General features: G+C 37.7%; 28 protein-coding genes, 6 long non-coding RNA genes and 2 pseudogenes across 54 annotated transcripts; 16 read left to right on the top strand and 20 right to left on the bottom strand.

The window, feature by feature from the left end:
- Positions 1-10,305: 10,305 nt before the first annotated feature.
- LOC136261210 (serine/threonine-protein phosphatase 6 regulatory ankyrin repeat subunit B-like) lies at positions 10,306-34,010 on the bottom strand. The gene is made up of 10 exons (XM_066055184.1): positions 33,990-34,010; positions 33,028-33,126; positions 28,491-28,589; positions 25,938-26,036; positions 21,919-22,017; positions 17,334-17,432; positions 14,970-15,068; positions 10,662-10,784; positions 10,430-10,499; positions 10,306-10,373 (listed from the first exon to the last, which is right to left on the bottom strand). The coding sequence occupies exons 1-10, from the start codon at positions 34,008-34,010 to the stop codon at positions 10,306-10,308; spliced, it is 876 nt and encodes a 291-aa protein (XP_065911256.1).
- A 3,100-nt stretch (positions 34,011-37,110) lies between these two features.
- LOC136261292 (uncharacterized) lies at positions 37,111-38,225 on the bottom strand. The gene is made up of 3 exons (XR_010703850.1): positions 37,894-38,225; positions 37,757-37,850; positions 37,111-37,361 (listed from the first exon to the last, which is right to left on the bottom strand). It is a non-coding gene; the product is annotated as an uncharacterized lncRNA (long non-coding RNA).
- On the top strand, positions 37,863-40,583 carry LOC136261291 (uncharacterized). 2 transcript variants are annotated; one of them, XR_010703849.1, is made up of 10 exons: positions 37,863-38,563; positions 38,612-38,790; positions 38,843-38,997; positions 39,057-39,112; positions 39,181-39,524; positions 39,579-39,731; positions 40,022-40,077; positions 40,129-40,179; positions 40,232-40,282; positions 40,337-40,583. It is a non-coding gene; the product is annotated as an uncharacterized lncRNA (long non-coding RNA). The 2 variants fall into 2 exon arrangements; XR_010703848.1 differs by having other exon boundaries at positions 37,874-38,563; positions 38,918-38,997; positions 40,337-40,582.
- A 21,587-nt stretch (positions 40,584-62,170) lies between these two features.
- Positions 62,171-71,234, bottom strand: LOC136260149 (ATPase inhibitor A, mitochondrial-like). Of its 3 annotated transcripts, none has more exons than XM_066053782.1 (7): positions 71,163-71,234; positions 67,096-67,193; positions 66,950-66,975; positions 66,834-66,897; positions 63,077-63,107; positions 62,943-63,009; positions 62,171-62,254 (listed from the first exon to the last, which is right to left on the bottom strand). In XM_066053782.1, exons 2-6 carry the CDS (start codon positions 67,177-67,179, stop codon positions 62,978-62,980), a joined length of 237 nt encoding a protein of 78 aa, XP_065909854.1. In that variant the 5' UTR covers positions 67,180-67,193; positions 71,163-71,234; the 3' UTR covers positions 62,171-62,254; positions 62,943-62,977. The 3 variants fall into 3 exon arrangements, with proteins under 3 accessions (XP_065909854.1, XP_065909852.1, XP_065909853.1); XM_066053780.1 differs by lacking the exon at positions 71,163-71,234 and adding an exon at positions 68,387-68,515; XM_066053781.1 differs by lacking the exon at positions 71,163-71,234 and adding an exon at positions 67,248-67,906.
- Positions 71,235-71,486: 252 nt separating this feature from the next.
- Positions 71,487-81,915, top strand: LOC136260151 (uncharacterized). Its single transcript, XR_010703439.1, has 9 exons — positions 71,487-71,620; positions 75,053-75,228; positions 76,936-77,072; positions 79,463-79,707; positions 79,761-79,930; positions 79,981-80,046; positions 81,224-81,344; positions 81,435-81,525; positions 81,581-81,915. It is a non-coding gene; the product is annotated as an uncharacterized lncRNA (long non-coding RNA).
- A 477-nt stretch (positions 81,916-82,392) lies between these two features.
- Positions 82,393-87,241, bottom strand: LOC136260148 (uncharacterized). 5 transcript variants are annotated; one of them, XM_066053775.1, is made up of 13 exons: positions 86,935-87,241; positions 86,686-86,741; positions 84,427-84,568; positions 84,237-84,378; positions 84,025-84,173; positions 83,906-83,977; positions 83,785-83,853; positions 83,685-83,726; positions 83,564-83,629; positions 83,470-83,508; positions 83,387-83,416; positions 82,576-82,602; positions 82,393-82,522 (listed from the first exon to the last, which is right to left on the bottom strand). In XM_066053775.1, exons 1-13 carry the CDS (start codon positions 87,037-87,039, stop codon positions 82,466-82,468), a joined length of 996 nt encoding a protein of 331 aa, XP_065909847.1. In that variant the 5' UTR covers positions 87,040-87,241; the 3' UTR covers positions 82,393-82,465. The 5 variants fall into 5 exon arrangements, with proteins under 5 accessions (XP_065909847.1, XP_065909850.1, XP_065909848.1 ...); XM_066053778.1 differs by having other exon boundaries at positions 84,052-84,173; XM_066053776.1 differs by having other exon boundaries at positions 84,448-84,568.
- A 16,259-nt stretch (positions 87,242-103,500) lies between these two features.
- Positions 103,501-141,401, bottom strand: LOC136260829 (uncharacterized). Its single transcript, XM_066054707.1, has 10 exons — positions 141,297-141,401; positions 136,362-136,460; positions 133,293-133,391; positions 128,375-128,491; positions 128,143-128,212; positions 104,759-106,451; positions 104,359-104,714; positions 103,916-104,209; positions 103,709-103,780; positions 103,501-103,653 (listed from the first exon to the last, which is right to left on the bottom strand). Exons 1-9 carry the CDS (start codon positions 141,363-141,365, stop codon positions 103,737-103,739), a joined length of 2,841 nt encoding a protein of 946 aa, XP_065910779.1. The 5' UTR covers positions 141,366-141,401; the 3' UTR covers positions 103,501-103,653; positions 103,709-103,736.
- Positions 141,402-153,154: 11,753 nt separating this feature from the next.
- On the bottom strand, positions 153,155-168,436 carry LOC136261397 (ATPase inhibitor mai-1, mitochondrial-like). The gene is made up of 4 exons (XM_066055404.1): positions 168,204-168,436; positions 168,052-168,077; positions 167,935-167,998; positions 153,155-153,426 (listed from the first exon to the last, which is right to left on the bottom strand). The coding sequence occupies exons 1-4, from the start codon at positions 168,285-168,287 to the stop codon at positions 153,241-153,243; spliced, it is 360 nt and encodes a 119-aa protein (XP_065911476.1). The 5' UTR covers positions 168,288-168,436; the 3' UTR covers positions 153,155-153,240.
- Positions 168,437-176,137: 7,701 nt separating this feature from the next.
- LOC136261392 (protein kinase C and casein kinase substrate in neurons protein 1-like) lies at positions 176,138-185,618 on the bottom strand. The gene is made up of 4 exons (XM_066055396.1): positions 184,698-185,618; positions 184,433-184,553; positions 184,301-184,380; positions 176,138-176,592 (listed from the first exon to the last, which is right to left on the bottom strand). The coding sequence occupies exons 1-4, from the start codon at positions 185,477-185,479 to the stop codon at positions 176,214-176,216; spliced, it is 1,362 nt and encodes a 453-aa protein (XP_065911468.1). The 5' UTR covers positions 185,480-185,618; the 3' UTR covers positions 176,138-176,213.
- LOC136261396 (small ribosomal subunit protein eS10-like) lies at positions 185,566-187,108 on the top strand. The gene is made up of 6 exons (XM_066055403.1): positions 185,566-185,672; positions 185,787-185,931; positions 185,984-186,056; positions 186,104-186,205; positions 186,254-186,369; positions 187,005-187,108. The coding sequence occupies exons 2-6, from the start codon at positions 185,788-185,790 to the stop codon at positions 187,047-187,049; spliced, it is 480 nt and encodes a 159-aa protein (XP_065911475.1). The 5' UTR covers positions 185,566-185,672; position 185,787; the 3' UTR covers positions 187,050-187,108.
- LOC136261390 (dynein axonemal intermediate chain 7-like) lies at positions 187,041-198,595 on the bottom strand. The gene is made up of 17 exons (XM_066055394.1): positions 198,373-198,595; positions 198,246-198,321; positions 197,369-197,565; positions 196,707-196,850; positions 196,576-196,656; positions 196,119-196,288; positions 194,918-195,167; positions 194,057-194,116; positions 193,002-193,260; positions 192,696-192,789; positions 191,068-191,174; positions 188,884-189,050; positions 188,329-188,424; positions 188,208-188,279; positions 187,749-187,886; positions 187,310-187,408; positions 187,041-187,255 (listed from the first exon to the last, which is right to left on the bottom strand). Exons 1-17 carry the CDS (start codon positions 198,373-198,375, stop codon positions 187,118-187,120), a joined length of 2,151 nt encoding a protein of 716 aa, XP_065911466.1. The 5' UTR covers positions 198,376-198,595; the 3' UTR covers positions 187,041-187,117.
- LOC136261391 (mitochondrial intermediate peptidase-like) lies at positions 198,423-200,643 on the top strand. The gene has a single exon (XM_066055395.1). The coding sequence runs from the start codon at positions 198,471-198,473 to the stop codon at positions 200,529-200,531; it is 2,061 nt and encodes a 686-aa protein (XP_065911467.1). The 5' UTR covers positions 198,423-198,470; the 3' UTR covers positions 200,532-200,643.
- LOC136261398 (uncharacterized) lies at positions 200,563-201,244 on the bottom strand. Its single transcript, XM_066055405.1, has 3 exons — positions 201,022-201,244; positions 200,888-200,971; positions 200,563-200,836 (listed from the first exon to the last, which is right to left on the bottom strand). The coding sequence occupies exons 1-3, from the start codon at positions 201,162-201,164 to the stop codon at positions 200,707-200,709; spliced, it is 357 nt and encodes a 118-aa protein (XP_065911477.1). The 5' UTR covers positions 201,165-201,244; the 3' UTR covers positions 200,563-200,706.
- Positions 201,245-208,147: 6,903 nt separating this feature from the next.
- Positions 208,148-208,654, bottom strand: LOC136261400 (uncharacterized). The gene is made up of 2 exons (XR_010703883.1): positions 208,618-208,654; positions 208,148-208,317 (listed from the first exon to the last, which is right to left on the bottom strand). It is a non-coding gene; the product is annotated as an uncharacterized lncRNA (long non-coding RNA).
- A 3,360-nt stretch (positions 208,655-212,014) lies between these two features.
- Positions 212,015-213,730, top strand: LOC136261399 (uncharacterized). Of its 3 annotated transcripts, none has more exons than XR_010703882.1 (9): positions 212,015-212,358; positions 212,410-212,547; positions 212,595-212,704; positions 212,933-212,984; positions 213,048-213,116; positions 213,170-213,206; positions 213,265-213,393; positions 213,450-213,487; positions 213,539-213,730. It is a non-coding gene; the product is annotated as an uncharacterized lncRNA (long non-coding RNA). The 3 variants fall into 3 exon arrangements; XR_010703880.1 differs by having other exon boundaries at positions 212,019-212,358; positions 213,165-213,206; XR_010703881.1 differs by lacking the exon at positions 212,933-212,984 and having other exon boundaries at positions 212,019-212,358; positions 213,165-213,206.
- A 2,237-nt stretch (positions 213,731-215,967) lies between these two features.
- LOC136261393 (transcription factor ETV6-like) lies at positions 215,968-218,078 on the bottom strand. Of its 3 annotated transcripts, none has more exons than XM_066055398.1 (8): positions 217,944-218,078; positions 217,700-217,806; positions 217,577-217,637; positions 217,250-217,459; positions 217,013-217,123; positions 216,627-216,956; positions 216,498-216,563; positions 215,968-216,438 (listed from the first exon to the last, which is right to left on the bottom strand). In XM_066055398.1, the coding sequence occupies exons 2-8, from the start codon at positions 217,802-217,804 to the stop codon at positions 216,149-216,151; spliced, it is 1,173 nt and encodes a 390-aa protein (XP_065911470.1). In that variant the 5' UTR covers positions 217,805-217,806; positions 217,944-218,078; the 3' UTR covers positions 215,968-216,148. The 3 variants fall into 3 exon arrangements, with proteins under 3 accessions (XP_065911470.1, XP_065911471.1, XP_065911469.1); XM_066055399.1 differs by having other exon boundaries at positions 217,940-218,065; XM_066055397.1 differs by lacking the exon at positions 217,944-218,078 and having other exon boundaries at positions 217,700-217,828.
- A 9,137-nt stretch (positions 218,079-227,215) lies between these two features.
- LOC136261395 (very long chain fatty acid elongase 4-like) lies at positions 227,216-249,559 on the bottom strand. Of its 2 annotated transcripts, XM_066055400.1 has the most exons (8): positions 249,413-249,559; positions 249,164-249,351; positions 245,614-245,694; positions 245,311-245,339; positions 245,196-245,214; positions 244,680-244,851; positions 243,964-244,094; positions 227,216-227,575 (listed from the first exon to the last, which is right to left on the bottom strand). In XM_066055400.1, exons 1-8 carry the CDS (start codon positions 249,495-249,497, stop codon positions 227,336-227,338), a joined length of 945 nt encoding a protein of 314 aa, XP_065911472.1. In that variant the 5' UTR covers positions 249,498-249,559; the 3' UTR covers positions 227,216-227,335. The 2 variants fall into 2 exon arrangements, with proteins under 2 accessions (XP_065911472.1, XP_065911473.1); XM_066055401.1 differs by lacking the exons at positions 245,196-245,214; positions 245,311-245,339.
- Positions 249,560-257,913: 8,354 nt separating this feature from the next.
- On the top strand, positions 257,914-261,248 carry LOC136259661 (uncharacterized). Its single transcript, XM_066053157.1, has 9 exons — positions 257,914-258,268; positions 258,491-258,593; positions 258,855-258,938; positions 259,003-259,038; positions 259,127-259,926; positions 259,985-260,051; positions 260,169-260,285; positions 260,343-260,405; positions 260,547-261,248. The coding sequence occupies exons 1-9, from the start codon at positions 258,122-258,124 to the stop codon at positions 260,924-260,926; spliced, it is 1,797 nt and encodes a 598-aa protein (XP_065909229.1). The 5' UTR covers positions 257,914-258,121; the 3' UTR covers positions 260,927-261,248.
- Positions 261,202-278,571, bottom strand: LOC136259663 (KICSTOR complex protein ITFG2-like). The gene is made up of 14 exons (XM_066053159.1): positions 278,388-278,571; positions 278,157-278,255; positions 278,003-278,044; positions 277,110-277,175; positions 276,899-276,974; positions 276,333-276,403; positions 270,924-271,001; positions 270,541-270,647; positions 267,717-267,850; positions 262,790-262,878; positions 262,107-262,224; positions 261,903-262,033; positions 261,711-261,753; positions 261,202-261,361 (listed from the first exon to the last, which is right to left on the bottom strand). The coding sequence occupies exons 1-14, from the start codon at positions 278,481-278,483 to the stop codon at positions 261,309-261,311; spliced, it is 1,203 nt and encodes a 400-aa protein (XP_065909231.1). The 5' UTR covers positions 278,484-278,571; the 3' UTR covers positions 261,202-261,308.
- LOC136259662 (U1 small nuclear ribonucleoprotein 70 kDa-like) lies at positions 278,528-283,707 on the top strand. The gene is made up of 11 exons (XM_066053158.1): positions 278,528-278,742; positions 278,792-278,854; positions 278,909-278,963; positions 280,132-280,196; positions 280,465-280,527; positions 280,614-280,695; positions 281,816-281,917; positions 282,524-282,596; positions 282,770-282,948; positions 283,087-283,350; positions 283,458-283,707. The coding sequence occupies exons 1-11, from the start codon at positions 278,599-278,601 to the stop codon at positions 283,646-283,648; spliced, it is 1,281 nt and encodes a 426-aa protein (XP_065909230.1). The 5' UTR covers positions 278,528-278,598; the 3' UTR covers positions 283,649-283,707.
- Positions 283,708-284,666: 959 nt separating this feature from the next.
- LOC136261795 (glycogen [starch] synthase-like) lies at positions 284,667-301,656 on the bottom strand. The gene is made up of 18 exons (XM_066055859.1): positions 301,442-301,656; positions 300,284-300,465; positions 300,055-300,093; positions 299,733-299,885; positions 299,170-299,358; positions 298,868-298,882; positions 298,610-298,739; positions 295,168-295,285; positions 294,926-294,976; positions 292,777-292,846; positions 292,524-292,651; positions 292,011-292,149; positions 291,062-291,175; positions 290,536-290,662; positions 290,328-290,485; positions 286,823-286,924; positions 286,574-286,669; positions 284,667-284,889 (listed from the first exon to the last, which is right to left on the bottom strand). The coding sequence occupies exons 1-18, from the start codon at positions 301,509-301,511 to the stop codon at positions 284,752-284,754; spliced, it is 2,019 nt and encodes a 672-aa protein (XP_065911931.1). The 5' UTR covers positions 301,512-301,656; the 3' UTR covers positions 284,667-284,751.
- A 5,767-nt stretch (positions 301,657-307,423) lies between these two features.
- On the top strand, positions 307,424-323,117 carry LOC136261794 (lysosomal cholesterol signaling protein-like). Its single transcript, XM_066055858.1, has 14 exons — positions 307,424-307,630; positions 311,130-311,498; positions 313,424-313,883; positions 313,935-314,082; positions 314,377-314,532; positions 316,070-316,153; positions 316,820-317,025; positions 317,761-317,860; positions 317,919-318,025; positions 320,525-320,840; positions 321,273-321,371; positions 321,439-321,503; positions 322,535-322,675; positions 322,767-323,117. The coding sequence occupies exons 2-14, from the start codon at positions 311,141-311,143 to the stop codon at positions 322,966-322,968; spliced, it is 2,442 nt and encodes an 813-aa protein (XP_065911930.1). The 5' UTR covers positions 307,424-307,630; positions 311,130-311,140; the 3' UTR covers positions 322,969-323,117.
- Positions 323,118-327,882: 4,765 nt separating this feature from the next.
- LOC136261790 (lysosomal cholesterol signaling protein-like) lies at positions 327,883-341,355 on the top strand. Of its 2 annotated transcripts, none has more exons than XM_066055852.1 (14): positions 327,883-328,034; positions 334,885-335,259; positions 335,338-335,797; positions 335,850-335,997; positions 336,944-337,099; positions 337,587-337,670; positions 338,107-338,312; positions 338,683-338,782; positions 338,841-338,956; positions 339,284-339,584; positions 339,742-339,840; positions 339,896-339,960; positions 340,833-340,973; positions 341,064-341,355. In XM_066055852.1, the coding sequence occupies exons 2-14, from the start codon at positions 334,902-334,904 to the stop codon at positions 341,263-341,265; spliced, it is 2,436 nt and encodes an 811-aa protein (XP_065911924.1). In that variant the 5' UTR covers positions 327,883-328,034; positions 334,885-334,901; the 3' UTR covers positions 341,266-341,355. The 2 variants fall into 2 exon arrangements, with proteins under 2 accessions (XP_065911924.1, XP_065911925.1); XM_066055853.1 differs by lacking the exon at positions 327,883-328,034 and adding an exon at positions 328,302-328,400.
- Positions 341,356-341,477: 122 nt separating this feature from the next.
- On the bottom strand, positions 341,478-346,660 carry LOC136261793 (uncharacterized oxidoreductase TM_0325-like). 2 transcript variants are annotated; one of them, XM_066055857.1, is made up of 3 exons: positions 345,706-346,660; positions 341,936-342,006; positions 341,478-341,867 (listed from the first exon to the last, which is right to left on the bottom strand). In XM_066055857.1, the coding sequence occupies exons 1-3, from the start codon at positions 346,334-346,336 to the stop codon at positions 341,841-341,843; spliced, it is 729 nt and encodes a 242-aa protein (XP_065911929.1). In that variant the 5' UTR covers positions 346,337-346,660; the 3' UTR covers positions 341,478-341,840. The 2 variants fall into 2 exon arrangements, with proteins under 2 accessions (XP_065911929.1, XP_065911928.1); XM_066055856.1 differs by having other exon boundaries at positions 341,479-341,880; positions 345,706-346,658.
- Positions 346,607-355,587, top strand: LOC136261791 (protein SAAL1-like). Of its 2 annotated transcripts, none has more exons than XM_066055855.1 (10): positions 346,607-346,828; positions 349,258-349,394; positions 349,519-349,602; positions 350,085-350,164; positions 350,896-350,955; positions 351,820-351,932; positions 352,413-352,536; positions 352,649-352,725; positions 353,509-353,673; positions 355,303-355,587. In XM_066055855.1, the coding sequence occupies exons 1-10, from the start codon at positions 346,663-346,665 to the stop codon at positions 355,425-355,427; spliced, it is 1,131 nt and encodes a 376-aa protein (XP_065911927.1). In that variant the 5' UTR covers positions 346,607-346,662; the 3' UTR covers positions 355,428-355,587. The 2 variants fall into 2 exon arrangements, with proteins under 2 accessions (XP_065911927.1, XP_065911926.1); XM_066055854.1 differs by having other exon boundaries at positions 346,608-346,870.
- Positions 355,588-359,554: 3,967 nt separating this feature from the next.
- On the top strand, positions 359,555-378,113 carry LOC136262359 (chromatin remodeling regulator CECR2-like). Of its 3 annotated transcripts, none has more exons than XM_066056602.1 (16): positions 359,555-359,727; positions 359,858-359,901; positions 360,105-360,193; positions 363,783-363,886; positions 365,294-365,392; positions 366,247-366,334; positions 366,770-366,987; positions 368,868-369,033; positions 369,944-370,018; positions 370,698-370,836; positions 370,938-371,076; positions 371,257-371,300; positions 371,460-371,551; positions 371,743-371,869; positions 372,966-376,172; positions 377,828-378,113. In XM_066056602.1, the coding sequence occupies exons 2-16, from the start codon at positions 359,895-359,897 to the stop codon at positions 377,884-377,886; spliced, it is 4,653 nt and encodes a 1,550-aa protein (XP_065912674.1). In that variant the 5' UTR covers positions 359,555-359,727; positions 359,858-359,894; the 3' UTR covers positions 377,887-378,113. The 3 variants fall into 3 exon arrangements, with proteins under 3 accessions (XP_065912674.1, XP_065912673.1, XP_065912675.1); XM_066056601.1 differs by having other exon boundaries at positions 359,855-359,901; XM_066056603.1 differs by having other exon boundaries at positions 359,570-359,666; positions 359,855-359,901.
- On the bottom strand, positions 377,990-388,958 carry LOC136262360 (uncharacterized). Its single transcript, XM_066056604.1, has 8 exons — positions 388,900-388,958; positions 387,863-388,025; positions 387,560-387,598; positions 387,328-387,404; positions 382,775-384,009; positions 381,916-382,070; positions 381,291-381,377; positions 377,990-380,946 (listed from the first exon to the last, which is right to left on the bottom strand). The coding sequence occupies exons 1-8, from the start codon at positions 388,941-388,943 to the stop codon at positions 378,157-378,159; spliced, it is 4,590 nt and encodes a 1,529-aa protein (XP_065912676.1). The 5' UTR covers positions 388,944-388,958; the 3' UTR covers positions 377,990-378,156.
- Positions 388,959-389,782: 824 nt separating this feature from the next.
- Positions 389,783-390,714, bottom strand: LOC136260225 (valacyclovir hydrolase pseudogene; annotated as a pseudogene).
- Positions 390,689-403,047, top strand: LOC136260224 (branched-chain-amino-acid aminotransferase, cytosolic-like). Its single transcript, XM_066053888.1, has 12 exons — positions 390,689-390,820; positions 390,928-390,978; positions 391,841-392,041; positions 392,854-392,964; positions 393,042-393,161; positions 393,867-394,030; positions 399,062-399,204; positions 399,297-399,382; positions 399,522-399,590; positions 400,723-400,794; positions 401,754-401,828; positions 402,902-403,047. Exons 1-12 carry the CDS (start codon positions 390,770-390,772, stop codon positions 402,944-402,946), a joined length of 1,188 nt encoding a protein of 395 aa, XP_065909960.1. The 5' UTR covers positions 390,689-390,769; the 3' UTR covers positions 402,947-403,047.
- Positions 403,048-403,973: 926 nt separating this feature from the next.
- LOC136261293 (ABC transporter G family member 20-like) lies at positions 403,974-423,226 on the bottom strand. The gene is made up of 22 exons (XM_066055268.1): positions 423,063-423,226; positions 419,027-419,186; positions 418,393-418,547; positions 418,053-418,160; positions 417,907-418,000; positions 417,782-417,856; positions 416,804-416,890; positions 416,455-416,551; positions 415,368-415,458; positions 415,197-415,315; positions 415,072-415,136; positions 414,460-414,563; positions 414,054-414,157; positions 413,187-413,236; positions 412,783-412,848; positions 409,768-409,838; positions 409,622-409,710; positions 409,422-409,525; positions 407,563-407,635; positions 405,925-406,011; positions 404,599-404,703; positions 403,974-404,232 (listed from the first exon to the last, which is right to left on the bottom strand). The coding sequence occupies exons 1-22, from the start codon at positions 423,194-423,196 to the stop codon at positions 404,126-404,128; spliced, it is 2,145 nt and encodes a 714-aa protein (XP_065911340.1). The 5' UTR covers positions 423,197-423,226; the 3' UTR covers positions 403,974-404,125.
- A 59-nt stretch (positions 423,227-423,285) lies between these two features.
- On the top strand, positions 423,286-435,604 carry LOC136261512 (uncharacterized). The gene is made up of 9 exons (XM_066055521.1): positions 423,286-423,487; positions 425,068-425,264; positions 425,331-425,490; positions 425,871-425,918; positions 430,306-430,365; positions 434,565-434,843; positions 434,897-434,993; positions 435,050-435,095; positions 435,172-435,604. The coding sequence occupies exons 1-9, from the start codon at positions 423,424-423,426 to the stop codon at positions 435,499-435,501; spliced, it is 1,281 nt and encodes a 426-aa protein (XP_065911593.1). The 5' UTR covers positions 423,286-423,423; the 3' UTR covers positions 435,502-435,604.
- A 198-nt stretch (positions 435,605-435,802) lies between these two features.
- LOC136260276 (uncharacterized) lies at positions 435,803-449,194 on the top strand. Of its 2 annotated transcripts, XM_066053955.1 has the most exons (8): positions 435,803-435,912; positions 437,629-437,840; positions 437,897-438,053; positions 441,346-441,396; positions 448,094-448,417; positions 448,474-448,561; positions 448,616-448,649; positions 448,729-449,194. In XM_066053955.1, exons 1-8 carry the CDS (start codon positions 435,843-435,845, stop codon positions 449,074-449,076), a joined length of 1,284 nt encoding a protein of 427 aa, XP_065910027.1. In that variant the 5' UTR covers positions 435,803-435,842; the 3' UTR covers positions 449,077-449,194. The 2 variants fall into 2 exon arrangements, with proteins under 2 accessions (XP_065910027.1, XP_065910026.1); XM_066053954.1 differs by lacking the exons at positions 435,803-435,912; positions 437,629-437,840; positions 448,094-448,417; ... (1 more) ...; positions 448,616-448,649; positions 448,729-449,194 and adding exons at positions 443,773-444,449; positions 444,501-444,603; positions 444,657-444,962; positions 445,008-446,074 and having other exon boundaries at positions 437,955-438,053; positions 441,346-443,573.
- LOC136260277 (ATP-dependent DNA helicase Q1-like) lies at positions 445,961-447,735 on the bottom strand. Its single transcript, XM_066053956.1, has 3 exons — positions 447,260-447,735; positions 446,928-447,210; positions 445,961-446,879 (listed from the first exon to the last, which is right to left on the bottom strand). Exons 1-3 carry the CDS (start codon positions 447,468-447,470, stop codon positions 446,051-446,053), a joined length of 1,323 nt encoding a protein of 440 aa, XP_065910028.1. The 5' UTR covers positions 447,471-447,735; the 3' UTR covers positions 445,961-446,050.
- Positions 449,195-450,523: 1,329 nt separating the features above from the next.
- On the top strand, positions 450,524-456,389 carry LOC136260478 (uncharacterized). 3 transcript variants are annotated; one of them, XM_066054212.1, is made up of 5 exons: positions 450,524-450,648; positions 454,235-454,516; positions 454,973-455,059; positions 455,898-455,975; positions 456,032-456,389. In XM_066054212.1, exons 1-5 carry the CDS (start codon positions 450,633-450,635, stop codon positions 456,322-456,324), a joined length of 756 nt encoding a protein of 251 aa, XP_065910284.1. In that variant the 5' UTR covers positions 450,524-450,632; the 3' UTR covers positions 456,325-456,389. The 3 variants fall into 3 exon arrangements, with proteins under 3 accessions (XP_065910284.1, XP_065910283.1, XP_065910285.1); XM_066054211.1 differs by having other exon boundaries at positions 455,892-455,975; XM_066054213.1 differs by lacking the exon at positions 454,973-455,059 and having other exon boundaries at positions 455,892-455,975.
- Positions 456,390-458,331: 1,942 nt separating this feature from the next.
- On the bottom strand, positions 458,332-486,934 carry LOC136260477 (RNA cytidine acetyltransferase-like; annotated as a pseudogene).
- A 430-nt stretch (positions 486,935-487,364) lies between these two features.
- On the top strand, positions 487,365-488,733 carry LOC136260012 (uncharacterized). The gene is made up of 3 exons (XR_010703407.1): positions 487,365-487,639; positions 488,299-488,345; positions 488,396-488,733. It is a non-coding gene; the product is annotated as an uncharacterized lncRNA (long non-coding RNA).
- The last annotated feature ends 724 nt before the right edge of the window (positions 488,734-489,457 follow it).

Here is a 489,457-nt window from a genome sequence, read left to right as displayed (position 1 = left end):
GCAAGTATGACCCCCTACAAAAGTATATTGGCATTTGGGATTACACAGGGCAGCAGGTGTTCCAGCATACCCATGGCTTGTTTATATCTGATGAGGTAGTTTGCTTAATAGTGTTTGATGCTAGCAAGCTACTGGAAGATACCCCTGAGCGCCGCTACGAAGATGACGACAGTCCAGCAAGATCAGGTTTACACACCATGACATACTGGATGGATCTGATCAGTTGCCGTGTCAGAAAGAGGAGCACTTCTGATGAAGACCTCTCGGAGTTCCTTCCTACCTTCATACCGATCGGAACTCAAATTGATTTGCTCAAGCCAGACATCCATAAAGCCAGAGAAATTGCATTCAACAAATTCATTCCTTTGTTTGAAAAGGAATTCCTGCACAAGCCATTCTCCAAGCACATTGCAGGTTCCAAGAAGGACAATCTATTTACAAAAGGATCCTCATCGGTTTTCTTCCTTAGTAATCGAATTCGAGATGCTGAGGTAAATGCAGCACTTCAAAAGATAATCATGGAAGCATCTCCTAAGAAAGTTCGCCCCACTCGATATGTGAAAATGGAAAGAAAGTTAATGCTGCTGGTGCATGAAGAAAGGTTGAGTGTTGCTAACTTTGCACAAATTCAAGAGGTAGCAAAGGACTGTGGTATTTCATCAAGCATTGAAGAGGTGTCATAGGTTCTTCAGTATTTCCACCAAAAAGGCACAGTGCTATACTTCCATGAAGTATCTACTTTGAAAGACATTGTCATCCTGTGTCCTCAATGGTTGGCTAAATTGTTGACGTACCTCCTTACCAACCTGGTATGCCGACCTGCAGGAGCAACCCTTGGAAGCTTTGCAAATGAAAGGAAGGCCTTCTGAGACAAGAACTACTTGAGTGGTGTGTGGAAAAATTTAAGAAGGCTGAAGTTAACAAAGGCTTCAAATCTCTGGATTTTACTTGGGCAGCTGTTGTTGAACTGCTACTGAAGTTTCGTTTAATGGTTGATATCACAGGTTCATCCGTAGCAGGAAAGAAGAAAATTGCTGCTGGCAAGAAGCTGTATCTTGTGCCTCATCTTCTTCCTCAATTACCATTTATACCAACTGAAGATTCTTGCTACCAGGCACTGTATTATTTTTCTGGTGAGTTCATCCCAGACAGCTTAGTGGATCAATTGATTGTAAAATGTATTGATTGTAAAATGTATTGATTGGAATGGAAAACAAAGCTATGGTCATTTAAGGTAACTATTGATTGTGGTTTTATTAAAAATTAACATGTGTGCTGATGGTATTTGCAGGTTATCCTACCGATGGGTGTGGCTACAGTTGGGAAAGCTACTGACGTATAAAGTTAGAGTAATTGACTCAGTTGTTTTTATATAAATATCTCTTTTCATGTGTAAAGCCTCATAGCCAGCCAGACTTGCTTTTACCCATCTTTTTTTTCTTTTTGGGAAAAAAGAGAACAAAAGTAAACATTAAAAAGAGAATAAAAATATAAGTTTTCACTGTGTGATAGTCTATTAATACAAATAGATCGGAATAACACCTACAGAGTTATAATGTAAAAGTCTAGCAATAATGTAAAAGCCTAGCATGTGTAATAATGTCTGATACTCTAACAGAACAGTCACTCCAATAGAGTAGTTGCTCTGACAGAACAGCCATTCTAATACGTAGAACATTCATTCAACAAATACACATTTGTAACAATTTAAAATCAACAAGGTCCTGCTATGTTCTATCATTTTTTCTGAATCTTGATAATGTGTTAGCAACCCATGCTTTGTTTTTTCATCATAACTCAGTAGCTAATACTTCCACTTCTACCAAATTACAAGGATGTAAGTTTCAATGGTTAACTTACCCATGTAACAATTTTCAGCAACTTTCCATTAGTAGTTTATCTTGTAGGCATGACAATAATTATGCTGGTGTTATTTTACCAACGAGAAAATGTATTTTATGATGAAATAACCTGCCACAAACGAAGAAAGAAGAGCAATATACATGAAGGAAGCGAAGTAAGTGTTGTATCTTCTTCATCGTGGTCTAATTAATATAGCGATCCGTAATTGACTGATTATCTTCTGGTTACGCAATTAAGAAACAATAACTGTGGCCATAGTACAGCTGCGGGCACCTCAGTTTCTACACCTTGATAGAACTAGTTCGTCATTTTAGACCCGATAGGCACGAAAATTTCAGATGGGCAACCATGGTATTTATGCATTAAAAGAGCGTTTGTCGTTTTTTGATGGCTCCTTCTGGTGAGGAATGGCGTGGCGGTAAAGAAGACTGATCAGTGCCAGCACAAAAGCGGAAGAAGAGTATCTGATAACTGAGAAGCCAGAGAACAAAAATAGAAACTCACGTTTATTTGTACAGTTTTCAATAATGTATTTTTAAAGAATCAAGTCTCTAGGGCGTAAACTGTGGGACTAGTTCTAGTTTGAAGTGAATAATGATAACTCGCCTTCTACAGTGAGTTAAGACATGGGATTTGGACTAAACTGTGCAGCAGTGATAGCTTATTGCAAATAAAAAGAGTTTAGCAGAGTTTACGGGAAGCCATACGCGCAACTGTACAGAGCACCCTTGACAACTCTGTGAGACTGTTTAAAATGTTTATCACATACAAAATAAACTTAGCAACACAGTTCACCTATAAATCTTTCTAACATGTGCCCTCAGGCTTGGGCATATATATATATAGATCAATAAAAAAATTGGAAATTTTAAAATGGGAATAGGGATCGCTGAAAAAAAGCCACCAAACAAGAAGGGATCGCTGGGGTGGTAATGCAAACCACAAATCCCTATTTTGACTCTCTGTCATAAATATTTAGTTACATGCTCCCCTGAGTCATTTTAAAATGAGTCAAAATAGGGATTTGTGGTTTGCATCACCACCCCAGCGATCCCTTCTTGTTTGGTGGCTTTTTTCAGCGATCCCTATTCCCATTTTAAAATTTCCAATTTTTTATTGATCTAGTTTGTGTACTTTTTATTAATCTAGTGATGGATTTGTTTTATTGATAATGATAATTGTTGTAGATACGTAGAGCAGTTTACAATTAGTGGCTAGCTGTCAAGTTCAGTGTAAGCTTTGTTGTTATCAGACACACTTGACTGCATTATTAGAGTATTTACCTGACTGGGACAAGACTATACATTACACACAACAGTGAGCAGCTGTTGTCTAACTTGTCTTACTATACATGTACATGTGTCAGGACTCTAGTCTCTTAGTCACATTAGCATCCTAATGCAGTGTTCATGAATATACACACACCAAATGGTATGATACTGAGCTAGCCACCTGTCATAAGACAATTGAAGACATGAAACTCTGACAAGCATATAATTATAAGTTAAAATAGTCAGTGGCTGTACATTTATTATTATTTCAGCCAAGACCGTACACAATAAGAAGGATCATATACAGATTTTCCATGGGTGCATGGACTACAACATTGGCTCACTGGTGCACAGTAGTATAAATGCTAAGTACAATATAGTTTGTACAGCTAGAGTTTGTTGTTCATGTGAGTATTGTATTCATTGACTTTATCACAGTGAAGAAATCTATGTTGACATGCGTATATGAATGCATGACTTCCCACAAAGTGTTATTAACACTTTACAGTGATCAGCACTGAAAGTCCGTAGCTAATCTGCATGCACACACATCATTCACAACAACAAAGTCAGGTACTGTGTATAGCTGCAATGTCTATTGTGAACCATGGGTTATCAACAGCATGAAGCCATGTTGTTTACACAATGTGGTCAGACAATTATGGCACTCAAAAATAGTTTTAATTTTAATTAACACTAACACTGACTCCACCCAACTTTAGGCTTTACGTGGAAAGGAAATATGGTTTATAGAAACTATATTCATAACAATGAATAATCTCTGGTATCAGTGCTATCACTTCTTTATGTCTCTGAGAGAGCGCTTGTATAGTCGCTCGTAGCAAATCGCGACCGTGTGCGCTTACAGGGAGAAGTAGACTATACTCACCACGCAGAGACGCTATGCGCGATCTAAGTCTAAGAAGTGCTGTCGAGTACTTGATTAACTGTGCAACAAAACCCAAAGGAGCTCACATGGTGGAATCCTGTAATTTTATTGTTATACGGCTTCTTTAGTATATGGAGCTGCTGCCAATAGTGTAATGGCGAAGAGAACTTAGAAAATTTTCGAGGTGTAGGGTGGTTGGTGATCTGTGGAATATGGGCTTATTAATAGGTCATGGACACGTGGAAGGACTCAGTAAGCATGGCTATATAGTTTTTAGCACGAAAAAGTGGATAATTTTTGCTGTACATGAGTGAAACAAAATAATATTATGAATAATAAGAATAATATGAACAAAACGGCAAATTTCAGTTTTGTCCCAAATACACATACTGTTTTCATTTTACCTTTACTTGGTACTTACTAGTGGACCAATACTAATTGCAAATAACCACTAGAGGGTTGTTTTGAGTTGGAGGATGCTTTTCAAGGTGGTTTTTAGGCGTGCGTTCTATTAGAGTTTTTGCAAAAAACATGGGCGATCCATACTGTTTCCTTTTCACTTGATACTTACTAGTGGACCAATACTAATTGCAAATAACCACTAGAGGGTTGTTTTGAGTTGGAGGATGCTTTTCAAGGTGGTTTTTAGGCGTGCATTCTATTAGAGTTTTTGCAAAAAACATGGGCGATCCCTATTATGAACCCACTATCGTGGTTCATGATACCATTTTAGCATGGGCGTTCAAAGGTGCCGCTTAGGGTTTAACTCGCATATTACTCAGGCAATATCATGGGAAAGTAGTTTGCCAATGACTTCGATACCCAGCCAGTTCAAAGAAACGATGCGCTTTGACTTGTTATATTGAGCGACACAGACTTTGTATTGTGGGACTCATTTTTGTAGCGGTTGCTAAGCTGAGTATATTTGCTAAGATAGACTAGTTGGTTGTTACTAAAGGATAATGAAGGCACAAAATAATTGTTTGGGCAATTGTGGATGCGTATTTCTACACACCGTGTATCAGCCTTTGAACAGGCCACGGAACAGCAAAGTTACTACTGCTGTGTTGAAATGTTAGTAACTTACAGTCCTAAGTACTTAATATAATAATTTACTTACTGTCCCAATAACAAAGTTAGTTGGCTTAACTTAGTACAAAAATGCAAAATGACAACAATATAAACTCCATCCCACAATTGCAAGTTTTCTAGCATTGTGTGTTGAAGCATAGTAATGTATTAATGACATTTTAACATATGGATAACGTTCTGATGGCTATTAGCCCATGCTGTTAAAACCACGATTGATCTTCAGATGCTACTGTATAAAACAAACGGGATGAGTTCTTGTTAGCTCTTTCACCTATTAGGTGAGTGTGCCCCAAGTGATATATATCACTTATACCACGGCTGCTTGGTATTTGCTGATATATATCACCCATAGCCCTAGGGCTGCATTCTCGGGTTTTGGGTGTATATATCAGCAAATCCCTCACAGCTGTGGTATACCTATTGAATACATCAGGCAATCCATTGTGGCCATGGTATAAATTACTTGCAACTAGTGAGAAAATAGCATCTGGGGATAAAGCCCCTAGATACCTTGTACTCTAGTCTGTGTTTATCACAAATCAAATTTTAGTGTTACTGTTTTACAATATATTACAAAAATTACCACGTAAGAATTGCATAACAAATATGTGATCACTGTGTACGCTTATACTGGAAAGAGCTGAATTAGTACTCCCATACAGTGACACTATAAATTGACCCCTGTATGGGACCCCCTTGATCCTAGGACCACCAGAAGAGGTCATTTTGCATAACTAATGTCTCCTAGTGATTGTATATAATTGGAACAGTATTTAAATGAGCAAGAACATAGCCAGAAAAAAAGAAAAGGTATTTAAGGTACACAATTAATTTATTAGAGTAACTTGATCTTTGTGGTGCTAAATTTCTCCATTGAAATTAATTTTACACAACAATAACATAATATATTTGTAAAATACACACATAAATTTGTACCACAATTTAATCAAAGAGAGCTTTCCCTCACACACCACCAGAGAGAAGTCTGTTAGATCTCTCTGGGGTCGACCAACGGTAGAGCGACTGCCACAAAAATACATAATAGCTGAACGCAAAAGGGAGAATGACAATCTGCAGCGAATAAAAGAGATAACAACATCATATTTCTGGCGCTGCTTTGTGGCAAGAAGTGAGGATAGTCGTTTGTATATAATATCTCTTGGTTTGCTCATTCCACCTAAAGCAGAAACACAAGAGGTATGAATGATGCCCACTTTACTTCACGAACATGTTGTTCATAAGTCCTTCGCTTCTCTCAGTCATGTGACTGGAAACAGCTAGCAGAAGAAGTGCGATGATTTGTGGCTGCCAACAGATTGAAAACACATGGTATCTGTTGTATACAGTGTACTGGGAATTGCAATATAAAGTATCATTCTCATCACAGCACAAGTATTGCTAAAAGTCATCATGCTATGTACGTACCGAGGGCGTCGGAATCAGGAGGGCAGGGAAGCCATGACCCCCCACACTATTTTCAAAAGTGTGTTATGGTACCAAAGCTATACATGCACAGAAAAACATACATACTTCCATACAAGAAGGTATATACAACCACCATGCAACAGTACAGTCTTTTGTAGCAGCACCAGTCTCTTGCAACTGCATAGCAACTATCAAGTCATCCACTGTATTAAACCCAAAAGAGCCTGTAATCGTAATTTTGTTTAGTCATGGCACGTGATATCTGTTGTTCAAATATTTCTTCTGTAGCCTGTGTAGTAATGAGAAGGTTAAACAGTGGAAAGAGTGCCACATCCATGCATGGCATTACATATGATAGCAAAGATTTACTTCAAAGGTGGCAAGAGGGCAGTCTTACTGTAGTTTACTGTAATGCATGAGTACGATCTGTTGCTACTGATCATTAAACCTTGAAAGACAGAGTGAAGACTTTGGTCAAAGTAGTCTAAAATAGACACTAGACACACAAGGATTCTGAGAACTCAATGTGGTGTTCATGTGATCTACATTCACTTTGGAATGCCTACTATATAGTAAATAGCAGACATCCCAGTTCCTCCAAGGTATAATGTCTCACTTTGCAGATAACCAACTGTTACTTTTATAATCTTGGTAATGTGAAATGTAAAGAGAATAGTGACCACAATTTCTCACATGATAAGTATCAAGCACGTGCAACAGGTATAGAGGAGTATATGCAGCAGCCATTAGCAGGATAGGGAGTGAAGAGATATAGCTATGCAGTGTATAGCTGTAGTGTTATTAGTTAGTGATAACACACTCCATAACACTTGCATGCATGAGGTACCCTGTATGTCTTCATGGATGTTTGGATGGGTGTTGATCAGTTTGTGGTTAGTTGGTGTTGATCGGTTTGTGGTTAGTTGGCTTTGGCCCCCATACTCTGAAAATCATTCCTATGTCCTTGATATGTACTATATAAACGATATCTCTAGGGAACAGTGGTAGTGGATTTGAACTGAAACCTAAAAACATTCTCAATAAAGAACTGTGTTGCTAAAATTTTATATCACTGTCTGCCTGCTAGTCTAAGACCTATAATCTCAGTAGTAGCATGTTCTATCTTACTCTACCAGTTACATCAATTTCCATATCACAAAAGGTTTGGACATTAACAATACATACTTTGCTATGGAAATGTACATACTCCCAAAAATTAAGGTTTAACTGATACAGAAAAATACCTACCGATCCAATTCTTAGCAGCATATTTTCACCGATACAGATACCAATACCGATAATTGCCATACAATTTACACACTTCTCAAGTTAGCTATGTGTGACTGCTCTATTAGAATTTTTATTGTGCAGTGACTGTTCTATTAGAGTATTTCATGCAAACATTGTAAGTAGCAGTTACTCAGTGTTTAACAAAGCAATTCCTGCACCTTTTGTGCTAGAATAATGCTCAACACTGCTTCCAACCTGTTATATCTCATGTTTTGCTAGCATAGCATTTATTATGATGATGATTGGTACGAGTGACTATTAATCAGTATCGGAACACCCAAATAACTGATACCGATTGATACTAAAAACCCAATATCGGCTCCGATACGATACTGATCCGATTATCAGTGGAACACTACCAAAAACATATAAAATGATTTAAAAGGTACGGTACCGCCCAAATGTAATATCGCAATATTGCACGCGATTAAAAAACCTTACTCGAAAAGAGGACATGGTTGCAGTCTTCATCCTCGACTGGAAAGATGAAGACTTGAGAATGAAATGGCTGCCACGCCCCTTTTCAAGCAAGTTTTATTGCATGCAATTAGTGCTCACGACGTTGTGTTTGGGCAGTACTGTACAAAATGACAGTGGTTTTAGGTGATTTCTAAATACCAGTGACATAATGAAGAAATAGGGTCTGTTACATGGTTATCATGCTAATTGGTGTGGCAACACCCCGGGCAGTGTGCACTTGACATATTCGAGCAGTGCACAACCCCAGGATGCAGTCACCACTTACCATGTGTGCATACAAAATACACATGATTATATAGTACTTTCCTAGCTATACACACCACCCTTCCACCAAACCTAGCTCTATTGCCTACTTTGCCTTAATTCTAACCACAGGTTCAATCTTTATATGTGGACAACCATACAAAGCACACACAAAGCACATACAACAATAGATGCACTGGCACATATACTTAATGCATGGTTTTGGGTAAGAGGGAGGGAAAAAGTTTAACATGCCATGCGTTATGACCAGCGTTGTAATTGGGTCATCCAGTTGACCCACTGACCCGAATAGTAATCTGGATGGGACCCGGATCTGACCCGCATGTGACCCAGTTTAATTAAAATAGAGGCATGCCTCAAGAGCTAGATTAAAAGTCCACAAGTTCCAAGTTCAATTATATAGTTAGCCCTGCAATTTTTTACACTTAGAAACGATTGTCTGCAAGAAGTGAGTAGCTACGTATTATTGTGGCTCCACGTATGTATTATCAAGTGGGTGTGGCTCCACTACGTATTATCAAGTGGGTGTGGCTCCACTACGTATTATCAAGAGGGTGTGGCTCCACGTACATATTATCAAGTGGATGTGGCTCCAAATACGTATTATCAAGTGGGTGTGGCTCCACATCAGTCTACATGCAGCTACAGCAATTAAGAATTTCCAGAAGTTAGTTACCATTTCAAGTAGCAACACGGGTCTGGTGATGCTATGCATGCCCACAGAGAAACCCGATACAAATCCTATAAGCAGGCATGGCTCCACATATCCCACACAGACGGCAAAGCATGGTGGGTGTCGTTCCATGTAAGTTTGTTGAGTGCTTACAACTGCATTTCCACCAATACAATCAAGCTTGTTAACTTATAGTCACATGTGATCTCATCCGGGTCAGACCCAGATATTCAGTGAAGTGGATAAGATCCACTTGAACCGGACAAAATGTTACCCAAATGACCTGGATAATCTGGATGACCCGACCCACTTACAACGCTGGTTATGACATGATCTCAACCCTTAAACCCGCACATTATTTTAAGCAATATGTGATTACACAAAACCATTTAAAATGGCTTGTCTAGCCAGACTAGCCTAATTCTATTAGCCTAAAGCTATATACCAACAGAAAGTTTATTCATTGGGCTACTTGAGGAAGTCTAAATAACCACTGTAACAACACAGGCTTACTTGTTATGGAGCGATGGAAAACGGTGGCTCGATTCTCTGTTATTTCTCAATACTCGTGATGCCAGCCATATTAACAATTAATTAAATTACGTGAGCTATATATAATGTAACTTGCCATTGAATGGGGAATCGCCTCGTGTTTGTTTCACACAAATCTGATGAAGTAGGAAGGAGATATTAACCATTTTCTAAGGTATGTAAGGGGTTTGTGTGCTTATTTTGTGTAACAATAGTTTCAGGGTGAGTTTTGGCCCCATGCTTTTGTGCTAGGGTAAACCCCTAGGTAGCATTTTAATCCTTGTTTAATTGCCAACAAAATGGTGCTCATTATGTAGCCATAGGAAGAATGATTCATTAGTTACAGTGCTTTGTTTAAAGAAATGCGTCAACACTGATTTATTGGCGTGTGTGGGTTTAAGGGTTAAACCTGTCAAGATAGGATGAATCATATATGATGTCATCTAAGGATACCTCCTATGATCTCATCTTGATACTAAAAGTGTTTTGTTTACAGCTATGCTAAAGTAGGGGATTGTCCCACATAGTTAATATTCCAACAGTTGTACACATTGTACAGCACACTGATCATTAAGAGTTTTATCATATGAAGGTACTGTTATTATAATACATTCCCCACACAGTGTTGCCATGACAGTATTAGTATCCCACCTTCTACTGTGTCATCTTCCTCATCACTTCCTGCTTCTGCTATCATCTTGTGAATTTTTTGTCGTACTTCCTGTAAAATAATAACAATGCAAAATATGGGAGTACTGTAATCTGGGAGGGTGAATGTGTCTAATGTAATGTCTAGTGATATATTTAAGTTATAGTCAACAAGGAGTTAGACAGTAAATGGAAACAGGTACATGCCAAACCAAAGACACTAACTCTGAATTACCTGACTAAATTGTGTGATCCCCATCTTCTTATGTTCAACAAAATATTTCACCACCTTGCAACTGTCAGCTCTCCTCAATGAAAAACTTCCCTTCACTGCACTCAACAGCGGTGTTTCTCCTCCCTGTAGATGGTAAACAAAGTGAATACTGTACATGTAGCTGGACATCACATAATGTGTCTATCAGTGACTTGTTTGGTGAGGATTATAGATTGACAGATCAAGAAATTTACCAAACCACAATCATACCAAATAAGACCATACAATATAATAAGCCAGCACCTAATTGATAGTTCACCAACACTTGATCTAGACACCAACCAAATATACTGGCATAATTCTTACAATAACAGGTGCCTACAACTACAATGTTAGCATAATGGGTAGAATAATGATGTTAAACTGCAAATCATTGTCTGTGAAAATTATTATTCATGTAGAAATTTAATGACATCATGCAGTACATTGTATTTAGCAATTTTTAAATTATTACCCTTTTGATTTTAATAAGAGCAATAATGTTTCTCCATTATTTTTTTACCTAACATGTTATGCTTCAGTGCTACAAAGTCTACCTATTATGATCACAATTTGTCATCTTTATGTCATTAGTTTACATAATGTCAAAAGTAAAAAAGTATACATTTGTTGTCAATGGGACTAAACACCAGAGATTACCACATTTACTTGGTTAAACACTACAGCATTTATTGCCTTACTTCAAAAAATCCATGTGGCAACTATTCAAACTTGACCACTACTCGAGGCTTGAAAACAATATTATGTGGCTACTATTGAAGATGCGGCATTTGCAGCACAACAAAATGATTCCCAGTCATTGTAGCAGGCTGAATGAAAGTGAAAATTACTGAGTAATTATGTAAAGCCCAAATGCCTGTCACAATTGTGCAACTTTAGCACTTGTATGGCTTGGTGGACTGCCAAAATATTACAAGGTGTAACTTGAATTTGTTGCAGCGGGCAGAAGTGCTCTGCCTAATATAAACACACGAGCCGTCAGGCCCAAAGGCAAGTGCGTTTACACAGGCAGAGCACAAGTGCACATTGTATAATTGTTATGTGCCACTCACCTAATAGGTGAGGAGAGTCTCATTAGACAGCTGAAACTCTTATAAAGACCAGGTTTCTAACATGGATTGTGGGTGAAATAGCCGAACATTGCAGTGACGTTCCCTCTACAGTACCACAGCCACCTGAGATGTTGAAAGCTAGTACGCTATGGGCATATCAATAACGTACATTTGCTGTTCAATTCTCATCATGTTGTGCTCAGCATACGTGATCACTCAATTGCCCATAGTGACTCTCTCCAGCGAAAAAAGCAGCTAATAGACGGTTTAAGTAAACAAAACCTAACTACTAAACAATACTAGTTTAATTCTTACTATCCATACTGGCTAAACTCGAATCTTGACAAAAACTGGTTGCTACAATTGAACATAATGGTGAGTATTATTTAGAATATAACAGTTTTATTGAGTCAATCATTGCCAGAGTGGACTATGGTTTTATCTAGGTTCAGATGGCAACAGACTAGTAAGGTGTATAAGTACATTTTTATGTATGTAGACTAGAGTTGTGGCTACCGTGTTGACTGTTTCAATCGCCACTGGCTGCTTGATAAACATTAAACATATATATGGCCCACAATCGACTTTTACATGTCAGGCTATAAAAGAATTAAAGTGATCTATGAGGTGTCTTTCCACCTATTAGGTGAGGTGTCGTAGTGGTCTAGCACTTGTGCAATGCTGCACAAAACCGCAGCCAGTGCATTATACGTTATAACATACTCGCTGCAGTATGAAACAGTGCTATATACAAATTATGGCACTGGCGGCACCTTTGAACTGCCCACGCAGAGTGGTACACGTTATAATATGACACCTCATTAATGTCACATGTGTATCATGTGTGGCCAGTGTGGGGTAATGATGAGATGTTCTATTGTCATGCATAACAAAAAGTTATGATCTTGTCCACATCGCGGCTATGACTGTACAATAGTGGGTGATTATCAAACTGTAGTGTAGTGATTGATTAGGTTCATACATTAGAGATATGAGCAGTGTAAAGTACTTGTTGTACTGTTACAAAATGTTGATTTTCACCATGTACATTAGTTAATGTTACATGTTCTGATGTCACTTAACTGAACCCAGTCTGCACAACACTTGTTGTCATAACTACAATACATTAACACATGTACAATTACCGTATTGTTTTGAATTAAGGCCTGGGCGTTTATTTCTTTCAAGCAACTTTTTACCCTGGCTCCTAAACGAGACCGGCGACTATATGAGATCGGTGTTTATATACCTGATCAGCATTCATGAGTCAACTTCATACCTTGATGTTGTACTCTCCTGGACTCTCCTTGATGTTTTCCTTAGCATATTTCACAGATTCAAGTTTAAAAGGAACTCTATAAAACATTCTTCACTTCATCATTTATACCACCGCCCGGAATTGTTAAAAATAGTGACTGCACTAGACGTTTGAGATCCGGCGTATATTCAAGACCCGGCATTTATTTCTGTTATGATGCTGTATACCCCTGGTGACTAAACGGGACCAGGTGTTTATATGAGACTGGCCGTAATTCAAGGCAATACGGTATATAATGTTACATCATCACTTAATGTAGTGTATCTTGTGACACCATTAAGTTGGATCATACCCCATCACAATATTAAATGTGAACTCTTGGTACAATGTTATAAGTACTAAGAGAAATTATTATTAATTGTGTGCACACTTCACTACAGCCATAAACACTACTCAACCATGTTACTACAGGTATACAGGAACTGTGTAGCTACACTGGACCACTATCAGCTACAAGATGATTGTTAAGGAAGGTGAGGGTAAACTATATAATACAGTGGAACCTCAGTTATCTGGACACCACTTATCCAGATTCTCAGTTAACCAAATTATGGAAATGACTGCTCTATTAGAGTAGTGACTGTTCTATTAGGGTAGTTGAAAGTACTGATATTTTTAAAAAATTGATTATGCTATTTTAATGTTATTTATACCAGTTTCAGAGATACAGACTTTTCAGACTTATGGACCACCTCTGGTTCCAAGGGGTTCGGATAACTGCAGTTCCACTGTAGTGTGTTCCATGTGTAAATCATTAAATATGTGGACCTTTTAATGTGTACCACAATAACACAGATCATACACAACTTGTTATCCACTATTATTACAACTCATAACATCAACAACTACCTATACAACACATCTACCTGGTTAGGTCAAACTACACTACCATATAGTGGATAATATTTTGGTGGGACTATACTTGTAAATTTAGTCAGTCACATATAACACTCATCAAAATTGTGTCATGTGTACACATATTATGACGGGTAGGTAAAAACAGTGGACCCAAGGACTAAGGACCTGGGGACCAACTCTTCTTGGATTTTGTACACTTCACACTATTCTATACTTGTACTAGGAACTTCTGCAAGTAGTCCTGTATGGCCAATCCACTTTTTCCCCGTCACGGTGATTTCACACGATGTTAAACCAATTAGAAATCGTAAGTGCCTCTGAAAAAATGTGAAACTGACTGCATTTATAGCCTGCTGTACAATGAGCATACTAGTCAATGAGCATACTAGTCAATGAGTATACTAGTCAATGAGCATACTAGTCAATGAGTATACTAGTCAATGAGTATACTAGTCAATGAGTATACTAGTCAATGAGTATACTAGTCAATGAGCATACTAGTCAATGAGTATACTAGTCAATGAGTATACTAGTCAATGAGTATACTAGTCAATGAGTATACTAGTCAATGAGCATACTAGTCAATGAGTATACTAGTCAATGAGTAGACTAGGCTATTGTGTCGACTCACTACTAAAATTTAGAAACATTGTACAAATGCACAACGATTAATGAAGTCTGGTTGAATGCTGAGCTGCTGGACTGAAACTTGCTTAGCTAGTAATTGCTATTTCTCTTTTCACCGAGGCACTTATAATTACTAATTGGTTTAAACATCATGTGAGACACTGTGACGGGGAAAAGTGGATTGGTCATGCAAGACTACTTGCAAAGGTACCTAGTACAATTATAGAATATTGTGAAGGGTATAAAATTCCAAAAAGTTGGGTCCACTGGTCCTCGGGTCCTCTGTTTTTACCTACCCTAATATGACATGTACCCATACCAGTGATTTGTGTCACTAAAATGTGATAAAGAATACTTCACATTGTTACACTACAATAAACATTTCTCATTGTATGGTTAACATGTATGACTCACTTTGTTCATTGCATGAATACTGGCTCCATGGTCTGTGATGTATTTCACAGCTGAAAGAGACCCATTATATGCCGCCGTGTGTAAGGGCGTATAACCATCCTAAAAGTCAAACAAAACATGATTATTACAATTTCACAATGTCAATAGTAAATGTACTGTGTACAGGACATTTTGTGTACGTACCATGTATATGTCTCGATAAGATTAAAATTATTACTGGAGAAATTTACCATTACTGTTACAAGTTAGAACATGGTGTGCATAGTGTGGTTTGATATTGGGGAGATAATGAAGTCTTTAAAATCCACTAATAGACCTGCTAACAGGTAACTGAAATGGTTAGAGACTTTCCAAACAATTCACATATTCACACTTCCAACATGTTCACTGTATACTATTAAGCAAATTGAACACCTAGTCAACAAAGTTCATATTTGTATGTACATTTCAAAAATCTAATTTAGTGACTATATGCATGAACCATGTTCTACAGTAAGTTGGTGCACTCAGACCTTAGTAGTAGCATCACTAATATCCTCATATTTGGTCTCTACCCTATACTTGTGAGGTTGGTATTAACAAGTTGATGTTGTGCTACGTCCATGCAATTAATACTATCCCATTTTAACTAAATAGGTAATTAATTAGCCAGGTATATAATTTAGTTTATATTCATGCTATAGTTGTAATTAATTCAACTAGATAATTAGAATTATAAATACGGTAATTTAGCATATTTCTTAATCCATGAATTATTTTGTAATTCAATAATTACATTACTATGCACTGCTAAGGAAATGTAACTATAACAAACCACTTTAAACCTCAAATTACGCACTTCTCATTTTGTTTTATAGTGTGTCTATCGTGTTTTCTCATGCAAATTGTTTAGAGAAAGCCTTGAAGCTGCCCTTCATTTTTGTTTGCGTAAATATGGGTAACACCCCCTTCAACCCGAAGGATACGCTACCTCTGGTAACCTAAGAGGCCTTCAGTGTTGTTTTTAAAGTTGTTAAACATCTATAAAACCGAAAGGGAAGACCGTTTAAGAAGTATATAAAGAGTCGCCATATCCATATTTCAGACCGCCGAGAAGAACCACCTCAGATTATGTGTGTGGAGGTTTACTACAGACTTAATTTAGCTTTCAATCCTTACATGCTGACTGCTTTTTATCATTTAATGTTTTTGCTCACGTGGGTGCATATGGACAAACAAACATAGATAGGTACACACACGGTTTTACAAAACAATTTCAGTAAACCACCCACAGCCGGCCAAAGGCCAGCTGTGGGCACACGGCTGGCCTTTGGCCGGCTTTTCAACATTAGCGAAACTTTATTGTCCAATTACAACACTAGGACACATACCAGCACAACTGTGATTATTACTGTAATTAACTGACACTATGGAAACTTGACTGTATATTAATTATACCACGTACAGGGGGTGTATAGTCAATGGGATCAAATTACATTATGATTTTTAACATGTACCTTTATACACAAAGGTTGTTGGAAATAATTAGTAATTAATTCCAGCAACCTTTGTAAATATTTGGTGACAGAACAGTTTTTCTCAAACTATTCATCTATTATTGTAAGTAATGTACCACCATAAGTCAAGCAGTTTCCACTTCTCTATGGTACGTGCCATCAAAATACGTAAATTTATTGATGTTGATTACTATCTTCTGATCATGTTTGATGGGCAGTAAGTTGAGTGAAACATGCAATTTTGTGATAAAAAATGGCACAGAATAGTATAGGACTTAAGTTAGGAAAAACTGTGAGACTTTTAAGATATTCTACCATGTCACAAAGGAAGTGTCACTATCAACACTAGGAAATATGGATTATTGAATACTTGACTGGGCAGCACTACTACTTGTGCATGGCTTAATGTGTCACTGTGTGACAGGTGCACGACGAATGGTCCTTTATGCTAAATGTCAATATTGACAGTCGAACTTCAAACATGACATTTAAACATGTTATTGTTGGTTGTACTATCCTAACATACCACAAGGATGTAGTGCCTACACCTCACAACACTGTATATAGTAACTATGTGTGTATGGTCCAAACTGTATATTATATCCACAAGCTTACACTACATGACCCACTGTACAAAGTACCAGTTCTATAACATAACCTACTGTACTACTGTACACCACTGTATGTAACCACAAAGTTTAGTATATTTCTACACTATTAGTGTATGTACCCCTAGTGGTAAGGAAAATGTTTCAACAACTATAACAGTAAACACCAATTGATGTGTGTATACAGATCAGTTGATAATAGTATATGTATAGTGGAACACATAGTGGTGACACATAGTGGAACACCGATGTATACTCACTTTGTCTTCACAGTTTATCTTTGCTCCTTTCTCACGTAGATACTGGACAACTGGCACATGACCATGGGTTGCCGCATAATAAATAGGAGTCTGTCCATTCTGTAAGAACACACATCACATGTTTTAATAATATAATAAGTAACTCATTATCATGTTACTGTAAAATTAAAATGTTTGAAGATTCAAAGTTGTTGTTTTCATGGTTATGCTAATTAATTGCTACAAAATCCCCCCTCAAAACCAGTAAGCCAAATGTCCTGCTTACAAAAAATCCTCACCTAAAACTTTGATAAAATTTTGAGATTAATAAAAATTCTACTTTACATTTCACCGTACAGCATAACAGTCATATACCATATATGGTATTTAGTACTCATCATAATTTATTAAGGATTCAACACATAAAGCATTAGACTTGTTATTATTGAGGATAACAGAAATTGTCATACATAAACAGTACAAATCATGAAAACAGTGAAAATTTCTCCCTTGAAATTTCTAGTTGTATAGTAGCTAATACTTCACTGGTGGTAGTTGTATTATTGCTAGACAATTGACATGTTTTAGGTTGACTGGTATATATGCTGTATGACTTGTTTGTTGGTGAGTAATAAATACTGACTAATGCAGAGCTTATGATACGAATTCTCTGTTGTCCTGCCACAATGTCCTGGCAAACCAGAATTGTAGTTGCCTAAATGGACTGGACATGTGGAAGATGAATGCCCAATATGCCACTATAGTATAGCACATGAACATTATAGTGGTAAGATGTCACATGCCTTACTGCAGCTGTTATGTGGTTACAGTACACCAGAGGTTGACAATGGTATATACATTTGTGGTCATAAGAATGTATACTATCTCCTAGCAACCAAGTGACTGTTATTGTTGATAGCATGCCAGCTCAGCCATTAGGCTCCCTCCTTGTGCTTTGATGGGACACTGTGTCTGGACAAATTGTATTATGGTCAGACATCTATGCAATTTGACTGGATTTTGTCCAGGTCCGGATGTTATCCAGTGTCTGGATGTTATCCAGTGTCCGGATGTTATCCAGTGTCCGGATGTTATCATAAGCTCTGCTAATGTAGCATTCAACAAGTTGCTGCGAAACACTTATTGAAATATTTAGAATTTTCTACTAAGTGACTGGGATAAGTAGAATTCTAGGAAAATCAGAACAGGATGGGAACATAAAGCAGGATCAACAAATTGAAAAGCGTGATAAAGGTCATCATGTCAATATACAGGTAGCACAATGCTTCTTGCAGTATTTTAAAATTCTTTCACTAAAATACTCTAATAGATCATTCACCTGCTAAAACAATGTAATCAAGAATGTTTTGTTATCTATTCCACCAGGGACCTGCACTGAAACCCTGTGAATTGATGGACTATAGCTGGCATAGTATATTGACTAGCTAAGTCATCAATACTAAATGTTAGCTTCTCCTTTGAAACTAAAAGATTCAACTCTTGCAGCTGCCACATACTATCATGTGCATTTTATTTTGAGGTTGCAGGTAGAGGATTCTCCCTTATCTGAACCTCAGTTATCTGAACACCTCAATTATCTGAATGCCAAAAGTGACTGTTCTATTAGAGTATTTTGTCATTAATGTGCACTCTATTAGAGTAAATGACTGTTAGTAACTGAATGAAGCTCCTGTATATACAGTGGAACCTCAATTATCCGAACACCGATTAACCAAACTCTCCATTATTTGAACAACAAATCGACTGCTCAATTAGGATATTTTGTCAACAAGTGTATGTTTTATTAGAGCAGTTGAGCAAAGCTCTGTATATAAGTGTATGGATGTTCGATTTTACGTAATATTCAATCATATTAACACTATTTCCCCCCAATTAGTTCAGATCATTGAGGTTCCACTGTAAATCAACACGCTTCAGTTATACAATTTCACTTATCTGAACGCTATAGGAACAAAGATGTTCAGATAATTTCCCACTGTCAGTTAGCTTTGTAAACTTCCTCATGCTTAATGATTCAATTTTTTACAAGTTTTTATAGTTTCAAGGAAGGAGCAGTATTGATGCCATAGTTAGTCTATATACTATGCCAGCTATGGTCTATCACAAGTTCACAGGCTTTCACTGGTGCAATAGTTAACAAATACTTTTGACTGCTCTATTAGAGTATTTTAATACAAGTGACTGTTCTATTAGAGTGTATCACTCATCATAGCGGATGGATCCAAAACTGCTGCAAAGAAGTATTTTTCTGTAAAATTCCGCCTGTACATTAATATAATTACTTTTATAAGGAATTTTCTGTTGGTCTTTCTCATTCCCATTTTCCTACCTACCCCATCAATGATATTGTGAAGCCATTAAAAAGCAAATGATGTAATAACAATAAAGTAGTATACAACACTTTCTAAAACTCTTTAACCCTTAAACCCACAGAAAACTTTTAGGAATGCATATTTACACAATATGGGCATACATGGCAACACTAGGTGGGGTAACTTAATTCTTACAGCCTACAAATACACATAGATTAAAAGTGTATTTAATGGGCTACTTGGAGAAGGTTAAACGAACACTGTAACTACAATGGCTTACTTGTTATGAAGCAGTGAACAGTGATGAGTCGCGTCTCTGTGTTTCTAAATTCTTGCCACATGTTTAAGTTCGATTGTGGGTTTACCCATGTGAGTCATATATGGCCTGATATAAAATTTCCCAACGAACTGAATGGAAGTTGTTGCAAAGTGATAGGATAAACTACCATCAAGTTATCAACCATTTTATAAAGGTATGTAAAGGGTTCGTGAGTTTCCTTACCAAAAAGTTATTTTCACGGCTAGTTTTGGCCTCATCATTTAGCGTTAGGGTAATACCCTAGGTATCATTTTAATCCACAAGTAGAATGACATAAATTGCATATCCATAGAATGGACACTTTGAAAGTTACAGTGCTTTGTGCAAAGCATGCGTATTTATTAAGTTTAAATACAGTTTTCTGGATTATGTGGGTTTAAGGGTTAACCTTGTGCTGTGGAAAAGTAAAAGGGTAATAAAATAACAGTGTGTAATTAAAATTCTATTTATGTATTTCACCCAGGTGGTTGGCTATAGCATAACAGTGTCATAAAAAGCATAAACAATGTGCTACATAGCAACCACCTTCAAGTGGCCTGTTTAATCACCTGTCACAATGTGAACAGCTGAAAAAACACTTCAGGTTACAGTTAACTTGGATAATTATTAATCAGCAAGCCTGTATCCCTCATCTCAATTCTTGCTATTGTAAAGTTCTGGTAATGTAACTATTTCACGGGCTGTGAAATCATAGAAGATCTCAAACAGCTTTCATCACCATATTGTCCCTTTAAACACATTTTATTACAATGACTGCTAGTAGCTTGTAAAAATTTAATTTTCCTTTCACTTGTATTAATTCAAGCCAAAACCTGTTGAGGCTCCTGTTAAAGGAGGTTCTTAGCTACATCCTACAACAAAAGGAGACTGGATGAATCATTCTATACTACATGTACAGTAACTAATGATGTGTGACCATCACGGCAAAACCTCAACTTGTTTGCACAAGCATGCACTTTAAGAAAAACGAAATTTTAAAAGAACAAAAAGAAAAACGTACACAAGTTTTAATCAGGCCATTACTCAGAGAAAGAAGAGTCAAACTATACAACATCTCATTCATCTGCTCATGGAGAGTTCGAAAATCTTTGTTTCGTTTCTGTAGCTCCAATGGCATGCATGTCACATGTGTTTGTTTATGATGATGCTGCGGAGATGTAAACAAAATCGTTGTCACTTCTTCAACTAAACTGCCTTCATACTTGTATGCGTAAGTGACTACAGGGCTAACACTATACCTTGGTTAATAGGGTGAACATTTTAAGCCAAATTCCAACATTGTAGACTAATGCTGATGGAAGTTATGGCTATGAATGTAAGTGTCTGTAGTTTATTTTCAGTATAGTCACTGTACAAATCAATCTCTTTGCTCTTCCTACCGTCTAGCGCTATAATTCCAAAACTTCTCACTACACTTTGGTGATCCATTCCTTGGGCACTGTAGATAATGTGAGAAAATAAAAATATATGGAAGTTGTGTGAACAAGTCTGATTTTTGCTGAGACGGTCACATATTTGAAATACAATATTACATTACTATATTTCATCAATACCACAGATATAAAATCCTTATAAAAACTTTAAGTAGAACATCAATTATGCAAGATTTTAGCATCCAACTATGTAGCACCCATTTAAGTTTGAGCAATCTATTTGCTAAGGAAATGTGGACTCTGACAAAAATCACTACATTATTAAAAAGATAAGCTGTACATACACAAAATGTAATTGTAGTTTGTCCTTTTAATCCAAACCACAAAATTAGTTTGGACTACTGAAACACAATACAGGCACATACAGACTAATGGAAGATATGTAATATAACATTCATTGTTAAAGATCGATCATAACAATAGTCTATAATGTGGGAATAACAGTGTCCACTGTATTAACATGGGTACATACACATATGAATACAACAAGTACAATATTCACTTGTGAAATACCAACATACTTCATCAGTGCTGTTTATGTCAAGACCTAATCCTACTGCTGTGGTGACAATATCCAGGTTACCACCAAGACATGCGTCGTGTAGCAGATTACGTCCAAGCTGTAAACAACACAAGTTATGTTACTTATCATCACCTAACATGTGATTACCATGAGTGTTAAAATTAAACATTATACATTGTGTCAAACAATAATTTATTGTTGAGAGGAAAGCTGTGAAATGAGAAACCATTTAAAAGTCACAAAGTGTAGATGGTATCCATTTGGTGGCCATGAAATGACTACAATGATTGTATTGTTTATAGTCATTTACACTATTACAATCATTATCTGCTGGAACTTTTTAATATCACAAGTGCAAGGATTTATTTTTTAAGTTTGATTAGAGATCATAGAAATAAAAATTTGTGAAACATGGAAGGTCACCTACCAGGCCCGTACCCAGGGGGGTTCAGTCGAACCTCATAGTTTAAACTGGAAATTTTATTTTTACTGTAAAACGATCTTTTCAACTATAATCTGTGTTCTAGCATTCATTACACGCATTCCATGGGCTTCTACCAGCTGAAATGCGTGTGGCTTTCAAGTATTAACCATAGTGCTTTGAGGTTATCTGTGTACATAGAAACCACTTTAATGAAGCATGAATACAGACAGTGGTTTTCTCTCTATCGCTAAGGCTTCTATTATTCTACTTACAGTATCTTAATAAGGCTATCCATCGAGCCATCCTTGACCATACTGCACTGAGAGCTACTATTAATGCTATTTCAATTAATTCCAATTGTAATTTGTTAAATAGTTTCTATTAAGAGCCCGGAATAGCAATGATAAGCACAGACTTGATGGACACTGTGACTGATAGACTGTTAACTATAGCAACAACTATAACACAAGTAAGCCTGGCTTGTTGCATCTAATGATATGAATTCTAAAGTGTCAAGTGTGTGAGTCTGTCAGTTGTTTTCATATTAACCTTATTGTGGTTATCATCCATGTTTGGACAATGGTGAAATGTAAGGTTTAGCTTATAACTGAAATGAATGACCCTGAGCAGTCTTAGAAATGCTGGAGTGTACATCCATTACTTTAATCTCTTGTTTGTATTAGTGTGCGATGGCCCATGTTGGCCGGCTCTGGAAAAATTGGGTTGGGTGGGCCATCCATGCATGGTTGGTGGTAGGTAGTGTGTGAAGCACACTCAGCATGCATAGTATGCTCCTGATAGGGGGGTCTGGGGGCATGCCCACAAGGAAATTTTTTAAAGAAATGCCATCTAGAAGCAAATTTATCCTAATTTCAGTTGGGCATAGTTATCCAATATTACAATCAATAATTTGTTCATTAACAGCTGCATTCAATCTAAGCTTATTGGCCACTTGCTAGATGAATAATGACCACAGTACTGATACTGTAACAGTGGTGTGGCCTAAATTGTACCACATAGACAATAAGGCACCCACAAATATTTTGATGCATACTCTTGCCAAGACTTTTCCGTAATACTCCGTGGTTGAGAGATTGGCAGACTTGTAGCACAGTATCTAAGTTCTCTAACCTATTTCATGCAGTACAGACTAGTGCTTAGTATAGTTTTTGGTAAGTTCAAGTGTAAGTTTTACTAAAAAAAAGCAGCAGACTTGGCACTCGTAAGTGTATGGCTTCTCGTACTGTCAGTCTGCTAGATGCTAGTCAAGTTTACTGTAGTTGGGAAAATGTTGGGTGGGCCATGGCCTACTTGGCCCCCCCTCCAGAGCCGGCCTTGTCAGTCAACACAATGATATGTGAGAAGTTTATTTAATCAGTGCATGCATTTCTGCATTTAAGCAATTTGAGGCTATTCTCAGGACATTGAATATTAAACCTTTTTCAGCGTCTGGGGACACAGACCCCTGCATCTGGGATTGCCTACCACTTCAATTTAGAACCCCTTTTTGAAATTCCTGCGTACGGGCCTGCCTGCACCTGAAGATATATACTAGTGACCATGTATAAACTCTAACATCTAATTTTACCTTGTAATTGTTTGTTTACTTTTTGTATCACAATTACAGTAGGACTGGTGATCAACTCATACATACCACATCAAAAGAAGAATGGCTCCATAAAATTTATGTTTGAATGCATACCCCAACTATCAAATACTGAAAACTGTAGTTGCCCTACACTTCGTTTTTAGCTATGTTCAGCCTGTTACACAGCGTTACAAATGAAGAACATAACAAGCAGTGCCTCTGAAATCAATTTGAAAATACAGACAATTTCCGTTACAAATGTAATAGCTAGTTAGCAGAGGAAAGCCAAAGTGTGCTACCATGAATTGCAAACTTAGCATTATCAGCAAAAAGAAATGGGACACAAAGGAGGACAAAGGTAAGTCCATGATGCATACATTGTACGTACTGTGGTGTGCCAAAAGGCACCTGTCAGGCTGAAGCGACACTTAACAGTGAAAAAGTAAAGCCTTAGCCATCAGTAAAATACACTTGTCTGAAGGCATTAGCCAGGCAGCTAGCCATGAAATTTCTGTGAAATGTTTTTGTTGAATTACATAACAACTTCTTGAAAGTGTTTTTGGCTACTTTGAAGATACTTTTAGGCTTGATTCTACCTAACCAATACTGGCAAGAGGCATTGTGACATTGGTTTCTGGTCAATATTTTGTGTAAGAAAGTTAATACACCACACTACTCTACTGTATGATATAACCAACCCTGGCTGAACATAACCAAAGTAAACATATTATTCCAGTTCCTGTATAACACACACTTGTCTGTCATGTGACCACACCAGATCCATGACTGAACAACACACTACTTTGTGTCTTGACTGAGTCAATGAATATGTGCCCCAGCAATCAATTAATGAGGTGCTTATTTTCAGGTACGTATGTTCCACCTTATATGAACAGCACGAGAAACACCTCTACAATTAGTATACTCACTAAGGAAATAGATTTATTGTTTTACATAAACTGCAATACATCATTGATTAATTGTAATTTTGGATTTCATAAATTTATCATAACTTTTGTAGTTCTTCAATATGTTCCTACGCACTGCTAAGGAAGCGCTTGCTAAACAAACCGCATTTAACACACATTACACACAGAAGTATCTTCCAAACTGTTTTATAGTTTGACTATTGTGTTTTACCCACAAATTCTCTCGACGAAGCCTCAAAGGTGCTCTTCATTTTCTCTTGTAAGGACACGCACCCTTTCAACTCGAAGAAATAAGCTATTCCTGGTAGTCCACAAGGCCTGTACTGCTGTTTTTCAGTTGTTAAATGTCTGTAAAACCTGAAGGGAAGTTCACAAAGTCTGAGTGAAGTAGCTACACCAGTATCACACTGGTGAGTAGAAACCACTTCAGAGTACAATTTACCTGTGTGGAAGCTTATTACACTTAATTTTACTTCTTATGTGCAAGCTGCTTTTATCATTTAACGATTTTGCTCACGTGGGTGCATACGGACAAACATAGATAGATGGAGATAGGTAGATAAGTACACACACACTTTTATGAAAACAATTGAAACCAGTAAACCATACACGTGCCCACAGCTGGCTGAAAGCCGGCGTGGGTGCACATCTGGTTTAAAAAGCCAAACCTCCATGATCCCTATTATACAGTACCTATCATACTCTATGATAACTGTACTTATTACAGTCAGTGAGAGAATTTAAACCTGTTGTACATACACACCACAACATTTAAATAGAAACTGTGTACAACACACAATCAGTGTGTTGTATGGAGTGTTCTGATGAAACAATAATAAAATAAACTGATGGGTCATTATTAAGTATACAATGTACTATTGGGTTATAGCAATAATCATATGTATGAAATTCCAAAAAGTTGGGTCCCCTGGTCCTCAGGTCCTCTGTTTTTACCTACCCTAATATGACATGTATCCATACCAGTGATTTGTGTCACTAAAATGTGATAAAGAATACTTCACATTGTTACACTACAATAAACATTTCTCATTGGATGGTTAACACTTATGACTCACTTCGTTCACTGCATGAATATTGGCTCCATGGTCTGTGATGTATTTCACAGCTGCAAGATGCCCCCAAGATGCTGCCTTGTGTAAGGGTGTATCACCATTCTAAAAGTCAAACAAAACATGATTATTACAATTTCACAATGTCAATAGTAAATGTACTGTGTACAGGACATTTTGTGTACGTACCATGTATATGTCTCAATAAGATTAAAATTATTACTGGAGAAATTTACCATTACTGTTACAAGTTAGAACATAGTGTGCATAGTGTGGTTTGATATTGGGGAGATAATGAAGTCTTTAAATAAAATCCACTAATAGACCTGCTAACAGGTAACTGAAATGGTTAGAGACTTTCCAAACAATTCACATATTCACACTTCCAACATGTTCACTGTATACTATTAAGCAAATTTAACACCTAGTCAACAAAGTTCATATTTGTATGTACATTTCAAAAATATAATTTAGTGACTATATGCATGAACCATGTTCTACAGTAAGTTGGTGCACTCAGACCTTAGTAGTAGCATCACTAATATCCTCATGTTTGGTCTCTACCCTATACTTGTGATGTTGGTATTAACAAGTTGATGTTGTGCTACGTCCATGCAATTAATACTATCCCATTTTAACTAAATAGGTAATTAATCAGCCAGGTATATAATTTAGTTTATATTCATGCTATAGTTATAATTAATTCAATTAGATAATTAGAATTGTAAATACTGTAATTTAGCATATTTCTTAATCCATGAAATATTTTGTAATTCAATAATTACATTACTATACACTGCTAAGGAAATGTAACTATAACAAACCACTTTAAACCTCAAATTACGCACTTCTCATTTGTTTTATAGTGTGTCTATCGTGTTTTCTCATGCAAATTGTTTAGAGAAAGCCTTGAGGCTGCCCTTCATTTTTGTTCGCGTAAATATGGGTAACCCCCCTTCAACCCAAAGGATACGCTACCTCTGGTAACCTAAGAGGTCTTCAGTGTTGTTTTTAAAGTTGTTAAACGTCTATAAAACCGAAAGGGAAGACCATTTAAGAAGTATATGAAGAGTCGCCATATCCATATTTCAGACCGCCGAGAAGAACCACCTCAAATTATGTGTGTGGAAGTTTACTACAGACTTAATTTAGCTTTCAATCCTTACATGCTGACTGCTTTTTATCATTTTTAATGTTTTTGCTCACGTGGGTGCATATGGACAAACAAACATAGGTAGGTACACACACGGTTTTACGAAAACAATTTCAGTAAACCGCCCACAGCCGGCCTTCGGCCAGCTGTGGGCACACGCCTGGTTTAAAAACAGCACTATTAGGAAGTGTCAGTGAAATATACAAACAAAAACACGGAATATGAAAATTACGATCAGTACATTAGATACTTAATATTCAGAAGTCCCAACTATAGTATATCTGTACACTTTTCAACATTAGCAAAACTTTATTGTCCAATTAGAACACTAGGACACATACCAGCACAACTGTGATCATCACTGTGATTAACAGACACTGGAAACTTGACTATATATTAATTATACCATGTATAGTCAATGTGATCAAATTACATTATGATTTTTAACATGTACCTTTATACACAAAGGTTGTTGGAAATAATTAGTAATTAATTCCAGCAACCTTTGTACATATTTGGTGACAGAACAGTTTTTCTCAAACTATTCATCTTTTAAATCCTAACAAAGTCTTTCAACGTGTTGTACAGTAACAAAGCACATCAGTCCTTTTGAGCAAGGGAACATGTAGTGTAAGGAACTGTAAGTAGCGTACCACCATAAGTCGAGCAATTTCCACTTCTCTATGGTACGTGCCATCAATACGTAAATTTATTGATGTTGATTACTATCTTCTGACCATGTTTGATGGGCAGTAAGTTGAGTGAAACATGCAATTTTGTGATAAAAAATGGCACAGAATAGTATAGGACCTAAGTTAGGAAAAACTGTGAGACTTTTAAGATATTCTACCATGTCACAAAGGAAGTGTCACTATCAACACTAGGAAATATGGATTATTGAACACTTGACTGGACAGCACTACTACTTGTGCATGATGGCTTAATGTGTCACTGTGCGACAGGTGCACGACGAATGGTCCTTTATGCTAAATGTCAATGTTGGCAGTCGAACTTCAAACATGACATTTAAACATGTTATTGTTGGTTGTATTATCCTAACATACCACAAGGATGTAGTGCCTACACCTCACAACACTGTATATAGTAACTATGTGTGTATGGTCCAAACTGTATATTATATCCACAAGCTTACACTACATGACCCACTGTACAAAGTACCAGTTCTATAACATAACCTACTGTACAACTGTACACCACTGTATGTAACCACAAAGTTTAGTATATTTCTACAGTATTAGTGTATGTACCCCTAGTGGTAAGGAAAATGTTTCAACAACTATAACAGTAAACACCAATTGATGTGTGTATACAGATCAGTTGATAATAGTATATGTATAGTGGAACACATAGTGGTGACACATAGTGGAACACCAATGTATACTCACTTTGTCTTCACAGTTTATCTTTGCTCCTTTCTCACGTAGATACTGGACAACTGGCACATGACCATTGGCTGCCGCATAATAAATAGGAGTCCGTCCATCCTGTAAGAACACACATCACATGTTTTAATAATATAATAAGTAACTCATTATCATGTTACTGTAAAATTAAAAATTTTGACGATTCAAAGTTTTGTTGTTTTCATGGTTATGCTAATTAATTGCTACAAAATTCCCCCTCAAACCCAGTAAGCCAAATGTCCTACTTACAAAAAATCCTCACCTAAAACTTTGATAAAATTTTGAGATTCAATAAAATTCTACTTTACATTTCATCGTACAGCATAACAGTCATATACCATATATGGTATTTAGTGCTCATCATAATTTATTAAGGATTCAACACATAAAGCATTAGACTTGTTATTATTGAGGATAACAGAAATTGTCATACATTAACAGTACAAATCATGAAAACAGTGAAAATTTCTCCCTTGAAATTTCTAGTTGTATAGTAGCTAATATTATTGCTAGACAATTGACATGTTTTAGGTTGACTGGTATATATACTGTATGACTTGTTTGTTGGTGAGTGATAAATACTGACTAATGCAGAGCTTATGATACCAATTCTCTGTTGTCCTGCCACAATGTCCTGGCAAACCAGAATTGCAGTTGCCTAAATCGACTGGACATGTGGAAGATGAATGCCCAATATGCCACTATAGTATAGCACATGAACATTATAGTGGTAAGATGTCACATGCCTTACTGCAGCTGTTATGTGGTTACAGTACACCAGAGGTTGGCAATGGTATATACATTTGTGGTCATAAGAATGTATACTATCTCCTAGTAACCAAGTGACTGTTATTGTTGATAGCATGCCAGCTCAGCCCTTAGGCTCCCTCCTTGTGCTTTGATGGGACACTGTGTCTGGACAAATTGTATTATGGTCAGACATCTATGCAATTTGACCGGATTTTGTCCAGGTCCGGATATTATCCAGTGTCCGGATGTTATCATAAGCTCTGCTAATGTAGCATTCGACAAGTTGCTGCGAAACACTTATTGAAATATTTAGAATTTTCTACTGAGTGACTGGGATAAGTAGAAGTCTAGGAAAATCAGAACAGGATGGGAACATAAAGCAGGATCAACAAATTGAAAAGCCTGATAAAGGTCATCATGTCAATATACAGGTAGCACAATGCTTCTTGCAGTATTTTAAAATTCTTTCACTAAAATACTCTAATAGATCATTCACCTGCAGTCAAGAATGTTTTGTTATCTATTCCACCAGGGACCTGCACTGAAACCCTGTGAATTGATGGACTATAGCTGGCATAGTATATTGACTAGCTAAGTCATCAATACTGAATGTTAGCTTCTCCTTTGAAACTAAAAGATTCAACTCTTGCAGCTGCCACATACTATCATGTGAGTTTGATTTTGAGGTTGCAGGTAGAGGATTCTCCCTTATCTGAACCTCAGTTATCTGAACACCTCAATTATCTGAATGCCAAAAGTGACTGTTCTATTAGAGTATTTTGTCATTAATGTGCACTCTATTAGAGTAAATGACTGTTAGTAACTGAATGAAGCTCCTGTATATGCAGTGGAACCTCAATTATCCGAACACCGATTAACCAAACTCTCGATTATTTGAACATCAAATCGACTGCTCAATTAGGATATTTTGTCAACAAGTGTATGTTTTATTAGAGCAGTTGAACAAAGCTCTGTATATAAATGTATGGATGTTTGATTTTACGTAATATTCAATCATATGAACACTATTTTCCCCAATTAGTTCAGATGATTGAGGTCCCACTGTAAATCAACGTGCTTCAGTTATACAATTTCACTTATCTGAACGTTATAGGAACAAAGATGTTCAGATAACTTCCCACTGTCAGTTAACATTGTAAACTTCCTCATGCTTAATGATTCAATTTTTTACAAGTATTTATAGTTTCAAGGAAGGAGCAGTATTGATGCCATAGTTAGTCTATATACTATGCCAGCTACGGTCTACCACAAGTTCACAGGCTTTCACTGGTGCAATAGTTAACAAATACTTTTGACTGCTCTATTAGAGTATTTTAATACAAGTGACTGTTCTATTAGAGTGTATCACTCATTATAGCGGATGGATCCAAAACTGCTGCAAAGAAGTATTTTACTGTAAAATTCCGCCTGTACATTAATATAATTACTTTTATAAGGAATTTTCTGTTGGTCTTTCTCATTCCCATTTTCCTACCTACCCCATCAATGATATTGTTTTTGTGGTGAAGCCATTAAAAAGCAAATGATGTAATAACAATAAAGTAGTATACAACACTTTCTAAAACTCTTTAACCCTTAAACCCACAGAAAACATTTCGGAATGCATATTTACACAATATGGGTATCCATGGCGACTCTAGGTGGGGTAACTTAATTCTTACAGCCTACAAATACACATAGATTAAAAGTGTATTTAATGGGCTACTTGGAGAAGGTTCAACGAACACTGTAACTACAGTGGCTTACTTGTTATGAAGCAGTGAACAGTGATGAGTCGCGTCTCTGTGTTTCTAAATTCTTGCCACATGTTTAAGTTCGATTGTGGGTTTACCCATGTGAGTCATATATGGCCTGATATAAAATTTCACAACAAACTGAATGGAAGTTGTTGCAAAGCAATAGGATAAACTATCATCAAGTTATCAACCATTTTATAAAGGTATGTAAAGGGTTCGTGTGTTTCCTTACCAAAAAGTTATTTTCATGGCTAGTTTTGGCCTCATCATTTAGCGTTAGGGTAATACTCTAGGTATCATTTTAATCCACAAGTAGAATGACATAAATTGCATGTCCATAGAATGGACACTTTGAAAGTTACAGTGCTTTGTGCAAAGCATGCGTATTTATTAAGTTTAAATCCAGTTTTCTGGATTATGCGGGTTTAAGGGTAAACCTTGTGCTGTGGAGAAGTAAAAGGGTAACAAAATAACAGTGTGTAATTAAACTTCTATTTATGTATTTCACCCAGGTGGTTGGCTATAGCATAACAGTGTCATAAAAAGCATAAACAATGTGCTACATAGCAACCACCTTGAAGTGGCCTGTTTAATCACCTGTCACAATGTGAACAGCTGAAAAAACACTTCAGGTTACAGTTAACTTGGATAATCATTAATCAGCAAGCCTGTATCCCTCATCTCAATTCTTGCTATTGTAAAGTTCTGGTAATGTAACTATTTCACGAGCTGTGAAATCATAGAAAATCTCAAACAGCTTTCATCACCACATTGTCCCTATAAATACATTTTATTACAATGACTGCTAGTAGTTGTAAAAATTTAATTTTCCTTTCACTTGTATTAATTCAAACCAAAACCTGTTGAGGCTCCTGTTAAAGGAGGTTCTTAGCTACATCCTACAACAAAAGGAGACTGGATGAATTATTCTATACTACATGTACAGTAACTAATGATGTGTGACCATCACAGCAAAACCTCAACTTGTTTGCACAAGCATGCACTTTAAGAAAAACGAAATTTTAAAAAGGACAAAAAGAAAAACGTACACAACTTTTTATCAGGCCATTACTCAGAGAAAGAAGAGTCAAACTATACAACATCTCATTCATCTGCTCATGGAGAGTTCGAAAATCTTTGTTTCGTTTCTGTAGCTCCAATGGCATGCATGTCACATGTGTTTGTTTATGATGATGCTGCGGAGATGTAAACAAAATCGTTGTCACTTCTTCAACTAAACTATCTTCATACTTGTATGCGTAAGTGACTACAGGGCTAACACTATACCTTGGTTAATAGGGTGAACATTTTAAGCCAAATTCCAACATTGTAGACTAATGCTGATGGAAGTTATGGCTATGAATGTAAGTGTCTGTAGTTTATTTTCAGTATAGTCACTGTACAAATCAATCTCTTTGCTCTTCCTACCGTCTAGCACTATAATTCCAAAACTACTCACCACACTTTGGTGATCCATTCCTTGGGAACTGTAGATAATGTGAGAAAATAAAAATATATGGAAGTTGTGTGAACAATCTGATTTTTGCTGAGACGGTCACATATTTGAAATACAATAATACATTACTATATTTCATCAATACCACAGATATAAAATCCTTATAAAAACTTTAAGTAGAACATCAATTATGCAAGATTTTACCATCCAACTATGTAGCACCCATTTAAGTTTGAGCAATCCATTTGCTAAGGAAATGTGGACTCTGATAAAAATCACTACATTATTAAAATGATAAGCTGTACAACAGCTACAGTACACAAAATGTAATTGTAGTTTGTCCTTTTAATCCAAACCACAAAATTAGTTTGGACTACTGAAACACAATACAGGCACATACAGACTAATGGAAGATATGTAATATAACATTCATTGTTAAAGATTGATCATCACAATAGTCTATAATGTGGGAATAACAGTGTCCACTGTATTAACATGGGTACATACACATATGAATACAACAAGTACAATATTCTCTTGTGAAATACCAACATACTTTATCAGCGGTGTTGATGTCAAGACCAAATCCTACTGCTGTGGTGACAATATCCAAGTTACCACCCATACATGCCCAGTGTAGCAGATTACGTCCATACTGTAAACAACACAAATTATGTTACTTATCATCACTTAACATGTGATTACCATGAGTGTTACAATTAAACATTATACATTGTGTCAAACAAGAATTTATTGCTGAGAGGAAAGTTGTGAAATAAGAAACCATTTAAAAGTCACAAAGTGTAGATGGTATCCATTTGGTGGCCATGAAATGACTACAATGATTGTATTGTTTATAGTCATTTACACTATTACAATCATTATCTGCTGGAACTTTTCAATATCACAATACAAGGATTTATTTTTTAAGTTTGATTAGGGATCATAGAAATAAAAATTTGTGAAACAAGGAAGGTCACCTACCAGGCCCGTTCGATCGAACCCCATATTTTAAACTGGAAATTTTATATTTACTGTAAAACGATCTTTTCAACTATAATCTGTGTTCTAGCATTCATTACACGCATTCCATGGGCTTCTACCAGCTGAAATGTGTGTGGCTTTCAGGTATTAACCATAGTGCTTCGAGGTTATCTGTGTACATAGAAACCACTTTAATGATGCATGAATACAGACAGTGGTTTTCTCTCTATCGCTAAGGCTTCTATTATTTTACTTACAGTATCTTAATAAGGCTATCCATCCAGCCATCCTTGACCATACTGCACTGAGAGCTACTATTAATGCTATTTCAATTAATTCCAATTGTAATTTGTTAAATAGTTTCTACTAAGAGCCCGGAATAGCAATGATAAGCACAGACTTGATGGACACTGTGACTGATAGACTGTTAACTATAGCAACAACTATAACACAAGTAAGCCTGGCTTGTTGCATCTAATGATATGAATTCTAAAGTGTCAAGTGTGTGAGTCTGTCAGTTGTTTTCATATTAACCTTATTGTGGTTATCATCCATGTTTGGACAATGGTGAAATGTAAGGTTTAGCTTATAACTGAAATGAATGACCCTGAGCAGTCTTAGAAATGCTGGAGTGTACATGCATTACAACCATATTTTAATCTCTTGTTTGTATTAGTGTGCGATGGCCCATGTTGGCCGGCTCTGGCAAAATTGGGTTGGGTGGGCCATGCATGCATGGTTGGTGGTAGGTAGTGTGTGAAGCACACTCAGCATGCATAGTATGCTCCTGATAGGGGGGTCTGGGGGCATGCTCTCCAAGGACATTTTTTTAAGAAATGCCATCTAGAAGCAAATTTATCCTAATTTCAGTTGGGCATAGTTATCCAATATTACAATCAATAATTTGTTCATTAACAGCTGCATTCAATCTAAGCTTATTGGCCACTTGCTAGATGAATAATGACCACAGTACTGATACTGTAACAGTGGCATGGCCTAAATTGTACCACATAGACAATAAGGCACCCACAAATATTTTGATGCATACTCTTGCCAAGACTTTTCCGTAATACTCCGTGTTTGAGAGACTGGCAGACTTGTAGCACAGTATCTAAGTTCTCTAACCTATTTCATGCAGTACAGACTAGTGCTTAGTATAGTTTTTGGTAAGTTCAAGTGTAAGTTTTACTAAAAAAGCAGCAGACTTGGCACTCGTAAGTGTATGGCTTCTCGTACTGTCAGTCTGCTACATGCTAGTCAAGTTTACTGTAGTTGGGAAAATGTTGGGTGGGCCATGGCCTAGTTGGCCCCCCCTCCAGAGCCGGCCTTGTGTCAACACAATGATGTGTGAGAAGTTTATTTAATCAGTGCATGCATTTCTGCATTTAAGCAATTTGAGGCTATTCTCAGGACATTGAATATTAAACCTTTCTCAGCATCTGGGGGCACAGACCCCGCATCTGGGATCGCCTACCACTTCAATTTAGAACCCCCCTTTTGAAATTCCTGTGTACGGGCCTGCCTGCACCTGAAGATATATACTAGTGAACATGTATAAACTCTAACATCTAATTTTACCTTGTACTTGTTTGTTTACTTTTTGTATCATAATTACAGTAGGACTGGTGATCAACTCATACATACCACATCAAAGAAAGAATGGCTCCATAAAATTTATGTTTGAATGCATACCCCAACTATCAAATACTGAAAAGTGTAGTGGCCCTACACTTCGTTTTTAGCTATGTTCAGCCTGTTACACAGCGTTACAATTGAAGAACATAACAAGCAGTGCCTCTGAAATCAATTTGAAAATACAGACAATTTCCGTTACAAATGTAATAGCTAGTTAGCAGAGGAAAGCCAAAGTGTGCTACCATGAATTGCAAACTTAGCATTATCAGCAAAAAGAAATGGGACACAAAGGAGGACAAAGGTAAGTCCATGATGCATACATTGTACGTACTGTGGTGTGCCAAAAGGCACCTGTCAGGCTGAAGCGACACTTAACAGTGAAAAAGTGAAGCCTTAGCCATCAGTGAAATACACTTGTCTGAAGGCATTAGCCAGGCAGTTAGCCATGAAATTTTTGTGAAATGTTTTCGTTGAATTACGTAACAACTTATTGAAAGTGGTTTTGGCTACTTTGAAGACACTTTTAGGCTTGATTCTACCTAACCAATACTGGCAAGAGGCATCGTGACATTGGTTTCTGGTCAATATTTTGTGTAAGAAAGTTAATACACCATACTACTCTACTGTATGATATAACCAACCCTGGCTGAACATAACCAAAGTAAACATATTATTCCAGTTCCTGTATAACACACACTTGTCTGTCATGTGACCACACCAGATCCATGACTGAACAACACACTACTATGTGTCTTGACTGAGTCAATGAATATGTGCCCCAGCGATCAATTAATGAGGTGCTTATTTTCAAGTACGTATGTTCCACCTTTTATGAACAGTACAAGAAGCACCTCTACAATTAGTATACTCACTAAGGAAATAGATTTATTGTTTTACATAAACCGCAATACATAATTGGGATTTCATAAATTTATCATAACTTTTGTAATTCTTCAATATGTTGCTATGCACTGCTAAGGAAGCGCTTGCTAAACAAACCGCATTTAACAACACATTACACACATAAGTATCTTCCAAATTGTTTTATAGTCTGACTATTGTGTTTTACCCACAAATTCTCTCAACAAAGCCTCAAAGCTGCTCTTCATTTTCGCTTGCATACATAAGGACACACACCCTTTCAACTCGAAGAAATAAGTTATTCCTGGTAGTCTACAAGGCCTGTACTGCTGTTTTCAGTTGTTAAATGTCTGTAAAACCTGAAGGGAAGTTCACAAAGTCTGATTGAAGTAGCCACACCCGTATCACACTGGTGAGTAGAAACCACTTCAGATTACAATTTTCCTGTGTGGAAGCTTATTACACTTAATTTTACTTCTTATGTGCAAGCTGCTTTTATCATTTAACGATTTTGCTCACGTGGGTGCATACGGACAAACATAGGTAGATGGAGATAGGTAGATAAGTACACACACACTTTTATGAAAACAATTGAAATCAGTAAACGATACACGTGCCCACAGCTGGCCGAAAGCCGGCTGTGGGTGCACACCTGGTTTAAAAAGCCAAACCTCCATGATCCCTATTATACAGTACCTATCATACTCTATGATAACTGTACTTATTACAGTCAGCGAGAGAACTTAAATCTGTTGTACATACACACCACAACATTTAAATAGAAACTGTGTACAACACACAATCAGTGTGTTGTATGGAGTGTTCTGATGAAACAATAATAAAATAAACTGATGGGTCATTATTACACTGTTAAAATTGGATAGTTATTTTAGCACTCGTTGAGTTGATTTAACAACTTGCTTGCAATGCTATTGTCACTATGGGAGTGCTAATATTACTAAATGGTGGTTAATTTAAGTTACCTATGTTACTTTAGCATCAGCCTTTGTGCTAGTTTAACATGGTACTTGTTATTTTAACAGGTTATTTTGTGTTACTGAAGTTGGTCAATATTATTTGGCTGTGATACTCACCAGTGAGACGCGCACAATTCAGGAACTGTCATTGTAACATCAGATATGGAAGAAGTTGGTCAGCAGGCCAACAATGCTTCATTTGAAGAACACCGAAGTGAATATTATTTATTATTCTCCAACATGTATACCACATTTACATAATGATGTACATATTATACAGTGTAATAATGTTGATAACAGATACACATAATATAATATTTACAATTAATAAAAAAAGTCAATCGTTTTCATTTAAGTCAGCATATTTAGACGAAGAGTTATATAGTAATGTTGCATGACTCCATATCTTATGTGTAGTTCAAAACTTCGCTGTCTACAGTGTTAAAGAGCAATGTACTATAACACATGGTACTACTTCTTGGATAGTACCATAACATTTAAGAATTACTATATTACAGTCGATTGGTACACATTTAGTGACTCGGACAAAATGTTTGTAAAATTGCTGGTTGCTGGAGCACGTGCATGGAATGTTATGGTAGAGGTAATCGTTTCACTGTAAGTTACAAACTACCTCTAGACCTTTGCAATTAGCTACATTGGCATCAGGTTGTACAAAAGTCAAATGATTAACTAGCTATGCACGTACATTAGCATGAGGCCATGAGCTATACTGAACTGTATTGCATGTCTAAGTCAGGCATGGTAATAGACCTTATAGCCATATAGCTCTGTATATCATCAAATAGTCTTGAAACCTGAACAAACCTGACTATCCAGAGTAGCTCAGTAGCTGTAGCTTTTATCATTTGATTATGGTTAACTTGAGTCAGACTCATGATCAGTTGTGCAGAGTGTATAGCTATGAAGTGCCATAATATAGGTTAGCAGCACCATACACTAACCTCTTCGCGCTATATTCATGCAGTCTCTACCCTCGGTCTCTACCAGCCCGCGGTCAGGTGAAAGTTTGCCGTTCTCCCGCGTCACGGTTGGTCGAACCAGTGTAAGTAATCTACTTTAAATACAGGCTTGTTCTAGCTCACTAAGATATCTACTTGAGGGAGCTCGCCATTCAAACGATAATTAGCATCATCTCTGGCATCATGAACTAGAATGAACGCGCACCATCATAGCGCATTAAACCGCAGTGAACTATAGGGATGATGCTCGGGATGATAAATCTGATGTTTAAAGAGAAGAGCTGCTACCGAGGCCGCTGCTACTATGGAAAACTTATCGCTTGTAAAGATAGGTCAGGTCATGCCGAAGCTCTCGTAGAAAAACCGCTACTATTCTGACGAAGCTTCAGTACAGTCGAGAGCAGTGTTTTGTAGGTAGGTAGCTAGACTAGCTTGCCTCTCAATTGAGAGTGAAACTACGCAGCCGCTATTTGGTGATGAACGTCAGTCTAACCTGTTGTGTCATAGCCATCTGGCATCAAGGACTGATCTTTAAGACCCTCAGCATCATGTGATGTCAAGTACATAGTGATTAACCTCCCGAGGGGACTCATGCAGGAGGGATACAGCTATATGGACTAACGCGCAGCCTCCTTTACATCTGGGTGCTCCTGTAAGTATGTATCATTGATATAACAAATAATTATTTATGCATACGCAGAGTCCTACTACTCCTACATCCGAGTCTCTATAGCTATGTCTCCATGACAGCAATACTGCTGGCAGATGGAAGTTATTGATAAAGGTGATTACAATTCAACTCATGATATGGACAGATGCAGTTCATGCCACTTGTCAATATAATTGTGAAAGAAACTAACTACTTGGCAACAGTTTCATGTAAGTAACCATGATAAAACCAGTGTAAATATGTGGGATCTTTTGTTAATAGGTGGTGTGGGAATTTTGTGGCTTGTGGCTGTATCTGTACATATTCTCATTGTTCTGCATGCTGTGTTTATAATAGAATTGTTTGATATTAACTGTCCATTGGAGAAAGCTAGTTTATTGAAGACTACAATACCCATCAGAACCATAAGTCAAAAGGTACAGTATACACTATTATAGCTTTTGGTCTGTAGTTCCTTATGCTTTTCTTACTATAGGTCATTGTACAAGAGGTTGGGAACTGCACTGTGTAGTGACACTATCACATATATAGGTAAAGAGAATTCATATTGTTTGTACATACGTGCTGACTCTCTCTCTCTCTGTTCCTGATGTTTTTAGATCTATGAATGAACGTGCCAGCATCAGCTACTAAAATTGAACTAATAATTATGCGGAATTCATCTGATGTGGAATCCGATGTTCAAAGATAAACATAGCTACTGCTGCTGCTACTACTACTACACTGCTGCTACCAAAAAACTTGCATGGTTGCTTGAGTTATGCTGGAGAATTGTGGATTGCCTTTTATTGACAATAATTTATACATATGGTTTATCTTAGTTGTTTGCGTTATAGTTTGTGATGAGTGTTAGTGTTGCCTGTTATGTCAGTGCTAATAAAGACAGAAGACCCTGCAATTTTTCCATTTATAGTGGCTACTGCGTGGAGTCTGAAAACTTGCTGTAAGTACTCTATTATATTTAGAGTATATAAACATATATTTTTTGTACACATAGTCCTCTCTACAAGAGTAAAATGTCACTTGCAGATAATGTCTCCGTCAGATAAAGTCATTGATATAGGACTAGGGACACGAATCATGATGTGGACAGATGTAGTTCATGTCACTTGTGAAGTGAAAGAAGCTAACTACTTGGCAACAGTTTCATGTAAGTAACCATGGATAAAACCAGTGTAAATGTGTGGGATCTTGTGTTAATAGCCAAAGAGGGAATTGTAGGATTTTTGTGGCTGTATCTGTACAGTATCACCATTGTTCTGCTGTGTTTCAGTTATATGTATTGTCTAGAAATCATTTGATATTAACGTTCAACGACCATTGAGAAAGCTTATTGTAGACTACTACTATATAAACATGCATCAATAGTCAAAGGCACAACCAACTTAGCTTTTGGTATGTAGTAGCAACATATTAAATATTATGCTTCTCTTGCTATAGGTCACAGAAGTGGAAACTGATTATGTGCAATGAAAAAGTGGCAGTCTCTTTTTCAGGTATGCATACAACAATTTTAATTGTTTGTATGTAATTGCTCTGATCTTTAGATAAATGGGCATGTCTGATTCAGCTGAACAAATGCTACAGTAAGACAACAAGTATGTTAAACAATTCATAATATTAGCCATACCTTTATTTGATGTTTTTTAGATTTGAGGTGGAAGAAAGACTTTGTGCTGATAACATGTGACAGTGAACATGGTATGTAGTAAGAACATACACATACTGTTTTGTAATTGCTTACCTTTTATATAGCTATTTCAAGACTATTCCAATCACTTGGTAGTGGCATAGTTACTTCAATGGCAGCCACCTGAACAGCATTCAAAAGATCTAGATGGAGGAGAACCTTCAGATATGAGGATATCAGGATCAAGAGTGGAAGAAGCCAGTGTCTTTGTCTTTTTGCACTAGAGATCACTGCCTGGATATTTGAAGATGATATGATGAATTAAGAACTCAACTATAGAACTCAGTTGTAACAGATGCTACCATTGCATTTTAGAGTGCTGTTATTGCATTTTAGAGTGCTATTATTACATTTTTAAAAGTGTCAATTCAACCAAACCTTGTAAATTCAACCCAAATAATCATGTTGTTTTAGCACCATCTATGTGTTGGTTAATATAGCACCAGAAGGTGGTGTTATATTTGGTACCGTCAAATTACACCTGGTTTTGGTGTTATTTCAACACATCACTTTTAACAGTGTAAGTATACAATGTACTATTGGGTTATAGCAATAATCATATGTATGAGTGGACAAATTGTGATTCATAAAATGGTTATAACTTCTGAATGAAATAAGTTGTCAACTTCAAATAACTTCATCTTATTCCTTTCAGTGAGATCATTTATTTGATACCAAGTTTAACTAATTTGGTTGACATCATGCAGATGAAATATAGTCAAAAGTCACATTTTTTTAATCCCAAAAGACCACAAAAATGTCACTAAAAGGGTTTTTTCCATAATGGATTCCTAAGGACTTTGATATGTTATAGAGCATGTTTTCTGTGTTAGAAAATGTTAAGAAAGGTTTTGTTGCAATTAGTGTGGTTAAGCCATAAAATGACTGGACTATGTGTATTTGTATTTCATTGTTGTTAATTATGACAACTTCATACATGTACACATGTACGTATATTATTGGAATTAAACTCCATAGTAGTAATGTACCGATACCACTTTTTCACTACAGGTCCAATACTGATACATTTCATGGCAAATTGGCCGATACCGATCCTATACCAATACTTTTCCACACAGGAATTACTCACAAGAAACAGCTAACAGTAGTCAATAAACCAGCTACTAAACACAGTTGCTAATTTCATCTACTGCAGTTTGCTGGTTTTGTGGTCATCAATCATGAGGATAACAATACTGTATGATTTCAATGAATCTTATTTCGTGGCTTATTACAGTTTCCACTGTGCTAGTAACTGGCTTCTTTCAAATAATTCATAGCATAGATCAGCTCGTGCTCAACTTTGTTGATGTGTGATTGACGCCACCATCTTGAAAAGTAATTAAATGATGTCATTCACAGTATCGGTTGGTATCAGGCATTTACAGCTTTATCAATACAAATCCAATACTGCCAAAATAGGGCTGATACCAATACTAGTACCAATATCGGTGCATCACTACTCCATAGTACAGTGATTAGTAAGTAATAAAAAAATAATTGATGAGCAATTATTATTACTAAGTAACACTTAGTACAAGCTAGGTGGGTGATTTTAAGACATCAAGTTGTTGTCATGGTACAAGAAATAACTAATGACAATTGTCCAACTAACAATAATGTGTAACTGCTTTGTATATATTGCCCACCCTAAATAATGTATAACATGTACATGATACACCACTCACTTTGTCAACTGCTTGTATATCAGCATTTTTGTCTAACAAATACTGGAAAACACGGACCTGTGCTGTGACGGCAGCTTCATGAAACAAGGTCTTGTTCCACTATACAATAGTAGACAATACATGTAATAGTAGATACTACTACTTTCTTACCATATTACAGTAAACCTTGTGTAGCTAATATGATTGTCTTATACCAATTTTATGTGGCATTATTAACAGGTCACTAAATGTCATTGTACATAATGTCACAATTATAAACTATCAAGATGACCAAGACCAGGGGCAGTGGAGTATGTCACCAAAGAGTGAGGAGGGGGAAGGGCAATTTCGGCAATGAACGTTACTGTTTGAAGCACACAACACACATGGACACCATTTTGGGGGATGGGACATATATTTTAGAAAATGAGATAGTAATTTTATTACTTTCACTACATTGAGTTAGTCACAGTGTTTAAGGTATATCTGTTCTATTAGAGTGGTTGACTGCTCTATTAGAGTACCTTGATGTTTTGTTACAACATTGACCAAAAAGTTAACACACCAGTATAGTGTGATGGTAGTCTCAATGAAATATATTGAGCAGATTCCACAAAAATTATCTGATAACTTACTACTGTTGTTTAGCACCTACGGCATGTTAAATACATTGGAAACTTCACTTTCATTCCTGTCAAAGCCACTGGTAAACAGCTCTCAACTGGCAATAGTACATCAAACTGTTCACACAAGGGTCTTGTGTTTGCTTCCCAACTGGTGACAACTTTTTCTTTCCGTTAGCAACTTTTGGTGACCGTTTTTGATGAGTTACATATTCTCTTTCATGTATTAACATGATTTGTGTTCTAAATGAAGCACTAGCTACCTTAAAAGTTTGTTGCAAGTTTCTATGTGTTTTTTGCTTGTACACTACACCACACCACAGAAAATGGTGTAGAGAACACTTGAACTACATCTCATTGTAAAGCACCCTACAAAGTGCTAGAGTACCTAACACCTGTATGTAATAATGATTCTAATCCTACTGCCAGCATAATTTTTCTACTTAGCTAAACCTTGTTACACAAAAAGTTCTATTTTCATACTGGGGTATACACACTAGGGCCCAAACAAACTTGGATTGTCAGGGTTCGAACATTCATCAACTAAAGATCACGAATCTTTCGAACTTTTACATGGAACTGGTTCCTGTTTACAAATTATAAATCACAGCATATTAACCTCATAGAGGTATGGCCTGTGACCACCACTAAACCATCAACACTTAACTTAATTAAATGTCAAATACCATACGTCTACCTTCCCCCACATCATTATGGAACACAGCAAGATGGATACCATATATAGCCTAAATATTTCGAGGGGCAAATTTCTCGAGGTTGAGCAATGTTGCTAAAAATAAAAATTTTGCAGAAGCAAACACTCCCAAAATGTATTAGACTAAATGGAGGTCTAAATATTTCAAGGGTAAAATTTTCGCTGATAACACGCAAACCGTGAAATCAGTGAAAACTTTCCCCCTTGAAATATTTAGGCTATACGGTAGCTTAACTGTGTATCACTATCTAATTAGTAGCTATAGCTCGAACTGTTCAACCCACATTCGAATGTTCATTCATTTGAACGAACCTTTGAATTCACTTAAGTTCACTTGTGCCCTAATACACACTACCATTACAATGAGAACTTACAACAAAACACATAACAGCAGTGCAGGCATAAGCAGGCCATTTAGGTTCACATTAGTTTGTCTGTGTGTTTGTCCCATATATGTTGTATATTCCTTTTGCAGTACAGGTTTGTTAGATGTATGTACTATGTTTGAACTGTTTGGTCAGCACATCAAGTGTAGTATAGCAACTGAAAGTGTATAAACTACATGGTAGGGTAGGTACTACTGATAACTTTTTATGATGTCCAGTTATTCCACCAACTAGTAGTTATGTTAGTTTTCACTAACTGCTACTGATCTTAGTGAAATATGTAGTTATCCACCAGCTGGGTATTCCATAGAAATATCACTTGTAGTTTTACTCATAACGTGATGTTTCATTGTATAATTTTGGTATCCAGACAAGCTAAAAATTGTAATGGGTCAACTGAAAGTCATTGTGGTAGGGAATTATAAATGTGTAATGAAATGTGTTTAGTAATTGGTGAATTATGATAACCATAATTTGAAATAAACACACAACATAACTAGCTATAACTTTTATACACAGGTATAGTTAACACATTATCATCATACACATTCATCTACTCACTCCCAATAATCTAGTATCCTGAATATTGTTGATCCCATATTTCTTTATGACCCTGCTGATAGTATTCAGGTTCCCATCCCTCACCGCATAAAACACCTCCTTCACTTCATCCTGTAATACCAGATATGATACAAAGGACACCAATACTAGTTGTATTGTTAGTACTCTACTAGTACTAGTCTATGTGTGTCTGACCTACACAAGTCACAGTTAGTCATAAAAGGTCACACCATATTAGGAAACACCATGGCTATATAACTGAATGGCTAATGCTAATAACACTTTCTGTGATATGTCACTATCATATCATCAAAACAATTATTCAATGTTACTCCCTTCCACCTCCGAGAAAAAGTGATCTACAATTCATTGTAACTGCCGACACAGTATTTCTAGAATTTCATTTTTTATATTTTCAGAGCAATACTTATCCAAATTACACTCTAATAAAATAGTCAAGCATTCTAATAGAACATTATACCTGCTAATTATAAACATATGCTCCACGCAATTAATCAAAAGAAAAAAATACCAAAAAAGTATCGAAATTTCAATATTTTACCAATTATCATATTGACATCGTACCGAAACCAAAATCTTAATATCGCACATCACTGTCAATACAAGAGTGTGGTCTTCAGTGTGAAATCAAAGGTGGAGTCAAGAAATGACAGCAGTGATGTTAGTCAAATTTTAGTAACGACAGTCGTCATCAAAATAATCAACATAATCACATTATATGCAGTCACTTGTAGTCCACCTTTATGGCTTGTTATTACATGTCATTATTTTACTACAGTACATGTATAACATATAGTCATTCAATATAGCCAGCATCTATTTATTATTAATACTCCAATAGAACAGTGTACTGTACTATCATAGAACCTTCCAACTGTCCAGCTAATTTATATACTAGAAGTTTAAGGAGGTAAACCAGCCATGAAATTAATCTTATGTTTGTGTTTTTTTCAATCCTAACACTATATATATCACGTGGCTTAAAAGAGTGCCGGCAAGATGACTGAATATTGTGCAGGTAGTCATATGTGTAGGAGCAAAATGAAAGATTAAATATAATTTATTACACAAGTGTTTCAGCTCCATACATTTGAACATACATATCAAGATTCCCTAATAAAGCATTCATATATTATACTCTAGTCAGATGTACTGTAGCTGAAACAGTTTCTGAAAACTTATATTTTAATCTATATTCCAACCTATAAATATAAAATTAATAAATAATTTGCAACTGACACAAAGAAAACCTTAAAAGAAGTTTTTGAACCTGATATGAGGGTTTTCAACGTCCAAGTCACTAATCACTGTCATTGTAATGTAAATAACCACACCTCATTCACAACAACATACCTCCATAGGACTCATGTTCAAGGATCACATGTTCCCTATGTTATGGTGTACACACCCCTACTGGTGTGCTGTTATGAGTAACTGTTTTATTAGTGCTTTGATCACATGTTCTCTTGCTACTGTATATACACTTGTCTATCACACACTACTGTGTGTCTTAATATGCATAAATGCTTGTAACAAAACAATGACAAATACTCTATAGTAAGTACATCACACTAAATATTTCAAGTTGTATCTTTGTGAATGTGTGAGGGAATAGTGAGTTACAAGCTGAAGAACGCTAGCAAAAAATATCAATGCTGTGGTGTATTTGTCATGCAATTCGTGGTTTATTCCCCCGAGTCTTTCTTCAACTGTGCAATCACAAAAAGTTCCATTTTCTCGCATGAGTGCATGCCATTGCATGTCTTTGCCTCAAAAACATGGTGTCTAGTAACCATTACTAACTTAACCCCAACAAGGGGATGACATACAGGCACTCACTGTAGGTAGACGGTTAAAGTCTAAGTCAAAGGTCAAGGCCACCGAATTCGTGCCAAATCAACCATCAAGGGTAAAAGTTTCCAACCCACAATCAAAAAGTGTCATTACTAAGTCACTGATCAAAGACTCGTAGTCACAGGTCAAAGTGAAATTTCAGCCGGTCAAGACTTTGACCACGGTTGCAGATCTACCTGCAGCACATACCTACGTGAAACCCTTGACCTTGCTAATTAATGATAAAAGCAATATAATATCTTCAATATTCTCCTGGAAGCATCACATAGCTTACCGTAAAGGATCTATGACCTTATTGATACTATTATACGGGCATAAAAGGATCTACGATACGGGCTTGTTGTGCGAACTGCACTGCACCCCCCTCAACTCTTTAGTCTAAAAATTCTGTCATAGCTATAGTAGGCCAGCAAGCTGAGTTACATTAAAACAACACAATCTTAAAGGGAAACGGGACAAATGTACCTCCTACAGTCGATTGCAGAATTCTTGAAAAAAGTATGCCGTACCGTGAGTGTTTCCGTAAGGCTCCTTGTGAATAAACTTTATTGTTCTTGCCACGGATTCAACAGCAATTGAACCACACTAATCTTTTTCCTCAATCCAGCTGATCCGGCGTCGCTACAAATAGTTTTCCGGCCCACGGAATGTTTACGGCAAGGGAAGAGAAATTTCAACAATTCTGCAATCGACTGTACTAGGGCAGGAAAAAAGCCGTGATGATATTAATCCCGCCACAGAAGCCACCTAAAGTGGGGAATGCTGGAATGTTCCACACTGTGGGTATGGGTAAACACCTCGAACAGGCTCTGCCTTCTGTGTACACCCTCCAGTTCCTAACTGGTAAAGTAGATAATAACAATAACAATAACAACTGTGAATAACCATAGTAATATGGAATAACTGAGGAAGACTCGATCCATAGAAGAGATTTTAGATTATCGATTCAGTTATGTCAAAAGATACCCGGCACTTCAATTTATGTCAAAGACAATGCAAGGGTTACACCTTACACAAAAAGCAAGCCTGCAAATATGTAAACAATCGACACTATTAACATACTTACTTCAGTCAAACGACGTCCGAACAACGAAAGGAGCCCGGACGCCATGTTCTCACTGCAGCGGGTTAAGCTGTAAAAACCATTTAGTCTCGTGCCCAGACCGCTTTTTTCTTGTGTGGGGGTGGGGACATTTTCTCCGACCCACACGTAAAAGCGTGAGCGCCTGCACTAAATCTGCCTACTGTACATCTTTAGCTTTTGGGGGGCTGAGTGGCGTTTATATAAGCTTTTAGTTTAGTAGTGTTACAGGTGAAGAAGGCAAGAAGGCTCAAGGACCCTGATCTGTCATGTCTGTACACAACTATAGTAAAAAAAAAAAAAATAATTGCTAAGTAACTGAATTGTGCAAAATTATTCTATTCAGCAACACTATAATCTATGGCGGACGTCATAACAAGAGCACTAGCATTTGTATATTCAACCAAACACATGTACTAGTATGTGTGGACAACAAATGATATAGTAACAGGAGTCAGTCATCATCCAGCAAGTCTTTCTTCTCTGATAGTTTCTTCTCACGACGTCTTTCTTCTCCCTGTGCCATTGAAGTTGTTCCTCAAGTTCTTTTATGGCTTCATCATGGTCTTTATTTCTTCCTCATGGTGTTGTTTTGCCTCCTCCAAATGTTTCTTGAGTTCATCAAGTTGTGGATGTTGCTGTAGACAATAAAACACAGTATTGTAAAGTAACTGGTCATATCACACAAACATTACATTTGTTAATTTCCAATCACGCCTTATGGCTATGAAACACTTGTAGTACCAGCATAGCTGTCTACAGGAGTGTAGTCAGCTATCACCATCAACCATGGACAGCTGACTCTAATTCTAGGGTCAAAATCAATGCAGCTACTAATCAAGGGCAGCGTTTATAGCATATAGCAAATAAAATCTGCTTTTATAGGAAGAGTATTTACTTACATAATTTAGCTCTAGTACATTTTATACAGTATTGTATATTAGGGATCATGGGCTTTTCTGTATATCACATTAACACCATCCTCATCATACCTTCATGGCACCTTGGCATTCATTAGTTATAACCAAGCCAAAAAGTGCCTTCAGCACAACCTGAAACACTTCCAAAAAGTTGCTACAAATTTAGTGGAATTTTCTACTGTCTGACTGACTGACTGACTAACTAATGCTTTCAGACAAGCACAATAATGTTACTACAAAAGTAAAAAGCAAGTATAAGTAATTTTAAGTTTGATTAGGGCTCATAGTAGGGAAAACAAGGGAGTTGCCTACACCTGCAGATACACTAGTGGACATTTAATCCCTAATTTAGTCATGGGCATAGACTGAAGTAGGGAATAAAATAATGTCCATCTGCAGGTGTAGGTGATCTCCCTTGTTTCCCTCCCTTAAAATCAAACAGTACGGTAGTACTGTTTAAGTAGGGATCGTATCAAAAGTGACACACGCCACCAGAAATGCCACCTTTAAAAATCATCCTTTAGACATCTCACACAACGAAAACCACCTTTATGGAATAATACTAATCCATCTAACATGAAATACAGTATTATAAACAAGAAAACACTTTCAGGCGGCCGGATATAGTTTTTTTTTAAATTGCAAAAACTCGAAATTGGTCTGCCTCACTGATAATGGTTGCAAGCCTAGAGACCAAACAAAGCAGTGCACGGCTACCATTTTATGCCACAATAACAAATTCACTGGTGGGATGTGCCTTTTGGGGTTCCAACGAGTGCAGACCCTCTGCACCTTGTGTTTTCTTTTATCTCCAATCAGGCTGCTTGTCTTCTTCTTTATCTAATGAAACCATATTGAGGTGTTAATTTTCTGGTATCAACAATTTCTTTCAGCAGCATATTTAGACACCACAGAAGATTTCAGAAGCGTTTCAGTCCTGGCGCCACTAATAAGAGGTATACTAGATAGTATCTGCAACTTCATGATTGGGATCCTGTTCGCGATTAGTTTGGCGCCATGCAAAAGGGCAAGCACCACTAGACTAGTTTGTGATAGGTTTGGGACCACACCACCCAATAGCGATAGAGTACGGAGACCACACCTCTTCACGATCTAGCTGTTTATATAACAGAAAACAAGTCTAGCTAGCTGCATACCCTTGTCTGACTTGAGATACTCTAATACAAAAGTCACTCTAATGCAACAGTCATGCATGTACTGGAACAGTCACAAGTCTAGCTGTGCTACAACAAAAACTAAACAAACTGTAGTGTGAGACATTAGAAATGACCAAAACATGAACCCCCACAAACAATTGGGAATAACTCCAGCTGTGATTTATAAAAAAACACCAATTTTCACCAGATCAACAACTTTTAAAATCAAAATTCTATCCCCCTAAATTTGGGGGAGCATGCATGATGCATGCTTTATTAGAGTATTATGTTTTGTCACTTTTTTAGAAACTTGGTTTACTTACTGGCTCTCACTTTACAGTAAAGGTTCCTTTTGTTAAGATCTACATTTTTGCAAGACAGATTTTTAAATTTTAAATTCATTATGAAGAAAAATACAAAAACACTGAGTGTACTTTTCCCTCAGTAATACCTCACATTTTGACGCAGAAACATGTCACAAGTTTGGTAAGACAGATTTCTTAGAATCGAATCTAAAGAGCATTTATGATAGCATTTGTATTTTTGCTACCGCCCACACAATACTAAATCAATTGTACCTCTTAATATATCCATATATGGAACCACCTTCAATAATGTCCTAATGGGTTATGTTAAGGTCACACCATACAATGCAGAAATTTTAACATGAATTTTTTTCATTTTTGGTCATTTCTAATGTCTCGCACTATAGTATTTTTAAAATTGTTAATTTAAAAAATGAAGTGCAATAAAAAGGAATGAAACAAGAGATGAATGATGGTATTACAGCATAGCTCGGTGGGAAAGTCCCTGCTTTGGCACACTAGCTATAGCCATTATTTTATTCAGTGCATAAGTAGGGACTTTCCACTGAGCTATGCTGTAATACCATCATTCATCTCAGTGGCGGATCCAGGATGGGGCATTTGGGGCAAATGCCCCCCCCCCCTTCAAGAAATTGCATACAAGATCGATATACTCTAATAGAGCAGTCAATTACTCTAATAAAGCAGTCACAATGTTCATGAGGCAGTGTAGCTTACCTATGAAGCTACAAATAGGATTTTATTTTACATAACAGATGTGATATAGTAGGTAAGGGTAACTAGCTATTATTGTTGTGACCTTTTTTTTTTTTTTTTTTTTTTTTTTGGTCTTCAACTGGTTTTCAGCAAGTTTTTTTGGTCTTCAACTGTTTTTCAGAAAGGTGCCCCCCCTCTTTCGAAACTCTGGATCCGCCCCTGCATCTCTTGTTTCATTACTTTTTTATTGCATAGATCCCTACTTTGTTTTTTTAATTAACTTTTTTAAAAAAAATACTAGTTCCTATTTATATTGTACACTAAAAGAATAGCAGCCAAAAGGTATGGCCTTTGGACTATTGCATTTTTCCATACTGAAAATACTACTACAGAATAGTATATACTTCACCTTCCCAACCCAAGCATAAGTGTGGCTAAACTCCCTTTGAACAATCAAGGTGTTCAAGTGGTGTTTATACTGTCGACACACTGTGGCCACTATAAAGCTACTATTCTAATAATACAAGTATAAGGAAAAGTTATGAATTTTAAGTTCGATTAGGGATCATAGTAAACCCACGCATATTGCAACAAAAATGTTTCATCTGAGCGTGTGCCCCAACTATCTTATCTATAATAACCAACTTGAAAATGGCCACTACGTCTCACCTTCAGGTATGTTCGGCCCATTACTCAGCACTACAAATGAAGAAAGTAGGAGAAGAGCCTCTGCAATCAATCCAGTCACCACAGAAAATATGGACAATTCCTGTTTATAAATGTAGGGAAGCAATCAAGGTGATCAAGCTACTGCAAATTGACACCTTCGGCTGTCAGAAAAAAAAGAAATGAGACACAAAGGAGGATAAAGGTAAGTCCATGATATGTGTACTATACATACTGTGGTATGCCAAAAGGTACCTGTCGGGCTGAAGGGACATTGAACAGTGAAAAATCAAGCCAGCAGACATAGCCATCATCGAGTCACACTTATCTGAGGGCATTATTAGTCAGTCAGTCAGCTGATAAAAATTAATTCCATAGCAACCTATTTGAGGTGTTTTTGGCCACTCTGGAGACACTTTTGGGCTTGACTCTACCAAACCAATACTAGCAAGGTACCACAAAGCTATTGTGAGGCTGATTTCTGGTCAATATACAGTGGAACCTGTGCTACGGTCACCTGGATTAAGCGGTCACCTTTGCATAACAGCCATGGTCACGAGGTCCCAAATATTTTCCCATACAAATGTATGCATTGTGGTCTGCATTAAGCGGTCACCTGTCTAACGGGTATAACGGCCAACCAACAATTCGCCTATGAATCACTGTATACATAACTTTCTCCTTCGTATAGCGGTCGCTACCTTTTATGGTGGCTTGTTAAGCCAACTGTCTGGCACCACGGCACTGTTTCAATTAATGATCAATTAATTTCAGTGATCACAAAGCCATCACTGCTTGATCATCAATCATAGCCGCTTTACAACCAACACAACGCAACATCTATTTATGGTTTAAACAGATATCCGGGCATACTTTAGTAAATCTCTACTTTGCATTTTTATGTGCTATGGGAACAAGTCAAAGTTGCCTTAATCACGTTCCATCCAAAAATTTAAACAGCAAAAAGAAACCATGGAAGTCTTAACACATCATGTACCTATTAGGGCTGGGACGAAGCTTGAAATTTATATTCGAACATTCTCTAATAAAATATTCGAATATTCGAAGCTTCAGTGTTGGTAGGTTTTTTTTGTATTTATGCTTAAGTTTTATCTTTCTGATCCTATTTAGTAAGTTTGTAAGCAATTGCAAATGGGCGTGTCCACTATACTGCAATCATGCATAGGTAGATGCCAACTAATGGCTTTAAAAAGGTTTCATGCATTATCTATCACTTTATAAAACATTAAAGGCTTCTACCATGGTAGAAAGACAGATTTTCATTGGCTTAAAAATGGGCGTGGCAGGTGACATCGATCGCGCAAGAAAAACATCAATCATGCAAGGTAAATAAGCTGCTACAATAAAGAACAGAATGTTTATTCGTAATTCTTTTTGTAGGTTATGAGTACATTACGAAGCTTCGAAAGATAGTTTTATAATTTGAAGTTTGCTTAACCTTCGAACCTACCGAACATTCGAAGCTTCGTCCCAGCCCTAGTACCTATCCTGCAAGAAACAGCAATTGTACAACTTGGCAAAGTTTATCACAATCTCCCAACTACCGGCAAATTAAAGAAGTCTCAAACACATATCACACTGCTTACAACAACTACGTATTATCCTTAGTCAAGAATGGCCATGTCACAAAAAAAATTAAGGTCTTATATTAAAAGCCAAAGAAAGGATAATAGTGGTATTCCATCACTATCTCAAAATGGTTCAGTGTATACAGACTCTCCTCAAAAGGCAGAAATTCCCAACAACTATTATTTCATCTGTTTTCAGTGACTAAAATTCAATACCAACAACCTAGGAAGAATCTCACATTTCAGTCACTATTGACATGCATGAAGTAAAGATAACCTAGAACCTCTAGCCCAGATGCTGAAACTACTTAGCCCAGAGCTTTCCTCGGTACTCACAATATTTTTTCAAGCTTTTCTGTAGCAATGTCATGTACTATGGCAGATTGGAAAACAACAAATAAAAGGCAATCACAGCATCCTAGCAATTGACGTCCCATACCACTAACCAGCATACATTTGTTGTAAGCTCCTCGAACACATCATTGATGTACAGACATTGTACTCCCACCCCATCCTACTGTACACATGGACACTTAGAAGAATTAATGTTTATGAAATTCTTTTTGTCCAAGTAATATAAAGCTATGGAACTCTTTAGCAGAAGATATTGCAATCATTTCAGACTTTGATCAATTAAACACAGAATAAATGGACTGGTTTAATTATTTTTTGTACAATAATTCACTTTGTAGAAACATGCTCCCTGCACAGTAATAATTATTTACACACAACGCACACATTTCAAATTCATACAAGTGCACACACATGCATGCACACACACACACACATACCAGCTTCCTGAAATACTGTTCCTCACGTGCCATTTCAATTTTCCACCAGCGGATCTACACAAATGGTGTGCATTAAATAAAAACAATTTTGTATCTGACCCATACCTTATGCTTCCTCCACTACCAGTTCCCTGTAATATAAAATAACAGTGAACACACTCTGCATTGGCAAGTGTGCGGTCATTCTATCACTACAACACATACAAACATGTATTCACTACTACCAGTACACTGTAGTGTATTCAACAGTACCTTCCCTGGAGCATTGGAGAACATCATCACTCCATAATAGCCCAACCTGGTGATCCTTAGCAACCTCAACATGATACTCGACATGGTGGCTGGAGATTTTCTATACAAATAATAACAAGGTACAAAGAGCTACACATATAAAGAAGTATAAAGAGGTACACTGACTATCGGTCTGTTAAATGTTTAGTGCTTTGGATTGTTAAATTCACGTAAATTGTACTAGATGATGTAGAACATTCTGGTTTAAACTTTTGTGCACTCGTGATGTCACCAAGGTATAGAGTAAACTGTACTTTCTTGAATAATTAGATAGTTTTGGAGATGTTGAACATGTGTAACTGTTCACCCAGTAGGTAAGTGTCACTACAAATTGAACTAGTCTGTTGTGATGATCAAATATGTTATTTCATCTACCATATTAAACCATCTGTCAGCCTATGAAACATTTAACACTTGCCATTAACTCTAACACAAGAAATAGCCAATACTGTGGTGGTCTTGTAGTCAAAGGTACATATAGCAAAGAACATTTGCATCTCCTTAGAAACATATTCAATTGCCATGTCCTTGTACCAGGTAATCATGGTACCAGCTGAATTCAGCCAGAAGGTTGGAAAATATGCGAGTAATTTAGATGTGACAATAAAAATTATATTAGGTATAAGAGATCCGTACTGTATCCCAGCAGAACAATTTCATAGGAAAAGGAAATGTGTAGAGATCAGTTTGGTCAAATTGTAGCTATTCAGGGGTTCAAAACTAGTTAACACAATTACAATATGGGCATTTATCCAATACCACAGACACATATCCAGCCATTCCAGGTTAACCAGACCTCTATGAAGCTCATGGCCTCTTCTATGCTGGACTTGCTTCTGAACTTAGAAAACACAGCCATCAAAAGCAAACTACTTATTATTGTCTACTGGATATCACTTTCAAAGTCTTGCTAGGTGTTTTTTTCCAATTCCAGGGTATAGTCACATACAAGCAGCTTTGGCTAAACTTAAGATAGCTGTACAGTTCGATAAAACCCCTGTGTTATAAAGTCCTCTCATTTTAGCCCTGAATACGTAGCTCATAACCCAACCTAATTTGTATATATACTTAAAGCACATGCATGGGCGAACATCAAAGGAATAAGAGTGATACTATTTCCATACAACACTAAAAGGAAAATACAGCACTGCTGATCATGTGTGTAACATTTTAATAGCCAAAACAATGCTATCTGTTTATTTTATAACTAAACTTGTACTATATATACTAGTTAAAGCACTGCCGTGCATACAATATGGAAATAAATGCACAAGGGCATGGGTGAGAGACCAATATAACATGAGGCGAAGCCGAGTGATATATTAGGCTTGAGACCATACCTGAGTGCTTTTATTTCCATGTCATACAAGCATAGCAGTGCTTTAACTGGTTTAGAGTGCTGTCTTGTCGTCTTACTTTGAGTGTTTGTTTCGTAAATTCGAACCGCATCAGTTTTCAGCCATTAGACAATTGGTAAATGTCTATGTAGTGCAGTTGTGGTAGTAATACAAGCAAACAGTGTCTTTTTAGCTACTTTTGGCGATTAGAAATGCTACGCACGTGATCTTGTTTTTCGTATTTATTTTCCAATCAATGCATAACTGTTCTTTGTTTTCCATAACTATACTTTATTGTGGAAAATATAGCACACTTGAATGCATTACAGAAAATAGAGCACTACTTTCACTTTGATCTCACAAATGCAAAGTACTTTAAAGACACATACTGATTGTCTGATGGTTGAAAACTGATGCTCCAAACAAAGGTGACCAGAAAGCACTTTAAACTAGTTAAGCACCACCACACTTGTGCAACATAAAATAACACTCTGGTGGTCTCGAGCCGAATACAGCACTCGGCTTCTCCTCATGCTACATTAGTATCTCATTTACGGGCTTGTCTCCTATGCCTGATACTCTAAACATCTCATTCTGTCAATGACATCTAAATTATTCACTCACTTGCCAAGTTTCTGGCTGAATACCAGCTGACGCCATCTCCAACCTGGTACTGCCACCAATCATTTTATAGTACCAATGAGATGTAAACGCTCTATTAGCCATAATATGTATATGATAAAGATCTGTTGAATAACAAGTTTTGTTGCTTTTACAAATTTACACAAATTGGTTAATCACTGCACATGTGTAGTTGTTTTACTAATCACTGGATTGGACTACTGGACTGACGTAATTTTGTTTTTACACATGATATAGTCACACAAGCTACATATCTTCAGGGAACCTTCAGCCCACTGCTAAATACCAAATACAAGCACACTTCACTCTTGTGACCTTCACTCTTCATGCTTCTTAAAATTATTTTTAAAAGGCTTTAGCTAATTGCTGAAAAAACAATAAACACTTGACATCACAGTGAACATGGTAAACTGGAAACGAGGAAGCCATAGAGCGACCACTTAGTTACAAATGAATACTCATTCTTACTCGAGTCAAACGTGAAGACGCAGGTTGATACAAGCCGGACGCCATGTTCTCAGAGTGTGTTGTCCTGTCTCCAGCCCTAACTTCGTGTTGAAGCTCGCAGACCTGTACTCATGATGATACCATATAATGTGCTAATCATTGGTAATATATACCATACCTCTTAATACTTCAACCAGTTGGAGGCATTTATCACTTCGCCAGTTCGTCGCGATCGAACAATCTAGAGTCACAACTCCAACCCACAATCACTTATTCGTGTATCTATGACGACGTCTACAGATCTCAGGACTGCTGCAGGGGCTGCTGGATCTGCAAATGATAAAGTTTCCACCGATTTCTCCTCCTCCAGGACTATATTTCTCAGTGTACTCAGCAAAGTATGTTTTAATATAGGAGTATAGTCCATCGCCTAGCTCCTCAGTGTAGAGGATTAGTTGACAGTTTTCATCATGAAATTTAATGAGGGAGGAGAGTACTCAAGACAATTCCTCACTGGCCTTTGCTGTTTGTAATTTATAAGAATATACCCTTCCTTCTGTGAATGATGATGATGTGTTGTTCCAATATGCACATGACACCAGAAATAAGTTCTGTGTTGTGTGCCGTTCATTGTACATCACTCTATCATGAGAGAATTGGCCAACCTCAGTCTTGTGTGTTATGTGTGGTCTTTCTCATGGAGTAGTGATGGGATGGTTGAGATGTAAATTAAACTTTTCTCTGTAGATGGCCAGAGATCTGCAGTTATGTGTATTCATGGTGCCCTGTCCAGTTTGTGTTGTCCAGTTGCTGAGGCAACTCGTGAGGTGCCAATTGCTGTGCAGGTTGCTAATGCTGACAATCAGCATAAGCTGAGTGGACGCCCTGCTTAAATATTGCAATTACAGGTAATAGAGGCTCTTATTTAAGTCTATTTGTATTAGCTTATTACATACTATTTTGTATTTGTTTTCAAAAATGCATAGCCCTTTGCAGACCTAACATTTGAAAATACATTATCAACAAAAGAGTGATTGATGGTCAGCTAAAGTGGTGTGACCAAGTTGTGATGCATGTAAAGGCTGGCTTCCGTATAACTGCAAATCGTCTGCATTGTTGCCTGAGTCGAGTGTCTGCTCTCCTAACTCTTGTGGTGGCTCTGAATGTGTAGATGGTTGTACAGAGACCAGATATCATAGTACATCCACCTTGTGAATTGCAACAATTAGGAACTACCTGTAGAAATTATCAAGCTTTTAATGAATTATCTTATCTGAAGCTGGTATGGATTCCCTCCTTCCTTCAGTACCATGTAACTTGTCTTCAGTGGGTATGAAATTACATTTAATCTATCACTTACAACAATATGACCATATTATGGAATGCAATAAGTTTTGTGTTGATAACTTAATTTCTGTTTGTACTGGGTTTCATCAGTATTATTCTACAAGGGGAATCAGTGGTGGATCTAGGAGGGGATTTCTGAAAATTTATATAGTGCCTCCAAAGACATGCCTCCAGAAATTTTAGAAGATCTGAGGTCGGATTTTAGGCTACTTTGTAGGTCTCTAACTATTACATAGATATGTCTCTCTATGTATACTGATTACAATACATGTAATCAGCTAACTAACTTTTGTAATTGATGATTTTCCACTTTGTCATGTGCTATATACAGCAGAAGGATTCCCAACATTATATCAAACTACAATTGTGTGTATAATTGACTTTGTTAAGTTTGTAAACAAGTTCAGTTTTGTTGCGGTACAAAGTGTTAAGTGTAAAAGCTGACCTGGGAATTTGTATGTCTCTTTTTGGGTGTAAGAATGATATTGAGACTTCAAAAAAAATTCGTTCCACCATTCTATTCCACTGTTTATGCACTCCCAATATAATAGCACTGGATACTGGTATGGTCCTCCCATCATGAAATGAACTATCATTACCAATGGTCATCTCATGGTAATATTAAAGAATCAATAGTGATTGATTGTTAGTGACATGAAGGGTGTGTGAAGATGAACTTTGAGGTTTATAGATCAGTAAACAATCCAACATATTTTGGTTTACCAAAACATCTTGTTTTGACAGGCAGTTTCTACCATTTTAGATATTACACTTCCTTATTAGGTTATGATGTGCTCTGTATATTGTCATGTGATTATAACCTTAGTATGTGTACTACTACCTACATGTAAATATGTGTGTATGTTTGTGTGTAGTGTGTCTGTATCCCTATGTAATACATGTGATGTGTGTAGTGTTTGTGTACAACCTAAAATGGATTATTTTGCAAGGTGTAGAGTTTTATTGATTTTGTAAAGTCTCATGAAGCACCTCGATCACTTATCTGGGACTTTTAGGATCCACCTAAGAAGCCATACCTTATACTGGACTACTGGCTGAACATGTAAAAGATCTTACCAACCAGGTGAAGGCTGATAGCCCAAGGTATCATTGTACTTGTTAGCAGCTATACAATGTGACGTAGACTGATGCCAAACCTCATACAAAATGTATGAACATGATGAGTTAATAAACAGTGTACTGCAATCATGAAAGACAAAGAATTGTTAACATTTATGAATTGTGTACCAGTGAAAATATCCATACACAATTGTTCACAAAACACTCTAATAGAACATACACAATTATTGTGGCCTAAGTTAATGTTGGTGGTTGAGCTGTTTCAGTGATCATATTTCAACTTGAATGTAAACCACTATTTGTACCTCATGACCTCACTGATCAGATGACATCATTACACAGGCTCTTTTTGGTCCCATTTGTGATCCTATTAAATGAGGTAGTGTCACTATACTGGAATGCCTGTCTGTACCAGTCACTATTGTATGACAATTCTTTCAACAAGTGACATTGTGGTTGTGTTTGTGTAGTGTTCCTAGTTGTTCTGTGTTATAACTTACTACCTGTTGTCCTCAGGGCGTGTCTAATACTGTGTTCATTTTACACCACTAGAGGTGAAGAACAAGGAGAGAGATAAATATGGACAGTCATCCTAACGGAATAGGTGCAGAATAACAACATCTAGATGAATCAAACACGTCTTCTGGCTATCTCCTACATAGGTTGTAGCTCTCATTGAGAATGTTAAGAAACTTACGTAAGTTTGTGTTGATGATATGCAACTTTTTCGTACATGCACAGTTATTCCCAGTTCTGCAGATACCACTTGTATGTGATTGTGCACACCTTCACCTGTGAGACATGGTACAGCTTCTAGTCTTGTCCCAGGAGAATTTGCCTGTGTTGACTCCTAACACCTGAGTAGCACGCAGGTGTCCTAGTGTTGGACGATATTGCATTTTTAGTATTTGAAGCCAAGTAATCTAGATTTTCGATTTAATTTTGATATTTGTAAGTGATAGTTGTAATATGGTAAATACAGTAAGTATAATACAATAGTAGCTAAAAAGACCTCAGGGTTTAACCAAGGATTGTTTATCAGTAAAAATGTTTCCAGAAACACTAAATAAGATCAGGCTTCTGTAGATCCTTGGGCTTACTACCACCACCAGAACAAAACCAAAATAAGGCCAGGCAGGTAATTTAGTTTTCCCTGGCTTTAAAATTAAATTAACAGGGTTACTCATAGATCTGGTAGCACTGTCTCCTCTCCATCATGCTCATTTTCGCTACTGGCCATTTCCACTGCCATGCTCACTCCTTCCTGACCTTTATACCTGCCACACCCTGAGTACCAGCCATTACACCTGCCACTGGTACAGCATTACAATGTGAAAACTACTAGTAGACAAATTAAGTTGTTGGTGCCCCAGCTGCACAAATTAAAGAAATCATTGTTGGCTACATGACAAGATGTACAATGGATTTGTGACAAATATCTAGATTAATTGAACTAGATGAATAAAAATTGAAAATTTTATGAGGGAGAATAGGGATCGCTGAAAAAAGCCATGAAACTAGAAGGGATCGCTGGGATAGTAATTTAAACCACAAATCCCTATTTTGACTCTCTGTCATAAATTTAGTTACATGCTCCATCATTTTGAAATGTGTCAAAATAGGGATTTGTGGTTTAAATTACTACCCCAGCGATCCCTTCTTGTTTCATGGCTTTTTTCAGCGATCCCTATTCTCCCTCTTAAAATTTTCAATTTTTACTCATCTAGTTTATATACTTTATTAATCCAGTAATGGATTATGGATTTGTTTTATTGATAATGAAGACTGTGATGAATAGTGTAATTTTGCATTCTGCATAGTAACGCCGTCAATGTTTCAGTACACACATGAAAATGATCAAATTGCAATGTGCATACAGACTCAGAGTCTCCTAATATGAACTAGAATTTACACTACTAATGCCTTTAATTCAGTACAAGGATTGCTGTTATACAGTTGACTGCATTATTAGAGTATCTGCTCTATTAGAGTAATTAATCTTGATAACCTGCTCTTAGTTTTGACACTCAGTACTACTCAAACTGCTTGGGTCTGGTTTTAACAGACGTCTTTTCTGGGTGGTGTTGAGAGCTCGAATGGCAGTTTCTGGACCTGGCTTGGCAAAAATCAGTGGTTTACTGGTGATAATGTTGGCCAGACATTTTTCTGTTGATTTTGCTACATATCAGTCACTAAGGAGCCAGCACAGCTCTATAATCTCGTGACTGAACTCCAATCATGATCTGCCTCCATTTTGAAGTCTATCTCGTGCCCCCACCATCCCCCACCCCTTTTGAGCACTCGTGATACTACTTTGCTCATCCAACTCCTCAGATTTTCTATATTATTTGGCAACAAGCAGCTACAAGTACTGGAAGTGATCTGAAAGGTATGGAATAGATTGATGTGTTTTCTGTGTAAATTTCATACGCGTGCTTGCTATCCTTGGCAAATTATGCTGACTTGAATTCTTATAACCGTTTATCTCAAAACTTCTAATGTGCGATTTGGATCGTTTTTCCAAAATCCAGTCGCATATAAGGTACAAGGTAGACTTTAAATTACAGATCAAGCACCTATATAATGTTACTAAGCAGCAGATACTCAACAGGTTAATGACATATAATTTATATATCATCTTACCACTGCCTTCCTTGCCAGGGAAAAAAAGCAATAAAAAGTTAGCAGTTCTAATCACACAACTGCATAGTTAGTTTACTGTGTGTATATTGTGCTCATGTACAATGTACGTGTGTGAACGTGCAAAATGTACATCCTGCTATAACACTATCAGCAATGGTCTCCTAGTAACCACATTGTTGCTATGTAAAATAGCAACCATCTTGTTGCTATGGTAAAGAGTGCTATTCCTTGTAGTAAACACTGTAAACTCTATAGCTAGTTGTCAAGTAAGTAAAATCACAATAGCCAACATGGATAGATAATATGCAGCAGTATTGCAGATTTTTTCTGCTAAGGCTAATTCTATTGGCTTATCATTTCAATGGTACATAATTTTTTTTGTTAATTTTAATTTTACTCAGTGACTGCCAATGTTGTGAGCACTACAAGAGGCTGGATGATGTCACAAGATCAAAGTATGTCATAATTGTGTACTACTTGCAATTGTATGTATCATCCAATCATCATTCAGGTAAAAAGAGAAGATGTCGTTGTGGTCTGTGTGAGGGATGTAAAGCCAGTAACTGTACAACATTTGTAAATATTGTAAAATACTAACACTAAAGAGGCCTTGCATAAAACGTGTATGTATGACAAAATACAATATTCATTTAATACTTTTATAATGATTTGATTCAACGAAAATATAATTTAATTGTCAGTCTCGCTATCACTACTGCTGTATGCATAATCTGATTGTTCATATTCTATCCCTTCCTGCTCACGGAGATCTTCTACAGTTCTATCGTGGAATAACATTGCTTCTTCTTTCAACATTTCCACAGTTCCAGCTTTTTGCTTTTCTTAGGATGGCAATTTTTCCCAGGAGAAATCTTTTCTCTACTTTTACACGGATATCGGCCAAGTATAGTATCCTAAGTGTGATATAGATACAAGTGCATCATCATCAGTCATTTATACAAAACTAAACTTTTACATGCTGTATAGTTAAGTATATAAACATCATAGAATTTCTTAAGTAGTTTCATATAAATTAAGCATTAATATAGAGTGCTATGATGTACGAACCTCAAGTTCTACTATCACCATCATCGTGCAATTGATCATGGTTAGTTTCAACTGTGCACAGCATACTTTCAGTCACTGCAAGTAACAACATAATTATATACATAATAGCATGGAGTAGTACACGTTTATACGATTATAATAGCACAAAATAATACTTATAATAATTACACACATTTCAAAAGTGTCCTGCTGAATTAATATCAGTAAATTCAATATTATACTTTTGGGACCTGCATGGTATTATGAGACTAAAATTTTTACTCTCACATCACTACAGATATGCGACCGGATTTGCGAAAAGGGGTCTTCCACACACATCCAATTTACCAACTTTGACAATTCATAACTTCAGACTAGAATAAGTTATTACCTTGAAAATTGGTCAGTAGTGACCACCAAGATAGGTTATTGGATGGAGAAATTTCAGGTTTGTATCTGTCTTGAACACTAAGTTATGGTCTTCCACGTTCATACAATTGGATGTGTGTGGAAGACCTTTTATAATATTCACTAGCCATATCATGCCACAGGCTCCTTTTCACAAGTTGACTTCTAACTATGAAGATGTATGCCAGCCACTGGGCACCACTAGCCAGCTGGTACTTGCCAGATGTTTTTATAATGTACAGATGATCTTAAATAATCTTTACTAGACTACTGTTAATTAGACTCCTATCCATGCATTGGCAAGGGCATGTACAAAAGTAATAAAGTCAGTCTTGCAATACAATAATTAGCTCATAAATGTGTACATGTACTGTACCTTGAATATCATGTGATAGGGATGGAATTATCACCCTATGATAGTAGTGTAGCCAATTCTTCATCTCCTGTAAAAGCAAAGTTCTTTCTTCCTTATGCCTCTTAAATTCATTAAATACATCTACTGCTTCTAACTTCTTTTGTATTTCAACACTTCGACGCTGACCTAAGTGCAGTAAATGCATTCACCTTTATCATACAATAGAGTAGGTACGTATATGCACACATTACATAACAGCACCACACTATGTTGAGCCAATTATTTTACATATGTTATACTTATGCAAGTACACAATTTAAAAAAAAATTATCAGTCAAATCTATATATCTATATATATAAAGCTGAAAAGCTGTCTGTCTGTCTGTCTGTCTGACGGTCACGCTGCTTACTCACCAGACTTGGCGCGAATCGACATAGTCTGTGCTGATAATGAAGCACTCATCATCCGCCTACTCTAAGATTGTTATCACGAGTTCACGCGTGCTTCCGTTCGGTCTCTACAGCGCGTAGAAGGCCAATGTGTAGAGAAAACTTGAGCAACATTCCTTTGAAAACCACAGCACATACTGTTCAAGTGGTAGAACGCCTGACTAGCGTGTAAGAGGTCGTGGGTTCAAATCCACGTGTTGACAGATTTTTTTCTTTCTACTCAGTACCTTTTTGTGAACACCTTTTTAAAACACGACTTTTAGCTCATCATATCTTGGCATGCAAAGCACGTATCGAGGCGGGACTTTGGCGAAATTAAACGCCCATCATCTGGCAACTCGAGTGTTGTTGTAGCAAATCAATAAGGTAAATGCGGGTATTTCCGGACAGCGCACAATTCCGGACACTTTATGTATAGCACCCAAGAATGAATCAACTAGAACACACTTTTCGATTTTTATAATCCCTATAAGAATAGCTATTCACACCAGAAATTTCAAGGCAATCCGTTGTTTCGTTCCTGGGCTAGCTTGGTAAAGGTGCCAAAGTGTCCGGAATTGTGCGCTGTCCGGAAATACCCGCATTTACCTTACGTGCTTTTGTTCGCTCTTTATAGGGCGATGAAGGCACGGCTGGTGTAGGGAAGGATCACTGAAAAGTTGAGCTACATTCCTGTCAAAACCACTGATAAACAACTGTGGCGATTTGTGCACCTCCCTTAACCCCAAGTTACTATAACCAGCCAGGGTTCAATCCCCGCCTAGATCATAACTTTTTTTTTCACTTTTGGGACCTTTTCGATGCATCTTTTTGCTCTATCTGTTCCATGCAAGTCTTCATCTACAAACTCTTATGATCAGTTTTTCAGCACTGGCACTGAATTACCTCACATAATAGGGACTCTTATAGCACTTTTGGGACAGGGCAGACAAATTGCCAACATATTTGTCCATCTGTGTGTTGGTCCAGTGTGTTGTATTAGAGTAGGTAAAAGCTTCTTTCACCAGTATCCAGAATATCTACATCTTTGTTTTAAGCACATAGGTGTGCACTGACATGAAAAACTGTTTGCTCAGACTTACCTCAATACTACTGTAGTAATAGGCAGCTTGCATGATTGAACAAATACTACTGTGCATCTGAAAAATGATAATACTGGAACCATGCAGATCCATAGTTTACACCGAGGAACTGCATCTGACCTGGCACAACAGTTTCACTATCCTGCTTACATGCTTTCACTCTAAAGATTCATACATTACCTTATTGGTCAATTACACTGCAGGTGTTTCAAAACTGGGTTTTTGTATGGCAAGAGGTATATGTGTCACTGCAACATCAGAACTGAAAGTGCATAGGACAAGTTCTGAACTTTTGCTTGCCATGCAGTAACTATAACTGCAAATTGTGTTGACTTTAAATTATGCTCAAGTTCATTTCTCTTTGTGACAGTCGGTAAGGTAAACATCAAAACGTAGAAACTGAAACTGTACCGTGTGTACACAACCTGTATATAATGTAGGGTATACTGTATACAATTGCCTTAGCTCACATGCAGTTTAACTAATTAGCTAGCCTTGCATGCATGCTTCACTATAAATTATTATGTACTGCATAAGGATCATGTACTTTAAAGCACTATCGACATACATGCTACACAGCAAATATAGGACACTAATATTTATGCTTGGTTCCCAATATATTAATTATTGTTACATTAGTTTTCATGTAAAGCAGCAAAGGTTTCGTTTGTTCTATACAGCACGTTGAAGTCACTGGTAGGGAAGATGCACTGAATAATTAAACTACATTCCTGTCAAAACCACAAACAATAAACTTTAGTGTTTTGCATCATTAATGACATAAGAAAACCTCATGCTCTTTAAAAAATGTGACATCACCATGTACCCTACATAGCTACATTAGCAGTGCTGGTGTTTAATGCTTAGTCCCTCTTCGTGGCATTAAAATGTTTAATGTGGAGATGGTCCTGCACATAGGGCAGGTACCAATGCTAGTATTATATAAAAACAAACATAATGTTATCATAATAATCTACTAAAATGTTTTATATAAGTCTACCAGCTGTAAAACTGTCACCCAGCACCTTTATGCATACATTAAGCATCTATAAAATAATTATCGTATAGCTGGTGTTTAAGTCATTAATAGCTTTTGTAACAGTTATAGGACTTCTCGACTTATTGCAAAGATGTAAGTGGTAAAAATCAACAGTGATACACTGCTTAGAGGTGATTATTTGCTGCTGCAAGAGTACAACAACTAACAAGAGAATCTGTGTTCCCCAACCACTTACAACTTAGCCTGTTTGTGCCCCTCCCCTGGATACACCCCTACACGAGATATTCATTGCACCAGTCAGTTATAATTACTATAAACCTAGAGAAAATTCCAGGACTAAGACAGACAGGTGTGAGTATAATATGTCATACACAGACAGAATTTCAGACCATTGGTATCTGAAATTCTGTCTGCTACTTTCTGTATTTGTAACAAGGAAAGTAACTAATGTTTTACGTTTACAGAAGAAATAGCTTTCATAGCATCTGGGAATTATCGGATAGGTTAGATTTTGTGTGAGTACATATATAGCTGGGTGCTCATACATCAGGGCGGAGGAAAGATGATGGCAGGATAGTTTCTGCAGAGCATTAAGATGCACGGCAAGCTCTACACTGTAGTACACTGCACATCATATCTGCGTGAAAATCAATTTGGCGTTGTACTCAAAATGGTTCAGTGTATACAAACTCTCCTCAATAGGCAGAAATTCTCTACAATTAATATTTCATCTGTTTTCAGTGACTAAAAATCAATACCAACAACCTAGGAAGAATCTCACATTTTAGTTATTGCAACAGTCACTATTGACATGCATGAAGTAAAGATAACCTAGATCCTCACAAGGTCACTGGCCCAGATGCTGAAACTACTTAGCCCAGAGCTTTCCCCAGTACTCACAATGATTTTTTTCAAGTTTTTCTGTAGTAATGTCATGTACTACAGCAGATTGGAAAATAACAAACATCGTCTCTGATCATAAAAAAGGCAATCACAGCAATCCTAGCAATTGACGTCCCATACCACTAACCAGCTTTCATTTGTTGTAAGCTCCTTAAACACATCATTGACATACAGACATTTCACTCCCACCCCATCCTACTGTACACATGGACACTTAGAAGAATTAATGTTTACGAAATTCTTTTTTCCCAAGTAATATAAAGCTGTGGAACTCTTTAGCAGAAGACATTGCAATCATTTCAGACCTTGGTCAATTAAACAAAGAATAAATGGACTGGTTTAATAATTTTTTTACAATAATTCACTTTGTACATACATGCTCGCCTAGCTGTGAGGCTTGCACAGTAATAATTATTTACACACAACACACATTTCAAACTCATACAAGTGCACACACGCACGCATGCGCACATGTACCAGCTTCCTGAAATACTGTTCTTCACATGCCATTTCCATTTCACTGAATTTTCCACCAGTGGATCTACACAAAATGGTGTGCATTACATAAAAACAATCTTGTATCTGACCCATACCTTATGCTTCCTCCACTACCAGTTCCCTGTAATATAAAATAACAGTGAACACTCTGCAGGCAAGTATGCGGTCGTTCTATCGCTACAACACATACAAACACGTATTCACAGCTACTACCAGTACACTGTAGCGTATTCAACAGTACCTTCTCTGGAGCATTGGAGAACATCATGACTCCATAATAGCCCAACCTGGTGATCCTTGGCAACCTCGACATGATGCTTGACATGGTGGCTGGAGTTACTACACAAAAATAACGAGGTACAAAGAGGTACACATATAAAGACGTACACCGACTATCTGTTGTAAATGTTTTGTCCTTTGGATTGTTAAATTCACGTAAATTGTACTAGATGATGTAGAACATTCTGGTTTAAAATTTTGTGTACTCGTGATGTCACCAAGGTAAATGATTAATTAGATAGTTTCAGAGATGTTGAACATGTGTAACTGTTCACCCAGTAGGTAAGTGTCACTACAAATTGAATTACGCCTATTGTGATGATCAAATGATTAAGAGATGTATCATTTCATCTACCTTAATAATTACTATCTTAATAGGAACCATCTGTCAGCCTATGAAACAGTTGACACTTGCCGTTAACTCTAACACAAGAAATAGCCAATACTGCAGTGGTCTTGTAGTCAAAGGTACATGTAACAAAGAACATTTGCATCTCCTTAGAAACATATTCAATTGCCATGTTCTTGTACCAGGCAATCATGGTACCAGCTGAATTCAGCCAGAAGCTTGGAAAATATGCAAGTAATTGAGATGTGACAATAAAATTATATTAGGTGTAAGAGATCTGTACTGTATCCCAGCAGAACAATTTCATAGGAAAAGAAAATGTGTAGAGATCAGTTTGGTCAAATTGTAGCTATTCAGGGTTCGAAACTAGTTAATGCAATTACAATATGGGTGTTTATCCAATACCACAGAAGCACACAGCCACATATCCAGCCATTCCAGGTTAACCAGACCTCTATCAAGCTCAAGGCCTCTTCTAAGCTGGACTTGCTGCTTCTGAGCTTAGAAAACACAGCCATCAAAAGCAAACTACTTAGACTAACTGATTATTGTCTACTGAATATCACTTTTAAGTCTTGCTGGGTCAATTCCAGGGTATAGTCCCATACAAGCAGCTTTGGATAAACTTAAAATAGCTGTACAGTTTGATAAAACTCCTGTGTTATAAAGTCTTCTCATTTTAGCCAGTTGTGAGCCCTGAATACATAGCTCATAACCCAACCTAATTTGTATATATACTTAAAGCACTTGCATGGGCGAACATCAAAGGAATAAGAGTGATACTATTTCCATACAACACTGAAAGGAAAATACAGCACTGTTGATCATGTGCGTAACATTTTAATAGCCAAAACGATGCTATCTGTTTATTTTATGACCAAACTTGTACTATACAGACACTTACTGATTGTCTGATGGTTGAAAACTGATGCAATTTGACTCTACAAAATGAACGCTCCAAACAAAGATGACCAGAAAGCATTTTAAAACAGTTAAAGCACCACCACACTTGTGCAACATGAAAAAATAGCACTCTGGCGGTCTTGAGCCAAATACAGCACTCATACTGCAATACTATCTCGTTCACAGACTTGTGCCATTTTTTTCCATATTGCGTGTGAGATGGTATTTTGATTGTATGTATATATTTCTCTTTCCTGCTCTGATGGGATACAACACAAGTCTCCTATGCCTGATACTCTAAACATCTCATTCTGTCAATGACATCTAAATTATTCACTTACTTGCCAAGTTTCTGGCCGAATACCAGCTGACGCCATCTCCAACCTGGTACTGCCACCAATCATTTTATAGTACCAATGAGATGCAAACGCTCTATTAGCCATATATGTATATGATAAAGATTGGTTGAATAACAAGTTTTGTTGCTTTTACAAATTTACACAAATTGGTTAATCACTGCACATGTGTAGTTGTTTTACTAATCACTGGATTGGACTACTGGACTGACGTATTTTTGTTTTTACACATGATATAGTCACACAAGCTAAATATCTTCAGGGAACCTTCGGCCCACTGCTAAATACAAGCAGTGGACTGAGCGAAAACTGTCTTAATTCTACCAGTAGAACTCCAATGCTCTAATATAGCCTCCAGAAATAGAATTGTCAGGGATCCTCCATTATTCTAGCATTATTGCAAGAGTACAAGAGTACTTTCGGGAGGAGGATGTAAATTGACTTTATGAATATTGGCCTTAGCAGGGGCGGATCCAGACTTTTAAAAAGGGGGGTTCCACTTTGAAATTGCAACTTTAGCCAAGCGGTATAAGTTGAAGACCAAAAAAAAAAAAAAAAAAAAGTCATCACCTGCTGACAATAGCTGCCACCTCACCAACTATATTTCCTTCCTTATTTATAACTAGATATATAGCTTGCTACATTGCTCCTGAAAAGACTACTGTGACTGCTCTATTAGAGTATCTCGATTTGACTACTCTATTAGAGTATCTCGAGTGAGAGAGGCTTTTCAAAAGGGGGGTTCCATGGAACCCTTGGAACCCCCCCTGGATCCACCCCTGCTTAGTAGTACCATATAAACCCACATAGTAATAATAATAATTTAGAATGTTAGAAGTATTGGAAGTAATGTCATAGCCGTGAAGTCTGAATGATTGTTATGGGAGATAGTTACTGTATGGTAGACAAGTACAGGTATAGTGTACACAAGGCTCCAAATATTCAGTGTCTACATTGTGATCCAGTGAAGACAACCAACACTGATTATTCATATACAGTACAGCATCAACACTTTATGTACATTCTTGGGTAGGAGGGAGGGGGTAAGTGAAAAGAGTACTCTCTATATGCTTGTGAAAATGTTCAAAATTATCAGGATGATTCAGGATGATCTCATAGGCTAAAACTTTCAGATAACCTTGAAATATTTCAACATGAATGGAATTTTAACGTAAACCTCCCAAGTCACTAATCAATGTGTCACTGTTAATGTATATAACTATACCTCATTCACAACAACATATCTCCATAGTAGAGGTGGGCGATAGCAAAATTTTCACAAGACGATCAATTGTAATGAAACTATCACAATAATGATATGTATCACGATAGTACAGTATCTAAATGACAGATCAGTAGTTAGCTGCTTGAGAATTTTGTGAACAAACTTGCCATTTAGACATTGTTTACACCTAATCATTGCTCCTTTCTTGTGAAAAGACAAGAATATGGTTCATGAATAGAACTACTTAGTAGTCATTTAGAAGTGTTACATCCATCACGATAGTGTAGAGGCTAAATATCACGATACAATTTGAAAGCTTATATCTCGATACTCGATATTTTTTTACTATTGCCCAGCTCTACTCCATAGGACTCATATTCAAGGATCACATGTTCCCTACGTCATGGTGTACACACCTCTACTGGTGTGCATTATTCTGTATGAGTAACTGTTTTATTAGAGTGTTTTGATCACATGTTCTCTTGTTCTTGTATATACACACTTGTCTATAACACTTTTGTGCACCCATACAACACACTATCCCAGCCTGTTCTTATTGTGTCAGACATCAGTGAACAGAACACTCATCATGACCATGTAGCCAGTAACAACTATTAGCTGTTAACATTGCTACATGTACAGGAGGATCTTCATGGATTTTGTGAAGGCAAGGCTTTTACAACATGAAGATCTGAGGGTGTGGTCTCTAACTGACTTAGTGGGTTGTTACTGTATGGACATATACTGTAAGTGGAGTCATTGTGGGATTAGCCATTTTGAAATTGTCACACAATGTTAAAATAAGTGCGGAAGACTGAACAAGTTTTTGTTCAGTGAAGAGCAGAAAGCTTGCACTGTAGTACTGGTAGTTTTGGAACATGGCATGATGGCAAATTCAAGGGGGTATTCTGATCTGTGTCCTTCGCCAAACTCGCTTTGACCCTTGACTTTTACTGAAAACGCATTAACTCTTGACTAAATTCTAGTAAAATTACATCTAAGCTGTTGCCTAAAAGTATCAATCATGCCTGGTATACACTTTACAAACTGTGTTGTTCTTTAACCAGCTGCATGCAAATTTCTACCTTTTGACTTTCACTTTTTGGCTGAGTACCGAGATCAAAGAACAAGTGTCATCCCCTTGCAATCTTAAATGTGACTCACTCTTCACAAGGAGAATGAATAGTCATACTTACTTCAGTCAAACGTGAAAATGCATGCTGGAACCTGGACGCCGTGTTCTCAGAGTGTGCAGCACCTCGTCCAGCCCTAACTTTAGTCTGGCGCCGCCCGCCCCTTCGCATAAAGTAACTTTTTGCGAAGGGGCGGGCGACGCCAGACTACCCTAACTTCGGGTTGAAGCTCGCAGAACTGTACTCATGATGATACCATATAATGTGCCAATCATAGGTAATGTATACCTCTTAATACTTCAACGAAATGTAGCCAGTTGGAGGCATATATCGCTTCGCCAGTTCGTCACGATCGAACAATCTTGAGTCACAACTCCAACCCACAATCACATATTCATGTATCTATGGCGACGTCTACAGCTTATCTCAGGACTGCTGCAGGGGCAGCTGGGTCTGCGAATGATAAAGTTGCCACCGATTTCTCCTCCTCCAGGACTATATTTCTCAGTATACGAGGCAAAGTATATTTTAATATAGAAGTATAGTCCATCGCCTAGCTCCTCAGTGTATATAGAGGATGACAGTTTGCATCATGGAATTTAATGAGAGAGGGGTGTATTCAAAGCAATGCCTTATTGGCTTTTACTGTTTGTAATTTATAAGAATACGCTTCCTTCTGTGATTGATGATGATGTATTGTTCCAATATGCACATGACACCAGAAATAAGTTCTGCGTTGTGTGCCGTTCATTGTACAGCCCTTTGGGTGATGCTGCCATAAGAGAATCTTGTGTGTTAAGCATAGTCTTTCTTATGGAGTAGTAATCATCTAGCTTGGGGAAAAAAAAGTTTGGGATGGTTGAGATGTAAATTAAACTTTTCTCATTTGACAGATCTACAGATACATGTATTTGTTGTGCCCAGTCCAGTTTGTATTGTCCAGTTGCTGAGGCACCTCTTGAGGTGCCAATAGACAAATTCCATAATAAGGCTTTATAGCATATAGAAATAACTGTTGTCACTAGCAACCTGAATTTCCCATTATTTTTAGGTGATAACATCTAAAGTAACGTCTCCAAATTTTGAAAGGATAGCATATATATGTCATAAGATATGACATTTTTGAAAATTGCGGTTTTTCCATACATATCTATGTGAAAGGGTTACAGTTGCCCCTTCTGGGCAGTTACAAAAATGAGGTATTTCAATGCATTTAAAAACCAAGAATTCACAAGTACATAATTATATCTCGTAATTTGTAGGTGGAATGTCAACAATAATCTCTCCCAAGTTATAAATGGATAGTGTATATAGGTCATAAGATATGACATTCTTTGAATCCCATGATTTGTGTGATTACCGAGAAGGGGCAACTGTTGCCCCTCTCATTGACAATGTATGGGAAAATTGTAACTTCAAAATGTCATATCTCATGACTTATATAGCTATCTTTATAAAACTTGGAGAGGTGACATAAGACATTGACACCTACAAATAATGTAAAATTTAGGTTGCTAGGAGCAACGGTTGATTTTTTCATTATTATGAAATTTGTCCATTGCTGTGCAGGTCATAGAGGCTCTTTTTAAAGTCCATTTATTACATACTGTTTTGTATTTTTTTATTTTAAAATATCACATTATCAAACAAAGAGTGTTTGATGGTCAGCTAAAGTGGTGTTGACCAAGTTGTGATACATGTAAAGGCTGGCTTCCGTAATGCAATAATTTTGTATTGCATGGTTAAAGTTTCCTCAACTTATTGACTTCATTTCTGTTTGTACTGGGTTTCATCAGTATCATTCTACAAGGGGAATCAGTGGCGGATCTAGGATATTTAAAGGAGGTTTTTGAAAATTTATATAGTGCCTCTGAAGACATGCCTCCAGAAAATTTAGAAGATCTGAGGTCGGATTTTAGGCTACTTTGTAGGTCTCTAACTACTACATAGATATCTCTCTCTATGTATACTGATTACAATACATGTAATCAGCTAACTAACTTTTATAATTGATAATTTTCCACTTTGTCATGTGCTATATACAGCAGAAGGTTTTCTTGGGATTCCCAACATTATATCAAACTACAATTGTGTGTATAATTGACTTTGTTAAGTTTGTAAACAAGTTCAGTTTTGTTGAGGTACAAATATGTAAAAGGTGACCTGGGAAATTGTATGTCTATTTTTGGGTGTAAGAATGACATCGAGACTTCAAACAAATTCATTCCACCGTTCTATTCCACTGTTTATACTGAGGGGTAGATAACGACCTGAGATTTCATAGATCATCTCTGAAATTATTTCTGAAAGATGAAATATTGCCTGAATTTTATACAGTTTGAAATATGAGATTTGAGAGTCTAAAATTACGGATTTACTAATTTTGAAATTAATGAATTTTATGGAAATTTTAACTGAAATTTCTCTTGGAAGATGAAATTTGGGCAGTCATATTTCTGAAAGATGAAATATGGGCAGTCATCTTTGAAATTTTGTAGACAATTTTGGCTTGTTACCTACCCCTCGGTTTATGCACTCCCAATACAATAACACTGACTACTGGTGTGGTCCTCCCATCATCCTTCAAGCGATGAAATGAGCTATCATTATATCATCATTAATAGTCACCTCATGGTAATCTAATAATCAATAGTGACTGATTACACAATTAGTGACTAGTCTGGCACCGCCGACCCTATTTAGGTGCTTATACAAGCGTCCCGAAAATAGAGTCTGGTCTGTCTAGCATTCAGGACTTGTGTTAGGAATGCGTAATTACACTGCGGCTTGCGTTAACAAACATATCGAACAGCGAAGAATTCAATCACAACAGTGATGTTTTAAGGGTTTCAATCAGTTAATTTCTATGGGCAGTTGATGTTTAGGCTGTGGAGATGATATTTCTACTTTCCGAGGGAAGGCGTCTATTACACACAATGGTAAATGGAAAATCGTCCCTCACCCTGACACAAAAAGAACTTGCGCAACTTTCGCTTTGTGACTTTCGCCCCAGTATTTACTCATGTCGTACGGCCAAAATGCAGGCAATACTGCGATTTGATTGGATGCACCAGTTGTTGGTAATGGTGGCACAAGTCCTTGATTCTAGCATTCTAGACAGACCAGACCCTATTTTCAGGGCGCTTGTATAAGCGACTAAATAGGGTTGGTAGCGCCAGACTAATTTGTGACATGAAGGGTGTGTGAGGATGAGCTTTGAGGTTTATAGATCAGTAAACAATCCAACATATTTTGGTTTACCAAAAACATCTTGTTTTGACAGGCAGTTTCTAGATATTACACTTCCTTATTAGGTTATGATGTGCTCTGCATATTGTCATGTGATTATAACCTTAGTATGTGTACTACTACCTACATGTAAATATGTGTGTATGTTTGTGTGTAGTGTGTCTGTATCCCTATGTAATACATGTGATGTGTGTAGTGTTTGTGTACAACCTAAAAGTGTATAGTTTCATTGATTTTGTAAAGTCTGCTAACATACAAATTATATGAACATGATGAGTTAATAAGCAGTGTACTGCAATCACGAAAGACAAAGAAAGGTTAACATTTATGAATTGTGTACCAGTGAAAATATCCATACACAATTGTTCACAAAACACTCTAATAGAACGTACACAATTATTGTGGCCTCAGTTAATGTTGGTGGTTGAGCTGTTTCAGTGATCATATTTCAACTTGAATGTAAACCACTATTTGTACCTCATGACCTCACTGATCAGATGACATCATTACAGAGGCTCTTTTTGATCCCATTTGTGATCCTATTAAATGAGGTAGTGTCACTAGACAGGAATGCCTGTCTGTACCAGTCACTATTGTATGACAATTCTTTCAACAAGTGATATTGTAGTTGTGTTTGTGTAGTGTCAGCATTGTGTTCTGTTAGTTGTTCTGTGTTATAACTAATTACTACCTGTTGTCCTCAGGGCATGTCCAACACTGTGTTCGCCTTAAAGGTGCTAGAGGTACAGAACAATGAGGGAAACAGTTATGGACAGTCATCCTAATGGAACAGATGGTGATTAACAACATCAAGATGGATCAAGCACATCCTCTGGTAATCTCCTTGTACCTTACTCATTGAGAGTGTAGAGAAACTTATGTAAGTTTATGTTGATGTGTGTGTGTGTGTTTGTGTGTGTAGTGTATTACAGCCCACCCAGCTGTAATATCAATGGGTACCTGGTGTGTACTGGAAAAGTAAATGCCCAGCTGTCCTTGTCTCATTTAGCAGTGTTGGGAACTTTGGGTTTTGCAACCTTTCTCTGTGAGACTTGGGCAGTCCTCCTGCAGGTTACTAGCCCTGCCCCATGAGGATTTTCCTGCACAAGACTCAAGCGCCTGAGTGGTACACAGGAATCCGAGTGCGGGCTGCAATACCTTTGTTTCAGACAGCTGCTGTATGCTTTGTGTGTGTGTGTGTGTGTGTTTGTGATTTGACGGTCCAGTTTTTTATATAAGGAACACTGTTACATGTCATGGCCACCTCTGATAGGTCCCAATATACATAACTAAGGTGTACTTCATGATTTCATCAGTAAGACTACCTCATTATTGAGGCCACATTGTTTGGTCCCACAGGTAGTGCTATTAATGAGTTTCACTGTATGTGTGTGTGAAGTGTGAACTAGTCAATTACTAAACTGTAAAAGTGTATTGGCCTATGAGTGACCTGATGAAAAGTGGTGTACTTGTGATCATATAAACCATATAATTGGTAACACCTTGTGTGGTGAGAATTTTTATTTATTAATTTTTATAACTTTACAGCATGCATGTACAAAATTACAATTAAAATTATTGGTGTGCGTGCTGAAGGCATGCCAGCAACTAGTTCTAACATCAATGAGTGAAAATATAAGAAAATTAAACAGTCATTTAGTTGTAGGAATGGGTTCTTTGGAACATCAATAGCATGGGCATAGAATGTAAAATGTGCAGGTTCTTACGGAGTTGAAATTGTTAGAAAAGTGGTTCCATAAATAATCAGTTATTCGGTGCTTGATTGTGTTCACATTTTCAGAATATTCACATGTAGCAGACTTCAACCTGTTAAAACACTCTGATAGAACATGCACAAGTACAGTAGACCCTTGCTTATCCAACCATGATTTGTCTGTACCCTTGTTTATTGGAATTTGAAATGACTGTTTATTTAGAGTGTTTCAAATGTGAGTGTATGTTCTATTAGAGTATTTGAATGGAGCTTTGCATATAAACAGATGAGCTTCAACTATTCACTTCTGTGAGCACCTTTAGTACTGTTTGAGACAATTGGGGTTTGGATAACTGAGTGTTAACTTGTATTGCGGTACAAGTGGAGTTCAACTTGTTTCAGTATTCACATGTCAACCTGAATGTACAACACTATTTGTTTACACAATACTCTTGTAGAGTAATGTGTGTGTAGACCATAACCACCCTGGTGTGGATAGGGGTGTGACTTTAAAATGACTACTGTTAGAAATGTGTAATATCAAAGTGACGACCGAAAGAATTGCTGTTAATAATGATGTGTTATAACGACATTAATATCATTGCAGTCATTTCATTGTCACCACCATTAATATTGACATTACCTTAAGCCATGTCATTTGTAGGACCACACTCACAGCTGGACTATTAATATGCCAACATTACTGTATCATATTACTGTACAATTGAAATATCATAAATGTATTACACTTCACTAAACATATAGTCACAATTTGTACAGGTGGTTGAGATGGGATATGTATTATGGCTACATACACATTTGATAATGTGTTAACCAGTCATTGAGTGTCTGCTCATGTGTACATTTTATTAGAGTAACTACACACAGTGTTACTGGAGGACTATTCCATGATGTGTCTGAGGTCCTGGGATTGCTGCTGCTGTCGTATATAATTGTTGAGGACACATTATTTAGTGGTACTTGTGCTATACCCTCCAGGAATGGTTCAGGTAATGAGCTATCTACTATAACAGTTACTTGGTTAACCTCCACACCATTAATATCACCCATCCTTGTTAGTGGTGACATACAATCATCCCACCACTAAAATGATGTGGCTTCTATTTGAACAAGTACAAGTTTGATTTAATAGGGATCACAGAAAGTGATCAAGGTTGTTTACACTTGTGGATTAAATGTTCACTAGTATAGGTGTATCCTACTTGTTTCATTACATATGATCCCTAATTGAACTAGTACTTGTTTGTTACCATAAATATATTATGACTAGCTATGGTGGACTGCACACATACTGCTAGGCATGCCATAAAATTTTAACACATGCTCCATACATCTACTACTGAGAAGTTTGAAACATTTCAAATGAAAAACAGTATGAGAAGTGTTTCAACAATCACTACAGAAAATATGGACAATAACTGTGAAGAGCACACAATATAAAGTTTCATCAAAATAATTATGAGGGTATACATTTCTGGTGTTTGCCAGGCAAACTAAACTATGAAGCAGCAAAATTTCTATCGGCAAAACTTTCCATCTCTACTGTAGTTGCTTCAAACTTACTAAGTATTGTATGGGTGCAGTAGTACTGTGTATTAAGGGTCATGAAGGTTTACATATTCTCACATAAAATAATGACCAAAAACCATTCTCATAGTACAGTACCTTCACTGTGCCTTGACAGTATTAATGAGTTACTATATAGCTAAGTACAAAAGTGTCTTCAAAATGCTTCTGGAAATTTTTATATTTTAATATAGTGGAATTTTTTACTAACTGTGTATACTATATGCCTTCAGACAATTGTAACTTGATAATGGCTAAGTTTGATTATTTTACTATTAGACATCACTTCAGTTTGACTAGTGAATTTTGGCATAACCCAGTTTGTACAATGTATGCATCATGGGCTCACTTTTGTCCTTCATTGTGTATAGTGAAGAAACTGCACAGTACATACATATGTGAAACCTTGTGTATTATGTGGTATAATGTATGTACATCAGATGTGTTTGGTTGTGTCTCTGTTCAGTTAACTGAGAGGTGTGTATGTGGTGGTGTGTGGGTGTATTATATGTAGTGTATGTACTTATAAATATATGCATATAATTATGAGATGTGGTAGGTCACAAACAATTCTTTGTATTGGTAGATTATCAGCCTAACATCTGGTGTATATTTATGACAACCGACATTTTATGCATTGTAACAGACCTTTACTTGAAGGGCCTACCATTATTATCATACAGTACAGTACAGAATTGTGTATTGTATAAGAGTAAGCACAGTGGACTCTCGGTTATCTGAACCCCTTTGTTCTCAGGCAATGATAAAAGTGTTCAGATAAGTGAGTTGTTTGGATATCTGAAGTCCATATATTTATATACAGAGCTCCGTTGAAATACTCTAATAGAACGTACACATGTACTTAAAATACTCTAATAGAACAGTCATTTCCAATTTCGGATAAACGAGGGTCGGATAATCAAGGGTCTACTGTAGGTGCTATATTAAACTGATAGGATGAGTGTTCTCACTTTTCTAAACACTGGATAACAAGAATCTTAAGGTGGCGCTATAGCAGTTTCCCACGCAATTCTGTAGACAAATTGTTGTGTGTATTTTTATAACATATTGCATTTAGTTGTCTATTTATTGATGAAATATATTACCCGTGTAGTAAGCTATCGTTACGAGAAAATAACAAGCGTTTAAAAGCTTTTAGAAGATTAAATTGATGCTAATTCACGGGTCATAGAAGACACGATATCTCGAAAATCACCGGTGTTCTATTTGAGACTTTACACAATAGATACAAATATTAATGAGAACACTTCTACGTATTAAGAATTCAAAGTGGTTCATACAAGTCGAAATATAAAGCAGAAAATGTATATGAAGGCGTCACCTTACTTTACTCATCAAGCATGGAGCCATACAATCGATTTCCACCTTCTAGATACGTAAATTTCTTCAGAAACCATTGCACGCCTTGTAAGTAAGGTTTTGTGGCCTCTCGATCAGTATTTATAAAGAAAAGGCGATTTTTGTAGTGAGCTGCCAATTTCTCTTAGCATAATTATAAATTGGGGGCGTGCACTTTCACGTGATGATAATTGCATTCTAATTAATGCATCATTTCTACCACATTTTTTTTGTCAAGTAACTGCATCGAGTGCAATATCTAGGCGGGTGTTATATAACGACGTAAGTTCATAGTAATTGATTTATATACAAAATACATCATGTGCAGTAAATAATTGAAAAACAGTAAACGGTTTATTTAACAATAGATGCATATGTATAATATAAAGTATAATAAGGCAAAAATAGTGTAACAGTGACTCTGAGTAGTAGGTGTCCACCTTATCCTCTGCAGATCAGCAAAACTACGTTGGATACAGATCGCCATCATTCCAAAATGGAACGACTTCTCTTATCTGTTGATTAGAAGCATGGCGAGGATAGGCCAACTCGGGGAATACCGATCCCATGTAGAAGTGGTGGATTCGTGGGTACATTATCTCCTTCCAGAAGTTGTCATCGTAATAAATTCTCTGAACGAACAGGTCGTCAAGTGTTGATGACAGAGTCCAGAGAACAAAATCACACCACTGCCTACGGGTAATGTGCAGTTGCCCTTGCACCTGATAGAAATAATTGTGGTGCCTCTTTAGCTCAAATCCTGTGGTAGAACATTGCAAGCAGAATGCTGACTTCTCACAGAGGTCAATCAGTGGTGTTCTCTCAGCACTGGAGGGACACTTGATTTCAACCAACCCATTGTGACGGTCTTCTGATGGTTCAGTAACCAAACCATCTGGAGATGCACCCATTCAGTTATCCTGTAAGTCGATATCAAAAAGATCTATTGCAACTATACAGTCATACCTGCAGGTCTATATGAAACCCTGTCCTTGCTACTGATGCCAGGGGATGGTGATGTTTGTGAAGATATTCCAGGTATAGCTGCCGAGCTACTGGCTCGTTACTGTGACCATACTGCATTGCCTTAGTTGTACGAGGTTTTGTGTACAGTAGCCTCTGGACCAGTGGAGCATATAATGCCTTCTGCTTGACGATCTCACCAAACCGTGATGCTGTGACACGCCCTCTACATTGCAAAATCCATTATTAATACATGTCATCATGTCAAACTAATCCATTACTAATCCATTATTAATTGAAGTGTTCAAATAGTCTATAATTTTTGAAGAACAAGTTTTGTGTACATTCCAGATACATCTGAAGTCCATATCATCCCCAAGGGTTTTGTATGTAATGTAAAGTCCAGAATTTAGTATCGTACCAATTATGACTTTTTATTTTGGAGTTTTAAAAATTCTACTTGTGTATAGTATTATCCACTAAGAGTAATGCTTGTAAGGTCAAGTAAACAGATAAACTAATGTGAGGACATCTGTATTGCTAATGACCATCAGATACTTTACTCTTCAATACAAGTGTACAGGGTAGCATTGTATCTGTTTAGGTATGGATTGTGGTCACCATATGTGGTCTCCACAAAGCACCAACAAATTACCTTAATGTGTGCAATGATATAGAGTTCTTGATGTTGACCCAAACTAACAGTTAACTGTCTTGACCATGTTGCTATCTGTGCTCTGAAATTCTAATTTTAGCAGCTACAATTAATTCACATACAACTATCAGTTGCCCGGATTGTTAGACATGAGGATACACATAGTTTATAGGCATAGCTGATATACTGGTAAAGCTAGCAGCATAAGTAACATAATGCCATCTATGCTACATAACAGGTATTAGATCCATTTAAGACTGCGATTATATTTGTATAATTATAAGAAGCAATTCACTGTAACCTGAAATGCCTGTGTTGTGGCACCCAAATGAAGAGAATGTGATACTACAGAGCCTGAGGGTTTCTAAGTTCCATAGAACCCTGTGTTTTGAAGTCTAACTTATTTAGACCACAACCATCCTACATATATGGTGATAAATCTCAAGTAGCAGCCTTTGTTATTCCATTGAGACCCCACATGCTGTGGTCTTACTAGGTTGAAAATTTAGTATCTTTAATTGATAGTTCACTGTTCAAATTGGCATATCTGTGCATATTTGTATAGTTATTTTTCACATTTTTAATGTACTCTCATAGTTCTTTCATCATCTGTTCACTATGTCTGACCGTGGGAATGAAAGAGAGTCCACATGCCAGAAGGAGCTTTTGGTCATCATCCAATTCTAGATTTCAGAAATTGATGTTGTCATCACTACAGGTGAGGCAATCTGTTATAGTGCACTTGTGAGGGTCATGTGGCTTACATTTAAATTCTTCCTATCTTTTAATGGTTTTCTATTACATCTAGGGCCACTGTTTGGTGATGTCGTTACTTCTGGACTGGTGGACAGACAAATTGGAGAATTGTGATACGTAGTTGGGTGCAGCCCAGTGGCCTGGTATGGATTCTTCAGCGGTGTGTATTGTACTATCATGATGTGCCATATCATTTAGGGTGCAATCGTCAAGTGTGTCTGGCATTCCCAGAGTGCTCTGGAGGTGTGTGGTCTCACTTGCTATGAAAATGGAGCCATCAAGTTGATTAATAATTTGTAGACATTGATTTTTTTTGTGTGTGTAGTGATCTTCTGTTGTATTAATAAGCACCAGTTGTAATGTTGTGAATGTTTTAGTGTTTGAAGTATGTTTGTATGAAAATTGTTATAAGATTTTCAGTGGCATTCACAAATGCGGGGGGTGGTAGGTTATTGGTCCAGCTTTGGTCATGACAAGAAAAGGTGCTCCAGTGTGGGACGTACCCTCAATAGCCTTGCTCACCTGATGTGTTGTGTGGTAAAGTATGTGGGGAGCAGATCAGCTAATGGCATGTGGTTAACAGTGTTCTCTACCACGTTGGCTATCTGAGGTAAGTGGAAGGTGAAGATGTCATGGTTGTGAGAAGGAGTCATTGTGGCTTGGTTGTCAATGATTACCATATTGCACAGCGAAACTGGTAGTCTATGACGACCTTGTCCTTGTACGTATAACATACCGTCGTGGATTGGTTACGAGTGGATACAGCGTTCGTATCAGATTTCGTATCATCAGTCGTCTTGCTTCGTCGTGGGACCATTTCTTGGAGACGGAATTCTGTCTGGCACCGTAACAGTAGCTCTCTATCAACACCCAGTACCTCCGTCGCGGTAGTATCAAAGCATCCTTTGCCGTATCAGCAGTCCTCTATTAACACCCAGCAACACCGTCGTGGTAGTATCAAAGCATGCTGAACTTCGTCCCAGTAAAACTAGATCCCGTAAAACTAGCCATTTTCCGTATAGGTATATTAAATTTTCCGTATACTAGATATTACATTTTCCGTGCATTAAATGAAATAAAATGTTAGTCTGAATCTTCAAATATGGCAACCACCGGATCAGCCAAATCAACTTGGTGTACCTAGAAATATGCACCAAATAACCACTTATTTCAACAACAAAAACTTTACTTACAAGATTTGGAGGTGTAGCATACTGACCCTAAGGAAAAATAAATAATTTAGCATATACATATAATTTTGTACAATGTCTCAAATAGCGGGCTGGATGTTTCTTTCAAGCTACTGCCAAACCGCTAGCATAAGTGGAAAATGGTTACAAAGGTACTACAATAAGGATTAACAACACGGTTGTGGCTACACTTGTACAAGGCACGTCCCATAGGCCAACTTATGATGCATATTTGTGGGCTATCAACTGCCTTCATAGTTGTAAGGTTTCCAATACCATGCAGGACGCCCAGCCACTACACCTTACTCGGTGTTCAATTTCATAAGGAAGAAAGGAGCCAAGTCCTAGCGGCTTGCTTCAATTCCTTCATGAGTTATGATGGATTACACAACATTACCTTCTGTGGCTTATTTTTCACATACTGTAGACATGTACAAATTCATTATTTCACTCTAATGCTGTTTTCTAAAACTAAGGCTAAAACTTTGGACATCCCAGGCCATCGGTTTTTCTCTATATATAACCAAGAAGTTATTATAAAAAGTTTCAGAAAATTGCAAAACTAGCTGTGCTTTTGGTCACATATCAATAATGTATGGATGTAGCCAAGCTTTTACCACACAAACTCAATCTTAACATTTCAAGCAAAACGCCCTAGATTTGCTGTTGTATTGCCAAAGTATCAATCAACAAACTTTCTTCTCAAACGTTAACATGATGGTAGTGTATAAAGCAATCCCATTGAAATAACCCAATATTCAGTATGCAATGCTTATTATTTACAGTAATGACAAATTATACACAAACAACTCACCTGCTGTGATGGCAATGATTCTTCATAGTGCTACAAAATCAATAATATGTAAATGTAAGCCTAATCAACACTTTGACACTTACGTTAATGCAATGATCATTGTTATCTGGTCGTTGACTGAACTGTAATACAACCAGTTAAGGTACATCACACGGAAGATTTTGTAGGTTAATTTACCTGAAGATAGTACTGGTCTTGTGGAGGCTGTATGTTGCGAGCATAGTACGGTGAAGGTGAATAGCCCTTTGCAATGTGCAGCTAAACTAAACATATGAACTTTTATACTGTACACACATACATCTGAATAATCATCTTGCGGCAGAGGATAGTGTGTGAGGCTCTGAAAATAGATAATAGCCATCAGAAGAGGTATTTGCTATGTCATACGTAGTACATACCTCAGAATCATAAGCTGCGTGCATCTGATCATGACCTGTACCACCACTAGCAACAGCTGGATCTTCAACCTGTAGTGGTCAAAATAAAATCACAAATGATACAGCTTAGCTGCGTACACACCTGTTCCACTTCAGTATAGGAGGATTGCAACTGGTGACCATTTTGTGGTGCATCATGATAAGCAGTTGTTACCTAAAATGTATCATCTGTTACACTATACTAATTATAAGTTAACACACAGTAGGACTTATTGACCGTGCTCTCACTGCCCAAGCTGGAGCTCCCCTCGGGGCCTCACACACTAGTGGAGTAGACACTACTCTGGGCTTCTTCAATACACTTTTCACTGTCCACCTTTGATCCAGCTCTTGAATAAAGTCTTCTAGTTCTATCAGGGAGACCATAAAATCAGCCTTGTTGTAAGAAATACCATTCATGTAATGTAACTAACCAGTAGATCGCCACGATGGTGAATGTGTTCTGTAAGAGCCTTCACCGTCATCACTCTCTTCAGTCATATAGGCTGGTATGATTTCTCTCCATCTTTTCTTTTCTTCTTTCGTCGCGCATAGCTTCTTGCGACGATCATACAACTGTTTCCAGAATATTGAAATTTATTGATGCACCCAAAGAAAACTAACCGCTTTCTGCCTGCTCCTCACTTTGGTGTTCCTGTCATTGGCTTCTTTAATAGCCACCCTGTCAGGCCTCACATCAGTAACTAGCTTTCGTCTACGGGATTCGTAGTAACGATGAACTACCTCTAATATTAATAACCAACATCTATATATGTAAATAAAATATGTAATGTGTACTACGTTACATGACTCAAACAATATATACCAGTATGCCTTGCAAATCCCAGATTTTAAACAAAAAAACTATATGTACATGTTCCATCAATTTTTAAAGTATATACAGCAGGAGTTGCTAAAAGCTGACCAATTTAGTAATATGTAAATAAAGGGTCTAAGTACCTCATTAGCGACAAAACTTTAAAGCATACTATGCGTACCGTAGTCTCAATTAGGTGTAGTCTCATGAAGGTACAAATATCACCTGGTGACATTGCTCTTACTTCAATGCAGCCAAAATGTTGGCTGGTCAATCATAATTATAACCCCAATCATTCAGAAAATCACGATGCAGAATTTACTTAAAACAACCTTGAATTATAGAGGAAGATGATTTATTTTAAAACTTCAGTGCTGGTCACTGTAAATTTCTTTTGAAATATTTGAGCCAAAATTCTGCAGTTCTCAAGTGTAATGAAAAGACGACTTGAGTCACTTGACAATGAACAATTAGGTGAGAAAAGGCAAAATATGGAATAATGGAACGGCAGAATTACAGAATAAGCAAAACTTTGAATATCCCTACAAGGCGAAGATGAGACAACACTAAAACTATGCTCAGCAATTCTCAGGACGATCTTGAAATAAAATCACTCTAAAGTAGAAAAGTACCAATACTGACATTACGTAGTATCACTGCCTATATTACTGGTATCGGTACCAGATCCATATTGGCAATACATACTAAGGAGTGAAGACTTACCACATTTCCTACATTTTCAACCATCATTAAATAAGTTTCTAGTAGCAAATAACTTACAGTAGTTATGCAAACAAACTAATACCTTGTTACCGGGGCTCTTTTTAAACTATTGGCACACACACACACACACACACACACACACACACACACACACACACACACACACACACACACACACACACACACACACACACACACACACACACACACACACACACACACACACACACACACACACACACACACACACACACACACACACACACACACACACTCCATGTGTATTCTAATAAATGCTCCACGTCATGTGGTGCTTAAAGTGCAGTTAGGTACAAAAACTTCAGTTCTTTCTGCTGTACTAGCTAATATCAGCTATCGCTCTAAGTTAATAGCCCTAATTTATTGCAGACACCTTTCTATTAACAGGTGAAAGCTAAAGCAGGATTTAACCTTCATATTTTTTTTTATTTGCTTAGAGATGGATGACTAACAGTTGAGGAAGATGATTAAGTAGAATAATTATTGAAAACACAGAATACGGCAAAATGCAATAGCAGAGTTGCAGAAAAGTGAAATTTGAAATCTACCGAATCCGATCTGGCTTTATATGCTCTTCACCTCATATAATCACAAACACAAGACAACAATAGAACAATGCTCAGCGATTTGAAGGGCAGTCTTTAACGAATCGAATAATGCTAGTAGCAAATTATCGAATAGTTATTTCAGCACTATTTCAAATGCACTTCACCATAATTTGCCACTAAAATTTAAGTTCTCTTTGCTGTACTAGCTAATACCAGCTATCACTCAACATTACCTGCCCCAATTTATTAGTGTACACTGTCTTCTACGAATATAATCTCTCAAACCCTAAAGCCACCGGGCTGCTCTTCATTTTCGTTTGCGTAAGTACGGGTCACGCCCACTTTTAGAACGGCGAGATACGCATCTACTGGGAGCCTATGAGGCCTACTACGGCATTTTTCAGTTATAGAACACCTGAACAGCCCACTAGGAAAGCCAATCTCGAAGCCTGTGGAGAGTCGCTGTGCCAGTTTTAAACCTTGGAAAAGAAACAACCTTCAAGCCAAAGCTCACCAGTGCGGTGGTTCACTAAAGGCTTTGTTTAGCCTTAACTTGTTGTGGATAAGCTGTTTTTACCACTGAGCTAATGGTTTGCTCACGTGGGTGTGTACAGACAAACATACATAGGCACACACACGTTTTTCGGGAAACAAGTTCAGTAAACCAGGCGCGCGCCCACAGCCGGCCTTCGGCTGGCTGTGGGTGTGTGCCTGGTTTAATTACATCAATATTTGTTGTCATTTGCTATTTCGTACCTTTCTTCTAAATCAAAATCAGCATCGAATTCTTCATATAGCTTCTTAACATCTCCCTACAAATATGATCAGTTAGCCATGATAACGGTTGCAGAAGTATCAATCCAACACAAGGTAAATAAACAAATGAAAGTTTATTAATCCACCTGCACATGGCAATGCAATCAAGTAAGATGCAGCAACTAATACTTAAGCACTTACATAAAAGCTTCTCTAATATTAACTGTTAATGAATACTGTAGTACTTACACTCAAATTGGTATCGAGACGTTCATCATTAGAGCTAGCAAGTGCTTCGTCTGGTGTGGTACCTTCCTGACCGGCAGACTGTAAGTTTGTTATCTCTTCTCTCATTGACAACTTCTTTTAAGGCTTCTACGGTCATCCTCAAAGCCTGATTGTCCATGGCAAACTTTGATAGTGCTTCCTGCTGACTTTGCATCATAGCAGCCATCTGGTCAAGTTTCCCCTCAATTTCTGAGGTCACAGGTTCACTATGCTGCTCTTGTCTAGATCTCGCATAGAATCCAACCAAATGACTGTTCCTATTATCCACACCTAGTGGTACCCAAGTAACACACAGAATAAATTTGGCCTGTTGCCTTCTCACCTCGAGTCCTTGAAGTAATTAGTTGCTCTAATCTTCAAGGTGTGCCACGGTTGGCATCCATATCTATTGGAGAAGTAGTGATATGCAGAAATTAAGTCTGCGACTTCTCACCTCGGCCTTGTGGAGTCTGTGATTGAAAGCTGTGATCTGGTCCCTGAGGTGTGCCACGGTTGGCATCCATACCTAGATATAAGTAGTGATAATATTGTGTAGAAATTATGTGTGCTGACTTCTTACCTCGGCCTTGTGGAGTCTGTGATTGAATGGTCTGACCTGGATCCTGAAGTGTGTCACAGTTGGCATCCATACCTGTATATAAAGTAGTGATATGTAGAAATTACATGTGCTGACTTCTTACCTCGGCCTTGTGGAGTCTGTGATTGAAAGCTGTGATCTGGTCCCTGAGGTGTGCCACGGTTGGCATCCATACCTAGATATAAGTAGTGATAATATTGTGTAGAAATTATGTGTGCTGACTTCTTACCTCGGCCTTGTGGAATCCGTGATTGACTGGTCTGACCTGGATCCTGAGGTGTGCCACGGTTGGCATCCATACCTGTATATGAAGTAGTGATATGTAGAAATCATGTGTGCTGACTGCTTACCTCGGCCTTGTGGAGTCCGTGATTGAATGGTCCGACCTGGATCCTGAGGTATGCCACGGTTGGCATCCATACCTGTATATGAAGTAGTGATATGTAGAAATTATGTGTGCTGACTTCTTACCTCGAGTATTGTAATGGGTCATTGTGTTAATTAATCAAAATGCTCGAAGAATTGACCACTGGGATTTCTGATTCCACTCTCTAGGACTAGCCAATTTCTGAGCTGGTTGGACTGTACAGCTGGCTGTTTTAGCGGTTCAAACAACTCAAGTTGTATAAATTTTCTTTGATGGCGCTTATTTCGTGTCATCCCTCTCCAATTTTCTTTCTACAACCAATTTCACGCTCACACATAACTCACGCTCACACATAACTCACGTTAGATATCTCAACAAAGTCCTCTTCGTTTCCATTTTCGGGGAATTCCAGAAGTTCCCTACTTGCGTCCTCCTCGAGATCCGAGTCTTCTGTATGCATTAACTTGTGCCGATAATACGTAGACTTGGACACTTCTTTGTGGCAGTGATCACAAAACTGTCGCTTTCTATTTCGCTTGACTCCTAGCTAGGCTTTGTGAAGACAAAGTCGTCTCGGCCATTTTATTATCGTGTCAAACCGTAATAGTTACGGATTCTTATACGATTGGCGTATCCAATGTATCACGAAATTTATTTCGTATCCGTACGTCTAGCTCGTCTCGAGAAATGGCAGGTTTCAAGTACGGAAATCGTGTCAACTCGTAACTATTAGTGAGTTTCGCTGTGTTGCCCACTACGCATTTTGGAATCACATCCTGATCAGGTGGTCTCCTCCATGTTAGGGAGGTAATGGTGGAGTAACATTTGGAAATAATTGGCTGAGATTCCGCTAACCTTTGCCATCACTTTATTGCAGGTAGTTTCAATAATGTTACCTATTTCATACAACCACATTACCATTTTGTATTATACTTTGTTCAGCTTGTGTGTGCCACCATCAAGTACTTTGTACATGTCATCATGTACGGCTGCTTCTCCTTATCAGAACTGAGCCACAATGTGCAGAAGTATTGTGTTGGAAGAAATATCCATGCAAAATCAGGCCTAGGTCAAATTATAGCAGTCATAAACTGACACTGGGACTTGTTTATTACCCAATTTCATACAATGATGATTATGAACAATAGTATAGTATTGTAATAATATGTGCCTGATTTGACAAAACCAGGCTTCCACATGCACACATCCAAATTTGTGACTTTGAAGGACATAACTTGATGTAGAAGAAAGTTATAGCTATCACTTTCAAATTTTGACCTGTTATTGCATTAATGCATTGAAAACATATTGTGAAAATTGTAGGTCAATAGCATACCAAGTGGTCAAGTTACAAGCGGTTAAAGTGAAAGGATAGGATGTGTGTGGAAAACTGGTTTTGTCAAATCCAGTCATGTACTATAGACTTTAATTATTTTTGTAATACTGTAATAGAGTGCACGTTTTATTCAAGAATTTCTAATAGAACTTTAGTGCAATCTAGATTTTCCACTGGTAGATTCACTACTTTATATCATTGAATCTGTACTTCATTTTTAAACAAATTATAATAATTATTTTATTGTACATATTTTGTTAACTTTTATTATAGCATAGCTATGTTATACAAGTGTTGTTGTGACAGCTTTATTAAAGTATACCAATCTCGTTGATTGTCTCAAGCTCCGTAATATTTAAGAGACGTGGTTTGCAAAACTGCAGCTGAATCGTTAAGGAATGTGGGTCACCACATGCTCTGATCATTTAGGATCAGACTATGCAATTGTTTATAAGTAGGTATCTACTCCCTCTTACAATAATACACTTCAAATAGTTTTGTGGCATCTAATTACGCTTCTCTCTGGTAAGGGTCAATTTAATACCTTGGTATGTTTTCTTTGCATGACAAAGAGACAATGACCATGTAATTGAAACACAAAGCACAGAAGCCAAATCAACACCTTTCATTGTCAACAAAGATGAATGGGACACAAAGGAGGACACTGGTAAATCCATGAAGAATGCATTGTACGTACTGCAGTATGCCGAAAGGCACGTGTCTGGCTGAAGTGATTTTGAACAGTGAAAAAATCAAGCCCATAGCCTTAGCTGCTATCAAGTTACGCTTGTCTGAAGGCATCAGTCTGTTGCTCAGTCAGTCAGTCAGTCAGTCACACTAGAAAATTCCGTTGAATAATTTTAGTTAAAAAATTCATAGCAACTAGTTGAAAATGAATCTGAAGGCTTGTTTGGGCTTAATTTCACCTAACCAATACTGCTTCAGGGAAAAATGAGGCTTGATATTTTTTCACGGGCTATGCCCAAACCTTTGTGGTCCCTACTATACAGTACTGTATGATAAAAGTTAGTTTGTAATGTACAGTACAGTAAATTGGCCATATCTCAGGAGTGCTTAATGATAAAAAAAACAAAAACACCCAGTACCTGATTTAAGCCATAAAACAGAAAATTGACCAATGTGCCAAAAAGATAGGTTTACAAGATCAGGTCACAAATGTGACTCAATTTTGGAAAACCATCCTTTCTGGCACATTGGTCAATTTTCTCTTTTGTATCTAAAATGAGGCACTGGGTGTTGGCCTTTGTGTCAAAATTTCAGCTTGTTATCTTGTAAGGTTCCAGAGATATGGTCAATTTTATTGTCTAATACATTACAAAGTACATAACTTCATATTAATGCATTGAATTCTGTGCGTGATTAAGCATGACAAATAGTGACAAATCATTTTGTTTACAATTAATTCTATTCCTACTGTATAAAAATATTATAAAGAGACTTTTGATAGTTAAATCAAGTGTTCCTGCCATATCATTTAGGGTGCAATCGTCAAGTGTGTCTGGCATTTCCTAGAGTGCTCTGGAGGTTTGTGGTCTCACTTAGTGGGTTAGGTGAGAATTTGTGTGTCATATAGCTCGGTCAAAGATATGAAAAAAATATCTATAATTCTTTCTATAGAATAATTTTATTATTTTATGTACATCCAGGTCATATATGCAAATCAGTTTAATGTAGTTCTCAATTTTCTTTTCGTAGTTGGTGTTGACCAGTTCATGAAGGGGACTATAGATGTTGTGTATAGGTCTATGCAAATGGAGCCTTCAAGTTGATTGATAGACATTGATTTATTTGTATAGTGATCTTCAGGTGTATTAATAAGCACCAGTTGTAATGTGATTGTTTTAGTGTTTGAAGTGTGTTTGTATGAAAATTGTTATAAGAGTTTCAATAGCATTCACAAATGTAGGGGGGTGGTAGGTTATCGGTCCAGCTTTGGTTGTGACAAGAGAAGGTGCTCCAGTGTGGGATGTACCCTCCATAGCCTTGTTCACCTGATGTGTTGTGTGGTAAAGTATGTGGAGAGCAGATCAGATGATGGCATGGGGTTAACAGTGTTCTCTACCATGTTTGCTATCTGAGGTAAGTGGAAGGTGAACAGTGTTGGGGGTAACGCGTTACATAATACGTGTTATTACTTTTGTGGTAACAAAGTAATATAACGAAATATGCTGTAAAAACAGGTAATATAACTCAAGTTACTTTATTTGCAAATGTAATGCATTACCTAAGTAATAAAGTTACTGTAACAAGTCTAATATCATAATATTATTACTTTAAGTAACGAAGTTACTAATCTCGTTTGTAATCCACTGAGTAACACCTAACCACTACGGAGTAATGAAGCCTACTGAATAAAGCTTATTCACCAGCTTCTTGCTTATAACCAAGATTTGCACATTGTCCAACAAAGCAATCATGTCACGTGATAAAGTGGTAGTTTCACACGTGACAGCTTAAGGCTGTGGACACAAAGTAATATAATATGTAATATTATTATAGTTACTTTATTATATGGGTAATATGTAACTGTGACTAAACAGTTCAGTTGTAAGTAATATGTAACTAGTTACTTGTAAAAAGTAACTGTCCCAACACTGAAGGTGAAGATGTCATGGTTGTGAGAAGGAGTCATTGTGGCTTGGTTGTCACTGATCACCATCTTGCCCACTACGAATTTTGGAATCACATCCTCATCAGGTGGTCTTTACTCTTTAGGAGGTAATGGTGGAGTAACATTTGGAAATAACTGGTTGAGATTCTGCTAACCTTTGCCATCACTTCATTGTAGCTAGTTTCAATGTTACCTATTTCATACAACCACATTACCATTTTGTATACTTTGTTCAGCTTGTGTGTGCCACCATCAAGTACTTTGTACATGTCATCATGTACGGCTGCTACTCCTTATCAGGACTGGACCCCAATGTGCAGAAGTATTGTGTTGGAAGAAATATCCATGCAAAAACAGGCCTAGGTCAAAATTATAGCAGTCATAAACTGACACTGGGACTTGTTCATTACCCAATTTCATACAATGATGATTATGAACAATAGTATAGTATTGTAATAATATGTGCTGGATTTGACAAAACCAGGCTTCCACACACATCCAAATTTGTGACTTTAAAGGACCATAACTCAACGTAGAAGAAAACTATAGCTATCACTTTCAAATTTTGACCTGTTATTGCATTAATGCAATGAAAACGTATTGTGAAAATTGTAGGTCAATGGCATACCGAGTGGTCAAGTTACAAGCGGTTAAAGTGGAAAAATGGAATGTGTGTGGAAGACTGGTTTTGTCAAATCCGGTCATGTACTATAGACTCATTATTTTTTGTAATACTAATAGAGTGCACATTTATTGAAGAATTTCTACTGTAATAGAACTTTAGTGCAACCTAGATTTTCCACTGGAAATTATAAAATTTGCTATAATAGACAATTTTTACAAGGTAGAAATTTAGTCAGCTGATCAACAGTGATTCAGTGAAGGGTTTGGGAGTTTGGTATGGAGGTCACTGTAAACCCTGGACAAGTTCTTTTACAACATTGTTGGTGTACTTCCTTAAAATTCTCAGTGTCTGTTCTATTAGAGAACTAGTACAATAATTAAGTTGAAAATTAATAAAGTAGGGTTCCAGCAATAAAAATAGTGATCAAAACAGATGAATAATGGTATAGCTATTACCAAGAGTGAACATAGCTATGTGGTACATTGGCTTGTCACCACATCTGTTCAATGCCAAAGTAGACATAGCTACAGTACTTTTATTCATATCTCTTCATTCTCTTGTTTCATTACTTTAAATCATTGAATCCGTACTTCATTTTTAAACAAATTATAATAATTATTTTATTGTACATATTTTGTTAACTTTTATTATAGCATAGCTATGTTATACACATGTTGTTGTGACAGCTTTATTAAAGTATATCAATCTCGCTGATTGTCTCAAGCTCCGTAATATTTAAGAGATGTGGTGTGCCACTACAGCAAAACTGCAGCTGAATCATTAAGGAATGTGGGTCACCGCATGCTCTGATCATTAAGGATCAGACCATGCAATTGTTTATAAGTAGGTATCTACTCCCTCTTACAATAATACACTTCAAATAGTTTTGTGGCATCTAAATACGCTCCTCTCTGGTAAGGGTCAATTTAATGCCTTGGTATGTTTTCTTTGCATGACAAAGAGACAATGACCATGTAATTGAAACGCAAAGCACAGAAGCCAAATCAACACCTTCATTGTCAACAAAGATGATTGTGACACAAAGGAGGACACTGGAAAGTCCATGAAGAATGCATTGTACGTACTGCAGTATGCCAAAAGGCATGTGTCTGGCTGAAGGGATTTTGAACAGTGAAAAAATCAAGCCCATAGCCTTAGCCGTTATCAAGTCACACTTGTGTGAAGGCATCAGTCTGTTACTCAGTCAGTCAGTCAGTCAGTCAGTCACACTAGAAAACTCTATTTAATAATTTTAGTTTAAAAATTCATAGCAACTAGTTGAAAGTGAATCTAAAGGCTTGTTTGGCCTTAGTTTTACCTAACCAATACTGCTTCATCGTTGTCAGGGAAAAGCGAGGCTTGATGTTTTATCATGGGTAGGCACCAGCCTATTATGCTGGCATAATTTTGAGCATAATAAGTGCCTGAAAGCATCAAGCATAATGCTAGCACAATAGGCAGAATAATTGTCATACTGCAAGCAAAAATGCATGCCACAGAAAAAGGTGGACTTACAATAATAGAACAGTTGATGCTACTGATGACACCACTGTTATTATAGTTTACAATGCAGCCAAATTCTTAATGCACAATGAGTACTTTTTACATTTAACCAGTTGTTTATAAGCCAAAGTTTATGGCAAAAATTTTGAGCATAATTATGAGCATAATAGGCAAAAATTTTTAGCACTGCAGCATAGCATAATAGGCAAAATTAAAAGCATAATAGGCTGGTGCCTAATCATGGGCCATGCCCAAACCTTTGTGGTCCCTACTATACAGTACTATTGTACTGTATGATAAAAGTTACTGTAATTTGCTTTACTTTTGTGCAAAAAAGCTTCATGATAAAAATTTTCATGTAAAAATATTTTTGTATGATTTACGTAAATAACTGCTCTATTAGTTTGATCTTGTATAAAAATTTTTGTGTAAGAAATTTTCATACGAATTTTGCATACGAAAATTATTTTACAATGAAAACAAAGCAAATTATGGTAGTTTGTAATGTACAGGACAGTAAATAGGCCGTATCTCAGGAATGCTCAATGGTATTAACCTAAAATTTCAACACAAGATACATGAACACCAGCACCTCATTTAAGCTATAAAACAGAAAATTGACCAATGTGCCAAAAGGGTAGGTTTATAAGATCAGGTCACAAATTATTATTCACAAAATCTTAATAATATCCACAAAGCTAAGTACTGTAATAGTTACACTATGCATGGCCACAAGGGATTTGCCATATATATATAATTACCAGACTTGGGCATAATATCAGGCAAATCCAAGTGACCATAGTCCATATTATGTACTATCCAAGCATGCTTACACTTAATATATAGGTTAAAAGACAAACCTCCATTCACCCCATTAGTTTTATACAAAGGCATCTGATTTATTGAGATTGATTGATTTATAGTTTAACCGGGGCAGATCCAGATTTTTTTAAAGGGGGGTTCCACTCTGGAATTGCAACTTTAACCTAGCTGTAAGTCAAAGATCAAAAAAAAGGTCATAACTTGCTGCCAATAGCTGCCCCTCACCAACTAGATTTCCTTATTTATAACTCTACACGTAGCCTGTTACACTGCTCCTCTTAAGCTCTTAAGAATACTGTGAATGCTCTATTAGAGTATCTCGATCTTGACTGCTCTATTAGAGTATCTCGAGCTTCAAATAGTTTTGTGGCACTGCTCCATCAAGGAAAAAGGTTGATAGGCATGAAGAAGAAGATGATGACTATTTAACCCATTCACAGTCAAATTTTTAGAGACCATTGGCTGAATCGCTGAATCACATCATACTAACCATCCAATACACAGAACTAGTAACTATATAACTAAACACTTGCTATACACTAAGCAGGTCAACTATGTTGGTTTTTGTTTACATAACTGCAACAAAGTTATCAAACAACAAAGTCTAAATTTCAGTAAAAACAAACAACGGAATCCCAATTAACTACTTACAAAGGTGCAGTACACTCCAAATAACTATTTTATATAACATACTTACAGTGTGATCAATTTCACAGATGGTTTATTTGTGATTTGTCCCATTTTTGCTGTTGCGCATGCATATCTGTAATCGTGTCCACCATGCCATGTCCAGGATCCGACTGTTGATTTTTCAATGTATAACAATTTCTTTATTATCAAATAATACTTTTCAACTCAAAGAGCAGTTTAACTTACCTCCTAATATACTTATGGACATTTAACCCCTATGATGGACATTTAACTCTATGATGGACATTTAACCCTATGTGGACATTTAACCCCTATGATGGACATTTAACCCCTATGATGGACATTTAACCCTATGATGGACATTTAACCCTATGATGGACATTTAACCCTATGATGGACATTTAACCCCTATGATGGACATTTAACCCTATGATGGACATTTAACCCCTATGATGGACATTTAACCCCTATGATGGACATTTAACCCCTATGATGGACATTTAACCCCTATGATGGATATTTAACCCCTATGATGGACATTTAACCCCTATGATGGATATTTAACCCCTATGATGGATATTTAACCCCTATGATGGACATTTAACCCCTATGATGGACATTTAACCCCTATGATGGACATTTAACCCCTATGATGGATATTTAATCCCTATGATGGACATTTAACCCTATGATGGACATTTAACCCCTATGATGGACATTTAACCCCTATGATGGACATTTAACCCTATGATGGACATTTAACCCCTATGATGGACATTTAACCCCTATGATGGACATTTAACCCCTATGATGGACATTTAACCCCTATGATGGACATTTAACCCCTATGATGGACATTTAACCCCTATGATGGACATTTAACCCCTATGATGAACATTTAACCCCTATGATGGACATTTAACCCCTATGATGGACATTATGTTTCAGTCTATAAACTATAGTTAGTAGCTATATCTGCAGGTATAGACAATGTCTCTTGTTCCACAAGACTATTCTCTTGCTTCACTGCTATCTTTTTTGATCCCTAATCTACTAATTTTTTCTTCTACTTGTTTCTTGTCTTTTTCATAACATAATTACGGCTAATGAACCTGCACATACTGCATCCACAAAGAAAGAATGGTACTAGCTGACATGCCATAAAATTAATTTTGCATCTGAGCGTGTATCCCAACAATCAATTACTAAATAGTGAAGTGGTTTGTTTTCAGCCATGTTTCACCTATTATACAATGTCACAAATGAAGAATAGTACGAGAAATGTCTCTGCAATCAATCCAGTCACTGCAGAAGTGTGGGTGGTTAGTGTGACAGCTACTATGGATTTTCTGTCCATTTGAACATTGTGTACTGTGTACTCAAAATGTGTATTGTGTATTAGTGCATAATAGCACTAATTATAATGCAGTTCGTGATATGCAGTTTGCAATGTTTAACAGACAGAAAATCCACAGTACAGGTGGAGGCTGTACTGCAGTTGGCGAAAAGGCACATCTCAGGATGAAGCAACATTGAACAGTCAAGCCTGTATAGCCTTATCCATTGTCAAGTCATTAATGCATTGCTGGATCTATCAAGCAGTGAATTAGAAGAAAATTCAGCTAATTTCCTTCTCAGTTATTTTCATAGAAATTTGTTGGAAGAATTTGGGGTTGATCTGAAAACATTTTTGGATTTGATCATTCCTGACTACTGCTAAAGGAAAGGTGAGACATTTCTGGGTGATGTTTTTGGGAAAGAAATTATTCCCAAACCTCTACTATATACTACTACCATGTCAGTAATTTTGTGCCAAATTCTGCAGTTGAGAATATGTACAGATGTCTATAAACTGTAAGTACTGGATAAGTTATCATCATCCTTGCAAGCAAACATGCATTAAGACTAGATTGTAGGCTTGCCCCTTCAATGCTATGCATTCACCTAGTTATTATACAAACCTAATATATGTATATTATGGTATGATAGCTGTAGCTCCACTGTAGTATATTATTGATGCAATATCAATATATTTTGAGCATATCAAATTTACAGGAGTGTGACATGTAAACACTCTATAAATGTTACATACCGTGGCCAGTCACTATCTCACATCATCAAGGTTAACAGGCCAGAGTTACATGTACCAGTGTATTATTTCGTGTTAATTGTAAGTGTTATATATTAGCACTAACTAAGCACTAGTGGCTTAATGGTGGCTTGTATGGTTAACACTTAGATGGCATCAGAGGAGGTTGGTCACGCATTATGACATACTACTACGAGTGATTACCAATAACATGTGGCACTTGAAAATTAGCATCGTTATTGTGTGAAGTCCTTCGTCACATTTGCGAGAAGTATGCATAATGTACCATTTGTGTCTTGTTTATAAAAGCCACACAAAGTGTTGGGCAGAAGAGCTCTGGGAGCCATAATTTACTTATATCAATATTGAGGTGTCAGGGTTGAATGGATTGAACTTCTCTTTGACATCACAAGATGTTAGATGATGCATGACCAACCTCCTCTGAGATGGCATAGTGGTTGTGAGATTGCACTTAGTTGGGTTATTGGTTGCCTATGTAATAACAGCCTTTGTCCTTGTAAGGGAGATGAACGTTCTGCACATTCAATTGCAAGCAAGTAATGTGAATCCATCACAGCTATCCTCATAATTATGGTGGGGCTCACTAAGGCTTACCCTAATTGTAGTTTAATGAATGATGCTCTGACAGAATGTATACATATATTCCCAGGCTAGATGGACTGCTCTTGCCAGCACTGGCTGTCAAAATTCTGGATGGCTGGAAATACCAGCTTCACTCTAGGCTGCCAGAATCAAGGTGACACTCAGAGTAGGCCAGATCAACATTATGGAATAGGATTAGTTGATGACTGCAAACACATCCCAGCAGGTCTTAATAAAGAAGATAAAGATCTGACAGAATCTATGTGTGACTGAATTTTGGAAAATCACCCATATGCGCATGCGTGAAATAATTAGAATTTTCATGTTTAGTGGGTTGTTAATAAGACCATGACACAGTTTTAAAAAATATTTCAAGAATTTTCTTGTAATTTTAGGTATTGAGAATGGCTTACAACCATTAACAAATATATTTACACTATAAGGTTTGTGATTGATCATTAAATATTTTAGGTGTCAAATGTGCCCATATGGGTGATTTTCCAAAAATTCAGTCACATATAGTAAATTGCGGGGGATTATATTACTGGAATAATGCAGCAATTCTTAAAAGGAAATGTTTGCAGATGTTCTATTATGCATTTGATTTTTCTGAGTTGCAAAATTCAAATAATTCTAGTAGTTAGTTCCTGGGGTTTGTTGAAGCTTAAGTTCCATTGTAGTGCTGTGTCAAGACAAGTGCAGTCCACAAACAGACACTAGGACAGAGCTTATGATTGATAAGAAATTTCATGTGGAAGATTAGACATGTATTCACTATAGCATAGCAGAAGGACCTTATAGTGTCAATATGACACATGCCTTACTGCAGCTGTTGGAGCTTATCAAATATTACCATGTAAAGAGGTGGTCTTTGTAAAGAGGTAGAGTGACCATGAAGTGGTCTAACCAATTAGATCATTAAGTATGCTTTAGAACCTGTGGTCTTTGTAAAAGGGTTGTCTTTAAGAGACTACCACTAAGTGAGTTTTTTTACTCTAGGATACATGTATAATAATGATTTGACCATTTCCAGTTTCTATTTCCACTGTTTCCAATTCAGCATAGTTTTCAGTTACAGGTTTCTGACTCACTACTTCACAGGTTTACTGTTAGCCTCCTTGAAGGTCCCTAGAGGGATAGTGAAGTTTGAATAATGGATACCATTTTGGGGCCAAAAGGTCTGGTATAGTATTTTAGACTGTTCTTGCAGTGCTTTTACAGACAAATTATTAGCTAGCTACAGCTTTTTAAAAGAGATGTGACCAGATTTTACAAAACTGATCCAAATTGCACATCAGGCAAAATCAAACTAACACTTCCAGTGGATAGCTACACTACCGTACTACCAGTTTTGACACTCAGTACTAGTCAAACTACTCGAGGCTGGTTTCAACAGACGTCTTTTCTGGGTGGTGTGTAGAGCTCAAATGGCGGTTTTAGGCCTTGTGAAGGACCTGGCTTGGCAAAAATCAATGGTTTACTGGTGGACAGCCTGATAATGTTGCCAGGCCAGACATTTTTCTGTGGATTTTGCTACATATCAGCCACTTCTAATACAGCCACAGCCAGCACAGCCTTGTAATAAAAACTGAGTTTTTGTATGGCAAGAAGTGTATGTGTCCCTGCAACATCAGAACTGAAATTGTATAGCATAGGACAAGTTCCAAACCTTTACTTGCCATGCAGTAACTATAATTGCAAATTGTGTTGGCTTTATGCCCAAGTTCATTTCTCTTTGTGACAGTCGGTAAGGTAAACATCATGTAGAAACTGAAACTGTACCATGTGTACTGTAGATACACTTACCTTAGCTTGCATGCTGTTTAACTAATTAGCCTTGCATGGTCATTATTTCACTATATGTACTACATAAGGATCATGTATTTTAAAGCACTATCGACATGCATGCTACACAGCAAATATAGAACACCAATATTTAAGTTTGGTTCCTAATATATTAATTATTGTTGCATTAGTTGCCTTGTATGTAAAGTAGCAAAGGTTTTGTTTGTTCTTTACAGCATGCTGAAGTCACTGGTAGGGAAGACACACCGAATAATTGAACTACATTCCTGCCAAAACCACAAACAATAAACTTTAGTGTTTTGTATCATTAATTTCAGCACGATGGCATGGAAACCTCATGCTCTTTAAAAATGTGACATCACCATGTACTCTACAATGCTACATGAGCATTGCTGGTGTTAAATGCTTGGTCCCTCTTCCTGGCATTAAAATGTTTAAGGTGGCGCTAAAGCAATAACGCGCATTCTTGACAACAATCTGCTGTGTCTCAACATGGTCTCAATTTAAGACATATTGAAAGCTAGTACTTAATTTTGCATACAAATAAACTATGCATACAGGAATCTATCATTCGTAGAGAGTATAAAGCGTAGAACTGCTCTCAAACCAAGAAATCGGTGGTACTTAGTGGACCACAGAAGACGCGTTATCTCTCAATAACCTCAAGTTTTAGCTCCAATACTTCACATGATGAAAGTATACTATTACAAAAATCATCCTACGTATCAATAAGTGGAAGCGATGTACAAGTCGAAATATATGGCGTTTAAAAGCAGATGATAGCCTTGTTTCACCGTTCGTACCAAGCGAAGAAGCCATAGAATGGACATATGATATACCGATACGTAGAATTATTCAGACACTATTGCTTACCATTCATACGAGGTTTCGTGGCTGTTCAACCCGTGTCTACAGAGAAAAGATAATGTTTGTAACAGGCTGTAAGGTGAGTCGAAACAAATAATAATTATTAGTAGCGCTTGTTTTCACGTTGTCAAGGTTGTAAATTTGTTGTAAAGGTGAGTTACATTCCACCTGAAATGTGTAACAGCAGCTGCTTGTTGTTTTTGCTAACAACTCACCTGTTATTCGTGGCTGTTTTAACGCTTGGTAAGTTTATTATGGTTCTGCGCCGAATTAGCCCCCGCCTGATTTACCACAAATTGCGTAGTATAGACCTTATTCACTGAATTAATTTCATAGCGCTTATAACTCGTTGCGAAGGAGATGTCCGCCAATATTCGCCATTTGCAGTACCAAAACCATAGTAACATCACAATTCTCCGCCAAATTCGCCATTTGCAGTACCATAACTATGGTAACATGATAGCAACCGTTGTGCTCGCCCAGTTTTAGAACTCAAAATGGCGTCCGAAAGACCATCACCATGGCAAATAGGGTGCCTTGTATGGCTTCGCGTGACATCAGAGGGCGCTTATTGTTCTAAATGAATAAGGTCTATATGATATGTTACGTCATATGTATTTGCTATGGCTTCTTGTGCGCGTCATTGCTTTATCGCCACCTTAATGTGGAGATGATCCTAAACATAGGGCAGGTACCAATGCTAGTACTTATATAAATGTTTAAATTCTCCAAGAGTAGCTGCAGTATAAAGTGAGACATTTAATGAATTCCAGATGTGTGTACCTTTGTAGTAGAAAGTGTTCTTGCCATGTGTAGTTCTGACTCTTGGTACAAAAAGACAATGATTGTTTCTTCCAACATGAAGAAACACAGTGACTACAAAGTGAATGTTCTGTTTAACTACAGGACTATAAATGAAATGTTAGGTTACATGGGCTTTGCTTGTCAGTGAGTATTTTCAGCTACAACATGTCTATGATTAGTTGTCTATTTCACTACAGCTCTCAGCAATTAGCTACTTAATTGTTCAGATCACCAGTACTGCCGAGTATTCACATGTCCCATTTATGTCCATTTGGCTATACACATAACCAGTGTATACTCTGTATTCATTGTAACTACATAGCAAGTACAGGTTGATGAAGTGTACAGTGTACTATATTGAAGAAGGGTAGCTAACTCAAGGATGAATATTGCTAGCCATTCAAGTGATCAAAAATTTTTTTTACAGTGGAGCAATCTTCAAGATAAGCCTACTGTACAGAGGGAAACTTTGGCAGGGGTAAACTTTGGTGAATAGCAAGCTAAATTGTATTTGGCGAATTCAAGCTCAAAAGATGCTGCACTATGATCAGTTGGTGGGTTAAACTTTGGCACATTCCCTCTATTGGTATATAATTATTATTCACAAGTACACAAAAAAATTGGAATTTCCAACTAGAGTAGGGGCCATAGCACATCAATAAAAAGTACTGAAACAAGTTGGAGTAGTTTATGATATTAAATCACAGTAAAACAATAAGTGTTATATCCCTACTGTGCTCAAGATTCCATAATGGAAATGCACAGTAGGGATATAACACTTCTTATTGTTTTACTGTGATTTAATATCATAAATTACTCCAACTTGTTTCAGTACATTTTATTGATGTGCTATGGTCCCTACTCTAGTTGAAAATTCCAATTTTTTGTGTACTTGTTTGTTAACTTTTTTTGTAAATAATTATTATGACTGGTGAACCCACACATACTGCATCTGAAAGGGGTGAAAGTGAAGTATCCATTGTGCTTCGTTGTCAGCTGTGTTCAACCCGTTACACAGCAGTACAAATCAAGAACTGTTCAAAAAGCACCCTGCAATCAAAATAACTATTATGAAAAATACCATAGATCCTTAACAAAATAAGGACAATTTCCATTATGAAGGGAAGCCATCACGTGTTACTGCTAGATCGATACTTTATGCTGTCAGCAAAGATGAATGAGACACAAAGGAGGACACTGGTAAGTCCATGAAGAATGCATTGTACGTACTGTGGTATGCCAAAAGGCACCTCTTGGGCCGAAGTGACGTCAAACAGTGAAAATATCAAGCTGGTAGCCTTAGCTGTTATCAAGTTACACTTGTCTGAAGGCATCAGTCAGTTGCTTACTCAGCCGGTAAAAAATTCCATAATTGTTTTTAAAATTCTGTAGCAACTTGTTGAAAGTGTTTCTGGTCAATCTGAAAGCTTGTTTGGGCTTAGTTTTACCTAACCAATACTGCCTCATCGTCTTGAGGCTGGTTTTTGGGTGATGCTTTTTTGCGGGCCACACCTACCACTCCTTTGTAGTCCCTACTATACAGTACTATTATACTGTATGATTATGAGCATGCATGTAGAATGGATTGGAGGGTGTGAAGTGACTCATTTAACCAAAGTAGCTAGTTCCATGTGGCTAAGCCACTTTGGGCAAGGGAAAATGGGAAGCAATCTGACTAGTTAGTAAATGTTAATGGGGTTTGTGTCATGAATATTATACATTTGATGTCAGGTACAGTCACAATTGTAGTAGCTTTGAGACACTGTTATATTATGGCATTAAGGAAATATCCCTACTAATAATCAAAATATCTACATGAGGATGTAGCTATGTATTTTGTGCTGATTCACCATGATATAGTAGTCATATACATTATGCAGACAACACAAGTATATTATTTAAAAGATCCATACTAGTTATATGTGAACAGTTAAAGACATTACTATATTGTAGCTAAAGTTATTGAGTAACTATAAACAATGTTCTCTGCTGTAATTCCTACAATATATGAGATATTAGTGAAGACAGCTTGATGGTAATGATACATCCATACCTTATTATTGAGTAAACTCAAACATTTATCACTTGTTTTTATTATCCTTGTTGATTATCAGTACTGGAGGAGCTATAGCAACAAAACATCAAACAAAAAGGAATACCATAGAAATACACCTATTACCATTGGATAGTTATTGTCATTGTCCAAAAAGAACAATCCCTGGACCCATAGTTTACTCTTCCTTACAAGAACTAAACTCACCAAGTGTCCTAGTTAAGTCATCCAGTACATCATCATCACTTTCCTCTAGCACTTTAAGGAATCCATTGTACTTGGAGCCATAGCCAATATTTAAACTACGTATCAACACATCATCAAGGAGGTACATCATCCTGTCCTTCTCTAGTGGTTTAGCCTCCATTACCTTCTTGTCATCAAGGGTGATTACCCTCTTAGCATAAAGACTTGGGAGCAGTTTATTAACTGGACTATTTGCCAACACGTCATATTGCTCTCTGATCTTATCAAGAGCAGTGAAGCAGTCACCATAGTAATCTGAGTACAAACAGAACATATAATTTACTAAGTACATACGTAGGGACATTACAACAACTACTGGTTCTGTAAATTGCAATTTGAGACAGTAAACATGTTTCATTATAACAGGAAGCTTTTGGGTAAGATGGGTAAGATAATCAACTCACTTGACTTATCAGCTGGCAACAAATCAGTATAATAATTAGCAGGTACCTCCTTATCTTCTTTGAATGGACAACAAATTGGTGCACCAATCATGTCAAAGAGGATGTGAATGATGGTACAATGAGAGCAGGGAATGTATTTAAATGGTTTCTTCTCAGCGGACATAAACACCTCCATGATCTTATTCAGTTGCTGATCAACAAACTGGATCAACCCCCATCTTTCTTGCAAACTATTAACATCATCCCCAACTGTAGTGATTGTCAACTGGACACCTTGTGTTTGTCCATCTTCATATCGACTGACGTAATATTTCTGACTAGCACCTAATCGCAGCCCCACCTTGCCATGTCTCATCCTACAACAACAACATAACAACTTGATGATGTATATAATACTTACCATAGTAGTCGACTACCCACTGTCTCATTACGACGAACACATTCCACTATTAGCTGATTCAGAAGGTTAGTAGGAACAAAGCCTCCTTCAAAAAGGTAAAATATAATCTTTTCTTGTTTTGTGTGTGGAGGGTTTCTCCCATCATCATAATGCACAAATGAAGGAACTATGAAAGTGTCACCAAAGTTGTCTGGTGGTGGTAAGCGTTCCTCAGTAAACCAAGTAGTAGCAGTGACTCGAGCTACCAAGTGGAAACAAAGTAAAATAGCCAGCACCTGATCTTTGGTGATCCTCACAACACTGGGGTAGTCAGAAAGAAATTTCTGCACCATGTGGCCAAACAGATTTCCACCAAGAATACCATAGTTAGTAAGTCGTTCCCAAGCCTTGTCATGGATACCACCAGTGGCATAAGTGTGAGCAGTGATCACATAGCTGAACAGTTTGGCCAACCAGTGGGGAGAGAGGATGACAAGATTTCTAAGTGATGGGATCTTGCTAAAGTACAGGATAACTCTCTTGTTGTGAAGGTAACTTAGCAGCCCTTCAAATTCCATACTATGTTCAGATACAGGGAACCCACAATTTATGGCTATGTCCAGTAAATCTAATCGTGATATTACCTGATCTTTGTGTAACAATAGATTCTGCTCAATTTTAAGGTAAACAACTGGTTCTTTCTTTTTAAGGGAGGGGGCAACGCTAACAACAGTGGATTTTAAGCATTCTATTTCTTCATCTGGAATCTTGTTGCTGACAAAAAAGCAATATTTTTCCAAGTAGGCCATTATACCATTTTCTTTTCCAATCAACTGTTTAAGATATGGTTTATTACGTAACTCTCTTTCAAGCTGTGGCAGTATTCTCTTCTGTGCCAACTTGCGAGCCTCCTTGATGTCACAGTGAAGTAAATCGATGTGAGTACCAGCCAACAATGCCATTGGTCCTTGTGGAGGATCAACCACTGGACGCATTGAGCTAATGGTATGAAGCCAGTAATGTAAGCTTGATATATTGGTGTGGCATTCTGGGGGAAGAGGGGACCCTTCACGTGGCTTAATCTCATCATCTAACTTCATAGAGGCATTAAAAGTGATGATTGGTACTCCATTTTCTGACATAAAAACAGAGTGGGTGTTATGAAATATAACCTGGCCAGCGTAATCCCATGCCACAACATTAATGCTGTCAAGATCATACTGAACTGCATGGCTGGAAACTGCTTCTAAATCTTGTGTATTTAATGTTGGCAAAGCAACCTTAGGAGTACCAGAATTGGTAGAAGGTATTGCAGTAGCAGAAGATATGGCAGGAGGTGATGCATCAGAGGATTCAGTAAATAATGAGTTGCTGGAATTGGTAGGCTTAGGCTTTAGTGGAGCTCCAAGAGTGGACTGTAATTTTGATTCCAACATTTCATTTGCATTTTTTCGAATTGCATGAATAAATTGACCATAAAGGTGGGCAGTTTTATCTGATTGAGTAATTCTTTTCCAACCTTTGGCATACACTTTACAAATTTGTGTCTCAGCACCATCTGTTGCTGGCCGTTTCTCTACAAACCGTTCGCCAAGGAAAGTAGAAATTAGAGAAGTCTTGCCGGTGTTCTCCGTCCCTATCAGTAACACTGCCAAGTCTCTTGGGAATGCTGTCCCTTGTCTTAGAGCCAACTGGTATGCCAACGCCATCATTTCTGTAATAGATACCAGTGTAATTTTTTTTAAATACTAATTTAAGGGATCCGTGCAAGTGATAAAAAAGTAGTGAAACAAAATAATATAGTGTAAAAGTAATTTTTTTAAATTAAAATAGGGAATAGAGATCGCTGAAAAAAGTAAAGAAACAACAGTCTAACAAGCCAGCATGTTAAACACACAGAGATCTCTATTTGGACTCAATGGAGATGGTAGAAACTAAGAAAAAAACAGTAGTTTCTCCATAAATTAGGGACAGATACGTGAGTACTGAGAATGCTTCTGTATAAATGTTTATTTGAGTCCAAATAGATATCTCCGTGTGTTTAACATGCTGGCTTGCTTGCTCTTGTTTCTTTACTTTTTTCAGCAATCTCTATTCCCATATTTTAATTTTTTAAAATTATTTTTACACTGTTTACTTTTTATAAATATGGATACTGACATAATAATTAGAGGTGATGGTGGTGCTTGATATTACTCAGTATCAAGTCAGTCATCATGTACATTAGTAGTTAGCTAATACTATCAGTGTTATCAAACACCAATGTATTGTTTCCTTACTATTGAATGTATACTTTGTACTATATATCCAACTATGTATAAGCAACATGTAGGGTGCTGTAGGTAGCAGTATTATGGCTTCAGTTAGGTGATCACAAGAAGTTAAGTACCCAGTGGTACACAACAACTTTGCTGCTCATAACATACTGTGATTTATAAAATGTAGGTAACGATAAGGTTTCCAAATGAAGGATATTAGACTCTATTTCTGGGTGAAATCTTTCGTGATGAACAAGGCTATCACAATCCAGAAAGCTGATTTGCTGTAAACATAGCGAAGGGAGACCTCAAGGGAGACGGGAGTGCTCAATAAGGTATTAATTTTTGGTACTTACAGCTTTTCTCTCCGTGTGTAGCTTTGTCGCATCCTGAGCCTCACATTAGGCCACGTACACTTATCAGCCATGATTAATCACAAGAAATGCATTTAATAAATAATATGTTCTTAATAGATACATGCACTCAACAACCCGACTCTACAGTATGTACTGAGGGTATCGGAACCTGGGGAGCGGGCCCACGCTGTTTTCAAAAGTATGTACGAATGTTTTGGTCCCCACACTTTTGAGACCAAGTAGCTCAGGTTGACAAAATCAGCCTAATATGTACACAGAAATACATACATACCTCCATACAAGAAGGCATATACAACCACCACACAACAGTACATTTAAGGCAGCACCAGTCTCTTGTGACTGCACAGCAACTATCATTCCCAAATAATGGTTTAAAAGGTATACGTACAAAAATGACAATGATTTTTAAATGACCTCTAAATATCAGAGATGAAATAAAGTTATGAAGCGGTAACCAGGGCCAGCCTTAGAGATTCTGGGGCCCTAGGCAAGGTAAACTGGGTGGGCCCCCTAGAGGAAGTGGTCTTAACCTCTTTCCTACGCAAAAACGTTTAACCCATATAGGGCTATGCATAACATACATTTATATGCTTATTGTGTAAAGAATATCCTAAGCATGGGCTGTTGTGATACTAGCTATGGCTGCCATCTACGTGTATGTATACTGCTGTTTCTACAACGTATTCTATCTCCAACTATGCTAAATGTGATAGTGTACTTATGATTATACGTTATTGTACTATTCTGATCATCTTCAATCTTTGCAGAGTCTTGCTACTACTTCAAGTAGTTATCAAACCACAACCTGCACACGGAGTAGCCCATCTGGTGATGCCCGATCTCATCCAGCAGCCTCTACTTCACATTATAGATATTAATGGATTCCATCCAACAGATCTCCTACTTTACGTTCCTGGTTCAGCACAAAGCTCAAACAAAGCAGCCAACACTATCGCCATAGATTCCACTCTAGCACAAAGTATCCATGATTATTTCAGTGCGCCACTGTGCACCCCAGAAAATCAGTGCGCACATTCAACTCACATGTGTACAAAGTGACTACTAACACCTATCAGCAATTGAAAGCAAACAACCTCACCACCACTCGAGACCTGACTTTCATTGTGCGATTTAAATCAACGCAATCACTTGATTTCTTACATTTTTGTGGCTAATGACATGTGATGAATTCCTAATGTGTATGGCTGCATCCTAGTGCACAGTACAATGAATATGATGTGCAACCACCAATGCATTCCAGTATACACTCAGGGGCGGATCTAGGATTTATAAAAGGGGGGGGCTAAGTCAAGGTACTAATCTCTTGGGTAGAGGTGTGTGAAGCATGCTGGAACTAGGGGGGTCTAGGGGCATGCCCCCCAGGAAAATTTTGAAAAATTGATGCTAAAATACTGCAATTTGGAGACATTTCCACATAAAATCCCTAATATTTTCTGCCTGTAGATATTTTATATACTGCCTTTAGATTATAGGTATGGCTCTCTGAAGCATTTTGCTAATGGAAAAGTTTGGGTAGGTACGGACAACCAAGAATAGGTGCATGTTAGAATAATAATGTTGAAAGTAGAAAATTTAGAAATTTGAACAATACAAGATTGAATCTGAGAGCATTTTCAATGGTAATTGTGTACCTGAATTAAGTATTGCCATACATATTAACTACACAGGTAGATGAATGAAGCCCTTTAAACATGCAGACCAATGCACTTCATTGTATGTAGCTATAGGTGCAGGCAGATTTGGAAAAATTCCATAACAGAACCAACTACATGTTTCCAGTGAATGTTCTATTAGAGTAGTTAGCTGACTGCTCTATTAGAGTATCTCGATCTTGTACGCCTCCAATGCTGATCCGGGTCCTTGCTAGTGCTCTGCAATATATCGGTAATACCGTTTATCGTGATAAATTATTGTAACCGATTATCATACCGTGACAGTGTTTGATAACCGATATATCGAAATACCGGTATATCGATGAATACCGGTATAGGACTGCTTTTAACCCAGCCTTTGGTGTTTAATTATCCAATTTGTTGATGGTTTAGTAGACACGCCCTAAACAAAACTTGAGGTTGTCACATTACAACACATGCTTACTTGTACTGAACTATATAGTTTTTGGTTTTTGGGATGATACTGCTTCATACTAGGCCCAAGAAATGACGCAATAGTTACAATAACAAGCTAACTATATACCGATATACCGCGATATTTTCCTATTACTAATACCGTGTATTCAAATTTCAATACCGCCGAGCTCTAGTCCTTGTTGCATAAACTTTAGCATAAATCCACTGATAATACCTTGGAAAGATGTTTATAAGGTGGTTTTATGAGTATTTGTATTATTAGTGATCATATAATTATGCTAAGACAAAATTTCATTATAATACTCGGCATATTGATCAAGTAAAGCCTAAATATGAAGGGGGGGGCTTCAGCCCCCAAAGCCCCCCCCCTGGATCCGCCCCTGACACTACTATAGAATATCACGTGATTCATACTTATTGGCGATGCGTACCTTTGAGCGATGAGTTGTAAAAGTAAGAAATACCTAATGAATTTGTAGTTTGAGAACTGGGGCCCTGGTTTTAGAGCTTTGGGGGCCCCCTTAGCCCCGGGGCCCCAGGCAGCAGCTGCCTACCCTTAAGGCCGGCCCTGGCAGTAACCACAAATCATGTAGTTACTCACATACCTCTATGGAATATTATCATGGCAGTGGATATACATTCACATTTTCACACAATTTCTGTCACTAGTTTATCATTTCTCTAAATGTGCATGTGCCTTTTGGGGTTCCAACAAGTGTGTGCCCTCTGTGCCTTGTCTTTCCTATTATCTTCAATCAGGCTGATCATCATCTTCCTGAAATTATACTGTAGGATACCCAGTAGATTCCTACAATATCACGATATAGAACCACACCCACTAACAAACTTGGTTGATTAATAACAACAAGTGTGGAGACCACAGCTCTTAACAATCTATTTACTTGAACACAATGACCACACTACTTTATTGGTCTAGCTGTATTTGCAATGCTAGCACAGCCATGAAATAGTGACAAGCTCTTTGGTAAGTGAGAGGCTGACTTGAGATACTCTAATACAGTAGTCACTCCTATAGAACTGTCACACGTGTATAGTCACATGCACACTTTCTCCCTTTGAATTTAGATGTATCATACATAAAACTGAACTAAAGAACACACTTTATTTAGTACTGCCTTCTTAGTTACTCAAAGTTCAAGAAGTTATACTGTTTACAAAAGTACGTAGATAAATCTTGCATGTCCATCTTTCAAACATGCACATAAAAGTCAGTTTCAGCCTTAATTATGTTGTAACAATCACAACAGAAGATTGTGCTGATTTAGAATGGAATAGTATAAAACTAGTACTCCTTACACTGCTGCTGTTAGGTTGTCCTGTGAGTGCATGTATGTGACACAGTCCTAGTAATAGAATGATTCATTAAGCATTTTAATATTTTCTTTTCTTGATTTTCATTTTATTAATCATAGTCCAGAAAACTGGCCCAAATACATGTGCCTTGCACAAAGCCCTCAACTTTTGAAGCATCCATCCTATGGCTATGCAATTTATGTTTTACTTCTGATGTAACAAGGACTAAAATGAATCCTAGAATTTTCCCTAACGCTAAACAGTGAGGCCAAAACTCGCCATGTAAATAATATTTTGGCAAGGAAATGTGCATACCCTTTGCATATCTATATAAAATGATCCATAGCTTGATTGTGGTTGCTCCTATCAACCTGCAACGTGTTTCGTTTGCTTTGCCATTAAACTTTCTATATGACTCATGTGAGTAATCCCACAATCGAAATTAATCCCTGATTCAGTCACGTCTACCAGTGTATAGATAACCTCTTTTGTTTCACTACTTCCAATCAAATTGAAAGCCTTTTTACGTAATCTCTTTCAATGTCTTACATCAGTGAAATCCAACTGTTACTGTTAGTGAGTTTGACCTGTGTAATTGTGTTAGGTTGTATAATATATGTACGTGGGCGTAGTGACCAGTACTGTAAAGAAACGGCTTCTATTGCTGTAGTGAGTAATATTCACAATATTTTCACAACTTTACGATGTCACGAAAATTATAATCATACTGTACTATAGTAGGGACCACAAAGTAGTGGGCATGGCCCATGAAAAAAACCTCAGCCTCACTTTTCCCTGATGACAATGAAGCAGTATGGGTTAGGTAACTAAGCCCAAGCAAGCCTTCAGATTGACCCAAAACACTTTCAGCAAGTTGCTATGAAAGTTTTAAAATATTATTAAACAGAATTTTCTACTGACTGAGTAACTGACTGACTGATGTTTTCAGACAAGAGTAACTCAATAATGGCTAAGGCATGCTTTGGTTTTTCACTGTTTGACATTGCTTTGGCCCAAGAGGTGCTTTTGGCATACCGCAGTATGTACAATGCATTTTTCATGGACTTACCAGTCTCCTCCTTTGTGTCCCATTCATCTTTGCTGACAGCGAAGTGTCAATTTGGTGGTAGCACATGATGGCTTCAATTCATAATGGAAATCATCCATATTTTTTATAATTGTCTGTTTTTTGTTTTGTTTTTTATTGATTGCATAGGTGCTTTTCAAACAGTTCTTGATTCGTAATGCTGTGTAACGGGTTGAACATAGATGACAACGAAGCATAAAGGATGCTTCACCTTTCAGATGATAATTGATAGCTGGGGCACGCAGCACCATTTCTTTATTTTGATGTGGTATGCGTGATATAATAATTTTATTTTACAAAAAAAGTTAACAAAACAAGTACACAAAAATTTTGAATATTCAACTACAGTAAGGACCATAGCACATCGATAAAAAGTACTGAAACAAGCTGGAGTAAAGCACGATATTTAATCACAGTAAAACAGTAAGTGTTATATCCCTACTGTGCATGGTATCTTGAAATACAGTAGGGATACAGCACTTCACTTGTTGTTTTACTAAGATTTAATATCATGCACTACTCCAGCTTATTTCAGTACTTTTTATCGATGTGCTATGGTCCCTACTCTAGTTAAAAATTCCAAATTTTTGGTGTACTTGTGGTTAATAACTATTGTACGCTGAAAACTACCTAGTCTTCTCTGTTACTAGGCACTAGCTAGTAGCCTAAACTAGCGTACAGTGTTGTGATTACAGATCTGTAGGTACTTCCTTCATTGGGATTTGACACTAAGTGGTTATTTCAAAGGCGCATGGTGCAAGATGGCAAGTAAAGATCCCACTTGTAGCTGGGAGTAGAGAGTACATAGCTTCTTCAATTGCAACATGACTTGTGTGTGTAACCTGTAAGGTCTGTGTGCTAGAACTAAATTTAGGAGAGTATGCATATTTTTGGTGGCTCCCACTACACCACCACCTTAATTTTATTATGTTTGTAATCCAATGGCTATTGCTGATATTATCTCCTATGATCTCATCTTGATACTAAAAGTGTTTTGTTTACAAAGTGTCACACCAAAGTAGGGATTGTACCACATATTTAATACTCCATCACAACAGTTGTGCAGATTTTATAGCACACGGATAATTTAATAATCGTACTAGGTGATACACATGCGCATGAGCTTCGAGCGTAATATAAATTATAAATATGCATAGATTGCTTTCAAATAATGAGATTGTAGTATTTACAGTATTTCTACGGGTACATTTGTAACTGTCTATACGCATGATCGTGATGTGTGGGAAACATTAAAAAATTGTTGAAATTAGCTTGTTGAGAACTTTAATGAACTGACCCATGGCACTATCCAGTGCCTTGTGAATAGTACCAATATCTCATTTACTAAACTACCAGAAGACTTGCTAATTCAAAACTCATTACTATCCCAGTGGTCCCCTCTTGTTTTATGGCTTTTTTCAGCAATAGGGATACATACATTACCACCCCAGCAATCCCATCTTGTTTCGTCACTTTTTTCAGTGATCCCTATTTCCCTTTTAAAATTTTTAATTTTTAATTCATCTAGTTTGTGTACTTTTTATTAAATCCAGTAATGGATCTGTTTTATTGATAATGATAATTGTTGTAGATACATAGAGCAATTTACACTAGCTGTCGAGTTCAGTGTAAGCTTTGATTCATCAAATGCAAGGGTGTAGTTAGGGGGATTTGGATGGCTTGGATGAACCCCCCTTTCAGAAGCAGAATTTTTAAAATTGAGAATCACACCAAATCTTACAGCCCTAAGCTCTCTGCTAGCTACTTGCACACTGGTGTGGCTCTGTACTACTTTTGAGGGTCAAATCACATTATTTTAAATGCTGAATCATCGATGAATCAAGTACTGCATCATGTGACCAATTGCACACATGATTCACGGTGAAAATGACAAAGGACTACAATCATAGATTATATACAATCTATGCTACAAGGTAGCAGCTACAATGGACTTGAGTGGTCGTGTTATACATGTGTCAGGTTAGCACAAACCATGAATAGTTGAGTGGTGGTGTTATACATGTGTCAGGATAGCACAAACCATGAATAGTTGGTGTATTATTTACATGACAAATGTTGCGATTCTTCTTATAGTATACAGTCTTGGCTGAAATAATAAATGTACAACTACTGACTGTTTAACTTATGATTATATGCTTGTCAGAGTTCCATGTCTTGTGACAGGTAGCTAGCTCAGTATCACACCAGTGTGTCTCGTCCATAGCCAAGAGCAGTCAAGTAAATACTCTAATAAAGCAGTCAACTGTGTCTGCAACCTTGTGAATTGAATATAACAATATCTGGGCTATAGGATACTGTTAGTATGGATATTGGAATTGTTCCTTAAGTTCTGTATAGATCTGCATATATATACTGGAACAAATAAAAATTATCAAAAATTTCAATGAGTTCTATAGCTATAATATGAAGCACCTGATTGTGACGGTAAGTGTATCTCTGCTGACTGTTAAAAACATGTGCTATAGTGAGGCGGTGCAGGAAGGTCAAATTACACAATAAGCACTTTGCATTAGAGGTATACCGATAATTGGATCGACTAAAATATCAGCCACCGATATTGTAATCCTTACCAATATTGGTATCGGTACAGAACAGTAGGAGGATTGATATTGCTGCCGATATTTATACAGTAGCAATAGTATGTACATTAACACATTATATATTGGTTTTCTACATTATCCATGTGGTTGTTTAGTGCCCCAGTGACTTACATACCATTCATTCTACAACAAGCACCACACTATGAGAAGCCACATAAGTAATAGTTGTAACACACCGTGCGATCCTCAAGTGTCGCATTTACAAATCAGATACAAACTGAATGGGTGTATTCTAACTGACTTGTAGCATGGGGTGTGTGCAGATCAAAGGCGCCCATTTGTAACACAGAAGGAACAAGAACGCAAGGCTATTATTGGTTACCGCTGAGCGCTTTGTATTGTTAGCTAGTTCATTCATTGGTAACGCGTTTGTTATGCATGAGCGCAAGGTGCCATCATTGACACCAATCACTCCAGCCATAGTAACGCTTCGCATCATTTAGACGAGTGTAGCTAAAGTGTCTGATATTCATTGTTGAGTGGTGCAGCACTATAATAGCCTTGGTCTTAATTTATTGGTGAACGGGGGTGTGGTATAGATACTGACTCAGCCCAGCAGTTGTACTACTTCCCATTCATTCAGATGAGTGCAGTGTTGTGTGTTCATTCGTTCCAGAGCTAGTTACTTCCTTGTCAGTCGTTGATAATATTAGCCTTGCTTTTGTGACTTCCTGTGTTGGTCTGGTGTTTGGTTTTGTTTGAAGTCTTTGAACTAAACTATCGGTTATCAGCTTCTTTTGGTGGCATCAATATCAGATATCGGTACATGCCAAAAACCCATATCGGTACACTTCTACTTTGTATCACATTGCATGGACCAACATGCTACAGAATGACAGCATGTGGGCAAAGTGTTCAAAAGAAATGATAATTTACCAGGATGAAATGTTTATATTGAAAGGGAAATCAAATATGTGACCCGCTGAGCAAAAATTGACCATTTTTGCACATTCCTCAGGTTCCATTTTATTTCTTCTCTGTTGTCTGTATAGTAATAAAGGAGTGGACAGCCAAAGTTTCAGTGTTTTGTGATGAATAGTCTTGGAGTTATAGCACTAGACAATTAGAACAGGAATAGAACGATAAATTTTACGTCACAACATTATGTTAAAATGCATAACCACAGCTTCCATGGGGCAAGAAGTAGGGCAAAAGAAGCTACAACTCGGCCTGTGGTGATTCTTTTTGCATAAAACATACACAGGACATAGAACAGAATTGGGAAAAGATGATGAAAAATGTTATTGGTTTTACCCAGGTCACAAGGACAGAACGGATGTACTCAAGAAAGCTATAGTCAACACACAACACTTCAGTAAGAAATGATAATCATTATGTATGTCAATTTGTCGATATAAATGTTATGGGACTCTTCTACTGTACTTCACAAAGTGTCAAAATCCTTGTGCTCATGCATTTTTAACAGGCTCGCACCTACAGCAGGCCGAATGTGGTCACACACCTGGTTTACACTGAAATTGTTTTCGTAAAGTGTGTGCGTGTGTGTGTGTGCGCACGCGCGTACGTGCGTGCGTGTATTTATCAACCTGTCTGTAAACACCCACATGAACAAAATCGTTAAATGGTAAAAGCAGCTTTTACATAAGAAGCAAAAGCAAAATAAAGTCAGTATTAAATTTCACACAGGTAAACCTTGTGGTTTCTTTTTGGTGGTCTGAAATACGGATGTGGTGACTCTCCTCAGACTTTGTGAATTACCTTCCCTTCGGGTTTTACAGACGTTTAACAACTGGAAAACAATGGTACAGGAACTGGAAAACAATGGTACAGGAACTGGAAAACAATAGTACAGGCCTCGTAGACTAACAGGAATAGCCTATGCCTTTGAGTTGAAGTGGCTTCAGGAAATTTGGTGACTGGTTTCCAAATTTTCTGCTGCATGCACATGCACACTTGAGTCTAGGGAGTCTGAAGGCATGCATGCTTACCCAGGAAATTGTGTGTTTTGAGGCTAGAATTCAGTAACCATCACCTGAGAGAAAATCATGGAATTGGTAGAAGGGGTCTGCCTTCTTATCCTTCACACTGGCCGTTTGATTGCCACTCATTGCATACTTCCACCCTTTCCACTAGACTTCATCACAATCGATGATCAATCTTGAGTATTTATAGGTATGAAATAAAGGTGTGTTCTTTAACAAAATTTAATAGTTATACCATGGGATTTGCCTGATATATATTCCCAAACCCGAGGGACGCAGGACTGAGGGCACGGGCATATAGGCAAATTCTGAGTGGCCATGGTATATGCAAGAGTTTATAATGTGTAGGGAGAGTATCGAACTACGCTATACCCTGTGAAAAATGAGCCCGTAAAGTAGCCCACACACCTTTGTGTTCTTTCGTAAATCTAACCACTGTTGATTGCCCAGATTTTAACACCTTCTTAGTTTTGGTCGGGTGGTCCACACTGAATCTCTATGGCTAAAACCCCACCTAGACATGTCGCTTCACTATCAGAGCTGTTGAGGACTCGAGGCCTCAGTTGAGGCCATGGAAGAGCGACCATGATGAAACCTCGAACGAGACATCACATGCGAAGTTGATATTTATGGCTTTCCAGGTTAGTTGGCTGTGTCTTTCCCTTTGTACTGAATTCCTCAGCACGTTGTGCCATACTTTTCTCGGGCACACTGTTCAGTCTCTCAACGTTTATGGGCGCGCCCCCATACTTATAATTAGTCACCAATCAGCACAAATCACCGAGTCGTTTAAACGATGCCATAGGACTTTACGGCATTTTTCACAGGGTATAGCGTAGTTTGACACTCTCCCAACACATTATAAACTCTTGGTGTAAATAATATATACCACTCTGGTATGCTCACCTAATAGGTGAAGGAAGACAAACCTGCATTCACCACATTACTTTTATACAGAGGTTTGCAAAGATCAATTGTGGGTTTAAATTGTGTGGACAAAAATGAAATGATTGTGGGTTTCACTGGTTGTAGTGATACCATTTTAAGCCAAATAACTACTTTGTGGATGAATAAAGTAACCTAAGGTGCTAAAATAAACACTTATAGACATATAGCATCTGGGATACAGCCCTAGATGCTATCCTCCAATTAGGCTCAACACACATCAAAATTTTATTGTTACTTTTTTACAATACTCACAAAAACTACCATCATAAGAATTGTATAACAAATATGTGATCACTAGCTATACATATACTGGAATTTTGGAAAAGAGTTTAGCACTCCCATACAGTGATATTATAAATCAACCCCTGTATGGAACTCAGAGGCGTAGCTAAGGGGGGCAAGGGGGGGCATTTGTCCCTCCATCACCAAGTGTTTTTTTTTTACTTCTATCACCAGTATTAAACTGACATGCCAATGACTATAAGTTATGTGCACTACTACACAGTATCGCCAGAGGTTGCTAGTGAATGTGCACACAACATTCAACTCGTTCGTGAATCCACCGAATGAAAATATTACAGACATACTTCTATATTTAGCCTAGATTACTCCGTGATAGAGCATTTTTGAACCTAAAGAGTAACCCGCTGGAAGTGACCTTGCAGGAGTTGCAACTCACAAGTGACAACAGAGACCAGGTGATGCTACGAACCTACTGCCTACGAGGTGATAAAGTGTTAAATGTACCCGGCAAGTTTATTTTCTTGAGTTGATCATACTGGATCTTCATATGGCAGTGCAGTGGCATGCCAGTCTATTTTTACTTTGTCAGTCAGGCGGATCAGTCACAAGGTTACAAGTTCTGCTTGAGCAAGACAGGTGTTAAACTGGGATTTCGTGGCATTTGAATTTCAACGGTTGAAGTGAGTGAACACGTCATCCTCTCTGCCGTGTGCTAGGACTGCAGCACAGGCTGTGGCTACTTGTATCTACACTAAAAATAACAATGTAGCTCTACCGGATTGTGGATGAATTTGTTGGAGTACAGTTGTGGCACGTGCAATGATATTCTACGAATATGCCTCCATTGATAAGTGATAAGCAATCAGTACTGAAATAGTTATGTAGCTAGTTGTGTAAGCTGTAATAATACAGCACCGTATGTTGGCTAGCCCACCATTGGGTCATTAGCCTTTTTTTTGGAATCATGAATGATTTTGAATGGGGCTTGCCTGCCCCTCCATCACCTTCTGGCTAACTATGCCCTTGATGGAACTCCCTTGATCCTAGGACCACCACACACCTTTTATTTGTATAACTAATGTCCATGCTCAGTAGAATCTCCCAGTGAGTATTGGAACAGTATTGAAATGAGCAAGGGCGTAGTCAGAAAATATTAAAGGCAATTATGGCACACACAAATAATTTATTAGAATAACTTGATCTCAATTTCTCTATTGAAATTAATTTTACCAAACAGTTGCCTTGGTTGTGTCTCAATAGTAGCTATGCCACTAATGATTGTGCTACTATTATAACACATATGGTATCTGTTGTATACAGTGCACTGAACAATAGTGAATTCCATTATATGTAAAGTAGCATTCTCATCACTATACTCACGAGTATTGTTAAAGTCATCATGCTAATATGCAGACATGGGGCCAAGTACATGAGTACTTATACTTAAGTACACTTAAGTACAGCATTTGAAAATACTTGTACTTTACTTAAATACTTTCTTAATTTCCCCAATGTACTTGTACTTATACTCAAGTACTTTGCTAAGTACTTGTATGTACTTGAGTACTTAAAGTACTTTTAAGTACTTGTAAGTACTGCAAACATTGTACGTAGTTTGTACACAGTGGGTAAAGGTGCAGTTTACAACTTTTTGCGATTCTTCTACTGCCTTCCCCAACCTTACTATGTACCATGTCAGCGTTGAAACCGGGTCGGGTCATCCGGGTCATCCGGGTCATCCGGGTCATCTGGGTCACATTTTCTCCGGGTCATCCGGGTCTGACCCGGTTTACAATTTATCCGGGTCTGACCCGGATTGGATCACGTGAGAAACGAAATTGTTCGTTTGACGACGTGGAAACTTCTAAACACTATCGCGTAGCTCTTTCGTGAGCCACGCCCACTTATCGCATTACCAACATACGCGAGGGTAGCTATTGTTTTTTTTTTTGGTCTTCAACCTGCAGATAGGCTGAAGTTGCAATATTTACTCAACACGAATCGAACACTCAAAATGTAGACTCATTCGCTCGCTCGAGACTAGCCGAAACACGTCTCGGCTTTAATTAATCTGGGTCAATCCGGGTCAGTGGGTCATCCGGGTCAGCAGTAGTGACCCGGTTTCAACGTTGTACCATGTTGCCACGATTAATGATGTCATAACATTCTGGCAAACAAAAACAATGCTGCTATTCAAGTCAGTGAATTTTAAGAGTTTAAGAGAGAGAATGGTTGACAAAAACCAACCCCCTAGGTGCACTTACATACTACAATACACTGAATACAGCATATATTTTACTACAGCAAAATGTACTTGTACTTTACTTAAGTACTTCCAGCATGTACTTGTACTTTACTAAAGTACTCTCTTGATTGCTGCTGGAGTACTTGTACATGTACTTGGAAAATTCAAAAGTACTTGTACTTTACTTAAGTATTTTTAAATGTACTTGGCCCCATGTCTGCTAATATGTATATGTAGCATGAGCGTTGGAACGGGGGGATCAGGAAGGCCATGGCCCCCACACTATTTTTCAAAAGTATGTTTTGGTCTCCACACTTTTGAAGCCAAGTAGCTCAGGTTACCAAAGCAATGCATTCACAGAAATACATACCTCCATATGAGAAGACATGCAACAACCATAGAACAATACAGTCTTTTGTGGCAGCACCAGTGTGTTGTGACTGCACAGCAACTATCAAGCCATCTACTGTATTAAACCCAAAAGTTCCTGTAGTTATATTTCTGTTTAGTCCTGGCACATGATATCTGCTGTTCAAATATTTTTCTGGAGCCCGTGCAGTGGTGAGGAGTTTAAACAATAGAAAGATTGCTACATTTGTGGCATTATCCATGATGGCAAATATTTAGTTCGAAGGCGGCAACAGATCTAAGAGGGTGGTCATTTGCAGCAGTATCTACTAGCAACCAAGTGACAGTTATTGTTGGCACTACAAACAAACATTTGTGTCCACCCAAAAATCACTATGGTAAGAAATCATGCCATTTGTGCAGATTTTGTCTGCTGACTGACCATTAATTTAAGGCCAGAGCATAGTCAACTTAAACATTATAAATTTTACATCACATCTGCCTGCTAGTCTAAGACCTATAATCTCAGTAGTAGCACGTTCTAGCTTACTTTACCAGTTACATCAATTTTCATATCACAAAAGCTTTGGACATTAACAATACATACTTTGCTACAAGAATGTACACACTCCCAAAAGTACATAAAATGGTTTAAAAGTACAATATGGCAGTGATTTTTGGATGATTTCTAAACACCAGTGACATGAGTTACGAAGTGGTGACCACAAAATTTGGTCTGTTACATAGTTACTCACACACCTCTATGGAATATTCCACCATATTATCGTGGCAGTGGATATATGTGACTGGATCTGCAAAAATCCGACACAATCGTGCATTTTTCAAATTCCTGTTTATAATATTTATAATTTACTTAGCCAAGTGTATCCTCTGGCAAATTTTCTGCCTCCTATGCCAATAACTTTAAGAGTTACAGCCCTACAAAGTAGCAACAACAGAAAATCGATTTGTACTGCAAGTACAGGGAAAATAAATTACACGTGCCTACAAAAACGGTTGTAACTTACCAATGAATTGAGGTACGGAGCTACAATTTTCACCATTGTGTTCACCATGAACAGGGAAATCAATTACTGGGCAAGTTTTTCCTTCACTCATTCTTTTTCATTGCATACAAAAATGAAGTTTGTGAAGAAAAATCAATCGCATACAATTGCTTTGATGTGACAAACGCTCATAACTTCCTTATCCTTGGCTCTAATGCAACGAAAACAAGATTTTCCAACTCCTCTTGAGCAGGCGAATAAGATGATACCCAGGATTTTATTGTTAGTCCCTTCCTTCACTAAGAAAGAGGCATTCAAAAAAATTTACGGAATTTTTTCAATAATACACAAGTATTTCACCCAATGTATTCAATGCTTTATACCGTAAATTTAGGCTTGCGCGATTGTGTCAGGTTTTCTCAGAACCGGACAAATATTCACTTTTCACAATTTCTGCTACTAGTTTATTATTTCTCCCAGTGCATAATGTGCATGCACCTTTTGGGGTTCCAACAAGTGTGTGCCCTGTTCCCCTTGTCTTTCCTTTTATCTTCAATCATGCTGGTCGTCATCTGCATGAAATGAAACCATATTGAGGCATCGATTTTCCATATCAACACTTTCCTTGCACAGCATATTTAGATGTCGCTAAATTATTTTAAAGATCTTACGCTACTATTGCTAAAAGTCATCATGCTATATACGTACCGAGGACGTCGGAATCAGGAGGGCAGGAAGGCCACGACCCCCCACACTATTTACAAAAGTATGTCTTGGTATCAAAGCTATACATGCACAGAAAAACATACATACTTCCATACAAGAAGGTATATACAACCACCATGCAACAGTACAGTCTTTTGTGGCAGCACCAGTCTCTTGCAACTGCATAGTAACTATCAAGCCATCCACTGTATTAAACCCAAAAGAGCCTGTAATCGTAATTTTGTTTAGTCATGGCACGTGATATCTGTTGTTCAAATATTTCTTCTGTAGCCTGTGCAGTAATGAGAAGTTTAAACATCCGTGCATGGCATTACATATGATAGCAAAGATTTACTTCAAAGGTGGCAAGAGGGCAGTCTTACTGTAGTTTACTGTAGTGCATGAGTACGATCTGTTGCTACTGATAATTAAACCTTGAAAGACAGGGTGAAGACTTTGGTCAAAGTAGTCTAAAATAGACACTAGACACACAAGGATTCTGAGAATTCAATGTGGTGTTCATGTGATCTACATTCACTTTGGAATGCCTACTATATAGTATATAGCAGACATCCCAGTTCCTTCAAGGTCTGATGTTTCACTTTGCAGATAACCAACTGTTACTTTTATAATCTTGGTAATGTGAAATGTAAAGAGAATAGTGACCACAATTTCTCACATGATAAGTATCAAGCACGTGCAACAGGTATAGAGGAGTATACGCAGCAGCCATTAGCAGGATAGGGAGTGAAGAGATATAGCTATGCAGTGTATAGCTGTAGTGCTATTAGCTAGTGATAACACACTCCGTAACACTTTACATAAATGTACGCATGAGGTACCCTGTATGTCTGCATGGATGTTTGAATAGGTGTTGATCAGTTTGTGGTTAGTTGGCTTTGGCCCCTCATACTCTGAAAATCATTCCTATGTCCTTGATATGTACTATATACATGATATCTCCAGGAAACAGTGGTAGTGGATTTGATCTGAAACCTAAAAACATTCTCAATAAAGAACTGTGTTGCTAAAATTTTATATCACTGTCTGCCTGCTAGTCTAAGACATAATAATCTCAGTAGTAGCATGTTCTAGCTTACTCTATTAGTTACATCAATTTCCATATCACAAAAGGTTTGGACATTAACAATACATACTTTGCTATGGAAATGTACATACTACCAAAAATTAAGGTTTAACCGATACAGAAAAATACCTACCGATCCAATACTTAGCAGCAAATTTTCACCGATACAGATACCAACACCGATAATTGCCATACAATTTACATACTTCTCAAGTTAGCTATGTGTGACTGCTCTATTAGAATTTTTATTGTGCAGTGACTGTTCTATTAGAGTATTTCATGCAAACATAGTAAGTAGCAGTTGCTCAGTGTTTAACAAAGCAATTCCTGCACCTTTTGTGCTAGAATAATGTTCAACACTGCTTCCAGCCTGTTATATCTCATGTTTTGCTAGCATAGCATTTATGATGATGACAATTGGTACGAGTGACTATTAATCAGTATCGGAACACCCAAATAACTGATACCGATTGATACCAAAAACCCAATATCGGCTCCGATACGATACTGATCCAATTATCAGTGGAACACTACCAAAAACATATAAAATGACTTAAAAAGTACGGTACCGCCCAAATGTAATATCGCGATATTGCACGTGATTAAACAAACTTACTCGAAAAGAGGACATGGTTGCAGTCTTCATCCTCGACTGGAAAGATGAAGACTTGAGAATGAAATGGCTGCCACGCCCCCTTTCAAGCAAGTTTTATTGCATGCAATTAGTGCTCACGACATTGTGTTTGGGCAGTACCGTACAAAATGACAGTGATTTTTAGGTGATTTCTAAATACTATATAGTGACATAATGAAGAAATAGGGTCTGTTACATAGTTATCATGCTAATTGGTGTGGCAACACCCTGGGCAGTGTGCACTTGGCATATTCGAGCAGTGCACACCCCCAGGATGCAGTCACCACTTACCATGTGTACATACAAATACACATGAATATATAGTACTTTCCTAGCTATACACACCACCCTTCCACCAAACCTAGCTCTATTGCCTACTTTGCCTTAATTCTAACCACAGGTTCAATCTTTATATGTGGACAACCATACAAAGCACACACAAAGCACACACAAAGCACATACAACAATAGATGTACTGGCACATATACTTAATGCATGGTTTTGGGTAAGAGGGAGGGAAAAAGTTTAACATGCCATGCGTTATGACCAGCGTTGTAAGTGGGTCAGTACTGTTGATCCAGTTGACCCACTGGATGGGACCCGGATCTGACCCACATGTGACCCGGTTTAATTAAAATAGAGGCATGCCTCAAGAGCTAGATTAAAAGTCCACTAGTTCCAAGTTCAATTATACAAGTATAAGCACAGTAGGGATATAATACGTCTTATTATTTAACTGTATTTTAGTATTGTTCACTACCCCTATGCACTTGTTTCAGTACTTTTTATCAATGTACTGTCGTCCCTACTCTAGTTGAAAATTCCAAATTTATTCGTGTACTTGTTTGTTAACTTTTTTTGTAAATAATTTTATTATAGCTGGTGACCCCACGCATACCGCATCTGAAAAGGCACCGTGTGCCCCAGCTATATCAATTATCGTGTGAAAAGTGAAGTTACCATTACACTTCGTTGTCAGCTATGTTCAATCCGTTACACAGCATTTTAATCAAGAACTTGTTGAAAGCATTTCGGGTCGATCTGAAAGCTTGTTTGGGTTTAGTTTTACCTCACCAATACTGCCTCATCGTTGTAAGGGAAAATTGAGGCTGATGTTTGGGTGATATTATTTTGTGGGCCACACCTACTCCTTTGTGGTCCCTACTATACAGTTACTATCGTACTGTATGATAAGCCCTACTCTACCTTTTACACATTCATTAGCTATAACTTTGTTAACAACATTGATGTTACCAAATAAGCTATGCTTTCTTTGTACCTGTCATAGGATAGCTATACAGTACACATTGATCATTGTAGTGGGAATATGGTGGAACAATAAGTAATAAGTAATTGTTGCACATAAGGACGATGCTGCTGGAGCGACTGACAACTGACAAGGAATTGTGACAAAACATAATATGCAGGGTTTCTATGAGATTATGCACTTAATACATTATTATTCATGCATTGAATTAGAAGTTTTGTATATGCATTTTACACTTAATAGTGTTAACAGCTTTAGATAGTTATTTGACTATTCCAATCATGTATGTATATGGTTTTGCTGACTGTGTAGACAATAGTAAGCACATGCAAGGATACATAAAGAAGTGTTAATACTGTAATAGCGAAGAATGTTAGTCATAAAGAAATGCGTTTAGAAACGCAAGCAGTTAAACCTAGCTGCCAAACAACAAACACACTAATACTAAACAAGATGTCTTACGCGTGTATCTTGTCGACGACATACGATAGGTCCTGTATAAACCAAACGTCAAATCACAAACGTATTCTAAAAGTTTGGTGCGATAACACGTGTATTCACAATGATTATGGAAGCCCTATTGATATGGAAGCCCTACTGATGAGCAATGGCCACGATAAAGAAGGATCAAAGGAAAATCAGTAAGCAATAGTACATACATTGCAGGATATTTAAAATACTAAAAGTTTCATCTCCATGAAATTCGAAGTTTCATCTCCATGAAATTCGAAGCATTTCCGCCAAAGAAGTAAGGCTGTAGCTGTATCCAATTTTCCATTACGCTTGACTGAACGCATCAGGCAGGCAGGCAGGCAGTGAGGCAGGCAGTGAGGCAGTAGAAAATTCGCGAAAATAATTTTTTTTATTTAAATTTCGTAGCACCTAATCGAAAATGCTTCTGGTCGTTCTGAAGGCATGTTTGGGCTTGGTTATACCTGACCAATACTGTCAAGTGGCCATGAAGAGTTTGCAAAGATGATTTTGGCTTGATTTATCTTTGTAGACCACGCCCACATCTTCGTCGTCCCTACCATACAGTACTATCGTACTGTATGATAGTTAGCCCTGCAATTTTTTACACTTAGAAACGATTGTCTGCAAGAAGTGAGTAGCTACGTATTATCGTGGCTCCACGTACGTATTATCAAGTGGGTGTGGCTCCACGTACGTATTATCAAGTGGATGTGGCTCCAAATACGCATTATCAAGTGGGTGTGGCTCCACATCAGTCTACATGCAGCTACAGCAATTAAGAATTTCCAGAAGTTAGTTACCATTTCAAGTAGCAACACAGATCTGGTGATGCTATGCAAACCCGATACAAATCCTATAAGTGGGCATGGCTCCACATATCCCACACAGACGGCAAAGCATATTCCTGAATGGTGGGTGTCATTCCATGTAAGTTTGTTGAGTGTTTAAAACTGCATTTCCACCAATACAATCGAGCTTGTTAACTTATAGTCACACGTGATCTCATCTGGGTCAGACCCAGATATTCAGTGAAGTAGATAAGACCCACTTGACCCGGACAAAATGTTACCCAAATGACCCGGATAATCCGGATGACCCGGCCCACTTACAACGCTGGTTATGACATGATCTCATGATCTTAACTCTTAAACCCACACATTATTTTAAGGAATATGCGATTACACAAAACCATTTAAAATGGCTTGTCTAGCCAGACTAGCTTAATTCTATTAGCCTAAAGCTATATGCCAACAGAAAGTTTATTCATTGGGCTACTTGAGGATAACCACTGTAACAACAGAGGCTTACTTGTTATGGAGCGATGGAAAACGGCAGCTCGATTCTCTGTTATTTCTCAATACTCGTGATGTCAGCCATGTTAACCAGCGTTGAAACCGGGTCGGGTCATCCGGGTCATCCGGGTCAACCGGGTCACATTTTCTCCGGGTCATCCGGGTCTGACCCGGTTTACAAATTATCCGGGTCTGACCCGGATTGGATCACGTGAGAAACGAAATTGATCGTTTGACGACGTGGAACCTATAAACGCTAGTCGCGTAGCTCTTTCGTGAGCCACGCCCACTTATCGCGTTACAAACATACGCTCAGCCACGCCCATTTATTAGTAAGTACAGTCTGTAGCATGAAACTGTGTCCATTTCTGTCTGCAAGCTTACGTGGGGCCACGCCCACTAATCAATTAATGTATGAGTTGTATATAGTCTAGGTCTAGTCTTGCAGCAGGATAAGTACTTTTGTGAGCCACACCCATTTTAATATATTGGGAAATTGCAATACTAAGTATGTGCGAAGCCACACCCAATTGCTGTCTGTAAACTCACAGTAGCTACGTGGAACCAAACCCACTGACTGATTTTAAATTATAAACTTACCGGCTTAGTTATCACATAACTACTCGTTTACTCAACACGAATCGAACGCTCAAAACGTAGTCTCGCCGCCTGAGTCGCTCGAGAATACCCGAAACATAGCTCTTATCGCGCGCCTCGGCTTAATTTAATCCGGGTCAATCCGGGTCACATCCGGGTCAAATCCGGGTCTGACCCGGATTGCTATCCGGGTCAGTGGGTCATCCGGGTCAGCAGTAGTGACCCGGTTTCAACGCTGATGTTAACAATTAATTAAATTACATGAGCTATATATAACGTGACTTGCCAAAGAATGGGGAATCGCCTCGTGTTTATTTCACACAAATCTGATGAAGTAGGAAGGAGATATTAACCATTTTCTAAGGTATGTAAGGGGTTTGTGTGCTTATTTTGTGTAACAATAGTTTCAGGATGAGTTTTGGCCCCATGCTTTTGTGCTAGGGTAAACCCCTAGGTAGCATTTTAATCCTTGTTAATTGCCAACAAAATGGTGCTCATTACGTAGCCATAGGAAGAATGATTCATTAGTTACAGTGCTTTGTTTAAAGATATGCGTCAACACTGATTTATCGGTGTGTGTGGGTTTAAGGGTTAAACCTGTCAAGATAGGATGAATCATATATGATGTCATCTTGTCATATGATGTCATCTAAGGGTACCTCCTATGAGATACTAAAAGTGTTTTGTTTACAGTTATGCTAAAGTAGGGATTGTCCCACATAGTTAATATTCCAACAGTTGTACACATTGTACAGCACATGGATCATTAAGAGTCTTATCATATGAAGGTACTGTTATTATAATACATTCCCCACACAGTGTTGCCATGACAGTATTAGTATCCCACCTTCTACTGTGTCATCTTCCTCATCACTTCCTGCTTCTGCTATCATCTTGTGAATTTCTTGTTGTACTTCCTGTATAATAATAACAATACAAAATATGGGAATACTGTAATCTGGGAGGGTGAATGTGTCTAATGTAATGTCTAGTGATATATTTAAGTTATAGTCAACAAGGAGGTAGACAATAAATGGAAACAGGTACATGCCAAACCACAGACACTAACTCTGAATTACCTGACTAAATTGTGTGATCCCCATCTTCTTCGTTTCAACAAAATATTTCACCACCTTGCACCTGCCAGCTTTATCCCCCCATCCATTGACTGCACTCAACAGTGGTGTATCTCCTTGCTGTACATGGTAAACAAAGTGAATACTGTACATGTAGCTGGACATCACATAATGTGTCTATCAGTGATTTGTTTGGTGAGGATTATAGTTTGACAGATCAAGAAATTTACCAAACTACAATCATATCAATAAGACCATACAATATAATAAGCCAGCACCTAATTGATAGTTCACCAACACTTGATCTAGACACCTACCAAATATACTGGCATAATTCTCACAATAACAGCTGCCTACAACTGCATAATGGGTAGAATAATGATGTTAAACTGCAAATCGTTGTCTGTGAAAATTATTATCCATGTAGAAATTTAACGACATCATGCAGTACATTGTATTTAGCAATTTTTTAATTTTTACTCTTGATTTTAATAAGAGTAAATAATGTTTCTCCATTATTTTTTACCTAACATGTTATGCTTCAGTGCTACAAAGTCTACCTATTATGATCACAATTTGTTATCTTTATGTCATTAGTTTACATAATGTCAAAGGTAAAAAAGTATATATTTGTTGTCAATGGAACTAAACACCAGAGATTACCACATTTACTTGGTTAAACACTACAGCATTTATTGCCTTACTTCAAAAAATCCATGTGTCAACTATTCAAACTTGACCACTACTCGAGGCTTGAAATAATATTTAAGTGGTTACTATTGAAGATGTGGCATTTAACCAAGGAAATACCATATGCATGTAATTCATGCATCCATCAATTTCATCATGACGTGTTAAAGAGACAGTATGTCAAGCCACACAAATGCTAATTTTACATCCCATAATATGTTCGTGACGTAAGAGGTTGTTGCATTTTATTACATCACACCACAAAACTATAGCAAACTTGTAGTGATCTTCTAACAGATAATTGGAAGCAATACTATAAACTTATACTATTTTACTCATAAAGTGTTTCCCCTGCAGTTCACATAATTGTTTGGTAGTGAAAATACTGCTCCATAAAGTTTCACCCTGCGCGAATTGCCAACAGCCAGGCTGTAGCAGCTGGTACAAACTTGCAATGTTGTCACAACTGTATCACTGACAAGAACTTGTAGTAAACCAGCCTGTTCAGTCAATGGTCTGCTATGGACTAGTGCTGCTGTTCTTGTGGCTACATTTCCAAGCGCTCCATGCCTATGCATTATCTTCAAAGCATTCAGGCCGTTTACAATCTTCTACTTGGTTTAAACAACCTGTCTAGACATGTAATTCCACAACAAAATGATTCCCAGTCGTTGTAGCAGGTTGTATGAAAGTGAGAATTGCTGAGTAATTATGTAAAACCCAAATGCTTGTCACACTTGTATGACTTTAGCACCTGGTGGACTGCCCCTACAATTATCACTAATATACTACAAGGTGTAAGTTGAATTTGTTACTATATAGTTATATAGCAGGCACGAGTGCTCTGCTGATATAAATGCACGAGCCTGAGGGCCGTCAGGCCTGAAGGCAAGTACATTTATACAGGCAGAGCACAAGTGTACATTGTATAACTGCTATGTACCACTCACCTAATAGGCAGGGAGAGTCTCATAAGACAGCTGCAACTCTTATAAAGGCCAGGTTTCTAACATCGATTGTGGGTGACATAGCCGAATGCTGCGGTGACGTTCCCTCTACAGTACCGCAAAGCTAGTATGCTATGGGAATATCACTAACTTGCATTCACTGTGACTATCATCATGTAGTGCTCAGCATACGTGATCAATCAATCACCTGTGGTGATTCTCCCCAGTGAAAAAAGCAGCTAATAGACAGTTTAAGTAAACAAAACCTAACTACTAAACAATACTAGTTTAATTCTTACAATCCATACTGGCTAAACTCGAATCTGGTGGCATGACAAACTGGTTGCCACAATCAAATGTAATGGTGGGTATTATTTAGAATATAATAGTTTTATCGAGTCATTGCCCAAGTGAGCTACGGTTTTACCTGGGTTCAGATGGCACCAGACTAGTAAGGTGTTTAAGTACATTTATATATATGTAGACTAGAGTTGTGGCCACCATGCTGGCTTTTTCAATTGCCATTGGCTGCTTGGTATAAACATTAAACCTATCGGTGATGTTATGGCCCACAATCAACTTTTACATGTCAGGCTATAAAAGAATTCAAGTGACCTATGAGGTGTCTTTCCACCTATTTGGTGAAGTGTCGTAGTGGTCTTGGCTGCCAGCATTTGTGCAATGCTGCACAAAACCGCAGCCAGTGCAATATCTGTATATTGCACTGCGGTCGGTGCATATAAGTTATAATGCACTTGCTGTGGTCTGAAACAGTGCCATATACAAATTATGGCACTAGTGGCACCATTGAACTGCCCACGCAGAGTGGTACATATTATAATATGACACCTCATTAATTTCACATGTGTATCATGTGTGGCCAGTGTGGGGTAATGATGAGATGTTCTGTTGTCACAACAAAAAGTTATGATCTTGTCCACATTGCAGCTATGACTGTACAATAGTGGGTGATTTTCAAACTGTAGTGTAGTGACTGATTAGGTCCATACATTAGAGATATGAGCAGTGTAAAGTACTTGTTGTACTGTTACAAAAAGTTGATTTTCACCATGTACATTAGTTAATGTTACATGTTCTGATGTCACTTAACTGAACCCAGTCTACACAACACTTGTTGTCATAACTACAATACATTAACACATGTACAATTATATGATGTTATATCATCACTTTATGTATTGTATCTTGTGACACCATTAAGTTGGATCATACCCCATCATAATATTAAATGTGAACTCTTGGTACAATGTTATAAGTACTAAGAGAAATTATTACCAATTGTGTGTACACTTCACTACAGCCATATAAACACTACTCAGCAATGTTACTACAGGTATACAGAAACTGTGTAGCTAGGGATGGGAGGTATTGCTTTTTTGAAGAACGGTACGGTATTAGGAAAAATACCTCGGTATCACTAAATACCTTTTATATTGTACACTTTTTAAAAACTTGGGTAAACTATGATTTACACTTATACCCACATTGTGCTAGTAGTGAAAGTTATCTTTTAAAGGAACAAATGAAATGACAATTGTACCACAAAGTAAGGTTTGAATATCTCAAAAGGTAAATTATTGTGTTTGTCTTGTCCACAGCATAAACACATGGGCTTGACTTCATGTGTAGCCACCACTAAACCACCAAAAATTTAATTAATACATTAAATTCAGTATTCGGTATTTTTAGAAAGCCACAATGGTATCTGAAAAATACCTTTTTAACTACTAATACCTTAAATACCTCCCAACCCTATGTGTAGCTACACTGGACCACTATCAGTTACAAGATGATTGTTAAGGAAGGTGAGGGTACTATATAATACAGTGGAACCTCAGTTATCCAGACACCACTTACCCAGGTTCTTACTTAACCGAATTATGGAAATGACTGCTCAATATATTAGAGTAGTGACTGTTCTATTAGGGTAGTTGAAAGTGCTGATATTTAAAAAAATTTTGATTATGCTATTTTAATGTTATTTATACACAAGTTTCAGAGATACAGACTTTTCAGACTTATGGACCACCTCTGGTCCCAAGGGGTTCGGATAACTGTGGTTCCACTGTAGTGTGTTCCATGTGTACATCATCAAATATGTGGACCTTTTAATGTGTACCACAATAACACAGATCATACACAACTTGTTATCCACTATTAGTACAACTCATAACATCAACAACTACCTATACAACACATCTACCTGGTTAGGTCAAACTACACTACCATATAGTGGATAATATTTTGGTGGGACTATACTTGTAAATTTAGTCAGTCACATATAACATTCATCAAAATTGTGTCATGTATACACATATTATGACGGGTAGGTAAAAACAGTGGACCCAAGGACCAAGGACCCGGGGACCAACTCTTCTTGGAATTTGTATACTTCACACTATTCTATACTTGTACTAGGAACTTCTGCAAGTAGTCCTGTATGGCCAATCCACTTTTTCCCCGTCACGGTGATTTCACACGATGTTAAACCAATTAGAAATTGTAAGTGCCTCTGAAAAAGTGTGAAGCTAACTGCATTTATAGCCTGCTGTACAATGAGCATACTAGTCAATGAGCATACTAGTCAATGAGAATACTAGTCAATGAGCATACTAGTCAATGAGCATACTAGTCAATGAGTATACTAGTCAATGAGCATACTAGTCAATGAGCATACTAGTCAATGAGCATACTAGTCAATGAGCATACTAGTCAATGAGCATACTAGTCAATGAGCATACTAGTCAATGAGTATACTAGTCAATGAGCATACTAGTCAATGAGCATACTAGTCAATGAGCATACTAGTCAATGAGTATACTAGTCAATGAGCATACTAGGCTATTGTGTCAACTCACTACTAAAATTTAGAAACATTGTACAAATGCACAACGATTAATGAAGTCTGGTTGAATGCTGAACTGCTGGACTGAAACTTGCTTAGCTAGTAATTGCTATTTCTCTTTTTACCAAGGCACTTATAATTACTAATTCAACATCATGTGAGACACTGTGACGGGGAAAAGTGGATTGGTCATGCAAGACTACTTGCAAAGGTACCTAGTACAAGTATAGAATATTGTGAAGGGTATAAAATTCCAAAAAGTTGGGTCCCCTGGTCATCGGGTCCTCTGTTTTTACCTACCCTAATATGACATGTACCCATACCAGTGATTTGTGTCACTAAAATGTGATAAAGAATACTTCACATTGTTACACTACAATAAGCATTTCTCATTGTATGGTTAACATGTATGACTCACTTTGTTCACTGCATGAATATTGGCTCCATGGTCTGTGATGTATTTCACAGCAGCAAGAGACCCCCTCCATGCCGCCCTGTGCATGGGCGTATCACCATCCTAAAAGTCAAACAAAACATGATTATTACAATTTCACAATGTCAATAGTAAATGTACTGTGTACATGACATTTTGTGTACGTACCATGTATACGTCTCAATAAGATTAAAATTATTACTGGAGAAATTTACCATTACTGTTACAAGTTAGAACATGGTGTATATAGTGTGGTTTGATATTTGGGAGATAATGAAGTCTTTAAAATCCACTAATAGACCTGCTAACAGGTAACTGAAATGGTTAGAGACTTTCCAAACAATTCACATATTCACACTTCCAACATGTTCACTGTATACTATTAAGAAAATCGAACACCTAGTCAACAAAGTCCATATTTGTATGTACATTTCAAAAATATAATTTAGTGACTATATGCATGAACCATGTTCTACAGTAAGTCGGTGCACTCAGACCTTAGTAGTAGCATCACTAATATCCTCATGTTTGGTCTCTACCCTATACTTGTGAGGTTGGTATTAACAAGTTGATGTTGTGCTACGTCCATGCAATTAATACTATCCCATTTTAACTAAATAGGTAATTAATCAGCCAGGTATATAATTTAGTTTATATTCATGCTATAGTTATGATTAATTCAACTAGATAATTAGAATTGTAAATACTGTAATTTAGTATATTTCATAATTCATGAATTATTTTGTAATTCAATAATTACATTGCTATGCACTGCTAAGGAAATGTAACTATAACAAACCACTTTAAACCTCAAATTACACACTTCTCATTTGTTTTATAGTGTGTCTATCGTGTTTTCTCACGCAAATTGTTTAGAGAAAGCCTTGAGGCTGCCCTTCATTTTTGTTCGCGTAAGTATGGGTAACCCCCCCCTCCTCCTTTCAACCCAAAGGATACGCTACCTCTGGTAACCTAAGAAGCCTTCAGTGTTGTTTTTAAAGTTGTTAAACGTCTATAAAACCGAAAGGGTAGACCAGTATATGAAGAGTCGCCATACCCGTATTTCAGACCACCGAAAAGAACCACCTCAGATTATGTGTGTGGAGGTTTACCACAGACTTTCAGTTCTTACATGCTGACTACTTTTTATCATTTTTAATGTTTTTGCTACTAGTCAATGTCTCAATAAGATTAAAACTATTACTGGAGAAAGTTACAGCATGGTGTGCATAGTGTGGTTTGATATTTGGAGACAATGAAGTCTTAAAAGTCCACTAATGGACCTGATAACAAGTAATTGAAATGGTTAGAGACTTAAATTTCCAAGCAATTCACATATTCAGACTTTCAACACATTTACTGTATACTATTAAGGAAATTGGAAACCTAGTCCATATTGAAATGTGGATTTCAAAAATCCAACTTAGTGACTACATGTGTACGTGTATGCATAAGCCATGTGAACTGTAAGTTTGCGCACTCGGAATTTACAGCATGTGAGGTTGGTATAACAACAGAACTACTGGGAAATGTTAGTGAAATATTTAAACAAAAACATGGAGTATGAAAAGTGTGAATCTAGATACTTAGCTAGTGTTCACAAGTCCCAACTACAGTATATCTGATTCATTCTCACTATCTTATGTATCTAATACATGTCAACACTAACTTTAAAAGTTGCAAAACTTTATTAGCCAATCAGAACAGAAGGACACATATTTGGTGACAGAACAGTTTTTTCTCAAACTATTCAACAGTTAAATCCTAACAAAGTCTTTCAATGTACTGTGCAGTAACAAAGTACATGAATCCTTTGAACAAGGGAACATGTAGTGTAAGGGATGATAAATCATGCAGCACTATAAGTCGTGCAGTTTCCACTTTTCTATGTTATGTATCATTAAAATATGTAAATCTGGTTACTAGCTTCTGATCATGTTTGATGGATGGTAAGTGGCGTGAAACATGCAATGTCGTGATGAAAAACAGCACAGAAAAGTACAGAATTTTAAGTTAGGAAAACTACATGACTTCAAGTGTTCTACTATGTCACAAAGGAAGTGTCATTATCAGTATTAGTTATAATCGGTGCCTGCTTTGGCCAATCATTGAACACTTGACTAGGCAACACTACCACTTGAACCAGCTTTCTAAGCAACGGAAATTGCTCTATGTTTTAGATGCATGACTTAACGTGTCACTGTGAAACAGATAACTTTTTACATTTCTAAAACTTAGTCTACTTTATAACAAGCAAAGCAGCTATCCATGTTCTCAGTCAGTAGTACCACTGGGTATCCCTCAAAGTACTATAGTCACTTGTACCAAGTGTGGATGTAGTATATCTTGTGAGACCATTAAGTTGGATCATACCCCATCATAATATTAAATGTGAACTCTTGGTACAATGTTATAAGTACTAAGAGAAATTATTATTATTTGTGTTAAGTGAGACTTAAGATATTCTACCATGTCACAAAAGAAGTGTCATTATCAGCACTAGGAATTATGGGTTATTGAACACTTGACTGGACAGCACTACTAGCTTTCTAAGCAACGGAAATTGCTCCATGTTTTAGATGCATGGTTTAATGTGTCAATGTGCGACAGGTGCAAGACGAATGGTCCTTTATGCTAAATGTCAATGTTGGCAGTCGAACTTCAAACATGACATTTAAACATGTTATTGTTGGTTGTACTATCCTAACATACCACAAGGATGTAGTGCCTACACCTCACAACACTGTATATAGTAACTATGAGTGTATGGTCCAAACTGTATATTATATCCACAAGCTTACACTACATGACCCACTGTACAAAGTACCAGTTCTATAACATAACCTACTGTACAACTGTACACCACTGCATGTAACCACAAAGTTTAGTATATTTCTACAGTATTAGTGTATGTATCCCTAGTGGTAAGGAAAATGTTTCAACAACTATAACAGTAAAGACCAATTGATGTGTGTATACAGATCAGTTGATAATAGTATATGTATAGTGGAACACATAGTGGTGACACATAGTGGAACACCGATGTATACTCACTTTGTCTTCACAGTTTATCTTTGCTCCTTTCTCATGTAGATACTGGACAACTGGCACATGACCATCGGCTGCCGCATAATAAATAGGAGTCCCTCCATTCTGTAAGAACACACATCACATGTTTTAATAATATAATAAGTAACTCATTATCATGTTACAGTAAAATTAAAATGTTTGAAGATTCAAAGTTTTGTTGTTTTCATGGTTATGCTAATTAATTGCTACAAAATCCCCCCTCAAAACCAGTAAGCCAAATGTCCTGCTTACAAAAAATCCTCACCTAAAACTTTGATAAAATTTTGAGATTCAATAAAACTCTACTTTACATTTCACCGTACAGCATAACAGTCATATACCATATATGGTATTTAGTACTCATCATAATTTATTAAGGATTCAACACATAAAGCATTACACTTGTTATTATTGAGGATAACAGAAATTGTCATACATTAACAGTACAAATCATGAAAACAGTGAAAATTTCTCCCTTGAAATTTCTAGTTGTATAGTAGCTAATACTTCACTGGTGGTGGTTGTATTATTACTAGACAATTGACATGTTTTAGGTTGACTGGTATATATACTGTATGACTTGTTTGTTGGTGAGTGATAAATACTGACTAATGCAGAGCTTATGATACGAATTCTCTGTTGTCCTGCCACAATGTCCTGGCAAACCAGAATTGTAGTTGCCTAAATCGACTGGACATGTGGAAGATGAATGCCCAATATGCCACTATAGTATAGCACATGAACATTATAGTGGTAAGATGTCACATGCCTTACTGCAGCTGTTATGTGGTTACAGTACACCAGAGGTTGGCAATGGTATATACATTTGTGGTCATAAGAATGTATACTATCTCCTAGCAACCAAGTGACTGTTATTGTTAATAGCATGCCAGCTCAGCCCTTAGGCTCCCTCCTTGTGCTTTGATGGGACACTGTGTCTGGACAAATTGTATTATGGTCAGACATCTATGCAATTTGACCAGATTTTGTCCAGGTCTGGATTAGTGCTCTGCGATATATCGGTAATACCGTTTATCGTGATAAATTATTGTAACCGATTATCATACCGTGACAGCGTTTGATAACCGATATATCGAAATACCGGTATATCGATGAATACTGGTATAGGATTGCTTTTAACCCAGCCTTTGGTGTTTAATTATCCAATTTGTTGATGGTTTAGTAGACATTCCCTAAACAAAACTTGATGTTGTCACATTACAACACATGCTTACTTGTACTGAACTATATAGTTTTGGTTTTTGGGATGATACTAGGCCCAAGAAATGATGCAATAGTTACAATAACAAGCTAACTATATACCGATATACCGCGATATTTTCCTGTTACTAATACCATGTATTCAAATTTCAATACCGCCGAGCTCTAGTCTGGATATTATCCAGTGTCCGGATGTTATCATAAGCTCTGCTAATGTAGCATTCAACAAGTTGCTGCAAAACACTTATTGAAATATTTAGAATTTTCTACTGAGTGACTGGGATAAGTAGAATTCTAGGAAAATCAGAACAGGATGGGAACATAAAGCAGGATCAACAAATTGAAAAGCCTGATAAAGGTCATCATGTCAATATACAGGTAGCACAATGCTTCTTGCAGTATTTTAAAATTCTTTCACTAAAATACTCTAATAGATCATTCACCTGCTAAAACAAGAATGTTTTGTTATCTGTTCCACCAGGGACCTGCACTGAAACCCTGTGAATTGATGCACTACAGCTGGCATAGTATATTGACTATCTAAGTCATCAATACTAAATGTTAGCTTCTCTTTTGAAACTAAAAGATTCAACTCTTGCAGCTGCCACATACTATCATGTGCATTTTATTTCGAGGTTACAGGTAGAGGATTCTCCCTTATCTGAACCTCAGTTATATGAACACCTCAATTATCTGAATGCCAAAAGTGACTGTTCTATTAGAGTATTTTGTCATTAATGTGCACTCTATTAGAGTAAATGACTGTTAGTAACTGAATGAAGCTCTACAGTGGAACCTCAATTATCCGAACACCGATTAACCAAACTCTCAATTATTTGAACACCAAATCGACTGCTCACAATTAGGATATTTTGTCAACAAGTGTATGTTTTATTAGAGTAGTTGAGCAAAGCTCTGTATATAAATGTATGGATGTTCGATTTTACGTAATATTCAATCATATGAACACTATTTCCCCCCAATTAGTTCAGATGATTGAGGTTCCATTGTAAATCAACAGGCTTCATTTATACAATTTCACTTATCTGAACGCTATAGGAACAAAGATGTTCAGATAACTTCCCACTGTCAGTTAACTTTGTAAACTTCCTCATGCTTAATGATTCAATTTTTTACAAGTATTTATAGTTTCAAGGAAGGAGCAGTATTGATGCCATAGTTAGTCTATATACTATGCCAGCTACGGTCTACCACAAGTTCACAGGCTTTCACTGGTGCAATAGTTAACAAATACTTTTGACTGCTCTATTAGAGTATTTTAATACAAGTGACTGTTCTATTAGAGTGTATCACTCATCATAGCGGATGGATCCAAAACTGCTGCAAAGAAGTATTTTACTGTAAAATTCCGCCTGTACATTAATATAATTACTTTTATAAGGAATTTTCTGTTGGTCTTTCTCATTCCCATTTTCCTACCTACCCCATCAATGATATTGTGAAGCCATTAAAAAGCAAATGATGTAATAACAATAAAGTAGTATACAACACTTTCTAAAACTCTTTAACCCTTAAACCCACAGAAAACTTTTCGGAATGCATATTTACACAATATGGGCATGCATGGCGACACTAGGTGGGGTAACTTAATTCTTACAGCCTAAAAATACACATAGATTAAAAGTGTATTTAATGGGCTACTTGGAGAAGGTTAAACGAACACTGTAACTACAATGGCTTACCTGTTATGAAGCAGTGAACAGTGATGAGTCGCGTCTCTGTGTTTCTAAATTCTTGCCACATGTTTAAGTTCGATTGTGGGTTTACCCATGTGAGTCATATATGGCCTGATATAAAATTTCACAACGAACTGAATGGAAGTTGTTGCAAAGCGATAAGATAAACTACCATCAAGTTATCAACCATTTTATAAAGGTACGTAAAGGGTTCGCGTGTTTCCTTACCAAAAAGTTATTTTCAAAGCTAGTTTTGGCCTCATCATTTAGCGTTAGGGTAATACCCTAGGTATCATTTTAATCCACAAGTAGAATGACATAAATTGCATATCCATTGAATGGACGCTTTGAAAGTTACAGGGCTTTGTGCAAAGCATGCATATTTATTAAGTTTAAATCCAGTTTTCTGGATTATGCGGGTTTAAGGGTTAACTTTGTGCTGTGGAAAAGTAAAAGGGTAACAAAATAACAGTGTGTAATTAAACTTCTATTTATGTATTTCACCCAGGTGGTTGGCTATAGCATAACAGTGTCATAAAAAGCATAAACAATGTGCTACATAGCAACCACCTTGAAGTGGCCTGTTTAATCACCTGTCACAATGTGAACAGCTGAAAAAACACTTCAGATTACAGTTAACTTGGATAATTATTAATCAGCAAGCCTGTATTCCTCATCTCAATTCTTGCTATTGTAAAGTTCTGGTAATGTAACTATTTCACGGGCTGTGAAATCATAGAAAATCTCAAACAGCTTTCATCACCACATTGTCCCTTTAAACACATTTTATTACAATGACTGCTAGTAGCTTGTAAAAATTTAATTTTCCTTTCACTTGTATTAATTCAAGCCAAAACCTGTTGAGGCTCCTGTTAAAGGAGGTTCTTAGCTACATCCTACAACAAAAGGAGACTGGATGAATCATTCTATACTACATGTACAGTAACTAATGATGTGTGACCATCACAGCAAAACCTCAACTTGTTTGCACAAGCATGCACTTTAAGAAAAATGAAATTTTAAAAAGAACAAAAAGAAAAACGTACACAAGTTTTTATCAGGCCATTACTAAGAGAAAGAAGAGTCAAACTATACAACATCTCATTCATCTGCTCATGGAGGGTTCAAAAATCTTTGCTTCATTTCTGTAGCTCCAATGGCATGCATGTCACATGTGTTTGTTTATGACGATGCTGCGGAGATGTAAACAAAATCGTTGTCACTTCTTCAACTAAACTACCTTCATACTTGTATGCGTAAGTGACTACAGGGTTAACACTATACCTTGGTTAATAGGGTGAACATTTTAAGCCAAATTCCAACATTGTAGACTAATGCTGATGGAAGTTATGGCTATGAATGTAAGTGTCTGTAGTTTATTTTCAGTATAGTCACTGTACAAATCAATCTCTTTGCTCTTCCTACCGTCTAGCGCTATAATTCCAAAACTACTCACCACAAAAGGCTGAGACTTTGGTGATCCATTCCTTGGGCACTGTAGATAATGTGAGAAAATAAAAATATATGGAAGTTGTGCGAACAATCTGATTTTTGCTGAGACAGTCACATATTTGAAATACAATATTACATTACTATATTTCATCAATACCACAGATATAAAATCCTTATAAAAACTTTAAGTAGAACATCAATTATGCAAGATTTAGCATCCAACTATGTAGTTTGTCCATTTGCTAAGGAAATGTGGACTCTGATAAAAATCACTACATTATTAAAAAGATAAGCTGTATAACGACTACAGTACACAAAATGTAATTGTAGTTTGTCCTTTTAATCCAAACCACAAAATTAGTTTGGACTACTGAAACACAATAGAGGCACATACAGACTAATGGAAGATATGTAATATAACATTCATTGTTAAAGATCGATCATCACAATAGTCTATAATGTGGGAATAACAGTGTCCACCGTATTAACATGGGTACATACACATATGAATACAACAAGTACAATATTCACTTGTGAAATACCAACATACTCTATTAGTACTGTTGATGTCATGACCTAATCCTACTGCTGTGGTGACAATATCCAAGTTACCACCCATACAAGCATAGTGTAGCAGATTTGTTCCAACCTGTAAACAACACAAATTATGTTACTTATCATCACCTAACATGTGATTACCATGAGTGTTACAATTAAACATTATACATTGTGTCAAACAATAATTTATTGTTGAGAGGAAAGTTGTGAAATGAGAAACCATTTAAAAGTCACAAAGTGTAGATGGTATCCATTTGGTGGCCATGAAATGACTACAATGATTGTATTGTTTATAGTCATTTACACTATTACAATCATTATCTGCTGGAACTTTTTAATATCACAAGTGCAAGGATTTACTTTTTAATATCACAAGTGCAAGGATTTACTTTTTAAGTTTGATTAGGGATCATAGAAATAAAAATTTGTGAAACAAGGAAGGTCACCTACCAGGCCCGTACCCAGGGGGGGTTTGGTCGAACCCCATACTTTAAACTGGAAATTTTATTTTTACTGTAAAACGATCTTTTCAACTATAATCTGTGTTCTAGCATTCATTAAACGCATTCCATGGGCTTCTACCAGCTGAAATGTGTGTGGCTTCCAGGTATTAACCATAGTGCTTCTAGGTTATCTGTGTACATAGAAACCACTTTAATGATGCATGAATACAGACAGTGGTTTTCTCTCTATCACTAAGACTTCTATTATTCTACTTACAGTATCTTAATAAGGCTATCCATCGAGCCATCCTTGACCATACTGCACTGAGAGCTACTATTAATGCTATTTCAATTAATTCCAATTGTAATTTGTTAAATAGTTTCTACTAAGAGCCCGGAATAGCAATGATAAGCACAGACTTGATGGACACTGTGACTGATAGACTGTTAACTATAGCAACAACTATAACACAAGTAAGCCTGGCTTGTTGCATCCAATGATATGAATTCTAAAGTGTCAAGTGTGTGAGTCTGTCAGTTGTTTTCATATTAACCTTATTGTGGTTATCATCCATGTTTGGACAATGGTGAAATGTAAGGTTTAGCTTATAGCTGAAATGAATGACCCTGAGCAGTCTTAGAAATGCTGGAGTGTACATGCACTACAACCATATTTTAATCTCTTGTTTGTATTAGTGTGCGATGGGCCCATGTTGGCCGGCTCTGGCAAAATTGGGTTGGGTGGGCCATGCATGCATGGTTGGTGGTAGGTATATAGTGTGTGAAGCACACTCAGCATGCATAGTATGCTCCTGATAGTATGCATAGTATGCTCCGTCTGGGGGCATGCTCCCCAAGGAAATTTTTTAAAGAAATGCCATCTAGAAGCAAATTTATCCTAATTTCAGTTGGGCATAGTTATCCAATATTACAATCAATAATTTGTTCATTAACAGCTGCATTCAATCTAAGCTTATTGGCCAGTTGCTAGATGAATAATGACCACAGTACTGATACTGTAACAGTGGCATGGCCTAAATTGTACCACATAGACAATAAGGCACTCACAAATATTTTGATGCATACTCTTGCCAAGACTTTTCCGCAATACTCCGTGTTTGAGAGACTGGCAGACTTGTGCTTAGTATAGTTTTTGGTAAGTTCGAGTGTAAGTTTTACTTAAAAAGCAGCAGACTTGGCACTCGTAATTGTATGGCTTCTCGTACTGTCAGTCTGCTACATGCTAGTCAAGTTTACTGTAGTTGGGAAAATGTTGGGTGGGCCATGGCCTACTTGGCCCCCCATCCAGAGCCGGCCTTGTGTCAACACAATGATGTGTGAGAAGTTTATTTAATCAGTGCATGCATTTCTGCATTTAAGCAATTTGAGGCTATTCTCAGGACATTGAATATTAAACCTTTCTCAGTGTCTAGGGGCACAGACCCCCGCATCTGGGATCGCCTACCACTTCAATTTAGAACCCCCCTTTTGAAATTCCTGCATACGGGCCTGCCTGCACCTGAAGATATATACTAGTGAACATGTATAAACTCTAACATCTAGTTTTACCTTGTACTTGTTTGTTTACTTTTTGTATCATAATTACAGTAGGACTGGTGATCAACTCATACATACCACATCAAAAGAAAGAATGGCTCCATAAAATTTATGTTTGAATGCATACCCCAACTATCAAATACTGAAAAGTGTAGTTGCCCTACACTTCGTTTTTAGCTATGTTCAGCCTGTTACACAGTGTTACAAATGAAGAACATAACAAGCAGTGCCTCTGAAATCAATTTGAAAATACAGACAATTTCCGTTACAAATGTAATAGCTAGTTAGCAGAGAAAAGCCAAAGTGTGCTACCACGAATTGCAAACTTGGCATTATCAGCAAAAAGAAATGGGACACAAAGGAGGACAAAGGTAAGTCCATGATGCATGCATTGTACGTACTGTGGTGTGCCAAAAGGCACCTGTCAGGCTGAAGCGACACTTAACAGTGAAAAAGTGAAGCCTTAGCCATCAGTAAAATACACTTGTCTGTAGGCATTAGCCAGGCAGTTAGCCATGAAATTTCTGTGAAATGTTTTTGTTGAATTACATAACAACTTATTGAAAGTGTTTTGGCTACTTTGAAGACACTTTTAGGCTTGATTCCACCTAACCAATACTGGCAAGAGGCATCTTGACATTGGTTTCTGGTCAATATTTTGTGTAAGAAAGTTAATACACCATACTACTCTACTGTATGATATAACCAACACTGGCTGAACATGACCAAAGTAAACATATTATTCCAGTTCCTGTATAACACACACTTGTCTGTCATGTGACCACACCAGATCCATGACTGAACAACACACTACTATGTGTCTTGACTGAGTCAATGAATATGTGCCCCAGCGATCAATTAATGAGGTGCTTATTTTCAGGTACGTATGTTCCACCTTTTATGAACAGTACAAGAAGCACCTCTACAATTAGTATACTCACTAAGGAAATAGGTTTATTGTTTTACATAAACCGCAATACATAATTAATTAATTGTAATTTTGGATTTCATAAATTTATCATAACTTTTGTAATTCTTCAATATGTTCTTACGCACTGCTAAGGAAGCGCTTGCTAAACAAACCACATTTAACAACACATTACACACAGAAGTATCTTCCAAACTGTTTTATAGTTTGACTATTGTGTTTTACCCACAAATTCTCTCGACAAAGCCTCAAAGGTGCTCTTCATTTTCGCTCCATACATAAGGACACACACCCTTTCAACTCGAAGAAATAAGCTATTCCTGGTAGTCTACAAGGCCTGTACTGCTGTTTTTCAGTTGTTAAATGTCTGTAAAACCTGAAAGGAAGTTCACAAAGTCTGAGTGAAGTAGCCACACCCGTATCACACTGGTGAGTAGAAACCACTTCAGATTAAAATTTACCTGTGTGGAAGCTTATTACACTTAATTTTACTTCTTATGTGCAAGCTGCTTTTATCATTTAACGATTTTGCTCACGTGGGTGCATATGGACAAACATAGGTAGATGGAGATAGGTAGATAAGTACACACACACTTTTATGAAAACAATTGAAATCAGTAAACCATACACGTGCCCACAGCTGGCCTAAAGCCGGCTGTGGGTGCACACCTGGTTTAAAAAGCCAAACCTCCATGATCCCTATTATACAGTACCTATCATACTCTATGATAACTGTACTTATTACAGTCAGTGAGAGAATTTTAATCTGTTGTACATACACACCACAACATTTAAATAGAAACTGTTTATAACACACAATCAGTGTGTTGTATGGAGTGTTCTGATGAAACAATAATAAAATAAACTGATGGGTCATTATTAAGTATACAATGTACTATTGCATTATAGCAATAATCATATGCATGAGTGGACAAATTGTGATTCATAAAATGGTTATAACTTCTGAATGAAATAAGTTGTCAACTTCAAATAACTTCATCTTATTCCTTTCAGTGAGATCATTTATTTGATACCAAGTTTAACTAATTTGGTTGACATCATGCAGATGAAATATAGTCAAAAATCACATTTTAATCCCAAAAGACCACAAAAATGTCACTAAAAGGGTTTTTTCCATAATGGATTCCTAAGGACTTTTGATATGTTATAGAACATGTTTTCTGTGCTAGAAAATGTTAAGAAAGGTTTTGTTGCAATTAGTGTGGTTAAGCCATAAAATGACTGGACTATGTGTATTTGTATTTCATTGTTGTTAATTATGACAACTTCATACATGTACACATGTACGTATATTATTGGAATTAAACTCCATAGTAGTAATGTACCGATACCACTTTTTCACTACAGATCCAATACTGATACATTTCAAGGCAAATTGGCTGATACCGATCCTATACCAATACTTTGCCACACAGGAATTACTCACAAGAAACAGCTAACAGTAGTCAATAAACCAGCTACTAAACACAGTTGCTAATCTCATCTACTGCAGTTTGCTGGTTTTGTGGTCATCAATCATGAGGATAACAATAGTGTATGATTTCAATGAATCTTATTTCGTGGCTTATTACAGTTTCCGCTGTGCTAGTAACCGGCTTCTTTCAAATAATTCATAGCATAGATCAGCTCGTGCTCAACTTTGTTGATGTGTGATTGACGCCACCATCTTGAAAAGTAATTAAATGACGTCATTCACAGTATCGGTTGGTATCAGGCATTTACAGCTTTATCAATACAAATCCAATACTGCCAAAATAGGGCTGATACCAATACTAGTACCAATATCGGTGCATCACTACTCCATAGTACAGTGATTAGTAAATAATAAAAAAATAATTGATGAGCAATTATTATTATCAAGTAACACCTAGTACAAGCTAGGTGGGTGATTTTAAGACATCAAGTTGTTGTCATGGTACAAGAAATAACTAATGACAATTGTCCAACTAACAATAATGTGTAACTGCTTTGTATATATTGCCCACCCTAAATAATGTATAACATGTACATGATACACCACTCACTTTGTCAACTGCTTGTATATCAGCATTTTTGTCTAACAAATACTGGAAAACACGGACCTGTGCTTTCACGGCAGCTATATGAAGCAAGGTCTGGTTGGGCTATACAATAGTAGACAATACATGTAATAGTAGATACTACTACTTTCTTACCATATTACAGTAAACCTTGTGTAGCTAATATGATTGTCTTATACCAATTTTATGTGGCATTATTAACAGGTCACTAAATGTCATTGTACATAATGTCACAATTATAAACTATCAAGATGACCAAGACCAGGGGCAGTGGAGTATGTCACCAAAGAGTGAGGAGGGGGAAGGGAAATTTCGGCAACGAACGTTACTGTTTGAAGCACACAACACACATGGACACCATTTTGGGGGATGGGGCATATATTTTAGAAGATGAGATAGTAATTTTACTACTTTCACTACATTGAGTTAGTCACAGTGTTTAAGGTATATCTGTTCTATTAGAGTGGTTGACTGCTCTATTAGAGTACCTTGATGTTTTGTTACAACATTGACCAAAAAGTTAACACACCAGTATAGTATGATGGTAGTCTCAATGAAATATATAGAGCAGATTCCACAAAAATTATCTGATAACTTACTACTGTTGTTTAGCACCTACGACACATTAAATACATTGGAAACTTCACCTTCATTCCTGTCAAAGCCACTGGTAAACAGCTCTCGACTGGCAATAGTACATCAAACTGTTCACATAAAGGTCTTGTGTTTGCTTCCCAACTGGTGACAACTTTTTCTTTTCATTAGCAACTTTTGGTGACCGTTTTTTGATGAGTTACATATTCTCCTTCGTGTATTAACACGATTTGTGTTCTAAATGAAGCACTAGCTACCTTAAAAGTTTGTTGCAAGTTTCTATGTGTTTTTTGCTTGTACACTACACCACACCACAGAACATGGTGTAGAGAACACTTGAACTACATCTCATTGTAAACCACCTTACAAAGTGCTAGAGTACCTAACACCTGTATGTAATAATGATTCTAATCCTACTGCCAGCATAATTTTTCTACTTAGCTAAACCTTGTTACACAAAAAGTTATATTTTCATACTGGGGTATACAAACTAGGGTTCGAACATTCATCAACTAAAGATCACGAATCTTTCGAACTTTTAGGTTCCTGTATACAAATTATAAATCACACCATATTAACCTCATAGAGGCATGGCCTGTGACCACCACTAAACCATCAACACTTAACTTAATTAAATGTCAAATACCATACGTCTACCTTCCCCCAAAATCATTACGGAACACAGCAAGATGGATACCATATATAGCCTAAATATTTCGAACGGCAAATTTCTCAAGGTTGAGCAATGTTGCTAAAAATTTCGAATTCACTTAAGTTCACTTGGGCCCTAATACACACTACCATTACAATGAGAACTTACAACAAAACACATAACAGCAGTGCAGGTATAAGCAGGCCATTTAGGTTCACATTAGTTTGTCTGTGTGTTTGTCCCATATATGTTGTATATTCCTTTTGCAGTACAGGTTTGTTAGATGTATGTACTATGTTTGAACTGTTTGGTCAGCACATCAAGTGTAGTATAGCAACTGAAAGTGTATAAACTACATGGTAGGGCAGGTACTACTGATAACTTTTTATGATGTCCAGTTATTCCACCAACTAGTAGTTATGTTAGTTTCCACTAACTCCTACTGATCTTAGTGAAATATGTAGTTATCCACCAGCTGGGTATTCCACAGAAATATCACTTGTATGTTGCACCGATATGAGATTTGGCTGATATTCTGATAATCGATACTGGACAATATTTTCAAGCTGATAAACGTAACCGATCCGATATGGTACTAATTTAGTTCATTTATAGTGGCAGTAGTGCTACAATAGCTGACATTATATTTTAGCAGTAAAACAACATTATAATACAACTCAAGGTGTTTATTAACATCGTTTAAAGCACACAAGCTTGCATTTCATATATTTGTATCTGCTACTTTTTCCATCATGCAACCGATCCGATACTGATAAACAAAAATACAGCCAATATATGGTTTTTCCGATAACCAATCTGATTATTGGTGCAATACTAGTAGTTTTATTCATACGTGATGTTTCATTGTATAATTTTGGTACCCAGACAAGTTAAAAATTGTAATGGGTCAACTGAAAGTAATTGTGGTAGGGAATTATAAATGCGTAATGTAATGTGTTTGGTAATTGGTGAATTATGATAACCATAATTTGAAATAAACACACAACATAACTAGCTATAACTTTTATACACAGGTATAGTTAACACATTATCATCATACACATTCATCTACTCACCCATCTAGTATCCCGAATATTGTTGATCCCATATTTCTTGATGAACTTGTTGATAGTATTCAGGTTCCCATCCATCACCGCATCAAACACCTCCTTCACTTCATCCTGTAATACCAGATATGATACAAAGGACACCAATACTAGTTGTATTGTTAGTACTCTACTAGTACTAGTCTATATGTGTCTGACCTACACAAGTCATAAAAGGTCTCTACCATTATTAGGAAACACCATGGCTATATAAATGAATAGCTAATGCTGAGAAAACTCTAGAAATCCTTAGAGGAAGAGATGGTCAAGATGGTAGGGATGGAGTACCAGGTCCCAGGGGACTGATTGGACCAGATTGTGGTAAGTTTTGTTTGTATTTTCAGATGGGCTGTCTCTTATAATTTCACATCTTTTGTTTTGCTACAGGTCTTTTAGCTACCGAGTGCTGAGACAATACCTTATATTGTTCATTTTTTTTGTTTAAATGTTATCTACATCTTTTTTGTGTGTATATTGGTTGTTTGGAAAGTACCTATATCAAATTTTATATATGCATTGATTTTCATTTTCAAACCAGAAGTGGTTTTCGTTACCATGTTTGTGACTTGAGAAACAGCACGTATATTGACCGGTAGAGTGTGAGATGCCTAAGTTGATTCAAGACCTGCCATGGAAACTTTGTTTCAAGTTAGCGCTTCTGTTGGACCGCCAGGAACCACCAAATCACAACTGGAAGGCATTGATTGGTGAACTCGAAAATTTAAAGATAACAAGTGGACGCTGTGGAGCGCCAGGGACAGATCCCAGGAAAGAGTCCGACGGAGATTCTTTTAAACACATTAGAACATAGAAATTACATGTTAGATGATCTTTATCGTGGTCTTCACAAAATGGAGCATAGACAAGCCATGGAGATCATCAGTAAATACAGTATATGCATACACTTTTAATTGGGTATTCGCACGAAAATTACGCACAAATTTTAATAACACTTTCTGTGATATGCCACTATCATATCATCAAAACAATTATTCCCTTCCACCTACAAACTAAGGCTGGGAAAAAGTGATCTACAATTCATTGTAACTGTCCACACAGTATTTCTGGAATTTTCATTATTCATTGTCAGGAATACTTGTACCAAATATATTGAGATATTCTAATAAAATAGTCAAATACTCTAATACAACATTTATATTTTCACATTTACATATACCATAAAAGGTGTGATCTTCAAAGAAAACCAGAGGTGGAGCCAAGAAATGATAGCAATGATGTTAATGTTAATCAAACGCTAGTAACTGTTGTCATCATTGAACTGATTGTAATTATAATTATCAACATAATAATAATCAATCATTCCTTTGTCATCACTATTGATTTTGTAACTTTTAATGCTAGAAAAGGCCACACCATTTTTGTCACAACTTGGCTGTTTTGGCATGGATAACACTTCTATTTGTATTTGCTAGTCCAAAAGCCACTTGTAGACCAGCTTTAGGGCTTTCTTTCACATGTCTATATTTCACTTTGAGCATAAATATTATACATAACACAGTCATTCAATATAGCCAGTATCTATTCTTTTACTTTAATACTCCAATAGAACAGTGTACTCTAATATAGAGCTGAGCAATAGTACAACTATCACTATTCATGATTGATAGCAACTATTATATCACCATAGCAATACTATATTACTAGCAGTTATCAGATACTCAACCTCACATATATGACACATGAATAATTCAATTACACACCACATATTTGCTTTTCTAACACTCCATTGGTAAAAATTGTTATATATTACAGTTGTAATATTTGCACGCTCTACTGGGCTTTCACAGTTACCTCAACGTTAACTTCTGTTATCCACATTAGTGGACTAAGCACAGATATGCATAATGTATCATGGTAGTACAATAGCATACTATCATAATCACAACTGTTACTCACTATCACAATAATTGATAGATCACAACTACCACTCAGCTCTACTCTAATACAGCTATCATAGAACCTTCCAAAAATAGAATTTTCAGGGATCCTCTATTGTTTTTAGCATTTTCATAAGATAGGGAGAGGGGATAAATTGCATGTTAGTCTTAGTAGCACCATACAAAGCATAATAATTTATCAGTATTGTTCAGTTAGAATGTTAGAGGTGGTGGAAGCTAAGTCATAGCTGAAATCTGAATCATTGTTATGGGAGATAGTTACTGTATGGTAGACAAGTACAGGTATAGTGTACACAAGGCTCCAAATATTCAGTGTCTACATTGTGACCCAGTGAAGACAACCAACACTGATTACTCATAAACAGTAGAGCATCAACATTATATGTACATTCTTGGGTAGGAGGGAGGGGGTAAGTGAAAAGAGTACTCTCTGTACATTTCAGAAAACGTTCAAAATTATTGATGATCCATGATGATGCCTTAGTCTAAAACTCTCAGTATTGTAAGCTAAATATATAGATAACTGACACAAAAAAAAGTTTTTAACATGGAATTGAACCAGGGGATTCTTTATATAAATTTCCCATGTCACTAATCACTGTGTCACTGTAATGTAAACAACCACACCTCGTTTACAGCAACATACCTCCATAGGACTCATGTTTAAGGATCACATGTTCTCTATGTTATGGTGTACACACCCCTACTGGTGTGCTGTTATGAGTAACTGTTTTGTTATTGTTTTGATCACATGTTCTCTTGTTACTGTATATACACTTGTCTATCACACACTACTGTGTGTCTTAATATGCATAAATGCTTGTAACAAAACAATGACAAATACACTATAGTAAGTACATCACACTAAATATTTTCTGTATCATAATATCTTTGTGAATGTGTGAGACAAGAGTAAGTTACAAGCTAGCAAAAAATATCAATGCTGTGGTGTATTTGTCATGCAATTTGTCCCCCCCCCCCCAGTCTTTCTTCAACTGTATAATCACAAAAAGTTCCATTTTCTTACATGAGTGCATGCTATTGACCTTTGCCTCAAAAAATGGTACCTAACAAGGAGATTTGATTTGATTGATTTTTGATTTAACCCCACAGTAATCAACATAGCCTTTCTTTCTTACCAGAACATTACACACATACAGCGTTACACATAAAAGTAGAATGACAAGCGGACAAGGTGATACATACAAAAACAATTATATTATACAAATATAAATACAATTAACACAACAAGAAGTCAAAAACAGTGGCCGGAAGGTTTGATGATCATCAGGTAATCTGTTCCACCATAGTGCAGCAGCATGTCAAAAAAGTTTTTGATGGAAATTAAATGACATAATACTAGTGGAAAAAACCTTAATGAGCATCTAGTATTATAGTCGTGGTTTTTTTCCAAACGAAAATGAGGGATTGAGCAATTTATTTTGTCCAACATAGATTTAGCTCATCTAAGTCAAAGATCAATTACAAGGCCACCAAATTCATGCCAAATAAACCATCAAGGGTAAAAGTTTCCAACCCACAATCAAAAAGTATCATTACTAAGTCACCGATCAAAGGCTCTTAATTAGTCACAGGTCAAAGTGAAATTTCGACCAGTCAAGACTTCATGGTCGCTACAGCACATACCTACATGATACTCCTTGCTTAAAATGACACTACTAATTAATGATAAAAACATAACATCTATATCATCTCAGAACTTCAACATTCTCCTGGAGCATCACCTTACTGATACTATGAAGTCTATGATACGGGCTTGTTGTGTGACCTGCACTGCACCCCCCTCAACTCTTTAGTCTAAAAAATTCTGTCATAAGTATATTAGGCCAGCAAGCTGAGTTACATTAAATCAACACAATCTTAAAGGGAAACGGGACAAATATACCTCCTACTAGGACAGGAAAAAAGCCGTGATGATATTAATCCCACCACAGAAGCCAACAAAAGTGGGGAATGCTGGAATGTTTCACACTGTGAATCAAAAGAACTGAGGAAGACTCGATCCATAGAAGAGAGATTAAATTATCGATTTACGTAAAAGATACCCGGCACTTCGAGATTTATGTCAAAAGACAATGCAAGGATTACACAAAAAGCAAAGCCTGCAAATATGTAAACAATCGACACTATTAAATGCTTACTTCAGTCAAACCACGTCGGAACAACGAAAGGAGCCGGGACGCCATGTTCTCACTGTAAGGGCTATGGGCTATGCTGTAAAAACCATTTACTTAGTCTCGTGCCCAGACCGCTTTTTTTCTTGCGTGGGGGTGGGGACATTTTCTCCGCCCCACACGCAAAAGCGTTGAACACTTAGACGCAATTCTGCCTACACCTTTAGCTTTGGGGCGTTTATATAAGCTTTAGTAATAGTACAACAGGTGAAGAAGACTCAAAGGAGCCTGTAAAGCCTGATCTGTACAAAAAGAATTAACAAATTTGCAAACACATAGCAAAAACCGAGGCAAAACTTATATACAAAATAATTGCTAAGCCCCACGGGTTCATGTCAAGGTTCACCAGACCACCTAACTGTATTATTTCAACAACACTATAATCTATAGCAGAGGTCATAGCAAGAGCACTAGCATTTGTATATTTAACCAAACACATGTACTAATATGTGTGGACAACAAATGATATATAGTAACAGGAGTCAGTCATCATCCAGCAAGTCTTTCTTCTCCGATAGTTTCTTCTCATGACGTCGTTTCTTCTCCCTGTGCCATTGAAGTTGTTCCTCCAGTTCTTCTATGGCTTCATCATGGGTCTTTATTTCTTCCTCATGATGATGTTTTGCCTCCTCCAAATGTTTCTTGAGTTCATCAAGTTGTTGTTGTTGCTGTAGATAATAAACATGTCAGTGTTAAGGTAAAGTAACTGGTCAAATCACACAAACATTTTATTTGCTGCATTACAGATGTTAGCTCCCAATCACACCTTATGGCTATGAAACACTTGTAGTACCAACATAGCTGTCTACAGGAGTGTAGTCAGCTGTCACCATCAACCATGGACAACTGAGTCTAATTCTAGGGTCAAAATCAATGCAACTACTATTCAAGGGAGGCTACTATTCAAGGGCAGTACTTATAGCATATTGTAGCAAATAAAATATAGGAAGAGCATTTACTACACACTTCAGCTACTACATTTCATACAGTACTGTACGTTAGGGATAGTGTTGGGCAAGTTACTTTTACAAGTAACTTGTTACATATTACATATTACTTGCAGCTGAACTATTTAGTTACAGTTAAATATTACCCATAAAATAAAGTAACTATAATAATAACACATAATTACTTTGTGTCCACAGCCTTAAGCACATGACATGATTGCGTTGTTGGACAATGTGCAAATCTGTAAGATGCTGGTGAATAAGCTTCATTCGGTAGGCTTCATTACTTTGTTGTGGCTAGGTGTTACTCAATGGATTACTAACAAGATTAGTAACTTTGTTACTTGTAGTAATGATTCGTTACGGTAACTATATTACTTAGGTAACGCATTACATTTGTAAGTAAAGCAACTTGAGTTATATTACCTGTTTTTATAGCGTATTTCGTTAGTTAACACAAAAGTAATAATATTAGTAACGCATTACATAAGTAACGCATTACTCCCAACACTGGTTAGGGATCACCTGAAACACTACAAATTTAGTGGAATTTTCTACTGCCTGAGTGACTGACTAACTTAATGCTTTCAGACAAACACAATAATGTTACAAAAACAAGCATAAGAAATTTTAAGTTTGATTAGGGATCATAGAAAAAAGTAGGGAAACAAGGGAGGTCACAGATACACTAGTGGACATTTAATCCCTACTTCAGTCATGGGCATAGACTGAAGTAGGGAATAAAATAATGTCCATCTATAGGTGTAGGTGATTTCCCTTGTTTCCCTACTTTTTTTCTATGAACTCTTAAATTCCTATTTATGCTTTGCACCAAAAGAATAGCAGATGAAACATCATGAAAGGTATAACCTCTGGACATACAATGTAGAAAAACTATTGCATTTTTCCATACTGAAAATACTACTACAGAATAGTATACACCTCTCCTTCCCAACAGGGGCGGCGGAACCGGATAGGCAGGGTAGGCAAATGCCTACCCAACTTTTAGTGGTAGCTATTGATCCATGTTCCAAGTCCACAGAAAGCAGTCTGGTTGCTCTAGATTTCCAGGATCGCTTTTGGATAATGTCACTCCAGATACTCTAATAGAACAGTCAACAATACCCTAATAGAGCAGTCAGCGACTATTCATTTCATTAGAGTATATTTTAGCAGTTATAATATTATTTTTATAGATGTGAAATTGTCTCCAGGTTCAATCTCAGACTGAAGCAATTTTCTGAAAATTTTCTGGGGCTAGCCTAAGCATGCTGCAAATGCTGATTATGCTTCCACAACTATGATGCTGGTGGTGGTTATTGTTATTAGCACTGTTATAGAAGTATGATCTCACAGTTGCCTACCCAACTTGTAGATGCTTCCTCCGCCCCTGCCAACCCAAGCATAAGTGTGGCTAAACTCTCTTCAAACAATCAAGTAGCCATGGTGTTCAAGTTATGCTCTGTCGACACAGTGTGGCCACTACAAAGCTACTATTCTAATAATACAAGTATAAGGAAAATTATGAATTTTAAGTTCAAGTAGGGATCATAGTAAACCCACGCATATCGCAACAAAAATATTTCATCTGAACGTGTGCCCCAACTATCAATAATAACTAACTTGAAAATGGACAATACACCTCACTTTCAGCCATGTTCAGCTTGTTACTCAGCACTACAAATGAAGAAAAGTAGGAGAAGGGCCTCTGCAATCAATCCAGTCACCACAGAAATACGGATGATTCATGCACCCCAACTATCAACTACTGACTCAAAAGTGAAGTGATCATTACACTTTGTGTTCAGCCTGTTGCAAAGTAGAAAATGCACCTTTGCAATCAATCCAGTCACCACAGAAAATACGGATAATTCCTGTTTACATACGTAGGGAAACCATTGAGCTACTGCAAATTAACACCTTCAGCTGTCAGCAAAAAGAAATGGGACACAAAGGAGGGTAAAGGTAATTCCATGATGCATGCACTATACGTACTGTGGTAAAATCAAGCCAGCAGCCTTAGCCATTATCAAGTTACATTTTTCTGAAGGCATTAGTCAGTCAGGTAGTCAGTCAGTCAGTCGGTAGAAATTCCACTGCATATAAAAGTTTAAAATTCCGTAGCAACCTATATGAAGCGCTTTTGGCCGTTCTGGAGACACTTTTGGATTTGATTCTACCTAACCAATACTGGCAAGGTACCACAAAGCTGTTGTGAGGCTGATTTCTGGTGAATATTTTTTGGTGAAAAGGTGCTAACCTCCATGATCCCTAATGTGACCCAGTCTGAGAAAACCGGTCTTATCGCCCATGTCAGCAGATTCATTTTTTCAACCAGGACACAAAGCTACATGAATAAACTATCTAATTCCACAATCAAAGTCAGTTAGACTTGAGCGGTCTGGTTTTGCTGGCTGCTTTTCCCAAGCCCAGTGGCGATCCGTACGTGTGGTGTGGGGCCTTAATGGAGCTCTGGTCAGCCTGGGGATGACTGTATGTGGCTGTACAGCTCTGTGGTGTTGAATAAGCATCTCTGCTATGAATTTCCATTCATTTTAGCCAGTTTTGATACCTCACTGGCCCAAAACTTGGCCTAATTCATCCCTTGGCCTTCCTTTTCAATTTTTGAACACTATCTTGCCCGCCTTCCAGGGCTCCCGCCTCCCACCCAATTTGCAGCTCGCCTGATACAGTCAACCTCGGTTTAAAAACTATCTAAAATGGCGGGAAACTTAGTTGTTGGCTACTTGCACAGTGGATGCTCTGGAAGGTAAGGAATTGGTGTAAAACGTGTGAAGATTTGGTACACATAGCTTCAACCATTGGCGAGCTACAATACACTAAATACTTAAAACCGGCGTTTCTCAATAATTTTAAATAGGCAATAAGCTCGGTTTTCCCAGACTGGGTCACATATACAGTACTACTGTACCGTATGATAACAAGCAACTTGTTAGATCACACCTGTTTGCCTGTCACATTAGTAATAATATACTGGGCAAGTGATATAAATTATCACCAGTTTTTGCTTTGCACTTAAGGTTACGGAATAGTTTAAAATGCGTGGGTGGAACAAATTACAAAAACTGCTTTAAACCAAGCAGGGATAAATAATTTCAACAACTCTGTTGTGTTAGCAATACAACTAATTGTGCTTGTTTGTTTTTAATGCAGAACAACGACTGTTCTTGGGTGTGTGGTCCACAATAGAGCAATGTTTCATAAAAACGCGCCGCCACAAACCAGACTAACAGATTACTGAATCCTTATAATTTCAACACAAGTGACTAAACAACTAAAATATCTAGGTCCTGTGGAAGCGATTTTTTAAGTTAATGGTTGTATAGACGTTTTATTGAACTTTTAGTAGTTTTTTCGAGTGAAACAAGCTCTTTGAAGGCTTGTATCTGAGTCACAGGGAAGAAATACACCAAAAACGCTTCCACAGGACCTAATAAATTTAATATACAGTATCACTATGCCCCAGAAATGCCAATAGAGCCTACAGCTTTTGCCATATTTGGCAGCAGAAAAATATGGTAGTGACAGCTGGCGATGTACGGGCTGGGCTGGCTTACTTGTGTTACTACAACAAATTGTACTGTTCCACCTGCCTCAAACTACACTGTAGCTATGTAAAAACATTAAATATGAAGGGCTTCACCTTTATTTAAAACTTTTCACGCTGCTAGACTGGTTTTATGGGCTTCTCAAAAAGTATCGATAGGCATTCAAAATTTTGAATGATTGCCCGTGACTATACCGTAACCTTAACAGACATACTGCAAAGATTTGTAAATCCTCAGCAATACTACATACACAAGAACCTCAAGGTTACAGGTCTCCCTACTACCCAATTTTACCATTGCATTGACTATAGCATGTCTAACAATAGCCATTCATCAGCTATAACCACACACCTTAACATGATTAATAAAATTTTAAAAATCAATTGTGAGAGTTGTTTTGTGAAAATGTTGACTTGTTCTCTTTTAAGCTTTAAATCACTACAATCTATGTCAAGTCGTAATCTATTGCCTTAGCAGAAAGGCAACTAATTGGAACGCCTCCAAAGCAGTCGTAGTCGAAAACGTAGTGGTGCAACATCTGAACAGTACCACCACCTACCTAAAGACTGCATTTGTGCTCTTACTCAAAGGATTGATTCATCAGTCAATGAGTATAAAGCATCCCTCACTATGTCTCAGGATCAATATCCACATCTCAACTTCCGGGAAAATGTCACAGGAACAAACGACCACTCAGTATATCAGTCGAAACGCAAGCGACAAAAAACGTGAGTTTTTACTTGCACGTGCAATTTACGACAAGTCCAAAATGGCGTTTTCGCCAGGCCACGCGGACGAGAGAAATGGCATTCAACCAGTAAATTTCTGGCGTATTTTCGAATAAAAACACTTGAGGAGATGATTTATGGAGACAATTATTCAGTTTATTTAATCTTGAAACGTGCGGGCTGAAAGTATTTTAGTGTTAGAATTGAACAAGAATTTAGCTGCTCCCAATTTCACTTTGCTGTGGATAAACAAAAAAGAGTGCACAAAATCTGAGTCAACGAAAGTGATAAGGTTTGTATAGAGCACGTCTAGTAGCTGTATGAAACTGTATACATTTGTGAAACAAATTTGTACTCTGTTAATATAGAAGAGGGTGTTATTCAGTATCTTGTTATACACAATAAACCATACATCACAAGTGTCATAAGGTGTTAAAACAACTTTTGTGGATTGCCAAAATGTAGCGTAAGTGACCGATTATCGAACAAAGTTTATACTTTACTTCATAAATATCTCCAGGAAAGTAGTATCAACCTCAACTTTTAACCAGGAGGTAGCGCCTTTCTTGTAGAATACCTCACGTAAGTTTGAGTAATAGTATCCGATTAGTGTCCGTGTTATGAGTGGATTTCTGCATTCCGTAAAATATGAATTATCGAACACCGATACCTATTATCGAACGCCCATTAATTTGCGTTAATCAATTATTGAACGTTTTGCACCTTTTCTACTGTGGTGACTTCAGTGCACCCTACACACTCTTAACTATTATATCAACGTGTTATCTGAAGTACCATGATACTGTAACTGAAGTATAGTTTTGATACAAGCATGCACTTGTGAGTTACAACAGCGAATCGTTTAGTGTAAAATGCGTACAGTGAAAAATCAGCACATTACGACCAATAACACAGTCTTATTATCCTTGTTTACATCAACCCCTTCTGTACAGTCTTCGTGGATACATCTTTTACTCAGGTAAATGACAAACAGTAAGCCCAATTCCGCCGCCAAAGTCACGCTCGAGTTGTACTTCGATTCAGTAAGCCCAATTCCGCCGCCAAAGTCACGCTCGAGTTGTAAGGCGATTCCTGTGTTCTTTTTCTTCATTTCTTCGTCAGTGGTGATGAGTATCAAGACTGCTGTGATGTCCACACATAAACTCTAAAGGACGGAAAGCTCATTAAGAATAGGCTACACTATCGGAATTCTCCATATAAACACCTTACAAGTATGCGGAATAAAATTGTAAACTTCCGAATACGTTACGTGATTTTTATGTTCGATAATAGGTACCGTTCGATAATAGGTCACTTATGCTAAAAACATTTTTGAAAGAAATTTTTGTGGTTCAGATATAGCTCTCTCAATAGTGAAAATATCTCAGTTGCTCCACACCTCTAGTACATGTACTGTGTAAGTAGAGATTCATAACATGGACAATCCTCATTACAAGTTCAGTAGTCAACAGTATCAGCCTCAGTTTACAGAAATGTAACCTTCATACAAATCTTTGCTAATACTGAAAAAATTCTCATACCTTGTCTTGATGCTTTGAAATAGTTAAACCTGGGCAACCATAGCGATGAAATTTGGAATAAACTGGCTGCATGCCACTGTGATTTGATAACACTTACCCAATGTAAAAGTGAAGCTTTCAAGATATTTCACGAGGAAGCAAAGTTGAGTTAGTGAGATAGTCTGGACTCATAACAAGGATTTCCCGAGCATAAAACTATTAATTCCTATGGAAAGACATCACCATTGCAAATCCCTACATTATCAGATGCCTACAAAATCCATGCAATCTTTTTATCCCACATCTTGAGAAATAATCATTACTGCTACCTTAGTGGTGCACATGTTAAAAATAGATCAATCAGTTACAACCTCTTCTACTAGGTCAGACTCTTGCAGTGCAGCTGAATTCAGGAACTTGTGATTCACATCCAATAGTAAGGGCTTCCCACAGCAAAATCTGGCAATTTAGAGTATTGCTGTATATTTAAAATCGTAATCACTGCTGGAAATTGATAATTACTCAAAATGGATGCTTACCATAGGGCAGGAAATTTTTGCTCGAGAAAATTTGACAAATAATTAGTTTAGATTGTAAACTATAAATTCATTAAATGCTCATAAGCACCTTTAAAAGTATGTGTTTAGATCTATAATATCTCGATTTTTGAGGATGTTTATAGTAATTCACCAAAACTGCTGAAATGTAGATTCATCAAATTTTCTTGTCATACGGTATCTCTTTTCTGAGTCCCGCTTTACAAATTTTGTTCCTGTTAGCTTGTGAAATCCTGGATCTTCCCCTGATTTAGAATGATGGTCTTTTAAAGTCTCATGCGTACCCATGTGTACTTGAGACGTTTGTACTGTACAGGTAACTGATGATAACCTTGGTTTGTTAAAGCTTTCAGAACAAACTGATTGTACCAGTTGCAGTGTTGTACCATGATAACTCTGTTTTGGAATGAGAAAGCCCTTCTGAAGTAACAATAATTTGGCTAGATGAAAGTGGCCTTGGTACGTAAATTGGTCTGTTGTGACTGCTCTCTTTCAGTGTAGCTAGCTATCCATTCCTCAATAGATTTTAGTAACACCAAGAGTTAATACTCCACTATTATTAACTCTTGGTAACATTTTTACTTTTCTTTTGACCAATTTACCTCACATTCTATGTATTTAGTAATACTGCGTTCTAACAGCTAGTACATCCAGTTGTATTTTTGAAACTAATACAGGTTAGGACTGTGATGGATGACCAGACCTCTGTGTATCTCCATGACAGGAGCAGTACTGTGCGGGATTTACCCTGGACACAGTAGGAATGGAGTCCTTGAAGATGGCTGTACCCAAGCAGTTACAAGTTATTGATTTGATGGTAGAAACTTTCATCTCTGGTCAACTCGGAGTAGTACCAACAGTATTCTGGCACAGGAAGTCTCCACCTGATAACTTTTATAGAAATTGTTGATTTAAAATGTGTAAAAATGCTATTTGTCAACAATCACTGCATGTGTAAACAGCAGCCAAAGTGAACAACTTTTTACAACATAATTATCAAGTTTGGGCTTTTGTCTAGTTGTGCAAATTAATTAGAAACACTAATATGGCTTGAAACAAATTTGTACCACACCTCAAAACCACCTTGTTATTACTCACCAACTTCGTTCAGTGCTTTGTAGCTCGTTGCTAACTAACTGCAGCTGCCGAATTTGGTTGCTGTGGGAAAGACAAGTGACGTGTTGTTGCGTGACACTCAGTGCAAACAGGAAAGAGCGTTGCATCTGGAAGCTACAAGGGTTTGTAGTCAGATGGTGTTCTACCCGAAGAAGCGCTTGTTTCTTCGCGGGAAACAAGCTGTGCAATTAAATATGCGTAATAAAGCATATTTTTGCCACTTGCGTTTCAACTGATATCACCAACAAAATGACAAGAACAGTTAAGTAATCTTCACTCAGTGTTGGGGAAGGTTGCAAAGTGTGAACAAGAACTTGGAGCAGGCAATTCAGTGTGACTCGTGTGGTTTGTGCTCAATGCAAAAATACATCCCACAAAGTTTATGAAAATCTGAATGCTGTGCATGGTAACCTTAACATTTTGTGTAGTACTGTAATACAAATAATTGCATTAACACAATTACTATTTGACTTTTTAACCATGAACATCAAGATAGCTCTCAAACTAAAGTGATTTCAGTAATAAAGGAAACTGTCCCAGGATGATTCAGTAACATCTACAAGGTCAAAATATGTGACATCACTACTCAAATGAAAGATATAGCTATAAACAATCACTAACTTCAAGACCAGATCAAACTATCACTACCTCCATGAATGATGTGCACAAACAGTCTTATGCAGCAGCTGTACAATCTTCACCATCTACCACATTAAAGGCCTCAGTTAGCCACCCTAGTTCTAGCCAGGCACAACTGTCTAGTACGGATGCACTTACAGCGTGTTTATACTACAGATCACTCTGGATGAAATCACAATCCAGATTGATTACTGAGTGGGGTTTATACTACAAAGGCTGGGACAAATCCAATCAGCAAAAAAAAAACTTAAACCCACAATCATAATTGAAGCAGAGATTGTTGATAGAGTTAAAGGATTTCTGTTGTCTATTATCATCAAGTTAGTAGGCATGACAATGCCTTAAGTGTTGACGACAACCTCTCAATTCTGTGGAGTGTGCACCTGTTCATTCTTGAGGCCGTCCTTCTGTATCGTCACCTAAATACCTTCACTTCATCATTACAGTCGCCACTTTAACTGTAGTTCTCCATACCTTTATTCTGCTTACTAAAGCCAAATCAAACTGCAGGATCACAACTGTTTATACTGGTAAGCCAGAGTGACCTAGATCAAACCAGACCCACATCCCTAACAGGTCCAATTCAGAGTGATTTGACATGGTTCGGTTCGATACAGTACGCATTTACACTAACTTTAAAACCGCTCTTAATCGAGATAGTTCAAACTAGATGGCTAGTGTAAACAGACTGTAAGAAAAGCATCAGTCATTAATGAGCAAAAGGAAAAATAAAAATGCAGATTAAAAAGTTCAGTATCCAGAACAGTAGAAACATAATTTATCACACCTGACCTGACACCAAGAGAACGGGAGGCAAACAAACAACTACAATCTGAGTTAGCTGAGCACAACCAGTACCAAAACAAAAAAAAATGGCCCCCTTTTGTGCGGAGGAGACAATAGAACCCCTATGCACAGCTAAATCAAACTATTTTTGATATCTGAAATTCTACATCATACAGTACTATCATGTATTAGGGTTTGGGCTTTTCTAGCAAAAAATATTACCCTAAAACCAGCCTCACAATACCTTCATGGTGCCTTGGCAGTATTGGTTAGGTATAACCAAGCCCAAAAATTCCTTCGGTATGACCTGAAACACTTCCAAAAAGTTGCCACATTTTTTTAAAATTATTTAGCAAAATTTTCTGACTGACTGACTAACTAATGCCAAATTTAACTCGATAAACAGTAAGGCTACGGGCTTGATTCTTTCACTGTTCAATGTCACTTTGTCCAGAGACATGCCTTTTGGTATGCATACTGCAGTACACCCTGTACGTACGATGCATGCATCATGGACTTACCTAAGTTACCTTTGTTCTCCCATTTCTTTTTGCTGACAGCTCAAGGTGTCGATTCGCAGTAGCTATAGTGCAGGACATCATAACTTTCCAAAAGGTAGTATGCTGTGTTTGTGGTGTCATAACTTTATGTGGGTTTGGTCTATTTAATTGAAATTTGGACAGGTGGAACATGTAAACATTGTGGTTACACAAACAGAAGTTGAAGTCATACCAATGTGAACTATTAGTGCAATGATGTATAATAACTGGTTAAAATCAGTATTTCACATACTTCACTTTTTCTCCATGTAGGTATAACCCACATTTTGTATGGCTTTAAAGGTTAAGGAAGCTATAACACTTGACTAAATTTACTTTTTGTATATGACACAATCTGTGTGTGTACCAAATTTCATCATTATCATTGAGGACTCTTTGGTTGAGAAAAAGTGACTTATGTGTTTCCCTTTTATTCACATTAACATGGAAATAAAAGAAGATATAAAAATTTGTCTTGTACAAAGTTAGAGCTATCACTGTACTCCTTTCCCACCAAGATTTCAGCTTTGTTTGAGGAATGCGTGCTGGTACCAAACAGGTTTTAGCTATATGGCCAAATCACTTGACTTGTCTAACTCCGTTGGCCTAAAACTAGATATCAAAAGAAAGTTTGTTTATAGGGGTACTAGGGGAAGACTAAATAATCGCTGCAACAACAGAGGCTTACTTGTTATAAAGCAATGAGAACAGTGACTGGTTTTGTCGCAACGCCACATTCCACGCTTCGTCCGCCATGTTAATTAGCATTTGTATCACGTGAGCTATATATATGGCCTTACTCGCCATTGAATGGCAAATCAACCAGCAGTTGTTTAGGGTGAATAGGATCAACTGAGAACAAGTTATGGACCATTTTCTAAAGGTATGTAATGGATTTGTGTGCTTAAAATTAAAATGTGTTTTCACGGCGTGTTATGATTCTTATGTAGGGTAAATCCCTAGGTGTCATTTTAATCCTTATTACATCACAAGTAAAATGACATTGATTTCATAGTCATAGGATAAACACTTTGAAACTTACAGCGCTTTGCTTATAACCATGGGTAGCGGTACATCAAATTATATAGCACATTGCATTTTTGGTAAGTTATGATGTCCCACACTATAGCACGATGGATTCCATACAGGAATCATCTGTATTTTCCATGGTGACTGCAGAGGCACTTCTCCTACTGTTCTTCATCTGTAACGCTGTGAAACGCACTGAACATAGTTGAAAGTAAAGCGTGACAGCTACTTACGAATCAGCAATTGATAATTGGGGCACGCACATTGACCATATTTTCATGGTGACTGGATTGATTACAGAGGTGCTTCTCCTATTGTTTTTCGTTTGTAGCCGCTGTGTAACAGGTTAAACATAGCTGAAAGCGAAGCATAATGACCATTTACTTTCAAGTCAGTAACTGATAATTGGGGTACAGGTTCAGACAAAATCATTAACTCTGCCGCTCTAATTTCTTTTGATTCAATGTACGTGAGTTTACCAGTCATAATAATTTTACAAAAAAAAGTTTGCATAGACCTTGTGCATGCCAAGGCGTGGTCTGGCAAAAACCAGAAAAAATTGCTACGGCTTCAAGTTTCACGATAGTTTATGAGAAAAGTGAGGACAAAAGTATCAAGCGTTTTACTGTAAAAAGCTTCCCTAGGCGGAATAACTCACCATGCAGCAAATTTGTTATATATTTTTACCCAGTAATTTACTTTATACCAGCGCTACTCTATCTTTTAGCACAATTCCTTCATATTAGCATTAAAAAAAAATTCCGTAGGCATAGAATGCGTACATTTTTGCCCTCAAAAAATGGCGAATGAGTTATTTTGATGATGTAATAAAGTGCCACGCCTTAATACGCACATGGTCTATAAGGAAAATTAGGAATTCTAAGGGATCACAGAAAAAGTAGAGAAACAGACACACTAGTGGACTTTTATAGACTGGAACATCCTGGATGCCCTCTCTAGTGAACCACTATGATACTGTAACACAATGCAGCATCTATTTATGGTCTAAAACAGATATTTAGAGCATGAAAAACAATGCTTTAAATCTCTACTTTGCATTTTCAGAAAATGATGTAATCACGTTCCATCCAAAAACTTAAATAGCAAAAAGAAACCATGGCACATCATGAACCTATCCCACAAGAAACAGCAATTGTACAACTTAGCCATGTCACAAAAAAATTATGTAGTCTTATATTAAAAGCCAAAGAAAGGATAATAGCAGTATTCCATCACTATCTCAAAATGGTTCGGTGTATACAGATTCTCCTCAAAAGGCAGAAATTCTCAACAGCTATTTTTTCATCCATTTTCAGTGACTAAAAAACAACCTAGGAAGAATCTCACATTTCAGATATTGCTACAATCAGTATTGACACAAAGATAACCTAGATCCTCACAAGGCCACTGGTCCAGATAACATAATATTATATGCGACCATGTGACCATGCATCTCAGCGAAAACCCATCTAGTTCACAAAACCTCCAATTTTTTTTTTTTTTTAATTTCTCAGCATTATCTGGATTGTCCAAGGGATGGTTCACCAAAGTTTCAGTCGATTATGGTGGGTAGTTTTGGAATTAAAACGTTAAAAAGTTAGAGTTCCACCTACAATGTTCACCATGCATTGGCGATCAACGAAGGTATAGTTTTAGCCCTGCAGTCACTTGCACATAGGCATATGAAGACATTTTTTTTTGAAGAAGAAATAGTGACGGTTTTGTTTATGTCTACCGCATTGTAAACAAATGTAACCAACTCACAAACCATTGGGGCTACAGAAATGAGAGCTTTCCCCGGTACTCACAATGAATTTTTCAAGCTTTTCTGTAGCAATGTCATGTACTACGGCAGATTGGAAAACAACAAACATTGTCTCTGCTCATAAAAAGGCAATCACAGTATCCTAGCAATTGACGTCCCATACCACTAACCAGCATTTGTTGCTGTAGCTCCGGGAACACATCATTTATATACAGACATTTTATCCCTACCCCATCCTATTGTACACATGGAAACTCAAAAATACTTACAATTTTGGCAAGAATTAATACTTATGCAAATTCTTTTTTTTCCCCAAGTAATATAAAGCTATGGAACTCTTTAGCAGAAGGTGTTGCAATCATTTCAGACTTTGATCGAAAAACTGAACTGCTTTAATTCTTTTTTGAACTGTAATTCACTTAGTGCATACATGCTCCCCTGTGAGGCCTGCACGTAAGGCCACTATTTAATGATTTTCTGTTTTTCATCAGCGCCCACATGTACTTCTACTGCCGCACGTATTTCTGTTATTAAAGACTTAACCATTATTTCATCTGATTAACCAAATATTGAGGTTGTGCAGTTCAGTTTCCAAGATCACTGCACTCACACAGTAGCTACCTTGCATATTGTAAACCAAAGGAATGTGAAAGATTGGTGCAATGAAGTCCAAAAACAACAAGAAAAGAATATCCCTACTGTACTACATTTAATGCACAGTAGGGATATTCACTTCTTATTGTTTTACAGTATTTGGACATTACGTACTACTCCGATCCAGCTTGTTTCAGTACTTTTTATTGCAGCACTATTATACTGTCCCTACTCTAATTTAAAATCCCTAATTTTTTTCTTATACTTGTTTGTGAAGTTTTTTGCAAGCTCATGACCACTAAATAGCCTGCTTTTCACGAAACCAGTCACAATATTTTAAAAGAGTTAATCACAGCACCATTATACTAGATTATGACTCATACAATAACAATTGATCAGTGGGCGTGGCTCTACATAAGCATGCAGACAATAATGGAGGTGGATTCTGCATACCTACGGACTGATGAATGGGCGTGGCACCATATATCTACAGACAGTAATTTACACAAGTGGGCGTGGTTCGTGCATACCTACAGACTGATGAATGGGCGTGGCTACCATATGTCTACAGACAGTAATTTACATAAGTGGGCATGGCTCATGAAAGAAGCAGGGCTACGCTATGACGTGTAGTAACATGTCCACTTTTAGTTTAGCACGTGAGGTCAGACCAAATAATCAGTAAAGCAGGACCTGGATGACCCGAACATTGCTACTAATTAAACAATATTTATGGGCTTACACATTGCTACATAGTTCGCTGTGAGTTGCTCTCTCTGATCAACATCCAACAGCGAGTCACGTACGCGTGTGTTCAAATAGTTTGGTGCAACCGGCAACCACGTGTATTTGAACAGTTTGATACAATATACACTGGTAGATGGAAGCCGTACTGTAGTCTATTAACACTCAGCAGTAGAACCTTGACTGATGGCCATGGTAAAGAAGGATAAAAGGTAAGACAATAGCGCAAGTATTGTATGTTTATCAATATACCAAAGGTTTTTTCTTAAGTGAACTAGAAACGTTTCTGCGAAAGAATTAGGGCTATAGCTGTAGCCAGTTTTCCACTACGCTTCACTGAAGGCGTCAGGCAGGCAGGCAGTAGAAAATTCCGTTGAATGATTTTTTTTAAAATTCTGTAGCAACTTGACGGAAATGTTTCAGGTCAATCTGAAGACACTTTTGGGCTTGGTTTTACCCAACCAATACTGTCATGTTGTTGTGAGGAAAAATTGCAGCAGGTTTTTGGGGTATATTATATCACGGATCACCTCCACACCTTCAATGTCAGTACTATTGTACTGTATATTACACACAACACATTCATCGCATGCCAAGTCGCATGTATGAACACATACACACACACGCATGCACGCACACTCACCAGCTTCCTGAAATACTGTTCCTCACGTGCCATTTCCATTTCACTGAATTTTCCACCAGCGGATCTACGCAAAAATGGTGTGCATTAAATAAAAACAACCTTGTATCTGGCCCATACCTTATGCTTCCTCCACTACCAGTTCCCTGTAATATAAATAACAGTGAACACAGTCTGCATTGGCAATTATGCGGTCCTATTATTCTACCGCTACAACACATACAAACACGTACTGTATTACTACCAGTACACTGTAGCGTATTCAACAGTACCTTCCCTGGAGCATCGGAGAACATCCTCACTGCATAATAGCCAAACCTGGCGATCCTTGGCAACCTCAACATGATACTCGACATGATGGCTGGAAATTGACTATACGAAAATAACCGGAGAATGATATGGCCGTATTGTAGCAAGTTGTTCCTATGTGAGTAGCGGAATAATGGCACGAAGACAAGTTATCAACTTGTATAAAGAGGTACAATGACTATCTGTTGTAAACGTTTTGTGCTTTTCGAGTGCTTTGGACTTTCGTACTATTTTGTGCACTCGTGATGTCACCAAGGGCATAGAGCAAAGTTCAAACTGCTTTTCTTGATTAATTAGACAGTTCTGAGTATCACTACAAATTGAACTAGTCTGTGATGTTGATCAAAATATTAAGAGATGTATCATTTTATGATAGAGACCACCTGTCAGCCTATATATGACTAATTTAACACTTGCCAAACACAAGAAATAGCCAAAACTGTATGATATAAGTCAAAGTTAGTTTTTAAAAAATACTAAAATAAAAATTTACGTCTCCTTTGTAACGTATTCAGTTGCCATGTACTGCATGTACTGGTGAATATGCGAGTTGCTTGCTTCTGAATTTAGGTGAAAGCACTTCACTCCCTGGGTGACTTTTAGTCTGGCGCCGCCAAGTTCACAGTAAAAGTTGAATTTCACTTTCAAGGATCTATATAGAGGTAAATTCTAGACTCTGAATGAGTCTGATTTCTGCTATGGTGCATCAACAAACTTATGCTTTTCCAATTCCAGGCTAGTGCCATATATACAAGCTAACCTTGGAATAGCTGTGCAGTTTGATAACAGTCCTGTGTTGTAAATTCCTTCTAAACAATAATCTGTCACGTAACCTAAATTACTCACATATTTGCCAGTTTCTGGCTGAATTCCAGCTGACGCCACCTCCAGCCTGGTACTTCACCGATTGTTTTTTTTTAATACTAATTAATTTAAGGAGATGCAATTGTTCTAAAAAATGTGCCATATGGCTAAGAACAATAAGTTTTGCTGCTTTTTCACAAATTTACTAGTGCATAAACGAATGTCGATTTTATGCTTCGAAGGTTTGATTGCAACATTCTAAGCTTCTATGAATATTGTGTGTAGCTATAGCTACAATTAGCTACATAAATTATGCAGTTGGCATGATTTTGAGTGTATTGTTAAACAAGAGTCATTGTTTTGGCTCCCTTTGGAAAATGGAATTTCTCACATTGACATGATTGTTTGTCTGTTTAACAAGATATAGCAGTTGGAGAAAACACAACAAAATGTAGCTACTGCTAAACGACCTTACAGTAGTACACAACTCATGAATATTCTTCCTCTACAGCTTGTCCCAACTACACTTTGAGACTAGCAGTGAGCATGGTAGCTAATTTACTTGTCAGACATCTAATGGCTTTGCCTACAACTACCTTCCATTACTTCCTAGTGTCTAAAGCATAACTGCCCATGGCGAAATTGTGATGAGCAGTCGGATTCTTGCAATCTTCTGCTTGCTAAGTTGCTAATTTAACCAGGTCGTGCATGAACAAAATTCAAACTTCACTATGTCATTTGAATAATGTGCCTTTTGAGCCATTGAATGAATGCAGTACATTTGTTTATGAACCAAAGTTTACACAAATTACACATGACATCTAATTATTCTACAACCAGTGTAGATTGTATGAACACTCACTATAATAGTGTATTAGCCCAAAATTTAGCCGAATCGTGTACTTTTTTATTCATAAAACCATGACATTTTCCACATGTATAATACTCCTCGTCAACATAATGTATTTTTGAGATTTGACCATTGGTAACATTTATATCCATCTTTGTCCGTTTCTGTACATCTTCCTTAGGCATTATTTAACTTGTTAAAATATTGTTCCAAAGTAAAGGTCTTAAGAGTTAAAAACAACTTGGTTTTTATTTGAAGTTAAGGTGATTTGACACCAATCATCGGTGTCGATAAGCGCCATCAAAAGCTATTGACACCAACCAGCAAGAACTTAGACAGAAAACATAGGGGGGGAAGCAAAAAGAAAAATACACTAAAGCAGATCCCCAACCCTTGGCAACCTATGCTCAATCAACTACCAGTACCAGCTACTGGCTTTCCTAGTGTAGGTCGAAAAGGATGTCATATTTTAGAAGACCACTGAAAAGAAACCAAGGTTGAACCCAACCCTAACCCAACCCAGCCAACTGTTAAGCATAATGATGTCTTTCACTGTCTGTATGAAGGTACACTGTAAGCTTTTGTTGAGCTTTGCCAGGACAGCCAATTCACTCCCTTCAACCTTAGGTTGTCTTTCATACAAGACACCAACAATTGGTGTCAATAGCTTTTGGTGGCTCTTATTAATAGCCACTGTGTTCATGTATAATATTGATCACTTTTATTAGCTGCTGAGTTCACCTGCCCTCGGGATGTGAATTACCCATGGGGAGGTAAATTATCTCAAAGTACCTGGGTAATATAAATGATCATAACTTTGGAATGAAATCACCTGTTAACTTATAAAAATAGGGCTGCACCAATTCTAGATCGGAATCAGCCAATGTATTGCTGCAGGTACCGGTTATCACGTGTCATGGATGGAAATAACCTAGCCTATTTCACAGGCACAATAAATGCTTAAAAGCATCAAGCACAATGCTAGTAATAATCAGTACGGTAGTACTGTATATTAGTGATCATGGAGATTTAGGTTTTTCCGACCAACAAAAATCACCCAAAAACCAGCTTCACAATACAATCCTGGCACCCTGGCAGCATTGGTTAGGTATTTAATTAAGCCCAAAAGTGTCTTCAGTACAATCCAAAAGGCTTTCAATAAGGAAATTTTTTTAAATAATTATTCAATGAAATTTTCTACTGCCTGCCTGCCTGATGCCTTCAGGTAAGCGCAAATCAATAACAGTTAAGGCTATGGGCTTGATTTTTTCACTGTTCGACATCGCTTCATCAAGAGACGTGCCTTTTGGCATACCACAATACGTACAATGCATGCATCATGGAATTACCTTTGTCCTCCTTTGTGTCCCTTTTTTTTTTGTTGACAGCCCAAGGTGTCAATTCACAGTAGTGCTATGCATGGCTTCCCTACAGTACATTTGTAAATGGGAATCGTCTGTACAGTATTTTCTGTAGTGACTGGATTGATTGCAGAGGCAATTCTAACACTGTTCTTCATTTGTAATGCTGTGTAACAGGCTGAACATAGCTGAAAGCAAAGCATAATAGCTGCTGCACTTTCAAGGCAGTAATTGATAGTTGGGGCACATGAAACGTCATTTTCTTGGTGACTGGATTGATTGCAGAGGCACTTCTTCTACTGTTTTTCATTTGTAGCACAGTGTAACGGGCTGAGCATAGCTGAAAGTGAAACGTAATGGCCACTGCACTTTGGTAGTGTCTAATCACTGGACTGGAATACTGGAATGGACTACTCATTTTTAAGGGTGGGGTTACTGTACTTGTGACATTTTAGCACTGAGTAGTGTATACGGTACTAAAAAGTACAGTGTAGCTGTGATAAGTCAAATGGGTTCAATTAAATCTATTCTAATTACTGCTTGACAGTATCTACTGTTATAGACAGTTGTATCACAGTGATCACGTGTGCCTAACAGTGAGAGAAACATGTTTGGGCATACACACATGTCAGTATATCTGCTATACAGTAACATATATGGCGCATGTGTACACACAAACTAGATTCCATTGTATAACTGGTTATATTTTATTACTGGAATGAAATGTCTGTATTCTGTTAATTGTATTACAATGTCATTTAGCTGTTAATAGGAGTAGAAAGTTGCATAGTCATAGCACAAGTACATACAAGTTCTAAAAGTAGGTTACTTTAATGTGCCCCCTCATTACACACAGTTACATATCATGGACTCCAGTGACTAGTCACCAATTCGCAATATACATATGTTATAGAAAATACAATGATCACGTGTGCCTCTAAGAGTGAGAGAAACATTTTTGGGTATACCACTATCCCTACATGTCAGTATCTGCTATACAGTAGAGTATGTAGATACCATCAAGTAGTGAATAGAATACATTTACCATTTGACTTATCACAACTACTTTTTAGTATCACATTCACCACTCAGTGCTGAAATGTTGTCATAAGTCACCCAAATGTACAGTATCCCCATCTTAAAATGTGTAAAACCAAAAAGAATGTCAGTCCAGTAGTCCAGTCCAGTGATTAGACACTACCCTGCACTTTTGAAGGGGTGTAACTAATCACTGGACTGGAACACTGGACTGGACTACTGGACTAACATATTTTTGGTTTTTACACATTCTGAGGTTGGTTTTATTGAGTTTTGCTAGCCAAGGGCCTTCAGAAAACTTACAATCTGCTACTAAAATGATGAGTGTGAGGAGTGGAGTAAGCAAAAACTGACTTCTAGTGATTTCTCCTCTTTTTGTTATGTTCTTCTACAGTACATATACCTATACTCCTTATCAGTGTACTGCAGGGAATGTGCTAGTTATGGTTAACCAACAATAACGTCTTGGAGATAGTAGCAAGCTTGTAAATTTGGTCACATATTGTAGTAGTACACCAACCAGCACACGTAAGAACTAATCATGATAGCAAAAAATACCTACAGTTGTACAATGGTTTGTACATTGCATCTTAGCTACAGTAGTCTTAGGAAGGATAGGTTGTGTCCCAGGGGTCTGAGCTATTTAGTTCAAGGATACAGTGTATCATAGGTAGTACAAATATTGTAAAATGATTTTTGGTTAGCTATTGCTATATAATACAATCTCCAAAACACAATACCAAGAAGTGTATAAATGCTGTAGAGCATAACAAGTAGTGAGAAGTCAGTTTTTTGCCTACTCCACTCCTCACACTCATCATTTTAGTAGCAGACTGCAAGTTTTCTGAAGGCCCTTAGCTAGCAAGACTCAATAAAACCAACCTCAGAATGTGTAAAAACCAAAAATATGTCAGTCCAGTGTTCCAGTCCAGTAGTCCAGTCCAGTGATTAGTTACACCCCTTTTGAAGTAGTATTTGATAGCTGGGGAGCAGTGTTGGGCATAACGCGCTACTTTTGTAATGCATTACATAATATTATTACTTAATGCAGTAACTAATATAACGCACCACATTTCCAAAGCTAGTAATATCTAACAGATAGTTACTTTGCATAAGTAATGCATTACTACAATAGCGCATTACTACTCGTTACTGCCTACCTAACGAAGTACTATGCATCACTTATTCAGCTTGTTACTGTAATATTATTACTTAACAAAGTACTGATGCATTACTTAACTAGGGTACGAAGTACTTAACTAGCAGGTTACTGTAATATTATTACCTAGTTACTGTAATATTATTACCTAGTTACTGTAATATTATTACTTAACAAAGTACTGACACATTACTTAACTAGCGTGTTAACAAGTACTTAACTAGCACATTACTGTAATATTATTACCTAGTTACTGTAATATTATTACCTAACAAAGTAATATAACCTATTACTAGTTACTTTTAAACTGAAGTAATATATAACTGTAACACATTTCATCACAGTGGCAGTAACGAGTAATAAGTAATATATTACTTTTTAAAAGTAGCGGCCCAACACTGCTGGGGAGCGCGTTTAGGTGAAAACACTGGTGCCATCCTTCCTTTTGGGTTTTACTCTTTTAACCACCTTTTGTGACCGTTACATAATATTGAGCTCAGAAGCATCCATACTTCCTACCACAATTGTTACTCTCTCTCTCTTTGACTTTAGGGCACATGTCTAGTAGACTGCTGCAAATAGTCGACTTTGGGGACACAACAAGTGGTATTAGCATTAGGGTTCACCTTTGATTTCTTCTTCACCTTTAGGGTTAGGTTCTTACTATATACAGGTTACTTCTTGAGTCACATTTATTTAAAAAGAATGGGGGTATGGGAGCTAGCAGCAGTAGCACACTGAGCTATCACACTGGTGATCCCAGGTTCAAACCCTGGATCATTGTTGCACTTTTTTTTTGTTTTGGTCACCTTTTTCATCTAAGTTTTATAGGGACATGAAATGGGTGACAAAAGAGATACCCCCTTTCTTTTGATGCAGTATGCATGGGTTCACCAGTCATAATAATGTTACAAAAAAAGTAAACAAACAAGTGTAAGAATTTTAAGTTCAATTAGGGATTATAGAATAAAAAGTAGGGAAACAAGGGAGGTGGCCTACTCCTGCAGATATACTAGTGAACATTTAATCCCTCCTTACACTTGTAGATATAATCATTCTTCTATGCTGAAATTCTCTCTGTAAAAATGCAATCTGAGAAAAAGATCAATATTTATACACTAGAACAGTCAATAACTCTAATAGAGCAATCAGGTTAGCAGTTAGTATTTCTGTGACAACCATTATCTAGACCTCTTCTCAGAGCATAGAAGACTACTTGACTGGCTGCTGAACTGGTTTGTACTTCTAGTGAATCTTGTACAGTTAGTTACTTCATCATGTGCTCACTACAATGAATTTGTTAAAACTTGTACAGAAGTACCATGAACTACATGTAAATAAATAAATAAATAAAAAATATATGGATGAATTACATATGGTGTACATTACAAACAAATGTGAGCAGTGATGTAGCTAAGGTACTTGTACTTGCAGATACTTCCAAGTGTAAGTACTTGGTACTTGAAGTATCAGTAAAAGGTGGGATCAGTACAGCCTTATACAAAAACCAAGTTGTTTCGTTCAACAAGACCTTCACTTTGGTATATACCAAGTTAATGCCTTGAGAAACTTCTATGCAAAAAAATGACCATAAAGGTCATCACGGTCAAATCTGCAACGGCACTATATCAAAAATACATGTCATGAGGAATACATTGATGTGGAAAATTTCATTGTTTTATGAAAAATGGCATGATTTTTGCATTGTGCTGCTATACTTAGTAAATAAAAACAATGTCCATTTGTTCCACCAGGGGTAACAAGTCACTCTCTAGGGATCCTATGGATACAAATACATGAAATTAACAAGAGAAAACACCTGGCAGACTCCTGTAAGTGTTCAAGCATAAATCAGATGGCTGTAAGTTTGGTGCTGCCCAATCCAGTCATGGATTTTTTTTCTCCATTTTTTCAAACACTTTAAACAGGCTGTAGGACCAGCTAGGTGTCCAGTACTTGTGCTGTAATTCAAAAATAATGTCTGGTAATTGAAAACAATGCCTAAGTACTTTAAGCTCCTAGGAAAATGGCTTAAGTACTTAAGCATTGTTTACAAAGTTTTATGAAAAGAGCACATGTACCATAGTCTCAAGAAACACAACAATCAGGTTAACCTTGTTTCTGTGTTGCTCAACTACACCCATAGTATATTTTGCAGTGTTCATTTATCCGTTTAACTAAATTCATGCAAGCAAGCCTATGGTGCTGCCAAGACACAACGTCCTGACAATAATACAGTTGACCAGTAACATGAACGAAACTTGTCTGATTGTACTTATGTAGGAGGCCCTTACATACACTTGTGAAGATCAAATACTCCAATAGAACAGTCTGGCCTGTTATAATTAGCAACTTCCATCTTCACCTTTTTACATCCCCATTATGTGTTAGTCTACATGATAATTAAAGAAGTGGGACAATTCTGTTCGAACAATAATCCCAAGATTGTACATGTGTTATATTAACATGTTCTCCATTTTAGCTACTATATTTGGGCAGAGAGTACCCGCTTGGGTATGACTACTTCCGGACAAGATTGAAGAATGCCTTCTTACGTAACAAACATGAGACTGACCCTGAGAAGATTGCACAGTTGGTGGAAAGGGGACACTTCGTTGTGAAAGAGATCAAGGCACTCTACATGTTGAAGAAATACCGAACACTTAAAAAAAGATATTCTCCACCTTAACACATAATATCACATTGATACAAATTTGTTTAAAAACAAGTCATATTATATACACAGTGTACACAATTAATGTCATTTTTTAAGTTCCTCAAAATAAGCAAATGGAACATATCCTAGTTTACCATCCATAACACCCTGTGCCCATCCATCCTCACATTGTTTAATAATACGCACTATATCACCCTCTTTAAAGCTCAGGTCGTCGTCATCTTCCCCACTAAACTCATACATTGCCCTCATTGGTACACCTTCTTCAGATTTTCGTTGGTTTTTTGGTATGACCTGGGCATACATTGGATCACTCTCAACTTCATCATGGTGGTCTTCATCTGGAGGTACTGGCCATTCGTCATCATTGGTGGAGCTGTGGTGACGGGTAGGGGAATCCCGGCCTCCTTCACTCACATGTACACTACTGTTCTCACTATCACCACCAGTATGGTTGAACTTGCTACAGCAAGAGACAAAATGATATGACAGTAGTGTGTTACACAAAAGGACATGTGAGTACATAATATTACACTGCATGTTAGTTTTGAGCCAGGCATCAACTCAAATAATTTACAGTATCTCAACTCGCAACTCCAAACTGACACAAGGCGCGCCCCAGATTGTTAATGGTGACAGTCACAGTCATGTGACCTGAGCTTTCTATGTTAGGTTGGGGCAATGTCTGGGGCCTTACACCACTTTTTTCTTTGAACCAATCAACCTGTGTAAACAACTCTTATAATTGTTGCTGTTTTGTTTTACCTTGAACCTTCATCTGTTTTGAGCAATTCCAAACAATTAATCTGGCAATTAAATTATAAATGTAATTGATTTTGACAACTAGTGGCATTTGTTTCCTAACAAAATTATCAATGAGCTATATAGCTACTGGTAATGTGTTATGCTACCATACACACACTAAATATAACACTTCACACCTCAGATCAAAAAAGCTGCCCAGGCTACATTCACAATGTAGCCCAGTTGGTGACTTCCCCAGGGTACAACTGGGCAGTAAGGCCATACCTATTTGATCTTATGTTGTGCGGGCAAAATTATTTTAAATTTGGGTAGGTAGGTCGGTTTGAAAATGAAAATGATAGAAGTTTTAAATGCAAGCATACAAAATGCAAATAATGAATGTAGCTATAATAGTACATACACAGTTAAAAATCTAGGTTTCATACTCTTCTAGTAGCATCAGATATCTCCAAATAGTATAGGGGCACAACCAAAAAATCGTGCACTTTTTCATAAAGCCATAAAACTTTCTACAAAGATAGTGCTCCTCAATACATGTATTTTTAGATATAGTGCCATCGTTGATTTGACCTTTGGTGACCTTTACGGCCATTTTGTACAGAAAATTGCTCATTTTTGTCTTTAACTCCCTGAGGCACTAATTAACTTGTTAAATCATGGTACCAAAATAAAGATCTTGTTGATAGAAACAACTTGGTTTTTATTTGAAGTCAATAGGTGAATTCATTCTTAAGTTATGAGTATTTTATTAGTTGAAAAAGTTGATAAATTTATGCATAATTATCTGCCCACAGGTAATTCACACCTCAAGGGCAGGTAAATTTATCAAATTTTGCAGCTAGTAAAAATGACCATAACGTTGTAATGAAATCACCAATTGACTTCAAATAAAAACCAACGTGTTTCTATCAGCAAGATCTTTTGATTGGTACCATGTTTTAACAAGTTAATTATTGCCTCAGGGAGTTAAAGACACAAATGATCAATTTTCTGTACAAAAATGGCCGTAAAGGTCACCAAAGGTCAAATCAGCGATGGCACTATATCTAAAAATGCATGTCATGAGGAGTACTATTTATGTGGAAAGTTTCGTGGCTTTATGAAAAAGTGCACAATATTGCCAATTTTGGGGGCTATGCCACTATACTAAAAAGAGCTTTCCCATTGTATTCTACAATTTTAGAGCATTGGACGATCTTCAATGGTCCCTTTGGACTATATCACGAGGGTGTTGATGATGTGTTGTCTTTAATTAAGTACACGTGATCCGCACACGTGATTTTCAAAATTATTTCATTTGAAGAAATATGCAGTCGGTCGGGCCCACGCAACATAAGATCAAATAGGTATGGCCTAAGTATAATAGACATAAAGGCCAAAATTGATTGTGGTGATGGATTAATGCTCACATGATTAGCATGCATGACCATGAAAACCATTGACACGGAAAGCATTTTGTTATCCTTGCCATTCTTGGGCTAAGGTGAAAACTAATGTTACACACAGCAAGCATTTCCACACATTTTCGAATATGGACCACACCCACACTACTGAAATTACCATTCTACAAGCAAGTTGACCTACCTAGGCCTTTAGTAAACTCCATAATTATGCCAAGAACAATTCAATAGCACTGATTAAAAACCGATGCAACTGAAATTCTCTGTGATATCTCTAAGATTTGTCTGTTAACGTACCAGCTACTAGAGTTGCAACGATATGGCAGATAAACGTATCAATATATTGTCTCTGATATATCACGATACAGCAATATATCACACGATACACATGTGTAGTTTGATAAAGTCTACTGCAAAGGTGAACTAGTAACCTATATAGTAGACTAGCTACAGTGTACTCATTATTGTAATATTTGTATTATGTTACATGCTTACTTGTTACTATTGTTTTCATATAGTAACTTAGCAGACATTGGATCAGTATGTTCTAAGCTTATTTTCCAGAAGAATCAACTAAAGAACACTATAACGTATATGTATGATCTTCACCAGTTAAAGTTGATGATATAATAAAAGCATGTAAAAGACAACGTGATCACACTACTACTACCACTACTACATGTTAGACAGTTTATGCAGTTTTGTTTTCATATAGGAAAATGAGTTTGTCAATATTATCGGACGTTAAACGAGATCTTTTCTCAGAAACCAAGTTTCCAGTAGTACTGAAAAGTCACTCGCTAGGTACGCTAGTGGCTGTGATGCACAAAAACTTTTTGGCAAGTAAGGTGAGATATTTGTATAATGACTCGCGTTCCTTCCACCATAATAAAGATTGCTTGTTTTCTAAACTAACTGGTTCCTCAAGTTCATACTTTTGTAGTTCTGTTTCAGCAACCTCTGAAGCAGCACCATTTCTCCTGCCCTTGGTCTAAAAGCACCATCAAAAAAACTTCTCTAACTTTGTACACTTAGGTTGTGGTTCCTCTGATTGTTCAGCACAAGAGCATGTGGTAGATTCAGACTGATTTGCTGTTTGTTCTGTCTCTAGGTTAACTTCCCTTTCTTGTAATATTGTAGATGTTAGCTCAATCCTGACTGCACTTCACACTGCCCTTTTTTGTCGTTCTGTAAGCATCGGAAGCTGGATCCAAGTACATGGATACATGAAGTATATTTTCAATTTCATCACCTTGGTATCTAGTTATCAAATCTTGCTTTATTTTTTCTTTAATTTTCTGTAACATCTTTATCACTGCTGTCTGTAACTAGTAACACTATTAAAAGACGGTTTAGTATTGGGAATACCACACCAATAGTTGGGTAAAAATTTCTATTGCCTGGTAATAATGTTCCAAAATTTTAACCAATTCCTCCATGGTAGCAATTTCATTTGTAGAAGGCATGAGTGATCTATTACCTCCATCTTCCAACAGCATAGCACAAATAGCTTGTTGTTGCTCTAAGAACCTCTTTAACATTTCGTATGTGCTACCCCATCTTGTGATGCAGTCATTTATCAACTGGTGTTCAGGTAAGCCCAACAGCTTTTGCTTCTCTCTTAATTTTGACATAGATTTTGGTGATCTATGAAAATGGGCCACTGGTCTTCCAACTCGAGCGAGTGCTGTGTGGACTTTTAGCACATCAAATGCTTTCTTCACCCCAAGTTGCAATGTGTGGCCAATACAAGGGAAGTTGAACAAATCCAGATCACTGATTGCATTTACCATATTTTTGGCATTGTCGGTAACTACAGCCACTACTTTTTCATTGTTAATGTTCCAGTCACTCAACATCTGTTGAATTGCAGTGCTAATATTAGTAGCTGCATGCTCACCTGGTAGTTCCTTTGTTGATAAACAGTAACTCGCAAGTTCCCATGAAGAGGTGACACAGTGAACAGTGAGGCTAATATAAGCTTTTTGTGCTATGCTGAGCTGTCCAGATATCCGTAGTCACACTGCAGTACTGCACAGAAGATAACAATTTCTCAGTTTTCTCTCTTTTACGGATGTACAAAGCTGGAATCACCATATTTGTAAAGTAAGGTCGAGACGGAATTTTAAAACGTGGCTCAGCTGTGTACATCAATTGTTTGAATCCAGCGTTCTCCACCACAGACAACGGCTGCATATCAGACGCAATGAAGTTACCAACTGCTTCAACCAAACCTTGCCATCGTTCACTATCTTTTGGTAGCGGCTGACTCCGTTCTAATACCTTTAGTAGCGTTGGCTGCGCTTGTTCTAAAAGTTTGTTTTTGTCTCCCTCCTCCCTTAACAATAGTGAGTATTCATTTCGATGGTGCCATTCCAAATGAGTACAAAGGTTAGTTGTATTCTTAGAATATAAAACTTCTAACAAACAAAGTCAACAAACAGCTTTCTCTCTTACCAGAATCCCTTCTTCATTAGTGAAAAACACAAGATGCTTCCACACGTGGCTTTTCCCGTAGGGTTTCAGACTGCCAGACGCCATTTTCAACAACTTAGCAAATACATTAATTGGCTCAAGTGCGCATGCGCAAATATCGATTAATCGATATATCGATTCACTTAAATTTGAATCGATCCTGTATCACTCTCATCATGCATCGATTCATATCGATACATCGATATATCGTTGCAACTCTACCAGCTACTAACCCATAATCAAAATTTTCACTTCACAAGTGTTACATATTAGGGCATTTGGGATTTTGATATTTCAGCCCTTGGGCTGTCAGGCATACATATTAGGCATAGCCCTTATGCTCATGTTACAACTATTACATCTAAAATATGAACAGAGAAATTTTTGACAAATTGCAAACAAATTATCAAACACCATTACATTTTTGTCTATAAATATAAAATAGACAATAGACTATAGACTGAAAATGTATGAGAAAGCACTGCCACGGGGTTGCTTCCAAACTACCATGTCTTTACCCATAATTATATACCCAAGTTAGGAGTACTATGTTGCCACATGTGGATAACAAATTGTCAACTACAGTGCAACAAGTCTTCCACATAATATGTGACCTAATTTTAGAAAACCGTCGATATCTGCACAATTTTCAAAATGTATTTATTTGTTTTTTGTTTTCTACAGGGACAGAGGAATGGACTAGCTAAATTTCAGCTTCATAAGTTAAGTAGCATTGGAAATACAGCACTAGACAGCCGGACGAGCAAATAAATTGGTATGTACAGAAGCTATCGAGAAAAGAATCCACAGGCACTTACATAAACCATCATAACGTACTGATACAATGGCGTACTGAATTGAATCTTCACTCATTGCGTTCGCCATGAATTTGTGCATCCACCAAGATATAGTTTTTGCCCCAGGCATGCTTCTGTGTTCGAGAAGGAAGACAAATTCACTGAAAAACGATCATCAGTAAATTCTTTCGTCACCACAACATAAACAAACGTCTGTAACTTTGAAATCCTTTCGTGTATGGAGATGAAACATAGATTTTTGTACTCCCTATGAACAGGTGAACACAATGATGCCCAGGATTTATTCATTGGAGGCTTAATTCGCCCACCAGTGAGGCAATAAAAACTTGCATAAATTTTTTTCAGGAGCTTGTGTTTTTTACCCATAGTTTTTAAATGAGTTTTATTACAAAAGTACTATTGTGCGTATATCGACGGTTTTCCAAAATTCGGTCACATATGTTCTAAGCATTCACATGGTACTCCTAAACCACTTCTCTTCTTGGTACAAATACCTATGGGTAGCAAATTTTCAAAATTGACATTTGATTTGTGAAATTTTACTATGAACTGCTCAGCACACTATTGACATTGTGAACATTTTAGCACTCAAAATTTAGAAGAAAAGTCATGCATTTGTGAAAACTTTACCTCTTGAAAATAATCTGCTATACAAAGCAATAGTGGGGGGACTTTCATAAAATTTGAATGGGCAACTACGGAAGAAAATTGTTAAGGATTTATATCTCAGCCAAGAAAGAAGCTATCTAGTTCTAACTTGCTGGTATGGCCATACAGTAACAGAAAAAATAATGGTCCAACACAAAAATCACTTGTGTGTATTCATCATAATATCTTATGACAGGTTAGAGCTCGATATCTTATTTCTTGGCTGAGATAAGATATGAAAATTTTCTTCCTATGGTCATCCATACAAATTCTATGAAAGTATCCCTACTATAACAGCCATTTTTACGTCTGACGTAATTGCTCCAATGGAACCTGCCCTAAGTGACCTTGGAATGTAGGTAAAACTCAGAACAGGAATTGGACAGGAATACTTGATACATGTACGGAGTTATAACTTGCTCTTTCATATGTTTGGCTTTGTACTCCACCTATAAGCATATTGTCAATATGTATTTAGTCCTGATAGAAATCACTATGAAGACGTACAAAATAATCTGGCTTCTTAACAATAATAACTCATCATGATACAATTTTATGCCATCAAAATTTGAATAGTGGAATGATGGATGGTTAGCACACACTAAGCAATAATATAAATCAATGGGGGGCAGGACATACACTTAATCGTGTAACTGCAATTCTACGAGCCGCCTTATAAAATGGGTAGAATATAAATTTCTAATTCTCCTTTTAATAAATAGGTGAGTGCAAGAGTTCATAATATACGTATATATTGAGGAGAGTATCCTACTCTCATATACCCCTGTAGAAGGGCATATCGTGAAGTTATGACATAGCACTTCTGAGTTCGTCCGTTTTTCCTTGTATAATTATAATGATGTCATTAGTTGAACATGGTATCGATTGAACACGTGCCTAACAACGTTGCTAGCAACCTAATTAACTCCAGCTCTAAGCGTTTCTCACCGAACTACAATCATTCCTTCATGGGTTTAGACCGTTTCGTAGGTGTTTCTTGTTAGGCCATTTGCGAATACGGCTATCCTGAGCGTCATGATCGAGTGTGAAATGGTGTTAACTATTCTTGCACTTTTATGGCTGCTTGTATGTCACAAACCACAATATTATTTCATTATGTCATAACTTCATGATACACCCTTCTACAGGGGTATATGAGAGTAGGATACTCTCCTCAGTATATATATTATGAAGTCTTGGTGAGTGTATGCATGCAAAGCAAGCTCAGAGCTGCTTCCTTCCTGGGCTTATTTCCACTGGTTACACACTCTTAAACATTAGCAGTGACAAATTAAGAACTGGTCAGGATTCATTAATGGACTACATCATGAGGTTCAACATTTCAATAATCAATGCCATGCCTGGCAGACAGACGGCATAAGAGCCACTCAGAAACAACTTTGTTTATGTGCCAACTTGTCTGTCATTTATTGTGTTCCATGTAGCTAGCTGTAAAAGGCTAAGGTTGCATACTATACAGTATAGGCAGAAATTTTGATTTTCATGGAAATGTGTAACTGAATATTTCACCTTTTTTATTCACGAAATTCAGAAACATAACCTAAGATAATAGTATTTTCATGACTTGCATAATTTTCATACCCCTTGAAAGTTTTGCCAAAGTACTCTGGGGCTTAAAGATCTCTCCCATTGCAGTGAAGAAGGTAGATGTAATTGTGGGAGAATGAGATGTCATTATAACCGAATTAAAATTATTTTAGATTTTTTTTTAATTCTAAGAGGGAACAATGATTGGGAAAATGTTCAGCATTGCTCCTTAAGACAACAATTTCCCGAATAGCAAATTTAGAAGCTTCCAGATTTGCACAGCTGACTACCCCACTGTTACATTACAACAACATAACAAGTTTGCATGTTTATTCATTCTTGTCAATCACTACCAATAAACAGTACAATATTTTACATTATCACTAACTGTGCACATATGAAAATGAATATCCACCTACAATAGCCTCATGTACTTAGTAAACAACCAATTTCAATTAATCACACATATAACCCATGTATAATTTCAGTTTAAATGTGTGTATAATATGCACTTTACCTGCCACCAAGTTGTGGAGAGCCGTTGGTCATCGGTGTGTTTGCACGTGATGTCATCTTAGCTGTCCCTGGTAAATATTCCTATAGCACGGAGAATTTCTAATACAATAATATTCATTTGTTTTTATTTCACCTCAAAGTCAGGCCAACTATAACCCATTCCAGCACCAAATGTGTCTGTGTAATACTTCAAGTCTTGTTCTGCATCGACACGTGATATAGTCTCTGAAAATTCCCTGTAAATCTCAGGCATCCTGGGAGACAGTAATATCATTCATATTATCTAGCTGAAGCCACAACACACACAAAATCACAACATATGGACAGTAACCAATATTTACTGAAACCAATACAATTGACATCATAAACTGATTATGGTACAGTACACAAAACATCACCTTGGATCCACAGTTAGGTCTATTGCTTGCATGTAAGAGAAGATGGTGGATTTGAAGAATTCCATTCGACGCTTCTCAAATTGCTGACATCTATCAAACTCAACTGTCATGTCTTCAATATATCTGCTCTGGTATTGCTTCAGATCTGCTAACTTGTGTTCGTATTTTGCCTTAGTCCTTTCCACTTCTCCTTGGCTTTTGTCTCGCCTGTCTCGAGCACGCTGGCATTGTTCGTAAGTAGAGTCCTGGCTATTCTGAACAGCATTGACAGTTCTTTCTTGTGCATCTAATTCCTTGGCTGCATTGTGGAACACTTTTTTCGATTTCTGTGTCTTTAACAATTTCTTTTCCCAAGGTTTTTGGGCTCTCTGAAAGTTTTCATCAGTTTTTTTCGTCTCCTTCCAATGTAGCAAAGACTTGTGGTAATTTTCACCTTTCCAACAATTCATGGCTGGTATAACTTCCTCCTGGATGCGTCTCTGGCAGTCTAGATGGCACTCAGCCACCCGCTGGGCTTCTCTCAGTTGCCCCTTCCAGCCTGTTTCCAGCGAACCATATTCTGAATTCTTTGCTATCATGTCTTCCCATTTTTTCGCCCATTCTTGCAATCGTTTGGCGTACTTAGCCTCAATTTCGGCTCGTTCGTTAATCATTTTGCCATATTCGACGCACAGCTTCGCTCCATCGTCCACTCGCTTCACTACACGCTTGTAATTTCCGATATCCCAAAAGCTGTCCGTCATGGCAGCGATAAAATCTTCCTCGCTTTTAGCTTCTTCCATCTCCCGTTTCAAAATACTTAAGTGCTATATTTCAAAATCCCAGAGGTGTAATAAATCCTCTATTGTTCACAAAACATGAAGGTAGCCTTTGAAATGCGACCTATTGCTTTGGTAACGGCACACGCCCCTAAATTAAACCACGTGATTACCACGTCAGGTCCTTGTTCTTTTAGTAGCACACCAAGAAAGGCAGGTGGGTCTATTATCCGTGAAGATAGACAGAATCGCTGGTGTTTTCTCTCTAGCTCTAGCACTATTGGTGCAATTGTGATGTTCTTTTTTACGTGGTCTTGTTATTTTGCTGTAGGATGCTGATCCCGAAAAAGAACCGGGTCGCTATTTACGAGTTCCTCTTTAAAGAGGGGGTAATGGTAGCGAAGAAGGATTTCAACTTACCGCAACACCCGGAACTTGAGGGAGTACCTAACCTACACGTCATTAAAGCTATGCAGGTACAGAGGGTGATATTCTTATAGAAACGTGAGTGTATTCTAATTGTTTTAGTCACTGCGATCTCGTGGATATGTCACTGAGCGCTTTGCGTGGTCTCACTATTATTGGTACCTAACGAATGATGGTAAGTGTATGAGGCCTTAGTGACATATAAGGAACATCTGTCTACAGGTATTCAATATTTACGAGATTTCCTACATCTACCACAAGAAATTGTTCCAGCAACTCTTAAGAGACCTGTACGGACAGAAACAGCAAGGGCTAAGCCTAAAGGTTTGATAGAGCATTTACAGGTGAATGCTGCATGGTTGGCTTGTGTAGGTTTTTCGGAAGGCATGGGAGGGAAGGATGACAGAGGTGACAGGGATTCTTACAGAAAGATGCCTTCAGAGTATGAGAAAAAAGCTGGAGCTGGTTCAGACTTTCAACCAGAATTTGTAAGTTACTGCACACTGTGTTTTTGACAGAACCATCTCATCATGGAGACCTAGTGTGTTGCGCCATAAGCTTGTCAGTGCTAAGAGTTGCTAAACATAAGCTGTGTTGATGGAACTAGTTCATGTATCAATGCCAGTGTTTTATTCACATCAATCAGCAGTCTTTCATTAGTGATAATTTTACATGCCATTTGTATGGGCTGTTCAGGTATTATGGTTTCCCTGATGATGTTGCCATATGCAAGGATTAGTAAACGCTTCTTGTGCTGATTGCATAATTGCTACAACATATAACAAGACGCTACCAATTACTATACTTGGTATGTGGTTGTTTGTCAACTCACATTCCTTCCTCATCAAAAGCACCCCCTTGTAGCTGGCTCTCATTGTGTGTTCACAAGGACGTGTTCTTGTTGGCATACAAAATAGGGCTGGCTGTTAGCTTGAGTGGTCGTCGCGAGGAAGGAAAGCAAACCACAGTTGGTGGGTGCAGCGTGGGAGCACCTCTTTCTCAATGTGCACTGACCACTTCTGCAAACCCAACTGTTACATATACTTACAGTTGTCTACATGTATTATATAAACTAACATACACAGTTTATGATTTAGTAACATCACTACTATATTTTCTATAGCGTGGTGGATTCGGCAGGGGCAGAGGAGGATTTGGAGCACCATAAACCCTGTGCTATATTTCTTTATTATTTACACATCAATGATGAAATTTATAATGTAAAAACTGTACACATCACGAGTATGTTAGAGGCTTGGTGGAGACTAGCCAACGTCTAATACACTCTACATGACATGCACTGGTTTGCTTCATTCGTTCCTTCGCTGCTTGCGTTAGTACTTTATCCATTGTGGAGAAGATGTCTGGATGATGCTACAGAATGGATAGGCATATGTAGTATGACATCATTGACAATTGTATGAATACCTCATGGTTATCAGCTACATCTGCCATAAATTGCTCATCCCCATCCTTCATTTTCAACTTGCAGCTTCTAAGACCAGCAATGTACAGCTCCCATGGGGACTAGAGAGCATACCATACATAGTAAGAGTCGATAGGCAAGGATAAATTAAAACATGTTACTGGCAAACTGATCTTAAATGGTACCTAAGTATGAAATTTGGTATGTGCATGGGTATTGAATATTTTAAAGCTATTCTATGAATTTTATTTGACACTTTGTAGTGAGTCTGGAGCACAATGATTCTATTGGTATTGTAGTTCAGTTCCAGCTTTAAACCAAGAGCTTATAATAATAATAGTGCCCCCACTATCTTGTAGCAGCATAATGGTATTTTTTTTGCTTGACCCACAAGGTCCTACAATGCATCACCTAGTACCAAGAGTTCTTGTACATACTCACTTGTTGGTCAACACATTCACAAGCTTGCACCACAAACTGTTGTTCATTCACTTCACTGCTCCACTTGCTCCAAGCAAACCCAACCACACAACTGAGTAGTGACATCTGCTTGTACACCTCAGTCTCAACTTGTTCATCCTAAACACAACGATGTTGAACTTGTAGAGTTATGCATCAAACATGTACAGTTAGACCACAATACAATGTATGGCCAACTACTGTGTACTTATGGCAATAGGATATGATCAATATTAGTATCGGGTGCCATGTTCGTTTATACAATTTAACATGTCAATACAAACAAGGGGCTAAGTATGAACTACCCTATTTAGTATTTATCTCCTTTTTAGTCTTGTGTAGCTGAACCACCCTGTCAATGCAACAACAGGGAAAAGTGGTCTGGCCACACAAGATACAGCTTCCCTTTTTGTTGTACTGGCTGCTTACAGAGAATCATACCTTCTTAATAATACTGACATAGTTATCAGCGTCATGTTCAGGAAATAGGTTCACCCCAGCACGAAGTAGCAACTATAGCACAATAAACGCTGGATTAATCATCATGGGAGTTTGTTGGTACCTTTTTGAGTTCTGAAAATGTTGTCCATTGTTTTAGCAGTTGCGGCAATATTGGTGAATCATTGGCAGTAGCAGACACAAGACTACACTGCTTCTCCTACAGTGATACATGTGAACAAGTTTACAATAAGTATCTAGCAGAGGAATAGTGGTCATATCTTTAGTATTACCACCTCATTATAGTAACCATGTCAAGGTTCCAAACATAGTTAATCATGACCTCATTAATAAGACCACCTGACCATATCAAGTAGCTAAAGTGTACTTCATGACCTCAGTAATAAGACCACCTCATTATAGTGACCATATCAGGATCATATGGAGGGAAACTTAGGTGCAGGCAAAATTTGTCACCTCTACCAAAGCTTCCCTCTGTACGGTGGCCACCTCATTATAGTGACCATGCCAAGTAGGTCCCAAACATAGCCAAGGTGTACCTCATAATCATTGTAGTGACCATATCAAATAGGTACAAATTTATCCACCTCGTTATATTGAATGTTTTAATCCAACCATTATGCACAATAGAGAAAAAAAACTCTCTAGAATTTCATACCTTTATTTCAATGGCGACTTCTAGTGTGGCTCCAGTGATAGTGTACAATGTGTGATCATTAGCTAGTGGTCTCATCTCCCATGTCTGGTAAGGCATGTTAGTGTAACGGTCCAACATGATGGCAATGGGAGTGAAGTGGTGAGCCATACAGCTAACTGTCTGTGACTCTACACAACACGTACTGTGTAAAATGTAACATGCCTTTGTTAGCTTTTATGTAAGCATGCTGTATGTACAATTCAATATATGAACTCTGGTCCATAGTGACCATCAGTTTGTTAAAAAAAATCTGGGCTTTTATGAACTACAACCATACCTTTGAACATAAAGGATAAAATATTGGAAATGAGAACACTGATCAAAAGGGAAGCCAACTCACTCATGATAACAAGTACACAAAAAAAAGGAATTTTCAACTAGAGTAGGGACCATAGCACATCGATAAAAAGTACTGAAACAAGTTGGAGTAGTTTATGATATTAAATCACAGTAAAACAATAAGAAGTGTTATATCCCTACTGGGCATTTCCATTATGGTATCTTGAGCATAGTAGGGATATAACACTTCTTATTGTTTTACTGTGATTTAATATCATCCACTACTCCAGCTTGTTTCAGTACTTTTTATCGATGTGTTATGGTCCCTACTCTAGTTGAAAATTCCAATTTTTTTTGTGTACTTGTTTGTTAAATTTTTTTTGTAAATAATTATGATGACTGGTAAACCCACACACACCGCATCTGAAATGGCGCCGCATGCCCCAGCTATATCAATTATCGTCTGAAAAGTGAAGTATCCATTACGCTTCGTTGTCAGCTATGTTCAACCTGTTACACAACATTTCGAATTAAGAACTGTTCGAAAGCACCAATCCACGCATGCCGAAAGAAAGAAATGGTGCCGCACGCCCCAGTTTTATCAATTATTGTCTGAAAAGTGAAGTAACCATTACGCTTTGTTGTTGTTTGTCTCCAGAATTTTTTTTTTTTTTTTTTTTTTTAACGTTTTGTTGTCGGCTATGTTCAACCCGTTACACAGCAGTACAAATCAAGCACCGTTTGAAAAATACCTCTGCAATCAAAATAGCCACTATGAAAAACACAGACGATTTCCGTTACGAAGGAAAGCCATCATGTGCTACCACCAAATCAACACTTTTCACTGTCAGCCAAGATGAATGGGACACAAAGGAGGACACTGCTAAGTCCATGAAGAATGCATTGTACATACTGCAGTATGCCAAAAGGCACCTCTCGGGTCAAAGCAACGTCGAACAGTGAAAAAATCAAGCCCGTAGCCTTAGCCATTATCAAGTTACGCTTGTCTGAAGGCATCGGGAAGTCAGTCAGTCAGTCAGTCAGTCAGTCAGTCAGTCACTAGAAAATTCCGTTAAATTTTGATTGGCCGTAAATATTATGTCAGACATTTGAGCAAAAAGATTTTGAAATATTTTTAGCAGGTCAAGCAGTACTACAAATGAGCCAAATTTCAAGATCATGTGTAATTGCATCCATGAGTTATTAAATGTTTTTGAGGATTCAGCTCAACACAAATAAACAATACAAGCAAACATTAAAACATACCATGCTCTTTGCAATATATTACAAAGAGACAGCTAAGCCAACCAAACTTTCAGATCAACCCGAAACGCTTTCAACAAGTTGCTACAGAATTTTAAAAATATATTAATTACAATACATTTCCTATGGGGAAGTCATATAAGTACAGTGTCCATTACAGCCCTTTCCCGAATTTGTAATGGAGCCAAACTGTATGTGTCTGTTGTTGACACCTTTGCTGTTACCACTAATCATCTGGTTGGCTGAAATGGTAACTCTGTTGAGAAAAAATCCACTTTTTAATTTTTAGCTGTTTTTTTTTTTCAGGATTCAGCTCAACTTGTACATACTATAGTTTTACCTAACCAATACTGCCTCATCATCGTCAGGGAAAATTGAGGCTGGTTTTTGGGTGATGTTATTTTGTGGGCCACGCCTACTCATTTGTGGTCCCTACTATACAGTATTATCATACTGTATGATACTATTGTACTGTATGATAAGCTCCAGTATACACAGAGAAAAAGGAAACCCTACATCTCCATACACTGTATGTCATAACACAACATTTCCCTCACATACTACAAACATTTCCCTAGTTCACAGGTTCAAGGGTAACCATACCAGTGTCAATCTTGACATCATCTAAACCTCCAATACGCCATATTCTGGCTGACTGGTCCCAGCGAGCAAGCTTGGTGTCTTCATTAACCATCACATCTTTAGGGAGCCTATAGAATATGTATGTTAGTAGATCAACACCTAATAACACACTATCAGCAGTTACTATTGATTTAGAGAAGTGACTGACCTTATAACTATCTGTATGGGGATTTTCAATGACATTTTCAAGGGAAGAACATTTCAATGTGTGCACACAAACATCCTATACCTCAAGCTGTTAATTTGATCAAAGGTGAAATTTACACAGTGTTTGTAGTTTGTACAGGACTACATAGACACACTCTGCCATACAAGATATTTTGAATTTAGCTGGTCTTAACAAATTAGTCAGTGACTAAGGCAAGTGTTATATAGCTTACCAGTTGATAGTATAATAAATCGTTAGCTCTTTCTAACAGCTATTGGTCCATTCAATAGGAAAATTCTGTAGATGTAGCGGTTATCTACTAGTCTATAAGCCACCAAGCAACCATAGCCACTAACTGTATTCTAACATTACAATAAAATAGATCCTTGTTTTCTTTGCTCATCAAGTTATATAGAGCTATAAATATCTAATTACTCTAATAGAACGCACACCATGGCCAGAATATACTCTAATTGAGCAGTCATTTTTGGATTAAAGCTTTCAGATAACCAATGACTGTAATTGCATCAACTCTATTTGTGACCAGATCTGCGAAAAGGAGTCTTATAGCCTTTTCAAGTTTGACAAGTCATAACTCATCATGTGTTTACCCTATTGTCTTAAAATGACACCAGGAATAGTGCTACGTTAGTTAGGAGTGTAAAGGGACCACATTTCAGGCTGGTACCATACTCACAAGTCAAGTTATGGATTACCAAGTACATGCAATTGGAAAGGCTATATAAGACCCCTTTTCGCAGATCTGATCACATTTTATATAAGGGTTAGGCAAAGTGTAGTAAGTATAAGCCTAACATGTTGGCTTCACAACTTTGTGCTAATAATATGGCATTCATCTTGTAGTCTTGATCAGATGTACTGAGACCAGGTCACTGTATAGCAAAGGTAATTTTAAAATCTTGTCATTCGTGTACAACTACATGTGCCTAAGGTCAAAAGTTCACCTACTTATTAGAACATACAAGTTATAGTTATAGTACAAACTAAAGTTGCAACATTGTGGTATTTCAATATTATTGTCTCTCATTGTATCAAGATACAGTGATATATCACTGGATACAAAGTGGAGTATAAACATAGGCCAGTGTTTGTAACTTTTTTTGGTAATAACAAAGCTTTTTTTCTTTTCCAAAATGCTAAATAATTATTTAAGTATGAAAACCGGCTTCTACAACATACAATAAGTTGATTAATGAGAATGTTAGGCCTACTACACATCGATATATCATGATACACGATATATCGATTTACCCTAATTTAGTATCGATACGTATCATAACCTTAACGTATGATTGATATACAATAATATCAATGTATTGTTGCATCTCCCATACAAATGTTCTCTTGAACCCATGAAAACCACTCATAACAAAAGAGATGAACACATATCACCACTTTGTATTGGTATAAACACACTCACTTCATTGATATGTTGAATGCTGCCCATGTTGCTGAACCCAATACAGCATTGGGGTCCACTGGATAAGGTTGTGATAATACTCCATTATCAGTCACTGTGTAACATATGTATATTAAATATTAAAAATTACTTTTCTCCTATATTTCTATCTCTAATGACTTGATACAATAGTACATTCTATGCCCAACTGTATTGGTGCCAAAACTTTGTGTCTGATTTTCATGCATATCTGTACCAAAGGGATCAATTCCACTGTGATATGTACATACCTACAGTATATACTGTACAAACAATACACTAGCTCACCTTGTCTAATAGTCCATCCACTAACACATTTTGGTTGGGGTGGTAAACGCAGCAACTCCAACATAATCAGACCCCCAGCAGCAGGGACATAAGCTCTCAAATCTAGTTCATCCACAGGACCCAACGGCTTCTCAACAGTGGCAGCCGCAGCATCATCTTGTGGTTTATCTGATGGAGCAGTACTCCCTTCTTCATTGTCTTCACCACCAATATTAGTGTCATCCTCTTCTTCTTCATTAGCAACTTGTACTGCACTAGCCTGTGAGTAACAGTGTTAGTCTTTATGTAACAAGTCTACCACTGAACAACTGCACACTTCACCACACATGTTTCAAGGCTTTGCTACAGTGAAAACTGAATGAAGTGGAGCTACTAACTCTTAAAGACTCTCCGAATAAGGGCACTTCCCCATAATACGAATATTTTAGTTCAACAGGTTTCAATTTTTTGAGGAAAACTTCTACAGCAAAAAATAGGCCGCACTTCCTGGTCCCAAAATGTCCATTGTAGATAGGGTAATTCCATCGCATTTATAAATTAAGTGTTAATTAAGTAAGTGGCTATATTAGGAAGGTCAGTTTGTGGACAAACAATAAATTGAGAGATACCCAGTTTAGACAAGTAATTTTATTTATGTTGCAACCAGATCATGTTTCACTGTATAGAGCAGTCCCAAATTTCCCCTGTGAAGCACTCTCCAATGTACAGTGGTAAACTTGTTTACAGATGTCATGGGACAAGTATACAGTAGTGAATATGTTGAAGATCATAAAATGAGGAAGTGTACATGCACAGAGGCCGTACATATGAAGTGTACATGTAAACAGTTGATCAGTCATCCTCCAATATGTGACCATCAATGTTACATATGTCCTGCCTACGCATACCCTAAAAGAGAGAATTTGAATGACAAATTCCCTACTCCCGGGGATAACAGACATTTGTGCAATGTAATATGTTTATGCTGGAGTAAGCAGGAGTAGTATTGAAGTGTAGACAGTGCAGTTTATTTAGATGGAATATGTTGTAGCACAGTACACTACATGTGCACACACCTCCTTGTCACTAGCTGCAATACTGCCACTCTCAACAGCATCTCCTTCAGTTGTAGTGGTCTATAACAACATGTTATCATTGCATACACCTTATCAATTGTATCAACTACAATTATGTAGTACATAGCTGTACCTTATCAGGGATGTGCCCACAGTAGTTAGTACCGACCACCACTCAAATAAATTAACCACAACTACCACTATAAATTCACCTCTGACATACATAGGTTAAGGCCCCATACAAGATTTCTGGATTCATCCCTGTCTCTTGTAGCCACCACTATTCTAAACTTGGGTACATTCCTGCCTCAGTGTGCATACTATGCTATGTACGCCAGCTTTAAAAAGGAAAAAAAATGGCACAAAAAAAAGTGTAAATGCATTAATACTGGATGAAACCTAACTAATTTGCATACACATGTGTATCCAAACACACCAAATGGTCTAGAGGAACTTCACCACTACCATAACTATATGTAAATTGGAGGGATCACGATTGGATGGAATTTTGCAGATTTAGATTTTCCCTACCAGATGTGTGTACATTGTTAGTTTCAGTATGTTTTGCTCATTACCAACTACTTCAATTGTGACAATGTGGAACCTGGTTTGCTGTTATACTATTAGTTCCCTATTTCCACAGAAAAGAGCATTATCTCAACATCTTGGTATAGGAAGTCAATCAGTTCTACACACATCCTTGAAGAGGCCCCAATGCGTACTGTATGATAATATACCTCTAAAATATTTGAGGGAGATCACAGGATGCACACATAGTGTAGTGGATTATTTAGTGACTACTTATGCACACATGGATGCATGCAAAACATTACAAACACACACAAACACACACACACACACCTCAGTGGGTTGATCATTGCTCTCAGCATTCTCTACTGGTTCCACTGCAGTAGATGACTTCTCCATTGTATCAGTATTGTCACCTTCCTGTTTAGGAGTGTCACCATCACTACCAGCATCAATGACAGTCTCTTTGTCAAGTTGTTGTGTTAATGGCGGCCACACCACACGCACTGCCACATCTGCCAGTTGCAGTGGCTTTGGGATCTCAATAGTAAGGTCTTGTTCATTGAAAGAGAATGACTTCAACCTGTCAACAAACACAGAATATCTGTAGTAATCCTGAACATGTATTATTACACTATTACTGCACATTTGACACATGCACACGCACACTCACTCACTAAGTGGATTTTTTGTAACTTAGTCCAATCAATTATCAAAAGTCCTATATTGACTTTTCCAGTCAGTTTATGTATGTATGGATTAAGTGTCCCATTAACAGGCTATGCTACACAGGATAAAACTGTGTGTTATGTATTTCTTTCTCTGCAGTGAATTGAATCAAACTTTTCACTTAATTTACAACACAAATTATGTAGTCTAACAAGTTACGAGCATGCAGAAGCTACAATTTTACATTTTCTATTTTAAGTACAGCATGACCCTATTTTTAGACCCTTTTTGTGGTGAATTTTGGAAGTGTCTAAGTTACTTAGACCCTTTTCATGTTTACTTAGACCCTTTCATGTTTAGTTAGACCCTTTTCATGTTTATTACGCGCACCCGGACTGGTAGCGTTGGCAACGCATCGCCACCTGAAAATTAATTTTAAACCCGTAACTGTTGTTACGGGTGGAGTAATGGCTTGTTTCTACTAATGAACGCTACATTTCTCTGTCACAAGCAGCTGTCAACAATGTTAAGGTACAACAACTACATAAAGGGTCTAAATAACTTAGACTTCAGACCACAGGGGTCTAAGTAATTTAGTAACCCTCAGGCCCTGTAGTAGCGCCTTCGCTTCGCTCAGGCGCCACGACACAGGGCCATCGGTTACTAAATTACTTAGACCCCTGTGGTCTGAAGTCTAACTATTACTTAGACACTGTAGTTAACATACAAAAGACTCAATCAGCCACTATAAAGTGGCTTCCATACAACTTCACAATTCCTTGGAAATGTTACATGTGTAAGTGGAAATGTCTGGGTCTGTAACCTGACAATATCACACATACTGACACAGTTAAAGTTAAAACACCTTGGATTCTTTGACAGGTTTCCCCAAATGCAGAAAGCCATATTAGATATTTTGTGCTCCAGTTTGAGATTTGATTCAGAGTCAAGGTATTTTTCACTGCCCTCCCCCAACACACAACTTGTAGTTCTGTCCACCTTAGCACTAATAATAGTCCTAATCCTTGTGATCACCTGAGTATTGAAATATGTTATGACCAGACATTAATGACAGCTAGACACACACAGACATTGTTAGTATTACAGTTTGCTAATACTTTTATTACATACATGCAAATGGATACAGCGACAACAAAGAAATGTTAAGTATATATAACACTTCAAAAAATATGTTAACAACATCTAATAACACACATACACAAACATACATGTACACAGACACACACATGCACAAACAAACTAGTACAATCTTGAAGAACAAAAGTCGTTTTGCATTCTACTACATGCATTAGTGTACACACCTCCTCTAGAAGTTCCCGATGCTTATCAGTTACAGAGGGAAGATGTTTATCATCCAATATACACTGTATTTCTTCACACAACTAGGAGAAGACAATAATGTACAGTATATGTATGTATGGTACTAGTCTACCCGCAATGCCTCTGAAATGCTAGCAAATGTTGTCTCAACATCTTTGACATCATCAACATCTTGTTCCCAGCACTGCAAGTAAGTGTTGAGCTCACTCTCACTCAGAGGGTTAGGCAATTTCTCACAAGACAAATATCTATTCCACTACAATAAGAAAGCAATGTAATAATAACAGATTACAAAAGCAATACATGCAAAATATAGAACTCAACTCAAGAACAAATAAACAATATCAGAATGCTTAACAAACTCTTCAAATAACATGCTATACAAATATACTATACATTTATCACATATATCTGATGTATCAATTTCTCGAAATCATTGAAATGATATTCAAGTCTACAATCATACAAACTGTCTACAGCTATACATACAAACTTTGACAACAACAAAAAACATGCATCAAATCCTTTAGCCATGTAATGTCCATATACCACAACGTATATGTTTTGGAGGAGGAACTTTTTGCGAATGATTATAATCTTGTGAAAATTAAAGGATGAAAATTTCACAAATCTTCTAGCTGGTTAACTGGATATTCACAGCACATTAATTTTGTAAAAGTTTCTCTTTACAAAAATACTCCGTTGTACAGTATATTGTGTGCGTGTGCGTGTGCGTGTGCGTGTGCGTGTGCGTGTGCGTGTGTGTGTGATTACTTGTATCTCTTTCCATTGTTCAGCCTTCCATTCATCAAAACAGTCCTTCTGATGAACTAGCCACACGTCCAATGCAGCAGTCTCCTTAGCAAACCTTGCATCTTCTATAGCTTGTAAACGTTCTCTTTCCTCCTGTGCTCTTCTCTCCTCTTCTTCTCTTTGTCTTCTTTCTTCCTCCTCCTGTAGTCTCCTTGCCTCTAATGTTGACAATCCATTAAGAGTATTAAATAGTATGATACGATCTAGAAAATCACCTAGGATTTATTAGGGAATTGAGGCTTGGGTGAAACATAATATTATAATAAAACCATTAAAATAAATAGCGTTAGCTGGCAATGGGAGAATAGCGGTGATGTCTCACACTCATAGGTGTGTTGGCTCAAATCTCAGTTTTAGGTTTAATCCAACTTATTTTTAAGCTGTTACAGTAAAGCCTCTCTCAACAAAAAGCCTATCTCAATGAAAAGCCCCTCTCAAAACCATAAGCCTCTCTTAAGTTTTCAAACTGTTACAGTAAAGCCTCTCTTAACGAACTCTCTAAAGTAAGGATACAACAGAGAAAATCTCCATAACAACAGATTGGTCCCAAGAGGCTGGCAATATCTATACATTTTAAGTAAACCAGCAATAAGTAGCTAAACATTCTGGATCCCAAAGAGTATGACTGTCTGTTACAGACCAATTTTCTGAGTAATGATCAGCTTTCCTGACCATGTACTCATTAACGGGGAGAAAAGTGGTCTGGCCACGTGATGGCAACATACTGTAGCTGTAGTCACATTAACCTAACTCTGTACAGTTAGTTCTAGTGTTGTGTGATCGATGATGTACTACCCCAAGGTATGTTTTCCCACTTTCTGATGTGCATGCAGCTTACCTTCTTCAGCAGCTTTCCTTTCAGCTTCTTCTTTCTTTAGTTTCTCCTTTTCTGCTTTGGTTAGTTTTTTAGGAGGCTGTAATCACCCCCAACAATGTACATCATTTTAGGCACACAAAAACCTCACCATTTTATTCCGTCTGATGCCCTCCTTTTAATACATTGCTATGGAAACTACCAAATCGATCACGTGATTAAAAGGTCCATGTTCCACGTGCGGTCGCAATGTTAAGATTCACAGCCAGGTCTTTGGCTCGTCGAGCGTTAATCAGCCGTCCAATCATCCGGAGTCTGACTACTTCGCGTTATTTATCTGCAAATGGACTCTATGATATTCCTGAATTGGAGAAGAAAGAAGGTTTCACTGTTCTTACCAAGGACGCGCTTAAAAAGGGCGCTACAATTGTAGATCGAATTATAACACATCCATCGGATTCTATAGAGATATTAAAAGACTTCGATGAATTGTCTACCGTCCTCTGCAAGGTAGCTGATGTGTCAGAATGCATCAGGCAAGTACACCCAGATGATGAGTATACGAACTCTGCACACTCCGCCAACACATCTATCAACAATTACGTGGAGCAGCTTAATACCAATCCGGCCCTGTATGGGTCACTAAAAGCATTCATGGAACATGAGGGATATGCCAACTTGGACGATGAAGCAAAGCAAGCTGCAGCACAATTCATGGAGGACTTTAAAGTCAGTGGAATACACTTGGATGATGATACCAGAGCCAAATGTGTGCAGTTACATGGCCAAGCATTGGCCTATGGACAATCACTGGTCTATAACAGCTTTTTGCCAACAAGACTATTGAAGGAAAGGTGTCCTACAATTTTAAAGAACAATTTTAAGTCAGATTCCAATTTGGTATTTGTGACTCATCCAGTAACTTATTCAGAAGATTCTGAGCTGCGAGCTATGAGCTACCTCGCTTACTATGGCTACAATCCATCCATTAATGATGTGCTTGTAAGCCTTCTTAACACAAGACAGGAGCTGGCTGATACAATAGGGTACAAGTCTCATGCCCATCGTTCGCTTGCCACTATGATGGCAAAGAAGCCAGGAACAGTTGAAAATTTTCTTGAAAAGCTGTCTGAAAAGGTTTACCCTATTGCTAAGAGTGAGATTGGTAAAATGTTAGAGTTGAAAGCATCTGTTCCTAACCAGATTGATCCAAAGACAATCCACCCATGGGACTTGGCTTTCCTTGAGAAGACTTACAGAGAGCAGCTTTCAATGGTGAAACAGACTGAGGTGAGCCAGTATTTTGAGCTTGATGGTTGCATGGAAAGACTTGGTGAGCTCCTAAATGCTTTGTTTGGTGTGAAATTATTGAAAGGATCTGTGAAGGATGGAGAATTGTGGCATGACGATATAGAAAAATATGTTGTGGTGGATGAAAATAGTCAGCTTCTGGGGACAATTTATTTTGATTTCTTTCCAAGATCGACAAAGGGAGTTTACAATTGTCATTTCACCATTCAGGTTGGCCGAGAGACTAGCAGTGGGGAGTCAGAGCTGCCCATCATAACACTGTGTTTTGATTTCCCCAAACCAGAGCGTAATGATGCACCCGTCCTACTACCTTTTGAAGCTGTTGACAATCTCTTCCATGAAATGGGGCATGCCATGCACACAATATTTGGCCGCACCAAATACCAAACAGTGTCTGGTACACGTTGTTCAACCGACTTTGCCGAAGTACCATCAATACTAATGAATGAGTACTTTCTCAAGGACACCCGGGTGTTAGAGAGAGTTGGAGTGCATCATAAGACTGGTCGTTCCTTACCCAATGAAGTCATGAGGAACATTAAACTGTCAGCATCGCTGTTTCCTGCCCTCGAGACCCAAACTCAAGTCTTCTATGCTCTTTATGACCAGATGGCCCACTTGAGTGCTCCCAACGAATCAACCCAAACAACATTCCGTAATATCTACAATAAGTATATGCCTATGCAATACATTGAACAAACAGCCTGGTACCTTCGTTTCCACCACCTTCATGGCTATGGAGCTAGATATTACTCTTACCTATGGTCACGAGCCATCGCTGCCATGATTTGGGAGACATGCTTTAAAGAGAATCCTTTCTCTAGAGAAATGGGAGAGAAGTATAGGAGAGAGCTATTGCAATATGGCGGGAGCAGAGATCCATGGGAGATGGTTGCTAAGATTTTGGGGCACCAGCCATCAGTTGATGATATGGTTGAAGCATTAGCAAAGGATGTCATGCAACGCAAGAGAAGTGCTCCATCTATTTTAGTAGCCTAGAAGTACATAACTTATTTAAAATTTACACAAATTTTCGTTGTAATTTTAATTCGATGTAATTATAGTTAAATACATATTCTTATTTAGTGCATTCAAACGTGAAGTAGTTAAATTGTTCAGTAGAAAAGGTTACTTGAGGGGCCATTACATTTACAAGGAAGCGATTAATGGCTAACTATACTTTAACAGAGGACGGCTTGTCCGTTTCTTTCTTCACTTCACGTTCTTGGTTCTCCTTATTCGATACTTCAAGTTTGGATTTTGACGGCTTTGAAATGCTCTGAATCATCTTTCCTCTCGGCTTCCTGTGTCAAGTAAATCAAAGACTGTGATAGTTAACAGCAATTAGCGCTTACATTGGCTTGCCCTGTTCGCTTCTTTTGTTCATTAACTTTTGTGTGCAGGGTGACACTAGTGCGTCTGTAGGACTCATGAAGTGTCTGTAAACCAAGTACAATAGCCTGAGCAACCAAAACGTCATTTTACTTACGCTGGTCCCCTCCAGCGGTCTTTGTTCTGTGGAGTTGGGCCGGCTGTCCTTGACACTGTGACAGCATTCTTTGGAGTAGCCTTTGGCGGATCCATGTTTGTAAACGTTTCTTCTGACTTGGTCTGCTTTTCTGGAGTAGCCATTTCTGTCTTCGGCTTTCGATCAACTTTCGCGCTGTTCAATTCAAATTTCAAATCTATGACTTTCACGTGATTTGAATGACGTGAATGATACAGTATTAATTCTGTAGATGCGCTTACGCAACAAATGGAGGCGCTGGGAAGTTCGTGTGTTGCTGGACAGCTATTATATGTGAGTAATTCATAGTACTCGTGTTTAGCTTAAACTATAAACTTTGTATATATAGTTACCAGTCTAATTGTAAGCGCAGTACTTCAATAAGCGCCTGGCTATTGAGTAACCCTGTATTTACAGGCCTAGCCTTCTCACAGGTCCCTAGTGGGATATAATACATAGAGGGCATGCGATCTGCTCTAAACTATTGAGTAATCTACTGTCTGTTAATGTTTTAGGCCAGTACTTAGCAGCCACATTCACAAGAGCCTATGTTGAGTACTATTTAGATAGTCTCTTGCAGGTCTTGCCCAGACCACATTGTGTTGGGGTGGTTTCCCACCTAGGAAAAAAACAGTCAGACAAACAAGAAGTTACTATACCTAAGGCCCCTATTTGGTGATTATTAGTTTCTCATCCACCGCCCGCATCCTTCTTAGCCTACCGCATGGTAAGCCATTATTTACTCTGTGCATGCTAAGAAGAACACGTGATACCAAACTGTTATGACATGTTGTTGATGAACACTACAATGCGCTATATATCGCCAGGAGAACTGTTGTTTCCTTAGCAAATTGCTGCAGTGCCAGTTGCAATCGTGCTCTATCGACTTCATCAAAGCAGGGCTTTCAATTGACTGTCAAAAAACAGTTGGTGATCACGAAAAGTAGAATCAGCTGGTGAAGGAAATGTTTGTAGTAAGAAAGAAAGACAATTTGGACAAGGTCTGTACATCAGTGTGTTAATATTATAAAATAATGGCATAATGGTAATACCCTCCCGCCCGCATCATAATAATTAGAAAGGCTGGATGAGAAACTAATAATCACCGAATAGTGGCCTAAGGGGGGAACTATACCTTAAAGGGAAAGCAAGAAATTATTGTGCTGCTTAATTTTTGTATTGTGCTCAAATTCATAAATTTTTATGGTACTGTTTGTAGCTACCTATATTTATAGCAGTTTACCTGAGTTTAGCTTTCACTAGACAATTCCACACTATACTCAGAGTGGCTGTAAAATATATAAGGATCCCAAGATTGTGCTCTGACCTTAGTCTTGTACCCAGACCACTTTTTTTCCGTTTGTATTTGGGTAGGGGGGAAAACATTATTTTTACTTTTTCGCAGCTTGTTTGCAGCGAAAGCATTAGTTTAACTTTGTTATTACTGTGAAGACCTCAAAATGGAGTATAAAAGCTTACTGTACTTATAAATTACATAGTAAAGATCCTATATACTCGATGCATTAATTACACATTCTGGAAGTTTCCATAAGATTGTTCCATTGTCAAATTGTTGAAGGGAAAAAGGAGTAGTGGTAGGAGTTGATTCTGATGGGAGGTGGTAAAAATCTCACCTCTTGTATTATGAATAGGTGGTCAGGGAAAGAGAATGTCATTGTGTTGATTTCTGCTAAATTATTAACAATCTTGTACAAAGATATCACTTTTGGTTCATTAGTAGTGGCTTGTTTGCAGCCCTTTAAACAATCCCCAGAATCTGGGGATTCAAAACGAATAGCTATTGGAGTTACACTGGACCCTTTTCCCCCACCCAAACGCAAAAGAGATAAAGCAGTCTTGGTACAAGACTACTCTGGCCTACAGAGGATCCAGGCATGGATTGCATCAGAGATAATATAGTACAGGGATTCGCAACAGTGACGTCATTTCCGTAGGAACTAATAGTTTTATGTACGGACAATCCTCGTTACGGGTTTGATGGGTCTTGGTTACGGGCTCAGAATCAGCATCGCTTTGCAAAATATAACCTTCATACAAATCTTCAGTCATTGGGGACTTAGTTGATGCTTAAAATATTCTCATACCTTGTCACAATTCTTAGTAATAGTGCCACAAAATTATTGGTGCCACGCCTGAGCAACCACAGCGAAGAAGCTCCGAGACAAACTGGCTGCAAACCGCCGTGATTTGATAACACTCACTTAATCTAATAGTGAATAGGAAACTGTCAAGGTAAATTCAAGAAGAAACAAAGTATAGTTGGTGAGATATCGCCACCCTACCCATAACAATGATTGTCCGTAGTGACGTCACTGTTGCGAATCCCTACTTGTACTGTATTATCTATGATTGCATCAAGCAGAATGAAATATAATGTCAATAAATCTAGTGTCATAACAGATAACTACCATACAACCAAACAGAGCGGCTCTACTACTGTGCAATAAGTTAGTGATAACTAACTTATCACCCTGTGGTGACTAGTTTGTGACATAATATCAACCTTGAATGGTATTATTTAGCAATGGAGCAAGAAGCCAAATGCAGAAATGTTAAACACCAGTACAGCACTCACGCCTGCTAAATCTTATGACAAAATGGTTATATTGCTACGATAAGTTAAACAAATGTCAAGAAACAGTCTGTGTTAATTTTTTCACTTGCTCTACCAATCAGTATGGTGAAGAGCCAACTTGTTCCAATAACTTCTGGCTCCATCATTTTACCTTGAGAGCAATCCTCACCACTTTTTAGCCCTTACATGCCACATGATGCCACTCCACCAACCCCAGACAAAGGAAAATCATACTTCTGGAAACTGCTGCTTTGTAAAAACATCCATCGCAACAGTTTATAGCCTGTATAATATTATAGTGTCTATCTAGTAGCCACAAAGCTAAATTCAGACAGGAATTAGAAATTACTACAAAGCAGGCAATATCCAAAAACTGTTGTGCATTCCCATATAAAATAGTCCGATGATATCATTGTTATTACGCTTGTCCTCAGTTTTGCTTCACACTCATGTAATAACAAAAATATCACCCTCGCAGCAGAATACTACATATAACATATCACACGATACAAAGTGGAGTATACATAAACCTCATCTAGGTGTTTAAATGGAGAGAACCCTTTCTTCCAAAATGCTAAATAATCATTTAACAAATACCCAACATCTCCAAATATATGATCCATAAGAATGTAAGCTAATAAATTACTTCGTATTAGCATGGCGTGAATATCATTGTAAGTGACATAATTATATCCCCTAAATCATAATTACTCTCACTTGCATGATGTTATTACTAGAACACCTTTTTTATAAAGTTGGGTTGTGTGTGGTGTCACATGTTTACAAACTTATATACTAGCTTGTTGAGGTTGAGTCTGACTAGAACTAAAAATAATGCACAGTATATAATTGTATTAAACTGTATGTCATGTTATCAGTAGGGTCACCGAGCCCAGTCCCAGGTCATTAGTACTATATGTGCAGACATTTTAATGCATACAAGCATCAGCAGTACAACCTTTATGGCTACTGTCACAGTCCCATAAATATTGTATGACTTGTATTCTTACTGTGTATCTCTTCTCGAATTATTAACACTAGTCTCATGCGTGCATTATTACAGCAGTTTTTTGTAATCTTTCTGTTTTTAATATGCTTGTGTGTACTTTTAAACTGTCACAATTGAATTCAAACCAATCAGGGCTGAAGATTATTGTTGTAGAATTGTGATAATACAACTGTGCATTATTAAAAAGCTCACCAGAAATACGTCACAGTTTTTAAACAGCTTATACAGCTGGTTTAAATTCACGCATGCGTATTTCAAAACAGCAAGATCACAAAAAAAACCGCTGTACTTTCTATAAACCAAAGTGGTGCTTTATCTATACATAAATACATGTAGTACGAGTGTGATGTGTGTGCAGTGCATGGTTTTGGTATTTGGGCAAATGCACTTGTAGACAGCACTACTAAATGATATAGATAAAATTATATTGCTATAATTGGATATGATTAAGGTTTGCATTCAGTGTCTACATGTATGATTCACAATTTATTGCATCCATTGTAGAGGTGGATGCCAGACGTTTGAGAAGGAGGTTCCACCACCCTGACTGGCCGAGTACAGCCTTTAGTCTAGCTAGCTAGCTATGAGTAAGTGTGATCAAGAGTTCATAATATAGTAGTGGGCCCACTACTATATTATAAATTCTTGGTGTGATCCTGTCCATTGTTTGACACTGATATGAAGTCTCAGTTAACCAAGCAGTTACAATAGTTATGAGAGCTGAAAGTATTATGTGAAAATTATTAAAGGTGCTTGAGAACCAGTTTTGGATGGCTGGCAAGTAATTTGAGTGGACCAAAAAAATTACTGTTCTCTTTAATGATCAACTGATCTTGACTTCAAAAATAATATCAAATGATTCAGCCAACAAGTAGTCAAGCCCTCTCCGGAGTTCCTTGGAACTACCACCTCCTCCCAGATCATCTGCCCTTCCATTGCTAAACACTATTGTATGACAAATGGATTGTATTGTAGTAGTATATGAACAGACTAATTGTATTCTCCAGATAGCTAATGTTGTATATATTCAATTTATATTGTTCTATACAGCATGCATGAATTGTACTGTGCTTGATCGAATTTATCCAATGGTACAAACACAATAACTGGCAGCAAGAATAGGATACCCTTATTTGGTAGATTGGTCCCAATATGGTTGTTGTCAGTGACTAATAAACGTAGAATGTTGATCTTAATGATATGTGACAGTCTACACCAAAGAACATCTCTAAAAGATCTCCATAGATTATTTTCATGCAAGGGTGAGTCAAAATGAGCAACAATGGTGCCTGTGCTCATCATTGCTAAATTACCGAAACCAAATTCCAAATTAGGTACAATCTTGTGATAGAGGTTTAAGACATTTCTTGGCTCTGGAGCATGCTTGTGTCTTCCGAGGAGGTATGAACTTCACCAGTACTTAAATGGTGCCTGGTTTGTGTTTATTACTATTAACTTGCTTGTCTCTCTTGAAGACCCCACAGACTACCATGTTGCTTAGGTGCTATAGGTGTTCCCACTGACCCAGTAATAGCAAAGGAACAGCTTTTGGTCTACAAAGTTTAGAGTTTGCATCTTCCGTATATAGATTGTACATACTTGGAAAGGTTTCATCTGTCCACTAGATATCCTCAACCTTGTTGGTATAAACTGCCTTTATACTAGCAATTGATAATGCAGCCAATATCTACCCATGAGACACAGCCCATTCCACATATAATTTGTGTCCCACATAACTACATTATACTAGACCATAACAACCAGTTCACCTACTGGCATCTCTTTAACTATATGTATACATGTTGTACTTTTGCATGCTTTCTATAATAGAACTGGTAGTTGTATGATTGACTTGACATACTGCCATACAACAGGAAATTTTGACAGAAGGAAATGTTGACAAATCCACGCTACATCAGCTGTGACAAAAAAAATGGCAGCTCCCATGTCAACCTCCATCATTACAAACTTATTATTGGTCGTGACTCAAATTAGGAACATGCAATACACTGACAATTATCAATCAATGTGATTGATAGGTTTATTAATTATTACCCATCAATTTAAAGCTACCATATAGCCTAAATATTTCGAGGGTGAAAATTTTCACTGATTTCGCAGTTTTGGGGGTCACCAGCAAAAATTTTATCCGTGAAATATTTAGACCTCCATATAGTATAATACATTTTGTGAGTGTTTATTTTTAGCAACATTGCTCAACCTCGAAAAATTTTCCCCCCTCAAAATATTTAGGCCATACAGTAATTTTTGCAGTTGGTGTAGCCAGGCTTTCAGCTGTTGTCACTTCAGGCTGCTCCAGTTTCTATACACAGTAAAAACAAAGTAGTGAACGTCACTACTTTATGTAGTGACGTTCACTACTTTTAGATTCACTACAACGTAGTGAATTATCAAAGTAGTGAAGGTCACTACCAATGTAGTGACGTTCACTACATTTTAATTCACTACGTTGTAGTGAAATCATAATGTAGTGACGTTCACTACAAAAAGTAGTGACGTTCACTACATTTTAATTCACTACGTTGTAGTGAAATCATACTGCAGTGACGTTCACTACAAAAAGTAGTGACCTTCACTACATTTTAATTCACTACATTGTAGTGAAATCATAATGTAGTGACGGTCACTACAAAAAGTAGTGACCTTCACTACATTATAAATTTTTACTACACATCAATATAACAGCATGTCAAGAACACTGTTACTGTCAAGAACACTGTTACTGTCAGTAACATTTAACATTGGTATATAAAGGACAGTTTCTGAGGTATCATAACAGACTATAAACCAAAATTGCAGGTTGATAGACTTCTTTAAATAAAATGTTACCTCTGAAAAATGACAACCTTTTTATAACAGTATGGTCACAAAGTGTCCACTAGAAGTATCATCTGCATATTTCACCACAACTATGTAAACTTGCTGTGTATTCACAGTAGTATAGGGTAAATGTAGCAAAACCAAACAAAATATCCGATTGTACATATGTGAGTGTGGGTGTGTGTGTGTGTATGTGATAACACTGGAAAACAGCAGTCATGTATTGTAGCCTCAGATTTTCTATTGGTAGGGACTATACAGTACATTTGATAAATTTCTGATTTGAAGATTAAGATTCCCACCTGAAGCCATTTATTGATGTGAAAAGGATGCTTATAAGAAGATACTATGAGTTTGCACATGAAAGATCACATGACAACCTTTAGAAATTTGCAGGGGATATGGTATGGGATGCTGCTGTCAATGCTAAGGAGCTAGGATTTACTTCACAAAGGACTTTCATTCATTGATTAGGTTCAATATGTACTTCTGCAGGAACGTCAATGAAGTCTTTGCAGACATTCTACTAGGCTGTAGTAAGCCAAGTAAAAAAAGTTTTGACTACTTTTCTGGACATGGGGAAACTAGGCAAATCTGATGTCAAACTGTACTCATAAATTTTAGTATGTAAATGCTATAAATACCTGCATTTATGAAACCACTAAACTTTCACATTCGTGTAATCAAAATGGTAAATGTAAAATATTATATAACATCAACTATACGTACTGTTAAGTTTAACAATGGAAATATACGTATAATGTACATACGTAACAAAAACACATCTTTGACCAGCTTCTGCATCTTTCATCCAGAATTGGGCAGAACGAGTCTGTAAACGAAAAACAATATATCATGTACATGTATCTGGAAACATAGACATTTGTGAAATGTGCCTTGTTCTGTATTTATTAGGGATGAAAAAATTACTCGCTAAGGAAATTCACTCAGACAGTCTTTCTAGAATCCACTCAAACTAGCTCATTATGTCACACGACCATACAAATCCCCTTCTAGCCTGACTTAAAAAACTGTAAACTTCACACTAACGTATTTTAAGGAATATACAGGATTTTACGCTACATAGTATATACTACGTAAATAAACCACATATAGTCTAAAATCATAGTACCTTAACATCTAAGATAATAATGCTGAACATCTGGTTAAATGCAACGTAGCCACCCTGAAGACACATCCTTTGCCAGCTTCTTTCCAAGTTCCAACTTCTTTTTTATCTTTCATCACGCAGTGGCCATTACAGATCTGCAATAGAAAACAATACTTTAAACTGAAAAGATATAATGAAATAATTGCACATATTTTGTGACTTTGCGTATGTGATTGGCTGAGCAAAGACCGGTTATTTTCGCCCATTCCTTGGATTCTATTTTATTGCTTCTCCGTTATCTATAGTAACAAAAGGAGTGGACAAAGAAGAAGACCATTCCAACAATGAAGTGACCATGGTAAACTTAATTTTTACCGCATCACCCATAACTCACATGGCTTCTGATGTATATACATGAAATAAAGATTGTCTTACTCCCCATGAAAAGGCAAATCTGATGGTTTATATAGGTTTTATTGATTCGTGCTTTGTTTCAGTACATAAAAACTAAAACATGCATAATTTTTTATGTAGCATGCATATTTTTATACTCAATACTTTTTTACTACAAAATAGAACCATACAAAAACAGCTGGTTTTCGCTCACTATTATAACTGTGGATAATCGACTCTGCTATATCTGATTACTAGAGATCCATTAGCTACAGTATTAAGTAACTCTTGATACCTCCAAGTTTACCCTTAAAGCTTCTGAGAAAGCTGGTACATGTCTCAGTGACACTATCATTTGGCAGTGTTTCATGTAGGGTTGGTGGTGAGAGTATTCATGGCAGCAGGCAATCACATATTATATGCATAATTCAATTATTTGTGAATGGTTATCGCTATCATACAGAAGTGATCATGGAATTGAATTGAATAAAAGCCGATGGCATATAACAGGTTTAGCATCATCCTGTTTCTTGCAGTATTGAAATGTTAAATATTTGCTCAGCACTTGCATTTACTGGAAGTGATACAATACAGACTGGAAATACGGCTGGTCAAGTATAAAAACAGGGGCAGATCCAGGGAGTTCAAAGGGTTCCATGGAACTTCATTCTGGAAATTCCCCATGCTAAATCCGCCATTGCTTTGGTTCCATTCCAAGAAGCCAAAATGCTCCAAATGGCTCTCTATAAATTCTCTCTTGAAAAGCACCCTAGTGATATGACTATGGTTGACAGTCTCACAGTAAACAATGAAGGTGCAAGATACTCTAATAGAGCATACCAATACTACAAGAACAATGGCTGGTCTCCGTAGTCAAGCGATGAATAGATGTTTGGTTCCCCTTTTACATTGGTCCCATCAGCAGCATATGGAGAATATAGTAATTGTTTAAACAGAATGACTTCAGAATTTACTTCTGGGGGCCGCACAATGTAAGGATTCCACCCATACCCTACTAGAAAGAGTACTACCCCGGCAGCACCCACTCCTTCACAAAAAGAGGAAGGGTCTGGTCACTCTCACTATAGCATTACAGAGTTGCAACTATGGAAGATAATTAAACAATGAGATCACAATGGCAGCAAGAATGGCATGTTTAACAACCATACGAAGTAAGCATAGTTATAGGTTAAACAAACTCAACCAAAAAGCACAACCAAAAAAATAGTTTTTATATTGATTAGGCATCACGAGTACATTAGCTCCAACTACATGGCCCTCTACCTCCATCTTTTGTTCTTTTAAAGAACACCCTATTGTTGACTACAAGCAGCCATTACATCTTCACAAAACATATTACATAATTCCAAGAGCTATTATTAACTCTTGATAGTTCTATAGTATCAATGCATGGTAACTTAAAAAAAAATGTGAATACCAACAACATAATCTGATTGGCATAGCCTGTTTTCTGTAACATGCTACTGATTTGAATACTAGAGTAACCGGACCAGGATGGGCACCGGCACATTATACAGTAACTGAATTAAAATAACTTGACCAGAAATGAAAATCTTCCAGCACTTGCAAAGTCGAGGCTTCATATTCTGGGAATGGCATTACAAGACCAGCGAGCTCTTTAGGATGTCTTTGGAGTGAGCTCCATAAAAAAAGTTATCACAAAATGATCTCAGTAGTATTTCTGACCCTTTAAAGAACTCTTAGATAACAAGGGAAGAACAAAAATTTTGGTCTCAACAGTTATGGTTAATACATTTTTTACCTCTGAAAGAGGAAAACCTGCAAAAAATGGATAAAAATTCTGGGTCCCAAAATGTCCAAAATAGCACATGAATAAATAGTACATGAAATCAGTCAATAGTGAGGACAAACCTTTCCATAAATATTAACTGAGGTCTGGCTGACATTGACCACAGTTGCAGGTCGCACAGTGGACTGGCAGCTAGTATCCTAATTAATGCCTGCACATCCACAAACTTTGGCACAGTCGCAATGTGTCATTGGGTTCAGAAAAGAAAAGAATGCCATAAATTCATTTTCCAGGTCAGTAGTCTGGCCATGCAAGTATATATATATAATAATAATAATAGTGAGAGACTATTGACCCCGGGCCATCAATAAATAATGTCAGTAGCATATAGACCCTTTGCAGGTGAGCTGCTGCCATAGCAACATTCACCATTTTGGAATACAACCTGATTTGCAACCCTGATAGCCAATGTTGGGCAAATTACTTTGTAAAAGTAACTAGTTACATATTACTTGCAACTGAACTATTTAGTTACAGTTACATATTACTCATAAAATAAAGTAACTATAATAATATTACATATTATATTACTTTGTGTCCACAGCCTTAAGCTGTCACGTGTGAAATTACCACTTTATCACGTGACATGATTGCGTTGTTGGAAAACGTGCAAATCTAGGTTTTAAGTAAGAAGCTGGTGAATAAGCTTCATTCAGTAGGCTTCGTTACTTCGTTGTGGCTAGGCATTACTCAGAGGACAATGAACGAGATTAGTAACTTCGTTACTTGTAGTAATAGTATTATGTAATATTACAGTAACTATATTACATAGGTAACGCGTTACATTTGTAAGCAAAGTAACTTGAGTTATATTACTCCTTTTTATAGCGTATTTCGTTATATTACTTAGTTACCACAAAAGTAATAATATTACGTAACGCGTTACTAATGTAACGTGTTACTCCCAACACTGCTGATAGCATAGGGGAGAGTGTACGTTTAACCTACATGGTCAACCTTTGCTGTGGAATGCAGGAGAAGCAGCCCTAGGTATTGTTTTACTCTTATGAAAAGCAATGCTATCAGGTTTGCAAAACTGGTTGTACTCCAAGATGGCGGATGCTGCTATGGCAGCAGCTCACCTGCGAAGGGTCTATAGCCATACCAGGGATGGCGATGACCAGGGTTAGAGCCCTGGTAATCAATCAAAGCACCGGTAATTTTTCAGTGTAAAGTGCTATTAGCCCTGGTAATAACATCTTAAAACCTTCGTAATTATGAAAGGTTGGCCATAGACAGTATATTGTACGTAGAATATACTATCTATGGGCTGGCTAACGCCGATTAATTCAAATGTGTGTTTACAGTTACAGCTTGTTTACTTACGATTTTAAACAGACTAATCAGGAACGGTTGATTACAGACGATAAACACTATAGATCTTCAGATACAGAGTGCATAGCACTAAGCAGTAGCACCAGAGGTAGCACCTCGAGTAGCATCATGTCAAGGAAACTCTAAATAATGCCACATATAATTGATGACGTCATCTACTTGGTAACATCGTTGCTCACTTAGTTACGTGCTGTAGAAGTCGTGTAAGTGGAAGACTAATAATTGTTCTTTTACTTCTGTTTTCTATTGACTAGAGACTGTTTCGTAATTGTGACGTGCGGTCAGGTGGCCGCAGAGTGGACGGTCTCTCGAGTCAACTGAGTAGGCTAAGCAGCTTAGCACTGCGTACCTAGTAGCTGTTGCATTTAGCAAGTGGTTAACAATTCAGAAAAGTAAGTCTTAAATTGTAATTATTTGTTTTACACTTTTGCACACGTAGACTACCCCAGCCTGCAAAGTTGGCTGCCCGCCAATTTTCCGGCGCCGGCACTGTAGTACCAGAGCAGAGAGGTGATGAAGTTTGGGGCTTTCATTTTAATATACCATAAGGTATAGCACATAGTAACTGAATTGAGTGATGGAGTACTGACACTTATGGTGTGACTGGCGGTTGCTTACAAACTGGATTGTCACAGTGTACACTGACGTATTTTAGCTTTCTGACATACCTGAGCTTCACGGTTTTACCACTACTAGCTAATCACTTTTTTTTTGTTTTCTGTATGTATGCATGTTTGTCAGTTTTGTTCTTGTATTTACCTTGCCGTTCCCACACAGATCTTTTACTACAATCTGATTGTGGTTGCATGAGACCGAGGTCGCACATACTGTAAGCTAACTCTACTTATTGTGTTTTCTCATTTATAATAATGATGGTTCTCTCTCCATGCAGTAGCCGATTGATATTCATTGCAGTGGTGTATACCTGTGGGGTACTGCTGTGTGTCTGCAAGTGTTTAAGGTTTGTAGCTTTAAACAACCATTCTGCAGTTAAAATGTTGTTTGGCAGTTTAGGTAATACTGACTTTCCATTGGTAGCAGTTTTAAACAGGTAAATACTTTGGCTTATTACATTGGAGATCGTTTACGATCTTTGTTTCTTGATATAGCGAATACTGCAAGACTAGCAAATGAAACAATTTGCTACCACTATACTGTGGTTACTAATAGGAACTGATCTAACATATCAGATGGTTATACCATGCACCCATCCCTTACGCACAGTTGTGCAATAGTTGGTAAGTGCATATATATGTTTATCTCATATTACGTATCAACAATTATTTTATCACAGCATAAATCATGTACATCTGCTCTATTGTAGCTATGCTGGTAAGATTTATTTAGCTACCATAGTTTGTATTATATTGTTATATCTTGCAGTTCAATGAGAAAACTTGCAATATACACTGCACAGTATCTGATGCATCTTTGCTGCTGCAGAATCTTCTCACAAGAAATTTCTGGACTAACATGTATGCACCTATACAAAAAAACTGACATTTTGTATACATGTATTTTTACTTGTATGCAGTATTGTTTTTAATGGAATTCTATGGTGCATGAATGCATAAACTGGATGCAAATGCGATGTAGTGAAATCACCGCAAATAAGTAGTGACGTTCACTGTAAAACAGTAGTGAAGTTCACTACTAATGGCACTGCAAGTAGTGACGTTCACTACAGTTAGTAGTGACGTTCACTACAGTTGGTAGTGACGTTCACTACTTTTTTGTAGTGACGTTCACTACAAAAAAGTAGTGAACGTCACTACACAAAAATAGTGAGTATTGTGGCAGAGGTTTCACTACTAATTAGTAGTGACGTTCACTACTTTGTTTTTACTGTGTATAGTTTAGGCTTTGATTAGTAGGATCTAGCCCATGCAGGTTTGGCTTGTTAGTGTTTAGCTACAAGCAAAACTCTTTGGCAATAAAAAAAAACATTAGAATTATTATTGTTTTTTAGCTTCTCATCCCTGCACACATCACTTGCCCCATCAACATGTAGCATTGGTGGCTGAATGCATCTATAGACTAAAACACAGTTGCATTCTTGGTCATGTGAGCTATACACATGTAATTCTGCTATAGTGGAACCAGTTAATCAGAAAATGAAGGTACCCGAATAATCTGGACAGTTGGTAATGGTTTGTCATGATGATCAAGATACTTTTGGTTCATTCAAGAAGTCTGAAAACCATACATAAGCCATGCACCAGTTGTGAATTTCATTTATATAACTATAACATGAGTCAGCATTCAAGTACGATGATATCCAATAGAAAAAGATGTTCAAAATCACATCTATATAATTCATGCAGTAAATGTGACAGTATATCTTAAGATTTATTGATGCTTTAAAGCATTAACACAAAACTACTTCACATTCCAACAGCTCCTAGGTCATATCAGAAGCTTATAAGCATCTTTGGCACTTATACACTCCTGGTCATATGCATGCCAGCAACCTCCTTTTTGCTTTTAAAATCTCTGTCTAAGATGAGTATACAATTACAATCTCTCCCAAAGATTTTTCTGCTTGCTTTATTTTGAAACTATAGCAGACTGCATAGTAGTTGTAAGAAAGGCCATGCATGCACATCACTAAGAAATTCACTACATATTAAACTGTCATGTTTAGACCCATTTGTATCAATTTTTGTATTCAGGTTTCATTAAAGAACAACAGATGGAGACTAGAGATAAACAATAATCTAAAATTAAGCAAAATTAAATTTTACAAATATGTGATATAAGTTTTTGCAATTAATATTTTGGATAGAAGCGAGACATTGTAAAGTTGGGAGTTATTTGGGATGAAGGAGTCTTAGAATATTAAAAAAAGGAATCATCTTAGTACAAAGGGGGTTTTGGAAAATAAAAAAGAAAGTGATGGAGAATGAATTTTTTAAATTAATTTTGTCATCAATAGTGAAGAGTACTGTGAAGGAAAGTTATGAAATTTATTGTTTTGGCAGATAGTGATATCGTACCTTTAGCATTAGGGATTTGCAAGAAGTTTTTGGCAAAAAGATTTGTAATGAGTGAGATTTAAAGTCAAAAATCCCGATATCAAGTGATCTAGTTGTGGGTAATTTGAATCTATGTGTCCATGTAGGGGAGGAATGAACCGGTGGTTATGACAAAAACTTCAGTGAAGTGCATCCTTGAAACAAATATTTTACTTCATGCTTACTAAGTGTCAGTTTCACATTACACCCCTAACATTAATGTTGCATGGTTTACTTTAGAAGTCATTAAATTTTAAAAGAGTGTGTCAAACTGCCAATATATAGTCCACTAACTTTTGATCAAATTGACATAGCTTCTCTGGTGATAGAGAACTGTTGATAGGTGTTGAATGGGAGTATAGGAAACCTTTGTACAGATATTCTACCTTACTCAGTATGTTTGCTCTGCATGTACTCCAGTTTTCTTCCTTTTATTTTGAACTCTTGACTTAATTATATAGGTATTCAGTGTCCTCAGCTTTGTAGTGATGTCTGGTGGAAGCAACAACATACAATTGCAAACCTTGTAATTGTACTAAATTTGGCTTCATGATAAATCAAGTACTGTAGACACAGTTATGTGTTCAGTTACTATACAGATAAGACATGATGGCAAAATGATCTCAAGCAAGTCCTGACAGTGCATGTCTTAAACATGAGACAGAAAACTTATGCATCAGCCAGCTCATAAGCTGTAGAGAGGTATGGTGCTATAGCAACACATGTTTAGTCTTTAAAGAGTGCAGCTAGACCCGTCAGTGTGTGTTCTATTAGAGTAACAAGCTTTTCACTCAGTCGTACTTTACAATTACATTTTATTAACATTTTGTCAAAATCACAGAACACAATTGGCAAATATACTGGCTGTACAAATACTGTTGTAAGTGTGACTATAGTTACAATTGTTAAAAAAAATTTGCGATATATAAAAATAATGTGATAAACTGTACAATACAACAACTAGCTATACAGTATAAATTCATTCATCCATGATTTGCTTGTTCATTTTAGCTGTGAACTTATATAATCTTCTTCCTTTGATTTGTTCCAAAATGTTACGACGGTAGTAGTAGCGCATTGCTCTACTCAGTTTCTCATATGACATTGATTCACTGTTACGATGCAGTCCCCAGAGTCTGGCAAATGCCTTAGTATCGTTGATGTAGAAAATACCCTTGCTCTTATCCTTCCATGATAGAATGTGTTGATTGATTGGGTTATTCAGAACCTTTAGGATAAATTCATACAACTGAGCTGTTTTTGGAATACCTATAAATGTGAAACAAGTTAACACACATGATTGTTATAGCTAGTAGTTTATTATTTACCTTCAATTCCTTTGGGATCAACGTTCACACAATTTCTTTTACACCCATTACTTTGTACTGGAGGAACTACATTGAATAGAGAATATATACTTAACCTAACATGCATAATGATAGTTGCTACTGACTTACCATGGGATGGAGGAGGTAATGATGTGCGCTGCAATTTGTAGATTGGAGAATATGTGCTGCAAGTAAATGGATCACAATATGTCCCATCATAGAATGTAGGTGATGCTGGGAAATTTGGCTCTTTCTTGATAGCTATTTCAACATCTTCTACCGGATTACATGTTCCCAAATTAAATCCTCCAGGCCGAGAGTCGAGAGCACCATTGTACGGTGGGGGCAGACTGACGTATGGAAACCATGGAGGAGTTTCAGTAAAGATATGAGGAAAACTTGTTGGAGCAACTGGTACATATGGAGGATGGTCACGATAATTGGTAGGTGGATATTCAACTGCAACAATTGTATAACATAAATTCTATCCAAGTCTTACTATTGTGTCTGCATACCTTCACTGTCGGAAGAATCACAAGGACTGCTACTTGGAGTTAGAGATGTATTCGACCACATTATTTTGTCTTGTTTGAGCCAACTGTTGTAGTCCAGGTAAGATTCAACACCTTTATAGTAAGAAGAAACCATATAACACACAGGAATGAGGAAAGAGAAATCATTAAGGAAACCCACAAAGTGTTATATATTATTACATTAAGGTCCTTGACAAATAAGGAAGTAAACACACTCACGTTTTTGCAAGTCCATTAATTTTTCAGAGATGATTGGACCAAGCTCTGGGTCCCTTTGGAAAAGATCCTCCGCTGAGAGGTAAAGAAGAGACTTTCCATCCATGACAAACAAGTTGATTGTCTGCTGTGATGGATACCGAGACAAAGCCACTTCTTGTACAATACTTTCGATCCATTTAGCAACTTTCTCTTTTGACCACAGTGAAATGTCTGTGCAAAAATAAACTATAATATCTGTGTGCATTTGATATTCGAGCTCATGTGATCTCTGCATCAGTTGTAACTAACAGTGTAGTGAATCAATGTGTGTGTATATACAACACTTACCATCTTCAAACGACTCCTCTTCAGAATCTGGTGGTGATGGCAGAGGAAACTCGTATCTCAGCTAATAGCGTGAAATAGGTATAGTAACTTGCTGCACGTGTAAGGGTACGCATGCGTGCATACCTCCTGAAATGTTGGAATTGAGCATGTTTCGCTTCCTCGCGTCTGCGTCTCTCGGAGAAAGTTACCAACATCTGACAAATAAGTATTATCGTCTTGCACATCCATTTCTGCAAAAATCAACGATATAATTTCGATAAACATTTTTAGCAACCTTTATACAAAGCTACAAGTAATGCAGCTAACCAGCTATAGAATGACCTAGTGATGGCAAACAAGCATGACAAAATAAATCAAACTCACCAACCTTGTAGTGGGTTTCTCCTAAAACCAACGAAGTAACTGATGCGTAGAGAAATTGAAATTACTGTCAACTATCATGTCTTAGCGCAAACAGGGTACAAATACTGCAGAAAGGCGCGCCGCAACAATTCTGAAGAAAAGAGCGCAACAAGTGCGAATCTGACCGGATGTGTGACGTTTTCCGCGGACTATTTCGTTTTTTATAGGATACTATATTATAGCCGTACGGCTTAACCAAAGTTGGCTTCAGCCAAAACCACCACGAAGCCAGTTGATGCAGCCCACGGACAAAAACCATTGAAATCCAAGTCTGGCAGGTTATCATAATTGTTTGCATTTATAGTTGCAATTGGTATGCAACAATCTCACAGTATAAAAGTACAACAGCTACTGATCTTATAGTTTAACACCTATGTTGTTAAATGATGATGTAGCTGATGATTTTACGAAGACCAAATTTTCATGCACAAAAGTAACAAGCAACAACAGCAGCTAGTAGTGTCAGGAGTGGCACATACACCTATAATAGCTGGCTGGTCAATGAGCCAATAAAAAAATAGGGCAATTGAATTCCTTTACAGCTTCTACAGCACCTATACTATTGCATCTGTAAAATTATTTACACAACCCACGGTTACACGAGCTTTCCATTTATGGAACTGCTCCCATGGCGATCATGCTATGGAGCTATTAAACCTGTGTCGCTCTGTTTTGACTTTGTTATGAGTTTGTAAATGGGTCTTATGTGTAGCAGAATTCCATGCCTGAATAAAACACAGTTTCTTTGCCGGCTGTGGTTGTTTATGTGCACATGAGCATATGAATCTGCTAGCAAACAAACACAGGATGTATACTGACTGATGCAGTTCCTGTTTGATAAATATCTCCACTACATAGATCAGTAGTAGCCACTCTACTGTAATGTAGCTGAGATATGGTTGTTGTTATTTGTGGTTGGATGTCAGCTCTAAACAATCATAGATAATTTATTATATAGGTATTATTCTTTGTACCATGGCCAGTTCAGACAGGCTAATGAAATGTATGGAACATACAACAAAGCGTGCACACAGGTACAATAGAAACCATACTGTGTTCTGGAGTAGAAATGTATTGGCCAAACATTGACTAAATGTTTCTACACTTTTTCTGAGTAAATCCCCAAAATCATCAGAGTTGCATATGTGCACATAATGGTGACTATACTGCACACCTGTACACACATATTCGGTAAACGTGCTCAACTATTGCTTGTAAATTGTGCATGGAATGACCATGTGTGTGCTTCAGTTTGCAACATCCTCTGATTATCCCCCTAAACAGATCATCCATGACTATATACAGATCATTACTCAACAAGGCTTATACCATGTGCTGCAGTGTGGTTACACTATCTACCAGTGTGAACCAATTGAACCTGATCATGACCTGCCATTGAAGGAAGTCTACAATGGGTTGCACTGGCACTTGTATACACACCAAATTAAGTCACCTCTTCATATCACTCAAACTGAGATCTTGTATGTAGCTGCTATTTAGGTGGTTTCACTGCATGATACCCTTGTCTGAATTCCCTTGTAACTAAATGCAATTATCTTGGTGGTACACCTATAATGATGTTACGTAGGCTATTCAGTTGCTCAATAATTTCACACATAATTGAGATTTCATTGTGACAATGCAATTTGGTTACTAACAACAACAAAAATCTTTTAACATCAAATGTGATCCCCATGCACCAATCATGATGGTAACTTTACAAATCAATAGGTTTCCGTGAGTTTGCCATAACAGGAATGTTTTTGCGGAAATTGTGATCGTCATAAGGTCACCATGTTGTAGGGACAGACCCATAGCTAATTACATTCACCACTTTCAGTGTTGGTGCTTTTCCAGAATACCATTCTTGGCACTTTTCAAGAATACCCTGTCTAAATGAGGAAAACTGTTCAGTTACTAATATCTACTAAAGGAAGTGCTTTTTAGTCAACAAAATTTAATTTAGTCATGTTTCTGCATAACTCATGAGAGACACACACACTACACCTGAATGTGCATATGATGTGGATTCTCTGAATAAACAAGAGATATCATACCAGTCTGAAACACTATACATGTATTATGAATAGGCAGCCATGCAGGTAATAGTCTGTCATTAGCATATTATGTATCTTAACAACTTATTTCAATAAAATAACAAAGTAATATTTTCTTGCATTCTAAATGCTATATCTATGTGGTAATTGATCTGAATATTTTACAACTTAGTGTAACACTCTATTCACAATCATATGGTTAGATCAGTTGTGATTGCTAGAGATGAACACATCCATGTACTGTGACATGTAATTGACTATAATAATATATTATGTATACTGTGTACTACTAGCTAGTTGTTATCAGCTAAACCATATGTAGGCTATTTACACATATACAATCATTATCACCATTCAGAGGTTACTGCAATCATGCATCCAACTAACTTGTGTTCATTTAATAAGATGTACATGTGGTATCTGGTACGCTAGTATTCAGCTCAGTTTAAGTGTGTGCGCGTGTGTGCGTATGTATGTGAGTGTGTGCTGTGTGCATGTGCATGAGCTACTTTTTGGGTAGATGCCTCAACACCATCTACCACATTGGCCACAATTTATATTAATGAAAGTGACTGGTGTGTGGTAGCGCAAGAAAGAGAACAGTGTAGTCAGTTGTGTGTAACATCCCAGAACCCCCCCAACCCTTCATTATCTGTACCAGTGTATAGCTACAGTTGTTTTGTAACCGATGTATTATAAGAGACCACAGGAAATAGCTAGATATAGGTGTAATAGCACCAGATCTATGCATACCAGGGAACAGCAACAGTATGACAGTTAGACAGTATGATAGTTTTATCCCATCTGCCATCAAACATTTAAGCGACAGGACATGTATAGGTACAAGTGTACTACATCGTGGAAATGGTAGTAGTGTTAATTGATTCTGTTTGCTATACTAACATTAAGACATCATCTGTCAAGGTGGTCTGTAATCATGGTTGTGCATGCATGCATGCATGCATGCATGTGTGTGTGTGTGTGTGTGTGCATGTGCGCGGTTGTGTGGGTGTGTGTGTTTGTGTGTGTGCACGCGCGTGGGTGTGTGTGTTTGTGTGAATGTGTGTGTGTGTGTGTGTGTGTGCACGCGCGTGTGTGTGTGTGTTTGTGTGTGTGTGTGTGTGTGTGTGTGTGCACGCGCGTGTGTGTGTGTGCACGCGCGTGTGTGTGTGTGTTTGTGTGTGTGTGTGTGTGTGTGTGTGTGTGTGTGTGTGTGTGTGTGTGTGTGTGTGTGTGTGTGTGTGTGTGTGTGTGTGTGTGTGTGTGTGTGTGTGTGTGTGTGTGTGTGTGTGTGTGTTCTAAAGCCATTTACCTGCTTTTCATGTAAGTATGTGCTATCAATGAGTGTTACTATTTTAATTTCCTGTGTCTGCTGACTAAATTGTTTTCCATGCCTACTTCACAGACAATCAAGAACTACAAGACCAACTTATACCCAGCCTGCCGTTTCATTCATGCAGTTAGTAATATCAGCATTACATTGTGAGTCTCATTGTGGTGGATCTATCATGTTCTCAAGAAAACAGAATTATTTCTTCAGAAGACCTTCGAGGGCTTTGCGGTGAAAATTGTCATACCAATAGACTATACATATTAGCCATAGTGTGCATGACACTACAACCACAAGCATACTTCTTGAGTATAACTACAGAAGAAATCATAGTAGGAAATTTTCAACGATGTTTCCTCATTGACAATGCATGCTGAACAATTCTTAAGAAAAATTAGCTATACATATATATATACCAATTGTATATGAGTGGGTGATTTGTAGCCTGAGAAGTGGTTTGGCGACTCTATAACTATGCGCATGTAAAACAGTAGAACTATGATTGTTACTACTTACTACTAGCATGGTTGCTGCTGCAAGCTATATCATGATGATCTAATTGCAAGAACTGATTGATGCATATATCCTTTCAGTAATTGATATAGTCACTCATGCATTGTAATGATAGCAGGCAAACAGAACTGTCACTGTGTAGTGAATCATAGTGGAGCACCATGTAACCACTACAATGTCTGTCATGCGCGTACACCTAGCTGAGTGAATTGCTGTAAAACACCAAAGCCTGTGAGATAGCATGTGTTTATTTCTGTCATTTATTTATTCACTCATTGACAAAGCTACCATAGACTCCCAGCTGTTACCATTCTGTGTTTACAATTCGTCACGCACAAGGAAAAGCGGATGCCTGTCTTTCCTGCACAATCTCTAAATACTATTACATTCAGCCTACTCACATTAAATCACTATATGGTTGTAGTTTCCGCAAGCATTCCCTGCAGGGCCCGGGTTCTGGTTAACATTTGTTCAAGATGAAGCTACCTAGGTTGCAGTGGCTCGTATGGAATGTATATTGAGAAATAATTCATTATGCATACTTGTAATATATTATGCATACCATTGATATCTCCATCATTTATTGCTGATTATTAATTTATTACTCACACACACACACACACACACACACACACACACACACACACACACACACACACACACACACACACACACACACACACACACACACACACACACACACACACACACACACACACACACACACACACACACACACACACACACACACACACACATGCACACCGGCACACAAACACACACCACAAAACAGTACAACTAATAGTTGGACTTCACAACACAGTCACTCAGGCTGGGATGTTGCACAAAGACATGCCAGCTTCCGGCTTCGTCACTCTTTATCCACCATGGAATGTTAGTGTACTCTATGTCATACTTCCAATCCTGAGAAGTTTGCAGCACCCCAACAGAGTACAAAAATGGTGAATGTCATACATAAAATGCATGGTGCCTTGGATTTAACACACAAGCTCCAAACTTATGAGGGTACTTTAACTGTCAGTTACTTCAATCATACAAAGCGTAGTACTCATTACACACACACAAACACACAAACACACACAAAGCCTATGGCAGCTGTGCCAAACACAGCTAATGCTGTCCAGTGAACTAGCACTTGGATGCCTGTGCACCACTCAGGTGCTTAAGCCTTGTGCAGGCAAATCCTCCTGGGGCAAGGCTAGAAACCCACAGGAGGGCTGTCCAGGTTTCACGGAAAGAGGTTGAGGAACCCAAAGGTCCACAACGGCCCAAACACCGCTGAGCGAGACAGGTACAGTTAGGCATTTACTTCATCAGTAAACACCAGGTGCCCGTTGATGTTGCAGCTGGGTAGACTGCTTCCCCAGATGACACCAGGTCTATATTTGAGTAGACTGGAACAATGTGAGTAAAGTTTCTTACTCAAGGAAGCAACAACAACAACACCAAATTGGCATGACCAGGCCTCAAACCTGGAACCTTTTGATTAGTTATGACACACATACACGCACGCACGCATGCACACACACACAAATGCACACGCACATGCATGCATCCACATACACACACTGCTTATGCAATGTTCATACTCATAAATTTAAATTTTACAAACCACAATCAGCAAAAAAAAATCCCAAATCTACTAACGAATGTAAACAAAACATGAAGTAGAGGAAGTAGTGGGTGAAATGACATATTTGTGGCTTGACAACAGAAGCCACATTATTACTGAGCTGAGTTCATGGTGTTGATACTTAAGTAAATGAATATTTCACTGCTATTTTCCTTCATGGATGGTGTAAGCTACATGATGGTAAGTTAAGTGACTCATACATACAGACCACTTTGTGTAGGTGAACTGAACATGCTACTTAGTGTATAACTGATATTGCCCAGTCAACACACTGGGCGTGTGGTTTACTCATGTTTTTGATGCTTTGATGCCAATCCTAAATTATCATGATGTTCTACTAGACTATCTATCATATGTATTATGCACATCCATAACCCAAGGGCTATAGCCATGGTGCGTATAACTATTACATTAACAACACGCATTGCATGTGTTAAAATATTATATTACACCAGCTTACAGCAATGATTCACAGATAAATTGGTATGTACAGACATGTGTTGTGTACAACTGGCTGAAGTGATTCCCATATTTGGGTAAGAAACATTTAACATGTGATAACTCAGGAAATAGCAACTATAATTACTCCCTGGCATTTCCACCATAGAAAAGGAGGCAATAGGAAGGATGTAATATAAATAATCTGTCAGTCAGCCAGACATGTACACAAGTCAGATAAGCTTGAAGTATTGTTAACTAATAGGTGGTGGTTACATCATATATGGCTGCTGATTACACGAAATTCATCAAATCATACCTACCAGCTGCAAGATGAGTAATCAGCTCACTTCAGTCACCTTGTATAGAAGTATGTGTGTATCCCTACTGCTGCCCACGTTGCTATTTTTGTAGCTGTATCAAAAAGTGATATTTAGAACCATTGGTGGCTGAATACAACCCTTCAGAGTTATAGACAGACCAAACCAAGAAAACTAGTGAATACAAATCAGTAAAATATAAATTCATCCACTCACTTTGTTATTGGTGGTTGGAAAATAACTAATATATATAATAATGGTCTGCATGTGATATAAACAATGTACATATAAAGCACTTGTGGTGTTAGTCTTGTTCCCAGACCCCACCCACTGCGTTTGAGTAGGGTCTGGTGACATTCACAGGAGTTTTGGGCCCTCTGCCATTTTTCTTTTCTGACCAATCAGACACCTTGTTTCAGGTACAACGCGATTTGATAGGCTGGAACTAGGAAAATGGCCGACTATAGCTATGGATACAAATGCGTAAACAATATGGTGTCAGGCCCAAAAACATAGCGTAAGTCAATAGCGTAAGTCACCAGACCCTACTCAACGCAGTGGATGGGGTCTGGGCACGAGACTATTGTAGTGTGTGAGTGTCCATGTCTCACAATGTTGGTATGGGACTTAAGTGATTACACCTTCATCAACTTGTTGTGAGACGTGGTGCAACCTCTTAAATCTGTTTACCTGCACTGACTAACTTGTAGTATTATGGCAGCAATTGCCTTACCCAGTGTAGTGTACCTAACCAGTAAAATATAAGTGTTCTGTTATTTCATTCCTCCGGAAACCATCTGTTGAATCATTTCAGTAGTGTGACTTAGTGTGGTATTGTTGTACTTTTGTGCTTCTAAATGTAAATCCTCACAACTGTATACAGTTGATGGTTCTGTTTGTATTTCTTATCACATCTTTTGGGAGGCAATGAGGTCTTTAAAATCCCTAAGAGACCTCTGGAGAGGTTCTCTAAAATTATTAGAGACCTCCTATATAGCAGATCATGGGTACGTATCTGCATATCTCTAGTTGAGGTAGTCAACACACAGCACACCTCACTAATGATCACTGATGTGCTGAGTAGCATTGCAGATCTCACAATTGATCACTGATCTGCTATGCCTCCCTCAGGAGGCATCATCTGTTTCACTACAAAACTAGCTATAGTACAATTCAATGTGATAAACTATGATGTGCTACACTGGACCAGAAATGCAGAACTGAATGTACAGAGATGGGCTTGCCAATAAACAATGGTTATATTAATGAATTCACGTAGGCTTGGCTTGTTGTGTAGTCAATAGATAGTAGAAAAGGGCTCACGACACATCCCTTAATATACTCTTGTTAATATCTATCTATGCTTGAATACACTGTGATGTTCTGTTCTAAGTGATAAGCTATCAACAGCCATGCCACATGTATGGCTTGAGTGTACATTCTTGACAGTGTCAGCCAGAAAACATACAATTATTGCAAATGCCAATAGCAGCCAGTATCACTGAAAATCATTCAAGTACATCACCTCTTCTGTTTGTTTTCTTGTGAAATTGAGACGTTACATGTAGTTTACCATATACATGTGACCTGTACAATGCCGTACTATGTGCATCCCTTATAAGGTTGTAAAATTATGCATAAGTTTTGCTTTAAAGTGTACCTGCACGAATGACATTTCTGGGCTGGGGCTAGTACATTAATGAGCTTTTAAATGTGGCAGTATTGCTACAATTAACTTACCACAACAAATAAAATAGTTTTTGTAGTTGAGACAAAAGTTAATACTAGCTGGGAATACACCCAGGATATCCTGCTTCTTGTTAAATTTTCTGTTTCACATTTGATCATCCAGTGTTTACAAACAAATGTCAAATGTAAACATTTACTGTAGCAATATGGCTAGACTTATGTCAAGTTGACACTCTCATAATAATTTTAGTGTCACTACAAAACTGATCACATGTTATCGTATACACCAAAAGTGAGGTGTACATCTATCATGAGTCATCATCTCTATAGGCAATCATATTTCAATGTTAGTGAGTATGCCAATGATCAACACCTAGGATGAACACCCATATAGCCAAACATTCCAAGTCAGTCCTCATGCATAGCGCATGCCAGGATGTATTTATTGTTTCTATCACATTCTGTGACTAAGCAAGTCAGTTATCAAGACTTACAATGCACTTTAGATATGCAATGAATATTGAATTTCCTTATTGTCCACTAATTAAATTGTGCTACCAATAGTCAATAATAAATCTCCTGGTACTATAGTTTTGTTAATAATAAATCATGGTAAGTATTTTTGAAATGCAACAGAATTTTCAGGCCTAAAGACCAGACCTGAATGTGGCTGTATTGAGCTACGTAGCATACATGCAAAAGTACCTATAAAGCCACAAAAACTTATTTAGTTTCTCATCCCCACTCACATTGTTGTTTCTCTTATACCTCATCAAGGATGTTGTGTACCACTAGTGGCTAAGGGAGGCCAATTAGCACATTATATATAGTTGGCCCTACCTTCTAAGAAAATTGAATTTTGAGTAATTTTAGCTAGCTAATTCAACTATCTAGTTAGTAAAAAAATCCACCCTCCCACACTGCTATTTTGAGTAGTGGTGAGTACAGGAGGATGAGAAACTAATATTTAAGTCTATGTGGACTTACTGTGTAAGCAGCTGAAAGTCAGTATTAAAATTACGTTCATTCCTGTAACGCTACTCAAACATTTTTCACCCAAATACAATCAGATTGGTCCACAGAATAGAAACTATAGCAGAAGTCGTATACATGGTCTTTGGTGAAAAATTCCATGAACACTTGTTTAGCATGTCTTTTGATGTTAAGACAATTTACTACGGTTTTGTATAAACAGAATATATAGACAGTAGCCCTCATATTACCATGACATGCAAATGAAACAGTTTACTTGTATGATAAATAGAAAGTATGTTGTGGTTTTACAAAAAAGAAAAACTCATTGATTATATAATATGTGTGCATTACTTAGTACCTAATGGTCACTAATACCACAGCCTAATCATGTTTCTTGGCATCTTCACTAGTCGGCACAGATCCGTTTTGAATTCTGACACCCTCGCTAGTTTTGCTAGCTGACTTGTCACTCTTTTTTGTGTAAGCAATGACGTAAAAGTTTGTGAAGAGTATAACAAAAGACGTTGCATATCCCAACAGGATGTAATGCATCCATTTAGGAAAGTTACAGTCAATGTATAGCGAGTTGGAACCATGTATCAAGGCACCGACGAACTGGACCTACAATAAACACACACATACAGTTAGTTATGTAGTGCGGTAAACTAGACATGATGATGATATGTCGTGCAACTGACCCAAGAAGCTAATATGACAGATATACCACTATACAATTGCAAGATCAAATGGACTAAAGTTACTGATACTGTTCATTTCAGAATAAACACACTGAAACAACATGGTAGCTGTAAGTTTTAAAATATTAATTAGCTTGATTAATTGTCCACCCATGATTCACATCTTTATACATCAATGGTTTCAGGCTTCCCACACAATTTAACAACTGCCATGTAGCAGTTGCCATAAAATTCAATCATGAGTGGGCTGAGAAGAGTGTGTGCTGTTATGCAGGAAGTCAGTTAGGCAGCTTCCATAGCCTCATAATTAAGCTAGCTATCACTTTCATGTTTACCCTATGAATGGACAAGTCCTAGGGACATACAGAATATGTTTACAAAGTCCCACAATCAATCTTCCATTGTCAGTTGATAGAGGAAGCCTCTAAACAACTTGCACTATAAAAAGCTATGGTGAATTGCATGCTGCGAGTTCATTTGTTATGTTAGGTATGGTGTGTTAGTTTTTCGTGTAATGCGTGTTAATTACGAGACATATGAACCACGGTGTATTGCACTTATATACACCTCTCCTCCTCAGTCATCAGAAATTTCTTAGCTTCACCTCAGGGTTTATCAACAGTTAATTTCCTCTGACTTTGGAGTCAAGTCTGCACATTATTGAATACGGATAAGTCTTATATGTACTTGAAGTAATTATATATGTTTGCATGTCTCACTCCACTCCAGCAAAATATTTGTTTAAGGAAGGCTATTAATTTTGTGGGTAAAGAAGACTATTTATATCATACAGTATGATAGTACTATATAGTGGGGACCACAAAGGAGTAGGCCGGCATGGCCCATGAAAAAACATCACCAAAAACTAGCCTCACTTTTCCCAGACGACGATGAGGCAGTATTGGTTAGGCAAAACTAAGCCCAAACAAGTCTTCAGATCGACCTGAAATGTTTTCGACAAGTTGCTTTTTTTTAATTATTTAACAGAATTTTCTACTGACTGAGTAACTGACTGAGTAACTGACCTTCAGACAAGCATAACTCAACAATAGCTAAGGTTACAAGCTTGATTTTTTTCACTGTTCAGACATCACTTTGACCTGAGAGGTCATGGCTACTTTGATTGGAGAAGTGCTTTTCGAACAGTTCTTGATTCGTACTGCAGTGTAACGGGTTGAACATAGCTGACAACGAAGCATAATGTATACTTCACTTTTCAGATGATAATTGATATAACTGGGGAACATGGCACTATTTCTTTCTTTTGATGCAGTATGCGTGGGTTCACCTAGTCTGGCATAGCCGGTTCACGAGGGTCTGGCTATGCCAGACTAGGTAGGATTCACCAGTAATTTTTTTTTTTAATTAACAAATAAGTACACAAAATTTTTTGGAATTTTCAACTAGAGTAGGGATTATAGCACATCAATAAAAAGTACTGAAACAAGCTGGAGTAGTGCATGATATTATATCATAGTAAAACAATAAGGCTTTATCCCTACTGTGCTCAAGATACGGAAATTCACAGTAGGGATATAACACTTATTATTGTTTTACTGTGATTTAATATCATGCACTACTCCAGCTTGTTTCAGTACTTTTTACTGATGTGCTATGGTCCCTACTCTAGTTGAAAATTCCAAAATTATTTTGTGTACTTGTTGTAATTTATAAACTGCGGCTACGAAGTGTATTACACCCAGCTGCAGGCATTTGGTATATATACTGGAACAATAGACCAACTTTCATAAGTAAAGTGAAATAACAGCATTCAATACGTGTTTTGTGCTACTTACAATTAAAAGGAATGACACAATTTAGACATACCATTAATGGAGTTGAAATAACTCAATTATGTACACTAACAATTCAAGTGTCACTGTCATTCATCAGTACAGACTTTGCATTTTACTACACACTTCACGTTGTAAGACTACGCCTTCCTTCACTAACAATAAAGCTGCTGTAAGCAAAACAGAGCTATACATATTTGCTGTTTTCAACATCGGGATGTGGCTGTATTAGTAGTTCTTCTCGTTTCTTGAGAAAATGAAAAGGGTTTCCTGAGAATGATGTTGTAAGGATGCAGTAAGGTTACATTTTAATAAAATACCAGCAAGTAGCCTTTCCCCTACTTACGAAATCATATTTGTGATTGTTTTAACAAGATGCTTTCCTTGTTGGCATTACTATGCAGGCAGTTCTTAAGAAATAGTACAACCACCATATGGGTGGCTGTGTGGTGTGGGATGACCACATAACACCAATTACATAATTATCACCAATAAAATATTCAACTGCAAAAGAGCTATATCCTGTCTCACCTAACAGTTTCTTTACATCCTAGCAGCTTGCTACCAGTAGTTAAATGCGACCCAAAGACCACTTGCTACCATCTTGTTATAATTAAATGATGGCAGTCAACCATGAATCATGCCATAGGTATCTATCTAGTACTTGGAAGGATTAGAGTGGAATTTGTATAATATGGACACTTGGAGACTGTCCATGCCCACCTTACTGATTAACGGAAGAATCATAAAACCATTGATCAGAATCAATTCACATTTGGTATACACTAGCTATTTTTAAAGAGTTATTGCTGTGCCAGTACAAAAAGCATATCAGAAATCAACTGCTACATAGTTACAAGGCATTAAGCTTGTGGTTTGTAATCAGTTATTGCTCTAGCCCACTCAACCTCAGTGACAACATGACATGGTTTTAAAACAGTTGTCACAGGAAGTAGTGGGCTAATGTGGCTTAATAGAAGCCACTAGTGGTATGCTGAACTCACTACATCTGGTAAAAGAAATTTTATCCAACCACTGCAGAGTTCATTTCCACAAATAATAGTCTATTAACATACAGTAAACAATGCCTATGATAGCTGTGCTATTCATAAAAAAGCTATATAAGTGAATGCCATATAAGGTGTTGTCTGACAAAGCATGATAATTAAGGACATGTCACTGAACTGGTGTATACACTGTTCATAAGAAAGTCATGATTATCATTGCTAGAAAGAAACCACTCCGCTACTAGTACACAAAAGTGTGTGGAGTGTGTATCCGTGTCCAGTGTCATATGTGCACGCATGAGTAACTGAGCTACAGTACAAATGTGAATATCATCTGGTTAGACTTAGATTCAGTGCACAACGCAGCCAAGCATAACTTAGGGTTGTGGTCTTAATTTCGTCACTGTTTGACATTGCTTCAGCCAGAAAAATTTTCCTTATTGCTAACTGCAATGGCCTCCTCTGTGTCCCATTTCATTCTCAACTATCACATAATGTCGATTCATGGGTAGCATGCTATGACTTCTGTTGTATCATGAGAATCATCCATACTCTCCAACTTGATAACAGGCGCTCCTTTATTTGTAACAGACATTCCATAGTTGAAAACAAAATGTTGTGTTTAGTAATTGCTATATAGTCAGGAAATACATTCAGTCACACAGTTGATGTGTCCAGTGCCATTCTTTGATATTCACAAATTCACAAGTGATGAATTATTTTATTACAAAATAAAAACAAGTATAAGGAAAAGTTAGAAATTTTACATTTGAATATATTATATAGAAATGAAACACCTATATCTGCAGGTGTGGATGTTTTCATAGCTATATCATATTATTAACAGGCTGTATAATGTGATGGCCATGCAATTGATTTCCAGTTTTTTGTATAGCTGCAAAGGGCAGCCATAGACAGAGAGATAACTTCCTTGTTATTAGACTGCATTACATAATTTTATATGTAAAAAGTGCATAATATAAGTGGATGAATTATCTTGCTACTCATTTCTACAATTAGTGCAACTACCACCCATGCCACTACCACTGGCTGTCCTACCACAACAGCATCAACTCAGCTAAAGAACAAATTTCACATAACTAAGTTTTGCACGCTATAACATGTGTAGTAGTACTGTAGGTAACACATAATGAGCTCAAAGCCACGAACACTTACAATGCTTGAAGCTGTATTCAGTGAAATCCAGTTACTAATATGTAACCGACTAAACAGAACTGCTACTTACAAACTTTACATGTGACAGGAAGTATCACAATTGTGAAGATGAAAGGTCAGAACACTTCAACAATAGCTTTAGTGCTTCCATCCCATAGTCACCTTGAACTGACAGTTCATACAGCAGAACAACACTTTTGCAGTAGTGGAGAAACGGGACACAAAAGAGGACAGTAGCCAGTCCATGATGCATGCATGGTAGCTGCTGTGGTTGGCACTGACATCTTGAGCTAAAGTGACATTGAACAGTTCAGAAATCAAGTCCATAGCCCTTAACCATAATTATGCTTGGCTAAAGGAATCAGCCAGTCTGAGATATACTTCCATAGAAACTTGTTTGGCTTTGGATTTAACTATATCTAACCAAGCTGTATACCATAGCAGGAAAAATACAGGGAGCTATTTTTAGGTAGGAAAGTCTAAACCTTCATCATCAGTACTACCATACTGTATAATTAACATATTCAGCGCTTCCTGTGGCGACACGCTGGTCAGCATACTTCCCACTTGTACAAATAGTCATACACACTACAGTACAACAGATGAGGATTCTGTCCTGCCAAGAACACTGTCTGGACTCATACAACAGACAATTTTGCTACCAGTTAGCAATTCAAAGGACCCATCAACTGGTTTCTGTTGCTAAACAACAAACAACTTACACTGAATGAAACTAAAAAGACATTATAATACATATATACATTCATTTCAAGTTTATGTGGCATAATTTTATGTACCTTGCAATAATGATGTCATAAGGCACACTCAGCTAAGTGCTACTGTATCTATACGGTGGCAGTGTATTATGGACACCTTAGGACCAACAACGTCTCCCAATTATCAAGTTGTCCTTATGTGCTAAGCGATAATTATTTTGGCAAGTGTCCAGATTATGCAGGTGTCCAGATTATGCAGGTGTCCACATTTTCAAGTGTCCCACAATAACTCATTCACCTGGTTAATGTAGACATATCTGTTCAACAAAATCTGGTCAACAGCACTTCCTGAGTGGAACTGGTAGCTCTTTGACCTTCATCACTTTCTTTAATGCTCATAACTGACAACCAACGGGTTATGAGTATCAATTTTTATGTAACTACAAATTAAAATTCCTGAGTATTTGAATGTAGTACTTATAGAAAGAAGGGTAGACTCTTGTAAATCAGTAGCCAGGCTATCAGTGGCTTTGTATATAGAAGATACTGCATGGACTTTGTTTGATCCCATGACTGTAGCCAACAGACGTGTTTCCAGTTACATAATCGTATAGGTACATGCAAGACTTCATTCTAGTTAAAGAAGTTGTGCTGGTTTGATGTGTTTACTATGAAGATTACTAACATTTCATTCTTAGAAAATTAACTACATACTACAGAGAAATGATGCAATACGCACATGCCTCAAATAAACCATTACATCATATTAAGATCCAAATTCTTACTAGCCTTAGAGTACAATTCTTCCCCATACTCATTAATAATACATAGGTCATTTGACATAATATTAAACAATTATTTAATTACCTCCTGTTGTACACACACACACACACCTTACCTTATCGGCCTGTCAACTGACATTCACACACATACACACACATCGCATTATTACAGTGTATTTGTAGTACTAGGGTATTGGTTATCTTCATCCTACGACCACGTGAAACTGTTCAATGAAACAAACAGTCAGGTTTCTAGATAATTCAAGAAGTAATTCACACATTGTGTTGTCTTTACATTTATATAAGCCCATTGATGCTTGCACAACTAATTTTCATAATGGCCACACTTGTTTGTATAGAACAATGTGATTCCCCTGTATGTTAAATTGATGTTGCATCACTTTACCCTGGTCTTCATTGTAACAAGAAAAACTCAGTAAAATGTGTCACAAAACATAGATACCACTACCAACAAATTTAGCATCAATGCTCAGTGTTAGCCTTGCAAGAGGAAAGAAACATCATCACACAGAGCAGCAGTATTGCATAGTGGAGATCATGAAGCTTTGTGTTCTTGCTAAAAATTAGACCAGCCTTACCTTACCTTTGCAGTACTGGTTAGGTAAAAATCATATCTTGCAACTTGAAATGTTCAGATAAGTAATTGTTTTACCAAACCTGTTGACTGACTGACTGACTGACTGACTGACTGACTCAGACAAAAGTAATTAACAATGGCTAATGATACTGGCATGGTTAGTTATCAATGTCATTGTGATGCCTGGCACATGTCTACCATCATGTATGGAATTTTTGTATCATGCCTCCAACACTCAAAGTAAGTGGATTAGGTAAGCTTCTCCAAGTATTGTTCTCTGTGTGTATGGTTGTGTATATAATAGAGTCGAAAGCCAAGCAATGATGACTACTTTATTAACCACTAGTAAAGTTTTGATAGCCTCACATGTCTGGCGCTATTCTTTGCTTTGATATAGTGCAGTAGTAATCATTTTGCCACAACAAACAAAAATTAGGAATTTGATAAGCTAGTAAAGGAGAATTAGTACAATTAATAAGTGCTTAAACAAACTCTACTATAGCCATTCTAGTGTATTGCTATTTAGCCATATTTGCACACCAGGTGATGTTTTCCCGTAGATCCTTTACACCGGAATTTGCAGTTTTCAACACCTCCTTTGGCACCTCCATCGACACCTTTCTGCAAAGACATCTGTGAATTAATGCAATATTAACTCGACTTAATATAATTATTTCTCTGTTTAGTGGACAGTAGGGATGATGAGTTTACTTCAGTTTGATTAATGAAGGACTGGTAAATACACAAAAGAAATTGTAAGATAAGAAGACATTATTTCAGGCGGGTACAAAGTTTGCCACATCATTCAAGCAGTAGGATTCGAAATGCACTATCAAAGGAGAAATGGACTAATGACTATGTCAGTTCAATTGTTTGACCCAAGTTATACTTACGGACTGAATTTGACATTCATACAATGACCAGTTCAAGACTTACAGCTAGCCAAAGTTTCAGTCACTTGAGTCTATCAGCAAGTTTTACTGCTATTATTTGCCTCCACAATCGCTTTTTCACCCTATTTGCAGTAAAGATAACTGTAGTGAACAACACGAGATTCACAGTAGAACAATAGTTCAATATTTCTTCACCTTGGTCAAGCACAAAGTACAGTAAGTATGTGGAGATTCCTATCCCGGGGGCATAAAGGATCTATGGTTTAAGAAATAGTATCAACAGCAGACAGACTAACAGAGAATGTTGATAATGTACTTAAAATACACCGCAGCTTTTTCATCAATTCTTTTGTTATTGATGATAAAAAGTCAGACTTTCTCATTCCTTGTGAAGTGCACATAATAAAAACATTACACAATACTAACTCAATCCATATAGCATTGTGCGCATTCAAGTTATTCAACACGACCTAATGGCTCAAATGAGACAATAATGAATGGGTCTTCTGTAGTATTAACAATTGACAACCACAAAGCCACATGTCATCAAATCACATTAGGCCAAGGATCAGTTATTTCATAATGTGGGATGAAAAGTCTATACTTGTATTTTTTAAAGTGAAATAATGTGATAATTTTGCAAAACATATTGCACTTCAACTAGACAGCAAAATACCCTAATAGAGCAATCAGTGCAGTGTAATTCTGTGGTATGTTTTGGATGCGACAATTTTAGCAGCACCTGTTGTGAAGCCCTATTATTATGCTGTTTGATACCGCTACATACTTACAAACTTAATACACATAGACAAAAGATGTGCACTAAATAGAGCTGACACTACATAAATAGACACTATCCAAAACCACGTCCACTTTTCGGATACCATTTTGAATGGGGCCAATTTCAATAATCACTGACTGCACTGCATTGAAATTCAGCGATGAAGAAAGTTCGAACTAAGTGGTATTGTCAAACAATAGTCCATGGAAGCTTTCAATGCTGTAAATTCCTTGTTCTGGCTAAAGGCAGGTGATTATCAGGTGATGAACAAGGTGCAAAGGGCCGACAACACTAATTCCTTTGTTTACCTGTACAAGGAGTGCCTGGATGGTCAGCCTCTACTATGGTTACTATCACTAATAATTTACTGCAGTAATGGATACTAAAATACTATCTATTTGCTTCGCAGTGCTTCCTGTGTGGGCCAACAAGGCAATTTGAGTTGTCGATGCTTCGCGCCTTGTTCAACCCTGATAACCACCTGCCTCTAACCAATTTACAACCTTGAAGACTTCCACGGCCAATTGTTCGACAATACCCCCTAGTTCGAGCTTTATTCATCATTGGATTTCAATGTGATGCAATCGTAATAATTGATATATTGGCCCCACTCAAAATGGCGGAAAGCTGTTGCTATGACGATTACGTAGTTTTGGATTGTGTCTATTGGTGCAGTGATCTTTTGTAATGTAAAACCCTAATCATAGCTACATGACAAAAGTCGCCTTTACAGAACAGTCGAGTTTTGGTCTACCAGCCTGGCAACCACAGTCTCAAGGCCACACAAAGCAGCATGCAGCCACCATTTTATGCCACAACAGCAAACTCACAGATAGAGATGTGCCTTTTGTGATTCCAACAAATTAAACTATTTGAGGCACTTAACTGTAGTATCCCTGGTAGTATAGTAGCAGCTAAGCTGGGCTTATAAATGATTGCATGCCTCAGAACACACCTCTAGTATACTGAGGCCATGCTCGTCAACAATCTAACTCCATAGAAAACAAAGTACTGTACCACATCAAATAGCTTAATCTACTGCGTAGCTGAGTAGCAAGATCGAGATACTCTAATACAGCAGTCATAGCCACACAAGTATTTTATAGTTATGCTCTAAAACTCATGCAATAATTTTTTAAGGTTTCAGGAATAAAAAGTAGTGAAACAAGAGATAATGGTAACTTGAGGGAAAACTACTTAGCATTGTAGCAATCAGTGTTGGGCAAGTTACTTTTTAAAAGTAACTAGTTACATATTACTTGCAGCTGAACTATTTAGTTACAGTTACATATTACCCATAAAATAAAGTAACTATAATAATATTACATATTATATTACTTTGTGTCCATAGCCTTAAGCTGTCACGTGTGAAACTACCACCTTATCACGTGACACGATTGCGTTGTTGGACAATGTGCAAGTCTTGATATAAGTAAGTAGCTGGTGAATAAGCCTCACTTAGTAGGCTTCATTACTTCGTTGTGGCTGGGCGTTACTCAGTGGGTTACTAACGAGATTAGTAACTTCGCTATTTTTAGTAATAATATTACGTAATATTAGATTCGTTACAGTAACTATATTACTTAGGTAACGCGTTACATTTGCAAGTGAGTTATATTACCTGTTTTTATAGCGTATTTTGTTATATTACTTTGTTACCACAAAAGTAATAATATTACGTAACGCGTTACATAAGTAGCACGTTACTCCCAACACTGGTAGCAATGTGAAAAAATCCCTAAATTGGCAGGATTTTCCCACATTGCTACAATGTCAAGTAGGGTTTCCTTCATAACTGCCATCATCTCTTGTTTCACTACTTTTATCACTGGAATGCTAATTACTTCATTTTTTAATTTAAAATTTTTTTATTGCGCTAGCATACTACATGTTTATAACATAACACCATAACACTTGATGCACTACTTGTGTTTAAGTGAAGTCTGTTCATTCCTCTGATCATACTTACTGAATCAAAAGAAACAATGACACCATAAATTATTTCATGTATGTGTGCCCCAACCATCAGTTACTGAAAAAATGAAGTGGCCATTATGCTTCGTTTTCAGCATGTTACACAGCATTTGCAAAGAAAGAACATTACAAGAAGCACCCTGCAATCAATCCTACAGAAAATATGGATGATTTTCATTACAAATGTGGGGAAGCCATCATGCGCTACATACCTTGCACTGTCAGAAAGAAAAATGGAGCATCAAAAGAGGACAAAGGTAAGTCCATGATGCATACATTGTACATATTGTGGTATGCCAAAAAGGCACCTGTCTGAAGCAACATCAAACAATGAAAAAAAATTAAGCCCGTAGCCCCAGCTGTTATCAGATTACACTTGTCTGAAGAAATCAATCAGGCAGTAGAAAATTCCTCTACATTTCATAGCAAACTGCATTTTGGGTTGTACTGAAGGCCAAGATGCTATGAATGTATTATAAAGCTGGTTTCTGGCCAATATAGTATAATTTTGTGAGAAAATACAAACCTCCATGATCTCTAATACACAGTCACTACCATACTGTATGATGAAAATGATTTTCTGCACAGTATTTATATTGTATTTATATAAGTCCCTTCACATGATTCTCTCAAATATTGTTGTTGTAAATCTATAGCTGAATGAATTAATACCACCATTATGCTACAGGTGAAGTCATACACAGGATATAGAGAATGATTGCGATGCATCTCTCTAACAATCATGATGGTAAATAGTGTTATAAGACTTCTACTATAATGCCAGTACGGGTGGATTGCAACCAATTTTATTACATACAAAATAATAATAATAAAAAGAAAAAATTTATTATGTACTGCCACTATACAACTTGCCTACTATGGCACACACTTATTAACTTGATTATTATCATATACGCACAAATTTTCGAAGTACATAATTTTTGAGGATCAAGATTTTCAAAGTTTTATATTTTCGAGGATCACTCATTTTTCATTGAGGTTACCTATTAGACAGCATGGTGCTAACTTATTTGTTAATTTTCAAGGATGGACGGGTGAAAACCGCAAAAATTATGTCCCTCGGAAATTTGTAAAAATATGGTAATTTACATATTACCAAGAGTAAATAATGTTTAATCTTGATATTACACTATAGCTTATTGATCAGTAAAGCATGAAAATTGTTTAGCTCCAGTGTTTTGTATATTGCTCTAAACTGTACACATTCGTATACAGGAACACTCCAATGAAACAGCACAGGAAGACACACCAACAGAATATACACAATACACTCTAATACTACACACAGTCAATACAGATAACACAGAGACTTATTGTGCTGACATGCTAGCTACTAGCACTGCTTGAAGTATCTTAGTTTACTACAGTGGTATATTCCCAGTATATGGAACAGTTAATTGTTTGTTATTTTAGTAGTTTTTCAGTAAACCCGCATCACTGATGTTTTACTGAGAGTTTAAAACTTAGTAAAATAATTATGTTCCATATACTTAAGTTTACTGACACTTTACTATCAGTATAACTACAGTAAGGCATCTTAACAAATTAGTAAACTAAGAACCTTCAAGCAGTGTAGGGGCTATGTATCATGATGAGTTCTATTGGTGCAGTGGTGATCACATGCTACTACTATAAGGATGAAATTGATTCTCCAAGACTACAATGAATCTACATAATATATAGCCAAGCTGTGATAAAAGGATGTGACTCCTCTAAAAAGGCTAGAGTGAAAAACGTTAAAACCAAAGATGGTAGCCTAGAAATAGCTGTAACATATACCTTTTAACGGCATGGAAATACTGTCTCATTATTAAAATTATTGACATTGATCCATTTATTGGCCACTGCTTTTGATTTCACAACTTTTCCACTCTCCTGTTTTTTTATAGGGGCCACACATTTTTTATTACAGCTTGACTGATTTGGTATCATATCACTTCTGTTTGCATTTGCAACCCTATGGGGCTTGCTTTTTTTTCTTTTCTAGAAATATATATTTGTTTGTTACATTTTGTACAAACCGAATGCTCTATTAAAAAGATTGCACTAATAGAGAATCTCATTGCGCACTTTCCATGTGTTTGGTTTTTGCAATGGTTTTAAATCTGGCTTCTTCTAATTTCCTTTAGCAGTTTTCCTGGTAGGTGCAACAAGAAATCATTTTTATTCATGAAACTCAATTGCAAGCTTGTAACACATGTTTAGATTTTGTATTATAGCTCCATGGCCACTATACCCATTTCTGTCAAATTACAAAAGGTTTGCATCTAATGGTTACTAGTGATGTGCAATAATATTGATAGTGTGATAATCGTATCACAGTGGTTCATTATCGTGATATGATAATAGCTTGTGATTATCATGAGCACCAATATTAGACATTCTTACCTCCCCAGAATTACTCAAACAATTTAAGCATTCATTTGTTTATTGTATTCTAATGATTGAACTTTGCTGTATATTAGCATGACATACATATGCATTCAGGTATACAGGATGTGCCTTTACCTGTATTCATAGAAAATAAGTAAAATTAGTGCTACATTATGCATCTTATCATTTGGATTTACGTGATAACTATCGTATCGTGATGCAATTATCGTAATTAATTGATATAGTTGCAAACTTATCACTAATGGTTACCATCTATCGACTGATTTCAAGTCATTCCTTCCATTGGTTTACCATGTAGCAATGATAGAAAATCAGTCTCTTTATTTATGTAAATAAGTAATCATACCTCCATTCTTGTTACACAAAAATTGTAGAGCTGAGCTATAGTTGTGATCTATCGATTGTCATGATAGTGAGTAACAATCATGATTATGATAGTATGTTATCATTCTATCGTGATAAATTATGCATATCTGTGCTTAGTCAAGAAGAGAAGTAAACATCATATTGTTAAAGTTGAGGTAACTGCGAAAGTCCAGTAGATCATGCACAACAAATATTACAACTGTAATACATAATAATTTTTACCAATGGAGCATTAGAAAAGCAAATATGTGGTGTGTAATTGGATTATTCATGTGTCATATATGTGAGGTTGAGTGTCTGGTGACATAAAAGTTACTGTCAATCATGGATACTGATAGCTATCACTCAGCTCTAAAAAATTGGGGTGCTGAGACTCACTTTTAGACCATCTTTACCTGTGCCAAATTTCATGTAATCAAACACGTCTGTGTTTTACAACTGTTTTGGTAAAGTGTGCGAAAAGAAGAAAAAGGCTAAAAGTTCATTCATATCTTGGTTTTGTAAACTTGGCAAATGGCCTGCCTTACCTGGCAGGCAACTCCACTGTAAAAAATTGTTTCATTAGGGTAAAGGAGTGTGAAGCCACATATGTATGCAAATCACACTCTTGTCCTTCAAATAACAGACTGATGTGGTACACTGGCTTCTTAGGTTGCATGCAGGGCCACCCACAAGGGGGGCAACTGGGGCATTTGTCCTGGGCCCCAGCCTGAAAGGGGCCCCATCAAGTGCCCTCCTAGATTGATGTACTCTAATAGAGCAGTCAAGATCTGGATAGAGCAGTCACAGTGTTTTTCAGAAGAGCAGTGTAGCAAGCTATGCATGTAGTTATGATATAATTGGTGAGAAGCAGCTATTGTCATTGTCAACATGTAATGACCTTTTGTTTTGGTCTTTGACTTACAGCTAGGCTGAAGTTGTGATTCAGAGTGGGACCCTCCTTCCCCCTAGGCCCCACTTTAACTCTTTGCCCTGGACCCCTTAATTATTCTGGGCAGCCCTGGTTGCATGACACACTACGGTTGATCTTACACATTTCTTTTATATAATCTTATGACCCTGAAGTTAATAGAAAATGTTTTATTAAACATGAATGCCACTATAGCGGCTCTCACAACATGCATTACATACTAACTCGTAATTGGAATACATTCCTATGAGTAAACAGTTTGGACCAAGTTACTTTGTGGTCATTTTCTTAAACTTTATCCAAACATCGTAGCATAATATAAGACAAATTTGCATTGGAAAGAATTTTTGGTCTTTTCTAAGATGATACGATGATACTACCTGTGATGTCACAGTGGATAGAAGAAACATAGTAATAGTTATGTCATTTATCTGACATCATTGTAGCCATTTCTTGGCTGCCACTTTTATTTCTTTTTTTACCCAAGCTTTTACAAACCACACCATTTTTTCACAGCTTGGTTGTTAATGCGTGAATTTTTGTATCTTATAAGGCCCCAAAACCAACTTATGGCTGACTTTTTTACCCACATTAATTTTCTTCTTATCTACAAAGACACAATGATATATTATATATATATTTATGTTTACGTCTATATCACAAACACTTCTAATATATAGAATGTACATAGCTAGAATGTTCTAGAGCAACCTAGAATTTCCAATAGTATATAGATCTATGAAAATAAACAGATTGAATGTTCATTTATAAAGTGGAAATTAAAGAGAAATTTACCAGGGTTCAAACCAGGGACCTCCATACCTTAACAGCTGCATCCTTAACCATTGCCACTTTACCTCACTTCGACAATTTTTGTGCATCCTGTTTACCCTGCGGTGACTGCTCTATTAGAGTATTTCAATCCCGTGATTTCACGCTTGTTTAGTTTATGCTTTTAACTCTGTAGCTGTAACTCCATTGTTTTTCAAGCAACTGCTACGACAATCAGCCTATGTATACACTGATTTTCAAGTTATTCCCATGCTCGGTTTACCCTGTAGCCACGAGAAAAGTTTGATATTTTATGCGAATAAACATTCATAGCTCTGTGGATATTTATCAGATTCACAGCAAACTTAGAATGTTAATCTTTATACAATAGACCCCTTATGGCTTAAGAGAAGAAAAAATTGAGATTTTGAAAGTCCATATCTCACAAATGGCTGATGTGAATTTAATCAAATTTTCTGTACATCCTACCCTACCTGGCAGACAGCTATAATGCAAAAATGATATTCTTTTGAGAAGGGGCCATGTAGCTAGCATGTGTGAAATCTTTCTTCCTGTCAATATACCCATGATGTGGCATGCTGACTTTCTTAGCCACATAACTCACTACTGCGTGTCTTGATATTGCAGAACTATTCATTGCAAGTAACCATGGAGGAATAGGTGGTCCATACACACATTAAAGGGAGCCCAAGTGTTGTATGTCAAAACATGTATTTTACATAATATAAGTTTCGGTTTTAAGAACCAAAGCCACTATAGTGGCATTCGGGGCCAAAGGATTAATATTAACTGAAAACTATCTGTGGTACAATTGCATAGTATCTATGTTGGTTATACAGGAAGTGAATAGTGCTAGAGATTTTAAAAGAACAAATTGAAACTATAACACCATCACACCACCTAACCCAACACTTTTCACAATGTCGTGAACAAATTGCCAGCTGATCGGACAATTGTGCAATCCATTTCATAACAGACACACAGTGTTGTTGTTTAATGATGCTTGTAGAAATTAGTTCCAAAAAACTGCACTTTGTGATAATTACTGGAACATTCACTGTTAAGGGCAGAATAGTGTTTGGTCCAAATAGATGACTGGTCCCACTAAATGAACACTAAATTAACTGTTAAGAGAAGCCAACTTCTTACTTTAGTACCACATGTTGATGTTCTACAATACAGTGTGACATCTTCTAGCAAAATACATATCTGTATTCCTCTTTACCAATATATGGATGGCATTTGCATATGTGACCAGATTTTACAAAACCGATCCAAATCGCACATCAGGCAAAATCAAACTAACACCACCAGTGGATAGCTACACTACCGTACTACTAGTTTTGACCCTCAGTACTACTCAAACTACTCCAGGCTGGTTTTAACAGACATCTTTTCTGGGTGATATGGAGTGCTCAAATGGCGGTTTCAGGCCTTGTGAAGGACCTGGCTTGGCAAGAATCAGTGGTTTACTGGTGGACACGTTTTCTCTGTTGATTTTGCTACATATCAGCCACTAAGGAGCCAGCACAGCCCTGTAATCCCGTGTCTGGACTCCAATCATGGCCTGCCTCCATTTTGAGGTCTATCTCTTGCCCTCCCCACCACCCTCCGCCCCTTTGTGAGCACTCGTGATACTACTTCGCTCATCCAACTGCTCAGATTTTCTATCTTATTTGGCGGGAAACTCTACAAGCAGCTACAAGTACTGGAAGTGGCCTGAAAGGTAACAGATTGATGTATCTCTTGTGTAAATTTCATACGCGTGCTTGCTATCCTTGGAGACTTATGCTGGCTTTAATTCTTTAAAACCGTTTATCTCAAAATTTCTAATGTGCGATTTGGATCGTTTTTCCAAAATCCAGTCACATATTAAGTTTTGTTTTTAGTGTAGTATTAGAGTTTAGTTGTGTTTATGATGTTTTTGTCATTCCAGTGAATCAAAAATTCATCTGTCATATTAGCTTCTTGTATTACACAATACAGTACACATTAATACTAGCTTGTTCAGTCAACTACTGTTATGCACATATACACAACTAACTAACAGTACACTAGCCTCCCTCTCTACATCATGATTAACAGAGTTAACAGTGCATATTTCTTACCAGTTGTAGTTGGGTCACTCGTTTCTTGTATTTGCCAATGTACTTCTGGACAGAAGGGCCAAAAGCAGAGAAGCCATAGTAGGTATACATGATAAGGTGTACTACTGAATTGGCCAGTGCTCCCATCAAAGCTATAGTAATATAATAGATAGCATTAACCATTAACCTCCACATCCATCATGGGGATAATTATAGTGTATTGTGCCATGAGAAGGACCATCAGTTTTAATGAATCCACTTGGACTGAGGAAGCCACCCAGTAACCAAGTAATATGAAAAGATCAACTTTCATTGCTTGACCAATGTGAGCCTTTATTGGGCCAGTTTTGTTGTGTTCTTGTAGTACCGGCAGGTGTAGTATATGTAAGACCATGTGGCGTCTGTTCTGACAACAAGCAACTACCACAATACACTCTGGGTACCTATTATCAAAATCATGGGTATACAAGCACATGCCCATATGGTACCAACCCAGTACCTAAAGGTTACCAGATGATGGCCACAATATAATAAAGGGTACTTATATGGTGCCAATAGATACCCACTTGGTACCAAAAGGTTACCACAAAGGTTCTCATATACAAACGGTATACATTTGTATGATTCCTATTAGAACCATCAATAGTTCCCACGTGGTCAAACGTGAACCAGTGAATCAATTGTTACCTCAACACAACTAGTTATTGGTGGCTACATATAGTATTAGTGTCACTTACACTGTCCACCAGCTACCCACTTGATCCCTATCCACCAAAGGAAGAACATGGAGGTGTGGTGGTAGACATGGAGGAATGATATCTGATTGTTCTTCTTGCGCAGGATGAAGAAAATAGTATCAAAGAACTCCACAAACTTGGAGAAGTAATACCACCACAGTGCTGCAGCAATCTACGTCAAAAGTATTACATACTGTAATTGTACAGAACAATCTAGTGCTGTATAGTGCATGAAAAATACTGGCCTGGAACCAGCCTTACAATACCTTCATGGCACCTGTGATCTTGGCAGTATCGGTTAGGTATAACCAAGGCCAAAATGCTCCACTGCAATCCAAACTGCAATTGCTATGAAATTCTTACAACCTTTTCTTAGTGGATTTTTTCTTAGACTTGCTATCTAACTGTTTAATGCTTTCAGACAAGTGTACAGCTATAGGTATGAGTTTGATAATTGACAATACTTCAACCAGACGGGTGCCTATTGGTATACCACAGTACACATCATGGGCATACCTTTGTCCTCGTTTGTGTCCTAGCAAGGTATCAATTTGCAGTAGTGCACCAATGACTTCGTGTTATGCATCACATAAGTCTTCATATGCAATTTGGTTGTAAGCCAATCGCTTACCTCAATCTGTTTATCCAGTCACATAGGGCCTAGTAGAAATACTATTTAAGAACAATTTAATACCTTTGAATCAATTTTTTCCGCACAGCACACACTTGGTGAAATATCATCTACAAATCAAATTTTCAGGAAATGGAAAAGGCCTGCACATTAAAATGAAAAAATATCTTCATCTAATCCTGCTTTATGATAGAAGCTTTTACCCCGCGATAATAAAATCTTGGTTCCTTGAAAATTTGTATGTCAATACACGTATACAGTAATAGAAATGTTTTACTGAGAACACTCATTACATCAACTAACCCCAACATGGACTGGTTCTGTAGAGTAGGACATTGGCTGACAGATGTAGTTATAACCAGCTTCAATTGACAAGGTGACCAACTACACAGTAATATAGGCCATTAATGTCATACAAACTATACACACATACATAAGTACTTGTTACCAACAGTATGCATGTACTATTGTCATTGACCTCACTTGTAATGTAATGTTGTGTTGTGTTATTTCAACAAATATAACGGATTTTATTGTATATCACAATATTCGTAACCTGCAAATCTCCCTGTAATGTAATTCTTAGTGAATGTTCTATTGGACATCATTAACCAGCTCTACATGGGTAGTAACACTTACAATCTATTGCTATACATGTGATTGGTAATAACAGGAACATGCAAGGTACCTTAGTGAGAACAGCACAACATTGGACCCCTCCAGAACTTGTGCTCTAGTGCTACTCCACAACAAGCCGCAAACATGCGGAAATATTCCTTTTGGCTACAAAAACGCAATAAAACTATCCTACACTGTATGATGGGTAGAGGAGGAGGAAATCACTCACTGTATGATGCTAACATTAGCTGTATAACACAAACTAGCAATATCAGAAAAATATGAGAACTCGTGCAGTCAACTTGTCTTATGTATGTCAAGACTAAAGAACTTTTTACTAAGTAGGATATTATTACCATGCAGGCAGGAACATATATTGGTGGTCAAAATCACTTAAATAAGTGCTTTTCACAACACACGAGAAGCTAAATGTAGACTAGTACAATTATTAATATGAAGTAGAGTAGCAGGTACACTTATAAGCTCAATAAAAATTAGTAAAACAAGATATGAATGATGGTAGCTATATGCCAATAAGGATTTTCCCCCTTAGCTATGTTGTAATAGCTACCATCATTCACGTATCTTGTTTTACTACTTTTCATCACAAGACTTTTTTCTAAAATTCAATATCCAGCTGTCTGTGCTTTCTAGATTTGGACTAAGACTATTCTGTAAAGGTGATTTCCATCACATATGATATTTCTATAATGGCTGCATATTGGGCAGCACCCTTAATTTTAGGGAGGACCCCTACTAAACAGTACTACTGTACTGTTTGATCGGAGTGCATGTTGGGAAACTCATACAGTGTGACTATCACATGGCCATCACTCAGAGTACTGCTTAATAAATGTGAATATCGCCTACCTAGTTTGTTCAAATTCCAATTTTTTTCACAGCATTCCAAGGAATGGATCATCAAATATTCAGCCCATTGTGGTGAGTAGTTTTGGAATTAAAGTGACAGACAGTAAGAAGAGGAAGGACATTGTTCTGTACAACAACCAAACTGAAACTACATGCAGGTACTTGTATTCGCATAGCCATAGCTCCTGTTTGCATTATTGGGATTTGGTTTAACATGTTCACCATGGATTGGCAAATCAACAAAGGTATGGCTTTAGCCCTGTAGTCACTTACACATTCACGTATGAAGGCAGAGGAAATGATGAGACAATCTTGTTTACATCTACTGCATCGTAAACAAATACATGTGACACCTATACCATTTGAGTTACAAAACCAAAACAAAGATTTTTTCAAACTCTGCCATGAGCAGGCAAAAATAAGATAGTGTATAGATTTGAGTCTTGCTTCTCTGAGTAATGGCTCGCATAATTTTTTTTGCAGCATGCATAATTTTACAATTTTGTTTTAGCATTTTTTCTTATGCTTGAGCAAACTAGGAGGGCAGGTTTTTGCTGAGTACCTCAGTACCTTCCAAAGATCAATACATATTATTCATACCATAATTACTATTACCTAATAAAGAAATTAGGTGGAAGTTAAAGAAAATTTATGTTCTACTTTTGGCACAGCTAGAAAAGTATGCAAGTTTCTATTACAAAACAACCTGCTAGATCATTTTTGTGACATTTAAAAATGTTATAAAACTAGTCGTACTAATCCTAGCTGCTTGCTCTATAAATTATATGGACACCCTCTAATAATCTGATGACTGGAGAGGTATGAGTCACAAGGTGATCGCTTCAAAGAAGACAACTAGAATATACAAGTTTACTTGGTGGTATACTGTGCTGTATTAGACTCTCAACACACCCTACTGTATTTTCTATAGATGTGCAGTGTTTTAAAGTACCGTCTCACAAAATACAGCATGAGGGAGCATGTTGAGAGGCTAATACAGCACAAGGCAAAGTCAAGTGCTGTATTTGCCTTGAGACACACACCCCTCAAGTGTTGTACTCTTCGTACACACAAATGTAGGTGGTGCTGTAAGTGTACTTCTTGATCGCAGCGGTCATCTTGCATGACTAAACCACTTCAATTTTCAGTGATTGGACTATCAGTGAGCATTCACATAATCTATTTCTAGTCGTAGAACCAACTGGTATGATTAGTCTGGCTAGTATGTAATGATTTACATAAGTGGGGTTGTTTTTGTGACATTCCTTACATAACTGTTCTGCATAACTGTACTGTATTTGCCCAAGTGCACTGTAATTATCTACATAACTGTATTTCAATTACGCACATAACTGTACTGTATGACTTATACAGACAGTTACGTACGTAGCTAATTGGTACCGTATGGAAAGTACAGTCCGTGGCAGCAGCAGCACTTTGATCCTCTCACACAAAGTAAAACGCAAGTGGGTGTAGTTGAGGAAGTAAAACAGCACGAGGTAAAGCTGAGTGCTATATCAGTTTCAAGACCTTACCATAAGTGCTGTATTTTTCGTACACACAAGCATAGGCAGTGCTTTAAGTGATAATTTTATGTAGTACCTCTGAAATCAGGTCCCTGGAATAAAGGTACAACTTATCAACATTTTTCACACATATATAACTACTTGTGAGAAGGTTAAGCTTGAGACAGAATCTTTAGTCAAACTGAAACTTAATTCAGCACAAACCAGTGGCAACGTGATACTATTAAGGCACACACAAAATGTATATTGATTAGCATCATTGCCAGATGGTACTGATGTAAGTTACCATCTTACACGCATTTGAACACTTAAAAGTTTATGAATACTTTTACTTCCTAGAATCATTTCCATTAGGTTTATGGCACTGTAAGTGGTTGGAATATTATGTCTTCACCTCTGAGTCAATAAACAGCAGATCACTCTTTGTGATCAAACTGTATTTTATTTAAAATCATGTCTGTGGTTGCAGATGGTTCTACAGACTACTTACTAGTATGCCTACCCCTTGACATAGCTACCAACCAGGCTCTGTTTTAGTTGTTTTGTATCCAGCGTAATTATACATACTTTGGTGGCAGAAGCTGACTAAAAGAGCAAGATGTAGCCACAAATTTGGAGTGCATAACAGTGCGGACAATATAAATTTATATTTTACTATTTGCATGCTGGTAACAGGAATTCTGTGTGCTGGTTTAGATACCAACACAGTGGAACACACACACACACACACACACACACACACACACACACAACACACACACACACACATGCACGCACGCACGCACACACAGAGTACACACATACACACAGAGAGTACATACTAGACCTTAAACACTCACCTGGTAAACAATGTACCCAGAAAGTGCCACCAAGGCAAAATTATAGATGATTAGTACACGCCTCAGGTCAAATGGCTCTCTGTTCTTCATCACTCTTGGGCCCACAGCAACGCACAGCAAATACAGTGCACATAACAACACCGTAGGGATTGGTGACTGCATCCATAACCAGTCCTTCACCCTAGGATCTGTCCATGCCAAAAAAGGTGGGCGTAGCTTAGACGAAAAGCGCGCGTACAAAATTCTCACCGCTTCTATGAATGATTTCTTCGTAAAATGCCATCGGGTGCTGCATGAGTACACCTATTTCATCTACAAGTCGCGTGGACGCCATTCTTCCTCCACTGCTCGTCCCTGCTAAAAGGTCAAATATTTTGGCACGTGCTCTCGTGTCTGTGAATGTTACCTTTACAAATCCGTTTCCTTACCGTGTTACCAAGTGCACATGTAACATTATTATTATTATTATTAGCACTTTACAGTGACCATGCAGCACTGAAGGTCTGACAGCAACATGTGCTGCAGCCTTAGGATTACCTAACCTAATTTCAAGGACTTAGACTTATTGACTTGACATAGTGACTGACTTAATGACTGAAAAGGTGTAACAGAAAAGGGCATCAAGAGTGAGTGTAATGCATATCAAGTTAACATACACTTAATAAATGAACATAAGTTAGGAGAATTCATAGTAACTGTTTCTTTTGGCATAGAGTTCCATAGTCGAATAGCTGTGGGTAAAAAGGAGTGGGTCTTTTCATAAATCTCATTTGATGACCTCTTGTTAGCAATAGTCATCATTTGATGACCTCTTGTTCTAGTATAGCTCCTATGAAGATGATTGGAAAAGTCAGCTGAAACATATTGTTGATGATTCTATTGATCTTCACTAGGATGGTATTTCACCAGTCAGGTGCTGTGAGAAGGTTGAAGCCTTGGAATCTTCATGCTACAATGTTCCATATAGCCATAACTTATATCATCATGCAGGCGGCATCCTGCACTGTAATCCAGCTTGATAATCGTTGTTAACTTAACCAGCTATATAATAGGTGTTGCCCATGAGAAGATGCTGTGTTAAAAAACACGATCAGAAACAGAAGTCTGCCCTTCGTGCATGTATACTATGTTTGGAAACCTCAACTATTATTTTGTACATGCACATGCATCCACATGTTCTCCCCAGGGGACTGCAACTGTGGTCAAAAGACTATTATATAGTTGAAAAGAGTTTAGTTGTAAAATTGCACTGAAAAGAAAGTTGTATCACACACTAACTTGGTGTTTCCGCAGAAGTTTCTTAAGTATTTCAGGGGGTAGCTAACATCTTAAATCTGTGCTTATAGGACAGGCATAGCTTTGTCACAATGTTAGGGGCATACACTGCTACTAGAACTCCAATGGGTCCTCTGGTTTCTGTACAGCTGCCCAATGACCATTGCCAGGTGTGCACTGACACAAAGATTGCTGTCAATGTCGCATAACCTGTTACTGGACAGTGCATGGGTGTACATGTGTGTGTGTGTGTGTGTGTGTGTGTGTGTGTGTGTTGTGTACTATTAGAATAACCATGGCCATATGCATACGCTGTCATCTATTTAAAGTTACACATTATTTCTGGTATGTAAAGTTCAGGCCATGCCAATGCCACTAATACAGCTACGGATTATGTTATAATATTATTGTATTGACAGCTAGCATTATTGCATGGCTCAGTCCTTTTCACCAATCTATTAATTTAGCTACAGCTGTAAAGCTAAAATTATATTCTTACATCGACGTATGACTACTATGTTAGTGACAAAAGTATTTGAGCAGCCCATTGTAATTATTTAAGTGAGGTGAGGGTATAAAATAGTGCTGGTCACTGATAATAATATACCGGTAGCTGTTGTTCAATACATTAACTCCTGCATGGGTGATACAATGCTTGTCACACTCAAACATTTCAGTGGTGCATTTATTAATTTTACATCTGCTGTAGTGACTAAATGATCACTGTCATGTGGTTACCGTAATACAATTAAATTAATAAAAGTGCTTCTCAACTTTGCCATATGTCATCCGGATAATGATGTCAACTTGACGGAAATTATGATTTAGAGAAGTGTGTGAGATCAGCATGTACCTCTTTCCTGCAAGCATGATAGAGAAGCAACATAAATATCCGTTTGTCATGTGGTTGTGTACATGCTTGCAAGGAAAACGTCAGCCGTGAAATAATAATTCTCTGTAGGGTATGAAATTTTCAGTAAAATACTGGGCTCAAATGTAATGCAACATTCAAAAACGTGTGTAGTTATTTTTGTTTTAATTATATTACCCATACACAAAAATTAAATTACATATTTTAAAGGCAAAGTATAGACGCTATGACTACAGTATGCACACATTAAGCTGAGCCCTCAAAAACATTTTAATAACTCAAGGATGCATTTGGCTCATATGACCTGCTATAAACATTTCACAATTGTTTTGCTCAAATGCCACTATTATAAATTTAATTACCAATCAAAATTTTCACCATATATTTCCTATGGGAAACACTGGCCACTTTCCAGAACTTATAATGGAGCCAAACCACAAGTGTCTGTTTTACTGTCACCACTAATCATCTGGTTAGATGAAATGTTAATTTGCTAGAGAAAAAAAATCCACACTTATTTTTAGCTGTTTTTCATTCAACCTGTACGTACATACACACCAATACTCTGATAAGTACAGCATTTTCCTTGAGGCCTATAATGTTAATAGTACTATAGTTATACTGAGAGTAGGCTATAATGAGCTACTCGTGGTGTTGATTTCCAGTCACCAAAGCATTGCACAAACAATCATGCATGTACAAGACTAGCATATACACATCCCTTAAATCCTATCAGTAGGATTGCTATTTAAGGCTATACTGTCCAACTCGTACAGTTAACATTTAGGAAGTTGAAAGGGGAAATCAGTCCTTCACATGTACTACAATAGTGAAAAGAGGAAACAGTTTTTAACTAATCCAGTTAAAGAAGGTTCTAGGTGCTCCTTGCAAAACTTATTATATTATATGTATCCTGGCTTCAATGTCTAAGTGAGAAAACATATTAGTGACTTTTTGATGTTTAACGTTGGTTAATTAACAATGTAAATATTCTCATTCTCTCACAGTTCATTATCAAACTGGATACCATCATAACCCAAAACTATCATACATTAGTACAGAGAGCATATGCATGCATGCAACCCTCCATGCAACAAGGGAACACAATAAACAATAAACACTGATATGTTACCTCAAAGATACTTTAAGTAATAACTTTAAACAGGCCAGGTGTCCTACAGACCTTCAGTACTTGTGCTGTAAAGCCTTAATAAATAAATGACCATGTACAGCTATAGGTCTCAAAGTAGGACATAGTGTCAGCATTTACCTGTTGTGATGTATTTCAGAGAAGGGAAGTTAAACTGGCTATAAAATTACAGTTCCTTGTATGGCTATAGGATCCACTAGCTGTACATTTGTAATCTGTTTATAGCTTCTCTTAATACACTTGTATTACATCTATACATGAAGGAATACAAATATACAATTGATTACTGCTTTACAGAGCAACCCTTAAATAAGAAACGCAAATGCAGCTCGCAATGCAGTTATGTTGCAGGTTCAAGACTGCCCAGGTCCAGTTATGGATTTTTTTGCAACTTTTCACATTGTATATTAACAACTTTAAACAGACTGTAGGACCAGGTGTCCTATAGACCTTCAGCACTTGAGCTGTAAAGCCTTGATAAAATAAATAAAATGTTCATAATCGTAATATTGACAGATTTGTTGTTTCACCTATAATAAATGCCAACATTTTTACTGGCTGTCCACCCATTAGCCAGTCAGGTATGTACTCTTTATATTGATAGCTAACTATATACACCAGCCAATGGTTGCCTGCCAACTTGATTAAAGAAGTGTACAGGGCCACATTGAGCTGGTGTGTGAAAAATATTTTGGCATATACAATGTATGCATGGTATTGTAATAGTGATAGAATGATGTAGTGTGCATGCACACATGTGATTGTTCAAGTAATAATGTTACAAAGGCAGTGTTGGACAAGTTACTTTATAAAAGTAACTAGTTACATATTACATATTACTTGCAGCTGAACTATTTAGTTACAGTTACATATTACCCATAAAATAAAGTAACTGTAATAATATTACATATTATATTACTTTGTGTCCATAGCCTTAAGCTGTCACGTGTGAAACTACCACCTTATCACGTGACACGATTGCGTTGTTGGACAATGTGCAAGTCTTGATATAAGTAAGTAGCTGGTGAATAAGCCTCACTTAGTAGGCTTCATTACTTCGTTGTGGCAAGGCGTTACTCAGTGGGTTACTAACGAGATTAGTAACTTTGTTACTTTTAGTAATAATATTACGTAATATTAGATTCGTTACAGTAACTATATTACTTAGGTAACGCGTTACATTTGTAAGTAAAGTAACTTGAGTTATATTACCTGTTTTTATAGCGTATTTCGTTATATTACTTTGTTACCACAAAAGTAATAATATTACGTAACGCGTTACATAAGTAGCGCGTTACTCCCAACACTGTACAAAGGGCACAAGAGATCGCGTGTTGTATCCCATTGCATGGTGTTAGGAAGATTAAATGGTCACGCCAGAGAAGTGATTAGAGTTATGTTCAAGTACTAGTGATGTCAAGTAGACCAAACTATAAGGTGTGCTTCCATGCAGAAACTATGTTGTACTTAGTCAGTTTGGACTACGATATTTCCTAAGAGTTTCTATTGTTGTAGCTATCACAAGTCCAGACAGCTATCAACTAGCTTTATGTGCGACTTTGTGAAACAAAGAGTTAGGTGTGTTCCATTACAAAAAAGGTCAGTTACAACTTCAAACGTTTTATTATTTTTATTATGACATACAATGAAGTCCCCTAACAGTCAGCAAAATCTTACGCATGTGTAAGTATGTTCAATACATTCAACATACCTTATATATATTGTATGTTGTAACTCTATTATGCTAACATCACCATAATGTTAGTGGCTTTATTACCATAACCGTAATGATAGTTTGATCTAGTATCCTGTATTGTGATTAAAGTCTGTAAAATCAGCACAGGCTTCTTATTCTGCTATCAAACCCATTGTGAAGCTCAAAATATTAAATATGGGGTAATCCATAAAAACAAAAGTTGAGGTGTTATTGTCAAAAACAAAAATCATGTTTGTGGGAGATTCTGAGGTTTATCACAATACGTACATGTAAACAGCATCACAAATAACTGATGGAAGGATATACCAACAGAAGTGGTGAGACAAGAATTGGATGGCTGTAGGAAAAAGGCAGCCATGGATTTTTTTCTCCTTTCTGCAACTTTTCAAGGTTAAATACAACATCTTTAAACCTATAGGCTTTCAGCACTTTCCTTGGTTTAACTCCACGCCTTCAATAGTAGCTGTGCCACAATCGATTTTGAAAACAAAGGTTTAAACATCATTTTTGAGTATCAAGTGGTGGCCGATTTTATAGCTGCCACATCAATTTTGGAACTAAGGTACATGGCATTTAACCAAGTAAATATGGTAAATAAAAAAAATATACACAACTAATAAAATGTTCACTTTGTAAATTGTGGTATCAGAATAAAATGTATTATTCACCATGCAAAAGTTCATTACAATGTGCAGTTAGTAATAAGCACAAGCATACTGTATATCTCTTATTAACATTACTAGACACTAGGGGAAGCACTGGTAAAGTATTATGTGGGAAGCCAGTCAATGGTCAACTTTGGTAGTAGCAGTGAATTTAATTATTGTCTTATACTGATATAATGTAAATTGTTTCAAAGTGGAACTAGTATCATATTTCAGGTTTGATTACTTGTAACGCAGTATGTTACAATATCTGTCTGATGGGCAAGTAGTACTGTTAAGAGCAGCCACTTGATATCATGACCTAGTCAGTTTATCAACTTGTAGTATAGTTCTGTTTTTTAAAAGCACCTCATGTGGGTCTGGGTCAAAGAAGTTAGCCAGTTGACACTACAAAGTTTCAGTGTTGAAATTAGCCTGTCAGTGCTGATAGACTAGCCAAATACATGAAACTGTTTGAAGTATAGGAGTACAGATAGCATAGGAATGCAGATAGCATATGTGCTGCGATGTCACACACACAAATGCACGCTGCACACACACACAAACGTATGCATTTCAGTGTGAGTTCAACTGAGCAGGGAGCAAGGTTGGTGGTACATGTGTACCAACTCTGTGATGGGATGGGAATGAGAAGCATAACAGCAAATACACACACAGAGCTGTACCTACAGGTGTGAATACATCTATGGAATGTATACTCTTTGAATATAGTTCTTTTTTCCGTTTAACTGGAAATGGTTCACTTGTAAGATTTCACTTAAGTACTTAAATGCTTCTTCACTGAGGCTGCAGCAACACTGTGATATGAATATGTTTACCAGCCTAAGACAACGAATCAACATCTTTTTCATGACCTCCACTAATACATAGTTGTACATATACACACCAGTTAACACGCCATCAGATAGTATAGCTGTAGAGGTCCCACAATGCATTTAAAATATATCTTATGTAGCTAGCTACTTGCATAGCAACTGAGTGACGGTTTGCACCTCAACATACACCATTGATGAGACGTACTAGCAGCAATCCAATAGTACACTAATGTAATAGCTAGATCATGTAATGCAAAGTGTTGCCATGCTGACAAGGGATTTTACTGCTTAAATGATTTACACATTAAACGCATTCCACTTTGTAATAATTGGAAGTATATTACAGTCCTACTACTTCCTTGGTCTAACCTTTATGCTATAAACAACATTTTACAATTATACCATGAATAGAAAATTTCAGTCATTGCTTGACAACATCTTGCTATAGACCATGTGCGTGTTAAGGCGTGGCACTATCAAATAATGCATCCACCATTTTTTTAGGGCAAAATACATATGATTCTATGCCTAGGAAACTTTTTATAATGCTAATATGAAGGAATCGTACTGAAAGATAGAGTAGTGCTGGTATAAAGTAAGTTACTAGGTAAAAGTATATAACATACTTGCAGCATGGCAAATTATTCCGTTTAGGGAAGGTTTTTGCAATAGAATAGAATATTCGATACTTTTCCCCTCACTTTTCTAGTAAACTATTGTGAAACTTGAAGCTGCAGCAACTTTTTTCCGCTTTTTGCCTGACCACATCTACAAGGTCTATGTGAGGCACTGAAACATTCCGTCTGTTTATAAACTTACAAATAATTATCCTGTAATAGCAATGATACAGGACTGTAGAAATTTTACAGTTTTTTAGCAAGTGGCAAATCATCCTGTTTGTGTCATCATTACTTCATGGAGTATTCAATTCAAATTGGACGAGAGAAAAGCATACATACAGTATTATATTGATCTCTCTCGTAAGGTTCTATGACAAACACTGAGTGACCCCTACCATTGTTATGTCACTGTACCCTGGCGTGCCTTACGCACAACTACTTTTGCTTTTGCTTGGATTTCATTTTCCATAATTCCTTACACCCTACTACTGAACCCCACTATTTTTGAGAGTTCTAGGAAATTACACTTTTGACAATTCTAGGAAAACACATCCATGGTATGCTAGTAGTTATTTCCAAGTATGATGATGTCATTTGTTAAGTCAGAAACTATATAAACCAACACACTACTATTAGCTGTTCTCACACATCCAACACAAATACCTTCACCCATTATTGAAAGACCACAAGTTACTAAGGGAAGAAAGCTTCCAATACTCTATAGTACCCCTCTGTCTGGTCAGGACATCAAAATGTGTCATTGTTTATATGCCACTCCAGTGTGTTCATGATCTTGACAGGATGGAAGCCATTTGCTATTCAAACTTAAAATAAGCCAACAATGAGGAAAGAGGCATTTAAGGTTGGACAATGGATTAGTTTGTGAACTAGATATCAGAGCGTGAATGGATTTGATGAATGTGCTCAGTGTAATGGACTGCCATACATGCACCTTCTATGCATAATGTCAAGAATAAAATTTACTGCACAAAGACCAGATATCTGTAACAGCTTGAGTAATGGAACTCCAGACATGATACCAGTACATTTCCCCTTTTCCCACTCATTTCCATATGTAATTGTACTTCCATGATCTAATCTCCAGGGTGGTATTATTAATTTAATCCTTTCGAAATACATAATTAAACAAATTGGGTATAACAACTGAAAACCACCTGGGTATCCTTTTGGTTGGAATGTTTGTAAACATTGTTGCATTAATAAACTAACATGTCTTTAACACATAAGTAGAGGCTCTGTCAATTGTATATATGCAAGTTAAAACTGACAACTGATAATCTAAGCAATGACACATTTACTATATCACAAAGCCCACACTTATTCCTTAAACACAAAATAACTGAATATGGTCACACACTCAACTAATACACAAGAGGGGAAATTACCAAATTTAGTAACATTTAACATCACAAGTTGAACACAGCCATCCCCAGTTATGGCCACAACTCTAGTCTATAGTGAGCATATAGAGGTAATGCAATATATAGAACCCTTTGTGGTGAAGTGCAAAGACCAGTTATTCTATACTGGACCATAGGAATGCTTATTGGAACTGTTTACATGTGCTTGACACATTGCATTACATCATTTCCTCTACACTAGTATAAATAAGAGGCAGATTTGAGCTAAGCTCAATTTAGTGTGTGTGTATGCAGTGTGTGCTATAAACTGTGCAAAAGCATCCTCTTCATTTCAGTATTTTGGAAAAGCAATATATAACCGTTGACATACATACGAGAGAAGTATTGATAACGAACAACACGTGCAAGGAGGTACACGTAGACCAATAAAAGCATCACTTATTGTGTGTGTGCACGAGAAGCAATGCCAGAAAGGCTTTATTCGACCATGAACCTGCATAATGCAGACTTTGATTGCATAGTACCATCACTGGAAATGGAACTGGAGGAACCTAGTATATCTCACCCAGTTGATATTGACATCGCTAAACGTGTGCAGAGAATGCAGCTGGTGAGTAACTTTTGTCTCCTTCAATACCAATACAAAGTAGACATTAGAATTAGATAAGAATAGCGGATAGTGTTTTTCTCTAACTTAGCATATAATTTATTACAATTGTGGAAATATGTTAAATATCATTAATTTTCTAATTTTCTTCTCATGCAGATTAGTTAATATTTTCATTGCTGCAATGTATTTAAACATGATATTTAAATGTGATATATTATACAGGAGAACAGAAGATTCTCTTGCCTACAAGATGATATGCCCTTACCACCTCTGGCAGTTGACAGTATGCAGGGCATCAACAATTATATGCAGTCTAGTTCAACAGGTAAGGCTGTAGAACCATCCCAGCATTATAACTAGTATCTAAAATGGACTAATTTAAGCTTTTAGATTTACTTTTCTGCAAGCTACAAAAAAAGTTGCCAATACATCAGCAAACATAAAATTTACATAAATAGACTTTTCCATATTTGTTTAAAAATATTTACATGGTTGTTGTATACAAACCACAGCGGGTTTATCCCAGCATATAATGTAGCCACATTATTTATACAAGTTGTTAGATGTGGACTACCATCTATTACAGCCGGATCAACACAGAACTTGATTCAACCTGCTCATGATCTCATATTCACACCTGACTCAATAAAGAATAGCTTATTTCTAAATGGTACGTGATGAAAGGTGTTTGTGGTATTATGTTAAATGTACTTTTTTCAACCACACAAAAACAGATGTCATACCAGATGGAACATTCAGCCACAGCAATGGTAAGTAGTGTTAGAGCATAAGTTATAAGAAGACTAACAAGTTCATCAAAATAAAATATTTATTAAGTTTCTTTCCTCATTCCAACAGGCTCAAATCCCATCTACCATTACAACAGCAGTGGGAATGTGTCCAATGGATCCATCACACATAAGCAAAACTATAGTCATGTTCTTAATGAAGGCTACTACATCCCTCAAGAACAGCCAATGCCTCTAATCAATTTCACTGACGGCTTGCTGGATCTGGATGTTGGGTGTGCTTCACAGAATGTCTCGAACTCTTTCACTCACCATACCACCACACAACACAGTTCAACAAATGATGATGGTGAAATGCAGTGGAAAGACTATTTAGGTGCAGCCAGTGTTGAAGACACCACACCTGTGTTTAAAATACCAGCTAATCTGAGAACACCACAAAAAAAACAGCAGGCTGAACGAATAAACTCTTGGCCTGGCAATGACAGCAGCACAGAGATTGATGACCTTGTGATGCAGTTTGAACCATTTAACAGTAATCAAGTTTATTACAATACCTCCACAACTCTTGTCATGGGTCAGCAGCCTGATAAATATCATCGCAGAACATTTTCTGAGTCAAACATCACAATAGGAGACAATACCGTGGCTTATCAATCTCTTCCTGCTTCGCTATCAGCCAATAGCAGAGAGACTGCCATGTTGCCAATGTACTCACAACAGCATCAGCAGCAGCAGCAGCAGCAGCATCAGCAGCAGCAGCAGCATCAGCAGCAGCAGCAGCAGCAGCAACAACAACATATATCACGTTCACTACAAAGACAACCCAATGGCAAAAAGCGTAGTACGAGTCTACCAAAGAAAAAGCATGCACGTCCCTATCCACCTCGTGAGCCAGCCAACACCACTGTAAGCAGAACATAGTTGTGGTATAACTTTAGTATTAAGCTTGCAATTCTCTACACAGCGACGAACTAAAATGATCCCTGCAAGTCAAGTCAGTGGCATGTTAGGAATAACCACACAACACTCAAGTAAGCAATGAGTAATGGGAATACCCTATTAGTTTACTTTTAGATAGTGCGTATATATTTAAAATATGCTATATATGGTAAAATATTTCATGTGACTTCCTGGTTTCCTCTATATAGTGGTTCACTCACACTCAGTTCCCAGCAGCCCAAGTATTACCAGCAGCCATCACCAACAGCATACTTTGTCTTTAGTTGGCAATTTTACATATGACCACGCCATGCCAAGCTCTTCAGGTGTGTACTATAGTACCAGATGTGGTACACAATTCACAGCATCTTGTTGTTGTATAGGGCTCAGTAGGGAAATGAGAGATGAGCAAGAGAAGACTGAAGCATTCAGCAGGTTACACCAAGGTGTGTATCATGCACACTCAACACACACTATACGCAACATACTACACATACTACACACACTACACACATACAACACTTACACTACACACACAACACACTCACAGTATTATTGTCATTCAGCATATAATTTGTTATTTGCAGGTTTGCACTTGTGGGAGTTCTTGCTGGCAGTACTACTAAGCAATGATTTCCAGCCTATACTGAAATGGATCGACCGAGAAAAGGGCATCTTCAGAGTTGTCGATTCAGAAGCACTTGCCAGATTTTGGGGTGACTACCGCCGAAAACCAAAAATGAACTACGACAAAATGTCTCGAGCTATTCGCTACTACTATGACAAAGACATCCTGGACAAGTTTGAAAAGAGACTGCATTATCAATTTAAATACCATTCCCACTGGTGGGAGAAGCTGCAGAAGGTTGACCCTTCCTTCAAGATCAACCACATACCAGAATCAAACATTCCTCCTCCAAATGCACACGACATGATGGTTGCTGATGACACCATCCTCAACGACTAAATGAAACTAAACCGAAATTGACAATGTATACATGATCTCTATGGCATGCAACACTTAGTTTTAAAACAGCTATTTATTTATCTTATTTATTGGTACTTTTTAATTGTAAATACACAATTCTGTCACAATGAGTAATGTACAGGGCACAAAATCATTTATATTGTTTTTACATCAATACATGCAGTCTTGTTTTTTGTATAGTTAGCATATGTATGTCCCTGTGTGTGTATGTCCACAAATACATTACTATTGAATCGCTGTAAACACTTTTAGCATTTTGTAAGTGATGACATTATTTATTGATTAAAAATTTTGTAGTGAAGTGAAATGAAATAATACAGCAATGTGGTACAGGAAGTTTTTAATTGCCAGTCAGTTCTGATCAACTGCTAGGGCCATACAGACACTGGCTCAACAGCTTCCTTTTCTCGACAGCTACACAGTACAACACATGTGTAATGTACAAATGTGCACAACATCAGGGCCTGTATACTACACACCCCACTGCATAACAGGTCATATCTCAGAACTGTAACACATTCTGGAAAATTGCATGTAGAATGGCATGAAAGTTATTGTCATTAAAACTTGAAAATGTTACATGCCATACACTTGCTTAGTTTCAAAGGCCCGTCCACATACTGTACGTGTATTACATCTACAGGAATGTTCTTGTCTGATTCTCATGAGATATAAGATTCTGCCATTGCGAAGGTAAAACCAAAATATTGTAGAAACATAACTATGTATGACAAAGTGTTTACATGCATACACACATACGTACCATCTAGTTTGCTTAATCTCTCCTTAATGTCATGAGGTACATCCTGACAGGAAGAAGGATATAATTATACTACTTCAGGTCTGACATGCAAACAGATAGTAACAAATAAGAACATAGAAGCACTTGAGATATCACGTGCCATATCAACACAAGGAACTGGTCGGAGTAATTCGAGGCACACAGACTCCTTACCTCTTTAGACATTGCTATTAGCAGGTTGGAAGGAGACATGCTCTTCAGTTGGATATTGTAGTAGACAAGAATTCGATTTGAAAAAGTCGTATAAACAAGACAAGATCTGTTAGTTCCAATACCATATTGACCTAAAAGCAAAAGTAACCATAGCATGTAAAAAACAGATTATAAATCTCTTTAATGCTACAGGGCTTCACTTACCAGCATGAAATGCACAGACATTTTCTTCAAACTGGAAGCGGACAAATGACTTGTTGTGGTCGATAACATATGTCAGACCATCCCAGGAGCACACAACTATGCTGTCACTACCATTAGCCTGAAGGGCATTAAAAATATGCACGAGTAAATCTCAACAAAAAGGTATGGGACCTCTTCATACCCTGTAACAGACTCTTTTGGACCACAAACTTTTCCCATCTAGAGGTAAAAATGTATGGAGCCAGAGAGACAGATCTGTTGAAACAAAGCCTTTGTGAAGGTTTTCTGTTATGTTCTTAATTTGGAGAGCCATCTAAGAGAGGTCCAGCAGTAATAAAAACAGTGGAAAGGCTTCTATAGTTTTAGTTAATTTAATTTGGTAACACTATTCAAGGAATAGTGACACTGTTATACCAGAATCTCTCAATTTTCTCTTCAACAAAATCTAAGAGATTTATTGGTGGTAGGTGAAGCAATTTCAAGTACGGAAATTACATACCCATAAATTCAAATATTACAGGTAGGAGAAGTGGTGTATATTATATTGATGATCTATATCTGTAACCTAGCTGGCTCCCATATCTGTATTTGATATCTATTTATAGGTATGCCCAAACCTAGTGGGGTAGTCCACCTTGCATGTATATGAAAACAAATGCATGCATTGTGAAAACATTTTGTACCAGAATTTTCAGTTTTCCAATTGTAAAGAAGGAATGTTCCAAGCAGAGTTCCCACTGCTTTTGATCGTCCTTCAGGAACCTGACAGTATCTATAGCAACAACAATGTGGTAAAGCAAATGGTCTGTGTTTCACATAAGAGGTGAGGGTTCAGGTGGGACATAGGGTACTCTTATATTCACTGTGGGATACAGTAGAGCCTCCTATGGATTATTAGTCCTGCCCACAAGAGGATTAGTCTGTGCTGACTCAAAGCACCTAGGCAGAGAGTATCTCAGTGCTGGTTCACTGGGTAAGTGCGACCGTGCTAGCACACTAGCCAAAAGCTCTACCGTGTAAGCTTTGCTGTTTAGTGTGTGTGCGTGTGTGTGGCTGTGTGTGCGTGTGTGTGTGTGTGTGCGTGTCTGTGTCTGTAGTGTGTGTGTGTGTGTGTCTGTGTGTGTGTCTCTGTGTGTGTCTGTGTGTGTGTGTGTGTGTCTCTGTGTGTGTGTGTGTGTGTGTGTGTGTAGTGTGTGTGTGTGTGTGTGTGTAGTGTGTGTGTGTGTAGTGTGTGTGTGTGTGTGTGTGTAGTGTGTGTGTGTAGTGTGTGTGTGTGTGTGTAGTGTGTGTGTGTGTGTGTGTGTGTAGTGTGTGTGTGTGTTGTGTGTGTGTAGTGTAGTGTGTGTGTGTGTGTGTGTCTGTAGTGTGTGTGTGTGTGTGTGTGTGTGTGTGTGTGTGTGTGTGTGGTGTGTGTGTGTGTAGTGTGTGTGTGTAGTGTGTGTGTGTGTGTGTGTGTGTGTGTGTGTAGTGTGTAGTGTGTGTGTGTAGTGTGCATGCATGTGTGTGTGTGCATGTGTGTGTGTGTGTGTAGTGTGTGTGTAGTGTGTGTGTAGTATGTGTGTGTAGTGTGCATGCATGTGTGTGTGTGTGTGTGTGTGTAGTGTGTGTGTGTGTGTGTGTGTAGTGTGTGTGTGTAGTGTGTGTGTGTGTAGTGTGTGTGTGTAGTGTGTGTGTGTGTGTGTGTGTGTAGTGTGTGTGTGTGTGTGTGTAGTGTGTGTGTGTGTTGTGTGTGTGTAGTGTAGTGTGTGTGTGTGTGTGTCTGTAGTGTGTGTGTGTGTGTGTGTGTGTGTGTGTGTGTGTGTGTGTGTAGTGTGTGTGTGTAGTGTGTGTGTGTAGTGTGTGTGTGTGTGTGTGTGTGTGTGTGTGTGTAGTGTGTAGTGTGTGTGTGTAGTGTGCATGCATGTGTGTGTGTGCATGTGTGTGTGTGTGTGTAGTGTGTGTGTAGTATGTGTGTGTAGTGTGCATGCATGTGTGTGTGTGTGTGTGTGTGTGTGTGTGTGTGTGTGTGTAGTGTGTAGTGTGTAGTGTGTGTGTGTGAGTTACACACTCACACACACACACACACACACACACACACACACACACACACATGCACACTACACACACACACACACCACACACACACACACACATGCATGCACACTACACACACACTACACACTACACACACACTACACACACACACTACACACACACACACACACTACACACACACTACACACACACACACACTACACACACACACTACACACACACACTACACACACACACTACACACACACACACACACACACACACACACACACACTACACACAACACACACACTACACACAACACACACACTACACACAACACACACACACTCACTACACACACACACACAAACACTACACACACACACACACACTACACACACACACTACACACACACACACTACACACACTACACACACACACTACACACACACACTACACACACACACTACACACACACACTACACACACACACACACTACACACACACTCACACACACACACACAACACACACACACACACAACACACACTACACACACACACACACACACACACACACACACACACACACACACAACACACACACACTACACACACTACACACACACTACACACACACTACACACAACACACATGCACATCTACTCTATTAGTACTCATACCAAACACACTCATACATACTACTACAATTTTACAGAAGTACTGTATGTAAGTGAGGTTTCAATCAAGTACAGGTCCATAATAGGTAATGCTATATGCTGTATTATGTGTACCAAGTGTCACTGCACAACAACCAGTAAAGTATAGCATCTTCTATCTACTACCAAAGTCGTCGTTTAGTGCCAAATATGGAAACACATCAAGGCTGAAGACCACCTAACACAAAAAGGCAAAACAGCAAGGCACCCATGCTGTGGAAAAGTCTACACACATTGAATTGACACAGCAAGTATTATAAGTCAACTATTATAGTATCACTTCCCTCTAACATACTATATTAACTCAGGTGGAAATTCCCTCGTTCCTGTAGGATGCTATACAAGGTTAGAAACCTGGAAGTCATAAGCCAAAAATGGCATATATGAACTTATTCACAAAGCACTTAATGAATAATCATACAGTACAGTAGTACTGCATATTAGGGATCATGCAGTTTTGGGCTTTCTTGCCCAAAAATATCACCTTAAAACCAGCCTCAAATTTCCTTCACAACAGCTTGGCAGTATTGGTTAGGCATAGCCAACCTAAAAATGCCTTTAAAGTGACCCCAAACCCTTCCAACAAGTTTCTACGGAATTTTAAATTTAACAGAATTTTATTCTGATTAACTAACTAACTGATGCCTTCAGCCAAGCATAACTTGACAATGGATAAGGCTACGACCTTGATTTTTTCACTGTTCGATGTCGCTTCGTCCCAAGACATGCCTTTCCGCCAACTGCAGTATGCACAATGCACATATCATGGACTTATCTTTGCCCTCCTTGTGTTCCAGTCCTTTTCGCTGACAACACAAGGTGTCGATTTGAGATATATAGCGCGATAAGGCTTCCCTCTGGCTGTGTCATGCTTTTCGCCTACATTTTCCGTAACGACTGGATTCATTGCAGAGAAGTTTCTTGTACTGTTCTTCATTTGTAACGCTGTGTAATGCGCGGAACATACGTAGCTACAAACAAAGCGTAATGGCCACCTCACTTTTCAATGTGTAATTGATTATTGGGGTGCACATTCAGACACAAAATCATTTTACGGAATGCTTGGCGCCATTCTTTCTTTTAATGTGGTACATGTGGATTCAGTAGTCATAATTGTGTTATTTAAAAAGTTAACAAACAAGTAGAAGGAAAAATTAGGAATTTTAAGCTGGATTAGGGATCAAAGAACGAAAAAGCAGAGAAACAAGGGAACAGCTGAAAAGTTGTGAAACAAGGGAGGTTGCCTATACCTGCAGATAAACTAGTGGACATCTAATCCCTAATTTAGTCATGGCTATAGACTAAAGAGTAGGGATTAGATGTCCACTAGTTTATCTGCAGGTATAGGCAACCTCACTTGTTTCACAACTTTTCAGCTGTTCCCTTGTTTCCCTGCTTTTTCGTTCTTTGATCCCTAATCCAGCTTAAAATTCCTAATTTTTCATTCTACTTGTATTATAGAGCTCAACCTATGAAGTACGTCTGTGTCTGCACTACGCTCATTCTAATATTGTACAGCATGATATCATTGGCATACACAATTCTTGCTACACTGACTACTAAACATATGCAGCTATTTTCCGGCTGTATGCAATCACTGGACTGGACTAGTGGACTGGATTCAGGGTATTTCCCTTTCTTTACCAAATATTTGGGCAACTGGTCATAAGTATGCTAGTCTCATGTAGTTAAACTACACATAAAGAAACCCACACGCATACAAAAGAAAGGTGTGATCTCATAATGCCATACTTGTCAACATTACCTAGCTGCAGCTACTGTATGTTTCAGCTATGGAATAGCAAGGCAGTTAACTATCACCACTTAATTTAGCTGACTTGATGACTGTAACATGTATTTAGTAGTCAATGGTTACTACAGGGTATGACACTACATACACATGTATTGTATGGTTTGTACTTCATGATCCCTGTATTCACAGGCTTTAAGCCTTCTCACAGGTCCCTCCCTAGTGGGATAGCATTCACAGAATAGAATAGAATGATTAGACAAGTGGTAGTCTTACAATAGAGATTATGCTAACAGAGAAAATAGCACGCAATCCTAAGATGAATAGGCAGTACGTTCATCTACATTCGGTGTAGCAATAGCTACACAACCAGTTGCTCAAATATGTCCTAAGAAAGAAAAAAAAACGTGAGTCCAGTAGTCCAGTCCACCAGTCCAGTCCAGTGTCCTATTTTCCCTAGTGCATTGAATGGAAAGAATGCGTTGATGTATGCAATAAAGACTGTAAAAGTTTTTTTAAAAATGTAGAAATTTGAGACTTGAGTTGCATGAGCACTAAAGGTTAACTCTTCCTTCTGCATTTGGCAACATTCTCCTTGCTGAGCAAATGTTATATGGGTACTACATACATACAGCCAGGTGTACTGCAGCATGTAGCACGTGAAATTGGGCAAGGTGTCATAGCAAATGAACCCATATGTGGATAGGTAAAATAACAAAGTGGACACAAATTACATGCAATATTTAAACAAAGTCTGCAACTGCTAGGCACACAGTCAAACCCATCAGCAAAATGCTAGGCCACCTGAGCTAAAAGCAAATCCCCCTGGAGGGGAGGGGGTGGGATAGCACTCCTACAAGAGGCTGTATCATGTCTTACAGATGAAGGTGAAGTCCCATTTGAACTTTACCCACTATGTGAGCCATGAACAATTAGCATTAGCAATTTAACACCAGTACCCAGGTGAGTGGGCTGCTGCTTCTTCTATTTTCAATTTTTCATGGACACACACATGCACGCACACACTCACACTACAAACAACCGCACACACAAATAAAAACACATCTATACCACATACACACACATGCACATGCATACATACAAACAAACACAATACATACATACCAAGAGAAGCAGTTGCTACAGTACTGGCTGGAGAATCACTACCATCACTTATTCCGGCTACAACTTCCGTCGGAGCTTCTGGTTGGCTTCTCATTGGATTACCAACGGTCATGAGTTGTATCAACCTATCCGAACTGAAACACAAAATATGCGTGTGAAAATTACAAATGAGGAAACAATGTGACCGGTAACAACAAGCAGGATTTCCCTGTCTAACAGGCAACAAAACATGATGTGGTAGTATTAGGCATACAACAATAAATCTGATAAATGACATTTAAAAAGTTTGCATACTCAAAATCTCTGACTATCACTTTATAAGCACTGGGTGAGATGACATATACCATTCACTAATTTTACCTAACACAGATGTTGGTAATGGATCAATACAGTACCATAACTATCATCTGATTTCACATAAAAGCTACTGTACACAAGCATGCATCATACACGTACATACTATTTCAACTGGCATGTTATCTTAACACCTATACACAACTACGTGCCTATTGAAATCTGGTTGAAAGTCAGAAGGCATTGTCGGTTCTTGTACTACTGTATAACAAGACCGCTATCATGGCGTTTAACCTTGAAAACATTTTGCTTAACTTTTCAGTGCACCCTCAGATTTAATTTTCACTTTAAACTATTGAAAACATTTACCCTTACGGCACAAGAAACCCACACAGTACATGCATGGGGTGATAAACATGTTGAGCTAACTTTGTTAGCATACGAAAAGTGAAAGTAGGTTTGGTAAAAATGACTTTCTAGTCTTTGGCCACAAGAAAACCAAACAATGGCTAACAAGGACATCATGGCGAAACTAAAAACTCAATTAAACATAACAACCTTCAGGGAAACTGAATTCTAAGGGTGTTTGAATGTACAATAATTCCTTTGACTAGCCAAAAGTCAAAAGTTTGGGTAGAATTGCAGAGAAAATTTCAGACTTCCGATCTTCAGCATTGTAGTATTGGCTCCCCATATAACTGTCTTCTTTAACACAAAAGCTATGCATGCCCTACTGTACACTACTTAAGCATTGTGCAAGCTTACAATGGAACTTCATTACAGTCAAGTCATGAATGCTTAAATTTTATACAAAGCAAGTGCACCTGCCTTGGCGGTGTTGGTGCATCAGCAGACTGTGGAGAAATCAGATCACCACTAAGTCATGATTATTTTTATTTTGAATGCAACAGAGTTCGATGTAACTCCATGCTAAAATGTCTCATGCTCCCTATAGCACAGTATGTTCATTTTGAATTGATTCCTCAAAATAACATTTGTGGATGGAATTCCACAAGATAGCTCATTTGCAATTGCTAAAAACATTTCAAAATCTATACATTCAAATATCCGACATTTTGTATAAGAGATCAGGTTTTTCATCACATGCATCCTATAGGGAAGCCATTAAAGCACACAGTTTAGTATGGACATTTTCTTAAGCCAAATCACACATGTCTGGTCTTCACAACTTCACACTGTTACTGCTTATTATCCTATTCAGTTAGTAAAGTTAACTCTCTTAAGTTTTTCTCAGGGATCAGTTCAACATGAACATACTAAAAAGCACTCACAACAAGACACTGCAATGAATTACTATACTTACATTCAGTATGTATGCCATTGCATTGATCAAATGTGATAAATGAGCATTATGGGTATTGGGGAAAATCAAAGTGAAATATATTTAGATTCACTTCTAGTTGGATATTTCCCTCTAAAATAACTTTGGTTGAAACACCAGCTGAAACTATAACAGTTCTCTTATACAAACTACTTTCAGTTTAACTGATAAAACCACAATATACAGTACTTTTCAATTATCAAAACTAAGTAGGGAAGAACCTCAAAAGAAATTTACTAACTAATTAAATGACTTGCATAGCAACAAAAATAAAACATTAGAAGCCATATGTAATTTATACTATGCAATTACTAACATTAACCTTGGAATGTTTATACCATTTCTGATAACCTATGGAGCCAGCAAGACTTAAACAGGTAATACACATGTCATACTCACAGGATCAATACCAGACATATGGACTTTATCCACAGTAACATCACGAACACAAGATGGCATTATTTGGAGGACTAATGTACAGGCACCTATGGAGAAATTGTTTTGATCGATCATATTTCACTCGTGAAGCAAGATAGCCAACAAGTTAGTATGGGTAAAACGTAACAGAAAACGATGTTATCTCAAAACTTTTCCAGCATGCTATACAAATTGTTTATTGTGTTGTCTTATAGCCATAACTGTTGGGTAGAGCTCGATATCTCTCCTTCCCTGGCTGAAATATAATCAATCAAAACAATTTCTCCATAGGTACCTGTACATTACTTGCTCAAAAATAACGTGACCATCTTGTGCTTGTGACATCATGGTGGATAAAGTCCACTAGACCTGTGTATGTATGACACTATCGTGGCTCCATAGAAGTGTCCTATTCACAACCAATACTTAACAACTAAAGTCTTCTTTGATATTATTTGTGTGGTACAGGGTGAGTCCCAATACACACAAGGTGGCACATCCTGTTACTAGCCACATATAATAACACAATACTACATTAATAGCTTCAGGGCCATTGGCTACTATATATACTTGCGTACATATATGTGTATAATCATGCATAACTGCATTATAATATTATGTAAGAGCATTCTAATAATATGGCTATTATCAAGTGGTAGCATACCTTAGCTACATTTGGGACCTACTTGACATGGTCACTATAGTCTTATTCATGAAATGACACTTTCATCATACACAATTACACATACAATCACACATGCATACACATACTTGCTGCTGGACCCGTCAGCACACACAGGGATATAGGTTCCACCTGGTTGTGAGATTAGTAGCCTCTTGTCCCCTCCAGAAGTGTACCCTACTGACAGCGAACCAACCTACATGATATCAACACAGCAAATATGTACTTTTCACAGTAGTGAGTTTACTTAGCAAAGGGCAGGTTAAAATTGAACACAAATGACAGGATTTTCAAGTTGGCTGGTCAGGACAATACAGTATAGTGAAGCCTGCTACAGTCACCGCTATAAAGCTGATGCTTCATATTTGCATACAGACAGCATCACTGCTACCCATCACTTGAATGTTTGCTACTAAACATAGCATTACAAATGTATTACATCTTTACACAAAGTATTGAATATCTCACTTACTTGCCCTACAAAGTGAAAAGACTGCTGCAACACAAGGCTTCCCTCCAAAGGACCATCAGTCACTGGATCTCCAGTCGCCTGCACATAAACATAATGGGAAAATCCCTATGTAATAATACTTTCCCTAGAAACCCTTTCAAAGTGTAAGACACTTTGTAAACTAAAAAGGTTTCACTTTATTCATTTGATGAGTTACTAAATATAAAACATTGCCTTAAATGTGTATAAACACAGGATGTGGGAAGCATCTAACAGGCTATTAACAGATCAGATTACAGTTGTGGAATGTGTGTATACATTTGAGATGGGTGCTATGGTAACATAGTGCTACATTGTGTACAGCAACACTCCACTGTACAGCTTCAACTGGTTTACGATAGTGGTATGTTTAAGAATATTTTTTGATATGGTCACTTTATTATGCAATCACTAAGCAAAGTATCATTCTATTCGTTCTCACAAATAATCTCTTTACGCTGGCTTTTATGTCTAAACAATCGATATCCAAGTCCTCCACTTTCACAGTAGGAAATTCAACTCAAAAGGAAAAATATTTCTCAAAAGCCTATCCGTAAAACCACACACACACATACATACAATTATTACCATACTATTAAACCTGAGGTCACTGTACAGTACATACAGTATATTAAGTTCGCAAAATAACAAGTCATACAACCAGCTTTAACGACAGTGTTACTTCCATAACATCTGATACCATTGTAACTCACAATCACTTGTTATTAGTTACCTTCACTTATGAGAAGCCTGGAGATTTTTATGAGTATAAACAAATCCACATGGCAACGGGAGCCTACTGGCCCACAGGCATCTGCAGCTAAAAATAGGATGCTTGCTAAAAATAAACACACGGTACATGACTTCAGAAAGTATGGTATTCGAAAAAGTCTTAGTGGAACTTGATGAATGCTCACATACTACATAGATAGGTACTGCCATGTTTCCCAAGCTCTTATCTGCATGTCTACTTTGGGTGGTCTAAAATTTATCAGCTGTTCCTTTATTACTTATCAGAGTGAATACATTCTACACAGAGAATCTACAAAAATACGTATTTTATTGTGTAGAACTCTTAACTTATAAGGACATTCCTAACTATGTCAAGTTGGTCCCAAACATAGCTAAGGTGTACTTCATGACCATAAAATTCTGTAAGACCACCTCTTTGTAGCGACCATGTCAAGTAGGTCCCAAACATACATAGCTGAGGAGCTGAGTACATTTCAAGTAAAGATCACTTCATTATGGGCTTCACTATTCAGTGGACTGGATTGACATATTGGGTTTTTACACATTCTATGATTGGATTTACTGAGTCTCGCTAGTTAAGGGCCCTTAGGGAACCTACTGAGTACAAGCACTGGAATATGTGAAAACTGTCATAATAATCATGTTTGCTATATGTACTGTTTGTTGTGCAATTATACTGACAGCACTTACTCCTTACCCTGATGTATAATGCTGCAGGGAATTAATATGACTGCCATAGTTAGCTAGCAATCAACTTACGAGTTGATGATATTCTTCAAGATACTGTATCCTTACAGCAAGCTTGAGAAGTGAGATAGTCTTGGTGTGCAGTAGCATGTTATTTAGTGCCATCACTGAAAAACCTCTAATTGGTAAGTCTCCATGCTGAAATAGAATTCGTGAGATTACAGATTGCTACTCGATGAAGCTAGCACTCTAGGGATATCTTGAAGAAGTGTCATCACTGATTAGCTATCACTGTCACTACACCAGGGTAAGGAGTAAGTGCTGTATAGTGGTATAACAAGCTGTAGTGAATTTCTGATTGACTATGAGACACTTTCACATATTCCACTGCTCATTTTCAGTGGACTGCAGCTTCCCCAAGGGCTCTTAACTAACAAGACTCAGTAAATACAATCACAGAACGTGCAAAAACAAACAAAAAAAAATCTGTCAGTCCAGTAGTCCAGTCCAGTGAATACTGACAGCCCTCATTATTAAACAAAACTTTCCTAATTTCAGGTTCATACACACATGGATAAGGAAATCTTATAAACTAGCTGGCTATCATAACACCCCCCCCCCCCCCCCCCCTCCAATAAATTTGTTATTTCTGAACTGCTTTGCCAAATTACTGCTTTCCTAGGGAAAACATCACTACAGTACTAACCAAGTACTGTAGGGCAAGTAATTTTCGTGGTATTACATTTTTGTGGATGGTAAAATCAGTAATTTTTGTGGAACAAATTTTCGTGGTTTAGACATCGATCTCCATACAACTTGTACAGGAGCTACAAAATATTTAATTTTCGTGGATAAGATGCCCTCAAAATCTGTATCCCACAAAAATTTCTTACCTTACGGTACATAATGACCCTCTTGACTTTTAAAACCAGGTGAATGAGTGAGTGAGTGAGTGAGTGAGTGAGTGAGTGAGTGAGTGAGTGAGTGAGTGAGTGAGTGAGTGAGTGAGTGAGTGAGTGAGTGAGTGAGTGAGTGAGTGAGTGAGTGAGTGAGTGAGTGAGTGAGTGAGTGAGTGAGTGAGTGAGTGAGTGCCCATCTGGTTTCCTAGAATTGATTTGGGAGAATCGTGAGTCTGTGTGTCTGTCAAAACACTGATGTGAGCAAACAATGGTGTGAAAATGTTCATACTAAAGCCATGGGTATTGGCTAAAGAAAGCCAAAGAGACACTCCTTTGCATGTGTGTATGAGCTCCATAATAGTAACCAAACTGCTCAATTAGCAATTGCTAAAAAAAAAGAAGCATTTACTGATAAGTAGTACAACTAGATGGCTGGTATTTAAGAAGTAGCACAACGTCAACTTGTTCTGAAGCAAGATTTTGTACTGCTCAGTGTTTTTACTACCAAATATATTAAATGAGTAAATATAATGGAGTTTTACTCTTGATGGCATTAAATGAATAAAAGTATAACTCACGTGAGGTTTCATGATGCATACAACATGCATGTAGCCAAAAATCCCACCATTAGTATGAGAACTAAAACCTAGAAGGAAAATTTGTGAAATATTTCAGTCCACCCACTCAATTCTCAACATTATTTATAGCAACGTTAACATTATCCAATACACTTGTCCTATAAATGAGGTGGCCTGATCATGTACTTGAGAGGTTTCACTACATAGCACTACCAAGTACAGAACATTGTTTATATGGTGACATCCTTCAGAGTATAGCATTACAGGAAATGGACACAGAGAAATGTATTGAAACGTAATAAGCTATCACATGTCTAAACCATCATAACAATGTCTATCATTAATCTATGTATGTAACTATGGAAACATGAAGACAACTATGTATACAGTACATTCCTACGAGAAGCACAATGATGTAATAGAAGTCAGCCATAATTCAAAGTGAGCAGTTGCTGGTTGTCATCTTGGCGTACGTACTACTTAGGGACCAATTTATGTCTATCATGAACCACGGTAGTGGTTCATGCTAGAGATCGCCTATGCTTTTTGCCAAAATCCTAATAGAACACACCTAAATCCACCTTAGGAAGCTCCCCAAGAAAACCTAGAAGTTAATTTGGAAGAAGCATAGGCCCACTGGAAAATATGAAGTCTAAAGGAACCAGTAAAAGTACTTTTTCAAATAACTGAAATATGCCATTTTGTTCATCTTATTATTCTTATTTTTTTCCCACAGGGCTAGAGCAAAATGTGAGTACTTTTTGGGGATAAAAACTACATAACTTTCTTTCCTATACCTTTCTTCATGTCCATGACCTATTTTAAATGCATATTACAATGATAACACCCACTTTTAAGCAAATTTGCTTCTTGTAGGTTCACTTTGCCATTGATCTGACATAGTCTCTGCAAGGGTAACTAATGTGTTAATAATTGTGTGTCAATAAGTATCCGATGTACCGTATATCAATTAAAATTGGCGGTGAACTAAATTTGGCGAATTGGCGATTCGTCACTAATCCGCCAAATTTAAATTTCGTCAATATTATTTATTTATTTTTTTATTTTATTGTTACTGGGCAGATGGCAATTGCCGATGCGTCCAGGGGGCGATCAACACCCCAAAGAAATCACACATACACATAAGATATACAGCAAACAATTAGATAGACAATAAGTAATTAGTAAATGTATCTATGTTTTCTGATTCTATGACAGATACTGGCAAGCTGTTCCAATCTTTGATTGTTCTTGGAAAAAAGCATGTTGATAATAACTGGACCGTGTACTGGGTTGGATAAAGTGGTGAGTGTGGTGGTGTCTGGTGGTGTCTGGTGGATCATTATTTTCAAACCTTGGTTGTTGAAGTAGGTTTTCGAGAAAGCTTCGACTGCTGAAACTGGTGGTTCCACGCTTGCAAATGGGTGTGGCTTACTGACTAGACTAGAACTCGTACTCGATTAGTGGGCGTGGCTCCACGTAATCTTGCAGACAGCAGTAGACATGAATTTGTGTGCAGCCATTGATAAATGGGCGAGTATGCCTACAGACAGCAAATAATCCTGAAAGTGGGTGTGGCCACGAAAGAAATTGGAGCACAGATATTCAGCGTCTTTGGAAGCAGGACCAGAATATTCTTTAAAGCGAGTCAGTACAGCATCGTATACTTACGCCATTCGCCAATTTTTCAGTGAGAGCATTTCGCCAAATTAAAATTTCGCCAACTGCAATTTTATAGCAAATCGCCAAATATTAGTTTCGCCTATATTTGTTGATATACGGTATTCATATCAATACATTCATTTGGAAACCCTATATCATACTGTTTTCCCTTAGTTTCTACCATATCCATTGAGTCCAAATAGAGATCTCTGTGTGTTTAACATGCTGGCTTGTTTGACTCGTTTCTTCACTTTTTCAGCTATCTCTATTCCCATGTTATAAATTACTTTTATTTTACTGGTTTGGCCTTTTCTAGTAACACCGTAAAGGCAATAAGGAATCATTTTGTCTTTCTGAGGGTACAGTGTACCATAGTAAAGCAAGGGACCAAATTATATCTACCATGCTGGGAAGTTTTGACAGAAAACTAATTGGTATGACTTTGTCAGCCTCTCATTCATCAGTTACTTGGTTAAACTCTGCACCTTCAATAGTAACCACACTTGAATGGCTTCAACATAGTTTTCAAGCATCAAGTGGTACTCAAATTCAAATAATTACTGCATCAATTTTTTTAAGAACTAAGGTACATAAACGCCACAGCATTTAACCAAGTAAATACGGTAATACAAATTTAACCAGGACGTGGCCCAGTGTGTATATATGCATATGGTAATGTACACACAGCTGAAAAACGATTCAATAGTGAAATATCCACAATACACATGAGTGACATGATACATAGTATTATATTTGTGTGTAAGAAATTTTAAAAAATGACTGTTGATTATCTGTAAGTACGTTAAACATACTTGTTTCCACCGGTAAGATTTGACATTCCTATCTGTGAGGCCCACGAACAGGTCATGCTGACCACAACATCCTATAGTAAAATGATCAGCTAAATATATTCTGAAGGCACACATAGTACTGTTATAGAGGAGGTTGATCATATTGCTATGACACACGTATGGACATGTGTGATAGCACAATCAAATATGGTACTCAGAATTGGTAGTGATCAATGTTTTGAAATACATTTGATACTGTACATGTATGTGAGCATGTATAATACAGCGCTCGCTAGTTGAGGTGGACAGACAGAGTTTGGGTGACTGAAGGAAGGGCTCTGGAAGGTGTATATAATTTGTGCAACTTTGAAGTGTTGGACTGAATTTTTCTTTGACATCATAAAAATGTTCAATGATGCGTGACCAAGGACATAATATATATATATATATATACACATTTCCAAATGTGTCACCTGTATACAAAACCACCTACTAACAGTGACTAGAATATGGACAGGTTCTAATATAATATAGTGCAATGGTGATTTATGGCTGAATGGTTTCGCATACGTGTACAACAAACACACCTAAGTCAGCGATTTCCATGGCCTTTACATTAGGTGTGATCTGCTTGACACATAGTGGCAATATTGTTCCAACCTCCTGTAAGGAATGACAGCAATACTATATCTATGTACATTGAACATCACTCACACACACACGTGCGCGCATGCATGCACACACACTCATTCACACGCATGCACGTACACACACACGCACACACACACAAAAATTGACCTTTGAGACATCGGTGAAGTCAAATATGTAACAGTCACCCTCAGCACTGATGGCAATCAATACATTCTGTTTAGAGGAAATGTTCATTACACACACGATGTGGGTACAGGGGATGGCAATCAATACATTCTGTTTAGAGGAAATGTTCATTACACACACGATGTGGGTACACTCTCTTAAATATTTGTATCCTCCAATCAAGAGCTCATAATATTTGTAAATAATATTGTGAAGTCTAGCTACAATATAAACCAACAGTGTTTTAATACCAAATTTAGTCCTTAGCTCCTAATCATGGTTTCGATTTCTATCAAGTCAAGATATCTAACTTACCATATAGGCACAAATTTTCAGAGAACAAATGTTTCACCACTTCCGTGATTTACATTAGTTCCACAAAAATATTTACGCTCACAAAAACAGCAGACTATCAGTCTGTTAACTGAATACTTATAGGCCATCCCTGAAACTACTTTTGCTTTAGGGACATCCTTGCTACTTTAAGGACTAATAAAGCATGTACCCTTCAGCACTTCGATCCTCCCATGCAAATTACCACATTTTCTTGCAGTCTCGTATAGCCATACCACTTTATTTTCTTTGTGTGGAGGCAGGAAAAAGGGTCTGGTACAACTACATTAATAATTCTGTGTAGCGTTCCACTGCAGTCAGGATGAACGCTGATTGATACTGATTGGTGAAACCCTAAACTTCTTTAATTTGCTATAAGTATTCAAGTGTACTGTTCATCAATCAGTACTAACAGCAATACAAGAGAACATTATGCAGTAATCAGGGGCATGCATGATGCTTTCAGGTATAAGGGTTTCAACATATGCAAACTGTTGATAGAACCCATAACACAGATAATCATTACATAATTAATTAGATACCTTAGATATATTGAACAGATCTCCAGCTCCAACACACGTTAGCTGTACATCAAGAAAATAGGATGCTAGAGTACAACACATGGTACGCAAAAACAAACTTGACAGTACAGACACGTGACAGACAGACAGACAGACAGACAGACATAATGCTCACATTCCCCAAGTCAGTACAACTCTTCCAAGGTTTGCTACTCTCCACACTCTTAAACACTGCTAGTGTCCCTACCACGTTACCAATGGCTAACTCATTGAGCTACAATATGGTAGAAAATTAAATGAACTAGATGGAAATTGTGACAAAAAAAATCCATGACTTGTTTGTAAACAGATAGTGGAGGTATACAGCAGTCTAACCAAATGTGCACGAATATATTAGAATACTCACCCCGTCGTTGTCTACATCTTCTAAACATAACGCATGGGAGAAATGGTTGCCAGAAAATTCCAACTCGACTCGTTCCACAAATGACAGCGTGCTCATCTCGTACACTTCGTTAGTAACATATTAACTTCTTATTAATGCACACTATTAAATTGAATTTTGTGACCTATGTATCAAATCGGTGAGGGGAGCACACGAGGGTAGAAGAGGAAAGATGACGCAGTTTTTGCCGCCCAATCTTTTGGCGTTATTTGCGCCAAGGGAACCAATCCCTTATCTGGCGCCATTGGATAAATTACCACATGAAAAGAAACCTTGGCCGTACACTGGAGTATCTGACTTTCTGCAAGAGTTTGAGGTTCGTGCAATCTGCTATAGTGTATTCTATTATTTTGGATCATGTATAGGACCCAGCAGACACACCACCACCTAGGAAAATTGAAACACGTGAAGAGCGCAAGGAGAGAAAGGTGTGTATGTGTAGATTTTAACATGAGACGTATTATGTTTGTTTTCTTTGATAGCGCAAACAACGCGAGGAACGTTACAAAGAAAAGTTGGACAGTGCAGTAGCCGATTGTAAGTGAGAAATGATGCTGGAACCTCTCTAATAGCAATCTAAACAATTCAGCTGCTCTCCTATATATAGCAGGCATTTTACGGCCAACAATTTCTCAGAGATGTTTGCTGTATTAGAACTGTTTGGAACCAACCAATGTCATGTCCTTATTGCACCTGTTGTGTCCTTGAGTTAGAGAGTTCAAAAGATGTTTCACTGTACTTACACACAGATCTCCTATCTAATAATGCTATGGAGAGGTTCCATTGGATATGTAATTTGCTGATGTACATGTGTTATGCATTGTTTTTTTTTTTTTTTTGTCGGGCGATGTCCACAACTAGCTTCAGGCCATTTTTAATTAGCTAGGTTTAGTGTGTTTTGTAGACTGAGCTGGGAACAGCCCTTTATCACTATTCAAGGCATTATCTAGCTCTTGTGATGCTGGAGAGAGACCATTATCAAGATACAACAGGTGGTATAGTAAATCATGAAGGTAGCACGTACACTAAATTATTAGAATAGTTGTAATCCATAGCTTTGTAGACACGGCTTGATTAATAGTGAGTGCACCAGTAGCTAGATATAAACTATATCAAGTGAGCTGAGCTGTGTAACTAAGAATACTTTCTAGTGCATCACTAAACTTAACCTCCGGGTGTGGAGCAATAAAAGGTTATATCTACACAATACTTCAGTATTACTACCAGCATGTTTGTTTAGTAAATATTCTAATAATTAGTGCACACGCTTTATATGCATAACCTTTGTGACATATTTAGAGTATTTTCACCAGTTGTAGCTCAATAATAGTATCTCCAGTAATTATTGTTAAACATTGTATGCTGGCCCTGTGTAGCTTACCACCCAACTATGGAGCCACTGAAACTAAGCCTGTTGTGGCTCTACAAAAGGCAGTTTAAAGGTTACTTTTGGTTAGAAATATGGGTGAAAAATGAGTTTCTGAAGATGCTGTGAATGTCTTGCTCAAAGTGGATCCGGGCATGAACCTCCTAAACTAGGCACGTGCACCTGATTTGTTGAAACTGTTTTCGTAACAACATGTGTGCCTATCTGTCTACCTAATTTTTGCATGCTAGAGTTAATTCCCTATTTGCAAGGGAACGTATTAAGTGGGCACCTGGTTTTTTGGACATTGAATTAACTTGCAGTCATTTTCACTCACAGGGGATCCTTCTTCCGATCCTAATGTCTCTGATGACCCCTTCAGAACACTGTTCATTGGTCGAATTGTAAGTGACATATGCAATTTACTGCATAATGTGATGATTGTAATTGCTATTTAGAAGAGGTTACTATTTCAAAGAGATCATAATTTTTAGAAGAAACCATTTGCACTTCATAATGTAGTTCTATGGCTTTCATATAATAGAGGTTATATAGTGGCTACGTATAAGATTCCTTTGAGTTTTTATTTACCCTACAGCTTGTCTTTAAACCTCTTCCAACCTCACACACATTATTGAACACTAAATTAATCAGCTTGATTTGTTTCTGTAGAATTATGACACACCAGAGTCTAAAATCCGACGAGAATTTGAATCTTATGGTCCAATCAAAAGAGTGAGTTTCCACATCAATGTATGATATGTGTGGGTGGAGGACATGCATAATGTACGATCATGTGCTACTGTCCTTGTATTTTTTAGATTCGTATGATATTTAATGCAGAAACTAGCAAGCCCCGAGGCTATGCATTCATTGAATATGAACATGAGCGAGACATGCGTGGTAAGATTATTGCTTGGTATGCAATAAATAGAATTGTGTAATTGAATGCGGTTAGTATATAAGCATAGACTTGCTATATATTCCAGTTATAGACATGCTAGTTGTATGTATTGTTTTTGTTGCTGAGTTAACCTAATGTTTTTCTTGGTCCTTTTCAGCCATGTACAATTAAACTGGCTGGCTTAGAGTCTGAATTGGTGTAGTGTAAGTTGCTGGTAGGTTGAGGGGCTATAATTAGAACATTTCCGAATAAAGATATTTTTAAAAGCTAGGAGTACTATTTATGCATACAGTTAGGCCATGTTTGGAGGTCTTTTTGTCCTAATAATAGTGTCCATCTCATGCTTTAATTTGTTGCAGTCGTGTGTGTTTTCATTTGTAATATGTAAGACGGTATGTGTCACTGTGGTGTGTGTGTATCTGTGTGTGTTTGTTGCATGGTAAGTTGGCTTGGTAAGTTACACAAGGAGGCCAGGCACTACGTAGCTCCTTGGAGCTTCAACCATGCTGCCCAGACACTTGTTTCACCCAAAGTTTAATTGTTGTTGCTGGGGTAAGCCATTGGTAAGGTTAAAATTCTTTATAGTGTGCTCTAATTGGGATAACATCAATTGTAGCATGTATATTTATTTTATTTATGTGTTCTCACACAAAAGTACTATGCATTGTTAGCAAGTTGTTTGCAGAATGCAAGCTTAGGGTGTATTTTAACTGGGCAATGATTTATCGAGGCTTTCTTAAAATATACAAAGTTAGCTGGGCATAAATAATGAATTATTTGTCATTTCAGTTTTCTGGTTGACTTTGAGGTTCTAGACAGACTGCACATTAAACCATCATATAGTAATAAATGTAGCTAGGTTTGGTCGAGTACACAGTAGAGCTGTTTAATTTATATCACCCTGGTTTTGATTTTTCTTTCTACGTTAGTAAGGGACCTTTGCACAGTAGAACCTCATTTGAAGAATTTTGTGTCCCTGGCAGAGTTACCCTATAGATTACAGAATCAACACTTATTTAACAATTACAGTTTTGTGGGGCTCCTATTATAGTGAGGTTCTACTATATGTTCATCTGTTTGTGTGTGTAGCTGTAAATATATGCTATTGTTTTGGTGCAGCTGCATACAAATATGCTGATGGCAAGAAGATCAATGACAGGCGTGTAGTAGTTGACGTGGAACGTGGCAGAACCGTCAAAGGATGGAAACCTCGTAGACTTGGTAAGTGTTAGATGTATCAATTGAGGGAGGGAGTTGCAATAATACATGTGTGCCACATCCAAATACCTTGCTGGATTTTTTAGGCATATGTAGGTCAGGAGATATTTGTTCCAAGATAAATTTTTTGCACAAATTATGTTTTTTGTGGAAAGCCAAGCCACGAAAAAAAAAATCACCATTGGATTTGTTTGCAGCAAGAACTAGATCTTTCACGATATACTACATATATGTGACATGGTCTATCTTATAGCCTTAAGTTGGTATGACATTGCTATCTTATTCATAACACAAGTTATTGGTTGTAAACGGAACTGCAATAAGACTGCTCTGGGTCACAAACGTATACAGAGCAACTACTTGTTAGGTTTGAAGATGAATATGGCATGAAATACTGAAGTTAAATTTCAGGAGCGATTTTTCATAAACAATAAATTTCATGTGTCTATAATGTTGATCAATTATGTGTTACAGTATGTGTGATAGATATCACAAGTCCATAGAGTGGTCCAATGGCCCCAAATGTGCTGTACTACTACTGTTTGCCTACTACATCAATGCATGTATAAATCACACAATATTTGTCGTGTTGTGTTACCTTCACATTAGGTGGTGGTCTTGGAGGCAGCAGAAGAGGAGCTCCTACTGAGAATATCAAGTACTCCGGTCGTGTAGATGACAGGTAATAAATATAGGGGGTTTTGTGTGGTAATCATATATAGTAGCTTTTTTCTGTGCTCTTTTATCTGTATTGCTTTTTGCCATTGTGAACTCAATGTTTTGCTGCAGAAAGTTCCAGGTAGCTGGTAGAAGTTACTTGCTGCTCTTTTATTTTTGTGGTTTTTATGGCTGTAGGGATCGTGACAAAGACAGAAATAGAGACAGAGATCGTGACCATGATCGTGAAAGACGGAGAGACAGATCACATGAGCGACGCCGCAGCCACAGTCGTGATCGAGGAAGCTCTCGGAGAGAGCGAAGTCGTAGCCGTGAGAGGAGAGACCGAGACAAGAAGGACAGAGATAATGAGAGAGGTACAAGCTATACCATGCATCCACTTGAATGCAGAGAGAGACTCCACCCTGACCCTCTGTATGGCTCCTTAAACACAATTCTGACTCATTGCTGTATAGGCTTTCTTGGGATAGTAATTTACAACTTTTTCCCTAAAGGTCGAGATCGTGACCGAGAAAAGGACTCAAGCAAAGACAAGGAACGTGAGAAGGACAGAAAAGAAAAGGATAAAGACAAAGAAAAGGAAAAAGATAGAGACAGAGAGAAAGACAAAGATAAGGACAAAGATAAGGACAGGGATAGGGATAAAGAAAAGGCTAAAGAGAAAGACTCTTCATCTAAAGAAAAGGATAAAGAGAAGAGCAAGGAAAAGAAGGAGAAAAAAGACAAAAAAGATCGTGACAAAGAGAAGAAACACAAAGGTACATGGTAGAGTTATTTAAACACACTACACTAGATCTATGCATATGTCCTAATTCATCATCATGTGTATTGTGTGTAGTGTACTAACAATATTCCCATCACACAGATAAGGATAAGGAACGTAGCAAGGACAAGAAGAGAAGTGACAAACATCGCAGTAGCAGTAGCAAGAACAAAGACGATGCTGGCACATATGAAGATGACGAATATGAAGAACATCTTCCATTGTCCAAAGACGAGCCAATGGAAGAAGGAGAATGTTACGACCAAGATGCTCCCATGGTTGAAGAGTATTAACATCAATTGCTATTGTGTAATTTTATATTATCAACACATTAGTGGTAGATGCAAATTGACGTGTCTCAATGGTCTGGCTCTAAATAAGGTCATCCTCTGGTTTTGTAGTTTTAAAAAAAAATACTCATAGTCGCTGTATTGGGGCTATTCTGTACATGGTACTGGTACAAGTTGTATACATCTGTGAAAAATTATTTGGACCTAACCATCTCATTTTTTAGCAAATCTACAAAGATTGTAATTCCGTTTATCATCAATAATGCAGTAAAACAAGCTAAACATTGACTTTATTATGTACCAAGCAATTATTTATGATTAGGACAAAATCTGAGCAACAGCTTGCAAAGGTGTGGTCTTTCTCCTGGGTAGCATTGTATATTGGGTTTTACTAAAGAAACTTATTAGAGATAGAAGGAATGCATTTACAAATACATTACCATTCTATAAAAATGTGGTCACTTAACTGAGACAAATAGTTTGAGATTCAGTTTCACAAGATTTGGATGCTGTTTTATCCCTCCAAAGCTTTGTTACCATGGATACTGGCATGATAAATCAGCTGCAAAAGTATTGTAACACCTTGTGGCAGTTGTATTATGCAGTTTTTTTGGTGTAGTCATTGGAGCCATACCAAAGTGTAGTATACTGCTCCTTACAACTCTCTTTGAAGGAAACTAATAGGAAATAGGTGAATTTTTACTATCGTCTATTGTGAACAGTGTCCTGATATCGTTCAGACAGTGAAAATTCACTATCGCTCAGCCCTACTGCAGTGTACACCTAATAACAAGAGTTAATAATAATTCTTGTTAACAACCATCAATTATGTTCATTAATTATTGATGTAACATTAGTAATGAGCTTCAGTAGTAACACTTTCAAAAGAAGCTTCAAAGGATGTATTTGTACATTCGTTCCAGCCCTGAGAATTTCTAGTCAACATTTCAGTAGTAAGGTTCTACTGTAGAGGTCAAATACTCCCCATACACACTAAACATAGCTAGAATATCCTAATATATTCATTACAATAATTATAATCTTTTAAACAATAGAAAAGAAAACAGATTAAAAAGTGTTCACGCACACAAAAAAATATAATAAAGCTAATCTTCAGCACTAGAGTGGCCGTTAGACTGTTTCATCGCAATGCCGGGGTCTTGGGTATCAGGAGTAATCGGTGATGATGGGCGAGAACTGCTCGGACTAGGGGGACCAGATCCAGTCTCTGAGAATGGCTTGGACTACATGAGCAGAGATACAATAGTGGGACAATGGTGTATACAATTTTCTCTTGCTAATTCAAGGCATTGTTATAAATGACTACTATCATTGTACTGCATACAAGTGACTTTAACATGGCAAACTCAAAACACTGCTAAAATAATAATAAAAGTCCATCTTAATCATACGCATAATTGACCGGAATAGGAAAGTATGGCTTTGTGTAACCGTTTAATGCAGGTGCCAAAATTTAAATAAACTGCTTTGCAGAGTGGGGGAACTAGCTATCGTGGTCGGTTGGCATATCTTCTGAACTGTTTCTTACCATGTGTAAGTTGCATCCTCTGATCCAAATCCAAGAGTTATAGCAGGAGTCATCATGCATGAATGATGGGGTATCTCAAGCACAGATTACAATGATATTTATATCCATGCAAATCACATGTACACTGCTTAAAAGATTTGCCAAATCAAAATGATGCCAACAAGCATTCTGTCCCAAAATGCTTGTCATTGTTTCTATAAAATTAATTACATAACTTACTTGTCTAAGCACAAAGAAACCAGACATATTCAACATCTACATACTTTTGCAATTAAGCAAAAGAGCAGTTCTATTTTCACACATATGCAGGCTTGCAATAAAACATTAGAAGTTACAGCCATGAACCCCACTCAAATTTTCTGCACACTAATGGTGGTATTTAGAGGAACTGAATACCTCATATACAGGGCTCCACTAAACAAATGCTACAACAGGAAGGGCTAACACTAAATACATTGTACAAGATAAAAGTGACATGAGTTGCATAATTATCACCTTAAAAATAAAATGTCTATATGAAAACATGACCATTCCAATAATTGACCGATCATTTTAAACGAACTCCTTTACTATGAGTACTGTATTCACTTGGTTAAACACCACAGAGCTTATTACCTCTTGATGCTCAAAAACGATTAAGTCCTTATTTTCAAAATCGACTGTGACACCACTCAAGTGTGGCTGCTATTGAAGATGTGGCGTTCAACGAAGGAACACATGTATGGCACTCTATTAAAGACATACTGCTAGTGTGGCTTCTGTTGCAGAGTTAATAATACTAATTTCAAATAATTTAAAATGTTGAATTTAGGAATTTATTAGTGCAAATTTTGTAGAGTTTCACGATTTCTAAACTTTACAAGTGTAGAAGCCGAACAACTGTAAATAAAATTAAACAGTTATTGTATATGATGACATCAATGAAGTATTACTTTAATAATCGGTAAATCATTTTGTCCCTCTAGTTTCAAGAGTAGCAAGACATTGGAAGCTAGCACATGTTGAGGTCATAAAATATATAAACAAAGATAGGAAATGTAAAGGGATTTCAATTTTATTTTCAAAAAGCACATGTACAGCAGGTGATCGCAAGTGTTTAATTTTTGTAGAGACCTTCTTTTGTGTGTATGAAGGAATTAAACAGTAAAAATAAATTAACACAGCCTGAAGAATCTTCCCAAGAAGGCAGGGGGGGTAACACAAGATAAACTAATGATCAGCAGGTACAACAGGAAATAGAACTAGAAGAGTCTTAACTATGTCAATATGATGTAATGCTATGTCATTATGATGTAATGGAGAATTAACACTTCTAAAGCTACAGGCTATCTGTACATGGACAAGGAAGCCATACACAGTAAACATATTAATGCACTTACCATGTGTAGAGAAGCCACCGAAGATGGACGTCTCACTTTATTCTGATATTCTGGTATTAGTCTTTGAATAGCCATCTTCCTGGCCTTCTTGTAATACTACAGTGTATTATAGGGAATTGTGATAACTGAGTAGTAATTACATCTGTGTGCATGTGCATGCATACGTGTACACTTGTGCCCTGCATATGATCATGCATGTAAAGCTAACACACAAGCACTGCACACACACACATAAATTATCTCTCATACTTTTCCTAGAGACTGCCAATCAAGCAGTTCACTCAGTCGTTCTGTTCTGTTTCGTTGCAGTATCCTCTGACGTCTGTTCATACTGCAGAACTCAAACATGTACTAGAGAATAGATAATAATAGTTCTAATATAGTAATAGAACACACCCAGTGGTTTAACAAGTTTACATGCCATGGACCATCACCTAGCAACAAGCTAGTCCTACACATCTGGTTCACAACAACGGAATGCAAGAGGGCATACTAATGAAGGATTACCCTAGATGGCACGATTACTGTATGTCATTTAAAAAAAAAGCAATATTAAATCAATCTAGTGAAACCACCTCATTATAGTGACCATGTCACTCCCAAATATAGCTAAGGTGTACTTAATGTCTTGGTCCATATATAATTCTGTATACCACTAGGAGTTTCACTCTAATATCAGGAGCTTACAAGCACTACAAGGCACTAATAAGCTTGTGCTAATACTCTACATTGACTATGACACAATACAAGATGACACAGATGAATCCCAGCCTTCACTCAATAATTTCATTAGCCATTGGACACATTTCCTGAATATCAAGCTGTTCAGCAATTAAAATCATAAGATCATTTTTACTGCTTCATTATATTGTATCCCAGACTGGTTGCTTGGCAACTACAGTACAGCATGAATACTAGCATGAATACATAGTGACAATGTCACTAGCTGTGCCACTTCACAAATGCACAAAGAATGGTACAAGTAGTGGTGTATGATGTTATGCAGCACTTGAAGAAACTGCCGGCAGGTATGCAGCTGCTACCACTTTAATTCAGGCTGCAGGACTACTGAGTCAGCAGCATGTATGCATGCATGCTGTAGAGCCTTAATAAGTAAAAAATAAAAGTGGTGAGAGTTTAAACAAACGTGGTTGGTATCCTACCACAATTCAGTATAGAAAGATAACGTAACATTGTGGCATGAACAACTTCCTGAACAGAAGACATATATGAAATCCTAAAGTGGAGAAATTTGCAACATTGGCAGTTCTGAAAACCACCATTATATATACAACACAGAATATTACATGCGAGAATTGCGTGTATTGATAATGTAGCCAGACGTAAGCTAACTGCTTTTGTTTAGCTCACTTCCATAACTATTAAAACTCAATCTGCAAAAATAATAAATTCACTGAAGAATGTCCACAGGATTATACACATCTACTAGTTCTAATTAAGCTATCATCTTGAATGTACATGTTCAATTGTACAATTATATTTAAAATGGTTTGCTTTTTTCCACTGTAAGCCTCAATCAGTGCTTCTCAAAGTTTACAAATGCAGCAACTTCCCACTGTTACATATTCCCAGGATGAAACCAACAGCAATGAGCCCACATATCCAGACAGTCTAGCAATAATTCTAACCCAAAGTGTGTAAAGGCACATGTGAGCACTTGAATGTCTTTGAAAACATCTGAAGAATAACTTTTGAATGTTTTCCATAATGTTGTACGGCAAGAAGCTCATCAGAATGTACACAACCCATACAGCACAATAATGGCTTATTGAATGAGCACAGGAAATATTGTTATCTTGCCTGTAAGTATTTGGTGATGATATTACATGTCTCTGATTAAAGAAAGTTACTAGTATTTGTGAGATTTTGGTAAGCTTTGTAAGGATTGTATTTTAGGATACTTCGCTTGAACATAAACAAGACTACAGTACTCACAATTGAAATTGCCTTCACATGATCAAACATTTTGGCATGGACACGTAATCTCACACGTATAATTGTTCGTTTTTTGCTCAGTATTAGTAACTGTAATGACAAGTTTTACTGTGTCAATAACCAGCTGCCATGCCATTGTTGGAAATTGACATTACCTGCTGCAATACTAGCATATGCATGATTGAGTCGGTGGCTGAACAGAATTACTTCACTTCAGAATCCTTCTCTCTAGAGTATAAGGACAGGAATTATTCCATCAGTAAGTTGTTGGCAAGCATGCACGTGAATTTTTTATAATTTGCACACAAATTTCTGTATATTTGAAATTTACCTAGACTTCGAAACATGCACTCTTCAAAATTTAAAACCTTGGATTGCCTTTTCCGTAAAATTTTCTCATTTGAAAATAGCCAATTATACAGTGTGTGTGCGTGTGGTGTTTGTGTGTATGTGTTTACGCATTGCAGTTCAGTCCAATTCATAACCCTTGCCCCATACATGGCTACACACATGTAGGGAACAAGTACAACACCCATAACCTTCAAGGGACTAACTAGTGTATCCCTCCCCTTGTCAACAACTTCAGGTACAGCACCTGAGTAGTACACAGGTGTCCCAGTGCTGGTTAATTCACTGGGTACATGACTGTGCTAGCACAGCAGCTGAAGGCTTTGCTTTGTTGCTGTGTGTGTGTGTGTGTGCGTGTGTGGGTGCGTGCATGTGTTAGTAGCAGGTACCCATTGATGTTACAACTGGGTGGGCTGCTTCCCCACTTGACACCAGACCACCATGTCCCCATTTAAACAACTACACACATACACAGCTCTAGGTACAGTCTACATTTGTACATGCAGACAATTAGTGATCCATGCAGAATCGTAGATCAAGCCAAGCAATAAATATTAGCTTTCTGTCATGAGGCTGATGAAATAGACTTGTGGTTCAATGACAATAAAGTTAACACTACTCATCTACAGTGGTACGTTTGTTAGTATGATGTAATTTTCCACAGGGAAAATAATGAATACGTCAGGTGCTTATGATACTGTACATGTTAGATGACTCACACTACAATGTGTATGGGTTCATTACATTGTGTGGGTTCTTTAACTTCTAATGCACTGTACGTACTTGACATTCAAAAGTGGCATACCCAACATCAGCTAATAGAGATCCAACTTTATAATTACTACACCACAAAGGTAGAATTACTGAGATCAAGTCTCTAAATTACAAAGAGAACTAAGTAAAACTTCTTATGTAAACTATCAATGACTTTTCAAACAGAGAAACAGAAAGGAAAGATCACATGGCTACCAACGGAAGAAGGCTCGTTGTTCATGTTCCAGTAGACATGCCAAACATACCAGCGAGCTACCTACACCCTATACAGAAGACCGCAAAACAGGAAAACTTTACCAGAAAGTGATGAAATTAAAATCTAGAGCTTCAATTTCACAGATGCACCATGATTGTGGCACTATAACTAGTCAAAATAAGTGTATATATTCAATTTATCACCTTCTAAACATTTTGACCACTTCATTAATAAGACCACCTTATTATAGTGACTATGTCAAGTAGGTCCCAAACATAGCTAAGGTGTACTTTATGATCTCATTAATAAGACCACCTCATTATAGTGACCATGTCAAGTAGGTCCCAAACATAGCTAAGGTGTACTTTATGACCTCATTAATAAGACCACCTCATTATAGTGACCATGTCAAGTAGGTTCCAAACATGTACTTCATAACAATAAGGTCTCGCTGAATTAAAATAAAAACCAATTACTTACATCTGCTAGTTGTTGTACAGATTCCTCCACGCTGCTATCACGACGATCAACAATGTAGATGCCATAGGAGGAAGGGTGATCAACATGACGCTGCATGAAACGACCAAAGCCAGACAAGTTTGTAGTTACTGACGGAATTCCCATCACCGTGCACTCCGCTGGAAATAACGAATAGAATAACAGTTGTTGCAGTTTATACATCACATACCAGGTGTGTAGCCCCAGGGCTCATAATACGAAGGGAAAACCCCTAGATGACATCCCCTCACAAATTCTTCATAGTCCATGGCAAATAATGGATTAGTAGAAGACAGAAATTCAGGATGGAATATCACCTAAACAATGGGAACACATTATAACGTGTGTTGTATTAGGGTATTTCATATTTCACACATCAGTTATTGTATCTGCAGGTCAACCATACAAGTGACTCTTTTATTAGAGTATTCTGGTATGCATATAGCTCTATACTAGTATGTCCTATTAGGGTAGTGGAATGGTCAATTAATGAGTTAACACGAAACAAACAAATCTGGACACTTTTTGTGATTAAACTAGCTGGAACACAGGTAACAGTCTCACATAACACACTACCCCTGCAAAACAATGAGCCACCTACTCAAGTACTATGACTTGGAGGCTGTACCATGAGTACTATGACTTGGAGGCTGTACCATGTTTCACAGGTGGAGGGAATCACAGGTGGAGGGAGGTATACACACAAATACACTTACTTTCACCCGATCAGATTCATTGTTGAATAACTGCAGACGTCGCAAGTTGCACAGAATAGGATCAAAGGAATCATCCGTGATGTTGTGTGTGACGATTGGTGGTAGACTGGATCGCTGTAAACAAAACAACAAACTTAACAAGACCATAGTAATACACATCATATGGTAGACTTTATCAGGCAGTAAATATACTACCCTGTCTCAATATAACTTCCTTAGGGTAGACTATCAGTAAGTTTGAAAACAGTACATAGTGCAACTTGGTTGCAAGCTTGGTAGATTGTCTAGCATGGCCATATTGCTTTTTTTCTTTAGGGTGTGGATGAGGGGAAAGAAATCCTCCAACACAAAAGAATAAACTTTGATTTCGCCACAAAACAAGACTATTGTCAAATACACAAGTTTCATTTCTAGTCTACTTGGACCTATTCCTTACTCCTAGTCTTCTACAGTGTGTCATTTTCATTAGGATGGTATTGTGGTTTCCAAATATACACCCACCAATAGCAGAGTGTACAATAACGTATGTGTAGAAATTTTCACGGCTACATACTAAAACAGGATTTTCATAATTTTTATTTTTACAGTTCTATGCCAAAACAGGATTTTGCATGATTTACTTTTCGTGAATCACCAAACTGCTCCAATAGAACATACACACTCGTGAAAATGGCATATGCTAAATATAAAGAAAACACATTGGCTATAGCTACACAAGGCTATCCATGCTTGTTTTCTGCTAAGCCAAGAGATTGTGATACTATCAGATAAGCTAAGGAATTCTTAAGGAGTGCTAAATCATAGGCTAACACATGTAATGTACAGCTGCCCTATTTCAGCACAAATCTGTCTGTTGGTTAATGCCTCTTATGTATCCTTGCCATACTCAACACAAGATTTATTGTATCAAGAGTAAATCCATTATTTACTCTTGATTGTATAAACTCACTTGTGCTGAGAATATGCAGCGCTTTAACTTCACTTTGTCATCATTGTCAAGAAAGTTTTCTGGCTCCAATAGCTTGCCAGAGAGAGCTGCCTCAAATATCTTGCTCCCAATCTTTGATTGTACTTGGTTCACCACCTCTCTATATGACATACAGTGTAATATGACATACAGTGTAATATGACATACAGTGTAATATGACATACAGTGTAATATGAGAATATCTTAAAGAGACCTTTTAAGCGAGGGATCTAGTAGCGAAACAAACAAAAACAAAGTTTTGGCTGCAATAAATTTTTTTCTTGCAGAGGAAAGTGTTTGAAGCCAGACTGTTGACCAGGATCAAATGTTTAATATTCTGTACAAAGTCTTTTTATCTCAATGTAAAGTCGTCAATTTATAGGAGATCTTTTAAAAATATTTTCGTACTAACAAACCACAATTAATACAATACAGTGAATTGGAAAGCTCTCCCTGAGAGATGATCTTTTATTGAATTGTCTAATGTTTCCTGACCTCAGTTGCTTGGCGATGGCCTGTCCCTTCAAGGAGTCAACATTGAAGCTGCTGTTACTGGTTGGGAAGATGAGGAAAGCAACAACCGTACGACCTTTGGCAGGATTGTTGGCTTCCTTGTCTGCCATCTGTAATAGAAACGAACTGATAACAATTGTCACAGTTTAAAGATATTCAAATGTACTAGCTGTATATGTGTTGTATGCATATTTAAAAGTCAAGTTGGTTAGAGATACAGTGCCTGTAAACTAACTTTTAAATAGTGATTTAATCTTCCTAAACTCTCCAAGAACAAGTCAGCTCCCTTGTTGGAGAACTCATAGCTGCAATGGAGGAAAAGATTTGTGTACATACATCTGTGGGTGTGTTTGTGTTTTGTTTGTTGTGTGTGTGTGTTGTGTGTGTTTCAGTACTTTTAAGTACTACGTATGTCAACGCCTACACGCAGTGAATCCCGGGCAACGGTAGTATATTGTTTACTATTGGCCAAAGTTTACACAAGGAGTTTGTATTTTGTGTGTGGAGTTCAGGACGTCGCTTGATGGTGTCACTCTGTGCATATCAGGCTTCTTTCCCTGCTGAGGATTTGCACACCTCACAGGGTACAAACGCCCGTGCTACAAGAAACTAGGTGGTTTGGTGAAGGTATTTACAAGACAGCAGAAAGTTTTGTTCTCTCGATCCTCTGGGAGGCCAGAGTGAATCTGGCAATGAGGTGAAGGAGTGACCTTGGTGCTACCACGCCTTGCAATATCAGCTTGGAGAGATGGTGGTGGTTTATTGAAAGCATGGAATTCTAGATTGGTGATGGTGACTTTTGAAAGTATTACACAGAAAATGTGTCTCAAAACTTCAAGTATTTTGTTATGCACCAACATATACTGCCAGTAGGGAAGAGAAGGATAGCTTCTTTGCTATCCTACAAGAACTCTTTACCACAAGGAAGTTGTTTTGTGTTGCTTGGGGATTTAAATGCTAGAGTTGAATCCAGAAAAGCGGCTGATGAGTGGTGGAGAGAGGGGTCCCCATGGGTATGGAGAACTTAATGATACAGGAAGAGAGCTTTTGGCCTTTGTAAGTGTTAACACAGCGACTATATGTAATACATGGTTTAAGAAACAAGATATTTATAAACAGACTTGGCAACATCCAAAATCAAAACAATAGCATTGCATTGATTTTGCTATCATTAGTAGGGCACACATGTGGAGGTGTAGAGATGTTAGAGTGATGCGTGGGGAAGAGTGTAACACTGATCATTAGCTTTTTTGAGAATGGAACTATTGGTGGGAAAACGGTTGATGAAACACAAGTCTAAAGACCACAGTTATAAATGTTTTGATGTTTCTTGGCTTTGGGAAGTTGATAATGGAGTTTGTGATGAGATGAAAGAGTTGTGGGATAGTGTTGATTCTATTGAAGATAAATGGAATGTACTGAGGTCTGCCTTGTGTGATAATGCTGCTATGATCTTAGGTAAAGCTTGTAGGAATTCTAGATTGGTGATGACAGCCTGATTGGTTTAAAGACAGCGAATCTCTAATTTTACATTTGTTTGAAAAGAGAAGGGTACTTCATGATAAATGACTTAGTACAGGGTTTGAACGAGATAGGAAGACATTTATCAACATGAGACAGAATGATTGAAGAGAAATACGACATGTAAAAAAAATGAATGGTTTCAAATGAAGGCAGATGAAGCTGAAAACAGCAAAATAATGGTAAGATTGTATCCGTGACTTACAAGGAGGGAGGAATGGTATGTTACCCTTAAGACTATCCAACATTGAAGACGAGAATAGAAATGTTTGTGAATCGGTAGTGTTGGAATGATGGAGAAGACATTTTTCGAATATTTTGAATATTGAGAGTGTTTTTAAAGTTGATGAAAAGTATAAAGGTGTGTGTGTGTGTGTGTGTGTGTGTGTGTGTGTGTGTCTGTGTGTGTGTGTGTGTCTGTGTGTGTGTGTGTCTGTGTGTGTGTGTGTGTGTGTGTGTGTGTGTGTGTGTGTGTGTGTGTGTGTGTGTGTCTGTGTGTCTGTGTGTGTGTGTGTGTGTGTGTGTGTGTGTGTGTGTGTGTGTGTGTGTGTGTGTGTGTGTGTGTGTGTGTGTGTGTGTGTGTGTGTGTGTGTGTGTGTGTGTGTGTGTGTCTGTGTGTGTCTGTGTGTGTGTCTGTGTGTGTGTGTGTGTGTGTGTGTGTGTGTGTGTGTGTGTGTGTGTGTGTGTGTGTGTGTGTGTGTGTGTGTGTGTGTGTGTGTGTGTGTGTGTGTGTGTGTGTGTGTGTGTGTGTGTGTGTGTGTGTGTGTGTGTGTGTGTGTGTGTGTGTGTGTGTGTGTGTGTGTGTGTGTGTGTGTGTGTGTGTGTGTGTGTGTGTGTGTGTGTGCATAACCGCACAAACTCACCGTCCAGCAATAAAGAAATAAAGTGCCTTGTCTAAATCAAAATCATAATGTCTAAATATCACAAAAAGAATTACAAATTAACACACCATCAACTTTCACATGATAGTGAATTATTAATAAAGGCTCTACATATCCCTACTCAAAAATTCAAAATCTTCAATCAGAGTATACTACAGTATTCTACAGGTCACGTTGTGACATGACTAGATACACATACATATTATTACATACACACAACTTACCCATAGAAGTGGCCACGAACAAATTCATTGATTTTTTCCTTAGACTTGGCATGAAGGTTCTGGAACTCATGTAGGGCACTAAATTTCTTAACATTCAGTCCATTAGGAAGGATCAGATCTGAAAAAAATAATTCAACTTGTAAAACACCTTGATGAGGTCACTGGGTAATCAGTGAAACATGTCATTTGTGTACTATAGTGACTTCTCCTCAGTGGTACCAAAAAGGTAACCAGAGAAGAACAGAGACCAGGACTGCATATTGTTTTGGCCTGATCAATTGTTCAAGCCAGTTGATCCCAATGTTCTCAACACTTAACTTCTATTGATACCTTATATAGCAATCATACATTCCTCATCTTGTAAAACTCTGGCTGGATTTTGGGTTTAAAAACGTTCGGTGATAAATAAGGGAAGCGGTTTGTTCTAATTAAAAAATCGTCCTGGCATAGCACAAAGAGCTTGTAGTTTTGTAGCAACTGTATAGGAAAATGTATTAGAAAATAATTTAATTTGTTGTTGGGGCGAGCCTGAGCGAGCCCCACTCAGATCGGTAGGCAATGTTGGTTGTACGAGCGTCGCGTGTCTGAAAATTTACTTTACAAACACGGAAAGCCCTACACTGGGTGGTCAAATGGTGGTTGTACAAGCGTCGCGTGTCCGAAAATTTACTTTACAACAAACACGGAAAGCCCCACACTGGGTGGTCAAATGGTGGTTGTACGAGCGTCCCGTGTCCGAAAATTTACCTTACAAACACGGAAAGTCACAGCATGTAGTTTCACGTGTTGTTAATGAGCAGCTGCACAATGCGCTGCATTATGGCCAGCAACGACGACACCGCTAGACAAGATAGACTAAGGAGGAGAAGGGAAAGGGACCGATTAAGAAGAGAGATGGAGACTGCTGAAGAAAGAGATGCAAGGTTTAGCCATATAAACGGGGGAGCTAATTAGCTACACGTTAGTGAAATTTTATATTTCGTTGTAAATAGATTGGCCAGACGTAGACGCGCTGCTATGAGGCCAGAGCAACAACAGTAGCAGAGGGAAAGGCGTCAAGCTTCAAGTCAACAGGATAGCAGTGTAGAAAGGAATGATGCACTCCACAGGAGAAGGGAGAATTACAGAGTAAGGTGTGCAACAGAAACAGATGAAGAAAGACAAACAAGGTGTGTAAATAATGCAAACAGTTTGGCATTTTGTACACCATAGTAATTGACTTATGTCAATTCTATATAATATGTAGGTTAGCTATGTGTATAGAGAATATGAAACTAGACGACGTCTAGATGCATTGATGATTCATGGCAGAGATATACAAGAAGGTCTCCTGGTGGATGCTGCCCAGTCATCTCCACCAATAGATATTCGCTTTACAGTTGACAATCCTGACATAATTCACAGAGTGCAGGAATTCCATAGAAATTTTGCGGAATATATTGTGTAATGTCTGCTTAGAGCGATTCCCCACCATCACAACCAATACTATACCAACAGAAATATGTCACCGCTGCAATATTGATAAAGAAACACCAAAATTGTTTTATGTGGAAAATAACATGGATCCAGGTCCAGTACCACATGAACTATCTGTAAGTTCCATTAATGTTGTAAAAGCACATTAAATACAGTCTTTGCCAGTGAGGCACTTCCACAAAATTAATTTACCTTTTAGTAGTAATATAGAACTGTTGATAGGTGTTGATAGTGGTAAGGTGTGTGAAATCAACATAGCAGATGACCGTGTTTATACAGTAGAAGTCATCTTTTAATGACACACATTTCTGTACATAGACACTTTTCTAGACTGGTTACTTTATACCTAGAGTTTATAATGTGGTTAATACAGAATGTGTGTGTGTGTCTATTTGTGTGTAGGGTTTGACTCAATGGGATAATTCCAATCATTTCCATCTATCCCTTCCTTATGGACAATATGGCTATAGTGGACATATACTCAATCTTCCACAAGACGTTACGTCATTTGTTAACAGTTAACCTAGGTCTCCAGCAACACTCAATGTAATTGTTGTTAGAAGAGATGGAGTGAATGAAATTCACAGAGACTTTAGAGTATGAAGGGCAGTTGTACATAGAGCTTTGCATTGGCTTATTGCAAACAACAGGTATTATAATGATGTAACAATTGACACCAACACATTAGAAATGCTACCAATTGATGGTCACCTAACTAACTTTTCATCAGTAAATCTATCTTCAAATGATGAGTCAGAAGTTTCATCAGATAATGATGATCAACTGTGGATCTTGTTTGGATTTCAAGTTTTTGCAGCTATTTCATTGATATAAAAGTATCACACTTCACTTTTCAGTGCTGATCACAATATATCAGCTCGCCCACATGATTTAGCATCTGTCTAGTTCTAGAGTGGATAGTTTTGCATGCATCCTTCGCTCTACTACAAGACAGAGAGGCAAGTCTGAGTTGTCATGTGTATTACGCATTTTGGATATACAATTCTAACCAATTTATAAGTATCTATAGTAAGAGTTCAAAATAAAGAACAAGAAATTATATATTGCACATTAGCCATCTATAAACTGTTTTAAGGACATTTTGTTAAATCATTTGATTGATTTTGTTTTTGTATCTGTGTGTTATACTCCTTGATGGAGTCCTACACAGTAATAATATAAATAAATAAATACTACTTGGTTGGTAGGTACAGAGTTTATGAACACCATCTCAGGAAGCCACTTAACCATGATGAGGTTAAAGGTGATGAATAAAAGTCTTTTGTGTACAAACAACTACACTAACCACTATACCAACCTCTGGGCTTGCCCCAATATCTGTGTCATGTGATCAATACATGCTATGGTCATATGTACAGTACTACTACAGTTTGATTTCAGGTTGCTTGCGAATGCAATTGAACAAATCACACACGTGATTTTTGAACGTGATCATGTGAATGCTTACGTGCAGTGCATTAATGTGTTGAATATCTACCTCAGTAGTATGCCCCTGACATTGTGTAACGATCTAAGAAGGCGAAAAATGTAGTTGCATTATTAAAATGAGCTTGGTTGAAAGAAAACAGCTCACATGTTCAAGCAATCACGTGTGCAAACTGTTCAAATGCATTCGCAAGCAACCTGAAAATGACTGTATCATGATGTCAGGTACTGCCAACAGCACGTGTTGACATGAATAATGCCACAGGCTGGCATTTTCATGCCACACACACTTAACATATGATTATATGATTCAAGACACATCACCATGGGTGACATACATCATGTGGGTACATGGCAAGTAACTTGCCTGTAGCATACATTCTACATGTGCAAATATTACTATTGATGGCTAGGTCACATTACATTGGAGTCATCCTACCTAATCCATACCCTGTATGTGTCCCTCCCTCATACAGTACATGCATGGAAGGCACATGTAACATGTCAAGAAGGACAGTACCTGGCCTTCTTTTCAACAAGTGTTCGGCCTCATCCCCAGTCACTTCAGATACGGTAGTGAAGAGGTGGGAACACTGAGCTGCAGCGCGTTCTATACAATATCGGTGATATATCTGTCTCTGGCCAGCCTCCTGTATGTGAGGAGAAATAGTTAAGTGAAAGTGTGTTGCTAATCTCAAAACTATATAGTGTACTTATGTACAATCATCTATCCCCCACCCCAATTAATGCACATGTATACTTCAAGTCCTCCACTCACCTTATCAATTTCAAACTGTATCAATAATGTGACATAGAAATAGAGAAAACAAAATAAATGATGTGACATGTACATGTATAGATAGATACTAAATGACATACAGCACATGTAGGTGATTATGCAACCCCACCCCACCCCACACACATACACAGCACGCACAAAGCTATACTAATCAATTTAAAGGTACGCAACTGTTAACACACATGCACGCACGCACGTACACACACACACACACAAAGCTATACCAATCGATTTAACGGTACGCAACTGTTAACACATACAAGACAATGTTATACACTTACATAAGGCAAGTTATTGTAGAAGTCCAAGTTAGCAGCACAAAGGTATCTGCCTAACAATGTGGCATGAGTGGTGAAAATTGTTGCCACATCAACATGTTTCATCCTCAGAAGGAGCAATCCCAGGCCAGCTTGCCACTCATGAAACTGTGTCGTGATCATAGGACGTGGACCTGGTATCCTTGACCGAAACTGGCAGGGATTAAAACAATACAGTGTAATATGCATGTTGGTGTTACACAGACAAACACTACACAGACAAACAAAACTTTCGGCTGCTTACCCAACGAAACAGTAGGCTACCTGTGCACTACTTGAGTGCCACAAGTTAGTGCCCTCCTGAGGGCAGGACTAATACCTTGTAGGAGGTGTCCCATGGGAAAAGGTGTGGGTACACTGAACAAACACAACACACAGTGTATGCAAATATGCTGGGATTTCTTCTCAAAATTAGGTCCAAAATTATGTTTCTCCACACATCTGGCACAGAAGGATCTCCTACATGACAGGGTCAAAATTCTAATAGGTCTTAGACATTTCAGTGTATACACCTACAGTACACACACCTCTGATATGAACCAACAAGTTAGCTGGCCCAGTAGTAGAGCATCTTGTGATTCACTGTCAGCATCAGGTATTCCAATATGTGCCAGGTCCCACAACTCTGATCGCCACTCCTCCAGTTTGTATCTAGCTGAGTTGAGGTCGAACAGTATTACCTGAACCAAAGATGAAACTTCATAGACAATGAATGATCCACAAGTGTGTGCAGTGTGTGTCATGCACATAGTGTGTGTCTATGCATGTCAGCACATGTGTGTAGTATGTAGTGTATGTGGAGTTAATTTGTACATCATAACTTGCCAATCTATGAGACAACATACGTACATTTGGTGATCCATCTATCAGCCATCGTCCATACATCACCTACAGCATTGAACAAAAAAGGACTGTCATAGCCTTGCAGATGAAACAAATCAACACACACACACACACACACAACACATACACATGCACGCACACTAAAAACACACACACTACACACATACACACGCACGCATGCACACTACACACACCGATCAACAGATAAACACATACTGATCACAGATCAAGATACCTTCAATTTGTGTGATTTCATTTGTGCCAGCACCTCTCTTATGATGGACAACTCTGGCTCCATTGGTTCAACCTCGAGGTGTACAAATTTCTCATTGTAAGGTCCAATCATACAGAACTTTTCTTCCAGCTCAGCTGTGGTTACTGCTGCTTTAGTCCTGATCACAGTATATATACCTCCCACTGTAACAGTATCACATGTGCTACCATGTATGACATGACATACAGTAAACCTCATTGATAAGGACACTTTTGGGATAAAGTTATGGCCTCGAATTTATGACATGGCTTGTATTAGGGGACCTACTCAGTAGAGTTGAGTGTTAAAACTTTAAGGACCTACTTAACATTGTACTCATATCCACCACACTAACTGTAATCCCTACTTTTCTCCATCTAGCATGCATAACAACGTCTAGATTATAGTTGTCAACTTGTAGAACGATTTCACTCACCAATTCTATAAGAAACATGTTACACAAATTTCGAGAAGAAACTGGTTATCCTATAAATGTGACCTAGATATACCTGTATGTTTAGGTATGTCCATAGCACATCTTGCTATGAAACAAATGAAACAGTTTGGAGTGAAGCAAAAGTTTATTTCATCCATTATGTAGCCAAACACTAACTTAATCAGTGCATCTCTTCAATCATCATAGCATCTCTGGTGTGTTCAGTGACTCACTCAAATAGACACTGTACTATGATTGGCACCCGCAGAAGTTATGTAGAATCAGCCTTGTTCACTGACCTTTTGCTTTGACTGTAGTCATAAATTGTAGTACAGTGGACTGGAGTGACACCCCCTTGAAAATCTTACATCTGAGTGAGAAATCCATACCTTATCTGTACCATCAACCTGGAACCCGTGTTAAGGAGTTGCCAGCCCCCCCCCCCCCCCAACCTGCTCATATTATTATTATTATTAGTATCATCAAGTCTACCAGTAGGGTTTGCACAGAAGGCAGAGCCTGTACGAGGTGCTTACAGCCTAGGGAAGCTAAGCGAAAAACTAAGGGGGGTAGAGATTCGTGATAATTTGTGCATAAATCATTCATTAGCAGCGGCACTACTAGTAACACTCTAAACCCTTATGACCCGGTAGTATGCTATATACACACACAGAGGAAATCACGAAACAGTAAAAGTAGCTTACCTTTGTTGGCCACTTCCCAAGAAACTTCGAAGTGGAACCTGAACGGCTCGGCGACATCATAATCAGCCATACTTGATCAAGGCTTGGTAATGAAACGCGTGTTACTGAAGAAGAATACGTTGAGGGAATCGCTCGCTTTCTCCTTTTTACGAGGTCGAATCACACGTGACTAGTTCACCTTGACACTAGTCTCGTGCCCAGACCCCACCCACTGCGGTTGAGTAGGGTTTGGTGACTTACGCAATGTTTTGGGCCCGCCGCCATATTGTTTACGCATTTGTATCCATAGCTATAGTCGGCCATTTTCCTAGTTCCAGCCTATCAAATCGCGTTGTACCTGAATCAAGGCGTCCGATTGGTCAGAAAAGAAAAATGGCGTAGGGCCCAAAACTCCTGCAAATGTCACCAGACCCCAGGGACCAGACCCTATTCAACAGTGGGTGGGGTCTGGGCACGAGACTACCTTGACACGTGCTCCGCCTTACGACATTCACGTGACGTGAACCTCCTAGCTGATACCGCCTTCTGGTGGATTTGAGGTGTGCATGTGGAAAGAGAAATCTGGTGAAGTGTATGGTGACCCTATCCTATCAGCTATTATAAAACTTAAGGTTCAGAGGTTAACTCGGGTTTATTTTGTAAAATGGGCGTAGCTATACAAGGATGGATTTGAGGGGGGTTAGCTAGAAGGTTACAAGTACAGGTACAAGTGCATCTGAAGCATATATGGGCAGTGAAAAGAATTAAGGAAAGAACTAATCTCTACATAAGAGGGGGTCAAAATTATGAAGCTGCTAAAATCGAAATAGCTAGCTACTCAATAGACTCTAATAGAACATCCATTACTAAAGCTTTCTAATTAATCTATAAAGAACAGATACCAGTGCGTGAGCTGAAATTGACCTCTTCTTCACCTGTACATGTGCACTGCTATCTCGCCATTCATACCTTTTATTCTTTTGGTTTACAACTAGCTGAGTCCACTGAAATTTTAGCATCTGTAAAGTTAACAGGGCTACAGCATCTGGGGGCTATGCTCTCAAAATTACTTGATCAAGCTCAACACATTTCCTAGATTAACAGCTTTAGAACAAAACAAAATAATGACCACTGCATACATCCCGTCTATACCTCGATGTTGTACATAATATCAAGTTCGTAATCATCTTACTGTAATGTTGAAAGTATATACCATTGCATTAAATTCCAACTATCCAAAAGGAGATGCTTTACAATAACATAGCTATACCACAGCGTAAATCAGGAATTCCTGACCATAAGTAATTGCCCTTCCCTTGTGAAAATAAATCAAACACTTGAAAGCACAGATTTAGCAATCAATTTTGCTGTGATTTTGAAAAACTGAAGTGTGCTTTTTACACAAAAAAAAGTGTCACAGTGCACACTTTGAGGCCCAAAGTGTGCACCATGGCATCATTTTTTGTATACAAAGCATATAGCTACTTCATTTTTAAAGTGTTAATTAATTTTTGTGTCCTTTATACATGCTATAGCATTACCACTGCTAGAGAATAGTGAGTATACTTATTAAGTGGCTCACAATGCTTATGCTTATTCAGTCAAACTATTACAAAATTGAATCTCAGAAGGCTACAATCCCTAGATAGAGCATGCTGTGCATGTTGAGTGCGTCCAGCTCCCACCCTGTGCTTAGCTGTATCAACCAGTTGTCATGCACTTTTTCTCCACTAGTTTAGCACCCTGACTATACTAAAGCCTGGTATGCATAGTCCAGTAGCAATTTGTAGCACTTCTGAGCATGCATGTCAAGAATGGTATATTGTATGAATTAGTTAGCTATGTGAGCACAAAATTGTGTGATACTAGCCATACAAGTAGCTATATGCAATCATTCAAATTTCAGTGTCTCAATATCTAAAGACCGGCAATCAATTGCTTACAGCTATATTGCTCACCTGGTCCCTGTTATAATGGCAGTGCCTGATATACAAATACAAAAAGTTATAGTTTGCATGCATGGCCGGTTTTCAGTGGAAAGCAATTAAGTCTTTCCTTTGCAGTAAAGGTAACCAATGATTGAAATTTATACACTGACACAGCTGAGTTTGCAAAGTTAATTTTCTTTATAATAGGGAGTATTAGTAGCCTTAAATTTCATCTCAAAATATTGATCTTCCTGGGAGGCATGCTCTCAGACCCTCTAGAAAGTTCATGCTTTGCATTTCATGGAATAAGCTTCATACGCTTCTGTGCACACCCTTAGCAAAATTCATATAGATCTGCTCCCTCAAAAAAATACCACACTTACGCAACTTGATTGAAAGATCAATATGGATACATTTATGCATTATAATTGCAGCGATAACTAAACTGTCAAGAGTATGCACTCAATCCCTAACATCTGGACACCATATTATGCATCAGGTATATGCCCTTTACTTAGAGAGGTTGACGTCTCCTCAATTATCTGTGCCATCACTAATTGCTAATATATAACCTTCCTGTAACACTTGGGAGGGTCTTTGCTTAGCTATAAAACACTTTTAAATTAGCAGTACAAATAGCAGACAAAATATAATTGCTTATAAATCATTCATATAGTACTGTGTAAATCAAGCCCTTTCCTGACCTTCATATCAGCAGATCAGTAATATTGTACAAAGAAATCAATATATATAACTCTTAAAAATAGTTGTTGGGAGCCCTGCTTGAAACTGCTCAACTAACTTTTGTGTTGGGCTAGCATAAAAGGCTCCCAAGTAGCCTTTCTTGACAGCTGTATAACTTCTAGAGCAGTTGTGTATTCAGCTATCGCCAAGACCAATGCAACAATCAGTCCATGCAACAAGTCCGATGACTGTTTACTATACAGGGTAATTCGCACAGAAACTGATGCACAACAACTACAATCAGATCTAGACTGTTTATATTGTATAGCATTGTTAATAAAGCTTCCAGGACACTAAAATTTTTAATTATCAAAAAAGTCTAAGAATCTGCATATTTTACAATTGTTCGTTCCATTTTAGAATATGCATCTGTTGTTTGGGACCCTTACCAGTAAGAACATATCAGTCAACTCATTGGAAAAATACGGAGGAGAAGTGCAAGCGGATGGGTATGTAACAACTATAGCACACATAGTAGTGTAACTATACTATGATAGAATCTTTAAATTGGGCCACTCTAAGAGAACATGCACCATAAGATTGCTAGATTATCCTTCTTTCATGATATTGTATATAAAGCTAGTGTAGTAAATATACCACATTTTTTGAGGACAACTAGACACACTCACCAACACCACCACCCACTTCATTTTATCCACCCAGGCACAAACACCACAGCATATTGAAACAGCTACTTCCCAAGAGCTATTATTGATTGGAACTCATTATCAACCTCATTAATTGAAATAACTGAGCTAATTGTACATTTGTTCCCCCCTTGTAAATCCCCCCCCCCCCCCTCTCTCTTGTATTTTTCCCCCTGGGCATAATCAGTAAACACTGCCTGCCCAGTAATAATAATAATAATAAATAAATAAATAAATAAAATAGCTCCATTTCACTGTGGCACTCCAACTGATGCGGATTCTTGATGAAAAGTGAATTTATCCACCGAATAGATGGTGGACAACACTGCAACTTCTTTATAAAACCACAAATGACCTTGTGAGACATGCACAACTAGTTTGAGGGCAACAGATGCTAGTGGTGCCAGACAACAGATTAGTTGATAAAAATATGTATTAAACCTTTTTGTGTTTCACCATGTCCTTACAAGTCAAAGTGTAGCACCAAGAGTCCATAGAACTATCAACAAAATGATTGGGAGCTGTGTCAGCCAGTCAATGGAAACTTAACTACTTGTGTTCTGTCCTGTTGAATAACAAAATATAGCTAGCAGCGCCACACTGACAATATGACACAAGGAGGATAAGACTGTTAAGGAGTTCACAGCTTTAGCTGTGCATTCAACAAGTGCTAAAGGTATATGCAGGACAACAATGTTTACTACTTTTGTAGTGACCTTCACTACTCTTTTGTAGTGTCTAGTAGTGACCCTCACTACATAGTAGTATAAACATCACTACAACATTAGTAATGAATGTCACTACACAAAAATAGTGAGTTTGTGGCAGACATTAGTGACCTTCACTACATTTAGTAGTGACCTTCACTAGTTTGTTTTTTAGCTACTGTGTACATGATGCTTTCCATGTATCCTACCCAAACAGAGAACGACTATGATAATGAGACAACCTACATAAACCACTAAAATACGTAGGGCCTAGTGAATAACACCTGTGTGGGCATGGCAAGGAAGTGTTGTGGAGTAAATTATATGACATGCGGTAGTCCGGAACAGCCGATGACGGTTGTCCCTTTTTAGGTGCCTATAACTGAGTAGATGCCCATATTACTAATCCTTTTCAGGTTTTTGTGTGTGGTTTTAAAAGCGTATATTATCTAGCTATGCATGGTGCATCTGATAGTGTATTTTTTTCAAGGGAGAAAAATTTTGTGGTATTCACAAAAATTTATCCCCTTAAATATCTGATTTATCCAAGGGGAAGGGGTGGCACCAAAAGGCTACACCTGCACCCCCACAAACCTTACATATATACGCATACAAAACACAAAACTACCTAGCTACATACAAAAACAAACAATACACAGAAAACATAGCTAGCTATTTACAAAAGAAAGACATGAAAACAGAGTACACACAAAATATTAATACATGACACAAAAAAATAATTAGTAACAGCACGATGAAAAGCATCATGATTAGATAAAGGTAGAATGTTAATAATTAGCTATAATATGATCATTAAAATTTCCCCTCTCGAAATTTTGGATAGCTAGTAGTACTCTCTGAATCTTCGAAATATTTCCCCCCTCAGTGGAATAGTCAATCAGAAACTTTCTGCATATAGTCTAACTATAAATGCATATTGGATTCAGACCACCATCTTCAGTCAGCTAGGTTTCACTTGGGCCATTATCACTGTTTCTGCCAGGATACACCAGTGTCAAAAGCAACACCACGGCAAATTTGGATGACACGTATACTTCACAGCAGTGTATATCACAGCTTCCCATTGCTCGGGATTGCTGTGAGTGGCTCCCCTTGGACCCAGAATGATTAGTTTCTTTGTAATTAATGTACATTCATTCAAGTTCATTCTGGCACAGCTAACCCTTTTTTAGCATATAAGCGCTGAAGGCCAGAAGGAGCGTGATACTAGTGGTTCCATCATTTGACTAATTACTTAAATCTCAAGTAAACTTCAAGTCCATGTAGGGCATTCATCCTATATATTCACTGCTGCTCAGTGGTTTGTTGCATCATCACCTTCAAGCTGTTAATTTTCAAAGGAAGCCATGATGAGTCTTAAGTACTTGTGTGCTATTTGTAAGCTAAAAGAGCTTGAACAACTGGTAACAATGAACTAAGTAACCATTTTGTAAGCTCTCTGTGCTGTAGAGGACCAGAAACAGAGCTATGTTGAAATCATTCTTTTATCCTACCAGTATTACTGACACTCTATGGCTGCGTACGTATTAACTGCTAGCACCAAGCACAGCCCAGGAAATTATTGCTCTCTTTATATATAAGGACATGTTTCATTTCACAAAAGATAGAACACAACTATATCCTGAGTGTTGTGCTCCTTTGCGCCTTGTGGCACATATGAGTCCGTTTTTAGGCATGCATGCAGGGAGATGAAGATCATTGTAGGTGCTGAGGTGCACAAGAGAAGCATCATTTATCATGCCTAGCAAAAGACAACACTTCTTTTAGCTGTTTTTTCAGTAAAAGGTAGGTTAGGTGTATGGCCTCGTTAGAGTGCTTTGCAGCTACAAAGCTGACAGAACCTCAGGTAGGTCCAATCACTCCCACTTCTTCATTGACCATCTATAATAGTATAGCAAAATGTATATTAAACCTAACGGACGAGTGTTAAATTCGATTGTGGTATTCAACGTGCAGTCTAGAACTATGTGTTAATGAGAATTTACGAGATAGAGTACCCCGAGGAGTACCTAACAGTGTAGCCTGCTCAAGTTGAGGAAACCGACAGCCAACACTACAAGTCGTCTAGACAAGGCAGAGAGGCGTGCAAGGCAGAGAGGTGTGGGTAGCGGTGAGTCGGCGTCTTCGAAATTCGCTTCACCAAATCCTGGTGATACAGCGGAGGTATGATTACTGGTGAAAATTCATTTAAATGAACAGTATCCTGGCATAGATGTTATACAGTATGATCCTAGCTCTAGTTCACTGCATGTAGTCAGTATTCCTGCTAGCCCGTTTCTCAGACTATAGATATAGATGGTATGCTTTTTACGGCAATGTTTGGGCAGAGAAATAGTGAGACTAAGCTATAGTGAGGCTTTAGGCCACTCCAACTAGATTTTATTGTTTCCCAACTCATAATTTTCCTGCACCAATCATGTTTCCTGTGTAGGAGTGCTAGCTAACATTCTAAGGAAAGAACATGAATACAGTAAAAGCTATGGATTATAAGGTTATTGTAAACACTTGTTCAGTTAACAAATAGTGAATGAACCATGCTGAAGATCGAGTATCTCCATGCCAGCAGGAATGGGAAGCAATAATGCACCTATCAATGTTAAGCCCCACTACCCCCCTCCCGGGCTTACTAGGGGATTAGTGGGGGATTTTGACCTGATTTGATTTGAAACTCTGCCCCACTAGTGGGGCATTTGACCGCTCGAAATTTTAGGCGTTTGTTTTTAACATCCAATTTTTAAACTTCTCTGCTACACCTTAGTCAGTCATAATCATGAAGGTCTATTTCTAGCCTGTTGCGTGTACTTTTAAGGAAGTCACTGGACTACTTAGCTTACTATATATATTTCTCATAGTATTTCACATCATACAGTTAGTTAGCTACTAGTAACAAGAGTACTTAACAAATATGTACTCTTGTAATAACTCATTTGGCCAGGAACTCATCACACTTAATTAATGAGCTTCTTCTGTATCAGGCTTATAAGGAATTAGTAAATCAAACAGGTATGATGTGTTAATTAAATTCACATATGGTGTTCACACAAAGGTATAAGTTCCTTCTGGTATTCTTTTATCAAGAGTTCATTAACTATTGCTTTGACCATGCAGCTGGAATAGAGGAAATAACTAGCAATGGATCATGGAGGATACCACCCTCACAATACCTTCATGGCAACATTGGTTAGTTAAAACCAAGCCAAAAAGTACCTTCAGTGTGACCCGAAATGCTTCCAATAGGTTGCGACAAAATTTTATTCAGTGGAATTTTCTGCTAACTAATCGACTGTCTAATGCCTTCAGACAAGTGCTACCCAATGATGGTTGACATCGCTTCAGCCCAACAGGTAGCTTTTGGCATACCACAGTACCAATGTATGCATCATGGACTTACCTCCTTTGATTCGTGATAGCATGAAATGGATTCTCTGTGGCTGACCATAATGCTAACACAGAATCATCCATATTGTCCTTAGTGACTGAATTGATTGCAGAGGCACTTCTCATACTGTTCTTCATTTGTAATGCCATGTAGCGGGCTGAGCGTACCTGAAAACCAGAGGAGTGCTCTAAGTGTCACCTACCCTGTAAATGTATTGCCTTGTTTTATTTGGTATTTTATGTGACCCAATACAAAACTGAAAAGCGATGGGGTTTGCTGGGGTTCATTAGATATTCATTTCATGCTTCATGTAAGCTTCAAGACAATGTACTTTGTTTTGTAAAAGGTGCTTGAGTACTGGGCGAAACTAATAAGTCACAGTTTGGTTCATGCTGATTTTGTAAATGGAACAATGATGTTTCACTGCATTATACTGAGATCAACGTATTGTCCTCCTCAACAAAGCAAATTTTGTGTAATTTGCTTTAGTGGTGCTTAAAATGTTCTTCTGCCTGAGAACGAAGTCTTCACTTTTCAGCAGTTGATGGTTATAATGCAAGTTCAGGCACAAAACTAATTGTGATGCCATTATTTCTTATGCACATGTTCACCAGTCATAATTATGTTCCAAAGAAGCAGGTTGTGTACACCTGCAGATATACTAGTGTATTCATGGCTAAGGTTAAGTTTTAAATGTCCCCTAGTATATCTGCAGGTGTAGGCGACCTTCTTCTTTCGCTACTTTTATTTCTATGATCTCTAATCAAACTTATGATTACTAGCACTTGTGATAATACCATCAATGATGGAAAATAGCATGGCACATACTTTTGAGGTTACCAAACTCTTCTATACTGTTACAGTACTTGATAAACAACTTTGTGATATTCAAGAAGTCATACAATATAAGTTGAGTGCAAAGGAAACTCCTGGATCACAAGAGGCTGTGGACAGGTTCTTAGGTGTTTTCCTAGACTGCAAGTTGTCTGGGATCAAGTCACCAGCTAAGATTCTTTCTCCTGCCATGCAAGCATCGATGCTATACAATTGTACATTCTATCTGGAATACAAGTGATCTATTTTGTAATACTAGTTTGTATATATTCATGAAAACAATACATCCTGTGAATGTTGTACATCTTGGATCTGATCCTGTATGTGTAGATGTGCTATCACAGGCTATAGGAAAACTTTACCAGTCAATTCACTGTTGGCACATACCCAGTATTGAGATGTACTGTAGGTGGTTAGGTGACAAGTTCTTTACAAGTGTACATGAGCTATGTGTATACTATTATTTTAGTGATCTGTACAAATAGGCTGTATGGAGGTTTTCAGAAGAATCCGAACACACATTTTCACTAAAGTGAGGTTCAAACCCACAACCTCCCATACTCTAGCCCAGTGCTCTAACCACTGTATCATTGCGCTGCCACATATATTTACGGTATGCCAGATGTAAAAATTTTTGTAACTTGACTTCAGCAATGGTTGTTACCTTTTAAAGAAACAGTGAAGGATGGATGTTTGTCTGTATCGTAAACAAAAATTATCCAATGTATATTTTGAAGAAAAGGCAGTGACTAAGTTGCCTAGAAGTTTTTGGCCAAATGCAAATTTGCCCCACCAACCACTTTAGCCGCAATACTATATGGATATCAACATATTCATGCAGTAGCCAATTCACATTGGTGGTTTTCGAGATGCAAATAGACCATCTCATGTTTTATACGGGTTCCGTAAAACATCGCAGCTGTTAGTTCAAACGTAATGGCTTTCTATAAATATACATGATTTTGGATTCTTCTGAAATCTCTATAGGTCAACATCACTATTTGAGATCTTGTTGAGTAGCATACTAATGACTGACTTACTCACATGACAATACCATTGACTGTACTATTTGACCACTTTGTGAATTAAATTTCAATAAGAGTCTTATAGCTACCTGTTTAAGGAATGGTATATGGTGGATGTTCCAGTGTGTCCTCTAACTCCATAGTAGTGATGCACAGGGCTTCCCTAAAGAGCAGTAGTAGTACCATTCTACTTTACTCAAAATTCTTTTGATGGTATATAATTAACAAATTGGCTTTGATGTTGGTAGACACCTTGGGACCATAAAGGGTTTTAATGTATGTACTGCAAACTGTGCATGGGAAGGTGTCTTTGGAGTCTTTCTGTAGCACAGTTTACATGCTATGTACTGTCCATGTAATGTTACATCAAAGTGACCAGGGGTAAGGGAGTTTTGCCTCCATTGACTTATTATTTTGTTTACAGGTTTGATAAAAATGAGTGATGAATCAATTTCTGAATTGTTCCCGGCCCTTGGAAGGACATTTGCAATAATTTTTATTGGATACTTACTTGCAAAGTTCAAATGTGTTACCGAACAAACTGCCGGTATTCTTGGAATCGTTGTTGGGAGGATTACACTACCAGCTTTGATTCTACAGAATTTAGCTACTCTGGATCTCAATGATGTTAACTGGAGATTTATGGCAGGAATATTGATAACAAAATCTTTAATATTTGCTGGAGTATTTGTAATTACACTGATCTTCACTCGACCTGTCAGTATTGGAAAACCAGCCATCCTTGGTATTTTCTGCACACAGGGTAGTGATTTTCCCTTGGGAATACCAATCTGTAAGTAAACAGATTATTACTAGTATATTTAAAAGTTATTAATTTAAAAATGAAGTAGGGATCCAAGCGATAAAAAGTAGTGAAACAAGAGATGAATGATAGTATTACAGCTCGGTGGGAAAATCCCTACATTGGCATGTTATAACAATTATTTTGTTCAATGCCAAAGTAGGGATTTTCCCACCAAGCTATGCTGTAATACCATCATTCATCTCTTGTTTCACTACTTTTTATTGCTTGGATCTGTACTTCAATTTTAAATTAATAATTTTAATAAACTAGTTTGTTTGGTTTTTTCTTATAGCATACAGCTATACATGTGTGACTGTTCCATTAGGGCGACTGCTGTATTAGAGTATCCCGAGTCAGCCAGGGGTGTGCCACTATTTCATATTTCCGCTGTGCTATATATAGCATTATGAATACAGCTAGGCCAATAAAAACAGAGTGTGTCATCATGATAGATTGTTTTAAGAAGATGTGATCTTGGTGCTCGATCATTATTAATCAACCAAGATTGTGTTCAACTAAGCAATAAGTGTGGCATTAAAATTACAGGTGCATAAGCACCTAAATATGCTGCTCAAGGAAAGTCTTGATAGGGAAAATTAACACCTCGATATGGTTTCATTGCAAAAACAAGAAGACGATGAGCCTGATTGAAGATAAAAGGAAAGACAAGGTGCAGAGGGCACAAACTCGTCGGAACCCCCAAAAGGCACATCCCACTGGTGAGTTTGTTATTGTAGCATAAAATGGTGGCCGTGGGCTGCTTTGTTTAGCCTCTAGGCTTGCAACTGTGGTCAGGCAGACTGGCAGTGAGTCTATAATCCGAGTTTTATCGATTTTTAAAAATTCTATATCTGGACGCTTATTAGTGCTATCTTGTTTTTAATGCTGTATTTAATGTTAGATGGACTAATATTATTCCAAAAAGGTGATTTTCATCGCATAAAATATTTCTAGGATGGAATTTTAGATGACGTGCGTCATTTTTGGGGGGATCCCTACTTAAACGGTACAGTAGTACCGTTTGATAATAGTAGAGGATTGAATTTGTGATGGTGAAGTATGGATGACCTGTACATGGGGTCTTTACATTTTCTTTTACCATTTTCTGCAAAAGCCCTGTAGTAAAAATGCAAATTAAAGATGCCCATATATGCTATGCAAAAACAGCCAAGCTGTGAGACAGTGCAAGGCTTTCAAAAAAGTAAGCCATTTGTTGGGCCCCACCTTCAATTTTGCAACCTTGACTTTTTAAAGGTCACACAACTTGGCCACATATCACTTCCTTTTGTTACAGTATTTGCACCTCTGTGTGTGTGTGTGTGTGTGCGCGCGCGCGTGTGTGTATCTATTCAACTGGGAGCTAGTGGCCTGGGGAAGCAGCCAACCCAGCTGTAACATCAATGGGTACCTTGTGTTTATTGGGAAAGCAAATGCCCAACTGTCCTCGTCTCGCTTAGCAGGGTGTGTGGGGTTGTTGTGAAACTTTAGGTTTTGCGGCCTCTCTCCATGATACCTGGAAGATTCTCCTGTGGGTTACTAGTCCTGCCCCAGGATGGATTTACCTACACATGACTCGAGTGACTGAGTAGTGTGCAGGCATTCCAGTGCTGGTTCACTGGGCAGCAATAGCTGTGTTTCACATGGCTGCCAGAGGCTTTGCTTTTGTGTTTGTATTTGTGTAGTAGTAGTAGTAGTAGTAGTAGTAGTAGTGTGTGTGTGTGTGTCGCGCGCGCGCGCGCACACGCACACACATACACACACACATGCACACACGCACACACACACACACACACACACACACACACACACACACACACACACACAAGCATGCATGCATGGTGTGCGTATGTGTATAGTGTGTTGTGAGTATAGTACATATACTTTTTGCATTTCTGCATGCATTTTTTACATAGTGTCAGCTCTCTATGGGGACAGTGTTGGTCCAGGAGGATTCCATTACATAAGCTACATCTATCTGATCACACCAATACAACATGGACTGATCAATCCAATTGGATATTTCTGTATGGAATATGCTCTCCAGAAATCCACACATAATAATCCTCAGTCATCGGTCTCTTGGAAAGCACTGCTCTACAAGACTTTGTGGAATCTTATGATCAATCCCATTTTTAATATGACAGTATTAGGCATAACAATAAACCTGGTAATGTCCAAAGTTATTCATGGAGGTGATAACAACTATGATCCTGATGATAATCTGAAGAAGTGGATGAAACAGTTTCTGACGTTACTGGGGAATGCATATTACGCTTTGGCACTGATATATCTTGGTATAAGCATGTATGGAAAACTTAATAGATTAACTGTGGTGCTTGTACTGAAGTTATTGCTTCTCTGCTTTGTTACACTGTCAGTAACACATAACACACTTGTAGAATATTATCAGTTGTTTCATTACAGGATTTTAACACCACTGGTGTGGCAGCTTGTACTGGAAGCTCTTGGGCTAGGCAAACAAATAACGACATATGGATTTATTTTAGGTACATTACCTGCCAGTCCATCTGTATTTGTTTATGCCACTCTTTTCCGGTGTGGAATTGATCTGGTGAGTATTAGGACTGGAACAGATAACAATTTTGCTATCCTTATACAATACATATTGGAGTGTACGCATTGTTTTATGAAAGACAATTTGCCAAATTAAAAAGAGACAAACAAGTCTATTGGTACATAACATCAAATTTTATTATATGATATACCAAATCTTTTAGTTCAGTTTGTAAATGTGAGATGTCACAAACTAAGGATAGTCAAAATGCTCTAATAGGACAGTCTAACTAAACATACTATTAATTGAATGCGATGTGTTTGCTACATTCATCTTGTGTCTTCATTACAGGTTGGTCCAGCACTTGTGTTGTGTACATCTCTGTCTGCTCCTATTATATACTTATCAGCTAGAATGGCACTTATTAGGGATGTTAATTCTAACGATTATCACAGTGTAATAAAACACACAAGACTAGATTGTAGTATAGTCTCCATTGTATCTGTGGTGAGTGTATTATGTTGTACACATCAATAGTTAGTTGACTGTTCAGTAATTGTAGCATGGTACATGCCTCGTAATACAGTGTGTTAGCAGTCACCAGAATTAGGTGGTCATCTTTTTTCCATGGATTCAAAGTCTTGAATATTTTCCTATGTATATATACAGTATTGTGGGATGCATTAAGCTGTCTAACATGTATACAAGAATTTACTATAAATCACACTATACGTTATTCTATCTCCCATATGATGATCACTTGCCATATAAGTGGTTTGTTTAGCCAATAATCTGGTATCACTACAATTACCTATTACAGTTCCTGCTTTTAATGGATGCAATATAATGTAGCTGGCTTCCATGGCTATTAGCAGCATTCATAGCAAGCTTAGCTGACAAATTGTTGACAAATTTCAATGTTGTGGTTTGCTAGAGCCTTCTTGCTGTTTTGTGATGGTCATAGCCACCAAACTAAGTACTGCTGACCATCCTATGAAACTTTGTTTTTTCCCCGCTATAGCAGCCACCCTGTATACAGTGAACTTGTCTTAGTGGCTGCCTGTATAAAAATATCACCTATCTAAAAAGGTGAACTTTGTAGGAAATTTACTGTATACACTTATCTACCTGTCTAAACCAGCCCCCTGGCTGGCTAAGACCAGAATTTTTGGCCTCCTTAGAAAGATTCATGGCCTCAGGCTCCTTAGACAGATAACATAGATAGGTACTGCATGGAAAAGTAATCGGTATCATTGGAGCAAGCCTGAGCGAACCCCACATAAGGGAATTCCCCGCGTAACTTTTCATGTAGTGGCACCATGTGCACGCAAGTACAAATAATTTCAAAATTAACCAGCAGTATCTAAATAGCACACAATAAATTATGCTATGGAATCCTGATGCTTACAATTTGTCTCTGCTACTCAGACTTGCCCTCACAATGTGTTTATCATAACAAGTAATAGGATTAAAACTTGTAGTGATCCTACTACTACTACTACTACTTATCAGGACATTTGTTATATAATATTATTGTGAAAGTTCTTACGAACTCAAAGTGCCTCTAATTAAGATGCAAGTGGTTAACTAAACAACTAAAGCATTGTTTATATTATGTATTGTTTATATTATGTATTGTTTATATTATGTATTGTTTATATTATGTATTGTTTATATTATGTATTGTTTATATTATGTATTGTTTTAGATACATTGACCTCAGTGATAATACCTTATTCTTAGAGTTGGACATTTGTTTGAAGCCTATTAATAGATGTACAGAACTCTGTTCCAATCACCCTAATATAACAATATCCTAATATTGAACAGTCACTTTTGTTCAGTTTACTGATCAAGGCATTTGGATAGCCAAGGGTGCACTGTACACATTCCATGAACAAGTTCAGAACTAAACTTAGTTTTCCAAGCAACAAGCAGTGGGTACTCCCCAGGTTTTGGCTAGTCATTGACTCATTACAGTCACATACCAGTTGTATATGATATGTATGTATATATAGTTATCGGCTAAAGTTTCTTTCAACAGGTCATTGTGTTCTGTTTGTTCGTTTCTGCTCGGAGATATCGTTCACATGTACACGTCTTTGTGATGCATCTGATGGCAGCTATTGTGAGTGATATGCATCTTTATATTAGCAGTTTTGAAAGTGCCAAAAAGTCCACATGCCTGTCCTTAATACATATAGTGATGCACCGATTAATCAGTAAATAATCGGAAATCAGTTTATTAGCCAAATCTCAGCAATATTGGTATCAGTAATTACTAGCAGATTATTAAGTAAATTAATTTTACTGACATTGATGCTATTACTTTCATAAAAATAAGCAAAAATATAGTTTAAAAATGGGAGTTTACAAAATACATGTGAAATTGTGGGAAACATAATCAGTTATCGGTATCGGCCATTATATGAACAGCTATTCGGATAATCAGCAAGATCTCTTATCGGTGCATCACTAAATACATCTGGGTACTGTGCTGCTTTGGGGGTGAGGAGAAAAGGTTGGCAAACCTTAAGCATAATAAAGTTAAGTACTTTGGTATGAAAGATTTGATCCTATTTTCCTTGTATTTTACATGTGATTATGATAACATTAATGGTATTATTTTAATGACATAAAATGTGTCTTAGTTTTATTCAGAAGTTTCTTGACTTAGTCCTGTAATGAGGAGCTGTCTTATTAGAAATTTGTTTTAAAAGATATATTATTTTAGAAAGCTATGTAATTTGGTTTACAAAAGAGACTTTTACAAAGTTATACATTTTCCTTCCAGGTTATGATGTGTTCTGGAGCTATTGCAGTCACTTACACTACTAAAGATACTCCATGGAACTACTTTTCATTTACATTTTATCTTGGTGGAACATATGCAACAAGACTGTGGTCTGCACTACTCAGTTTAGAACTAGTTATTCTGTTAAAATTTGGACCACACTTTGTCCCTGTTAGGTGGATATTCACCTTGATGGCAGGATGGGGGTCAGTTAGTAATGTGACAATACACAGTTAATAAAGCTACCCAATAGAGTAGTCGTTTTACATTTGAGTGTGCTATAAGTTTTTGACTTTCGTTTCACATTCTAGTAATGTTTGAATGTTATGTATTCCAATACACAGTATAGAATACGCAATGCAAATATTTTACAGTGGAAACGTTTTGCAGTTGCATGGTCACTTAGTAATTCACAGAAAAAAATGATGTTCACTAACTAATAACTGACTGTGCTCACATGGATGGCATATACGTGTGCAGCTATCAGTGATGAAGAGTTTGACACGTGTAGTTATGAGTTCATAATAGTGACAATGATCTTTACCATAGTTAGCCATAGTAAATGAGCGCATAAATGCCTCCATACTGGCATCTTCAGTGGTGTAACACTGCCTACTTTCTCAATTAAGGGACCAGTTGTATCAGGAAGCATATGATCATAGTAAACAGTCAGCAATCCTAGACATTGTCCAGCACCATCTCGATTTAAAGAAATACCTTATTATTGAACATGAAGTTTTTGGTAGAAAAGTTTTGAAGTTGACAATAAATCTGCAAAATCAGTAATGCCTTTCTACCGTGAAACATTTGCATTATACAGTGTATTACAAGATTATTTTTAAATGAGCAATAGGCATCACTGATAAAGCTCACAAAAACAAGAAGGGATCACTAGCGTAAATCGTGTATACTATGTGTTGTGTATTCTTTCCTTGTCCCAGGTTACCACTGATCAGTACTGTGGTTACTATTATAATAATTGCTGAAGGACACAAAATACACACAACACTTGATAAAACTTATTATCTTGGAGATGCACAGGTAAAGCAATATTGTGACTTGCAGAATTTTTTAAAAACACGATTCTTTCATTTCACAGTTGGTATTATCATACATATTTCTGGGGACTAGTGCTATCATAATCACCTCATCACTGATCTTCATAATTCTCCATGTTATCAGAAGATCAAGACATCCTGTCGTTGAGTACGTATGGTCATGTCTATGTGTGATACAACTTATCAAGTCCTAAAGCATTTAGGAATATTGTGTGCTTGTGCTGGCATAACTAATGACAAGTGCACTTGAGAAGACATAGTATTTGAATGTGTGTACATGCTTGTGTGTGTGCGTGTGCATGCGTGCGTTCGTGCGTGTGTGTGTGTGAAGGTGCACTAGGCTATTTAGCAATGTGCAAAAAGTCAAAGAGTGTGTATCGCTTAAATTACAATTGCAAACTTACAAAGTACAACCTGAGCTTGAAAATATTCGGTGGGTATCTCTTTAGGAAGTGGTGTCATGGCATAGGCCTCTATTAATTTTTACTGACATCTCAGTACCATCATACAGTATAATAATTTTGTATGTTAGGTATCATGAAGGTTTGAGCTTTTCTGACCAATTACCCCAAAACCAGCCTAACAATACCTTCATGGCACCTTGACAGCGTTGGCCCAAAAGTGTTTTCAGTGCTGTTTCCTATAGGTTGCTACAGAATTTTCTGTGAACTGACTGATGCCTTTGACAAGCGTAGCTCAATAACAGCACTTAATTTTTCACTGTTAAAGATCACTAGGTGTCTTTTGGCATGTACTGATAGCTCAAAATGTCGATTCATGGTAGTGGCTTCCCTATGGAAATTGGAAATTGTCCATAATTTCTTTAGTGGCTGGATTGATTGTAGAGGTGCTTCTCAAACTGCTCTACATTAGTAATGCTAGGGTAGTTGAAATATTTGTGCTATTTTAAGGTTAGTTTCAGAGATATGGACTTTTCAGACTTATGGACCACCCCTGGTCCCAAGGGATTCAGATAACTGAGGCTCCACTGTACATACTTTATCAAAGAGTTTAAGTACAAATATTTGGAAATGAAAATATTCAAAGTACTCTCAAGTCCTACACATAAATATTTTTAATTGTTAATTAATGAAGTAGGGATTTTTGCAATAAAAGGTAGTGAAACAAGAGATGAATGATGGTATTACAGCATAGCTCAGTGGGAAAGTCCCTACTTTAGCACATTAGCTATAATAATTAATGTCAAAGTAATAAGTAGGGACTTTCCCACCGAGCTATGCTGTAATACCATCATTCACCTCTTGTTTCACTACTTTTTATTGCATAGATCCCTACTTCATTTTTAAAGTAACAATTTTTAAAAATACTAGTTTGTTTAGTTTTTTGTTGTAGCACAGCTAGCTACAGTGTAACTTGTGACTATTCTATTAGAATATCACACATGACTGTTATATTAGAGTGACTGTTATATTAGAGTATCTCGAGTCAGCTAATAGATGTGCAGCTAGCTAGACCAATAAGGGGTGAGGTCATCTTGTAAATAGCTAGATTGTTAAGTGGTGTGGTATCCATACTCTATCGCTATTAGTCCACCTAGATCTTTATTTGATGGGTGTGGTCATGAACCTATTGCGAGCGGGATCCCAATCGTGAAGTTGCAGATATCTACCAGCTAAGTATACCTCTTATATAGTATGTTCACGTTGAGCTGAATCCTCAAAAACGATTAATAACTCATGGATGCAATTACACATGATCTTGAAATTTGGCTCATTTGTAGTACTGCTTGACCCGCTAATAATATTTCAAAATCGTTTTGTTCAAATGTTTGACATAATATTTACGGCCAATCAAAATTTTCACAATACATTTCCTATGGGGGAAGCCATATAAGTACAGTGACCATTACAGCCCTTTCCTGAACTTGTAATGGAGCCAAACCATACGTGTCTGTTGTTGACACCTTTGCTGTTACTAATAATCATCTGGTTAGTTGAAATGTTAACTCTGTTGAGAAAAAATCCACTTTTAATTTTTAGCTGTTTTTCAGGGTTCAGCTCAACGTGAACATACTTATAGTAGCACCAGGATTGAAGCGTTTGTCTGAAATCCAGCTCTGAAATAATTCTGTGGCATCTAAATATGCCGCTGAAAGAAAGTGTTGATACAAAAATTAATGCCTCGATATGGCTTCATTGGGTGAAGAAGACAAGCATCCTGATTGAAGATAAAAGACAAGGCACAAAGGGTCTACACTGGTCAGAACCCCTAAAGACACATCCCACTGGTGAGTTTGTTATTGTGGCATAAAATGGTGGTCGTGCGCTGCTTTGTTTGGCTGTGAGTGAGGAAGTGAGACTAAAATTTGAGTTTTGGTGATTTTTTAAATTCTATATCCGGCCACTTGTAAGTGATTTGTTATATTTAATACAATATATGGACTAGTACTATTCCATAAAGGTGATTTTCGTCGTGTAAGATGTCTCTAGGATAATTTTCAGAGGCAGAATTTTGGGCAGCACACGAAATTTTTGTGGCGATTCCTACTTAAATTATACTACTGTACCGTTTGATACTTCAAGTAGTTGCCCCATGTCTGATTAGTTAAATAATTAATATTGTGATGCACCCACTCATGAAGATCTGTGATACATGTTTTTAATTTTAATTTTTATTTTTACATTAGAATCGATCGTTCAGTCAGTAGTACTTGTGTCGCTCCACTGGCTATAACACAAGACACTGAAAAACTCCTTTACATTCAGAATACATCATTTAATTCATCAGTTAGTAGTGGTAGTAGTGATAATGCTGAACGGACTTCACTACTTAATGGTTCAATCAACCAATCAAAGCCAATTGTGAAATCATCAACATCTGATAGTGAAGTGATCACATTTGCTGACATACCAATGCCAGGTTTATGGGAACATGATGAAGCAGGGAGGAATACTGACAGGATTATAATTCTGTTGTTCATTTTACTAGCATCAGTAGTAGTAGTAAGTTATTAAAATCTTTTACAAGTTAACTTTAATACAAATTGAAAGCATAGGTTTTAGAATCAAATTCAACTCTAACTATACATTGACAATAGTTATATAGTTCAGTTCTGGTATCATTCAAATTTACAAATACGGCATACTTTCAGTATGTAATTGCAATGTGTTTCAATAATATAATTAGTATATTCAGTTACTGGTCCCTTAATTGCTCTACAGCACCTGTATTGATTAACCAGTTTTTATGGTGAAAACACCTGCAAAGTTGTTACTGGCACCCAAATCACATCACTTTTATGAGAACCAAAACTGTGTTTCCTGAGTTGCGGGCAGAATTATGGTTAAAATAGATAACTCTTTTTCTGTTTTTTCACCTTGTATGCAAGTTGTTTATATTGCATGCTTTGTATGATACTACTTTGTTTGGTGTAGGGATTATTTGCAGTCTCATATAATGCCAGTCATCCTGATGAAAAGAATGGAGTGTATGTTGAAGTGGATGTGTTGGATAGTGTAATGAATTATGGACAGGTACAGTGAATGTGTTTGTAGTTATGCTGTACATTGTCTTATTGCTTTATGTTATCAATATCTACAGGGTCTCTTTTTGCTTCTACTCTTTGTGACAGAGAAGAACTGGGCTGCACTGCTGTTAGGAATGAGGTTAATATTTGTGTACGCACATGCGCAAGTTTGACTTTGTCCATCAGTACTACTGCAATGAGATACTTTTTAGGCTACAAACACATACATATACTTTCTTGGCCTTCATAGCTGAATATCCAATGCATTTACCATACAAGTTGTAACCTAACATCAACCCCTACGTGCATGGATATCTCCCGTAGTAGTTCTTCAACATGCAATTAAATACTTGGATATTTTATATAGGTATCCTAAATTCCATTACAGTCAAACTTGTCTAATCTGATACTCAATGAGAGCCATAAATGTTGCTGGATTAAGGAGGTTGTTAGATTATCAAGTCACCTCTGTAATCTGACACAATATCTTCAAATCATGCAGTAAATTAAGGTAAAATGGATCACACAATGTTTTAACATGTAGAATTTACAAGTATTACAACTTTTTTTCTATTATTGGCAACCAATTAAATGCCTTGGTTACTTAAAAATTATTTTTTGTGATTGTTTTTAAAGCTATTATTATTCTCTGTCGGATTACATAGGTGGAAAACAATGTCTAGGGTATCATATTTTGTGTTGAATTATGGAGTACAGAGGTTGTTTTCTATACAAAAGTGTTGGTAAACAACATTTTGGTCGGATTAGAGAGGATTCTGGATTATGCAGGTGTCAGATTAGAGAGGTTCGACTGTACACAAAGAACACAGCTTAGCCTTGTCTACGTAAAGAATTTTTTAATATACATCATAATATTGATGCTGCATCTCTACTACTACATGTCTCAGAAACTTTGCAACACAAATTGTAAAATGTTGAATGTATGCATGTGAACAGAATGGGTAGTAGAATGTTAGCGAATTGAAGTAACCCTCAGATACTGTAGCATCTTATAGTCTAACTACAGCAGAGACAATTGACTCATGTACAGATTTATTAATTATCTATGTATAATTTGACATTGCACTACACTCACACACATGAGTTTTAGCAATTATAATAATAATATGTTAGTACAATCACTCTGTACACTATTGTATCATGTGATAGGGTACGTAAGTGGTTATATCATGTGGAGAATGTGGTCATACCGAATAAGGATAGTCTAGACAGTGCTACTGTTCATTTGTGTGAAACGTTCAGATCATTACACTTGAAGGATTTGGAAAAGGAATTACCAACTACCAAAAGGTACACCTGTTACCTCTGTCTTTGTGAAACCATTTTACCCACCATCTTTAATTGCCAAAGCCATTATAACAATTTCTTTTGTTTTGTGCAGGTATCACCATCGTACTTTTGAGAAAGTGTTCACTGGTACAGAACTAGTGGATTGGTTATTGAGTAGGAAACTGGTTTACTCAAGAGAAGATGGTGTCAGTTTTGGAGCTGTCTTACTTCAAGGACAAGTCATCGAACACTTCTATCAAGATCACTACTTCCATGATAACAATTATTTTTATCATGTTAAGCCGACATGTTAAATAACTACCAAAGCTGTATACAATCTATCCTTGGGCATACAGTTCAGTTACATATCCAATTCTTTATTCTGATGTGTGCATGTAAATTATTTATTTCCTGTAATTCAGATAAATTGTATTGATAAAGTGAATAAATAAATTACTTCTAATTGTTACTAATGACTGCATGGACTACTGGACTTGATTGAGTTTAGCACTTTGTAGACATCAATGTGGTATTCCTGTCTGATGAGGCTATTATTTGAAAATGGTGGTATAATATGGTTTTACAATGAGTCAACCAAGGAAATATTTTATATAGCCATGTTACGTGTATGTCCAAGATATACCTGGGATGAGGTTATTTCCAACTTCATTGTCCGAAATACATCACTGAAACTAATGTATTGTAGGCTACAGCTTCATGCATAAAAGTTACTTTTTGATCCCACACACAAACTTGCTTATTACATAATTTGTGAAAATCAAGGGTTTGAGGTAGCAATGATAGAGTTTTTCAGTAGCTACCGGTCAAGAGCAAAGAAACTTGCAATATTGGAACAGCTATAGCTAGTTATACAAAGAATAAAGCAATGCTCTTACCTCTGGTGATAAGCTGCTAGTTGACTTGACTTTGTCACATTGTAAAAATCATCATTACTTACTAATTTTTGTGTTTGTACTTTATAACACCATACACCTCTAGTCACACAATCTTGTGGCCCCTGACCCTTACAATAAAGAGTTTTTTAGCCATATCACTCAACTAGTTACAATATATAGCATCACAATGTTATTTGTCATCATGTCAATGATTCTCCAGATCAGTTGTATCATTACACACTAATGGATTATATCACGTCATAAGTTGTGTCAGTGGTTATGTCATATACATCAGTGGTTGTGTCATGTGGAGAATGTGATTATACCACCAAATTAGGATAGTCTAAACAGTGCTTAGTGTGAAACATTCAGATCACTACCTTTGAATGATTTGGAAAGAGAATCCATGCGAAACTGCTAAGCTGTAAATAAGAGGTGCATGTGCGCTGGATCTTGAAAAACAGCTAAAAATTAAAAGTGGATTTTTTTTCTCAACAGAGTTAACATTTCAGCCAACCAGATAATTAGTGGTAAAAGCAAAGCCACAGACATGTACAGTTTAGTTGCATTACAAGTTCAGGGAAGATCTGTAATGGACATTACACTTTTATGGTTTCCCCATAGGAAATGTATGGTGAAACTTTTGTTTGGCTGTAAATATTATGACACATTTGAACAAAAAGATTTTGAAATATTTTTAGTGGGTCAAGCAGTACTACAAATAAGCCAAATTTCAAGATCGTGTGCAATTCCATCCATGAGTTATTAAATGTTTTTGAGGATCCAGCTCAACGTATGCATACTATACATACCTGTAAACTGGGTATCGATTCTATATAGTTCCTAATTTTGGCTTTTTGGGTGTGCAGGCATAACATAAGCCTTTTACAATGGCAATTTGAAACTTTTGAAGTGTAAAAACATTGTCTACGCCTTTTGAAAATTGGTAGTAATTGTCATTATTAAGTTTCTGACCAAAATATATATACTTATAGTGCAATGCAAATGAAGAATCTTGTACTAACATGTTATAAGCATTACCAGAAAAGTTTTGTAAATGGAATACAATTGCATTGTTGTGATACGAAAAACTTAGTTGGATCACACAGCTGTAGTATATAACGTGCCATCACCTAAGTGGGCTCATGCATGCATAATTTGACATAATACATGATATAAATCATTTTAAAGTAAAAATTCTCTCCCATTTATGTGATTGCTGATAATATGAGTGCACTTAACAGAAACGCTTTGCAGAATCTGAGTTTGGGATGCACATTGCCTTTTACATTAACGTTGGCGGGTGTCTACAATTGGATAGTTAGCTACCTCTAGAACTTTGTAGGGTGTATATAGCTAGAAAATAGTTTAGAGTGATGATCAATTAACTACCTTATGACTGTCCTATATCATGCTCTTGCAGTACTGGGAAAGGTTGTTCTTTGATGATCTATGTGTCTTGCCTGAAGCTTATGTCTAGTTAGCCACACAGTTAATGCTTGAAAGTTTTGAATCTCAAGTATAGTTACATGTAAAAAAAATAATCATGTTATAAATAATTTGCATATTAAATTTAAAAGAAAGCAGATTACATTATAGCTAAAGCTACTATTTTACCTACCAAAATTCATTATGTACCTTTTCCAATGACCCTTTTGCCACTGATATCACTTTCACTGATACATTTCAGTTTAAGACCAGTAAAGAGCACTGATTTTAGCTATTATTTTCAAGAGAAGCCAGCATCAGATATGAAGGTGTCTTGCTTCACATTGAACACACCTATCAACAACAGTCTAGTGCTGCACATACGTACTTCCAGTGAATTTAGTAAAAAGTTCTTATCTACTTACAATTTTATTATGCATTTTCATGGCTTGTGCAAAGTGTGAACGGATTGTACAGTTCTGACATATTCATTTAATAGTCATTACTGATGGCACACAGTTAAATGCAGAGCTCTATACAGCAAACAAGTCAACCTGCAGCTACAAACAAATCAACCTGAGACTTCATGTGTAAAATTGCATAAGTAGAAAAGTAGTTGAATTTGAAATGCTGTCCACAGTAAAAATTTAGCTCTTGATCTCTTCCTTCTTTCTGCAGTAAAGAACAAAGCTATGTAACCAAAGTTGGCCTATGTTTGAGTGCAAATACAAAAAGATATCTAAACCAAAACAGTCAAGCTGTAAAAGGGGTGAGGCCCTTCCAAAAAGGTGTATGTAAATGGCAAAAAAATTTAATAACGACAGTTCAGGTGAATTTGGTGCTGGCATCAAATTCACTTCATTACGATCACGACCGCCATCTTAGATTTTACTTTTTTTTACCCTGGTGTTTTTGTAAGGACCAGACCCTTTTTCAATTTTACACTGCAGAAACTGTTGGAGATTTTAAAACAAAACTATACTTATTAATGACTGGAAGATAATCTCAATATTCTTGTTTTAACTTATAGCTATTGTCTGTGTTGGAAACAATTTGTTGTGGATGACTAATCAGATGTTTAATTTGTAATGTCAACTAGGTGTTTTGTAACTCTTGACAAAAAAAAAAGAACATCATGTATACTTAAGTCAAATGTATACATGAGTGGTAATAAATGCAGTTTAAGGAGACGAGTCTTATAATAAGATAAGATCAAACAGTGCAATAGCTGCAAACAAACTAGAGAAATATATAATATGGTCAATGGTGTTGTGAGTTGATAAAGTACTAGTATATATGTCTATAAGACTTGTGATAAGTGGAAAGCTCTAAAATACCAAGAGTATCTACTTTAGTAATATATAGATGAGCTGATGTTGTTTGTAGCTTGCATGGAATTGAAACTCAAACAAGTTAAATGTATACAAGGTTCCAGTCAGTCCTCCATTTGTCGCTTAGCTACAATCATGTAAGACTGTTGATCAGTGATCATGTGTTAATTCTAGTGTACATGTGTGTTTGTTTGTGTGTGTGTGTTTGTTTGTGTGTGTGCGTGTGTGTGTGCGTGTGTGTGTGTGTGTGTGTGTGTGTGTGTGTGTGTGTGTGTGTGGGCGGGCTAAAAAATGGGGCTAGTTGTGGCCAAAAAGCTATAGTTGTAAATGACATTTCGCTAGTTGTAAATGGTGATTGGGCTAGTTGTAAAACTTAGCCTGAATAGCCAGCCTGCACCACACAAAAGTATAAACTCAGTTACGTGTTGTACATATTAACTCTTTTACAATTTACTACAGGGATTTGACCAACCTCAGTCTTAAGATAGTTTTGTGGTCTACTGTTTGATTGAAAATTCCCTAACAATCCAACTAGTTTTAATTTATTTCTTTACATTCCACTATAAAAATAGAATTACCCTAAAATCCAATAAAACATGTACATAATGATATATGTGTAGTTCTTATTATTTTGTTCCTTCAGCTTGCTAATTACTTCCAGATTTCAATTATTTCTCTAAAATTGCTTCCAGATTGTATCTTGGCACACTTACGTTTCCAATTTTTCCTTGGGGGAGTATGCCCCAGACCCCGCTAGTTAGTCAGAAACCCATCTTTACTGGCACTACTGACGTTATCGCACAATTAACTGTTTGGCAATCATGGCAATCATGGCAATATACAGCACAAAAATGTACCTGCTTTCCAAAACATTATCTTCACCCCCTGTCTCAGGTTATGGCTAGTTGTAAAAAATAGTTATTTTAGCCACTAGTGTGTGTGTGTGTTTGTGTGTGTGCTGGGTGCGTGTGTGGTGTGTGTGCCCAGGTCCAGGTGGAACTTTGGATCTCACTGTGAGACATGGTACGGGTTACCAGTCCTACCCCAGAAGGATTTGCCTGCACTGACTCCTATCACCTGAGTAGCGCACGCACAGTGCTGATTCACTGGATAGGCGTGACCGTGCCAGCAGCAGCCTTGCTTTGTGTGTGTGTGTGTGTGTGTGCACATGTGCATAAACCGCGTGTATTGTGTGTGTACGTGTGTTGGGGTGTGTGTGTGCGTGTTGTGTGTACGTACGTACATGTGTGTTGCTACATGTGTTTAGCCCTTTCTTCATGTGGCTGAACTCACTGAAAACAACATGAGACAGCTAGGCATGCAATGAAGAATCATGCAAAAGTATATCTGTGAATATAACCATGACAGGAAAATAATGAAGAATAGCTAGCTATCTGCCTGAGAAACTGGTGAACAAGTCTCATTGTCTTACTGAAAGTGACACTGCACACTGCGTTGAACTTCATACTTCTGAATTTCACTAACTAATTGGTGAGCTGTATATCAAAGTTAGTCGGCTACCACAGGATGGGTATGATATATGATATATTCATATTTTTCCGGTGACTTAGTTAGTGGGAACATATGGTGGGAATTCCACGTTGCACCGAGGCATCTGTTTCCATTCAAAGAGATAGCAAGACCTGGAGATAGCTACATCATCCTTACAACTACAGAGTTACCACCGTTGCAACCGGTACGACGGAGGCTTGCAAAGAGCTTGAGGTAGTTAGATGTATCTATGTTTTGTTTTTAGAGGGGAGATTTGGGGAGGGGGTTTCCGAGGTTTCTGGAAGGGTTTGGCTTACTTCAGAATAGCTGTCCAGCCATATTAGGCAACTAGCGAGGCGAGGTAACTACGTAGCTGTTAGCTATTGAGTTGATCGATTCTTCCACCGAACCATCCCATAGGGCATAACACACGAATCATACTCACCAATATTCATCAGCTAACTGAAACTATTACTTTTCCTTACGGCAAAACTTAAGGATTTCACCACAAAATTTAACTTCTAATTGATGCCCATCGTTTGTCCATTATTAACAGTAAACCTTCCAAGACTTCATGCAGAATTCGAACAAACAGAAGAGGTATGGTAGTTGTGATATAATGCAGGGGCGGATCTAGGATTTATAAGGGGGGGAGAGGGGGGGGGGGGTACTAATCTCTTGGGTGCATGGAGGTGTACGTCAGGGTTGTCAAGTTGAGCTAGTGACATTTACCAAGCTACCATACTACTTTCAAAAATATAAGTAAATTACCATTTGAGACCAAAAAAAAAATGTCTTAGAAAAATTTTGGACAAAGTCAAATTTGGCTACAACACCGATTTAAGCTGTCAATTGCTTATAAAGTACCTCATTAATGCTTAAAAAGCTTAATAGCCCTCAGTAAATACGTGCATAGTGTCATGTGAACGGCTAGTGAGGAGACTGCGTGAGAGTCACCGTCGTTTGCATGTGAGCGTGTGAAAAGACCCGAATGCGTGTGTCACACGCCTAATGCGTGAGACTTGAAAGGTCTGGTGTATGTGTGCTTCCACACCTCCAAAATAAGTATGCTGGAACCAGGGGGGTCTGGGTGCATGCCCCCCCCCCCCCCTCCTCCTCCCAGGAAATTTTCGAAAAGTAGATGCTAAAATACTGCAATTTGGAGACATTTCCACATAAAATGCATATTTCTGCCTGTAGATATTTTATATACTGCCTTTAGATATACATGGCTCTCTGCAGCATTTGCTAATGCACCTATCAATGTAATCCCTGACTACCACTAATACGGGCTGAGGTGGGGGAAGGTAAGGATTTGCATCACTGAAAATTACAATTCTCCACCTACTGGGGAAGTACTGGTGATGCAAACCCCGACCAAGTCTCAACCTGCAAACCCCAGGAATACTGGGGCTAGGAGGGGATTTGTACAGTTGTGTGGCGTTGGTCTAGTGATGAGTTAGTTTAAGTGGATTCTAGTATGAACGTAATAACTAGCACCCAAGACACTCCTTCCTAAACTGAAAGCACGCACCTTTGCTGTCTGAGTCAATTTTATAGTGAAGACAAATCCCCACTATGTCGGGGAAATTTAGCGATCAATTTCCCCACCATCCCTGACCTTTCCCCACCCTCAGGCCGTATCAGTGGTAGTCGGGCATTACATTAATAGGTGCATAATGGAAAAGTTTGGGTAGGTTCAGACATCCAAGCACATGATGCACCCTCCCACAATTGCATGCATGATAGAATAATGTTGAAACTAGAAATTTTTGAAATTTGAATGATACGAGATTGAATCTGAGAGCATTTTCAATGGAAATTGTGTACCTGAGTTAAGTATACCAGTACCGGTAATAACTATGCAAGTAGATGAACAAGCCTTTTAAACAGACCAATGCACTATAGGCGTAGGCAAATTTGGAAAAATTCCATAACAGAACCAACTTTTATGCTTACATAAATGTTCTATTAGAGTAGTTAGGTGACTGTTCTATTAGAATATCTCAATCTTGTCACCTCCAATGCTGATCCGGGTCCTTGTTGCATAACCTTTAGCATAGATCCACTAATAATGTCTTGGAAAGATGTTTATAAGGTGGGTTTATGAGTATTTGTATTATTAGTGATCATATAATTATGCTAAGACAAAATTTCATTATACCCCAACATGTTGATCAAGTAAAGCCTAAAAGTGAGGGGGATTCAGCCCCCAAAGCCCACACCGCCCCTGTAATGAAGGACAAGTGCTAAGAAGAAGCAGAGTTGATAAGTTCCTTAGATCGATACTCTCTAATAGAAGTCACTTTGTAGTAAAATACTCTAATAGAGCATTCACTGATTAAAATGTTCCAAGATAATTGCAAAAAATGTTGCTAGCCTAGTGAGGTAAATCCAGCTAAATAAGCTAACCATATAGAGTAACTCACCTAATATTGGACAGGCTCCAAATTGGACGGGATTACTCGAGCTACAATATGAATTTTTGAACAACTTTTGTGTCTTTAGATAGTTCAAGGCTGTGGGACTTTGGACACCAAGTATCAGCTTCTTTGTCTGGTGGCAGCAGCCCTACAAAGTCATTTCCAATTAATACGTATATCCCGGGGAAAAAAGTCAATTCATGGACACCCACAGTCTACAAATAACACTTGCATCCAATCAACAGTTTTACATGTTCACTTGTTAGATCAACTCGTCTACTTTCTAAATATCCCCAGTTTATTTAGTCAAATCCTTTAAATGATGAATTACAAATGAGACGTCACTGGAGTAATAATTGCACCATAAATTTAAGTATACGGAAACTTGATTAAGTATACGTTGTTTGAGATAAGTTTACGGGAAATGTGTACCATATACTTTTATAAACACTGTATACTTCCGTAGACTTAAATTTATGGTAGATGAAAAGAAGTTTTAAGCACTAAATTAGGTCCCACTAAATTTTGCCTAATGCTTTTAAATTTCCTGCAAGATTAGCATATAGAATATGGAAGACATTGATCTTTTAAGTGAACATGGTTTAATGAGTGTGAATGGATTGCATACTTACCACACGTAAGATAGAGTGTAAGTACTGTAAGTATTGCACCCTTTCTAAGATGCTGGCAAAATTGATAAGCTATAGTCAAGACACCATTGTATTTCTGCATTGCAGAAGTTCCAAGAAACACTCAGAAAGTGATGGCATGAGATGATAGTAGTGAGAATCAGTTGACCAAGTTTTATTAAATTCAAGCATTATAAATTAAAACCTAGACCCCTGCAGCCCCCAGACTCCTGCATCTGAGTCTTACTACCACTGGGAAAACCATGTTAGGGATCCTAAACCCACTCCTGATATTAGCTAGCTAGGGTGTTTCCAATGAAAAAAAAAGACTTTCACCAAATAATTATTTCTTTAATACTACTGCATGCAGGGTGTGGAGGAGGCCAGCCACCCCTTCTGAGATTTTTCAGTGTGCTGCTCATTAACCATAGATAGGCACCCTAGACATATTTCAAACATTATTGGTGCAGTTTATGCTTGTATCTCTAGCAAATTGCTACCCATAGGCATAGCATGGGAAACTAGGTGCCTCTACAATTAGATATCAAGACTATTATTATTATTATCATTATAAATAATTGCAGGACTCTAAAAGAGTATACATGCATGCAATATGCTAAGTACAGTAGGTATGTAAAATTTAAGTACAATTTAGTAAGTGTAAGGCCAAAAATTGCGAATTGCTTGTTTCCCATCCTAGTCAGGCAAAAAATACCATGTGGGCGGGCGGTTATTATTTATTATATTGTTAAAATCTATTATTTAATATCAAGGATATTAAAGGGAGCCCATTAACTCCTAATTGCCTTTACTCTCAGGTTTAGTAGAGATGTAAGATTTGTTGTGACTTCACTGGGATTCATCAAGATTCAAATCTCATAGAAGGTTAGATTCAAAGTGTTGCAGACCCCTCGTTTTCTCTGAGCATGCAGCCACCAAATTTTGATGGCTTTTATAGAGTTTGCTGGCTGGGTATATCACGCTTGTGGTCATAACAGTAATTTAGCCATCAACTGCAGCAGTACAAATTTTCCATACATTCCACACATGTTAATAACAGATTGTCAGATGAGTGGGACTCCTGTTCATTAATGTATTTCGTTCACCAATGGCTACTTGAAGAGATAATCTAGCCTGAGGATTCAAACTACGTAGTTATCCATGCATGCTTTTTGGCACTAAACAACATCAGAAACTCAATACCTTTCCAATAATACGCCATGTGCTCACACTAGCAATTATAAACAAAAATAATTAGATCACGTGACTATCAAATATTTGCATGCGGCTCTAAAATTACCATGTGGGCAGGTGACAGGAAACAAGGAATCTACAATTGGTGGCCTAAGTAATTATTATTATGAACAGTCATAATTATAAAACACTGTTTATCAGCTAAAATCCACAACTTTAAACAGACTGTAGGACACAGACTTTCACCACTTTTGCTGTAAAATAAATCTTTTCTAATTGAGTTACTGAATTACTGCACGATTCTATCCACATCCTAGTTAATGCATGTAGCTGGATAGAAATTATCTGGTGATGAAAATCATGTACCTGCACACCACATGCCAGGTTTAAATATTTTACTATGATTAGCTAAATAGCCCAGTATAGTTATTAAACTTTCAATAAAACTTTTCACCTTGATTTCAGCCAAAATTGCTGCCAGATTCAATCTAAAAAGGTTAATTTTTCAAAATTACCTTTGGTGAGCTATTATAACCTAGACTTTACACTACAAATTGTTTCAGTTCAGTAGCATTTATGTTTCCAGCATTAAATTTTTACAAATTTTAGTAAATTGCCACAAAATTTAATCTAATAGAGTTAACTTTCAAAATTTTTTGGGGGATCATATAGTATATCTTGTACTATAGCTTGGTAGCTACTACGTGTTAGCATGCATTTATGCTTCCATTATTGGTGAACTATTTGTGAATCTTTAGCTACCACCAAATTCAATTTCAGAATGTTAATTTTTCAAAATTTCCTGAGAGGGCATGCCCCTAGACCCTCTAGAAAGCTCATGCTTCACATATCACAGAGTGTGTGCTTCACACACTGTGCTACCAGTGTGCCCCCTTAGCAAAATCCTAGATCCGGCCCTGATACCAGAAACAGGTGATGGGAATTGATGCCTAGAATCTATGGTAGCTATGATCGAGCGTGATCAAGCCAGTGAATATACTCCACTTGAGACTCCCTCAGTCTTCTCTCCAGTGCACAGGGATGGGGATTACTCCATCAGTAAGTCAGTTTTTGGCAAACATTCACTCATCCTTATAATATGAATTTCCGTTTATTTGAAGGACTTCGAAATTTGTACTCTTCGAAATTAAAATCCTTCGAAATTCAGATTTTGCTTCTTGTGTGAAATTTTCTGTTTTGAAAATAACCCGCTATAATTTGAGAGATAACTACTATGTTTTACATGTCACAAATTTCTATACATTTAAAATGTAGTAGCTAGTTATAGATAGCTACTTCTGTCGTCGGGACAGGTTGGAATGTTCTTATTAGCTGAATATTGTCGTTGTGCTCAACTAATGTGTAGCTATATAATTATAGTAATGGATAAAGGTGTAGGTGGAATAGCTGCATCATGATTTAGCTACCTACTTGGTAAATAAATATCCGAAAATTTATGTTTTGGGTTGCCCTGCTGCCAACCTAGCTACAAGAGTGAAGCCAGCTATTCCTCACAACATGGACCATGGTGCTATCTTAGAGATATTTTTAGCAAGAGTTCAGAAGTGTTAATTGGTGGTGATAAGATCAAGCCTTTATTCTTTGAACAGACTCAGGTGTTACTTGACTCAGTGCTTTGCACACAATTATTCTATATAGTTAGATTGCATGTTTGAAATTATAATCCAGAGATTGCTTGCTATCTGGCTGTTTCTGGTGATGAAATAGCTATAGCTAGCTACCCACAAATACATCGTGCTATTATTGGCACCACCACCATGCAGCCAGATAGTAAACAATCTCAAATTTGCAGTACAGACTCTGTGAAGAATAGTTGGTTTCTCTCATCTTTGATGTGATTTGATTTCATTACAACTCTACAGTACTGCATACAGGTACACAATAATTACATTTGGTATGCTAGTGGCATGCCAAAAGTCCAAACATGTTTTTTTGTATTTTGATCAACGTGACAATTTCATCGCCACCCACCTGAGGTCCTAAAACAGCAATGAATCAATCAACCAGCCAAATAGCTAGCAAGCAATCTTAGATTAATTTCAAACTTGCAGTACAGACTGAGTGAACATCCACTTTCATTACCATACTGTGAGGAAGAGTAGGCTATTCTCTTCTCAGTTGGCACAGTGGCCCAAACATAAATTTGTATTGATCTAATTTCATTGCCACCAGCCAGATAGTAAACAATCTCAGATTAATTTCAATAAGAACTGAGTGAACATCCAATTGTTGTGAGGAATAGCTGTCTTCTAAGATGGCACAGCAACCCAAACAGTATTTTGATCGACATAACAATTTAATTTCATTGCCACCAGCCAGATAGCAAACAATCTCAAACTTGCAGTAGGGACTGAGCGAACATCCGATTGCATCGCCATGCTGTGTGGAAGAGCTGGCTTCTCTCTTCTTCAGATGACACAGCAGCCCAACTAAAGCATTAATTTACAGAACCACATAACATCAGAATAACACGCTTATATCAATCTTACCCATTGACTCTTTTATGCTCCATTCCTGCCAAACTATACCATGTATGGCCCTATCATTATTCTTCTAAAATTATTTAGACATAATTCCTAGTTGGTCATTGTCTATATCAGACTGCGAGTATGGATAAACAACTTCTATGATAGGTGGGACTTTAGATAACACTCATCATCATGTATGAGGCAGCCTTCCTACAAGAAGTACCATTACTAGTCCCATCCCAGGAGAATTTTGTATGTACTGATGCAGAATGTTTGATTAGCACACAGTTGGTGTAACTGTTATAGTAACAGCTAAAGGTTTACTTTGTATATGTGTCTGTATTTGTAGGTCTGTTAACATACTAGATGGGTAGTGACGTGATCTCTGAATTGCTTCCAACCCTTGGAAGAACATTTGCAGTAATCATCATCGGATATTTACTTGCAAAGTTCAAGTTTGTTACAGAACAAAATGTCGGTGTTCTTAGTATCATTGTTGGGAAGATTACACTACCAGCTGTGATATTACAGAAGTTGGCCTTACTGGATCTCAGTAATATTAACTGGAGATTTGTGGCAGGAAACTTGATAACAAGATCTTTGATATTTGCTGGAGTATTTGTAGTTACACTGATCTTCACACGACCTATTAGTATTGGAAAGCCAGCCATCCTAAGCGTCTTCTGTACACATATAAATAGTTTTGCCTTGGGATTACCTATCTGTAAGTCTAGACTTTTATGACTACATGAATTATCTTGTGTATATATACAGTACATGTTCATTTTATTTCTGTACACAGTGACAGCTATTTATGGGGATAGTGTTGGTCCAGATGGATTTGATTACATAAGCTATATCTATTTGGTTTCACCAATACAACTTATGATACTTGATCCAATTGCATTTTTCTGTATGGAGTATGCTCTCCAGAAATCCACACATAATAATCCTCAGTCATCAGTCTCCTGGAAAGCACTGCTCTTCAAGACTTTGTGGAATCTTATTATTAATCCCATTTTTAATATGACCGTGCTAGGCATAACAATAAATCTGATAGTGTCCAAAGCAATTCATGGAGGTGATAACAATTATGACTCTGATGATAATCTGAAGAAGTGGATGAAACAATTTCTGACGTTACTAGGGAAGGCATTCGATGCTTCTGCACTGTTATATCTTGGAATATCCATGTGTGGAAAACTGAAGAATTTTAATGGAATACTTATACTCAAGTCACTACTCCTCTGCTTTGTTAAACTGTTAGTAGTTGCATATGACAGGCCTTCACAGTTTAAGCCTTTATTGTTACAGGATATTATCTCCTTTGATTTCACTACTAGTGTTGGAAATTCTTGGACTTGGAAGGCAAATTAGCTCGTTTGGTTTTCTTTTTGATACTATTCCCACTGGTCCCTCAGTGTTTGTGTATTCAATTCTATTCAGGTGTGGATCTAACCTAGTGAGTATATGTGTGAAAGGTAGTATGGTCGGCTATGTCAATTTGGTTAGCTATGTCCATAATTTTTCAATCATGAGTTTTATTTTCACTGAGTCTGGACCAAAGTATATTATACTGTTATCCATCATGGAATAATAGCCGTAGACAATTTAGAGCAGTCAGGGTGCACAATGACCTAATTTTTCTAATGAAGTACAGTGTTCTCTTGATTATCTTCCCTCCTTGGGACCAAGACATGTTCAGATAGTCAAAGAGTTCAAGCCCATTCATTTATACACAGAGCCATGTTCAAATACTCTAATAGATCATACATCTTAAGACAAAGTGCTGTAATAGAGCAGTCATTTCTACTGTTCAGATAACCAAGGTGTTTGGAAATAGAGTCAAGGGACCACTGTAAGCTTGAAAAATCTGGCATTTTTGGATTTATCCCTGCTAAAATCTCATTTTAAATGTTTGGTATGTACTTTATATTGAAAGATTGTTATACACTAGTGTAATATTAATTGTATCTTTTGTAATCACATTTCATCAGGCAAAACCAAACTAACACCACCAGTGGGTATAGCTAAACTGCCATGGTTTTAATCCTTGATATTACTTAACCTGGTTGAAGAATTTCCTTATTTGGTGGTGTGGCAAGTTTCGCAATGATCTAGCTTCAGTGCACTGGTGGATGGGTTGTTATTGTTGCAGTTGGTTTGGAGCTAGCCATATAATTACACATTTAGAATATATTATAGCTAACAATATTTGTGATGACTGGTAGATGGTTGAAGTTAGATTGTGTGGTGCATACTTGGGACTTGTGGACTAGGATAGGAAAATCTATAAAGTGCTTTACTTATAATTATTAGCAATCAGTATTATTTAAATTTGCATAGATTCCAATCAGTAAATCGCAATGATATACAGTTACAACATTTATCTTGTGTCTTCATTACAGGTTGGTCCAGCACTTGTGTTGTGTACAACTCTGTCTGCTCCTATTATATACTTATCAGCTAGAATGGTACTTGTTAGGGATGTTAATTCTCATGATTATCACAGTGTAATAAAACACACAAGATTAGATTGTAGTATAGTCTCCATTGTATCCATGGTGAGTGTATTATGTACTCTTATCTCTTAATAACAGCCAATTTGGAATAAAGAAACTGTACTTTTGTACAATTCAGGGTGTATACTTTAAACAAAAACAAAAAAATTGATGTTAATTATTAGCGCAGTTCTGCAAGAAGCAAAAAATACTTGCATATAGCTATCACATTATTTATTGTTTGATTAGACCAATATGCATCCAAAAATATGTTGAGGTGGATCAATGTCTGATAGTATTCTAGTCACTGTAATAGCTCTATGAGCTAATGTTGTGTTACATTAACTAGCTACTCTATTTTTGTAAGTCATGATCACGTCTCAACCAAGTAAACAATTCATGTTGGTGACCTTCTTTCTCAGTTAGCACCATCCAGGATTGTAGTTTGCTACTTGTGTAACCAGTGGGCCATTGTCCACTTATATCCATCACAGAACTGCATATACGGCACTTGTGTGCTGACATTTACAAGTTTAATTGTCTTCACTAGATTATTGTCTTCTGTTTGTTCGTCACTGCTCGGAGATATCGTTCACATGTACACATCTTTGTGATGCATCTGATGGCAGCTATTGTGAGTGATTTTATTATATTGTTTGTGTGTGAAGTTTTGATGATTTGGCAATTAGAACAATTTCATGGCTGTTATATGAAATGTAAACTTTGCATGTAGCTAACTGTGGAATTATGCATCCCTCCCATCATCCACAAAGGCTGCTTAATTGCAAGTAGCATATTTACTTGGTTAAATGCCATGATGTTTATTACCTTAAATTGATGTGGTCAAAATTAGGCACCACTCGATACAAAGTTTAATCCCTTCTTTTTGAAATCGACTATTGAAGGTGTGACATTTAACCAAGGAAATCCGGTATGCATGCATATTAATTGTGGTGTTGAAATGATTTATTTAAGCTAGGTTAAAGACAGTGTTCAATGTCTAATGTACTCAGTATCCATTCACAAGCCTGCTATATACTTTCCTTCTTTGTCTCATATTTTCCTTCCAGGTTATGATGTGTTCTGGAGCTATTGCAGTCACTTACACTACTAAAGATACTCCTTGGAACTACTTTTCATTTACATTTTATCTTGGTGGAACATATGCAACAAGACTGTGGTCTGCACTACTCAGTTTAGAACTAGTTATTCTGTTAAAATTTGGACCACACTTTGTCCCTGTTAGGTGGATATTCACCTTGATGGCAGGATGGGGGTCAGTTAGTAAGATGAATGTATGTTATTCACTACTTGGAAATTCATTCTGGCTTGCATAGTGAACAGCTCAATTTTACTCTAATATAACACAGACGTATAATTGAACATTGGACTCGCACTCATACATACCTTACTTAGGAATGACCACCTTTCCCAGTAATAGCTCATGAGTTCTTTCATTTTGCATTGGTAACATTTTCCTGGGGATCAGTGCTATAATAATCACCTCATGTCTTTGTGATTTATCATGTGCACTTTTTATCATTTGTGGCAAAATGCACATTAGGTTCCAGTGGTAGAAGATATGGTTGAGTTTCTAATGCATGTCAGCTATTGTGATCACTGTAATGTGCACATTCTTGTCCCAGGTTACCACTGATCAGTACTGTGGTTACTATTATAATAATTGCTGAAGGACACAAAATACACACAACACTTGATAAAACTTATTATCTTGGAGATGCACAGGTAAAGCAATATTGTGACTTGCAGAACTTTTTAAAAACACGATTCTTTCATTTCACAGTTGGTATTATCATACATATTCCTGGGGATCAGTGCTATAATAATCACCTCATCACTGATCTTCATAATTCTCCATGTTATCAGTAGATCAAGACACCCTGATCTGAAGCATGTTGGGTATGTTTAAAGAATGCCTGTATCTGCCTATAATCATGGTATATCAAGTTCCTGAGCTATAATAATTTTATGGCAATGAAAGGAGTAAATTTCTTTATTCAAGATAGTTAAAGTGAGACTTGTTAAGATGATTATACAGGTCTCACTGAGGTTCATTATAACCGTGCACTCATATTTGTACATTTTTCAGGCCTACATTTGCTGTAATACAGGTTTTCCTCTTTCAGTGGTAAAATGTATGGAGTAAGACCTCCTGTCTTTGTCCTTGTTATGTAAATTTGCTAGGGAGTTGGCTAAGAGAGGTTACACTGCAATGCCTATATCTAGAATTAACCATTCAATCAATACTTCATGTGGAACTGAACCAGCTATAACACAAGACACTGAAAGACATGGCATTGTACAGAGTACAACATTACCAATTCATGATGGTGATGAACGGACTTCACTACTTAATGACTCAATCAACCAATCAAAGTCAATTGTGACAACATCATCAACATCTGATAGTGAAGTGATCACATTTGCTGACATACCAATGCCAGGTTTATGGGAACATGATGAAGCAGGGAGGAATACCGAAAGGATAATAATTCTGTTGTTCATTTTACTAGCATCAGTCATAATAGTAAGCTATTATTGCGTAACTAAATAAGTGGTACTTTTTCTCTATGGCATGATGAACAGTAATAAATAAGCATATGGTATCTTAGTATAATAGAAGGATATAATATTGTGTTTGTGTTACAATGTTTATATTTCTTGACATGTGTTATTTGGTGTAGGGATTATTTGCAGTCTCATATAATGCCAGTCATCTTGATGAAAAGAATGGAGTGTATGTTGAAGTGGATGTGTTGGATAGTGTAATGAATTATGGACAGGTACAGTGAATGTGTTTGTGTATCTTTGTAATCCATATGGGTTATGTCTATACAGGGCTTCTTTTTGTTTCTCTTGTTTGCAACAGAAAAGAATTGGTTTATAGTACTGTTAGTAAGGAGGTGAAATCTATGTAGCTATAATATTAGCTATTGTAGCATGTGACTGAATTTGTGAAAGGGGAAATTCCACGTACATGCAATTCTGTCAACTTAACATAGGACATAGAGTTAGTGCAATGCAGAGCCACAAGATAGAACAAATGTGCATTCGACCCTCTTACTTTTCAGTGGACAAAATCTAGTGATGAATCTTTTATGGAACTTGGATGGCCTTCTTTGGAGTTGAGACATGATTATGTTTGTGAATTATAATACTATGTACTATCCTATAGTTTTCAGACTATTTTCAGTTGAATAGTCTTCCAACCCGGTCTCAATTCATTTACTGCCCTCCTTCATTAATGGTTTTCATTATTAATTAATTGTGTATTTATCTGGAACTCATTTCCTCTTGATGTGATGTCAGCTTCCACCAAGTACTATAAGCATGTTTTCAAATTCTAATTAGTAATTCTATTGTTTGTATGTGTTCTTTACATTTGTATTTGTGATTTGTAGTTGTATGTTGTTGGCTGTACAGGCTTGTGCCTTATGTGTAACCCCTGCCTGTTGACTTAAATTGATAGTAAGTGAATAAATAGAACATTTGCCTAAGTTGTTACTCGCATCAGATAAAATCCCAGACAAAGATTCTTTCACTTCATTAATTTGTAGAATATGTATAATCATGGTAGTTGGAATAGTACATAGTTGTGCTTGGAGTTCCTCTTCCATAAATGTGTTAGCCACTATCATCTGATGCATTGTATGCACATGTACAAAATTTGTAATTTCTGTACATACTGAACCATAAAAGGCATCCATGTCAGAAGTATAAATCCCACTAAAGTCATATACTTGCACGCAGTGTTGTATTTTATATCATGTGATAGGGTACGTCAGTGGTTATATCATGTGGAGAATGTGGTCATACCAAATAAAGATAGTCTAGACAGTGCTATTGTTCATTTGTGTGAAACATTCAGATCATTACACTTGAAGGATTTGGAAAAGGAATTACCAACTACCAAAAGGTAAACTAATACTTATCACCTCCGAAACCATTTTACCCACCATCTTTAACTGTCAAAGCCATTGTAACAATTTCTTTTTGTTTTGTGCAGGTATCACCATCGTACTTTTGACAATGTGTTCACTGGTACAGAACTAGTGGATTGGTTATTGAGTAGGAAACTGGTTTACTCAAGAGAAGATGGTGTCAGTTATGGAGGTGTCTTACTTAAAGGACAAGTCATTGAACACATTTATCAAGATCACTACTTCCATGATAACAATTATTTTTATCATGTTAAGCCGACATGTTAGCTATACAATTTGTTCATTACGCCCCATTATTTATGATATGTAATTATTTCAATATTCTTTCAGAAAAGGAATTCCAAAACACATCTTTAACCACTGATACAAAATTTACCTTGCATAGCTCCCTGAGTTTGAAGTCAGTACTGCAAAAAGGTTGAAGTACTCTACTAGAGCAGTCATATAATACATGCCACGTGAATTGATGCTAAATGAAATATTACTTATCAAATGAATTGTGAACACTTGCAAAAATATTAACTTAATGAAAATAGCATACATGAAACGTATAGGCAAAACTTGAGTATTTCAAAATTGTCTTAGGAGTCAGACTATGTAGATGTGTAGTAGATACTGCTGCTATTTTGTGTTTAATATATCAATCAAATATGCACTCCAGCCAAATGTACTATGACTAAGATGATAGCACTGATATATTTATAGCAGAGGAATACATCCTATATACCTAACAAGTTCTATATATATGTATTCCTTCTAAGCAGTCACTCCACCATCAACAGGTACCACTACACCGGTGATGTAAGATGCTTCTTTACTGCACAGAAACAACACAGTGTCAGCTACCTCACTGAGCTTAGCACCACAAGCTAAAGGACACATCTGTGATAACAGCAGTAATAGGAAATGGAACTGCAATTTTATTCAATGTACGTACCTGCAACATTCCAGCCTTTAAGACCTCTTCAACTGCTTTTTTATCTTGTAATTCAGATCCTCCTCCTCCACCTTTATAATTAACAAAAGATGAGCATATTGCCAAATATACATGTACAAGTATAGCAGTGTTTTATACTGTAATTCAAAATAGATGATTAACGTACAATCTTCCATATAAGGACACAAACTTAATTATTAGTTTCTCATCCAACAATACTCAAACAACAATGAGGGCAGTGACCAAGGTCCACCACATTCAACTGGGTTTCAACATGCTCTATACTCCGCTGATGACCAGCTTGTTAGCAGAAATGATAAGCTCTAATTAATTGATTGGTGAGCTATATCTAGTGGAAGCTCAGATAACTTTGCTTCCGCCATGCTGGGTAGTCAATGTACAGGAGTACCTCTAGACAAAACCATTTTAGAGAGAACATCAAGGAGGCAAGCAAAAACCCTTTTCCACATGTGATCTCCTTCCCACATTATGATAGCTGATATGCTGGTCGCTCGATCTACTCTTTGCATTACTGTTCATAGTCAGGGAGCAATGGTGGACAAGGAACATAACTTGATGATCTATCATGATTAATATGTCAGACTGCCCCTTCCCATGTGATGCCCCTGCATGAAAAGTTGAGAAGAAATCTCCTATCGTACCATGCTGCTACAAGGAATGGTCCATTTGAAAGGTAATTATAGTGTCCCCTGTCTTCCTAACAATTGATTTAGGAAACCCCATCCTGTTTGCCACAAGCATTTATCTGTTTCCTTTAATCATACTCTTATGGGTGAAGTTTGCTATTGTGACATACAAAAACAATACATGCAAACAAATTGTGGCTAGCTAAAAGTTGAATAGACAACAACACGAATTACCAGAATGGTATGCATTTTATGTTTGTACTCCTTTGTAGCATTCTAGTCCTGGACACTCAAGTTCTCCTATGTATGTATGTATGTATGTATGTACGTATGTAAGTATGTATGTATGTATGTATGTATGTATGTATGTATGTATGTATGTATGTATGTATTTATTCTATTTGTATGCTTGTATGTATTCTATCACAGGTCGTCTGTTCATGTTTGTGTACATCCATCTTCAGTTTCATCTTGATGCATGGGCTTCCTGTCCTATACTGATGGATTTTCACTCTGTTTGCTAGCAGCGTCATCAGACCACTCTTCAGCAACCCTGTCTTCTATATTCTATATAGCAGGCTCATCCACTATCAGCTCTGTCCTCATTCTAGTTGTCACCAGCATCCCATTCATCTGACATTGGCTCAAGTGCTTCAACTCACTATGATGCAACACAGGCTCCCCAAGTAGTTGTATATCTCTTATCAAGTACCTCCGTTATGGAAAGGCAAGATGCCATTAAGTTGTTCATGTGCAAAACTTATCCTCCTAGAGACTGAAAGGGTGTGGTCACAGCACATGTGTGTGTGTTGGCACTTATAAAGCTATCAGAGGAGGTTGAGTGCTACAAATTTTTAAGTGTTTTTTTAATATTAATGCATATTTGTGATTGTAAGGTGGGGTATAATATTGAAGGAGGGCAGCAACACAGCAATGATACTCATTTCCAACCTTGGCTAGTTGTTGCTATCATTAGTCTGGAGGCTTTCTTCATCTTTCTAGTCTCATATGATCCTTACATGCCACTACAGTCTTTGTGAAGTATGCTGCATAGGATGACTACTTGGGTACTGCTGTACATAAGTGGGACTCCTCTCTCTGTCTTTCTAGCTCATCAACAAAAACATTTACTGTACCCGTGGTCTGGCACAAGATCTTGTGCGATCTGTAATGTAACCCAAGTTTCGTCATATTTTACTTTTACCAATCAGAAAGTATTTCAACACCCAAAAAGGTCCAGTACACTTTTCAGTATAAAACCATTTGCCTCGCATATACGCTTCCAACCTCCCCTGTAGAGTGTGTTTTTGTACTTTGAACAGTATGTTTCATTAAATTGTCTGGATTTTTAAACCCATGCCCACATATAGTGGTAGTTATTAATATATTTGATACTGGGTAGGCAGCACTGCTGATGTTGCCCAGGAGACTAGCTTGTCCCAGAAAAAATTACCACAAATAGTTACTAAGGTAAGTACAAATTAATTATAATAATTGTCTATTTGATCATGAAATAAATCAATTGATGTTGATTCTATATCACGTGGGGTTAGAGCCTGATGGTTCACGGAAGGAAAATTGTTCATGTAGGCATCTGTTTTAACATTGGTGAAATTACATGCGAGGCGCCACCCGGCCCTTCGTAAAACTTTTTTTTGTTGCAAAGGGGCGGGTGGGGCCACACTAGCTACAATTCACCGCCTTATTGTTTGCATTCTTTTCCCGACCTGTATTGGCTATAGTAGGTTGGGTCTCCATATCTCTCTAGCTCGCTACCAAAATTTCAACCATCGCTAACTCACGTGACCCAAGGGCCACCTCAGATTTGACTTTTAGTGATCTTTATGGCCATTTCTCATGGAAAATTGGTCCATTTCGTCTTTATATCCTTTAGGAACCCTTGTTGTATAACAAAAGTTCTCATGCTAAGAAACAATTTGAGTTTTTATTTGACCTAATGTATTTCGCAGACTGGACTCACATACTGAGCTGGAAACAGCTTTTAAACAATTATCTATGCATCATCCATCTCTTGCAACACTGGAGACACTACTATTGAGCTATAATTGCTGGTACTGCTCTTCCTTACAAGTCATATGAAACCAGTGTGTGCACTAATTAATTAAAATATACTTACAATACACGTGTCCTAGCAGTGATAAAGCGTGATAGAGGTCATTACTGTAGCGTAGATTTGTTGCTTCAGTACTTAGCGTTAGTGTTATGGCTATAGTGATGAACCAATATATTTGCATAGCCCCATCACTTTGCCCGGTGGTGCCACCCGACTATAGCTACCCGCTAAGAATAATTACTGGCTCATATCTACAGCCCTAACAATAGTGCTAAAGCAACGAGGGAAAACATCTATGCTACAACAATAACACTTTATCACTGCTAGTACACGAGTATTGTAAGTGTATTCTAATTAATTAGTGCATGCACTAGTTTCGTGACTTGTAAGGAAGAGCAGTACCAACAGTTGTGAGAGATTGATATGCCTAGATTATTGCTGTTTCCACTTCAGTCTGTGAGTCCAGTCTGCGAAATACAATAGGCCGTTTTATTTCAAATCAATACCAAGTTTCTATGATTATTTCTGTATCCACAAAACATTATGAATTCAACTGCTCACGCATCTGATTGAAAAGAGAAGCACTGGGAAGACTATAGTTTGCTAAAAAGTATAGCACAAACATGACCGCAAAGGTCAAATCTGAAATGGCCCTATAGCCCAAAATTTTTTCTTTCTACAAATCTGCTGTACTAATAGGGGGATAGACAAGTATTTACAAGAACCCATAATAATTTTGGTTATGGACCCTTGGTATTTTTGATAGCATTTTCAACAAGTGGGATATATATTTCCTGGCTAGATGGACTGCCCTTGCCACCACCCCCAACACTAGGTATTACAGTGCTGGACAGCTGGAAATACCAGCAATCAAACAAGGCCAACAGACTCCAAGTGACCCTCGGAGTAGGCATGGTTATTCCTTGTACAATACTGCATTCACCAACAACTTGTTTGTTGCTTTACACTGCTATAACATCCTACAACCAAGAGTACATAATATTTATATGGGGCTCATATAAATATTATGTACTCTTACTACAACTAACCTGCAATAGTCATTTCTGCAGCCTCTGTAGCAATTTTGTCTGTTATGCTTCCTTCAATCATAAAAGGAGCAACTGCACAAACACGTATGTTGTGTTTAGCTAGGCTCTTTGCTGCAGCCCTTGTCATTCCATTAATAGCAAATTTTGAAGCACACAGTGCAAAAGTAATCTCAATGCCCATCAGTCCAGTGACACTAGACATGTTAATAATGACACCTCTATTGCCTGATTTGACCATCTCATTCGACACGTACTTCATCATTAAGAATGTTCCATATACATTAACATCTTGTACTCTCTTAAAATCTGCTTCTTCTGTTAGCTCAAGTGGGGCAGCAGAAACCACAACAGCACCATTTATCAGTATGTCAATCCCTCCCAACTCATCCACTCCACGTTGGACTGATTTCTTCACATCTTCAATATTACTGACATCACCACAAACGTATATTACAGTTTGACTACCCAGTGACTTCAGTTCTGATACTAGCTGTTTTAGTTTTGATTCTGTACTAGGAAGGTCAAAGAGTACAAGTCGAGCTCCTTCTGCAGACAGCTTTAACGCCATAACACGCTCTAGATCACCCGACGCGCCAGTGATTAAAACGTTGTTTCCTTCAAATTTGTTCATCTTTTCTCAAGTCTCTAGTTGCTTCGTGGGTAATCTCGGTCAGAGTCCTGCCGGTATGGGCTGAAGAAAGAACGCGTCTAGTAGCACAGGGGGTATAGCAAGCTCTCGCCGGCTTCAGTAGCACAATGCCAATGGAGGCGGTGAATGTAATTTTTATTGGCATTTCTGTGATTCTTTCAGTATAACAAAACCCTACAAGTCAGCTGGCTCCTTATCCGCCTCTCATTGTTTTAATATACTTGCTTACATACACTTCAAATATAAATGCCAACCTGGTTGTATTCTAAGTAATGCCAACCTGGTTGCGTTCTAACTAGTGCTCATCAATGGCGTACAGAAACCCTTCACCTCCACCCGACGCCTCCCCGCTACCTGAAGAGGGAACACACGACGAAGAAATGGTTGACCAAGTTGGCGACACTGTTTTTAGCAAATCATGGCTGTTGTCAGTGATGGCGAAGACTGTGGCGGACACCAGATACAAACGCCAAGGTGCTGTTAATAAGGATAGTATTTCAAAAGAGCCAAATTCAGGTAGGATAAATGTAAATGTAACAACAGTGGTATATTGATTACTGCAAAGCAACTTTGCTGCAAAGTCATTATTATTTTATTAAAAATTGCACTGTAAAGCTTTTTAGAGCGGCGGCTAGGGTCTGGTGACCGTAAAATGTGATGTAATTGTGTAGTTTGTGCCATGAATAACCATGGAAACCTAATTCGGAATAGTTGGAAAGCAGCTGATACTCTCCTAGCAAGACTCTGAGATACACATGCTGTAAAGACTTACATTGAAGATTTGTGCTTTCTTTGCCGAGTTGCAACAGCTTGAACAGGTATTTATTACGTCACATGCAATTTGAATCCACATTTGAATTTCAGTCACACAAGTATCGTACACTATGGTCACCAGACCCTTACTTTATGCAAAGGCCAGACAACTGTTATCCATGGCCATTACGTTATATTTAAGCACAGTGTAGCTTCTTTGTCTTTGAATTAGAGTTTATATCGATTATGGGATTAATCATGATCGTCTCTGATCATTGTGATGTTGTAAATAATCGTGACGGAACATCATATGCAAAATGTAGTTATTAGTAAATTCAAAATGGTGGCACGTACTGTTGTGGAAGAACACTATCCAGAAAGCAAGCCTACACACTTCTGAGACAATTAATTGTGTGAATAAATTTTACTAAAGCCTACCTCTTAGAAACTGTTGAATTTCTGAGGAAACCATTCATTATGCTGTTTGTATTCTACCTATGGCCTTAATTGTGTTGAATAGTTGCACACAGTTTCACTGTGTATTGTTACAATAAATAACTCATACAAAACAGTGCATACATGATGCTATTGATGCTATAACATCATGAGGGTTATCATAATTCTTTTAATGTTGCATCCTACAATCGTGCACAATTGCTCAACCCTATAGCATGATTATGTTTGGTCACATTGAGTGAAGTGCACTTTGACTCTTTATACAGTAGAAACACCCGAGATTTTTATTACTTGTAATTAGCTGAGTACTGTTTGTGGAAGGGGAGTAGTCTTGTAATCTTGTAGGACCATTTGCAACTGGGATTTGAATCAACTGACCAAGAAGTGCCGATTAAGTGTGCCTTATCAGAAATTCTTACTGTAGTATCAAGAGTTCGTAATAGAACTCTTTGTAATATATATAGCTGGCCTGGTTAGACCACTGCTATTCTTTGGTGTCTGGGTAAGAATAGTAGGTTCTCACCCACATACAAAAGAAGGGTCTGCCTACGATATTTTATGATATAATCAAGACCCTGGTCTTATTTAAAGCGACACAATTCTTAGTGAATGGTTTTCAATATTCCTATCTAGGAGTTATCATTGATCACCAACTGACTATGTGGCAAAGCAATGAGATTTTTGAATTGCAACTTATAGACTTGCTCAAAAACATTAAGCTAGAATCGGTTTGATTATGCTTTATCTATATTGGAGATCCTTACCATAATCAAATCAACAAACTTGAAATGATCCCACATAGAGCAATATTAAACCAACCATGGCAAAGAAATGTTAGGAACAGTATTAGTTCATTGTTTTTATCACTTACTGGTGGCCAACCTTGCAGAGAGCACTCATTTAATTTTACAAAATAATCAACCATATCTTACAAATTCCAACTAATTATCTTCCAACTCCATCACCAATTACTACCACCAGATCAAGAAATGACGTACATTATCAGACGACCACAAATTGTATATATTCACAAACCATTGGTCCATGCCAAGTTGGTAATAATTTATAAATATTATAATACGTTTTAGCTCTGCTAATCAAATAATATATTTGGCTAGATGGATAAACTGCGTTTAACTGAGCTGTAAACTGATTGAGCCATGTCATGCCGGAGTACAATAGCAACTAGCTAGGGTTGACTTGTGCTTGGAAACAATATCCAAGCAAAAGTCAACCCAAGTTAGCTCACCATGCTATTGTGCTGAGAACCTGCCAAAGAAAACGCACAATGTTATAAATCTCAGTGGGTTCCCTGCTCTGGCGTCTTAAGTCTATGACCAGTGTGGACGTATTCGTGGGCTATAGCTTGGTCTAAGTACCTTGGCTCCATCATCTTTGTTCATAGACTTATGATGATTTGTGGGCCAGAGCAGAGTACCCACTGAGAGTTATAGCATTGTGTAGTGGTTCTTTGCTCATTTTCAGTAGCTTCAATTATTGTAGTTAAATGTCCAAATTATTTGGATTGTGCAATCCTCAGTTTGTGATGGGCCCTTGTCTTGTAATGAGCAGTATGAACGAGAGCTAACTCGAGTTATACTACATTGTAAGTAGTTACCTGGCATTATTTGACTACAGTTGTTAATGTGGTATTTGTGTGAAGTATAAAGTTCTCCACCTCATGTTTTCAACAGCTGGAGGGGATGGAAGTATTAAAGTTGTGGAGGAAGTAAACAAAAACAAGACTAACGAAGATGAAGATCCTGTGACAGAGTTAGATGATGACATGGAAGATGAACTGTGCAAGTTGTGGGATGCTTCAATGAATGAGGTCTGAACATTTTGTATGTTCTTTACAGTATTGTAGAGTGTATTATGTGCTCTTCCACATATTCAACACAAAGATAGATAGAAATTTGACTGTGTTAGCTGTGTATCTGTCCATGCACTTATAGGATGTAGCCTTCTTCTTGCATGGTCATCATGCCCCTCTACTGTTGCTACATGTCAACTTGGAATCCACCTCTCCTCGACTTTCAGTATGTGTGTGTGTTGTGTGTGTGGTGTTTAGTTGTGTTGTTGGGTTTACAGGGAAAATAATGCCATGTCTCACATAACAACTTATTTACAGGTGAGGTTCAAATGGGACTTCTAGTGACCACACCTTAACCATAGTCGTGAAGGTTTATCTGTACCGACTCATATCACCTGACAGAGTTGAAACTGGGTTGGGTCATATGGGTCACATTTTGTCCAGGTCATCTGGGTCTGACCCACTTTATAAAATATCCGAGGATGGATCATGTGTGAAATGAAGTAATTAATTTGACAACGTGTTAGTGTATTAATGCATATCCTGCTGCAGCCCAGCTTCTTTTGTGAGCCACGCCACCAGTTTCAACCCTGGTGGACAAGTGTCCAGTGTTTCTGGGTTGGCACGAGGCTTTGTGTTAGCATGTAGTGTGATTATTACATAACCGAATGCGATTGTGTGGTTATCTATGCTAAGCTCCCCTCACAGGAGATTTGTGCTGGAGTTGTGGCCAATCTCGTCTGTCACTTATCAATAGCTAAAGATGTCACAGAAGATGATGAGATAGTGTAAGTTTATACTGTAACTGCAAACTTAGTAAATGCCATCATCCCATTTTGACACTTTGACCAATGCAGTGCTTTAAATACATATACTTTTAGATTTGTATTTTAAGATATGTAGAAGTTGAACAGCTGTACGTACCACAAATAGTTCATTGGATTGTATACACAGTTGCAGTTTTAAGGTTTAAGGTGTGAAACTGACAAGCTCGCAAGTTCCACAAACAGGCTCTACATTGTACATGCACACAACTGGGTTATGTGGTCATCAAAGTCAATATCAATATGGTTGTTGTGTTGTAGATATTTCAGATGCTTAATTTGAGAATGGTAGCACTTGATTGAAAGGATCATGAGAGTTTGAGTTTTTCTCCAAGACAAACATCAAGTAGTGCATTTTTTTCATGCAGTGTTAGTGTACCGGCAGTCAAGCTCAAATGTGCCCTCAAAATGACCCAAAATTCTTCTGGGTAGTTTCTGTGAAGAATTTGTATTCAAAGGAATTATTTATTGGGTAAATGATGCTGCCTTCTGACTCAACAATGCCGACATTATGGGCTTTATTTTGTCACATTGCTTGGGCCTGGGATATGATGTATTCAGTCATGGCTGTAATTAAATAAAATTACTATTGATGTATAGCTGCAGATCTAGGCATAATCCTTGTTTCACTAATTTTTGTTGTATATGATTCCAATTCTTTTCCTTGTTTTGTGTTATTGTATAACATCCTGTAGTTGTCTAATATGTGACAGTTTGTTTTCTTCTGATCCAGCCACTCTCCTGGAAACATGCAGGTACGTACTAGTGTGTGTGTGCGTACGTGGGTGTGTGCGTACCTTTTTAATCTGTTATGTTGGCTTCACAGCTGTGGGGATGTACGTTTCATACAGTCAAGGTACTAGTGAGGGTATATAAAATTGTATCATTAAAGCAAGAGTTCATTTACTTATATTATGAACTCTTGATTAAAGCAGTCAGGCAATTTAAAGACTCTAATAGAACAGTCACTTGAAAACCCAATTTCAAAATTTCTGCATATGTGCCTTTGTACAGTATTTCTTTTTGAGATAAGTTCTGCTATAACTTGTGTTGTTGAATGTATTGTACTCTTTTGGGGTTTGTTTTATGACATGTAAAATGGAGTAACACTTATCTGCCACCCAGCCATAACAATGGCTGGCCAATCAATTTGCATAATCAGATGGATTTTTTAATAGACAGTTTCACAGAAGACATTCACTGTCAAGGCTCACCTTACTGAACTAGTGGTAGCACCAGAGATAAAATGCTATCTTCTGACCTCTATGTAGATACACTAACAACACTATATAAGAGAAATTGACCATAGTACATTGCCATACTCTGTGTTTTGTTTAATTTTCAAATGGATTTTCACTGCATTTAAATGGTTATGCTATTCCTGTATTCTGATTGGCCAGCCAATATGTCAGCTGGATCACGTTTCTGGGCCCAAGAAATGTGAGCATTGTCACTGGATGGTGATTGTGCTATATGTGTGAGCTGGCTCTGATACTAGTGACCTGAGCACTCATGCATAGAGATTTAGAACATGTCTGCATTGTAACCGCTGGTTACGTCCAACTTGCTTTTCCCTACCAATACTCCTTCCCATCCCTGTGTATGTTTTGTTACTGTAGGTTGATGCATACTTGTTTGAGTCACTCCACCTTGGCTCAGTCGTGGACAAATACTTTGGGTGTTAGGGAGGTCAAAGATCAGCTTTTGTTCATTCTTCATAGCTCAACACATGGTGAATTGATCATTTTGAATGCTGTGTAGCATGATCCGCTGAGCAAAAACTCAACTAGTTTGCATAATTCAACCATTGTGAAGAGTAATACTATCTTTGTTTCAAAAAATGGATGCAAGTTCTAGGTGTTTGTTTACAGTATACATGTATCATCACCATTTCTAAGCTTCCAAGCCAAAAACTGTACCTTAGTGAATTCCCCAACTCATGGTGAACACATTATAATACAAGTCCCAACTCCAAATAGCCGGTCGCATTTGTGACATATGATTAAAATAATTAAACAAGTGCCTATAATTTATTTTCCATGTAGTCACTGATTGTTTTGCTCTTCCTGCAAGAATATTCACCAGATAAGGCTGTGACTTTAAACATGGAAGTCATAAAAAGAAAAAAAAATCAATATGGTCGGGTTCACTCAGCGGGTCACATATGTCCACTTACACACAACACACATGATACAGTTGTATAACACTACAGACGAGTTAGTGGCTAAGGTGCTTCAGGTAATTGAGAGACTAATGGATGAGTCTTCTGAGCTGTTAAAGGTCTGGTCTAACCCTGAGCTCATCTCGGCTGTTTATGATGCTTCATCAATAGCAAGGTATGTATGCTAACACCTAACTAGTAATTTGTTGAATCAGAAGACATCATTACTTAATCTTGCGTATGTATGTGTGTATAGTATCTATGACGTTGTATGTTTCTTCTTACAGTTCTGCACAAGAGATGTCTCCACACTTGTCACTGTTACAGTTGGTCTCAACCAGTTCAGATGGAGTAGTCACTTTGGGTGAGTGTCATGTGTGGAGCAGTCACTGAACCACACATCTGTACAGTTTGAGGTCAACTGTTTCAAGGGTACATTAATGCAAATGGGATTTGGGGTCTGGGATCCTTAATTTACTAAACGTATAGAATCCCTGGGATATAAATTATGGTCAGTATAGAAGTGTTTTACTTTTGGATTAGAGAGTCACTATATGCCTGTTGTGAAAGTCCGATGTTTATTTTTAAATTGCAAGACCAATTAATGACCATGTTCTGTTAGAGTGTTTTCCCGTGTAATAATGTGTTAGCAATGTCCTCATTGTGGTCAGAAGGTTTTACTGCTTATACTATCGTATCAAGTACTTCCTTGCTACTAGTACAATGCTTTAAAAGTGTACTCTTAATTCAGTAATGTGGTTACCTGGTTTGTCCTTTATGAATGGGAGAGGGGGGGGAGGTGTAAAGGTCAGTGTGCACACATAGTGTCCAGAAGATCCTGGGGGAATATGTTTCACAGGGAATTTTTTGTATTTTAGACTCTCAGATTGCTTCTGGTGCATTCTCAGTGACCAGTTGTTTCTCAGGTACAATTCTCAGCTACTGTACTTTTTCTTAAAATTGTGGGGTCGAGAGTTTGTCAAGTGGAGAACAATCACCCCCCTTCCCTCCCTAAATGAAGCTCTGACTGTCTAAGCCTTATCGCTGGGAACCTGTTTGTGTTCAAAGTGACTGCACCCCACATCAATAATAATTGGCCTCCAAGTGACCACTTTATTTCACATTTTTTCTACATTTTGTTCTGTAGGAGAATGTTCAAAAGAGGTTTCATCTCTTGTTGGGCAATATTTCAGCCTACTTGCTGAGGAAGATTATGATGTTTCATTACAGTCACAAGCTTTTGGGCTAACAGCTGCATTGTCCGTGCTAAACATCTTGTTGGAGAATGGCCTAGACAAGTCTAAACTTTCTAGTAAGTATTGTGATGGTCACTATAATGAAGTGGTGTTATTAATGAGGCCATTGAGTACAGTGGAGAGTCAATTATCCGAACTAATACGGGAGAGGGGTATTCGTATAGTTGAATAGTACATAAAATCAAGTATCCTGAATGTTTGATTATCTGAACACCTGCTCAATTAGAGTATTTTGTCAAAGAGTATGTTGTTGAGTCAAGCTCGAAATACAAATCAATTCGGATAATCAGGGTTTGGATAATTGACTCTTCACTGTACACCTTAGCTACATTTGGGACCTACTAGTGACATGGGCACTATAATGAGGTGGTCAAGTAGGTCCCAAACATAGCTAAGGTGTACTTCATGACCTTATAAATGAGGTCATGAAGTATACCTCAGCTACATTTTGGACCTACTTGACATGGTTACTATAATGAGGTGGTCTTATAAATGAGGATGTGCCTTTTGGATTCCAACGAGTGTAGGCCCTCTGCGCCTTGTCGTTTCTTTTATCCTCAATCAGGCTGCTTGTCTTCTTCATCCAACAGAACCTTATCGAGGCGTTAACTTTCTGTATCAACACTTTCTTTCAGCAGCATATTTAGACTCCACAGAATTATTTCAGAGCTGGATTTCAGAAGTGCTTCAGTCCCAGTGCTACTATAAGAGGTACACTAGCTAGATATCTGCAACTTTGCAATTGGGATCCCATTTGCGATAGGTTCGCGACCACACCCATCAAATAAAGATCTACTTGGACTAATAGTGATAGAGTGCGGAGACCACACCTCTTAACAATCTAGCTATTTACTAACAGTAAATAAGATGACCTCACCCCTTATTGGTCTAGCTAGCGCTGCGCACACCCCTTGGTTGACTCGAGATCTACTCTAATACAACAGTCACTCTAATAGAACAGTCACAAGTTACACTGTAACTAGCTGTGCTACAACAAAAAAATCTAGTATGTTAATTTAATAATGAGGTAGGGATCTGTACAATAAAAAGTAGTGAAACAAGAGATGAATGATGGTATTACAGCATAGCTCAGTGGGAAAGTCCCTACTTTGGCACATTAGCTATAATTTTGTTCAATGCCAAAGTAGGAACTTTCCCACTGAGCTATGCTGTAATTCATCTCTTGTTTCACTACTATTTATTGCATAGATCCCTCCTTCATTTTTAAATTAACAATAAAAATACTCAGTGTACTTTTTATAATACATAGTAGGGTTTCATTGGGGGGGGGGGGGGGGGGGGGGGGAGTGGGCCTGAGAATGTACCAGAAACAATCTAAGAGAGTCTAAAATCCAAAAATTTTTGAAATGGATTGTCACTATGGGAGTCTATAATGCAGAGATTTTCTGGAGTGGCATGCTGTTCTCAGGTACTGTACCTGAGAATATACCAGAAGCAATCTGACAGTCTAGTGGGCATGACCCCTAGATGATGCTGTCACTGCGTGCATATAAAAGTAAGCACAGAGATGTATACACTATACCCCCTACTCTGATAGCTGATAGAACTGTACTCTCCCTCCTCCCCCCCCCCCCCTCCCTCCCCCCCCCAGTCATTTCCTAGATGAAGGTCTGTGCCTTGTATAGGTTTGCTTGTATTTTAGATTTAGTATTTGTGTATTTCAGGTATCACAGAAATACAGCATGTTCTGAAGCAACTTCATGATAATTCTCAGAGCAACAATGAATCCAGTGACATTGGGTCACTACTGACAGAAAATGTGGAGAAATTGATAGTGAAGTTGCAGTGATCAATGGTACCAGTCTTCGGGAGAAGATAGATAGTAGCATAATGTGATGGTGGGATTTAGTTCTTGTGTTACAGAATGTACAAACGAAAATGACTATCGATCATTGTCTATATGACTATATATGGTAGTATACATCTATCAGAGCTGTGAACATGTTTAACTATTTAATAGGGTCAGTGGGCTGTGGTGCACTTCACATTTAGCAATATCATCATGTCCTTTAGGTTTGTAAAAATCTTAGTGTCTAAACCAGCCTCTTTTATAACAGTAAAACGGTGTAATTGAGCATCTATAAATTTTATTGCTACTTAGCAAGTAAGTAGATGACAATCTTATGCTGATCGTGTACCATAGTAATCTGTGAGCAAGCACAGTGAAGCAGTCTGTATTTATCATAAAGCAGTTTATTAGTGCCGAAGTTATGAAATGTGACACAGCTTCTATGTATATGGACTACTCTACATGGTGAGAGCCCACAAGAAAGGGACTCAGTAATAGACACACATATCTGAAGAGCACCTACTTCCTGCTAGAGAGGCCATATGGCATAGTTTTGCACTTTACACTTTTCACACCCAAAAGTTTACATATCATGTGAGAACAACAGACCTGGTTTTATAGTTAAGTACAAGTATAGAAATTTGGAATAGTAAATTGCAATTAATTACACACATCTTGCTATAGCCATATCTGAATCTACAAATAGGACAACAAATTATTGTACTGTACGACAAAAAAAAATTGACGAAAGGAAAATTTGATGAATTTATACTTCATCAGTGTTGACGAATTAAATATCAACAGAAATCACCTACTTTTAGGGGTGCTTATGGACGTTTGATGAATTTAACTGATTTGTCACAAATTTTCTTTTGTCAATTTCCTATATTCTACTCAATGGATCATAGTTTGCTCTAGTACACTTATCCCTACCACACTCTCCACTAATTGTTGACTTCTTGTAATAGTAGCCCTAACATGTCTAACTCAAATGTCCACTAATATTTTTGCCATTGCCTCTTACTGAGAGACTTGAAGGATGGGGCTGTATACACACAATCTTTTAAAGATCGATTATCAAAAACAGCAAAAATCGTCTTGTTTCTTATAGGCAGTACAAAGTTATGAATGTGTGAAAAAAAATTTTTTTCTGTCAGTATACTCACGGTGTCCGCTGTGTGCAAATTTGTCTGACCCCTATAATCTCTATCTTTGTCAATGCTTGGGGTACTTGGTATTACAAATGATCAATGCTTATTTCAGTATCTGGTAGCTAGTAACAGAGTTCAATGACAAAGTGGTGCAGTAGATGTATAAGCACCATGCACCCTCCTGATGTACTGATTTTTTTCCTATTAAAATTTTTTTATTCTGCTGTGGTAGCTGGCTAGCTTTATTGCAGGCCACTCTTCTTATCCATGACAATTGCAACTTCCAGTATGTGAATAGCAAGACTGTCTTTCCTTACTTTAAAATACACAAATTATAATACCTCCATAAATAGAGCAGACACACAACTTGTTGTCCTCAATGGATTATGAATTAAAACAGTATAGTGATATACTCTAATAGAGCATTCACTCACTAACATTTTGGTTGTGAAATGAACTGTATTTCTAACTTAGAAGCACAATGCAAGTCAATTATAGAAATCATATTTAATGAGTAAAGAGCACACAATTGCCATATATAGTGGTTCAGTTGGATTGGTACTTTACTATTATTATTCAATGATGAGAAGTAACATGCACACCATAATTTTATTATCATCCATTCAAGTGGTTCTACACTTCAGCTTCAGACTTAAAACAATACTTTTATTGAAAGTTTGGATTTCAAATTACCAATTGAGAGACATGCACACTACAAGCTATAATCATAAATAGACAAACATCCTTGTAGTGAAAATACATGTACGATACAAAGATATATTCCCATTTATAGTATGCCAGGTTGACTGGTTCACTGTAACAATACATATATGTAGCCAAAAATTAAAGTGATTGTCACCTGGAGACTTGTAAAAGAGTTACACTAGGTGGCTATATATATATATATATATATAAGTAGCTGGGTTTGGATGGGAAGGGGGGCATACACCTTAACTTGTAATGTAGTGATGATATACCTGAGGTTCAAATGTGTAAGTAACTATCTACAAAATTGCTAAAAATTTAATGCTTCCACAAGACCAGCATACAGATGGTTTTGCATTTTGTACCAGTAAAACAGTCTAATAGTGCATACAGAAAAGTTTTCTGCCAACTGACCAATCAACAATTAAATAATGCCAACTGACCAAAAAAAGCATTTGTGAACTGATAAGTGTGGGGATGATATGGATGCACTTCAAAATTGTCACTCTCTGGATCATGACTGTTTTACATGATGGGGCAAGCCATTTGATTGGGTGCTAATGTTTTATAATGACCAAAGCCCACTAGTGGCATGATATAGGACCTAGTGTTATTGATAGCGCCTCTGTATACAAGGTATACACAGACCAGAGCACAGATAGTATGATGGCTGCTGCAAGCTAGACATTAGTATAAGATAGTAACTACAGTATAGGGTATACCCACAACAGTATGCACAAAGTATACAATAAGAATACTACACATATAAAGAAAGATACACAGGTACAGCTAGTGGGTATACACCATAGTTTACCCACACTACTATACAAAAAAGTGCTTGGAGCTTTGGGAAGATATTAAACTGCTTGACTTGTTTGGACTTCACAGGAAGCCACCAAAGTGCTCAATCTGTTTAGAACCTTTCTCGGACATGTGGCAGAACCAAACTGCACATGTCTGTCCTTGACATCTTAACTGTCATCACTATAGATGGGTGAAGTGTTAGTTCTCTTTGAAAAAATTCACTTTTCTTTTTAGCTGTTTTCTCAGGGTTCAGCTCAACACACTAGGGGTTATTATGGAGTAGAATATGAACCTTTAACCTTACAATGGCTTCTATCTTATTGCATAGAATGAAATGTGAAACCATATCAAATGCACACATGGCACTACACGACAAAAAGTTTTTAATATTGCGAATGAAAAAAAAATTCTCTGAGAAGCACATGGTGATAGTGCTGCTTTATCAAGAAGTCTTTTGCAATATGAGAAGTGCTAGTACATTGCCTGCTCTATAATCTGATTGGCAGAACAGTGTGGTATTGACAGAAGAATCCAAGTTTAGCAGGCATTCTAGTTTGTTATGTGAGCAGCAATGGTCAAGTGAGCTCCACTTAATTTGAAGCTATTTCAACGAATTTCTGGAATGGGTGAAGTGAATCTAATGCAAGACATGCTTGCTATACAAATCAGGAAATATTGTGGATGTGCTCGACATGACTGAGAAATAATTGCGTAGCGTATCACATCTATGGCAACTAGGGTAGCAGCACATGGTGGTAAGTAGAGTGGCAGAGAGAACAGGTTGTCCCAGTTTGTACGATACAAATTTAGGGTATCAGGTACAGCCTACAACACAAACAAGAGCTAGTCAGGATGAAATCCTAACTAGGTTCCACATGCATCTGTGACTTGCTTGTTTAGTACGTGGTCGCTCATCGTTGTACTGTACAAAGGGTGTAGAGTTTTTGTTGGAAGTGATCAGCAATAGAGGTAGGATCAATAACACCTAATCCAACATGATGGCATCATGGGAAGAGAAGGCAGGTGATCAGCCTCCTACTCTCCGAGGCCAGTGAAGGTTGAGGGAAAAGCCTTGCCGGTGGAGCATCCATTGAAGTTTTAGCAATGATTCGATAATGAATTTTACTCATGAAGGTGTCAATATCTACAGGCCAGATTGAAAATGAACACAATTCTAAATAAAACGCACCATATCGTAGAGCAATGTTTTTTTTAAACACAGCGAAAAGGAACGTAATCAGCCTCTTCTCTTCATCATAACTTTGTAGCTTCTCCCATTAATGCGCTGAATAATTACTTGAAACAGAAGCCAACTACCGTAGGTGATACTGAAGATCTCGCAAGATATAAAACTTGTATACAAACTCTACTGGTTATGTGCACACTGTTCGTTACGTCAAAACGACTTACTAAAGCATTCCGCTTACAGCTTTCCGTTCAAAAAATTTAGGCGTTATCAAAATGCGATTAAAGCGGTTGCGTGATACGTAAATATGCGGAGGATTGTGTGCTGAATTTTCTTCTCGCCTCAAGATTCTTTGCAGCAACCTGAATTAAAAAACGCCACACCGGACACGTTGTAAGTCGCTCGATACGTATTAGTGATAGAAGGAAGATAAGCGTCAAACTTGTTTACACGTGTGAGTTATTATAAAAAATGCGACCACGCACACGGGCCAGTACAATTTCCCAGCACTTACCTCATTGAAATGGGCAGAAAAAATTGTCGGTTACAAGCTAATTATCATTATTAATTGTTTCCCCCAGAAGATTTAGTGGACTTCGGAAAGGATTATGCGAAGTCTCAATGGACGGTAAGCATCTTTTTAAAATCTGTAAAATACGCACACTTGCACACATTTTTGTAACGTATTATGATCTATGTTAATGTTCTGTTTCATGTAATGTGAATACTTTGAATATCATCCAGAATTTCTGTATGTTACAACAAGTTAAATGGCTTGATGTCTACAGTGAAGCAGGACACATGTTAATACTGTATTGTGTGTATTTACAGAAATTCGTAGTTGGTGGGAAGTTCCCTGTATTGCACACTACTGCTATCTATTCCGGAATGCCTTCAAGCTACCACCGTTTGAGATAGAGGTATGTACTGCTTGATATCTTTTTCTGTAGTGTGTAATTGTGTCAATGTCAGTAAGACTGTGGTGCAGTTGTGAAGTGGTGAGGTGTTAGTGACAGTTTTTAAAAGCATAATGGCATTTCAAACAATTCTATTTGGTAATTTATTACCAGGTGTTGTTTTGTGCACGCGAGCATGAGTGTGTACTGCGTGTATGTGTGGTAGTGTAGTGTGTGCGTACCAGTGTGTGTGTCTGCATGTGTATGTATGTGTCACCAGACCCTGTTAAAATGGTGTCGAGTGTGGTTGATATTGTACAAGATACAGAATCAGTTTGACACACTACACACGCTATCACACGTCAAACATGCATACACGCACACACTACAGCTCACTCAAAAATACACATACATTGTGTCCACTTACATTGATCTAAGACTAAAGAGGGGGAGTTAATGAGAGTGGCATCTTGGTATGCCTGTTAGGAGTAATTTGTGAGCAGAGTGTCAGTGAGCTGTTTGCTTTATTCCCCACTGCTTCACTTCTACACTGTGGCTTCTACAAAGTTTCCAACAGCCTGCATGGCTTCCCTATGCTGTTCCTTGGCTTCATGTGGAAAATGTGTTGTTGTCTGCATGTGGACAAAGTGTCTGCATGATCTAGGGTCTTTTTTAGAACTGTCAGTGTGTATGTATGTATGTGTGAAAGTGTGCTTGTGTGTGTGTGCTTTGTGTGTGTGTGTGTGTGTGTGTGTGTGTGTGTGTGTGTGTGTGTGTGTGTGTGTGTGTGTGTGTTTGTGTGTGTACATGTTTAGTGTATTTAAGGAGACATGGACAGTCTAGTTGTCTTCAAAGACTTTATTAGCATACATTGTGGCTTCAGTCCTGCTAAAATTGCTCTTTTTTTAATTCCTAAGTAGCTCTTGTTTCTTCATGTGTAGCCAGAAATTTCCTGTGCAATGTCTACTTTAATCCATTAAGACCATTGTGTAGTATCATTCTATTAGGTGGATTTGTTTTGGGGTTCTTACACCCTCTGCTCTATGTTAAGATGTGGTTAGCAATTGTCAATTGTACAATGTGTAAACAGCAAGGTATTCTACTGGTAAAGTGATGTCATATTTGTGTGTATGTGTGTGTGTGCAGCCCACTTAGCTGTAACATCAATGGGTACCTGGTGTAAACTGGGGAAGCAAATGCCAACTGTCCATGTCTCATATAGCAGATGAAGGTCCAGGTACCCACACGTTTACCTGTGAGACATGGTACAGCCTTACTAGTCCTACCCCAGGAGGTTTTGCCTGTGCTGACTCCTAGCACCTGCAGGTGTCACAGTGCTGGTTCACTGGGTAGGCGTGACCACGCCAGCAGCAGCCACAGTTACATACTAATACTACTCAACATAACACATGTTGTAAATACACATCCACACAATTATAGCCAAGTCACATGATACCTTACATATGTAGACCTAATTTGTGGTGTTTCATCCAAAGGCTTGTTTTACCTGCAAATCTCATTCATTACCTTTGAAAGAGAATTTGTTGTACACTCTTGATTACTTTTTAAACAGCCAGTAATGTTTTGTCTTTGCAATCATAAGGATTCTAAGCGTGTTGCAATGTGGGAACTGGAGGTATTTCCAGCTCACTTGTTATTTAGATCGATAAACAGTCTTGTGTTTTGGTCTATTGGGTACTCTGCATGTGTGTGTTTGTGTGTAGTACATGTGTGCGTGTGCATATGTGTGTACAGGCTGTATTACAAACACAAGTGCAGTCAAGCATCATATAATAATCGCTGCATTAGAATCAGACCGTATTCCAAATGACGTCACACGAATTTTCTATTTGGGGACTCTTATATTTTCGAGCATCATCACCAATGGCGATCGAGATTTCAAACATTGATATAGAGGCCAGCAAACAAGATATCGAGGCAAAACTACCAGGTTTGGTTATTACAACAAAGAAACAATAGTATTTCTTCTAAACTTTGAAAACCAGCTGAAAAGTCTAATCTAGCATTAGAGAATAGATTTTATACCCTTATAACTGTACCTGTTAGTTTTAGGTTAATATCTTCTTCAGGATTGAATGGAGATTTAAATCTTTTAAACCCCATTGAAACTCTCACTTGTAATTGTTAGAATACCCCATATAGCCGTGGCCATTTTATTTTGTGACATCATTTGGAATACGAGCTATTGAATGTTTTTACCCTTAACAATCACTTGTTACTAAGGGTAATTGTCACATTTTTATGTTAAATTATATTTCAATATCTATTGGCTTCATTATATCACCTCTGCTGGTAGTTATGAATATTTGGTTTGTGGTTCTGTTAATTGTTTTGAGATATAGTTATATTATACATTGCGTCTACTGTAAGGGTCATGGTGGTAAAGAGTTAAGAAGATGTCTGTTATAATATTTCCATTCTAGAAAGTGTCTTGGTTACCAAGGTATTAGTGAGGTGTTCTGACATAATTACAAATGGGACTATGGACTATTGTCCTGATTATCAAAGTAGGGTGCCCTTTAGTAGTAGTATCATTTCAGGGTGTCCTTTTAGGAAGTTTCCATTGTACAGTGGAAGTTACACACTGCGATATACTTGTAGATGTGGGTGTTTCAATCAAGAGCCTCACATTACCTCATGTTTGCCCTAGCCATGTAGTCTTATGTACTCACTCCATTATAGTTATTGTGAGGCTTCTGGTTTTCCCCTTAGTATAATAGGAATTAATCTTCACAACAGGCTTGCCTCTCAGAATGAACGAGGCCAGGTAGGTGTTTTCAAAGGTAGCTTCTTTTGTACATTCGATTGACAGGTTTTAGCAAACTAATTTAATTTGACACCTGTTGTTAGTGATTCAGTAAATTGCTACCTGACACACCACAAGTCTTGTGGTGAAACCTATAACATTCACAGGTTTCAGGATAGCTTACAACTTAATATAAAATGGAATTTAATAACTTCAGTTGGAATCTCAACATTTTAATAAGATGCTTCATGTCTGTGTGATGGAAATTTCCCGACGTCCTCTTTATATGCTTGGTATATTTCATATATAATTCCCTTAAAGTAGACCCCGTTAGGAAATGTTTTATGATACAAAATGTGGCTGTTGTGGGACATGGGATTTATGAAACACTGGAACTTATTTTTGGGGTATGTGCAACTATAATTCTGTTGTGTAGTGTTTCAATAGTGTCTTCATATATAGGAGAGGCTACACTGGGAATACCTCAGTTAGGAATATATCTATAGAGCAGAATTTGTCATGTGGTGCAAGAGTTACACAAGGAAATTTTGGCGTAAGAAAAATTTGACAAATCAGGTTACTTCGTCTAATTTAAATTCGTCAAATGCTCTTAAGCACCTTTAAAAGTACAAGTTTTATCTACAATTCGTCAAATCTGATGAAGCGTGAATTTGTCAAAATTTTCTTACATTTAAATTTCTTTGCATATGGTAGAGTGGTTTAATAGTTAAGGGTATGAGCTACACATCATAGAAAGCATTAACACTACTTGTGTAAATCCAAGGTTTTCCATATATGGTGTGAATCAAGGTTGTAGCTAATGTACTGTATGTGTTCATTCTACAGGAGTTGGAGGATGCTCTACTTGTTGACTTTGATCCAGACCCTTCCTCCCTTCTGGTTGAGATCTATGCCATCTTTCTGACTGGTATACTGGGCAAGCCTGTGACGTAAGCTACCGTGTGCGTGTGTGTGTGTGTGTGTGTGTGTGTGTGTGTGTGTGTGTGTGTGTGTGTGTGTGTGTGTGTGTGTGTGTAAAAAGTTTCGTAGATTAGCAAGTATGGAGGTAGTTTAGGGGAAAAGTTTTGTAGCTAAGTATTGGTGTAATGGGCTAAGTTGTTTAAGGTTATGGTATAGTCACGGGCAATCATTCAAAACTTTGAATGCCTATCAATACTTTTCCATAAAACCAGTCTAGCATCATGAAAAATTTACAATGAAGGTGGTGAAGCCCTTCATATTTAATGTTTTTTATGTAGTTTGAGGCAGGTGGAACACTACAATTTGTTGTGGCAACACAAGTAAGCCAGCTCATACATGGCTCAGCTCCAGCTGTCACTACCATGTTTTTCCACCACAGAATACAGCCAGAGGAGGTTGGACGCGCTCTATATTGCCTTTAATTGCATTCTTTTCTTTGGTATTTCACGTGACCCTCAATAGTCATAGTACAAATTTGAAAAACTATGGGGTTGACTGGGGTTGATTAGATATTCGGATGGTGCTTCACGTAAGCTTCAAGGTGATGTACTTTGTTTTATAAAAGCGCTTGGTGATTGGGGTGAAATTAATAAGTTGCGGTTTGGTGTGTAGAACTTCTCCAGAATTGTCACGTACGTATTCTATAATCAGAACAATGATACTTTATCGAATTAAACTGAGATCGATGTATAAACCTCTTCTATAAAACGAGTTTCGCTTAATTTGTTTTAGGGGCGCTTAAATCGCATCCAACCTCCTCTGGAATACAGCAAAAGCTGTAGGCTCTATTGGCATTTCTGGGGCATAGTGATACTATATATTAAATTTATTAGGTCCTGTGGAAGCGTTTTGGGCGTGTTTCTTCCTAGTGACGGAGATACAAGCTTTCAAAGAGCTTGTTTCACTCGAAAATAGTACTAAAAGTTCAATAAAACATCTATACAACCAGTAACTTAAAAAAAATCGCTTCCACAGGACCTAGATATTTTGGTTGTTCAGCTACTTGTGTTGAAATTATAAGGACTCAGTAATCTGTTAGTCTGGTTTTCGAGACACATTCCTCTATTATAGTGGACCACACACCCATCATTGTTCTGCAGTAGAAACAAACAAGCACAATTAGTTATATTGCTAACACAACACAGTTGTTGACATTATTTATCCCTGTGTGGGTTTTGTAATTTGTTCCACCCACACATTTTAAAATATTCTGTAACCTTAAAAGAACAGTTTTATAGCTAAGTAATATGTACTAACCGTTTCTGCTTCAATATGTTACATATATGGTACGTAAAATATTATAATACTTACTTGAGTGTCTTGGCATGTTTGTTGTACCTGTTCCCCTTTATTTTTTGTGTACATTATTGATACAGGGAAGAGAACTGGTCCTTTATGCTCAAACTTCACCTTGAATGGCGGATGGATTATCTTAAAGAGACCTTCAACCCTCTGGCTGGTGACAAAAAATACAAGTGAGTCTTCTATATCTATCTGTTGTAACTTGTAAGCTGTTTGGGATTTTTTTTTTTTTTTGCCCTTAGAGTTGAGTTTCTGACTCCATGCCATACAGGCTTCTTGTTGGTTCCTAGTATGATTAACTGTAAACTATATGTGTGGTGGACCATGAAACTTTTACAAATTTTTCTTTTTCAGAGGTAAAAAGTCTAGACCTCCTGGAGCTAAAATTTTATTGTCCTTTGTATGGGAGGGTTTTTTCTGGGGCTTCTATTCAGAGAATTTTGTTAAGTGGTTGCTTTGTAGTTGGTTAATTGTAAGTGAATTAGGGTGATATATTGAAAGGCCAATATGGTTGTTGATAGAATACAACTGTTATTGAAACTGCACATTGAAGATACAACTATCTATAACCTGTGTTTTATATACACATACAAACCCATGTAATTATATGCATGTACTGTGTTTATTTGAATAAAATGAATGACCACTAAAAGGAATAAATTATGTAACGTTTATCGGATCACCTATTATCATACGGTATATGGTGCTTGTGTGTGTGGGTTTTTCTTATCATTTCTAACTTAATGATGACCTTTTTTTGCAAGAGTCCATATGTGCCACAATGTGCCTTTGACACTTATGGGCTCCTGTTTATTGACTTGCCTATTGTTTGTGTGTTTCTCATACAGTAAGTGATGCAAGATCTCATATGATCATGTGTGACCTCGAAATGAAATGCTAACAGCTGTACATTCTTTGCTACCTATTCCCATTGATAGCATTTTAAAGACTGTCTGAGATGATTTAATTATATATTGTTATTGTTAGTAAGGTTCATGCCTGTTCATTGTGATATTATTTGTTGCAGAAACTTAACTACAAGAGAGAAAGTGGAATTGTTACATCGGTTATGTCACTGGAGACTGGAGCTGGATGATATTGCCGACCTGTTGAAAGTCTGTACTGTTGTATAGTACTGTATTGCTTGTATATGTACGTGTGTGAGTGTGTGTTGTGGTGTGTGTGCGTGCGTGCGTGTGTGTGTGTGACGCGCACATGTACACACTATACACACACACGCACACTTTATATGTACACACACAAACACGTATGCATACATACACTACACACGCACACACACACACACACACACACACACACACACACACACACACACACACACACACAGTGTACGTACGTGAGTGTGTTGTGGCGTGTGTGTGTGTGTGTGTGTGTGTGTGTGTGTGTGTGTGTGTGTGTGTGTGTGTGACACACGCATGCACACACTATACACACACACGCACACTCTATATGTACACACACAAACACGCGCGCACAAACACACACACTGTACATGCACAGAATTTTTACATGATAAAAAATCATTATAGGGCCTGGAAGCCTTAGATCTCAGACTAGAACCAATTGGTAAAGATGGGCAAGGACACATATACTGGTACTTTTATGGCACAAGGTTATATCGAGAGCCAGTGGAGAACTACAAACAGAGGTCAAAGGCTAAAGTTCCAGTGACCTCCAAGTCATCCAGTAGTCGAAAGAAGCCAGCAAAATCAAAGAAAGCAGCTGCAGAAGCAGAAGCCGTAGAAGAGTGAGTGTCTGAAATTTCATAGCACAATGCTAATGTGTGCAAGTAATTCATTTTAGTACACCATATTTCATTATCTCAAATACCAATGGTCCCTTATATTACATCTATGATTCATCTTTTCTGTATTGCCAAGAGAAGAATGTATCCTGTATCTATCTGTTTATATTCCTATACACATGTACAGTAGGGGACTTTAAAAAGTTTACATTTGGTTCAAAAAGAACTAGTGTAATACTATTGGTAATACTATTAGTAATTACCATTGGTTTTTACGATTGCCTTAGTAATTACAATAGTAATTCCAATTGCTTGTGTTGTGTTGTATGTTCTACAGGTATTGTTTTGTTAATTGACTGCTACATGACAGCTACTAAGTTACAAAAATTTCACTGCCCTTGCTGTTATCAAGCTTGTTGCCAGCTGGTAATTACACATTTAATTTGTTCTTGCCCCTCTGTGTGTGGTTGTGCATGCAACTGGCAACTAGACTTGTTTTGTTTTAAACATGTAAACATGATAGTAATTACGATATGTTTGGTTTTTACCATTACAAAGGTCATCGTAAAACTATTACATTACAATGGTCTTTACAAAACCAAATGTAAACTTTTTAAAGTCACCCACTAGTTGTAATGCAAATCACAATCTTCTCAAACTGAAGATACGACTATCTATCTAAATGTATGTGCTACGTACATTCATTTCCATGTATATAGACAAGACATGAGGCCAATGACTTTGTATCATTGTACAGAGTTGGGTACCTTTGGGACCAAGGCCACTATAGTGAGGTAGTGTTATTAATGAGGTCGTGAAGTACACGACCTACTTGACATGGTCACTACATTGAGGTGGTATCATACAGTATGATAGTACTACATACAGTGTGGTAGTACTACATACAGTATGATAGTACTACATACAGTATGATAGTACTACATACAGTATGATAGTACTACATACAGTGTGATAGTACTACATACAGTATGATAGTACTACATACAGTGTGATAGTACTGTATGTATAGTAGAGACCACGAAGGTGTGGATGTAGCCCATGAAACGACATTACACAAAAACTAGCCTCACTATACCCAGATGATGATGAAGTATTGGACCTATTCGTTAGGTAAAACTTCCCAAACAAGCCTTCAGATCAAGGGGAAAAGCTGTGTCTGGCTGAAGCGATGTCGAACAGTGAAAAAATCAAGCCCGTAGCCTTGCCATTACTGAGTTACACTTGTCTGAAGGCATCAGTCAGTCAGTTACTTACAGCGAAAGGTGTCAATTTGACGGTAGCACATGATGGCTTCCCTTTGTAACGGAAATCGTCTGTATTTTCATAGTGGCTACTTTGATTGCAGTGGTGCTACTTGATTCGTAATGCTGTATAACAGGTTGAACATAGCTGACAACGAAACATAATGGATACTTCTCTTTTCAGACGATAATTGATAGCTGGGGTGCACGGTGCCATTTTTCTTTTGATGCAGTATGTGTGGGTTCACCAGTCATAATGTTTTTTTTTTTTAAGGTAACAAACAAGTACACAAAAAAATTTGGAATTTTCAACTAGAGTAGGGACCACAGCACATCGATAAAAAGCACTGGAACAAGCTGGAGTGGTGCACGATATTAAATCACAGTAAAACAATAAGAAGTGTTATATCTCTACTGTGCTCAAGATACCATAATGGAAATGCACAGTAGGGATATAACACTTCTTATACAGCTTGTTTCAGTACTTTTATCGATGTGCTATGGTCCCTACTCTAGTTGAAAATTCCAATTTTTTTGGATACTTTGGTAATTGGTGTATAGGGCCTTAAATTTGACACAAACTTAAGTAACAACACTTTTCTCTCATATACTGTTTTGTAGGGGTGAGGTTCCCAAAGAGGAGTGGGAGTTGTTGTGCTGCACTGCTGAAGAATGGGAGGAGTTGACTGAATCATTTCATGGTAGCAAGCAGAGCTATGAGAGAGCACTATATAAAGCACTCAATGATGAGTTGCTGCCTGATGTTCTGCAGGGTATTGCTGCTAAGGTGAACAATTGTGTATGTAGTGTAGTGTAGTATAAGACTAGCGTGTGTGTGTGTGCGTGTGTGTGTAGTGAGGCAAGTGGCTAGAGCACTGGCCTGGTAATTGAAAGGTTCTATGTTTGATGCCGAGTTGACAGTCTACCCAGCTGATTAAATGGGGACCTGGTGACCTGATGTCAACTGGGGAAGCAGCCCACCCAGCTGTAACATCAATGGGTACCTGGTGTTACCAGGGAAGCAATTACCAATTGTCCATATCTTACCCAGCAAGTGAAGGTACAGGTGGGACTTGAGGTGCCCACACCTTTGCCTGTGAGACCAGCACAGCCCCCTGCTCGTTATCAGTCCTGCCCCAGGAGTATTTTAAACCTACAAACCCGAGTAGCACACAAGTGTCCCAGCTTGTGCTGTTTCGCTGGGTAGACGTAACCATCTAGCATGGTAGCTGTAGCTGCTTTGCTGTTTTTGCGCGTGCGTGTGTGTCTAGTGTATGCAGTAAGTGGCAAACATTGGCCTGACAATTGCTAGGTTCCAGATTTCATGCGTAGTTGGCATTGTTTCCTTTTGAGAACAAGAAGTTTTTTTCATGTTGCTCGAGTATACTCTGCTATTTAAATAGGGGCCTAGTGTTAACTGGGGGAAGCTGTGTTGTCGATACCTGGGAAAGTAAATGCTGACTGTCCATGTCTCACATAGCAGGTGAGGATCAAGTTATGTCTACAGTTTCACTCATTAGACATGGTACAGCCTCCAGTGGGATACTACTCCTGTCGTAGGAATATTGACTTGTAGCAGTAATGTATGGGTAGGTGTAACTGCAGTCAAAGGCTTTGTTTTATGTTGTTTGTGTGCTTGTGTATGTGTGTTGAGCTTAATTTAACATGTTTTCTACTTGCTATTATTTATGCTGTAGGAGAGGAAGTATAAGAAGAAATTATTAATGGATGCACCAAGAAGGCAGTCAAGTAGAATAGCTCTAAAAACTGAGGTAAATTGGTAGTCTGTATGTCACTTTCATAAGTCAATATTTCTCTTTGTACTTTACTATCCTTTTTCTCCTAACCAATTTTCCCTGTGTTATATAGTTGTATTTCTGATGAAGTCTACATAGCATTAACGGAATAGATATTGTGCTGTCATGTTGGTTTTGACCTATTTTGCGATAGTTTCTTAGGAAAATTGTTAGTTAGTTAGTATTAATATAATAGACACACTGCTGTCACCTACAACTTAAGAACCAAATTTAGTGTTAGGTTGTATGTGTTGCTAATTCAAGAACTCTAGCACTAGCTAGAAATGATTGGTAATTAAGGCACATTACACTGTTCTGCTATGCTGGTATGTGTAAATGTCCCCATAAATCTGCTGCAAGATACTATGCACAGTTTATAGGTGGGTTCAATGCCTTATTACCTGCTTTTTAGAAACATTTTGAGAGTGTTATTTATTAAAAGTGTATCTATCTTTTTAGTCCTCCTTACACAAAGTACATTGCAGACTTACTTAGTGGATATTTGAGCAGTCCTTTAAGTAAAATGCCTTTTCACTAGCCATTATAATCTCACTTGTTGGTGGAAATGTAATCAATAGTCCATGTCACAATTACATAGAGTTTTTTTTTGTCCTATCTTCATATTACAGTCCTAGCTGTAATTATTTTCTTGTAGGAGCACATAGCAGCTCTAGAGAGAGAGAAGCAGCGAGAACAACAACGAAAGATTGAGCTAGAAGAGTTGAGAATACAAGAGGAACAGGCAGCTGAAGACAGAAGAAAAGCCGAGGAAGAAGTTAGGAAAAAGGCTGAAGGTACATATCATCATGGGCATATGTACATGTACACACACACTACACACATACACAAACACATTTGCAATCATTTCACTGACACATGTACATGCCCACAACAGAGGAAGCCAAGGAATTGGAGAAGGTACGTAAACAAGAGGAGGAGAAATGGGAGATGGCCCTCTCTGGTGAACTGTCCGGTCCTCGTAAAGCAGCACTTGGAGCTGGGGAAACATCTACAACAATTATAGCTGAAGCTACGTGAGTTGCCTTGTACAGTATCAGACTTGTTGAAATTGTTAATGTTGAGCACACTAAAATTATCCACACAGGAACACACTTAGTTTTAGGTCCCATGTATGGTTTCTATGATGTAACTGTTTTGTATTGTTTGAATGAAATACCATTACATCTGATATTGTTTATTGTATCATTGTACAGTGAACCTGATAGAGATGAAGAGTTATACACATCTATGTATAAAGGTATGCTATATATATTTTATTTGTGTGTGCTGACTGGTACAACTCATTTTAGATTAGTGCAGGTAATGAATGTTTAGGGTTGGTTGTATTCACTTACTACATTTTTGCTACTGTTATGTGGAGTACAGTGTGTTATTCATGTGTGTTTCATACCTTCAGTGTGTAGTGATGTCAGGAAACATGAGGATGGTTGGGTGTTTGTTGATCCTGTCACAGATGAGATTGCTCCAGGCTACTCAGATGTCATTAAGGTTGGTTGTGTCTGGAATTGATATTGGTACTATTGATACCTTTACTAAATCACTTGCTTACTTGATCAAAGTTTTGACCCTTAAATATAGACAGGTTATTTTCTATTTGTGTACACCAGGACATTGTAGCTATCACCATTGTAATGTCTGTTGGTGGGAAATTTTGCGTAGATAATTGTTTACTGTTGTAGGAGCCAATGGATATCGTCACAATAGAGCAAAAGCTGTCTGATAGCAAGTACTCCAATCTGAAGGAGTTTATAGATGACTTCAATCTCATATTTGATAACTGCTATGAGTACAATGGAGCTGATAGTGGTGTGTAGTGCAGTGTGTAGTGTGTTGTGTGTGTTGTGTGTGTGTGTTGTGTGTAGCGGTGTTGCTATTCCTCAAGTCAGTCTGGGTTTGGCTATCCTTGGGCCTGAATTTGTTATTGGATTACATATATGGTTGGGTGTTTCTTTATTTCCGCTCTTTCCTTTGTGTACCTGTCTTTCTACCATCGATAACTATGGTGACCATCTGTTAGGTTGCTCTCAAGGCCCAATGAGAATACGTCGACATGATGCTCTGGTAAACATCATTTATAATGCCTTTTCACAGGATCACCCTGGGGTTCAGAGAGCTTCTTATGATGATGGGTTGCGCCCTGGCGATGTTTTTCATCCTGACTTCCAGCATGGTCGTCCAGCTTACTTCGATGTCTCCATACGCTGCACCACTCAGCCTGCTTTTATCTCCTCCTGTGCTTCATATGCTGGGGTGGCTGCTGCTGCTGCTGGAGAGGTTGCCAAGGATAAGAAGTATTTGGCAGCTGTGGAGAAGGTGGGGTCAGATTTCATTCCTTTAGTTGTGGAAACATTTGGAGTTTGGACACCTTTTGCTCTAAAAACTTTACAGAATATAGCTGACCGTACCACTCCTCGCAGCGGTGTCCCTCGGAAAGTTGCTAGAAAGAACTTGCTACAACAACTGTCTGTGCAACTGTGGTCCAACAATGCTAAGATGATCTTGAGGTACTGGGCCCTTCAGGGCTCGGATGATGATGACAGTCCCCTTTTCCCCTAGTAATAGTTTTCCCCCTGTAGCTAGCTGTAGTTTATGTAGTTGTAATAGTTGTTTGTAATTGTAATAAGTTATAAATAAAGTGTTGAGGTCGTTGTGGAACTTTGGGTTCCGCGACCCCTCTCTGTGAGACCTGGACAGTCCTCCTGTGGGTTACTAGCCCTGCCCCAGGAGCACAAGGCTCAAGCGCCTGAATGGTGCATAGGCATCCTAGTGCTGGTTTGCTGGGTGGCAATAGCTGTGTTTCGTACTGCTGCTGTAGGCTTTGCTTTGTGTGTGTGTTTGTTCTGAAGTAATATATAATTACTGTATGTGTAATTATTCACTTATTCTCTTCTAATCTCTACAGAGTATGCAGAAGTAGCTGACACTGTTAAGAAGTACTTCAAAAAACTCTGCAAGAGATACTTTAATGAAGTTTACCTTAAAGAAAAAGAAGAGAAGGAACGGACTCCATCTCCTGATCATGAAAAAGCCGTCAAAGAGTTTGAGGACGAGTCAGAGTCAGATGAGGACAGTGGATCTGATTCTGATGCCTCTGAATTTGGTGTTGCAAAAAAACCAAAGCAAAAGAAAGAAAAAGGCAGAGAGAAAGATGAGCCAATCGGAATGGAGGCTTCAGCTGGTATGTGGCCCCTTGGCCCAAGGGGTCCTGTTGGTCCTAATGGACTTACCATTAACTCTGGAACACTAGAGAATCTTCGTCGTTTGACAGGTGGTGTTAACACTTTTCCACCTCGAATGCCAACAGGGATCCCTCCAAATGCTCCACCTCATGTCCAGCAAGAGTACTATGCTAAGATGCAGATGTATCAGCGACAAAGATACATGCAAGAGATGATGCGAAGGCAGCAACACCACCAACAGCAACATCACCAACAGCAACATCACCAACAGCAACAACATCAGCATGGTGGTGGTTACCCCAGATATCCACCACCAGGTATGCATGGCATGGAAGGTATGCCACCTTCGGGACCACCCCCCCATGGTATGCCACCACGCCACCCTCATCCTCATCATCCCGAGATGTATGGCAATATGATGGGACATCCGTACCCAGTGGATCACATGATGCATCCTTACCAGCAACCTCATCCTGCCTACCGTGGCCACCGCCCACCTTTCCACCATAATTATCCTAATAATCCACAGGAAAATTTTAGAATGCCACCACCTGATTACAATGAGGCAGCCAAGGCACAGTGGTACAAGAGTCATAGGAGCATGATGCCTCCTCAAGGAGAGGAAATGCCAAATGATGGAAGTGGTATAAAATCACCTTTAGCTAAAAATGTTAGGAGATCTTCTGTTTCATCAGAGGGCACAGGTGTAAAGTCTCCACTCGGTAGTGAAGTGAGATCACCATCATCTAGTCTTCCTGCACAGCCTCCATCAGATAGCAGCCAGCCTTCAATTGCTACTACCACTGCAAAGGCTACTGATATACCAGAAGGTGGCAGCATGGAAACAGAAACTGACCCACAACCTCCTGACTCAGCTGGAAATGATGAGAAGCCTGAAGCATCAAAGGAGACAACAATGACAGAAACAGCAACAAGTGAGAGTGCACCACCAGTATCAATTAGCCAGCCGCAGAATGAAGGGACAGCAGTTGATTCTTCTAAGCAGCCACCACAGACAGACAAGGAAGCATACAAGCGAGGTATGGAGGCTGCTTATAAATATCACAAAGAACAACAAATGAGAATGAAACAACAACAGCAGCAACAACAACAACAGCAGCAGCAACAACAACAGCAGCAACAACAACAACAGCAGCACCAACAACAACAACAGATACCACCTCCAGGTTATTCACCTGGGTATATGGGGGGACCTGAGATGGCTTTTTCTCCACCTCCACAAAGAGGAGGAAAACCCTATCAGCACCAACAACAGAGAATGATGATGCCTGAACAACAACAACAGGAGTACATGCACTGGCAGCAACAACAGGAGGCAATGTGGAGATCACAGCAGATGAGCATGCCCACAACACCATTGGGGTCACCATATCCGGGAGGAAACCCTGCCAGTGGCGGTGGCATGCCATACAACAATTCTGGCTACCCACCAAGCTCCAAAGGCATGGAGGCATCGCCTGATGCTTACAAACAGCAACAAGAATACCACCAGATGCAGCAGTACATGATGAATCGTAGATACATGGATGATATGTACCGACAACATGGATATGGCCACCCTGGAATGCATCCTGGAGTAAACTCCTACCCATATGGCCATCATCATCCTGGTTATGCTGGTAGATCACCTTACCACAAATCAATGGAAAAACCAACCGAAAAGGGGTCAGGACAGCCTGTCAACTCTCCTCATCAAAAGCTGGAGGCAACAGCTCCTGGTGAAGAAATACCTGACTATACTGACTCATTGAGAAAGTATGCTATGGGATTGACTGGTAGTGCTACTAACCCATCTACAGAGAATCAAGATGCACAGATGCCCAAGAAAGGTGATGCAACTGGGGAAGATAACACTGTGAGCAGTAGCAAAGAGGAAGGCAAGACGAATTCTGTAGGTGATGATGCACAGGTAGAAACAGCTAAAACTGACAAAAAGGATGATCAGCCACCTACCGAACAAGCTAAGGAAGAAGAGAAACCACCTGAACCTAACGAATCTAAATCAGCAGCAGATGAAAAAGATTCGACTTCCACATCTGAAGATGTCAAGAAAGTTGCAGCATCCAGTAATGTAACTAGTCCATCCTCATTGACATTTCCAGCAGCAGATTCAACCACACAAGGTGGATCTACTCCTGATCCAGCAAGACCTTCTTCCCGGCCAAGCAGTGGTGGGGCAGTAGCTCAGAATGGTCACAATAGAGGTCACTATCCACCTTCAATGTATCCTCCACAACCTGCTCAACACATGTATGGAGGCTGGGGAGGAGGTGGTATGTCACCGCATCACTCTGGTTATGGTAGGGGTGTGTACCCACCACCCCCCATGGGAGGGAGACCGGAGTCAATGGAAGAGTATGAAAGATACCGAGCGTACCATGAGCAGATGATGGCGATGCGACACATGGCACCACCAGACCCTTACAATGGTATGGGCATGTCACCCCATGGAATGTCACCGTACGAGATGGAGCAGTACCATCACTATGAGATGATGCAGGGAAGAATGGGTCCTCAGATGGGAGGCAATGTCCCTATGGGTGGCAGTGGTTATCCTGGTGGAGATCAATATCAACAACAGCAGCAAAGACATGCCCCTAGTCAAGAAGATATGAAAAAATACCTTATGAAGAGAGAACAAATGGCAGCAATGCATAAACAAATGAGAACTGCTTATCAACAACAGCAGCAACAGCAAAAGATGCCATATGGTCCCCCTTCATCAATGCCACCAGATTACTCTGCTGGTGTGACATCACCGCTGCCACATGGTGGACAACCCAACAAAATGTCAGCCATGCCACCAGCACAGCAGCAACAACAACCAATGCAGCAGGGTGGTCCTATGACAACCAGTGAAGGCACTCCAGAGTTGAACAACAGCACTCAAGAACCGGCAACCTCTGAAGGTATCCATCATGGTTTCTGTATTGTGTGTATCCGTGTTGGGCTATGTTGGGGCCTCCATTATCTGACCACCTGTGTGATAGAATGTTAAAATTCAAGCTTTCAGTTATTCTAATAGAACATGCACTGATAATGATAAACGTCTTATTGATTATTAAGACAATATATAGTATACAAACAGGGGCCTAGAGGGTTAGGGTTAGGGTTACCATACACCGATAGCCAAAGAGTGTCAATGCAGGAGCCCTAGCAAGACTTACATTACTTAACTTACAGTACAAAATTAACTACACAGTAACAAAGTTCAGGTCAATTTAGTGTTTGGGTAATTGAGGTCCTCCAACTGGCAGAGTTGTGTTGTATGTAAATGTTTGTTTGCAAAGTTTGTTGGCTACTGTGAAACTTGTTTAGTATACTTAAGGTTACGGGATACTGTGAACCCCACATGTACACTATCAATCATTTTTCATGATTAGGGGTTTGATTTTTCTTAAAACATTGTTATCAAATATTTATGCATTCTTAACTTCTCATTAATCGACATGGAATTCAAATGTTGTTATGGAAACATGAGTTGTCCCCATGTCAATTAGTGAAAACTATGAACCAAAAATCAGACCAATAAAGAACCATGAGAACTTACTAACAATTCTAAGGTTTGAAGAACATCACTTGTGAGGGACTGACAAGAGGATTTGTGAATAATGTGTATAGTTGCTGAAATATGACTACAATATGGCCTAAAGCAAGACACTGTGGTCACAAAATTAATTTTTAAATTGATATCACAAGCACTATAAACATTATTTCTAACAAATGGCTCCGTCAGGACCTATACAAGAAGCCAAACTAGTAGTCTGTTTATACAAAATGTTAACAACTAGTTTGACAGTCCCGATTTTTGGTTCAGGAAAATATTGCCATTAGTCAGCAAAACTACGCATGCGATTACAGGTGCACCAGTTGTTAAGTGTGTTGTTTCTATGTTATCTTGTACTGTTACTTGTGTTTTCTTGTACCTTGTACCTGTCCAGTCAGCACGCTATGATTCTCCCAACAATTTAAGCCTGTTACCAGCTGATACACAACACAACAACACCAAGCCCACCTTAATTACGTAATAAAATTTTTGTTCAGTATCCCGTAACCTTAAAGAATTTCAGTAAATTTTGCTCTGCATCTTAGTCCGTCTACATTTCATTTGATGTCAGAAAGTTTTCTTGCTATACTGAACATTTGTAAACTTTAGATGTTAAAATGGATTATGAATGAAAAGAAAAGTAATGTGCTTACTTGAGTTCCGTCTTACACATTTGTATTTGAGAAATAGGGTTAGGGAGAATGAAACCCCATAATTTTGTTGCAATAGCAGTGAAGTGCTGTGTACAGTGGTTCAAACTGGTAAGAATCTATCTCAGTAGGTCAAGCTAAATATCCTATCATGCTTTCGAGCAGTGCTTGAAAAAAAGCTGACTGTTTTATCAAAGCGTGTATTACAGTTTCCTGAACTATTGTAAGTGACTGCTCTATTAGAGTATTATGAAGTACAATTGCAGAATTATAAATTTTGTTCCATCTTTTAGCTTGAAATTATTAGCTCACATGTGTATTAGTTTCTTGGTACGTCTTATTTCATTGTTTGTCAACAACCTTACAGGCACTAATGAGGAGCCACCTTCAAAGAAGGCCAAGTTGACTATTGCTGCTGATACGTAGGGGATTATATCACATTATATGCATCAGCTTTCTATGTATTGTAAACAGCTAAGCATTGTACATGTATGTACTATGTTATGTATATTTGTCAATTGTGTGTATAGTGGAATATTATTGTGTTATTATGGCTAGTTATTACTGTTACCGTTTTAAAATTCTTATTTAGGTATTGTACACAAATACATGGTTGAATTAGAATTATAAAAAAATTAAATAATAAGTGTAAACTTACAGAAATTTCTAAATAATTGTTATATCATTTCTAATGTTTTAATGTCTTCTGATTTGAATGCCAGCACGAGACATGGCTGCCTTGTACTGGTCATTTTCCATTACGACATCTTGAATTTGATTGTTAAGCCGAAACAGGACTTCTTTCATTGCCACTTCGCTGTCTTTGGATTTCACCAATTCACTGACCATTTGGGAAATCTCTACATCTTTTTCCTGTAGCTGCTCTTGGCCGTGTTTTACTTCTTCTTCCAGCAGTTGCCGTTCTTGTTTAAGACTCTCTATTTCTTTCTGCAGTGCTGATATTGCTACGGATGCATCTTCGTGATCAACAGACTCGCTGTAACGAGGTGGCGGTTCAGAATGTCCGCCAATTACCTCAACTGTTCTCTGAAGCTCACCAAGTGTCTGATCAATTCTTTGAGCTTGTGGCAAGTTGCCAAGTCTCTGTAGCTGAGGCTGAAGACTTGCTGTGAATGAATTTATTGAGGAAAGCAAACCTTTTAGCTCCTCTAATTCTGTTGCAGTACTTGAATCAGTGACAGGGATGGGTGTGACCTGTTGGTAACTGTATGCACTGGCTGGTGTAGGTTGCTTCATATTCCAGAGAGCAAGTTTAGGAACTTCAGGACCTCTCTGGATACTTACACTGCCAACTGAGACATTGAGTGAGGAAAAGTCTTCAGTATGTCCTTCAGGAGTTTGCATAACTAGAAACTGGTTACCTTCAAGGATGATGTAAAGTGGTACAGAAATTGAAGTCTTTATTTCATCATCAAACATTGATGCTAAGCTGTCCATCACAGGAAGCAGTAAATCAGCATCCACTCCACTTATATGTAACTGTACTACACAGGGAATATTTACTTCTTCAAGTGTAGGGTAATAGTTATAAATCCTAGGGCCCAGTTCTATTCTAGCCTTGACTGAAGGCTGGTAGTCGTACCTGCTGTCATCTTCAGCTTCGTTGGGTTTTGTTTTTTCTTGAGTATCGCCAGCCACTGAAAGTGGTATCTCTTTCAAGGAGACCTTACTGGCACAGAGTTTGGCAGTTAATCCAGTTGTGTTAATGACCGGTATTGCACAAATATCACTGACAGATACTTGCAGTTGCCACTTACTAGGTACTGCTATTTCAGTGTCGGATGTTTTATTTAAGCTAGTTGCACTTAACATGTTTTCTTTATCAGAATGAATGATATGTGGATTATCTTTGGCAGTATCACTAGCTGCGGAGCCATCTATTGAGTATTGAGATTCACTGCTTGTGTCTTTAATAGCTGTGTCGCCTTCATCTCGTGTCTGTGATGACTGTTGTTCTACAGATACATCTTTTGATAATTCACCATCAACTGACTGATCCTGTTTGTGCTTTGTTTCATCTTGAGAGGTATCTGGTGGTTGTGTTGACTCCTCCAAGTCCCCAGTGGATGACGGAAGATGTTTAGCCGGTATCTTGTGCCCTGTTTCATCTTGAGAGGTATCTGGTGGTGTTGACTCTCCAGTGGATGGAGGAAGATGTTTAGTAGTTGTCTCTTCTCCATCAAGACATTTTAGTGATGTTTCTCCAGCAGATTCTGCTGTCAACTCAAATCTCACCTGACCAATAAAACTACCACTACTCTGAGTGATGCTTGACTGTTGTGTAACAGACAGTGTGTCTATTACAACATAGTCATCTTGGTACCCACCATACTGGCTTGTCATCTCATCGATGTTCATGCTTGATAAACTGGCCGAGTGAGATATTGTTGGGCTACTTGAGACAGGGGAACCCCCTGATGAAGAATGACTTTTAGGGGTAAGGATCCTGGGGCTACCATCCAGGGACCGCTTCAAGATATAATGTAAAGTGTGATCAGCCTCTAGTGTGATGGAGCTGGTGACATCAGTGAAATCACTTAGTTCATTTATGATGGGAGCCTTTAATACAGTCGGATACTTCTTTGAGGCTGGTGTCATAGTTTCTTCACCTTCAATTTTCTTATTCTTTTGTTTCACCACAGCAGGTAGAGTAGCATTAAATTGAACTGACTTGACCACAATACAACTACTCAGTTTAAAGTCGACGTCAGTAAAACGGCCATTTTTACGTGCTCGTATCTGAGATACTGATGGCCGTCGTTGAGAGGATGACTCAAAACTGTAAACACTATTTTTCTGATCAGCGTCACTTTCATCGAAAGTGAATATCCTCTCCATGGTGACCTGAAAGTCATTCAAGGAATCACCCAGTCTCATCAGAAACAGTAGTTCAAGACGGTTGACTGTGATAGTTACAGCAGCTGAGATATTAACAACAACATGTACTTTTGGCTTGTAGGTTTGATCCGGTGGAATCAAGGACTGGGCCTGATTATTGGTGACATTTTCAAACAACCACAGATCAACGGGAAAATCAGGTACAAATGGAGTTGTATCATGGGTTATTCCTGACTCAGACATTTCATGAACAAAACTGACACTAATGCAATTACACACAAAGTGCCATGCCATAAGACAAGCCTCCTCACAAGTAGGGGTTTCCCCAGGGTAGACAACCATACCCTTGAATCCAGAGGACAGCAGCTCCTCCATAAAGCTTGGCAAAATGTTGCCATCGGTATTAGCTTGATGAGGAAAGGAGTCGGCATTGGCATTTGAAAACAACCAACTAGATTTGATTGACTTGAGAACATTATTGAAGGCAGCATCATTGACGAGGCAACCAATTGGAGATGAGACTACAGTGATCTCTGAAGTTTCAACTTGCAGAGCTTTTGGTCTTCCATCATCAAGGTTAATTTTGTGATCGCCCATGACTGTAGTGGGGTTGAGTGGAATAGTGACCTAGATGAAGAAACAGACAATGTACTGTATCAGTCAATATAACTAATCTGATACCAGGATCCTACAATATACAAAAAAATCAAAACAGGTTGTCAGTGCACTGAACACAAGTACAGTAAACATAGCCACATACAGTAAACTATTTGTAGCAGATAGTTCAGTCATGCATTGTTTGAACACTAAATACACAGAGAAATAAATTCATTTGGTAAGGGGCACATTGAAAATTAAATAATTTAACAATAGTACATACAGTCACATTTAGCGCATTATTGTAGCAAGGTTTAATCCATGGACTGTAAACAACCATGTAAATAAATACAAATAACCTGAACTGAGCTTACCTTGCTGAAGAGTATTTGAAGTTTTACATCAGCTCCAGGAATCATGGGGGTCTCTGTTTCTTTAGGACCTTTCAGTTTCTGAGCATCCTGCCAATAAAAATGAGCACACAAGTAAACTCTACACAGATTGAGACAGATCAGTGTTAAGATGTCGTCTATTTTTTTTTATACAGAAGTTAGGAATAACAAGAAGACAATAAGAAGCAAAGAACAAATTACTTGTATATACTAGGACAATTTGTAGTTGAGAAAACAAACAAAGCATAAACACATATACCAAACTAACACACCCTTGTCTACTCAGGTTGTTGTGCAAGCCATCAGAGCAGTCATATACTCTAATAGAACATCACCATAAGAATACTTACAAAATAGTTCAAACTCAGAACTGTGCTGTATGTGTGCTAGCATTCCTGCAAAATGTTGAGCAATAAAAGAAAAAAAAGTAGTTTTTTTGGAATCAATTTGTTTGGAGCATCCTACAGGTGGATTACCATGAAATTTCCCATTTGAGCACTTTGAAAGCTGGCCAGTTTAGAGAGGTGGCCTTTCTATAAAGGTGACCACCAAGAGTACAAACATCCACTAATACATTTACCACACAAATGTCCTACTGAAATCTTACCAAGAAAGACATAACATCATCCTTGACAGATGTGGCAAGAGTAGTATCGATGGTCCCAAGCACGGCACGGATAAACTCAGCCATCCATATCAGCGTCTTTTGTTCAACGTTCACATGAAGTGGGCAACAGTGCACATGCACGTTTGGTCGAGGAGCTACAGAAATCACAATAATAATTAAGGTGGTGTACTACAGAATAGTGGATATAAGTTGTCAAAATCCCTGTAGAACAATAGATGTTTCAAGGGTAAATCATTGAAATAATACGGACGAATTTTTGACGGACGAAATTTTTGTGGTTTTCATGGTTGCTTGGCTGTCCATGAAATTTTCATCCTTGAAAACTAGAGATTATCAAGGCTTTAGCTCTATGCTTTCTAATAGGTAACCTCAGTGAAAAACAAGATCCTTGAAAATAAAACTGCAAAAATCCTCGATCCGTGAAATTACGTACCTGTATGTATACGGTAGGCTTACTCTAAAATATTTCAATGCTAATAAGCTTCATACATTTTATTGAAATGTCTGCTCTGAACAACTTATGCAATGAGTAGTGGTGAAAAAAAATATGCTACAAAACTGTTCCTCCAAAACTTTCTAGTTTCTACCTAGAAAACTTTATTATACTTTAATGGAGGACCAAATAACCTAATAGAACAACCATTTGGAGTTTGGGTTTAAAGAAATTGTGGGTTCCACTGATTGTAACCTGCAAATCAATATTCGTATGAACTACATACAGTCCCTTATCATTCCCTTATTTCTAGGGGGATATTAGACACTTAGGGAACCCACTGTGATATTATGTCCTACATCTTGATGAATGAAATACAGTTTGTGTATGACATAAGCCACTTACTAAGGTAAGCCTTCCCAAACACATCTGGGTAGTGGTAGAGTGTGACGTTGACTTGTACTGCAGGAAACTCCTTGTCATCTGGGATACTGAACGTTGCCTTGTCTGATCTCACCAGTGGGAGGGCCACGTTACGAGCAGTTGTCGTGTTCACTGACTCAATCCTAAACTGCTGCCAACTGCACTTAATTCCTATTTCGTGCAGTTTATCTAGATGAATCGTAGGCTTTGGTTGTGAGGATGGAGTTCTTTGCTGCTGCTGTTCCATCAAATTGTCTCTAAGCTCTCTTGCCCATTGTTGCTGGTCTTTGAGTATCCGGTTGGCATTTGCCCAGTGACTGCGGCCAGAAAAAGCTTTCTGGTCAAGATACAAGTCAAATGAAAACTTCTCTAACATGACTAGCAGTGAGCTATTGACATTATCAAATTCTTCAGATTTTGTTACATCATCACAAAATTGTATGTCGACTCTTCCGCTGCGTATGTGAAATGAGCTTTGGACCACTTCAAACACAGGAAGAACACGACGTCCATCTTGGTACTCCTTTAGCTTTTCTTCAAGCTGTTCAGTTTTATATTTTTCCCGCAATGCTAAAACAGTCTCTTTTGGTGTGTTTGCATTCACAACAGTTACTGTTTGTTTCTTGCCTTGAGGAGGACTAACTTTCTTTGCTTTCTTATCACCGTCTTGTGGTTTGGATTTTGACCAGCCTATTTTCTCTCTTTCAGGATTTCTTCGCTCCTCCTGTTTGCGTTTTTTCTCCTTGTGGTATGAATCCAGCCCTGTTCTGATCATCGACTGCACAAGCAGAGATGCAGCTCTCAATTGTGACTGAGTCAGTATACAAACCATGTCACCCAGTACCAATACAAACCGCGTCCACATTACCGCACTGGTGGACATGCGACGCTTGTACGCTATGCGTACACTTGTTTCACCCATCACCACTTTAATTTGCATGGCTTGAATTGGTAGCTGAGGGCCCTCACCAGAAAGCCTCATGCTGGACAACTTAATCTCCTTGTAGAGAATTACATAGTCTTCATCCTCATTTTTGAGACGTGTTTCTGCAAGTGTTTTAGCACTTTCCCATTTTGGTGTCTTGCTCTCTATTACTATGTCGTGGGTGCTGAGATGTAGGTTAAATATTGGGTTAATAAACTTTACTGTGATCAACTTAATTTCTACTCTCATCCCATCTATCACTTTCTCAGTAAATCCATACTTGGTGGGACCACTACAGTCAAGAGAGAGAGCAAAAATAGGTCAGACACATATATACATAATTACACATGCACAAAATGGAAGTTAGTGTTGTAGGAGCCTAACTTGTATCAAGGATCATATTATATTTCAGAAAGTTCAGTCTCACACATCAATTGTGGTTTGACCCAGTTTCCTATTATTACCAGCTTACTAATTAGTTACGTGAGCATACATGCCACATGTCTACTCTTATGCCTGGCACTTTGACCTTTTCCTTAGCTAACCACTGTTGGCTGTGTGTTCAGTGTTGCTTTGTATGTGATGGCTAACAATCTGATAGTAGTATCTGTTGCCGCCAGCCTTGAGCAGACGTTCAAGAGCTTTCATTGATATTGGACTTTGGGGCATCACAGAAGGAGAACCTAGTTGACATCAGAGCATCACGTGACAAATTGGAAGATGATGATGGTGATACCTCTAGCAGATCTGCTTCTTGTCCAATGGAACCGCCCCCTTGAATACGGATCCTGCTGTTCTGTAGTGAGGAGATGGACATCCTAAAACCCTTTGAAGAGATCAACGGGCAATGAAGATTGTGTCAATCTCCGCACCACTTATATGCTACAAAGATGCCAATGCTGGACAAAGTAATAAAAATGCTTGAAGAGTACAATAAGGACCTTGTGGCCTGGGCAGAGGACTGTGAAGTGGAATTCCTTAAGTACTGCACTTTCTTGAGTCAGATTCCCCAAGGATGCTATTAGCCACTTGAACAGGTAGCAGCTCCCCATCTACAACGTCAGTTTTCTGGAAACGCACTTCATCAGGATCATCATTGAGTCAGCCCTAGTGTGGCCAAGCAAGGCTGGAAAATGACAGTCAACTCAAATGGACCTCGATGCACTACCTGTATGCAGAGGAGGTTGGAAGCATGCACATGAGCCCAATGGTTTTTGTATACTGGACCTCCTTGGGTGTTGAAATTCCTCCCAATCGATGAAATACAACGAGTACATGGCAATGGCACGTTAAACCCCAGTAAGCCCGATTGAATAGGTTAGCTGTTTTTTTAAAAACTTGGGCTTCGTATAAATCACATGAGATCTCACACCAGGCCACAAATACAGTAAATGTCTTTGTTGACAAGCTGGAAAGACAGAGAGAGGGGTCCCACTCAAAAAATAGCATGTATAAAACACCCAACAACTCATCCTATGCAATGTACTTCACAAGACAGTAGTGGCTGACGATCACAACAGACTAGATATTAAGCTTCCAGACGAACTATAGCAACAATTGGCTGCCATTAAGAAAGTTATAAAAGAGTATCATACCTACCATTCAACGTTGCTGCCCTCCTTCAACACCCTACAATCTCAAAAAAAAAAAAAAAAATTGTGCAGGCAAAGGAAATAGGTTTCAGGGGCTCAACCATAAAGTAGACACCTGGAAGGTGTTGACAAAAGACACTTGGGTGTTGGATTCCATACAAGGGTACCGAATACCTTTTGTAAGGAGACCTTTTCAACCTTAGGGACCCCAAGAAGGGTACAGGAGCATGCAGCTCTTAGGCAGGAGGATGTGGTTTCCCTGCTACAGAAGGGAACAACTCCCTGCTACAGAAGGGAACAATCTCTCCTCTGCAATTAAATAGATATCGCTACAAACCTGAAAGGGTAGAGTTTTTGCTGGCAGCTTTAGTAAAACGACCATCTCAGGATAGGGCCCTAATGAAATTCTTTTTTCCTTCCTGCCCACATGATACAATCTGTGTCCACTGGAAACACTCTGGTGGTATGAATCTGCCACAGCTGATTTGAGATCTAAAGCTGTTAGTGGCCATCATAAAGCTGCACAAGTCAGTTACTTCATGTACTATTGCCTGCTGCCTGCAGGAGACCGTTAGGTTAGCTGGTCTATTATATTTTCAGACCAATCAGTCAGAGAAGCAGCAACATCTGCAGCTGCAGGCCCAGATGTTACCATGAATGATATCATGCAGGATGCAGTCTGGAGCTAAGAGTCGGTGTTCAAAAGCTTCTACTACCAACCATTTTGTGACACTACGTTTGATAGAGCAGTACTGTTGTCAATTCTCCGGGTGAGACCTAAACAATCTTTTGGGAATATTTATTGAGCCTGACTTCAAGCTACAAACAACACCATTGATATGTGAGACTGAGCCTTCTGAAATATAGTTTTCAAATGGCTCAGACCATGCAATGATTGCATGCTATTAGGGATTAATGGTCCCATCCATCCTAGCCCAACCAAATGGGTTCGCTAATTCAAAGGTTGAAGTGCCAAATGGTGGGTATTTATAAGAGTTCTCCATGCACATGCACGTGCACAGCACATGGCATTCATGCCCATGTATTAGTAGCTAGTAAGGTCAAACACTATTGGTATGCCGAACAACTTCACCTTCTTCATATAATCCCAAATAGCATGTAATCTCTGCATGACCTGAGCTATTTGGAAATTATGAAATCTTGCTTGTACTAACCGATAGCAAATTTATTCACCAATAGCTACCTAATTTATTCACACAATCATTCTTTGAATTGGTTGCTGTCAAAGAGGATAATTTACAAAGCAATGTGGGCATGGATACTAAGACAAAAAAAGTATTGTAAATATTTCTTCACACTTAAACCAGGCAGTGGCAGGCACATGCCAATAGCTGGCTGAGCACATGACCAGTTTCCTGAAGGAAAATCACAAGCATGTTCCACATTGGCTTCTGGTATATTTCTCATTCATCCATTAAGGGACGTTAGCATAGTAATCCTGGAGAGGAAGCAGTAGCACCTGAAATTTTATGATCTTGTATCATTTTGGGGAAATGTTATGTTCATACATAAATGATATTTCCACCACCTCAAGCAAAATTTTCAAATCATGTACAGAACACCAGGAATACACTGTACAAAAGACAATAAGAGACCCACACAGAAAGAGCATATCTTGCATACTGAACATGATACAAATCTTGACCAGTTTTCCTTCACCAATGTGTGGGAGCCTTCAAAACCATTTCTTAAAAGTTAGGCAGGACATAAAGTCTAGTATTAGGCATTATCCTAATGAAACAATTTGTGTACTTACAATGTTGTGGCCTTTGCAAACAACTATATACCATAATTATTATTCTGAGCATAGTTGGGGATATAGTACAGTTAGTACAGTTAGTTCATCATTGAGATCTTGGCATCCTGTTATAACTAGCTGCTACAACGTGGGACATGCAAACATCTATGTAAAGGATGGAAGTGCTAACTGCAATCTGGTGTAAAATTGGCACAAGGTCAGATTGTACCATGTATTCTGCCTCAAGTAGACTACTCACCCAGATGAAAGCTCTTGCTTTGATCGAGGTCCCTTGTCTTCACACATCGCCACCTTGATCGTTAGCTCATTGATGTACTTTATGGACAAGAAAGAAACTGTGTGATGAGTGCGTGTGCATGCATGCACATATGTTGTTCCGTGTGCGTACATGTGTAGTATAGTTATGTGTTTATAGTGTACGCATGTTAACTATTCAAAAGTTCTATTGATAGCTAATATAGACAACTTACAATTTGAATTGGTTCACTTTGTAGTCTAGTCAGATGAATCTGGAACACAAGGATGCACGGTGACAATATAAACAAGAATTTTTTGGCAAAGAGAAAATTATCATTATTTTGGGGAAAAAAAACTGTTGATAATTACCAATAAATCCTTTCCAACTTTCAGTGATTAGATTGGTCTAAGTAAAACTTACCATTTTATCACCCACCAAAAGTACTGCTTTACCAAACACTTAAAGCTTATTTCTACATGGCACATGGCACATTAACTGTGCTAGCAGCCATTACACTTTACAAATATTAGGTAACCTTAGCTCTAATGTTGTCACAGGTAGCACTGTGGAACTCAATCCACGGAGGCAACTGCAGTATTTCATTCAAGAAGTTTGGATTAAGCTCCAAGTTATTCAGCTCTCCTTTGCCACTGAAAAAACTAAGATTGATGTCCTGTGGCTTGAGATCTTTAGTAAACCTGTAGGGTACACGACATGATCAGAGTGTACTGATATCACACTACACTTATGTACTGCGAACACAACACTGTGGCACACACACAACGCTACAGCATGATTGTGCATTAAGTTACAAGGATGTGAAGACAACAGCTTAGTTTACTAATAATGTAGTAGTTGCCATGTCCATGGCAACATTGTATGCCCTCCAGTTGCTAAGACTTGCTTATTGTACACATCTAATGTGCAGTAGGGTACTTATTGTTTTCTATCTGTTATCTACTTAGTGCCCCTGTTAACAATGCCCTTTATGCACCTATCAATGTTATCCCCCACCTCCCCCCTCCCGGGTGTAGTGGAGGAAATGGTGGGGATTTGACCTTTTGAAAAATCAAATTCTCCACCCACTGGGGAACAACTAGTGGTCAAATCTCCATGTAGTATTGCTGGAATAAACTTTAGGAAACAGATCAATTCTTATAGCTCACAAGCTAAAGCAAACACCTAAAATTTCGAACGGTCAAATGCCCCACTACTGGGGCAAAATTTCTGATCAAATCAGTGAAAATCCCCCACTAATCCCTTAGTAAGCCCGGGATGGGGGTAGTGGGGCTTAACATTGATAGGTGCATTACACCTACCAATATCTTGCATTCAACGAAAAGTTCAAAAAGCACAAACACTTGTGCTTGCATGTATTGGGGACTGGGGGGCACACTATACGGCACAGTCCTACTTTTCAGTAGCAATATTACATCATTGAAACAATGTATGGCCGTAAACAAACTACAGCATGTCACGCTAAAAGGAAACAACCACTGTACATCCGTTTATTAAGGATAAACAGCACGGAGCAGCCTTGTATGTAATTATTTACGCTATATTTAACGTCACCTGGCGAGCCTTGTTATAATCTTGCTCTTAATGAAGTCTGCCATTTTATCAACCCCACAATCGCTTGTTCCAAGAAGTCACGTGATTTCTAAGAAAGTTTGACGCCGCCCGCCGCTGAGAATCTGAGTGTTCTATTAGAGTGGGTACGTAGTTAAATGTTGTACGGGATCATTTTTCACTGATGTTTTTTTGTATCACTGTGTAGTTTTGTTCCTGTTGTATTTTTGGAGTTGTAGTGTTCTTTTTTGTGGCTCACACCTTGTACAGGCTTTGCCTTTTGTGTATGCCTTCCTTTTTGGTAAATTAGATAACAAACCTCTGATCAGATGGAGGCACTGGTTGAACTAAGACGTTTCACAAGAGATATAGTTCAAAACCTGTTACAAATAATTATTTCTACCACCAAACCAATCTTCTTTGTTTGGCTGCTATAGTATGTTCACGTTGAGCTGAATCCTGAAAAACAGCTAAAAATTAAAAGTGGATTTTTTCTCAACAGAGTTAACATTTCAGCCAACCAGATAATTATTGGTGACAACAAAGGTGTCAACAACAGACACGTATGGTTTGGCTCCATTACAAGTTCGGGAAAGGACTGTAATGGGCATTGTATTTATATGGCTTCCCCATAGGAAATGTATTGAGAAAATTTTGATTGGCCGTAAATATTATGTCAAACATTTGAACAAAAAGATTTTGAAATATTCTTAGCGGGTCAAGCAATAGTACAAATGAGCCAAATTTCAAGATCGTGTGTAATTGCATCCATGAGTTATTAAATGTTTTTGAGGGTTCAGCTCAACGTGAACATACTATAGCAGGCCTCCAGTGCCACGGCATGAGTAATTTAATACTATCCCTTTGTAATGTTGCACTATAAAACTTCTATTGCTAAGGCCGGAGCCTTTATTCTAATACTGCAGTCACAACAAAGTATTAGTACAAAAGTTAGATCATAAGAAACTAGTTATTTATTTTGATGACTTTTCCCATTCAAAAAGTTCTCCACCACCTGGTTAAACTTGTCTGCTTGATTGAGGTGAATCTCATGGTCACCATCAGGAAAGTAATACACAGTACAGTCAGCAATTCCTTTTTCAATGTCAACAGGATGGTAATTTGGGATCCATGGATCTTTCATCCCGTGTAAGAGTAGTGTAGGGCACTTCACAGAACCCAAATGATCTTTACAAATGTTTCCACCATTATGATAAATCTCCTCGGTCATTTCCACCCAACTACCCCACAACTTCTGAGCACCTTCCTTACCATATTCTGTCTCCCATGGCTCACGCAGATGAGGCTCCCACGTAGACATGTCTTTCCCCTCTCTGTAAACTTTTACGTCTTCTTCTCCAATGAAACAATTAGCCCCCCAGGGTACTACAGTGATGGTAGACTCTGGAAACATTGAGGCTAGAATGATCGCAGACATTGCTCCATCACTCCAGCCAAGTACAGAGAATTTTGTCACCCCCAAAGTATCCATGAGACCCTTTCCATCCTTAGCATCCTCTATGAATGTTGACCTATCGGAAAATTTTCTCTCTGGAGGTCTTGAGTTGCCATAGCCTCTTGGGTCGAATGCAATTATCCTGAATCCCTCACGTGATCCAAAATAGCTCACCTGGGGCGCAAAATCCAATTTCGTGGTACCAAGCGCACCAGGAATACACAGTAGCACATGACTCCCTGAACCTTTACTTTCATAAAACAGTTCCACGCCATTTACTAGTACCTTTCCGGACGTAGAAGCACAACTCCCAGCCATGTGGGGTAGACGCCTTTAAAAATATTGTAAGCGCACATAACGTAAATTCCCGTTATCACTCTTGTGTTGCGTAGTGTTGGCTAGGAGCCAGGCGAAATAATGGTATCTAGAAGACTTTTGTCCGAGGGTTTATTTAGTAACTTACCCAAGGTAAGTGCGTACCATGTGTCGGTGTCGAAATTATAGAAGATTCTGTCCTGGTGTGTGGTTTTGTAGAATTTTACAATGATCGTTTGCCTTTTCTTTATTTACTACAGCACTGTTGTTACAGCGTGTGCAGCAGACTGTTCTCGTCCGCACCATACAAGGTACAGTGTGTGGTAACATACCTCGTAACATACAAATCTTTGGTGTGTTTTTATTTTGCGATGAAGTTTGTTTCATCATTCATCTGTATGGTGGGCGGATTGCATCATCTGCAAACAAAGTAATTTCTATGCCACATTATTGTTTCTTGTCCTCACCTGCATCACTGTTTTTCTTTCCACATCAAGGATTTTTTTTGTACAACTGCATCCAGCACCTTTTACTAAAATCTACCCTCCTGCACTACTATTTTGAGGATGAGAAACTACTAATTGGCTGCTATGTTATGCTCTTGCATACAGACACACTACGCAACATGCACACAACAAGGAGGTGACATGCAGGCACTCACTGTAGGTAATGTATAGCAGGAGTTTTTTTACAGTGGAACTTGTTTTATTATTATTTTATTATTATCAAGTCTACCAGTTGGGCACTGGAGGGTTTGCACAGAAGGCAGAGCCTCTACGAGGTGCTTCACCACTAGCCCAGGGAACCTAAACTTGTCTTAATAGTCACCTGTATAAAAGGTCACCTCTCTAAAAAGATCACTTGTATATTCCCCAGGTGAGCTATTTATACACTGATTCACCTGTTTAAAGCATACCTGCCTATTAAAACTAAAATATCTTGTCCCAAAAGTTACTGACTTAGACTGCTTCCATGTACGATATTATAAAGAGGCCCTTTCTTCAAAGTAAATTCCCAAGACCCATTGTTCTTTGAAAATAAATCCAAATTAGGGGATTTTGATTTCTTTTGGCACCATCAAGTTTTTCCTCAGTAGTAGAGATCAGTGAGATACTATATGTAGGAGCTATTGACATGTTATATACGACACAGTCAGTGTATCTCATATTCTAGCACGATGGTATTACCATTACCAAGACCACTACACCTGGAACAAAGCCAGACCCTAGCACTCTCAAGTTTGGCCACACCTTCACAGATCACATGTTGTCTGCCAACTGGACTGAAGCAAAAGGATGGGAGCCACCCAAGATTACACCTGTGCAGAATTTATCACTTCACCCTGCTGCTCCAGCATTCCATTATGCTATTGAGGTAGAAAGGTTGTTTGTGTTATATACATATGTATATCAGGGAGTGTGTGTTTGTGCTTGTGTGTGTATTTACATTTGGTGTTGTCAGTGCATACGAGATGTTATAATAATATGTGCTTCACCAGTATAGACACATAGAACAGTTTACCCATATGGATTAACAGGGACAAACAGAATCATTACAAGTATAATCCAACCATGTTGAAATTAGGACAAAAGCATGTAGGAGCTGTATTACTTGTGCACACACACACACACACACACACACACACACACACACACACACACACACACACACACACACACACACACACACACAAAGCCAAAAGCAAAGCCGCTATGCGGTCATACCTACCCAGTGAACCAACACTGGACGCAAACATACTGCACGCTACACTACACACACACACACACTTCACTTATTGTATTGATCATTTATCAGCCACTCTGCTAATCTATTGGATATGTTCTTACTATTGTTGTCCCACAAAACATGCCTCACTGACTTATAGTGACTGTACTATTATACAATTGTGAGCAGCCATCACTGTTGCTAATGAAGTTTACAGAGTGTTATTGAGTATACACACAAGTGGTGGCCAGAACAGATTGAGTCACTGAATTGCCCCCACTGTAGTTTGGCTGTGATTTCCTTTCTCTAGTAGTGAATCTATATTATGGCACATGTCATAGATACTATACTTCACATTCATGAACATACTCTGCCAAACAGTGTAGACCTTTTTACCTTAGTCCATACATTTCAATATAGAAGTAAAGTTATGACTATATGTGCTTATTCTCCTCCTACAGCTGTTTGAAGGTCTGAAGGCTTTCTATGGTGTGGATGGTAAAGTGAGGCTGTTTAGACCAGACATGAACTGTAAGAGACTGAACAGGTCTGCAGAGCTTGCTTGTTTACCAGTAAGTGTGTGTGTGTGGCAGATGTGTGTTCTGTATGAATCAGTAGTGTTCATTAATTTAATCCTCATTACCATCAGCAAATGGACAATGAAGAGCTACTCAAGTCAATGATAGAGTTAATCAAGCTGGATATGGACTGGACCCCAAAAGCTCCAGACTGCTCACTCTATATCAGGCCCACCATGATTGGGACTAATGTAAGTGACTTGTTGTCATTACACATCTTGTCGTAATTCTTAATAATGCCCACCTCCTAACTAATGATTTTGGATGCTAAAGTAAACCATTGTGCTGTCTGTCCATTGTATAGGCTCTACATTCTTATTGAATGCTGGCTAATATTAGCGTAGTATGGCAGGATACTGTATGACAGGAAATTTTGAGAAACCCACACTTCATCAGTATTGATTAAACAATGTTGAAACTCAAGAAATCACATGGCCTGAACATGTACTTTTAGGGGTGCTTAATTATATGGATGTTGACGAATTGAAATATGATGAATTTAACTGATTTATCAAATCTGTTCTTTTATCTGATTTTCCTGTTGTACAGTACTGCAGTTGGATTGATGGAAAGTTTGAAGAAAAGCACATCTCCACATACACACCAAGACAATCTTTTAAATCATATTTTGCCAACTATTCAGCTCTATAATTTCTTTGTTGTAGTAAAATTTGTTGCCACAGCTTGGTATTGCTATAACAGTGGGACCCCATCATCCTAACTGTGCCAGTCCCATCACAGTTAAGACAATTTGTTGAAGCTCATTCACTTATGCACAAGAGCTCTATTCATTTACTCTAGTAGAACTAATACACCAAAAACAAAATATTCTAATAGAGAAACCACTTGTAGTGTTGTGATTTAGTACTATGTATAAATATTGTGTTTATCCACAGGCCAGTTTAGGAGTTTCTAAGGCAACCAGTGCCATGTTCTATACCCTCTTGTGTCCTGTTGGACCATATTTCACCACTGGCACATTCAATCCTGTCTCCTTGTACTGTGACCCACAGTTTGTACGTTCTTGGCCAGGAGGAAATGGAGCAGCTAAGATGGGATCGTAAGTTGTGTTACATCGGAGTCTGTCTCTATGTATATTTGGACATGCTAAAGTGTAATGAGGTGTCCTGATTTCAGAGTTTGTGTGTGCACTAATACAAATGGGATAAATGTCCTGATTATCAAGATATCCTAGTACTGAGGTGTCCTGATTTCAGAGGTTTTGTGTACAGTAGAATCTCTGTATTCCATTCGTTGATTAGAAAGGTGACCTAATTTCTGAAGTCTTCGTAGTTGCATAATGTATACCTATGGACCTTGGGCATCTGAGGGTTGCTGTACAACTATGAAGGTGTCATTAAAAAGTGTCCTTATTCAGGGTCTAACTGAATTGAATGTCCATATGTCAGTAACTAGCAACATGACTTTGTAACAATCTCAGTAACACTCGCAAAGGGACGCTACAGTCAATTAGTGTATTAGAATGTTCCATACTTATATTCTCTAATTATATTTTAACTATTTGTAAAGTGTATGTATGTTGTTAGTTCTACATGTGTCCTCCCCTAGTAGAAGCTTGTCTTCAAACTTAACTTTAAGTTGATTCTTCTAGTATATGTTAAAGCATAGCCGCGAGTGCTATATGAAAAATAAAGCATGAGGCGCGTGGCCGAGTGCTTTATTTTTCATATAGCATGAGCAAGGCTATGCTTTAAATGGCTTATGGAACTTTCTAGTCGTGTAGCTTCACCATACACTAGGACTTGTAATTAACACGTGTTACATGAATTATTAGCAGCCTGAACACACACAAACTTATTTAATAAAGTAACTCACGCGTAGTTCACCATAGTTTGGCATGGTAGACGTTCATCACGTATTTTGGCAGGTTTTGCTCACAACCCACAATCAATTCTATTGTGAGTCACATGGTGAAGTATTTCCATGATATCTCCAAGACTTGTCCGTTGACATTAACAAACATAACAGCAACGCTACCTTCTCCCACCCATCATCAAAGCATTTAGGTATGTCTATAAAAGCAATCCAGTGGTAGAACTCGTATTGGTTGGGGTGATTGATCACTCAGCGCAGCAAAGCTATCAGCCTTCACCAACTTAGGTGATTAGTCATACTGGCGCGAGCCCCGCAGGCTGTTAGCCTGCACTAAGGCACATGGGCAACTGTGCTTTATTGCATGGGATGGTGAATGGACAATAACAGTAGTGAAAGGACCACTTGTTATGAAGATCTCTAATCACTGCATAGTGCATTCAAAGTTGTCAATGGAGTAGATGTCACTACAAAGACACTATCGATCCAGAGCCAGTCTCTAGAAGATATCCTGTAAGGATCAGACAACCACCTTTATGATACATTATAGAATTTTGCGTGGGTGAGATCAAAGGAAAATGTGTACTTTAAATTTCATAAAGTACACTCTCAGCCGGCCAACAGTGCTTCATCGACCACAAAGAGTGTTTTATTGCACTGCAAAGAGTGCTTTATTCGTTCAATAAAGCACTCTTTGTTGGCGAGGATCTGATTTTCTTGCTGTGGGTGCTGATAACCACACTTGCTATCCAGCTGTAAAGTGCTGTGTTAATGACTGTTTGTTATAATTAACTCTTGGTCTGCTAGCTGATTCTACAAGATTAGCTTCCAAAAAGCCACGCATTTCAGTAAGTGTTGCCCGAAGGTGAAGCACTTCTGGGATGCCTAGGGAACATAATATCAGATGAAACAATTCGAGCAGCAGTTTGATCAGCCATTGGAACCACTTCCACCTACTTTGTGAAGTAGTCTTGTCTATCAGGGAGGTACCGGTTATTGTTTGATGATACAAGCACCTCAAGAACATCAACCGCAACCATTTTCCATGGCCTTCCAATTGGGATACTGGTCGTAGTTGTTCGAACAGGCAAGGTGGCTTTGACTCATTGCACTTGACACATTCTCTACAAAACTTTCAACATCATGTGACGTTGATACCCAATAAGCTTCCTGGTGTAATTTGTGGAGTGTCTTTTCGTAACTCAAATAGCGACAATGACGCAGAGCATCTGTTTGAAAATTAGACAGAAGGATAGGTACTGTAACCAAGTTAGCTGAAGAGCTTGGATGGTGCCGTCTGCACACAACACCACTGACCACATGTAACTGATATAACTGCTTATATCTATGAATTGATGGGTGCCACCAGGTGGTGCAGCTGAACCCACCGTCAGCCTATTGTAAATCTGAGTGATTGTGGGGTCACCCTTTCTTAAGATGTTCCAGAGATACTGATGTGCAATGGGGTCTCAGAAAATGGAAGGTATGCTTTTTGCTGGGCACCAGCTGTACAAGAAATTTATTTTGATATTTAAGAAAAGGTACCTGAACACTAATGCAGTTGCACTATCCCGCAGAGAATAACCACCCACAGCACTAACTATTAAACTTTCTGCCCAGTAGGTAGTGTCGGTATTGCTTTAGTACATAAAAAATTGTCTGATATTCTCTTTGAATGACATAATAATTTTGTTCTGATTTTGAAAGCATGTGGCTAGCATAGGTCTAAGACTGCACCAAGGCCATAAGCACTAACATCTGTTTGGAGTACAAAGGTCTCAGCATAACTGCTAACATCAGGGCATTCCAGCACAGGAGCACCAATACGAGCATGTTTCAGTTCATAGGTAACCTCCTTTTTGTGTAAGATGAGTTCTGCAATAGAAGAGAACTGAACAATATAACACCTAGCTATAATATGATGCAATCCCCAAAAATTGACATAAAGATGAAGAGTTAATCGGAACAGGCCAATCTTGAACTGCTTGTACTTTGCCATTATCTGGAATCAAACCTGATTTTGTGAGCTGATGCCCAAGGTAATTCACTTGTTTCACTGCTAATGCGCACTTGTGACCTTGAAGAGTTAACCTGCCTCACTTAGTCTATGGAAAATCTGCTGTAGATGACATTTATGATCTTTCATATTCTTAGAGTAAACCAATACATCATTGATATAAGTTATAACACAAGGGAGACCATGCATAATCTTATCCATGAGACGTTGGAAGGATCCTAGTGCTTCAGTGAGAGACCTAATGGAATCTATTTGAATTGGTACAGTCCCATACCAGGGCCAGGGTAGAAGGCTATCTTCTGAATGTCTGCTGGATACGCTGGCAACTGCCAATAGCACACTGGATATCTAAAACAGTAAAGACAGAACATCCTGCCAGCATATCCTGCGCCTCATCTACAAGTGGGAAAGGATTAGCATCTTTAGCAGTATGCTTGGCATACTTCACCTGATTTCTTAGGTACTAACACTGCTGGTGCCATCCATGGACTGCAGCTTTCTTCTATGATTCCTTGTTCTAACATCTAGGTGGATCTGTTTTTCTATTGTGGCCTTGTATTGTACCAGAATTTTACATGGTGGGACATGTACTGGGGAGCCTTGTGTTGGTATCTGGTGATAAGACCCTGGAACAGATGATTACACTTATTCAGTATAGCCATGACAAATTCAGGGATGTGTGAGGGATACTCATAGGAGATGGATATTCCAAACAATGGAATGACAGCATTGCACGAAACTTTGCTTGCCTCTGCTGTTGTGCCTGTAAGAGTGGGTTCCACCTCTGCAATAGTGTCGGGAATCTGCCAGGTGGGTTGTCTTAGAACTACTGAAGGACAGTGTTACAGGGTTAGTGGAGAAATCCAGAATAAGATTATGTTGTTTCAGAAAGTCAACCCCTAATCTAACTGGAGTGATCAGTTTATTGACAGCACTGAACTGGTGAGTGATAAGAGTTGTTTGCCCTGATAGATAACTGTACACCTCTCTATTAATAGTAGGGGCTGGCCTGATGCAGTAACAAGATTTTGTGGTAGTAGTGGGAGGTGTTGATCAACTGTCACAGAGTGTATCTTACCAAATAAGTGAAATGGTTGAGCCAGAGCTACTACTAATTTACTAACTTATAATTGATATAAATTGAATTAGTATGCTTCACTGCAGCAACTGTTATAACATTGGAGTGGTCTAAGGGTAGGGATGCCTGGCATCCTGACCAGACGTCCTGGTGGAGTTTCCCTGGTTAAGTTGTCTTCACTCTCTTTCAATGTGGCCTACTTTGCCACAATTGAACAGCAACGGGGTGGGGGTGTCTGAGACTGGTACACAGGACAGTGACGCTGTATGTGACCAGACTGATTACATTTAAAACAGCATACAACTGGCTTCCTTGGTAACTGGTTAACACTACGTACAGCCACTTGATCAGCGAGTAAGACCATCTGTTAGTGTAAAGCTGAGAGCTCATTTGTTGTAAAAAAGTAAACGTGCTTGTTCCATTACTTTATCTAAGTCAAACATTTCGCCGAAATGCAAATTTTCATGCTACTGGGTAAGCCTGCTAACAACTGGTGGAGTAACAGTTGTTAACCGCATCTGTTACAAGTTCCAGCATTGCCCCATTGAGCAGTTTTTAAGGTCATGTAAGAAACTCACCTGGTCAAAGTTTTCATTGATGACATTCATCAGAGAAATAAATTCCATCGGCATCAAACGCTCTTTTGCCTTCTTATAAGCTTATCATCATCGCTTAATTCTAGAGAGACAGCCAGCCTTCCCCTTCTAGGAAGAGTAGGTAGTTTCGAGCGGATGGCTTTAACTTCAAGAGTTGGCGGCACAACAGATTTCAAACCACCGAAACCATTCGGTAACATTTCTGGTAGAGAACAGCTTTGGAATACTGATGTGTCTCTCTGTCATTAGAACTACCAATATAACAATCTTAATAACACTCACAAAGGATTCCATACATAATTATATCAGTGCAAACTATTACAACTATTTGTAAAGTGCATGCATCTCTACACTTTTAAAAAGTATCTGTAACTGTGACTAAGTTACATGGGACAACACTAACTAGTTTGCATTTTTTGAAGTGACTGTCTCAACTGTACATAAGTATGGTGGAAGTGAGGTGTACTTCATGACTAGTGGGTACATTAATTATTGTATTTTTGGTCCCCTAAGTGACTGTATTGTCTTCTTGTGTGTGATAGTCATAATGTTCTTTCTCTCTTAAAGGAATTATGGTCCGACCATCAGGACTCAGTTGGTAGCAGAGGAGAAGGGACATCAACAAGTGTTGTGGCTGTTTGGAGAGGACCATCAGTTAACTGAAGTGGGAACGATGAACTTGTTTGTGCACTGGGTGAATGAGAATGGAGGTGTGTGTGTGTTGTGTGTGTGCGTTGTCTGTAGCTCAGTGCATAAGCACATATTGCAATATTGCACACACTAAGCTCTATCACCCCTGCAGAGCCTGAAATAGCTACCGCACCTCTTGATGGCCTCATTCTACCTGGAGTGACTCGTGACTCCATACTCAAGTTGGCCAACAGCTGGGTGAGATAACCATAATACAGTGAAACCACTTGAAGTGGTCAAATAAGACCACTTTGTTGTAATAAGTATGTAAAGTTGGTCCCAAACATAACTGCTGCCAAGATGCATTTTTCATAAGGTGGTATTTTACACACATTAGGGTACACACAAGGTAACAGAGAGGATAATCAGAATGAATGATGTGAAGAAGGCACTGAAGGAAGGAAGGGTAAGTACCATCACATGTACAGCATACTGTTGCTATATATAATAGATGACCTAGTAGAAACATGTAGTGGTAATGTGTTTCTTTAAAGTGTTGTATTGTTAAACTAGGCCATAAAACATGTGTTTGTGTGTATGTACACTATGTATCTATCTGTGTTTGTCTGTCTGCTCCTTTTACTACTAGATTATAATTTTTTAAATAAAGTAGGGATCCAAGCAACAAAAAGTAGTGAAACAAGATATGAATGATGGTATTACAGCATAGCTCTGTGAGAAAATCCCTACATTGGCATGTTATTTTGTTCAATGTCAAATTAGGGATTTTCCCACCTAACTATGTGGTAATACTATTATTTTTTGTTATAGCATACAGCAATACATGTGTGACTGTTCTATTAGGGTGACTGCTGTATTAGAGTATCTCAAGTCAGCGTTTCACTTAAGAGGGCATGTCATTATTTCATATTTTCACTGTGCTAGCATTATAAATGCAGCATAAGGGGTGTGGTCTTCATGATTGAGTAAATAGATTGTTAAGAGGTGTGGTCTCCGCAGCTGATCATTATTAATTAACCAAGATCGTTAGTGGGCGTGGCCTTGAGCCTATTGTGAAGTTATAGGTATCTACCAAGTGTAAGTGATTTTGTGGCATCTAAATATGCTGCTCAAGGAAAGTGTTGATATGGAAAATTAATGCCTTGATATGGTTTCATTGCATGAATAAGAGGACGAACAGCCTGATTGAAGAAAGACAAAGTGCAGAAGGCACACACTTGTTGCATGTGCCACTGGTTAGTTTGTTAGTGAGGCGTAAAATGGTGGCTGTGCATTACTTTGTTTGGCCTCCAGCTTTGCGACTGTATCAGGCAGGCAGGCTGGCAAATTCTATATCTGGTCTCCTGTAAGTATTTTCTTGTTTTTGTGCTGTATTTGGACCACTATTATTCCGTAAAGGTAATTTTCATCGTATAAGATGTCTTAAGGATTTTTTTTAAGATGACATTTTAAACGGTGTGTGTCACTTTTGGGGCGATCTCTACTTAAACAGTTCCGCTGTTTTGTTTGATATCATGTGTTTGTTGTATACTGACAGCAAATATATATACACAGTATATTCACTACTTTCTCTATAGCTGAAGGAGATGTTCGGTGCTGGGACAGCTTGTGTGGTGTGTCCTGTTAAATCCATAAACTTTTTGGATGAGGTGAGTAGTGTCTTATAATTAGGATGACATTTTTGCTCAGATAGAAACCTTATTTTAATTCAAGGGAAATTCCAGATCTTTGTCGTTCTGACTCTTTTAGCACAATCTATAGACTACATTTTTCTGGAGGATGAAGTCACTACTAGGTTTGGGACATTCTAAGTTGAAAGAATCTGACTCACTGTATTAACAGGCTTCAGAGAAGTTATGTGTAATTTTCCTTTGATGTCTGGAGGCTTAATAAGGTTACTATCTAGAAATAGAAATCTTTGGGGGTTACTAACTAGTTGCTAACCTGTGGTTGCTAACCTGTGATCTAGCTCGTGGTTGTTTACTACATTCATCACATGAGTATCGACAATGCCATATAAGGCAGGTGTCATTGGCATGCTGCACTATTGTCATGATGTAACACTAACATTATCAACTTGACTGAAGGATGAATGTTGATACTAGCAGCCATAGTTTGCTGCTTGTTTTTTTATTTTTTTTTTACCAGGTATAAACTTGAATGAGCTGACATGTTTAGAGCCTCTTAAACTATGTGGACTTGGCTACCCACAATTAAATTACTTTAGCCTGTGGCCTTGGTAATTAATTTGTGGGTAGCCCTCGCTCAAACTGTCCTCAAGCCTCCAAATAGTGTGGAAACCTAGTTGACTTGTTCTAACCTTCTCACATGTCCCCAAACGTGATGGCACTCGTGATGCTTATAACAACCCATTTTCTTAAGTGTACTGTCACTCATGACCTTTTTCCCAAACATAGCTAGTATGTACTTAATAACAAGACCACCTCATTATAGTGACCACGTCAAGTAGATCCCAAACATAGCTAAGGTGCACTTCATGACCTCATTAATAAGCCACCTATGAGGTCCAAAAGATATTCTTGGTAATGAAATTTGTTTGGATATACTGGCATTTTGTCACTCATACTACTACTTCTCACTGATATAGATGCTGGATATTCCCACGATGGAGTCTGGTTGTGTTGTAGCCAAGAGGGCATACAAGGAGCTAACTGATATTCAGGTAACTGAAAGAATTAGAATATAACTGTGTACTTCCATTGCATATCCCAAGATGAAATGTATTAATAGTATAGTGGTTCAACCAAAAAAAATTATCACAAAGTCATGAAACTTTCCACATAAACACTTTCCACACACATAGTAACAGTAGCGTAGTCGGGCCTTCGCAGATGGGTGGGCACTTTCACCTACACATTTCACCCCATGCAACTAACTAGCACAAAATGCGAGTCCATCCTTAGTGGACTCTACGTACATTTGGTTTTAAAATTGTTTCAAAAAGTGCATTAATGTATCTAGCTAGCTATATGCTACACGCAGCTTATTTCACTAGTCTAATGCTACAGCATGAATGATATCGAAGCTGGAAACTAGCTTATTCCACCTCCTTGTCTTGGGTCTCTTTTATCTCATCTGTACTTGTACACAACTCTTTGCACTCTAGCCTGACTCTTAAAGACTCTTGAGATAATCATATGGTTTAATTAAGCCACCAATTGCAATTGTTCACCTCCAACCAACTTAACCCCAAAGAATTCATTTTTCATCTATTACTTTAGTTCACTTCACCCCGCCAACAAAAGAAATCTGTGCTGTTACAATTCAGTATTCCAGATGTGAAAAAAATAGATTGGATTCCTCCTTCCTCGTGTTCCTACCTAAAATTTGGATCACATGATGCTGTGCGTTAAATAGAAAGCACTGAAGTTACTTGGATCATGTAATTGAAGTAAATATTGAACTTACAGTGTATCAATATCAACTGCTGATTTACAACAAAAACATTGTGCTGCCGAGGTATGCACTACTTGTCTCTTCTTCGTAATAGCTAAAGCAAGCAAGCGCCACTCTCCTAGGGAAATTTGGATGGGCACATGTCCACCCAGCTGCAGGCCCACCCTTGGCTACGCCACTGAATAGTAATCCTTGTAACATGTATATAGTACCTTATATAGTAACATGTATATAGTACCATTACCGAGTGGTATACTGCCAGAGAAATAGTGAGAAAGTAAATTATATATGTATGTATGTATGCTTGCTAACCAAAAGCTGTATGTCTTCCCCATGCAGTTTGGAAGAGCCCCTCACAAGGAGTGGACAATTTTGCTGGAGTAGAATTGTGTAGAGACTTATCGTGAACACCATGTGTTTGTATTCTATTATATTCACTGTATTGTGGCAGTGTTTATTAATTTTAACCAAGTTGAATTAGTATATATGAGTAAAATGTGTCTTGACTATACATCATGACCCAAACAACATACAAAGCAATCAGTCATATACATGTATGTACAACCTGCATTGATCATGCCACTGTCTATGTTGGCCATTGAAAAAATTAACTCCCTAAATATTTTATTTGTGACAGAGTTATACTGTGCAAGGCTACCAGATGTAACTAGAGGATTCATCTTGTGTTGGATATAAAGGAATTCTCTTCTGCACATTGAAATAGTGATCAATGTTAACAGCATGTGAGTAACTGTCAGGCCTGCTCAAAATTTTCAGGTCCAAGTGCTTCAAGATTTCTAAGTTTAATTAATATTATAGTGTGATACCAGTACATAGTGGCTGTTCTAGTAAGGTATTAATCTCAAGAATGATGTATTTGAGTACTGCTACCTTACGTGTCAACAGTTTTACAACAGCCTCAGAATTAAAGTCATCCTCTATATTCTTCCTGCCAAAGTGGCTCCATATATATACACACATTGTTGTAAAATATTGTTCATGATAAGATGCATGCTTAAGGAGGGATGATTACCCAAAATTGTTTGTATTCACATCACACTGATATTTTGCAACCCTACTTGCAAGTGGTGAATCATTCACCCAGTTAATATCATGTAGATGGCTAGAGGTAAATGGTCTCTAGTACCATATACCTTGTCAATGGTCTCATCCTTGCAGACCCGTTCTTCCAGGGTAGAGCTTATCAATTAGAGATTATAAGTGCCATCTTGGAGAATGGATGAGACCACCTTATCAATAAGGTTACTATAAACTGGTAGTGCTGATGATATTATCTGAAGTTGGGGCAAATATTTCCAATAAGCAAGTAATTCAAAAGTAGCTTAATATTATGCTCTTCAATCTCACATGATTCAGGGACACATTTCCCTTTTGTTATTGCTTCCAAATACTGAATTATTAGTTTCATAAAGTTACCAACATACTCACTCCAAATGACACACAAAGTTACTGTCTGATAGCTCAGTTTACAACTCCTTCGTAAATATAATACTAACGTACTATTATTTCTCTCATTTATACACACAATACATTATGTGATGGCTACTTCTTCAGATGTATACCGACACAAGTCATGATCATCAAACAGACCAGCCATGATAAGGATATGATAAACCCCAGCCAGACATCATCATTATGTAGTCCCCAGCCTACAAAGTAACAAATCACAGCTGGTATAAAGTGCATTGGGTAATTAATACATGACTATAGAGCTTCTGAAACCAACTATTGGGTCCACTTGCAGTTTGTGAAGAACTAAACTGTGTTAAAAACGTTTTATTAGCTGTTCACTGGTATGTACATATTTAACTCTAAAAACATTTAGAATTAACTAGTAACTCAAACAGGAATGGTGCTCTGATCATGTAAAGGATGAAGATACCCAAACTTGAGTCAGAAATGTGATGCATTAAACATACAGTGTATACATTAATTTTATTGGTGATATAAATAGTCCCAAAGAGTTAATTAAAAGAATACATTCAAGGTTGCAGGAATAATCAACATGCTCTTACCTCTCAGAAGTATCGAACTAATTGCTTCAGTTGGCACAGCAACAGGAAACACTTTACTGACGTACTGCATCCACCTTGGAATGCTCTGTATTGGCCACAGGACACCTGTAGAGAAATTAGTTTGAAGTTACTACACCAGCAAAGAAGGTACTGTAACTCTAATCAATATGGCATTAATATATGCAACACTTTGCATGGGCAGATCAAAGGAAGCCGCCGTTGTGCAATATGGTGTAAGATTTCTGTACATGATAAAACAGTGAAATGCTTCTAGTTCAGGACCTTATGTGTAAGCACATCAAAAACTTTTTATGAATTAAAAATTACACTGCGGCCGTCAGATCTGTAACAAGCAGCAGATACAGACAGATGTACATTTATTGGCACTCATGCTCTAGTAATATCCTGTTTGTTATGCCAACTGTCCCACACTGTCACTTTATAACTGAATTTAGAATGCAACTTGTTAGAGGAAAGGTCTATGCTACCATATCCAATCAGCTTTGTTTATTGGCTTGATAATATTATTTTATATCGGTTATCAGAATATCAGCTAAAAGTCAAACAGGCTGTAGGACTGTAAAGCCTTAATAAATATCAGCCTAATAAAAACTACTTTTGTAGTTTTAGCTTAGTCCCACTGATCAGTTAGAAAATCTTATCAACAGCGTGGAATATACTCCATATTGGAAATAGTCACAAACCTCTAAAGTGTGCCAGTCTACCCTTACCCAAATTTGCTAAATATCATACCGATTAAGAATCTGCCTGAACTTGGGACTTAACTGGCCATAATAGCTCATAACACATACACAAGGTATTTCACAGTACTATTTCTTACCTGGATGCCGAAGTTCGCTACAAGGCTCTTTCCGTGGTTGCTACACATACGTAATGTTGTATGTCACATGACTCACATTAAGATTCTAATAAACTGCATCTCCAAAAGTTGAAGTATGCAGAAATAAAACAAGGCTGATATAGCCAATAACCAATAGCTGATCCGATTATTGGTGCACGAGTACCTCTTGTTAATGAGATTCAAATTCAGTGTTGTTTCTTGAGTTGACAATTTTTAACAACCTATTTAAGCCACAGGACGGCTGTAACTGCTTTGTTAAAGTATTCTAATATTCCCACTCAATGTCTTGGTAATTATCAAGAGTTCATAATATCTGTCCCCAAACAAAATATTATGAACTCTTGATGCTATCATGCACACATCTATCAATAAAACTTGACCTAGCCAATGTTCATGCATAACAAAAAAAGAAAACTATCACATGGCTGAAAATTACAACTTACACATACCACATACATACGTACCACCAACAATCACAACTGGGATGTAGATGCCAAAAGCAACTTGAAGAGCAAATACCTCAGAATCCAGAAATGCTGATAGCATCAAACCTAACCAAACAATTGTAAAAGAGTAAAAGTTTCATCACACACTACACAAAAACCACTGAACTTAGGGCCAGGGGACACTGCACTGTTAAAAAAATGAAGTGCCGATAATGGTAATACCTTAAAGTGCTAAAATTTGACTGCTCCAGTCAAAAATAGCACCTCTATTCATAGGTGTTATTATAGCATTTGATTTTTAACATGTGAACAACCTACTTTACAAGCTATCATACAGTATGTTAGTAGAGATCATGGAGCATGAATATCTTTTTATATTTACCTGAATTTTCTGTTGTTTGACTTGCGTAGGCCCGAGACATTTTTTTTCAGCAACCCACAGCTGCTACAATGCATGCATCATGTTTTGTCCTCTTTTGTGAGCTATTTCTTTCTCCACTATGTGTAAGTGTTGATTGGTGGTAACACGTCATGGTTTCAGAACTTTAATTTCTATGGACTGATTGTACAGGTGCTTCTCATACTGTAAATTGTAGAGGGTGGAAATGGAATGGCCACTTTATGCTTCGGTAATTAACGGTTGACTCAAATGTAAAATTTCTAATTTTCCTTGTACATTTGTTAGTTTACTTTTCCCCTAATATCAATAGCTGTCTGTGACTGTAATTTATTTATTTATTTATTTATTTGTATTTATTAAGGCTTCACAGCACAAGTGCTGAAAGTCTGTAGGACAGGGCAAATGTGGTGACTAAGCCGTAGCTTTGATTGCTCTATTAGAGTATCTCGATCGTTTTTAATTCAGTGGGATGTGAAAAGTAAAGTGATGCTGAGGGTTTAGTGGCTATAATGGATATTAGTTCAGTGCAATTACATGCTACTGAAACACAATGGTATATAGCAAGTTAGACTAAATTCAAAAGGGTGTTTCTGTTAAAACCACAGAAACCCACTTTGGTCCATCACTGGTAATTAAACATGTGCCTCAATTACGGAAATGAAAAAGGCCATTTTATAATTAATCACACTACATTAAAAAAGTGGTATGAGAAGCACATCTCCTGTTTAGCACATCTCCTGTTTAGCACACCCCACATGCACGCACGCACAGACAAAGCCTCCGGCAGCCATGCGAAACATAGCTATTGCCGCCCAGTGAACCAGCACTGGGATGCCTGTGCACCACTCTGGCACTTGAGCCTTATGCAGGAAAATCCTCCTGGGGCAGGGCTAGTAACCTGCAGGAGGACTGTCCAGGTTTAATGGAGAGAGGTTGCGGAACCTAAAGTTCCACAACAACCTCAACACCACTAAGCGAAACAAGGGCATTTGCTTCCCCAATACAGCTGGGTGGGCTGCTTCCCCAGTTGACACCAAGCCACCAGGTCCCCATTTAAACAGCTGGGTAGACTGGAGCAATATGAGTAAAGTTTCTTGCTCAAGGAAACAACAACAACACCAAAGTGGTGCAACCAGGAATCAAACCTGGGACCTTTCGATTACCAGGCTGATGCCCTAACCACTTGGCTATGTTTACTCATACACACACACACACACACGCACACGCACTACACAAACACATAAAAGAATACTCACCAAATGCAATTCCTACCATTCCTTCACAAAGTATCAGTAGATATGCAATGAACAGATTACCTTCTCTTGGAAGCTAAAGCAGAGAGTACAGAACACCAAAACTTAACAATTAGCATAACTATCTATGAAAACAGTTGAGGGTTCACTTCACATTTACTTGGGATAAAAGTTGCAAAGATTTAATACTAGATGTGAGAACAAATCTTATTAACTTGGTAGTAATGTTAAGTCATAAAATAATTAGTCCATGATATATTAAATCACATTAAAACAATAAGAAGTGTTATATCCCTACTGTGCATTTCTGTTTTGGTATCTTGAGCACAATAGGGATATAACACTTCTTAATTTCATGGACTACTCCAACTTGTTTCAGTACTTTTTATCGATGTGCTACTAGTTGAAAATTCCAAATTTTGTGTGTATTTGTTAACTTTAATTATTATGACTGGTAAACCCACACATACTGCCTCTGAAATGGCGCCACGCACCCCAGCTATATCAATTATTGTCTGAAAAGTAAAGTATCCATTATGCTCCATTAAACCTGTTGCACAACACTTTGAATCAAGAACTGTTCAAAAGCACCTCTGCAATCCCCACATACAGAAAGAAAGAAAAGGGCCATGCAGCCCAGTTATATAAATTATCGTCTGAAAAGTGAAGTACCTATTACGCTTCATTGTCAGCTATGTTCAACCCGTTACACAGCAGTATGGATCAAGAACTGTTTGAAAAGTACCACTGCAGTCAAAATAGCCACTATGAAAAATATGGATGATGTCTGTTACGAAGGGAAGCCATCATGTGCTACCACCAAACCGACACTTTTCGCTATCAGCAAAGATGAATGGGACACAAAGGAGGACAGTGGTAAATCCATGAAGAATGCATTGTATGTACTGCGGTATGCCAAAACGTACCTCTAAGGCTGAAGCAACATCAAACAGTGAAAAAATCAAGCCTGTAGCCTTAGCCGTTATTGAGTTACGCTTGTCTGAAGGCATCAGTCAGTCAGTAGAAAATTTCATTAAATAATTTTTTTTTTAAATTCCGTAGCAACTTGTTGAAAGCATTTCAGGTCGATCTGAAAGTTTGTTTGTTTCTTAGTTTTACCTAACTAATACTGCCTCATTGTTGTCAGGGAAAATTGAGGCTGGTTTTTGGGTGATGCTATTTTGTGGGCCATGCCTACTCCTTTGTGGTCCCTACTATACACTACTTTACCATATGACTAGAAGTATTGAATAGAATTTTGAAGGTTATATAGCCGGCTTCATGAAATTAAAGCAGTCAACACATAAAGGATAGAATTTGAGCAAAACAGCAAAATATTGCCCCAAGACCCAAGAAAATTGTCTCTACTTATAAATAAAGTATATTGTATCAGCAGCAGATCTTGGATTTCTTAAAGAGAATTTCTGAAAATTCAGTATTGCAATATATAGCTTAGGAATAAAAATGAGGACATGTCCCCAGAAAATTTAAAAGTTCAGAGATTGACCACTGATTTTAGTAACCCAGTAAGTGAAACTAACTGTGTAGGGGAATGGTTGTCCTATAGTCCATTAAGTTATCTGACTGCTCTATTAGAGTGTCTCAATTGTTTTGAATGAAATGGGAGGTAAAGCACAGCATTGCAGCTTGCTGAGGGTTTATAGAGTTATTATAAAACATGTATATTGCTGAAATATAGTGTAGGGTTTTTTGCTATGACAAATGGTCAGGTCAGCACAGTAACCATACACAGATACTGAGCTAACTAGGGCTCTCAGGAACCCACCTATATAGTTCTGTCACTGCACATATGGATAACAAATACTGTCAGCTACTATACTACCAACTACTATGTAACTTACATCAAATGCATATGTGATCAGAAAAAACAGTGGGGTAATCTGAGACAGTAATAAAAGCAGAAATGCCAACATCTGAGAGAGCACCATCTCTGTAGCATTAACCCCTGAACAGAAAAAATAAGAAATGGTTATGACAATTAAAACAGCTATGTACAATTTATTACAAGAGAGTTAACAGTAGAACATTAATATAAACAGACCTGCAGCCCATGTACGTTCAGTAATTCCATCCTTTCGTTCCACGATTAGTTGAGTTGCTGTTAGTGTCATAGACAAACCAATTACAATACTGTGCTAGACAGGGGTGACATCACAACATTTTTAAAAAGTGGTAAAACTTGCATACGCTCCAAGCATTGCAGTGTAGACTGTGTCTGCAAATTCCAAGTCTTTTCTTCCAAACACATACCTTGACACCTTTAAGATACATTATAGAATTCAAAATTCTGTAATAATTCATCTATTATACTAATCCCCATCTTATACAATGTTTTCAATCTTGTCCAAAAAGTTTACTCAACTTATCAATTCAAGGTCAGCTGAAAACATGAGCAAGGTACAAAAAATTAACAATTTTCAGCCTGTGACATCGTAACACTATAAGTGGCCATGCCAATTGCAAGTGAAGATGTACGGATCATCATGGTATAATAATTTTAGCTATTGTTAACAGTCACTGACCATTTAGTTAGGTTGCTTAAAGCCAAATTTAAAACTAATGTGGACACAAGTGACAAAGTACCAAACTTTCTCCACATATGTAGTACAACCTTAACTTTAATTTTTTGATAGGATCCATCTTATTCTAAAAAGGGCCTTTCCATAAAAGCATTTATAGTTACGTAACTGAAGAATTTTCAAAATCGGCAAGCCATATAAGTGCTAGTTTTGCTCTATTTCGTGCAAGAGAACATTATGCAGACCTGATCAACAGTAATATTACTCTCACAAGCTTTATTCAATGCTGACAAGTAATTTTTTCATTCATACTGACAGTGACCGGATTTGCGAAAAGGTACCTTTTCCAAACACAAAGTTTGACCCATTTTTTGAACTTTGAAGCTTCATAACTTTTTGATCATGGCATATAATAATAATAGCCTGAAATTTTCCATGGGTGTAACTACAGTATCTGGTACTAAGAGCAAGTTAATCAGTTTAAGGAATCAAGTATTACATCATTTTGTTTGCTGGTATTTAAATGTGTGGAAGGTATCTTTTCGTAAATCCGGTCACCTATAGTTTATACCGTATACAGCTTGTATGATCCACAAACTGTATAGAGAAATTTCTCTATAGTTGCTCACTATGGAAATGAATATTCACTGTAGTATTTGCAGTAATTAGTTTGTGATATATACATGAAATATCTCTTACATAATACTTTTTTATTTATTTTATTTTTCTACTTATTAAAGCTTTACAGCACAAGTGCTGAAGGTCTGTAGGACACCTGGTCCTACAGCCTGTTCAAGTGTTAATCGGATGGCTGCAGGTTCGAGGCTGCCCAGGTCCAGTCATGGATTTTTTCTCCTTTCTTTAGGCTGTAGGACCAGGTGTCCTACAGACCTTCACCACTTGTACTGTAAAGCCTTAATAAATAAATACTGTAGTCATTCAGATGTCACATCTTATACAGAATTCATTTTGTGCTTGTTTGCGAAGTAGCTATAACTTGATAACATACCAGCATATACTACACCAACTCTTGTTATTTAGTATGAAAATAAGTGTTATTGCTACATGCGTGATTTTGTGTTTATGCTGAAATCACATGCACGACCACGACAATAAGGTTCTTCATACCATTAATCCAGCAGTACAGCTGTATACCATGTAAGATAAAATTCCTTTATTCAAGTCTCGCGTATTTGTAGTAGTAGATATAATGTATAGGGTTTGTGAGAGCGAAGTGTGGTTGAAGTACAGTATAACCGTGGGATGCAGTCACCATGGATTTTTTCCAAACAGCTTTCATTAAGCAATGGTAGAGTATAAATGACTAACTACGTACACTACGTACACGTAAATATAATTGCCTTGCTACCAGAGCTTGACTGGACATGCAGGTACATATATATCAAATGCTATAGTTATAAAGATGTTTCAGACATATGATGCAATCTGATGGAGTGTTGCAATTTTAAAATCAAATTGTAGCAGTGAAAAATAACTTTTAGTATTGCATGTTTACATTCACCATTACTGTGAAACTTAGCAACCAAAGATTACACATAATTAATTAGCTTTGACATGCTAGGTTAGGATGTAAAGAACACAGAATTGCAATATGTCATCAATCAGTTAATCAAGAGTGTAGAATTTCAACTATGACATGTTTGGCACAATTGTATGCATACAATATTGGGTAAGATAGCTGTTCTGAAATCACATGCAAAGAAGAGTTCAACTAGCACACTGGTCATGTTAATTTATTACTGTGCAGCAGAACTTTATAGATGTTGACTGTTCTAGCAGTTTTATTCTTTCAAATTCCCACATTCAATAAATCAGTCCTGCAAATATAATTTTGACCATGCAGCACTGATTAATTTTCAGAAGAGCTTAGTTCTTTTCCTTGCTGTTTTTATCTTTCTGTTATGGTACGCTTGTTGTATCATAAGCAAACAATTGATGAAATGTACTCTACTAGCTATTACTATAAGCAAATACATGGTTAAATTTCTGAGGGGTAAACACTCCTAGATGTGGGCCCCTAGGCTGGAAATTGTACACTTCAGAGCAAGCTAATCTAAAGATTCCATCTGTCAAAATACGTACATGCTTGAGGAGAGCGCATATGCACTGCACAACACAACACAGCACAGCACAGCCTAGGGATACTTGTGGTGGTGGTCTGGTGGAGTATTACATGCCCTAAGTGATTGTGGTACAAGTGAATTTAAAACGCAGAGTGGAGATGTGCTTATCTTTGTGCTACAGGACTGCCCGACTGCTCTAATAGAGTAATTGTGAATGAAACACAAAAACATAGACATGTGTTGATAAATATTTTAATTTAGCATAATTTATACTTTAATGACATACCTTATAATTTAATGTCACTTGAAATACTCTAGGTTATTCAAATTACTATTTAAAACACCAACATTGCAAAAAGGCATATTTCCGAGCCTTGGATGGCTTCCCAGCATGCATGCCTGAGGTGGATCCTATCAAAAATTTTAATCTAATGTGGTAAGGAACTCACAGAAAAAAATTGGTACTTTTGTCAGTTGTGTCCACATTTTTTTTGCTAAGCCACCTAACTAATTGAAAATGTATATAGGACAATTGAATATGTAATATATATGCCATTGACATCTAAGAGTTGTACATAGGAAAATATAATTATGCTCACATTCAGTAGTGGATGATCCAAATAGTCAGGAGCACCAGTAACATTTAGAATATCTCTTAGTAATGCCTTGAAAATAAACAACTTTATTTATCATAAACCTCAACACTGTTAATTGTGCATGGCCATATGTGATACATACATTTCAGTGTGTGCACAAGAGAATGAACTAGTACTAGTTATGGTGCAAATATTTGCAAGGTAAACTTTGATTGATTGACAGAGAATACACTAAATGTAATATTTGAGAGGGAAATTTTGATGAATTGCAATGAAAGTATTTTGATAGAATGTACCACACAAGCAAACCAAAGATGTTGTGTATGACCATATATGTACATACAAGTGTACTAGTGCATGCATGTATGGTTTCATTTAATGCGTTATTATTCCATCATTTTAACAACCTGAAATGCACTACTGAGAGTCCTGTTGATGGTATGATAGATTTGCTGGTCTACATAATAACGAAAAATAGTGATCATTTCTTATAATGCATAATCCAAACACTAGCTAATGACATTGCTCATTTGAGTTTAAATTGTCTTCCAATTAATTTCAAAATGATATAACATCCCAAAATTATACATTTAACTAGGATAAAGTTATTATGTACATGTAGTGTGTGTGTGTGTTGTGTGTGTGTTGTGTGTGTGTGTTGTGTGTGTGTGTGTTGTGTGTGTGTGTTGTGTGTGTGTGTGTGTGCGCGCGGATGCGTGTGTGATCAACTTAAGTGGTTAAACCGGTTGGCTCTTGTTTTGCACGTTACAAAGCTCATGTTAAACTAGAACAAGCACACATGTATAGAGTGAGCTTCTGATTATTTGGGCAGTACAGAAATTGTAGTAACAAAGTATAGAACTCCAAGTTGTATAACGTTGTAGTCACCTGTGGGAGCACCTTTAGAATGAGTGAAACTGTCATGGGGTTTATCAGAAGTACGGAGTGTCACAGCCATATTGAATTTAGAATACTATTAGAGCACTGAAATGACTGATGCTCAACAAAGGCATTGTTAACATAGCTAATACATACTTCTGGTGAGGTTCCCAGAATGCATGCACACTGTATTCTAGCCTGGCATGCCAGCCTTATCATGTTGGGCCAGCTTAGCAATCAATTTGTACAGTTACATGTACTATGCTGGGATAGAAATGAGGTGTAATCTATTACTACACTGTTTTCAAATACATAAATACAGAGTGTCTATGTTAGTTGTAAGGTCTATATTTGAATACTACAATGCAGTCTCGTGTGTATAGTAAATTCCTTACTGGACACGTCCAATGCTACTTGAATAGTAGCAGAATTTAAAAACTCTTTAGTCAGGTTAACATCAACTGACTGGTTCATGATTTTCTCACACACTCGTACACCCCTATGTGTATGAGGGAAAATGACACCATATAAATTGTAGTTCTGTCATTTTGTATGTGACTCTAAATAACATCATTGTGTAAACTAATAAACGATATATCCATCAGTACAATCATGCTTTTACCCTGGTTGGACGATACCAGTAGAAATAATTCAAAATCTTTTGTTTGAAAAACTATTCTTAATAGAAGTCTTCCCACTGTCTATCATCCCAGCGAGAAAGCATTTACATCTTTCAGGGATATGATCATTAAGTTCACAATATATAATATTTTGTTAGCAGAAATCTTCATTATTCCTCACCAGTCTAAAAAGTTTTCAGTGAACCTGGGAGGGATCACTACATGACCATAAGCTTTACCATCTTCGACTTCTGTTAGACCCTCATCAGATTCATTGGTGAATTTCTGGAAGAAGACAAAGTCACAAAACAAGCTGTATATGCTAGTTGTCTATACACCTGGTCTGGAATTTATAATTATTTTTTGGATTCAACAAAAGGTGAAGTCAGACCTGGGCGAAGCTTATGACTTTCTGCTATAAAAGGTTTTAGCCTTCTTGCAGGTTTCTAACTTATATTGTTGACCAGACAAAATGGATGTTGAAAAGTAACTGCAAGTAGTACATTGACTGCATAGGCATGGGATTGTTATTGTAAATGATCAACCAATAAGTTACAAATTATCTGTATTGAAGGTACTGACAACTATTTACTACTGTATAGAGGGAAACTTTGGTGAAACAAGCTTTTGGCAAAATAAACTTTGACGAATTCAAGCTCAATCTTTAGCTATAAAGATGCTAATCTCAAGCTCTATGAGTAATCAGTGGGTTAAACTTTGGCAATGCCAAGATTTTCCCTTGCCAAAGTTTCCTCCATACAGTATAATAGTAATGATGACATGTACACACTACCAGATCAAGGGTGTCTTCACTGATATAACTAATAAATCTCTCTCCAAGTAGAAAGGGGAAATCAACTGAAAAACATAATTGCAATACCACACATGCAAACAAGCTATAAAAATCATTTTAAGTACCGGCTTCATCAGTTTCATAGTTGGTGACATAGATCTTCAAATCTTCTAGAGCTCTCCCATAACCAAAACAGCACACAGACATTTGAACCATTGGACTGATTATCAGTATAAACAGCATTCTAGAGATACATATTTAGTAATTGTGTCATCTACATGATGTGTATGACTCACATGGGATGACGGAAAAACTTGAGTAATTGTTTCCACATAAGTGCTAACATGTTGTATGCCTTAGGTAGTCCCGGTAGTCCAAGTTTAGGGACTGTATAAACGAATAAAATACATCAACCATCAGAACAGTGGTAGCATTTGTGCAGTAGCTATAGCTGTGTGTAATTGTACAAGCAGGAGAATAACAAAATCTAAAATTACTCATCCTACAAAGAAAAAATGCAAGTTTAATTGAGTAGGAACTACTGAAGCAAGTCTCAACCTACACACCATCTTATTTGGAGAGTTTGAATATCTTGTTTCATTTCTGTAGCCCCAATAATGGTATGCGTGTCATGTGTGTTTGTTAATGATGTGGTAGATATGTAAACATACATTATTTCTTCATTTTAAAAACCTTCATTCTTGAATGTACGAGTGGCTACAGGGCTAAACCTTGGTTGATTTACTGTGAACTTTTAAGCCACTGTAGATCAATGCAAACAAAACTTATGGCTGCAAAATTTAAGCACCTGTAGAACCACTTACCATAATAGGCTGAAACTTTGGTAACCCATTCTTTGGACATGTAGATAAAGCTGAGACAATAAATGAAATTCAAAAATTGTACAAAATAGGCAGATTTTTGCTGATACGGTCACATATGTACATGTTGCTATGTGACTGGTTGTGTACGAGGGAGTTACACACCTCTCCAAGGGGTAGCTTACGAGCTTGGACTCTGATACACCATCTAAGAAATCAAATTAGAACTCATTAGATATTTAGAAATCTTGATTTCCTGTGCTACAGGCTCTCCCTACAGCTCCCTAGAGAGATAATGATGATGGAATCATCCACAGTTATACTTCCATTGGTTCATGCACTGAATTACGAGGATGTTGAGGGTGGCAACTAAAATCTCAAGACTGTGAGATTATTAAAAAAAAGATGGAGTTGTTGAACGCTTTTGGAAGATAGCTCAGTAGCTACAATGACTATTTGGAGTAGTTGACTGCTGGATGTTTGGTGAATTAAAGTGTGCTTATTTATATACATACTTTGTCAAGGTTAACTACAGTACATATATATTAAAATAGTTACTAACATTGTAGAATTGACGGAGGATCATAAGGGTCATCAATGTGGTCAAATGTTCCTGGTAACAGTGGTGTATGTTCTTGAGGTTCTGGACTAGCATATCCCTGTACACAACACATACATCAGTAGATATATTGTAATTGTATACTGTGAAATCATATCCCTACATAGTGGGGCCACATAACCAGACAACATTTAGTCACAAGTCTTGTAGCTATGTAATGATATCCCCCAGAGTGATATCAGCATTATACGGTTGTCCTTAGCAAGCACTATAACATATGTATGTATCAATGGGTGCATGTTCCCAGCTGATAAAGATGTATTTTATGGAACTATACAAGTGTATAACATACAGTTGCTACTACTGATTTGCTGGCTCTCTTCTTCTGTCTGCTAATTTCTTCCTCTTCTGCTAACTTGAGGAATACGTCTTCTAATGTCTAAATAAATTCATTCCTTTAATAGTTAGTGAACACTGTGTGACTAACTGTTGGTATGATAATATTGTGTATATTCATGGAGCAGTAACTATGACATTACATGGAGCAAATGTGATAAATTCAAACAAATACGCAACAATAGCAATTATTACAGAGATGTGACCACAGTCTTGACATTACATATGCTGTTGTGTGAGTGCAATTTGCCAGTATAATTGCTATAGTTATGTAAAACTAGACATCTTATTGCAACATGAATATATCATAATGCTATCTAACAACTTATACATTCTTTGAGAGGTGATTTTTCTCAAATGTGCATCAATAGTACTGGGATAACCATTTAGTCACTTCAAAGTTGGCTCACATGACTATCATGCAGAACAGTCACATGATACTGTAAACGCATGGGAAGCCGAATTATTCACAAAAATTTAACAGTCTTTGTTGAAAATAAATTTAGAGAATTTGTGGTAGACATGCCTTACAAAAATAATACAACATGGTTTTTGTGACAGTCTAGTTGAAAGTAAAAGTCTATAGCATTACTGCACTAATTTACATGCAGCTATTTTAGCTTCATGTGACTCATCATGTGTTTGCCGGTTAACCTGCCTCAGAAAAGCTTTGCTTCTGAGTTATACCATCTCTTTAGCTCCTGCTAACCAAAAGTGTGTGGGGTTACATAGGCAGATGTTTAAAATTGCTCGGAATGAGCTCAACAAGCTGCAATTGATACAAGACATTTTTGAAGAGGGGTTGTCAAATTTGAGGTTTTTCCACATGACATATATACATATCTCAGTGAAGTATGCAATGATTACAAGCACAGGTCAAGCACCACATAATATTAAGGTACAAATATGGCACATTTTGTCCATTAGCACTCACAGTGACATTAAATGCCCTAATCAGATCATTAGGTTTTGATTGGGCCAAGAGTCTGCCCGTCCTCATGAGTCCAACCTGTATAATGAGGGTAATATACCACATTTCATTGTCATGTATCACTCAACTGTATGGGCTTGTCTAGCCTCTTCAATATAATGAGTGGTCAAGATGATGGTGGTCTCACCAGATGCGGCAATCTCTAGTAAGTGACGCCAAATCCTATTTAAAAACATATCTTAATACAGGCAATGTCTAATTGTCATTATATTACTTTGCCCTCAGTAATGGATCCAGTCCAATAGTTGGTTCATCCAGTATTAACAACGGTGGCTCATGAAGAAGACCAAGAGCAAATGATACACGTCTCTTTTGGCCATCACTAGAATACAAGATCCATTAGCTATGCAGTGATCATGTGGAAAAAATGGTGGGATTAGATTTACCATACTGAAATCTCCCAAAGCTGAAATCTCCCAAAGCTGAAATCTCCCAAAGCTGATCCCAGTATTGCAAAAACTGATAAATTTTTTTATTGCTCTTGCAACATCTCTGTCCCACCCATAACGTCTCATATAGCCACATAATACACTCACACATACAAAGAAGTATACCTCAATAAGCCACATTTTCTGGTAAGACTTGGCAGCCCTAGAAATGCCTTCAACATCTCAATACGCTTGCGAGTATAGGCCAGGTTCATGTGGTAGAGTAGAGCAAAGTAGTAGAACAATTCCATTATTGTGAATTCATTGATCACAGCTGTCTCCTATATTAAATGACACACAACAAACAGTATCTAATTGTGTAGTAATGTAGTTGCCATGTTAAGTCTTTATCAAACAAGTGAAACTTCTATCTAAGAAACACTCTGAATTAAGGACACAATTGAAAAAACTACGAAATAGACTTTTGGTCCCAACAGAATGACTCCATTCATTACCATTCCTCTATGTATATTGCAGTGTATTATATGACTCAGGTCATAAAGCGTCCAGAGATTATACTCGTTGTATACTAGAGCCATCCATTTTACATGTAGTCTGAGGAGTTCTACTGCATTTTGATTCAATTTATTGGCATACTACTTTGCTTTAAATATCAACAAAAGCGGATCTCACAATGGCTTAGTAACTAAATTAATATGTAAATCTCTGAAAATTTAAGCATATAAATGCACATCTGATTATTTAGCCAGCTATATGACAAACATGGGACATGCATCCTGTGTTATGGGTAAATTATTACCTGTGGCATATAGCCCACATTTTTACCAGGAATACTGTGCTTTTTGGCTCCAGGAGACTTTCCCAAGATGGTGATGCATCCTGAGTGAATGGGTAGCCTCCCTAGCATGCAGCGCAACAATGTAGTCTTGCCACATCCACTAGCACCGAGGAGGCCATATCTGCAATAGAATAAACACACACACACACATGTACTATACGTTCACACTTACAAGTATATAAATGTACATCATGCAAATAAGCATGCATTCAGACATATAGCATACACTACAACACACACACACACACACACACACACACACACACACACACACACACACACACACACACACACAACACACACACACTATATGCCCACAGTGCACACAATAAAATTATAATCATTTCTATAATTGTAGGGTGCAGGGCCAGGGTGGGCAGTATTGATCAATATCATACCATGCCTAACCATGGCATTTTAATTATAAATATTGTAAATACCCATTAAATACATATAAGCTTCCAATAGCTTCAATTCATTGTAGGCTTTGCAGGCTTCAAGAGGGAAAACAAATTGGAGTTGTTAGCCATTTAATAGCCAACAAACGTTTTCATCAACACAGGTGACAAATAGCACTCCCATATTCAACTGGTCTCCCATTAACACCTTTCTAGCAGTCCCATGATAATACATTCTTTGCTCCACTCTTGCTAATGAGTTCTGTTGAATAGTTTGAAAACCAGTACTTTCCAGTGTTGCAGTATGTGGTATTAATAAATACTTAATTATTTGGTTTAAAAATATATTGTACAACTAAATATCAGTATATTTCCCTCCTAGTGTATCTGTGCCTGCCATCCTTTAAATTTAGTAATCATAACCTCTTGTTCTGTACAGGCACTGAGGCAAATTAAAAGCATAACCTTAAGATATTTCCACAATGAGAGGGATTTTTAAACACTCACCGCAAATTGTCACAACTAAGTTGACTCTGAGAAAGGGCATACCGATTAGGGCTACTTGTGGCCCAATTCTAAATGTTTGCATGATCATGACAAGATGGTTAGAAACTTTGATGGGTGTGAACAATTTTCTTTGTGTCATCCACTTTTGATTCAGCTTTTGAGGGAATGCATATGATGACATTGCTCAAGAGTTTACAGAATATAGATTGCAGAGGGAAAAAAGAATGCATTAGCATGCATACTTAAAGACTGCTCACTCTGATTGTTAAAGAGATTTTGGGTGTTACTTTTGACAGAGACGTAAATTTCACTGACCACATCATTGTTCTACCATTTGGAATCCCATCTCATAATGAATCTTCACAAGCTGGCAGAGAAGAACCACTAAACTTATACCCTCCCTGTGAGATCTACCATATACTGAAGACTCAGTTTGTCAAGATTATTGTATCGTATAAGTACTAATTATGGTACGGACGAGAGTTATTTTCACAGTGAACTTAATTAGATCAATTGTATCTGCCCCTAACCTACTCATTTTAAAAAACAAATTAGATATATTTTTGATTATGTATAGGTTATAAATTGGTTTTATAAGACTTTCGTCTTTCCTACCATCAATTATTAATAATACAGTGAAACCTGTCTATTCCAGTCATCATATGGTCAAAAATTTTTGACCTCATTACAGAGGTGTCTGTATTAAGCAGGTCGCTTTGTACACAGTTGGTACATGTGGGAATTTTTATAAGGGCCAGTTTAGACAGGTGACCTCTTTATGCAGTGACCTGATTAGACAGGTTTCACTGTAATACTAGCAATTAAAAGGGAAGTATAATATGCACATGCTACAAAAAGTAAAGTAACAAGCTAAAAAATGTTACAGCTGAAATGAGAATGATCCACACAACAAAACGGAAGGAAACAAGTCAAACAAGATTAAATGGCTACTTGTTAAAACAAGACACATTTTAATGCCTACTTTTGGCTACTTTAGTCCCATTTCAAGATGTTAGCCAAATGTAGGCATTAAAATGTGCCTCGTTTTAGCAAGTTTAAGTAGCCATTTAATCTTGTTGGACTTGTTTCCTTACTTTTTGTTGTGTGTATCATTCTCATTTTAGCTGTAACATTTTTGAGCTCATTTCCTTACTTTCTATAGCATGTGCATTATATTGATCCCTACTTCTTTCAAGTCTTTAATAGCTAGTCTGTTCACTTTTTATGTCTAGCTTGCTAGCTATATCACATGATCACAACATTTCATTGTATTGTATTACTGCTTTACAGTGACCAGCACTGAAGGTCTGCAGCAACATGTGCTGCAGCCTTAGGATTACCTAATCTACAAGGACTTCATCAGAATTTCAACACTAGAATAGTACTTTGTGTTGTAGCGTTTTTTCTTTGCTCCTGTCAGAGGCATGATCAGAGCTGCCTCACAAAAAACTTGATTGGTAAAAAGCATAGCTAAAATGACCATACAATGTTAAGACAATGATTCTTTGAATACTACACCAGTACACTCTCGTTTTATGCAAAAATCATGTGTGCAGATACACCCACTGCAACTATCAATTATCCTTCGGGAAGAAGGAGAAGGCCAATGAATGATAAAAGCAAATGACATGGTGCAGTGGACAAATGTAATCGAAAACAGATTCATGAATCTGCCATCATTACCTTGGCAGCATGAAATGTCTGGAAACATACACCTAGTGCTACCGGGTCTTCTGGCAGGCAGGCAGACAAATTTCATAATTTTAAAATTCATTGTACATCTAGTTTTTTCACTACAGGTACAGCATCATTACAGCTGTACTAATGCAATCTGTTTTTTTTTGTTTTTTTAAAGTGCAAAAATTTATGAAGCCGTATGATTTCTTACTGATCCCTACTTATTAAGAACTACCGTACTTACTGATATACACACACACACACATATATATATTACAAAGGTCATTTTTGAATTTTAAAGAGGCCTCCATAAAACTGCAAGGTAAACAACTAATGTTATTTCAGCGCTGTGCAGATCTTACGTAAAAAACACTGGCAAGGTAAATGACTATTCAGCAAATTGTCTAGGCTTGCAAAGCAGGTTTGATGAGCACACAATAAGCTTCACTGGTAGATCATTTACTTCCATTTAAAATGAATCCCAATTCATCCGGCAATAAAGGAGGCAGTAAGTTTTTTATCATGATGACAGTAACACTGTTGATGAAAAATACGAGCGCTGGAAATGTAAATGGATGTTGGTAAGCGTCAAGAAAAGACCACAGTCATTAGCAGAAGCCATCATCAGTGATGAAATAGTGCTGTCCCTAAGGCCTTCTAACCTTATTAAACCTCTTTGTGACATTACCCTTTAAGTTCCTCTAATGTGAACAGTCAGCATCTTCTTCCAGATTTGAGGATTGAGACTCCATAATTACTTACGGTGTACACAAACTGAAGAGAGACTTTGGCTTTAAGGATTCAGTATGATTAAAACTTTCACCATATAATATTTTTGACCAAGCCTGCGGCTCAAAGACTGGAACATACATTGCACTTACTACAATTTGACACATGTATTATCAGTCACTATATAGGGACCTGCAAAGAAGATTGTATGTTACTTCTATAGATGGTGTGCTATTTCAAGCCAGTTATAATATATCAAATACTAAACATTCATCAGCGGCAGCCCCCAGATGCAGAGTTTGTGACATCTACTGCCTGACTGGCTAGATCTAGTCCTGTACAGCTACAGTATAAAAATTAATAACGTTAGCAGCTGGAATAAAGGTTGTTTGTTTTGATCTTTTCACAGCAAATAGCTGATGATAGCACATTGGCAGCTGTAATAATCTCCATATATAGAGGGACACATTATTGCAGCTGCAATAGTTGTCCCTGCGGTATTGTTCACTGGCGAGCTAGCCGTCTGCACCAACGACCGAATATTGCACGAAGAACTAGCAATACGCCTCACAAAAGAGTTAGCGCTTGCATTCTACCGTATGGTGTCTATACATTAAATACGTATAGGTGCCTGCGCACGCGCATCTATTGAGCTAGTGAAGCTGTCAAATGTGGGTCAGACTCACATGGATCCGTACGGTACATCTATACTGACTCCTCTCAGTACATGTGATGCATTCTTTCCAGTTCCATAAAACTTGTGCACATCTCGTGTCTGTGCAGCCAAGGCGTATCCATCACTGTCCAGCGAAGCATCCATACCTCTGACAACACGAATATCCGGATACTGTGCGTGCATACTACAAGTGCCTATATAAGCGGCTGCGCGTCATCCGAAATAAAGTAAGTGACACGTGACAGGGCTTTTAATTAGATTCTTCATCGTGCAATGATACGTGCGGAGGAGGAGTAGTTGTTTTGATAAGGTAGAACATCTGAGACCATCATAGACACGCTATACTTTCAACTGGATAACGCAGTTCGGCAATGGCGAGTGCTTGGATGACGATTATTTGTGTAATTGGCTTCCCCTGGCACCCTATATCAATCGGTGAGCTGTTTGTGTTTATTATGGGATATAGGCGATGCCGTCGCTGTATGTATGCATGGACAATGTTGGCATGGACAATGTTGGCATGGACAATGTTGGCATGCCGGTGCATTGTTCCGAATTTCTATTCGGTATGCTTGCCGGAGTGCTAGACTGTATGTCGAACATGCAGCCAGTGAATAATGTTGAAACACTTTGTTTTCATATGAATGCAATTGACAAAATACACAGAGGATATTATTGCATGTATGAATTTGACAAATTTGTTTCTCGCAGAGAAGGGGCGTGGTTCCTTTGTCCTAAGTGTTTCATAGCAACCTATAAAGATGCTGTATTGTAGAACTAACTAACCTACATGGAGTGTACATTTCCCTATCGTTAATGAGTGTTTCATACTGAATTGGAACGGATCCACCTGGTCCCATCCATGTTTGCCCCATTGTAATTTTCTTCCTTGCAGAAGTACACTAAGTGATGAGTATTCACTTGTGCTGTGCCCTCTGCATGCCTGCCTAGCTCTCAGGCATGTAATCTATCATACTTGTCAAACTGCCAATTCTCATGAGATCATGCACATTAGCACATCCATGATGGATAGCTAAACCTCCTTATATTTCATAGCAGTACGCCTACTATTCAAGTGGAGAGTTGTGTGGACGCTAGATAGGTGCTTCCATTGTTAGGGGACATATAATAAAGACTAGATATTATGTATACTTACACCATGTAAAGTTTATTTGCTTGCTAAGTATATGGTAGGTTCTTTGTAACTTAAGACATGTACAATATTTGACCATAGGGAGTGATTTTATGCCAAAGCGAGTACACACAACTCAGATACATGTATACCATTGTCTTTTGCTCTATGAAGTTATAAGGTGTTGGTGAGTTTGAAATGAGCCTACATTTGGCTTGGCTGCTTTTATGTGATCATACTGGAATGTTGTACCAAGGTTAACAGTTGAGTTATGATACTCGTTGGCTTCCTTATTACCGATTTGCTCTATTTCCTTATTACATCTAAGATACATACATGTAATATACCTGATGAATGAATAATAGGTGTAGGGCTCAAACAAATTCGAATATCCGAATACCACTTTGGGTATTCGAATATTTGTTTCAAAGGAATATATAACATCAGGTGTACAGTGCATAAAAATTCTTGATCTCACATACAGCTGTCTGTAAGTATTCAAATCATTTTGATTCTGTATTGTATTAAGGAGGCATATTGTATATCAGGATTATTGATATCCCAATCACATATACTGAAAATGAATATTCGAATATTCGGTAGTTGCGATTAAAGAGTATTCAAATAGTAAAAACTACTATTCGTATGAGCCTTAATTAGGTGTGTGCAATGAATTGTCTGCATGTATGTGTGTAGACAACTTTCAGGCTTGGTTGTATTTTTTTGTAATAATTAGCTACATTAAGCTATAGTATTTTAGGTAAACTTTTCATTACAAAAGTTTGGCCATTACAGAACAAGTTTTGGAGATTAGAGCTGCATTACGTCTGCATTTTTGTGGTGTTAGCTGTACATGTTATTATCTGATTTTGTCATGTAATAGCTACAGGCTCAGGAGACACGTATCCATGTCAACTCAACCAATGCTCAGACCCAGTCATAGAGTTCCGTGTTAGCTGTAGTGAAGGATCATTGGAAGTACAATGGTCTGCACGTGATGACTCTCCATTTGGCTTTTGTATACAATATCAGTGTAGCACAGATCCCAATCTTAACTACTGCTCAAATATAACAAGACAGGTTAGTGTAATAACACAAGCACACAAGTGGCTGTGTATGTTGATTTTATGCTACAATGTTTGGCAGGGTGCGTGTGAGAGAAATGGTCACAGAAGACAGGCACATACGTACACACTCTCTGAAACTAAATTTGATCTGTCTGATAGTGGTACTTGCTGGTTTTGGATAAAGGATGCCGCCTATGATTCTTTATGCAGTAAAGACTTCAACTGTACCATAACTACAGGTAATATGAGTTGCTACATCACTTCAGTATGTTTGTTAAGATGATAGGGCTTAAGTTTCGTATACATAACCAATTGAATTCATTGTAGCTTGATAGTCAATACTGTAGGGCTGCTGCAGAGGGGTACCTTTTATAGACCATAGCTATTATTCATAACCTGATAAGTTATTATTGGAGTGGTGACTTCTTTGTTGACTTGGTAACAAGATAGGGCTGGTTACTGTGTGTTTTTGACATTTCTGTATTTATGAGTAAAGCATGCAGTAGACTGGGAGGGTCTAGTTTTGTTTCTACGTTAATAAAAGACATTTTTTCCTTTCATTTGATAGACTAGAATATGGTTTGTATAACTTTGTAATTGATGATATTTTGTTATTCAGACAGACCAGTCATATCCACGTCAAGTACTACTATGATGTACCATCTTGGTAAGTGACAGTACATGGGATATATGACTAGATCTGCAAAATATAACGTGGTAGTGCTGTTTTTATTAATTTGGAATGGTTTGGTGAAGCTCAACTTCATATGTTGAAAACTTTTGAGGTTACAGTACTATGAAGTACGGTACCGCTCAAATGCAACGTCGCACTCGGTCGAGCAAGTCGATTGCGAGCGATCGAAAATTCACTAATTAAAGGGGCATGGCACTTGTTTCGCTCGTGAGTATTCACCGTGCGAGATAGGGGATAAATACTCACGAGCGAAACGAGTGCCATGCCCATTTAATTAGCGAATTTTTGATTGCTCGAAATCGACTCGCTCGAGCAAGTGCGACGTTGCATTTAAGCAGTACCGTAGTGCTGTAAATAGATTGATTTGTCCAGCAACAATACGGAAAATAAATTATAGAGACTTAATGAATAAAATAGTTGGAACTTACGATTGCAGTGATATGTATATGGAGTTTAGACTGTGTTCACCATGAACAGGCTTTTCTCTTGTTTCTCTGACCATAGATAAACATGGAAACAACGAAGACTAACATCGTTCTCATGTGAGTTATACCTTGGGATAGTACTGCAACGAAACAAGTATTAGAAGAGATTTTAAACTCCCCTTGTAATGGCAAACATTAATGATGCCTAGCTTTTTGCCATTAGATCCTTAGTTCTTCAAGAATCAAGCATTGTGATTTTTGTAGTCAACATATTGCATCAATTATTAGACAATATGTATAGCTCCATGATTGCTGGAGCCCATAACTGCATTCCGGTACTCATGCACTCCTGGTGATTATAATATACCTTATGTATAGGAGAATAACTTGTTAAAATGTGTTAGCGAAAGCAAAATTATGATATTTGAAAGAATTTGTTTATTATTCTGTGAAAGTTTGTAATTTATTTCTGATACTAATGCAGTAATGCATTTATATATGGTATATATTGTGGTTACCATATTTGCATTGGAAAAGGCTTTATTTGTAATGGTTTGTTTGTTCCCCTTGAGTAAATGAAAGTTTGTGAAGTGTTTTATCAATTTTCTCTTTCTGGAGTGTTAATACATATTATACATAGAATATGGCAGAGTTATGTGCTAAAGAACGGTTTTTTGATACGGTAGTTTCTGAAACTTTTTTGGTAAATTGTTGCTTGCTGATTATTCAGGATTTTCCTATAGGCTGCTGGTACCAGTGGTTTGTGAAGTTATTCATATAAAAAGTTTTTTTTGCTCCAAAGTAACCCACTATGCCTTTATTACCATCTCAAATATGACAATCTTGTTTATGTCTGCCTCATCATAAACGAATGCACGTGGCACACCACACCATTGGTGTTACGGAAGCGAAATAAAAGTTTTTGAGCTCTCCATGAGCAGGCAAATAAGATGGTGTATAGGTTTGAGGCTGGCTTCCAAGTGATGGCTCGATTAAAACTTCTCTTTGTAGCATGAGTAATTTCTCTAATACTTTTAAATTTTGTTGTTTTCGAAATACCTGCTTGTGTGAACTATGCTGAGACAGCCACTTATGTACTTGTGACTATGTCTACATATAAAATGACACTTAACTCTTTATGAATTTTATTTTATGCACTTTCTAATGTAACACTATGTCCTTGATCTGTGACTTACACCTGTAAGTGATACCAATTACTAAATACCTTAGCAAGTACAGTAGTTGTCTACTTGATTGCATTGTTGTATTTAGTATTTCATGTGACCCTCGACAGTTGCAATATGAAACTGAAAATTAATGGGGTTCAGATCGTGTATCGTATAAGCTTCAAGACAATGTACTCTGTTTAGTAAAAAAGTGCTTGAGTGTGGTTGGGGGTGGTATATACAACTTTACCAGACTTGTCGTGTATGTATTCTATAAATGGAGCAATGATGCTTTACTGCATTATACTGAGTTCAATGTATCATCCTCCTCCAAATTTTGCATAGTTTAGCCAGGCTTAATAAACACCTGGTTTTGATTAAATGTTGTCTCAAATGAACACCTGGTGCAGTACAAGGTGTAGAGTAACAAATTTAAATGAATTGCCAGGAAAAATTGATTCCATGAAATACATGATTGCTGGTGTTGTATCATACACTACGATAGTAACTGTATAGTAGGGACCACAAAGGAGTAGGCGTGGCCCACAAAATAATATTACCAAAAAACCAGCCTCAATTTTCCCTTATGACGATGAGGCAGTATTGGTGAGGTAAAACTAAGCCCAAACAAGCTTTCAGATTGACCCGAAATGCTTTCAACAAGTTGCTACGGAATTTAAAAATTTTTTATTCAGCGGAATTTTCTACTGACTGAGCAACTGACTGATGCCTTCTGACAAGCGTAACTCGATAACGGCTAAAGCTACTGGCTTGATTTTTTCACTGTTCAACGTCGTTTCAGCCCGTCAGGTGCCTTTTGGCGTACCGCAGTACGTACAATGCATTCTTCATGGACTTACCAGTGCCCTCCTTTGTGTCCCATTCATCTTTACTGACAGGGAAAGGTGTCGATTTGGCACGAGCACATGATGGCTTCCCTTCAAAACGGAAATCGTCCGTATTTTTCATAGTGGCTATTTTGATTTGCAGAGGTGCTTTTCTTGATTCGTACTGCGGTGTGATGGGTTGAACATAGCCTACAGCGAAGCATAATGGATACTTCACTTTTCAGACGATAATTAATAACTTATGATTGGGGCGCACGGCACGATTTCTTTCTTTTGGTATGCGTGGATTGTAGAGGTGCTTTTCGAACAGTTCTTGATTCGAAATGCTGTGTAACGGGTTGAACATAGCTGACAACGAAGCGTAATGGATACTTCACTTTTCAGACGATAATTTATATAGCTGGGACACACGGTACCTTTTCAGATGTGGTATGCGTGGGTTTACCAGTCGTAATAAAATTATTTACAAAAAAGTTAACAAACAAGTACACAAAAAAAATTTTGGAATTTTCAACTAGAGTAGGGACCATAACACATCGATAAAAAGTACTGAAACAAGTTGGAGTAGCCCATGATATTAAATCACAGTAAAAGAATAAGAAGTGTTATATCCCTACTGTGCTCAAGATACCATAACAGAAGAGCACAGTAGGGATATAACACTTCTTATTGTTTTACAGTGATTTAATATCATGGACTACTCCAACTTGTTTCAGTACTTTTTATCGATGTGCTATGGTCCCTACTCTAGTTGAAAATTCCAAATGTTTTCATGTACTTGTATATATAAACTTTAGTGTTGTTAAGTGGCTGGTGTAAATCATTGCTTGAAAATAAAACACCTGGACCATAGGTTGAGATGATGCTATAATTATATTGTCATGATAATTTGACCTTTTGCACTATTCTAGGATTAATACATTGCTTTGTTGTTGTATTAATAAGTTGTGAATAGTATTTGGTATTTGGTTGGTTAGATCACAAATTCTTCAGGTGACCACCAATTAATTAGTTTTTCTTAGAAAATAATTTTATCTAGTTTTGCCCACAACTGATTATTTAAATCTGACATTGAGGTCACTGTGAAATATGCAAGTTACTACAAAGTTTTATTCTCTGCTGACTGACTGGCTGATGCCTTTGTTTCAGATGAGTGTAATTCAACAATGGCTAATGCTACAAGCTTAATTTTTTCACTGTTTGACATTGCTTCAGGCATACCACAGTTATGAGTACATACAATGTATGCTTCATGGACTTACATGTTTGTAACAGGAATTGTCCGTATTTTCCTTAGTGACTGCAGAGACACTTCTCATAATGTTCTTCATTTTTAATGCTGTGTAACAGGTTGAAAGCAAAGTGTAATTTCCATTTCACTTCTCAGTAATAACATGTTCAGATGCAAACTTAATTTCGTGGTATGCCTGGTGCTATATTTTTTTGATGCGATATATGTTCACCAGAAATAATTTTAAAATGATTAGGGATTATAGAAAAAAGTAGTGAAACAAGGAGGTTGCCTACACCTTCAGGTATATCACTGGACATGTTTAGTCATGACTATAAATGTATCCCTTGTTTTCCTAATTTTATTTACTGGGTTGATATAGTGATTATTAAACATATTGTGCCAAGTGTTCATGATGTATTATGCACAACAAACTGTGATTGTGTGTATACGGTACCACTCAAATGTATGTATTTCGTGAGACTGCAAGACTTGCTAATTAAAGGGCGTGGCACCTGTTTCACTCGTGACTATTCATCCCATTTTGTTTGGGATGAATAATCACAAGCAAAGCAAGTGCTATGCCCTTTAATTAGTTTTTTTTATCACTTGCACTCTTGCGACACAACGTTGTACTGTATTACATAACAACATTGTACTGTATTACATAACTATTGTATCTTTGGACAGATACTGTTACTGACTTACCTACCACCGTCTCAAGTATTACTCCCACTAGTGTTAATATGTGTAAGTGTTTGTGTAGTGTGTGTGCTCTACATATAAGCGGGAGGTTTTGTGAGCAAAATATATTTCGCGTTTGTAGCGTGACAAATGATAGTGAGAATTAGGTGGCTAGAACAGACTGAGTCTCCCATACAATTGAAGTATGACTACAGTAAGTTTTGGTCGTACTTCACTTGATAAGCTTGTTTAATACAACATACTTGCTTTTTGTCAGGCATGCAAATTTAATTGGCTAAATATTAAAAACACAAAGAATAATTTGACGAGTTTGATAACAGCCACTTTAATTACCGTAAATTCCACATCAAAATTTTTGCTAATGTGTTATTCTCTTAGTAATGTTGATGTGTGTGTGTTTGTAATAAATTTTGCATGTGAGTACATACTTTAAAAAAAAAAAAAAAAGCATTCCATATCACTTGTGTTATGGGTTATTGGGCTGAGAAGCCTGTACATTTCTTGGCATGGTAATAATGTAACATGTGTTGTATTGAGTACTGTTGAATGGCTCAATGACTACCTCACAGACTATGCAATGATTGAGTTTGAGACTTTGAGTCCCTATTTCTTCAAGCAGTTCAATAGTGCAATTGTAGTGTACATAATAGAAAATTTGTTTAACATATATCTATAGCATTGAACTTGTTATTGTTTGGTGTATTACATTGCCAGCTCCTGTAGGTACCACAAGGTACAGCACCTTGTAGTATTTATGGACTCCTGCATGATAATACAAACAAGTGTCCATAAGTATAATGCAAAGGACAGCTGTAATGCACTGTAAGACCAGATGTGACCAGGGACTCATAGCATAGACAAGCAAATCAATTTGCTGACCATACAGCCAGCTTCTCAAGCAATGCTTTTAGTGGGATTCCAGAGCCTTTGTGAAGGGTGATCAACTAATTGTGTGGGCGGCTGATAAACATACACAGCCTGCTATAACCTTGCAGCCATACTTTTCGCAGACAAACAAACCTAAACAGTTACAACAAATAAATGTTTTTACCACGGACCACTGCATTCACCACTTTCTTTACTATCACATGTTTATTACCATGTTTACTGATTGATTGTGGGGTTCGGTTAATCGGCTTATTATTTCTGTTTCGTGAACGATATCAATATTTGCAAAATTAGCTATCGGCTGTTACTGATTATTCAACCGATTATCGATGCAACAGTACAGTGTATTGGTACTTCTAGTGCACCTTACAGACTTAGGGTCAAATACAATGCATAGAAAATTGCAAATACTACAAATACACATACAATTACAATTACTTTTGTTAGAACAGTATGTAAATGCAAATATCAACTACTTAATTGTCTATCTACACTATATGCATGTTGTCTTCTATTCAGTATCGTTATTTTTGCTATTACTGTAAACTACTGTTATTGTTAAGGCAACATGCTACAGTGGAACCTCAGTTATCCAGATTCTTGGTTGACCAAACTACGGAAATGACTGCTCTATTAGAGCAGTGACTGTTCTGTTAGGGTAGTTGATAATACTAATATTTGTTCGTTATGCAATTTTAACCCTTAACTAGAAAACTGGTAAATACGCATGCCTTGCACAAAGTGCTGTATGTTTTGAAGTGTCCATCCTATGGCTATGCAATTTACGTCATTCTACTTGTGATGTAACAAGGATTAAAGTAATACCTAGGGTTTTACCCTAACACTAAATGGTGAGGCCAAAACTAGCAATGAAAATAACTTTTTGTTAAGGAAACATGCAAACCATTTACATGCTTTTATAAAATGGTCGATAACTTGATGGTGGTTACTCCTATCACCTTGTAGCAACTTCCATTTGATTCACTGTTAAATTTTCTATCAGTCCATATATGACTTACATGAGTAAACCCACAATCGAGGTTAAACACATGGCAAGAATTTTGAAACATGGAGATGTGACTCGTCACTGTTCATCGCTCCATAAGAAGTAAGCCACTGTAATTAGTGTTCATTTAACCTTCTCCAAGTAGCCCAGTGAACAGACTTTTAATCAATGTGTAGTTGTAGGCTGTAAGAATTATGTTACCCCACCATGCATGCCCATATTGTGTAAACACGCATTCCCTAAAAGTTTTTTTTTTTGTGGGTTTAAGGATTAAGGTTATTTTTATGCAGAAAATGACATTTTTAAATTGATAGGCAAGACAGTATCACTTTGATGTCTGATGGCTACAAGAGAAGTTTTGGAAACTAAATATTTCCTGTTGGTTCAACTAGCAACCCAATTTTTGTGTGTGCCGGCTTTGTATGCACCCACTGAAAGACTTGAATATTGCACCAATCCAAGAGATGCAGGCTAACAGATAAAAGATGCAACAAATAGCGCACCATATACACATGCACCCCCTGTACATACATAGAGCTACAGTGGAACCTCAGTTATCCGAACCCCTTGGGACCAGGGGTGGTCCATAAGTCTGAAAACTCCGTATCTCTGAAACTGTTTTTTAAAGTATTTGAAGTAATTGTAAGTATTTTAATACTTTAATTGCAAATGCAAATACATCCTGTTTCTAAACTACAAATATAAGATTTGTATTAAATACAATACTCATGTATTTGACCCCATGTCTGGCACCTTATCTGCCATGCAAGATGTGATGTCATAATTGATAAAATGACTGTGACCTTTTTGGGTATAGAATGGGTATGTAACAGCTAGGTAATAAACATATGTGACTGGATTTGCGAAAACCCGACACAATCGCGCAAACCTAAATTTCCAGTATAAAGCATTGAATACAATGGGTAAAATACTTGTGTATTATTGAAAAAATTCCGTAAATTTTTTGAACACCTCTTTCTTAGTGAAGGAAGGGAGTAGCAATAAAACCCTGAATATCATCTTATTCGCCTGCTAAAGAGGAGTTGGAAAATCTTTGTTTCGTTGCAGTAGACCCAAGGATACGGACGTTATGAGCGTTTGTTTACGTCATGTCGAAGTGATCGTATGCGATCAATTTTCTTCACGAATTCTGCCTTTGTATGCAGTGAAGGAGGGTGAGTAAAGGAAAAACCTACCCAGTAATTGATTCTTCTATTCATGGCGAACACGATGGTGAAAATTGTAGCTCCGTACCTCGATTTGTTGGTAAGTTACAACCATTTTGGTAGTCGCCTGTAATTTATTTTCCCTATACTTGCTGTACAAATCAATTTTTCTGTTGTTGCTACTTTGTAGGGCTGTAACTCCTAAAACTATTGGCATATGAGGCTGAAATTTTGCCAGAGGGTACACTTGGCTAGGTAGATTATAAATATTTACTAAACAGGAATTTGAAAAATGCGCGATTGTGTCGGGGTTTTGCAGATCCGGTCACATATTGTGAAGGTGCATAATGGTTAACATTACATAGCAAAATGGTATGCCATCCAATAGCTACTCCATCCAATAACTACCCCATCTGTTCAAAGTACCCCGCACTGTTGTGACATCATTGTGGTGAGGTCCATCCTAGTTGGGTTGTCACAATGGTGACATCACAAACTGTGTTGTTATTATATGGTTAATTACATCATTAGTAATACTATTAACTTCATATGGAGATATGGGATGTTATAAGGTTTTCAATATAATTGTGTACTGTCAAAGGTAGTGCAACCATGCACAAAGCTACATGAAATGTTATGTGGTTGAGCCATGCACGCCCACTAGTCAATGTTTGGTTATGGTGTTACAGTTTGATTATATGTGTATTGCATGTTCCACCAAAGCATCCAATCCAGGTCAGATTTGGGTCAGCAGTAGTAACCCATGCAGTTTCAACATTCTGATAGCATAGGCTATATTGTGTTCACGAGTGCTGCATTATCAAGTAACAGTTTTTAGAGTAGTTCCTATTAAAGATGACCTATTCACTGATGAGTGGATTGTGATCAAAATACTGGGCAGTGTGTTTTGATGAGCACATGTGTGAGGATATTGTTGATCTGCTGTTGAAGAGAGCAAGAAATTTCATCCTTTTCAACTCGCACAGCTGCAGTTCTTTTTAAATAACTTCTTAAAAATGCAGTACAAAACGAATTTTTAAAAGTAGCTACTTTAGTTCAGTAGGAATACAAGTACTTTGGGTAGTCCAAGTACTTGTATTGTGGAAAATCTATTATAATTGTGTGCATTTGTTTGAATAATATTATGCTATTAGTATTAATTTTCATATTTATTCTCACTTCAGCAATCACAAGACTCACACCCACACTATCAATGTTCTCATCTAGTGAACAATCTTCTTCAATTTTTCAATCAATGCCAGTAATTTCTAAATCAATTTCTACATTAGTATTAACTGAAACAGCAACACCTCAGCTAACTGATAATATTGCTGCAACCACTGCTATTACTACAACAACTACTGTAACGAATACTACTATACAGCAACTAAATTCTTTTACAATGCATCAACCAGCTCCTACAACAACAACACCTCCAACTGCCAGAGAATCACAACAGACAAGTGAGATGACATTTATCATAATGCAATGTTGATGATATTGATATTGGTCATAGCTGCTCATTCATTATTGATATCAGCAGCATTTCTCTTTGTCATTTTCCTTGTGGTGTTGCTGGTAACTGTTATGCTGCTTGCTTACTGGAAAAAACAGTATGTCGATTATGCAATGTTAAATGTGTGTAACACAAAATTCCCTCGTTGTATAGGAAGCAAAGGAAACTCGAAATGAAAACGAGAAGTAAAATTGACGAGGTGAGAATATCACATATAGTGTGTATAGTGTATGAAGTTGCACATAAATATGTTGTGTGTATTATTTTTGGACCAGGAATTCTGTACTATTTCAGTTGACTTGCAGATTGATTCTAAGAGTGTAGTAGAATCGCTGACACCAGATGAAAATGATTTTGTCAGTATATTATCATTGGACCCAGTATACATTTACAGGGAGTTAGTAAACTGTAGACAAAGACGAACATCAATTATATCAGATAGTGATAGTGATGAAGGAGAAGCAAAAGTTGCCTCTGACTGTGGAACAGAAGTGACATCTGACTATTACTCTTCTACAAATGGTTCTGGTGGTCAGTGTTGTTCTCACACCACTAACAATACTGGAGCCCCTTCCTTAAATGATGATAACAATAGCAATTCATAAGACAAATAATGATTGTAAATTATTAATTTATTGTGTAGTTCTCCCACTTCTCAGATGAATTATAAAGTTCCCTGTATATTTATACTAATGAAATCATAATGCATCAGGTCTCTAGTTATGTTAAAGATATATACGGTATAGCTAGTTTGCTTGATAACCTCCACAGTGAGGACATGAACCGATTTCTACACAGATCCAGTTTCATATACCGTCTCTGTTAAAGAGCACCTTATTTGGTTTAATCATGGCAAGCATATATACAAGACAAACATATTGCTGAGTAACAACGGGCGCCCTCAGACTTGACCTGTGACCACACACACACAAACAGGAAACTGAGAATGGCGAATGCAAGTTGCAACTGGGCGTTGATTGCTTGTGTAATCGGTCTGTGGAACTCTGTATCAAATGGTGAGTTGTTTACGCAGTTTATGATAATGATGCAGCCATCCAGTTTTTCGGCAGCGTTGCCGCCTATCATGGCAGAAAACCCAGTAGTGAATAACAATACATTTCGTAAGGCCCTATCCCAGTTAGTACAAATTGACTACCTAGCAACAGAGAGTGTGTGATTTACACTGTTGGACAGAGCAAAATTTTTCTTTCTCGCTTCAAAAAGGGGGCGTGGTTCTTTGTTGTGTCTGGTTTATTGTATAGCCGTTAACCATAACCCATTCTAGGCCTATAGAGTCACTGAATTATTGAATAGTGCAAGAAGTTAGAATCTTTGTGTGCTTATAATTCCAGACTGTATGGTGACATCTGGAATGGATCCTTGCATAATGTCATAGTGTATATTAAAATGAGTCTCCATGACCGTTAGGGGAGATTCTGAGTTCAATAATCTACACTTCTCAAACCTATTGTCCTTATGGATTGTCTGAAAGTTGACCTGCCTTTGGGGAGATGGGGCAATAGAATGGCAATTATGCATGGGCAATTACATCCTCTAACCCTATATAGTTACACTGTATTATTGATTGTTTAAAAGCTCAACAACTTTTATTACCTCCATGCAGGCGCTACACATATGTGGCTTTCCTCCCCCGGACTGCTGCTGGGCTTGGGCCAGCTTATACTAAAACAATGCATTCGAGGACTGTTAGTAATAATTGAATTAGCTAATAGTATAATATATTGTCCTAAGTGTGACGCGGTGAATGATAGTTAGACATACTACCAGCTGGACAAGTACAGTATACATATTATATTTATATTGAGGTATGTCCAAGTCTTTGTTCTACTTGGTGCTTAGTTAGAATAGCTTGGTACATACTTCAGTAGGCTCTGGCATGTCACAATTACTAGAACAAAGCACCCTCCGTCTAGCCACAAGAACTAAATATGTGACCCACTGAACAAAAGCCCAACTTGTTTGCATCTTCCTCGAACTTCATTTTATGACTTTTTTGTTTTATAGAGGGAAAAACTAATCGGCTGTTAAAGTTTCAGCCTTATCTGGTAAGTGCTTTTGGAGTTATAGCAATAGACAACAAGAAGAGCAAAACAATCAATTTGTACAGTGCCTATACAGAAAAAAAATTACAGGCACTCATTTAGTTGACCATAAGTCTTGAGTGCTAATGGAGTTGAGACTTGTGTCATTCTATTCATGCACCATGGACTGGGGCATTCATCAAGGTATAGTTTTTGGCCTAAATTGTCCATGCTATCAGACAAGGAGGCTGTTCAAGCTTAGAAACGGTGACAATAAAGTTACGTTTTACCTTAATGTAAACAAACACATGTAACTCATGTTTGCATTATTGTACTGAAACAAAACAAGAAGAGGTGAATCCATTGGTACATTATATATTTCAATTTGCATCTTTTCTTTGTTGTTTACTGAGCAATTAAATTATAAAATTATTTATGTATTACACGTTTTTTACTCAAGGCATTTATCTCAAAAACAAAATTATGCAAGCAAGTTGGTTTTTTGCTCGGTGGGTCACATGATATTACAACACTTGGTCACTTGGTCCAAAAGTGTTTGTGTGACTAAGTTTCCTACTAGCTGCATGAATATTGCAAAAATTTTGTGTAATTATTTTTAGCCTTGGAAATTAGCTGTACAGCTGTACGGTTTAATGGTGTTAGCTTGTGTTGTTATTGTGCTTTCAATAGCTACAGGCTCAGGAGACACATATCCTACAGGCTCAGGAGACACATATCCATGTCAACTTAACCAATGCTCAAACCCAGTCATAGATTTCCATGTTAGCTGTAGTGAAGGATCAGTAGAAGTACAATGGTCTGCACCTGATGACTCTCTGTTTGGCTTTTGTATACAATATCAGTGTAGCACAGATCCTAGTCACTGTATTGTAATGCCACAGGTATGTACGTACATGATAGCAATTTGGGTATATTATTACACTACAATGCTTTACAGAGGTGTGAAACAGTACTTGAGAGTATGCAGACACATACATATACATATTCTGATTTGGCACTCCCTGACCAATATGCTGTGTGCTGGTTTTGGGTAAAAGATGTTTCATGTGATGATAGTTGCTGCAGTGTAGACTCTTCTTGTATCATCAATAGAGGTAATACAGATAATGATTTCATCACTACTTATGAAATATGCATAAACTGTTGTGTGATCCAATTAGATTTTTGCTTATTGTTGTGCAATGTTTTAAATTATCCAATTACACCTTACCAGTCAGTACATGGTTAAAGCTAAGCACATAACACTAGCATAATATTTATTGAATTGGTAGAGTTCCACTGTTGTGGTTTGTGCTTGGTGTATTGTTTGGTTTTTTTCCGTCCATCATTTTGTACCATGCACATGCACACTTCTTCATCTAAAGTTAGTGATTTAATTTTCAGGGGTGCTTCTCGTACTATTCATATTATGTGACAAACAGAATATGGCTGAAAATGAAGCAAATAGCCACACCATTTTCCAGTAATTGATGTTCAGGGCATAATGCTTTGACAACTACTGTAAAATTTAAATTCTGGATTGCTTGTTTCTTTTTAGATCAACATGTTCCTGTTTTATTTTTCTACCCAATGAATCATAATAACATGTAAATTAACAGCTCATTACCATGAATCAACACCCATTGGTATAGGAGTAATAAACAGGACACAATAGAGCTAGGACAAAGGTAAGTCCATGATACATGCATTGTAGCAGCTGCAATTAGTGAAAAGGAACATCTTGGGCTAATAGCGATGTCAAATAGTCAAGCCCTTAATGTTACCCATGGTCAAGTGATGCTTGGCTGGAGGCTACTAGAATCATCAATAGTGAATTGCTTAAACATCACCTACATCCCTCTGTTTGCCTGACCACAGTCTAAAGATATAAGCTAAATGACACACTGTACAGCTACCGGTATTATTTTATGCCACAGTAACAAACTCACATGTGTCTTTTTGTGTTCCAGTGAATGCCTTGCCTTTACTTTTCACCCGCTCAAATTTTACTGGTCATTATCATAAAGGAAACCATACTGAGACATTACCCCCCTTTTTTCTGTATCAACACTCTTCAGATAGATGTCACAAAATTATCTGAAGCGCTTATGCTACTATGGGAGGAGTAGTTGCATGACTGTACTTATATATAACAATCAGTTTTGTTACGGAAAACAGAGCACACCCTTTAATGATCTATCATGTAGGATACCTCTTACTTGAGATCAGCAAGTTTGAGACATTTTAATAAAGCAGCACAAAACTATTTTTCCAATTGTTCTACATATTTGTATAGACTCTTGATGTGTATCTATGAGGCCAAGAAAGCCAGTGTGCCACATCGTGGGGTATATTTATTGACATGAAGCCAAAAGAAAACATATATTACATGCATATTTAGCTCCATGCTCCCTCCTCCAAATAAAATGATGTTTTCACTTCACACGTCCTCTACCTTCAGCATCCCACATACCAAATTTGTACAAGATCGCTTTGTGCATTCATGAGGTATGGCCCCTCAAAGTTTGGCTTAACTTCTTTGATAGTTTTGAGTGCTTAGATTTTTTTTTTTACATACCTACCAAAAAAACATTATAAAAAGCAAACGCATAACTTGATTACCTTGAAATTTCAAGAATGGATTAAGGACAGAATACTTGCATTCTGTGACTTGCTTACTAAGAGGTGAAAATTGTATTGCCATAATTTATGTACTAGCAAATCTGATGGATGTTCACAGAGTTATGGATGATTTTTTATATTGAAAAAACAAATATTTCATTATCTGCAGGCTAAACTACTTGAAAATAATTTGAAAAGAAAATTAGTATATGCATAGTTACATAAGTAACGCGTTACATAATAATTATTACTTTTGTGGTAACGAAGTAATATAACAAAATATGCTGTAAAAACAGGTGATATAACTCAAGTTTCTTTACTTGCAAATGTAACGCGTTACCTAAGTAACGAAGTTACTGTAACGATTCTAATATTACGTAATATTATTACTTTAAGTAACGAAGTTACTAATCTCGTTAGTAATCCACTGAGTAATGCCTAGCCACTATGAAGTAATGAAGCCTACTGAATGAAGCTTATTCACCAGCTTCTTGCTTATAACCAAGATTTGCACATTGTCCAATAATGCAATCATGTCACATGATAAGGTGGTAGTTTCACACGTGACAGTTTAAGGCTATGGACACAAAGTAATATAATATGTAATATTATTACTTTATTATGTGGGTAATATGTAACTGTAACTAAATAGTTCAGTTGTAAATATTATGTAATATGTAACGAGTTACAATTAAGGTTACGGGATACTGTAAACCCACATGTACACTATCAATCATTTTTCATGATTAGGGGTTTGATTTTTCTTAATGCATTGTTATCAAATATTTATACATTCTTAACTTCTCATTAATCGACATGGAATTCAAATGTTGTTATGGAAACATGAGTTGTCCCCATGCCAATTAGTGAAAACTATGAACAATTCTAAGGTTTGAAGAACATCACTTGTGAGGGACTGACAAGAGGATTTGTGAATAATGTGTATAGCTGCTAAAATATGACTACAATATGGCCTAAAGCAAGACACTGTGATCACAAAATTAATTTTTAAATTGATATCACAAGCACTATAAACATTATTTCTAACAAATGGCTCCGTCAGGACCTAGACAAGAAGCCAAACTAGTAGTCTGTTTATACAAAATGTTAACAACTAGTTTGACAGTCCTGATTTTTGGTTCAGGAAAATATCGCCATTAGAACTACGCATGCGCTTACAGGTGCGCCAGTTGCTAAGTGTGTTGTATCTATGTTATCTTGTACTGTTACGTGTGTTTTCTTGTACCTTGTATATACCTGTCCAGTCAGCACGCTATGATTCTTCCAACAATTTAAGCCTGTTACCAGCTGATACACAACACAACAACACCAAGCCCGCCTTAATTACATAATAAAATTTTTGTTTGACAGTCGCTCAGTATCCCGTAACCTTAAAAAGTAACTGTCCCAACACTGTACATAGGCATATACCAATTTTCTTTTCAAATTATTTTCAAGTATATGCGTCATTAGCATATGCATCATAGCACAAATGGAACCTGTAATACGATACTGTTGTAACGTCTATCTTCCATAATCATCAATAGATAAGACGAAATTGGGTAAAAACTAACTTTAAAACACAAAAAGAAGTGAAGAACAGCCAAGCTATGATGCAGCCTTCAAAAGCCCAGATGAAAAGTTGTAAAATCAAAGGTGGTGGTCACTGTGCATTATTATAAAATTTACTAACATTGACCTAACTTTTCACCCAGGCTGTTGAAGGCCGCATCCTTTATACAGCTATTTTGCAAGGGTATACATAACTATTGTATCTTTACACAGACACTATTACTGCCACCATCTCAAGTATTACTCCTACTAGTGTCAATATGTGTAAGTGTTTGTGTATAGTGTAATGCCTTAATGTGTGTGTGATGCTATTTGCACGTGAGTGTGCAATGTAATAATGAATAATAAGTGTGTCAAGTTGGTAGTGTATCCATTATCATAGGTGATCAGCTGAGTCATTTTCATGAACTCTATTTTGCTGTAAAAGGTACAGTACTCCCTCTATTATTCAGCCATCAATTATCCGAACATTCCGTCATCCGATCTGTTGAGATGACTGTTCTATTAGGGTATTGTATGTTCTATTAGAGTTTTTGAACAGAGTTCTGTATGTAAATGTATGGGTTTCTAACATCTGAACTTTTTGAATTCCTGAACATGCCCAGGGCCAAATGAGTTTGGATAGTAGAGGGACTACTGTATTGAAACAAGGCCATACCTATTGAACAAGGTCATACTTATCTGAAAACTTGTTCTTTGGACCTGAATGACAAAATTTTACACAATTTTAATTAAGAAAAGAAAAATAAGATCACATGACACCATCTAGATACTCCAATAGACCAGTAAGGGGTAAATTGTTTGGTAATGTTATCTATAGGTATAGATCTCTTAAAATCAGTGCCCCCCACCCTTGGCTAAGAAAATCCAAACTTAGATGCTGTCTATAGCTCACTGAACTATCTACTAGTTATGTTTATAACTGTTAGTATTGACATGTCTGCAGACAGTGCAGTATAAATGTTTTTTTATCTGATATAGCTACTGATTTAATACTGGATTGTGACCAAAAATTATGAAGCACTAACTGACCCATTTTGTTGTAAAAAATCCGAGCAACAACCTATCCTGTTCATGGAGGGTAGTTTTTCATGTAAATGGCACATGCTAATTTACAAACTGGCCTTCTTTGTACACATGCATGGAGGAATATAGTGAAAGTTTCAGAGATATGGGTTTTCAGACTTATGGACCACCCCTGGTCCCAAGGGGCTCGAATAACTGAGGTTCCACTGTATAGCTATGCAAAGATGGAGTTGCTAGTTCATAATAAACAGTCCCATCTTCATTGCTTAATTAAGTTGTAAGATTAGTTAAGCGTCTGGAATTTATTTGCTGTGTAGTTGCAGTTCAAATTCATCGGTCTAGCGCTATAACTCCAAGACCATTCAACATAAAAGGCTGAATGTTGACACTCCACTCCTTTGTTAATTCAAGTAATATGCGAAAATGATGTATTTTCGTTCAGCTGTTCACATATAGAACAAAACTTTGGTAAAACACAGTGCAAAGATTAAGTGCCGCTAAAAGCTGATGAAAGTGAATAAGAATATAAGGTCTTGTCATAAGGAATATGTATAGAATATGCTGATTATGATAATTATTATACAATGGAACCTCAGTTATCTAGACTTCACTTATCCGGATTCTCAGTTAACCAAACTACAGAAATGACTGCTCTATTAGAGTAGTGACTGTTCTATTAGGGTATTTGATACTGCCGAAATTTAGTCTCGCGTTGCCAGACCCTAATTCTCCGCACGGCGCTTATCGATTGGAAATTATAAGCGCCTGCTCCGAAGGGTCTGGTGACTCTACAATAGACTATCCGTGTTCAGACTTCACCAGCGGCATGGTTGGTGTTGATTGGTTGTGGGTCCACACTGAAGAGGCGTTAATGGAGACTATGTGTCGTCATCGAATTGTAAGGGCTGCTTTCAACGTAGATTTGGCGCGCAATCCAGTCCCGGAATCAAAGGATGGAGCGTTGCTGCCTTTGTCTGTCGCTTGTGACGGACAGTACATCCAAAAGCAAGCGAAGAAAGCTTTACAATGTCAGCTGTGCCGAGTACAAGGTTGTACTTGAAAGACTGAGTCTACAATGTGCCAAGCGTCCATTTTCTTCCTACCAAGAAACTAGCAATCGTGATGCGTACCTATGCCATCGCTGCGTTGATGAAGTCAAGTCGATTGATAAGTTAGAGAGGGCTTTGCAAACGAAAACACAGAAGGTTTTGGACAAGCTAAACCACTTGACTGTACTTCCTCAATCAACACAAGTGACAATAGGACACAAGAGGCCTATTGTAGCTTCTACAAGCAGCAATCCATCAATGCTTGAGCGACAAAAGAGACCAAGTGTAATTCCACCTCAACAAACTTCTAGTGCCACCAATCCTGGTCAGCCTAACCATCAATCAAGTTCACAAATTGATCTCTCTGTAAGTTACAGTTTAGTTCAATAGATTTTGATAAATAGTTTGTTAAATGCATTAATGATACTGATATTATGTACTGCAATTCGGTTTCCTTGATTAAATAACTTAAGTTTACCACATTGCTAAATTTTTTGTGTGAGCTCCTTATAACAACTATGTGTTTAAGGACACATCGTACTCTTTGTTATTCATTATCATTCAGGAGCAGCCAGTACACCATGACATTTTAATAGCTGGTGATGAGATTGACATGGATCAATTCGAATCTCCTGCCCAAGACGAGGATTTTGTGATTGATAGCAACCCAATAAACAGCAGCTCATCAACATCGAGCAGTGACGATGATGTGCCCACAGATGATAGTGAATCATCAGTCATGGGTTCACCAATTGATAGGTCATACACTGTACAAGAGACATCAATGAGTGAGCTGGAGGCTTCCTTTATACCACCACCGCACAGTCCAATCAGGCTTTCAGATGAAGACTGTACCTCTCCTCGACAAACCGAGGAAGTGTATCCTACTGCTGCGGAAAACAGTGTCGATCAACAGATGGTGACAAACTATACTCTTCGAGATGTCCCTGCAAACGATATCACTTGTACTCCCACTCTTAATCCGGGAAACCAGTCTCATTGGTCTGGGTTTAAAATAGTCATTGACAATGTGGATAAAAACTTTCGACCCAGATATCAACGAGTTGACCACCAAACTAAATCTTTGCACTGTGTCCACATGTATGCTTCCAAAGACCGAATTGACTTTTCATCGTTTTCTAACTCTAAGCCGGAACAAGTTAGTGTGACACCAGAGGACATTTTGCCAAATTACAGTGATTTTTCTGGTATAAAGGAGCACTTTAAAGTACTTGTTTCAAGGTTTGCGTCTTTGTATGTTACAAAAAATGTTTATGTTGCTTGAATCACTAGGGTGCTTGTGCAGCGTTTGGAACAATTTTCATCCCAGAAGAGAGATGTTCAGTGGCACTTACCTAGTGCATACAGCAACGAGATGTCAATGAAATCCACCGTAGTACGTTCATCCCAGTTTACTGTTACAGGGTGTTTATTGTCCATATCGTTCAGGTACCACTTGGCATAATTGATCAGAATGAAAACAGAGTTGACGAGATGGCTGAAATATTGGACCAGTTACACAAATACGTCCCTGCTAAGTCGTATGAAGTTACTACACACTTGATTGATGAGGGAGAAGAGTTAGTACACAGAGGATACAACTTTCATCAGATTGCGTGCACAGGTGATCAACTGACAGTAGCCCGTCAGCGTACTGCCAAAGCTGTACGGCACCATTCCGAAGATGAACTAGATCGATTAGAAGGATTGGTTCCATCTGTTGAAGATTGGCATACCAAGCAATTGCTCGTGAAGGTAAAGTTGTGAACACTTTTGTAAGACTTGTATAATTTTATGTAGGTGATATGGAAGTGGCTATATTCGAAGCAGTCATCGACTGAAATAGGAATTCTCTACCAGCTCAAAAACACAATAAACAGAACAAACGTCCCTTCAGATCCCAAAGACAACCTCAATGCTTGTGAAGACTTCTTGGGAGTGGTTTTAGAAGCACACATTGTGGCTGCTGCAAAAACCCTTTTATCATCTACCGAGTATGAGTCTGTCTTTGGTTTAGCCGCATCGATAGTTGATAGCTTTCTTCAGATTGATTTGCCCAATACACAGCCATCTCAAACACAGCAGCCGGGTAGATCAAGACGTCGTGGAACCAGACAACAACCTGTACCAGTTGATGGCGTTCACATTTACGGAACTGATGTCTTAACACTGGGACTCTTGTGGTTGGGATTTAGTGATGCAATTAAGGAAGGTGATGGGGATAAAGTCTTTGTATACTGGAAGTTTCTTTTGTTAGTCTTTAAGAGTGGAGGATGTCGCAACTACTCTATTGAGGCTGTTAAACTGCTTTATCAGACACACACCTTGTCTCCCAGGTTAGCAGCTCAATTGAAGTGGGGAAGGTTTATTAATACGCACGGAAGGCAGGGATGCAATATTTCAGGATTTATATTTGGAGCACCTGAATAATAGACTAAAAGGAACTTTGTGTAATCTTGGACCCAACAATAAAACTGATACTATTCAGCGGGTGGCTAAGACTGTTGGTGTGGTGAGCAAGGTGTGCCAACAATTTGAAAAGGAGACGTGTACTGTTAAAGACAGTGATAATCACAAACGCAAGCCATATACACAGGATTTTAACTTGATCTTAGCAATTCTCGAGGAAAAGGATGTGTTCTCAAACAAGCCAAACAGGGCACACAAGAGTTTTGCTCTGACACAAGGACACATGCAAGGTTTTAACGATGATAAGATTCATAAATGGCTACAAGATAAAATTGAAAGTGTCAAGAAATATTATTAAATTATATTGTTTGTAATTTTTTTTTTTTACTCAATCAAATTTTACTCAAAGTATATTACTGTATGACTATAAATTGTTATGATTGATAACGATGCACACAGTCTATACAATCACAATTCTTTGCACAGTTGTCACAGCACTGACATTTTGGTGAGATCTCTCCAACGGTGTCTACGTTGTAAAACAAAAACCTCTTGAACAAAAGATTTCTGCGGCATTGTGAAGCATTAGTGCCGTATGATCTCATCTCTGGTGTTACATCTTTTGGCGGATTCCCATAAAACAAACAAGCTTTGGCTGGTTCTCCATCTCTACCAGCACGGCCAGTCTCTTGAACGTATTCCTCAATAGTGCCTGGAGTACCATAGTGAATTACTTTTCTTATATTAGGACAGTCTATTCCCAAGCTGAAAGCTGTAGTCGCAATAACCACTCTTAATCTACTGGTCATAGAAACGAATGATTCCAGTACTTTCTGCTTCATCTTCCTTTTGGAAGCTCTAGTGAACATGTCAACAAGTCTAAAGCGATGTAATCCCTTTGGATAGCCAATAGGCTCGGTGAAACTTGACCCCATCATTATTTCTAATGTACGATAAATGTCACCACAATCACTGTAACTCCGACAAAAAATAATTGTCTTTGGGTATGACACACGATGTCTCATCAATACAGTGGACAAACGGCGACAGAAATCTTCCAGCTTAGGGAGCTTTGCAGTTGAATACAATATGTTAGGAACATTAGGGGACAATCCAATAACTGCAGGGTCATGAAGAGACAGGCGTTCCTTAACTACCTTCAGGGTATCCAATGTGGCTGTTGCAGTCAAAGCCATAACATTCACTGCAATCAAGCTACGTAACTCTCCAAGTTTAGAAAAATCTGTTCGGAATTTATCACCCCTACAAGGACAGTTATGTAGATGACAGAAAACGAAATGGTAAACTCACCAAGTCTTTACACAATGTGCCTCATCAACGATTAAAGCAACCATTCTTTCTTTGTATGCTTCACTGCGCAGCATATTCCTAAAAGCCTTATTGTGAATAATGCTTTCAGGACTAATAAAAACTATTTCAATATTTCCCTCTAACACTCTCTTGGTCTCCTGCCAATCTATTTGCTGCTCACCAACATATGCAGCATTAATCCCCCTGCTCTGTAGCTTGACTGTTAGGTCCACCTCAAGTGATGTTAAAGGACTTATACAAACAGCCAGGCTGCTATTGCAACCTAGCCAAGATAACCACTTTCACCATTATTTATACACCAAAGATCTTACCTTTTATTCTATTAAAGATTGCAGGAAGCAAAGCAAAGATGATAGATTTACCATATCCAGTTGGCAAAGCTACGAACACATCCCTTCCAGATAAAAACGCTGTAATAGCTTCCATCTGTTTTGGCTTAAGTCTGTTTATCCCCATCTGATGAGCAACATCGTCTATCATACTCTCATTAACAGTGGCGGTAGCTTCTGTACTGGCGGTCATTGCAACGGCGTGTCTCGAAGCGTGTTACTCACTGGATTGCGCGCCAAATCTACGTTGAAAGCAGCCCTTACAATTCGATGACGACACATAGTCTCCATTAACGCCTCTTCAGTGTGGACCCACAACCAATCAACACCAACCATGCCGCTGGTGAAGTCTGAACACGGATAGTCTATTGTAGAGTCACCAGACCCTTCGGAGCAGGCGCTTATAATTTCCAATCGATAAGCGCCGTGCGGAGAATTAGGGTCTGGCAACGCGAGACTAGCCGAAATTTTAATTTATGTTATTTTAAGTTTCAGAGATATGGGTTTTCAGACTTATGGACCACCCCTGGTCCCAAGAGGCTCGAATAACTGAGGTTCCACTGTATAGCTATGGTAGAACCCTCCATATAAAGGACATTGTACATTTAGGACAGTTTATGAGGTATAGACATCCACCAATATAGTTACTTCTGAAAAAGGACAACCTCCTAGCTTGTAGCATTAAAATAATGTCAAATCTGGTAGTCCCAAAGTATCCATTATAGAGATTCCATTGTAACCTAACACTTTTTGAATGATAATCTGTAGCCAAAACAATTAATTGATATTGTGTAGTAATTGATGTTTTCTTTCCAGCAAACACAAGACTCACTCCTATATTGTCAATGGTGTCATCAAATGAGTTGTCAGCTTCTTCTCCAACATTTCAATCAGTGCCAGTAACTACTGAGTCCATTTCAGTATCAACTACAACACCTCAACTAACTAATACTATTGTAACCACCATTATTGCTGCAACAACTGCTGTAATGAATACAATGACAACAATGGCTACTAATACAACAACTACTGCAACTAATGCAGCAACATATACAACCACTACTGCTATACAACTAACCACTTCTACAACACATCAACCAATTCCTACTGTATTAACTGATGAAACCTCACTACCAAACTGTAAGCTTACAAAATTATGAATATACAATGTTGAATGATGTTAATATTGGTCATAGCAATATTGATAGTGGCAGCCTTTGTCTTTGTCACTTTCCTTGTGGTGTTACTGGTGACTGTTATGCTGCTTGTTTACTGGAGAAAACAGTACGTTGACTTGTAAAATTTGTGTAGCACATACACACGTGGTCCTCATTATAGAAAGCAAAGGAAACTTGAATTTAAAACGATTGAGGTGAGAATTTTAAGTAATTACCTATAATCACAATTTTGAATGTTGTCTATTATATTTGTTTGTTTTACTTCTGGATCAGAAATTCTGTGGTGATCCTTCAGTTCACATACCAAATGATTCTAAGAGTGTAGTAGAATCACTGCCACCAGATGAAAATGATTTTGTCAGTATATTATCAGTGGATCCTGATGACATTTACAGGGAGTTAGTAAACTACGAAGACAGCAGTCAAAGACGAACATCAATGATAACAACATTATCAGACGCTACAGACAGTGAGCTGAGTAATGATGGAGAAGAAGAAGTAACCTCTGGCTACTACTCCTCTAATAATGGTTCTGGCGGTCATTGTTGTTCTCAGTCTAGTACCACTAACAACTTCAACAATACTGGAGCCCCTTCCTTAAATGATAATAACAATTCATGAGATTGTATGTTGATTAATTTTAATTTCCCACTTCGAAAGAGTGTAATAAATATATGTATGTTTGTATAGTGTATGTATGTGTGTGTGTGTGTATTATTGTATAGTATAATTGATTCCAGTGATGTATAAAGGGTATATAACATGTGTACGAACGCTCAGAATTATAAGGAGTCAATGGGAACCATGATAGAGGGGAGATTTCATACCTTTCTTGTGGTTTCTGACTGAGAAAAGTTTATTAGACAGCTACAGGTCTTCCATCAATGTAGTGTGGTTTACAGATGATTAGTGATGTTATATTGATATAGTCAGGAGCTTATAAGTGCAGAATAGTTAAGCATACCGTACGCAAGGAAATTTTGACGTCAAAAAAATTTGACGAATCGGTTTAATTAAATTTCGTCAAATGTTTATAAGCGCCCTTAAAAGTACAGGTTTTGCCTACAATTTCTTCATTTCCATCAACATTTTATTCGTCAAATCTGCTGAAGTCTGAATTCGTCAAATTTTCCTTGCGTACGGTATAGCAACATGCGTTTGGCTTCACATTGTATACCTGTTGACTACAAAGCTTACAGATACTGAGACTCTACTGAGCATTTGAATAAATTTTGTTTGCATCATACTGTGATATATCAAGTGTTCGTAACTAAGTACAATGTTACTTTTTTAAAAAAAGGAGATACTTAACACATCATTTTTGATAGAGCATGCAGTTAATTACTCTAACAAGCAAGCACTCTAATAGAATCACTTTTACATTTTATTTAATGTGTTATATAGATCATAGTGAAAATCATCTAAACTATACTCTGAGCTTCCAAAATATGAAAACTTTCCCCGGACCCCCATGATGACATTCAAACCAACATTTTGTTATCAAAGTTGATCCCTCTACTTTTAGGCCGCAATGCATTCCTGCATTGCTTCATAAGGTGGGGGGTGCTGCTTTGCGGTTGACAGTTTAACTCTAATCATCTCTTGATATTATGAAGTGTGCATGTAGCTGTACACTCTTCCACTGCATAGCTATTCAATAATCAGTCCTACCACACATGATACTATGATCACCAGCATGCATAGCCAAAGTGATGTAATGAATTTACAAAGCAAGCCAGCAGCTAGAGAAAAATTAAAAGCATCCAGGAACTCGGAAATTAGCAGAACTGCTACAGCTAGCTAGTACAACTACAAGTGGAGGTTATTATTTATGTTTATCAGAACCATTGGCTGACAGCATACTTTCCAAAAAAATATCCACCCAACTTATATATCTAAATAATGCACAACATTACCCTTGTAGTGCAATGGTAGGTGTATTTCAACTACTATTGATTATATCACGTGGGATAGATATCTTGATAAAATATCTGCTGGTCCACAATCTCTGGTCCATGATTCAGTGATAATTACATCTGCTCTAAGCGAGGCTTTAAGTCTCTATATAAGCGCCTGCGCGAAAAAACAGGAGATCATTCACAATCGGGAATCTCCCTAGACCCGTTAGGCTGCAATGTATCTTACGGATCACTGAGTATGTCTGAGTCAAGTAGTTGATGGCGAAGATAAACGGTATGATTCAGTGTGTCCGTGCTGTATATTATTAGCGGAGTCAGACCACACACATGGGTCCCCCTAGTCTCGTACCCAGACCGCCTTTTGTATTTGTCCCCACCCAAATACAAAAGGGGGAAAAAAAGTGGTCTGGATACGAGAGTAGGGTGCCCCCTGTAACCAGGGACTAATCTTGTGCAATCCATTCAGCTACAGCGTGTATGTGTGTTTATCCCTCACCGAATACTTGGAATGATTAAAAAATCTTGAATATCTCCATCATGCTAACATTGTTTAGCATATTAGTTTGGCCCCATCTTATTAGAATGCAGTAATGCTATTTGGGGACCTTATTACATTCTTGATCAGAGAAGATGCAACGTAGAACTACCCATCTTCTCCCACAACTACGGAATAAATCCTACGCTGAGAGATGGACACTATTATCATTATCATCACTCCAATACAGACATCTGAGGGTGACCTAATTTTCCTTTACAAAATTCTTAATAATTAGTTCAACACAGATTTTAATGATTTATATATTTTACTCAACTAATACTTCCAAGGGGTGTCAGTTAATATTGTTTAAGGAATGGTCAAGATTATTGTGTAGATCAACTTACTTTATTAATAGAATCACCAATGATTGGAATAGCTTACCTACTTATGTGTTGTGCCTTTAGTCATTTATACACGGATTGGTTGACTTGTGCACATGGGGCTCACATGGGTTGTTATGTGTTGTCAGGAGTATGCTCAGAGGTAGTTGAGTGTGCTTTAGACATCTGCTAAATTTTCAGTATTTCACATGAGCCCCAATAGTCACAAATTAGGGGCTGTTAGATGTTCAACCTTGTGCTTCTTGCCTATGTAAAGCGCTAGAAGGTTGAAAGTGATCAATCACAATTTGACTCAGCACAACATAAGACATGTTGCACTGTCCTGCATCCATACTTTAGTTCTTCAACAAAACAGGCTTTGACAAGGGTTGTTGACTGTCATGTTATGGGATACAGAAAAGTAAAGACAAATCCTCGTACTGATGTATGTTGCACTCATCAGTGGCTCTGAGATATCCTACTATTATAAATCATCTACAATGTGACATCCGCAATATGAAAATGACGACTCATGAATTTAGCCCTTCTGCAGGTCTCTAGTGAACAATACTTCACATGGCCAGCATCACTACATGTTGAGCTGTGCAATCTTGTCACAAGTTTCATGATTATCATGAACCATGATAGTGGTTTGGCCAAAAAAAATTCAAAACTTTCAAATAGAAGGCTTTTTCTTTCTAAAGCAGCCTTCTAGACTATATAGCTTTGTGAAGTGTGAACAAATTCAGTTATCTGAGCACTTTTATGATTAAACTGGCGCACAGGTGTTCGGATTCTAATGCGTGAAATAATATTGGTAAACAGAGCACTACTTTCAACCACCCAACACTTTGTGTGGCTTTCCTAGCTAATAAACAAACACTACATTATGTATACTGCTTGTGAATGTGACATAGTTCTTATAAATAATGATGCTAATTTGAAACACCATATTTGGTTGTACAATCACACTTAGCAATACACCAAAGGGCTATGTCATGTGACCAACTTCCTCTGGCTTGCACCAATGTGCTGGTATGCACATAACAGATCAGCATTATGTCAGCATAATATGGACAATTCTTATACACAATATGTGCACCAAAAGAAAGCCAATAATGAACGCACTGCACAATTTATGTCAAAAATGTAATTGGCTGATGAACACAAAACCCTGACAGCATAAAACATAAATCAGTGGAACTGTAAGGTAACGATCACTATACTATGATTTGCGATTACGGGCAAAGCAGGTCAAGATTGAGTTTTGATTTAGACTTTTGCTGAAACCATGTCTTGTCCATTGGCCTGGTTCCGTTTTATCATATTGCTATATTTTTATGCACTACATACTAATGTGTAGCTTTGACTGTGCTGGGAGAACACCTTATTAGTTGTCCATTGTGCAAAATTGACTTTCACTTTTCACTTTGATGACGGTCACAAATCACAGTACAGTGGCTGTTGAAGTGACACCCCCTTGAACTGCATCCTAGCTGCTGATATAGTTAATTGCTATAACTTTAATCTTTGTATGTTATTTCGGTGCTCCCTCGATTATCCAAACACTCGGTTAGTAATGACTGCTCTATTAGAGTATTTTGTTTAAGATGTATGTTCTATTAGAGTATTTGAACAGGCTCTGTATATTATAAATGTATTGGCTTTGATTATATCTGATTATCTGAACATGTCTTAGTCCCAAGGGGGTCGGATAATCAAGGGAGCACTGTACCAAGTGCTATGAGACATGTATTGTTGGTTGCTTTTTGATCGAGATATTGTACAGTGGAACCTCAGTTATCTGAACCCCTTGGGACCAGGGGTGTCTGATAAGTCCGTATCTTTGAAACTGTGTATAAATAACTTTAAAATAGCAAAAATGATTTTTTTTGAAATAACAGTATTATCAACTACCCTAATAGAACAGTCACTACTTTAATAGAGCAATCATTCCCATGGTTCGGTTAACCAAGAATCCGGATAAGTGGGATCCGGATAACTGAAGTTCCGCAATAGTACACTTACTCTAATACAACAGTCAGCTCTCAAGTGAGCCAATTAGCTTTGAAATTTGATCAGTGCTATAGTATGCACAGGTTGAGCTGGACTCTGAAAACAGCTAAAAATGAAAAGTGGATTTTTTCTCAACAGAATTAACATTTCAGCCAACCAGATGATTAGTGGTGACAGCAAAGTTGTCAACAATAGGCACATATAGTTTGGCTCCATTTCAAGTTCGGGACTGGGTAGTAACGGACACTACACTTTATGGCTTCACCATAGGAAATGTATACTGAAAATTTTGATTGGGCGTATATATTGTGTCAGACATTTATGAAAAGAATTTGAATAGTTTAGCAGGTCAAGCAGTACTATATACAAACGAGCCAAATTTCAAGATCGTGTGTAATTGCATCATCCATGAGTTATTAAATGTTTTCGAGGATCCAGCTCAACGTGTACATACTATAAGCCTATTATGCTGAGAATTGTGTTTCCAAAATCAACTATACGTAAAAGTGCTGCCTAGTACCGGGCCTGCAATAATAGGGGCATGTGGGCACATAAAAATTGCCTACTTTATAATGTTGTATTCCATGACTCTGTAGCCATGAAATTTTCAGCACTTATTAACCAACAGTTAGTTGGCTTTACAATACAAGTTACAGAATGAGAATATTCTATCCCAATACTGAGATATGACATAGTATGTGACGGGGTGTAGTTGCCCTATTTTCGCAGGCCTGGTCACATATGTTAATCGCATGATAGTGTTATGTCATTAATAGAACAACAATAGAACAGTTACCAGTTTCTACTTGCAATATTTTCCCCACCTTCTAATTAAGTGCCACACTCTTTAGCTATTGGTGTGGACAGGTTGTATACTATCAAGTTACTTTTGTTTTGTGATGTGGTCACTGTAAACTGGCAAGTGTGCATGCTTAACCTTTATACTATGTCAGATGCTAGTAAGAAGTTTTGTGATGTTCCTGTAGCTAACTGCAGGCCGACTATTAAAGAGCTGCAAAGTACCGGGATCATCTTAGAGGTGTCTCCAAAGTGGTATGATCTGGGGGTAGAACTATTAAATGACAATCAAGTAGGACAGTTGAAAGTCATAGAGAAAAACAACAGTGGTGATGTACAGAATGGATGTAGGGAGATGTTTCGCTACTGGCTACAGTCTCACCCAGATGCTAACTGGCACACGTTAGCTGATGCTCTAAAGGAGATTAATAAGATCACTACAGCTACTAACTTGGAAAAAAGATTTTCTGGTGAGCTTTTAATTTTAATGCAGAATTATTTGAGTTGTACATTCAGAGATATATCAGACATATTCAGTATACTAACAGTGGAACTACTTGAGATTTTTGTTGCAATGAGAGGTTTTCTCTTCAGAGGTAAAAGTTTGTGGAGTTAGACATGTTGGAATGTCCTTGTATTATGGAGGTTTTTTTTTTTAATATGGAGAGTTGGTAAGAAAGGTTTTACTGTAACACAATTGAAAAGTCACTTAAGCATGACACAGTTTTTGAGTGAAGACATAATTATTTAACAAGTGTTCCAAGGTAAAAGCCATAGTCTCATTTACCAGTAAATTAAAAACAGGTCATGGAATGCTATGCATATTAACAGAAGTTTGTATGCATGATGTTCATGTTCACACGTACGTACTTAAGAAGAAGTTATATGTTTTACTACTTACAAGCTTTTCCATGTTATATTGCCAGCTTCTACAACACAGTCAACTAGTAGTACTACGACCACACCATCAGCTGCAGTCTCTTCACATAGTAGTGTTGAGACATCGGCTAAAGGTCAGTGATGTTGGCATATAGTGAAGAGAATGTGATGTGGTCAGGGGGGGGGAGGGGGTTCTTTTGTATGGGATATGTATAGGTGGACAGCAACATAGGCAGTCAGACTGGTCAGACTGGTTTTTTTCAGCCATTGTATAAAAACAAATTATTAGGATTTAGGAATATATTGCATTTTCCAATATTTAATTTGAACACAGATGTGCTGTGCAGAGGCTTGAGGGGCCTGGGGAAGATTGGGTCTGTATAGAAGTGCAAGATGGTGGGTTGAGTGGGTACTATATTTTTGAAAATGTTTCCTTTGAGGTTCAGATTAGTTCAGAAGTAGCTAAACATTCATAGTGCGGACTATCATGATGCTGTAGTAGGGCTGCTTTAGTATACCTGACTGCTCTATTTAAAAGCATCTCCGTCTTTTTTTCTACGATTGTGTACTAATCAGTGTTATGCTCCACCTACCCCAGGTTATGCAGAAGTAGGGATTGCAAAGGTATTTCACAAATTCCCGACCCTGAGGTAACTATACTCCTTGGGTAGGGAGGTAATGGGTCAGGTCCCAGAGTACAAGTACAGGTGATTTACAAGTACTGAACATAAGTGTATCAGTAGTGATCCCTGCCCACTGCTTGACTGGGAGTACAAAGATGATAGGTGCTTTCCAAACAACTCTGTACATGGTAATAGTAATAGATGCTTTACCTAACAGCACGAATTACATAAGATAATAGCACAATAGCTCAATATGGTGGGGCCTATATACAACTCTTAAGCAAATGGAAATGTTATGAATTTTATATACACACACACCATGTGAATTTGCACCTTTTCCTAGTCACAGCTGATGCAGTGTCAACTGCTACTGTGCAAAAAACACCAACCACAGCCTCAACTGATCGTCTCAAAATGTTCGCTGACAGTGAGTAGATTTCACATATAACTTGGCTAAGTGATGATACATAATTTGTGATATAGGACGACCAGAAATGTGGGATTTGATTAAAGTTGTTGTACCTAAAATCAGACCATACTGGAAAGATGTTGCTTATTCTATGGGATATGATCCTCATGCTATCAAGGCTATACAATTAGAGTCATATGATCTTAAAGACAGTTGTCGGAAACTTTTTGAGAACTGGCTCAGTACAAGTCATGGACCTAACCCTAAGACATGGAAAACATTGCTAGAGAAAATAAGAGATGTTGATGAACTTTCATCATCAATAGATGAGATAGAAGAAATGTTACTAAAAAGATTTACCCAATAAAAGTGTATACAACAATGATATAATAATGTATAGTTTTATAATGTTATTAACAGTTTCCTATACAAGTGTTTCATGTTATAGTGTTCTGGCTGATCATATATAACCATATTGTGTGCCATTTCATGTATCAAAATGCATGAAGGTGTGTTATGTGACCCAAAGAAGAGTTTTCTCTTTGTCTTCATGATCTGTAGACCAATATTAGCACTGGTTTCATTATTATTAAAGCTTTACAGTGACTAGCACTGAAGGTGTGACAGCAACATGTGCTGCAGCTGTTGGATTACCTAACCTAATAAACAATCCGTTTTGTGCAAACCCAATGCAATTTTAAGGGTTGCTGAATTGTCATACCTTAAAAAGACACAGTATAGCATTCTCTATAGTGGTTTATTGTAGGGTTTGGTGATTAGATCAACTCCAGGCATAGCTTAGGGGCTGAAATGTTCATCTGATTCTACACATGGTCTACTCTCCTGTTCATACATGTATATGGTGTGCCTGCAAAATTTGTGTGACTATTAGTTACTGGAAGTAAACTGAATATTTGAATGCAGAAACAAATCCCAAATCAGGTGGTGAAGAGAATCTAGGCATTGTAGACAAGTGAATCTTATTAAACACATGTTGGGGTTGACTTGTTCTTTGATCTCAGCTCAATTGCCAATGGAATTATAGTATAAAGAAGTTTGTGGGAGTTCCAAACATGCGTCGTAGCTTTCTAACAATTTTGATGAGCTCTCTCCAAGTTCAGCAAATAACAAAGTCAGCTTGAGTGTCAACTTAAAGAATGAAGCAAACACCACTAAACTACATTTTTTAAATCTCACTGCATGCTAAAGTGGTCACTTTAGTAATAGACACCATCTCTAAAATTTGGAATTTTCAACTAGAGTAGGGACCATAGCACTGCAATACCTACTACCGTAGTTTGCTTTATTTCCATACAAAAAATTTTTGTGATAAAAATTTTCATGTACAAATATTTTTGTAGTAAATGACTGCTCTATTACAGTAGTTCGATCTTGTATAAAAATTTTTGTGCAAGAAATTTTCATACAAATCTTGCATATGAAAATTATTTTACAACACAAAAAAGTAAATTACGGTTATGATATGCCTCCCATATTATTGATACTAAACACTCAGAATAGCTCACCAGAAAAGGAAAACTGTAGAAGTGGTTGGCATGTATATAACGTTGTCTATCTTATAAACTGACCATCACACACATAACCAAAATACATGTACTTGATGTCAGGACAGCTCTCTGAGATCAGAGGTTTTTAATGTGTAGTTAACCAATTGCCTATTCTATGCTATTTTACAGGTTGGGGACTTGGTGATGAAGCAGTTTGGAGGAGTTTTATCATCCTTTTCATCTGGTTGTCACATATTTGTTGGGCTACACATCAAGAAGTAGCAGTCTCCACTTCCTTTTCTTTCCTATTAGTTTTGGCAGCTAGGTAGTGTTGTAAAAGAGTTTACCTTCATAATACGTAGTGTGCATAAAATATGCACAGCCTATTAAGGAATGTACAGTCTCCCAGTGGCACGTCATAAAGCTGGGAATGTACAGTGATGAAAAGGGCACCTGTGATAAATGGCTCTGTCAGTGAAGTGGCCCTATTACTGAAAACCTCATTAATGTGGCCATGCAACAAAGTGACCTTATTATTGAGGCTTTTAACAGACCAAATACCTGGCTAGTTTGCTGTAACAACAATTATTTACAATTGACACAAACACACTGTGACTATATACAGTGAAAGACAGCATAATGAGGAATAATCGCTGGAAAAGGCGTGAATTATATTGTTAGAATAAAGGTATGGCTTTTGATAGCTACATTATAACACTTAGGAGCAGCAAAATTTGCAGCCAAAACAGCAGCAATACACATGATATTATGATGCTAAGTGCCAGTAACCCTAATATAATATCCAATCAGAACACTCTCCAAGAGGGATATCAATGCTGCCAAGGTTCACAAGTGACGATAGAGAATTACGTACATACAAAATTATGATCAGACATCACATAATTATGACCAGACATTATTTGTTTACTGATGTTTACTGATGTTTACTCACTCCTTTCAGCTTTATACCATCAGTAAACTGCAGCTACAGTTTATATTTTTGCTTGCAATACATTACAACTCTATCATACACTATAATCAATGTTTATGCTTCTTCTTCTCCTTTGTGAATTTCTTTTTCTTTGTGATCTGATCTTTCTCATCCACAGCATCAGCTGCAAGTCTCTTTTTCTTCTTGCCAACACCGACTATATCCACATTAGTTCTTCCACTGGTTGCCTTCTCCCATTCCTCTTCATCCTCAGCAATGGCATACCTGTACACATATACCTAGTGATTGACTTGTGAAGCCAAGTACTTGTGGTAAAAGTACATACTTGCATTGAATGTTCACCAGACAAGAATGTGCCATTTTGATGCACTGCCGTGTCACAAAATTATCATAAAAAATTCTACCATTGCTCATTTCTATAAGTAAGTAGATACTCGCCTACTATTTTAGCATGCTACAGTATGTGAGGCAAATGGTAACAACATTTAGCCTTGTTGTTACAGTGGTTATTTAGATTTAGACTTTCCCAAGTAGCCAATGGCTGTTGCTTTATGGTTTTAAGCTAGGTTGTATAGAGAGCCTGGCATGCAGGTTTATGGGTCAAGAAAAGCACTTGATTTGATATTCTAAATTCTCACTTAACAATACTTGCACAACTTTTGCACAGTACTTTCAAAACTACTTCATAAGCAACAAATTATCGAAAGGGCTTGATTATTTTATCGAATGGGTTTGATTATTGGATATGAATGATTCAATTATCGGACATGTGTTATACTAATAAAAATGGTAAGGCACCTATGATAGGAAGTTAGTTGTTCCACTGACTGCTGTGTGTTGAAATATCAATCAATGTATTTGTAAAAAATGTGTGATGCAATCTTATGTTTTGAAAATTTGCATGGATGTCAGTTAGGCACCACCAATGATAACATAGAAATTTAGTGGCTGTAGTGGTCAATTGTTTGATAATTGAAACACACAAGTTAATGGAGTTCCAGTGATTGAGCCAGATCTGAAAAAAGGTTACTTTGACTCTGTACGTTTTCTACTGTTGGGAGGCGCCTATTGACACCAAACTTGGTACACAGGAAGACGAAGTCAAGTGGAATGTCTCTACCAAAAATCGTGCTTGATGAGAAGGTATGTATGGTGGAAATAAATGTTCCGTTAATTGGTTGCTTACACTACCAAATGAAATTGCTTAAAGGTATTACCTTTAAGATATACAATATCAACTACATTTCAGAAGGCTCTGTTTCATATCAACATGTATTAGGTACAAGTACAAGGATGTGACAGCCATTTTGAAGTCTATATACATGTGACAAAATAATTAAAATGACGTCAAATGACAGTCCCACTACAAAAGTGCCACATGGTTGAGTTCCATTGGCATTTTTTTGGCTGTGACAGTTGACACGTGCTGAGATGTAGAGACGAAGACCATAGCAGGATTATGCGGAATTATCAAGGCCATGCAGGCTGAAATCCTGACGCTCAAAAGCGAGACCACACACAGTGGTAGTAACTCGCATGCCAGTTCATAACACAGTGACCTAGCATCCAGCTCTGGCCTCCCTCCTAACAAAAGGCAAAAATTGTATCTGAAGGGGCCAGTGAAGATGATGACGATGAGGAAGAAGAGTTTGTTGACCTTCGATGCACTGCTAACAGTTTGAAGGAGCTGGTTCCAATGTCTGAAGAACCTGGTGCATTTATTGAGACAGAATTCAACTCCAAACTGAAGAACACTGACAGGACATTGCAGGCAGAGAAGTATAGAGTACCCAATTCCTGATGGCTGAAGTGCCCAGAACTGGACCTGGTAGTGAGTGGTACTATCCCTGTAGCAGCTCACTGTATGGACAGAGCTGCGAGTTGACTTCAGAACTTTTGGCTGGATGTGGTAAATCTGCTAATGTATGTTCTGGAGAGAGCAGAGGGGCTGGAGTACCAGCTGAAGTGATCGGACCCATTCAGACATCCCATTGGTTGTTGGGCAGTGTCAACACCCACAACACGGTTGCTCGCAGGAAGGCTCTACTCACACAGATGAACCCTTGACTGAAGGACTTAGTAAGAGATGGAGACTTCAAGGATGTTGCTCCTAGCTATACTGCTCGGTGAGAACTTTGGCACATTGGCAAGGGAGAGGCTGGAAGCAGCTGCAGCTTTAACAAAGACCCTGGGCATAGAAAAGCCTTGTCTGGATTTTCACAAGAGCCTCTGTAAAAATTACAAAGGTTGCAGGGGTGGTGCCCACCACAGCAGTCATTACAGCAAAGGGGATGGCAACCCAGCAACAGCAAAACTGCCCAGAAACAGTCATCAAAGAAATGACAATTAATAAGTCATGTGCATGATTTATCTCATGTGCAAAATCATTCATTAAATGCTGTGACCAATAATCAGTTACAGAGTTCACAAGCACATCACATACAGGCTCTAATAAACAACATGAACCTGTTAATAAGCTACAAATTACACTTTCTACCAAACTGGGAAGTGTTGACTCAGGATCAGTGGGTATTACAAACTGTGGCTGGTTACCAACTGGACTTAGTAAGTGTACCATGCCAGACCCACATGCCACAGCAAATACATACCACAGAGGAGAATGCAACCCTAGTAACAGCAGAGTTACTGGCCAAAGGAGCAATAGTGGAGACCTATCCATCACCAGACAATTATGTGTCCCAGATATTCCTAGTGGAGAAGAAGGATGGAGGTCAGATATCTGAAAGGGCCTCAACCAATTCGTGAAGATGGAGCACTTCAAGATGAAGGGCCTTCACCTCCTTCCAGACCTCCTCCAGCAAGGAGACTGGATGGCCAAAATGGACCTGAATGATGCATATCTGCAGGTTCCAATCCACCCAGACCATCAATCTATTCTCACTTTCCAATGGGAGCAGAAATGGTACAAATTTACCTGCCTACCATTTGGCCTGTCATCTGCACCGAGGGTCTTCACTGAACTAATAAAGCCAGTAGTGGGCTTCCTAAGGCAGGACAACCTGTTAATTCTACATCAAGACGGAGTCCAGTTAGAATAGATAATTTCATCCATCTGCCAATCATTCAAGAGTCTAGGTATGATTGTCAACCACAAGAAATCTACTCTAGAACCAACCCAGAAGCTAGAGTTTCTGGGTATTGAAATACTTTCCCAGTCAAAATTCCCCAGGAGAAAATGAGGAAGATCCAACAGGATGCTTGCAGACTGTTGGCCCAGACATCAGTGTCAGTGAGGGAGATAGTCCAATTTGTATGCAAAGCAACTGTTACCATGCACGCATTGTCATTAGCTCCCCTTCATTACAGAGCACTACAGTCTCTGTTCACCTGATGAATCACACACAAAAAGGGGTGAATGGGAAGTTCAATACTGTGGTACAGCTGAACCCATTAAGCAGAGCCGATCTGTCCTGGTGGCTATCCCTGGACAGGAAGTTCTTGTCAAACTCCATTGTACCAACAGTCCCATCTGTGACAATAGAGTCTGATGCATCTAGCAAGGGCTGGGGTGCAGTACTGAATGGTCAGACTCAAACAGGGGGTGTTTGGTCAACAGAGGAGAGGAAACAGTTACCTGGAACTGCTGACAGCATTTCTAGCTCTCCAAGCATTTGGGAAGAATTGGATGAACACAACAATTCTTCTCCGTCAGTAACATGCATCAACCAGAAGGGAGGCACTACCTCCATCCTGTTGTGCCAGTTAGCGATCACAGTGTGGACCTGGTGCAACATCACACTCACTGCAGAACATCTCCTGGGTCACCTCAATACAATAGTGGACCAGGAGTCTTGGTCAGTTCGAGACTGTTGCGATTGGATGCTGAATCCAAGTGTGTTTCAGAGAATAAAGAGGCCCCTGGAGGTGGACTTATTTGCCTCTTGCCTCACCAAGCAACTTCCCCTATTTTACAGCTGGAGAGCAGACCCAGAAGCAGCAGCAACAGATGCCTTTATGCAGGATTGGTCTCAACAGCGGGGCTATGCCATCCCACCTTGTGCCTGATCCATCGTTGCCTCTCCAAGGTGAAAATGCAATCAGGTCAATTGGTGTTAATAACGTCATTGTGGAAACCCCAATCTTGGTTTCCGATAGTGCTAGAACTCCTGGAGGATTACCCTCTAATTCTACCAACCCTGTCAGATCTGGTAGCGATGCCAGTAGGTCAGGAATTTCTAATGAAACAGGGAGTGCCCCAACTGATCGCCTCGGACAATCCTACTCATCACAGGGATTTTCTTCAGAGGCTTCGAGCCTTATGCTCGCCTCATGGAGAGACGAGACTAACTCCAGCTATGGTTCCTCCTTTGCTAAAAGGGCTAGCTGGTGTCACCAGAGGGGTAGAAATCCCCTTTCAGGACCTATAGCAGATGTCATAAACTTCCTGGCTGACCTTTCCTCTCAGGGCTACCAATAAGTCCAATATCAGTCTCTTAATTGTTATATACCACTCAGCAATATCTTCAGTACATGAAGTGGTGGATGGAGTCAGTGTTGGAACTCATCCCGCAGTCGCAAGGCAATTGAAGGGTACTTTCCATTGAACACCACCAACGCCTAGATATTCATCCTTTTGGGATGTAGGTACAGTGATTAACTACCTCAAGAGTTTGGGTAACAATGAGGGACTGACCCTTAGACAACTAGATGGGGTGACATTCCAACCAACTCATTTAGCAAAAGCAGAACAGGTCATCTAAGTACATACCAGATTTTTTTCTTTCCATGCTTCAAGGATGACCCTATATTATGCCCAGTAGTGACACTAAAGGCTTATGAAGAGTGTACCAAGGAATTTAGAGATTTGCAATCATATAAGCCAAAAACTTGTTTGTTCCTCTCTTGGATTGGGAAGCACAACCCAGTGATCTCCTCTACAATTGCTAGGTGGCTTAAGGAGGCCATGAAGGATGCTGGGATAGATATCAGCATTTTAAAGTCACACTCTGTGCGAGGAGCTGTCTGTTCTAAAGCAGCTAGAACAGGTGTTACAACTAAGCAGATACTGGAGGCTGCAGACTGGTCCGCACCTTCCAGAAGTTTTATCATAGAAATTTGGATGGGGATGACAAAACTAAGTTTGGCACAAGTGTTTTGGCATCCCAAGGTGCTTCAAACCATACGTGTTGATATGAAACGGAGCCTTCCAAAATGTAATTTACGAATGACTCAGGGCACCAAATGCCTGCATGCTATTTTGAGGAAGGTGAAAGTTGAAATATCAACATGTCCCTCCCACCACACCCTGCTTTTAGTTACTATTTAATATATTTTCTTTAGTTTCTCTTTTAGGCTCACCCGCACAATTCCCAGCTGAAGAGTTGTAGGTCACTGCATTGTGAAAGTCGCAAATCAATGTCATTTTAAATATTTGCCACGTACATAGACTTCAAAATGGCTGTCACATCCTTATATTTGTGCCAAATACATGTTGATATTTCAACTTCACCTTCCTCATGTAATTCCAAATAGCATGCACGCACTTCATTCCCTGAGCCTTTCGTAAATTTTTGTTGTTGCGATCTTTATTTGTTTAATACGCATTGTTTGACTGCCTCTACTATTGGCACACCTAAACAGAGCCCACGGATAAAAATGGTAGCAACTCAAATAATTGGTAACTGAGCCTTGACCTACAGACTTTTAAACATAGCGTGCTCACCAGTTCTTTATCCAAAGATTCTACTACTGGTTCCATTTCAGGAGAGACTATTTCCTTGTCTCCAAGTTGAGCACTAATCTTTCCTTCTTCCAGAGCATTAAAGCGTTGGACAAATTTCTTCATGGTACGACTGTGTAGCCCCATTACCTGGCTAGCAGGCAAATCAAACTCATCCTAACAATTTGAATTATGTAAATATGTACATTACTGAAATACTGTGAGTACCTGAATTTCATCTACTGTCTTGTGCTGTAGGCCAAGCCCCAATAAAATAGTCTATAAGTGTACAAGTCAAACATAAGGACATGAGTATAAGAGACTCACTGACTACACTGCAGATAAATGTATATCAATTTTGTTTAAAAAGTATATCTTAGCAACTGTAAAACAAATATACCAATTATCTTACAAGAGAAGAGCACTAACGTGACGGCAGTAGATCAGTGATCATGTAGCGTTCAGCCATACTGCGAGAGTATAGTTCCAATCTCTTCAAATCAAACTTGGAGAATGTAGCACACAATTCATCATGTGTAATTGCTAAACAATAAAACAGAGAATATAATATGTATTTCAGGATACATGTGACAGTATGATATAACTCTACTTGCCACTGTTTACAATTAACAAGAGGTCTGTACACCCAATGTAAACCTATATGAGTAGTGACATCCCTACGAGCAATGATGTAATGGTCGTGTCATGTGAGTATTAACAATTGCCATGGTGCTTGTATATATCCATTTTGTCAATGCTATAAGCAATGCTACAACAGAAAGAATTATGAAAGAGGTAACTGACAGTAAATAGAGTCTATAGCAGTGATATTGGTTTACAAACTCCCAGCCCTCAATCTCAATGTTCTTCTGCAGTTTAGCCTTAGGCCATTGGGTTATAAATTTTGTAGACTCCACATCGTACATGTGCAATTACCACCACCTCTGGAGACATCAGGGATGATAAGTTGTATAGCCAGTTTACAATTATGAGGTACAGATTACCTGCTGCTTTTAGAAAATCTATTCCATTATAAGTATTCAAAGAATATGCTATAATCCCCCCCCCCCCCATACAGTACAAACACTCACATGATTCAAACTTTTGATCTTTGTTATACAAAATACTAAGTGATACTGTGGATGGCAATGAGCTGAACTGGAAGGCAAGTAGTGACAAAAATCTTCTCCGAAAATCTGTCAACAGAATTGTAGATACAATCTAATCCAAAACAGCCAAGCTGTAAAAAAAGTGTGCGGCCCTCAAAAAGGCTTTGGTGAAAAAAGATGTGAAATCCAAGGTGGCGGCCAAGAAATGACTGTGATGGTAGGTTAATGGTAAAAATTTTAATAACGACAATTCAGGTGAATTTTGTGCCAATTGACCAAGTGGCACCAAAATTCACCTGAATTGTTGTTATTAAAATTTTTACCATTAACCTACCATCACAGCCATTTCTTGGCCGCCACCTTGGATTTCACATCTTTTTTCACCAAAGCCTTTTTGAGGGCCGCACACTTTTTTTACAGCTTGGCTGTTTTGGAATAGATTTCACTTCTTTTTGTATTTGTATACCCCAAAGCCGGCCTATGGCCTGCTTTGGCACTTTTTAAACCTATCTTTTTTTCTTTACCACAGGAAGAAGAAAAGATGAAGCAGATGTACCTTAAATATTTCTGATTTTATCAGTAAATGTACAAATTATATATATAATACATATATTTATTACAGAACTGTCCATGGTGGTTTCTTTGTAACTGAACACTCTTCAAGGTAACTTCTTCTAGCTGTTCTCTCTACAGGGTGATTTATTTGTAGCTGGATTCTGTACAGGTAATTTTTTGCTGCTGAGCTCTTTACAGAATGGTTTCTTTGTAGCTGGACTCTCTACAAGGTAACTTCTTCTAACTGATCTCTCTACAGGGAGATTTGTTTGTAGCTGAACTCTCTACAGGTGATTTATTTGCAGCTGAACTATCTAGATGATGGTTTCTTTGTAGCTGAACTCTCTACACGGTAATTTCTTCTAGCTGAACTCTCTACATGGTGGTTTCTTTGTAACTGAACACTCTTCAAGGTAACTTCTTCTAGCTGTTCTCTCTACAGGGTGATTTATTTGTAGCTGGATTCTGTACAGGTAATTTTTTGCTGCTGAGCTCTTTACAGAATGGTTTCTTTGTAGCTGAACTCTCTACAAGATAACTTCTTCTAACTGATCTTTCTACAGGGCAATTTGTTTGTGGCAGAATTTTCTACAGGGTGATTTCTTTGCAGCTGAACTCTCTACATGGTGGTTTCTTTGTAGCTGAACTCTCTACAAGATAACTTCTTCTAGCTGATCTCTCTACAGGGTGATTTGTTTGTAGCTGAATTCTATACAACAGGTGATTTGTTTGCAGCTGAGCTCTTTACAGAATGGTTTCTTTGTAGCTGAACTCTCTACAAGGTAACTTCTTCTAACTGAACTCTCTACAGTAGGGTTGGAACGAATGTACAAATACATCCTCCGAAGCTTCTTTTCAAAATGTTACCGAAGCTTCGAAGCTTTGTTGCAAATGTCATGTCAACTATTAATGACCACAATTGATGGTTCTTAGGGTGTACACTGTAGCACAAACTCCTACACTTTGTTATAGCTCCAGTATAACCATTGTTTAAACTACAATTACATCAAAAAATATGTAAATGGCAGCTTCCACAAGGAGTGATAATACTTGTGCAACTGGTTTAACATGTTGGTATCCATAGTAACGAAGCTTTGGTGGGGTAAAAGAGCATCCGAATGTTATGAGACCGAACGAAGCTTCGAAGCTTCGAACTATTTGTCTCAACCCTACTCTACAGGGAGATTTGTTTGCAGCTGAACTCTCTTCATGATGGTTTCTTTGTAGCTGAACTCTCTACAAGGTGATTTCTTCTAGCTGATCTTTCTACAGGGTGATTTGTGTGTAGCTGATTTTTCTACAGGGTGATTTGTTTGCAGCTGAACTCTCTATATGGTGGTTTCTTTGTAGCTGAACTCTCTACAAGGTGACTTCTTCTAGCTGATCTCTCTACAGGGTGATTTGTTTGTAGCTGAACTCTCTTCATGATGGTTTCTTTGTAGCTGAACTCTCTACAAGGTAACTTCTTCTAACTGAACTCTCTACAGCGAGTGATTTGTTTGCAGCTGAACTCTCTTCATGATGGTTTCTTTGTAGCTGAACTCTCTACAAGGTAACATCTTCTAGCTGAACTCCCTACATGGCGGTTTCTTTGTAGCTGAACTCTCTACAAGGTGACTTCTTCTAGCTGATCTTTCTACAGGGTGATTTGTTTGTAGCTGATTTTTCTACAGGGTGATTTGTTTGCAGCTGAACTCTCTATATGGTGGTTTCTTTGTAGCTGAACTCTCTACAAGGTGACTTCTTCTAGCTGATCTCTCTACAGGGTGATTTGGTGGTAGCTGAACTCTCTTCATGATGGTTTCTTTGTAGCTGAACTCTCTACAAGGTAACTTCTTCTAACTGAACTCTCTACAGCGAGATTTGTTTGCAGCTGAACTCTCTTCATGATGGTTTCTTTGTAGCTGAACTCTCTACAGGTGATCTGTTTGCAGCTGAACTCTACACATGATGGTTTCTTTAAATTTGTAGCTGAACTCTCTACAAGGTAACTTCTTCTAGCTGATCTCTCTACAGGGTGATTTGTTTGTAGCTGAACTATCTACAAGATAATTTCTTCTAGCTGATCTCTCTATAGGGTGATTTGTTTGTAGCTGAATTCTGTACAGGTGATTTGTTTGCAGCTGAGCTCTTTACAGAATGGTTTCTTTGTAGCTGAGCTCTCTACAAGGTAGTTTCTTCTAGCTGATGTCTCCACAAGGTCACTAGTTTGTAGCTGAACTTTCTACATATTGGTTTCTTTGTAACTGAACTCTCTACAAGGTAACTTCTTCTAGCTGATCTTTCTACAGGGTGATTTGTTTGTGGCTGAACTCTCTACAAGGAAACTTCTTCTAGCTGATCTCTCTACAGGGAGATTGGTTTGTAGCTGAACTCTCTACAGGTGATTTGTTTGCAGCTGAACTCTCCACATGATGGTTTCTTTGTAGCTGAACTCTCTACAAGGTAATTTCTTCTAGCTGATCTCTCTACAGGGTGATTTGTTTGTAGCTGAATTCTGTACAGGTGATTTGTTTGCAGCTGAGCTCTTTACAGAATGGTTTCTATGTAGCTGAACTCTTTACAAGGTAATTTCTTCTAGCTAATGTCTCTACAGGGTCACTAGTTTGTAAATGAATTCTCTACATGGTGGTTTCTTTGTAACTGAACTCTCTATGAGGTAACTTCTTCTAGCTGATCTTTCTATAGGGTGATTTGTTTGTAGTGGAATTCTGTAAAGGTGATTATTTTTTGCAGCTGAGCTCTTTATAGAATGGTTTCTTTGTAGCTGAATTCTTTACAAGGTAACTTCTTCTAGCTGATGTCTCTACAGGGTCACTAGTTTGTAAACGAATTCTCTACATGGTGGTTTCTTTGTAACTGAACTCTCTACAAGGAAACTTCTCCTAGCTGATCTCTCTACAGGGAGATTTGTTTGTAGCTGAATTCTCTACAGGTGATTTGTTTGCAGCTGAACTCTCCACATGATGGTTTCTTTGTATCTGAACTCTCTACAAGGTAACTTCTTCTAGCTGATCTCTCTACAGGATGATTTGTTTGTAGCTGAATTCTGTACAGGTGATTTGTTTGCAGCTGAGCTCTTGAATTCTCTTCGGGTGACTGCTCTATTAGGAAGACTGCTCTATTAGAGTATCTCGATCTCGCAGTTGCTATACCAAGTTGGATTTCGTGTTATAACTCCGTGGCTTTAAGTCTGATTCTTCTACACCATTGAAGAGCCTTTCTAAGATGATAACTCCATCTGTACAGCGATTTTCAAAGCATTACCCCAAGCGGTTTACCTGGTAGGCGTGGCAAGCAGTCGTTTTTTATTAGCTAATCTCGATTGCGTAACTGTTACACACCGTTGGTTTTTTCGTTGTATCTTCCTGGTTTTTAGCTCGATTTCTTTCAAACCACAAAAGGTTTGAGGTTCAATAGTTAACCTATTCACCCACCGATTTTCAGCTTCTTCCCATACGCGGTTTACCCTGTAGGCGTGACAACATATTGGTGTTATTTTTCGTGAATAATCGCTCATAACTCTTTGCCTGTTTATCGTATTCCAGCCAAAGTTGGTACAGAGATGCGCCTTTATACCCCCCTTCTGTGTGCCAAATTTCAAGGCGATCGGATATGGCGTTCGCGTTTTATAGCAGTTTTTGTAAGTGTGCGAAAAGAGGAAGAAAAATAAGAAGAAAAAAAACCCCGAAGAAACTAAGCCAATTTTTGAAGTCGCATATCTCTGAAACGCTTGAAGCGGTTTTGCTCAAATTTGGAATGTGGAGTGCTGAAGGTGGAGGGAGTGTCCACAGCAAAAATCGTCTTGTTTCATCAAGGCAGCACAGAGCTACGGAGGTGCGAAAATTGCGTTTTCTTTCTTCCTGTCAATATACTTACGGGTGTTACGCGCCGGCTTCTTGGGCCGCACGACACACTACCGTGTGTCTTGATAAATCATGTGCAAAATACCATTATAACATAAACTCAGCACATCTATTTTAAGTTTAATGTTAGCTACCAACCTTGTTGGTAAATAGTTGGTAATATTGTTACTGGGTGCATACCGTGTATTCTGGGAACATTTGAGTTCAGTGATTTACAGCTCTCATTATCCAATAAATATGTACGCACACACTTTTCTAGCCAGTACACACATACCATCATATTACTCTGACAACCAGTCAGCATCTGATGAATCCTGTAGTGACTTTAGCATGATACAGGAATGCTCCCCTGTTAGCTCATTCTGTTAAGTAAGAACATTAAGGTATTAAATAGAAAATGGCAACACTGTTCTAAATACCAAAAATGACTGCACTTTTTGTCCCAATCATTACAGCAAACAAAAGCATGTGTGAACTATGCCATTTTAGAAGTGATGGCTAATCAGTTGGTTCCACACCACATTATTTCTCAGTGTGGGTTATGTAGTTACCAGTACATACCTGTACTTGTCTAAGGTAGACGGGTTGGTAGCCTGCTCTCTTCCAGAACCTCAACAATTCCTTGGTGAGGCCATAGGATACTCCCATGTAATCCAAATTCTCGTGGGGCCGTTCACTAAGCTTGCATAGCAACGGGGGAAGTTTGGCTCTAGGAATGATTGATTCCTTTATTAATCCCTTACCATCACTCTGTGGAAAAAAAAATTACATACATATTTGTGTAGGGAACATAGCATTAAATTGTAGCTATACTTGTAGATATTTAATTCGTATTTGGGTCATCCATATGGCAGGGGTCATCCATATGGCAGGCTCTATATGACTGAAAAAGGAGTACTAACAGAACTTGTTTAAGGCACAAGTATTTTTAGAGTACAGATCCAAGTTTGCTGGACTATGCGGTTTAAGGGCTAAAGCAGTGTGTACTGTATTGCCTAATAGTCAGTCAAAGTAATATCAATCAATACAAAGGCACCTGGTAGTTATAAAGTACTTTACAGTTTGAATATATCTATGTTTAATTTGTTAGTAACAATTTGATTATATTGTTCTCTCTTTCCTGGGAATACCAGCTGTGCTATCTTCCCAGCAATGATAATAAATATATGCCCGTGGTCCATGACATAAAACATTACAATAGTTTACTCACCTGGTCGGGATCAATGGATGTAATGGGGTTGATATGTAATTGTCCCTCTGACAAGCTGGGGATGTGTCCCTCATAGTACTGTCCTAACAGATTAAGAGCACGTGATCCATATCCCATCTGGATAGAGACAAAATGATTAACATTATGATCTGACAATACCAATATAACAATAATAATGTATACATGTAGGCTGTTTGTATTGACCTGAGCACTCATTTTTTCTTAATATTTTCATCATACTAGCTCTAAACACTTTGATACAGAGCCCTACAAACTTCAGAACTGTTTACCAAAGAGTGCAGTGAAAGAAATTGAAGAATAAATTTGTAACACTTAAAAACCCACACAGTTAGTTGCTAGGAGGACATAGTGGCAGTTCCAATACAAACAATTGATAAGCGGACACACCACTTTTTGACTTTTGTAGGAGCTCAGATGAACATGCTTGGTAACATTCACACAGATAACAAACTACATGTAAGTAAGTGCCCTCACCCCTTGGTAATCAGGATGTGTAGTGATGCGTACAATCCTTGCTCCAGACAGCCCAGCAAACTCATGATCAACAAAGTGTTGTGACAATGTCCATGGGATGAGATCACCTGAGCTCCTCTTGCCTCGAGCTAAGCTCTTCATTACAGAACCTTGTGATATTGCTCCCTCCAAACACACCTGCAAAAATATGCTTTTACACTAAGTGCAGTATCAGAGAAATATTAAATATATGTACAACAGTGCTGTGCAATATTGTTGTTAAGAAGCACTTGTATCATATTATACCAAAATCATTTCAACAGCCCAATTGAGAAACCTGAGCTCAAACTAGCTGTGAGACAAGTACAGCTGTTTCCCCAGTTAGCACAGGGTACCCATTAATACAGCTGGGTAGAGTGCAGCGATAATGTATGCAAAGTTTCTTCCTAAGTAATTACTCAAGATTTGATGCAACCATAGAGGCAGTCATATAAACAAGAACAAGGTCACCAGTACAATTGTTCCCTGCTCACCTGTATGACACAGAGCACATCTGGTAGAGTAGTCTGTGACGAAGTCACCGGTGGTAGTAACACAAAGACGTGACGAGCAGGAGCATCCGATAACAGTTGGAGATCATTAGGTGAATTCTGTACATACAAAAAGAAAACAAAAAGTAAAACAAACCCATTTTTGGAAAACAATTTTAAGAAACCAGGTGCATCGCGATCCTCACATGCGGCCTTTAGTTGGCTGTGGATGCACTCTTGGTTTTAAACATAAAATACAGTGGACCCTTTTATTCCAGACATACTGAAAACACATTGAATTATCATTATTAGAGATTTCACAAAAAGTACAGTTGGGATAAGTTTTGTGATTATCAAGGTCCTGAGTTTCCACTACGCACATCATCAGTCTGACAAAAAAATGTTTGAAATTATAGTCTGAAACTAGCAATAACCACGCCTTGGTTGGACATGGTACTACCACTGTACAAGGCTCTTTAAATTATTTTCCACCAGTCTCCAACTTGTATGGCAATGGAAAAAAGACTTGCACACACATGTACACACCTTATAGTGAGAGGCAACATATAAGGACATTATCTTCCTTAAAAATTCCTCAGAAGCTTTGTGGTAGCAAAATAACGTGTCCCTATTAACATAATATCTGTGTGTGTAGTCAAGAATGAACTGTGTGATTCTGAGCTATACAGGTGGATAAACATATGCACACTACACATGCACAGAGAAAGACAGACACAACAAACACATTATGAAGGATACAATTCACACTGATCAAGAGGGGGACATCCCGAGGTGATACGACCCACCGTGGCAGCATCAAGACACAACAAATCATGAAGCCATTTTTCTACATGATCTCCATCACCATAACGACAAGGTCACCTCTCGCAGAACACGACCTGCACACCATAGCACCAAACTGAAACACACAGTGAACATACTTGAGCATGCACGCATGCATGCACGCACACACACACTGTATTTATACTTTACTAAAGTGGAACATCAGTTTTTATAAAATGCTAGCAAAGTGAATGTTCTATTAGAGTATATTAAGTATCTTACACAGGTACGAATATTAACTGGCTCACTGTTTCAATAACATGATACTATATCATTACCGTACTATATATACCCTATAGGGTGTAATGTAAGACAGAGCCAGCTATTATAAAAGCCATGGGCATTACGCAGCATTTTAATAACACAATGGTCCCCACTATTGAAGGCTGGTTGTTCAATTATAGTATTTGCTATATCAAATGCTGACCAGTAGTTGCTGCTGCTTCAGAACTAGCTCTCACACCCAGAGCACTGCTATGTCGACGAAGTTGCTCAATCAGTTTCAATGACAATGATCGTCCAGTACCTTCATACCTGTAGAGAAACATACACATCATATACAAGTAGCAGAATACTAAGGGTAACAAGACCGGTGAGAACATTTGATGATATGTGCAAAATCTATATCATAGTTGGAGACCATCAAACAAAGAATTGCAGTTAAAAGAGAACTACCAAAAATTTTGATATAAAACCTGCAGTAGGCACAAATAACTGAACACTGGGGGTTCAAAGTCTTGTCAGAGCACAATTTTTTTTTTGAACACAGTTAACTAACTAGTGAATTATTCGCATGGTACAGTAAGGTTGGGAGGTATTTAGGTATTAGTAGTTAATAAAGGTATTTTTCAGATACCGAAGTGGTTTTCTAAAAATACCGAATTTGACGTAGCAATTCATTTTTGATGGTTTAGTGGTGACCATACGTACATGAAGTCAAGCCCCATACAAACATGTTTATGCTGTGGACAAGCACAGAGCTATATGTGTGTTGCAGTATTCACAATGATTTTTACTTTTTGGGATACTTCAAAACTTACTTTGTGGCACAATGTTTCATTTGTTCCTTTTAAAAGACTGATAGCACAATGTGGGTATAAGTGCAAATCATAACTTACCCATGTTTTTAATAAGAGTGTCAAATATACAGGGTATTTACTGATACCTAGGTCCAGTCATGGATTTTTTCTCCTTTCTCCAACTTTTCAAACACACCTTATGTAGTTAAGTCTTTGAGCAGGCTGTAGGACCAGGTGTCCTACAGACCATCAGCACTTGTGCTGTAAAGCATTAATAAATTAAAAAAAAAATACCGAGGTATTTTTCCTAATACCGTACCGTTCTTCACAATACCGCCCACCCCTATGGTACAGTATGTCAAAGTTGTGCTTTAATTTCTAGCTATGTTGTAAGTTTATAAGTAGCAAAAGATACCCGGCCATCATAAACTATATTCACTCACAAATGTTCCCACAAAAATTACAAACATATTTTGATCACAAATATGCATAATAGCCACAACTGTCAACACAGCATTAGTACCCATTAATCGTGGAGGCCATGAATACAAGATAGGGTCCCAGCAGTTTCTTCACTAAAGGAAGTGGAATAGCTGCCGCTTCATCGATCACAACCAACTCAGCCTGTTCCAATTTGTGTGCGTCACCAGCACTGATGTACTATGGAACATACAGGAAATGATATTGTTAGACCTGCTCCAATCTCAAGTAAAGTCTCACCAACTTAAAACAATTCAAATGCCATCTATACACAAAGTTAACATGTCTGTATCTTAACCCTTACAACCGCATGTGCAAAAAATGCACATATTTTCTGGCAGTGTATTGTAATAATATTCACATGACACAGAACAGTAATGATCAATGCCTAGTCTTAATTTTGTGACATGCGTAACACGACAGTCATTTTAAAATCAGTGTCTGACTTATGTAAGGTTTTGATGTCATGATTGTCCAAGCTACCAGCGTTGATTTTCAGGTTGATACAGTGAACTGGGAGGGAATTCATTTTCTAAAGGTATGTAAAGGCATGCATGTTAGAATTGTTGTTTTATGGTGAGGTTTGCTTCCATACTTTTGTTGTAGGTTAAACTCCTAGGTATTACATTACAAATATATTAACACAAATCAATAAAGCCATTAATAATGGTTTAGGAGTGATAGTGTTTTGTTTGAGCCTGAGGTCATGTGTAAAAGCTATTTTATTGGCATATGCATTTTCAGTACATTGTTACTAAAATCACATACGGATTTAAGGGTTAATAAACATGCAATTATGTTTCTTTCACAGAATGTCAAGAGTTTAAAGTGTGGTTCCTGTACTTTTATCATAGGAGAAAATCATTACTATATATAAAGGAAGGATATTAAAAGTTACAGCAGTTGTTATAGTCATGTAACAAACCACTGCAACTTGACAAGTAACAAGACTGATAACACACAAACCTGGATGGTCTGACGATGCTCATGGAAGATGTTCACACGTACAATAGCTTGGTTCAGTTCTGGGTTGGTTGACTGGATTATCTCATAATCATCATGTTCCTATAAAAATAGCAATTCTGTGTATCACATTATAACAACTGTGTTGTGCAGTTAAGGGCTGGTATGTGATAGACGAGTGACAAGCTGTTACTGAAAATTAATGCATCCATCCATAATTATATTTTTTATTAAGGCTTTGCAGTGCAAGTGCTGAAGGTCTGTAGGACACCTGGTCCTAAAGCCTGTTTTTAAAGTTGTTACATAATTTGGTTGTGAAACAGACTATTGTGTTCAGCTAAGATACATGTCTATCTCATTAGCGCATGCTTTGTGGTAGTGAGTGCCATATTGTTTGTGTAATCAGTCAAAAAAATGAACATCACATATTTTTTGACATTAAAAGTATCACTGTAGCCATTTCATGGCTACCACTTTTACATAGCTAGCTGTTTTCCACTTTAACCCTTTATTACCGAAGTTTTTTTTACAAAACCGCAAGTGTGAAAACTTTTATGGCTTGTGTGAAATGTGGGCGATACGAGTGGACCCCACCCATTAATTAACCCATCAAGCTATATACCTTTTGATAGCCAACTCTCTCTTCTACCAACACAGCTAGAATACTTACAGATCACACACACAACTCACGCGCTATGAAGCGAAGAAAGCGTATCTTCTCCGTATCGCCATGGCATTGAAAGATGGGCGCCGCCATCTTACTAATCAACGCGATGACATCACACTATTTATTTTTAGAATCCTTATCACGTGGGGAATGGAGTAACTCCAACTAAAGCCTCCTAGTAGCAGGGAGAAGGCGAACATGGAGTTTTAAACAGATATTATTGTTTTGTATATGCTATTTTATATTGCCAAGTGCCATAACTTGCCCATGCTTCTTCCTATCGCCGAACGGTAAACTTCATTAAAAACGCCCGGTCCTTCTGAGCAGTTTGGTAGCAATTTCAGCTTCGTAGCCCCTAGGAAAAAGGAGTTATGGCTCCGTTTATAAAGGGCACTCGTTATGGCAATATATTAGCCATTCGATAATAAAGGGTTAAATACGTTGCGTTTATTTTGTTCAACATCCTGTAGAATTTATGACTGCTCTATTAAAGTATCTTGCTCTTTTATTATTGGACCTTGCAATCGACACCTCACTTACTTCTTGATTGTCAGTTGGATTTTTATTTGTTAACAAGTAGCTTGTATTTCGATATGTAGGTCTACCAAGAGAATAATAGTTTCTTAAATAGACAGTAGGCATTGCACTTGTGAAGTTTCAATATTGTGTATTAGGGCATGAACAAATGTCAAACATTCGTTATCTTGCCCACGCTGAATTATTATCATTGTAAGAGTAGGTTTTTACTTTTATATGTTTGCTTTTAACATTAATTTGAGGTAAAAGGTTTCAGAAATGTACACAAACCTATCTTTGGTACATGTTCGTAATGCAAAATTATTATTATTGTACTAATTGAGTGGGTGTAACAACATTTGTTAAGAAAAATTAAAGAATGTTCGAATGTTAAAATTTAACATTCGTTCATGCCCTATTGTGTATAAGGTGCCTCTTTTGAGTGTAAAATCTGCTATAGTGCATTCTTACTACCAAGCAAAGCTAAATAGCGGCGGGGGAGTGAACAATTTAGGCAATGAAACTTACACAGTGGTGTTTGAAGCATGCAAAAAGCGTGTGTCAGAGTGTAGATTTAGGTACATACCTCAAGAAGTTTTTTTTTGATGATGACTATAATGTTATCAAACTACAATTAAAATGTGATATAGTTGTGTACTAGATCTACTGAACATGCAATATCGTGTGTGCATGCACACACACATACACACACACCTGATAATCCAAGGCATCAAATCCTTTAAACACAAACTCAAACAATGTCTTCAGATTTTCAGGACTAGGAGAAGTCACGAAAATATTGGAATACCTATATGTCACAACCGTGGCAATAGCCAATCCAAGAGCAGCAGATTTGCCACGCCCTCTGCTTGCTGTCATAGCAACAGTGCTACGCAGGGTCTTCTCTGTAATAGCTTCCACAAACTTGAGCAGTCCCTTGGCCTGAAACAAGCACATAGGGTAACACTTCATCTTCTAAACAAAGTAGAGATCCTGCTTGCGTTGAACCAAAACCTTTTACCATTTGCAAAGCTGGTAAACATATGAATTGTACTGTACAAAATTACCAGGTGTGTGTATACAGTCTACACAGTGATCAAATGTGTCTACACAGTGATCAAATGTGTCTACACAGTGATCAAATGTGTCTACACTGTGATCAAATGTTGTAAGCTATGTACAAGAAGACTATATGTAGCCAGACAAAAACAACACCTGAAGACACTTCTTTTGTGCTTCGTAATAAAAACAACATTTTACTTATAGCAAACTTGTACCTTGTAGATATAGTAATTAAATATTTAAACAACTACACAATGTTTTTTTTTTTTGATACACCAGGCTGGCTCACCTGATCTAATGTCTTAGTACATTTCACAATAACTCCAATTGGTTGAGTGCCTTCCAAGGATTCTTTCAAATCCTTCAACTCAACTTCTGCCTTAGTCAACGACTCCTCCTACACATCAACACGTGTACACATCACTCAAGCAGAGAGATGACAGGATATTACGTTACAAAAATAACAAAGCGGTCCCAGGCCTGGCATTATATGGTTTCACTTAAAAATAAAATACAAATATTCTTTGAAAAGTGTACAAAATAAAATGTTGAATAAAACCTACATACTCTACTTGGGAAAAATTCTGGCTGTATAAAAAAAACTGGACACTTTAAGGTTACGGTATAGTTACGGGCAATTATTCAAAATTTTGAATGCCTATCGATACTTTTTGAGAAGTCCATAAAACTAGTCTAGCAGAGTGAAAAGTTTTAAATGAAGGTGAAGCCCTTCATATTTAATGTTTTTATGTAGCTACAGTGTAGTTTGAGGCAGGTGGAACACTACAATTTGTTGTAGTAACACAAGTAAGCCAGCCTGTACATCGCTCAGCTCCAGCTGTCACTACCATGTTTTTCCGCCGCCAAATACAGCAAAAGCTGTAGGCTCTATTGGCTATTCTGGGGCATAGTGATACCAAGAGTTAATAATAAGAGAGGAGAGTGTCTAACGCTGTATAGGCCTGTAATAGATGATTGCGCAAAAGTTAAACGGCTTCCTTTCCGTGTAACGTACAGGCTTCTAGTATTTGTTCGTTTCCTTACCGCAATTAGTTTAGCCGCACCGTGATGAATCCTCGAAAATATTCAAAGACTGAACTAAACACTGAGCTGTATGTACAGGGAACAGTGCTCCTTCAATTGAAGAATGCTTAAAGGTAGGGTAACATGGCGACGCAGTGAAAATTCGAAGCGATACTCCGCCTTTGGTTCAGTGTTTATTGGTTTCTCAGACGCTCTCCCCCAGAGTTATCTTCGAGGTTAACAGCCACACTTCTTTACGCAACAGAGCGATGCTCTTCGTGGTGAACTTGAACATCGAATTGAACGCACGCCCTTGTGTCTGGGATAGCCTTTGTGGTTAAATGCGAAAATATACTAGCCAGTCTTTCGTTACGCGGAAAAGAAGCCATTTAACTTCTGCGCAATCATCTGTTACAGGACTATACGGCGTTAGACACTCTCCTCTCTATATTATTAACTCTTGGTGATACTGTATATTAAATTTGTTAGGTCCTGTGGAAGCGTTTTCGGCATGTTTCTTCCCAGTGACTCGGATACAAGCCTTCAAAGACCCGAAAAAACTACGAAAAGTTCAATGAAACGTCTATACTACCAGTAACTTAAAAAATCGCTTCCACAGGACCTAGATATTTTAGTTGTTTAACCACTTGTGTTGAAATTATAAGGATTCAGTAATCTGTTAGTCTGGTTTTTGGCGGTGCATTTTTATAAAACATTGCTCTATTGTAGACCACACACCCAAGAACAGTCGTTGTTCTGCAGTAGAAACAAACAAGCACAATTAGTTATATTGCTAACACAACACAGTTGCTGAAATTATTTATCCCTGCTTGGTTAAAGCAGGTTTTGTAATTAGTTCCACCCACGCATTCTAAACTATAGAGCTTATCTGTTTACGTCTTTTTACGTCATTTTAAGTTAGTAACGGTTACTAGACACCATGTTTTTGAGGCAAAAATCAATGGGACCCATGCGAGAAAATGAAACTCTGCGATTTTACACGATTAAAGAAAGACTTGGGGGGAATCGCTACACCGAGTGAGTTACTTATAGTAATAGCCAATTGAAGAGCGGGAATAAAGGGACTGGGTTAATTTAGCGGTACAAGCCAGCGAGCAGCTGGAGTTTAATGGCCCAGTTTCTTCCAGCTGCGAAACGATATTACTAAGCAACGAACAACATAACAAATGCACCACAGCTTTCTTATTTTCACTAGCGTTCTTCGGCTTGTAACTCACTCTTGCTTCACGCATTCACGAAAATAACCTGTAATTATACGGAAAATATTTAGTGTGATGTCAAACGGATAAGCTATTCCGTAACCTTAACCTTTACATTTAAATGACACCAGCTACAAAATACAGGTGGTCTTACCAGCCCTTGAAATAATAGCCAAACCAGAACATGATGTCTGATCATAATGTACTCATTACTGGTAGAAAATTTACCTAGACAAAAAGCATATCAGACTTGACACAGTGTTTCAAGGTTAAAAACAAGTTGAAATTGTACTACTTCTAAAAACCAGGCGCCATGCAGCTATTTTTATTGTTATAACAATTGGTTATGAAATAAATACATTATTATTAGTGTGTAATTCTTGTATTTTGTAATTCATGAAATTTTCGTAATTCTTTTAATTACATTGCTATGCACTGCTAAGGAAGCGCTTGTTAAACAAACAACATATTATGCACAGAAGTATCTTCTAAAGTGTGACTATCATGTTTTCCCCTACAAATTCTCTTGACAAAGCCTCAAAGCTGCTCTTCATTCTGTAAGGGATACGCCCCCTTTCAACTTTCAACTCAAAGGGATAGGCTATTTCTAGTAGCTGCATCATTGTTTTTCAGTTGTTAAAAGTCTGTAAAATACTGAAGGGAAGGTAATTCACAAAGTCTGTGGAGAGTCGCCACACCCGTATTTCAGACCGCCAAAAAGAAACCACCTCAGAGCAAAGTTTACCTGTGCAGAAGTTTAATAGAGACTTCATTTTGCTTTTACTTCTTACGTAAAAGCTGCTTTTACCATTATTTAACGATTTTGCTCACGTGGGTAGATACGGACAAACATAAGTAGATAGGTACACACACACTTTTACGAAAACAATTTCAGTAAATCAGGTGTGCCCACAGCTGGCTTTTGGCCGGCTGTGGGCTCACGCATGGTTTAATAAACACAAAAAAATTCCAAAGTTTGAACAAGTTTGTACAAATGTCGTATAACTTTGTTGAGACACTATGTCCTGGCTTATTATGTATTTCAAGCATTGTCTTACTAGAAACAGCAGTGCATCGAATCCTATGGACAAGGGAGCGTGTCACTCCGTACACTACCAATACTACGGGGCAAAATTCAAACATGGCGTCCAGTGTTACTATGTATATAATTGGTTACACCACTCTTATGTGCAACAGGGATACACTGAATGGGCTGCTACTCCATCGTCTTATGTAAAGCTGCTTCGATAGGAAGATCGTCGAGTTGAAGGTACAGCTTGGATAGTCAAGTGGAGTAATTTCGCATGATTTTGTGTGATTAGTAACTGTAGAAAGACTGTCCTGCTAAGCCTGTGCTACTATTCCTCCGTCGTACCATTGGACTTCGTTTCCATAGCTTCGCTTTGTCACAGTGGAAACGTGACGTACTCGAGCATGCGTCTCCGCATAATATCCTAATTAGGAAATTTTAAAAGTACTTATTATAGTACACGGCAGCCATGTTTGAATTTCGCTGTTTACGGAGTTACATGCTCCCTTGTCCATGCGCTCCTGCTAGAAATAAAACCATTTTCTGATTAATCACATATAGCTGACCAAACACCAAAAAACCTGCAGAAACATTTGCTGCATATACCAATGTAGAAGCCATTAATACCCCATAAAAGTGTTCATCTAAAATGACTCAATTACAGCCACTGTACTAAAACTATAGTATGTACGCGTTGAGCTGAATCCTCAAAAACATTTAATAACTCATGGATGCAATTACACACCATCTTGAAATTTGGCTCATTTGGAGTACTGCTTGACCTGCTAAAAATATTTCAAAATCTTTTTGTTCAAATGTCTGACATAATATTTACAGCCAATCAAAATTTTCACAATACATTTCCTATGGGGAAGCCTTATAAGTACAGTGTCCATTACAGCCCTTTCCCGAACTTCTAATGGAGTCAAACCATACGTGTCTGTTGTTGACACCTTTGCTGTTACCACTAATCATCTGGTTGGCTGAAACGTTAACTCTGTTGAGAAAAAATCCACTTTTAATTTTTAGCTGTTTTTCAGGATTCAGCTCAACTTGTACACACTATATACACTCTTTTGTATGTGGTAAATGTACATTCTTTATTTATTCTTTATTATTAATTACTAGGCAGAGAGCACAGTTGGCTTGCCTAGGATGTAAAATCAACAATAGTGCAGTGCATGTTACAATCAATAAGAGTACATGGTGACTAGGCCTCTATACCTTAGTAGTAGGAGGAATGGGGTCGACTGATAGCACATGAGATGAGATCGGTAGAACATTTAGTTGATCATCAATCACAGCACAGTGAGGGTTGGAAGCAAGTGAGAGCAAAAACCTGACATAGATTGTAACAGCACTTGATAGATATGGTCCAAGCAACTGATACTGTACCTTTCATTGAATCTTCCAACAACATCTTGGTGAGATTCAGTCCTGTATCTTGCATGTACACCCTAGCATATGTATATGTACACCATAAGAATGTGATACACTGTGTATATATACTGTCTTGTACGCCATCTAGTGTTTGTGTGTGCGTGCATGTGTTACGTTTGCATGTGTGTGTGTGTGTGTGTGTGTGTGTGTGTGTGTGTGTGTGTGTGTGTGTGTGTGTGTGTAGTAGTGTATGTACATGTGTGTGCATACAATTCATAACACAAATATAGTTTCCTCACCATGTTTAAGGTGTACAGCTGTTTTAGAGAGTTCATGGTCCTTAACAACAGACACACAATCCCACCACCTTCAACCGTCTCTGCTGTACGGGCCAACAAGTTGGGAGTAAGAGCTTCAAAATCCTTTAAAAACAAGCAAGTCTGACAGTTACATTTATACATACGTATATCATGGACAACTCTTTATCTCAATCACAAACAAAAAGAAAGGTGCAAACACACACACACACACACAAGCACACACACACACACACCTGTAATACACACATCCCTTATGTGTTGCCAAGTATCTTATGTGTCTCTGAGTAGTAGCAGTAGCGAATGTTTGTGGCGGAAATGAACAACTCAAATGGATCATCCTTCACATCAAGAGTACCAGCTTTGATCTTTTTCTGTAGTTGCTTCATACGTTTCTTCCTGTGACTAAGCAAAACAAACTAACATAATCCTGGGTGCTGAAATACACATATAGACAATAAGCCATTATTGTGTTACACTAGTAATTACTGAAGGCATCAGTTAGCTAATTCAGTACATGAAATTTTAATGGTGATAAGGATAACAGCAATCCACTGGCTGCTTGTCTAATATGGGGCAGCCAACTTTAATTTTGCATTAGTAGAGTGGCACAGTGCAATAGTTGTGCACTTTTAGATACAATTATGAAACTTTCCATATAAGTTGTGCTCCTTGTGACATATTTCTATGGATATAGAGCCATTGCATATTTGACCTTTGGTGACCTTTACAGCCATTTTTGTATTGAAAATTCATCGTTTTTGTCTTTATCTCCCTGAGGCATCAGTTTGCACTGTTTCAAATTAAAGGTACTGATAAAACAAACTACTCAGCCTTTATTTGAAGTCAATAGGTGATTGCATTCCAAAGTTATGATCATTTACATTAACCATGAATCTATGAATTACTTGCCCATTAGTAATTTACACCCCAAGGGCAAAGAATTTTATGACTTACAAAAATGATCATAACTTGGTAGTGGAATGATACAGTACAATGCAAAAAAGGTAACGACAGATTCGCGAAGCTTCGCAACACTCTCAAGGTTGCCAACTTGTTGCAAAACAGAAGTGTTACAGTAACCCTTCCCATAATTAGGTTAATTGGCTGGTGATCAAGGAATGTTCACAAAGTACATGGAGAACTCTTGGGGATGTTCACAAGCCACACAACTGTAGAGAGAAGAATTGAGGTTGCTCATGAGGTTAATCATGAGTTAAGTGAAGAATGTTGGCTCATGAGTTGCAGGGTGGCTTGTTTACAAGTTTAGTAAGGAATGCTAGTGACTCAGTTGAAGCAAGCTTAGTGGGGAATGTTTACTAGTTGAGTGAAGAATCTTCATGAACACACCCTTTGTAAGGTGAGCTTTAGTTGGAAGGCTATATTTATCTATTTGTATTATATTAAAGGTATATAGTTAGCTGCATGGCTTCACTGTTAGTCAGGTCGAATAGCATTTAGTGATAATCTTTATCTCATGTAGGTATCGAAGAGCAATGATAAAACATATTTACAACATTACAATAGTATAACTGAGTAGTATTAACAGTGTTCCTGGTAGTGAAGTGTGACCTTGCAGTTTTCTCCATACTGAATGTATACACATCATATGTCTAGCTTCAATTCGAACTAAGGATTTCAACATTGTTTTTGGTGGTGGACACTGGTCTAGGTTTTAAACGCTTCTGAAGACTCTACACTGTGTGCCTGGTGGTGGACTGAGTTGTTTATGTTGCAGCACTGAAGTATGTTTTCCGTGTTCTGAGGAGTTTACACTGTAGTGGACTAAGTTGTTGGCTCTGAAAAATTCTTCCTACTGAATATTATATAGTATATCTCTATACTGTGTGACAGAAAATCTGGACACTAATGTATGGAATTTTTCAGTTATTTTGTGTTGTGTAACTACAGTATATGCAAAAATGTGCAAACAGAATAGGGGTGGGGGAAGGGGGATCTGTACATATTTTAACTTTGTTGACTTGTAAGAACTTCAAATATCAGTCCTTTGGTAAATTATCTGTACAAGGGAAATTTTATCCTTGATAGGCATGACCTAAAGATGGTGGGCAAAGGTGTGTTGAACAAGTAATACTGTAGTTGCCCACTAGTACTATTGCCCACATGTATACAATTAGCCAGCATGATGTGCGCCATCTCTCTTAGTAAATATTTTACAAGCATTATACCTGGTGAAATTGTCAATATAATATTTTTTGTCAAAAAACTTATACACTTGAAAACATAAGACCAATAATGAAGAAACAAGTATAAAAACACAACACTTCTAGTTAGTAACCAATTGCGTCTCCACCTTTCTTAATTATCTTTGTTAGCACCTTATGAAGATGTCCAATATAGTGGCAGCATTTCCTGACATCAACTGTATCCCAAAAAGGTAGAAATTCCACTTACTAGCTCCTGCTTTGTAGTTGGTTTAACTTCTCTGCGGATAAATTCCTTTAACTCGTGCCAGAGATTTCCAGAGATGTTTGATAGGGTTGGCATCGGGGGATTCTGGGGGAGTGTGCTACCAGTTAATGCCAGCATCACTGTAGAACTGCTGAGCGGCCTGGGAACAATGTTTAGGATCATTGGCCTGCATAAAGCGAGGTGTTGCTGGTGGAGGGAATTTATCTTGAAGAAATGGCAAAAGCGTTTTTTGAAGGATTTCACAGAATAGAGGAACATCCATAATTCCTTCAAAGATACAAGCTTTTGTAGCACCTTTTCTGCTGATTCCTGCCCAAACAAGTACTTTGACAGAACAGCGTTCTACATGTGGCTTTTCTCCTTTCTCACAACAACAAAAATTTTGGTGAGTTCGCAGCTGGACTGTTGTCTTGTCACTCTAAATGACATCTTCAAAGTTGTTGTGCAGGTACATAGTTGCCCATTCCAGTCTTTTTTGTTTGTTCACTGTGCGGATTAGCTGGCAGTAAGTAGATCCGCGGTAAACCCAGCCCAACTTTTGTCTGCCACGTAGAATTGTAGCCAGAGATACATAAACACCATAAATAGCAAGCCTACTTTGCAGTTGAGTTACAGTAGTTTCATTGTCCTCCCTTATAGTTTGAATTTGAGGAGTTAGTTTTGGAGGAAATCCTGAGACAGGCTGTCCAGCTATAGTACCTCTTGTGTTGTAACGTTGTATAAACCGTTGCACTCCTACTTTTGAAACTATTATTCCACCTTCGAGCACCAAATGTTCCACAATAGAAGACACTTTATGACCACTCGTAAACTAAGAATCCTCTGTTTTGTACAGTCACTGAAAGCCATGGCACTAAATTTGAGATGTTGAGACAAAGAAGCTTGATAGGGTACACTGAACAACACCAAATACGTCGAAAGCAAGCCACCAAAAGAACAGCACCACATACACAGCTAGCTACCAACTAAAATCGCTGGGAACAGAAATGAAACTGGCAAACTGTTGTTCCCACCTTTCATACACAGCTCCCAATGCTCGCATTAACTTGGGTGTGCCCACGGCTTAGTTTGTGACAGTGGAAAAGTGTTGCCAATGAAGTCGTGACACTAGCTAGCTCATAAAAGTCGCTTTGTTAGGAGGTGCTATATTGTGCATAGCTCGCGAACAACTAATGCAACAGCCTCACGAACAGCTCACGGGCATGCTCCATACACATACATCACCTCGCAACAATTTAATTATACATAGTACATACGGTACGCAACCATTTTGCAAGTCTCTGGGGATCGTTTCTCGACCAATGCACCTTAGCGACTATATCGCAAGTACTTTGTTACCTTTTTTTGCATAGTACCATACAAACTTCAAACAAAAGTCAAAATAGTTCTTAGATCAACACCTTTAATTTGATACCATGTTTTAACAGTGTAAAATAATGCCTCAGGGAAATAGACAAAAATGACTAATTTTCAGTCAAAAAATGGCTCTAAAAATCACCAAAGGTCAAATCTGTAATGGCTCTATATCAAAAAAACATGTCACAAGGAGCACAATTTGTGTGGAAACTTTCATAATTGTATCAGAAAGTGCATGAAATGCCCATTTTTTGGTGCTATGCTGCTCTACTACATAGTCAAATGTAAGGCCAAATGTATGGCACATGTTCATTGGGTACATTGGTAGCCTAAATGTGACAACTTTTAAGTTAGATTTCTAGCATAGTTATACAGTATAATGTTTTTTTTCCTCCTGAAGCTGGTGTCATGTCACCAAATCACTGGTTTTGTTTCTTTGTCTATGAGCAAAGTAACCCACCCACACACACGCACAATAGGTCTGGTTGCCAAGGCTACATACCTGCTAAAGCCTAGCTCTTTCTTGTAACACCAGAGTACACTAGGGCGCGCCTTGACTGCAGCTTTTGACAGCATGTGATGCAGAAACACAACCTGTTATTAGTGCTCTAAATAATGCGCAACAACAGTTCATTCTTACTTGATCCCTGCCCTTGTCCCCGATAATCACGAACATGGTGCGATAACGAAGGGCGACACCATTTTCAATCAGCACTCGAATCTGATTATCAACTTTTCTTCTGTTCATGTTGGAGACTACCGCTTGAACACGTCGAGCCACGTGCGTAAGTACGAATTTGTATATGGAGCGCTCGCGCTTTAATAATGAACGTCACCATAGCAACTGGCTATGGTGACGCTCACTATTATGCTGTGCGTTCTAATTTTGTTTGTTGTATTTTTTGTAGTTGTAGTGTTCTTTTTTGTGGCTGACACCTTGTACAGGCTTTACCTTTTGTGTATAAATTATATGCCTTGCATTGTGGTAAATTTATAATAGCTAGTGTCAGATCAGCTGTGCTCTTAAAACATTCTCATATAAAGTCTTGATCAGTTTATTATTATTATACTGCTAGGCACAATAGCTGCAGCACACATTGTCACAGCCATAAACTATATGGTTATGTTATGACCATTATGGCTAGTCTCGCGTAGCCAGACCTTCTACGCGCCAGGCGCTTATCGATTTTTAGATTATAAGCGCCGGCTGTAGATGGCGCCATCTACACGTAGAAGGTCTGGCTACGCGAGACTACATTATGGCATCCTATTACATATCTACGCTGCAGCTGCTGGTTATAATTAGCTGAACTGAAATACTCATGGGGCAGTGTGCACGAGGATCAACCAAGTCAGCAGTACTGATCCACTTACAAACCTGATACATGTGGATGATTTGGTTGACAGTTGCATAGTTTAGAATGGTAGTCTGAATGGGAACCAGTTAACTTAAAAACAGAAGTGCGGTGTGTCAAGAGTCCACCAGTTGGTAAGACATGTACATGCACGCGCAGTGTGTCTTTAGATATGTTAGGAAACCATCACCACAAAGTATCTTACCTAGCAAGACAGGTCTTTGACCTTCTGTATACTTAGCAATTATCAAAGAATTTTCCAAATTCCATTGTCATTTAGCTATTGCATTATTAGCTCCCTTACCTTTTTAATACAATCACTATGATCACAACTGTGTATTACAATCATCATGGTAGTATTGTCTAGGTGTAAAATCAAGCTCAAAAGTGCCTTTAGTACAATCTGAACATTTCCAAAAGAAAAAAATTTGACTTCTGAGGACATGAAATTTCAGAAACAGATTTCCAGAAATATTCATGGTTCCAGTATCCCTAAAAACAACACATTCTTGAGTGGTGGGCGTGGCTTGATAATATACTAGACAGATGCTTGTGGCATCATGGGGCGAGCCTGATGTATGACAAAGGTAAGGATTTCATGGCTATAAAGTGTGAAGTTGACAGGGTAAATTACAGTAAGATTCAAATAGTTGTGATTTCAGATTTTTTTTTGTTTTGATCTGTAGCTAGCTAGTAATGATTTTTATGATGAAAGATAATGATGTTGAACAGCATCAAATATTAACTTACATAAGTTACAATTAAAATAGTAATATCACTATTTTGTCTGCAGGTGGTGAAGGTGATGGTTGTACTAATGGGGTTAGTTTCTGCTGACAAGTGAGATTGTTCAGTTGATTCCAAATTGTTGTCACTTTCAATCTGCACAGACAATTGTTGACTGTACCACCCCCCGTAGTGGTGCTCCTACTATGCTAGCAAGGAAGAATCTGCTCCAGCACCTTTCTGTTGCTTTATTTATGGATGAACAATGCCAGGATGATGCTGAGGTATTGGACACTTCAGGGTGCTGATATTGATGACAATCCCCCTTTCCCTTATACTATGTGTAGCCTGTAGTTGTATCTAGATAGGCTGTGCCTAGAGTCACGGCAATCACGTGAATAAAAAAAAACTTACGAAAAAAAAAGAGGCTTGGCTAAAGCGAGGATCGAACCCAGGACGTCCCATGCTCTAGCCCATCACTGCGGTTCCAGCTACTCTACTCCCTTAGTTTGTACTAGTGATGGGCGATATCAAGATTTTCAGAACGATACGATATCGACTAAAATTGACCGATATTGATACTTTTCGATACGATATTGTAACATTATTTGTTCATGTAAATTGCCAGTCTTCTTACATAATTTGATAGTAGGTAGCTATAGCTATACACAATGGAGATTCCCCGCCCACATACACAAGAGTAATAGTGATTTGAAAATTGCTGAAGGTAATGGAAAGCTACAATTAACAATTAAATAAGCTAAAATACTTTTAAAAGTAAATTCAGATCACGTGATGTATCGTATCGAAATATCGGATTCTTAAAAATATATCGATACTTTTCGATATCAGCAAAAAATCAAACGATACGATATAATATCGATATATCGCCCAACACTAGTTTGTACCTTATATATGTCATTCATGAAGAAGCCTATATAAATAACACCAATAAAGAAGAAACTAAACCTGAACCCTAACTCTAAAGTACAAGGCGCATCCCCTAAAGTCGAATGCTCGGGGAATACTAGACTCTGCCAACCCTAGCTCGCCTCAAACTCAACAAAAACTTACCTTCATACAACTACTGTGTGAATTCTGGTTGACTGTGCCGTGACTTTAGCACCAGCACGGTGCCGTGACTCTAGGCACAGCGATCTAGATAATGTATGTACCACTTCTTGTTATTCTACCTGTATGGCGTTCCTCGATGGACTACTTGTATT

This window comes from Dysidea avara, chromosome 7, assembly GCF_963678975.1.
Source record: "Dysidea avara chromosome 7, odDysAvar1.4, whole genome shotgun sequence".
Taxonomy (NCBI): Eukaryota; Metazoa; Porifera; class Demospongiae; order Dictyoceratida; family Dysideidae; genus Dysidea; species Dysidea avara.
This window is presented reverse-complemented; position numbering and strand designations above follow the sequence as displayed.

Coding starts and splice junctions, on each gene's coding strand:
- LOC136261210 (XM_066055184.1), bottom strand. CDS start 34,010: ATGGATGATAACCACAATAAG. Junction 17,433..21,918: donor ACATAAACAGCACTGATGAA/GTATGTTGGTAT, acceptor GTGTTCTTACAG/AATGGACAGACTCCTATTTA. Junction 15,069..17,333: donor AGATAAACTGTGAAGACAAA/GTGAGTATACAT, acceptor TTTGACTTTTAG/GATGGTTATACGCCCTTACA.
- LOC136260149 (XM_066053782.1), bottom strand. CDS start 67,179: ATGTCAAGCATCATGTCGAGGTTGCCAAGGATCACCAGGTTGGGCTAT. Junction 66,898..66,949: donor GGTAGTGGAGGAAGCATAAG/GTATGGGTCAGA, acceptor CATTTTGTGTAG/ATCCACTGGTGGAAAATTCA. Junction 63,010..63,076: donor AGTGTTGAAATACAAAAGAA/GTTAGAAGCAGT, acceptor TTGCTTTTACAG/GAGATGAAGAATTGGCTACA.
- LOC136260148 (XM_066053775.1), bottom strand. CDS start 87,039: ATGAGAGAAGAGATAACAAACTTACAGTCTGCCGGTCAGGAAGGTACC. Junction 84,174..84,236: donor ACCATCGTGGCGATCTACTG/GTTAGTTACATT, acceptor TCTCCCTGATAG/AACTAGAAGACTTTATTCAA. Junction 83,417..83,469: donor ACAATGATCATTGCATTAAC/GTAAGTGTCAAA, acceptor TTGATTTTGTAG/CACTATGAAGAATCATTGCC.
- LOC136260829 (XM_066054707.1), bottom strand. CDS start 141,365: ATGGGTGGTAACTTGGATATTGTCACCACAGCAGTAGGATTAGGTCAT. Junction 136,461..141,296: donor ACATCAACAGTACTAATAGA/GTATGTTGGTAT, acceptor GTGTTCTTACAG/AATGGAGGGACTCCTATTTA. Junction 128,492..133,292: donor ATATTCATGCAGTGAACAAA/GTGAGTCATACA, acceptor TACCATGTACAG/CAAGGAGATACACCACTGTT.
- LOC136261397 (XM_066055404.1), bottom strand. CDS start 168,287: ATGTCGAGTATCATGTTGAGGTTGCCAAGGATCGCCAGGTTTGGCTAT. Junction 168,078..168,203: donor TCTCCGATGCTCCAGGGAAG/GTACTGTTGAAT, acceptor TTTATATTACAG/GGAACTGGTAGTGGAGGAAG. Junction 153,427..167,934: donor AACAGTATTTCAGGAAGCTG/GTGAGTGTGCGT, acceptor TATTATCTACAG/CAACAACAACAACTTGATGA.
- LOC136261392 (XM_066055396.1), bottom strand. CDS start 185,479: ATGGAAGAAGCTAAAAGCGAGGAAGATTTTATCGCTGCCATGACGGAC. Junction 184,381..184,432: donor ATAGTTGGCCTGACTTTGAG/GTGAAATAAAAA, acceptor TCCGTGCTATAG/GAATATTTACCAGGGACAGC. Junction 176,593..184,300: donor TCTCCACAACTTGGTGGCAG/GTAAAGTGCATA, acceptor CTCTTGCTGTAG/CAAGTTCAACCATACTGGTG.
- LOC136261396 (XM_066055403.1), top strand. CDS start 185,788: ATGCTGATCCCGAAAAAGAACCGGGTCGCTATTTACGAGTTCCTCTTT. Junction 186,057..186,103: donor TTGGTACCTAACGAATGATG/GTAAGTGTATGA, acceptor ATCTGTCTACAG/GTATTCAATATTTACGAGAT. Junction 186,206..186,253: donor AGCAAGGGCTAAGCCTAAAG/GTTTGATAGAGC, acceptor TGGCTTGTGTAG/GTTTTTCGGAAGGCATGGGA.
- LOC136261390 (XM_066055394.1), bottom strand. Junction 195,168..196,118: donor AACCTGTCAAAGAATCCAAG/GTGTTTTAACTT, acceptor GTTTGTTGACAG/GTTGAAGTCATTCTCTTTCA. Junction 193,261..194,056: donor TTGCAGCTAGTGACAAGGAG/GTGTGTGCACAT, acceptor TGTTACTCACAG/GCTAGTGCAGTACAAGTTGC.
- LOC136261391 (XM_066055395.1), top strand. CDS start 198,471: ATGTTAAGATTCACAGCCAGGTCTTTGGCTCGTCGAGCGTTAATCAGC.
- LOC136261398 (XM_066055405.1), bottom strand. CDS start 201,164: ATGGCTACTCCAGAAAAGCAGACCAAGTCAGAAGAAACGTTTACAAAC. Junction 200,972..201,021: donor GACCGCTGGAGGGGACCAGC/GTAAGTAAAATG, acceptor CTTGGTTTACAG/ACACTTCATGAGTCCTACAG. Junction 200,837..200,887: donor AGCGAACAGGGCAAGCCAAT/GTAAGCGCTAAT, acceptor TACTTGACACAG/GAAGCCGAGAGGAAAGATGA.
- LOC136261393 (XM_066055398.1), bottom strand. CDS start 217,804: ATGGATGTGCAAGACGATAATACTTATTTGTCAGATGTTGGTAACTTT. Junction 217,638..217,699: donor CAATTCCAACATTTCAGGAG/GTATGCACGCAT, acceptor TCACGCTATTAG/CTGAGATACGAGTTTCCTCT. Junction 217,124..217,249: donor ATTAATGGACTTGCAAAAAC/GTGAGTGTGTTT, acceptor CTTACTATAAAG/GTGTTGAATCTTACCTGGAC.
- LOC136261395 (XM_066055400.1), bottom strand. CDS start 249,497: ATGGCGTCCACGCGACTTGTAGATGAAATAGGTGTACTCATGCAGCAC. Junction 249,352..249,412: donor AGAAATCATTCATAGAAGCG/GTGAGAATTTTG, acceptor TGGCATGGACAG/ATCCTAGGGTGAAGGACTGG. Junction 245,695..249,163: donor CTGGGTACATTGTTTACCAG/GTGAGTGTTTAA, acceptor ATTACTGTGTAG/TTGGTCACCTTGTCAATTGA.
- LOC136259661 (XM_066053157.1), top strand. CDS start 258,122: ATGCCAGAAAGGCTTTATTCGACCATGAACCTGCATAATGCAGACTTT. Junction 258,269..258,490: donor GTGTGCAGAGAATGCAGCTG/GTGAGTAACTTT, acceptor TATATTATACAG/GAGAACAGAAGATTCTCTTG. Junction 259,927..259,984: donor GTGAGCCAGCCAACACCACT/GTAAGCAGAACA, acceptor TTCTCTACACAG/CGACGAACTAAAATGATCCC.
- LOC136259663 (XM_066053159.1), bottom strand. CDS start 278,483: ATGAGCACGCTGTCATTTGTGGAACGAGTCGAGTTGGAATTTTCTGGC. Junction 262,879..267,716: donor TGTAGCAACTGCTTCTCTTG/GTATGTATGTAT, acceptor TTGTTGCTATAG/ATACTGTCAGGTTCCTGAAG. Junction 262,034..262,106: donor TGTCTGTGCATTTCATGCTG/GTAAGTGAAGCC, acceptor TTTTGCTTTTAG/GTCAATATGGTATTGGAACT.
- LOC136259662 (XM_066053158.1), top strand. CDS start 278,599: ATGACGCAGTTTTTGCCGCCCAATCTTTTGGCGTTATTTGCGCCAAGG. Junction 280,197..280,464: donor CACTGTTCATTGGTCGAATT/GTAAGTGACATA, acceptor TTGTTTCTGTAG/AATTATGACACACCAGAGTC. Junction 280,696..281,815: donor ACATGAGCGAGACATGCGTG/GTAAGATTATTG, acceptor GTTTTGGTGCAG/CTGCATACAAATATGCTGAT.
- LOC136261795 (XM_066055859.1), bottom strand. CDS start 301,511: ATGGCTGATTATGATGTCGCCGAGCCGTTCAGGTTCCACTTCGAAGTT. Junction 292,150..292,523: donor GCCATCGCCAAGCAACTGAG/GTCAGGAAACAT, acceptor TATGTCATATAG/AGAGGTGGTGAACCAAGTAC. Junction 291,176..292,010: donor GCTGCATATTCTCAGCACAA/GTGAGTTTATAC, acceptor TTTTGTTTACAG/CGATCCAGTCTACCACCAAT.
- LOC136261794 (XM_066055858.1), top strand. CDS start 311,141: ATGAGTGATGAATCAATTTCTGAATTGTTCCCGGCCCTTGGAAGGACA. Junction 316,154..316,819: donor TGCATCTGATGGCAGCTATT/GTGAGTGATATG, acceptor TTTTCCTTCCAG/GTTATGATGTGTTCTGGAGC. Junction 318,026..320,524: donor TCAAGACATCCTGTCGTTGA/GTACGTATGGTC, acceptor TTTTTACATTAG/AATCGATCGTTCAGTCAGTA.
- LOC136261790 (XM_066055852.1), top strand. CDS start 334,902: ATGGGTAGTGACGTGATCTCTGAATTGCTTCCAACCCTTGGAAGAACA. Junction 338,783..338,840: donor ATTATCTTGGAGATGCACAG/GTAAAGCAATAT, acceptor TTCATTTCACAG/TTGGTATTATCATACATATT. Junction 340,974..341,063: donor GAATTACCAACTACCAAAAG/GTAAACTAATAC, acceptor TGTTTTGTGCAG/GTATCACCATCGTACTTTTG.
- LOC136261793 (XM_066055856.1), bottom strand. CDS start 346,336: ATGAACAAATTTGAAGGAAACAACGTTTTAATCACTGGCGCGTCGGGT. Junction 342,007..345,705: donor TGCAGAAATGACTATTGCAG/GTTAGTTGTAGT, acceptor TTAATTATAAAG/GTGGAGGAGGAGGATCTGAA. Junction 341,881..341,935: donor TAAAGGCTGGAATGTTGCAG/GTACGTACATTG, acceptor CTGTTATCACAG/ATGTGTCCTTTAGCTTGTGG.
- LOC136261791 (XM_066055854.1), top strand. CDS start 346,663: ATGGCGTACAGAAACCCTTCACCTCCACCCGACGCCTCCCCGCTACCT. Junction 346,871..349,257: donor TTCAAAAGAGCCAAATTCAG/GTAGGATAAATG, acceptor TGTTTTCAACAG/CTGGAGGGGATGGAAGTATT. Junction 353,674..355,302: donor AGACAAGTCTAAACTTTCTA/GTAAGTATTGTG, acceptor TGTGTATTTCAG/GTATCACAGAAATACAGCAT.
- LOC136262359 (XM_066056602.1), top strand. Junction 369,034..369,943: donor TGCAGGGTATTGCTGCTAAG/GTGAACAATTGT, acceptor TTTATGCTGTAG/GAGAGGAAGTATAAGAAGAA. Junction 371,870..372,965: donor GTACAATGGAGCTGATAGTG/GTGTGTAGTGCA, acceptor TAATCTCTACAG/AGTATGCAGAAGTAGCTGAC.
- LOC136262360 (XM_066056604.1), bottom strand. CDS start 388,943: ATGGCAGACTTCATTAAGAGCAAGATTATAACAAGGCTCGCCAG. Junction 387,599..387,862: donor GTGACAACATTAGAGCTAAG/GTTACCTAATAT, acceptor CTTGTGTTCCAG/ATTCATCTGACTAGACTACA. Junction 387,405..387,559: donor AAAGTGAACCAATTCAAATT/GTAAGTTGTCTA, acceptor TTGTCCATAAAG/TACATCAATGAGCTAACGAT.
- LOC136260224 (XM_066053888.1), top strand. CDS start 390,770: ATGGTATCTAGAAGACTTTTGTCCGAGGGTTTATTTAGTAACTTACCC. Junction 390,821..390,927: donor TATTTAGTAACTTACCCAAG/GTAAGTGCGTAC, acceptor TATTTACTACAG/CACTGTTGTTACAGCGTGTG. Junction 392,965..393,041: donor CAGAGCTTGCTTGTTTACCA/GTAAGTGTGTGT, acceptor CATTACCATCAG/CAAATGGACAATGAAGAGCT.
- LOC136261293 (XM_066055268.1), bottom strand. CDS start 423,196: ATGGATGCTTCGCTGGACAGTGATGGATACGCCTTGGCTGCACAGACA. Junction 418,548..419,026: donor ATGTGGGCTATATGCCACAG/GTAATAATTTAC, acceptor CATTTAATATAG/GAGACAGCTGTGATCAATGA. Junction 418,161..418,392: donor AGAAAATGTGGCTTATTGAG/GTATACTTCTTT, acceptor CTTGTATTCTAG/TGATGGCCAAAAGAGACGTG.
- LOC136261512 (XM_066055521.1), top strand. CDS start 423,424: ATGGCGAGTGCTTGGATGACGATTATTTGTGTAATTGGCTTCCCCTGG. Junction 423,488..425,067: donor CTGGCACCCTATATCAATCG/GTGAGCTGTTTG, acceptor GTCATGTAATAG/CTACAGGCTCAGGAGACACG. Junction 435,096..435,171: donor CGAGAAGTAAAATTGACGAG/GTGAGAATATCA, acceptor TTTTTGGACCAG/GAATTCTGTACTATTTCAGT.
- LOC136260276 (XM_066053954.1), top strand. CDS start 443,112: ATGGAGCGTTGCTGCCTTTGTCTGTCGCTTGTGACGGACAGTACATCC. Junction 443,574..443,772: donor GTTCACAAATTGATCTCTCT/GTAAGTTACAGT, acceptor ATTATCATTCAG/GAGCAGCCAGTACACCATGA. Junction 444,450..444,500: donor TTTAAAGTACTTGTTTCAAG/GTTTGCGTCTTT, acceptor TTGAATCACTAG/GGTGCTTGTGCAGCGTTTGG.
- LOC136260277 (XM_066053956.1), bottom strand. CDS start 447,470: ATGACCGCCAGTACAGAAGCTACCGCCACTGTTAATGAGAGTATGATA. Junction 447,211..447,259: donor AATCTTTAATAGAATAAAAG/GTAAGATCTTTG, acceptor TATCTTGGCTAG/GTTGCAATAGCAGCCTGGCT. Junction 446,880..446,927: donor GCACATTGTGTAAAGACTTG/GTGAGTTTACCA, acceptor CTGTCCTTGTAG/GGGTGATAAATTCCGAACAG.
- LOC136260478 (XM_066054211.1), top strand. Junction 454,517..454,972: donor CTTGGAAAAAAGATTTTCTG/GTGAGCTTTTAA, acceptor TTATATTGCCAG/CTTCTACAACACAGTCAACT. Junction 455,976..456,031: donor TCTCAAAATGTTCGCTGACA/GTGAGTAGATTT, acceptor TTTGTGATATAG/GACGACCAGAAATGTGGGAT.